Source organism: Sciurus carolinensis, chromosome 7, assembly GCF_902686445.1.
Source record: "Sciurus carolinensis chromosome 7, mSciCar1.2, whole genome shotgun sequence".
NCBI lineage: Eukaryota > Metazoa > Chordata > Mammalia > Rodentia > Sciuridae > Sciurus > Sciurus carolinensis.
In genome coordinates this window covers 21,994,160-22,430,428 of record NC_062219.1, presented here as the reverse complement: position 1 = coordinate 22,430,428, position 436,269 = coordinate 21,994,160, and the positions used below count along the sequence as shown (strand labels likewise).

General features: G+C 39.9%; 4 protein-coding genes, 1 non-coding gene and 2 pseudogenes across 12 annotated transcripts; 4 read left to right on the top strand and 3 right to left on the bottom strand.

Annotated features, from left to right (window-relative positions):
* The first annotated feature begins 41,623 nt into the window (after window positions 1–41,623).
* LOC124989170 (60S ribosomal protein L35a-like) lies at window positions 41,624–52,230 on the top strand (annotated as a pseudogene).
* Window positions 52,231–66,632: 14,402 nt separating this feature from the next.
* Window positions 66,633–87,954, bottom strand: Adat2 (adenosine deaminase tRNA specific 2). Its single transcript, XM_047558207.1, has 6 exons — window positions 87,812–87,954; window positions 76,445–76,549; window positions 73,376–73,526; window positions 72,136–72,242; window positions 68,264–68,336; window positions 66,633–68,167 (listed from the first exon to the last, which is right to left on the bottom strand). The coding sequence occupies exons 1-6, from the start codon at window positions 87,905–87,907 to the stop codon at window positions 68,124–68,126; spliced, it is 576 nt and encodes a 191-aa protein (XP_047414163.1). The 5' UTR covers window positions 87,908–87,954; the 3' UTR covers window positions 66,633–68,123.
* A 143-nt stretch (window positions 87,955–88,097) lies between these two features.
* Pex3 (peroxisomal biogenesis factor 3) lies at window positions 88,098–129,789 on the top strand. Its single transcript, XM_047557993.1, has 12 exons — window positions 88,098–88,369; window positions 94,995–95,126; window positions 101,397–101,478; window positions 109,188–109,231; window positions 110,458–110,582; window positions 110,879–110,945; window positions 111,060–111,114; window positions 111,666–111,834; window positions 113,605–113,675; window positions 116,638–116,760; window positions 118,595–118,691; window positions 128,919–129,789. The coding sequence occupies exons 1-12, from the start codon at window positions 88,297–88,299 to the stop codon at window positions 129,000–129,002; spliced, it is 1,122 nt and encodes a 373-aa protein (XP_047413949.1). The 5' UTR covers window positions 88,098–88,296; the 3' UTR covers window positions 129,003–129,789.
* On the top strand, window positions 102,901–103,194 carry LOC124988411 (general transcription factor IIH subunit 5-like; annotated as a pseudogene).
* A 979-nt stretch (window positions 129,790–130,768) lies between the features above and the next one.
* Fuca2 (alpha-L-fucosidase 2) lies at window positions 130,769–151,220 on the bottom strand. 2 transcript variants are annotated; one of them, XM_047557992.1, is made up of 7 exons: window positions 150,920–151,220; window positions 148,348–148,535; window positions 145,703–146,042; window positions 142,984–143,194; window positions 142,260–142,450; window positions 137,045–137,153; window positions 130,769–130,949 (listed from the first exon to the last, which is right to left on the bottom strand). In XM_047557992.1, exons 1-7 carry the CDS (start codon window positions 151,138–151,140, stop codon window positions 130,821–130,823), a joined length of 1,389 nt encoding a protein of 462 aa, XP_047413948.1. In that variant the 5' UTR covers window positions 151,141–151,220; the 3' UTR covers window positions 130,769–130,820. The 2 variants fall into 2 exon arrangements, with proteins under 2 accessions (XP_047413948.1, XP_047413947.1); XM_047557991.1 differs by lacking the exon at window positions 130,769–130,949 and adding an exon at window positions 134,368–135,367 and having other exon boundaries at window positions 150,920–151,217.
* Window positions 151,221–179,284: 28,064 nt separating this feature from the next.
* Window positions 179,285–435,420, top strand: Phactr2 (phosphatase and actin regulator 2). Of its 7 annotated transcripts, none has more exons than XM_047557219.1 (13): window positions 179,291–179,787; window positions 342,851–343,018; window positions 376,459–376,539; window positions 381,416–381,574; window positions 387,384–387,623; window positions 391,553–392,084; window positions 397,263–397,465; window positions 398,765–398,921; window positions 404,103–404,158; window positions 408,936–408,997; window positions 411,699–411,836; window positions 422,977–423,053; window positions 433,996–435,420. In XM_047557219.1, the coding sequence occupies exons 1-13, from the start codon at window positions 179,571–179,573 to the stop codon at window positions 434,009–434,011; spliced, it is 2,106 nt and encodes a 701-aa protein (XP_047413175.1). In that variant the 5' UTR covers window positions 179,291–179,570; the 3' UTR covers window positions 434,012–435,420. The 7 variants fall into 7 exon arrangements, with proteins under 7 accessions (XP_047413176.1, XP_047413175.1, XP_047413182.1 ...); XM_047557221.1 differs by lacking the exon at window positions 179,291–179,787 and adding an exon at window positions 307,928–308,147; XM_047557220.1 differs by lacking the exon at window positions 433,996–435,420 and having other exon boundaries at window positions 179,285–179,787; window positions 422,977–423,057.
* On the bottom strand, window positions 293,140–293,213 carry Trnav-uac (transfer RNA valine (anticodon UAC)). The gene has a single exon. It is a non-coding gene; the product is annotated as a tRNA-Val (tRNA).
* Window positions 435,421–436,269: the final 849 nt, after the last annotated feature.

Sequence of the window (436,269 nt, the reverse complement as noted above, 5' to 3'; positions counted from 1 at the left end):
GGAGATATGGATACAACAAAGAAATTTTATGTACACCAATTAGATAATAAGCAAATACATAGTACCTTTTCTCTGTTTTTGAAAATTCACTGTGCCTCATATGGACCATGAATTTAATAAACTTTTTTTATACCTTTATTTTATTTATTTACTTCTGTGTGGTCTGAGGATCGAACCCAGTGCTTCACACATGCTAGGCAAGTGCTCTACCATTAAGCCACAACCCCAGCCCCAAATTTAATATACTTTAATCAATTTGTTTATATGGGCAATGACCTGGCAAAAGATATTTGCCTGGAGCCTACACACTCTAGAGAAATTCCTACAATATCAAATCCAAACACATCATATAAAAAAAGAACCCAGAAACCTGTATCCCTCTAGGTCATAAACACAAAAGTTCTTAACAAAACATTAGCAAGTTGGATCCAGAAATATATGAAAAGGATAATATCCCACAATGTAGAGTTTATCCCTGCAATACAAGGTTTAATAGTTCTATTCACCATATTAACTGAATAAAACAGAAAATCACACAATAATTTCAACAGTTTTTTTAAAAAATAGCAGTTGACAAAAGCAAGGAACAATTCATGAATGGGTTTTGTGCCTAGCAGATGGACCTGAGCCCAGGGCCTTCTGGAATAGAGAGGCCTAATCCCAGAGGGGGTTATTCCATGAAGGTGAACCCATCACATATTATCCCAGAAGTGAGGGTTCAGAGGCTGAGGGGACCAATTACTTTCTCAAAGGCCCACCGCTGGTCTCTGGCAACACTAGGATTCAAATGTTCTTTGTTTGTTTCTAAAGCCTATGTTTTCCCCATGACATTTTATTTCCATGTAAAGTATAATGATTTCATCAAGTGAAACTGCATTTGGTGTGCCTTTTCCCCCACACCAACATCTATTATTGTTTATGTTCTTGATAATAGCCATTCTAATTGCTGGTGGAGTTGCAAATTGGTGCAGCCACTCTGGAAAGCAGTGTGGAGAATCCTCAGAAAACTTAGAATGGACCCACCTTTTGACCCAGTTATCCCACTCCTCAGTTTATACCCAAAGGACTTAAAATTAGCATACTACAGTAACACAGCCACATCAATGTTTATAGCAGCTCAGTTCACAATAGCTAGATTGTGGAACCAACCTAGATACCCTTCAACTCATGACTGGATAAAGAAACTGTGGTATATATACACAATGGACTATTATTCAGCCATAAAGAAGAATAATATTATGGCATTTGCAAATAAATGGATGGAATTGGAAAATATCATGCTAAGTGAAATAAACCAGTCCCAAAAAACCAAAGGCCAAATATTTTCCCTGATAAGTGGAGGATGATATATAATGGGGGGGGTTGGAGGGGGTGAGAGAAGAATGGAGGAACTTTAGATTATGTAGAAGGAAATGAGAGGGAGGGAGGTATGAAAAATGGTGGAATGAGACAGACATCATTACCCTATGCATGTATGATTTCACGAATTGTATGAATCTACATCGTGTACAACCACAGAAATGAAAGGATGTACCCCATTTGTGGATAATGAATCAAAATGCAGTCTGTAAAAATAAATAGTTTAAAAAAAAAAGTCAGTTGGACTTGAGAAAAACTGCATTTGGTGCTATTAGAAAAAAAATGAAACATTCTTTTCACTAATAACATATATTGAGATATTCATTAGTATGTTTTGGGACATGAATTCTATATGCAAAGATTGCTATTTGAGGGGAACAGATATTTGGGACAGCAGATATTTGGGAGGCTCTCTTTAAAAGAATGTAATACAAAACCACAAACAAAAAATAAGTATGAGTGTGAACATTTCTTCACAACAAATCATTAATTTTACAAAACCAATGCTACCAAAAACATAAAATTCAGGAAAGTAAAAGCATTCTTTTCCATAAACTGCCTGCCTCCCACCTCCCACCTCTATACTAAGTTTCTCTTGTCTTTTTTTGTTTTTTTGGTTCATACTATTTTGTTTTTGTGTAATGACTTTCAGAAGAAAAATATTTTATTTTTTAATTAACAAAGTTAGTCAAATGACTCTTTTATTATTACAGTGGTCTCCCCTTACCCATAGGAGAATACATTTTGAGAACCCCAGATGGATGCCTGAAACTGTGGATAAAACCAAATGATTAATATATATCAATATATATAACTTTTCCCATACATACATACCTATGATAAAGTTTAATTTATAAATTAAGCACAGCAAGAGATTAACAACAATAACTAATAGTAAAACAAAACCATTATAAACAATATTTTCTAGTAAAAAATATTTGAGAGTTGTCTATCTCTTGAAAGAGTCAAAACAAATATTGGTATTGTCAGATTGGGTGGCTGTCATTAACTGTAACCATGAAAAAAGAAACTTTAGAGAAGGGGAGACCACTGTGTTACAGATAGAATTCACAAAACATGCCAATTCATACAGAGATTGCTGTCTGTTAGTATGATCTGTGCCCTGTGAATACAACGTTTCTCACAGTTCTTATTTTCACAATTCTTAAAGAAAAGAAAACAAAAGGTGTGTGCACACTTGAATACCCTGCACTGTCAATCACATTAATGCAGAGAATACCTGATGCTAAGCCAATCGGGAGTATCTTCACTTGAGCACTCCAAATTACGTGATGGTTACTCTTATCCCCTATCCCTCCAAGGACTAGCCTCAACCCACAGCAGGCTGCAAAGTCCCCTGTTCCAGCGTGTAGCTTAATCCTGCCTCAACTGTCTTTCCCTCTATTTTAGAGGTTTTTCATGTGCTTGTGACAGGAACCAGTGATACCAAATTGTATCTTACCCCAGATCACTTGTCTCTCACATGTGGGTTGAAGGTTTCTGCACATAGAGGACAAGAATTAGTCATTCTTGTTTTGGGGTTCCTATGCACCTCCATCCTTGTTATTTGGGCTGGGACAAAGAGTCCCAGAGCATAGAGGAAGCAATTCAATAAATCAGAGAGGAAAACACTAGGTGAAGTTTTCCATTTGGTAGTGACTGATCTAGTCAGTCAGGTCTCTCTTGACAAACCCTTGGAAATATTGGAGTTTACTTAATTTTTGCAAATAACATTCCTAAATTAACTTCTTTCTACACAATCTAATTATATTTTTTTAAACAAAGAGTTATCTATAGCACATAGTGCTCTGTGCTTGAACATCAATTGAGACTACAACAAGAAGAAAAGACTGTTTTTCCTTCAAGAGAGCCTGAGATTAAAGCAGCTCTCCAACTTAACTGTGCAGGAGATGTAGATGTGAGCCCTGAAAACTGCCTGCTTCTATAAAAGTTATTGTGGTTTTTTTTTTTTTAAACCTGCAACATACACTTTCAAATAATAATGGGGAAAAATTATCAATCCATACTCCAGGTAAATCCATCTCTCTCCTTTCTTGCATGACCACCTAGACATGGGTTCTGATTTGCCTACTGTGTTTTCTCATATTTTATTTAACTGTGAAATTCTAATGACTTAAAAAATACCTGGTATATGGCCAGGCACAGTAGCACATACCTGTAATCCCAGTAACTCAGGAGCCTGAGGCAGGAGGATCCAAGTTCAAGGTCATCTTGGGCAACTTAGTGAAACCCTGTCTCAAAATAAAGAGGGCTGGGGATGTAGCCCATTGGTAGAACGTCACTGGTACAATTCCCAATACCAAAAAATAAAAATAAAAAAAATCATCCGAAGTGTGTGTGTGTGTGTGTGTGTGTGTGTGTACAATATTACATTTCCAAAGGTAATACAAGATAAATAATTCAGGATGGGCCTGGGATAGATGCTAGATTAATGGTGGCAGTGCCCAACTCACTCTTCTTGGTGGTACCTCTTCTTTCTCATGCCAGCTCCTAATCTCCATGGGGATTCCCCCTCCTCCATTTTCAAGATTTCTGGCCATTTTCTAGCGTTCTGATTTCTCTACTCATTATTTTTGCCCATTAATCAGCCTTCCGCCCTACTCTTTATCCCTGTCCACAGCACCCCTTCCCATCTGTTTTCACTGTGCCTCCTTCTTTGAGATGGCGGTTTTCAGAGTGTGCACCCAGTGGTGGCCACTCCCGACTGCTGAGAGCCTTGACCCCTGCTGTCTAGTGAAATGACAGGCAAGGGGGCCTGAGACAAGGGTGTGGGTGTGGGGGCAGAGTGCACCTGGGTCCCTGCCAGGCCCCCTACTAACCTTGAACAGTATTCTTTTGTACTGCCCACCATACACAGCTAGAAATGGAAAGTACGTGTCCTGCCCACATATTCCCACTACATTGTTTAAGGATTGTTAAGTGATTAGCATATTGATTGTTGTCAGAGACCCCAAAACTCTCCATCTCCCCAAGATCCTCCAACATTCCCTCCTTCCTGTCACTGTGCCAGCCAGGGCCCCTCGAGTTAGTGAAAAGGGGCAAGCGAAAGGGAGAGCAGGGAGACAGGAAAGGGCAGGAATAACAGAAGGACCACATTCATTCCTTTTTGTGACAAATGCCGATTTTCCCTTCCTAAAGCTAAAAGGAAACTATTCTGTCTGAAGTAAAAAGAAAGTGAATGGCCAGTTCAGAGGACACAGTGCTGACCTCGAGTCGTGTGATTGGCGGGGCTCAGCTTTCCCTCCCACCTCCACCGTTCACTCTGGGAGACCTTGACCCTGCTAAGCCTCAGTTTTCTTATCTGGAAACTGGAGACAATAATATGCACCTCCTCACAGAGCTGACATAAACTTGCAATGAAACAGCTGGGGAGCGCTTGGCCTAGCACAGGTCAGAACTCAAGGGATGTAGCCCATACTGCCACGTAGTAGGAAAAGCAAATTCCCCTAAGTATAAATGATTTGTTGCCTTTCAGGGTATCCAACGTCCAACTCCAAACATGAAAAGACAAGTTATACAATTCATTAAAAGTTTGGTGTTATAAAGGATAGCAACGTCGGAGTCCTGAGACGAGAAATTTGTGAACACTGAGGAAGGGGGTCAAGATGTCATAGAGGGCACATAACATTTTATAACTTCTAAAAAATCAGGAACTTTAAGGCACAATTCCCAGACTGTCTTCATCCCTTAAAGTTCAGAGGCAGTGGGAAAATCATACATGATTTTGAAGGACAAAGTGTGAGATGACATGTATTGAGATTGGCCTGGAATTTAACCTTTGGCCTACCCATACTTAGTGGGTGTGCAGATCACATTAAAAGGGAAAATCGGGATAAGCGCTTCATAAGATAATGGCAGAGGGGGCCATGAAGTTTCCCACCTCTGTCCCATGATCTCAGACAACACACCGACCCAGTCACCTGCAGATCATGTGGCCCCTTTGACCTGCATCATCAGCTGTGTTCAGTCCGATCACCCACAGGCCAAGGCTGCTTCTCAGACCCGCCCATAATTGCCATGTCCCTAAACCTTTTGTTGCACCTAACGACCAACCCAGGCCAGATCATGGAAAAAACATCTTCCCTTCAGATAAATATTTTATGATTGATTATTTCACATATTAATAATTGTGAATGGGAGCAGTACTAGGGATGGACCCAGAAGCACAGTACCACTGAGCTATATCCCAGCCTTTTCAAATTTGAGACAGAATCTTGCTAAAATCCTGAGACTCACTAAATTGCCGAGGCTGGCCTTGCACATGAGATCCTCCTGCCTCAGCCTCCCTGGTAGCTGGAATTACTGGTGTGTGCCACCACACCCAACTAATTAAAGTGAAATCTGATTGATTAAAAAAAGAGTAGCCATCTTTCCTCTAATCCTTTTCCTCTTTATATTTTTTATTCTACTTTCTTAGAAATTACTTTGTCTCCCAGTCCATGAATTGATTTCTTCAACTGCTAATGACTTTTTAATTTCTAAAAGCTCTTACATTTCCCTGAATATTCTTATTTTATAGCATCCAGTACCTGTCTTTGTTTTCTATGTACTATCCCTTTTCTTATTTCTGGAGGATATTCTTGAAGTATTTAATATTTTTTTCTTTTCATATCACTTTAGTTTATTGAAAGTTGCTTTTGCTGATTGCTTATTTTAGTGCCTCGCTTTTAATTTTAGATGTTTCTTCAGGAGAAAGAGAGGGAGAGTTGTTCTTGGCTATCTATTTATGTTCAAAAGAGTAAAAGAAAAAGAAAAAGAAAAAGTTCTATGGGTATCTCTAACTAGGTGAAAGGAATTGCCAACTGAACACATTAGAGGCTTTCTATGGACAGTTTGAGACCCTGGATTTCATTTCATTTTTCTCAGGTTTATCAAATGCCATAAAAGACTCTAATTTCTGCCTGGAGGCCTCAATGGCCTAAGGCCTGGTTGCCAGTGCTCTGGGGTTGCAGGTCAGCACTGGGGATTTACATTTTCATGTGTGGGTGAGTACTATACATGTAGAGGATAAATAGATAGAAATCCTCATGCACACACACACCCAGAGAGAAAGAATAAGTCACACGATTACCTGATCCAAAACTTGAGACTAAAAAATGGTGAGGTATTTCAGTAAGAATGGGGGATGGGTCTAAAAGTATATTGAATTCTTCAACTGAAGGAATCTCAACATACAATGTACTGTGGTAAACAAAGAAAATTAGGTTAAAGCCTTTTAAAAACATTATTAAAAATATGATGGTATATTTAATAAAATACATATTATATTACAAAATAGGTAGAGGCCAAGAAAATAGAGCTCATTTATCAAAATGCCATCAATAAGGCTGATGTAAAATAATCCATATCCAACTTTTTACTCTATAAATAGAGAATATACCTTCTTTTTAGGTACTAAAAGAGCCATATATTAAGCAACAAAGAAAATCTCATACATACCTGAAACAAAGCAGCCTTTGTACAGCTGCCATGGGGTAGAAGATGGGAGTCATTTAATTGTCCAAACTGAGTTGGAAGACTTCCTAGACAAGATCATTAAATAGAAAAGTCCTGAGATGCTAGCAGTGAGCTTTCTTGAGGAGAGGGGTGAACTGACAATGTTTCTAGAGAATGAGAAGAGAAGCAGAGATGTGGCAGAACATGGAAATGGGGAGCTCCTATCTTCAGTTTCCATTTGCAAATGTTTGGATTTTCTCTGGTAGAGAAATGTGAAGGCTTTTGAGCAGGAAAGTGATTTGGGAAGATTTCCATTTTAGAATGATAGCCCCAGTCTCAATGTGGAGTCTGAAAGCAAGAGATCCCTGCTTTGATGAGGACATAATTAAGGCAGGACATGGAAATGAAAATGAGGTGAATGGGGTAATTATTTACAATACTGCCCAAGAACCTAGTATGCAGGGATGGGAATGTTCTCTGTCTACCCTAAGAAGATAGCCACTAACCATCTATAGCTATTTTGAGCATTTAAAATGTGTCTAGTGTAACTAAGAAACTGAGTTTCTAATTTTATTTCATTTTAACTAACTGAAATAGCTTCAGGAGTTTACTGGACAGTGTAGATTTAGAAGGGATGTGTGTGGGAACTTTTAAAAATTTAAAAATATCTTTGCTGAGGTATAATTGGTGTATAATAAATTGCATGTGTTTAAAGTGCACACTTTTATGTTTTGACATATGTGTGTACTGTGAAACCATCATCATAATCTAGGTAGTGTACATAACTATCATTCCAAAAGTTAGAAATAAAAATTGATGCTCCTGACAAAAATATGCTGGATAAACGTTTAAAGAGTTTAAATTTTATCAACCATTTCCTTGACTGTTTTAAGGATAAAAATGTAGGGAAAAAAACCCAAAACTTTACCTCTTTTTTGATAGTTTATTTTACTTCTGATATTATATAAAGAATCATAACAGCTAAGGCAAAAGTTCTGGAATGGAATAGAAGAAAGAACTAGAGGAAGTAATGGAGGACACAGACAGCATGAGCTAGATTCTGCACCAGGGTCTTTCCTACAACTCAGGGGCAGGAGCTGTCTACTTGTCCTGGAGTTTTTTTCCCCATGAAATTTGGGCAATTTTCCATAAATTACTATGAAGCCTACACTTGAAGAATTCTATTGTCCTTGAATATTTCTTTCTGAGATTCTGAATTATCTGAATATGCTGGTTTCTATGCTGGTTTTGTTTTATTTTGTTTTCATTTTAGACATTTTACCACTTACATACTCACACAACTGATTTCTGTTAGGAACGTGTGTGTGCTAATGTTGGAAAACTAGCAGTTTTTGATAAATCTGGGAAATAGAAAACAATCTGAGAGAAAGTTAAGGAGGAGCATTTTCACCTTTTCAATGAGGAATCGAAAAGCATGTGGATCCTTCCTCCTTCCGTCTGCACACCTGGGCTCCCTGACTCATGTGCAGGAACCTCCTGGGTGCCAGTCATGCTTGGCATCTGCCACGGGAGGTGCGTGCCGCTGGGCAATCTCCCCATCTCCTGACAGACTTTTAAAGCAAATTCTTATAACTCTGAAAATTTAGTCATATTGATTTATGAACTCTCCATACAGGCTGTTATGGTCCTCTTCAAGATAAAAGAATTATGCCATTAAAAAGTATACATTTGTGGACTGGGGATCTAGCTCAGTTGGTAGAGTGCTTGCCTTGCACTTGCTGGGTTCAATCCCCAGCACTACCAAAAAAAAAAAAAATACACACACACACACACACACTTGTGATAAGTCTGAACCTTGTAAGCACTGGCCTTCCATCTTCTTTCACCTCATAAACTCTGCCATATATACAGCAGCAGCACTTCATCAATCCCTTCATCCATCCAAGTTTCAATTCTCTGTATCTTCATACAACTGAAATATTTAAAAATATATAGCTTAACTTGCAAGAGAGAATAGTGCTAATACAATACAGAAATCTTCTCCAAGTTAAAGCTACATTCACACCCATGGTGTGAAATTTTTCATTGAGGTGAAACACATCAAAACATGCTCATTATTTCTATGACTATGTACATTTCAAATTCTTCATATTACTTTTCCCAGGCATCCAGATGGGGTCTAAGAAAAGCTCCACTAGGATTGCATTTTGTCTGCAGGGTTAAAAGAAGGAATATTGTCTCTTTCCTAATTTAGTGATGTTTCTTAACCCATATTCCAGATTGAAGAGGTTTAAGTGTCTGCAATCACAATTCTAGAAATACACATTGATGAATCTTCACAGATTTATCTTTATTAAAAATTAAACCACTAAACAATAGATGAGTGATCAAAAGCAATGTGACTATCACAAAACAAAATACAAAACTGATAATTAACATAAAAAAATTATACCACTAAAAAGATAAGAGAAAATGACTTCTTCTTTAACAAACCCTTTTACAGATCCATCCTCTAGATGTTATAAAAATCCTTTACCTTAATTCTAACATATTTGAGGCATCTTCAGGGAAAAAGGGGTGAATGGATCCCAGGATGACCTCAAGCATGCCTCTCTTGATTACCCCAGAACTTCCTGTGGCTAAGGGTTGACCCTCTCTGGTGGCCTGCAGGACAGGTGGCAAATTCAGATGCATTAGGGCTCAATAGGGGTCTTGGGAGGTTGTTTAAAGCTATTTCTCTAACTTTAGGCAGAATCACTATAAAATATGAGACACTCTCACATTTTCAAAAGATTTTCAAAAAAGTAGAAAGTAGATTCTAGAACATAAAACAAAACAAAACAAAAATAAAAACAAAACAAATAATCTCTCCATGTCTAGTAACCCTAAATATCTTTGTGAGATATTTTATATCTGTGAATCTCGAAAATAAATGCAAGATACAACGAATTTGAAAATAAATGCAAGATACAATAAGTTTCTGGATGGCAACATATCTGTCAATTGTGTATGACTCCCTAGAAAGTATCCAAAACTTACCTTTGCCCTTTACGTAAGAAGAGTTCAAAGTTCCCACCACTACTTGGGGATTCTAAGTCAGAACAACTTCCATTCTCGTTAGAATAAAATGGTAATTTCAGAAGGGTGATATCCCCTGTCCCATTTCTACACACCAGAACTAGTTATGACTTGGGAGTTTCTAATTTTATTGTTTATTTTGTTTCTTCTGCTCATTGAAATTTACTTTTCATAGGAAACATGAATGTGAAAATGTGCTTTAAGGGCTTAAAAGGAAACACACTTTTTAAATGCTGGGTATGTCTCTAATTAGTTAACACCTGCTTAAAGAAAGGCAAGAAATTCTTCAGAGGGTGTTACTTATTTTCCCCAATCATAGGTCCTGGGGAAGAATCTATTTAGATTCTTCTCAATTTTATTAGGGGAAAAGATAATGCCCCAAGATATGACAAGGGGAAACTAGCTATAAGTTATGGTAGTTACGAATCAAGAATAACCCAGGCCAATTGCTGTATTCTTTTTCTTTGATCACCTCCAACCTCAATTCATATTACAAACAACATCAGACTGTGGAGTTGGTTGCTCAGTGAATCTCAGTTAGCTCCAGAGAGCCCTGGGTGACATCATGTTCTTAACCAGATGTTCCTTGAAGAACAAATGGAGGAGACAGAATGGAAGATGGTGATAGTCCTGCTTGTCAGTATGTAGAAAAGTAGATCTGAAAGTATTCCAAAACATGTGTAGGTTGAGAAAAACTGCCCATGTTAATGGTTTAGACATGGGGTGTCCCCAAAAACTTCATGTGTGAGACAATGCAAAAATCTTCAGAGGTGAAAAGATTAGATTTGGAGAAGGGATAACCTCATCAGTGGATTAATACACTGATGTGGATTAATTGGGCAGTAACTGTAGACAGGTAAGGTATGGTAGTTCGAGACTGGAAGTCTAAGATGTGTCCTTTGGGGTATATATTTTGTCCCTGGTGAGCAGAGCTCTCTTCATTTCCTGGTGGCCATGTCCTGAGCTACTTTCCTCTGCCACACCCTTCCTCCATGATGTTCTGCCTTACCTCAGGCCCAGAGCTAAGGAGTCGACTGACCATAGACAGAACCTCTGAAACTATGAGCCTCAACTAAACTTTTCCTTTGCTAGATTGTTCTTGGTCACAGTGACACAAAAGCTAAGTAAAATACCAGGCACTTCCCTGGAAAGAATAGAGGAAAGGAAAGAGGTAGAAGTAGAAGAATTTGAAGACACAATAAGAGGTAAGAGCAAAGGGGAAGATGAGAAAATCAATAAAATACTCCTGTCTACAGTGTTTTCAGGGAAACTGAGTGTGTGTGGGGGCAGTGTGTATGTCTGCACACGTGTGTATACCGCATAATATCAGAGAAAGAGCTTGGAATCTGGATTCAACATACCTGCTTTTTATATCAGATTTAGCCCTCACTGGTAATGTATTAGTTTGCTACTTTAGCAAAGTGCCATAGACCTGGTGGCTTCAACAGAAGTTATTTCCTCCTAGTTCGAGACTGGAAGTCTAAGATGTGTCCAGAGTTGGTTCCTTCTGAGGCCTCTACTTGCCTTGTAGATAACACCTCCTCCCTATATGTTCACATGGTCTTTCCTCTATACCTGTCTATGTTCTAGTCCCCTCTTCTTACAAAGAGGACAGTCATACTTTTAGTTTAATTACCTCTTTCAAAACCCTATCTGCAAATGCAGTCATATTTTGAGGTGATGGAGTTGGAACTTCCACATGGTATTTTGAAGGAACACAACCTAGCTCAGCACAGTACATTATGTGACCTCTTCAGGATCCTTTTTGGAAAACAACAGCTGCTTGCTCATATTCCCTCTCTGCTGGTTTCTGTTTTTCAAATTCTAAGTCAGTCGCCATTTACTAAATCTCCTTTCTCAGTTGTAAACATTTGTTGACAACCATCATCAACTGTCTCCACTCCTATAAGCCAACCTGTATTACTTTTATATGGAAAACAAAATGTTTACATTTTAATTAAACAATTTTTTTAAAAAAATAAACACAAGGACAAATTACCATATATTTCTAAAATTTTTTTGAATTTTATTTGTTCTAATTAGTTGTACATGACAGGATAATGCATTTATACATTTTGATAGATCATACATAGAGTGTAATCTCTCATTTTTCTGATTATACATACTGCAGGATCACATTAGTCATGCAGTTGTATATGTACATGGGGTAATAATGTCTGTTTCACTCTACTATCATTCCTCCCCCCATACCCCTTCCCCTCCCTTCACTCCCCTCTACCTACTATAAAGTAACCCTGTTCTTCCCTCCCTCCCTTATTGTGAATGAGCTTCTGCATATCAGAGAAAACATTCAGCCTTTGTTTTTTTTTTTTTTTTGCATTTGGTTTGTTTCACTTAGCATGATATTCTCTAACCCCATCCATTTACCAGCAAATGCCAGAATTTCATTCATCTTTAAAGCTGAATAATATTCCATCATATACATATAAACCACAATTTCTTTATCCATTCATCGGTTGAAGGGCACCTAGGTTGGTTCCATAGTTTAGCTATTGTGAATCGTATCACACAATTTACATGACACATATAAATATATACATATGATAGTGTTAACACGCACATTTAAATTTTGGCTTTTCCAGTTACTAGTTGTGTGTCCTTGGAAGATATTTAACTTTTCTGTTGCTCAGGGTGTTTTTTCATTTGGTAAAAAATAATAATACTGCTGGGTACAGTGGTGCATGACTGTAATTCCAATGGTTGGGGAGGCTGAGGCAGGAGGATCTCAAGTTCAAAGCCAACCTCAGCAACGATGAGGTACTAAGCAACTCAGTGAGACCCTGCCTCTAAATAAATACAAATAAGGCTGGGGATGTGGCTTAGTTATTGAGTGCCCCTGAGTTCAATCCCTGGTATCCTGCCCCCCACAAATAGTACTACTTCTTGTCTTGCATAGTTGTAGTTTGAAATGGAAATTATGTTTATAAAATGACAATGATAGAATGTACTAAAGATTCATATTGTGTAGTCGGTATAGTTGATATAATTAACATAAATATCAGTTTTGATTTTAAATTATTTTTAATAAACATATGCTGTTATGGTTTAGATATTAGGTGTCCCCCAAAATCTCATCTGTAAGAAAATGCAAGAATATTTAGAGGTAAAATTATTGGTTTATAAGAGCTTTAACCCAATCAGTGAATTAGTCCCCTGATAGGGATTAACTTGGTGGTGACTATAGGCAGGTAGGGTGTGTCTGGAGGAAGTGCGTCTCTGGGGGATGTCTTTGGGTTTATACTTTGTCCTTGTTGAGCAAAGCTTTCTCTCTCTCCTTCCTGGTGCCATGTTCCCAGCCACTCCTCTGCCACACCCTTCAGCCATGATGTTCTACCTCACCTTGGGACCCAAAGAAAAGAGTCGGCCACCTATGGACTGAGACCTCCGAAACCAGGAGCCTCAAAATAAACGTTTCCTCCTTTATGTTTCCTCCTTTATGTTGTTCTTGTCAGGTCTTTTGGTCACAGCAGGAAACATACACTATAAAAATCTAAAAACTATTGTGTTTTAAACCAAATTATGCAAGAGAATATTAGATAACTATTAAAAATTATTTTGTTTCTGTTTCCTGGAGAAAATATAACTTAATTAGCTAGAGAAACTGAACATTTTTATTTTAACATGTAAGTAATTTGGAGGTATAAAAAACAGCATTGCCCTATATAGTCCAGACGGTCTTACCAGGTCTTATCAGGTTTCCTGTACACTAAGAAAAGTTTAATGAGCCAAGAGTACCCTAAAGCAGGTTTGCAACAAATTCAACAAATGTACCAGCACCACTCCAAAGCATGTGAGAAGCAACCTCCCCCCATCCTTATGGCAAAAGAAGAGAATCCTGACTCTCCAGCATCACCTACCTTTAGCAGCACAGGACTGTTGTAAAAAGGCCTTTGAAATAAAAATATATATAATTTTTTTTTTTTAAAAAAAAAAAGGTCAAAAAAGGCCTTAAAGGAACTGAGAGATTTGGGCATTATTGTTTCTATTTAGGGACAAAAGATCCAAAGAAGAATCCTTCCTCACTTACACCACTGGGTTATGAAAGGAAATGCAAATCAGACTGTGGTAGGGGGATGGGTGATTGGCAGGGGAAGGAGTTGAAGTCAGGCAGAAAATTATGAACAAGAGGAAAGATGAGAGAGGAAGAGGGGAGGAGGAGGAGGAGAGGAAGAGCAGTAGGAAGAGGAGGAAGAAGAGGAAGAAGAAGAAAATTCTTCTCTTGGTTCTCAATGTCTGACCCATTTCCCTCAGCCAAACTACAGATTCTTTACAGGTATGAAATTTATCAATATGTCCAGTGATTATTCCTTTAATGCAATAAATGCAAGCCCGTATATTCTATTAGACTTTGTTCCTTAAAGATACAGGATTATACAACTAATTCTTCTTTGTATCAACAATACTTTTTCACATTCTCTGGCACATACTAACTGCACAATAAAAAATATTTTCTCACTAGAACATTTTCGTACCCATGTGCTCTTTTTTCTCCCCCTAAATTTCATTGTTTTTCCTGGGCTGGAAAAAAATTGTTTACTTGATAATAAAATCTTGTATTTTGTCCTGCATAATAAAAAAAATGAATTAAGAATCCACATTCTCTAAAGAATTTGGGTCTTCAGCTGATAGCCAGATATCTGCTGATAGAGATGTCTTTAACTGAGATACACTTTTGGGAATAGGAATGGGAATTCCTACCCTGGAGAGTTGGGGTCAGTCACTGAACTCTTATTCTAATAAGTAAAAACATGAAATAAAGTAAAAATCAAGAATGCTTTACTGAATTTCAGAGTTTCCATGAGGTATAAGATAAATGTCAATAGGGAAAAATTTATTTTGGCTTGTCACTCCCTTAAGGAAAAGACAGCTTGAAAATATTTCTTAAATAGGTAAATATCAAGATAGAAAGGTTTGGGGAAGAATTGTTGGAATTATACTAAAATCCTCTTTTTCACTTTTTTTTTTTCTTTTTCTTTTTTGCCTTTTTGGACACTGGTCAGTGAATTGGAGTGTCTGAGAAAAACCCAAGCAGGTACCTGCTGGTAACTACAGCTCTCCAGTAGTCTGATGTGCAGGAGTACCTCTGCAGCATTAGGAATAGATGCTGAAGAAGGATTTTTCAGCCAGGAGGGAAATGGGAACTTCCCAGCATCTGTGGGTAGGAGAAAGGTGTCCCACATGGGTTGGATATTGAAACCAGCCTAAGGCAGGATATGGTTAAAAGACCAGAGTTGTTGGGGATACTCTAGTGGGGCCAGGATGAGTCACATGGAGCTTCTCATTAAACTTCTATCACAGTTACTCTTAAGTTACTCTGAGGTCTTCAAGAAAGTACAGTCACACCAAAAGAGTAGACGGTATGTTAGACACTGGACGAAGAGCTCTGTAACTAGGAGGCACTGTTGTCCAGGTGAGGTAAGGTATGTAGCTCACCAACCTGAGACAAAACTTCTCCATCTTCAGAAGCCATCATGGTGGCTGAATCCAAACAGCAGCCCAAGGTAGCAGCTGGGAACAAAGGCACAGGTAGACGAGGCTATAGAGACACCACCTACTGAAGAAGCCACCAAGCACCAAGTCAGCAGTAAAGTTTAAATCATGACCAAGGAGAATGGAGATCCATCCTACAATGGGAAGGTACTTGGTGAGTACAGAGTTGTGAAGGCCAGGGCCACAGTCAATGGTTCCATTAATTGTAGACAATGTTCAAGTAGCCAGGAGAAATGATATAAGTGTCTATTCAATGACATTTGTGAAGCGTCTCAAGAAATGATGTGCCAAACCATTGTGTGGGATGCCAAGTACAAAACAGTGAGAACAAGAGACAGGGTCTCTGCCCTCCTTGACCATATGGCCTTGAGTTTAAACATCCCTTACAGAGGATATTCTTGGTTTTACTGCAATAGAAAATTCAAATACTTCAACACTTTTAAGGCTTTATAAGACACAAAAAAGGTAAAGGGAAGAAATTACCATAATGGGCCACAGATTATACCTGAGAGAATGCCCAGAGCCTATTTAGCAGGTTTCACCACCAAACTAAAGATGGCTCTACTTTGAGAAAAGGGTGGCTTAAATTGCATAAAAATATAATAACCACTAAAAAGGAACTGGTTTAAATAGTCATGTCCTTGCATAAACTGAAAACAGAAATTCATTAAAACTCCAAATCTAATTGCACTTGGAAAATACTTGCAGCATCTTAGAGTTGAATGGCCATGACCTAGCGTAAGAGGCAATCTGGTCTCCTGCTTCTCTGTTTATTTACTCAGTCATGCAGCAAATATTGTTCAAGGTCCAGGCTGTCCTAAGTCTGGAGATCAGTGATGACTTAGATACACAAATCCCTCATTCTCATGAAACTTAAATTCTGAACACAGACAAAAGAAAAAAAAACCTAACTAAGTAATTTTCCAGTAGTGTTAAGTGCAATGAAGACAAAAATAAATACAGGGCTTAGCAAAGGGTTAGCAAAGGGTTAGGAGACAGGGAAAGAAGGTAGAAAAGAAAAGATGGAGGAAGAGAGGAAGAAAAGGGGGAGTGGTTATGGGTCTTTTATGCAGAGGAGTCCAAGAGGTCTTCTCTTTGAGAAGAGACTGTATGTTGTAAGGAAAGGAGCCATGAAAAGATCTTGGCGAAGGGGTTTCCAGGAGAAGGGAGAAGGGGTGCAAAGGCCGGAGCAAGAGCAGGGTAGCCTAAGCAGAGCAAGGACAAGAAGGTGGGAAATGCCGAGGACCGAGAGAGGTCTCTGCAGCCCACACTAAAATGTCTTCATCCTTGCTCTGTTTTTGTTGTGTGCTTTTATTTGGTTGTCTTTAAGTGATAAGAAGCCATTGGAGTGTTTTAAGCTTAAGAGTGAAGGGACCTGTTCTCAACGGCTAGAGCTTTTGCACTTAAACATCTCCTTAGCACTTTTTCCAGACTCTGTTCTTTATAAATTTTTATTCCTACATGTAGGTCTGTGGCTAGGAGCGTTGCAACAGCCATGTCCAAAGTAGTGGTAGTGTCTTAGTGCATTCGGGTTGTTAGGACAAAGCACTGGAGGCTGGGTGGCTCAAAAAGAGCAGAAATTTATTGCTCGCAATCCTGGAGGCTGGAAATCCAGGATGGAGCTGCCAGCGTGGTTGTGTTCCGCTGAGGGCCTTCTTTCTCCAGCTTGCAGGTTGCTGACTTCTTACTATGTCATCACTGGCTCTCTGGCCTTTGCTTGTAAGAACACCAATCTCGTTCACAGAGTGCTACTGTCGTGACCTCTCCTGACAGCCGCACCTCCAAATATGATAACGGGATTCGGGTTTCAACATGAATTCTGGGGGCATGCAAACATTCAATCCATTTTAAGCAGCTATAATTATTAAGTTCTATCAAGTGTTGTGTGCTCTTTACTGTGCACTTAAATGTATTATTTCTGATTTTCACGATGGTCTCCTGAAATAGTCTCTTTTTGGTTGAAGAGGAAATAGAAGTTTAAACAGATTATGAAATCCACTGAAAGTCACAAAAAAATGGAATGCCAAGATTTGAGCCCTCAGAGCTGACTGTCTCCAAAGCTTTTACTTTGCAATGCCAGGTGGCCTCCAAATATGTCATATAACACATCATACATAAATGGGTACATGACGTAGAATTATACCAGTTGTGTAATCATATATGCATATAGGGTCATAATGTCTGATTCATTCTATTATCCTTCGTACCCGCCTATCCCCTCCCCTCCCTTTGCCCTCCTCTATCTAATCTGAAGTACCTCTATTCTTCCCTAGCCTGCTCCCTTATTGTGAATTAGCATCTGCTTAACAGAGAAAACATTCGGCCTTTGGTTTTTGGGGATTGACTTATTTCACTCAGCATGATAGTCTCCAGCTCCATCCATTTTCAGGCAAATGCCATAATTTCATTCTTCTTTAAGGATGAGTAATATTCTATTGTGTATATGTACCACATTTTCTTTATTCCTTCATCTGTTGAAGGGCACCTAGGTTGGTTCCATAGTTCAGCTATTGTGAATTGAGGTACTATAAATATTGATGTGGCTGCGTATACTGATTCTAAGTATACTGTAGTATGCTGATTCTAAGTCCTTTGGGTATAAACTGAGGAGTGGGATAGCTGGATCAAAAGGTGTTTCCATTCCAAGTTTTCTGAGGAATCTCCATACTGCTTTCCAGAGTGGTTGCAACTATTTGCAGTCCCACCAGCAATGTATGAGTGTAACTCTTCCCCACATCCTCGCCAACATTTATTGTTGCTTGTATTCTTGGTAATTGCCATTCTGGTGAGATGAAATCTTAAAGCAGTTTTGATTTGTATTTCTCTAATCACTAGAGATGTTGAACATTTTTTCATATATTTGTTGATAGATTGTATTTCTTCTGTGAAGTATTTGTCCTGTTCCTTAGCCCATTTATCGATTGGATTATTGGGGGATTGTGTTAGATATTTTGAATTCTTTATATATCCTGTTTAACACATACCTATAGCTTAAGTTCAGAAAACCAAGTGCTACTTGAGAGTTATTTACAATTATTGGTACTTAACTATTGCTGTTTTTGTAACAGACTCTGGTTCAGGGATACCTCATTTCCACCTCTCTGACCTTGGTTCTATCAGTTCCATGTACTTCACTCTTGTACTTTTCTGAGCATAACTCTCTCTCTCTCAAACACACACACACACACACACACACACACACACACACACATACACACACAATGTCAGAGAATTTAACTCTATTAAAAATTTACAGTGGGTAGAAGAACAGAGTAGAAAGCATTTTTTCCAGACCAACAAATCAGAGATGGGACCAACTCCAGCCTCTGTATTTAGTGTCTCACTAACTCCTTTATGTAGATCAATGCTGGAATAATATTCTCCAGGTAAATATTTTGCTGAAGCTTCTAACCTAGTCCTCACACACTAGTGAGCAGTAGCTAACAGAACTAGAACATTAAATGTAGAAGGAACTTTAAAGATACTCTCATTTGACTTCCATAATAAAGAGATGAAGATACCCAGTTCTTGTTGAGGGGTGACAGGGTCACAAGAAGGTTCAATGAGACTAGAACCCAAGTTTTTTTACCCTGGGGAAGTTGCCCTGCCTCAACACATCTTGCTTTCCCCTGAATTTACTATTACAAAAGCTGTGCCCTCTGGTAAAATCTGAATTAGATAAACACATTTGTATGATAATACTTGTCCTCTGACAGTGACAGTCTATGATTTCCCTGGATAGAGTTAATTTCTCTCTCCCCTTTTTCTCAGTCCGATGATTCTAACTTCTTTCCTCTCAAATGCCTCAATGCCTGTGAACACTCACCTAGAGGGTCTTCAGAACTCAGAACAAATCCTTCCTGAACAAGAAGGGGGACAGAGGGAACATTGCCTCTTCCTGTGCAGAACTTTTATGGCAGCCCCTTGTGTGCAATATGTATGTGTTTGTAGTTTATGAAACATTTACAACAGCACCTCATTTCCACTCTCCTCTGTTTTTTATGATGGACTCACTCCTATTATTTTCTGGAACTGAGCTTGTATTTTTAAATATTCGATTGTGATTATGAAAAGAGTTTCTTTCTCCCCAGCGTTGCACTTGTGTATATGCAACTTCTTTTGACTTATGTGCAAGCAACTCTCACATCAGAGCTTCAGCCCTGAGCCCATAATTTGCAAGCATCAGATAGAAGCCTCATATTGCAATGCAAATTATAGGACCCAGGGACCAGCTGTATAATTGCCCAGTTGCAAAAGAGAAAGGTAAAAAGGAGAAGAAATTTACATAATGGGCCACAGAAGATACACAAGAGAATGTTCGGAGGCTTCTTTGGCAGATTCCACCACGTTCTAAAGATACAATTGCCTTACTCTGTGAAGGTAGAGAAAGGAGTAGTGGGCTCCATCTTGGAGGAACTTGGTCTTCAGCTGCTTCTATGGTAGTGAAGGATTGGACTGAATTACTCATACCCTCTCATCCAAAATGTAAAATGGCTACCAAGGATTTGGAATAGTTTTAGAAGGTGAACTTCAATGAATAATGAATTCAAATATGAAAACATGGAGAATGAGAGAGAAAAGCATCCACGGGGAGATGGAGAAGTGAGTGAAAGTGTGGAGACAGGAAGGCCTGTCTGAAGAGAAGCTCAGTCCAGCTGGGCTGAGGCTGGGGCGAGACATTTCTGGCACAAAGCTATTTCTGCCTATGCTCCCATTTGGTCCAACAGAACTTAGAGCCTGGATCCCAGGACCCCAGTGAGACACTCCATCTAAAGGTAAAGCTTCCTTGGAAACACTAAACACCAGGAACAGGCCAGGGTTCCTAAAAGTCCACTTTGAGGGAAGCGAAGGACATGTGAGCTTCTCATCACTATTATAAAATACCTGAAATAGGAAAGTTTGTTTTGGCTCATGATTTCAGGGGTTTCACTGACCTGTCACTTGACCATGTTGCTTTGGGACCTAACATGAGGCAGTCCATCATGGCAGAGCACATGGTAGAGAAAGAGCTGCTCACTTCATGGCAACCAGGAAGCAAAGAGAGCAAGCACGGTCCCTTTTATACCAAAGCCCCTCCCATGAATTGATGAGGTCAGAACCCTCAGGATCCCAGGAACCCTCAGGAACCCTCCCAGAGGCCTCTCCTCTGAACACTGCTACACTGGGGACTACGCCTTCCACACATGAACCCTTGGGGAACATTTCAGACCCAGACCACAGTAAAGAGAAACCCAGAATCCTTAAATTTTGATTCTTAGTTTTTCTCTGATTGGCAGCAAATCTTAATTTGGTATGATTATATCATAATATAACATGATAGAATATTGAACATAGGTGACTCTTCCCTAAATTATTTGGGAATAGACAAAAAAAAATAACTAGGACTTCAAGAAATATTTGTTAAAGAAACTTTTTAAAATGTATTTTTCAATCATTCAATAATCAATCATTAAGTACCTGTTAAACATAGATATATAAAAGTAGATAGTACACAGTCCCTTCACTAACGTACTCCTGTCCTGTTAGAGCTGACAATCACACAATCATATAGACAATTTTGATAAAATATGGTGAAAGAAATGCTAGAGAAAGAAAAAAATTACAGGATCTAGAGGAAAGATACTGAGTGTGCCCAGGTAGATGTAGGAACAGGGCATAGTGTTTCCAGTGGTGGAAGTCCGAGCTGAACAAATGGGGACGGGAGTGAGAAAGGGAGGAGGGTGGGGGGCAAAAGGCATTTCAGGTGCAGAGGTGACAGCAAAAGAGCAGAGGCAGGAAACACAGATGTGGACAGTGAGCTTCGGATGGCTTGGGTTGGTGTTGCCAGAACAGAACATCAAGGAGGGTGCCTGTTCTGCACAGATGCTATGACACATTACCATGAATGCAGTGGCTTAAAACAACAGAAATGCATTCCCCTTACAGTTCTAGAGGTCAGAAGTCCAAACCTGGTGTCAGCAGGATAAAGTCAGGGTATTACCCCACAGGTTCCTTCTGGAGGTTCTAAGGGAGAATTTCTCTTCTTGTACTTTTCAGCTTCTGGTGTCAGCCTGCATTGCTTGGCTCATGGCCCCTCCCTTCATCTTCAAAGCAAATGACTCCACTTTCTGCTTTTGTCACATGTTGCCTTTTCCCCTAGAGCTGACTTCCCTCCCATCTCCCACTTGTTGTTTGACCTACTTTGCTCCCTCTTGTAAGGACCCTTCTGATGACATCAGGCCCACCCGTGTAATTTTAAAGATTATCACCTGATCTTGGGATCCTTAACATGATCACATCTACAATAAGGTGACTTTTTTTTTTCCAGGTGAAATGCAGAGGTATCAGGGATTAGGATATAGATATATTTGGAGGCTATCACATAGGGAAATGCAGGAAAAGAGTTTTATAAAACACAAAGGGATCCAGAAAAAGAGGGCTTATTAGCCACAAATAAAGAACTTGGATGTAATACTGTAGTCACTGGGGAACCATTGGAGGGTCATAAGCCAGGAGAAACAGCAGAATATTAACTTGATTGATGAAGACATGCTGGAAACAGAAACCACCAGTAATGAAAAACACTATTTATGCCTAAATATAAGATAAGGGGCTTCCTCATGACCCATATAATCAATCCCCTAACAAAAATAGACACCTTATATTTGAATTCTTACACATTCCTTTTAGGAGATTTTTTTTGGCTTGGATATTTAATATCCCCCCAAATCTCATATGTTAGGCAATGCAGGAATATCAGAAGTGAAATGATTAGGTTATGAGGGCTGTAACTCAGTCAGAGGGTGAATTCACTTGATGGATTAATGATGAAATGGGAGTACTAGGTGGCAAACGTCAGCAGGTGGGGTATGTTGGAAGAAGTCACTAGGGGATGTCCTTGGGGGTTATGCCTTGTCCCTGGCTCTCCTCTTTCTTTCTCTGCTCCCAGCTGCCCTGAGTTAAGCAGCTTTCCTCCACCATGCCCTTCCACCATGATGTTCTGCCTTATCTCAGGTCCAGAGTAATGGAGTCAGCAGACCATGAATTAAGCCTATGAAATCAGAAGCCCCAAGTCAACTTTTCCTTCTTTAAGTTGTTCTCATCAGGTATTTTGGTCACAGCAATTCAAAGCTGACTCACACATGGGAGTTCTCTCAATTACTTTAGTTGGAATAACGAACTGTCATTGGACGATTCGATTAATTATCTCAACTCTTTCCCTTTTGAGATGGTCCTGTGATAACTACACAAGCATGCTGTGTTGCACCAAAACCATCTTGGCCAATTAGGCATGTGGCCACCCCGTGTTTGGAGAAGGCACCTTCACCTGCAATGGCTTGACTCAGGCAAGTCTGGGTGTTACAAGTACTTTGTGACTGATCCTAAAAGACGAACAATTAAAAAATTAAGAAAGAAAGAAAACAAGTTTTATGTTTGGGGAAATTGAGCCAAGGTGCCTAGAATGTGTGGCACAGGGGTTTCCCGTACTTGGCCTCAGGATTCCTAAGAGTGACAGTGTACAGACACCCACCGAAGACATCGGCTAAGGCTCAGTACAGTCAAACCCCAGAACAGCCAGCACAGGGCACTGGAGGCCCTGTCTGCAGGAACAAGGCCTGCTCAGGTAGCAGGTTTCTTGACTCTTGCTCCTGTCTTCCACTGCCCCCTCCCTTATGTGTCTCCAACATAAATGATCTTTCCTATCCTGAAGCAAAAAATGGATGGTGTCAACACACCCACATGCACACACACACACTTTATAGAGAAATGTAATTATCATTAAGAACTGATTACCCCTTCCCACAATTCACATCTTGAAGCTCTGTCCCCATATGGCAGTTCAGGAAGTCCTTTGGGAGGTGTTCAAGTTTGGATGAGTCCACAAGGGTGAACCCTGCATGGTGGGATTTGTGTCCTTGTGAGAAGAGGAGGAGACCCCTGAGACTCCTCTCTCCACAACAGGAGGACCCAGCAGGAAAGGGAAGGCAGGAATCTGTAAGCCAGGAAGAGGGTCCTCGCCCTGAGCTGAATTTGCCAGCACCTTGATCTTGGACTTCCCAGCTTCCGGAACTGGAACACAGAAATGGATTTCTGTTGTTCAAACCAAGCAGTCCATGGCATTATCCTAGAGCAGTGTCTGAGATAATTATGCTTTAGGGGATCTGTTTGGCTAGAGAAATTTCTAGTCTGCTTTCCAAGGTGTTGGGGCGTCTCAGTTGTTGAAGAATGGGGCAAGGTGCTTGGTATTATTAGGAGGATTGAATGCTACACCATGACCCACAGTCACATCCCTTTACTTCACAGTGAGTTGAATGGTGGGACCTGCCAACTCCACCCCTTCCCTGCCACCCAGCATTGAGGGAAAGCCTGCATCTTGCCTTTGCTGGTTAGTAGAAACCATGTGGGCTCCATGACCTGGTTATGGAACTTGCTTTCCCTGGCACTATCCCTGAGGTCACTGACCCTCCCGACAGACACAAGCATCATCTCTTTCCACAAACATCTGTTCTGTTGGGCCTCCAAGTGAGAGGGTGGGCACTTGGTGGCTGCCTGGCTCGGAAACTGCCCATTATAAGCAGCAGATCATCTTGCCTTCCATTAAGTATGTGATTACAGCCAGATGCCGTTGTGATGGGCACATGACTCCCTATAATAACTGTAATTATGAGCCTTGTGTCTCTTCAGCTCAACATACTCTGAACTTCTGAAGTCAAGAAATTTGGAAGAATTGCTTATTAGAGGCTGCAATCAAATGGAGGAGGAGAACTTTTCTAAGGGGGGAAATTCCTGCCTGACATCTTGGCTTCCATACAGCCTGTACTGACATCCCATGGCATGGTTCTGGAGCGTGGAATGAGCCTGACTCTGGCTCCACATTCCTATTCTCATTTCCCTTCTTCCCTGCTCTTTGCTCAGCCCTGCCCCCACCTCTTCTGGTTCCTTCTCAGCTGCTTCCTCTGGCTGGGAGAGAAAAACAAGCACCTGTTTGCCCACCAGCTCACATCCCCTGCTGTGGGGGCTTGCTGAGAGGGTGCCTCCCCTGCCTACTTGGGTGAAGTTCTTGGAATACCCAGGGAGAGGGGGGTCATACGGAACTAAAATTGGCTGCTTGCTGCGATGACTAAGAGCCACCTGGGCCTGCCATTCTTATGGATCCATCTATTTGTGGAATATGGAACTGTGTAGGGTTTATTTGTGCACATGCTAAGTCTTTACTTACAGAAGCACATTTAAAAGAGTTGGAAACCCAGTCTTTGCAGAAATAATATGTTAAGCTCATTTGCTCAGCCTGCCTTAGGAAAGTTCCATACACTGGATGGCTTACCCATAGAAATCTATTGTCTCACAGTTCTAGATGGAGGTTAAAAGTCCAAGATCAAGGGGTCGGCAGAGTTTGTTCTTGTGAGAGCTGTGAGAGAAGGCTCTGTTCCAGGTCTTTCTCCTGGACTGGTGGATGTCTGTCTTTTCTCTTTGTATCTTCACATAATCTATCCTCTGTCATGTTTATTTCTCTTCACATGGTGGACTTTATATAAGGACACCAGACACTCTGGACTAGAGGCTTGTTCTACTCCAGTAGGACCTCAGTTTAGCAACGTGCTTCCAAGAACTCCAAACAAGATCATATTCTGAGGTGCTGGGGGTTAGAGCTCCCACAGATGATTCTGGGGGACACAATTCAATCCATCTTATATGCACAGTAAGCTGCCACGGGCCAGGCACTGTGCTGGGTTTTGCGGGTATGCTGGCCAAGGTGCTTTCTACTCTCCCAGAAGTTATTGGAGGGTGCAGGAAGTAAAGAGAGGAATTACACAGTCAATAAAGTGTCAAATGCTGCAATAGGGACCTGGAAGGGATGACAAGAGAGCAGAGGAGGAGGAGGAAACGGTCTGACCATGCACCCAGGAGAGGTTGCCCTAAGGAAGTGAGGCTGAGTCTGAAGTCTTCGGGATGATAGGCACTTGCCAAAGTAAGTTTTGGGGTGGAGCAGATACATGTTCCAGATGAGGCAACAAAAAGTGCAAAGAGCAGAGGGGATAGAGACTGAGGCATGTGGAGAAGAGTGAAAGAAATCCCTTGGGGTTGGAGTGTGGCGCGTGAGAGCGTGTCCCAGGAGAGAGATGGTGTGGGAAGGAAAACAATGCAGACCCTGTAAACCTGCTGAGGAGTTTGCGTGTAAACCTGAGGCTGCTTAGGAGTCACTAAAGGGCCTTAGCTGTCCCTTAAACTGTCTATACGGTCATGGTGTGAGATGGCTCTGGCCTGAGTGAGGAATGCAGCAGGAGGTGAAGCCCACAGGCCTCCGATGTCCACTCATCCTTTGGCTCCCCAGCTCCAGCTTCCCAGAGCTCTCAGGAATGTGGGTCTCCTGGTTAAGCTCTCACAACCCAATCATTTTCCTCTAAACCTTCTTGCACTGTCCCACAAGTGAGTTTCTGGGGGACACCTCACAGCCAAAGCCTAACAGATACCAATCTTCTCTCCCCAATTATTTTATTTTTCATATACTCACATGGTCTTTACCATGTGCCAAGCACTGAGTACATTATAAATTTTAATTCATTTATGTGTTGAAAAGTAACTGTGAAGTAGGTACTGTTATTAATCCCAGAGGGAGACAGGAAGACCTTGCTCAAGGTGGCAGAGCTAGCTCGTTGGTGGCAATGGCAGGATGTGATCCTAGCTGTCTGGCTTCTGAGTTCATTTGTGTGTGGTGTGTGTGTGGTGTTGGGGATTAAAACCAGGGCCCTATACATGCTGGGCAAGTGTTCTACCATGGAGCTATACCCTCAGCTCTCCAAGTTATATTCTTAACCATGACCCTGGACTGCCTTTTGAGTAAGCTCACTTTATCATGGTACATGGAGAGTAGCTAGCATGTAATTACATATTACACGATGCACTTGTTGAAGGAATGTTGGTGATGATTAGATATGAATGCTGAAGATGGTGAGGGTGGAGGTGGAGAAGGCAGCTATCAAAGTTGACTTCCAGAACTTTCAGCTTGGGTGGGAGGCGAGGCTATTCTCTGTAATAGAGACCAAGGAGAAGCTGTCACTAGGAAGTGAGGAGGGAACAAACTTTAAAATTCTACATCAATGACCTCAGCACAGAGGGGAAACTAGAACAGCCTAATGGGTGCAGCTAGATGTGTGGGCATCTAGAGCCTCAGCCACCCCACTAGGTTCATGTCACCCGCTGCCCTATTATCTCAGGATAACACCAACCTGAGAGGTTTTAGGCCTCATCCCATAACAGCTGAATAATAGCTAATAGCTTTGGACTCTAGGCATTTTTATGAGATCTTAGTTCCAGGGCTTGAGGTTTGGCAAAAAGAGCATATTATTCACACACAAAACAACTGCGTTAAAATAGCATTAAGCATCTGGCTTACAGTGACAAAACCTAGGAAATTCAGAATGATGGGGAAAAGTCTGTCCTGAGTTCACCCCCAACACTAGGCATGGTGCTGTTCCTCCGGTTGAGACAGGGATGTGGACTGGGAGACCCCCACTGGGTGGAAAGAGCCATGCAGGCCAGATGAGGCAGGGGAAGGAGGAGGAGGAGGGAGAGGAGAAGGAGGACTCAGGGGAGGGCCATCACAGCAGGACCCCATCTGCTGACCCAGGCCTGTCACTTGCTTATGGTGATGCAGGCACAAAGCACGGACCTAGAGGCTACTCCCTGATCCCAGGGACATCTTCATTTGAGAAACCCTATTCTCTATTAACAAGCCAAGCAACAGAAAAAGCAATTGTGCTCATTTCTAAATTGTTCAAAATGACTCTCAAAACCATGTCTTCTTGGAAGTAAATGGAAGACCCATTTCTTCTGTGCCTTTTCTTAAATAAGAAAACTAAGAGAGTTCCATGCTACCAGGTCAATACTGGGCTGCTGATAAAGTGCAGGAAAATTCCGGTTTCAGAAATGACCTGGCAATCACTTTGCCAACATGCTTTAAAATGTTAATAGTTCTCAGAAATCTGACTGCAAATGCATTAAAGAAGAGAACAGCTGGAAGTTGAGGGAAAGTAATTTGTGTGCCCCTCTGACCTGTCATTTAGCAGAGCAGGGACAACCTTGGTTCTGTCCTGCTGCTATTTAGATGTCACAGTCATGAATCTGTGACACTTCATCAGAGGCCACAGTGGCACCCCCCCAACACCTTTTTTAGGAGAAGAGACACATGAGAAATCACTCAAATAAAATGGTCAGAAGTGGGGGATGGACAGGCAGTACCAACATGGGTAATAAGAAGCTCAGAGTCACCCAGGACATGGTGACATCAACAGAAGAAGGAATCTCAAAGCCAGAGACAGACGGCACTGACAGATTTCTTGTGGAGCTCCAGATAATTCTGTTCTTTCAAGCATCTTTATTTAACTGCCTTGATGAGCCATTTACTCTGACTTAACTCTAAGTTTGAATGAAAGCACAAGTATTTGACATGTTTCTTGGCAACACCTTTTGACAAAAGGACGTGTTTGTCTAGTTTTGTACTCAGATTCCTTAGTAGGAACTGTCTTGAATTAAAACATCCTCTTTGGAGGTTGAATTTTGAGGCTTTTTCACACCCTCCTCTCTGCACACACCCACACACACACATACGCACATGCACACGTATGCAGAGGGCCTTCCACATGGGGTGAGGGCTGGCTCAACCTGGATACCAGTGCTGGTCTGTGGGCATGGTGGATGCCCACAGATCTGCAGTGGTGAGACCCCACTGCTGCGTGGCGCAGACACAGGAGGTCTGAACCCACCTAGCTAACCTTCCAGAAATGTTTTCTCCTTGATGGAGCCCCCTGGTTTCTCTCCCTGTTTGTTTTCTCCTTGAGCTGTGGAAACTCAGCAAGAAGAAAATGGCAGAAGAAATGGCTGAACATCAGACCTGGGGGCGGTGGGGAGTGAAGATGATTTATAGGGTTTCGCTGGCCTCCGCTCTTTCTCCTTTCCTGCTTTTTGTAGCTCGACATCCCACAGGTGTGAACACTGCGAACCATGTATCTCTGTTTTATCATGTAATTTAATAACACCCCACACTGAGTCAGACTGAGTTGTGAAACTTGACTTTCAGAACTCCAGGTAGAGGAGGTGGGGAGCAGCCTACTGCATGAGGTCACTGGGTGCACTCTCCTGGCACCGCAGGGCTGAGGCAGCTGCCTCATGATGAGCTTCTCCTGGAAATGACTAAGCCCACACAAACGTTTGGGTGCCATAGAAACAGCAGGAACGCTGTCTGGTCTCAGAGCCTGGGATTGGGCTGAGCTTCTCCGTTGGCTTGGTCCCATGGCTGACTTCCTGTGATGTTAGCTGATACCCCAATACCAGGGTTTGGCCTTTGGCAACACCAAAGAGAGTCTGTGGGGATCTTGTGGAAGCTCTCTATTTGCTTAGGACTCTTTAGCTTTGTTCCTGCTGAGGCAGGAGAGGGACGGGCTGACTAACCCTGGACGCTATGACTCTGCTCCTGTGTTGAGAGCCTCCACAGGGTCATTCTTGGGTAGGAGTTTGGCAGAGAGGCCCCACCTGCCTACAGTTCCCAGCCAGTCAGTTCATTCAAACTAGGAGTAGGTCACAGCTCTTGAGCTAATCATTTCTCCTCTGAATATCCCCACAGTAACAGGAGCTTTGGGGACACCTCATATCCAAACCATTACACTTGGATACATGACTGGTAGGGACAATTGTTCAATAGGATATTTTTGTAGTTTAAGGTTTTTCACTGTTGTGTTTTTTCCAACTCTTAAGACATAAGGTTGACTTTGCTGCTGGCGCCTTTGTGACCCAGGACTCTACAAATGTGGACCCAGCCACAGTCCTGTGCCAGGCCCTCTATAGGATCTTGACCGGTACCAGCCATGTCCCTACTAGCACAGGGCTTGCACTCCTTCTTGGAAGATGGACAAACAGCAAGTCAATCAATGGACATCAGTTCTAAGAGGGATAAGTGTCGCAAGGAAAATGAAAAATTCATGTGATGAAGTGATGAGGAGGAAGTCAGGGAGTTTGGAAAGACCTCTCTGAAGTTGTGACCTGCGAGCTGACACCAAAATGACAAGAAAGAGCCAACCTCAGTATAAGACATTCAGTCCAGGCAGAGGGAACAGAAAGTGCTAAGGCCCTGAGGAAATGAGATCAGCATAGTCTAGGAACAGAAAGGCCAGCATGCCTGAGAATTGGGAGGGAGAAGAAAAGTGGGTAGGATATTTAAGCATGAGCCAGGTCATAAGGAACCTTGGAATTCATAGTGAGGTATTGGACTTTATTGTTCTATGTAAGAGGAAAGCTAGGTAAGACTCTAGGTTGAGTAGGTTTATCATTGATCATGTAAACCTGGTGTATAAATTAAACCCCAGTGGGTAATCCTCAATCTCAGAGCACCTGTGATATTAGTGAATGATGACATGTACCTGGAGTCTCCTAAGCAGACCCATCTGTACAGGACTTTTTAGGCCCTACCAGAGATTCTAATGCCTTTCGCATGAACATTTTCTGAAGTGTACACACTGTACCATGAGCATCCAATAATGTAAGGATATTCCATGTCCTAAGCATGTGTGTAGTCGTGAATGACATCCACATTTAAAATACAATGCATTGTGCATACTGCGTATCGTTATCAGCTCTCAGAGGTTCTTCCAGGTCACCATGTTTACTTAGCATGCTGCAAACCCAGTCTGAAAAAGTGAGGGAAATCTCAACTCTTATTCCAAACCAGCCTCCATCCGGAAGCCCCTGAACTCTTGGAAAGAACCAGTCTGTCTGTTCTCATCACTGTGACAGACCAGAATATGGGTATCAAGTCATTTCTGACAATATGTTAAAAGCGAAATGTGCTTCCCCACCCCATCTCCTTCCTTTTAAAATTTATGAATTTTGCAGCTTTGTTATAAACAAAAGCTGCTGGAGATTTTCAGAATGAGATACCCCTTCTTACATCAGCATGCAGATGGCAGTCTAAAGGGGCACAGAACTAGTAAATGTAGATCATCCTGGAACATGTAGAATGGGATTTAATGTTTGCAGGGCAAGAGGGAGGATTATCAAATTCAGACAGCCCAACAAACACCAACCAGTGCCTGACTGGTTGGGACAGTCTCATAACTATTCTTCCTCGTCATCAATTGACATGAATCCTGGACCCAGCAGAGAAACCACCCCCATCTCCCATTGTCTGATAGAAGCTGGTTAGAAGGTCGCTATGCTAGAAAGATCTACAATCTCACCTGCCTTGCTCTGACAAGTCAACGCTGATGACGAACTGTTAGGTGATGTGTTCTGTTGCCCCTGTCCTAGTATCTGATCTTGGGACAGCATTACATCTACTATTCACCATCTAGCCCTTTCTCATGGGTCCTGTATTTTAAAGGACTTTAAAGTTGAAACAGACACAGAAAATTCAAAAAGGTAAGCTTAAAGAATCTTGTTTTTGTTCTTAATCTTTCCATTTACAAAAAAAAAAAAAAATTGAAGTGAATGGGTAATTTTCTGAGGTTCCAACAGAACCCAAATAGCAAGTCACATTCCCTTCTACCAAATTCACCCAACTCTAAGCCACCCCACGCTGGCTGTCGTACAGTCCCATCCTCCGAGTCCCTGCCTTGCTCCAACTGCTCCTCTACTTGGCATTGGAGCAGTCTGGGGATTCTCCCCATGGTGACCATAGTAGACCAAGAGCCCAGTGCAAAGGACAGTAAAGCTTTCATCACATTTTCATTCATCCTCTTCAAATTATGGTGATGCCTAATCTATCTCATATTATCCCAACCTCTGCACAAAGCAGAGCCAGGAAGTCTGCAAGAAAGACAGGACGATGCAAAACTAGCTCTCCCGTGCTCCACACTGAGGATCCGGGCTGGACCCCTCCGGCGTTCACTGATGTCTCTAATTCCTGTTCAATAAAGTTCACAAGCTTGTTTGAAGAGCTCCCAGAAGACTGGGAGTTGCAAGGAAATAAAGAGAAGAGAGGTTCCTGAGGACCCAGAGCCACAGGCCAGACCTTCAAAGCAGGAAGAAGGTGTTTGCAACACCAGCATCAGGCACAGTTTCGAAAAACTGGCCTCTGAAGGAGCGCTTCCAGGAGGCTCGCAAAGCCCCACGTGCCCTGGGACAAACCCGCCAGCACCTCAGGGCAGCAATGGAGGTTTTCAAAGCTATCTCTGAGTTAAACATCCAGAAATGATTTTACTTTGTTCGTCATGCTTTAAAGAAACAGGAAAGTATGATACATCTTAGCAAGACTGGCAGGGCTACTAATTAACATGGTCCAAATTGTGAAGACTGTAGGGTTTCAAAGGTGTGAGCACAAGCAAACAGGCAAAACCCCCTCAGCTTTGTGAGGTCCCTGGGGGACTTTGCACAGATCAGTGTCCCCACCCTCAGTTCTCCTCTCTTCAGCCTCCCCTGGGTATCCAAGTCCAGACAAGCAAAGCATGCCCCTTTGCTTCTGCTAAGAAATGTGAGTAGTTTGGGTAAACAAGGAAGCTTCGCTTTCACCTCAATTCAAATGACCCAGGCTGTGAATATTTTTGAGGAGTCGCTCACTGGAACCCTGGCTCTATCTACAATACTCAGCAAGATCCTAAGGTAGGGGCTGGGGTTGTGACTCAGTGGTAAAGTCCTTGCCTAGCATGTGTGAGGCACTGGGTTCAATTCTCAGCACCACAAATAAATAAATGAAAAAAAGCAAGGTCTATCAATATCCAAAAAGTATTTTTTAGAAAGATCCTAAGGTGGGACATGTTGGTTCTTTTACATTGTCTACCTAAATTGAACACCTCTGTACATATCACACTCACATTCACTCCTTGAAGAGTGATGGGTGTGATCTTTCTATTTTACAATGCTGATTAGACCAAGCCATTGTCACGGTTGTTTCTGTTAACATAGGCATTATTTTCATAGTCTCTTTACCCCACTCCTCTGTATAAATGAACAGAGGTTCATTTTGTGGTTTCTCCTCATAGAAAGTAACTTGAATTGAAATTTTAAAAAAATAAAAGTATACATAATTGTTGTATGTCAATCAAAAAGTAAAATAATTTTTCAGAGTAATTTAGAAATTCTTAGTTCATTCTATGTTGCTATAACAAAATACCTGAACGAAGCAATTTATAAAGAATAGAGATTTCTTTAGTCCAAAGTTCTGAAGGTTGAGAAGTCCAAGAAAATGGTGCTGGCATTTGCTGTGCATCTGGTAAGGGCCTTTTAGCTCCATCATAAAATGCCAGAGGGCAAGACAGAGCAAGCATGCTAGCTTGGGTCTCTCCTCCTCTTCATATAAAACCACTAATGCCACCATGGAAGTCCCTCCCTCATGACTTCATCTAATCTTCATTGCCTCCTGTAATGGTTAATTTGAATTGTCAACTTGATTGGATTAAGAGAGGTCAATGATTATGAGGCCTCTGGGTGTGTCAATGAGGGTGTGTCTAGGAATGATGGGCATGTGGGATAGTGAACTGAAGTGGAGCCCCTCCCTAAGCATGGGCAGCACCGCCCAATAGGATGGAATAAAATTTGGAAGAACAAGGAAGCAGATGGAGATGCAAGCTTGGCTCTTCTTGAAGGGTTCTTGATTGCTGCTTCCATCATGTGAGGATATCAGATATCGCGCTCCCTCTGCCCGCAGAGAGAGACACGACAAACGTCTGAAGCTTTGGAAGTTTATTATGTACAGTCCCTCTCCTACACTTCCCTTACTCCTAGCTTCCGCGCACTCCCAGCTTCTCTTCTCTCAGCTTCTCCCAGCTTCCGCGCACTCTCAGCTTCCAGCTCAGCTTCAGCCTCCGTCTCCGCCGCTTCTTCCGCTTCTGCCTTTCTACTCTCCCACCCACCAGGCTTATATACACTTCAACCAATCAGGGGAGAGTACACAAGGTAAACGCGGACAGCTGCAAGCATAGGATAGGTACACGAGGGGGGCATGCTCTAGTCACATCGTTAACTAGCCAATCATTGGAATTCGCTGGTTGTTTACTGTATAGTTGGCCGCTTTTGGCTCAGCGTCAGGCGCCATCTTGACCATGCCCAAGGCTGGGGGTCCTGGAAACCCCGACAGATCCCCCTTCTTTACTATTAAACTAAGGCTCGGGACCGTGTCTGTCTTAGGCTGAGTGGTCAGCATATGTCCTTACCCGTCATCAGAGCCTACAGAGCATGCTGCAGCTCCTGTCTTAGGTTGGTACACAGCCACCTCCTTCATTACCCGTCTTTGACTACCGGTCCAGCATCAAGAGCCATACTAATGGGGGGCTGTCGGCCTTTAGGGCGGTCATGGCCTGATGAAGGATAATTTGATCTCTCTATTGGCTAGCTCGTAGATGCATGCCAAAACGAATGAAGAGAAGGAGGGCCAAGGCAGAGGAGCACCACCATAGCTCCTAAGCCTGCCCGCTGTTTGACAAATCTATAAACAGAAGAAAAACCATATAGCCATATTAAATACAGAAACAATATACATCCCAGAAGTGTTACAATACGGGCAACACAAACAGCTCTCAGGGAATAAACGCATCCCAGTCCCAAAAGTTCTTGCAAGGTATCCACTTGTTCTTATAATGAGTCCACTCTCTGATAGAGTCTCTATGGTCTGCAAGGCTGCAGCTGCATTCTCGGCCAAATGATCGTTGTTATGGTTGTGTCAATGCTGCTACTGCAAGGACTGTGATGACAATGATCACGGCTGTTGCAATGTCAAAGCCTCTCCTGCTTCTCGACAATAGCACTGGCAATTCTACATCTGCAACAGAAACTAGGACTGGTAGGAAGATAGAAATGTGCAAATTGCACGGATGGCAAAAGAACCATTCCAGCATTGTGAGAGATAGCACACGGTTAGTGAACAGTTAAGAGGTGTTATTAGAAATGTTAGTTAGTAGAAACATAAAAGGGAGGAAATACACAAGCTGACGTGGGAGGAAAAGCAATATTACAGCTAGGGTCAGCAGAACGAGTTGCTCTACTCTGGGTCTGATTTGTAGTATGATTCCAACGGCAAAGTGCAGAAATTCCTTCTGTTAAAGCAAAGAAAGGCTAGAGATATCCTTGTCACCAAAAACAGCACGACCTGAAAAATCATCAGTAGAATTGACAGGCTTTTAGAGGAATTGGTGAAAACAAGAAAAGGAAGGATAAAAAATGTGTTAGTTAGAAGTGAAAAATATGGCCAGGCTAACAATGGCCCATAGGTTCCGGGTTTGCCTTTCCGTCTGAGTTTTTGTTATTGGAGGAAGGCTCAGACTCGCCATTGCGAGGAGGAGCAGCATCACTTGCATGCTGTAAAACTCTGATTAGCCTTTCTGGAATCCAGACTGGAGTCTGTTGATCCTGTGGGAAAATACAAACAGACCCTCGGACCCAACGAAGGACTGGATCCGGTCCTTTCCAACAACCTGTCAGGATATCTTTCCATTTTGCCCATACTTGAGGAGTATTATGGGGATTATAATGTCGATCAGCTGCAGAATGGCCGTCCCTATCCAGAGTTAAGAAATTTAGAATGAAAAGAACTAAATTAAGTTTATCTTTAGGAGACTTGTAGGAGGCTCCTATTCCCCCTTTTTGTTTATTTAGACAATTTTTTAAAGTAAGATGTGCTCTTTCCACAATGCCCTGTCCCTGAGGATTATAGGGGATGCCAGTGACTGATTGGATGTTAAATGTTTGTAAAAACAACCGGAAGCTTTTGGAAGTATAAGCAGGACCATTATCTGTTTAATAACTTTAGGTATGCCCCAGCCAGCAAATGCTTGTAGGCAGTGTTGAATGACATCTTTTACCTTTTCTCCAGAATGAGCGGAAGCCATAATGACCCCTGAAGCAGTGTCTACTGACACATGTACATACTTAACAGTACCAAATTCAGAAATATGGGTTACATCCATCTGCCAAATATGACCAGGCAGCAGTCCCCTGGGGTTAACTCCAAAGGATTGTACTGGGATTAAAGGAGCACAATGTTGACAATTTTTTACTATTTGTCGAGCCATGCATTTAGATATAGGAAATTTTCTGCTCAAAGTAGTGGAATTTACATGGTATTTTTCATGAAAGAGTTTTGCTTGTTCCTCTATGGAAAAAACAAAGATCGATTTGGTGGCCATATCTACCAAGTCATTAGCATTGGCCAAAGGTCCTGGTAAATTAGAATGAGCTCTAATATGTCCTACATAGAATAGATGTTTACGCTGTAGGATAAGGTTTTGTAGCGTAGTAAAATAAGAAGCTACCGTGGACATGGAAGAAATATGAGGTACCGTTTCAAGAACCTGTAAAGCGTTAACGATATATAAGCTATCAGATAGAAGATTGAATGGCTGATTATCTGCTAATTTAAAGGCTAATATTACAGCTGCAAGTTCAGTAACCTGTGGGGAGTTGGGTGGAACTATTATGGTGTGAAGTTGTTTATTGATAAGTACTGCACCTACTCCATTTTTGGAGCCATCAGTAAAAATGGTTACACAGTCTTTAAGAGGCTGGACACTAGTCACTTTTGGAAAAACTATGGGAGTATTTTTACAGAATTGAATCCAGGGATGTTGGGGATAATGGTTATCGAACTGAGCTGAAGTGGAACAATATAATACTGACCAATCATCATCATTATTAATTAGCCATTTAATTTGCTGAGTGGAATAAGGAGTTATAATAATAGACGGATGGATTCCAAAAACAGTAATGCAAGATTCTATTCCCTTGAATATTACCTGAGCAATAGCTTGGGGATATGATTGCAATGTTTTAGCCGGAGAGCTAGGGAGATTTATACTTTGCAGAGGTCCTCCTTGACAAACTATGCCAAAAGGGGTATGCTTCTCTGAGATTATGATTAAACTTAATGGTTGAGTAGGATCACAACGATCAACGTAACACTGCTGAAGTCTATTCTCTACTAGTTGTAAGGATATCCGTGCTTCGGGAGTAAGTTTCCTAGGGGTATTCAAGTCAGGATTACCTTTTAATATATCGAATAAAGGTTTTAATTCCCCTGTGGATAATTTTAAATAGGATCTGATCCAGTTAATGTCACCTAAGAGTTTCTGAAAATCGTTCAAGGTATTCAATTGATCTGTCCTGATGGTCAACCTTGTTGGTCTGACTGTAGTAGCAGTGAGCCTTGTACCCAGATATTCTTGGATCTCCTCTAATTGTAATTTTTCAGGAGCTATCGTTAGTCCTCTCTTTTCTAATGCTTGAGTTATAAATTGTAATGCTTCTAATAAAACTTCTTTTTCTGGATGGCAAATAAGTATGTCATCCATATATGATAAATCAACAATCTCTTAAACTTTTGTCTAGTAGTTGTTAACGCTTTATCTACGTATATTTGACATATAGTAGGACTGTTAGCCATACCTTGAGGCAACACGGTCCATTCGAATCTCTGGTCAGGCTGAGTGTGATTAAGAGAGGGCAAAGTAAAAGCAAATCTCCAACAATCATTTTTGTGTAAGGGTATAGAGAAAAAGCAATCTTTTAAATCCAGAATGATAGTAGGCCAATTTTTTGGTAGCGCAGTGACAAGAGGGAGTCCACATTGGATGGGTCCCATAGGGTACATTTGTTCGTTTATGGCTCTTAAATCATGTAATAACCTCCATTTTCCTGATTTTTTCTTTGTTAAGAATATTGGAGTATTCCAAGGAGAGGTAGAATGTTGTAAATGACCTGCTTGTACCTGCTCTTGTACTAACTTATGAGCTGCCTCTAGCTTCTCTTTTGTTAGGGGCCACTGTGGAATCCAGCGAGGCTTATCATCTTTCCATATTATAGGGATTGATGGTTTATCAGTGGCCCCTAGGAAAAACCCAATCCATGAGAATCATTTTTTGGTGGAAGTAAAGGCAGTGGTTGGGTAGATCCTTGACTATGTCTTCCTAATCCTTTTTTATCATCATAGTTCATATTTTGTAACATATTTCTTACAGGAGTCCCTTGGTAAGTCTGATCAGTGGTGAGTTTCATATCCATTTGCTGCAGGACGTCTCTTCCCCATAGGCTAATAGGAACATTACAGACATATGGCTGAAATATTCCTGTGTGTCCCTCTGTATCTTTCCACGATAATGAGGAAGCACTTTGATTGGGGCTTTCTGCTACTCCTAAGCCTCTCAAGCTCTGAGCTGCTGTGATCAATGGCCAGTGCTTTGGCCAGACCATTGCACTAATAATACTTTTGTCTGCTCCCGTATCTAATAAACCTGTAAATTCCATATTTCCCACTTTTAATTTTAGGAGGGGCCTCTGTCCCATATCCATAGTAAGGTTTATTAAAGTGGTTCCTGTTGATCCAAAACCTCCTTGTCTTTTATTTGTATTTTTACTGGGCCACAAAGAATGTTGACTGGGCAATATAAGCATTTGTGCAATGCGATCCCCTGGAGAGATGACCGTAATTCCTTTTGGTGAAGAGACCAAGGCTTTTATTTGTCCAGTGAAATCAGGATCAATAACCCCTGGGTGTACTATAAGTCCTTTTAGTGTTGAGGAACCTCTACCTAGTAATAGTCCTACACTGTTCTGTGGGATTTTTTCATGCCAATCAGTATCAATCATCTGCACCCCCATATCTGGGGTTAGTATGAGTCTGGAGGTGGCACAGATGTCCAATCTGGCACTTCCTGAGGTGGCTCTGCGCTCCCCTTCTCTGTGGGAGGATACCACCGTCGGGGAACTTGTTGAATTACCCCGTATATTTGTTGCGGGCCCCGGGGAGGGCCCTGTCTCCCGTTTTTTGAAGTTTAGGATTCAACCCTAGGAAATTATCCTCCCTATCTCTAATAGGCTGACAGGCACTATTCCAATGACTTCCTCTTCTGCATCTTGGACATAGCCCAGGTCTGGTTCCCAGGTTATTCTTTGTATAGATGTTCCCACCCCGGGCAAGGGGTGGCCTTTTGTTTGGACAAGTGGCTTTTAGATGTCCCTTCTGTCCGCACACAAAACATGATCCTAAAGGCTCTTTATTAGTTCTTGAAGGGAACCTCCCCTGGGCTTGTGCAAGTGCAGCAGACAACAAGGTGGTTTGTCTGTCTATGGCTGCTACAAAGGCACTGCTCTGCGCCGAAGTATCATTTACATCTCTACACACTTTTAAGTAGGCGGACAAGTCTTTGTTTCTCCATGGTCTTATGGCCTCCCTATACCACCTGTTAGCTTGTTCGTAAGCCAACTGTTTTACTAGGGGCGGTAAGCCAACTGTTTTACTAGGGGCATGGCTTGCTCTGCATCTCCAAAGATGCGTGATGCTGTTTGAATTAGCCTATCGACAAAATCCGCATAGGGCTCACTATTCCCTTGAGTTACCTTTGACAACTGGCCCTGCAAATCTCCTGCTCCTTGTAATGTTTTCCAGGCCTTGGTTGCAGCCACGGCAATTTGCGCATAGACTGCTGGATGATAATTAAGCTGTGCCTGAAGGGTTTCATAAGGTCCTACGCCCATAAGCATGTCCCTATCGATTTGGGGATCCGTAGATATTTCTTGCCATGATGTTTTCCACATAAGGTACTGTCCCCCAGACAGAGCGGCCCTAGCAAGATTAGTCCAGTCCTGGGGCACTAAGTTTAATGATGTCAAGGTATCTACTAAGGCTATAGTAAAAGCTGACTGAGGACCATATGTGCTAACTGCTTCTTTTAACTGTTTCACTATTTTAAAGTCTAAGGGTTGGTGGAATCTTTGATTTTGAGCATCCTCAAAAACAGGATACGCTACAGATCCAAGATGACTCCATTCTGAGCGTAACCCGAAACCGGACGCTTCATGAGGGGGTTCCCTATTTATGGGAGGTGCACTAGGCAACACGGGCACTAGAGGGGGCTTTTTATCTAGTCTTAATCTTTGTACTCTTTTTTCCAGTTCCTCTCCCGATAATTCCCCTTCCGATAGTTCCTCATCTGAATTAGTTCCTTTTTCTGAATTTTGAGAAAGATATGAACGTTCCTCTTTTATTTCTTCCAAAACCTGTCTTCCCTCAGCTAAAGGCTCGGTGAGTAAAGGTTTTTTGTTTTTATCTTGCAGACAGGATTTAATAAGAGACCAAATAGCCATAGTGCCTACTGGCAAAGGATTTTGCCTATCCGCTATACGAAGGTCTTTCCCCAGCTGTTCCCACTGTAGGGTATTCAAAAGGCCCTCATCCAAAAACCAAGGGGAAATCCTTTCCACAGTATCAAGAAATACTTTAGCTGTTTTTTCCTTTAATGGCGTCCCATGGTTTTTTAATAACTCCCTGAGGGGCTGCTGCATTCTGAATTTAGACGTTTCAGACCCCATTGTTACTAATTTAAATAGCTTTAGTTATGGCAGTTACAAAATCAAACAGTGGCCTAGCTGCCAGGAGCAACGAGATTACTGAAAGGAAAACTATCAAGTGTGCATTAGAATTTTTATAGCGGCTTTTCACGTACTACCTACACCCTAATTGGACCGCTTCAAACGTGTTTCTACTTTCACTTTAATTAGACCGCGTTCCACGCGTCAGGACCGCCGACGGCGCATCCCGATACCTTTTGACCCGCGTTCTACGCGTCAGGACCGCTGATGGCGCGTCCCGATACCTTTCAACTGTACCGCACTCCGCGTGTCCCCAGGACCACTGATAGCATATCCTGATACCCTTTAACTTTTTTATAACCGGTTTAACTTGTATACAAAAAAAATTTTTTCAAATATCTTACCTTGTTTTCTTTTATAAGGCCTTCATCTTCCCTTCATGTCCCGGGTTTCGGCACCAGTTATCGCGCTCCCTCTGCCCGCAGAGAGAGACATGACAAACGTCTGAAGCTTTGGAAGTTTATTATGTACAGTCCCTCTCCTACACTTCCCTTACTCCTAGCTTCCGCGCACTCCCAGCTTCTCTTCTCTCAGCTTCTCCCAGCTTCCGCGCACTCTCAGCTTCCAGCTCAGCTTCAGCCTCCGTCTCCGCCGCTTCTTCCGCTTCTGCCTTTCTACTCTCCCACCCACCAGGCTTATATACACTTCAACCAATCAGGGGAGAGTACACGAGGTAAACGCGGACAGCTGCAAGCATAGGATAGGTACACGAGGGGGGCATGCTCTAGTCACATCGTTAACTAGCCAATCATTGGAATTCGCTGGTTGTTTACTGTATAGTTGGCCGCTTTTGGCTCAGCGTCAGGCGCCATCTTGACTATGCCCAAGGCTGGGGGTCCTGGAAACCCCGACAATCAGACTCTCACTTCTTCACTCTTCCAAAGTGGACTCTGCCAGTGATTCTCCAGGTGGTTTCCAGAAGCCTTGGTCTTGGACTAGGGTAGCACTGTTGATTCTTCTTGTTCTGGGGCTTCTGCCTCTTGGACTGTGTAGTTGCTGGTTTTTCCAGCTCTCCAGCTGCAGACGGCCACTGTGGACTATCCAGCTTCTGATTGTGTAAGCCAATTTAATAAATCCCCTTTTTGTAATAATACTTCCTGTTGATTCGGTTCCTCTAGAGAACTCTGACTAATACACCTCCAAAGGCTGCACCTCCAAATACCATTAACATTTATTTATGTAGATTACAGTTCTAATACAAGAATTTGGGGGAGGGGGTGCATTCAAACCATAGCAGAAAACAGAGAAAGCTATTTCTAAAAAAGAAAAGATTCTCTTCTGATTAAAAAAAAAGTCGTTCCCCTACTAAAAAGTCGTTCCCCTACTCAAGTTACAAAATGCAAGAAACCCAATATAATCCTGAGCACACTCAGGTGAGTTTTTAGAAGCTATTTATAAATAGGGCTGTTGTTCAAACAAGAAGTCTGGTCACACATCTGAGTCTGTAGGAGAAGCTTCGTCATGCAAGAGAAGGAGCCTGTGTCTTGGTATGCTGTGACATCTTACAGGAGGGTCGTGAGTACAGCAGTAACAGCCTGTTCTAAGCTCAGGCACACATTTTCAGGAAAGGAAGATGCTCAGGCGCTCTCCTCACCAATGGCTGCCTGCAAACAAAACCAACTGTCCAGGGTATGATCTGTAAGAAACCAGGATAAACCAGAAGATCTTAAAAGGGCACCTAGTGATTTGGATTCCACACTCTACTCTTAACCTATGTGCTCAAATAGTCTGTGGTCTTCTCATTAGTGTGAATAACCCAGTAAAATGCAGATGAAAAATAAGCAAAAACAAAAAAAGTCCTCTAGAGAACTAGCTTTCTTTATTGGATGCTATGGTTGTTTCTCTCCCCTCTCATGGACACACAAATAGCCACCCTCGAACTCAGACCGTCCCGCTGACCTGCCATCAGTGGACAGCTTAGCTAGAGGCCGTCATGGTTCGCTGGTGTTCTGAAATCAAGTACGGCCTGCATTGTCGCTGTTCCTGGAAATGGGTGAATTGCTCCTTGATCTCAGTGTTGAACCTTCTCCTTCGATGTCCCAGATGGTTGTGTTCTTGGGAAAACCGTAAAAGACCATTGAGGAAAGTCCAAGTGCCAAAGATGACTGGGAACATTTTGCTGGCCAAAAAAAAAGTCAAGGAAAAAGTGTTTTCCAGTCATATTTAGCAATCTGAGTACATGTTTTCTCTGGGGTGAGTGTGCGTGACTAACGTGAGCCAGTTATGAGCAAGCAAGCATCGGGGGAAAGTATAAACAAAAAGGATTTCAAATAAGCTACAACGTTATGATTCTGAAATGAAATTTGCAGTTAAACACCATACAGGAAGCAAAGGTTTTACCTGACACCCCTCTCAAGGCACATGGGAGAAAACTTTTTCTTTAGTGGAACAAATGTCTACACCCCAAACAAAACCACTGAGCATATCTGCCAAAAATTCTAATATGTTGACTGAGCTGGAAAATGAGACTGAGGACCACATTACAGTTCAGGCAAGGTGACCACTCTGAGTCTTCAGTTAGGGAGAGGAGACCCAGGAACCAGGCAGGCCAGGGAGGAGGAGAAGGACCAGGTCCACACTCCCAGAAGGGCAGCCAGCCCGGGCTGGAGGTCTCTCACCAAAGCTGCCCACTGATTTCCTTGAAGCTATGTCTCCCCTTTATTTGGGGGCTCCAAGAATGAGGGAAGCTCTCAGGAAAGTTCTTCAATTTAAAAAGTTTGTTTGTGGGTACTTCCCCTCTCTGAGCAAGCAAGAATAAAAGGAGCACAGGTAAGAGCAGTTGAAGGGTGTACATCACAAGGAGACCCACCTAAGAAAACATTTCAGCCAGGACAGTTTCCAAAAAGCAAACAAAACAACACAATACGAAAGAGAAAAAGAAGGGGGAAGGAAGAGATAGAGGAGGAAGGAGGAAGGAGAAGAGAAGGGGGGAAAAGAAAGAGTAAAGAAAAAATAAATAAAAGAAAATTTAAAAACAGTAAAACAATAGAGAGTTGGGCGTGTTGGTGCGTGTCTGTAATCCCAGAAGTTCAGGAGGCTCAGGTGGAAAGATTATGAGTTCAAAGTCAGCTTTAGCAACTTAGTGAGACCCTAAGCAACTGGGCGAGACCCTGTTTCTAAATAAAAGATTTTAAAAGTTTTTAAAAGGGCTGGGTACATGGCTCAGTGGTTAAGGGCCCCTGGGTTCAATTCCAGGCAAAAAATAAATTAATTAAAAAGAAAGAAAGAAAACAACCAAAATTGAATTATAAATATGCATACTTCAAAGTTTGATCTACCCTGTTAATTGAGCATCTAAAAATATTCATCAATATTCAAATCTCAGTTTTCTCACATCAGTGCACTAGGAATTGAACCCAGAAGCCCTTAACCATTGAGCCACATCTCCAGCCATTTTTTTATATTTTGTTTAAAAATAGGGTCTCACTGAGTTGCTCAGGGATTCAATAAGTTACTCTGGCTTTGAACTTGTGGTCCTCCTGTCTCAGCCTCCAGAGCCACTGGAATTACAGGTGTGCGCAACCAAGCCCAGCCCAGTGCTGACTTTTGATATTATCAATCTTTTAAATTTGAAGTAATCCGTCATAAAGAAAAAAAAAAGTGGCTCATCTTAATTTTCATTATCATTTCCTGGATAATTTGTGAGGCCAAGAGTGTTTATGGCTGCATCTAGAATCATCCTCTTGTGGTGGGAAGAATCCCTAAATGTGAATGACATTCTCGGCTGGGACCAGCAGACTCGATATTTTGAGGTCAGGCTTTGCTGGCATCTTAGTGGAGAGTGAGCTCAGTCCTCAGGGATGGACTGACTTTTGAGAAAATCTAGAGGGCCAACTTCTGTTATGAGGTTTTCTAAATTTGAGGTCAGCCAAAGGCACAGAAAAGAAAAGAAGCAGAATCACAAAAGTCAAAAATCCTGTTCAGGGTCAGACAAGGCAATCTTCCGCACTGTGAGACTGTGAAAAGCTAACAAAATATCCTTGCTGGTCCTGAAAATATGAAGATCATTATTTAGGGGTGAGGCTTTGAGTCTTTGAAAGTCCACGATTTAGCTGCACTTAAATCACAAGATTCTTGAGCGCCAACTACTTGCCGATCACTGTCCTAGGCATCGAGTAAATACAGAGGCATGTAATTCAGCACAAGCTCTGGGTCAGACAGAGGAGAGAAAAATTCTGAATCTCTATGACCCCATGGAAAACAGGGATGAACATGTGCAGCTAATGTGACCATCAGCTGATGGAAGGTGTCTGCAGCACATTTGCCTGGGACAGAGACAGTGTTCTGTGGATATGAACTTCGGTCCCCTTCTTCTCCTCCCACTACCATCCACTGGCCATTATCAATCCCTGTTGACCTAACCATGCTCGTGACCTGGAACTCTGCACTGGGGAGCTTGGCTGTTCCAGGCAGTGGAGCAGGATGGGGATGGGAAGCGGGTGAGGACATGACAAACTGGGTTTATTGCAACCTAACCAAGGTTCATCGGACACCTGCTTCTGAGCATATGCTATGCTGGATTCTGCACAAACATACACCATGTACCATTCATATGCTTAGACACAAGTCAGGTGTGAGAGGGTGTCAGATCCTGCTTTCTTTGTGTGTGCTGGTACCGAAGTGAACTGTCGTGGGGAAGATGGGAATGGTGGGGTCCCTTGAGGCAGGTGAGACCAGGAGCTGGCTGGGGCTGAAGCAGGAGCCCAGGCAACACCAGGCTCCAAGTTCTAACTTTCCACTCAGGACTGGGATGTTTCTTTATTGCAAAAATTAAACCCGACACCATCCCCAATTGTTCCTTTATCATCAGCACCTTATTTCCTCAAATATTTTCCCTCTAGAGCCACAGTGCTTTAGAAAGTACCCAACCTCAGTATCATGCTCAGGACTATTTAAAGAAAGGAACCCTTTGCCATCTCCACAAAAGCTGAAATAGCCCCAAATGTGAGGATTTGCATGGGTTCTCACTGCTATGCAAATCAGAGAGAGCCTTGTCGGGTGGCCTTGTTTATTTTGGTAAATGTGTGGGTAGAGGAGGGAAAGGGGCTGGTTAAAATGCATTTGAAATTTTAGTTTCAAGTTGGTGAACTCTCCAAGAAGGAACTTAGATTTTCCAGGAATAAAATAAAGCAAACCTTACTGCAGATACACTTAATCTCTTCAGGGCCACATTGCTATTTGAACAGAGGCCTTAGAATATTTTCCTTCAAATATATAAAGTAAATTGACTTCACCTGAGGGCTCAAAACTTGTGGGTTCCCACAGCACACGTGCTGGTTCTTGACCACCATCAGGTCGGGACCTGATTCCCCCTAGTCCTTCTGACCATCTAACCTTGACCCTCTGCCCAACAGTGAGTTCCAGGACATGGAACTTACCTGGAGTTTGCCTCCTACCTCGATGATGTTCCTCACTCCATCTGACTCCCAATGCTTGGTCCCTAACCTCCTTCCAGTGCCCAGGTCTCTGCTATGACTCCCATTGCCTAAATCACTCACTGCTAATGCAAATGTTCTTCTGGGTCCCTGAAGTGCTTCCTCAATTTAGCATCACATAACTGAATCACATGAACCATCGAGGACAAGTTGTTAACATGACTATGTGCAAGAATTGCCAAGAAAGCAATTAAAAAAAAAAAGAACGACTTTGAGGAGAAACTAGCTCCACCAGACAAAAACACCTACAGTCAACCTTTGTGTTGGAAAGTCTGGTACTGACCACATGACAAGATAAGCAGACCAGTGGGAAAAGATAAAAGCTGTACCTCACACCATACACAAGAAGAAACTCCAAATTGATCAGGATTCTGAACATAACTATTTTGTACAAGTATATGAAGAAAACATGGGTGAATTCACCTTTAACTTTGGTATTAGGGTTTCAAATTTAAGAAAAAAAAATTTTAAATGATCACTGTGCTAACATAAAAATGATAAAAACATGACCCACTCTTGTAATTCCAGCAAATCAAGAGACTGAAGCAGGGCTGGAAATACAGCTCAGTGGTAGAGAGTTCCTAGGTTTAATTCCCCAGTATCACCAAAAAAAAAAAAAAAAATTATAAAATGTATTCATGGCAGAAGTACAACATATAAAATCAAAAGACAATTGACACAATGGGGAAAATATTTGCTTGTTACACCACAGACCAGGTGTCTATATCCTCAATAGTTAACAAATTCTTAAAGAGAAGGAAATGACCAAAAGCAGCAGAAAAAAGGAAAAAAAAAAAAAAAAACAGGAAAAAGGCATGCACAGACAGTTCATTTAAAAACATATACATGGCATTCAAACATATAAGAAGATATTCAAATAACTCATAATTGAAGAAATGCAAATTAAAACCATAAGCACACATTTAAAAATATCTCAACACATTCTGTTGGCAAAGCTAGAGAAAAGCAGCTACTCTCACGCATTGCTTGTAGGAGTACAGATTGGCTCGATCATTTTAGAGGGAATTTGGTAATGACTAACAAAATATTCATGCACTCACCTTTCCATGGAGAAATCCCATTTCTTGAAATCCACCCTAAAGATAAAACTCCCAAAACACAAAAATACAAGTACATAGTTTATTCATTGGTTGGAAGTAACTTCAACGCTCATACTTAGGAGAGTTGGTGAATAAACTATAGTGTATTCTGTCAATGGAGTACTCTACAGCTTTTAAAAAGCAATGTTAAGGATCTCTTTGAACCCATATGATGTGTTTACTAGGATACATTAATGAAAAAAGTAAAATGTTGAAAAAATTAAAGTATGCTGTGTTTTGCATAAAATGGGGGAAATTATACACATATCTGCTTGATAGTACAAAAATACAGAAAAGATAACCTAGGAACTTAGGAGATTGGTTGCATACCGAGAAGTAGATGGGGATGGATTGAAAAGGATGGGGAAATAAAAGCAGTGTAGAATGGTGTGGGGGCAGAGGGGTGGCTCTTCTCTGAATACGCCTTCTTACATGATTCTGACTTTTGGCAACCATAGTGGCGAATCACTTACTTATTGAAGATAGAGAAATACATAAAATCAGCAAGGATGAAAAAGGGAATCCAAAGGAAATGTATCTCCATCTGGGTTCAGTCAGGCGGTTTCATGTGGTTTCTTGTAATTTCAGCAGAGAGGTTTAATATAAACTCTAACAGGAGGATAGCTAAAAGCCATACAGAGAACTTCAAAGGATACACAGGGCTGAAAGACAGGACCCACCGAATCATCAGGCTTACAAGGGCCTCTCTCCAGAGATAAGGTTCAAGCCTCTTTTGGAGATAAGGGACAATTTGGAGAGAATGGGCAATCAATCAATAGCTGGCAGAAGATACAAAAAAATCAATATAATAACAAATGAATAGCATATTCACCCAGAAAGGGACGGAGAAAAAGCAACCAATCTAAGTTACTTTGAAAACACAGTCCAGCACTTTTATTATACAAGCTAAGGCAAAAGATAAAATGAACCTTACACAAATGTACTTCTAGGGAGATGGGAAACCACTCTCTATGAATGTCAATATGGAGCGAATAAGTGAATATTAATTACTGTGACAAATGAGATTGAGTTTTCTCTCTAACAGAGAAAGGAGTTATAAAGAAAATCTAGAATAAACGTTGTGGGGTTGAACTGGCATTGCAGGCATTGCTTTGAAGTGATATTAATGCATAGAATATAATACATATTCAGAAAGACAAATAAGTAAACAGACACGGAAGTATGTGTGTAAATTCACATATATTTCTAGCTGTCTGCATTGAGAGACTAGAATCAATGCTACTCCAATAACGATGAGTATATCCAGTATCCAGATACGGCTTCTAAATATCATTCTCCAAGAAAAGAAAACAGGGTTCTTTGGATCCCAGAGATATCAAGAAAAATACAAGATGAACCTAAAAATTTTCCGTTGCCAGAAAGTAAGGGTTTTTTTTTTTTTTTTTTTTTTTTTTTTTTTTTTTTTTAAAGAATGGGGACGTGTCAGAAGATACAGTCACCAACTTGAACAGGTTCTCTTGACCAAATACGTGACAATTTAGCAAACAAAGTGGATAATGACATGAACCGACATAACCCAGAGAATATAAGAATCCATGAATCCATACTGATGTCAATAAATAGCTGAACAAATAAGTAGGAAAGAGGAGAAAGCTTTTCCTTACAATAGAATTCCAATGAATAAATGTAGAAGTTAAGATGGTGGGAGAATCACCATTTCAAATACTATAGCAATACATATTTAGGAAAGAATTGTCAATGAATGATAAAATTAGTATTATGAGAAACAGGATATTTACATGGTCTCTCCTACAAAAACTCATTAATTACAAAGGCAAAATAGCTATTTATAGTGGAGAAACCTGGCAGAGATCACAACCACAGGATCAAAGTTAAAGTCACAGGATCAAAGTTAAAGTCAGTTGTGACTGGAAAATCACTCAGGTACCTCTTGGGATGGTGCACTACAATATAAGTTCTGTAGTACAAAAAAATGCATAAATCAAACAACAGCAAATTCAGGAACATTCTGAAAAAATAACTGGCTAGTGCTTTTTTTTTTTTTTTTTTTTTAGTTCTAGCGATTGAACCCAAGGTGCTCAACCACGAGTCAATGCTTTTTTAAAGTATCATGAAAGACCAAGAAAGGCAGAGGAACTGTTCTGGTCTCAAGGAACTGGGATGAAACAAGCAAAGCTGACAAGGTGCAGAGTTCAAGGGACCTCCACTCTTAGGGTCACACAACTATAGGGTTGACAGACCTGACAACTAAACACATCATGTCATCCTGGTTTAGATCCTGGACGTGAGTGGGGAAACTGGAGAAATTCAAATAAGGTCTGTTGACTGCTTGACAGAGCCATGACAATGTTAAGTTCCTGATTTTGGTCATTGTAGTGTAATTATGTAAAATGTTAACATTGGGGACTCTGTGTACATAGGAATTATCTGTACAGTTTGTACAACATTTTTGTAAGCTTAAAACTAATTTAAAATGAAAAGCTTGAATGTTTTAATTTAAAAAATATCAAGACAAACAGCAAGCAAGTGTGCACGTCTTCTGGTTGAGAATCCAGGCACATATGGGACCATTTATTAAGCAAGGAGACCGTAATCCAGAGCGAAGGCCTGACTTCAGAACCTTCCAGATGCAGGCTCCACACTGGCCTTGTTGCTTAAGAACTGCAGTGCCAGGTTGGTTACCTAATCTCTCCAAGTCTGCTTCCTCCTTCAAATGGGTCATCATAATGATATCAACCGTGGATGACTTAATACAATTGCCTATATTTGTGTCCATATTGTGATTAGCTATTCTCAATAGGTAATATTTGTACAGAACTTATGACAAACTCAGCCAGCAAGAAGTATAGTAGTTGTTCTTGTGGTTGTTACAATGAGTGACATCAATGACTAGCTTACTCCTTGGAACAAATTACCCAGTTATACTGAGGGACCTCTTGAAGACCAGGGAGATACCCCATAGATTATGCTTCTAATGTTTCGAGGTCCTCCATTATAAGTAAATCCAGTGCATGAAATTTTAAACTTTCAAAACAGATAAATAGTGGGTGATTATTTTTTCTTCAGACATGATTTGTAGGCCTCTTTTGAAGCGAGTACAATTTGGTTTACTTTTAATTTCTCAGTGACAGATCTGTCATAAAGAATTGCCTTAAGCAAACTGAGAAAGGGCCACCGCTGGGTGACTCAGACGTGGGGAGATTCTGGCTTAATAAGTCTTAACACTGTTGACTCTGTCAAAGGGGCAAGGAGGAGCCAAACTCTCTGGTTTGTCTTTTCTAAGCAGATTCTGAACTACTTAAATGTAATGACATAGATCAAATATTTGAGGTTAAAGATTGCTTGTAGGCTCACGCTTTCTCTTTTAATCCATTTTTGAGATAACTCCAGGATAAATAATGGGCAAGGACAGAAGAAGGGTGAGTATGGCTAAACAGGATCCTGTTTCAGTGCTAAATCAAACACTGAAATGTCTGGTGCTTCGGGTAATTTGTTTATTTTATGAAAAGGATATAAGACCAAGAGACTTCTATAGCACTATTCCACTTATAAACAAGGGGTGCAAAAAGTCTCACAAACAAAATACGCCACTCTGCTTTCTTCCAAATATTTCCAATAATCCTTTAAGTCTAGGAACAAAGGCTAAATTCCTGAATAAATTCCCTTATCTTCAAAATCTTCTCCAAAGTTTGGAAAACCTAACTTTTGCATATTAACTAAAAAGAGTTTCCATCCAGCCATTTGGAAAGTCATCTCAAATTCATGCTAATTTTAACCTAAGCAGAGACACTGTTGGGTAATCCTGTACTGACCCCTTGTTGATTCCTTTGTGATCTGGCCACAGTGGATACTCCAAAGCACCTTCATCTTTGAGTCTCCATCCAATGCTGCTCCCTTCACTGGCCGTGACCTCTACCCTAATTGCTAAGATCTGGCATATCTAAAATAAAACTGTTGTGCTGATATCCCAACATTCCTAATCCTATCCTCCAATCTTTGTGCAAGCGGAGACCTCATCCATCTTTTCCTTGGATTCTCAATCTCACATCCAGAAACTTCTTCCAGTGTATCCTTTACTATTCTGATTTTCTTTAAACACACACACACACACGCACACATGCACACACGCGCACACACACACACACACACACACACACACACAGGAGCCCTTTTGCACTCTCAGGATGTGTGTGTTATCTCTCTGATCCACACTTACTGCTTCCCTGCCTGGATCATTCATGTATCCTTTAGGCCTGGCATCTAGCTTCACTTTCCTACTAGGATCTTTATTAATAGGTTGCTCTGTCTTCACCGCTTCCTCCTCTGGTGGACCCATCTGCTGCAACCCTCATGTAACGCTCCTCATGTAATGCTGTCTGAAGTCTCTGCTTCTTCATTTATCTCATTCCCACTCACTCTCAGATGTCCACCTTGATTCCCTGAGGCTTCTCCAGGGTCCCCCTTCTTGGAACTCTCAGCATCCTAACTGCTGGCAGGATCCACTGCATCTCACAGCTGCACCCTGTTGTACTCTGGGGAACCTGCAGTCCCATTTCATGTAGCTTTTTCTTGTTACCCTTCCTTGTCCAGGGAGTGAGCCTGTGTCCCTGGCTATGCCAACTAGACTTCCCCTCCCAGCACTGTGAATCAGGAATGGAGTGACCAAAGAAGGGAAAGAATACAGGCAAACCACCCTGGCTGTGCAGCCTGCTGGGCCTGACTTCGAGTCCTGCCCCTAGATCCTGCGGGTACAGGAGTTTTTGTCTTTCCTGGGCTTGGCTCTTCCACATTTCCTTCATTTCTGTAAATCACACACTTTTTTTCCTCTGAAGTTGGTCAGAGTAATGTCCAGCCCTTACACTTAACCAGGACTCCTCCATTGCCTGTTATTACTGTTTAATTTGAGGAGTGGCTAATGAGATCTTGTGAGAGTGGAAGTTTCTTAAGGGTAAGAACTCTGTCTTACAACTAAATCTGTTACATAAATTATATACATAATTAGTCAGGCTATAAAAATCACCAAATCTCCATAAAGCACTACTTCCACTAGAGTTCCAGCAACAAGCAGTTTTGAACAACTCAACTGTTTATTTTATGTGGTTCCTATAACTGCAGGATAACAAAATACATGAAAATCTTCAATTGTAAAACAAAAGGACTAGAATAATTATCTAAGATCATTTTTTGATTCTGTTATAGTTGAGGATCATTTATTGACGTATCACTATGGACCAGGCAATATGTTAGGCCCTGGAGCTGTTCATAAGATTAAAAAGATATGCTTCTGGGTTTATCCACATACCCCAGTCAGGCTCCAGTTTATCCCAGAGATTCTGCCAGTCAGTGATTCAAAGGAATTCTGGGAAAAGGGAGAACAGAATGGAGATGTGGGACTAATGGTGCTGGGAAACTGATAGCTGGAGAATGGGCATCTGGCCTGCTGGGAATAGGACTCTAAAAGAAAAATCTAACTAGGCAAGTGTGGTGGCACTTGCCTGCAATCCCAGTGGCTCAGGAGGCTGAGGCAGGAGGATCTCAAGTTTGAGGCCAGCTTCAGCAGTTTAGTGAGGCCTCAAGCAACTTAGTGAGACCCTGTCTCAAAATAAAAGGTTAAAAGGGGGCTGGGGATGTAACTCAGTGGTTAAGCTCTCCTGGGTTTGATTCCCAGTACAAAGAAAAGAAAAGAAAAATCTATCTGGAAGGCTGTGATGCAAGGCCATTTTTGTTGGCTATCAGCAAGGTCTCTAGAACCAAAGGGAGCACACAGCTCTCCTAAAAATTGAAGGGTTTATGTCAGAGATGAAACTGAATTCTACTTGGGCAAGAGTTGTGCTTATAAGTAGAAAACAGAAAACGACACCATGAGTCCTGGTGGCAAACCAGACAAAACCAGAGTAGTCTGTGGAAAGGTAACTCGTACCCATGGAAACAGTGTCATGGTTCATGCCAAATTCAGAAGCAACCTTTCTGCTAAGGCCGGCGGGCACACAATCCACGTGACGCTGAACTGCTCAAGGATTTAAACTAAAATATGAATAAAACTGGATGTGTGTTTTTGTAAAAATATTTATGTATGTTCTACTTGTTCTGGCTCTAGTACAATTTCCCTGAGTTATCTGGAGTTACTCTCCGGTTTAACTTGTGTCTTATATAATGATGGTACCTGGCTTCAATTTGGAGTTTTTCTCTCTGAAGCCTTCTCATACATGGCATGTCACTTGGTGTTCCTATTGTACACACCAGAAGCTGCTGTTGGGTCATGTGATGGGATCAAAACCAGAGAAGAAGGTGCTTCGATTTATAGTGATATTCCTTTTTCCCTTTCCTCCACAATGAGAAACTTCTCTTCTGGGACATAATTAAATACTGGAATTATATTTTATTTAATTCTAGCCTTAAATTTTCTTGTCATATAAGATAAAAGCAATCCTGAGCTTTTGTGAGAGGAACGCACCAGAAGTACAAGTTCACTACTGGTCTGTTCAGCTGATAAATATTTATTTAGCACATGCCAAGTGCAACACATTGGGTTACCTTGTGATAATAACACCAGTCAAGACTCAGCCCCTGGTCCCCCTGAGTGTACAGTCTCAGAGAGCAGGTCAGAACCTCGGAGTGCGGGAGCTTGCGTGAGGAGATGCAGCACATACTCAGGTTCCCCAAGTGTTTATGTTCACAAGGAAGTAGAATTTAATTTCTCAGTCTGCCCGAATCTTTTACATATTGGCTGAAATTCATCAGCCGTGTTCTTTCTCCTATTTCCAGAGGCAAAGTCCTTTCATCTTTCTTTTCTCTCCCTAACTCCGTATTTCAAAAGTGATCCCCAACACTCTTCTCATCCACAGGACATTCTCAGTGACTGAGGGACTCTCAGTGAGTGGTCCTTGAGCTCTATAAATATGTCCTTTCCTGAGAGTCCGGGAGTTATCTTTGTTCTATTGTTAATGGTCCAGGACAGGACCAGAGGGACATGAGCCAAAGGGCACACCAAGAAATTTCTTCTTAAGGAATGCATTTTTGGCAAGCAGTGTGTCGGAATGTGCCCTCACTTTATGCTATGTCATTTCTAGGGTCAATGGAAGGATATAAAGCTTTTCAACTTTCTTCAAAACATGTGCCATGACTTACCAAAACTTACTTTTGAAACTGACTTATCAAAAAGAATAACAATAGGGGCCAGGGACAGTGGTGCATGACTGTAATCCCAGTGACTCAGGAGCCTGAGGCAGGAGGATTGCAAGTTCAAGGCCAGCCTCATCAACTTAGCAAAACCCTGTCGCAAAATAAAAAGGCCTAAGGATGTAGCTCAGTGGTAGAGCACCCCTGGGTTTAATCCCCAGCACCACACACACACACACACACACACACACACACAGACCAGTGTGTTAGTTAGCTTTTGATCACTAAGACCAAATTACCTGACACAGCAATTTAAAGGAGAAAAAAATTTATTTGGCTCATGGTTTCAGAGGTTTTACTCCATGGTTGACTGGCTCAAGGCAGAAACATCATGGCAGAAGGGAGTGGCAGAGGAAGACTGCTCAATTCATGCAGCCAGGAAGGAGGGGGGCAGGTGGCAGGGACATGATATTGTCCCCATGGTCATGCCTTTAGTAACCTCCTTCCTCCCACCATGCCCCACATACCTATGTTTTTGCCACCTTTCAGTGGTCTAGTCTACCAACAATGGATTAATTCACTGATGACATCAGAGCCTTTGTGATCCAATCACTTCCCAAAAGCCCCACCGCTGGACGTCACTGCAATGGGGAGGAAGATTTCAATGCATGAGTCTTTAGTGGGATCCTTCATATCCAAACCATAACAATAGCAAGGAGTCACAAAGTAAAACTAGACATGTGTGGAAAGGGCATTTGACATAAAGACTGCATTTTTATTTTCTCTCTTTCTTTTTTTTTTTTTTGTTTTCTTTCTTATTTGTTTGTTTATTTATTTTTGTGGTATTTGGGATTTAACCCAGGGATACTCTACCACTGAGCTATACCCCAGTCCTTTCGGTTTTTATTTTGAGACAGAGTCTCATTATATTGCCCAGGCTGGCCTTGAACTTGCAATCCTCCTGCCTCAGCCTCCTGAGTTGCTGGAATTTACAGGTATGTGCCACCATATCCAGCAAGACAAGATTTTTCTAGCAGCTTAGAGTGCATATTTGTCCATTGTTAAGATGTACAGCTTTCTAGACAGCCTTAAAGATGTTACTATTGTCTTCTTAAAAAGCAATTTGTACAAGGCATTATTTGAAATCATAGTTACTGCCAATATAGGCAGATTGGGACACTGCAGGATCATGGAGCAGGGGGTAAAGAGTATTACACGATTTTATACTCACTAAATTTCTAACCTATGGCAAGTGAGAGAGATCTGAAAGAATACAAAATGTAAATTAAGTCAGGAAGTGATTTAAAAGTTTGTATATGTCTTAGATCATAATTCCTAGCACTATTTCAGAGAATTTGCTGACATTAATTACTCCTGGCAGCCTTCACATTACCTCATATCAACAGCTGCATTTTGTCATCAGTGGTGACAATGCATAAAAAAGAAGTTAAAAGGTAGTTCAGATCTGGAAAGGAGTTGGAGGCAGAGCTTGTTTCTAAATCTTGCCTTTACTGCCCATCATTAAGAACTCCAGCTTTGAGGAAAGACAGCACAGGTTCAAGTTCCCGCTTGGTCACTTCTTATTTATGTAACCCGAGGCCACTCAACTCTGTGGGCCTCGGTTTCTCTACCTGCAAACTGAGAATGTGTCATAGATTACCATTCCCTGTATCCATTCCTTTGGCCGGGCTATTTTCTAGTATTTTCCCTAGAGCTGGGGTGCATTAAGGATCTCCCCGACATGCTTAGGCTTTACCATGTGACTTACTTTAGCCAGTGAACTATTAACAGACATGTTGCAAGCAGAAGATTAAAATGGATGAATTTAATTAGGCTTATTCAGAGTTGTAATTGGAGATTGTAGCTCTGCCATTGCCCACAGAACATAACCAGATCCACTTGTGGAGAATGAGAGACACGTGGAGCTGATGTGCCCATTCATGCCAACAAGAGCCAGGCTAGCTCATCCTCCAGGGAGCCCAACTCCCCCTGCCATCGTCCAGCCCAGTCAAGATCAGCAGATCCATTTAGCCTGTTATACCACACGTTTAAGCAATAAGTAATTATTTTTGTATGTCACTGAGCTTTCATTAGCTTTTTTCTTATGCAATATTGTTGAGACAATAAATTACTGGTATATGATGGTTGTTTTGCATCACTTTGACCGAAAGACCTGCAAGAACATTTTAGAAGAGGAAAAGCTTATCTTGACTCACAGTTTCAGAGATTCAGTCCCTGGTCTGAGCTCTGGATTCGAGGTGAGGCAGAACATCATGACAAGCACAGTGGAGGAAAGTAGCTCAGGACATGGCAACGAGGAAGCAGAGAGAGCTGCACTCACCAAGGACAGAATACAAACCCCTAAGGCACAGCCCCAGTGACCTACTTCCTCCAAGCACACCCTACCTGCCACTTTGTTAATCCACATCAATGGATTAATCCACTGATTAGATTACACTTCTACACTTCTCGTAATCTAATTGTTTCACCTCTGAAAATTCTTGTGCTGTGTCACACATGAGCTTTTGGGGGACGCCTCATATCTAAACTGTAACAATAGTAATACTCATCATACATGTATCCAATTAAGTGGAAAATACATGGAAATGGCTTCACACAGTACCTAATAATAACAACAACAATGCTAATGTGTCATTCTTCGGGAGAAACAGTTTCAGAAGAGGCAACCGTTTGGGAAATTTGTGAATTCTGAAAAACACATTTCATGGACAAGTTTAACAGAATCAGTCATTTTTAGTGTTTTGTAAAGGTCCAAAATGATGATCCCATTGTACTTTTTAAGCTTCTAAATATCCTTGTAAAGTTAAACAGTTCTTCTCTTCCTAGAATATTTATTTTGTTGAAATTTTAAAAAGCAAAAACAACCCCCACCCACCCACACGTGCACACAGGAGTAAAGAGATTCAAATTCACAGTCTACTGAGAAAAGCCCCAAAGCCTGGTCTCATGAATAAATCTAAGCTGTGGTGTTTTGTTGTCAAGGAAGGGACTGGGCAGGGAACGACATTCATTAACCGCCTCTGTTCTTTTCCTATTTGTAAATCTTCTTGGAGTAGCTCCGTATGATGGGTAAGAAATGGGAGACCTCGAGTTTAAACTCTGGTTCTGCCCCTCTGTGATCTTGTGCAAGTTAAACTTTATAAACCTCTCTTACCTCATTCCTTAAGTGGGGATGAGAACAGTAACCTCCCAAGGCTGTTCAGGGATCCTATAAAATTAGAGCTGCAAAGCTCCTTAGAGCTGTGCCTGACACACAATAAACAGTCAGTAAATATTAGCTATTCCTACTTATTCTAACAGAAGAGTCTGCCTTCTCTCAGCTCCATTTGCAGTTTTGCTCAATTCTGGGGACCACGCGGGTATCCGTGCTTGTTGAGCCTAGGACGCCTTACTTCCAGACAGGTCACTAGCACTGAATCACTTATAGCCATTTGAGATATGAATCAAAAACCGAGTCTCAGATTTCACGCTCCAATGTGGGCAAAGGCCACACCCATGAGGGACAAAAAGAGGGCCAGGAGTTTGGATGGATGCCAAGAGCGAGGTTTCTCTGCTGCTTCCACAACACCCACCCAGACTCTTAGGAGAAAAATTTTCAGAGTGACTTCCAACTTTACACTGTAGCCTGAGAGCACACAGACAGATCAAATGACCGTCTCCTCATCAGCCAAGGGTATGGGCAGATTCTCCTTCCCCTGGACACCAATGTTCTTCCATTTTTTTTTTTTCTATTTATTATTAATTTAGTGGAGTCAGTGACAGAACCATAGTCTACCCTAAGTGTAGCTGTCCTCCTCAGGTAGGGAGGTCAGGGGAGAAGCCCAAGTTCTCACTCTCTTCTCCCTGGAGCCACCTCCTGTCTGGGTTCTTCCTTCTCCTCCTCTCTGGTCTCTAGAAGTCAAAGAGACAGTTATTTCATCCCTCGGGACTTTTGTGAATGCCAGTGGCTAAAGTCAGCCCTGAGTCTCTTCCTCATCTTCGATCCTTCTCAGCCAATGCTACCCACCCAGCAGGGTGAACAATGAGCACCAGATGAAAATAAGGCCCAAATCATATGCCAACACCATAAAATTCCTGAAATTACTGCCACCTTATAAAAGTTAACAATACAAACTTTCTCCCATTATCAATTCAATCTGCTGCTCCCACAAAGAAATCTCAGTCCAAAGTTCTACCCTTTACTATTTCCCTTTCCTGGCTTGGTTACAAGCAGAAGGGATGTATTTGGCGGTGTGGGTAGAATCCGGGGTCCCTGCTTGAGCAGATGCACCCTGATCCTCTGCTAACATAGCTGGAAAAGAGCCTTAGCACCTCCAGCCATGGATTATTTCAGTCCTGAGATATTCATTTCCCTCTTTTCGAAAACACCCAAGGGTCAACAGAACACATGAAAATATCACAGCACCCGCCTTAATCCCATAAAATTCAGAAGCACAAACAAATTCCCAAATAAAAATACAAACGTCCATTGCCACCTATGGTAGTTCCCAAGCAAAGGACAGCATTTCCCAGAGCCCCCCACACAATACAATCCAGACCCTTATTGCTAGTGTCAGCGACCACTGTAAAGATCTGGTATTATCCAGGTCTGCGGGGGAACTAAGTCCTTTTCCTTCCAGGGAATGATGCCAGTGAATTTCTGCCAATGGTTAGAATTTAGGCGTTGGGGAGTCTTCACAGGACAGAGCAAGCCTGCATGCAGACCTGAGTTGTGCCTCGTGTTCCTGCTATGCTTTGCCCACACAATGGAGCTTACAGACGCGGTTCAGATGGCAACTTAGAAAACAAAGATGAAGGATGTTCTATCGCCCTCATCACTAACTTGCTGTTGCCAAGAGTAATCACTGTGAAGAGATAATGCCGTCAGTATTCAAATTTAAATGTTAAAATAATAATAAAGCCTATGGTCTCCTAAGGTTAGTTTATAATAAAAATAACTTCTTGATCCCGGAAAACTTATCTGGTTTCTTTCTCCCTTTCATTCTCCACTTAATGACTGGAGTTATTATTTCCATGGTGGTCTCCAAGCCACACTTGGTTTCTATGTAGATTGGCATGTCACCTCCAACAATTTCACCAGCTGCCTATTCCTGTCAAGAGAATATGATTAAAATATTAACCCAGCTTCTGGACTAATCTAGCAAGAGTTATATAAATCTCCACACAGCACTTGACTTGCTGTTAAATATGCAATGTGTCCTCTCTTTATTTTTTTATGCCTCCACAGGAAAGTCAGCTTCTAGCACAGCAGGCAGAAACATTGTAGCCCTCTGCCCCTCTACTTTTTACATCTCGACTTCTCAAACCCAAAAATGGGAGATTGCAAGCCCAGCTTCAAAATGTGGGTTTCCTATGAGCAGAAATGAACTGGAAGATTACATCTGGAATCTACGCTGTGCTACCTCGGCTGCCCAGTCGTCTGGCAACATTGCAGAAGTGACGGTGGACAGAGGGCCTGCTCAGGAATCCATGACAGAGTCCCGGCGGCAGTGCTAATTCATGCATTTGTCCTGCTGACTGGAAAGCATCCAGAACTGCAAATCCATCACTCAGTGAGCATTCGCTAAAACTGCCTCTGGGCCTAGCACTGAGCTAAACCCTTGCTTTTGAGGAGCTTACCATCTGATTACTATAATTAGAGACCAATTGAGTATTAAACCATGTGACACTAAGTAGGTGTTTGAAGAAAATGATCATTGTGGGCTGGAGTCCTTGGGAAAGAGCTCATAGAGACTGCAGGACTTTGAAGGGAGCGGCAAAACAAGTGAGCTTTGTGATGGTGATATCCGTGCTTGGGACAGAAGCATGCTGGGGACACAGCAGGCTTACCTGCCAGAGGAGGAGATTCACCCTGGAAGGAGTCACTGGGCATCCTGCCGAGAGCTCATCACCAAGAAAATGGGATTCCTCTCAGTTCAAGAGGAAATCAAAACTTTCCTGAAAGTGTTTAGTATTTGAATCATAATGGTAACATTGCTGACATAAAAATCGGACATCCTTAATTTATTTAGGCCTCCAATACAGAAATAGCATGGAAGGAAATGACTTTTTACCAAGGCCAGCACAGGTTGGATCTAAAGAGGAAAGCACTTTCCTCCATAGTCAGGATTACTAATGGATTAAGGGGTGCTAACAGCCAAGAGAGATAATTGGTAATACTTTCTAGGATTAGCATGATCAAACAGTACAATTTTATCTGTTCCATTAATTTACGGAAGTCATACTGTGGGCTTTGAGCTAAGTAATTGGTGGAAATAACAAGTCTTTGTTTATTATTTTCCCTCAATTATTAACTTTGCATTCATCTGCATATTTTAACTAAACTATCAGCATTACATGATAAAAGTATCTCTGGAGAAACAACCAAAACCTGACCAGCTCTTCCCATGATTAATAACAGAACAAGTGGACAGAGGTGAAAGCTTTTTGCAACATGGCAAACTTGATTATCCAAAAGAAAAGCGGCGAAGGCTTTCACATTTAGCTAAATTTTTCTTTTTCACATTTAGCTGAAATTTTCTCCTTCACATTTAGCGAAAGTGCTGACTGATTCAACTAGTGCTGTGGGTTAATTCTGAAATCTTATCTCACAACTACTTATTATGTAAAACTGAAATATAGTGCTATTTCTCTCTGTGGGGAGAAATTTCTTTTTTAAAAAAAGGAAGAACAAAATCCTTTCATTCCTGGTATCATCTGAAGATCAGGTTTCCCATAAGGCAAAGCAAAGCCTTGCTTAAGCCCAGGTATCTAAGGGTTCCTCTGCACTCCAGCCTGAGAACCAACAGCAAAATGGACAGTTGGAGGACCCAGAACAGAGTCTGCTGGGCATTAGAAGGTCAAAAGTGATGTGATGGTCATTTGGCATCCCTCTAGGTAACTCAGTCCACTGTGCTCTATTTAAAGACTTCAACAAAATTGGCCTCAGATTCACCACTCACCTCTAGGCCACTCAATCATTTATGGTGATATCAGAATTTCCCAGTTATGGTTATAGGTTGCAGGCTCATACCTGCATAGTTCTTTGCCACAACATATGGAAGCAAGTTTATTATGCTGACTGCAAGCCTGGGGCTGTCCCAGGCCAGCACTCTAGCAGCTTGCAGCAAACATACACAAGGCCCAGTGTACACTGCAGACACACATCCCTGGGCACTCCTAGGATCCTGCACAATTCCCTGGAGGCTGCCTTTAACCCCAGGCCTTCTTCAGAATAGGAAAGGAAGGTAGAAGTTTAGAGAAGAACGTACATGGGAAGGCTTGAATTGATCTGAAGGTATGCTTTTAATTTAGAAATAATCATTATTCATAGACATTGGTACTTTATTAAAATAAAAATGAAACATTTCACAGAGTTGTGAAGAGCAGCTGGCTTGGATACTAAGTTGCTGGGATCAACCAGTGTCAGGGTCACAAAAGTCAATTGTAACTGCCCCAGCAGGCTACCCGCCTAGGCCTCGTGCCATTGCGCTACCCTTTCCTGATAAGAGAATGGACCAATTGCCATGACTGCATAGGATGATGACTAGCATAAACTTGATCCAACCTGCCAGAATTCACATCCTCACTTCAAAGTTTTTGCTCTGCATTGGAGATATTCACAAATACTCCAATTCTCCTCCTGATGGAGATGGTGGATTACACAATCTGGCCACCATAAAGTTGAGCATGGCCCTTCTAGACCTCCTGAATTAGAACATGTGTTCTCCCAGGAGATTCATGTGCACATCCAAGTTTACGAATCTCTGTCCTGAGACACAAAGCATCAGTCACCTGTGTTCTCCTTCCTAGTCAGTGATCAGAGCTTCCACCTAGCGTTCCTTCAGTCTACGCCCCTTGACCTAACCAGAGAGGAACAAGAAAGAAATAGACCTTTCTTTGGAGCCAGACTTGAAGGTTGTTATATTGGCATAGCATAATTCATTCTGGTGACTCACTTAGTGCTCTGCCACTTTGGACAAGTTATTTCATCTCCCCATGCCTCAGTTTCCTGGATATAAAATGAAGATAATAGTTCTTACTCACAGGGAGATTAAGAGGACTAACCCATTTTGTCCCATTGTCCCAGATGTTGAACCACCTGTTGTTATGGTCTAGATATGAGGTGAACCCCAAAAGCTCATGTGTGAGATAGTACAAGAGAGTTTAGAGGTGAAATGATAGGGTTGTGAGAGCTTTAACCCAATCAGTACATTAATCCGCTGATAGGGATTAACTGGGGTAACTGTAGGCAGGAGGAGCTGGGGAGATGAGGGCATGCCCTTGGGGTTTATATTTTGTCTGCAGTGAGAGGAGCTCTATCTTTGCTTCCTGGCAATGTCCTGAGCTGCTTTCCTCCAACACACCCTTCCACCATGATGTTTTGCATCACCTCAGGCCTCAAGGAATGGAGTTGGCCAACTATGAACTGATAAACTTTTCTTCCTCTAATTGTTCTTGTCAGGTTTTTTGGTCACATCAGGAAAATAGCTGAGTAAAATTCCTATAAAAACTTAAATATAGTATATAATATGTAATTATATAATAATATGAATAAAATTATAATAATCATAATATTAATGATACATATAAATTCTAAATTATGATCTCCAACCTATTTTAATGTACTTGTGTTGATTTTATTAAAATATTCCCAGAATTAAAAACCTGGGACTTAATGAATTTAGGAGGTATATATGAACAGGGCTTGGCACACAGTTGGTTCTAGTTCTAGGTAAACAGTACCTTCTATTACTGACACACTAGCTCCCCACAGCCCCAATCCTACCTCGTGATGTATAGTTCCCACTGCCTCAGCTCAGTGACCATTGTGTCAGAAGCTCCATCCCTGTCAATGCTCCACCTGGACCTGGTGTTCCCCAGGAACCACACATCAGAAGAGAATGAAGATGGATGGTCCTCTTGACCATCCATCAGAAGAGAATGAAGATGGGTGGTCCTCTTGACCATCCATCAGAAGAGAATGAAGATGGGTGGTCCTCTTGACCATCCATCAGAAGAGAATGAAGATGGGTGGGGGTCGTTATTATGACAACAGGGCCCCGTGTCCCTTCCCTGTGTCTTCACATCATGTTCCTTCCTCCCACTCTCACTGCATACGTGGCCTCTTCTCCTCTCACAGACCTTTCCAAGTCCCATAGCGCCCTCGCATCCAGACATTGTAACTGGTCATCATACATATTAAGGCTTCCTGAACTCAGTGCTAGGTGGGGAATTAAATACCTAATAAGGTTTTTTTCTCTTTTCTTCTTATTGTCTTTTCCTCAAACCCATTGTATGTGTTCTAGCATCTGAGGGTGAACAAACCCATTGTAGAGAAAAATGGGGAAGTGGTAGTGAGGATGGTATGGAGATGGTTTCTGCTTACGCTCTGGGTGTTTCAAGGAGTTTGATAGATTGCTGACATTATGGTAATCCTTCTTACACAGGATAAATACTCAGCAACATTTTCAATATGATCATAAATAAAATGCATCATATATGCTAAACCCAAATTAAATGGTCTATTATCTTTTTTCCTTGCCTCTCTTGAAATGTAAATAAATAAAAATTCCCAAGCCACAATATTTTAGTATCTTAAATCTCTCATCCACATTTATAAAACAATTTTTTTTTTGTAATCACAGTGCTGAAGCAAAGTTGCACAATGAGCTACATTATCCCATTCCAAAGTCATAGAATTTGAATGGGCACCTCAGCCAAGCTCATCCCTATATCTACTCTAGGTCAGGGGCAGCAGATGCTCTTAAAGGGCAGACACTAAATAGGCTTTGTGAGCAACACAGTTGTTATCACTATTCAACTCCGTCATTGTAGCACTAAAGCAACAACACAAAACAAAAAAGGCTGGCTGTGACCCAGTGATTTTACTTATGGACACTGAAACTTTATTTTCATATAAGATTCTTGGGTCAATAAATATTATTTTGATTTCCCCCAACCATTTAGAAAAGTAAAAATATGTTTTAACTCATGAGTGGTATGAAAACAGATGTGGGGTTAGATTTGGCCCATTGGCCATATTTTGTGGATTCTTATTCTAGATTCTCAGGTTCATGCTTCAACTTGTGGAAGAAAAAATTATTCTGACACGTGTGAAAATGGCAAGGAAAACTTTATTCAGAATTACAGTGGTTGGTATCAAAAATATTGCAATAAGGAAGAAAGACAGGGCTCAATCCCAAATACAAATACAAGTGGGGATTGGTAATCGTGAGCAGGATGAGAGGATCAGTGGGTCCAAGGGGCAACATTAAGGGTAGGAGCGTTCTTGCTCAACCAATTTAGGATTCTTGCTGAAGGCAAGCTAAGGGCTTTCCCATCAAAGGCAGGCGATGAGAAGTGAGATCTGATATTGAGGGTGAGAGATTCTCTAAACTGAGTTGACAGGATTCCTGCTAAAGATGGGCTGTGCAGGCCCAGTGAGGTGCAGCTGGTCATGGCTGAGGCCTGGTTGAGGGTGTGGAGCCTGACTACAGTTTGGTCAAGGGGACAACCTTTGTCAAACAGCAATCAGAGCCTCTTTGCTTGTCATGGAGACACATGGTTAGCCAGGTAAAAATTCCCTTCAAAAGCAGGTAAGAAGCAATCCCATGGGCCTGCTTTTATTAACTCAACTTGAAAAAAAAGTAAGCCCCTTCAGTTGTCAAACTGAATCTCACCACAATTTATGCCAGTCTCACCCATAAAAATAACGTGGCCCATCACTCCTCTCCTCGCCACACACAATTAGCGATTTATGAAGTAAGGAACTAGCTGGCAGTTGTCTTCACAGATGAAGTCAGAGCCGTCTCATTCCTCGGCCAAAAGGCAGGGAAACCAATTGCTGAAGTCTCTTTTCCCTGGGGCTACTCAAGGCCAGCTGATGCAGAATGCCTGGGAAGGACGAGCTTTGGCTTTGCTGGAGATTTTTAACAGGGAACCTACCCTAAAAAATAACAATAAAATGATTTTTTTAAAAGTCCTGACTTCTGCCATTTTTTTACTGACACTTAAGTAGCAGTGCTTAAAGCATCTTAAGTCTAGATGTCTCTATGGAAACCCAAGAAAACTCACATTTTGTGGTCAAATGACTACCTATCTAGGGTTCTGTATCCTACTGGGTCATTCTCTGCCATCTACAATATCAGAAATATCTTAGACCTATTTTTCTGAAATCCTATCAGTCATAATGAAATTTATATAGTTAATACTTTTGGTGAGGAGGAAGTCAAGAGGGAAAGGACTTGCTTCTGAGGCTTCCTGCTAACTTTTATTAAGACAGTACTATTTAAAATATTCTTACTAGAAAAAGAATTTTGTGTATTCTGGCAGACATAAGAGGGAAAAAGTTGCCTAATACTTTAATAGCTGCTTTGCATTTTATATCATTAATTTTTCTTCCCTCCTTTCTATCAGTGTCAAATGCACTTTCTTTTAAAAATGTGACAGTTCCTCTCTCACAGCTGCTTATGCATTGCAATGGAGGGAAAAAACCAATTATACAGTGAATAACTCAGACATCTGGACCAGGACCAAAGTTAACATCACCAGTAGAGTCAACAGCCTTTTGTGTCTCCAGGTGTGATATGCTAAGGGGGAATATAATGTCACCTAGAATGCATGGCCTGAATCTAATCATAAGAAAACACCAAATAAATTCAAAAGAAGGACCAGTCTATTATTTAGAAGATGACAAAGAAGCAGCAGCAGAAGTGAAGGTGGTGGCAAGGGCAAAATGACCATGCTATTTAAAACTGCCAGGGAGGCTGGGGTAGAGCTCAACGGTAGAGGATGGACCAGGCCTTGGGTTCCACGCAAGCACCAAAAAAAAAAAAAAAAAAAAAAAAAAAAAAAAAAAAAAATCCTAAAAGGGCTTTGGAAGTGTTTCCAGATTTAAATGAGTTAAAGGCACAATGAAACTAAATGTAACACAATGTAACATCTGACTCTAACAGGGATCTGGTATTATAGGGAGGGTAGAGGAAATTCTCAAAAGGGAATAATTGGGCCAAAGGGCAAAATTGGAATACCAGTGATAAAGTATATCAACTTTAAATTTCCTGAAATCATTAACTGTATGGTGGTAACATCAGAAATATCTTATGCCTATCAAATACTGAAGCAATTCAGGCAAAAGGGCCATGATGCATGATATATACAAATTTTCAAATAAAAAGTTTCAAGAAAAATTAATAGTGCTTGGGATTTTGGGCTATCTATTTTCTCTCCATTATATTCCAAATACAACACAGGAAGAGGTGCTTGTGCCAAGTAACAAGAAAGCACAAAGATATTTTAACATGATCTTTTATCAGTGATTGGATCGGCCAAAGCATTACATAGCACCCATTTTCAGCAGTTCGTTGCAAAACCCAGCAAACATTGGATACTCTAGCAGCTTAGATATAATCACCCCCCCCACACACACACACATTTCTCTAAACAGGGCAGTGACTCTAAAACCTATTTATATCCTACAACTTCCAGAATCATCTGTACACAAAGCAAGTTTCTTAGCTGTTCTCTTAGGTAGGCACTGTCAGTATCAATCAATTGAATGCAAACTTTTGAGCTGAGACATATTAATATTTTAAGCAATGGCTAAGTCACTGGAGAACATGGTACTCAAGAAGTTGAGTCACCACGTGGAAATCGCTATCTGAATTTGGCAGCTGCAATGTCTGTGGCATCCCCGTGGTTCTGCATCAGCACTGGGAGTGCTGGCCTCCAAGGTACAATGTGCCATCTTAACTGATTTTTTACAAAAGTGATGGAGGCAACTATGCCTGCATTCAAAAATTCAGGACAGACTTAAACTCATTCTCTGGAGAGAGATCTAAAAAGGTGATAAGCTGAAATTAATTGTTCATCTACGTTAAGGAATCCAGAAACACTACTTCCTCATTCTTTAAAATACAACAAAAGGAGAACATATATACATTCTCTTTTCTATCCTTCCCTATTTACCACTTTATTTTGATTCTTAGTAATTACTATCTCTGGGATAAAATACTCATATACCATTTTTGGCTTTGTGTTTTTATCTTAGTCTCCTTATTCATCCCCCCCAAGTTTCAACTAATAATTTAACTTAGCAAATGTTTGCCAAAAACTTATTGGCTTAAGGTGCTTAGCCAGACTTACTGGGTGCTACTCTACAGAGGAAAGACCCTCCAGGTTGTTTATCCTACAAATAATCTCCAATAAGACGGCATCAAGATAATCAATGCAATGAAGTCTGCTTGCAGAAAAGCATAAGGAGCCAGAAGTGAATTATGACCAATTGCTAAAAAGAACAAACTAGTCAAGGCACTAAAATTTAATGAGAAGACAATTTTAAAAATAGGTAAAATTGAAGAGAAGGTGTCTGTAACATTATTCTAGATTTCAAATCATGCATATTCTTCTCCATAAAATTTCCCAAATGCAGTAAGAACACAGATGCACAAAACCAAGCAATTATAAATCCTCTGAAGCATGTAACTGTGATTAGCTGCTACTCTCAGTGATATAAAAATACTTCCACCACAATTACATTCCAGCCTGTAATGTAATTCAAAACAAACAAGTCAGAGACATCACTCAAATGGCAGAACCAACAAATACAGATGCTTTGCATCAAGGAAATGAATCCACTGAAGAAATGCACTAAAAAGGCACTGCCACCCGGGGCCTGGTGCTGGGCTTCTGCTGGAACGGCGAGGCCCCCTTCTGGCCAGAGGCGCACATTGCGCCCAGACAGGCTCTGCAAAGTGGCACTTGCCATCGGTGACCCTCACTCCAGTCGGTGAGATCAACGCCTGGGGCTTTTGCTGTGGGTACTTTTCGCTGTGTGGAGTTCACAGTTTAGAATTTTAGATCTTAAATTTAAATTTTATTATATGTATTTTTAAACAGAAATAACTTTGATTTTTAGATTAAGTTTATCTTTCCACTAATTCTGCAACTAGCATTCCTACCACCAAATGGTACACCTTTACCTAGTGTTACCACTACCTTTTTTTTTTTTTTTTTGCTATAATTCTTGTCACCCTTCAGTAAACCATGTGATTGACTATATTTATGATCTGTCTCCCTTTGAAGGCAGGATTCTTTGTTTTGTTCCAGGACCCTGACACAAAACGGTTGCTCGATAACAAGGAATTGTCTCATTTCTGCTTTTATTCTTTATTTTTAAGACTATTCCTCTTCAAAGAAGACATAAGTAAGGTTTTATTATAGCAATGTGCTATAACTTTAAAACGAACCTCAAATACTTAAGTATGCATTTTCTTTAAATGCTTTATAAAAAAATCTGTACCATAACTATATAATCAAGGTCATATCTACATAACTCATACACAATTTAAAATGAAGCCAGGCCCCAATGCCCTGGGAAGGGATCCCACTCTGAAGGCCAGTACTGGAGAACATGTCCTAGCTGGCACATGCTAGCTCAGACACAAGCAGGTAACTGGGGCTGGGTGCACATTCTCTGAAAAGCCAGCCCTTTCCTGGACTGGGCACCATGCTGTGGCTGAGGGGCATGCACTGCTTGCTAATTTCTAAAACCTCAAACCTTCATTTTTCCCCCTTCTTAAAATGTTCTTTCAGCTTGTGGAAAAGCTAATAGTTGTTTACAATTGTCAGACTTTTAAAAAGTGCTAATTTGTTCCCTTAACAGAGCAAATGATGAGAGGCACCATTTTCCCACAGAGAAACAACATATAAACATATGATTCATCAATGTCAACAGCTTTCAGGCCAGGAATTTTGTCCAGGTCACTGTGTGGCATTAGTCTTTCTCAGAATGAGTTCATGATCTCTGACATTCCTTTTTCCGAACTTTTGATTTTGGTGCTGAAAAAGAATAGAAAAGAAAAAGAGAACATGAAGACTCTCTTCACACTGATTTGCTTTAGGAGAGGTGCATGACTTGGAGAGAGGAAAACTGACCATTTGGATTTTCTTGTTTGTAGAAGTTCTTCAACAGCTGTACTGCTTCCTCAGCCCGATACCCAGGAATGCACTGATGAAATTAGAAAAATGAGAATGAACACCTTCCCATGAGCACATGTTGTAGCCCCTAAAAACAGCAACATGTACATAATAGGCAAATGGATCTCAGATAATATTAATTACTTTGGGGCTATTACTATGGGTAAAGTAGCACATTTATGAAAGAATAGACATTTAGCCTCAAACTATTATTGGAGCTGGTGGCTGTGTGATCTTGGGTAAGGTACTTAAATTCTATGCCTCCTGTGTACTATGTACTTAATAGCACTTGCTCAGAGGGATGGTATGAGGATTAAGTGAGATAATACCTATTAAATACCTGGTACATCATAAGTGCTTGTAAAACATTAACTATTTTTATCTGCTGTTATTTATTGGCGGCCCATTAAGTATTTGATGCTACAGAGCTAGAGTTGGCAAACTACACTTGGTGGGCTAAATCCAGTTCACAACTAAGAGTGGTGAGTTAAGAATGATTTATGCATTTTTAAAGATTAAAAAAAAAAGACTGTAACAGAGATACTGTGGTTCATAAAGGTTAAAACATATACAATCTGCCCTTTACAGAAAAAGTTTGTCAATTTTTGCTATAGAGGATTTTTTAAGTGTTTGTTCTATCTTTGGAATCTAACTGGAGAGAGGAAATCAAAACATGTGAAAGGATAGATAAGAAATTGTGATATCAGTAAGGAATGATATTATATGAAATATTACATGGAGAAGGTAAAAAACTTAGAGAGCATTTAAAGAGGTGGGCATATCCTTGGGCTGGCAACTAGGCCTGCATAACACATGGCCAAGCAGCAGCAGGGCAGGCCACAGGCTCCAGGCATGAACCCTAGGTGGCCGGGGCCCAGGCTCTGGGGGCCACAGGGTTATGTCAGGGCCCCATACCTACTCCCACCCTCAAGTGGGAGGGAGCTGTTCCCAGCCTAGAGGTTGGCTTTGCCAAGACTGGTCAGGGAAAAGAGGGGGGAGGGAGAGAGAGGTGGGGAGAGAGGCTGAGATGGTCCATTAGCCAGTGGAGCACAGAGCGCCCCTGATTACACTCCTGTCTGTGGTAGCTAGGACACACATTCTGAAGAGAAAGGACTTGCTGTGATTGAGGGAGGAGTCTGATGGGAACTGAACACCTGGAAGCTGCCAGAAGGAAATCTCTGTCCAGCCTGCTGACATTCTTAATGAGGACTGACTTGGGGCTGCAGGCAGATCAAGGGAATCCTAGGATGCTGATGACACCAAGGGAAGCGTTCCTCACAAGATCAAACCTTGGGTGTGCTGTGCCCCACAAGTGTATCCCCAGCACAACCCCAGTTGGAACCATCCACCTCCACTGACACCCCATTATTTCTAAATAGTCTTTAAAATGGGACAGTTTAACGATTCCAAGGATTGAATGCAGAGCATTCAGCCTCATGGTAGGTGGGTCCTCCAGATCATGGTCTCTTTTCCTGTCTTTAGGTGAGAGGTCGTACCTGAGCCCGTGTCCCAGTGATTCCTGAGTCTGGGGCACAGACTGGTGTAAAGAGAACTTCCACTGTCCTCCCATTCCTGCTTATGTTTTAATAAGCTTCTCCTTGGAATGTGTATTTGCGTCTGTCAGGAGTTGTGCCTGGACCACACAAAGCCGCACGCACCCTCCCCATGGCAACCACAACTGTCCTGACACCTGTCTCCTCACAGCAATTGCCCTGCTCCTGCCTCAGAACACTCTAGACTGCACTTCTACTTTCATTTCCTTGTCCATCTGATCATCACTGGCTTATGTTCTCAACTCCACTGAAGCTGCAAGTTCAGATATTCTAAGAGACCCTACTTACCACAAAACCCTGGTTTCCAGTCCACCTCCTTAACTCATCTTCTCTTCCTTTGGTCTCTCAGCACACTGTCATTCTGACCATTGTTGCTGGGTCCCTGCATAGCTGCCCTGGGCTTTCTGTGTATAGGTGCTGGTGCCCCAGGACTCCCACCTTTGCTCTGGAGAGGACCTAACCGCACATGCAAATCTCTCTCCTCTTACATGGAATTGGAGCAATGGTTCTCAACCTCAGCTGCTCATTAGAACCATTTGGGAGCTCTCTTCAAACACAGCAATGCTCATGCCCTGCCTTCTCATTCATTTGCTTTAGGGCAGGGAATGAGCATAAAAGCTCTCCAGGTGATTCAGACATGCAGGCAGGGAAGAGAATCACAGATATATATCAAGATAATATTTTCAAGTATTCATTATAGCTACAAATTTGTGGCTTTAGTAAAAAGCCCACATTCTTAATAAAATAAAATAAAAATCTTTAAAACAGAGCAGGTATTACAAATGAATTGACACCTTCTTTGAAAAGAACAGTTCTGTTGGTCTTTTCTATGAACTTTCACACTGCTTGTATTAGAAGAATCTATACTTCTAGAAGAAAAGAGATCCTACTTCCTTATTATCCCCTGCCTGTTGAATCCAGCCAAAGAAAGGAAGAAAATACAAAATCCAGAAGGCTGGGGTACCCATGTTTCTTTAGAATCTCAAAACTTTTAAAACAAATGCTTTGGTATCAAAACAGAGATACGGCTTCAAGCTATAGCCATTCAGTTTTAATTGAACTTCTGTGGTTGGGTGTAAAAACTGCAAATGAACTTTTTTAAGTTCAGACAAACTGTCTCTGTGCAGAGATGTCAGGGAAAGATGACTGTGTTTGTTTCCTCACATCAATGAAAGAAATGTTCCACCCATGTCATATCCTGGGGCTCATCTTTGTTCTATCCAGAAACTCTGAGAAATTTAGATCATTCTCATGAAGAAGTACTGTACAGAGTTAGCAATCCATTCACAAAGAGTTATGCAAGTAAAGTTTCAGTTACCCATAGAAGTGATGGAAAAAAATCAAATGACTTTGCTGATGTCTTTAATGATCAGGCAAATTGTACTGTTCACCTTCCATCATTCTATCACAATTTCTTTCTGATGTGATGTTAAAGGCATCTGTTCTCAAATGTATAGCAGTTGTTAGGAAAACTAATATCCAGATGGGCAGATTCAGACAGAATGTTCTACAAAACTTGTTCTCAGTGGAATCCAGCCAAATTTAGCCCTTCTTTGGTCCTTATCATATTCTAAGAATACTCAAGGATTTGAAGTGAACTGCCCAAGGTTCAGCATTTGTTAAATCCTTTTCTTTTTAAAGTACAATACTTTGGGGTTAACCTTCCATCTTGGAGAGAACAACTCTAGTCTGGGATGCGTATAAATTCCTAATGCTTATACTCTTAACCATAAAAATGTGGGAGCTGTGGCAAGAGCACAAGGGAAGTAGAATTCCTGAGAAATGAAAGATGTGGAGTCTTGGATCTGGGGGAAATGTCAACACTAAGAAGGCCAGGGGAAATAAAAACAGAGTAATTGCTAGAAGGTAAGTGGCAATCAAGCAAATGATTGGATTTGTGTAATAATATCGTGTTCACTTAAAATTGTATCTACTGACACTGACATAGGCTGAGCCTCCCCAAACTTGGTCCATCCTGGAGCAGGGAACATTCAGTGAGTGAAAGCTCTGGCGGCAGCAGCTCCTTAACCTACCTGTTTGTAGTGAAGGTGGTCAGGGGAAGGTCAGGGACTCTCCTGCAGGAGAGGCTGTGAGTGAAGTGAGGAAGCACTGACTAGAAACTTACCTGTTGTCCTCCACTGGGGGTTAAAGGAACCAACCCCCCAGGTCCTGCAATCCTGTCTGATTCTGACATGACTTTTTGGAAAACTGACCACACACTATTAGTGAGATGAATGCAATCGGAGAGAAAGAAGAAGCATAAGCATATCATATTACCTGAAAGGGCTTCCCAGTATTTGGTAAGTCTGCAGAGGCAATGTTTAGGACAGAGCCACAGCCACCAAATCGTTCATTCTGACAGCCATAGACGACCAATGGGATTTATAAGACAGAATTAAGGTTCTACATAGTACAGGCAGTACTGTGGCAAGATGAGGGTTGAAACCAGTCACTGTGGAGAGAAAGCTCAGGCTGCTCTGCAAGACAATTAAGTTGGGGTCAGTCCTAAACATCACACAATCCAGTTACACAAAAGAAAGAGGTTTACAGGATTTAGAAAGTGATATTTAACAATTGCCACAGAATGGAAACTGAGTGTGCGGTTGCTCAGCGTTCAGTTTAGTGCATTCTCTGCTTTTTCCTAAATCACTTTTTCAGAAACTCGAAAGAACTGGAGCCAGAGAGGAGGCTGAAAACCAATCCAGGGATTTTCACCTTTTAAAAATAACAGATTGTTCCTGCTTCTGTCCCTAAGTAAAATATACCTCGTGCCCCAATACAAAACCTCTGTATTATTTTTAAAGTGAAAATTATTCACACACGTACAGTTTAAAAAGTACATGAAAATGCCAGTATAAAACGTAAGTTTCTGTATTTTCATATAATTTTTTAAAAGCTCTTTAGGCTGACTATACCTAGCATTTATATTGCTTACTCTAGGCAAGACACAACCCAGAATTATAACATTAATAATTTATCATTTGTAGACAATTATAATATCATAAATGATTTTTTTAACTTATTTACTTTTGGCTTAAATTTTCTTATACTTTGTGATAGGTATTCTTAGTGAAAAAAAGTCAGATAAACATAGACAAAGTTTAAACTATCCATAATCCATTATCCAAAGCTAAAACTTTGGTGCATATTCTTCAGAACTTCTCCTATAATCCACTTTAATTTACTATTTATCCTTAGTTCCCAGCTTTTCTTTTTCTAGCTTATTTGCTCAATAGTTCTACACATCTTGATTAAAAAAAAAATAGGTAATTTTATTTTAATCTTTCCCTTTTTTGGCCAAGACACACAATGTTTTACAACGTGTTTTATAAGTTTGGGTTTTCTTATGGTAGAAAACAGGGCCAGGGTGTGCTCACTGGTGTGTGACTAGCATGTGCAGTAAGACTCTGAGTTGAATCCCCAGTGTCAAAAAAGAGGGAAGAAGACAGGTTTTGTGTCTGGTCACTCTCTGACAGAGGATGGGTACAAGACATGGATCTATGAAGTCAAAGGATACTCATCAGGCGGAGAGCAGCCGCACACATAATGCATGGCTCCACAGTGACATACAGCACAGTGTGTTCAAACACGGCAGAAGGACTCTGGCCATTCTGATGACACCAATCCAGGACCTGATCAATGGCCACCATCTCTGCATGTCGAGTAGCCTTAAAAGAGAGAGATGCTTGCATTGATATTGCTTGCTTTGTATAATAGATATTCTACAGATAAACAAAACATAACTACAAAAATAGATGCCTGTCATTTCTGCTGTTTTAACGACTGTTTCTGGGACACCCTTAGCAGCTGACAGCCTACTCCCCAGTTCACATATCATAACCTCACCAGCAGAAGACCACCTCATCTCAGATACTGAGCAAATCCTGCTGTATTTTTAGTTGAGTTCCTAAGTACCTTAGGGGACTCTTGCAATTAAAATGCCAGAGAGAAGTCTCAAAAAAAAAAAAAAAAGAAAGAAAGAAAGAAAAAAAGACATCTATGGTTTCTGAATATTTTAGGGGAAGCTTGAAATTTTCATAAGCTTGAGTTCCAGTTTCAAATATATTCTCAAGGCTGTCACTGACCTCACTCTAAGCAAATCTATATTTAGTTTACTGGAATGTCATCATTTATATTTTGGGGAATGAGATTTTATATACCAGCAGACTGTAGAGAAGCAGAGATTTGGTATGAATCTCAGATACCTCAGGGGAGACAGCATACTACAGGAGAAATCAACACAGCATGTGGAATTGACTACATTTAAATTTGAATCCTGACAGTGATGATACTAATTGTGTGGTCTTGAGGAAATATCTGATTTTTCTAAGCCTTGTTTTCCCCATGTGTAAAATGGGGTGCACTGATATCTACCCCTGCACACCTCATAATGTCTGCATTACATGAAGCACAGTGCTGCATAGTGCTATATACGTTCTTGGCTAGGTTTCTATCCCCCTTATTAAAATAGCTTAATGTAGCTCACAGATCTTCCATGAAATATTTATTTAAAATATCCATTATAATAGCATTTATCAATAATTTACATTGAGTGACAAATATGTACAAACCACAGTGCTAAATAAATTCTGTGTAGGATAAAGAATATCTCTGCCCTCAACAAGCATTAAATTGGGAGAGGCCAATAGAATGGTGCTAAGGCACAGTGTGAGAAGTGCTGGCGTTGTGGCCCAAGATGCCATGGAAGCCAGAGGCCAATGGGAGCAAAGCCAGCCAAGGGAGATGTATGGGCGGCAAATTATAGAATGAGAAACTCATACAGAAGGTACTTTAGAAAAGAGAGTGTCAATCTTGGCATCAAACTAAAACCACCTAGAGAGGTTAAAAAAAAATTTCCCTAATATGAGTTCTCTTCAAAACTCAGATTCAAAATTCCTGAATCATAGCTCCCCATAGCTCCCAATAATTATTGCACTGAATCATCTCAATCAACTCCTTCTTTTACTACTAAAGAAGTTACTCTATGTTAGCATGTATTAAAGGGACAGGGAGAGGAGGGGTGATGGTGAAGGGGTAGTGGCAGTATGGGGGCCAAAAGTAGAATTCAGGTCTCCTCACTTAGGTTCCAAAGTCTTTATAACCATATTTAAAAGGTAATCTATATGACACGGGATACCAGAATAGACCTTGCTTAATTTTTAGATATAGAAGAAATCCAGGTTATGGAATGGAGGGGGATTAGATGGATATTGTTAGGTCATTAAAAATTCTCATGCTAAAGATATCATACCAAACTACAGAATACAAATTGGGAGATATGATAATTGTTTAAAACAGAATTTCCATGCCACATGCAGTGGTGCACAAGCACCTTGGGAGGCTGAGGCAGGAGGATTGAAAGTTCTAAGCTAGCCACAGCAACTTAGTGAGGTTTTAAGCAACTTAGACCCGGCATCAAAATTAAAAGGACTGAAAAAGGGCTGAGGATGTGGCTCAGTGAGCAAATACCCCTAAGTTCAATCCTTAGGTACCAAAAACAACAACAACAACAGAAACAAAAAAACAACAGAATTCCTAGGTAAGCATCAATAAATTCATTAATTGCTATATATGTTTATTACTTACCTCATAGATACTTCAATATCCTCATAACAATTGCTTTGTAAATCTGTGTTTCTACTCTTCTTGTGTTTTGCTAAATCTCAGGTTCATTTTTCTCTTTTTGGTAGACGTGATAGATGAACTTTAAAGTCCTTAAAGCACTGGGTACCAACATTAGATTGCGCTCCGGCTCCCAAGATCACATGGTAAGCTCAAAGTCCATTTGAATGGCACTACAGTTAAAAGTTATTCTCGAGTCCATGTGGTACTTTATAATCATAAAATTTAGTATTTTCCTTACACTCATACTTCCCAGGTATACCTACCATGACACACTGTTATGACACCATGTCTAAGGAGCACTGCCTTAAATCATGCAATTCCCACCAACCACAAGAAAACCACAAGTCACTGGAGCACATGCACTATATGCAGCTAAAGACAGCTGGTGCTGGAAACCTTATTCTGTTGACTTATCTGCTACAAAAATAGGTTCTTTTAAATAATTCTTCTATACCTCCCTCCAAAGATATAAATTGAAGATGATTCTTAATTTACTAGGAGGAAAATATTTAAAGGAAATGAAGAATGCATGAAGAAGTACATTGATCTCCTTTGCAAAGTAGAGTTTTCAGGTATTAGATTTGCTTAAAGTGGAGCCAGACTTGTTTCTTCCACGCTGACATACTGATGTAACAGAATGCACCTGGGTTTCACTCAAGTGTCAAAGTAAAACTATGAAACAGAAAACCAGGAAATCTTATCCCCTAAGATTTTATAACTTCATTAGGTTTTTCTGAATTTTCCATATCTAAAACAAAACAAAACAAAACAAAAATTGTATTGCTGTTGTAATCTGAAAAAAAAGCATTTTTAAAAAAGAGAGATATTAAAGAAAACTTTGCCAACACTGGTGACTACTCCAGGGTCACATTCAGTCTCATCTGCTCATCAATTGTCCTAGGTGCCCTCTGCTTCTACCACCATACTGTATGTTTGCAATTACACTACTCAACTCACATACATTTTTGGTTTCATTAACTTCGTTTCTTCCCTTCCCCACAACTTCATTGTTGTAGACCATAAGGCAGCCAACAGGAACTTCAGTATTTTCGAGGGCTTGTTTGGCCTGAAACACAAAATGGAAAACCTGAGATGTAATGTTCAATACTTGAGAAAGCTATAGGAAAGAAACTGATGCAGCACAAACAAGATGCACATGTACAACCACCAGAACAAAGAAATGCAACTGAGCTTTCTCTCTTCTCAAATTTAGCTCTGCCACAGTATTGAACACCCGTGTTCTCTGCTGTGTGTCCATGTTAAGGAAGACTTGGGAATAAATTCCCTTCATAGTTTCCATGACACCGATTTCTTCTTCTCACTGGAAGCACATGGGATCACAGGACTACTATTAACCACTATCTTGAAGTGCCAGGGGCACCCAGTGTCTGAGAGAGTACACATGTGTGCAAACAGGTAGAATAAATAACATTTACAAAGTTTTCATTAGAATTCTGTTAAAAGTCGACTTGTTTAAAATTTTTTTGCTTTTCCAAAAATTATAGAAATGATTCCCTAAAGTCCTAATAGCATAAATGGATGTCAATAACAGAATGTCATCATGTCCCACAATTTCTACTGTAAGTGAGACAATAAAAGTTTAGGAACCCTCCATGTAAAATGGCACCTCCCTGCACACATTTGTTTTGCAACTTCCTGTACATTTGTAATTACTTCAAAATGAAAAGTTAATACATGCAGGTAAACAAGAAGAATCTTGCAACAGAGATTGAGCCTACTGAGGGAGGAGAGAAACTAGAAGTGTACAGTGTTAAAGGAAACCCCAGAAAAAAGTAGGACAAGAAGGAATGGGGGTCAACTGTCAAGCTCAGGGTCATTTAGGCAGAATGGTGGAAATGAAAACCAGTGGTCTAAAAGTGGCTTATCTATGGGTTAAACTTCTAGCTTCCAATTATACTTTCCCAGCAAACCTCCCAAAAAGTAACACTAAGTTTATGTCTCAAGTATTCAGATCCTGAGAGCATGAAAATATAAAAGCTTATAAATTTTTGAAAGCTTACTTTGACCTTTCCCATGCACTTTATAAGAATAAATTCGTTTAGTTTACAACCCTATGAGATAGTGCAATGATCTTCCCTATGTGGCAGGTAAGGAAACAGAGGCATGGGTATCACATAACTCGCCCATGTGAGAGAGCGGGGCCACAGCCCAGACAACTTGGCTCTACTCATTCACCTGCTCAACAAATATCTGTGGGTACCTAGCAGATGACAGGCTCCAAGGTTCTCTGTCACTGTTCTGTCTCTAATTTTATTCACATCACTGATAAGCTACTTTATCAGGGTTTGGGCTTAGAATGGGTCAAGAGACAAAAGGAGAGGGAAGAGTCAGCAAAAGAGTGAGACATGGAAAGTTTAAGGATTACAAAAAACATCTGCAAGAGAATAATCAAATGGAGGCCACACATAAGGCTTTTCTGAAAGTTCCTAAAGAACTCTAGTTATTTCCATGAGAATATTTCAGACACACAGAAGAGAATCCAAAACCAAGTGGGATATGCACAGGTAGGAAGTGAGAGGGACAGGGAGTTGCCATTGCCTACCAGACTCCTCTTGCCCACCTGAAAACAGCAGGCACCATGCTAGAGGTTGTTGCTGGCCTGATTAGCCCCTCTCAGCTCCCAGGTCACCAGCAGACTGGACTTGTGCCTTCCATTTCCTCCTCTGGATTTTTTCTTTTTCTTTCAGCAAATGTATCTCACTAGCAAATAGGAGTGATGAGAATATCTTAAGAGGACAGATACCACCACCAATGAAGAATAACCGAGTTAGCCACGCTGGGAGTGAGGATCAGAATGGCAAGTCAGGAAGGTCGTGCTGAGAATAAGACAAGGCTCCATGGAAATGAGTTAGGGAAACCGTTTCCTAATAATAATACACATATATTTGCTTTGCTGACAAGTTCAAAGCAGAGTTAATTAAGCTGAAAATCCATTTTACTCTATCCCTTTCATACTTTCCAATGCTCCTCCCACCTCTTCTGTCAAGTCTGATCATTTCTTTACAAACACAAAAGAGTTCAAGTAAAATGGATCTGAAATGTGTGCAAGCAGCTCTGAATTTAACATACCTTGCCTTTTTTGGGAGACCAAAGCTTAGCCACTATTTCAAATGGCATCTTGGTCTTACATAAACTAACAAATTATCAACTTGCAAAACTGAAGTACAAAAGTTCTTCTTTCCAGCCTGAACGTGGGTCTCCATTTTGTCTTTAAGTATAATTTGCTTTTCTCTCTGTCATGACTGCCAACTTAGATAACTCCTGCATGGAAGAGCTGCTATAGTTTTGACTATGTTCTCTAAAGACACTGCTACCCAAAACCGATGTGGTAAAAAAGAGGGGTAGGAAGAAAAGAGACCATGTTTGAGACTCTTGATGAGTTTCCAAAGACATATTTCCTACTAAGGACAAAAAATGAGGGGGAAAAAACAAATGAGCCAGCATAACTCCAAGGTACAGCATCATAACATAAGAAGGTTAAACTATACAACTGTTACTGCAAATGATTCCCAGAAGTTCTATTTTCACTCTATCCACTTTAAATCCCTCAGCATGGCCTCCCAACACTCACCCTCCCCACCAGGCAGCCAGGGAGTCTTTTCACTGATCTGCTAGGTCTATGGCTCTTAACCTTTTTGGAGCCAAAATCGAAGTTGAGAATCTGAGGATAGTTATGGACTTTCTTAATGGAAAAAGGCAGCACATACACATAATAATTTTCCATATAGTTTTGGGGTTCACAGATCCCCCTAAAATATGGGCCACAGATTAGGAAGCTGTTTTCTAGAAAGATAGTTGACAAAGTCCTTCATGTCTTTCTGACAGTTCTTCTGATCAGTCTTTCCTTTCCACTAACCATTATCCCCACTTCCACTTAAAATGCAGAAGGAATCCTACAATTTATCTCAATGAACTTGCTCAGGACTTTGTCAGCAATTAACTGATAGTGTTTTATATCTGTCCCTCATGTTGATCTCTTGCATTAGTCAGCTTTCCATCACTGTGACTAAAACACCTGACAAGAACAACCTAGAGGGGGAAAAGTTTATTTTGGGCTCATGGTTCTAGAGGTTCAGTTCATGGTTGGATGATTCCATTGTTTTGGGCCTGATGTAAGGCAGAATATCATGGTGGAAAAGTATGGTGGAGGAGAGCTGCTCAGCTCATAGCAGCTGGGAACAGAGAGAAAGAGAAGAGCCAGGCACAAAGTGTAATCCCCAAGTAACCCAGTGACCCACTTCCTCTGGCCACACCGCACCTGCCTACAGTTACTACCCATAATCCATTCAAATTATTATAATCCACCAAATGCATTGATCCAGTGATTATGTTACAACTCTCATAATCTAATTCTCTCACCTCAGGAGTTTTGTGGTACATCTCATATCCAAACCGTGACATCCCTGGATGTGTTGCTTATGCACATCTCCATCTGAGCGTGGCTTAATCCTAGAAGGATAGCACTAGATCCAGTGCTGTTGCTCACCTTTGCAACTCTAGCCCCCAGCACAAGCCCTAACACACAGAGAACACTTAATCATGCCACATTTATTAAAATGAAGGCATGTTTGTTTTGGCTTTCTCTTTGAATTTTCTGCAGGGCCTAACACAATTTTATACTAAGTGCCCAGAAAATGTATACTACATAAACACTATTAATTCTAGAAAACTTGCAATTCTTTTTCCTCTTTGTGTACGTATAATCTTTCTTTTTTCCTAATTATAAGGTAAAATATATAAGAAAACATGGAAGTTTAAAAAAATCGAAACAAAAACAATTCATAACATCAACACCCCAAACTTTACTATTATTCTAAGGCAACAAAAGTTTTTCAGTTTTTTTTCTATGCCTGCATACATACTTTTGTAGTTTTTTAAAAAGTCAAAAAGATTTACACTTTATATACAGTGCAACAGTCTGCCTTTTTCTTTTAGAAATGTATTATAAACATTTCCCTTGGATGGATAATAATTTTTATCACATGATCTTTAAAGTATTCCTCTATATGAACATATCAGATTCATTTACCCAAACCCCAACTGTTTGACATTTACATTTCTTCAAATTTTTCATTTATTATAAACAAGTAAAGAACTGCCCTACAAATTATGTCTATTGCTTCCTTGTGAATTACTCCAAGAAATAACTATAAAACACATAAGAACTCCTACAGGGTGATTTTAAAAAATGAATAATAAAACTGGGCAAATATGCTTAAGCAATTCACAGAAGAAAAGAAACTAAGTGTTCAATTAGGATGCTCAAGGTGGAAGTTGGGAAATGCAGTTGAGAAAAGGAGAGTAGAGAACATGTAGTTGAGCCTCAGCAACCCGACACTGACTGGAAGCACAGGCCAGAACAGAATAGACGGTTTGCCTCAAACCACAGCTCTATCCTAACCATCCTGTCACCTTGAGGAAATCACTTAACTTTCTCAACCCCAGTGTCCCGATCTGAAGATGAGGACACTAACAACTCCCAACTCGAGAGGCTGCAATGGGGCAGCCCACATGAAACACTGCACAGCACCCTGGGTGGAACATAAGAGAACAGCGCTATTACTTAATCAGATATTTTTCCAAGTCCGTATCCCTAGAACACTGTGCTAAGCATGCAGCGATAGTTAAAATTGTAAACTTTCTCACACACTCAGCTCTCCAAATAAAACTGTGATGAAAATTGTTTTATTAAAAATAATAAAGTTGATGGCTTTATTTAAGGCTCAGGAACAACACCAAAAGTAACAGGGATATGCCAAATATTAAAGAGGAATGATTCCAGGTCTAGTGGAGAAGGAGTAAAACAGGACACTTTCAGACACTGATAATCGAATTTTGACCAAAACAAACTTTTGTAGCAATGGAAATGCCCTATTCTATGTTATCCAATATGTGGCCACTGAAGACTTGAAATGTGGCTAGTACAACTGAAGAGTTGAATTTTATTTTCCTTGAATTAATTTAAATTTAAATAGCCAACATGTGGTTAGTGATTACTGTATTGGGCAATATTATTCTAGACAATGATACAATATCCATATAATTTTAAAACACACATACATCTTTTGTCCTACTTTTGGTAGGTTTTCTATTGCAATGAAAGTTCCATGAGACAGGGTTGAGAAGATGACAAGTCAAAATTAAAATTTTTTTGTAAAAGTACAAAAAAGTTGCTAATAATCAAAAAGAATATATAATTCCATTTATGCAAAAGTACCTGTAGATGTTTCTATGTGGACAGCAATATATGAAAGGATGCTCCCAAAATGTTAAGTATTACTTCTGATGGCAGGACTTTTAGGTAATTTTTACATAATTTGTTCAACTTATATATATATATATATATATATATATATATATATATACATATACACACACACATATATAAATATATATTATATATATTAAACATATATAGAAATATACATATATTAAACTTTTATAGTTTGAATCTCTTATGACTGAATTATTGATATAATCAGAAAAATAAAACACTAAAATATTTTTATTTTGGGAAAAAAGAAAAAAAGGGCATCTAAACACAGGAAGAAACCAAAACAATATAAATTATATATTGTCTAGGCATCTATAAATTATACATTAAGGTAATCAAACCTGTCTGCTTACATATGTTGCAATTTTCCTTCTTTGCCATTTGCTTTGTTACTTTGCATGTTATCTTTTAAACAGGTAGGTGCTCTGAATGTTTATATAATGAAAACCCAATAACTTTTCTTTCAAGTTTTCTTCCTTTGGTGGTATACTTTAGAGCTCTTCATTCCAAGATTGTATAACTACTACCTTTCTTTTTTAAGTCTGATTCACTGACAGTTTTGTTAATTTTAATTTTTGTTCTTTAATTCAATCTTTTCAATTAGATTTTTACATTTTTACTATAAAAATACTCATAATTCTTTTTCTAAATCACCCACAATTTTAGCCTGTTAATGACCTTTGTATGTTCTCTTCTGGTCTTCATTCACTAGAACAGAATGATAGCTTATACATTGAGCATATCATGTTGAGCACTTTACAAACACTGTCTTTTTAATCTGTACAGTCTCATGAGATTGATATTATAGTCTCATTTTTACAGAAGAAGACACTGAGGCTGAAAGGGTAAGCACCTATCAAGGTCAGTTTGCTAGTCAGTAGCCATTTGAACATAGCAAACCTCTAAACTTATATGTATAAAATAATTTGTATTCTACTTATTTAATGCTAAACATCACATGTTCCCTGGTTGCACTCTTATGTCTAACCTTGAAATGAAAATCTTTTTTTTTTTTTTTATCATTCTACACTATTTCCAGAAGCAACTGTATTACTGGGTCAAATGATACGAACTTTTGTTTGTGGCTATTCATAATGTTATGCTGGGCTGCCTTCCAAAATGTTGATCCTGTTAGACTGGTATGGATGTACTGATTTTTGCACAGTCTCATTAACTTTAGATGACATTTAAAAAAAATAGATTTAAAGTTTTCCCAACAACTGTTTTCTTTCTTTTTATAACCTAGGCTTATGGGTTGTTTTATTACTAAAATTTAAAAACGATGGAAAATTTCCAATGTAACTTCTTTATTTTAAATATGATTAAAGTGAGACCCAGAAATGATACAATTGAGCTGTTTTCACCTGCTTGTGTTCACTTTGCATTTCAGTAAGCCTTCTGAGTGATTCATGTTGGCCACAGAAAAATGCTTACTCCGTCCATGTGCTATGAGGACAACTGTATCCTCCCCATATCACACTGGACATTCTCACTTTCAAATCCTCCGTACAGCGCTGAGCAGGATGACAGACCTGTAATCCCTCCTTGGGAGACTGAAGCAGGAGGATTGCAAGTTTCAGGCCAACTTGGACAACATAGTGAGACCCCATCCTAAAACAAATAAATGAATTCTCAGTACAAATTAATTAACGAATAACGGGCTGCCTCCAGATTTGACGCTAGTTATAATTCTGTACAGTCCCATGGGACTCTTGGGAAGTAATTCTCAAAAATAATTTAAGATTTGAAATTTCTTTCAGGGAAAAAGCACAAGATTTATGACAAGCACTTTTTTTTCTTTTGTTTAAGGCATGAGGAACTAATACACAATGGCCAAAACCATTAAAAAAAAAAAAAGCAACTGCTAAGGACGTCCCTAACCTTGCACAGGATGCAAACTATGTAATTGCACCCTAGGTGTATATAAGTGAATTGAGAGACAAAAATGTCAAAGCCATAGGGATCATAAAATTCTCTAGAGTTCAAGCATCTCATTTCAGAGTAGAAAGTGAAGCTATGAGGATGGTGTGATCTGCCAAGGTCACATGAAAGAGTAAAAGGACTTAGGTGTTTAGTCCAGAAGTCCAGATATAGAGTAGTACAGGGTGGTGGTGAAATGCCAGTTTGATGAAAAGATGATTAAAAGAAAATAAAAACAATACAAAAGAAAGGGAAGAAAACACAGTTCTGATACAAAAGTGAAAAGCTCAATGACTGAACTTAGCTGTTCTGAAACCCCCATGAGACCCTTATGAAAGCACCTCTAGAAGTGTCATCTAAGCAAGTTCAGCACATGAACACCTTGAGAAAAGCTTATGAACGGAGGAAACCAAAATTGTGCTTTGCCAGCACCAGGCATCACCTGCCCTCTAGATCTCTCACCACAGAAAGATACTAATGCAGTTGATTCTGCCTCGCCAATGCCCCCCAAGGCCCACGTGTTCAAGGCATTGGGAGGTGTGGAACCCTGCAGAGGTGGGCCTGGTGGGAGAGCTTTAGGTCATTGGGGGAGTGCCCTGAGAGTGGCTGTGGGACCCCACCTCAGCCTACTTCTCATTTCCTTTTGACTTTGGATATGAGGTGAGTATTTCGCCCCACCACAGGCTCTCCACCATTGCCACTGGACAATCCCACTGGTCATGAACCTGGACCTCTAAAACCATAAGTCAAAATAAATCTTTCCCTTCATAAATCAATTATCTCAGGTATTTATGGTGATGGAAAGCTGACTAACATACTCTATGATATTTTAGCCTTCTCGCATCTTTATTATTTTCATCCTGGCTATTAGGAAGTTGTCTAGCACTTGATGTTATTGAAATGACTTGGGGTAGTGCTATGCTTTAGATAAATGTCCCATATTTTAAAGCTTTGGTCTCCATAGTGGCACTCTTAGGAGGCGGTGGATCCTTTAGGAGTTGGGGCCTAATAGGAGGTCCTGAGGTTATTGGAAGCTTGCCCTTGAAGGGAATTGTGATGCCCTTGTCTCTTTGTTTTTTCCTTTTGTTCCCTGGCTCTCTTTCTCTTTTACTCTACTACACACTCCCACTATGCTGCCTTGCCACAGGCCCCTAAGTAATGGAGCCAATTGATCATGGACTGGAACCTCCAAAACTGTGAGCCAAAAAACCTTTTCTCTTTATAAGCTAATTATTTCAGGTATTTTGCTATAGTAACAGAAAGCTAATTTTTGCTGGGAAGAAGAATTAAACTTCGGTAACACATGAAAATTCACTATCTCCAACTTGGAGAATTTAATAACATAAAAGGAGTTCAGGACAAACAAATTCATATTAAAAATTACAAGTTAAGTTTTGAAATGCATATTTGCATGTTAATTTTTAAGTATCAGATATAAGGCTATGCATCCTCTAATTTTAATGGAAGAAATAAATTTGAAAGAGGGCTTTAAGAATGTGTCAGAGTATCAAGTTACTAGGTCGTGATTAGTATTTTTTTTAATGCAGTAAAATAAAAATACCAGGAAGACTGTGTATAGGAAGAAAAGCACTCTTCTGTGAACCTTTTGTTTAAATTATATGTGTTTCCTGAGTTATAATATAAAATAGATTTTTAACCAAGGATCACTTTTTAAAAAGTATTAGTAGCAAATTTAAAAAAGCATTATACAAGTAGAAGAAAATATTAGATGCTCTCATGCATCATAGCTTACATAAGAAACTGAAAAACATTTGGTTGTTAAAGTGAATAAATACAGGGAAAATAATATGAGAGGTTATTTTAGTAAGAGTTCTGAGAACAGACAAGAATAGAGAAAATTTTTCAGTGGAGAATCCCCAACATTGAGTATACTCAATAAACACTTGTGAAATAAACCAAAAATTATGAATTAGTTAGCTATAGGAGACCAGAGATCAGTAAGGGTAGAACATAAGCGAAACATGTATGAAAAAGGTTGTTTTACAGCAGTTTCAGAGAAATGAAAAACTGAAGGGCATTTCATATATATTTATGTTTATGCATATATATGAAACACATTGTGTATTACATAAACACATGTACATACGGATATGTACTTATCTATATATAAATGCATATATGTTTGTGGTTTACACTTATGTGCTGAAAATCTGGTGAACAATGAACTGCATATGTGACAGTGGTCTATAAGACTACAATGGAGTTAAAAATTTTCTATGGCCACAGGGCAGTGGTGGCACCTGCAATTCTAGTGACTTGGGAGGCTGAAACAGGAGGATGGTGAATTCAAAGTCAGTCTCAGCAACTTAGTGAGGCCCTAAGCAATGTAGATCCTGTCTCAAAATAAAAAATAAAAACAGTGAGGGATGTGGCTCAGGTTAAGTGCCCTGGGTTCAATCTCCAGTACCAAAAAATAAATAAATAAATAAATTGAAAAATCCAATTGCCTTGAGATGTTATAGTTGTAATAAAGTTGCACAACACACTACTCATGAGTTTATAGTTATGCTGGTGGACACAACCCTACTTGTGCTGCCAGTCTGGTGAAAATACATAAAATTTGATAAAGATAATCATCTACTATGTTACTTGTTTATGTATTTACTATACTATATTTTTATCATTAGAGTGTATCCCTTCTACCTATTAAAAAAAAGTTAACTGAAAGACAGCTGTGCACAGGTCCTTCAGGAGGTACTACAAAGGAAGGCATTGTTAACACAGATGAGAACTGCAGGAATGGTATTGTTCCTGAAGACTTTTCAAAGGCACGAGAAGAGGAGGTAGAAGACAGTGGTATTGATACTGACCCTGTGTAAGCCTAGGCTAATAAGTGTATTTGTGTCTTAGTTTTCTTTTTTTTTAACAAAGAGTTTAAAAAGTAAATAAAGTTACAGTAAGCTGAAGTCAACACATTGAATAAAGAAAAAAATCTTTTTCTAAAATGTAGCCTAAGTGTAGAATGTTTGTAAAGTCTACAGTGTATACAGCAATATCCTATTCACCCAGTAGTCACACACTGACTCACCCAGAGCAACTTGCAGTCTTGCAAGCTCTGTTCAAGACATATGCCCTATACAGGTGTACACTTTTTAAATCTTTTACACTGCATCATTAATAAGTTTTCTGTTTAGATACACAAATACCTACAATTGTGTTACAATATCATACAGTATTCAGTTCTGTATCATGCTATATGGGTTGTAGCCTAGGAATTACAGGCTTACCATATAGCTCAGGGTGTAGAAGGTTATACTGTCCAATTTTGTCTAAGTACACTTTATAATGATCACACAATGATGAAATTGCCTCAGGAGGCATTTCTTGGAACTTGTCCTAGTAGGCTGTACATACATCCACCATACAAACTTTTATCCCTATTAAGGAGCTCACTGGCACACACGAATGGAGTAAAGCTTGGATAATACCCGAATCTGATTAGCCCTCCTCAACACTACAGCGGGAGAGGGAAGGAAGCACAAGGGCAGCGGAAAGCACTGTAGAGAGAATGAATGAACGAACGAACGAATGATAGGCGCTGACCGTACAGGGACGTTCTTTCAAACTGCTCCCCACCAGGAACATTTCAGCTTTCTTGCTTCTACTCGATATGTTCAAGGGTCCCCAAATACAAACTACTGTGACTTCGTAGATTTGAAAGTGTGCGTCCACGGGAAGGAAGGAGAGCAGCTGAAGGGATACATTAGCACCTACTCCTTGACAGTAACACAAGTAATTTCTGTATTTTTCTCCTTCCCTTCTTCCAGAGCCACTGTGTATATATATATATATATATATACTATTGCCACAGGGCAGTGGTGGCACGTGCCTGCATTTCTAGTGACTTGGGAGGCTGAAACAGGAGAATGGGGAATTCAAAGTCAGTCTCAGCAACTTAGTGAGGCCCTAAGCATATATATATATATATATATATATATATATGAGAATAAAGTCAGCCGTTTACCCAGAAAATCTGAGCACCGTCTAGATTATGGTGTGAAACAGCGCGCCGGGGAATTTTGCTCAAATACCGGGTAGGGATGCAGCTGGAGAAAGTTCGCCCCGCAGCATCCACCCGCCCAGGCTCCTCACCATCTGCATCGCCTCCTCCATCCACTTTTCGATCTCCTCTGCTGACACCATGCACGAGTCGCCTGTGGCTGGCGTGGAAGTCACCTTTGCCTCCATACCGCACCCGCGCGCGGCCTCTGGGTGCCGGAGGCCCAGACCGAAGAGGAGCGGAGGGCCGCGGAACGCAGTGGAAACGGGCTGCCGTTTCCGGAGGGAGGCGAAGGCCAGGACACGCGGGAGCAATTTCTGGACGGACCCGAGCGCTCCGGACCAGTGAGCGGCGACGGCGGCGCGGCGGCAGCGACAGAAAGCGCAGCTGCTCTGTAGTCCACGCCCCCTTCCCGCTCTGGTGACAGCCTCTGCGGAAAGTCGCGTTTGTGATTTCTGGAGAGCACCGAGCGAGACCACGGCCATCCTGCCGGGTCTTCCGACCCAGGTGACGAAGAAACGGTTTCTTGGTGAACCTGCACCTCACTCGAGGCAGCCCGCACCCCCAGGGCCTGAAGATGCTGAGATCTATGTGGAATTTTTTGAAACGTCACAAAAAGAAATGCATTTTCCTGGGCACAGTCCTTGGAGGTGGGTGACAGCGTGTTTGGGAAGGGGTGGGAGAGAGGTGGCTCTCTTCCAAAACAGGGAGAGGCCAGGATATGTAGAGGGTAGAGGCTATTTGTTCAACCGTCGGATGAGGAGCGGCGTGGCAGACCTCCAGGGTTCTTTCCATCTCCCCAGTTTCTACCTCCTTTGCCCTGTCACTGCCCCTCACTCTGCTTCTCTCTCCACCCTCCGCCCCCACGGGACTTGGAGAACCTACCACAGTTAAGTTTTTGTTTCAAGGTACCTTTCTTTTAGACTCATGCTTTCTTATTTCCTTCTGTTGCTTTCTTGTGATATCCTTCATTTCTTTTGGCAGTCTCAGTACTTTGGCTTTCACCCTTCATAGGAATTTCATAATATTCTAAGGGAGTTATCTAAAGTCTGTACTTTGGGTGGTGTTTAAAGTTAACTTGATTTTTTAAAAAATAGCACATTGTACTGAAGGACTGAAAGATGTGTGCTAGATAGAGGAAAAACAAATCACTATTTTAGCTCTGCTTCTCCCATTTTAGAATACAAATTATGCAGCAACAAAATGCTTACAATTAGGGATGTTGTGCAATCTTCTCAGGATTGTGAAGGTTGTGATCATTGCCCATCTAGCTGACATAACTGAGATATACTGCTGAGAGGAGATTTAGAAACAGATAGGACTTAAAAATCTTGAGACCCTTTTCCTTCACATGACATTCATGTCACAGCATTCAGAGATTTAAAGGAGACAATAAAAAGTCTTCTGAATTATACAAAAATGAAATTCAGGAACTTTAAGAGAATGTATTAGAACTTGAGTGTTTGAGAAATATCTTTTTATCACCAACTACATGTTTAGGTTACATAAGTACTTAAATTCAAGGACAGAAGTTTCCTAAAGAACTAAGTTGAATTTTTCTTACTATTTGATTATATTCTATTATCCCGAGTTTGAAATTAATAATACCATTATCATCAATAATTCAGGTATGATGATTCTTCATGGTTTGAGATAGGGTCCTTGATGAGGCAAGGATTATGTTCTGCTTGTCTCAGGTCTAGCCCTAATTGATAATAAGCATATACAAACTTTGATTACCATTAAGACATCCATTATAAATAAAAAGTATCTTCTGATATCTCCAGCCTCTTCTGATATTTTAAACATCTTAAAGTATGTTTAAGCTATGCTAAGACTATAGAGGCCATTCTGTTTATAAAAGCTAAAGATGTACTTGTGATGGAATATATATCTATACAATATTTTTGCCACTCCCTTAGCAATTTCAGAAGGAATAGCATACCCCTTCAGGATTATGGAACAACCTAATGGTAGATCAGAAATTTCACAGGGGAAACAAAAGACCATTCTTAAAAGGCAGTTATAGAAGTCAGGCATGATGGTGCACACCTGTAATCCCAGCAACTCAAGACACTGAGGCAGAAGAATCACATTCTCAAAACCAGCCTCAGTAACTTAGTGAGACCCTAAGCAACTTTGTAAGGCCCTGTCTCAAAATTAAAGGGAAAAAAAAGGGTAGGGGAGGTTGCTCAATGTTTAAGCACCCCTGGGGTTCAATCCCTGGGACCAAAACAAAACAAAGGTAGTTATATGGTTTTTAAATCTATTGAGATCTCTATAATTACAGATTAAAATTGCAGACTAAAAGGAGTTGTTTTGAAAGTTCAGAGGAATAGAACTGATTTTCTGTTCCTGCTGTTGTATAGCAAAGAAAAATTAGTCTGAACATAGAGAGATGATTGCAGCTAGCATTTATTTGTTTAAACCTCATATTTTTTCTGCTTCAAGGGAAAATTCAATAGTATGTTAGATCTCAGTTAATTTAAGAAATATTTATCAAATGACTGCAGTGACAAAGGTAATATGATTAGAGATACAGATTTACAGATTTAAATAGTAATATTATTTATTGGGTACCCACTGTATACTGGACATGGTACTAAACTCTTTCTATTCAGTAGCAATGACAACAGGGTAGTTATTGTCATCCCATTCAAAAATGTAGGAACCAGAGCCCAGAGAATTTAAAAAGCTTGCCTAGGGTCTCAGAGTTAGTAACAGGGAACCTGGTTAGTGTGCGTTAGACCCCAATGCTCATTCTCTTTCCACACTGTACCAGTCTGCCTTCATGGACTTTATGGTCTAATAGGAAGGAAAAGCAAGCATACCAATACTAAAATTATGAATCCGTGAAGGGCGAGAAAACACTATACGAATCAAACTGGCAGACAATATAGGCAGTTGTAAGAAAATCAGGGAGGACTTCATGAAAGAAGTGGCACATTTTGACAAGCTTAAAAGTGAGGTAAGGTATCTATGTGCATTTTCAAAGAAGTTTGACCATTCACTAGTGGAAAAAAAAACTTAAGTCAAATTTTGAGTCATGGGGGTTCTTATGTAGGAGTTTCTATTTCCCTAAATTTTGAATGAGTAATTACTTCAGACCAGTTTGTAAAATTTGACCAATTTGGAAAAAGACTCGAGTAGTAGTTCTCAAACTTTTTGAACTGACGTTTTCTTTACATAACTCTTAAAAAGTAAGGAGCATAAATAGCTTTCTAAATTCTCTACCTACCGTTTATCATATTTGAAATTAAAACCAAGAAATTTTAAAAGTATCTATTAATTCATTTAAAATAATAAACCATTGCAGGTTAACATTAACAACACATTACTAAAAAAAAAGTGGCGTTGTTTTACATTTTGCAAGCCTCCTTAATGATTGGCTTAACTGAAGAAAACTGGCTTCTCATATCGCTTTCTGCATTCAATCAGTTGTGATACCATCCATCATGTAGCTTTTAGGAATGTCCACTGTACACTCATGAGAGATTGATAATGAAAATGGCACATTATGTTTTAGTACTATTACAATAATAGTTATGACCTTACAGATCCCCTGAAAGAGTTTTAAAGCCCGCAGGGGTGCCCAAGCCATGGAAAATCATTGCACTAGAGAAAGTATTACAGAACAGAAAGCAACCAGATCCATATATATTGGCTTGCTGATTTTTGGAAAATCACAGAACATTGACTTGTAGTTTATGTCTTAAATTTTGTCATTTCTGGACTCTTCTGATTTTTATTCATTCATTAATTTATTAATTCACTCAACAAGCATTTTAATGATAGTAAGTGCCTACATTCATTACTGGACTCATTATTCATTACTTTGTACTGGACTCTGGGAATACAAAGAAATAATACACAATTCTTGACTGAGGAACTCGTGATGCAATCTGGAAAGCAGAAATAGAAATAAAAGTAGTACAATGATAGTATTATAGTACAAAAAGAGAGCAGAGTACTGTAGAAGCAGAGGAGAGAGAAGCATGAAGTTGTCTAGCAACCTTCACAGAAGTTCCACTTAAGTTCTAAAGCTAGCAAAGGAGACGAGGGCACAGAATGAAAAGGAGTTGTACAAGGGATACAGAAACCCTGATTTAGATGAGTCAAAGTGTAGTTCACTATAGCTAACCAGTGGGGAGTGGTAAAAGATTGATTTGAAAAAGTCACTAGGTCATAAATTGTGAAGAACCTTCCTTATTACCCTACTCTAAATAATGTGGATAGTATCCTGTGTATCAGTGCTTCTCAGACTGTAGTACGGAAAAAAATTCCTTAAGGGATTAATAAAAATATAGACTCCACTTCCCCAGATTCTGATCCTTTGGGTCTGAAGTGCAGTTCAAGAATTCCTTAATTAATTTGGCAAATATTTAAGAGAGTTCCCATTGTGTATCAGTAAGACTTTAACAAAAGAAAAGAATTAGGAAGCTATTAAGCCTCAGTTCAAGAGCACTAATTCAGGTTCTAAACATGTCATGATAAAGAAAAATAGCAAAACTTCATAAAATTATTTCTGAAATAGAATAGCAGGATTTGGATCTGTTATATTGGGAACAATGTTAACAGATTATTTTTCAAACTGTTATTGAAATGTTTAACCTGGTAAATAATTGCATTGTAGGAATTTTTATCCTGAAAGAGAAGATGGTTTTAAAACAACTGAAATATGGAATGACTAAAAGATATTTTGCTTTACCAGCAGTGTTCTGAAAGGGAACCTTACATTTTACGTTTATTTTTGAGGTATTTAATAAAGGCGTCCATTATTCATAAACAAAGTTATAGCTACAGAAGAAACTTTAAAGCTTATACAATCCTGATCTGTCATTGCATGAAGAAGTTTAGATCCCAGAGAGAGAAAAGAACCTGCTTTAAAGTCATCTAACTACTTGGCACCAGAACCATCAAGATGTCTTATCTTCCAGGCCCAAATTCAAGCTGCTATTCAAGTATATACAGAGTCCAGAGCTCCATGTTTTAGCTAATGAATTTTCTTTCCTCATTCTTATTTTCTGAGGGAGACAAATATAACAAAATTTATGAATATTGGTTGTGGAACCGGGGTGAACTACACCTTGTATAGGAACTTTAGTGCTAATTAAACAAAAATATTGAATCTAGGATTTTAGCCTAATTTTCCATGTATTATGAGAATAAGACACAAGCATTTCATGCAGAACTAGTTATATCAGAGTTGCTTGTCAAGGTATTTGTGAAACATGTCAGTTTGTTCATTCTGTTGGTATTGTGACACTATCAGTTTATTTAGGATCGATTACAAGAAAGGTAGCCATGAAGCTCCGTAGGTGAACTTGTATATGTCCTTTAAGCATGACTGTAATGCATTTATATATATATAAATGTAGCAAAACGATCTTACTATATTTCTAATTATCATAGTATATAGTCTTACTGAACTATTTTTAAAAATATGTAGCACATCTGTGTTAACTGTAGAATAAATATTTATTTTGCAGTTCCTACAGGGCTGTCCCCTCCTAATTTGTGACAAACATACCAAATCCAGTTATTTAGGTCATGCACAGTTCTTAAATTCGTTTTAGAAGGTATTGCAGGCCACAGACGGTTGGAGGTAAATGAGGATTAGTTACTCTCCTACAGCCTCTCTGCCTGGTTATAATGAAGCCAAGTTCTGACACACATAAAAAGAGTATCAGCAAACAAAGATGAAAAAGTAACACAACCTGTTCTATAAGTTCATTGCATTCTATACTTCTTTAGTGATATGACAAAACCATATATAAAAGATTTACCTAAAACATATGCAACAGTATTCTAACTATAGAAGTCAGCTGGTCATCTAAACTCATTTGACTCATGTTCACTAGAAAGAATCCTCTGAATCTTCAAGATCCCAGACTAAGCCATTCCCAAGGCTGTAGGTCTTGGTAGATTCATGTATTCACATTCATATGAATATTACTAAAATGTTTTAGCTAATCCAGTATCTTTTTTGGGGGAGAGGGGATAACAGGGATTGAACTCAGGGGTACTCAAACACTGAGCCACATCCCCAGCCTTATTTGTGTGTCTCTGTGTGTGTGCATGCGTGCGTGTGTGTGTTTTATTTAGAGACAGGGTCTCACTGAGTTGCTTAGCACCTCACTTTTCTGAGTCTGGCTTTGAACTTGCAATCCTCCTGCCTCAGCCCCCTGAGCCACTGGGATTACGTGTGTGCGCCACCACACCCAGCTGTAGTCCAGTATCTTGAACACCACTAATTTAATCTATGAAAATCCAATTCTGATATTCAGTGTACTAATTAACAAAGTATTTGTTCCTGATCATAGATAAAAGTTAACTGAAGCACTTAAGCTTTAGAATGTGTCCTTTGATCATATACTAACTAAACACTGTTGTGTTCACATTCTTAACTGGAACAACCAACCATATACCACCTTGGGTGTAGACTAGAGTATACACATTTTATACTGTATATGCTGAAATATGTTTAATTACAGAACACATGATACCACCTATGTTTTTATACCGTAAACATATTTCCCTTTTATATTTAAGTTACTGGTTTCTAGATATTCCAAGTTTCATTCTCTATCCTTTTCAGAGATTTTTCAAACACATGGATGGATAAATGCCTACCTGACTACCTACCTTTCTTTCATTGTTCCTTTTTAAAAATTTATCTTAAAAGTTTTTAAAAGTATTATATGTTCATTAAAGAAAATATGGAAAATAAAAAGCAAATAGGGGGGTGGGAATCACCTATTATCCCATCAGCCAGCAATGTTCACTTTATTATAAGCTAGAAATTAAAACTCATCTCTTTCTGTGAGAAATGAAAAAAATAAAACTTCTGATATCTTATTTTTCCATCTAAGATCATAAAACATATTTCCTTGGCTCATTAACTATTTAGCAATGTGGTTTTTAATAGCTGTATGAGATTCCATTGTGTGTTTAGGCCATGATTTATTTAAACAATACCCTATTACTGGACATTTACAGTGTCTCCAGTTAACTGTTAGTCATTGCCAGACTTTCTAGATTTAATTCCTTTCTTTCTCTTATGTGCCCATCATTTCCTCTGTCTTGGTCATTAAAACATTAATCTCTTTCTCCTTGTCTTTAATTTAGTTGTATATAATTTTTTAATATAGATTTTTTTTAGAAATTATAATTTTTAACTTTTCCCTAATATAAACCTTATAATTGGATAAAGCAAGTTAAAAATACTGTTTGGCATTTTTCGTACTCTGATTATATACTACTTTATTTTTTTAGGAGTATATATCCTGGGGAAATATGGACAGAAGAAAATAAGAGAAATACAAGAAAGGGAGGCTGCAGAATACATTGCCCAAGCACGACGGCAATATCATTTTGAAAGTAACCAGAGGACTTGCAATATGACAGGTAGGGCAGAGATAAATATTTATGCATGTATACATTTGCTTGTTAATTTGTTGTAATTTGCATATTTCCAAGACCAAATTTAGAGAAAAAGACAAAGAATGATTAATCTAGCAAGTATTTACATTAACTGAAATACATTATTTCCATATGAATCTTTAAAAGTCATTATAAATAGTTGTTCACTTATTTTATATATTCATTCAGCAAATACTTGCAGTGCCCAGCACTGGGGAAGCAGAGAGTGGACAATATTTTTAAGACTCCCTGATCTTTGGGTTTATATTCTAGTGAGAAGAAAAGATGATTAACAACAAATGAAAGACTTTCAGCAGTGATGACTGCTATAAGGAGAATAAAGCTGTATGAGGAGTGATGATGTCCCTTAAGAGAGGATGATCAGCAGTCAGGTCTCTTTGAGGAGGTGACGTCTGAGGAGAAACCACTCAGTACAATGGAGCAAGCCATACAAAATGGCTGGGGTGAGAACAAGTTTGGGACATTCAAGAAACAGCCATGTAGCTAGAAAGGAATGAGCCATGGGTGAGTGATAGGAAACAAGGCCACAGAGGTAGACCTGATATGCAGGCCTTGTGGGTCATAGTGAAGAGTCCTAAGTTTGTTAAATTTAGACAAGGCAATTACAGACCTGTAAGTCTTTCACAATAGTGTACATCCACTCAGTAATGGTAATAATTTAACTTCTGGAGCTAGAAACTGATTGGTTGAATGCCATATAAAACCAATTGCTAATATTTGAAGAGAACAAGGTGTTATGTTTTAATTGATATAACTCTTGAAGAATTGATTCTCAAATCTACGTCAAACCTGTTCATCTTTTTCCCCACATCCACGCCAACACCTATTATTGATTGTGTTCTTGATAATAGCCATTCTAATTGGAGTGAGGTGAAATCTTAGGGTAGTTTTAATTTGCATTTTTCTAATTACTAGAGATATTGAACACTTTCATATATTTGTTGGTCACCTGTGAAGTGTCTGCCCAGTTCCCTAGCCCATTTATTGATTGGGTTCTTTATATTTTTGGTGTAAAGTTTTTTAAGTTCTTCATAAATTTTGGAGATTAGTGGTATATCTGAAGTATATTACTGGTGGAGTTGCAAATTGGTGCAGCCACTCTGGAAAGCAGTATAGAGACTCCTCAGAAAACTTGGAATGGACCCACCATTTGACCCAGTTATCTCACTCCTCTGTTTATACCCAAAGGACTTAAAATCAGCATACTGCAGTAACATAGCCATGTCAATGTTGATAATAGTTCAATTCACAGTAGCTAGATTTTGGAACCAACCTAGATGCCCTTCAGTTGATGAATGGATAAAGAAACTGTGGTATATATATACACAATGGAATATTATTCAGCCACAAAGAAGATTAAAATTATGGCATTTGCAGGTAAATGGATGGAGTTGGAGAATATCATGCCAGGTGAAATAAGCCAATCCCAAAAAAACAAAGGCCAAATGTTTTCTCTAATAAGTAGATGATGATATACAACTGGGGGAGGGGGAGGGAGCCAGAGGGGGGTTAGAGAAGAATGGAGGAACTTTGGATTGTGTAGAGGGAAATGGGGGGAGGGGTGGGGGAAGGAAAGATAGTGGAATGAGACAGACATTATTACCCTATTTTCGTGTATGATTACACAAATGGCGTGACTCTACATCATGTACAACCATAGAAATGAAAAGTTGTACCCCATTTGTGTACAATGAATCAAAATGCAGTCTGTAAAAATAAAAATAAAATGGAGTATTACTCAACCTTAAAGAAGAATGAAATTATGGCCTTTGCTGGTAAATGGATGGAACTGGAGAATATTGTGCTAAGCAAAATAAGCCAGTCCCAAAGAACCAAAGGCCAAATGTTTTCTCCATATGCAGATGCTAATTCACAATAAGAGGTGGGGCTAAGGAAGAATTGAGATACTTTGGATTAGACAGAGGGGAGTGAAGTGAGGGAAGTGGGTAGGAAGGATAATAGAATGAATTGGACATTATTACTCTATGTGCATATATGAGTACATGACCAGTGTAGCTCTACATGTACAACCAGAAGAATGATAAGTTATATTCCATTTATGTATGATGTGTCAAATGCATTCTATTGTCATGTAGACAATTAGAACAACTAATTAGACAACTAATTAGAACAAATAAAAAAATATTTTAAAAAAAGTTTATACTTTAGGAAAAAACCCTGTTCATCTTTTTCATTGTTTAAAGTTTAATCTTTTCTCTAATATTTCTTTCAAGAACAATTTAGAAAGATTTTATAAAGCTAAGTGCTCCTTTTAAACTCTAAAAGTATAGAACTTTTTTTTTCAGAGCAAAAGGACTTTATTTTTATGTCACTTGCCTCAATTTTCAGATAAAGAGGCTAAAATCAAGAAGTGAAAGAGATATATCCTAAGTTACTGCTCAGGTATGAGTTTTAATATTTGAAGTAATATTACACAGAAAAACACTTCTCTTCAGTAAAACAGAGAGTGATCAGAAATACCGTATACAATGACCACTCTGATGTGACACAGGCACAGGGCCTGGGGCGAGGCAGATCTAGTCTTGTTTCCAGTTTGACTTGTTTTATCTGTATGTCTTTGAGCCAATCTAAATCACATTCCTCTTCTTTACAAAATAAACATCATAAAAGCCACTTCAGAAATGTTTCATGAGAGTGTGATGAAATAATGCTTATAAAGTGCTTGGCACATAATAAATACTCAGTAAATTAGAACTTTTAAAAGCATGTTTCTTTAACATTCAGCACTTAACGTAGTGGTACTTCCAAGAACATTTTGATGAATTTTTAAAGAATAGGAACGATTCATTTCAAGTGATACTCAAATTTTCAGAAAATACAAAAAGGCAGCTTTGGGGGTCTCAAGATATATTTCAGTTTGATGTGGATCCTTATTTCACTTTGGTTGCTCCAGGATGCAAATGCTAAGCTGGGAATAGATATGTGAGAGATTTCTTGGGGAGGGAGCAAGGGAAGGCAAGGAAAGCCTTTATACCACAATCTGGTCTGACGTTTCTGAAAGGAAGGGAGAAGGAAGAAAGATTAGGTAAGGAGAGCCTCAGACTATAGCACAGTTCTAGGGGCGCTGGGCAGGTCAGTGGAGTTCTCTAGTAGAGGAGTCCCCACCACAGCATTCTCATTGGCAAGGATCAGTGCAAACACAGCAATGGATCTAAAGGGTGGCAGGTAGGGCTGTCAGTTGACTATTTTGCTCCCAACAGAAGATGGTGACCCATGTCCATGACTGTCACAATCCTCAGATGAAGAAAGAGCTGACTATAGAAAGTTTTTAAAATAACATGCTGATTACTAGGAGGCAAAATATAGTTTCACTTAAAAACGTGGCTGATTGACTTTCTGGTATGTACTGATAATGACATGATCAAATTTCTATCTTTTATTTAGAAATCTGTAGTGAACATACTAGAAAATTTTAATATTTTTGGGTAAATAGAACTAGCTTTTTTTGCTTTTTGTTTTTTTTTACCTAAGAAGTTGATACAATCTTGAAAGATAGTATCTAATGGAATGCTTCTGTGCTTTCCCTTTTCACTTTCCTTCTTGATGAGGGAAGCTTATTGAATTTACACATGACGTGATACTTGTATGCATAGCTGATACCACAAATGATGTTACAATATACAAAATAGTCTTGACCCATTTAAGTGCTAGGTTGCAATAAATGAATTATTCTGCATGTAGAGTTAACTGTACAAATATGGAATTACCCAAGTTTGCTTGGGAGCAGGACATGAAGAAACATCAGGAATTCTAGATGAATATATACTTGTTAAGAACAAATAGTATGATATGACTTCTAGAAATAATTTACTCTTCAACTACAGTAATAAATATGTGGTTCAGATCAAAGGATCCTAGCACATTCTTTTTTTTTAACTCACTCAGATATGTTTTCCTCTAATAAGACAGTTTAGCATGTCAAAGTTTTGCATTCTACAGTCTTACAAACTTTAATTATTAGCATCAGAAACACAAAAACATTGTAAGACCTCAAAACACAAATAAATGCCAAATAAAACCACACAAAATATGCAGTAAACACAAATATAGAACATAATAATGCTATCTGAAAATCAGACATGTTGCTAACTCCTAACAACAGGATTATTGCTGAGCAATAACTCACACCATTTCTTATAACTTAGTCCCCTAGACAAGTAAGATAACCCTCAACAGCAAACTAAATGACTTAATTGGAAAACCATAAAAGCTGGCCTTATTTCCAAGGATTTTCATAGCAGCCTTTAGGAGACCCTCCAGGGGAGGGAAGTGTGGAAGCCAATGTAGACAGCTAGACCTGGGTAGGATGTGTCAGTTCGTGGTGATCCACCTCTTGTGTTCAGTTCTGTTACCCAGAAACAAAGACCAAAGAAGGGCATTTGACTCTCTATTTTTAATCTGCCTGTTTTAAAACTTGCCATCTATAGTGCACTCACTGTGAGGACCCTCTTGACAAGTAATTTTGACCAGTGATCACACCCATGTCCTTTATTTATTCTTCTAGCACATTCTTAAGTAGTCAGAATATACATGTCTGCATCTCATATGTTAACATGTTTACAAACTAGAGTGAATAAGGAGACAAATAAGCATAGTAGTAAAAACTTACTGAACATTTCCATGAGCAAATAAGCACTGTTCTTGTTTTATGTCTCAATCCTTAGCATCAGTCCTATGAGGTAGTTCCTCTGTTACCCTTAATGTACAGATTAGAAAACCGAGGGACAGAGAAGTTAAGTAACTTGCTCAAGGACACACAGTTGAAGACTGGTGAAGGATTTTCCTATGTTTCCAAAATCTGAGGATGCACAAGTTTTATATTAAATAGCATGGTACTTATAATAATCTACACGCATCCTCCCATATAGTTTAAATCATTTCTATATTGCTTATAATACCTAATATAATATAAAGTTGTTATACTGTATTGTTTAGGGAATAATGATAAGAAAAAGTATCTGTATGTGTCCAGTACAGACAAAATTTTTGTTTTATGGTACTGGGAATCAAACCCATGCAGGGCTTTGTCTGTGCAAAGGTAGTGTTCTACCAGTGAGCTATCCTCCAAGCCCCAGACCCAGTTTTTTCAGATATTTTTTATTTGCAGTTGGTTGAATCTGCAGGTGCAGAACCCACTGATACAGATAGCCAGCTATATTGTGTTTGGACTAGATATCTATACCAAATACACTAAGCGACAAGCTACCTTTTATATTGGTTCTGAGCTGCTGGTTTGATAATGGTATAAATAACTTAAGAGATTTTAAATGCAGGTTGAAGAAATATGCTGAAGCTAAGAGATGCAATATTGAGATAAATGTTGACTAGATTAAAACCTGAATTTTCTATAGGAGAAATATTGGATTTTATATTGACTATTTTACCTAGTTGAGAAATAAAAATCATATACTAGAAATTTCCCTTTTAGAATGGTATTTGTGATCTCTTGATTTTTTCATTTTTTTCATGATTTACTTAGTGTCAGAAATTCATTTAAATTTATGTATGTGTGTGGCTCTAGCATTTCTTAAACCATGTGTAAGAAATTGCAAGACACAAAGTAATTACAAGGTTTTTTTCCATGAGTACTGTATCTTATTTTGTCTTCATCTTATTCTTGGGAATGATAGATACAAAATAGCCACTGGCAAAACTAAAACTAAAAGTCAGCAGTACTTTTAGTACTTTTAGTACATTCCTAGCCTAATGTACTTTTTTTTGGTGTTATAATATGTAATGTTTTAAAGTTTTTAATAAACCTTTTTCTAACATTATATATAAAATATGTAGAAAAAGTATATCTGAATATAAAAATGTCTTAATCATTTTCATTATATCAGAAATAAACATTTATTGTAAAAAAAACTTGGAGAGTACAGAAAAGAATAAAAATAGAATTATTCATAATCCATAGCCCATTGACCACTATTGTTACCACTCAGGAGTAATTGTTTTCATTCATTCTTCTGCATGTACTTGTTTACATGGCTGTGATCATAGCACATGTATAATTTTGTTGAGATAACATGAGCAAGTACATGATTTATTAGCACCTACTAGTTTCATATCACTAATAATATTAATTGGAATTCTTTAGCCTTGACATTCCTTCCAACTCTTACTAGTTACTTATCCTATAGCCTGAAATAATGTTTTTCTCAGTGATTGCAGTCATGCCACTTGTGATCTTTTTATTTTCTGTTTGTATTATAGTGCTGTCCATGCTTCCAACACTGAGAGAGGCCTTAATGCAGCAACTCAATTCTGAAAGCCTTACAGCTCTGCTAAAAAACAGGTAAATACAAGTTACATCAAGTTTTGTTCATGGACTACACTTGATAGAATGAACAAAATTATTTTCCCAAAGTCTTTGTTTTCTTTTCTTTTTAATGAAAACTTATATAGTTCAGGAAAAAAAAAAAAACCAGTGACTTTATCACTGAATTCATATTTTATTTTGCTCATTTATTTCTGCTCTAATTATGCAAATAATTTAGAGCACCAATATGTTATCCTTTATTTATATAAATAGGTTTTATATAATGTTGATATTTTTCAGAAATTTAATTATTGAGTATTCATGGAACATATTCCTGAACCAGATGTTGTGAAGCAGACAAACTTATATTAAACATTGTGCTTCTTATACTGTTTACAGGGTAATAAATGAGGCATGTTAACAACATTTTAAATAAACAAGGCACATGAAATTATATATCATTAACAAAGTGAAATACAAATATAACACTTGCACACAATGCTAATAATACCATTTTATAAAGCACTTTCATGTATATGACTTTATATATCATATTAGTATGATTTTTGTTAGCTTGAGAAGACTTCCAGGAGGAAATGACTTCTTCTTTTAATGAAGAAGATTAAGTGTGGGGATTCTTTCACTAAGTAAATGTTATGTGCTTGTGTATATGTGTATGCATAATGCTGGTGACCAAACCCAGAGCCCCATATACTGCCGGTGAGCTTTATCTCCAACACTAAATAAATTTTAATCACTGTGGCCTTACTGAAGTATTTATTTGCCTTGTAATCACCCTTAAAATACCCACGGGGGAAAAATGCTATTTCTAGAGTCTTTCTGTGCCAGACCCAGTGCTAGATACCTTCCATGCATACATGCTCCTATTCAATTTTCAAAGTATCCCTGTGAGATAGACATTATCATCTCCATTTTGCACATAGGATTTTCATGCTCAGACAGGTTAAATAAGAAGCTAGAAAATTTCTTTGAAATATTTTTATATGCAGAGAATACTTCTCAAAATAGCAATGGTTTTATGTACTTAGATTTTTTTAATCTAATTAAAGTATACTACCAGTGACAAAGGATTTTTCCCTCCATAAATTTCATCATTCTTAGAGGTAGACTGACTTTAACCCCTACTTAGAGATGTAAGGTTTGGTTTATATATTAATTTGTATAATTATATAAAAAGATACATATGAGTTGATTATTCTCAAATAATACCTAATCCCCACCTATACATTAGTATAAGATAGAAAATAAATAGATTTTAATTGCGTTAAGTTTGAGTCATACTGAGGCAAAACAGATGAAGTAAATAAATATTAGTTAACATAAAAACAGAGGTAATAACAGTGGCATTTTTTCTTCTTGGTTAATCTGTATCCTGAAAGGCAGGTCCTAGTCCCATATGATATGGGAGATTCAAGATAATCAAGATAGGGGTTAGGAGGCTCTGCTGGGTCTATGGGTGGAGGATCATTGAGGTCATCTGTACCTTCTGACTGGAAATAGATGGTTACTGTCTTGAAAGGAGTGTCTATAGAATGGGATCCTGCCATGAAGCAGTTTCCGCTGTACTTGGATGAGTCCAATGCCCTGGGGAAGAAGTTCATCATTCAAGATATTGATGACACTCATGTCTTCACAATAGCACAGTTGGTTAATGTCCTCCAGGAGTGAGTAGGTGAATTAATGAACCAAAATACTTTTTCTTTTACCCAGAAGTTAAATACTAGATATTGACTCCTTAGGAATTATAAGCAACAAGTAGGAAAGACTGTCCCCATTCAGTTTCTTATGTGACTGAGGAGCATACCATGGAAAGACTAACCATTTGTTCAGACAAAATCCTTGAACTGATTTTTGTTGTACTTCAGAATTTTTTTTAAAAAAAAGAGCTTTAACAGTTGACTGTAATTTAACTTTTATTATCCTTTTATAAAATAAAAACATAAATGTTTTTAAAAAAAATAATTAAGGTAGGGGTTGGGTATGTAGCTCAATGGTGGAGCCTATATGTGGTGACCATGCTTATAGCCCTAGAATTGGTCCCCAGAACACGCATACACACGCGCACATGCACACACACACACACACACACACACACACAAAGATAATTAAGATATTCTTATGGTTTTCAGAGGTTAAATGATTAGATTATGAGAGGTGTGACCTAATTGGTGGATTAATCTGATATAGATTAACTGGGTGGTAACTGTAGGCAGGGTGTGATTGAAGGGATTAGGTTACTCGGGGTATGCCTTTGTGGGTTATATTTTGTCCTTAGTGAGTGGAGCTCACTCTCTGCTTCCTGGTTGCTACTTCCTGAGCTGCTTTCCTCCATCATACCATTCTGCCATGATGTTCTGCCTCACCTCGGGCTCAGAGTTATCGTTGTGGTCAACTATGGATGAAGACCTCTGAAACTATGTGCCCAAATAAACTTTTCTTCCTTTAAGTTGTTATTGTCATATCTTTTGGCCACAGTGATGAAAAGCTGACTAAAACAGAAATTAGAACTGAGAGATGGGGTCATTGTTGTGACTATCTGACCATGTGGTTCAGAAGCCTTAGGAGATGGTTTGCAGCAGGAGGAATTTTGAAAAGTTTAGAGATGCAAGCTGGAAAAGCTTTAGAATGTGATAAGTGGAGTTAGTGGGACATTCTAGTAGGGGCTCAGAGGACCAGAATGCCAATAGGACTATAGACAGTGAAGAGTGGGCTTATGAGATTTCAGAAAAAAAGGAGGACTTTATTGGAAAGCGGACTCAAGGCCATTCATACTGTGTTCTGGCAAAGCAGTTGTCTATATTTTGCCCTGCTCCTAAGACTTCCTGTGTGTTTGAATTTAAAGATGATGGACTAATTAATTTAGCAGAGGAAAATTCAAGGCAACATAGCATTTAGGAAGTGGCATGGATATTTCTGGCACTTTTATCCAAGTTTACTGTGATAATCAGGAGCAGAAAGCAAAGCAGAAAGATTTGAAAAACTTGCAATTTGTCCAGAAAAGTGAGTAAAACTAAGACTAAGGGAGTTATGATTGTTAAAGACATAGCCATTGCACAGATTTGATAGGAAAGATGGCTCAAGGACATCTCAGGAATTGGCAAGATCACACCCATCTCAGGCTCAAGGGTGTAAAAGTAAATTGTTTTGAGAGGAGACCATGGGAGCATTCTGCTTGCACAGGAGCCTAGGAAGTTTGTTTTGTTTTTGTTTTTTGTTTTTGTTTTTGTTTTTTTACCATTCTTAGCCACCCAAGCACTCAGAGGCTGCTACATCCATGGTCCCATGATGCTTGGCTACTGCTCAAGATGATTGCAGACCTTGGCTTCAATCATGTGGTACTAGCTCTGCAGAAATGCAGGATTCTGGCATGAGGGGGCATGGTGGCTTCCACCATCCAAAGCCAAAGGAAGGAGTAGACAAAATTATCATAATGCAAGAGTTTTTAGTGTCATAGTAGAAGATGTGAGGAGAAATTATGGGCTATATAGAGGAGAAAAGGATTAATTCTGGTTATAATCCTGGACAACTTTAAAGAAAAGAATTCAACAGAGGTTTAATAGCTAGAATATATAACTCAAAAAACTAACACCAAAAAAAAACCTAATTAACAAATGGGAAAATTAACTAAATAGACACTTCACAAAAGAAGAAACACAAATGACCAACAAATGTATGAAAAATGTTCAATATCATTAGCAATTAGGGAACTACAGATCAAAACTACACTGAGATTTCACCTCACTTCTGTCAGAATGGCAATTAATCAAGACACGAACAATAATAAATGCTGGAGAGCATATGGAGAAAAGGGAACACTTTTGCACTCCTGGCATAATTTAAATTAGTAAATTAGTGGATTGTAAATTAGTATAACCACTATGGAAATCACTATGGAGGTTCCTCAAAAGACTAAGCATGGAACCACCAAGTGACCCAGCTATACCACTCCTTGGTATTTATCCTAAATAACTAAAGTCATCATACTATAGTGATACATGCATACCCATGTTTATAATAGCACAATGCAAATTCACAATAGCCAAACTATGGAAGCAACTTAGGTGTCCATCATTGGATGAATGGATAAATAAAATGTATATATACACAAGGGAGTTTTATTCAGCCATAAAGAAAAATGAAATGAAATTTTGTCATTGACAGGAAAGTGGATGGAACTTAAGACCATTGTGTTAAACAAAATAAGCCAAACTTAGAATGTCAAGGGTCATATGTGGAAGCTAGAGAGGAAAAAAGAAAAGAAAGGTTGGGAGGGAGGGTCTCATAAAAATCAAAGGGAGATCAGTACAGTATAAGAAAGGGAGGGGAGGGAAAAGAGAAATGTTGAAGAATGATACTGGCCAAATTATACAGTTATATTATGTGCATTTACAAACATGTGGCAACATTTTGTGCAACTATAACGCACCAATAAAAAATGTGGGGAAAAAAAAGATGTGATTCCCCTTTCTTACTCAATACACAGGCAAATTTCTTTAAATTCCAGATTTTAAGATGAGTTACCATTCTCCTTCATCATTCCTTCTTTAAGTATCTAAATTTTATTATTATTCTTTCTTTACTTTTGACTTGAAATTACTATTTTGCAATTTAGGGGTAAAAGGTTCATTTGAAAAACATTTGCATAAAAAGAAACTGGAGCCATTACAAAGTATGATTAAACAAGGCCTCCAATCTTATGACTGCTTTTATATTAGTATTCAGTCAACTCTGATCTCATATAAACTGATAAAGCAAGATAATCTTCTCTTTAAACTAATTTGATAATAACAAATCAGAAATAAAAAAATGACCTTATAGCCTTATTTTGTCAATTTCATAATAACAAATATACACCTATCACTTCTTAATATTTAACATTCTTATTGAAGACTGACAATGCAAATAAAGTTTGAAGGCAAAGAATCTTAAAATCTATGACAAGAAAGATATTACTTTGAAAGGATTAGTTTAATTTGTAATCATATATTTTAGTGACACTAGTCTGAATGTATTTAACTTGGAGTACAATTCCATCAGATGAAGGATTTGAAGGGAATCTTTTCACAGAAAGTATTTAATTCTGTCCTTCTACATATATTTGGAATCAGAATTTATATATATATATATATATATATTTAAATCTGAGGGATATAAGAGAGAGAGGGAGATAAATACATATATACAGATGTATATATCTCTGTTCCTCACTCCCTCTCCCATATCACGTGTGTGCTTCTGCTTTCTCCCTCTCTCTCTCTCTCTCTCTCTCTCTCTCTCTCTCTATATATATATATATATATATATATATATATATACATATGGATATATATGTATGTATAAATATATATAAATGTAAATAATTTAATATGCAAGACTCCTGGTGGAATGCCATATATATGTATATGTTTACATATATGTGTGTATGTGTATATATGTACACACACACACATATATATTTAACTTCTGAGGATCAAATCCAAGGCCTCAAGCATGCTAGGCAGGCACTATCACTAAGCTATGTCTGTAGCCCTGAGGTCAGTATTTTTACATCTACTTTTAAAATCTAACTATGTTGACTGTCAACACAAAGGAATGTCCTAGGTGGCTATTACTCTGTCCTCTCTGTTCAAAATCACCCCAAATAACATAGTTTCAGCAAATAACCTAATTTTCCATTCAAATAGCCTAATTTTCCCTCCACAAACTGCTGCTGCTGAGCACTTCCTGTGTTGAAATTTTGAGGATCATTACTTGCTTATTTCACATTTGGAAATTTTTCTGAGATGACAAAGGAAAATATGATTTCCTTATATTAAAATATCTCACCCTCAAATTGTGGTCAGTCATCAGTGAATGCTTGCCTAGCACGAATGAAGCCCTGGACTTAAATCCTAGCACTGAGAAAAGGAGGAGAAGGAGGGGAAGCGGGAGGAGGAGGAGGGAAAAAATGGCATTCCACCAGAAGTCTTGAATATTAAATTATATTAAGGTTATAGTGGTATTTTGTAGGATCTACTCCAGATCTCTACTGAACCTGTGTCATCTAGGTGAGAGATGACTGAAGCTCTAGAGTCTGTTCATTGGCAAAGAAAGATGTGGTACTAGTAATATCCCATAATTGTAATGTTAATTCAATTTTTATTGAAATAAAAATTGCTGTCTAAAAATAATAATAAGGATTTTCAGCTTGTATTTTGTGTATCTTCATGGTTAATCTCATTTTCTGGTAATCAATTTTTTATTGTATTTTACAAAAATACTGGTCTGTGACAAATTGGAAATAACAAAGGGACAAAAAAAAAACTAGTTTTTGCTATAATAAAAAGACAGAAACTGTGCCAAGTGACTTTACAACAGGACCATGTATCTTTCATGAAACATATATTCCTTTGACACACAGTATTTTAAAAAATCTTTAAACCCTTTTTAATATTTTAAGTCTACAGTACTTGGGTTGAGGGATGAAGCAAATTAGTAATTTTGATGTTTTCACTGATATTTAGTGTAGGCAAAATGAAATGCAGATGTAAGATCAATGAAATTAAGTTAAAAATCCTGTTGTCCTAATTTTGAATTGAAAATAGCAGTGTTATGAGGTATTTTATCTCTTAAATTGCGTGTACATATAAATAGAGACACACATATTTGCCAGTGTATTAGTTAACTTCCTGTTGCTATAACAATAAACTTACAAAAAGGAAAGTTTAGTTTGGCTTATGGATTTGGTAGGTCCAGTCTAAAAGCAGACAGATCCATTACTTTAGGCATCTGGTGGGAATGTCATAGTGATGGCAGGGAGTATGTGGTGGAGCAAACTCTTTACCTAGTGGCCAGAAAGCAAAAAGAATAACACTGCATGGGTCAGGGTCTCAAAATACTCTTTGAGGACACAGCCCCAATAACCTTACAACCTTTCATCATCTCACAGTAGTGCTACTCTGGGCACCAAGCCTTTAATTCATGGACTTCTGTAGGACTAAGCACCAGCTTTGTCCACTGAAGAGATTAGAAACAATGAACTACTCAGTAAAAATGAATGCCCTTAATCAAAGGTGTGGTCCTAGTTACCATTTCCCATGACAAGGAACCAGGACTTTAAGAGATACAGGTAATTTCATGTCTGAACCAAAAATTGCACAAGATGAACTCAGAACAGTTTTTCTTGTCAGAAATCAAGGAAGTCTCAAAGACTACTGGAGTCACTTCAAAAAGATCCAGGAGCCTACCTAAATAACCTGCTAGTGGTCAGAGACAGGCAATTTGAACATCACTAGTGATGATAACTATAGTGCATGACATATCAAATATATGTGTAAATTTGTGTGTTTATAATAATACTTTGAAACAAAAATTCCACCAGATTATTTACCTTTGGAGGATTAAAAGATCTACTTATTTGTAAAATGATAAATAATGTAAAAGATCTTCCTTATTTGTAAAATGATAAATAAGGCAAAGAAATAAACATTCTTTCCTTGTTTTCCTTCATGATTTTATAGTACATGTATGTATATGCTTAGAAGGAAAAGACTGAAAGAATATATGCCAGTGAAAATGATTGTTATCATTGGATTCTGGAATTATAATTGGTTTTTATTGTATTTTGTGGGCTTTGTCTTCTTCAATTACCTATATTGTTTTTAATTTAAAAATTCTAGTTCAAAGTTTTCTATTAGCTTATCTGGATTATTATTTTTATATATTTCCTGATTTTTTTCCTTTAGGCCATCAAACAAGCTAGAAATATGGGAGGATCTGAAGATAATAAGTAAGCCTGTATAGTCTGAGGGGCAACACATCCTTAAGCTATTTATAAGGGGAAATTTTTATACTATAGTATATGAATAACTCTTATTTACCAGCCTCATAAAGTTATTGTCAGGATAAAATAAACTAATGCTCATAAAACAAATAGATCCATATCTGTTCATAGAAAATATTCAGTGAATTTTAGTGATGGTGGTATTATTATTGTTCTTATTATGATGTGGAAACTCCTAAACTACATATGCCTATGTTAGATGTTGATGTGTTTAGCATTATATTTTAAAGAAAGTTTTTACTCTAATCCAGTTAGGAACTTTACTTTGATACTGTATGTAAACCTTCATTAGTGGTAAAAATTGAAAAAAAGAGCTTTCCTGGGCCCTGTTTATCTACTTATGTCTCAAAACTTCATACTCAAAATTATTCCTGTAGTTTTTGGTCCATTCAACTAATCCTTATCAACTGAATGATCTTAAGTCTTGCCTGTCCTTAAAGAAACCTCTCTAGTATCCTGTATTTCCTTTCAACTATTGCTTACTTTCCCTCTTACCAAAGATTTCTACATCCCCTTTCTTCACAGTCACTCACTTTATACACTATAACCTGGCCTCCACCCCTATCTCTACCCTGGCAGATTTTGTAGGCATCACTAGTAAGTCTGTATTGCTAAATCCATTGGGACATCTTCCACCTGCTAGACCTCCCAGCAGCAGTCAACACCTCTTCTCTCTCCTCTGTCATGAATAATCTGTAATGTATCCTGTTGAGAAGAAGTGTAGGCTTGGATTTTTTCCTTTTCTTTCCTCCAGTCTTTACGGGGGCCTTTCCTACTTTGCCTGCCATTGAAGGCTGGAGTTCTTCCAAGCTTAGCCACCTTCTCTTAGCTCTAAACTGGCTCCCTGCATTACTCTGAGTTCAGAGGCTGCTACTCTTAGTGCAATCCTTTCTTGTTTACCTTTCTAAGTTTATATTGTATTACTCGTTTACCCAATGTATTTTCATTGATTATTACTTCAATTAAGAGATTATACCTATATTTTTAAACAAGTTGTAAGGAGATGAACTAATATAAAGTATTTTAAATTGATATATATTTATACTTGATAAAGTTACAAATACATTTTTAAAGTCATCTTATGAGAAACATAGTCTTAGAGATGGTTTGGGATTTTACACATTTGTTGATGTTTTAATAACAATACCAAAGGATTTCTTTTCTCTCTGAAGGTTTCACAAGAAGTATCGTGGCTGTATACAGTACTTGCATGCTGGTAGTTCTTTTGAGAGTCCAGTTAAACATAATTGGTGGATATATTTACTTGGATAATGCGGCAGTTGGCAAAAATGGCACAGTGAGTTTAATAGACTTAAATACATATTGCCCTTTCTTTCAAGAAATTCAAAGTTTAATTGGATATTATGTATTCTGATAACAGTGTCTATGGAAAACACCTTTGTATTAAATGAGATTATAAACTTTTGGCATTATGATTATTTTTCATCTTTCAAAAATAGATATTTTGGTATGTTAAAAAATATTTTCCCTGACATTCTAGATTCTTAAAATCTCAACTCAAGTTATACTGAAAAAATTACTTATTTACTAATAAAAATTTAGATAATTTAACCTTATTTCTGTTTTATACAGACAGTTCTTGCTCCCCCAGATGTCCAACAGCAATATTTATCAAGTATTCAACACCTCCTTGGAGATGGTAAGATTCTAACTTGTGACATGTTATATTAATTTCAGGTCATTTACTTGTATTTATTATTGAGGAATTTTTAACATGAGCAAGACTTTTTAAATTTTGTTTTTCCATTAATAGGCCTAACAGAATTGATCACTGTCATTAAACAAGCTGTGCAGAAGATTTTAGGAAGGTAAGACATTTTTCTTTGACTTTTCTGACTCCCTGAATCTGACAAATAGAAGAAAAATTAAATTGTTCTAGTGAAGCAGGTAATTTGATGAGTGGTGATATGTGAAACTGTGTAATTTAATACAGGGACCAGCCCTGAGTATTGCACTATAATACCCTTTTCTTCATCAATATCAACCTATTGATACTTAAAAGAAAGATTTAATATTTTGTTGTTTATTGAATTCCAAACAAATCAGAAATGTTTGGGTCATGAAATAAAAGGAAAAAAATCTCCTTTAAAATCTACCCAAGGTTTTTATCTCCCACTTATACTAATAAAATCTATAATTACAATAGAAATCTTATTAATCTGCAGCAAGATTTTTTCTTGGCTTTGTAGTAATGACCCTTATTTGGTAGCTGATTTATTAATCCATACTAGTTCATTCAGCAGTTTCAGATTTGACTAAATGAAACAGGATTTCAGATAGTAGCCTATAGAGAAAAAAATGTGTATGTGATGTGTTTCATAGTTTAAATTTATCCCAATTCTCTTTTCTTTGTTTCTAGTGTTTCTCTTAAACATTCTTTGTCCCTTTTGGACTTGGAGCAAAAAGTACAAGAAATCAGAAATCTCATTGAACAGGATAAGTCTTCTTCTTGGATTAATAAAGATGAATCCAAATCCTTATTATGTCATTATATGATGCCAGATGAAGAAACTCCATTAGCAGTTCAGGTGCTTAATTTATAACCATTTAACCAAACCAGCTATTCTATATCTTTTAAATTAGTTACTGTCTCTTGAAATTTAGACTTCTGAGTCTCTTGAAAAGTGATTGAAATAATTTAAATAAAACTTCATTAATTTAGAAAACATTGTAAATACAGCTAATTTCTAGTTAGAATCACATGTAATATTAGATATTCAGCAAATTTTTTGAGTAATATTTATGTGACAGACACTATGGTATATGCTGCAGATAGAAAATAAGGAAGACATGTTCATTTCACGGGGAATTGAAAAGACAAATTCAATTAGTGTGGTTAGAGCTATTTCTATAAGATCAGGTAGAATCTAGAGCAAGATCACGTAGGGACAAGATAATGCAAAGCTTTGCATGACAAGCTAAGGAGTCTAAACTTCAATTTTCAGACAAAGAAACTTAAATTTTAATGAATCCAGTTGTACATTCAAATTTTCTTTTAAAAATAACCAAAGGCAGCCAGGCTTGGTGTTGTACACCTATCATCTCAGCTACTCCAGAATCTGAGGCAGGAGGATGGCAAGTTCAAGGCCAGTTTCAGCAACTTACTAGGACCTTATCTCAAAATAAAAACTAAAAAGGGCTGGAGATGTAGCTCAGTGGTGGAGCACTCCTGGGTTAAATCCCCAATAGTGAAAAGTAAAATAAAATAAATAAGGCTAGCAGGAAATGACCTGAAGGAAGTTGTTGTCATCCAGTTGAGAAACAAAGCCCCATTTAGCAATTATCAACTGTGGTTTTGCTACATGCCGTTGTGTCCTGAGCAGATCTTATATAAAAGTTATTCGTTGATTAGGAACAATAAAAACGCCTAAGATTGTAGATTATGTAGCTCATTTTTAAATTAGTAGTTTTTCTTGCAAAAGCTAGATTAAACCAATTCTTTGCAATTGGAAGAATAACTCTCACTAACCAAAAAACCTCAAAATAGAGGCCTCTATGCCTTACTTCAGTGTGAAGGTACTGTAGACTACAGTGCTGTAATTTCATTGCCTGTAGGTTTTGCCTTCCCTTAGAGACCCCAAAGATGACCTGTTTGAGTGCTAAGAGACATGATATTCATGAGCAATTTTTTTAAAAAGTTGCAGTCCATTTAAGGGAGACCTGTGATTTGAAGTAGAGAGGCTAAACTGAGTAAAACAAATGAGACAGAATGAATGAAAGAAACCTTGGAAAACTAACTTACAGAATAGTCTCAAGAAGACACAAGAGAATTCTAAAAACTTTCTGGACCTATAAAACAATTTCTAAATTTTAAAATTTAACAGTGGAACTAAAAAGAAAATGATTAAAAGGAACATGTGAAGAGCAGAATGATGGACTAAATCTTACTGAGTTGAATGAAAACCTGAAACTTCAGATTGAAAAACCACACAGAGCCTCAGGATAGCCTGATAAAAAACACACACACCTATCCTGATAAAATTTCTTAATGGTGAAAGAGGAAAAAAAATTCCCAAGCCTCTGCAATCTCAGCCTATTTTTCATTGTCTATATATGCCAGAAATTTATCCAAGAAGGGCCAAGTTAACTTTACAAAGTATACTTTGACTTGTGTTCTAAATACTATTACCTGTGTAAACTATTATAGGTGTTTTGAGTTTGGTGGATTTTTTTTTTGATCATCGATGTAACATAGACTTTTAGATTTCCTGAACTCTTGAGTCTGTGAATGTGATTAGTTTCTTCATGAAACCAAGGTAGCATATGAAATTCTGAAATATGGCATTTTAATTTTATAGGCCTGTGGACTTTCTTCCAAAGACATTACTACTATTAAACTTCTCAATGAAACTAGAGACATGTTGGAAAGGTATGTAGACTGCATGTAACAGGGAAAATGGGCTTGTATTTTGAATGTATGTAAGATCATTTTTAAAATTTTTCCTGAACACCATATTCAATATAATTTTGTGTTAAAATTAAACTTTGCAGCTGTTTTCTTGCCTTCAGGTAGGATTTCCTACCCAAACTGGAGGGATTTCTTTTTAAACATACCCACCTTGGCTACCCACTTCCTTGGACTATAGGTCCTTATGATATACTGATTGAGAGGCTAGAAGGTATATTCTGAAAATGCTTTTCAGGGTAATCTTGGTATACCTCACCTATAATAGAAAATGTCTGACAACTAACTATGCCAAAGAAAAGGAATAAAATAAAAACACCAGAAATTAAAATTGTAGCCACAGTAGATCAGGCTGTCAACTTGAAGTCACTGAATGCCACGTTGAGGAAGTGGAATGAGTTGTTCTTGCAAGCCAGCAGTGGCCAACTCCAGCTAGCATTCAGGTTTACATTCATGCCTGCATATGCTTGTACACACACACACACACACACACACACACACATACTCACTTACACTCTACCTTAAGGACTGCTCGCCCACCCTAAACCTGTTAGATAGACTCTACTATTCCTAAAAACTTTGACTGAAAAAAAAAGTTCACTTCTTCCCTAAATTTAGTATGATTATTTGAATCACTCAAAAAGTCAAAGTATTAAAAATGAAAAAAGCACCAGGCAATGCCATTAGAAGACCATATTATCTGGATTCGAGGTTGGCTCTTTTACTAACTAGCAGTTCAACCTTGGTTTTGTTTTTGAAGTATATTTTTAAGCACAGGTTCTAGTAGACAAACTCTGTGAGATTAGAAATTTGTATCTTTTTAGTTCACCAATGTTTACTCAACTCTTAGAACAGTGCCTTGCATGTAATCTATACTCAATAAATATTTACTTAACTGACCTAAAGTGATAGAAGAGGGAGAAATTGGTGTAGGAAAGTAGAGTACTTTAAGAACAAAGAACCTCAAATAGAAAAAAGAATGGAATTCAGTATACTATAAAAGGGTTGCTAATCACCCAGATTTGATCATCATAAACATTGTATACATTATTGAATTGTACTACATTCCATATATTTGTAAAAATATGTGTCAGTAAAATTTTTTTTCTAAGGGATTGGTTTAAGGAGCCAGTGAGAGATAGCTAGGGATAGGCACAAAGGCATGTAAGTTGGTAGATGTGGTAGGACAAGTATGTGGAAGTTCTCATTGCTTATTCTGTGTGGAACAGGAAGCAAGGTCAGTTATTTAAAAAGCTATTCTCATTTCTTTCATTGCCCATATGATCCAATCTAATCAGAATAAAAATAAAAATTAACATTTTTGAGGACTCATGCTCCAAGCACTGTACTATGCTCCTTTATACCTCCTAAATCATTTAATCCTTGTAATAACATACAGGCTAGATGATAACCTTTTCTTCAGTTTTCATTTCTTGAATTTCTGTCCCCTTGATCATTTTGTTTCTCTTCTTTTATTCCTATCATATTCCCTTTGAGAGAAAAGTTAAATTTACTACTCAACCAAGCAGTTCACTCCTGGCTATCTACTGAAGGAAAGTTAAAAACATATGTCCACACAAAAACTTATGAAATTTCATAACAGCACTATTTGAAGTGGACAAAAGTGGAAACAATCCAGATGTCCATGTACTGATAAATGTGAATACAGAATGTGATATATTCATACAATGGAATTCTACTTAGCAACAAAAAGGAACAAACTATCGATACATGCCACAAGGTAGATGAACCTGAAGAACATCATGCTGGCCAGGCATGGCGAGGCCACGCACACTTGTGTACTTGTGATCCCATCAATTTGGGGGGCTGAGGAAGGGGGATTGCAAATCCCAGACCAGCCTCAACAACTTAGCAAAACTGTCTCAAAATAAAAAATAAAAAGGGCTAGTGACATAGCTCCATGGTAAAATACCCTGGGGTTTGATCCCCACTACTGCAAAAAATGAAAAATAAAAAACCATCATGCTAAGTGAGAGAAGACAGATACAAAAGACCACATTTCCTATGACTCTGTTTCCATGAAATATCCTGAAAACTGTAGAGACAAAAAGTAAATTAGTGGTTACCTGGGACCTGGGGTCAGATGGGATTGTCTGCAACTGGACAAAAAAGGTGAGAAAAAATGATCTAAAATTGGATTGTAGTGATAGTTGCAAAACATGTAAATTTGTGAAAAATCAGTGACTTTGTACATTTAAAATGAATGAAATTTATGGTATCAAAGCTTAACACATTAAAGTTGTAAAATGCTTTTTAAAAAAGAGAAGAAACAGGACAAGTTGATAGATATACACACATACATGTACACTCTGATTAAGAAATTGATACTTCACTAGGCATTTTCTAACTTTGACAGTATCCTTGTGTAGTATTCTTTATATCAGAATTTGGTAAGATCTGAAATCCATGTAATGAAAGGAGCCTGAATTAAGATTAAAAAGGCCTGGATTTGTGAGCTCCCCTGTTCACTAATTGCATACCTTTGGGGGAGTTTCTTCATTCTTCAAGTATCTTGTTCTTCATCTGTACATGATAATATTTCCTACCTCAATTGAGTTCTAATGCTGTAGTAAAGCAAACCAATAATGTGTGACTATGGAAGGATTCAAAAGTTTCCTTGAGAGAAGTAATACTAGTATTGGTATTTTTTTTTAAATGTTATATAAAGTACTAATAAAAAATCTAGTGAAATGAATATTTTTATTGTGTTGTGCTAAATAATAATCTCATTTTTATGCCTATTTTTAAAGATTGGCTCCTTGATAAATTTTTAATGTTTCTGACTGCAAAGACTAGATTGTAACTAGAAATGTTGGTGGCTTTTAAAGATAGCCACAAACTATTGAATTTGTTTCCTTTTCCATTGAGAATCTAAAAAGTAACATATACTTCTTATTTTATGTAGTCCAGATTTTAGTACAGTTTTGAATACCTGTTTAAACCGAGGTTTTAGTAGACTTCTAGACAACATGGCTGAGTTCTTTCGACCTACTGAACAGGACCTGCAACATGGCAACTCCATGAATAGGTAAGATGGCATAAAAAAGGTGTTATACAAATGAATGCTCTCAAAAATTATACTTCAAATGTTTATTTTTTGTTCCAGTTGGAATCTTAGAGAATAAATTTGTCAAATATCAGAGCCCAGAATTTCAATTATTCTGCAACACTAGGACCAAATTAGTTTTGTTTTAAGAATGAAAAGAGGGTCAAAACATTAGTAAAGCTTTTACAATAAACTATAACATTAATAAATTAATAGGACAAAAGAACATCATCAGTGTTGCTAAAAAGGCATTCAATAAAGCAACATTTATTATTGATAAAACTTCTTACTATAAACAAAAAAGCATTTTTATATAGTAAAAGAAAATTTGAAATCAAGAGAAAATATATTTAATAGTAAAACACCAGAGAATGATTTCTTACATTCAGAAACAATCTAACGATGGTCAGTATTGATATAGTTATTCAGCATTATTCTTTTATTCTAACTAATATAGTAAGGCTGAGAAAAGACCCATGTTTGGAGACCAAATTGAGGAAAGCCATTGGTTTTTTTAAATACATTTATCTTCAAAATAGACAAGTATCTTACTATTCTAATAAACTGTTAATTGACTCTTGATTTTCTAAGTTAAATTCATGTAATCTTTTAATATAATATCAGTTTTGGAAAGGGAGAGGAATGACTATTGTTAAATGAAGGTGACATGATTTTAAACTTAGAAACCCAAGAGAATCAATTAAAAATTATAAAATTATTCTCCTAAAATTAACCTATAGACTTAGTCAAATACTACTAAACCCCCTTGAGGATTGGAGGATGTTGCTTTGTTAATAGTAAGCCCTGAAAAATGATAATATAGGTGATCTGGACAAATACTGGGCTGAGACTATTCAAGAAATTATTGAAAAAGTAGAGCAATGAATTTGCTTTTCCTGTAGAACATATAAAGTGTTACTTTTTAAAATAATATACATAAAAGACTAGCTAAATTAACCGCATATAAATTCCAGAAACAGGCCCTGGGTTCAATCCCCAGCATAGGGGGAAGAGATGGGAGGAGAGTGGAGGAGAAAGGAAAAGGAAGGAATGTTTAGGATTATGGAGGGACTGAATATCATCAGAAGGAGGTACCAAGAATAATGCTCAGGTTTCCTACTTATACTGCCAGATAGATAATGGTGTAGTTCAGAATAGGGGCAAAAAACATTCAACGTTGATAGTAATTAAAAGAAATACAGACCTAACTTATAACATTTTCACTTTTCAGACATATAAAAATTCAATAATAATAATAATAGTACTCAACATGGAAAGCCAGCCTGATGGAGCAAGACTATTCATACACTACTGAGGAAGCAGAGGGTATTTGGCAGTTTACACCCAAATCTTAAAAGCAGTAATGCCCTTTGACCATGTTTATACAGTATTATTTATATTAAGAAAACCAAGGCAAATACTTAAATGCCCCCAACTTTAGGGAACTAATGATGAATATTCTCACAGCTAGAGGATGGATTACCATGCAATCATTAAAAAAAAATCAGACTAAAACTTTAGTAATTTTTAAAAGAGAAAAATGCTCATAACAAAAAGTTAAAAACAATATCTTCAAGGAATTAGAGTTTTGTGTTAAAAAACACAGAAAGCATAACTATGTGTAAAAATCACTAGAAAAACTATCCATGAATTCAATTATAGTTGTCATTTCTAGGTGGTAGAATTATGCTTGGATTTTTTTCTTTTGATACATTTCTGTACCTCTTCTTCAATGACTGAATATTACTTTTTAATTAAAATGTTAAATGACTATGAGGTGATTTCAGAAAATAATCACTATAATGGTTTTTTTCAGTCTTTCCAGTGTCAGCCTGCCTTTAGCTAAGATAATTCCAATAGTAAATGGACAGATCCACACAGTTTGCAGTGAAACACCTAGTCATTTTGTTCAGGTAAGAAAAAAATTGGGGGGGGTATTATTGAACATGAACTGTTTTCATGATATAGTCATGTTTTCTAACATAAAATTACCTTCTCTGCTGTAATATAGGTTCAGAATAACACAAAACCTGGAATCACATGTAGAGTGTGGTAGAATGTTCCATGAGAGTAATAATGTGTCTCAAAACATTTATAAGGTTGGGAGTTCAACACCTGTTGGACTGCCTGATATATTCCAGGGGTCAGTTGAATTTGCATAGCATTAGTGGTTTGCATGAAGCTGTTCCTCAGAGTTTGCAAAAAACTCAAAGAAATTTCATGGAGAAGCATTTTAGTAATTAATAAAATACAACTGCTAATAGTGCATCAGTCTGCTCACTAAAAGCTGCACAAACGACGAGTTATTTAAATTTTTCACTAGTCAACCCATAGCTCTCATCTTTTTTCTTAGGAATGCATTGAATAAAACTGATGTTATTAAAAGGATAATTTGTATCTACATAATTGAATCATTTGCAAATTTAGGAACTGAATTATAAGGAAAAAATTATTTATAATATACCTCAGTTGCAAACTGCTGCAGTAATCCTAAGGGTAAAGGTGGCACCTTCATAATGTCATTTGTAGGAAACTTTATTTTCTTATTATTTTATCCATTAGCGTTGTACAAATTTATCAGACAGAATAATTTGATACATGTACATTGTGTGTCTCCGACAATTTAGTCCATCTCCTGTGAAGACTTCGCAGTCATGGGGAGGTGAAGAGCACCAAGGCTGAGAGCCATTATTTATTCCTTTCCCAGGAGTGTCATGAGAGCAATGTCATCTGCTTAACCCACAAGAGCTGAGCATTCACATTGCAGAAGAAATAGTGAATAAAGCTGATCACATTTTACTGAATTTAAGCTTCACTTGTATCTGGGTGAGAAAAAAAATTGCAACTTCTGGCAGTTAAAGCTTAACTTTACCTTTCTCAGCTTTCTATTGAAGTTTCTAGTGTGACCAGTAGGCCATTCATTTTGATCAATAAATGGGAAATACAACCAAGTATAAAACATCATCATCAGCCTTAATAACCTAAGTAATTTTATGTACTACATTTTAATTCTGTATAATTAGCTGGGCACAGTGGTGCACAGCTGTAATCTCAGCAGCCTGGGAGGCTGAAGCAAGAGGATCACAAACTCAAAGCCAGCCTCAGCAGCTTAGTGAAGCCCTAAGCAACTTAGTGAGATACTGTCTCAAAATAAAGTATAAAGGACTAGGAATGTGGCTTAGTGGTTAAGCACCCTTGTGTTCAAGCCCTAGGACCAAAACAATAAATAAATTCTGCACAATTAATAATAAAAACAAAGGGTTCCAATCTAATAAGATTAATATTAGTGTTTAATATCATTTTTCAGTGTGACTGGACATTGATTTTGTTTATATATTTGACCATCGATTTAAAAGGCTTCCACCTTCTTTTTTAAAAGTATAATTTGAGTTAAAATACCAAGTGATCTCCTATGCTTTTATTTCCATTTATTTTCCATAAAGTGTTTGCCTTGATTAGAATGTTAATGTACTTAAAATTAATACTTTCAAATTATTGCTACTACTTCAGTCAAAAAGGTATATATAAGATACTCTTGTGAGAATGCTGCAGGACAGGGGTTGGCAAACTCCGTAAAGGACCAGACACAGATTATTTCTTATCTGAAATGCTTGGGACCAGAGTGAGTGGTTTGGATTTTAAATAGTTTTTGGATTTTGGAATATTTGCATATACAAAATGAGATATCCTAGGGATGGGACCTAAGTCTAAGCACAAAATTCATTTATGTTTCATATGCATCTTATACACATAGCTTGAAGATAATTTTAAACAATATTTTTATTGCACCTGCCTTTTGACTGCAGTCTGTCATGTGAGGTCATGACCTGTAGGCCATACTTTGCTGATTCCTGTGGTAGAAGATATTAGGATGATAATATAGCTGGGAAAGGTAGGAAATTGGACAAAATCGGAAAACAATTAAGAAAACTAGTTTTTCTATGCTGTATTCAAATAACATAAGGAGACAGATTGCTTCCAAATAACATAAGAAAAGAACATTTATAATCTGTCATTTTTTTTGTTGTTTTATTTTTTTGTTATTTGACTAAAATACCTGACAAGAACAATTTTAGTGGAGGAAAAGTTTATTTGGGGCTCACAGTTTCATAGATCTCAATCCATAGCCAGTGGGCTTCATTCCTCAGGGTTTGAAGTAAAGCTGAACGTGAATGTCATGGGCAGAAGAGTGTGGCAGAGGGAATGGCTCACATGATGATCAGGAAGCAAAGAGAGACACTCCACTTGCCAGATACAAAATATATACCCCAAAGGAATGCTCTTAATGGCCCACCTCCTCCAGCCACAACCTGTCTTCCTTCAGTTACCACTCAGTTAACCCCATCAGGGGATTCATTCAATGATTGGGTTAAGGGTCTCATAATGCAATCATTTCTCCTCTGAACCTTCTTGCATTGTCTTACAATGAGCCTTTGGGGGACACATTACATCCAAACCATCACACAGTCTGAACCAACCCTGTATAATAGAGCTGGGGTCTGCTATCTGTAAACTTTGAGTCAAATCTGGCCAACCACCTACTTTTGTTCTATTGGATGACAGCCATGTTCTTTGGTTCACGTATTGTTTGTGACTGCTTTGCACCACAGTGTTAAGTATTTCTCAAACTTATTGATATACCTCTTCCAAGATTAAAAAACAATCAGTTTACCAGTGTTTAAATTGTTTTGATATTTAAGTAAAAAAACTATATAAACTTCTTAAACTTTAGAAATTTTTTTTCCTTTCTCAAAATATTCTATTATTTTATTACCATTAGTGCTATCTGAACTTGTTTAGGGTAAACATAATCGTTGTCATCAGATATAAATTCCAAGAATAGCTTTTGCTGTTTTTTTTTTTTTTGATTCATTCTGTTATTATTTTTTCCCTTCCCCCCACCCCTCCCACCCCTCTTTTCCCTCTATACAGTCCTTCCTTCCTCCATTCTTACCACCCTCCTTATCCCAAACCCTAAACCAAACCCTAACCCTAACGCTAACCCCTCCCACCCCCCCATTATATGTCCTCATCCGCTTATCAGCGAGATCATTCAGCCTTTAGTTTTTTGAGATTGGCTTATCTCACTTAGCATGATATTCTCCAGTTTCATCCATTTGCCTGCAAATCCCATAATTTTCTCATTCTTCATGGTGGAGTAATATTCTATTGTATATATATGCCACAGTTTCTTTATCCATTCATCAACTGAAGGGCATCTAGGTTAGTTCCACAATCTGACTATGGTGAATTGAGCAGCAATGAACATTGATGTGGCTGTGTAGTATGCTGATTTTAAGTCCTTTGAGTATAGGCCAAGGAGTGGGATAGCTGGGTCAAATGGTGTTTCCATTCCAAGCTTTCTGAGGAATCTCCATACTGCTTTCCAGAGTGACTAATTTGCAACCCCACCAGCAATGTATGAGTATACCTTTTTCCCCACATCCTCGCCAACACCTATTGTTGCTTGTGTTCTTGATAATAGCCATTCTAATTGGGGTGAGATGGAATCTTAGGGTAGTTTTGATTTGCATTTCTCTTATTACTAGAGATGTTGAACATTTTTTCATACATCTGTTGATTGCTTGTACATCTTCTTCTGTGAAGTGTCTGTTCATTTCCTTAGCCCATTTGTTGATTGGATTATTTGTATTCTTGGTGTAGAGTTTTTTGAGATCTTTATAGATTCTGGAAATTAGCGCTCTATCTGAAGTATGAGTGGCAAAGATATTCTCCCACTCTGTAGGCTCTCTTTTCACATTACTGATAGTTTCCTTTGCTGAGAGAAAGCTTTTTAGTTTGAATCTATCCCAGTTGTTGATTCTTGCTTTTATTTCTTGTGCTATGGGAGTCCTGTTGAGGAAGTCTGATCCTAAGCCAACAAGTTGAAGATTTGGACCTACTTTTTCTTCTGTAAGATACAGGGTTTCTGGTCTGATTCCGAGGTACTTGATCCACTTTAAGTTGAGTTTTGTGCAGGGTGACAGATAGGGGTTTAATTTCATTCTGTTACATATGGTTTTCCAGTTTTCCCAGCACTATTTGTTGAAGAGGCTATCTTTACTCCATTGCATATTTTTGGCCCCTTTGTCTAGTATGAGAAAATTGTATTTATTTGGGTTTGTGTCCATGTCCTCTATTCTGTACCATTGATCTACCTGTCTATTTTGGTACCAATACCATGCCGTTTTTGTTACTATTGCTTTGTAATAGAGTTGAAGATCTGGTAGTGCGATACCCCCTGCTTCACTCTTTTTACTGAGGATTGCTTTAGCTATTCTGGGTTTTTTATTCTTCCAGATGAATTTCATAATTGCTTGCTCTCTTTCTGTAAGGTACATCATTGGGATTTTAATTGGAATTGCATTGAATCTGTATAGCACTTTAGGTAGTATGGCCATTTTGACAATATTAATTCTACCTATCCAAGAACATGGGAGATCTTCCCATCTTCTAAGGTTTTCTTTAATTTCTTTCTTTAGTGTTCGGTAGTTCTCATTGTAGAGGTCTTTCACCTCTTTTGTGAGATTGATTCCCAAGTATTTTATTTTTTTCGATGCTGTTGTGAATGGGGTTGTTTTCCTAATTTCTCTTTCTGAAGATTCATCACTTATGTATAAAAATGCATTGGATTTATGAGCATTGATCTTGTAACCTGCTACTTTACTGAATTCACTTATGAGTTCTAAAAGTTTTCTGGTGGAATTTCCAGGTTCCTTTAAATATATAATCATGTCATCAGCGAACAGGGATAGTTTGAGTTCTTCTCTTCCAATTCATATCCCTTTAATTTCTTTGGTCTGTCTAATTGCTCTGGCTAGAGTTTCAAAGACGATGTTAAATAGAAGTGGTGAAAGAGGGCATCCCTACCTTGTTCCATTTTTTAGGGGGAATTCTTTCAGTTTTTCACCAATTAGAATGATATTGGCCATGGGCTTAGCATAGATGGCCTTTACAATGTTAAGGAATGTTCCCACTACCCCAATTTTTTCTAGTGTTTTGAGCATGAAGGGATGCTGTATTTTATCGAATGCTTTTTCTGCATCTATTGAAATAATCATGTGATTCTTAACTTTAGGTCTGTCGATATGGTGAATGACATTTATTGATTTCCTGATGTTGAACCAACCTTGCATCCCTGGGATAAAACCCACTTGATCGTGGTGCACTATCTTTCTAATATATTTTTGTATGCGATTTGTTAAAATTTTGTTGGGAATTTTTGCGTCAGTGTTCATTAAGGATATTGGTCTGAAATTTTCTTTCCTTGATGTGTCTCTGTCTGGTTTAGGTATCAGGGTGATATTGGCTTCACAGAATGAGTTTGGGAGGGTTCCCTCCTCTTCTATTTCATGGAATACTTTGAGGAGTATTGGAATGAGCTCTTCTTTAAAGGTTTTGTAGAACTCGGCTGAGAACCCATCTGGTCCTGGACTTTTCTTTGTTGGCAGGCTTTTGATGACCTCTTCTATTTCATTGCTTGAAATTCATTTATTTAAGTTGTGTATGTCCTCCTCGTTCAGTTTAGGTAATTCATATGTCTCTAGAAACTTGTTGATGTCTTCAAGGTTTTCTGTTTTGTTGGAGTATAGGTTTTCAAAATAACTTCTAATTATGTTTTGTATTTCACTTGTGTCTGTTGTGATATTTCCTTGTTCATTCCAAATTTTAGTAATTTGAGTTTTCTCCCTCTTTCTCTTTGTTAGTGTGGCTAAGGGTTTATCAATTTTGTTTATTTTTTCAAAGAACCAACTATTTATTTTGTTAATTTTTCCGATTGTTTCTTTTGTTTCAATTTCGTTGATTTCGGCTCTGATTTTAACTATTTCCTGTCTTCTACTACTTTTGGTGTTGGTCTGCTCTTCTTTTTCTAGTGCTTTGAGCTGTAGTGTTAAGTCGTTTATTTGTTGATTTCTACTTCTTTTGTTGAATGCACCCCATGAAATAAATCTTCCTCTAAGTTCTGCTTTCATAGTGTCCCAGAGATTTTGATATGATGTGTCTTTGTTCTCGTTTACTTCTAAGAATTTTTTTATTTCCCTCCTGATGTCTTCTGTTATCCATTCATCATATAATAGTGTATTATTTAATCTCCAGGTATTAGAGAAGTTTCTGTTTTTTATTCTGTCATTTATTTCTAATTTCAATCCATTATGGTCTGATAGAGTACAAGGTAGTATCTCTATCTTCTTGTATTTGCTAACAGTAGCTTGTGGCATAAAATATGGTCTATTTTAGAGAAGGATCCATGTGCTGCTGAGAAGAAAGTGTATTTGTTCTTTGTTGGATGGTATATTCTATATATGTCCGTTAAGTCTAAATTGTTGATTGTGTTATTGTGATCTGTGGTTTCTTTATTCAATTTTTGTTTGGAAGATCTATCCAGTGGTGAGAGAGGTGTGTTAAAATCGCCTAGTATTATTGTGTTGTGGTCTATTTGATTTCTGGAATTGAGAAGGATTTGTTTGACGTACATGGATGAGCCAATGTTCGGGGCATAGATATTTATGATTGTTATGTCTTGCTGATTTATGCTTCCCTTAAGCAGTATGTATTGTCCTTCTTTATCCCTTCTGATTAGTTTTGGCTTGAATTCCACATTATCTGAAATGAGGATGGATACTCCAGCTTTTTTGCTGTGTCCGTGTGCATGGTATGTTTTTTCCCATCCTTTCACCTTTAGTCTATGGATATCTCTTTCTATGAGATGAGTCTCTTGCAGGCAGCATATTGTTGGGTTTTTCTTTTTAATCCAATCTGCCAGTCTATGTCTTTTGATTGATGAGTTCAGGCCATTAACACTCACGGTTATTATTGTGATAGGATTTGTATTCCCAGTCATTTGACTCATTTTTGTTTTTTGACATGATTTGGTTTCTCCTTTATTTGGCTATTCCTTTAGGCTAGTTCCTCCTGTTGCTGATTTGCATTGTTGAAAATCAATGAAAAAAACTGTTGTTGTTTTTCATCTCTTCCTCATGGAATATTTTGCTGAGAATGTTCTGTAATGCTGAGTTTCTTTTTGTAAATTCCTTTAGCTTTTGTTTATCATGGAAGGATCTTATTTCGTCATCAAATCTGAAAGTAAGTTTTGCTGGGTATAAGATTCTTGGTTGGCATCCGTTTTCTTTCAGGGCTTGGTAAATGTTGTTCCAGGCCCTTCTAGCTTTTAGGGTCTGGATTGAAAAATCTGCTGATATTCTTATTGGTTTCCCCCTGAATGTAATTTGATTCTTTTCTCTCGTGGCCTTTAGAAGTCTGTCTTTATTTTGTATGTTAGGTATTTTCATAATAATGTGCCTTGGTGTGGGTCTGTTGTAATTTTGTATATTTGGAGTCCTATAAGCCTCTTATATTTGGTTTTCCATTTCATTTTTGAGATTTGGGAAATTTTCTGATATTACTTCATTGAATAGATTGTTCATTCCTTTGGTTTATTTCTCTAAGCCTTCCTCAATCCCAATAATTCTTAAATTTGGCCTTTTCATGATATCCCATAATTCTTTTAGATTCTGTTCATGATTTCTTACCATCTTCTCTGTTTGTTCAACTTTGTTTTCAAGATTAAATATTTTGTCTTCAGTGTCTGAGGTTCTGTCTTCCAGGTGTTCTATCCTCTTGGTTATGCTTTCTATGGAGTTTTTAACTTGGTTTATTGTTTCCTTCATTTCAAGGATTTCTGTTTTTTTTTTTTTTTTCAGTATCTCTAACTCTTTATTGAAATGATCTCCTGCTTCCCGTCTTTGCTCTTTTAACTGTTGATTGGTGCGATCATTTAATGCCTGCATTTGCTCTTTCATCTCCTCCTTCAATGCCTGCATTTGCTCTTTCATCTCCTCATTTGCTTCCCTGATTGTTTTAATTATGTACATTCTGAACTCCCTTTCTGACATTTCTTCTGCTGTGCTGTCATTGGGTTTTATTGATATAGTATCTAGGTTTGTTTGGGACATTTTCTTCCCTTGTTTTCTCATATTGGTCAGATGTCAGTGGGACTCTGAGATATTGCAGATTTCCTCTATTGGTTTATAGTATCCCTGTAGATTTCCAGTGTATCACCCCTCCCAGCCTTCAGTAGTCAGAAGTCTTGGAGGAACTTGATAATGCAGTGCTTCCAAAGAAAGCTGCCCCTTGCCCGCCACTGGTTCCAGGGCTTGGAGCTGGCTCTGTGCGGAAAGGCTCTCACTGGGCTGTCTGCTCCGAGAAGCTAACCTTGAAAGGTGCCTCCCGCCGGAGGGAGCCGGGCTGCTTGGGGAAGTCCCTGGCTGCCCTGTCCTGGCCCCTGAAGTTGCCTGCGGGCCAGAGCTCGCCGCTGGCGGGACTTGGAGCTGGTTCTGCGCAGAAAGGCTCCCACTGGGTGGCCTGCTCCGAGAAGCTGGCCGTGTGGGAGGAGCCCACCGCCAGAGTGCCAGGCTACCTGGGGAAGACTCTAACTGCCCTGCCCTGTCCTGCTGATAAGCCGCTCCTATCCGGGCCTGCCGCCCAGGCCAAGCTTCACCCGGTAGGGGAGACTCACCCCTTGGCTCTATTTCAGTCCAAGTCTCTCAATGACTCCCCTTCTTGAATCCTGGGTTCTGGAGGGATGGAGATGCAGTCACCCTCCAGTCCGCCATCTTGGATCCTAGAAATTTTTCATAACTCAAAAAGCAAGACACATTTTTTCATTAAAATTTTTATCTAAACTACAACAAACACACCTTACTAAATATAGCCATTGGCTACTAATTCATTGTTCCAAAGTGAACATGGCCCTGTCTGCTACCATTCATGTTTGTGGGCATTCAATCTGCTTCTTCACCTGACTTGCTGGGCACTTTTTTGTCTAATTTAACTATTCTGAAACCTTCATTTGTATCCTGTGAGTTACTGGTATATGAATTGGCCCTCATTTGAAAGAATTTGCCTGTTCTTTTCTCATTACCTCTGTACTTTTCTTATTTACTCATAAGACTCAAAGTACTGTTACTTGGAGCCAATAAGAACATAAAAATACAAAAGACCTAAATTCTAGTATACACTGATCTTCCAAATGATCCAATGTGTGAGTTTTCTTTTAGAGTTTCATAGAAATTAAAACACAAAATTCCCTCTCAAATTCTTGGGCCCTGAAAGCATGTCTGTAAATCCTGGTTTAAGAAATATTGATCTAAAACAGTTTCATTGAACATCCAGACTGAATAGTTGAAACTAGTGGGAGAATTTAACCACGAACTAATTGAGATCAGCACTTGCCTAAAGTGCACTTGGGTTTCCTAGTACTCGGGAGAGAACACAAAGGCTAGTTCACTACCTGTGTCTTTGACACTTTCAGGGGCTTTAACTTGGAATGGACCCCTTCTTAGAATCATGTCTACAAATGCAGGCAGCAAAAATGCTTTTTAAAAAACTTTCATGCAAGGTTTTAAGGGTGACCAATTCTATACAGTTTTCAAAATACCTTTTAAAATCTAATTTATTATATAGCAATATTGCTGCTCTAAGCATTAAATGTCAAGATGTAGAAGTCTAGTAACTTATATAATGTAAAATGTAAAAATGCATGTGGTTTCTATTGATGACAAATGTGTACATCCTTGTGTTTTGTTGCCTGTGTTCATATTTGAAGGAAATGCTAGATTTTGAGTTAGAGGTTAATAAAAAAACATAAAGGTATTTTTTCTTTATCTTTATATTCACAAACCCCTGAGGTTAAGAACCTTTGCTCTAACGTGTAAATAGTTAGTTTGTATGTGTGTGTATATAAAATACGCACCTACTAAATATACACATTGTGTGTTAGATTATCTAGAAATATACCTCAACCATGTTATGTCAGCTTCCAGCAAACAGCAACTTCAGTCTTATAACTTTATTATTGTAATCATTTATTCAATAGTACCTGACATACATTTAAATTTAGACAAAGACTAAATGGGACTTTTTTTTCCCTAAATTACACTTGAATACTTGCACACCATATTTCATATAACAAATATTTTCTAGGATTTATTCAAGAAAAAATATTCCTTTCCTTGAATGGTAAACTTCTTGGCTTTAACTATCACAAAACTTAGAGCCAAATTTATTGCTTTATTGCAGAAATGAATTCAAATTACCTATACTTTTTACAGGTTGTAATGTTACATTCTTCTCTTTGCTAGGATCTGTTGATGATGGAGCAAGTGAAAGACTTTGCTGCTAATGTGTATGAAGCTTTTAGTACCCCTCAGCAATTGGAGAAATGATTTTTGCTTCAGGAAAAACTACAGTGGGATTCATTTACTTTTAAAAATACACCGAGTTAATCAACTATACCTAGAGTGACAATTTGTTACAAAATGCCTAATAAAAATATATTCTTAATCAAAGTCTTCATTTCATAATGAAATAGATTTATTTGGCATCTTAATATATTTTTTTAAATTCATCAACAGACCAATTTTTGCAGGCATATCTAAATGTATACACAATGCAAATATAAGAATTGTTCCTAGTTTATTACATCAGGGATGTTTGATCCAAACTGACTAAAACTAATGTAAATACTTTTATATAAACTATGAAATGCTATGTACTTTGGCATTAATATGGAGGAAAAATTTGTTCAGGAAATAAGCCTAAAATGTTATGAAGTTTGGAAAATGTGCTGTTTAATCATACAGTTCCTTGGACTCTGAAGTAACCGAGAGTAAATCAAACTTTTCTCCAGTTACCCTTCAAAGGAATAAATTGTTTCATATATTCCTTGGTGGAGGGCTTTTCTTCTTAAGGAAATCAGTGAATTTTAACAACTATGATTAGCTATTTTTTTTCTTTGCTATTTCTTTGCAATATTTTCTAAGGCTATGTTAACAAGCCTTAGAAGGTTACATATTGATTCACAGGCTCAAATTGTGTTGATGCTGTTCTACTCACAGGTATTATTAACTGCATAATTTTATTAATTTGTATGTAAATAATTTTAATAAGTTACTTTGTAATGATTTTGAGTACAATGAATCTTATTGCAATAAACTATTTTAATAAAACATAGTTTTGTTAATATTTTACTGCCATTATTTGTTCCTTAGTGTTTTTACTGTTATTTTGGAAGAGCAAGAGCATGCTCATTTTAGGGTTCATTTTCACTGCTAATATAGTTAGTTTACTTTAACTTGTTCAGAAAAAAATAAATAGCATTATCTTCTGAAAAACAAATGAACACATTGTCTCTAGTAAGTTTATAGTTCTGAATTTAGAAGGGGAATTATGGCAGAAATAAATGAATCATTATGTATTCTTAGTGTATCAGATATATTTTCTTTTTAAATTTTTTTAGTTGTAGATGGACGCAATACCATATTCTATTTTTTTTATGTGGTGCTGAGGATCAAACCCAGTGCCTCACATGTGAAGCAAGCACTCCACCACTGAACCACAACCCCAGCCCCTATATTTTCAATAATAGATAATTTTAAATAACATCATTTATGGCCCTCTAACATAACGTATTATGTAGTAAAAGGCAGAAAATGAATTGTGAAGTCTCTTCCAGGGCTGGCTAAAGAGTATGTTTAGAATGTTTTAAAAAAATGGAAACAGGTATAATTGAGAAGAGGGAATACTTCTTTTCAAAGTTCAACAGAATATAATATTATTATTCCTAATTGAGTGAAAGAAAAATTGCATTTTGGATAGTTGGGGAACACATGTAATAGGGCATGCATGTCTTCCAGCAATATTTATCAGGATTTCATCCAGAGAAAATTTAAGAACAAACAGGGGTGGCCTTGTAAGGACAAAATTTGATCACCTGAAAATTCTTACCTGGAATCATCTGCATCTGTAGAGTTATGGCTGTTGGGAAGATGACAAAGTAAAACCATGCATATTTAATTGTGTTGGGCATTACCAACTTACATTCCAGTAATACTAGAGCCCCTTTGTCAGAGACACTTAGTGTGGTTAATCTAAAAACTGATTTGAAACAGTTTATCATAAATACATATTTTAGACATTTGAGCTTAAAATATAAATACTCTTTATTTGCCAATGACTTCCATAGGACCTAGGCCTTTTCTAATTCAGTAGAATGCCCCACTGAGTTGGGGCATTGGTGGCGGAGTGGTTAGCAGAGCTGTCATCCAGAGGAGGTCCACTGTAGGTGATCTGTAATTCTTTCCTGTACAAATCACGTGCATTTCATTACATGGCTGTGAACCAGAGAAGCAGAATTTTTGTACATTTTTACTATAATTCCCTCCAATTTGTTAGTACTCTTTTGCCTACACTTAACAAGTAGTTTTTTTTTTTAAAACCTGGACATTTTATCTGTTCTTTCTAAAGTATTAAACTTGGCTCTCATGGAAACTATATCTTTTCACACTCATCAACTAATAGTCTTATTAATAAAAGTTCAACTTGCATAATCAATTTGGTAAGCATAGTAGTTTCCCAGGGCTGCTATAACAAATTACTATTAACTGGGAAGCTCAAAACAAAAGATTTGGTTAGAAATCCAAAATCCAAGGTATCAGTAGGACCACACTCCCATTGCAGGCTCTAGGGAAGATCCTTCTAGTCTTCCCCTGCCTCTTCCAGCCTTTGGTGGCCCCACGCATTCCTTGATTTATATAGTAACATAACCCTAATCTCTGCTTCATCTTCATAAGGCATGTGTGTCTCTGTGTCCTTTTCTAAAGTCTCTTTGAAGGATACTGTCATTGTATTTGGGACCTACCCACATCCAATATGTGCTTGTCTCAATCCTTAATTACATCTGTAAAAACACCATTTCCAAGTGAGATCATGTTCATAATTGTTGGGAACACTATTCAACCCATTATAGTCACATACTCAACTAACCTTTGGTTTGTACTTATTTCAGCAAGTGGAAATGGATGTTCTTAGCAAATAAAAGCCCTGGGCATCAATCTGTGTACTTTAACAAGGAAATGGAGGAGAGCATCAGTTTATCTAGTGAGATGATTAAATGGAGATTACTTTAAACTGCCTGTATTTCATACTTTCAAACTTGCATAAATATGCTTGTTATTATATATGTATAAAAGTTGGATATGGGCATTTATTTTGTTTGGAAATTAGGCAGGAAGATTCTTATCTAACCAGGTTTTTCACTTAATCAAAATGAAATGAAGGTTTGTTCTAATGAATATTTATTTGAATAGTCTTACCTTTATGAGCAGTTACATTGCTTCAATATGGCGCTCAGAAGAAAGTGAGATAAATCTTATTTTTTAAATGGCAAAATCAACATCAATGTCTACATTAGTCAATCTAAAAATTTGCCTTTAATATATAGTTCAATTTACTCTATCTTCAATGTTTAGTCATTAAAAGTACATCAGAAGTGGCTGAGTTGTAGCTCAGTGGTAGAGCTTGCCTAGCACGTGTGAGGCACTGGTTTGATCCCCAGCACCACATATAAATAAATAAAATAAAGGTATCATGTCCATCCACAACTAAAATTAAAAAAATAAATAAATAAACAGGAGATATAGTTTTTTAAAAAAGTAAATCAAAAGTTACTAAAATTCAAGTAAGGCAATTTTGTGCCTATGAGTACTCTCAGAAAAGGATTAATTCCTGGGAGGATAAAAACTATTGGGTTAGATAGTTGAAAGGTCACTTAATCCTTGCCTTCTATGCCTCAAATCACTTTGAGAATTTGGAGTGTTTTGAATCCTTGTTATAATACTAGTATAATAGTGTTCTACCCAAATTATATTCACCTGGAACCACTGAATATGAGCTCACTTGGAAATGGTATCATTACAGTTGTAATTTACCCAGTGGTACTACATTTCACATATAAGCAAGATATACCTTACATAAATCTAAATTTATGATCCTATACTTTTTTCTATGTAGTCTGGTTATTGGCAAAACATCAGCACCTCTGGATGCTGAATTTTTTCAGGTGGCCCCCTCATTGCTACTCATTTACTAAACCCTGTATCTAACTATGATTTCCTGAACTAGTCCCATTTTTATCATAGCTTCATTTTCAATTTTAAGAGGTAAAGATGGGCAGGTGTTCCAGTCAGGTTTTTTGCTGCTGTGACTGAAAGACCCAACCGGCACAATTGTAGAGGACGAAAAGTTTGAGGGCTCACAATTTCAGAGGTCTCAGTTCATAAATGGCCAGCTCCATTTCTCAGGGCTTGAGGTGAGGCTGAACATCATGGTAGAAGAATGTGGCAGAGGAAAGCAGCTCATGTAGTGATCAGGAAGCAGAGAGAGGTCGCCACTTGCCAGATACAAATATATACCCCAAAATCACACCCCTAATCCCCACCTCCTCCAGCCACACCCCCACCTGCCTCCTGTTACCAATTAATCCCAGTAGGGATTAATTCACTGATTAGGTTAATGCTATAACCCAATCATTTCTCCTCCAAACCTTCTTGCGTTTTTTGCACATGAACTTTTGGGGGGAATACCACATCTCAACCAAAACAGCAGGGAAGGAATTTAAACAATTCACAAGTTTTGGGCTCAAAAATAATTTCCTCAAACAAATGACCTACTTTTGCATTAAAATTATTATTGATACCATTTGGTTTGGATTTTGTTTTGTCATTTTCTTTGTTTGTTGGTTAGTTTCTTTTTTGTTTTGTTTTTCTTCACCTAATGTTTGGGATTATGAAAATCTACATGGAGTAGATCTCGAATAAAATGTTCATTGGGATTAGGACTACTGAAATATTTATCCACATAAATGCTTTGGCATAACTTCAAATATTTAATTATTGCAAATGAATCCCAGCTACTTCGGAGGTAGAGGCAGGAAAGTCACTTGAGTCTGGAAATTTGAGGCCAGTCTAGTCTAGTGAGACCCTGTCTCAATTCAACAGGGGAAAAAAAAAAGTTGTTTCAAGAACTTCAGCAATGAGTAATTTTTAAAAAGTTCTCAACCTCGACATGATTTTAGGAAATAAATATAATTAATAATGTTTTATCTCACTATTTGAAGGATTTTTTTTGAAACACATCTGCATTTGACTGTAACAAAATGAAGCCCATAGAATTTCAAATAAAGATATGGCTATATAGAACATATTTTGTTGAGGGGAATGAGTTCTTTAATAAATTTTCATTAAACTTACATTTTAAAAATCAGCATTATTTTTGACTCATTCTAAGAGAATATCTGAATAGATGTCCTAATTTTCAACTAGGGTTTTCAACTTCAGTTTGCTTGAAGGCAAATAAACAAATTTAAGAATTTAAGTTGGACTTCGAATTAACCCATCTTCAAAAACAGACCCACACCTCTAATCTCATAGTCTTTCTAACCTCCCCCCACCAAAACTGGAAGACTATGTTCTAAAATATTAGTAGTGATAAATCTGAGCAGCAATTTCATCTTTGAGCATTTCTCTTTTAAAATATCTATAATGAACATGTATCAGTTTTATAAATAAGATGGGGAAAGACTATTACTGGATATATTGGAAATATAAATTGAGCCAAATTTATTAAATACCTGTATTGTATGCTAGGGCTGCCATAACAAAACAAGACACACACACACACACACACACACACACACACACACACACAAATAAATTTAAAAAAAAATTAACAACAACAACAAAAAAAACAGTCTAGGTGGCTCAAACAACAGAAATTTATTTTCTCACAGTTCTGGAGGCTGGAGGTCCAATATCAAGGTACTGGCAGATCTAGTTGATTTGATGCTTCTATCCTGGGCTTGCAGATGGTTACCTTCTTGCTTTGTTTTTTTTTTTTTTTTTTTGGTTGGTTTGTTTTTGGGGTACCAGGGATTGAACTTCAGGGGCATTCAACCAGTGAGCAACATCCCCAGCCTTATTTTGTATTTTATTTAGAGACAGGGTCTCGCTGAATTGCTTAGTGCCTTGCTTTTGCTGAGGATGGTTTTGAACTTGCGATCCTTCTGTCTCAGCCTCCTGAGGATTACAGGCATGTGCCACCATGCCTGGCTCTTGCTATATTTTAACATAGCTTTCTTCTGTGCTCTTGCATCTCTGGTATCTTTCCCTTATAAGGACACCAGTCCTATCGAATTAGAGCCCTACCCTTATGTTCACTTAATCTTAATTACCTCTTCATAAATCTCTATTTCCAGATATAGTCACATGGGGGGTTAGGACCTTCAACGTAAGAATGGGGGCAGCGACACACAATTCATAGCACCACCAATTCCTAGCAAAACTAAAACAAAAAATTATTCCACCTCTGACTCACACATGGAAATGAATTCAATGTGAAGAGAAGAAACTGAAATGGTAAAGTGCACTGAGAGGTTAAAATAATAACAGGAGTAATTTAGGCAATGAGGGAGAAAAGGAAGAGAGGGCTGTGTTGTCTAATTACTTGATTTTTCTTGATCAGTTTTACGTTTGCTTTCCCCACGTGGTATAATTAGAGACACCTAACATTTCCTAGTGTAGAGCTGACTGACGCACAGGCCTCTCTGCTGCACTTACATCACGTTAGTTATTGCAAGAGCCCAGCCCCATTCGCAGGGCATTTGAGGAAAGCTTAGCTGTGGCAGTTCTACCGTAATGCCATCTGGCTTTGAAGAAATCCAGTTAAGTTGCTGTCCGTGTCCCAGTAGTTTTACCTGAAATTAGAAACATGCAAAGTCTCCAGATGCATCTCACTCCGATCCACCCACTTTCTTTGGGGAAGGAGTGATTGATATTTCTAACACAGCACATTGACAGAAGATACATTTTTACCTTTAGTGAGTCACAAATTTTAACTCAATTGAGTGAATACATCTATCTTTTTCCTTTATTATTCTCAAGAAGAAAATAAAAGTGTACAGAGACTGGGGGAGACAGAATCATAAAGCTTGAATAGAGTGTCCAAGGTGGGGAAATGCCAAAGAATCAGATAGAAAAAGACTGGAACCAGTCTGTTCAACCAAGGCCTGCCCAGCTCTTAACACTAAATGTTTGGAGAAACACTCCCTTCTTTAGCCCCTGTTCCTCCCCAGATTTTCCAATAGTCTCCACTAATCCATAATATAAAAATTTAATCAGTTACTGCTGTAATTGTTTTACAGCCTTAATCTTAATTATACTAAGTGGATTAAACAAGTTATTCCCTACATATGCTAGGAGTATTTTGAACCATAACTTCATCAGATGGATTAATATAAGAACAAAATCCCCTACTTTTATTTTTTTGCTGTCAAAAAGCCTCTCATATGCTAGATCAGCAGTCTACCAAGAAAATATTCATCAATAGCTTTGCATTAATGGACTTTTAGGCTATAACCCTTTTTAGTTTTATTTTGAATCAGGATCTCATTAAGCTGGCCAGAGTGGCCTTGAATTTGTGAGCCTCTTGCTTCAACCTCCCAAATAGCTGGGATTATAGACATGCACCATCACGCCCAGCATCTCGTGCATTTTTAAATCATGATATTAACTGGTACCAAAGAAAACGTAGATAAAATTAAATAATGTCATATCCAGACTTCAAAGGTGTACCTAAACTTTAGATTTGAAGTTCATCTTCTTTCTGTCTGATCAACCATAGTGTTACAAATGAAATGTGGTAAGTGATAGCAAGAGGCTCATTTAAACAACTCTCCAAAGGAATCATCAACATCTTAAGAATAAGCCATAAAATATATCAAAATGGACTGGCCATCAGAGCTGGTGGTTACAACAGTTAAATTAAGATAGTAGGGTAAATAGCCAGGCATGGTGGTACATGCCTGTAACCCCAGAGACTCGAGAGGATGAGGTAGGAGAGTTGCAAGTTCAAGGCCAGTCTCAGCAACTTAGCAAGGAGGGCCTTTGCTAAGCAACTTTGCAAGATCCTGTATCTAAATAAAACATATTTGTTTTAAAAGGCTGGGATGTGGCTCAGTGGTTAAGTGCCCCTGGATTCAATCCTGGGTAGAAAAAAAAGTAGGTTCATGACATCTTAAATCGTACATCATATGTATTCTGGGCCAGGGTGTCAGAGGAAGCACCTGAATTTCAATTTTATGAAAAGATCAGTAAACTTGAACAATGTAAAATGACTAAAGGACTGTGTCTATTTTATATTAATATGTATGGAGATAATGTATCTGTTTTCTAAGTTTAGTTTTCTTAGAAAAAAATTTCAAAAAAATTTTGGCCAAACATTTGCAATTGATGAAACTCATTTCAAAGTTACTCTTATTAGCTATAAGAGGAACATACATAAGGTTCCCCTTGAAATTAAAACAAGTTATGATCTCATTAGGATATTTAAGTCAGCAATTGAAAGGAACAATAAAAAGGAAATTTCCTCTTACCTCTGTTTCCCCCAGGATACCTTTGGGTTGACCAAGAAAGAGCTTTCCTGAGGTAGGCCACTTAAGGAAGATGGCATAGACTAATTTTTCCCTAGGTTTAGATGTATACCTGGTTAAAAGAAAAAAATAGAAAGTATAGTAACAAGTTAAATCCCACATTTCTCCTTATTTATGGGTCAGGTCTAGTATTATTTTAGAAATAATTCTATGTGGTAAATATTTACCAAGCTGTCCATTAATAAAAAGGAAAGAGAATAGCCCCCTTGTGGTATAAATAGCACTTCTCTCCATTCCTCCAATACTAACATGAAGTTCTTAGGAGAAAAGAATGTTCTTTGGCTAGTGCTCTTCTCAGACTGCTCTCATGGAGCTGGAAATGAAGGATGGGAATGAACTAAGTAGGTAGAACACAAGGGCTAGATGGCTTTCCACCTGCTTATTCAAATCTTCCCAGACATGCATGTGCCAACTGTTGTATTGTGTTCAGTTAGGGATCCAAGGAGAACAGCACTCAGCTAGTTTATAGTGAAAATTTTAAATCAAGACTTCCATTTTGGACATACAGCTTTACTATACTCGTTACTATACTATCCAAGTGGAAATAGACATGTGGAGAGGTCTTCAATAGGTCATTTGAAGCCAAGAAAATGGATAGATCAACTTGGAAATTAAGAACTAGAGAGAAAATTTGAAGCCCAAGGAGTAAGCCACAGGGCCTCCAAGATTCAGAAGTGGAGAAAATCAGGCGGGACCAACAAAAGAGATTATAAAGCAACTGCCAAGCGGTGCAATGAAAACCAGGAGAAATGGCAGTCAACTGAGGCAAAGGCTGCCAAAATGTTCAGAAAAATGGAAGAGTGGGAATTAATCACCAGAGGCGACAGGGGACTTGGTAACAGCAATTATGAGGAGTATAGGGAGTGGAAGTCTAACTACAGTGGGTTCAAGAGGAAAACCAGAGCAGAAAGTTGGAGATTCTCTCAAGATGTTTTGCCCTAAAGGAAAGAATGAGTAGGTATCTATAAATGGAAGTAGAGTCAAAAGAACTTTTTTTAAGATGAAAGAAATAACATGTTCATATGCTGATGGGAATAGATTTAGAAAAAGGGGAGAACTGAAGATGCAATCCAAAACTACTTTGAAAATCTATACTACAATAAAATAGAAAATCATGAAGACGTTGACAAATTTCTAAGGACATGTGGCCTGCACAAATGGAATCAGGAGGACATACAAAAGTTAAACAGATCAATTTCAAGCAATAAAACCGAAGATGCCATCAAAAGCCTACCAACAACAACAAAAAGCCCAGGACCAGACGAATTCCCAGCCAAGTTCTACAAGACCTTCGAAGAAGAACTTACACCAATACTACTCAAAGTATTCTATGAAATAGAAAAGGCGGGAATCCTTCCAAACTCATCCTATGAAGCTAGCATCACTCTGATACCAAAACCAGACAAAGAAACAACCAGAAAAAAAACTTCAGATCAATATCCCTGGTGAACATAGATGCAAAAATTCTTAATAAAATCCTGATAAATCACATACAAAACCATATTAAAAAGATAGTGCACCATGATCAAGTGGGGTTCATTGCAGGGATGCAAGCCTGGTTCAACATATGAAAATCATAAACATAATCCATCACATCAATAGCTTAAGGACAAGAATCACATGATTATCTCAACAGATACAGAAAAAGCATTTCACAAGATTCAGCATCCATTCAAGTTCAAAACACTAGAAAAGCTAGGGATAGTAGAAACATACCTCAACATTGCAAAAGCTACATATGCTAAACACAAGGTCAACATCATTCTAAATGGAGAAAAATTGAAAACTGTCCCGCTAAAAACTGGAACAAGACAAAAATGCCCTCTTTGACCACTCCTATTCAACATAGTCCTGGAAACCCTAGCCAGAACAATTAGACAAAAGAAAGAAATTAAAGGAATATGAATAGGAAAAGAATAGCTCAAACTATCCCTATTTGCCCAGACGTGATCTCTTAAAAAAAAAAAAAAAAAAAAAAAATCTCCATCAGAAATCCTCTAGAACTCAGTTGAATTCAACAAAGTACCAGGATATAAAACAAACACCTGTAAATCAGTTGCATTCCTATACACCAATGACAAATCAGCTGAAAAAGAAAAACTATTCCATTCACAATAACCTTAAAAAAGAGTTGGGGAATCGATCTAACAAAAGAGGTGAAATATCTCTACAATGAAAACTTCAGAACACTAAAGAAAGAAATTGAAGACCTTTGAAGAAGGAAACAGCTCCCATGTTCCTGGATAGGCAGATTAGGTAGTATGGCAGCTTAATAGTGTCAAAATGGCCCTACTACCAAAAGTGCTGTACAGATTTAATGCAATTCCTAATAAAATTCCCATGACACTCTTCATAGAAATAGAAAAAGCAGTCATGAAATTCATTTGGAAACATCAGAGGCCCAGAATAGCCAAAGCAATCCTTAGCGAGAAAAGTGAAGCAGGAGGCAACACAATACCAGACCTTAAATTATTCTACAGAGCTATAGTAACAAAAATGGCATGGTATTGGTACAGAGTAAAAAAGGAGAATTGCTACAATAATCCTTAAGTATCTGTTTCAAGATGGAATCCATAAAACAAGAATTAAGACTGGGGCTGTAGCTCAGTGGTACAGTCCTGGCTTAGCATGTGCAAGGCCCTGGGTTAGATCCTTAGCACCACAAATGAACAAAAAGTCCCCAAGAATTGACCTTAAATTAAAGTGATATAAATTGACACTGTACATGTGCACATGTGTTTCTAGTGACATTATTTGTCTAGGGGCAGCCATGGATATGTGGAACTGAACTTAACCAAAGCTAATGTTCCATTAAGTGAATAAATCAGAGAGAGACTAAGGAGCTGAGGGCATGTGCAGTGAATTAATTGCAGCGATGGGCCAGAGATCTGACCTGGATAAGGAAGAAAAGAAAACTTGAGAGGGCTGAGGGGTAGCAAAGGTAGAACAGACAAGATCCCTAGGAGAGAGGTCACACAGCAAGTTAGAAAGATGAGTAGATGCAGTAAAATCACTAAGAAGTATTCTAAGAACTGTTCTGGAAAGAGGGATAGTGAGCCAGGGCTAAACTCTCAAAGGATTTCAAGGTTTGACCTGGGAGTCTGCAGATGACCATAAGCAGAAGCGGGGTGTGGGGCAGGCAGGATGCCCAGCTGAGAAGAGCTCCAAGAGCCAGGGAGACCCAGGGTCACTTGGACTAGAAGGTGATGGAGCCAGACACTCAGCTTCATAAGTCACATTAAATATTTTGTCTTTTATTTTTAGTTATCGAAATAAACTCTTGATAGAATAATTATCAATGATTGTGAAATTAAAATTGCAGAAGCAAATTCTAAAACTAGATTTAAACTATCTGTAACAGGAAGAATTGGCACTGAGTTCTCATTATGGCTTCTCCAAGATGCAACATTTGTAAGAAATTTTACCATTATTTGCCTCTGTATAGATTGCCTTACTTATTTTCTTCAGTGAGTTGACTATAGGTTTTAAGTTGTAAGTCAAGTAAGATTGAACGAGAACATTTAGTTTAATCTTCTGATTCGTATTTGATAGGCAGTACTCACTTAAGTGCACAGGGGTGCAATTTTAGAATTTCGCTGACACTGCATGTATGTATACATATGAAGGCCTCACATCAAAAACCATTAGGTTTGCAGTGTGATTTGGGTACTCATTGGCACACAGAAACTTCCCAAAGTCAGAGAGAAGCTTGAGGAAAAACTTTTACAAAAATATTAGTTAAAGAAAATTAAGCAAGTTAAGATAGTTTTAAAGAAGCATCAGGTTTAGATTTATTAGCATAATATAAACAAGTAACACATTTTTTCATCAATAAGAATAATGCTGTTTTGGGCCAATTTTTTTCCAATTTTTTTTAATTGCAGTAAGATATAACACAATTTATCATCTTAAACTTTTTTAAGTGTATAGTTCAGTGTTATTAGATACATTCATAATGTTATACAACCAACACCACCATCCATCTCTATAACTCTCTTGAACTCAGCTCTGTACCCATTAATCACTTCCCATCTCCTTCTCTCCCAACCCCTGGCAACTACTACTCTAAATTCTGTCTCTGAGTTTGACTACTCTATATACCTCTCAAAATGGAATCACATGGTATTTGTTTTGGGTTTATTTTATTTTCCAGAGCAACAAGAATGTTTATCTATGCATAGTATACATAGGAATTTCCTTCCTTTTCAAGGCTGAGTAATATGTAGATACCACAGTATATGTACATGACATCTTTTCTTATCCATTCATCTGTCAACGGACTCTTGGGTAGCTTCCACATTTTAGCTATTGTGAATATAATTCTGCTACGAGCATAGGGTATACAAGAATTCAGTGGTAAAGCACTTGCCCGGCACATATGCCACTGTGGGTACTCTACCTAGAAGTAGAATTCGTGGATCAAGGGCTAATCCCATGGTTAATTTTTGGAGGCACTGCCATATTGTTTTCTAAGTAGCTGTACCATTTTCCATTCCCTCTAACAGTGCTCTGGGTTCCAATCTGTCCACATCCCATCAACACTTACTTGCTTCTTATTTTTTAATAGTAGTCATCTTAGTGGACATGAGGTAGGATCTCATTATGGATTTTATTTGCATTTCCCTAATGATTAGTGATGTTCAGTATCTTATCTTGTGCTTGTTGGCCACCGGACAAATTCAACCAGTATAGCTGTTGTCTCAGTAGGAGGACAGATACCTGGGGTCTCCTACTTGGCCATCTTCCCAAAATCCTCTGTAATTTGGCTTTTTTCTCCTCCCTTGGATACCTCTTGCTTTGTAATATGATAGGATGTAACATCTGCAAAAGTTAGAATTTACTGAAATGATTCAACAGTAAGTAATCTGTTTTAGATTAACCACTCAGCATTTTCAACTTCTTTGAATGGCTTACAGTCTTATGAGAGCTGACAATTTAGGGCTAAAGTTTGTCCACCACTAGAAGATATCTAGAATTTGAAAAACATTAAGTGTTCAAAAATATGCTAATTCTTCTCCTTCTCTTTGTATTTGAGTGAAGTTGGAAAGTACTTTGGATGCGTTATCCTGTTATTCCCTTGTTATCCTGCTCTTTTTATCTTTGAGAAATTTAAATGCCTTCCTCTATCAAATGGTACTTGGTAACCAGAAGGACTTACCACACATCTGGGGTGACACTGTCGTTCTGGGATCGCCAAGTGTGGGTTTCATAAATGGCTTCCCCGTTGACCTTTAGCCAGGTCCCCATTTGCCTTAATCGCTCCTCAAAAATTGCAGAAATGGTGCCATCTAGTGTGGGCCCAATATTCATCAAAAGATTTCCTCCGCATGCAACTGTTTCCACAAGTTGCTAGAAAATTAAGAATAAACACAGTTCTTAGGTCAAAAAAAATCCATCTTCTATGTGTTAATACATTGTAATTTTCTATGTACATTTAGTCACTATCTGGAAGAACAAACCGAGACATAGAATAATGCCCTGAGTTTGTAGGTCACTGAGCTACCCCAATCGTAAAAAAATCATTCCTACACAACCTCACTATTAAGAACATGACAATTTTTTTTAAGTTTTTTTTTTTTATTGTAAACAAATGGGATACATGTTGTTTCTCTGTTTGTACATGGCATAAAGGCATACCATTTGTGTAATCATAAATTTACATAGGGTAATGTTGTTTGATTCATTCTATTATTTTTTCCCTTCCCCCCCACCACTCCCACCCCTCTTTTCCCTCTATACAGTCCTTCCTTCCTCCATTCTTGCCCCCCTCCCTAACCCTAACTCTAACCCTAACACTAACCCCTCCCACCCCCCATTATGTGTCATCATCCACTTATTAGCAACATGACAATTTTTAACAGCCATTAGACACTTTACTGTACCTTCACCAATTCTTCAATTGTAAGATAGTCGCCAATTCCAGCGTCCCTCCTATAGCCCCAGGAAAACTTGTCTATTGTCATACAGTTTTCCCACTTATGTGGTAAAAGGTGTCCTGGGTTATATCGATCACTGCAGGTATAGTAGCCACCATGCTTACAGATGCAGCCAGCTCCCCAACGATCATTGGTGACTACCGTGTTCCGAACTGGGCTGAAATGAGAAGTATAATTTTTTTTCAAAGAAAAAGTGTCTTATATGCAAAAAGAAATGTCACTGAAAAAAGGTCTAGCTGAAATTCACTCCTGAAAAATGACCACAGCATGACAAAGTGGGACCCCTAAGGTTCTGAAGTCAAATAGAGCTGGGTTGATTGGAGTCCTGCTCCGTCAGCCTTCTAGCTCCAAGGCCTAGAGCAGGTTATCTCCTCTGAATAACCAACCACCTCATTATTACTAGAACAAAAATAATGGATGTAAAACAGCCCAGTGCCCAGCACACACTGCATGTATAAGCGCATTATACTATTATGTGAACCTCTGCCTCCCACGCTGTGGATGGCAGCCCGAACTAGATTTATACCCAATATATTTTTCTCTAATAATCTCAAATGTATATTCCAGCCTTTCTCTTCTAATTGTGCCTAAAAATGAAAAATCTCAGAAAAATCAACTGCTTAAATCATGTGAAATATCCTCACAACATGTCTTATCATGACTGGTAGTTCACACAGAGGAAACTCACTGCACTTAAAGAAGGCAGTTTTTTTTTCTTTTGTCATGTAGAATACATTTAATCATTAACAACATCTTTACTCTCTACTGTTTCATTTAATGCATTTTAATACAGCTCATAACAGGTCTTGGTGTCAATTTTTTCAGATCAAGTCAGATACAACTTCTTGAGCATACTTAAGGTCACTGCCCCCTCTCCCACGCTAATGTGAGAAGTTTGTGCTGTATCAAGAACAAATGTTCCAATCTTAGCACATCACAGCCATGACAACTTGGATGTGTCTTGGGAGTGGGTGGCTTTTGTTCTGAGAACATAATCCTGGTGTAGATGTAACTGAGATGTGCCTTGAATTCAGAAAATGTTTTCCATTGTTTTCAAAATATTTGTTGTAGATGACAGAAATTCCCTTGCTAAAGATGAAAATCTTCCTCCTCTACATTTAGCACCTCCAAGGAAGCAGTTTTGATTCACAAACCAAAGCAGATGGCTTCCAGTCTTTTCCCTTGGAAGGAATGCCTGGAAACACTATCATTTTGGGTATCAAGAATTTTCCAGAACATGTATTTACATGCTTTGTGGACCCAGGAAGTAAAAGCAGAAGGCTTCCTGGCTTCATGGCACAGTATCTAGTGCTTTCCAAAAAGTAAATGCGATGCCCGTGGTCCTAGCCCAACGGAGGAGTTCAACGAGAGCTCCCAGTTCATACAGGACAGGCCTGCACATGCAAGGAAGTAACAGGAAAGAAGAGGAAGAGGTCACAATGCTGAAGACGACTGCAAAGAGCTTGGGCAAGGCTGACTCAGACAGGGTGGTAAGGTGGGAGGATAAAAAGAAGCAATTAGAGGAAAGGGAAAGCGCGTAATCAAAACATAGCACATGGACCATAACAGACCAGAGTCGTTGATTAAAAGAAGGACCCACAAAAACAATACTTTAAAGTTCTTGATCCTGTGATTCTTAGTCTGACTTCAAAATCACACAACAAAGTTGTCTTTGGCTCCGAATTTGTTTACTTCTGATAATTCCAAGTAAATATTGATACAGCTAATAAGCATTATTTATGATTTCCTTCCTGATAAGGGACAGACCTGAGTGGTAAGAACAGGAGGTTAAGGGAATAATTCTTTAAACTGGTCCTTCTGTGCTAACCTCCAAATGTTTTCTCTTTTAAAAAGTTATTGCACGACTGGGGTTGTGGCTCAGGGGTAGAGTGCTTGCCTCAAATGTGTGAGGCCCTGGGTTCAATTCTCAGCACCACATATAAATAAATGAATAAAATAAAGATCTATCAACATCTAAAACAAATATTAAAAAACAAAAGCTATCACATGCCTGGCTTAAGTAGTCAGGATATGTCTCAGCAAACTACCTGTTATCTGAAGAAGAAATGTAGGCACAAAAAGTCATAAGAAGAGTACAAGTTACTCTGAAGTAGGGGCACTTTTATGACCCTTATACAGACCTGACCCCGGAACTCAAGGAGATAAAGATCATTCCTCCTAAGCATAAAATCTGTAAGAACAGGTTCAAAATAGAATCAGTCAGCATTGTCCAAAGTGACCTACGGTTGTCATGGCAGTGGGGACTCAAAGGTCTGATATCGTCCTGCTGAGGTGGGGCTCTAGAAACTTTCCTTGGAACCCCCAGTAAAAGTGGATGGCAGGAGAGGCACACTGTCCCTCTCCTCTCTAGGAGGACCTACTCTTTCCCTTAAAAGTGTGCCCTTTCCCCTTTCCTATTGCTTCCAAAAAACTCATGCCTGTAACTCTGAGCAACATGTCTGAAATCTTTCTGACTTGATCACAGAATAGGGATTTGGAGAAGGGGTCTCCGTGCTGCCTCAGTTTTTTGGCAGACTCCAACATTTTTGCACTTTCATATCACAGATGAGCCTAAAAGGAAATATTTCAAGAAGTATGTGAATTTAAATGCGATATGCATATAAGGAGCGCCTGGGCAATCACAGTCCCCTAACAGCATACATACCTTTCATTGTACAACCAGGCTAAGAAGGTTGTGCTGTTCCAGTAGGAATCTGGTGCCCCTCCGTCTCCATCCGACCACAGAACCTCAGGCTGGTACCTTTTCACCAACTCATAGAGCTCAGGCAACGTCTTAGAAACTGGAAAGTGTTGCTTACGGAAGGAACTGGATGCATCTTCAAGGAAGATCGGATGAAACCATTCAAAAAGGGAATAGTACAGTCCAAAACGCAAGTCAGTTCTGTTCCTGATAGCCACTTCAAGTTCCTTGACGATGTCCCTCTTCGGTCCCTCATCTACAGCATTCCAGTTCCAGGAATATTCTGAACCCCACAAAGTAAAGCCTGAAGGTGACATTAAAAAGCATCATCAATTTTACTTCAGTAAATTTCCACCATAATAATGCCCAAACAATGCTGATGTAAAATATAAATAACTATTTCAACATATGACCACTGTTTAGCAATTTTTTCACAATATATATTCTTTTCTTATAAGAGAAACAAATGAGAATTTAAACAGGGTGGAACCTAGATCTTTAAAAACATCATTTGGGGTACACTGTAAGGTCTGCATCGTGTGATCTATCTCCAATGTCTTTCCCCTTAAGACTTTGAGATCCTTGAGGGACAGTATCATGACTATCATTGGCTTCACTATGCCCAGCTGACTGCTGGCACAGGGTCAAAGCAAAGTAAACAACCAACCACAGCAGAATGCTCCAAGAGGACACCTTCCACACCCACAAGCTGAACAACGACCACCACTGTTTACGATGAGGATCCCGAGATGCATTCCTGCAAGTTTCTTATCTGACTTCTCATCCAAACACAAAGGTAAACTGCTTGGTTGTAGGATTTTATCATGGTATGATCCTTAGAACACTAGCGATCCATGTGTAGTAAATCCCCGTGAGCTTGATAAGTCATTTAACCAACAGGCAGAAAAGACACTACTTCCCAGTAGTTTCATGCTATCCACCTCATCCTACTCTAAACCCATAAACTTAGATGTTGCTTTTTAAATCACCCAAAAGTGAATAATTTACCAATTAAATAGTTGAGAAAAATAGTATACCATTACATAAGCATTTTGAAATAATTCATATTTTAACAGGAATTGGCATTTAGATTGCTAGTTGTTCTATATAAACATGTTCAAAGAGAGATATAAGCTGAAATGCTTAAGAAACAATATGAAAGACTCAAACACAGTTAGATGGAGTCAAGAAACAATATGAAAGACTCAAACACAGTTAGATGGAGTCACAGGTACCCTGTTACTGTTCCAGTCAAGTCTAAGAGAGTCTTTGAGAACAGACATTCATCAGACACCTTTGGTGATTCACTTTACTCTTATAAATTAGGACAAGTGTTAAGATTGAGTCTCTCTTCAGATTTATTTTAAGGAGTTTTTAAAATAGTTTGCACTTATTCCAAAGATGTTCATGGTAAACTTCAAAGCAGTGTTAATATTTGAGGTCTTAACTCAAAAATTTTCGACTTAACAGACCCTAATGTCAGGCAGTACAGTAACCACTAGGATCTTTGACTCAGTATTGCCACCATAAGCTCACACAGTTATAGTTCCTCCTGAGACCAGCAGTGCATTTTCCATTAAAAAAAAAAAAATCTGACAACAATGGTCCCTGAGAATGTATAAAGGCAGGCTGTGTCATCTGTCCTCACAATTTAAGGTTATTGGTTGATGGTGGTGGTGGTGGTGTTTCTATAAGCTCACTATGTAATACTTTGTGCCATAGAGGTTGGGGAAGTTCATAGATATTAGGAAATTAACATGATCTCAAGCAAACACTTAATAAATATCCATCTCAGCAGGAGAAATATCTATAAGGAAGAATAATGAAGCTAAAGACTGTGGTCTGGGGGAAAATATTCTAAGATAATTCCAGAGTTTTGGTCCTCCCTTCCTATGTCCTTCGTTCTCTTAGAGAAAACAATGAGGCAAATTTTCTTTTATCAAGGCAAAGACAGTCATGCAAAGTAAACTACCTAATGAATTATCATGCCTTTGGGACAATAATAATTTGCTGATGTGTCCTGGGTCTTATGGATACTGAGTGGTAATAGCTGGAGTCCAACCTGTTAGTGTAGGATCACGGTGTTCTCTTTTAGACATTCCTCCATGAACTATATTTCTAGGCACCCTTAATCCTTTTCCCTCCAAGTAATCTGTATTGATCACTAGTAACTTATCCACCATTTACACCATTTGGTCACCTAAGAGTTAGCCAAAAGTACAGTCAGGTATATTAGTAATGAGGCAAGAATGAAGCAACATAGACCTCATGGTGCCTTCACAGAATGTATTCAGAGGAAAGAAAGGTAAGTATGCAATTCTGATCAGAAACTTTCACCTGCCACTCTCATCCTACTTCAGATAGCTTTAGGTGATGCTGGAAAATAAACGTGCATAGAACAAATTGTGACCATCTTGTTCTGTGGAGTATGTGATCTGTATCCCAACTGCCTCTCAATTTAGGTGGAACACGTGGTCCTTAAATTATAAACAAATGCCAGTCTCTACTTTGGAGAAAACTGATCTCATAGGGATGAACTTGCTTTAGCTGTTTCTTCCAAAGGAATGACTTCTCGCTTCCTAGGTACTATCGGCACCGGCTATGCTTACCTTCATGATGTTTGGAAGTCAAGACAACATATTTGGCACCAGAGGCCTGAAGAATATCTGCCCACTGGTTTGCATTAAAGAATTTTGCTGTAAACAGTGGTCCAAAATCTTCATACTTAAAATCAGGAGGGTAATTATCTTTCATAAAGTTCACAAACTTTGGTCTCTTTTCCTTTTGCCAATACCACCTGTGGGAAAAGAAGCAGGAGCACATAAACAGCACAAACATAACCATTTGAAATAATTGCTCCATTCCCCTCTAAATCTCCCCTTTCCTCAAAAATTATCCAGATCCTCTTCACTTCCTCATCAACTTGACTTTGCATTAAGGAAAGCTGATGTAAATCAAAACTACCCTCTTATTTCCCCTCTATGCCCCTGTGAAATCCTCTCAGCTCTGAAATTAAAGCATTCTGGACAACCCAGCTAGCTATTTTCTTAGTTCTTCACTTTTAAATCATACCACCGAGTATGGTCTTTACATATTAAATCCTTTGTAACATAAGAGACTAAGGCTCCAAAAGAGAAGATGACATGCCTAAAACAACATGCAGAAAACACATTTGGGGATGAGAAGAGAAAGAAACACGGGTAAAATTAAGAAGATGCTGTTTTTAACAAGTTATCTCAGGCTTCAAGGATTACTTGTCATATTCATTCATTCTGAGCAACTGTATACTGAGCCTAAACTGCTTCCACAAGGCTACATAAGGAAATGTACATCTAAAACATCTGAGATCAACCCAACAGTAACTATCCTCACAAAACAGATGCCTGCCCATCTCTGACCCAATCTTCAGCCTTGTGGGTCATCTCCTTTTGTAAGAGTACTTCCACAGGATAAGCAAATGCACCGACAGCCCTGCATCCCCAAAGATGACTAGAGGCTCTTCTGGCTGTGAAGACTTCGCTGGTGAACATGATACATGGCGAGTACCGTCCTGTGCCTGGCCAAAGCCACATGCATATTCTCCAAGCTTCCACTGCAGCTAGGACACACAAGTGAAAACTACACTGGCCGGTGGTCCTTGGGGGAAAAGCAGCCTGGGGGTTTCTGAGACTGACTTCTTTCCTAGCAAAAAGGCAAACTGGCCTTCCTGCCTTGGGGCAAGGTTGCAGGCTGTGTGAGTTTTTGATCTGGTCATTGTCACGTGATTCTGAAGGGTCAAGCCCTCGGACAGAGGCTACATCTTTGATTTTATCAATGAGCCAACTACTTCTAAACTTCTTATTCTGTGAGGCAAAAAAGTCCTATTATTACACCATTTACCTGGGATTTTGATACCTCAAAGTGAAAATAGCACTACCGATTCATGGTGTAGTTTTACCTTTTTATTTTTTTTTTCTTCACTTTTCTGTTTGTTTTTATTTTTTATTTTTTACTGCTAGGGATTGAGCTCAGGGTCTCCAGCATGCTGCTAATGATGCTATACCTCCTGTCAACATTTTTATCTTTTAAGTTGATCTGTAAGCCTGGCACAGTAGCACAAGCCTGTAATCACAGCAACTAGGATTCCTCCTCTTGAGGCAGAAGGGTCAAAAGTTCAAGGCCAGCCCAAGCAAATGAAGAGCCTGTCTCCAATTTAAGAAGAAAAAGGGTTGGAGATGTAACTCTGTGGTAAGAATGCTCCTGGGCTCAATCACCAAAACTACAAAAGAAATTGGGACCATCAGAAAACTGAACACAAATATACACACACACATATTCATGTACCCACTCAGTTCCATTGGGAAGAGCTGCACACTTGAAGCACTTAATCAGAAAAGTTTTGTGTAACCGTTTATAAGATCACATGCACTTTTTGATATAGATCTCAGGATGAAAATCTAACACGTTTTTGTGCAGCACCTTTCATTTGGCAGTCTACTAACGATGTGAAGGGGTTTTGTTCTGTTTTTTTGAGACCGTCTCACTAAGTTGCCCAGGCTGACCTCCACCTCCCAACCCTCCTGCCTCAGCATCTCAGGTGGGTGCCCACCATCCATCCCGCCCTCCTTCCGCACACTGGTGTGCTGTGTTAAAATGATCTCAGGTATCACGCCAGCAACTTTTACAGACGGTTCCAACCAGGCAGGGTGGCACACTCCTGAGATCCCAGCGACTCCCGAAGCTAAGGCAGGAGTCCCCTGGGAGTTCCAGACCAACCTGGGCACCTTAGTGAGATCCGGTTTGAAAACAAAATCAAAAGAAAGACGTTTCGCTTATCACAAGCGGGTTTTAACAGGACTTCAAGGCCTAGTGACGGAGAGCGGGCAGGCAGCCGCGGGACAACAGTGGGACGTGGGTGTGAGTCAGGGTCTCCCCCACAGACACTGATGTTTCGGGTCCCTCCATGGCACACGCAGTGTCCTAACTCCGTAAGCGCAACTTTCCAGGAGGTGAGAAGCCAGAGCCGCGGACAGCATCTGGAAACTTGCGGTCACGCGGAAGGACAGTCCAGTGCTCGCCCAGCACCAGGCGCTGACACCGGGCAGGTGAAACTCTGCAAACAGGTGCGCTGAGGCGTGTCCGGGGTCGGTGGGCGGGCGACAAAGAGGAGCCTGCCGGGAGACGAGGGGGCGGCTCACTCACCAGAACCACTCGCTACCGAAGCTGGGCACGGAGAACACGCCCCAGTGGATGAAGATGCCGAACTTGGCCTGGTCGAACCAGGCGGGCAGCGGGCGGGTGTCCAGCGACTCCCAGGTGGGGTCGTAGGGCGCGGCGCAGCTGGCGGGGCCGGGTGGGGGCGGCAGCAGCAGGAGCAGCAGAGGGAGCGCGAGGCGCGTGCGCGCCAGCTCCGGGGACAACATGCCCCCCGGGCGGCGACGATCCCGCCTGCAAGCTCTGGCGGCCCCTGGAGCGCTGTACTTCCGCGTCTCCTCCTCCTAAGTAGGCTCTGCCACTGTCACCTGACCAAGCAGGCCTCGGTCAGATGACCGGCTACCCTCTCCCTGTGAGTAGGGAGTGGCTGCTCTGGGGCCCTTGGACTCAATCAACCCAGGAGGGCTGTCCGGTTCACTTGCATAACTAAGAAGGCCAGTTATTACTTCAAAGCCAGCCCCCAGACTGCTTAGCTAAAACTTCCATTCTGCTTTGAGAAGAAAAAAGTTAGTGTGAATCAGAGACCCGTGACCAGCAACTCTGCCCTCAATCTGGTATTGATAGGGGACAGACAGGTATGAGTGGTGGGAACATGAGATTAAGGGAATAAATCTATAAACTGGGCCCTCTGCGCTGACCCAAATGCTTTCTTTTCTACCTGTAGCCCCACCTGGCTTAAGTCAACAGGATATGTTACATTCCTGGGCAAACTACCTGTTACCTGAAGGAGAAATGCAGGTGTAAAAAGTGATAAGAGGACAAGTGACTCCGAAGTGACAGACCTGACCCCAGAACTCAGGCCTAAGTACAAAATCTGTAAGAACAGATTCCAAATAGAACCAGTCAGCACTGGCCAAAGTGACCTGGAGTTGCCACAGCAGTGGGAACTTGAAAGTCTGATATCATCCTGCTGTCAGTCAACAGTCAAGTGGTAGACCTGAGCAGGACTCTCTGGAAAGCTCCCTGGGATGTAAAATGAAACTGGAGGGAAACAGGGGTACACTGTCTCTTTCCTCTCCAAGAGGATCCACTATCTCAAGAGTGTTCCCTTTTCCTCTTTCCCATTCCTTCTAATAAACTTCTGCCTGTAACTATGAACCACATGTCTGAAATCTTTCTGATTTGATTCCTAGAATCAGGGTTTAGGAGACTTCATGCCGTTTCAGTTCCTCAGAAGGCTCCGACTCTGTAACAATATGACCCTTACAGAAATAACCAGAGAGGTCAAGGTGACCTGACCCACTCTGGTGGCTGCCTCATGTGTCCCAACCATATACTTGGAGGCAGGAGTCTTGGATGAGTCACACCCAGGAGGAACTCAGAAAGTAACCTAGATTATTCTTAGCCTCTGCATTTGCCCCAGACTTTCTGGATATGTAAGAACTGTGGCTGCCAAACTTAAATTTGTATCATGAAGTCCCAAGAGTTTTAGGGTCAATTGATCTGGAATAGAGTCCAAGAATTTCCATTTCTACCCACGAGTCTGATGTTGTTAGTGGGTAGATCAAACTTTTCTGAAAACTACTCATTAGAAAACAAAGTGATCTGAGACAGGTGACACTTGGTAAATAAATGTTTCAGAAGTCTGTAAGCTGACTTGGGGAAAGGACCCAGAAACTTGGAATAATTAATCAAGGGCCTGCTTCATAAGTTTACCTCTCCCTCCTCTTACGTATCTTCAGAGCAGAGCCAGAAAGAATCCTCCCTCCTTCTGCCTCTGCAAAAATTTTCCCCTTTGATGGGTCCATTTAAATGCCACCTCTTGCGTGCTGCTGCTTCCTGCTTAACTCTCAAAACATTTTATGCACCCCCAGCCCCCGTGTATCTCCATAACACCATATTGCAACCACCATGACAGGATTCCATGCACTGTCTTGTAGGTGGGTGCACACAGACCCCATTTCTCCCTAGGCTGTGCATTTCTTGAACTTCAATTCTGTAGTCCCTGCATATGCAGCAAAGCCTGGCACAAAGCAACACTTAAAACATGTTTGCTGAAGTTCTTCATGGAATTGGGGTTCTAATTACTGAGTGGACAAAAAAGGAAGTGGCATGTTGCCTGCATTGTCCCATCTCTGCAGAAAGATGGGAACAGCTGAAGTCACTGACATTACAGGTATAGGGGCATTCCCCCTCTTGATGCAATGTCAGAGGCTCCCCAGGATTGCAGCTCCACCGTAAGAGTCCCCAGTTTTATCACAGTGAGGATCTCTTGTAAGAGAGGGCAGGAGGGATCTGCTAGACATGAACTACCATTGCAATAGTCCCTGTTTGATATAAAAGGAAAGTGCTAATTTTTATCACCTATTCTTTGAAACTCGAGAATGATCTAAGACATCAGTAGCCACTGAGCCCAAAGCCCACTGGAACAATAAGGTGGACTTCTCATCACTATTACCTTAACATCATCCCCAATCAGAGGTTTGTGTATTAAGTGCAAGTGAAATTTTCATAGTGACAATGATATTGTGAACAGTCAATGGGACTGTAGATATGGTCATGGTGTCAATGCAGCAGTGGCACCTGGTCTCATCAGCATCATTGTCCTATGTGAACCCCATGTAGCAAATGATTTTTGTCTTCCAAACTATTCTTTTATCATGTAATAAGTTATTTACATCCCCCTGTGTTTCATGTTAAGAGGGCTAATTAGGTATGATCTACATAAATGACACTTGGGTCATTTATCATTTCACTTGAAGGCAAAGAAACTATTTTAGTTAGCAAGTACAACCTTATAAAACTAAGACCTCCTTTAGCATATCTGAGGACATAAATGATCTTAAAACACCAGGTTAACCATTGATATAAGATTTGGAAGAATGGAAAATTGTACTCTTTGGAAATGAAGAGGAAGAGAGATTCTACTGAAAAAAGTTTGTTAAATAACTGTAAGAACAAAACCTGTGAGCTATTTTAGGACACAATACTATGGAGAGACCCACATGTGGTAGATTTCATATTCACTTCATATTTTATAAGATAATCCTTTGTAAAACTAGTCTTTGCAGCTGTGCATTGTGGTGCATGCCTATAATCCCAGCAGCTTGGGAGGCTGAGGCAGGAAGATCACAAGTTCAAAGTGAGCTCAGCAACTCATAGAGGCCCTAAGCAGCTTAGTGAGGCCCTGTCTCAAAATTAAAAGTGAAGGAAAAAGGGCTTGGGATGTGGTTCAGTGGTCCCTGATACCAAAAAAACAAAAACAAACAAACAAAAAACTTTGCTAATAGAGTAGTAGAATCACTCCACACTAAGGCTTAATCTCTGTATTTAAAGGTTTTGACAGAAGTTCCAGAAATCTGACGTATCAGGTTCTTCAGGCTGACATGGTTTATTAAGACTTTTCAGAGCCCTGATCTGATCCTGTCTGTCTGAAGTCACTTTGAGGAGCCAGTTGGAGGAAACATGAGGTCTTTGCCCTGTAGCAACAGGTGTGCTCAAAGAGCCACCATGACTGGCAGCCAGGTGTTGGCAGCTGCTGGCACACAGGGCACCTAGGCAGGAAAGGTTGGAGGACCAGCCCCCACCAGATTCTTTGTTGCTCCCAAAGGAAGCCTTCCTGCCAGTTGTATCCTCAGGGATGTCACTGACTGCCAAGGGTAGAGCTGATATCTGAGTGAGTCTCTCGAGGACATTCTGTGTCTCCATATGGGAGTTGGATGATGGCCACCAACCAGTCTCAGCACTTCCCAGAACTCCTCTGAAGTGGACAGTGGAAGAAGTGAGACATTTGCCCCTCAGCTGACATCAACACACAGAAGGAGAGTGTTCAGAACAAACCAAACTCCATTCAGCCTTTTTATGGTAACTAGCCCAGCTTCATGGTAGCAAGAGCCCATGACATAGCAGAAATGAAAGAAAACCTTTCCTTTTCCTGACCTGGAGTCAGGGAATACAAAGAAAAGGAGTAAAGAGAGGAGGGCAAGGGGTTCTGAATAGGAAGGAGCCCCAGAGAACAGAGTTTGAGAGCAGCCAGGTCACTGGGGTTCCTAGACAGCTCCACCCTTAGCTACGGGCTGTGGAACCCTGGATAAGACACTCAACCTCTGAGTCTGTCCTGATCTGTTAAATGTGAATGATAATAGGACACCTTCTTCCTAGGATCAAGATGAGAATTAAATTATGCAGTGCACCTAGTAAGCCTCATGTAAGTGTGAACACTATCTTTGTGGGTGTTAGAGAAGCAAGGGGGGGCCTGAGGGAAGGGTCTTTTCTGTCGCATCATAGGCTGATGGGTACATTTAACAAGGTAGAACCCTGTTAGGCACAGAGAGTCTGCATTTTACATTTCTGGGTGTGACCTTGATATTTTAATGACATAGACAGGATCCAGAAGTAGCTGAGAAGTTAACAGAAAATTTGATCAGAGTGATTCTTTGTGGCAGGCCCTCTTTGCCATGGATTTCACAGCCATGCCTCAGAAGACCCCAGCAGACTCCTGGAAGCTGCAAAGGCCCTTCACAAACCAGATCATGAATCACAGCAATTTCAGTCCTCTGGAATGACAAAAGGACAAAGGTCAGCACCCCAGGACCAGAGGAGGCTGGGACATCGTGCTCCTTCCTGGCACCTGGAGAGCACCTGAGGCTCCTATCCCCTGCTCCATGCCACCCCAGGGACATGCGGGACTTGGGGGGGCATCTTCAAACCAGAGTACTTGTACCCCGAGGAGAGCCTAAATATTTGCTAATGCAGCTGTTTCAGTGTCTACCATTTTCATTTACTCCAGATGGAACAATGAACAATGCCCACAAGTTAGGTCATAGTTAGTTAGAGATGAGCAGTGAAATGTGAATCAATAACAGCAGGATCACGGGGTTTCTTTGAAATTGCCTTTAGTGAACAAATAATTTGTAGAACAACAACAGGCGTATTAACCCTGAGAATAAGCAGGTGGAAACAAAGGGAGCCAATTAAGAAACACATCAAGAAAGAAAGATCAATGGGACTAGCTCCCAGCAAGGTCTACTGAGGTCACTGTAAAGTTAGGGTTTATGGCTGTAGGTTTCTAAATGTATTTCAGAGGGGGAATTTCTTTAGTAGTGCAGACACACTAAGATGAAGTCTCCAGGGTCACTGACCCTAGCGTCCACGTTTACATAGGACTAACTTGTAATGCAGCCTCCCTGAATGGGATGGCCACCATGACAGTTCCAGAGAGATCAACTCGGGTCCAAAACTCCCCCGCCCGAAGTGAAGGAGGAGAGAAACATCTGATTGGAAAAGACTGCCGAAGGCGAAGCCCAGTTCTGGTCAGCATCAAACAACAAAATTGGGAAGCAGCATCATGTCCTTTGTCCTTCTCTGCTTGGAGAGGTCCCACTCTCACTCAAGAGTGCTGTTTGCTTGAGTGCTTACTTTATTTTCGCTCATAATGAAGTTCTCTTGCTTGGCTTTCACGTATCTGACTTCACAGTTTCTTTCATCAGAACACAAGAACTGAGGTTTAGGGCTTTGGCTCCCCAGTTTCAAGTGACACTCGGACCAATCGGTGGTATATGGGGGCAGGGAGGGGTATACTGGTCTGCCAGGCAAGCAGGTTAATGATAAATAAAATGAAAGAGTTACATTTTTTCTGCACCATGGTGGGTAGCAGCAAGTAATTTTTTGCCCCTGATATGCAGGTAAGCATCATATTCTCCTCCCCTGTCTCTCCTTCCCAATGTCTCCATTGAAAAATTAATGCTCTAATAAGTGCCTGTGCATGGAGGCCCAGTTCAGGGAAAAGAGGTCTGTGTTTGCATTACACATCAAATCTCCTTTCTCATGGTCCTTGTGGCACAGGGAGACAATGTCCTGTGGTCTGTGCCAGTCAGAGTGGAGGGTGGAGTTTCCACAGCCCTGTTAGGAGGGTGAGGGAGGAGGCCAGGTCTCAAGAGGAAGAGGAAGCAAAAATAGGAAGTAGTAGAGAACAAAGAGAAGACAGGGCAGGAGGGACAAAGGAGATAGTGTCTCTCTCTCTCTCTCTCTCTCTCTCTCTCTCTCTCTCTCACACACACACACACACACACACACACGCACACACACACACACACCTCACACCATCCCACACACAAATCAATGTACAAGAGGACGGAGTCAGTAATGGCATAAAAAGGTAACAGGAGAGAAAGAGTGTCCCAAAAAATATTAAAAAAGAAACGGAAAGAAAAGCAGATGAGAAAGTAAAAATGGCAAAAGAATAAAGTGAGAGAGACTCCAGGGATGGTAGGGCAGAGGAAGAAGGCTGACACCCAGGCTGGGCGTTGGTGGCCCGCCTGCGAGTCCTGAGCCCTGTGTGGCAGCAAACAAGGGGCGACACCAGCAGCAGGTACAGGACACCTGTGGGGAGGGCTGAAGAACAAGCCGGAGTAGGTGGATGAGAGGGGGACCAAGAGGCGTCCTCGTGTAGCCGGGCACATCGGAGCGCATGTGTTTGGGGTGGGCAGCCCCCGAATGGAGAGTCTCCCTCCTGCCTGAGGGCCTTCCTCGGGGAGCCTTGAGCCACCCTGGTGGTACATGAGTGTTCTGAAGCCACACTGGTGTCTTCACTGGCTTTTAGGGTGTAGGTTCTGAATCAGAGAGGGAAGTGGAGACTCACTGGGTGCACTGTCTTAGGTGGGCCCTGGGCCCTTTGCCACCGGGCCTCTTCCTCCTCTCTAGAACAAAAATGTCTTATGACGATGTTGGGATACAGGGGACTAGATTAATATTATATATTAAAACTTTTTCTTTGACCTAAAGGCTCTTTCGTTTCCACTTCCAATTTTAGAAGAAATTAAAACCTTTTTATGGAACTCCACAAGTGTTGTAGGCATTGTGTCTGTTACCCTGATGGATGAGACAGCCCTGGACAATGTAGAGACATGGAATGATAAGCTCTAAAAATATACAGAGGGATTACATTAAATATTTATATTAATGTGAGCCAGGTTAAGTGCATTAAAATAGCAGCGATTAGAAGCAATGATCATGGGGATTTTTAATTCCTGAGAGAGATGGTTTTTAAGGTGTTGGCATATGCTGGTCAATGCTTACTATATGTTAGGCACTATCTCCTGTGACCTATCTTTTTTTTTTTTTTTTTAACCAGCTGAATCCCCATAATACTCTTTCAGGTCTATAAAGTACCTCAAAAGTTACCTTTATAATCCTCTTTATACAAATGAAGATGAGAAGCATAGAGATTTAAATCACTTGCCTAAAGTGCCAAGTGTTCATATTTTCCCACACTTTTTATTGATGCATTATAGTTTTAAGTAATGATGGGATTCCTTGTACATACTCTTACATGCACAAAATATAACAATATAATTTGGTCAATGTCACTCCCTAGCACTTCCTCTCCCTCCTCACCTCCCACCCCTTAGATTCTTTCCTCTACTGATCTCCCTTTGATTTTTATGAGATCTGCCCCCATCTTTCTTTTCCTGTTTTCTCTGTAGCTTCTTCATATGAAAGAAAACATACAACCCTGACCCTCTGAGTCTGACTTATTTCACTTAACATAATTGTCTCTAGTTCCATCCATTTTCCTGAAGATGACATAATTTCATTTTTCTTTATGACTGAATAAAACTCCATTGTGTATATATACCACATTCTCATTATCTATTCATCTGTTAATAGACACCTAGGCTGGTTACATAGTTGGCAATTGTGAGTTTGAATTGTGCTTTTATAAACATGGGTATGCATTTGTCACTGTAGTGAGATGACTTCAATTCTTTAGGAAAAATACCAAGGAGTGATACAGCTGGGTCATATGATAGTTCCATGCCTAGTATTTGAGAAACCTCCTTATTGATTTCCATCGTGGTTGCACTAATTTACAGTCCCACCGACAGTGTAAACGTGTTCCCTTTTCTCTACATCCTCTCCAGCATTTATTATTATTTGTATTCTTGATAATTGCCAGTCTGACTGGTGTGAGATGAAATCTCGGTGTAGTTTTGATTTGCATTTCCCTAATTGCTAATGATGTTGAACATTTTTTGTATATTTGTTGGCCATTCGTATTTCTTCTTTTGAAAAGTGTCTGTTTAATTCTTTTGCCTATTTATTTTATTGGATTATTTGGTTTTTGTTGAGTTTTTTGAGTTCTTTATATATTCTAGATATTAATTCTATGTCAGAATACTAGCTAGCAAAGATTTTCTTCCATTCTGAGGTTCTCTCTCCACACTCCTAGTTGTTCCCTTTGCTGTGCAGAAGTTTTTTTAATTTGATACCATCCCATTCATTAACTTGGCATTATCTCCTGTGCCTATTTAGCTGGAGTGCTGACCCCATGTTTTCGTTAAGAAATTGCATAGTTTCTGATCTAATTCCTAGGGCTTTGGTCCATTTTCAGTTGATTTTTGTGCAGTGTGAGAGATAAGGGCCTAGTCTCATTCTTCACATGTGCTTATCCATCTTCCCAGCACCATTTTTTAAAAAGGCTCTCTCTTCTCCCATGTATGTATTTGGCACCTTTGTCAAGGATCAGATGATGGTATCAGTGTGCATTTGTCTCTGTGTCATCTATTCTCACCATTGGGCTATGTGTCTGTCTGCCTTTATGCCAGTACCATGGAGTTTTTGTGACTATCTCTGTACTATAATTTGAAGGCAGGTATTATGATGCCTCCAGCTGCTTTTTTGACTTAAGGTTGCTTTGGTTATTCTGGGTCTTCCATTCTTCCAAATGAATTTTAGGATTGTTTTTTCTTGTTCTGGGAAGAACGTCATTAGTATTTTGATGGGGATTGCATTGAATCTGTATGTTGCTTTTGGTAGGGTGACCAAGGGCCCATTTTTTAGCCACCTTGCTCAACTGAGGAAAACTGCTTCTGTGATGTGAAAGAAAACCCTGAGTTCACTCACTGAGTTCCTTTGACCATTGCCTTTTTATTCAGCTTCTACTTTGTGCAGGTACTAAGCTAGGCTCAGTGGTTGCAAAGGCAAGAAAGCAAACCTGGCCTAATCCCTCCTCTGGCTTACTCTCTAGTGGAAAATACTGACATTCAACAAATGACCACCCAAATAGCCTTGTAAACTGGGGTTGGTGTTGTGAAACGTAGAATCCCATCGAAGTGCATGTCATGGAACCCCAGTTGAATTTGGGCACCAGAGAAGATTTTGGAGAGTAAGTAGAATTTGAATTGAGGTCTCAAGGATAAATCATCAGGTGAACAGTGACAGCAAGGGTATTCCAGGCAGAGGCAGACAGCCTGGGTCAGATACCCAGGATAAAAAAATCAGCTTTCTGCATGGGTCCAGTGGAAAGAGAGAAGAAATTCCTGGAGGTAAGCAATGAGGAGGTGCTGCATTTGACAGTTGGTGGGGCATTTGAGTAAGGAGTGCTGGTGGGGAGAGAGGTGGTATTTAAATCAATGAAAATAATGTGGGATAGATCTGTAAAGAAGACTAGCCAAGTCATTAGCAGTTTCCCCAAGAGACAGACAGAGGATCTTATCCATTTTAGAGCCCTGGGGGCTGTTTACTGGAGTAGCTGAAGACAGTCCTGTGGACAGTACGGGAAAGAAATTGCTGAAATCTCATGCCCAGATTCTACGTGAGGCTACCATGACTGACACCTACAGAGCCACCCCAAATCTGAGGTCTCACTGGAAGAAATGTCCTGTCCTACAGTTGGTTGGGACACAACCAAGCTACACACCCCTTTCCCATGTTACATAAAGACGCTCTTGTGTTAGGATAAAGAGGGGACTGTGTAATCCACATTGCTACAGTCACTTGAAGTTTCCAGTGGAGTCACATTGTCATGTCCACCTCCCTCAGGACAGAGATACCTTGGGAACTTGTCAAAAGGGACTTTGTTCACTTTGCAAAGATCAGTAAAGCCCATATTATCTGACAACCAAATTGCTCAAATATTCATATCAAAAGATAAGACTCCCTTAAATATCTGCGTGAGATTTATACTCTATATCTTCCTGGCTTTCTTCAAATATGGTTACTTTTATTAATAAAAATTTTTAAATTAAGTCACGTAGATGTTCATCAACATATGAAGCAAGATGGGGTTATGAAAATGAAATGCTCATTACAATTTTTGCAACTTGCTGCAAAATCTAACTTTTTTAAGCTTTGTTTTTGCAGTATTGGTGTTGGAGCCCAGTGGTAGGGACACTCTACCACTGAGCTACATCCCCAGCCCTTTTTATTTTGAGACAGAGTCTCACTAAATTGCTTAAGGCCTCACTCTCTAAGTTGCTGAGATTGGCCTTGAACTTGAGATTTTCCCGCCTCAGGCTTACAGGTTGCAGGGATTACAGGTGTGCACCACCCACCTGGCTTCTTGCTTAATTTAGGAAGCAAGCTCCATATTTGAATCCCTTTATGTCAGCTACTGAACAACATTAAAAAAAAAAAAAAGGATTTCTAGATTGCTTTACTTTTATTGAAAATGCTTAAAAGCAATGTTAGCTTTATGAATACATGGAAAACACTGATTTCCACATTCAACTTCATAATAGCTTTAGACATGCCCAAATAACAGGCTTCTTCCAATTTTTACATTTATTTATTTTAAGTCATATTTTATTAAATTTATCCATTCAATAACTACCATTTGAATAAATGTGCTGTTTTAGTCTGCTTTTTTGCTGCTGTGACTGAAGGATCCGAACAGAATAATTGTAGAGGAGGAAGAGTTTATTTGGGGGCTCACTGTTTCCAAGGTCTCAGTTCATAGACAGCTGACTCCATTCCTCAGGTTTCAGGTGAGGCTGAACATCATGGCAGAGGAGTGTGGTGAAGGGAAGCAGCTCACATGATGATCAGAAAGCAGAGAGACTCCACTGGCCAGATACAAAATTTATACCCCAAGGCCATGTCCCCAGAGGCCAGCCACATCCTACCTACCTTCAGTTACCACTTGGTTAATCCCCATTAGGGGATTAATTCACTGATTGGATTAAGGGTCTCACAATCCAATCATTTGTCCTCTAAACCTTCTTACTTTGTCTTACACATGAGCTTTTGGGAGACATCTCACGTCCAAACCATAACATGCGCCAAATCCAGATTTAAGGTTGAATCAGAGGACATTTTTGACCTTAAAGTGCTGGCAGCCTAGTAGAGACAAGCTGGCATGAAAATAGATAAATACAATAAGGAGTTACAACACAATCATAGAAATAGGTGCAGGACAGCAAGAGGTAGAATGTTGGGGAGACTCAGAAGTAACGGTCACTTATTTACTGCTTCTCTGTGCCAGGCACAGTTCTCAGGTCTTTACTTATGTACAGTGGTTCACCGCTACTCTGTGATATTCCCATGATTACAGATGAGAGACCAAGACACAGATACTTGGGCTGCTGAATCAAGAAACCCAGTTCTGAGTGGCCCAGACAGTATCTATGTAAATCCAGGATTCTGGGCTTCAGAGGACTCTACTCTCAATCATGGCACATCTGCACATCTGGTTACGTGAGAGGTCAGGCTGAGAGGGCACTTGGGTAAGGAAACTGAGCAGGAGAGAGACAAGCAGGTTGGGACGTCAGGCAGAGAGGAGATTGGAGGGATGAGGGTCATGTCTCTCTCTCTCTCTCTCTCTCTCTCTCTCTCTCTCTCTCTCTCTCTCTCTCAGTCTGCATGGAACTGTTCCCATACACAAATAGAAACCATTGGAGGACTTTAATCAGAGAATTGTCAGAGGTAGATTTTTTTCTTAAAAAGATTTATTTGTGGAAGGATGGATGTGATAGGGACCACTTCTTCCAGTTAGGAGAAGACTCTAACAGTGGGGCTGGGCAGAAAAAAAAGAACTGGGTTCATTTCAAGAGACCAAGTCAGTGTCCATTCTGACTGGTTGATGCCAAACATTGTGGTTGTTAAATATTTTTAATAGCACAACTTAGTGATCCAAGATGGTAGAGACCAGACCTGTTGTATCTCCAAAGCTTAGTGATATGCTCAGGAAATGTTTATTTCATGAATTAACAAATAAGAAATAAATTAATTAAAGAAAAGACTCAGGCATGAATCAGACCAAGTGGTTAGAGAAGATGAAGCTAATGGGTCTCCAAGTTACTCATCTAGATACACTAAACTCAGTTTGAGTATTGTCTCTGCAACATAGAGCAACCCATTGAGCTGCACAATATAGTTCAGGTAGTCCAATGAGAGAAACTGTCCAGCACCGTCTCCTCCTGGGACCCTGGTCTGTCTTATAACCACAGCATGTGTGTTTACCTTCAACCCACCTCTAATCTCTCTGGATCCCAAACACCTCTTTTGAAAACATCACTTCTATTATTTCATCTGTCACTCTATCCCTTCATTCCACATCTCTTTAGTTTTCATCTTACCCTATAATTTTTCTTGACATTTTTAATTAATTAATTAATTAATTCATCCATTCATTTTGTTCAATATCTCTCTACTAGTTTTCTATTGCTGCCACAAATTACTACAAACTCAGTGAGCTGAAAACAACACAAACTTCGAGTCTTACAGTACTGGAGATCAGAAGTCTGAAGTAAGTCTCAGTTGGATAAAATCAGTGTCAGCAGAGCTACATTCCTTCTGAGACTCTAGAGGAGATTCTGTTTCTTTCTTGCAGCTTCTAAAGGCTGCACATTTCTTATCTTGTGAACTTCTTTGAGCTTTAAAGCCAGCAAAGGCTGCTTGAGCCTCTCTTGTGATATCACCTCTCTAGCTGATTCTCCTGCTTTCTCTTCCACCTTCAAGGACATTTATGATTCTATCAGGCTCGCCTACTGAACTCAGATAATCCCCTCATCTTACAGTCAGCTGATGAGTAACTTTAATTTCATCTGCAACCCTCATTTTTCCTCACCATGTGATATAATATATTCATGGCACCAGGAATTGAGATGAAGACATTTGGAAGGGACATTATTCTGCTAGATCTTTCCAGTCTAGCCATTATTCTGCTAAAACTCATTTAGAATTTAAGCTCTTACCCACCATAGCAGACCCAGTACTAGAAGAAGGCCAATATGTAGTAAGTATTCAATAAAAAAATGGTTTGAATAAATGAGTGAGTCTCTTCTGTCCCTTCTATAAGTCACCCTGTAGCAAGGCAGAATAATTTTCCTCAATATAGATTTTTCCCATGGTACCTCTTGCTCAGAAAACAAGAATGCAGCCCTTACAGGTGAGATAGAGGGACCACCTCAGTCACCTTGCTTTTCCCTACCAAGTCCCATTAGCAGTCATCAGCAGATTCTGCAAAGAGAGAGAGAGAGAGAGAGAGAGAGAGAGAGAGAGAGAGAGAGAGAGAGAGAGAGATCTGCCTCAGCTCCGAATCAGCTAAAAGAACTGTCTTAATCATACAATCATAGAGGAACTCCTACTAGATCCAGAGCTGGCACCCTGGGTTGGATGAAGGCCTTGAAGTTTGGGATCTCATCCTCATTTCTGAGGAGATGCACACCCAAGAGGCTGAGCCTGAAGGACTTCAGGGATGCCCCTTTCTTGAGCTCCCTCCCATTTCTCTAAGCCAGGAGCTCTGAAATGCCAGCACAGCTGAGAAATCTGTTTTGAACACAAATATCCATCCATGGAGAGAATTAGGCCAGAGAGGAGACTTTTCTTGGGAGTACCTTCCAAGATACCAGCCACCTAACCATGTTGTTCTTATGGTCACCCCTCCTGTCCTGACTCCCTCTCTGACTCTCTGGAGCTCCTAGATATCAAAGTAGACAATGTCTGTGTATTTTGCTTGTTATGGACATTCAGATTGTTAATGTTGCTTCTCTTTCCTTTTGAAAATATGAACCTCTATTGTATGAATGATTTTAGCAGAGATGTATAGCAGCCACTTAAATAATTCCTATTTATGGAATTGTGCAATCTAAATACTAGGCACTAGAGATGATCCCATAATCTTTGTAACATCTGTCAGCTTGTATAGCACTGTTCTTTTCATAAATGAGGAAAATGTGCAAGTCCTTGGATCATCTAAGCAGGAAGTTGGGGCCCAGCTCACTTGGAGGTTCATGCTTGCCAAGACCCTCCATCGCCTTCCCATGTGAACAAAGACAGGGAGGAACAGCTTCCATCTGAAGCACATGGTCCATGAGGTGGGCACGCTGTCTGTGCATTCTGGGGGTGTGAAGCTAATCAGGGCTCTCTTGTCTTCCGTAAGCCCATCCAAACAAGGCAAGTGAGAGCCTCACTCCAGGAGTAAAATATCAGGGAGCACAAAAAATTCAGTAATCAAGATCAATATTTTAATGCTCTATTTTTAGAAGTCAATCAGTAAACTATAGCTGCCTACCCTGCCACCCATTTTTGTAAACCAGGTTTTACCAGGACTGGGATGAAGTGACAGCAAATGAGGTAAGTCATGGAAGACGAGTTTGATCTTGCCTTGATTTAAAATTTTGATATTTTGTTCATCATCTTTTATTTTGTTTGTTTGTTTTCATTAGTTCTGCCTCAAGCTCCCACCTACCTTCTCAGGAAAAAGCCTGATATCCTCTGGGGCTAGTCTTCTCCCATGAGTTGTTGTGGGGACCCATGATGTGCAAAAGAAAGGAGGCCCAACTTCCACCCTCTGACAGAAAGACTCCTGGTGTTGACCTTCCACAGCTCCCTGGTTCTATTCTGTGGCTCATCTGGTGCTGGTCCTCTGGGTTCTTCAAAAAGAGGTCGTTTCCATTTTATATCTATATATATATGTACATACACACGTGTGTGTGTGTGTGTGTGTGTGTGTGTGTGTGTGTTCCTAGGGGTTGAATGTGTGTGTTCCTAGGGGTTGAATCCAGGACCTTGTTCCTGTTAAGCCATATTCTACTGCTCAGTTATACCAAGGCCCCTCCCACATTCATTATTTCCTACTCATAACCATCTTGGAGTACCCAGAATTGCTATGTGTGGGTCCTCACAAGGGTTAGTTCTCATGACTAGCTCCTATAATTCAGATGGATGCATGCCAGATGACTGTACATGAATTCTCAAAACAACTCTGCTCCGTGGTCAGTTCTTTTAGTTTATACATGGTAAGAAGCAAATTAGCATGCACAGATATGGTATAATGAATCAATTATAAGGCACCAATAAAAACATTTTTAAGGCAAACTAATGCCTTCCTCCAAAGGATGTCCACTTGTAACTTTTGGAATCTGTGACTATGTTGCTATGTCGTCATGTGGCCCAGGGGAATTTAGCTTGCTATTGGAACTAAGGTGGCTAATGTGTCAACTTGAAATAAACAGATCAGTCTAGATTATGGAGGTGGCCCAATGGAATCAAAGGGGTCTCTGAATGGGGAAGAGGTGCAGAAGAATCAGAGCCAGAGAGGGGACATCATGAGAAAACCGGCCTGACTGTTGCAGGCTTTGAGATTGAAGGGGATCACAAGCCAACGCATGTGGTCAGCCCCTAAAGGCTGGAAAGGAAATGGATTCTTCCCAAAACTTCCAAGAAAAAACATAACTCTACTAGCACCTTGATTTTCAGTTCAGTGAGCCATTTTGGACTCTGACCTTCAAAATCATAAGACAATAAATTTGTATTGTTTTGAGTCACTCTATCTACAATAGTTGGTTACAGCAGCAATAAGAAACTAATACACACACATGACTGCTCTAAGTTCCCAGGGTGCTCATGACTGGATTTTGTGATAGATTTCCGTGGTCAGCAGTTTCAGCTCATGAAAGTCCTGTTCCTGAACATCTGAAGTAGTCTCTGAGGATGACCCTTTCACTTCACACACAGTCACCTTCTAGAATTTCAGAGCACCGGGACATAACTAGTTCTAGAACCAGATCCCTCATGGACGCAGAACATCTGTTGTCTCCTTCCCAGGGAGAAAGAACTCAATGCCAAGAATAGGAACACATTTTCTTGTAGACCCTTAAAACAGAGAGGTTCTAACTAACCCTCTGGGGACACTGACTTTGTAGCTATTCACCAACTTCCCCAAAGGAGATTATTATGTTTGGGACTTCCAAGGGACCCTATGGCTCATTCTAAAGAAAGCTACCTTTAGCAGCTCAAGGTTTTATCTACCTTTCAAGGTGCTACCTCTGCCTTTCTACAAGTGGGATTAGAGCTATATGCAAGATGTCAGACTCAAAAACTCAGGCAGTACAATTCTACATACGTAAAATTCCAGAAAATGCAAACTGATTTATAATTACAAAAAACAGATCAGTAGTTGCCTGGGGCTATAAGCCAAAGACAAAGTGTTATGGTTTGGATGTGATGTGTCCCCCAAAAGCTCATGTGAGACAATGCAGGAAGGTTCAGAGGAGAAATGATTGGGTTGTAAGAGTCTTAACTCAATCAGTGAATTAATTCCTGATTGGATTAATTGAAGTGGTAGTGTGTGACTGGAGGAGGTGGGAATTGGGACGTGACTTGTGGCTTTGGGGTATATATTTTGTATCTGGAGAGTGGAGACTCTCTCTCTCTGCTTCCTGAAGATGTGCACTGCTTCCCACTGCGACTCTCTTCCACCACGATGTTCAGCCTCACTTCGAGCCCCAAGGAATGGAGCCGGCCTTCTATGAACTAAGACCTCTGAAACTGTGAGTCTTCAAATAAACCTTTCCTCCTTTATAACTATGGTGATCAGATCATTTAGTCACGGCAGCGAAAAAGCTGACTAAAACACAGGGTTGGAAGGACATAGGAGGAGTCTTCCAGGGTGGTATAAATTACAAATTGTCAGTGTCTTGATAGTGGCAGTTTCATACTGAGTCCATCTGCTCACATTCACCAAATTGTAGGTTGAAATAGATAAAATTTTTTACATTTAAGTTAAACTCAGCAGAGTTGATTTTTTAAATGGCAGGAGTCATAATCCAAAGGAAAATCAAGGGAAAAGAAAGAAAGAAAAAAGAAAGAAAGAAAGAAAGAAAGAAAGAAAGAAAGAAAGAAAGAAAGAAAGAAAAAAATTGCCCACAACAGAGAGAAAAGAGTTGAAGAAAATTTTTCTTGCCTCACATATACTAATATTAGTGTGATTTCTGCACAAAGGTGAACATTTTGCTTTTATTCTTATTACTATCTTTGATAGACAAAAATATCCTTTAAAAATACCTTAGACTAGGTAGTTCCTAAGATAGCTAATAATATCTATATAAAATAAAAGCCAATTTCATACTGAAATTTCATAGTGAAATTCCAGAAACATTCCTATTCAAATGGGGCTGGGGGTTATGATATTTATTATTACAAGTTGTCTGGAAATTCTGACTAAAAAAAACCATCAAATCTAAATAGAAATTTGATTATTAGGAAGAGGAGGAAACATTCCTCTTTGCTTTCTCTATTTCTTTCTCTTTCCTTCTTCTCCCCTCCCTGTCTCCCTCCTGTGTTTTTGTAGATAATATTATAAACCCAAGAATCAATTGAAAACTCTTACAGTTAAAAGCAGTTCGGTAAGGTACTGAGTTACAAAGATATAAAAATAATAGTGTCCCTGTATACAAACTGGCTTGAATAACTGTAACAAATAGAAATCATTCCAATAGCAATATCAACAAAAAAATGTGAAATAGAAACTAAAAGGCAAACAACAAATTAGGCAAACATGTTTTCTGCAAATGTGAAAAAATTATACCCTTCTTGATCTATAAATTGCTCATACAAATCAATAAGGCTAAGATCCTTACAGACAAAGAGAGAAAGAGCAGGAACAATCATTTCACAAAGAGGAAATGCAAATAGCCAATGGAGGCATCAAGCAAATATTCAAAGTCACCAGACTTTTTAAAATGCTGATTATAACAACAGAAGCTTATCATTTTCTTTCTTGTCACTTTGGAAAAAAACAATTTTTAGGAAGAATTTTAAGGTCAGTTGTTGGAAAAGTATGATGGCTACTGTCAAATAGTTTAGCAAGGTAAGAAATTGATAGGATCTTGTGTACCATAATGTAGACTTTATTCAATCTTTCTGGAAAGCAATTTTGTTTCTGAGTTGTTTTATTCTGTAGTCTTAAATATTTATGAAGTCAGACCTATTGATTTTTTCCCTTGGTGTGATTTCTTCCATTATTTTCATTTCTAGAAAGTGCTTTCCCATCCCTTATCTACTTGTAACTTTTTTTGTGATTTGTGTTTTCTTTTAACTCTTTAATCTACATGTAGTGTGTCTATTAGTGAATGTGCCAAAAATAATTTCCAAATACTTTGGAAATAATGCAACCATTATTGATTAATTTTCATTGATTTGTAGTGATACCTTATGATAGACTAAGATTTAAGTATATTTGGTATTTTCAAGGACTCCATATCTTGATCTAAGGGCCTAGTGGCTGATGTAGCTAGGACATCCTGTAGAAAGGACAGGATGAGCTGTATTGTATCTGGCTTTCGAACCAGAATACGTGGGGCAACTGCTTATGAGCTTTGTGCCTGGGGATCCTATTTACCCTTTCTCTAGCTTTGCTCTTCATCTGTAAACTAACGCTACTGGGTGTCTGTCTTGTGCAGCCTTTGTAATGAGTTATATGTATAAAACAAAGTAAGGCCTGGTTCACTGTAAAAGTTAAGTAAGTGATAGCCAACAACACGTTGCTTCAATTATTACTACTCTGGGTCGTTTTTAAAATATGGATAACTTTTCTTCATTTTTATTTCTTTAAAAAATAAACTGCTTTCTTCTCAACCCCAACATCTTAAAGCTGTACCTCATTTATTGTTTTCCCTTAACCCCTGCCTTCTGCCTATCAATACTTAACATTTTTAAAAATGCAGAGCAATTTTTATTTATTAGGTACTGGGGATTGAACCCAGGGGCACTTTACCACTGAGATACATCTTCAGTCCTTTTTATTTTTTGTTTTGGGACAGGATCAAGCTAGGTTGCTGAGGCTGGCTTTGAACTTGCGATCCTCCTGCCTCGGCCTCCCGAAGTTGCTGGGATTACAGGCGTGCTCGGCTGTGCCCAGCTAAAACTCTAGACTGATTATGTAAATCTGATCATGTTGCTTCTGTCATCAGCGTCTTCCACTCAGTCTGGTGGGGATGTGGGCCTAGGTGACCTCTGTCAACTGTGCCCATTCCGTCACTCATCGTGCCCCTGACTCCCTGACTGTCCTACGGGGCAGTTTTTGCATCTGCTGGCCCTTCAGCCTGCAGTGGTCTTCTCTGTGTTCTTGGTATGAGTAACGCCTCATATTTTAAGCCTTTTCAAAGGTCCCGTCTTCAGAAAGGCTTCCTCAGCTACTCTAGCTAAAGAGCCCCCTCCTCTGGGTATTTTCTACCAGACCACCCTACTTCCTTCCTTCAGAGTTAGTTGTACCTCTGAGAAGTCACCTTGTCTGTTTATTGCTGTAATTTGGATATGGATAGATTGTGACCTCCAAGGTTTCATCTGTTGAAATTTGATCCCAATGTCAGGTATTGAGAGGGTGGAAACTCAATCTGACTAGGGTGTCTGGGAGGTGATTAAAATTAGGTAAGCTTGGGAGGGTGGAGGCCCCGCGGTTGAACTTTGGTGGCTTTATAAGAAGAGGAAGAGAGACCAGAAGATTCGCACATACACAGGCAGGGTCTCTGTCTCCAGCCATGGATGTCCTGCCCAACCTCAGGATGCAGCCAGCCAAAGGCCATTACCAGATGTGGCCCCTCTACCTTACACCTCCAGAACCCAGAACCCAGATAAACCTCTTTTTGTTAAATCTTACCCAGTCTGTAGCATTGTGGACAGTCTGTAGCATTAATGACAACAGAACAACAGTAACAAAAAACAGACTCCTGCTTCAGTCTCCCTTTCCTGCCCTTCAGTTTTGCTGTTAGCCCCCTTCAGGGCCTGTCCCTCCTCACAGCAGGAAACAGGTCAACCTTGAGAAGAAATCCTGTCCTGGGAGGTTATGCTGAGATCCAATGCAGCAGAAAGCTTACCAAGAGGTTACTTTCTTATTTCTTTGTAGGTGCAGTCTTCCTGAGGAATGAAGGTCATTTTTATCTGACCTTCCCTCTTTGGGGAATTCAAACCTAAAAACAAATCAGAAATTGCCAAGACCTGTGGTAACCCTTAAACTGACCTGTTTTGTCTTTTCTTTTTTAAAAATTTTTCCTGTTTTATTCCTTTCTTTCTTCTCTTTTTCTCCTTGTTCTTTCCCTCTTCCTCCTTCTCTCGCTCTTCTTCCTCTTCCTTCTTTTCTCTGTGTGTGGTATTTCCAATACAGCTGGAGATGCATCAAGAAAGATAAAAGTTAAGGTATGTTCTGACTCTCCCTACTTTACACCAAAAATACAAAGAACTCAATCAATACATGGACTAAGGAACTGGGCACACACTTCACAGAAGAAGATATACAGGCAATCAACAAATACATGAAAATGTGCTCATCATCTCTAGTAATTAGAGAAATGAAAATCAAAATCACCGTAAGATTTCATCTAACTCCAATTAGAATGGCTATTATCAAGAACACAAGAAATAATAAGGGTTGGCATGGATGTGGGGAAAAAGGCACCCTCATACATTGCTGGTGGAGTTGCAAATTGGTGCAACCACTCTGGAAAGCAGTATGGAGATTCCTCAGAAAACTTGGAATGAACCCACCATTTGACCTAGTTATCTCATTCCTTGATTTATACCCAAAGGACATAAAAGCAGTATACTATAGTAATACAGCCACATCAATTTATATAGCTGCTCAGTTCACAATGGATAGATTGTGGAACCAACTTAGATGCCCTTCAGTTGATGAATGAATAAAGAAACTGTGGTACATATACACAACAGAATATTACTCAACCATAAAGAAAAATAAAATTATGGCATTTGCAGGTAAATGGATGGAGTTGGAGAATATCACGCTAAGAGAAATAAGTCAATTGCCAAAAACCCAAAGGCTGAATTATAAATGGATGATGATACATAAGGAGGGGGAAGGGTGGGGATAACGGCAGAATGGAGGAAGGATGAATTGTGTAGAGGGAAATGAGGAGTGGAGAGGGAAGAAAGATAGTGGACTGAGTCAGACATTACCCTATGTACCTGTATGATTACATGAATGGTGTGAATCTACATTGTGTATAACCAAAGAAATGAAAAGTTGTACCCCATTTGTGTACAATGAATCAAAATGCAGTCTGTAAAAATTAAAAAAAATAATAATAAATTTTTTTTTTAAAAGAAAGGTAAAAGATACCTTGTTTCCCTTCTAGAAGTGAAGCCAGAGCTGTTTCCTGGAAACCATACAAGAGCAGAGACAAAACAAAAACAAAAACAAAAACGAAAAAATTAATGTTTTTCTGTGTCAGCTCAAGGTTCTCATGCCAGAGAAGTTTCAAAGCACAGAACAAGTTCTAACTAGCTCACTGTTTGTCCAAAGTCTTTTTCATTCAAGAGAATTAGATTGGATTGTCTCCAAAGGGAAGAAAAGAAGTTAATATGATGGGAATTTTTTTGTTGTTGGTATAATTTACACATCGTCAGTTTCTTTTTGGCACATAATTCTACGCCTCTTAACAAATATAATTGTATAAATAGCACCACAACCAAATTATTCTTAAAGGCCATTCTCTTCCCTACTGCCAACAACTTGTAATTACTGATCTCTCTTTCTGTCCCAAACATTACCTTTCCCAAAATATCATTTAAATGGGACAATATGGTACGAAGTCCTTGAGCCTGGCTTCTACAAGCTGGTATAATGCATCTGAGCATCTTCCATGTTGTCATGGTCTGGATGTGAGGTGTCCCCCAAAAGCTCACGTGTGAGACAATGCAAGAAGGTTCATAGGAGAAATGATTGGGTTGTGAGAGTTTTAACCCAATCAGTGATTTAATCCCTCGATAGGGATTAATTGAGTGGTAACTGGGTGTGGCTGGAGGAGATTGGAATTGGGCTGTCGTGGTTTTGGGGTATATATTTTGTGTCTGGAGAGTGGAGTCTCTCTCTCTGCTTCCTGATGATGTGAGCTGCTTCCCTCTGCCATACTCTTCCACCATGATGTTCTGCCTCACCTTGAACCTTAAGGAATGAACCCAACCTTCTGTGGACTAACACCTCTGAAACTGTGAGTTCTCAAACTCTTCCTCCTCTACAGTGTGCTGGTTGTGTCATTTTTTCATGGCAGCAAAACAGCTGACATTGTATCAGTAGTTCTTATCCTTGCACTGCCAAGCTGTATTCCATTGCAGGTATTCACTGATTTGGGGTTTCTGCTTTGCAGGTTATGAATCATGCTTCTATAAACACTTTTGCATGAATGTCATGTTTTCATTTCCTCTGGGTAAGTTGCTATGAATGGGGTTATTGGGTCATGTAGTAGACATACAGTCCACTTTCTAAGAAACTGCCACACTAGTTTCTAAAGTATTAGTGCCATTTTGTGTTTCTACCAGCAATTGATTTTACTGTTTTGAGAATTGACCTGAGGAGGGTCAGGTCCCCAGGTGTTTTGGACACCTCCAACCCCCATCTGAGAGTGGGGGACTTTTAGCATCTCAGTGATGGACACCTTAGCTTCCCCTCCAATAGGCAATCTAAGGAATCAGAATTTGGGAGGGGCGGCTTCCTGGTTTCCTGGGTGTGCTGAGTACTACACATAGTGCTTTGGAAGTCTAATCAAAGAACCATGCTGAGCTTGGCATGAATGGAAGGTGCCAGTAGAGAACCCGCTGCCTTCAAGGGGAGAGCCAATGAAGCAGAAGAGCCGTGGACCACCAAGGGAGTTCCTACCTGGTTTCCTAGACCTGTAGGCCCAAAAGTTCTTGTTTGGACCAAGGAGAAACAGGGAATCCTGGAAAATGTCTGTTTTAGCTTTTTCACAGCTGTGACTAAAAGACCTGACTGGAACAATTGTAGAGGAGGAAAAATTTATTTGAGGGCTTCCAGTTTCAGAGGTCTCTGTTCATAGACAGCTGGCTCCATTCCTCAGGTCTCAAGGTGAGGAAGGACACCAATGTGCTGAGAGAAGCAAATCACATGACGATCAGGAAGCGGAGATAGGTCTCCACTTGCCAGATACAAATATATACCCCAAAGCCAGGCCCCCAACGCCCGACCTCCTCTAGCCACAACTAACCTGCCTTCAGTTATCACTCAATTAATCTCATCAGGTAATTAATTCACCAATTACGTTAAGACTCTCACAGCCCAATCATTTCTCCTATGAGCCTTCTTGCATTGTCTCTCACATGAGCTCTTGGGGGGCACCTCACATCCAAACCATAACAATGTCTTTTGGGCGACCCCTGTAGTGGAGTTGTGCTGGGTGTGAGTTATAGAAATAAATTAATATAATGTGTGTCCCAAGTGTCTTAAAATCATTGTATGGAGCTGCCACTGTCTGTCAATCTTTAACTTGACATCATACATATATTTTCTTTAATCCTGAAAACAACACAACAAATTAAATATACACATCCTTTAGGTATTAAAATTGAAGCAAAAGACAGTGATTCTGATCATGTTATAATTCTGCTAAATCCTTCTACAGCCCCCTGAGTCATATTCCACTCCCCCCACTCTCCTCCAAGACTCCAGGCACATTTACCTCGCCTGTCCTCTGCTTCTGACCATGGGCCTTTGTACATAATATTTCCCTGACCTGGCATGCTTCCCCCCACCTCTCTCTCTTTTAAATCCTTCTTAATTTTCTGACTGACTTCTTGTATCCTCTGTGTTGCAGCTTTCCCCAGTCCACCCAAAGAGGGGCAATGGCTACCTCCTTTATCTCTCCACTGAAGTTTGAATAATGCTGTCTCTTAGGTTGTTAGCACAAGATAGATTCCTGTTCACCATCATGTGCCCAGCAAATAGCCTGGGAAGAGTAGGAAGTAGTATCTTGCTTTTATGCATTTATTTATTTTTAAGTTTTACTTTGTTTGTCATTGACAAATAATAATACATATTTATGGGGTACAATGTGTTGTTTCATACATACATATATATGTAGACTGTGGAAGGATCAAATCAGGCAAATCAGTATGGCAACACCCCAAAGATTTATCATTTCTTTGTAGTGAGAACATTGAAAATATTCTTGGTTATTTGGAAATATAAAACACAGTATTAGTAACTGTGGTTTGCATGCTGGGCAACACAACACCAACTTATTCCTGCTTTCTAACTGAAACTGCACTGCTTGACCCATGTCTCCCATCTTCCCGGTCACAAGCCCCACCTCAGCCTCTGGTTTCCCTCGTTCTATTCTACTTCTGGAGTTCACGTTTATAATGAGAAGAGGAAAGGAAGGTGGAAGTGAAGCTGTTGACTTTGTGGATGGGTACCATAGAAGGAAATGGTAGGGAGGGCTCAAAACTATGAGCCAGCTCTGACCTCTGTCATAATTTCATCTTCAATTTTAAAATAAATACAAACAAAAATTCCCATTGAAATTCCAGATCAGAAGAGGCCTTAGAAGTTATCAAAGCAAATTTCTTATTTTTCTTGTCTTTCTAATAATGCAACTTTAAGTTGAGGCCTGTTTTTACTATAAGATGGTGTTTTATTTCCGCTTTGTTACTGAGTTCTGCTTGTTACCTGAGTTCCTTGCCTTTCTGCTATTTAATTCTGGTTGCATATCATTGATTCTGATCTCTGCCACTCTTTTCAGATATTATTTTGATCTCCTTTCCCCTACCCACAGTGATTTTATCTACCTATATTAAGGAAATGCTGTTGTCAATGAAAGACACTGATATACAGTACCATGTATTTTGAAATAGTACTTTATAAGAAAATGAATTGTCTTTTGTGTACATGTTTTACATATAAGGATGATAAATTGGGTGATATATGTACATATGGTGCGGGGAAAGACAGCAATAGAAACTTGCAAATATAAAAACAATCCAAGTTGGAAGGGGATTGGTGTTGCTAACAAGTAAGAACTTCGGGAGTTTGACTTTAACCTAAGTAGCTTGCATTAGCCTCCTGATTTCCAGTCCCACATTACTGTGTCCCCAAGAGCACTGGCCGCATTGCGTATATCTCCTTTATCTCGGAGTATCTTTGCATCTCAGATGCCACTTCCTCTGGGAAACCCTCCCTGGTTCTCCATTCCAGGCAGGTTAGGTGTCTGCTCTTTAGGTTTCCAGAGCATCTTTCATATGCATCTGTTTTGCCCATTGCCATGAGCATCCAGGTGATTATTTATTAAAATCTGTCTCCCCAAATAGATTTCGTTCATCCATTCACCCATTCAACATACAGTAGTGCTGGGGGACAAAGTCAAGGATTGGCACTTCCTGCCCTAAAGCAGTTCACAGGGAAGGGGGAGACAGATTGGTGCCCATCACAAACCTGCATGAAAAATAATGTAAGAGAGACTTACATGGGCCTGATGGTACTGTTCAGGAGGGGTACTTAGCCTGGCATGGTTGGTTGGGGGGAGTCAGAAAGACTTCATGTATGGGGAGACACTGACCTAAGGGTGGAACGATAAGTGATGGTCAGTTAGGCAAAGTTAGGGAAGATGGGGAGTGATCTACAGAAAAATCAGGGTCACAGAGGTACTGTGCAAAGAGAAGCTGGCTGCATTCCAGTAACCAGGTGGTCTGCTTGGCTAGAGAGAGGAGCAGTGCAATAGCAGTGAGGGAAGAGCGTGGGCAGGGTATGGAAGCCCTGACATACATGCGGAGGATTATTTATTTATTCCATGTGTCAGGGGCTGGGTTCAGCTCAGTTGCAGAGTGCTTACCTAGCATGTGCAAGGCCCTGGTTCAATCCCTAGTACTACAAAAAATAAGGAAAAAAATCCTCTATGTGACTGGACCACTGTGTTAAAATAACTTGTTTGTTTAGGTCAGTGCTGGGATTGAACCAGGGCCTCAGGCGTGCTACACACATGCTCTACCACTAAGTTGCACTTTTAGCCTTCTGAAAAGAATTTAAACAGAGGAGCAGCAAAGTCTTGTGAAGGTTTTAGAAAGATCATCCTAGGAATAAGATGCAGGCAGAGTGGGAGAAAGTAACTATAGAGGCAGAGTCCTTTTAAAAGAAAAGAAGATGAAGGCTCTAACTACATAGATGAGTGGCAGGATGAGACCCATTCTGAAGACATGTAGGATTGAGAACAGGCGGAGCAGATTCTCAGAGAAGGAATTCAACCCTGGGAATGCTGACTACCCAGTGTCAAGGAAAATCAAGAAGGGAAGCCCAGTCGGCAGCAGGTCGTTGCGATCTGAAGTGCTGGGCAGAAGTCTGGGGTGGAGATTTGGTTAGTCATCTGTGCCTAGCTCAAAGCCCAAGGTGAGATTTCCCAGACAAAATTTGTTAATTGCAAAGAGATAAAGGTTAACGCTGGAACTCTGGGCAACATTACCTAAAGGAAGGTGGCCAAAAGAGACCCTGAGCAGAGGGTAAGAAGGAATCAGTTGGAGGAACATCTAGGGAGACGATGTGCCTAGAAACCAGGACAGTAGAGTCTAGAAAGAGGAGTAAATTATTGAAAGTATTAAAGGCTACAGAACAAGTCACACTAAGTGAGAAAGGTTCCCAGTACACCAGCATCTAGGTGCTCCAAAGTGACGGTTGCCAAAGCAGCACCATACAGTACTGGAGGCAGAAGTCATGCCGCAGACAGCAAAGAAGTGAACGGAAAAGGAAGAATAGCAAGAGCACAGGAATAGCAAGTTAAGCTACTCTCTCTGGAAGCTTGACTGCAAAGGGAAAAGGAACAGAGGAACACGGGACATGGAATGTCTAGCACAGTGCCTGGCCCACAAAAGCCACTCGAATACATATTTCTTGAATAAAAGTTGAAATGGATTACTGAATAGCTGAATAATGAGTCAGAGAAGACTTCTTATGTTTTAGAGTATGTAATGACTCATTTCTCTTCACAAGAGATAACAGAGGATTAACCAGAGACGGAAGAAGCAAGCAGCCTGGGACTGTGAGCACTCACATAGTAGGCACCAGGGACAGCAGGTGGTGGGGAGACCCACGTGGAGCCACAGGGATGTAAGTCCTGGGGAGAAGGGTGCTTGTGCTGGGGAGCTAGCTATTGAGGAAGTGGACATAAGGAGAAGAGACAGCATTGTCTCCACCCATGCGGTGATACAAGACACCAGATTGCCAACAGTGGTGAGAAATACCTTGTAATCTAACATTTATTATTCAAGTTTATAATCTCATGTTGTAAATCTAATTATAATTAGATGTAATCTAGTGTGAATTATTTGGGGTAAGTATAAAATCCATCTAAGTGCCCTTTGACTTTTTATCATTGAAATAACACATAGCCAATTCTCTGTAGGCAGAGCCCATCTTTTTGGTGCCATTAACTACATGATATATCCAGAAAGTAAAGTAGCATTCAGGGTAGTACAAATTTAAAGCGTTTGTTAGTAAGAAATATTTAGAGAAAGGCCAGGCAACCTTGGCTGGCTTTGTGGAAATGGACGTGTATTTGGACAGTTTTCACAGCAAAGCTAGAACACGCATATCCTTCCTACAGAGTTGCTGTGAGCATTATGGGGAACACCCTTTTCAATTATCAAGGGCATATTATTATTAGGACCTAGTTGCTTTGTGGGTATCCATGTGCTTCTCCAGTTTGCACTCCTGGTTTTTTCTTTTTCTCTTACATTCATATTTGGATTCGTTCTCTTACTAAATAATATATTATCTGCAAAGCGCCTGGAATAGGGCTGTGAGTGTTGTGTGTGGTAAGTGTAAATTGCTAGCCCTGTCCTTCCCCTCCAGTCTCCTCCTCTTCCTGCCCACCGTCCATGATCTGCAGGTGAGACCAGGGACATTCCTTATCTCCCAGAATCTCCAGAAATGGTGACTCCTGCCTGAGCTTAATCTACAGCCTTTCTATTCTTTACAAACCCCAACTGAGGGACCTAGCTGTGAAACCAAGAAAGCTCAGGTTCTGAAGTCACCGATGGAATTAGTAAAATCCACATTGGGCCTTTAGGAATATCCTACAAGATGCGGTGTCAACCAAGATAGTTCCAATCAACTCCAGCTTTCTCGCTGTTAGAAAGCGTTAACTCAGACATCCAATCTGTGATGTTGGTTTAGTTCTCAGAAGACTGACTTTTAAAACATGACCTTTGAATGTGACCCAGCAGACAGAAACCCAGGAAGGTGGGCAATGGTGAGAGTAGAGATGGGCTTTGAGGGCAGGGGGCTTTGGTGGTGGGAAAGGTCATTAGACTTGACTTCGCAGACAACTCCAGATCTGCCACTAACCCACGCGTAAGCCCAAGGCCCTTGGGCGCCAGTTTCGTACCTGTCAACGGGGTATGATCGTTCCTGTCCTATTACCAGACACCAGTGCGTGTCCAAGTCCCCCACCCGCGCCGCCCCCGCCTCCGTGTGGAAATGGGACCGTTAACCCTGACCTTGCCTCCCAGCTCCTGGAACCCGGACTCCACTTCTCCGAGGCCAGCTGGCTGGGTGAACCGCGCTCCGCAAGCTGGGACCCTCCCCGGCGGTCGTGCAAAGGGGCAGTGCCTGGGGCGTGGGGGAGGAGCGGCCGGGCAGGTTCAGCGGCACCGAGGGCGGCCCAGCTTCGAGCCCTGCGGCTTTCGCCCGCGGGAGGAGAGTCGACTGTAGGCGGCTCCTTCCTGTGCAAACTTTTCTGTCCTCTTCCTCCTCCCGCCCTCTCCACCCGCTTCTCGCCGCTCGGCGTCCAGCCTCGCCCGCCTCGCTGCCTCGGGGTCGCGACGCGCGGGGCAGCACCGGCCGCTCAGCCCTCCGCGCCGGCGTCGGCCCCACCCGGCGCGCGGGCCCGGCCGCCCGGAACCGATGGCCGAGGCGGGCAGGAGTCCCGCGGGGCTCCCGCGCGAGCCGGCCGCTCAGGCGGCAGCTGCTCCCTCTGCAGAGCCCGAGGCTCCCGCTCTGCCGCCGGTGCCTGCCCTGCGCTGGCTGCCCGGGGACCTGAGTCCCCGCGGCCGCTCCCAGAGCGACCTCTCATCGTCCTCCAGCAGGGGCCGCCCGCTCCGGGTCCACATCTCCGGCTCAGGTAAGGGCGGCTTGGGTCGCCGGCCGGGGGAGGGCCGGTTGCGGGCAGGTGGCGGCGAGCGCGGTGCAGCCAGCCTGGGGCGCTAGCGGGCACCAGCGGAGCAGGTTGGCGGGTCAGGGGCCCGGGTGATCTCCCCGATTGCAGCTTCCTGCTGGGCTGCGGGGCTCGGCGACCCTCGGCGGAGGATGCTAAAGGCAGACAAGGAGTATGTGCGCCAGCGGGTGCGCGTTTTGCAGGGCGAGTGCATTGTGCGGTCTCTGCTGGTTTACCGAGCGCTCGCTGAGGGCGCCAGGCAGCGCCGGCAGATTTGGATCTTAGGTTTGTCCATCAGGAAGAGGAACCTTCTCGGCCTTCGATGCGACTTTGGTCCCTCAGAAGGGTGCGGTTTCTGTACTTCAGGGGCTGGGGCGAGTGCGGTTATAAGCAACCCTCGCAGCTAGCTGCTCATGCTTCTGAAATTAAGGGTTCTTTGAAGGTTTGCTGGTAACAGGACCCGGGATAAGAGTTTTCCTTCTTGTAAAAATCGGTGCAGGTGGTGGTGAGAGTCCGTCCAGGCTGTTTGGGTATTTCATCCTTCACTGTGATTTGGAAAAGACTGGAGCCAGCACCGCTGCTGTAGCACTGGCCCTCGACACTGTGTCCTCAGATATTGCCTGTGTACCCGGACAGCAGAACCAGGAACTCGGCTGAGGCCCCATGCTGTCAGGCTGTGCTGTATAATGTTGGGCAAATCACTTGACCTTGTCTCTCATATCTCAGTATTTAAAGTGGGGGTGTGTTATGGAACTATCCCATGGGGAAGTTACATGTATCAAATAACTAATAATTCAAAATGCCTTTGCACAAAGTATTATCCTAAAAATTTTAGAACATCATTATTACTATTATTAATTTATTTCCAGGGCTGGGGATCAAAATCAGAGCCTCATGCATGCCAGGCAAGCCGTCTACCACTGAGCTACAATCCCAGTACCTAGATCTGTTCATTTTTTTTTTTTTAATCCACGAGATAAGTTGTTTCCACTGACAGTTTTATGATTTGCAGTCTATGGAGAATATACATGGAAGCTGGGAAACTAGAAATGAAAGTGACATTGCAACCACTAACAGCAGCAAAGTCTCTTGCTCTGGTGCACAAGTATGCACTACCTGGGTCACTACTTCTTTCTGGTTGGGTATTCTGGAGTCATGCCTTCTGTGATCTCAAACTCAACCTGCTACAATAAGCCAGTTTCTGATTCACAGAGGGCACATTCCTATGCCTCTATCTCCCCTTCAGTTAGCTAGCTGCCTTCCACCAAAGCCTTCTATTGTCTTATTCTTGTAATACAGTTTTGCCACCCAGTGTGTGTACTTGAAAAGCATCAAAGCCATCACTGACCTGATTTTGCAGATCGCCATGGATAAAGCCAGTCAGAATTATTAAATACAGGTAGTGGGATGTCAATCATGGAATTTGTATGAAGAATCTTCCTCTGAGTTTATTTATGAAAAGCACAGAACAAAAATGAATTTTACCTCCAGCTTTGGGTATTTCGGACAAACCGAACTCAAACCGAGTAACATTGATTGATTTTTTTTTTTTTTTTTTTTTTTTACAAAAATTAACCATTCAGATGGTCCTAAGGAGAAAGCTGATTGTTAGTCCTATAGTGATCTAAATAAGCATAGCTAATATCTCTAATTTGCATATATAGAGAAATTAAGGCCTCTCCTCAGAAAAAGGACAGTAAAGAGTCTTTCAAACGCAACTGTGCAAAGTGTACATCGTATGAACCATATTTATAAAGTTAGTTTTACTTCCAAGGATTCTGCCTTTTCTGTGCCTTCTTACGGGATGTTAGGAAATGACAGCTTTCAACTCAGTTATGCTCTGCCGCACAGGTAGAAGGCTGAATGTCTTCCATGTGACTGTACTTTTGTCAGATCAGAGCCTTGGACATAACCAAGATCCCTGCCTCTTTTAGAATTTTTGAGAAAAAGAATGAGCCAGTCCCTTACCGACACAAAGTGTTTTCCAAGAATGTCACAATCTTTGATGGACTGGAGAACCAGCAAGATGACACCTGAATTTTCTTAGAGGCACATTAACAAGTTGACACACTTTGTGGAAACATTCCTTGCCTGCTGCTGGAGTAGTCCAATTTCCCAGCCATCCCCAGCAACTTTGGGAACCCTTGGAGGCAATATTGAGAGGTAGGTCCTGTGTGGCTTTGCCAGAACCCAACCCTGGGCCAGCAGCACCAGCCTCATCTCAGAATCTCAGCCCCACCCCCGACCTACTTAATCTAAATCTGCATGTTGATATGATCCACAGACTGTTCTTATGTAGCTTAAAGTTAGAAAAGCCTTTCTTTCCTACACTGGTTATACATAGGAATCACTTTGGGGAATTGAAAAACAATAATAAAAAACAAATTGTGGCTGGTCCCACTCCCAGGAATTCTGATTTATTTGATATCAGGTATAGTCCTGATTAGGTGAGCATTAGGTGATTCCCATGAGGCCAAGCTTGAGAACCATTGTCCTATGACCATATGTCATTGTGCTACTGTGTGACTAGGGCTGGCCTGGGCAAGTGTGAGCTTGAAACCCTTTTCTGAGTACCTTCCCCATCTCTATTAGTCCTCTTTCCACTACAGCAACCTCCCAAGCAGCTTTTCTCATTCTCATTCTTAACTCAGTTAGTTGTCAAATATGACCTATGGAGTGATTTCTAATATCTATCTCCCTGGTTGGAATCCCTGGGAGAGGTTGTAGGTAAAAGAAAATCAGCTTTTGCAATGCTGTGTGTCCTGCAGGGTGAAGAGGAAGGGCTTTCTCCATGAGTTGTCAGAGAGCAGCTTCATTCCAAGACAAATGACCACTACCTCCTGCCCCAACTGCCACCCTACTCCCACCACCAATTCCCCTCCAACCTTTGTTCCATTGAAGAATAATAAAAGCTAACATTTTGCCAGATACTGCAATTACATTCCAATACCAAACATAGTTTTAAAAGACCTGCCCAGTGCTGGCATTGTATTTCTGCTATGAGGATCTCGCTAGACAATCCCTGAGAGGTCTCCATTATTACTAGATTTTGTCGAAAAGTCATTTCAGACATCAGGGGCTTTTATTTGATTCCTGGTTTGAGGAGTTCATTGTTCACATAACAAAATGCAGGTGCTTTATCAGCAAAATCTTTAGTTTTATATTTTAAAATCCATACAAAACTGTGAAGAAACCCAAATATTTTCAAATAATTTTAAAAAAGAAAATTGAAATAACAATAGAACTAATGAATAACCCTTTTTATTGACCTTATAAAAGCTAGAATTGCTTTGGCATTAGAAGAGCTAAAAGTCTCTTCAAGGGATGCACTCTGGGCTCACAGAACAGAAAACCAATTCAGCCACCTCCAAGGGCTGTGTAAGCAGATGGTCATCTTAATGAACAAATATAGTCTCAGGTTTTTTTTTTTGTTTTTTTTTTTTTTTTCCTGTGGTACTGGGGTTTGAACCCAGGGGCACTTACCACTTTACCAGCTTCCCTTTTAAATTTGTTTTAAGACAGGATCTCACTGAGTTGTTTGGGGCCTTGCTAAATTGCTGGGACTGGCTTTGAATTTGTGATCCTCCGGACTCAGCTTCCTAAGTCACTGGGATTACAGGCGTGCACCCTACACCCAGCCAGTCTCAGATCTTTTTTTATTACTCTAATCATCCCCCAGAACCCCCATGTCCTGGTACATCTAGGTATGTATAAAGCAAACTCATCTTTTTCTTGAGCCTGGTGTGTTCAGTACTGAGTGAAGTGAGAAATCTAGCAACCTGGATGTTCTATCTGTCCGTCCGCTCTGCTTCCTGGTCATTGTCAGAGGCGCTACTGTCCCAGGCAGTTCTGCCATTGAGGATCACCTGCTCTGTTGGAGGAGGCCTTGCTGGCCCACACCTGTGTGTGCTCCCAAGGGAGCCTCTCACAGACTCCAAGGTTGTAACTCTTCAAGTTGATGCTTTGCTCCCCAAAGCATGGTACTGTGCCAGGGTAACTGGGTCTCAAGGGGTTTCTGGGTCCCAGCCACAAGCTGGACTGGAGGTGCCCTAGACCATGGACAACAGATGCCTGCTCACTTTAAGTTCCCGCGTCTCAGAGTGGTTTTTTGCCAGAGGCCATCTGGTTCTAAGTTTACTTTCTGTCTCTGCTTGGGTACAGAACAGCAAGGCCACCCTGCCAGGAAAGGCAGGCCAGCTTAGACAGTGCAGAAGGATGCCGGCTGGAACGGGTGCTGGAGGGCTCAAATCTAGCCGGTGTTCTGCTCTAGCCAAGCTGTGCACCTGGCATGGACCTGTGTGCCTTCCTCCTCCTCTAAGGAGGGAAACAAGGGGACCTTTCTCTTTGCACAAAGGTCAGCAGCTTCTCACCCAGCCAGGAGGGGCACCTTTGATTTAATTGTCACAAGGGCACCATGTGAGTGAATGGCACTCCTGTACCTTAAGCTGACATGTATTAAAAATCAGCCTCTCCTGAAGCAAGGACACCCCTCTAAAATCAGGTTTCACCTGACTTGAAGTTGAAATGAGAAAATTATCAGGAACTGAGGCAACTGGTTCCTCTTTCTTTAGCACTCAAGGTTGGCATGGTCTCAGATGACACGGCTTTTGTTGGCCTCTCTGCTGACCAACTTTCTTGCTCTCCAGTCTGAACAAGGCTCTCTTGCTCCTAGGGGCATGGATCCTACTGGTCCTGCAACAATCTGATCTTGGCTTCTTTTAGCCCTTGACCTTGTACTTGTCTTCTAATTTTTCTTTGTGTTTCTTAGTTCACATTCTCTAGAAAGGAACTACCATGGGAGGCCAACCTTTTATAGCAGATTATGGATCATCGGTTATGGAGAGATCTGAAGATTGGCTGCCTTTGATCAGACCCCAGCCCAAGCCCAGGCTAGTTTTATGGGGTCAGGTGCCACAAGTGACAGGGTGGCCACTTCAAAAGGACTGAATCCAGGCAATTTTCATTCATTCATTCATTCATTCAACTAATGAAAGTCACTGTGTGCCAGATATTGTTTTAGGCACTGGACATATGGAGGTGGGCAGATATGATTCTGTGATTTGGGGTGGACTGAAAGCAGAAAGACCACTCTGAAAGGGTGTACCAGGCCAGATACAAGCATCTCCAGTGATCTAAGGCACCTGCCATGCCTGAGGGGCATTAGACGCCATGAGGGTGATGGTTACTGCTATTCTTGTTTTCAGAGACAGCATGCGCTTAAACTGGGTAAGCCCTAGTTGGCACCAGCAGTAGTTCTGAGGCTGCTGGAAAGCTGTGAATTTATGGTGGACCTCAGCTGCTGCAGAGGGCACGCTAGGCAAGGAAGCATTAACTAGATGTTCATTTATTCACTTGGTCAACAAATAGCTAATGGGCTAAACACAGGCCATGAAGGCACCCCTAAGGGACTCTCAGTCTAGTGGGGAAAGACGGGCCAAAGCCAAGAGCCACAGAGCTGTAAAGGATGAACTGATTAGTGCTCTGGCCTGCCTGGGGGGAACCCAGGCACCAGCCATAGGGAACGGCTTGGGGAGGGTAGTCCAAAAGGGCCTCCTGGAGAGGGTGAAGCCTATGCTGTCCCATGCATGAGGAGGACTAGGAAGAGGGAGCTGGGTGGGTGGGGGCAGAGTGTTTGGGTGCAGAAACAGTAGCCGCAAAAGCATCAAGGTCTAAAACAACCTAGCACCATCAGAGGTTACTGACTCTGAGTGGGATTCCTGGGGGAGACAAGGGGCATAGATTAGAGGCCAAGGTCAAAGCATGAGAGGTGGCCATGCCTGTTTCCTGGGAGACATAATTCAGGTGACATTTATATGGCATTTGCAAGTTTGGTAGAGATGTATTCTGAATGTATTTTCACATGGATGCTGAAAGGCAGAGACATCTGAGACCGAGGCAGAATCGTGGTGATCATCCGTGTGATTTGGTCAAGTTACTTCGCCTCCCCGCGTTTGGCTTCTTTGTATCTGACCTGGAAATGATTAGTAACAGTGACATCTAGCTCATCTGGTGATTGTGAAGCTGAAATGTGGGAAATGTGTTCAAAGTGCTTTGAACTTTAAAGTGCTCTGCAAATAGTGTTCACTTTTGCATGCTTCCAACTATGATGCATTAAAATTAGGATAACTTTTTCTCCTTCCCCACGCTGTGAAATCATTGAAGACAGAGAGCAAGTTTATTTTTGCATTTCTAATGTCTACCACAGAGGCCAGTACGTATGAGGCTCTCACTGGACATTTATGGAATTAATGCACAAATTACCTAAAAGCTCTTTTGACATCAAATATCTATAATTTGAAAACTGGTCTGGAGTGATTTTATAGATGAGTAGATAAAGACTTAATTTCCAAATATTGTAAAATTTAAAAATTACTAAGCAGGGTTTTTTCGTTTTGCTTTTTAAAGAGCCATTAGAGTTTGCCTGGTAGGTATTGCACAAGCCTCCTTTGGCAACACCTGTAGGAGAAAGCTTGTGGAAAGGAAGTCCTCCTGACCCTGACTGTCATCTTCCCTGAGGCTAGGGGTTATGGAATCCTTGTCACAAGAATTCTTCAGCCTCCTGGGAGCACTGTACTGGGTACCAGATGCAAGAATTTGGAAGCAGGGTCAGAGGCAGTGAACTCTTGCTGATCCGGTCCTGCCTTGTTTACACACACTGTCGGACTTCATCTGCGTAGCAGCCCTGTGACATAGTGATGCAGCAGCTCCACTTCAAAGATAAGGAGCCTGGTTTCAAAAAGGTGGAATAACCCACCCAAGCACCACAGGTGACAGGGAAGTAGGAGAGCTGACATTCAAATCTTGATCTCAAAGCTCACAATCTTTTTCTCCAAGTTACCTTCGTGCATTCCATCACCCCTGCAGAAGTAACTCACTCATTTTCCCAAGAAGGACAAAACTGATCATGTTTTAAAAACTGCAAATACCCTGTGAGAGTATCAGAATAAACATTTCTCTTTACCAAAAAGTCTTTTAAGGTCTTCAATTGTCCGTCCATTTTAAGGTATATCTAATACCTCAAATTTCTACTGTAGATAGCAAAGTAGACTTCACTGTGATGAGATTCTGTGAATATTTTCAGGCTAATCCACTGCAAGGATCACGCCTAGGTACATTCTTTAAATTGAAAGCTACTCAGTGTTAGTGTCGTGTATAATTCATGCACAAGAACCATATCTCAAAGTACAAGTGTAGTTTCAGTTACAGTGAAGCTCAGGAAAGAAAAAAGCACCGAAGCAGCTTCAGTGTTTTTTTTTAAAATACCAGCCTGGATGACTCATTATCTTTGATCACACTAGCTGAAATTTGCACCAAGAAGTAGGTTGCACTAGCTTGCCTTAGGAAGGTTTCTGAGCTCTAACTCACTTTGTGATCAATTGGTCAAAACTTGACATTTATATACCTTACTTTGCAGTTTCTTGATGCCTCTGTGAAGTCTTAAAAAAAATAGCTACTGCTTATCCCTCATAACAGGAAGAAACTTATAACTTAAAAATAAAAAAGAGAGAGTACATTATATCTATTCAGAGCTCTGGACTGTGGCAAGGGTAAGACTTTCATAGATCCCCAAAGGCTCACAAAGTCAGGTATATGATGTACAATCTGTGGCAGTGACTTAAATTATCAATGTTGGTCTGTAATCTTCATTTGTGTTCATGTATATTTTGACCTACCTGAATATTTGACTCTTCTTTAGAAGTATAATTTCTATTGAATAATCATTTAAGGAACCTAAACATAAATAATAAATTTATATTAAACCCTACTTCTCCAATCATAAGTTTTTGATTTCTACTCCAGAGACCTGAATGACAGTGACTGAAAGATGTGATGATGATAAAGAATGTGGCTTAAATTTAATAAATGTAATAGAACTTATGTCTTCAAATTACTATTATCTTTTAGAGTTTTTCTATAGGAAGAGTATGTGCTTATTCTAATTATGATCTATTTTTCAGTATTTTTTTAGGTGTTGACAGGCCTTTATTTTTTCCATTTATTTATATGCGGTGCTGAGAATCAAACCCAGTGCCTCACACATGCCAGGCAAGAGCTTTACCACTGAGCCACAACCCCAGCCCCTCTAATTATGATCTTAATGGATATTTGATATCAAGTACTGCAAAGCACCCTGTTTTGCCCAATAACTAAAATGTGTGACTGCTCTTTCTGTTACCTACCCTGACTCCAATTCAATGTTATTCTTTCTGAAAATCATGTCTATCTGTGGGAGTGACAGATCACTGTTACAGAGGAAGAGTTGAACAGGCATTCCAGAAATGGCAAGGACAGTGGCCACATTGTGGAAATATAATTACTGTGCCACACATGATTATTTTGTGGGAATAAAAATCCTTCGGATGGCTAAGTCATTTGGATTAAGTCCTAGTAATGCCTCATAGCCCCCAAACATGAAACCATGCAAGATAGCACATGTTAACCAAGCAGGTCGGTTTGGACTGTTAACACAGAGACTGTGAGATCAAGAAAGTAAAGAAACTTTGAAGTCACAAGTGTGACATTTGTGGGAGGGACTCGATAAGCTATGACTGAGGATTATCAAGTACTAGTGAGATTTGATCAAAATGAACAATTTTACAAGCCAGTCATAGAGACTCCCTTATTTGAGTGAAAGATGAGAACTGATTTTTTTATTTTTAATTTTTATTTTTATTATTATTTTCTTTAAAGAGGATACTAGATCATCCCCAAACCAGGCAGGAGAGTGGAGCATCATGAGGACCTAGAACCAGGAAGTAATCTCTCCATCACATTTTGTAACTGGGTATCTAGCTGGCTATCTAACTCTCTTAGTCCACTTGGACAGCTATAACAAAGTAGTATTGACTGGGTGACTTTTAAACAACAAAAATTTATTTCACACAGTTTCAAAGGCTAGGGAATCCAAGATCAAGGCACCTGCAGACTATTTGGTGGGACTGGGCTCCTGGCTGATAGATGGCCATCTTCTCACTGTGTCCTCACAGAGAAGAAGAGGCAAGTTCTCTTATATGGACACTAATCCCATTCACAAGGGCTCTACTCTCATAACCTCATCTGATCCTAATAACCTCCCCAATACCCCACCTCCCATTGCCTTTACATTAGGGGTGGATCTTGAACAATTGCATTTTAAAGAGGTACAGACATTTATTCCATTACATGTCTGTGTAATCTATCTTCCACCCCCATCCATCCATCCATCTCAGATTTTTCTGCTGCTGTAAGCACATGCTCTCCTCAAAGTTCCCAGATTTACCTATCTTCAATTCAAACTAGCAGAGAGACCCACTGACCTAAACACAGCCTGAACCCGTATCCAGCTATCCTGTAGCCAGTGACATCTGTGACTCAGGTCCAGCGAAGGTCTGGGTTGCTGCTCTAAGTGTGTGGGGGTGGTTCTTAGACAAGAGGTAGAGGAACTGAAAATATCCCCAAAGTATCTGTTACCTCACTGTATTAGGGGACCTGGGGCAAAGAATTTCTGGGTTTTGGGGAAGCATAAGTACCAGTGAGAAAAGTTAATTGTTCAAGGAAGAAAGAAGGAGAAGGGTGGGACAAGAAAGCTACATAGAATAGAAAGGTCTGTTTACAACCAAGGGGGTGTTCCATAGTGAGTGGGCTGTGTGGGAGGCATGAGGAAGGAAGCAAGAAGGGGGGTTTCCCAGGGAACAACAGAGCAAGGATAGCAAGGGGGATGGAAGGCTGCGGGGGGTTGGGGGACAGGCTGAAGGCAAGTCACAGGGGTAGATCTTGCTGCTGGAGAGGCATCAAGAATCTCCGGGGAAGGTTTGGCACGAAGACAGGTATTCTTCACTCTCCTTGATTGACAGGATGCTTGATCTCCCCACCCCTCCGCAGTGACCGCCATCCAGTCTGCGTCGCCACAGTGCCCTCTAGGCCCTGTTTCCATCAGGCAGCTCTCGATGGCCATTTTACCACTTCTCCTCACTCCCTCAGGAACATCGAGAGTGGTGTGGGCCTCCCGCAGCAGAGCAAGCCTGCACTGCCTTCCAAGTGGAACCACAGACAGTGGGGCTGAGTCAAACCCTCGCTCTCTGGGGACCCCGTACTCCCAGGTGGGGACCCTGGCTTCAGGGGCCTGTTCTGGCTATGAGATGGCATTCCTGTGGCCCGCTTTGATCAGACACTTAGCGAGGGTTTAGAGCCAGCATGAGGTCGTGTGTTATCACCCCGATCAAGATTTGTGGATTTTCACTGAGACGACTACTCCTGAGGCAACTGACGAATTCCCAGAGGGCTGGGATCCAAGCGTCACTATTGGCCTCAGGCAGTGGCAACAAGGGACAGTAGCCCCAAAGCCCAGGTTTGTCATGAAGTTTGCTCCAGCTGCAGGGGCACAGTATGTTTTGAACCTTCTGTTTTTGAACAGCCTGCCTCATACATCAGAAACTGCATACAGACATCCCTGTCCCACCTCCCCTCTTGGGCTGCCTGGCTGCCACACCACCCGCCTCTACATTCACCCACTTTAACAGTTGCTCTTCGTGTCTTCCTCCTCACTGGCTTCCCTTGGAGTTCACTTTTGCAGGCCCACGCCAGTGTTAAAGGCTGTCTTGGTATGATTCAGCAGGTCCTTGTGTCTCACCAAGGATGCACTGAATCCCAGGCCATGGTTCTCAGCCATTAGCACCTGGCTGCTCTGTTAGCAGGCAATAGGCAACCAAGACACGGCACAAAGGGCAGGTGAGTCCTAGAGAGACACACCAGAGAGGGCCTCCTCTACCACACTCTGCTAGATGAGCAGAGGGGTGATGTTTTTGTGTGTCAATGAACAATTCAAATCCACTAACTACAATGGCCTATTGATCAGAGCACTCACCTGAGTTCATATATACTTTAGTGACAGAGTCATATGATCTAATGTAGCATTTCCCAAACGTTACTGTGCTGGGGAGTCACCTGGGCATGTTGTTGAAATGCTCTCCATTGGGGCAGAGTTTGAGGGTTTGCTGTTATCACACCCAGAACAGGGTTGTAGCCAAAGAAATGGGAAGAATGGGAGACCTCAGAAGCGTTGCCTCCCAAGGAGATGGAAGATGCTGAGATGCTGGTTATGAGGATGCTGGATAATACATGATTTCAACCTAAAATTAGAAGATTCTGAAATAGAAGTTATATTTGTTTGGCTCATTATGGGTTCGTATCATAACACCCTTGGGAAATATTGTACAGAAGTAAGAAAAATAACAAGGGGGAGGCTCCAGCTGTACCTGGAGAACTCTGACTTATTGGTTGTATCAATACCATGACAGTTTCTTATCGCATTGGACATTGCGAGTTCTCCTACATAGCTACTTCATTTAATAAGCAATTACTAATAGGCACTATGCTGTCACCTCTAACTTTTCACATGAGCATAGACTGTCTTCCCTCCCTCTCAGTGTCCTTTGAACCAGAGCTTTGTGATCTCCATGGTGTCTTACCCTGAGCAGTTCCAACTAAAGCATTTATTAAAAGTCACTGACGATACTCGGGGCTGTTTGTAGTCAGCTAAAATGATGAGGAGCCATGGCTAGGAAGTAAAAAGAGAAAAACGAGGGAGAAAGAACGTAGCAAGGGAGGTTAGCAGCACCCACGTCACCTAAGAGAGGCTAAAGAACAAGTACTGAGAAGACGTCTTTGGAATGCGTCTGAAGGAAGTCACTGAGCCACAGCCAGAACCCCTGCCCCTTTAATTAAATCCCTGGCCTTGCACATGCTACCCCTGAGCTCTCCCACTGAGAGACACCCAGGCCCTCAAAGTGCTCCAGATGAAATTCTGAGAACGGAAACCCAGGGGGAGTCTGGGGGAGTGAGGGTGTGGAAGTAATGACGAGAAGAGTCCCGTGGAGTCACACAGTACTTTCACACAGGTGTTTTCACACAGTACCTTTCAATCATCTTTCAGTTACACAGTGTTCTCTGCTGGGTTCCATGTGTTTATGGCATTAAGTATGTGATAGACGGTGCTCTGTCAGGATTAAAAACAAATTGAAGGTCAGGTAGGAAAACTGGTGTGATCGGTAATATTTGACCACCTGGCACTGGCTAGGTGTTTTTTGTTTTTGTTTTTTTGTACCAGGGATTGAACCCAGGGTGCTTAACCACTGAGCCACATCCCCGGCCCTTCTTGTATTTGTTTAGAGACAGGATCTTGCTAAGTTGTTTAGGGCCTTGCTAAATTGCTGAGGCTGGTTTCAAACTCATGATCCTCCTGCCTCAGCCTCCCAATGGGATTACAGGCATGGGCCACTGCACCCAGCTGGCCAGGTGTTGAAAGTCTGCAATGAGCAATGAAGTTTCATCCAAAAACTTAAATATGCTCATTCCAGCCCGGAAGTGTGGTTGAGGCAGTTAGGACCCACATGCCATTGTTGACCCACCCACCACGTTCAGCAAGTGGTCACTGAGTCTCCGTGATGTGCCAGGGAGGAGACAAAAAGGCCCCCCACGGAGCCAAATGTGGAGGGAGAGCAAAGATGCACAAAGCTGGGCCCTAAAGTAATAAGGACAGGTTGGGATCATCGATGTGCTGTCGTGAAGTATGCGGGGTTGTGGTGTCTGCCTCTTCCCCACTTCCTGTTAATCAAGAGATAGAAGTTGGCCAATTAGTGGATACTCAAGTTAACATTATGTGGAAGTAGCCAAACTAACTGAAACTGTTCTGAAATGTCTTTATCTAAGCTCCAATTCATCTTTTTAATTGAAGAATAAGTAAAACAGAAATGTTCCACTTGTCCAGTCTTGGCAAACTTGGGTTATATTTGCTCCATCATTACATTCTTACAGTAAAAAGTTGATCCAGAACAGACACATATGAAACAGAAAGTGGAACTCCTCTCACGTTCCCCAACCTCCTTCCTTCTGAATAACCCGACTCGGGCTCAGCTTGTCCTTTCTGACTACTTCTGTGGGGACACAATAGGAATAACTTGGTCCTCCACAGATTTGGAACTATGCTGTGCATATTCCTTGCCAACTACATTTTGTACTCAAAAATTTCTTGATTCTACTTCATTCATTTTAAAGGTTGCAGAGAATTTTATGGTCTAGACATACATTTTATATAAGCACTTCCCTGTTAATAAACGTTCAAATTTTTTTCTAAATTGTCATAATTTTCAGTAAATCTTGGACATACGTGTCTTCTTGCATATGTGGGCATAATTCCATGAGAAGACTCCAAACTTGCAGATTGGGTATTACTAACATTTCGTAGCCTCTGTTAAAGAAACTTTATTCCGTGAAGCATGTAAGGCAGGCTTTTATTCGGAAACTCTGCAATGGGATTTTTGTAGTGGAGAAGGGAGACTGGGCTCAACTTCAAATACAAGGAAAAGTGGGAATTTGTAGCCAAGGAGCAGGGTGGGAATCAGTGGATGAAAAATGACTAGGAGGAAACATCGGGGTCAGGGGAGATTCTGGCCAGACTAACCTAGCAGTGGTGTTGTTGAAGGCAGTCCAGGGTGCTCAGCATCACCTGGGACAGTGTGGGATATTCTTGCCAAAACTGACTTAGCAGGGATTTTTGCCAAAACTCTATTTTATCTACAAGTGCACAGTTTGAAATCCCAAAGTAAATCATGATGAAAAGCAATTTTTAAAGAGCATTTCAACCTGGAGTCAGAAGGCCATGAGGGACCAAGATCTATGAACATGTCAGACTGCTATCTGGGAAGGTGAACCCTTGAACTAGGTCTGAGAAAATGACAATAGTGCTAACTTTTGAACAGGGCCAACTTCTACAGAGTCATTAGCATCTCTTTTTTGCAGGGTGGGGCTCAGGGATTGAACCCAGGGGCGCTTAACCACTGAGCCACATCTCCAGCCCTTTTTTTGTATTTTATTTAGAGATGAGGTCTCACTAACTTGCTTAGGGCCTTGCTCAGTTGCCAAGACTGAATTTGAACTTGGATCCTCCTGCCTCAGCCTCCTGAGCTACTGGGATTACAGGCTTTTGTCCCCTCGCCTGGCACCATTAGCATCTTTTATAGGCAGTTGCAGGTGAGCAACTGTCTCTGATCACCAGCAAACCTTACCCCTAGAGATAGCCCTGGCAGTCAGTCATGGGTAGCCTGGGCACACCCAGCTTAGTGCCAGGACAGCTACTGCATGCCAGACACTTGTCATGGAACATGTGGAATCTCTCTGTCCTTAGCTGCTGCTTCTCTTTCAAAGCCATGTACAATCTGAGCATCTGCGGAGTACTCATTCCAAACTTTCTGAATCTATCTGTCCCAAATTGCTGTTCTCAAGCCCCAAATAAAATACTTTGCTTCTACAGATTCTGAGTTTGAAGTGATTGACAACAGCTGGACTAGGAGTAGGCTCAGGAACATGACTCAAGACTCAAGTGGGACTGAGAAAGAAAGTCACTGCTAGTCCAAGAGGTCAGAGTATGTTTCCAATTTTGCATTTCCCTGATCACTAATGAACTTGGGAAGTATTTGATATTCCCAGTTTTATTTTCTTTCTCCAGGGTCTTCATATTCAAATCCATTGCCCATTTTTCTGTTGCACCCTTTTCTTAGCTCTTGGTCTCTTGAAGGTAATAAATAATTCTGTTTCTGTGTCCTCTTTGGATATATTTTCTATTTCACTTGCTCTCACGTTGTTTCCAGTACCTTTTGTTGCTCAGGAGCGAATCCAGTTTTGATGTGTGAAGGCACATGGTTATGTACACACACAAGAGATTTACAATACCGTATATGTCTATATTTGCTTTGAAATGTCCATCAAAAAAAAAAATCCATTCTGGCATCTGCAATTCTTATCTTCCCTTTCTGGCGTGCCTTGTCTGCACATTTTACTTTGAACCTGCAGAGCTTAATTTTAACCCAGAGAAAAATACAGAAGAGATTTGCAGTCAGGTCATATTACTGTGAACACCTGTGAAATTGAGGATATTTTCTTGGGGGTGAGTTGAAATGTAGGGCATCACAGGGCCTGAAGCAACTTTCACTCACCAGGAGTCCTTGTTATTGTGCAAATTTGGAAGTGTCACTGGGAGCCAAAACCCTTATCACTTCCACACCAGCTGCCTTGAAGTTTCATGGACTCCAATCCTCAATCCCTTATACTCATTCTGAAACAATTAATGGAGCTGTTTGTTGAAAACCTAAGGGGAAAATGTGTCTTTCTGCTCTGTTTTAGACTCTTATATGACAATGACCAACAGATTTTGCATTTTATATATCAGTGTGTATTTCCTGCTTTTCCTCTTGTACTGGTTTATTCTTAAATTTCTAGCCACAGAGAGGCAAATAAAATGTCCACCCACCTTGTATCAGGGCAGCGTCACAAAGTACTTGATCAAACAACAGCCCCAACCAACCGTGTACATTTTTTTTTTCCTACCTGATCATGTGAATTGCCCTGTTGTTTTGGTGAAATGTTGATACCGCCACCTACTCCTATCCTCCACCTCCATGTGCAGATAAAATCTAATTATCACCTCAGAATGGTTTCGTGACATATAATAAAATCACACACAAAAGAATTTAGGACACTTTGACATTTAGCTTTTTTTTTTATGACTGTTGTTTTTTAAACCATTGTTTTCTAAGTTGCTATTTCACAATTAATTAAAAATGACAAGAAAGAACAAAAAGAAAAAAGAAACCAAACCTCTTTTAGTTTAAATGCACTTGCAGCATTACATTGCAGATGTGGTGGTAGTGTAGAAGGGATGAGATTTGTGACGTTTAGGCAATGAATGGGTGAATGAATGTGCTTTTAGGATGTCAGGCAGGTTTCTGTTTTCTGTAGATAAAATACCAAATTCCCTGGTTCTGATTAGAATTTTGTGATACTAGTTACTGATATAATTTAATCCCAGCTCATTCTGGATTTTTTTACCCCTCAAATTCATTTATTCATTTCAGGACTTTACGGTATGGACTTTTGGCACGGGCGTCTCCACTGTTCCTGGGTGCCCCACACAAAAAGTGGGTTGCAACAGTGGAAGCCTGGGTGGGGGCCCGGGGGGGTGTGCAGACCATGCAGCAAATAGTACATTTTAATAAATGTAGAAAAGATTGAAGACAACCATTTTGATAGAATACCCAGAAATAACAATCAAGGAATGAACCTAAACTAGAATACACATTTATAACTCTATGTCAGATTGGAGAGGGGAAAAACGAAAATGAGAAAAGTATTTTGAGATAAAATTAACTAGCCCACCTGTAGAGACAGCAGCTAGAAAATATAAATATAAATAAACCTCTAGAGCAGCAATCAAGTTTCCCCTCTTGGAATCCTCTAGGCATAATCCCGAGAACTTTCTAGCTGCTGTCAAATGTGAACCTCTCGGCTCATCAAGGTCAATTAGAATGGAGGGTAGGATGTGGATGGTCACATTAGCATGGCAATGGGCCATCATAGAACTTTAGGACTGGGCTCACTGGCCACACTGTGGGGCCCAACTGCCATTATCTAGACAAGTGAGTTCTAATGTGTCAAAGTGTGTCACGTAGGAGTCAGTATTTTGCTTTACCAAAAAAAAAAAAAAAAAAAAAAAAAATAGAAGAAGAAAAGAAGAAGGAGGAGGAGGAAGAGGAGAAGGAGAGAATAGGAGGAGGAGGAGGAGGAGGAGGAGGAGGTGAGGAACTAATCAAAACAGTGCTCAAACGTTTGCCTAATGCTTGCCTGTCTTCCTCCTTCCTAGAGACCTTATTTCTCTTTGAAATCAAAAGCAGGTCAGATGAAAGGGCCTTCCTAGCCCCAGCCTCAGCTACAGAGGACGAGAGGAACTGGCCATGCACCTGTCTCAAAAATATTTTCTCCATATAGTTCACCAATAGGAGATTCATTTAGTTGGATGTTCTTTTCTTTTAGAGACTAAACCAGTATCAAAAGGGTAAAGATCATTTAGTGGCCATTCACATTTGTGTGTGTGTGTGTGTGTGTGTGTGTGTGTGTGTGTGTAAAAGTTGCTCTAATCCTCCTCCGCCTGGTGACTAGTATGAATGGAAGAGCCTCTCTCTCCGCCATGTTTCATCCTCCTGACCCCGTGGGTCTGGAAGGACTAACACCCCACTTTGTAGACGAGGAAGGTGAGGGGTGGTAACCACTGCACCATCCTTGAGCTTTGAGACATCATCTAAACCAGATCTCTGAGTCCAAGGCCTGGGGTGTGGCCACCTTCCCAGATGGATGGCACTCCCATACCCGGGGAGCAGGAAAGAGAAGCAGGGAAGAGTGGGGGCGGCAGGTGAGGTAGGCCCGAGGGTGAGAGGCCAGGCTCACCACGCGGGGCCTCATCCATGGTGTAACTACCTCACCACCTCGGGCTCGGTCCAGCTCTTGCAGACTATGGGCACTTCCCTAGGCTGAACTCCTCCTGTGGTCTTGTCGCAGGCCATAGAGGCTCCAGTCCTTTGCACGTCCCTTCCCACCTGGTGAACATTTTGTCACCTTTGAGTGGAGGCATGCAGTTTCTTTTACCTGGAAAGAAATGTAAGAGGTGCATGTGGCGAGTAGAAAGAGAAATCCTGACCTTGAACAGGAAATGCTTAGGGTTATTACCCATGGAATAAGCTGGAACCATCTTCCACTTATGAAGAACACTTTTTCCCCTGATTCCCCTTGTCCCTCATTCTTGCACCAGTGACGCCCTTGGAGGATGGTTGGGCATTTCGGGTCCAGGCCCAGCCTCAACTGCCACTGGAGACCCCGGCTCAGTTCTTCCCCGACCTCCATCCTGTCCACCCTGCCTTGGAGCTTGTGCTTCTTCACTGTTACCTAATGGCCCTTGTGTCTTTATTTTTGCTCCCAATCAGCTACCTACAGACTGAAAGAGAATGAAAAGCAACAGCCTACTGTCTAAGTGTAAGGATTGTATGGGATAATGTGGATTTTTACTCAAACTGTAAAATAGGTTATGCTGGATATTTGATCATATTAAGGAATCAGTGGTCATTGCTTTTAGAAATATCGTGGTCATTAAAAAAATGTGTCACTCTCTATTTCCCCCTAAAAATATAGTGGGAGAAAGAATATATGAACCTTTCTCCAAAAGGTTCAAATCTTTCTTTCACTTCCCTCCCTCCCTTTGTCCTATAAATATATTTTATCTGCATTAGAATGTGGGGAAAAGGTACACTCGTACCTTGCTGGTGGGACTGCAAATTGGTGCAGCCACTCTGGAAAACTGTATGGAGATTCCTCAGAAAACTTGGAATGGAACCACCATTTGATCCAGCTATCCCACTCCTTGGTTTATACCCAGAGGATTTTAAATTAGCATACTACAGTGACACAACCACATCAGTGTTTATAGCAGCTCAACTCACAATAGTTAAACTATGGAACCAACCTAGGTTTCCTTCAACAGATGAATGGATAAAGAAAATATACACACAATGGAATATTACTCAGCCATAAAGAAGAATGGAATTATGGCATTTGCCTGTAAATGAATGGAGTGGAAAATATGACACTAAGTTTAAGTCAATCCTAAAAAAACAAAGGCCACATCTTTTCTTCGATATGTGGATGCTAATTCACAATGAGGGTGCAGGTAGGGAAGAAGAGAATTGCTTTGAATTAGGTAGAAGGGAATGAAGGAAGGGGAGGGAGATAAGGGTAGGAAGAACAGTAGAATGAATCGAACATTATTACCCTATGTATATATATGACTACATGACCAATGTGATTCTACATCATGTACAACCAGAAGAATGAGAAATTATACTCCATTTATGTAAGATCTGTCAAAGTACACTCTACTGTCATGTATAACTGATTAGAACAAATTTAAAAAAAAGAAATACTGTGTTTCTAAATTCATGTATAGTAAAAGTACTAGGTTTTAAAAATAAATGATGAGTATCAAAATCTATTGTAAGAAACAAACTCAGTGTTTCCATCTAATTAAACGTCCATTTTTATTTTTTAAGTTATATGATAGAGAAACCAGGATGCTCACAGGCCTATTTATCCACATCACCTTTGTTATTTTCCTGGGTAATATTCTGGGAGAGGGTGAGGAAGTGAATGTGAATGTGGATTCATGCTAGATTTTTTTCTTTTCTTTTTTTTTTTTTTTTTTTTTTTTTTTTTTGCGCTACTGGGGATCGAAATCAGGGCCTTGTGCTTGCGAGGAAAGCACTCTACCAGCTGAGCTATCTCCCCAGCCCTCATGCTAGATTTTTAAGGTGAAGACCTAGAGGTCCTCTTACAAAATTGAGTTACTGCTCTGCTTCCCCACTGGCCTGTGAGTACAGGTGCCTTTGGAATTATAGGCCTTTGAGGAGAATCACAGCATCTTGCTGCAAACTGTGGCCCAGTACTAGTGATCAGGTAGCTTGGAGGTGCATAAACACCTCCCTGAAGATTAAGCAGCTGGAATGTGAGGGATATGGCTTCGGTCTCCCCACCCCAGTCCTTGGAAGAAGGGAGATACAGTAGAGTCTAATGAGAGGATTTTCATGATAGTTGGCAGCCAAAAGCAGATATGGCAGCTTGCAACCCCCCTCAAGCCCATCACAGCACCCTTCTACCATGGAAGTCATGGAGGGGTGCTGGGCCAGATAAGGAGCAGCCTGATCTTCCATGGTCTGGAAGGTTTCCTGGAATGGGATCAAGTCCCCAAATATAATATATATAAGACTGTGTGCTGGAGACTATACCTTTATGCACCACCTTTTGGAGTAGCTTTGGATTTGGGCTGGAACATTCTCATTGCCAGCATCTGCTCATCTTTGCATCTGATTGCATAGGTCAGCTCCAACTGAATCTCCCTGGCTACCAGGAATTCAGAGTCAAGATCTCCCAGACCTACTGTGAGTCGGCCTGTTTCAAAATTCTCATGGATCATTCAGAGAAAATATCAAGAGAAAGGAAGGAGAGCAAGACACAGATGGTTTATGAGTTATTTATTAGTTTGTGGTGCTGTGGATGTCAACGGTAACTCTACCCTGGCATCTCTCCCTCCACTCCTCACTCTTGCTGGATCTGCAGTAGGAAGACAATGGAGAAAGGAACTGAATATAATTCATTCATGAGCATGTCAGATAACTAGATAACTCCTTCTCCTCTTTCCTCTGTTAGTTTTGCCATATGACAAATATTGCTAAATATGCCAGTTATTTTCTAATACAAAAAATTTACAAACATGGACTGTCAGGATTGCTATGAAGACATTACCAAAATGTGTATTTCTTGTACATATAAGAGTTGCTTTAGAAAAACAAATACTTGATTTTTTTGTTGTTGTTTTTTTGGTAAAAATTACATAGTATTTTTATTAAAATAAAATTCATTCAATTCTAAAATTGATGTCAAATAACTCAGTACTCATGGAGAGAGACTTTGAGGGGAAAAGTATGTTATGGAATTTCCATTCTTACAAAAAAAAAAAAACCCTACAGTTCTAATGGACTGATCTAATTAGTTGTTTAATTGATTAAAAACTGAAGCAAGTGTTCCGTTCTGTATCTTTAAATTCAACTTGTTCATCCATAAGCCATGTGACTGTTAGCTAATTAAAAGTGACAAGAAGTCAAACCCTGTTTGTGGCAACTGTCCTGAGCCGTCTTTCTTCAATTCTGCCATTTACCCATTAGTTCGTTTAATCAACTCTGAATAAGACCACTATGTGAAAGGTGCTAAGGGCACACAAGGAGAAAAATGTCATTAGTCCCTGTGTCTAGGAGCTTATTTCTGTGACCTAAACAGACCTCCGACTGGTCCATCTCAGTTACATTCCAACACAGTGTAATGTGGAGGAGGGAGACCTGACCTAGCCTGGGGCGGCCCTGGGAGGTTGCCAGAGGTGACGGATGCCTGAGCTGAGTCGTGAGGTAGGTGACGGCCAGAGGAGGGAGAAGAGCTTGCTTCCTGCAAAGAGCAATGGGTACACAGAGGGGAGGGTGAGCTGAGATTCTGGAGAACAGTAAAAAAACAAAACAAAACCCGAATGATTGTAATATTAAATGCAAGGTGTATGTGTGTGTGTGTGTGTGTGTGTGAGTATGCACGTGTGTGCACATGTGTGTGCTATCAGGCATGAGGAGGCATGGGCAGGGGATGATGTCAAGAGTGGAAGGAGTTCCACCTCGGAACCTGGGTTTGAGCTCAGTTAGGCTTAGTCAGCAGCCAGCCTGGGGCAGGCCTACTGCGTCTCTAACACAGGCAAGACTTGGGGCAGGGGGAGACTGAACAGGCACTGGCTGTCCTCTGACCTTGGCATGATGCGTGTGCATGATGATGCGTGTGCATGATAAGCCATTCTGTCTTCTAGAAGGTTCTAGCTTCTCTGAGCACAGTTTCCCTGTCTATCTTGTGACAGCAGCCTCAGCTCTCGGGATGGCATGGCCTGACTGGGGGCCTGTTCCAGCTAGCACCATTCAACCATTCTTACCAACTCGCTGAGCATGATGGTGCAAAGACCCTCAGATTGTCAAATACCAATGGAGGAACCTTAGCTGTGGCCAAGGCTGTAATCCCTACTTCTTCAAGCTTACTCCTCCAAAGATGGACTTCATTCAAAAAGACAGGGTGACCTCACCAGTTAGAGGCCAGATAAGAGGTGGCCTTAAGGAAAATGACCAAACAAAAGGTCTTTTCTTCTCTGATTTCTTTGTCAGTACCTTTATTACACATGGAGAAAAAAATGAAAGTGAAAAAATGTATTGTTTAATTTGAACATGAACTATTATTAGTGTATAACATGTCTCTTTTTGAAAGCACTATTTAAAAGGAGTTTTGTAATTCTATTCTGATATTATTCTGTAATTCTGAGAAAGATCCATTCATAGGCTATTTATTCAAACAAAATGTTGAGTTGTTTTCAGTCCACTCGTGGTTTTTGTGGAGGTTCTGGTCAGAAGACAACATTCTGCAGGTGATGTCTTATAATTTTGGCAGGGCAGGCAGGAGGCACGTGGGGTTTCTGTTCTCCTGGTGCTCCTGTGGAAGGGCCTGGCTGTACCTCCACCAGCACCTGAGGCCATGTGCATCTTCCTCCCTGACTGGCCACTCAACATAGCCAGCAATCATTCTCCTCCATGTTACTGTATCCTAACCACCCACCCTTTATTATTAAGTATATCAGTTGCTAAAACTACCTTTCTGTACAAGAATTTTGTACCTGCTCATGGTTTGTATCCCCCTCTGTGTACACACTTAGGCTAGAAAACAAGCTTTGTGAGAACAGGGACCTCTGTCCTCTCTTTGACTCTGTCTCCAAGACTTAAAATATCAGCTAGTTGCTCAATAAATATTTACAGAACAAATAACTGAAGGTAGAGGTCGTTGGAGAAGAACTTTCAGAAACAGGTTTTGTGGTGAGAATCAGCAAGGCCCCTGGGGTAGGTCTCAACTCTTTGCAGAAAGGAGATACAGGTTTACCTGGGCTGGATTTCCAGGGCTATTGTAGCTCTGAGCCCAGGTGACATGCCTGGGCCTTTCCTCTGCTCAGAGCTCCCTGTGGCTCTAAACAGTAAAGTCTCTGGGGAGCGCAATACCTGTGGGCCTCAGCAGTAAAGCGAGACGTGCCATCAAGAGACCTTGAAGGCATGAACCTCTGAGAGGAAGGAAGGACGGGAAGGAAAACTCCCAGATTCATAGGGACAACCTTGTGGGGGACCAGGAAGGCCTGGGCAGTGAGCCAGGGAGAGTTGGATTATTACGGCCGTGTGATCTCACCCCTAACCACTAGCTCAAAAATTTGAGGAAAGACAGGTTGCTTTTGATGTTAACCTCCATGAACTATAATTGGCTGAGAGGTTCAAGAGCATTTTTCTCTTCCTTTGATTTCTCCACGGCATAGCTCCTGGCCTCTCGGTTACTCCTGTTCTCCAGTCTGCCCTCTACTTTGCCCCATGTCTCAAAAGGTGTCCCTGCCAGTGATTGGAAGCCCTCCAGCTCTTCTTTCTCTGACATAGAACTTCCACTCATCTTTCAGAATCCTGGTCAGCCAATGCCACTTCCCTCGACATTCTCGTTGCCTCTCCCGCCAGTTAACCGGCTCTGTTTTGTGGACTCATGGCGCATCACAGAGCTCCTCCCTTGTGCCTTGGAGGGGCACACTGGAACCTGTTTTGAAATTTGCAAAGCTCTTGTTCAAGTCACAGAATCTGGTTGTAAAGGGGGAAAAAAAATTAGAGAACGTATCTAAGGAAACAGACCATTCACAATGGCTTCTTAAAGGCAGTGAGTATCTGGAGTAGCAAAATGTGCTTTTCACAATACCACAATACAAGGTGACATCATGGGCCATCCCAAGGAAGAACATTCGGGTACATGCTGGAACACGGATGGACCTTGAAAACATTCTGCTAAGGGAAAAAAGCCAGACAAAAGCAAGAGGACGAATACTGTGTACCTAGAGTAGGCAAACACAGAGACAGAAAAGAGAATTCAGGGACAGTGGGGAAGGAATCATTATTTAACAAGTCTGGTGTTTTTGGAAGGATGAAATGTTCTGGAAATGGTGGTGAATATACTTCATGCCACTGAATTGGAAAACAGTTCAAATGGTAAATTTTGTGTTATGTGTCTTTTACTCTAGATTTTTAAAGAGCAATGAGTGGAAAAGAAATAAATGAAAAAATCAACAGTAAAACATTCTAATGATCCAAACTGCAGAGAGTAGCTTGAAAGCATGCACACCAATTAAATGCGACACAACTCACTACAGACTGCTCATCAAGAGGGAAAAACAAAAAGACCTGTATTTTTCTTGACATTTTTTAGGAAACCAGTAATATCCCATCAAAATCAGTATTCTGTGTTCTTATTTTTCTGCAAAACTATCATCAGCCAGTATTTTTTTCTAATGGTAAATTATAGTTCTCCTGTCTATAAAATTCTATTTCAAATAAGCTGAGAGAACTCAAATTTGGGTTATTGAAATTCCTTAGAAATGTAATAAGTTGGTTACTTTTAGTTTTGAATCTGTCTTAACTATATTTATATATACACCCACACAAATAAAGTTCAAGAGTTAAATAAGCAATTATAGCATGATTAATGGTTCTATATATTTTTATTTTCCTGGATTAGAGCCCTCTCTTAAATAAAACTTTTGCTTGGATTTTATGTTTTGGGCACTTGTGCACATTTATGGGTACTCATTAGAGGAGAAAGTCTCTTTTTAAAATTTCCCCACATGAAATAGTTAAAGAGCAGGGTACAAAGCAGCAAGGGAAGGCTGAGCTACCAGTTGGGCCTTTGGCTGTGTTTTGCATAATTTCAGGGCTCAAGCCCCAGAGAAGATGTCTGGAGAGTGCCTCTGACTGATCAGATGGTGGTTCTCGGAAGGGCTTCTGATAAGAAGCAGAGGCTTTGGCAGAAGCCAAATGGCAAAGTCACAAACAGTAACAGGCCCTAAAAATAACAACTGCAAACCCAGCAAAATGAAAGCCCTTCTGTGTCGGAAGTGTAATGGGAAATGTATTGATTGGTATTTTTATCTAGATACATGAAGAGTGATCTCAAGAAGAGATCCCCTTTTGTTACAAAGGTTGGCGGTGTGAAACATCAATCACTGTCAGCACAGTCTTCCAGCAGAAATGACAGCTCAAGTCAATGGTGTGGATGAGGAATTTTATTGTTGCAAGTGGCTGGGATGGATCAAAAGTCCACTTGCATGTAGTCATTCTCTCACGTTCTCGTGTTTAATGAGCACCTATTATAGGCCAGGCATTGTTCTAAGTTCTTGGAACCAAACCAAGTTCTCTGTCATTGTGAAGCATATGGTCTCATGAGAAGAGATAGCAAATAAGGAATAAACATTGCATGTTAGTAAATGACATAATCTGCTAGCAAGTGGTGTTACAGAAAGAGGAAAAATCAGAGCAGCAGAAAGAAGTTCAAGAGTACCAGAGAGAGGTGAGTGTGGGGCAGGTGTAGTAGGTGGGGCTGTGCTAGGGTGACCAGGGTTACTGCCATGAAACGGTGATGATGGGACAAAGGCTTGGAGCAGGGGGCTAGTAGATACTGAGGAAAGCATGCTCCAGGGAAAAAATGGGGGAATGACCCAAAAGGGGACCTGGTCAGCCTGGCCAGTGTGGCTGCCGCAGGGCAGTGGGGGGTGTGCTGGAGGGAAGGGCCTCTTGGTTTGTCAATTAGGTGGAAGGGGAGCGCAGGCCAGTTCTGAGCAGAGGAGTAAGCTGACTCCATGTGGTCAAAGGGTTCTGTGGTTTGCTGAGTTAGAAGTCAAGGGCTGGGGAGCGGGCTAGAAGGAAGGGTCTGTGAGGAGGTTATTTGTACACTCCCAGGGAGGCATGGGGAGCACAGAACACGTGGAAGTCCTGAGTGTACCCAGAAAGGGTCCAGAACTGGGGGTATTTTTTGAAGATGGAATCTGTGCTTCTGATGGAGTTGGTATGGAGAAGCCCTGGCCAGCTCAGGGGTGATAGCTCTGAGCCACGGAAGCATTGCCGTCGGTGGCCATCAGAATGGAAGGCCATGGGGGTAGCAGGTTTGGTGTGAAAATCTGCAGTTCATCTTGGACACATGGAGTTTGAGATGTCTATGAGACACCTAGAGGGCAGATGTGGAATAGGCGAGTGGTGTATTTGTTCCTACAGCTACTGACACCTGCCACATTTGGTGGGTACAGTCTCTGAGTTTTATTATCTTCTAGTTTTTTAGGTCTGAAGTTCTAAAATCCAGATGTTGGCGGGGCTCTGGGAGCAGGGGGTCCTTTCCCTCCCCTTTTGCAGCTTCCCCAGGCTGCCGCATTCCTTGACTCCTGGTCCCTTCCTCTGTGTTCAGAGGGCATCCCAGCTCCTGCATCATCCTGCTCCTTCTGACCTCCCGTCCTCTTCCTAGGGGCCTGCCTGATGACATCAGGCTCTCCGGGACCATCCAGGATGCCCTGCATGTCTCAAGATCATTGACTTAATCGTATCTGCAAAGTGATTTGGGTCTGAAGTGAACAGCTGTCATTTAAAATGCTTAAGAGGGAATTTAAGGCTCCCCTAATATAGCACAGGGTAGAACTGGATGCTCTTCCCCATCTCCTCCCCCACCCTGCCTCCATCCCCAGTGTCCTGGCTCCGGGTGTCCTGACTGGGTTCATCGCCTCCTATGCAGGATCATGGAATATGGTTGCCAGTAACTTCAGGCTCAGCCAGCCTCATGGAAAACCCCAGAGGACACAGTCTGCCTCGCAGCCCTCATCCCAGAGCCCCACGTGTGTGTACTCAGAGGTGGCACGCGGAGCCTCTTTGGCACTCCTGACCCTCACGGGGAACAGACCAGGGCAGAGCCTCAGCACAGAGATGGGTGCAGTGAAATGGCAGGACCCCAAGACTGGAGAGCTCTAGTCTTAGAGGGTCTGCATGGCAAACGCCGTTGGGAGGAGTGGTCTCTGTCAGTATAGATACTGAGGGAATGACAGTAAAGAAAAATCAAGGGTGGATTTTCAGCTGCCGCATGTGAACTACAGAATAAAGCAATACCAGCTATTTAAAAAAAAAAAGAAAAAGAAAACCCCAGAGAAAAGATAGAAAACTTCTCTCTTGCAGGATCCACACATAAAAATTCCTTAGAAGGGTTTCGATGGAGCCTGAGTCACCTAGCAAGTTGGATGGGGACCCACTCTGGTGTCACCCTAGTGGACGGTGACTGTTGGTCCCAAGAGAACCAAATGGAGCCTGGAGCCGTGGCACACGGCTGTAATCCTGTAATCCCAGCAGCTCGGGAGGCTGAGGCAGGAGGATCACAAGTTTAAAGTCAGCCTCAGCAAAAGCGAGGTACCCAGCAACTCAGTGAGACCCTGTCTCTAGATAAAATACAAAATAGGGCTGGGGATGTGACTCAGTGGTTGAGTGCCCCTGAGTTCAATCCCTGGTACCCACCCCCTCCCCAAAAAAAGAACCAAATGGAGAGGGAGGAGGGGCAGTTCCCAGAATAGGGGAAGGAGACTTTTCTAGAAGAAGGGATGCTGGTGTAGCTAGAGTTACACAAAGATGCTTCTGACTTTCATTTTTCAACTTATTCTTCAGTGTTGAAATATCACCCAAAGTAGATAGAATCATCAAATGCCCCTCAGGTGCCCGTTCCCCAAAGTTACTAACTCAAACTTTCTTCTGCTGTGTGCCCATCGGCTCTCCCTCCCCCACCTGAGAATATTTAAAACTAGATTCCAGACATCATATCCATTTTCCTGTAAATATGTTGGTACACAGCACTAAAGAATAAGGACTCTTTAGAAAAACAAAGCCACAATACCATTATGGTAATTTAAAAATGTAACATTAATACCATTATCTATTCAGTCAGTGTTCAAATTTCTCCTCATTGTCTCATAAATGATTATTTGAATCAGAATCCAAATAAGATTGATCCATTTCATCTGGTTCAGAATTTCCTTTTGAAATGCAGCTGCGGGTTATTTGTCTAAAGCTATTAGCAGCAAACACTGGGCCCCGTGTTCCTGATGGTCTCCACGTTGTGGTTATTATGTCTTTTTCCAGGGCTGTGGCCTTTCTCTCGAAACACTAACGCTTTTGCTTCTTTTTTTAAAAATTGTTCATATGATCAATTTATTATAACTACAGCTGATGTGGGAAAGAAACATAGTGTATTATAAAATGTATGTACTTGGGAGGATTCGTGATCAAATAATCTCAGGTATTTTTGTAATATATATGTAAATTCTAAATATAATGTATAAATGTAATTTATATATATATATATTTATATAAAAGCTAGAGCTATTTCCATTTGGGAAAGAGCATATTAGTAGAGCACAAATTTATTTGTGTGAAAGATGAGTAATGGACCTATGATTTATATAAAAAATAAATAATGGTTATAAGCTATTTCACAAGTTTTGGGGACAATACATTCATTTACTTTTCCCCTGTTTTCTTTTTCTTTTTTTCAAATTGTTCTTTTTAGATATACATGAGAGTCGACATTTTCCCCTCTTGAACTCACTACCTCAATCCCCAAATCTCCTGGAGTCATTTTGAAAGCGGCAGATGGGGTTTAGATGTATTGGGCTTTTGAAAACCCCCTAAGATCTAGATATGCAGTGATACCCTGGTTTTCCTCTTCCCCTGTTCTCCCATTTGAAGAGGAAAACAGAGACATTCCTCCTCGATTCTCTTCACACCAGCTTCTGTCTTAGATTTGCAAATACCACTTTGCTCCAGGTAGAACCTTCCCTCCGCGGGTCCCTCTGGACAGATTGCTGAGTTGAGGCATGGCCTGGCTTCCCTCTTCATGGTTTCCCATGGTAGACATTTGGCCAGTCAATGTATTGCTCAGATGTGTGAAAGCTTCAGTTGTTCTCTGGAGGACGGGTGGAGAGAAGAAAGGGATCTTGAAAATATGGACGAAGGAGGCACCGAGTGTCAACCCCACCTTCAGGCAGGTCCCAGAATTCCCAGATCTCTCTCGATACCATGGAGGGGATTTTTGGTTACCCTTACTCTGCGTCCCTTACGTGAAACTGCATAGACACGATTGTACTCCTTTTTCACGACACCATAAGCATTTCTTTTATACAGTCACATAGTTCCCTTGACCTTGATTTTTAATAGGTCCAGGGTGTTCAGGGACTTCTTTCTTGGTAGAAAGATGAGTCTCCTAGGCAGTGAGAGGAACGCTCAGTCAGGAGAAATCTCTTGCCTGTCTGTCCCACAGCTAGAGGTATGACCAAAGCCCTCCACACTGCAGGATTATGACCGAGGTGAAATGAATTAATAAGGTCGTGGGGCCCTTGTCGGCTCTAAATTAATATTTAGAAATAAGTTGTTAATGTCTATGAGTGAGGCTGTGGGAACTACATAGTTCATTTTTCTGGTTGGTCAAAGGCACCCAAACCCTGCAACCAGAGCCTGGCAGCTGAGGAGGGACCCTGGGGCTCCACCTGGACTACAGATGCCCCTCCAAGGAGGGACTTGGTGGGCCCCTATGGGGTTGCACTTGCAGAAGAAGCCCCCTTTGGCTCATCCTCCCCCTCCTGTGGATGAGCAGCAGGATTTGCTCCTGCATGGTTTAACTGTTAAATCCAAAAGCAATACAGGGGCAGAATTGTAAGTCTGACTGTATAAATGCAGCTGCAAATCTCAGATGCTGCTATTTTCATGAAGGTTGCTTCCGCTTTCCCAATCTTCACATGTCCTTGTATTTTCATTGTTCACACTGGAAGTACTTCCAGCTTAGCATGCTTCTTGCACCTTGTAGGAAGGAGTCCAGTAGATATATGTTACTCTGAATTAAAGCTAGATACAGAAGAGAGTCATGCATGCAATATGGTGACTATTTGTTCTCTTATCATCCGACAGGTGACTATAGCATTTTGGCAGTGTAATAGATCAAAGTGCACATTTTGGGATCTTAGGAATCAGAGTTGCAGAAGGTGGCCTGACAATACCTCCTGTCTGTTCAGCTCTGTTCCATCAGCTCTTCTCTGTATTCCTTTTCCCAGACTACTTCTCCTCTGGTCTGCTCTCTTAACCTTCCCAATCCATATTTGGTGGAGACTTATAGTGCTCGCCAAGATCCATGAATAAGGATTGTGCTTTCCTGCCTCCCTTAGAGCTGTGCAGGGCTGCATGATTCATTCCGGGTGGTGACCTGGGAGAAAACACTGTGTGTCCCTTATAGTTTGAGCCAGTGAGAAGATTTAGTCATTACTCTGGCTTTCTTTCCTCAACTCTTCAACCAAGGAGGCCAGAAGTTCAGGACATTGTAGCTACATGCCAGTAGAGCCTCCATCAGCCTTCATGTGATATGTGAGGCATATCACATGAAGACATTTCCTTGGAGAGTTACCTGGCACTTGATATGATGTTGGTTTAGTCAAGCCAATGAGGTCTGGGGATTATTTGTTACTGCAGCACAACGTAGTCTATTCTGACTACTACACATTCCATCTCTAACATTGCCGCAGCCTTCCTAGTCTTTGATTTTCTTATCTTTCCTGTATATGGACAGTAAATCCTGAAAATCTTTCTGTATTTGCGTTTTTTTACATTATCTAGGAATATCTTCCTGAGTATACATACCACACGTGGTATGTGAAACAGTTTTATGTGGGCTATAGTCTTGTTTGTATTTTGGTTATTTATTTACATTTAGAATTTGCTTCTGCTTAAGGCAAATGATGTTTCTTTTCCATTCTTAGTGGTTGCATAAATACCTCTTTTAAAATGACTTTGGAAACATGAAGTAACTGAAAGAAATACGTGGTAGATAAAAATATAATTAGTATGCAGCTATGGCAAAAATCTGAGAGATGTATTCAAATGAGTGAAGGTCTGGGGAATAGTGTGTATGGTTAATTATTTGGTGGAATGTCTTCTCAAGAAGATCTCCATGAGATAGGGAGATTTTCATTTTTGATATTTAGAGCTTAGCATTAGGTTCAGTGGGTATTTTTGAGTGAGTGGATAGTATTACACATTTATTTTTTCTTATCCAGGGGCTTAAACAATAAAGGTCCCAGGCTAGTGCTTTAAAGTCAGTTTTGTTGTTTTCTCATTCTTCTCTGCCTTAAGGAGTTCTGTTTCAGTACGTGTGTTTGGCTCAAACCAGATTTAACATTCAATCCAGGATCACACAGCCAATATGCATGTTCTGTCCATGGACTCTGAAAGGCCTCATTCTGCTGCAACCTTGACTTTCAATCCTGGGTAAAGATAAAAAATAGGAAGGTCCCTGACCCTGACGAGCAGATCTGCCAGGTGATAGACTGGCTGCATCAGCCTAGAACAGAGTGGGTTACGAGGCCATCTCACCTTGACCTTGGATGGCTGTTCCAATTCTTTTGCATGTAATGTAGGTTTTTCTGGGTTTAATCTTTTAAAACCAAGCATACGGTTTTATGGCATTTTTATTGTTTTCAGTCTTCTTCCTCCCCTCCCCCAGTCCCTTCTCACTGTCCCCAATTAAGTCCGCTTTATTCTTGCTCAGGGATTGTTTCTTATTTTCTACATAGGCTAATCATTATCCAAAGATCGTATTGATTTTTAGAACTTTTAGGATCATGAGCATCATGTTCATATACAGGCATGAAATATTTATATGATTGTACAGAAAATAACTTCTAGAAGTTCAAAGTGTAAAGAATTTTTCCTGGTCTGATAACAGTTCCTACTTTTAAAACTTTCCATGTAATAGCGGAATAAGTCTTATTTTTAAATTTTATCTAAAAATATCAGATGTAACCAAAGATTCACATTCATGGCATCGGGACATTTAAGGAGGTAAAGCTGTGTGTGTGTAGGTGACTTTTTAAAATGATGTTTTGGTGTTCTTTCATTCAGAAGGGATGTTGCCGTTGGTCTGACTGAAGTCACAGGGACAGGTTCGTTGGTGCCTCCATTTGGCCACCCTGGCCCTGATCACATGTGTCTTTATATTCATGGTCACTCTGTGCAGTTTTGTACTCTGACTTTTCTTCCCATGCTGAATATTAAAGTGGGAGACAAATAACATACAGGTCAGTGACATGGATGACAAACTTTGTTCCTGTGTGATAACACTGTATATTGCAATTCAAATACAGCCAAGAATATGTTGTATCAATAGCTTTGTAATGATGGGTTTTAGGCAAGCGATCTACCAACTGAGCTACATTCCCAGCCCTTTTGATTTATTTACTTTGAGACAGAGTCTTGCTAAATTGCTGAGGTTGACCTTGAACTTGAATCCTCCTGCCTCAGCCTCCCCAGTCCCTGGGATTACGGTGTGCACCATGGTGCCCGACTTTGATAAGCGCTTTAATGCTTTTCCAATACAGACACCAGAGCTGTTCCCAAGGAGGTGACCAGCACCACACATGAGGCATGTCAGTCTTTCCCCACTCTGCTGTCGCTCTCCCTTCCCAGCTTCTTCTTCTTCCCTTATCCTCACACATTTTTGTGGAAGTTAATTATTTTAGTAGCAGTTTTAAGCAGTTTTCCCAATGGGAAAGGATCCACAAAATGGCGGCTCAGGTGAGTTGCCTGGGCAAATGGCAAAGGAGCACATCCTCCTGCTCGCTCCATAGGGGCATCTACCTGATGGAGTGTGGGTCACTTAGATAGTATTATCAGTTGACTTTCTGCTCGACTGCCAAAGCCCTTTTCTATATCCTCATTTCCCCCAAAATTCAGGTGGAAGACATTGCCTGAATTCCCTAACCGATGTCATGACTCTGAAATTGGTGCTTGATGTTTCATATGATGACCCTGAGACCTGAAGAAGAAGAAGAGCATGTTCATATTTTTTCAATAAATTTTTAAAACTTTAACTCTTAGGAAACTAGCAAGTTGAGTTCTCATGTGATCTTCACCGGCTTCCCCCACTTAGCATCCTATAGAACCAGAGTGCAATTATTGAAACCTGGAAGTGAACACTGATAAAATACTAACTAATCAAAACATTAAATTTAGTCTTCCAATGATTCTTTCCTACCATAATTGTTACTGTGGTGTTTGCCAAATGGTGACTTCCTATGTCTATCATTTCTTCCTTATTTGTGTGTTGACATTCTTCTTCTGAGCTATTTATTTATTCATCCACCAGGCCAAGAGCTGAGTCTGGGTCTCAATAACTGTGGAGTTGTGAGCTTTATGTAATAGACTACCAGCGTTCATTTCCATTATTTTAGCAGCTAACACAAGTCAGCTGGGTTCTCCGCTCAGGGTCTTCCCAGGTTGTAACCAGGTTGTCAGGGCCTCTGGTCTCATCTGGAGGTGCCACTGGGAAAGAACATACTTCTAAGTTCATTTGGCTGGTGGACAGAGGCTGTGTGGTGCAGAGGCCCAGTGTTGTCAGCTGTCAAGTGGAATGTACTAGAGGCTCTCATGGGCACCCTCTGTTGGCTGCTCACCTCTGTGACCACCTGGGCCCGTTCTAACCAGGCACAGCATGCCAATCACTGGAACAGTGAGTTTTGCCATAGTTTATTCATAAGGTGGCCAAGAGTATGGAGATGGATAGGGTTTAGGAATATTTGTGGGGAAAAGAAGCAGGATTATTTAAGTCATGGGGAGAGTGTTTGGAGGTGAAGTAATCAGTGACCTATCCATGTATAATTAATCTTCACATATCTATATAGGACGCATGTTTAGAAAATGACAGCGCTAACATGATCTGAGGGTGGAATTTTCAGCCCTCTGACGCCAAATGGTCACCTGTTAGACGTTGGCATAGACCCACCTGAAGGGTCTGTGGTGTCCACAAGAGCAACCTCAAGTCCTGGAAAAGCAACCCGGGCAAGCAGTACCACCATGACCCACACGCCAGAGGTTCATTGACAGCAGAGCTAGCCGGAGACTAATGATACATGGCCCAGTGCGTGACTTCCCAAATGAGTGATGTTTTTAAAGCCAACTGAAAGCAAGTTACTAAAAGCCGTGAAGTTAGAGGGTTTTTTTCAGGTTTTCCCTCTGTTTCACTTCCTCAAGCCAGGAAGGAGAACCTCTCTCACTGGTCTGCCATAGTCAGAGGCGACCCGTCCCCTTTGCCACATTCTCTTGGTTAACGACAAGCCACAGGTCCCACCCACATCCAAGGAGCAGAGATCGTGCAACCATATGGGCATCGCAAGTGGCAAATCACATTAGGGTCTGCCCTCCACACTATCTTTACGTTCAGGGGTAAAGGGCCTTCTTTTAGCTCCATAAGCGGGTTTTCTGTCACTTGATATGCTAGCATTCATAGAATTCAACTTGATTTTTTAAATTCTAACTACTTTTTTTTTTCTCCTCTCTTCGGGAAAGGTCTTGAGTTTCAACTTGAAATTTCTGTCATCTCCTGCATTTTCTTTAGGTGGAATCATTTATAATAAGACATTCATAAAATGAGTCTCTGTGACATGTTTAAATTTTCCAGACATTTTTATGATGATGGTAAAAAAAAGCACTAACTCTGAGGTGGTTGCATTGGAATCTGATGTGGATATATTCCAAACAATGCAAGACCCCAGCACAATACCAGAGAGATGCCCAAAAGACTGTGTGCTGTCCCATACAGATGTTTCCTTTCTGTTCTAAATCTAACAGCTGGCCTCTGCCACTTGTTTATTTTACTAATATGATACAAAGAAAAAATCGACTTTCTCATGGAGATCTGTGAAATTTGGATAGATTTTTATCTATGCAGAACGGCTCCGTGTGACGGTCAGATTAGATTTCTCAGGGTTTGGTTGCCTAGCTATTATAACAAAGTATCTGACTGAAACATAATTAAGGTCTATAACTAGGCAAATAAACCTTAATAATCAACAATTTTTAAACTATTTCCAGCCAATAAATTCTTTCCTTTTGTGTGATTTCATATTTTTACCGGTTTGACTTTATATCTGCTAATTAACTTCCCCATTTTGTTTGTATAAATAATAGTCTATGGATGCCATAATTCCTAACCATTGCTCATGGTTCAATAAGCTATCTTAGATTTTTTTTTTCAAAAGGTCTTTAAAAAAATAACTTGGTTAACTTACTTCTAATCTTTACCTGTGTTTTAAAAATGTTTTAGTATGTGTGACTGTTTAGGTAAAAGATCCTAATTTTCTAGCACCCTTGGAAATATTACACAGTATTGAACAGCCTAGGCACTAATGATCTATCCTTTATATTCTTGGTGACAAACTGTTCAAAAACTAGTTTACAAAATATCATTCAGAAAGACCAACATGGAGAAGAAAACAAAAAAACTCTCCTTAACTGCCATTTGAAATTTGGACACTAGGTGGTGCAGTGGTCACACTGATAAAATAAGTCAGTTGTACTCAGAACTGGATGTTTGTGCCGAATAGCTTCTATCAAAAAGATAGATGTACTCTACCTATAAATGTATTGTTTGAATATTTCTCTAATGTAAAGTACTATAGTCCTTGAGGAGCACTATTAGATTATTTGCTTTTTGTTTTTAACAACTTAATGTTTATTTATCTTCCAATCTATTAAAACCATTTTTAGATTGTTTTGTTAAATAAAAAAGTCCAGTCGCTCCTGGGGTAAACTGTTTGCAGGATACAATTGATTTTTAAGTACATTAAAGCTTTCTAAGTGGACATTTGTTTTCAATTTAGGGGGGAATAAAAGCCTGTGTTCCATTCTGTGAACAAATGTTTAAAAAGTTTTTAGAAACGTTTAAAAAGTTGCTGTTTTCAGCCAATTGAGCATAATCACATTTCTGGAATGAGATATGTCAGAGAAAGCCAATGTCCTTGGATGAATTGAAACTCATCTAAATTGATGTCCAGCAGGATTAACATCGATGTATACATCCAAAGGCTGTTTCTTTATCTTGGCTGGAAATTCGGAGCATCTGCAAACTTGACGTCTTCACCTTGGATTACTCTTTGTGGGATGGAATTTGCAATCCAAGCCCGAATCTCTTAATTACCTCTGAGTTATATAACGCCCAGGGGACAATCAGTTAGAGATGCTGCTGTAGAACCCTCAGCTCTCATGACAGTTTTTGGAAGGTCTTTCTTCTCACGCATTTTCTAGATTACGTATTTCACAAGTCACAAGATTTTCTGTTCCTGAAAAAGCTAGTTTGCTAAATTGTATTCATTCAACAAAGAACCTGGGCTTAAAAAATATAGGAAAACAAAAAGTTTAACAGGTTTTACATTTAGTAACTTTTACCATTGTGTTTGTTACTACTAACTGGCTTAGAGGGCAAGACTTTTAGCATTTAGCTTTTCAGTCCTAAAACGTAAGTTGAAAAAGATAATATTTGCTGTTTTTCTGACTAACCTGAAAATTCTTTGCAAAAAACCAAACTTTCTATGACATGCTTATGGCATTGATATTCTGTACTAAAACTCTATGCCCCACCCATAAAACAGCAAAACACTTCTAGTTCAGGTTATATATTTATGTCCTTTAATTTTTATAAGATGGGAATTTCAGAATTTGTGATTTGCTTTGTGAAATGCATGAAATTTACCTTGGAGAAGTTGAATGAAATGTAATAAGTTTTGCTTTCAAAATTCCTATTTCCAGAACACCAAGAAATTTGTTATGGTGGATTTCCTGACAAAGGGAAGTTTTAATCAATCGTTTTTTGTTTGAGATGTTCTGTGCATATAACCCTGTGCCAGGAAACATGGAAAACACAAAAAGGGAGACAGCCTGGTTCCTGACCCTGAGAACGACAGTTGAGGGCAGCAGCATTTTAAAATGAAATCCTACCTAACACAGATAAATGAAGGCATTATGTTACGCAGCAAGGTAAGATGAGAAAAGTACCCCAGGTATTAAGGAGCCAAGAGAAGCTCTTTGGGAAAGGGAAAACACAAGGGGGCCTAAAGATTGGATCAGATTTGGACTCAGCAACAACAAAATGTAGAAAACAGCACAGCCAGAGAAATGCGGTGAGCAGAGGCGTCGAGATGAGAAAGCCTGAGGTGAGTTCTCAGCTTGGCTGGAATCACAGGCGAGGGGAATGGAAGAGGCCCCCAAGTGGACATGTCGGGCCCCGTTATGCAAGGTCTTGTGCCTCAGACAAAGCATCTGAACAGCCACCAATCCACGGGAGTCGAAAATGTTTGTGTACCAGAGTGACATCCTGCAAACTAGGTTTAGAAGAGATAAATCTGATAACCACATACTAGATGAGAGGAAGAGGAGAGAGGAGCCTGGAGAGCCCTGGAGCACCTATTGAAATAGCTTACGGATGATACCATCAGAGCCTCTGCAAGGTTCTCGACCTTCAGGAACAAAGGGTGCGTGTGAGGTTTGGTGAGGGCAATGTGGACATAGAGATCATGACGTGACGGACTGAGCACGTACGGGCTTGTTATTTATTTTCCTAAATTAATCTAGGTCTGATCACAGACCATAACAACAGAGCACTGGTTCCATAGTGACTGGGGATGGACCCCTAGACCTGCCATCCTCCTGGTCCAAGCGAGGGAAGTCACAGCCAGATTTATCAGTTCCCCCTCATCAATGCAAAGCTCATCCCCCATCTCTCCCTTTCTTGGGTGATCCCGTTTAAGTCAATTCTCTTTAGTTTTTACCTTTCCTCAGGGAGGACAGGAAATTTGGAACTCAAGAGTAAAAATATGTGGCATGAGGCTTTCTTTGTGGGAAGGGTTGAGGAGGATGGCAATGTAAGGATGTGTAGGTTGTTCACTGAGTGAGACTATTGACTGTGAGGGAGAAGGAAGCCTGAAATCCAGTGTGTACCCTGCTTGCCAAGCTGGGCACAGGATCATTTCTGCAAGAGGAAAAGGCACCCTCTTTAAAATTGCATAAAGAGGCCTTATGGAATAAATGAGGTCCTGGTTGGAGGAAGAAAAATATTTTCATTTGGTGAGAGGTGATTCTTTAGTAGAAAACAAAATAACAATAAAAAAAAAAAGAAAGAAAACCCAAACCTGGGAAAAGAACCAACTTTAGCAAATCACCCCATTAACATGTAGAGTTCTTAAGTAGATTTTCATACTTAAATCTGTATGTTTTCAAAAGGCAACATTGTAATGCTAACCACCAAAGCAAGCTCCTTAGACTATGTCTTAAAAATGTTCATATCCATTCATGGTACGTTCCTTCACCAGGTAGTTATCAAGGGCCTCCTTCACGCAAAGGAGGACGGAAGGAGCTGAGAACAGAACCATGAAGCCCGCTGACTTGGTTCCTGGCCTCTCCTAGCTTATGTTCTGGAGAGAGAGACAAAGAAAGAGGCAACAGACAAGAGTGATGCAGAGGCCGCAGGAGTCCCCGAGGGGCGAGATCCCCACAGAGCTTGTCTGGGGGGCACAGGAAGTCTTGGGAAGAGGGGACGGCAGGAGACCTCTCCCCTAGATGGCCGACTGGCTGGAAGCTCCATTGCCACGAAGGCAGCGGCGGGAAGGATGAGTGGGCGTTCGCACTAATTACCTGTTGCTGTGTGACAAATGACCTCAAAATGCAGCTGCTCGAAAAATCCACTTATTTATTTCTGTGGGTCAAGAAGCCAGGAGCATCCTAACTGGGTCCTCTGGCCCGGAATCGCTCCCAGATCGCAATCAAGGTCTCTGCCAAGACTGCAGTCATGGCCCGGCTCAACGGAGGGAGGATCTGCTTCCAAGCTCACTCGCAGGGTTTTTGGCAGGATTCTGTTTTCTGTGAGCTGTGGGACTGAGGACCTCGGTTCCTCCACTGGCAGTTGTCCGATAGACCACCCTGTTTCTTGCCATGGGGAGACCTTTCCCTAGCTTGCAACATGGCAGGGATTTCTCTACAGGCAAGTCAGACAGAAAAGCAAGAGCAGGCAGGCAAGACAGAAGTCACAATCTTTTTGCAACCTAATCTCGGTTACTGGGTCCAGTCCCTGCTCAAAGCAAGACGATTATTTAGATATGGGATGGGGATTATTAGGGATCTTCTCAAAAGAGGCTGCCTATAGAGTGAGGTGGGGTTGAAATTTGGTAATAGGAAAACTTAAGGGAATTCTCTGATAGCTGACACTTCTTCTGGGAGTTAAGAGGACTATTCTTTTGTGAAACGTATGGAGAGAGACACAGGTTCACTGGAAGAAATGATTGTTCTGTATTGTGGAAGGGAGAATTAACTGTGGAGATTTAAAAGTAGTTAGGGCCACCAGCTACAGAACTTGAATTCAAGAGACACAGTCTGCATGGGTGTGTGGACTTCCCCGGCAGCCTAAGCGAAGGGGTGGGAAGGGCAGACTATGGGATCCACAGAGTTTGGAACTTTTGCTCAGGTTAGGGCAACTGAAGGGCAGCAGGACAAGATAGTGGAGTCTGAGAGCAAGGGCTGGACCCTGGGATGGAAACTAGATAGGCAGGAAGGGAAGATGACGGAAGGCCCTGACATGGAATGAAGGAATCATGGGTCCAGAAATGTCAGAACTAATCAAATAAGGGAAGTGGAGATATAACAGGCCGTGATGCAAGAGTGACATGATAGAACTTAATATAATTTAAGGTGCTAATATTGATGTAGGAGAAAAGGTTCATAGTGTTGTAGCTGAGGGAACATGAAGACAGAGGTCACTAAAGATGAACATTTCAAATAACTGAGAGGCTAGAATATTGGATGAGTCACCCGCGTCAATGCTGAAGTGACTCAGAATGAAGAGGGGCCTGGAGCAGAGGTAAGCTGTGAGCTGGATGCTAAAATTTCTGGGGAGTGAGGGAAAGTGACAAGAGATCTAGAGATTTCAGAAGGGACCCCCTCTTGGCAAGCCAGTGGATGAGATAGCCTGGAAAAATCTTCCATTTCAGAGGATCAATGCCAGATAAATCCCTCTGTAGGTTCGAGGCTGGAATTTATCCTTCCTGTTTAGGTCTGTAAATGCCAAGCCAAACTAATAACTTAAAGCAGTTCTAGGCTGGAGCATCATGGGATACCCAGCACAACCCAGGCCAAATCCCTTCTGAAAATGGAATCTCAGCTGAAGTTCCCATATGTGAAAGGTTCAGTTGAGACTAAACATGAGCTCACAAATCAAAATTACAAAATACACTAGGAAACAAACCAGAAGGAGAGGAAATCAGAAGGAAAAAAGATCAGAAATTTAAATTCCACACTGTCAGGTACAGATAATAGATACCAGGAGAGGAAGCAGGTAATTTGATTCAATGACACATACGTGGAAGACAATTTGACTATTTAAGTCAAAAGTCTTAAAAACTTTCTTTCCTTTTTGTTTAGTCCCTTTATTCCTGCCGCTTGTTCTGAAAAATGATCAGATATGGACATGTAGTGATAGTCATCATAGTGTTTCTTTAATTGTTTTAAAGAACACTTGGAAACAACCTGCATATCTATAAAGAAGATAATAAACAAGTAAATGATAAAAATTGTAGGGCATTAGTCATACTTAAGAACAGTTTTACTGACATGAGACTCTGCTTACAATACAATATTAAGGGACAAGAGTAAGATAAGAAACTGTTAAATGTGGCACTATTCAATTCTCCAAATTATTTAGATAAACAGAAATGTTTCACTCTTCTAGCATTCTGTTTAAGTAGGTGTTTACTATATTCAACAGGAAGGGCACAGGAAAACCAACGGTCTTGCTAAGATTTTGTTGAAGGATCTAGGTGTATTAAAAGAGAAAAGGCCACAGATAATTTAAGTGTAAGGACATATAAATAATAGTGCTCACAAATAGAATTTAATTTCAAACTCCGATGTGCTTAAAACCAGCAGACAACAGTCACATCCTTTAATTAGCAACACTGTCCTGAGTCTTTCTATTTCAGATATAAAGACTTCTCAGAGAATTTAGAAGTGAGTTAAGTTTCTGTTCCTGTCTTTGAATGTAATTATGTGGCAACTATTCTTCTGTAATAGCCAGGATACAGGCCACTTAGGTACCGACGATGTCACCATGGGGACACACTGCAGCAGTAAAGAGGGTTCCTCTGCGCTCCTTCCGTCTCTGTGAATTGAGAAGATTGAATTCTTTTTACTACACAGTGATTTTGTTAATGAAAGCACTTGTCATACCGCTCGGGGATGATTCCAGAAATGCCTGCTAGCAGCAATTCTCAGATTGTCGTCGGCACGGAACCATCTACAGCAAAAACACGATCCCGTTCTCGCTTTTGTGCTTGGTGGAAAATTGCTTTATCCTCTCCAGGTTTATCCCACAGTTGCTGAGTGACACAATAACATGTTTGTACTTTGCTTAATCACAAAAACAGGGATCCTGGCAAGAGCTTATGGAAAGAGATCTATAGAGCACAAATATACAGAACTGCAGCCAGAGCTGTATGTAAGCACCTCTCTCTCGATTGCAAGAGGGTGGGCTAAAGAGGGTCTTGTGCACATTACCTGCCTAATGCTATGATTCTTCCAGCCCAGTTTTGCTAGTCTTCCACCAAAGGCTTTGTCTAAAAGTATATTTGCTTAAGACATGTTAGATGCAAACTGTCATTTACTCATTGATTCATTGTTTGGAAAATACCCGGACAGAGAGTGACAGGCATCGGGACCTAGAGTCAGGAACCAGGGTTTATATAAAGGAGGGGTTCCAAGATTCTGAGAATCTATAGAGTGGGAACTCTGTCTTACTGATCTCTTGCTCTGCCTGCCACTATGCCTGGCACCCAGGATATTCCTAGTACAAATTTGATTAAAAAAACGAATTTACAAGTGGTGGCTCAGGTTCTATTACCAACTGGCCAAATGTCCTCCTGAAGTGCCTTTCTCCCGGTCCACCTATTAGCTCTGATGAATCCCTCCCATACCAGGTTTTCCCAGTGCCGTGCTCTGCAGAGCAGTTCTGACTCATCACCATTTCCATGAGAAATATTCTTTTTACCTTGCTTCCTGCTATAGATGTCAACTGTTAGTCACTCCTTGGGGTCATGGTCGTATTTTTGGAGCCTCACGTGGCCTGGGACTGGAAAATTGAAGAACCAACATGAACAGAGCTCAAAAGTGTCTTCACGCGGTGTCTCGTGGTGTGAGACAAAGCCTCCTGAATCCCTGGATTGTAGAGAAAGGACTGGTCCAGCTACTCCAGAGGGGGAACTTTCTAAGGGAAGACCAAGTCGCCTCAGTTTTTGAGGATAAAAAGGATAGAGTGGATCCAACGGGGTCAGATTCAAGTAAGGCATCCCATAACACGAGAGAGGTGGCTTGACTTGATGGTGTTCCCTGGACAATCCAAGGCAGAGTGTCATCCATCCGGGAAGACTTCAAGGGGCCTAAATGATATGTAGGATTTGACATAATTATTCAACAAATGTAGGTCGGTGCTTACCACGCATGTGTAAGAAGTGAGTGAATGTGGTCTTTCCGTCAGTACTGACCTCTTCGCTGACAGAAGTTGGCCTGACTCTCAGGCTTGGGTGTTCACTGAGCCCCAGCTCTCATGGAAGAAGGGATGGCTCTAGGGTCGGAAGGAGTGGCTGAGTTGGGGACAGAAGGTCCTTCTTTGGGACCCTGCAGCTCAGGAAACATACAGGCAGCTTGGGAATACTGTGTTCTAACAAAGCCTAACCCGGAGTCTAAAGCAAGGTCCACGAGGACAGGCATCTTTCCTAGTTACCCTCAGGCATGGCACATGATAGGTACTCAAAAACCATTCCAGAGTGGTGAACTCCTTGAGTTATTTTCATCCCCAAACCCTTCTAAAGGATATGGAAGGATGAGACTTCTTAGGTAATTTCTGTTTCAGATTAGATTTGGCCAAGAAGTTAATGCAGCCTGGGATGTCGAAATACCAAGTGGAGAAGCCTGCCGCAGGGGAGTTTAAGCTGGGCCACTCGCCCTTCACGGCAAGGACACATTTTGTTTCTTCTTTAAAACAGAACATAAACCTTGGAAACACATTATCATGTGCTTGGATGAGACCCTGGCCTTCTGCATCATATTAAATGGAAGAGAAGTTTTTATCTCAGCAGTTGAGATTTTTGTTATTGTTGAGTCATTTTTTTCCTGATGGTAATTAGCTAACAAGTTCAGCTAATTACTGCTCCTGGTTCACATCATCTGTGTGAAGACAGACAATCATCTACTTGCCACGGTGGAAAGACATGATAATTATTCCAAAGTTTAAATCAAATTACTTGGCTTCAAGCGTGAGAGAGGAGAGAGGGAGAGAGAGAAAAAACGGTAACCAAGACTTGGTGCTGTTCTATAACGTTTCAATTTCCATTTTATTTTTCTAAGAAACGATCATACTTTAATTTTTGGTGATGAGACTATGATATCGACATTCTAAAAGCATTTATAGACTATGTCAAAGCATATTCATAAATCCATAAATTATTTTGGTCAGTGGAATCAAATGCTGATATTAGATGATTAATGTTGTCCAAAGTTTCATATTAACAAGTGCGATCTGATGTTACTTTTAACTCGTCTCTCAGCAACATGGATTTATTGCGGTGATCTATAATGCAATAATTTTATCTACCGCTTGTCAGCTCCTCACATAAGATTAGATTAAAAGATTAAATCTGAAGTTAGTTGAGAACAAGAACAAAAACCTCTGAATATGTTTTTGTCATGGGCATAGTCAACAAACTAATGAGAAATGGGGAAGCAAGATTTTTTGTTTGTTTTTATGGTGCTGGGAATCAAACCCAGGGCCTCCTACGTACTGGGCAAGTGCTCTACCACTGAACCACAGCCCCAACCCAAGATGTATATTTCCCACTTGCAAAACACTGTTCTTTCATTCATCCCATAAGAATGCTACCCAAAAGGTTATTAAGATTAAAAAATTAGTCCGCTACTCAGCACAAATTCTAAATGTTGCTGGCAATGAAAGATCTACTAAAGCATTTTTGTACTTAAGATAATTGATTTTATATAAATGGATAGAATTACAGGATCCCAATTTAGAAGGGTTCCTGGCATTGATGAATGTGGAAAGATTTGCCCAACTATAAATTAGTATTTAGTAATGTTGTCAATAGAAATATATGTATGAGCACTAAATGTTATGATATGGGGAAAATAGACCTCAGTGTTCCAATGGCTCATTAGTCTTCAAAATTTTTAAATATTTTCTCTTTAGAAAATGAAACCATTTTTACCCCCCAATTTTTTGAGCATCCTATAGGTAAAACTGATCAGAGGATACCTGTTGTGATGGTGACACCTGAACTTTCTCAAGGCCCAAGTGACCCTTCACGGCAACCACCAAAGAAAATGACTAGGGTGTCGCAGAGCAGGATTTGAAAACCACTAAGCTACCCTTCATGGGCCAAATGTCAGTCATCCCGGAATGTACTCAGAGGGCGAAGGAAGGAAATGATCAAGGTTAGTGCTGGAATTTGTGAGATCTAAAATAAATACGTGAGGCTCCACAGAGCCAAATGTGGTTCTATGAAAAGACTAAAGAAAACAGCACACCTGGAGATACCTGGAAGGGAGTGAGGAACAGCACAAATAAGCCACGTTAGAATGAAAAGGGACCACACCTAGGGAGGCTGCAGAGATTGAAAGAGGGCCAGAGGGGATCCTGAACAACGCGACAGCTGTAGACTCCAAACCAAGATGTGCAAGAAGATGTGCATGTTTCTAAAAAAAAAACCTAACTTACTAAAACTGGTTCAGGAAGAAAGAAAAAATGGAGAAGTTCCATGTTAGCTCATTTGAATCAAGGACTTAAATGTCTCACCAGAATCAGAAAATTGTATTAGTGAGTTTAACCTAGAGTTCAAGGATCCAGTCCCTTTCACTGTGTGGGTTTGCTGAGGCAGCCATAAGAAAACACCACAGACGGGGTGGCTTAAACCATGGACTCAAGGTCACAGTGTCTGCAGGAGTGGCTTAAACCATGGACTCAAGGTCACAGTGTCTGCAGGAGTGATTTCTTCGGAGGTCTCTCTCCTGGGCTTGTGGATGGCCACCTTGTGGCTGTACCCCATGTGATCTTTCCTCTGCCTTCATTTCTAGTGTGTTTTTGGGTCCAGCTGTTCTCTTCTTACAAAGACACCAGACTGAATTGGGGCCCTAACAGCCACATCTTGAATCAAACATCTTTTTTTTAAGGGTCCTAATCTTCAAAAACAGTCATATTCCACGGTACTGAGAGTTGGGGTTTCAATATAGGAATAATTCAGCCCATAATGGTGATCTTTACAAACTATTTCACATTGCATAAAATGATAAAACACACTCCAGCTCTTTCTGAAACTAGGCAAGGATAGTATGAGAATGGAATATGGCAAACCAATCTTTACCATAAAAGTAGCCGGAAAACTGGGTGCAGTGGTGCACACCTATAATCCCACCGACTCTGGAGGCTGAGGCAGGAAGGTCAAGAGTTCAAAGCCAGCCTCAGCAACTTAGGGAGATCCTAAGCAATTCAATGAGACCCTGTTTCTAAATAAGATACAAAAAAGGGCTGAGGATGTGGCTCAGTGGTTAAGTGCCTCAGGTTCAATCCTGGGTACCAAAGATATAAAGAAATTTAAAAAGGAGGTAGATGGAAAATTTATAAACAAAATGTAACCTAAACCAACAGTATACTTAACAATCTAATAATCATATTGTGTGCATATAAGAATATGTAAATCCTGTCAATATATACAACTATAATGCACCAATAAAGAAAATCTAATAATCATGCCCAAGTTTAGTTTATTACAGAATCTCACAGTCACTAGAACACTGTGCTTGGCAATTAAAATTCATGGTAGCAGAGACTAAAATCAGTTAGTTTACCGGTACTTAGTGATTAAAGAAAATGTACTTATTTGAAAACAAATTTGATTTACTTGAATTGAAAGTTCGAGTGGTCTTACATTCATTAAAACCCTCAAATCTTTTTATAAGACCGAGTCTTACTTTGGTATTGTCCCTGTTTTTGGTCTCAAACTCATTAAAACTCTTCAAGTGCTTCAGAGGCCTTTTAGGAACTCACCACCGTGAGGCTGAAGGATCCACGTTCGTGAAAACATCCTGGGGCTTCACGCAAGTCCTAATGAGCGTCTGGCTGCATTGAGCAGAGGAGAATGCCCATCTGTGGCTTTAAATGTGCTTTGGGAGCAAATGTCTGTCGGGCCGGCGGCTGCTTAAGCCTGTTATTTTCAGGCACTAATCAAGAGGAAGGCTGCATTTCCCCTCCCCCAGGTTATTTACATGCCTTAATATAAAATCAGTGCTAGAAAACTAATCAGAGCTTCCTGGATGGTGCATGGGCATTTGCGATCACAAGTGGGTGCTATTGAAAAAGAGAAAAGAAGACAGGGCCAGGCGACACCATTCAGTGAACTTCTTAGACTTAAACTTTACCCCAGGAGTTCAGTAACCATCTACCATCTGTCTGTCTGTCCATCTCTCTATCCATCTGTCTATATCTTACCTCTCGGAATAAGCTGTCGTATATATGAACATCTAAAGAAAAAGCGTTATGTCTTATTAGCTGAGGTTTCTATGGTGAAGAAATTCAGGTCAGAAAGAGGCTCTTTTAGAAGGTCTTTCTGTGGATGAACCAGTTCTTCCCTGTCCTTTGGCCTCAGTCTGTCCCCCAACCTGCTTCATCCCCTGGCCAGTGCTGTTTCCTTGCCACTAGGTGGACTGGTTGTCCTAAATGAAGTAGGACAAGTATACACAGTAACCGGAAAGCTCAGTGTTCGTGTCCTACTGATGGTGAACCATGTATGATTTTATTTGTATATGAAGGATGGCACTGATTAAGATAATCTTATCTAGGCGTCTGAGACAACAAAATTTCCCCCCGTTATCTCTGGGCCTTGTGATGCTTCCTCTAGTCCAGTCAGCTGGGACCCTCCATGTTCACTTCCATCAGAAAGGGCGACTGCATGGCACGTCCAGAACCGCCAGGTGAGCTCCTGACTTCGGAGTTTCATAAACCAGCTCTGGTAGAAGAGAACCACTGGGAAGAAGCTTTGGAGCTAAACTTGGAGGCAGATAATCCCAGATTGAGGATGCTCTGGGATGACCCTGCCTCCAGCACATCGAGAAAGAAGACACAGTGTCTGTGTGGCTCTCTGGCAGGTGGCTAGAGAGCGCCATCAGGTTCCCTGCCTCCTTGTCTGGCACAAGCGTAGGGGGTGAAGTGGTGAGGCCTGAGGAGGCTGTGAGGTCAGGAAGCAGCAGGGACCTCTTGCCCAAGGCCAGCGAGGACCAGATGGGATCAAGGGACTTCTCAGCACATTCCAGGAGAGACAGATGTTTACCCCAGTGCCACCCTTAGCCTCAGGCACAAGGAGGCCCTGCTCAGGCCTCACTTTGGCCTCAACCAGTCACGCTGTCTCCCAGGCAGGGAGCGTAGGCTAAGGCAACGTGCTCACCTGGAGTCCAGACTCCTGTCCTACCCTATGCCTTGCCCGCACCAGGACCTAGAATTCCCAGTTCCAGAATCCTTGGTCCACTTCCACAGCTGGCTGGGCTGCTTCCTTAGCTCCATCTTTGTGAGATGGAGGGCAGACCCTGCTTCTGGTATTTGTACCCCTAGATCAGAGCCAGTAGTGGGGCTGGCTGGCTGTGCGTGTCTGACGCAGAGTACGAATGTGGGTGTGAGAGAGGCAAGCAGCGTCTCCCAGGGTAGGGCAGACCTGAGGTGGGCAGAGAGGAGGTGGGCCTCCAGCCAGGTGGGCCCCTCCATGCCAGCATGTTCCAGGCCGTCTCAAAGGTGTCCTTGTTAAAGTTGGAGGATAGAACTTGTTTGTTAGCAGTTTGTTAGCTTGATTTTTAACTTTTAAACATGTAAACATAGAAGATGCAGACATTCATTTGTTCACTTGCCCCAAACCCTATAACACAAATGTTATGAGCAGACTTGGATAACACATAGTAAGATAATGTTGGTGAGGATGTGGGGGGAAGGTGCACTCAGACATTGCTGGTAGAACTGCAAATTGGTGCAGTCACTCTGGAAAGCAGTGCGGAGATTCCTCAGGAAACCTGAAATGGAACCACCATTTGACCCAGTTATTGCACTCCTCAGTTTATACCCAAAGGATTTAAATTCTGCATACTATAGTGGCATGGCCACATCAATGTTTATAGCAGCTCAATTCACAATAGCTAAGCTATGGACCCGACCTAGGTGCCCTTCAACAGATGATGGACAAAGAAAATGTGGTATATACACAATGGAATATTACTCAGCCATAAAAAGAATGAAATTATAGCATTTACCAGTAAATGAATGGAACTGGAGAATATTATGCTAAGTGAAATAAGCCAATCCCAAAAAAACAAAGACCAAAAGTTTTCTCTGATATGCATATGCTAATTCATAATAAGTGGGAGGAGGAATAGAAGTACTCTGGATTAGACAAGGAGAATGAAGGGAAGGGGAATGGGAATAGGAAAGATAGTACAATGAATCGGACATTCCTATGTGCATACATGATTACATACTAGTGTAATTATACATCATGTACAACCAGAAGAATGAGAAGTTATACTCTATAGATGTATAATATGTCAAAATATATTCTACTATCATGTATAATTAATAAGGACAAAAAAAGAATGAATTGAAGAGAAGATCATGTGAATGTACTTGTCAGAAAGTGGCGAGTCCCATCATTAACAGGGATCCACTAGGTATTGAAGTCAGGTTGCATTCCTAGGAAAGAGAATTCTAGTCAGAGGAATCTTTATTCAAGAAGAGGGAAAACCTATCCCAAACAGGAGAAGAGGAAAAGACACTGAAAAACATATTATTTCCTGGCAAAGAGTGTAAACTAAATTTGGATTTAGGGAAACCACTGAGATAAAATTAGTTCTTCTCCCTCTACATCCCACCTCCTCTTACCTCTCCTCTTTATCCATCAATGTAGACAATAAGCAATCGATATACTGTAAAGCAAATAAACTAACACTTAATGATCAATTTTTTAAAAGATCCTCCTCATTCAGGACCCCCCCCCCATATTCTCTATTACTTAGCAAAGTTTCTAGAGCTTCACCTGACTCTATGGAAAGAGAAACACAGGTAAGGGTAGGAACCGCAATTAACTGAGGTTTTTCCACCCAGAACCTTCAGAGAGCCAAACTCTACCATTCACATGAACGTGTGCTCCAAGGGCACAGCTCACGGGGACTGATCCCCTGTAGGGCAGTCCCTTGACTCGGCCACTACTCCTCTTTCTGATTATTGGCCTATGCTATTTCCTTTAATCTTATAATATCCAACTAGGCTATAAAGTTTCCCTGCCATTTAGAACTTTTCAATCCTTCCTAATTTATTGCCTATACAAGTTAATTGTTGCTAAGAATCCCCAGCTCATGGGATCATTGTCTATTTGAGAGAAGAAATTATATCTCATATGGATATCATATATGACATATGACATTATGATATTATATATGTATACTCATTGAACGGATATTTACTGGACACCTGCTAGGTGTCAGGTGTGTGTTAGATGCTGGGAATTCAAAACCAATTATGGCCCTGTCCTCACAGGAAATCCTGTGTGGTGATGTAGCCAGGCGGCAGCTGTTCCACAAGAGTGTTTAAGGCGATGGAAGAACAGGACCTCAAGGAAGACACCAGAAATGTCTAACTGTCCTTGGTAGGCCAGGGAAGGTGTACTAGAAAAACTGGCATCTTTAGTTGAACCTGGAAGGAGGAGTTGTGTGATTGAGAAACAGTATCTAAACTTCTTGAAGATTATTGGTGTATCTTCTTTTCTGCTTCAGATGACTACAGGAGAGCCTTTTGGCTCAGATTAACAGCACATCATGTCTATTTTCAGATCAAATGCATCCATGCTTTTCCTACCTTCAATGGGTGCTTGTAGGAACAAAACCAGCAGAAACTGTGGCTAAGCAATTTAAGGGAAACCTAGTTTTACCTAGTGGTCCTGGAGAAGTTCCTCATGACCTTGTTTACAGTCAAAGTTAAATTAAACTTGTAAGAGTGGGGCACTTAGTGTTGTAAAGCGATTCCTACGTTATCTGATTACAGCTAAATCGTCGATTCATTCAAATGTCGAATGCCAGTGACGAGATGCTAAGTGTGGCAGACCCTGGGCTGCACACTTTCTCAGCGTCAGCTCACTGCAAAAGGCGGCAGTGGCCAGGGATGTAGCTCAGTGGCAGAGCACTTGCCTAGAAAGTGTGAGGCCCTGGGTTCCATCCCCAGCACCCCAAAAAGCAAAGCGAAATGTCAAAGTGACATACGAGTTCTGTTTCAACAACATTCAGTTCTCCAAGTTTTAATTACATTCAACGGTCTCTCTACAGCAGGCTTCTTCGTTCTCCCCATTGTCGTCAGAGGTTCTAAAGCAGTCCTAACTTTGTCAAAAGGTACTGCACGCCTGTTTCGCTCATGTTACTGTCAATCAAAGTGATTGACATTGCGTCTGTACTGCCCCTCTGTCCCACTGTGACTTCTCAGAACCACATCGGGCTCACCACCGAGTGCCCTTCTCCTTGCTCCATGCCTGGCCTACTTCTGTGCTCGGTGAGTGTTGACAGAACACATTTGTAGAACAATGTTGTGTTTTCGACAGCTGTCCCCCTGAAACTCCATTAAATGATTTGTGTTCAGAACCAGCGAATGCGTTCTGGTGAAAATGGATCAATACGCAGGGTGTTGGCATGGGAAGAACACCACTCATTCTCTTCTAAATGAAGCTGGCATGATGGCGCCCCCAGAGAGGTCAAGTAGGAAAAGCCCAGTGCCAGGAGCAAGCCCCAGCTTTTGCAAAAGGTGCCTTCCCATACACTGCTCCGACCGGCATATGGCGTCCCCTGGAGCTTACCATCGCTGGTCTGGAGCCAGCAACCTGAGCAAGAGCGCATGTGCACAGAGCTGGACCGGAGCCACTACAGAGCACTTGGCCCCGTTTTCCTCTCATTAACCAGGTCAGAATTGCTGGCTGCCGTCGCTGGTCAGGTGGGGTGAATCGGGTCTGTGGGGACGTTTGACATCATAGGCCCCTCTTATTCTAATCAGCCTGTTTTAGCAGAGCTTCTTTGTATAAACACATCAGTGGAGGGAAGAAGTTCTGAAATTGAAGACCGTTACATAATCACTTTATGAATAACATACAGCTTCCTAAAGTCAGTCTTTTTCTGTTACATTTTCAAATCAGGTTTTAGAAGCCAGACAATTTTAGATTCTTATAGTAAGAACAGATTTAGAAACCTTCATAAGGTGTGACGCATGTGATGCAAAATATAGATGGACCAGGAACGATGTTTCTTATTAAGAAGTCCAATTAGAGGATGGTCACTAAAATATATATGAACTAAGGTAAGTATGTCAAATGTCACACTGAAGGCTAACTCGGTAGAGGAAGCAGTGTATGTGGTAGGCTTCCCGTAGTCGACCTTTAAAAGCCTAAGGTAACTTTATATTTTGGGCATAAAACTAAAGTGCAAGCCTTTGGGCCACATTTCTTTGGCTCTGGGGGAGTTTTTCAACTCTTGAAGCTGAGCAGACAAGCCTGGGACATCTCCAGGGTCATGAGCTTTCTCTGGTGCTGCCTGCATTTGCAACTTAATTATTTAAATGTTTCCAGACTCAAATGACCCATGAGCTAACATATTTTAAATTCAGACTTTCAGAGCACAAGCTATAAGATGTGCCCTGAAAAAACTGATGTTTACTTAAAGTTCCACACCACATATTTTATTTCAGTGCCCACGTTTCACATTACAAATGTAAACTTACCCAAATTTCAAGGGAACGGGGTCTCACGTTAGTTCTGGTCCCGGGTGAAAGCTTTCAGGAAGAGGCTAGAGGTGGTCTGTTGTTGATTTCAAAGAGAAAAAGAAATGCTGTTAGAATAAAGAAAAAAGAATGTTACCAGAATGTTCTACTTAATTTAGCCATCCAAAGATAAACACCATGGTGAATCATTACATGTGGATGGTACTATTTTAACATTAATTCCAAAACGTAACCTTTTCCTACTCCCTTCCGGTCGACTGAGTGGGTGGGTTATAGGTAGATTCACTTCTGGAAGAGTTTGTTCCTGTCAGGCTCCTTCTTAGTTTTCCTATGGTTCAAACTATTTCTGACATAAGCACTGTGTGCTGGGGACTTTAAAGGATAAGAGAATATTTGAGAATTATTCAGTTTGTAGAGATGCTATAAAGTTGGACAAGGTACAAATCATCAAGCTTATTAAATAATTTAACTGTATCAAGTGAATTACAGAAACCTTCTAGCACTGGACCTATGGCCATTGAATCTTGATCCTTAGCAAAATTGACCAGGGAAAACCTTGACCCCAGCAAGTGATATCTGAGAGTCCCTCTATTCCTTTCTCCCCTCAGTCCTGGTACTGTATCTTTTTATCACATGGTCCGTTTCCTGAGCTGGGGCTGGCTGGGAAAGTTGGTCAGCCTTTCTCTGGTTTGTTTTTAGTGATTATGTGTGTGTTGCTGAGATTCTCGTTTTCCTGAATTTCACTAGGAAATAGATTCTTGCCTTTGGTGGCATCCCCAGATTGTAAGCAGAGCACCCATGGTAAAGTTTAATAGGTAATGTTTTGGGGTGGATAATATAGATTTTCAGCAAGTGAATGTTTTTGGAAATAGCAAATCCTTCTATCAGAATCATTGCATCCAAGCATGAGGCAGTTGCCAGGGTTTGCAGTCCTTGCTGTGAATCCTGTTGACCGGCTGGCCTGGCCTGGATCCCCTGCCCTTTGACCTGTGGCTTGCGTCAATAGCCCCACTGCTGTCCACCGCCCGCCTTTCTCCCCACCTGCCTTGTTGCTCCCAGGAGCCACATCAAGACCGCGTCATTCTGCTCTACGCTCTGAATCTTCCTTTTTCTTCTTCCCATATATTTTCCTCTCTGTGTTCTCCCTCTCTGTGCTGTGGAAGAGCACATTGATTGCCCCCAGTCTTAGGGGAGGGATACAAATGACCTCCAGGAAGACAGTTGCTTAGAAATGCCACTTCAGAGCTCCCTGCTATCCCTTCCTTTAGAATTGCTTCGCTTTTTCTCCTTGGGCAGTTGTACCGAACCGTGATTCTTGCTTCCAGGTGAGTGGTGAAGGCCTCATGCGTTTTTATGAATTGTCCAGATAGGAGTTCTTGCATTTGAGATGCACATCATCCCCTGCCTACAGACTGTCCTGAAAATCAGGTGAAATCCCTACTCCCTACAATCCACACGCCAAGTGGGCATGCAAGCTTGGAATAAGATGCGTTGCATCTGTGGTCTTTGCAGAGTTTAGTTTTAATTTTTCCTGGACTCTTGAATCTCTCTTCTGCTGGTTTTCCTCATGGGAGTCAGTGATAAGGCATTAGAGGAATTTGATTCCTCCATCCACCCTCACATAACACATGCTGCTTGGGGTTAGGATCTTGGAAATTCCCTATGCCCACCGTATGGATGTTCTTCCTTGTTTGTAATTCTTCTACTCTTTTATGCTGCTAAATATTCTTTCATCACCTGTTCAAATCCTACTGTCATTGACAATTCCTTTCACCATGGGTTCCTGCACGCAGATGGAAGTAGCCATGGGGACTTTGGCTGCCCTTGAGTTTGTTTCTGGGGAGAAGAACATTTATTAAAATGACTTGGTGACATGTAGTTTGTGAAGACCATGAGGACGTAGTGGGTTGAATAAATGGCACCACAAAGAGGTCCACATCCCACTTTCTCATGCTGTGAATATGCTACTTTGTATACTAAAGGGACTTTGCAGATGTGATTAAGGATATTGAATTGGGAAAACTATCCTGGATTTTTCTGTTGAGCTCAATGTAATCACAAGGATTCTTATAAGAGGGAGACAAGAAGATCAAAAGAAGAGAAAGCACTGTTTTGACAGGTCCACCTTTGAAGAAGCTACAAGCTGAAGAGTTCAACATAGCCTGTTGGCTGGAGGAGACCACGCTGGAGCTCCAGAAGGAATACAACCCTGACAACACCTTGATTTTACCCCTGATTCTCATTTTGGATTCTGACCTAGAACTGCAAGAATGAATTTGAGTTGATTTAAGCCTCTAAATGTATGGTAATTTGTTACAGCAGCAAAAGGAAACTAATACTGATAAAAAAGACAGTGAGGAAGGAAACTGAAAGCGGAACTGTGAACTAGATAGAGAAATCAGGCAGAGAATGGCCAAGAACTTCTCTAAGAACTGATCCTCCACCCCCTTACTCACCCTTCCCTGCTCCTACCCTAGAACTGGGTTAAACCTTGATTGTTTTCCCAGTGCCTCTTCCCGTCTAGCCTCTATACCAGATTTGAATGTTCCTCTCCTTTTGTTCCATGGCTCCCAGGAACTTTTCTATAACCATCTTGCAGGCATTACTGGACCTCATGTTACTCAATGGCAGTAGCTTGATGGGTGCTGTGCCCCCAACAATTCCTCCTAGAACCCTAGGTGGCTAGAACTGGTGCTCATTGTTATCTGTGCTGGGTTTGGTGGTGAGCACACTAGGAAAGCCCATCGTGATTGGACTGAGATCTCACCCTGACCCTAGAATGGTGGTGGCAGTGAGAGAAGTCTGAGAACTTAATCCCAGTTAAGTCAGCCAGCCATTTATTGATTACCCACTCTGTACTCAGCACTTTGTTCTAGGTGCCCTGGGCTGAAGGGAAAGATTCGGGTCACCTCCACTTATTTTTTTCTCTATTGAGTGCCCAGATAAGGAGATAAAAGCAGAGTGGTGAAAAAGAATCCTTCTCCCAATTTATCTGAATGCTTAATATTAATATTTACCCTGCCCCCATTTTTTGAACTAATAGATGGTGAGTGTACTTTAGGAAGACCTCCTTAACCAAACAATTGATGAGAGTAAAAAATAAAGAAGTTACCAGGGCTCTGTAGGCGTTTTGGATTTATTTATTTATTTAGCAGCACTGGGAATTCAACCCAGGGACTCTCTACCACTGAGTTATATCTTTACCCCTTTTAATTTTGTGTTTTGTGGCAAGGTCTCACTAAGTCACCCAGGCTGGACTTGAGGCTCCTGCCTCAGCCTCCGGAGTAGCTGGGATTACAGGTGTGCACCCAACACTGAACCACTTTTAGGATTTTCTTGACGATGACCTGGGGAAGAGCCCAGAGTAAGAATGGACCCTGCCTGGACCACCATGTTTGCCGATTCATCTCTCACTCATCTGGTCAGGAGTTCATTCCAAAAACGATTGTTTGGCACTCAGTGTATTATAGGAGCTGTGAAGACTGACAGAATTCCTACTTCCCTAGACTATATAGTAGTGGAGGCAATCAATCCATGTTTGATAGGAAATCACCCTAGCTAACAAACATCTTATTCCTAAAGAATGTTTATCAATTTAAATTTAATTCACTTAGGGTTTAGAGTATCTCATTTGCTGTATCCTGGAGGGATAGCCCATGTTAGGAACTTTTTTGGATTATAAAACAGCATTCTTGTGAAAGGGGCTCATTAAGATCCAGTGTAGGTCTTTCTACCTTTCCACATTATATAGATAATTAAGTTATATCACTCTTTTTTTAGAAAATCATACATCTGGAAGGATGTTAAGAGGTCATCAGTTTTTTCTGCTAACTTGGGCAGACCACATAGGTGTTTACAGTTCAAGTAAGACTATAGGGAGTGATGGGGACTTTGGCAAACTCAGAGCATATGCCTTATCTAAAACTTTCAAGATCTGGTCTGACCAAATGATCATGTCAATGGGCTAGATTTGACTAGATTTCCAGTTGGCAACCCTTGATTGCTCATCTGAGAAAACAATAGTCTGACCTCTGACCATCCCTACTTTTTTTTGGAGGTAGTGTCTTACTGTGTTGCTGGGGCTTCACTTGAGCTGCTGGATTCAAGTGATCCTCCTACCTCAGCCTCCCAAGTAAATGAGGCTACAGCAGTTCCCCCACTGTACCCAGCCCTTGACCCTTTCTTATATCCCACTAGAGAGAATTATCTTAGTATGGATGACAGGCTGCCTTCTCTCATTTGAAGGGAATAGCTTTCTGGTTGGGGTGGGTACCCATCACACTTTTAACTAAATCGTAGCCTGTGGAAAGAACTGGTTTAGTCTGTATAATTCTGGAGCAGAGCCTCAGAACCAGTTTTTTCCCTTTGTTTACTGATTTTATAAGAGTAGACTCATTCACAAGCAGCTATGAGCACCCTGTAGGCCACAGGTCACCCTTTTGTCAATCGATAGGGCAAGAACTCTTTTTGGCCAGTTACTCAGCACTGAATCAGACAGATGCTTTTCTCTACATTCTGGTGACCTGGTTGTATTGCTGCCGACTCAATCATTATTTGAGCATTCACCATAATAAAGTTTATATAAAGTTCCTGAAAACTATTTTTAAAACTCCTCAAAGCAATAAATAAATTGATCTGAATAATGGTGAGCATATATCATTCTGCCTTGATTTATAGATTTATAATTCAGTCTTCCTTCAGAAATAATTTTTAAATATAGCTATTTCTGGCTTGTATCTCAACACAATGAGGCAGAAATTCTACCATATTTATATTCATACCAAAATCACTGAGTGCTATAAGAAAACTAAGAGGTTCTTTTTTTGCCAAGGCACAAGAAGATTCACTTTAAATATTTTATTTGTCCAATTGAGACATAACTCTTCAGCTTTCAAATAAATTATTATTTACATTAAAATCAGGAGTTCAACAAGATCACATTTTATTTAAAATAATGTTGGATCTATACATTGAGCCCTGCCACTCCTGATCGGTGTAGACATTGCCAAGGAGGATGCACCGATAAGAAAGATCTGAGTTTGAATCCAGGTCTACCATTTGTGCATCTTTTTTTTTTTTAAATTTTTTTATTGTAAACAAATGGGATACATGTTGTTTCTCTGTCCATGGAATAAAGGCATACCATTTGTGTAATCATAAATTTACATAGGGTAATTTTGTTTGATTCATTCTGCTATTTTTTCCCTTCCCCCCCACCCCTCTTTTCCCTCTATACAGTCCTTCCTTCTTCCATTCTTGCCACCCTCCCTAACCCTCACCCTAAACCTAACCCTAACCCTAACACTAACCCCTCCCACCCCCCATTATGTGTCATCATCCGCTTATCAGCGAGATCATTCGTCCTTTGGTTTTTTGAGATTGGCTTATTTCACTTATACCATTTGTGCATCTTGAAGCATGTTTCGTAATCTCTCTAAGCCTTAGTTTATTCATCTAGAAGATGGGAATAAAAATTGTACAAGACTCAATCTTCTCATTAGGTTTAAATGAGAGCATGTCTAAGAAAAGAATTCAGCTACACCTGGTGAAAAGTCAATGCTCAAAAATCATGTGTTGCTAGTATGGTTCCTGAACTGAGAATCAGAGCCAGGCGTCAACTTTGGGTAACAGGTCTGCAAACAAGAAAGAAAACCTATGTGTGGTTTCCTGAGTCAGAATCATTGGAAAAGGCCTTCTTGGGACCATGGATCTGAATTGGTTGCTGGTTTGATAAATGGACGTTGACTTCACTGCCAGAGCTTTTATCCTCTGTCCTGGTAAACCCAGGTCAATGTTAAACTTCCTTCTCAGAGGGCAACTTTCTGTTTCTGTAGGAGCAAATTCTGAGGCTCAGACACTCTAGACAGACACTGAGGAAACCTCATTTGCATGTCAGAATTTGCTTCTTAGGGTACATCCAGGTATATTGGTCTTATTTACAAAGCTAAAAATACTTTACATATTTAGAAGCTGTTGCTCTATGACATCTCTCACCAAGATGGGCTGCAGGGGTTTTGTTTTGTTTTGTTTTTATTTTTGTTTTCAATTCCATAGTACATTCACTTTGTGGTTCACTGCTAGCAAGTGGGTACTCTTGGGTCTCAGATGGTCCTTCATTCTCTCTCACTCTTTTGCATTATCAATGAGACAGAAACACATTCCTGAACTTTATTTTGTGATTACAGAGGGATTACTCTACTTAGGACCCTTTCCCTAGGCACACACTGGGAACTCTGTCTTCTTCATGCTAAAGTAGCAATCTCAGCAACAGACATAAGTGTCCAAAATGTTCAAGACCAAAAAATCCTGCTAAATACACATTTTTAAAGCCAACTTTTCCAGGATAGGGAATTATAGCGTGCTTGCCTGCCATGCAAGAGGCCCTGGGTTTGATCCCCAGTCTGCAAACAAAAACAAACAAAAACCCAAACTTTTCCTCCAATTCCCAGATGAACATTAGTTCTATGAGAGTTGTAAGAGTTATGCCAAAAAGTGCGGAAGACGGAAGGTTAGCCGAGATGAGCGTGAGAACTCCTCGGTAGATCACACTTATAGGGAGAGGAGTTCACACTTAAGACCTCTCCTGACCCCACCCCTTCCCTATTTTATTTTTTCCAGTACTGGGAATCCAGAGGCACTCTAACACTGAGCCATGTCCCTATCCCTTTTTTATTTTAAGAAAGTATTTTGCTAAATTGATGAGACTGGCCTCAAATTTGCAATCCTCTTGCCTCAGCCTCCAGAGTCGCTGGGATTGCAGGCGCATGCAACCACACCCCACCTATGATCTCTTTGAAGGACGGAAGATCTGCAGGAGTTAAGGGGAGGGTAGAAGAATGGTGGGCTAGTAGCATAGGAACCTGGCTTTGTGGGAGAGCCCTTGCCTAGTGTGTTGGGTTCAATTCCCAGCACCGAAAAAAGGGTGGTGGTGGGGAGGTGGAGGTGACTCAGAGAGTCAAGTGTTTCAAGAGCTTCCCTGACACTGGTTATCCCAAATTAATCATGGTGCCAATTGTCCTTCGGCATTACAAACTTTCACAAGGATTCTAGCTTCTGAGTGAAATGAGGGCCTCCAACCCAGATTCTCTGATACCTTGTTCCCTGTTCCAGAATGGTAAAGAAAATGCTGTCCTTTTGGTGCACATAATCTAGAAAAAAAAAAAATACAAAGAACTTATTCACAATGAATTTTTAAAAACACATTAAATAAGGCGTCAGTACGAACAAACCAAGCAGTGATTGCACTTTGTGTGGTGGTGAGTAGAGTAATGGAAGTTTCATGTGCGTCCTGTTCGTTAGGAAAGGTTCCATAGACAAGGTGCGAATGATGTCATTTCTTGAACGAAGGAAGGAGAGTGATCCAATGATTGAGTAAGAGAGGAAATGTGCCTGAGAGCTCAGCGACTAGCAGAGAGGACGAGTAGACCTCATCCGTGGTAACAGCGGTGGACCTTACCTTTATATAAAAAAGTAGTGCAGAAGAGAGTCAGGAAAACAAACATAATTTTGATGGAAGGAGTGTGGGCTGCAGATGGCTGGCAAGCAAGGCCCTGTGGTAATTTGTCACAAGAAAGTCAGCATGTTCTCTCAATCTATGCATATATTTTACTTTGAAAGTTATACATTTGTACTGCGTGTATCATGTATGTTATGGAGCCTAAAAAGAAAACACCTTATAGGCCAAGATCAAGGTGGAACAATGTTTCAAAAACAGCAAAAGTTTATTGCATCAATAAGGCATATTCCTATGGACAAAAATGATTAGTTTTTAAATGAGGGCAACAACTAAGTACATTTCATAATTTAAAAAAATTTTAATTTGACAATTAATGGAATAGCAAGTTCATGACTTGATTCTCAACAAGTGTATTTTGATACCTGGTTTTAAGGACAATCAGAGTTAAAAGAGACATCTCACTGAAGAAGTGCATCATTGGCTGAGTTTGTCAATCATGATGCAACCCCATCGACCTTTCGTGCACCATGCTCCATTGAAGCTCAGCTAGTACAGGGCCCTCTCCTCTGCTGTCCTCAGTTATTCTTGAAAGCTAATTGGTGTGTGTTCCCTCTTTGTGTTTTAGCAAATGAGTTGAAAATACACTGAAATTCTTCATTTCAAAACTTTTGCAACCAGATCAAGAATTGGGTTTCCTAATTTGTGTCAACTCGGTGTTATGGAACTCCTTACAAATCTGACGCACAGAAAAAGTGAAAATGCCAAGGAAATGTGCATATTAAATATGACAATAGCTTAGTGGTTTCTTCTTATTTATTTATTTATTGGCAGTGTTGGGGATCAAACCCAGGACTCGTGCATGCTCTACCTCTGAACTATACCCCCGGTCTGCTTTGTTATCTTTTATATAAAGTAAATGTTAATAGAAGTTCTAATATTCTTTTTCCTCACAGCAGTGAATCACTTTTCACCTTCCTTTGGTGCACATTTAATCCATGATAGAGACATTTGGTTCAAGTAACCAAGTTATTTCCATTCTTCAAGCAGTCGTTCCTAATTTTCAAAAAGATCTATAACTATAAATGTTTCTACTAACGTAAAATCGAAAACCATTCATCATGTCTGAATCTAAATTTAAAACCGCCCAATGTTTTTATTCTCCTTTGACACTTTTAACCCCCCCCACACATTTCGTGATGCTCATCCAGTTTTATGCCTTTTGTAAACATTTTTGTTAATTATGAAAGCATTGTTTCATAATCCAGTTATTTGTATTTACTAATATATCATCAACTACTTTTTTTCCTGTGTTTTTTGTTTTGTTTTGTTTTGTTTTGTTTTGCGGTGCTGGGGATCGAACCCAGGGCCTTGTGCACACAAGGCAAGCACTCTACCAACTGAGCTATCTCCCCTTCCTGTGGTTTTTGATCCTATACTACAGTACAAGACAGTCTGAAGACAGTCTTCAGTCTCTGTGTCTGTAGGGCTTACAGTGCAGAGTTCTGCTGATGAATGTAGCATGGCTGAATGTAAATGTGAGGGTGACCGTCATTTGCTTCTCGCATCGCATCTTCTGGCATCGATGACTGCTCATGAGAAGCCTGTGTTAGTCTAAATGTCATGACTTTTCTTTCCAAGATTTCCTGCGAGTTATTTTTTGTATCCGTCTGTTTTTGTCACGTAGCCACCTGTTTTAATTCCATCTTTGCCTGTTTGTTTTTGGTGGATGCCATGCTTCCCTTATCTCTTGGATAAACATACTTACTTTAAAAATCTTTATTAGGCTCTTCCACACACGGACATCATTATGACCCATGAAATCATGTTACTTGGTTATTTTATTGGCCTGCTTTGGTTCGCAGCAGCAGCCTTAAGACAGTCATGTATTGCATAATGGTGTCTCAGTCGATGACAGTCTGCGTGTGTGACAGGGGTTCCATAAGACCATCACCCAGGGACACTGGAGCTGTCATGATGTCCTGGCACAATACACGACCTGTTTATGGCGATGCTGGTGTGAACTAACTGCGGCACTTCCAGTTGTATTGAAGTCTAGCTCCTACAATTGTATATAGTATGTAATACTTGATAATATGTGACTATATTATGGTTTATGTATTTATTATACTAAACTTTTTATTGTTATTTTAGAGTGTATTCCTATTTATTTAAGAAAAAGTTTTCCGTAAATAGCCAGCTGTGTTACTCCAGCAGCAGCCTCATCCGTCTGGTTTACTGCATCTTTTAGAAGCACCAGGAGACCAGGGATTGCCCTGCACCATCTAGGAATATGTACTTACATGATATGAGGTTTGCACAGGGATGAGATTGCTCAGTGACATGTCTCAGGCTGTGTCCCACCATTAAGCGATGTGTGCCTATACGTTGGAATTCAGCGGGTGTATTTATTGTGTTTGTTTGCTTTTGCTTCTTTGGGTTTGGCTTTGACCCTTCTCTCTTGCCCTCTTTAATAATTTAATGGTTGCAAAATCACCTCCTCCTTGTCCCTCTGACCCTTCAGTCTAGTCAGGTTTTCTTATGATAGCTTGGAGCTCCTGCCCTCTTTTGAGGAGATATTGTTGATCCAGCATTTAGGGAGCCAGTATGAAGCAAATTTAATTCTAATAATGAGGATTTATCCTCCCATCTCAGCTTTATAAAGCCGTGGTTCCTGGAACTAGGACAATAGCCATTTGTTTTTCCAACCTCATTTCTTGAGTCATTCACACAGTCATTCAGGCAGAGTCTAGCCCTGTCCCTTCTTTCTCATGTGGTGCATTTAAACCATTATCATCCGTGAGCTGAGCATTGGGCCTCTTGCACACAGCAGGTCTCTGCAGGCCCCTCACCTACTGCTTTGGGCTTTGGGTTCCTTTCTGACTTGTGGGAAGAGCTGTCTAGCTCTGTGAGCCCAGCTGGGACTTCCCCATGTGATATTTACCGTCATTGCTCTGTGCCTGGAGCAGTGGGAAGGGTCTCACTGCATTCACCACATCACCTTGACCAAACATCCAGACTTATCAGGAGGCCGTGTCCAGAGGCCAGGGCTGCGTGAAGGTGATCAGTGTGCTGAGAATTCTCCTGGCCTCCAGATGAAGATGCTTAGGATGAAAAGTGTAACTGGAAGGCACAGACCAAGGACCATGAACGAGGAAAGAGAAGCAAATATTAACAAGTGATTTAGGAGACCTCTCCCCACACTCTTTGACCCAGGAGAAATCTCAAAAAGAGAATGGTTAGGAAGAATTAAAAATGTAGTCATGTCAAGTAAGTATTTCCTAAAATCCCCATAATAGAACATTAGATAAATGTCTCATGTTTCTTTGCCCAGAACTTCCTGGAAAGACTATCTGTAGCAAAACTTTCTCCAGTATACTTTTTGTATGTGTGTGTGTTTTTAATAGTTCAGGGATTTGGTTTAATACTTAGGAGAGTTATAAATCCAAGCACTCTGCCCAACGAAACTATCTATATCCGATGGTTGTTTTTGTAAAAGCAGTGGCCGAAGTTCTTTCCAAACAGATTTCCAGTAAAATCTGTTCCAAACGGAACTGGGAACAAGCTTTCTCGTGGGCAGTTAATATTTTGGCACTTTTTTATGCCTTTGGATGAATCAGAAAGTAAAAAGGTCAAGAAGGCCAGATAGACTGAGCTGCACATCCAGATCTGATGAGCCAAGCAACAGCATTACTTGGGCAATGCATCCGCCTAGTTTTCCCATCAAAAAGAGCAGTCTGGCTTTGCAGAGAAGGATTGGTCCTCTGAAAGCCAAAGCATGGTATTTTTAGCCTGAGACTCTGGAACTCCAACTCCTTGGAAAGGTGTTTCTGACTCTTTTTGTTCACAGCTGCCACTGGAAGTGCCCTTAGTCCCCTTGGGCTTGGAAGTCAGTCAGAAAAGGCAGATCATTACTATCCTCGGCTTTTCCCTGTGCGCCCAAACTGTGAAGAAGCAGTGCAAAACCCTGGGGTGTGGCTCGGTGGTAGAGCATTGACCTAGCACGCACGAGGCCACGGGTTCAATGCCAGCACTGCAGAATGCTATGTGAACCACACAACTGTCATAGGAAACCAAGACACTCTTCTTTTTGAAATTAAGGGAGACCATTGGGACTCGGGTTCTTGGAAGAAAGATGTGGTTTGAAGTGGTATATTTGAAGGTGCTGGACATCACCAGTCTTTGACGTTGCTACCTTGGCTGGACAAGTCTGGAGTCACCAACATCTTTTTTTTCTTTGTAAAAAACAAAAAATTTTAAAAAATTGAATGAAATTTAAAATTTTAATTGACACATAATATAACATACGTATGGTTTTCAATGTACTGTTTGGATACATGTATACATCTTGTAAATGAGTCAGTAAGATAATTAGCATATCCATCACTTCAGATGGCTATCATTTTTTTGAGACATTCAAATTCCCCTGTGCTAGCTTTTTGAATATACATTATGGTTGACTGTAGTCACCTTACTATGTAATGGCCCACAAGAAATGATCCTTTCTGGCTAATTGTGACTTCATACCTCTTGACTATCCTCTTCCCCTTCTCTCTACTCACCTTCCTGGCCTCTGGTAATCATTGTTCCATTTTTTATTTCTATGAAAACTTTTTTTTTCCAGGGATTGAACCAGGGGCACTTAACCACTGAGCACATCCCCAATCGTTTTTATTTTTCATTTGGAGACAGGGCCTTGCTAAGTTGCTGAATGAAGCTGGCTTTGAACTTGTGATCTTAACACTTTTTTAGATCTACAAATGAGTGAGATCACACAGCATCTGTCTCTTGGTGCTTGGCTTATTTCACTTAACAAGTGTCTTCTGGGTCCATCCATGTTGTTGCAAATGATAGAAGTTTGTTCTTTTTATGACTGAATAATATTCTGTTGTTTATTGATGGACACCTAGATTCTTGGCATAGGGTGTAATGGAGCAGTAAACATGGGAATGCAGATGCCCCTTCAATGCACTAATTTCATTTCCTCTGTATCTATACCCAGTAGAAGGGTTGTTGGATCATACAGTGGTTCCATATTTGGTTTTTTGAGGAACCTCCTTGCTGTTTTCCGTAATAGCTGTACTAATTTACATTAACACTGAAAGTACATAAGGGTTCCCTTTTCTTCATATCCTTGCCAACACTTATTTTTTTTTCTTTTTGGTAATAACCCTTCTCACTGGAGTGAGGTGATATTGTACTATGGGTTTGACTTGCATTTCTCTGATGATTAGTGATGGTGAACGTTTCCCCCCATATATTTGTTGGCTATTCAAACTTCTTCTTTTGAGAAATGTCACTTGAGGTCTTTTGCCCATTTTAAAATCACATTATTTACTCTTTTGCTATTAAGTTTTTGAGTTCCTTATATATTCTGGATATTAATCCCTGGCCAGATGTATGGTTTGCAGATATTTTCTTCCATTCTGTAAGTTGTCAAACATCCTTAGGCAAGCAATCTCTTTTAAAAACCAGAGGGTGAGGGGTTGCTTTCTGAAGGTGGGATACACTGAGAGTCTCTTGGGTGTGGGTGTTCCAAACTACCTCTGCTCTCCAACGAGTTAGTCTAATTCTAAGCAAGCTGAGTAGTATACATATGAGAAGGGGAATAAAAACAGGAGCTAAACTTATAGTTAGAAATGTAATACAGAACACTGATGTGTTCTAGTGCTGCTTCTATGCCACATGACATCTCTGGGACATTTATAAAGGGCCCAGGAAAACATTTTAGATTCAGGCATTCCCCAACTAGAGCATATTAATTGTGGATCTGAATTAAATCAAGGGAGGGAGTGGATTCTCCTGGGGTTTGAGGAAAATGGTCCATTTATTGTGCTTTTCCTTGTTGTGTGGCCTTCTGATGCTAGGGAGGGGCAGAGGAAAGATGAACGTGGTACCAGTGACGAGGACAGCAAGATAGGGAGCAGGCATAGCCTTGGTCATTTGGGCAGTGTTTTTATTATTTTTATTGGTTCTTTTTAGTTATGCATGATATTTAAGCAGCGTTTAAGCACAGCCTGATTCAAGCAGACACCCAACACCAGTTGTGTTGTCTCTGGAATCTTCCTGTGTGGCCCTTCCTGTGTCACCTCTTGCATCATCAGTGGGAAGATATGGATGCTAAAAAGTGAGGGCAGGAGAAAGTGAGAGTCTTTTTGGTGTGGGTGGGATACGTGGAGGGGAACCTGCGGCAAGCCAGCGTCAAGGACTGTTTTCTGCCATTCAATTTTATCTTAATTTTAAGACTTTTTAATGTTATTGTAAATTGACAAATTTATGACTATATATATTCATGGAGTACAGTGTGATGTTGTGATATATGTATGCAATGTGACAGGATCAAATCAAGCAAACTAGCCTATCCATCAGCACAAATACTTGTCACCTACCATTTTAAATTGCAAAAAATGTACTAAGGAAACAGTGCCTCATCTAAAACCTTGGGGTCAATTATATTTCAGAAATCAGACTTTTTTTTTAGTTTAAAAAAGTAGTATAATACATATACTATATATTATGTATCATCCATAGCAAGGTCTATACAGATTTTTATGATCTATAATATTAAAATGTTTGTAATGAAACATAATTATTCACTCCAAATAGGATAAGTAAAGATTTCAACAGGAATCAAGTCAGGTTAAAACGTCAAATGTATTTTGGAGCCAAATTAAAAAAAAAAAAAAGATTCAATCCTTAGTACAAGGAAGGAGAGAGAGAGAGAGAGAGAGAGAGAGAGAGAGAGAGAGAGAGAGAGGAGAGAGAGGAGAGAGAGAGAGAGAGAGAGAGAGAGAAACAAAGAAGGATAAATTTTTTAAAAACTTAAGATTCTCAGAATTTTCTGGATTTTAGAATTATATTAGGAGATGTGAATCTTAGACAAATCACATCAAAGAACATTTATTGAACCATCCTCAGAACCTGTCAGTATTTATGAGAAAAATATGTTTCCAATGCTCAACACAATAAACTTTTGGAACAGAATCCATTTGTCATTTGGGGACTACTTGTGTTAATAAAACTAACTGACACATTTTGAACTATAGACAAAGCTAATATAAATATATTTGTATGAGGCAATCTGAACTCTCAGTAGATGGTACTTCTTAGCTATTCCTTACCAAAACCTCAGACTTGGTGATATATCTTCTCTCTGGCTTTCTTATTTCCCTGTTAATTTCTCTTTTTTTCTCAAAAATAGTTAGTTTGCCCTAGATTCTGTGCTGATAACACTCACTCTGGGTAGCTGGCAGGTCTTAATCAGGGCATGTCGCGGAGGTGTGTGTGGAAGCCACAGTGATTTCAATCTTATGGGATCCAAGCAGTTTTTTTTTTTTTTTAATTATGAAGAATGTTTTTTAAAAATTGAATATTTTCAAAAATTCATTCATCCTTAAAATCATTTGACAAAATTAAAATAACAGGGATAAAAGTCTCAGGGCAGAATCATTGAGAAATTCAAGTTAACACTGATGTCATAAATGAAGTATTTTGCTTCAACTGTAAAAGAGCCTTAAATCTATTGGAAAACCTGAAGTTCATGAAAAACAAAAATAATTAAACTCAGAAGCTGTTGCAATGGAAGGTTAGGTTATAAGTTATTGGTTTGGGGTTTCCTAGTGAGGAAATCTAATGGCATAAAGAAATGCTTAATAAACAAATTACCTTTTGAATTCAACTATTGTGGGGGTATAACATTATGAATTAAAAAAAAAAAAACCTGCCAAAATAAAACACCTGTAGAGACTTGCTGTACTGTGGGTTCATTGTATTGTAGGTTACAAGAGGTCATTAAACATCTTTCCCCTTTATCTGAGAAAATGCAGAAGACAGAGTTGTGCTGTCCTCAGAATCGAATGTCCTGACAGCCACAAGGCCTGATACATGATTTCTTCAGACTCTGCTCAGCCCTGTCCCTTGATCTTGGAAGCAGTTTTCAGTGTCTTTGGGGGTCAGGTTTACATGATTAAATTAAAGAAGTGAAATATCTTTTCCTGGGTTAGTTGATGGCTTTTCCTGGATCCTCAGATTGCCACTTCTTAACCCTGACCCCTTTTGACAGTTATTTCTTAGATTATCAGTGAAATTCCTTTGGATTTTGCTGTTAGGATAGGTGGATAGAAATTCTGATCAGAATTGAGAAAACTAAGGGCAATGAAAACAGCCAAGGTGGAACAGCTGTTCTCAGCCTTGGTATTTAGATAGAGCAGAGCTATTCCAGAGTCTTTATTTTTAAATGTTTTATCTGTTTACTCCCTGCCTCCTCCCCCAACAACAACCAAAACACTTTAAAATTTTAAATTGAAAAGTTGCCCAGTCATTCAGTGATGTCAGTGATAAAGACTGAAGCCTATTCAGACTAACCCCAAAGATAGAATAATGTATTGTAGTATTTTTAGCGATTCCTTTTTACCTTTTAATTATGTGTGCCTCTTCCTGCTCCTGTTTGCTCTGACATCTTTTGGAAAGCATGGTGTTTTGCATAGCATGTGCACTCCCCCCCACCCCTAAAATGTGCAGCACATTCAACATTGCAGGGATTTTCTTTTTTTCTTTTCTTTTTTTTTTTTTTTTTTTTCTTTCCTCCTTTGCTTAGAACAGAGGTGGAAACCCCAGGGGATTCAAGTACCCACTTGATAGGCTCAGTCTCTCTTAATCAGCCTGTAATGGAGCTAATGGCTGTTTGTCATCCTTGGAGATATAAATTTCCTGGCGGTGTCTCCTGCAGACAGTGTATGAAGGATGCTCTGTGTGCCAGCAAGGGCTGATAATCAGCAGAAGGGCAGGGTGCTTCGTTAGCCAGAAGAGCCAGGGCTTCCTGCTGCCAGCCGCAGAACTCGCCTCGCCACTCCTGAGACATGGACAACGCCGGTAGGTAAAACGAGCCTGAATTCTTCATAGCTGCTGGCTTCCTTTGCAGTCTGCATCCTTTGCTGCAGAGGTTTGCCTATTTGTTGCTCTCGGTCTGCACTTCAGTGTTCAAGACTGGGAGGCATGTCATATGCTCACCCCGGTGCATCGTCCACGAGGCAATTAGCATTCGCTTTGAAGTTGAAGAATTGGGGATGCAGATTATCCTGCCACAGTCACCTTTTTCGAGCCTGCACTGCTATTTTATTTAGGCTGCAGGAAGTGTGTGGTGTTTGATCCTTTTGTGCTCAGCGCAGTGGGTTGAAAATGCATAGTTAACAGAAAAAGAACTATTGGTAAGGGTTGGCAAAAGGTAGAGTTAATGAGCTAAACAAAATAATTTGGGCAGTATTACCATGTGTACAGTGCAGTGGCATAAGGATTCTTTGGGTCTGATGCTTTCATCTTCACCTTGGGGTACAATGTTGAAAATGTTTCAATTTCAGAGTGTGGACTTCAGGGGTCAATAGTGTACCTTTTAAAAATGTGTTTGTTTTTAGTATCTTTACTTGACAGCATGACAAACAGGACTGGAGAAGTATTTCAGTTAACTAATTCTTAATTAAATAATTAGCATAGAATTACTTCTCAAGTGGTCCTTTCTTTTTCTTTTTCCTTTACTGCACTGAACTTTTAGAGGCTGTACCCTGTGGAATTTGCTCCCCGTTTTGGAGCTTCTCAGCCCTAAATGCAGAATTCATTCCCCCAGCTGTGTTCTGGATTCTCTGTCTCCTGAAAACTCATTCGTTCAGTTGTTCAGGTGGCGCCAGCTGTGCAGCGATCCTCCAGCACCTGGATGACTGGCCAGCTCTTCCTAGAGGGTGCATCACTTAAGACAAATGCTACCCCCCACAACCCTACCCTAGTGGTGGAATTTTTCTATTTCAGTCCTGGGGGCAGGTAGCAGAGGCACGGAGAGATTTTTGAAGGCAGCATGTTTTGCATTGTTTGTTCCAGTAGCTTACCAGCAATGAAACTCTGTGGCTACAATCATTTTATCTTTGCCACAGAAGACATTGAAATAAATAGGAACAGTACCATATCAGGGATGCAAACTCTAGGGTAACAGAAGAAACAAGATGTGCATGTGCGCGTGCGTAGTGCAGTGGGGAGGCTGGGTCCATGCATGTGCATCACACCCCCAGGTGGGTCGTGAAACCGTGCTCCAGGGCTTGTCTCAGGAGCATGTAGGTATGGCATTCTGTGACAAGGCACAATTTCAAGATCCACTGAAAGCTCCTCTAATTACAGCAGTAGAGTGAGTGAAAAATAAATAAATAAACCAGAATCCCGAATTTAGCCTCATTTAAAACTTCTGCCACCCACAATTAATTATACTGACGTCCTGGCAGAATTATCAGTTTAATTCAAGTAAATGCCTTCCTTAACTGACTCATATATTTATTTAAAGGCCATTTAAGAAAGGGCAAGTAACTACTGTTAGCAGCCTTTTTGTAGGCTTCGAAAATGCAAAGGGTTATTATTTCTTTTTTGGCTGCCTATAGCAGCGAGGAATAAGTGTTGGCATAATTTGTGGCTATATTTGTTTATGCTACTAAATGCCATTGATAAAAAAAAAACCCTCTGCTTCTGACAAGTGTTAAGAATACTGATACACTAGGAAGAGTGACTTTTGAAGCAGTTATTTCCATATCATTTTCAACTTTAGGTTTAATCCCCAATATAGGTATGTATCCCTTTGAACAGAATAACAGGTTTTTAAATTTTATTATTTGAACGTCTTTCTTATAATAGTTTATAATGGGCTGTCGATAATCAACTTTTCATGGTCATTGTTTGATGAGGTAAGCATCTCTCTTCCAGGAGGGAAATGCAAACATCTGTAGCATACTTTTCCATTAATTGTATTGAGTTTGAGGGGGCATGTGCTGGTAAGTGTACCCCAATATCCCAAAACCTGAGACATCTTTGACATTATACCAGGGGTCAGATTAACTGGGAACACTGCATTTTCTCCAATTTAAATTTAAATGAGATAATGATGTTGCATATTTGCCTGAATTTTTCTAATCAGAAATGGCTTGAGGCAGTGGATATCTGAGCCCAGCAGCTCAGAGCTGAGCACCAATCTTAACAATTGGACCATCAGTTTGTTTGCTTTTGTGTTTGTTGGTTTTGCAGTGCTGGAGATTGAACAGGGGCCTTGGGAGTGCTTGTGGACCATCAGTTGTAAGGAGCCAGGTCTCCTTCCAGCAAGGCTTTCTGTGTAGGGGTTAGGGTAATCATTAGGCAGAACCCCGAAGGGTCTGTACCTGTCAAATGCCTCTCATTTATTCAAATCACTTAGAACATGGATTCAGAGAGATTCCTATGTGGTTTCTGTTGTTAAATAAGGAAAGAGGAGCAGCTGGGGACTCTGGTCTTTTCGGTGGGATATGTGCTTTTCAGCCTTTGTGAACCTGCCCAATCTCCCCTTAGCAGCAGAGAGCTGACATTCCCATTGCCTTGGAGAAGGAGACATCCCTTCCCCTTAATTGCTGGCTTAGTTATTCCTTTAAAAGCTTTTCCTGGAATAACAATCAAATATTTATCAAACTGTGTGTGTGGAATATGTCAGGGCAATTTCTGCTATACCTAACCTGTGCCTCTGGTTGTAGTCTGAGTTGTTCTGCCAGTGCATTGCGTCCCTCTGCCACCTCTCCCCTAACTTCAGAAGTGGCGGTCCTGTGGAAAGAGGTGCTGAGGAAGGTTGATGAGTGGTGTGTGGTGCTTTTTTTTTTTTTTTTTATTTGAGTCATTGTACACAAATGGAGTACAACTTTCATATTTCTCTGGTTGTACATGAGGTAGAGTCACTCTGTTCACGTAATCATACATGTACATAGAGTAATGATGTTTGACTCACTTGTTTTTGAAACGTAGTTCCATATTCTACAGGGCAGAGTATTGTAAAAAGTTCTGCAGTATTTATTGGACTCATTTTTCCTTGCTTGAAATCAAGATCTTTTAGTGACTGTGTGTGGGGCCTAAGAGGACCCTCGTTCAGAGAGGAGGTGGCAGCTACCAAGAGCCCCTGCACCTCCAATTTACATTCCATCCCAGTGTTCAAAGGTTTTTAGCCCTTGATGTACAATTACAGAATTTGAGAAGCTCACAGTCATGTAGCTGCCTGTAAAAAGAGACTGGAAGTTTATTTGGAAGAAGATTTAGGAAAGGTTCATAATGGCAGTTAAGAGCCTCCCATCATCTTAGACTCTACCACCTGCCATGTCAGTGACTGTGAACAAGTGACCGAAATTCCATGTGCATTAATTCCTCATTTGTAAGTGGTGACCTTGCTTATACTCTAAGAGAAAAGAAGATAATACATATGAAGTTTTTGCTACAATGGCCGACATATAATACTCAATGCTTGTTGGTTGTTTAGAGAACCATCCAAGCTGTTAAGCAGGTTACTTGATGACAAATATCTGCTCCAGCAGGATGGCTCTGAAAGCAGTGCAGATGAAAGTGAGGAAAATGAGCAGTTATAAGCAGAGAGAGCGTCAGGTGGCCGTCCCGGGAGCATACTTGGAGATCGGTGTGGGTGTGCAATGGCGGCAGGATTGAGGGTGTTCGCACTGGATGTGTATCAGTGGAGCATGAGAGAGGGTACGGAGGCAGGGAGAATGAGACCAGTCAAAGGAGACCTTTGAGGTTTCCATTTTGAGAATCCAAGACCATAGTCTTTCACTGTGGAAAACAAAGTGGGTTTTAAGGGAAAGACGTGAATTCTGTTTTGGAACTGTTGAGTTGAATTATTTCTATGTCAGTCAGTAGCTGTTCACTGTTGATTTTGATCTGTTGAAAGGTGTCCACACGCATGCACACACACACACAGAAGTCCTTACTGACCATCGATTTGAGATAAGGCAGGATGGTTGGTTGATTTGGATTTTTACCCCCTGTTTAAAATCTTTTCTGTTCTGTGTATGTTTTGTTTACTTCAGCTCTGTACACCCAATGACAGCTAATCCTTCTCCTGAGCCTGTGGGAGATCCCGTGGGATTGTGTAGAGAGAGGAGACTTTCTAATGCTTCATCTTTTCAACACAGATGGAGATAAGACAAGGCCCAGAGAAAATGCCCTTAAGCACTGAAATAATTTGGCAAAGGCCAGGCTGTTCCATAAGAAAATGTTAGCACAAAGTCATTTCAAGCTGGTTTGAAACTTTAATAGGAGACCCTCACAGCTTGGCAGTCAGGTCAAAATCCCTGAATAACCAAAGATGGTGGTTCAGAGGAAGGGACACCTAATAGAACAGACTTCTTATGGGGATTAATGTGTTTTGAAAGAAGACGCTTCCAAGAACATTTAACTTTGTCTGCAAACTATATTTGCTGCAATTTTAACCTTCTTCCTCTAATTCCCTACTTTGGTAATATTTTCGTTTTATCATCTATGATTCTGTTAACCATGAAACCTTTCAGAGATATAACATGAAACATACACACATATACATGCATATGTACATAACATGTACACAGATGTTTGCATGTGTGTGCTTCCCATTTGTACCTATGTGTGGATTCCATTATCAACTTTGATGTACTGGAATGTACTGTTGCTACCTTTCTAAGAAACATTAAAAGTTTTGAAAAGATTTTCTTTTTAATTAAAAAGCTAATTTGTTATTATTCTCTGAAACACCCCTTTATACTTTTATTGAACATTTTATTAACTATGAAACAAATAGTAACAGTATATTTTTTAGAAGTTCTTTATGCTAGTTTAGCATTGTATGATTCTTTAAGATTTAAGTATATTTTAATAAGTATTAAATAAGTATTTAAGAGCACCTGGGATTCATATAAAGCTATTTTTCTAAGCAAAAGATTAGTATATGATAAATCTGTTTTTTGAAACATCTGTTTTCAAAATGCTGGTATTATTACAGAAATCACTGGGCTTTAAATCAAAAATGCCAAAAGGAAAAATAGGTTTACGTAAGGATGCTCTGAAAGTGGCACTAAATTTTTTTTCCTAGTTTTTATTCTAATTGTAGAGTGATTTTAACCTCATGAAAATAAACTGATAGACTTGGCTCAGGAGCGAGTAGGGGGCTGGGGTTGTGACTTAGTGGTAGAGCACTTTCCTAGCATGTGTGAGGCACTGGGTTTGGTCCTCAGCACCACATAAAAATAAATCAATTTTTAAAAAGGCATTGTGTTCATCTACAACTATAATTAAAAAAAAAAATCCTGGGTGATTATTTATTAGAAAAAAAAAAAGAGTGAGTGGGAACAGGATAATGTCTTTGTTTCAAAGACAAAGTTGTTTTTGTTTAGGTTTTCAGAATGTTTGAATTTGTTCTGAATGGTGTTTTCTTTACAACCACTTATATTTCCAGTGGCAAAATAAATTCTGATTTTCCTGTATCCAGAAGATAAAATAGAAACGTTCGTCAAATGACTTCAGTTAAGAACTATGGAAAAGGATGTACAAAACCAACTGGAATGCACTTTGGTGGCAGAGGGGGAAATCACGGAGCCAGCATTTCCTAAATTACATACCATTTCATATTAATTCCATGGGATGTTAAAGAACCCCCCCATGCACCCCCACACAGAATATAGCCTTTGGAGAACTGGAGATGCTCAGCACTGGGGCTATTAATGTGTTAAGAGGTACCTGCTCATGGAATTAGCATATAATTCCTTGTCTGTGAAATTTGTCCAATTTGTTGTGCATTCCTAAAATGGAACATTAAACAGCAGCATCTCCCGATTGTATTCCCACAGGTTCTTTGGGGGAATACCTGGTTACCAGGTAGAGACCCAAATTTGGGAATCTCTTGGACTCTCTCCACTCTCATTGTTGTTTTCCGTTTTCACCTAATGTTTCCTCTTCTGAATTCTTTCTTCTACTTCCCGTGTCCTGATATAGGAAGTGGTCTTTGGTAACTAGCAAGCTAATCACTTCCATAAATGTTAAGGCTTGACTATTTGGAGATAAACCTCTGTGTCATCCATGCCCAGGATTTCTCTCCTTCTTCCTTGTTGCTGGGCTTTGGGGCGTATCACTGCTCATTAGCATCACCATCTGATGAAGGAGAGAGGAAGGGGAGCCAGGACTTCAACCTGCTTTGGACGGGAGTGGAATTCAATTACAGCTATGAAATTGGGAATAATGCACACATTTTATTTATCCAAACTTAATGTTTCAAACAGATTGTTAAAAATTGATGATATAAGATTTTGTATATAAAAAGGCAATTTCAAAGATTTGTTTTTGCAAATCAGGCACCAAGAATATAGCAAGAACAAAGACAAATCCTATTTAAATGTTAAATGTCTCAAAAGGATGGAAGCTTACTTTTTATGAATGCCTGTTTTGCCCTAAGCACCAAGTATTTTACACATGTTGCATCATTAATACCTGCAGTCACTCTGTAAGTAAATATTATTTTCCTCAAGATACATATGAGGAAACTGAGGCTACGTAAATCACCCAATAAATAAGTGGGTGATTTTTAAACAAAACCATCTCTTTTTAACAATGGCAAAATTCAATTCATCATTTTCATGTCATCATATTTGCCTTGAACGTGGGAATTCTTGACCTTTGTATCCTCCACATCAGCAAGTACAGTGCGTGGACTGTGTAAGCATATAACAAACATTTTTTTTTTTTAAGTAAGTTGAGTAAGTTTAAGTAAGTAATATGTTACTTAACTAATATAAGCAAATTTTCCAAAAAGAAATTAATTTTGAAATACCAATGTCAAAAATGATCCCTTCACATATATGAATACTTCATTGGACAGGAGTCAATATATGGGTCCGAAAAACATGGAGTTGTGAAATATTTCCTTCATAAATTTCATACATCTAAGACAATTTTAAAATAGTGTGCTTTTTGGTAGAATCCACATGTGATATCTGGTACCAGGAAACGTTTCCTGGAAGTGAACATTCTCATTGAAGGATGTGATAATATTAGGGTCATTAACAGAAATTATTTTTAAATGCCCTCTAATGGGGTGGTATATGCCTGTAATCCCAGTGACTTGGGAGGTTGAGGCAGGAGGATTTTGAGTTCAAAGCCAGCCTCAGCAACTTAGCAAGGCACTTAGCAACTCAGCAAGACCCTGCCTCTAAATAAAATATTTTTTAAGGGACTAGGGATGTGACTCACTGGTTAATCACCTCTGGATTCAATCCCTGGTACCAAAAAAGAAAAAAAAAGTATAAAATGCCCTCAAAAATTTTCAACAATATTTAAATCAAATTCAGACCCATCTTTCTGGAACATGAAAGAATTTCAACCCTTTATCTTCTCCCTGAGAGATCAGAATAGGAGGGAAGATCACAGAAAAGTAGTATCTGTGTCCAACTTCACCACAACTATACGTGGCAAGTTCCTCCTCTCCACCAGTAGTGCTAACATGTTAATCTAGGAACTCTTTCAACCTCTGTTATTCTGTGAATAACTACAAGATTTGAAAAACACATTGTGAAGCAATCATGCTGCTTAGGTTTCGATATATATGTCAAGAGGAATCAACGTTTTCAAAGATAAGCTGGCAAAGTTCCTGACTGTTTGATATGAAATCAGAAGAACTGTTTTGGTAGATTACGCTTTGGTTATCTTTCAAAAGAGAATTCCTCAACATCGAGCTATCTATCACCCAGAAATTACATTTGGAATTTCTTCACATAAACTAATTTTTCTAAATATTTCCTCTGCATTATGACTGAATGGTGTCTCATGACTGCAGAGTCATGATTTCCATTCTTACACCTCAGTCCTTCAGTCCCAGCACAGTTTTCACATCTCAGCAGGTGCAGAGACTGAATCCCGACATCCACTGGGGCTAGCGACTGGCCATACTAGCCTGGCTTGCCCTCGTCTTCTGCTGTCTCCGCTGGGCCCTCTACTTCAATCTGCTCTGTGCTCTTCTGCACACACGGAAACATGTGCGTGTTCCTCACCTTCGTTCTTGCTCCCCTCCTGCCTAGAATGCCTCTCCTCCTGCCCTCTGGCATTTCTGCATCCACACTTCCAGGAAACGTTTCCCGGTCGCCCACCCAGGTCCAGTAATATGCTCATCATTGTGGGAACAAGAGAGTGAGACAGAGCTTCTGTCTTCACAAACCTTTTTTCTAGCAGAAAAGTTAATAATGAATAGACAAAACACTTAAACTGTGATCAGCATTGGAGGGTTAAGAACTGATAAAGGGTGAGTTCCCCTTGTCTGAAATACTTGGAGCCAAAGGATTTCATACTTTTTATGATTTTGAAATATTTACATATACATAATGAAATATCTTAGGGATGGATCCCAAGTGTAAACATGAAATTCACTTATGTTTCATATACACCTATGTACTGCTATAGTTCAAATCTTAAATATTCTCCAAAGGCCCATGATTTGGAGGTGTGATCCCCAGGGAGGCATTACTGGGAGATGGTGGAAACTTTAGGAGGTGGGGCCTAGAGGGAGGCTTTTAGGTCATGGGATAGGCCCTTGAAGGGGAATGTGGGACCTCAGTCCTTTTATCTTTCTTTATTTTGCTGCTGGGCCGTGAGGTAGCAGTTTTGCTCTACTATGATTTGCCACCACAGGCCCAAAACAAAGGGCCAACTAACTGATTATGCGAACTGGAACCTCCAAAACTGTGAGCCAAAATAAACCTTTAATCTTTATAAGTTGATTATCTCAGGTATTTGTTATAGTGTCAGAAAGCTGACTAACATACACATGACTTGGAGGTTATTTTACACAATATTTTTAATGCACCTGTATTTTGAGTGCAATTAATCATATGAGGTCAGGTGTGGCATTTTCCACTGTAGCATCATTTGGTACCCCAAAAGTTTCAATGTGAAGTCATTTCAAATTTCAGATTTCCTTTTTCTTTTTCTTTTCTTTTTTTGGTACCAAGGATTGAACCCAGGGGTGCTCAAACACCTAACCACATCCCCAGTCCTTTTTATTTATTTTTTTATGTTGAGACGGTGTTTCGCTAAGTTGCTAAGGCTGGCTTTGAACTTTTGATTTCCCTGCCTTGGCCTCGCCAGCCACTGGGATTACAGGCGTACATCTCTGTGACTGACTTGAATCTTGGATTTTCTGATTAAGGATGCTCAACCTGTATTTGGACAGGGAATGAGGTAGGGTTGGAGGGCTACTCTGGATGGGGCCATCAAGGAAAGCTTTTGAGAAGTCAGCATGCAGGCTGAGACCTGAGGAATAAAAAGAAATCAGAAAAGTGAGAACCAAGGAGAAAGGGCCAACTAACAGAGAGGCCAACAAACCCACAGACCCCTGTGAGGAAATTGATTGGGATGTTTGGTCAACAAAAAGCAATGCCAGGGGGTGCAGGGACTGGTGAGGGCCTTGAGAAAGGGCAGCAGATGAGGGCAGGGGCCTCAGGCTGATCAGGAAGAGCCTGGAGGTCTGCCTCTGTCCTACCTGTGCAGGAGCCTGTGGATGTGACGTGATCCTGACGATGATTTCAAGGCTGACAAGGCTGGGCAGAGTGGACTGCAGACAGGCCAGGGTGGAAGCTCCTAAGATGAAGTCCAACTGGAGGGTCTCTGATAGAGGCAGCAGCAGTCATAGGGCAGGAGAGGGCACTTCCTGCCATCTCAGCCACGCATCCCTTCTTAGGGCATCTTCCCAGCTGGTCGGCCAGCCCTGGCTTTCTCAGGGTGCTGATGGGACTCACCACCTTGTTTTGAGTGGTCTATCCGATAGCACCCTCCATTCGAGTCTTTTTTTTTTAACCCCAAGTAGACTGAAAAACCTCGAGGGCAGATGCCAGGTCATGAACACCATTCGTATCTTCTGAAGAGTTAGGATGGCTGTTCTCACTCCAACCACCTGTTGGAATCGTGTATTAGTCTTCTTCAATACCCCAGTCTCTTGCTCCCACCCTGGACAGATGCAATCAGAGTCCCTGGAGTAGGGTCAAATTGTGGTTTGTTTAAAAGTTCACCATGATATCGTAGTGGGGTAACCGTGTGAGGAGCGCCAGCCCAGGCCTGCCTGCCTCTCTCTCGCTTCCTCCCTCCAGCCCTCCACAGCGAGCAGGTGGTCTAGCGTAGAATTTGTCTTTGGGAGTGATCTACTTCCAGGTGGAAGGTGAAGCAGTGAACCTGAACCAGGCCTCCAAGAAATTGGCTGAAACAAAAGAGCAGAGGTGGAAGAACTGCATCTGAGTGGCAGTAGGATAGAAGAAAGGTAGCAGAACCCAGGTGGATTTTAACTGATAAGAGACACTAAGCCTCCCTTGTCAAGTTTTCTGTCATGGAAGAGGTACGTAAGTAGGCTCTAAAAAGCACTGCGATGATTTAAGCATCACTGACCGTATGTCTGTTCGGAGTGGCTATTAGACACTGTTAGAGCCACGATTCGACCCTGATGCTATATTTGTTGCGTCCAGGTAACTTACCACTGACTCACTGCTTAGTGATAGAGAGATGGGTCCTGTTCCTTCTTACGTGCGCGCGTGCACACACACACACACACACACACACACACACACACACACACAAACCATCATGAGTTCAGATCACTTACTTTTGAACTGACCATGATCTTAAACATCAAAGCGCAGGTATGCTTTTCTGAAATTTTGGTTAATAAATTTTAAAATTATGAAAACTGTCCTTTGGTGATATCTGACTTACTGATCTCACCTGGTCATGAGGGTTACTTGTGGAAGTGGCGGGGTTTGTAACTCTTAATGTTTGTACCAATGCGGCATCTAATTTGGGGAGGAGCCCCAGCGGGGGAAGGGGAGGCTCCAGGGCTTCATGACTGCTTCTGCCGACAGCGTCACTCCCACACGGATGCCTCTCATGCCAACCCACTGCCCCTCCAGCTCCTGCCATCCCTCCCCTGGCCCTCACTTACTACCCCACATGGTTGTTTAGAACCCAACTCAAGGGTGCCGTCCTCCCCTGGACTGTCTGCAGCGCCCAGGACAGAATTTGTGTTTTTGCCTCTCCTCCCAGCCCCAGGGGAGCTTCTGTCAGGTGTACCTGAGTGTCTTTTATGGTTCTGGCCACAGGCTCCGCAAGGACAGGCCACTCTTATTCCTGTGTCCCATGCCTAATGCAGTACTTAGACAAGGAGGAAAATGAATAAGAAGGCAAATGAAGACCCTAACTGAAATAAGGCCTGAGGTTTGTCTTTTATTACTTACAGCAAAACTATGAAGTTACTTTTATTGGCAACTGAAGATATGGCCATGTGCTACTTAATGCAAACATGGGTTCTTAAACTGGAGAGCCCATCAGAATTACTTATAGACCTGAAATATGTTTATCTGCTTATCTATCTGTCTACCTACCTACTTACCAACCTTTTGTCTATCCGTTCATCCATCCATCCATCCGTCCATTGAGAGACATCCCAGCCTCACAGCAGATCCACCGATTTAAAATTTCCCATGGGAGAAAAAAATGGTAGCTTACTTTAAAGAAGTGTTTCATGGATTATTCCAGTGGATGCCCCTAGTGAGACCCATGGTCAGTCTAAGGGACGTGTAATGAAGCCATTCAAAGTGGGTTGCTTCTGCTGTGTGGAGTATTAAGATATATGAATGTTACCAATGTGAGCACATTATTATTAGAATAATAAATATCTTGTGTCATGTACAAAATGCAGTGCTATACCCTATTAGAGGCCTGGATTGGCTTGTGGATGAAGACGCATCTCTCACTGAGACTGAAATGGGAGCAGAACAAGAATTCATTCAGCACAGAAATTCTGTGTTCTATTGCTCTGCTCACTCACTGGGGAAAATCGCTCACTAGGTTCAGTGTCATTACTGAGGCTTACGGAAAAGGTTGTCTATCCAACTTGCCTTTAATTTATCACCTGCTGCAGTCCTGTTTGCTTTTCGTATATTTGGGTGTTATTTTCTTAGTAATGGGAATTTGGCAACCATCCGTTTTTAAAAGCAACTTAACGTAGGGCATTTTTAATAAGGGAATAAAAGGAAGGATTGCCAATCCAGACCTTTGAGAACAGTTAGTGTGGTGCAGGGTGTGAAAATACCTTTGGTTTCCTGTGGGGACTTCAGTCTTCACAGCACCCATCTTGTTGGCCTGTGGGATTTAACAGAACAGATGTCAAGAGGAGGAGCCGATTTGTGTCCTCAAACAATAAGCATTTTATAACATTCATTAACCCAAGGGTCACTTTTTTAAATTAAGGAAGTTCAAAGACATTTGTTTAAATAACTGTGTGATTGTGATGATGGTTGAAAAAAGCCAGATAGTTGAAAATTAAAGCCAACCTTGTCTGTGAAATCCAGACTTTGTGGAAAACCAGGAGCCCTGTAGCATACATTTAGAATGAAGCACCACCTCTAACTTCTAAATTTCCTGGCTTATGTCAGATTTTTTGTCATAGCCCTAAAGCTCAATAAACAAAGGTGTCCCTTATACTAACAGATGTGGGCTTTATCCTTCAGTCTCAGGCAAGGTTTTCATTGGAACATCAAAACTGGGGGAAAAAAAGAAAAAGCCCCTAATGTACCTGGGTTATTTTAAAACAAAATCAAGCCTCACAAATTATGTTTTAAATGCAAAACTGGAAATAAATGGAATTCTTAAATGTTGTACATACTTCAACAATATCCCTTTCATCTTCAAAAATGCTTACAAATATAGCTCATTTCTCACAATTCTACAGTGAATTGTATAAACACTTCAAATCATCGGTTCTGCTTTTTCAGATATGAAACTAAAGCAGAGAAGTTTATTTATGTTTTATGCAGAGAACAGCCTCACGCACAGCTTAACTGCACATGGAAAATGTTGCATTGACATATAATATGTACGTCCGGTTGAGTATATGCTTGGCCATTTGCCAACCCGCGAGGCATGGCCATGCCAAATCAGATTCCCATTGACTTTTATGCAGAAGGAAAGGCAAACGCAATTTACCCTTGCGGGCAATATTGTTTTTTTCAGGGAAATGTGGTTATATTTGTCCTGGTGACAAAGGCTGTCTCTGAGGAGGACAGTCACATGGCTTTGGTCATCGTGTCCATGAAGCACAACTGTCTCCATCTGCTCACTTGAAGTTGTCTAAACTAAGATAGTCAATTGGGTGATCAGGGACTGAAAATCATCTGCAGATTCCAATGAGGGCTCATTAATTGGGGGGGCCATGCATATGGAGGGCATATATTGATACAGCAGGTAGCAGCAGGTGAGGGAAGAACACAAACCTGCGGAGAAAGGACAGGAGTTGGAGCATAAGGGAACTTCCAGCATTTTCACACACAGCTTAAGCATGGAGATCAAGCTCCAGAGTAGGGACCAGAGTCCTGGATGGGGACGTGGGCACATTATAGCCAGACAGCAGAGCAGATACCTAGCTTATGAACAGGTAGAAGCAGACCTCAGGAGGACCCCACAGGTTTTATTCTGCTAATTCAGTTTAGAGTGATCTGGCGACGAGGAAAACTCGGAGGGCTAAGCCAAGTTCCCATGTACCGATCCCCTCAGTGGGGAAGGGAAGCTCCTTCCTCTCTGTCCTCCTCTCTGTCTCTCTGGATCAGCACAGGACTTGGGAAGCCAGCCACTACAAGGAAGCACACAGGCTCCATCAGCCACCAACACTATCATTTCTGTTTTGCATGCGAATCGTCCCTAAATTGCAACTCTTTCTTATATTTAGTCACATTTACTTGCCTTCTCAAGTTAAACATACTCTAACACTTGGGATAGTGTGGAATCATCCACGGAAACTAGATTTTGAGTCAGAAAAGAAGGCTGCAGTTCCTGGCGAAGCCTCTTCCAGTTGATAGCCCGGGGCCTTGGGCTTATCCATGGACTCAGTTTCCTCATCTTTAGCACAAGGTTGATGGTATGTGTGTCTAGTGTTGAGTGTAACCTAACAGCAGACATTCAGCATCTCTGTGAACTTTCAGTCTTTACTGATCTCAGCTCACTTCACCCCTGCGGGCTGCCCTGAGTTCTTCCTTGCTGTCCCCTGTGTCCTCGGCTTGTCTCTCACGTTCTGCTGTTGTGGGTACACTTGATTCTGTCAGCTCTTTCTCCCTCCTTTGCCTCTGCTGTTTTTTCCTCCTTTGTGGTCTGGGAAACAGACAATCAAGACTGTTATTCTTCTGTCCAAATTAACTGTGCATGGACCCCTGAGGGCCGCAGTACTCTGTGACTCACACACATGGGCTGCTCCTCATGTCCTTTCCACATTTATTTGGACTAAGTCCGTTGGGTTTTTCCCTAGTTGTTGACATAACCGAGGTGGACAACACAGTAAATCTTTTCATGGTACCTCTTCATCCTATTTAGAAATCTTCAATGATTCCGCCCACACCCTTAGAATAAAATGCAAGGTCTCCCATGTGGCTTTTGTCTGCTTGACCCTTCTGTGTCCCCAACGTGATCACTGCCTCTCATAGCACAGCCCTGGGCCCCAGATCCTGCATCTCACCCCAACTCTGTGTGTGCTACTTTGTTCTCCTTGCCTATGTCCAGTCTCTGCCCCAGCAGAGAATAGCTCGAGGGCTAAGTGATCTCCCCCTTGAGTTCCTTAAGGACAGCACAGTATGCGGCACACAGTGACTACTTAACACATGCTGACTGACTCGCAGCTTGCTGTCATTGTTACCAAGCTGCAAAATGTTCTGTGGAACACAATGATGTATTTATACCATCTCATTACACAATTAAGAAAAAAAAAATTTAAGGAGAAAAGGAGAGTTGAGAGAAACGCAGTTGAATGCAAAGATGCAAAAAGTAACCTAGTGATATTGGTAAAATCTTTACCAATCCAGAAAAATGGTTCTTTGGAATCATGACATATATATTTTTCTGTTTGACTGCCATGAAGCCAAATTTAGAATTTTAAAAATGTATATCTTTGTAGAGATTGCTTGCAGGGAAAGATGGAACGTATAGTAATTACAGTAGCAAGCATGTTGTATTTGAGTTCTCATGAAGAAGAAAACACCACACGTCTAAAAAAAAAAAATTCTCAAGGGAAATTTGATTATATCAAAGGAATAAGACTTGTGAAACTTGGCTATAAATTGAGAAGTAGAAAGAGCCTTCACTCTAGTGACTCTGATTATCTATTTTCTTCAAACATTTCAAATTACCTTCCCTAGAAAGCGTGTATTTCTCAAAATACATATCACGCATCAGTTGCTTAAATTGTCCCCTGCTCTTGATATATAGAAAGGAAAATACCTTAATCCTAACACCCAAATGAAAGAAAAGTAATTCTGAACTATTGTTAAGATCAGTTAATGTGAGTATAACTCATAAAGCTGATTTTATATTTACAGAAACATTTTGTGCCCATACAGAGCAACGTCCAGGAAGAGAATATCCAGAATATCCACAGCTATTAGCAGTTCTCAATCCCTGGGGAGTGAGAGAGGGAATATTTTATATTTTACTTTATACTTTTCTATTTTTCATTTTGCTTTCACAATTAATTTATACCACTTTAGAGATACTTAAAAAGCCAATAGATTACCTTTTAATCTGTTAACTGGAAAGTGGCACATATTATAGTGACTTAACCATGAACAATGAATACGGTCCTGCACGGTATGTATCATGTCTTACGTGGGTGGTGTGAAGAGACCATAGAAGATCAGAGGACAACTCAGGCCTCCCATAACAAGACACTAATGACATGGCCCTCACCCCAGAGTAATAGCATGAGTGTTTTGAAGGCCCTGCCTCCCCACCCTCTCCCCACCCATTTTAAGCTATTATTGAACTTTTTCCTTTATTAATCAGAACCATGAAAGCTTACTAATTCTTATGCTCAAGACTCTACCATAACAATGAATTAGGATTCACATGCAATATTACCACAGCATGAAACTTTTAAACTAGGTTTTCTTCTACCTTTCTAAATTGAGGGTGAACTTGAGGGTCATGGATACAATAAGCAATTTGGGAATATACACCTATCTTTATCTGAATGGTATGGGAAACAGTTGATATTCATGATATCATGAAATAGCTCTGCTCAAATGAGTCAATTCTACCCCGTGTTTGCTAAGGTTGGTGGGGGAGCCTAGGTTCAGACTGCCCCTTAGGAGCTCCAGGCCTTCTGGAAGGACCCCATGGGTGCACTGGAACAGGGGAAGGGGTTACAAGTCTGGTGAGCTGGGAAGGCATAGGGGGAATGTGTAAAGGCCTGGCCAAGGAGCTGCAGCTGAGTTGGTCATTGTGACAATGAACTGAGTTCAGTGGCAGAAATGAGAGGTGGGGACCACAGTCAAGGGCTGGAAAAATAAACAAGAGCCAAGAAACATGGTAGGAGCAACTCTGGGACTGTCATCCTGATCTCTTTATGAATATTTGCCGAGTACATCATGTAGCTCATGTTAAAAATATGTGACCATGATGTGACCACATGCACATGCAATAGAATCAGATCATTTCTGTGCCAGAATTGTTGTTTATTGTGATCTTTATCAGATCAGCTTTGATGGCTCAGAATTTAAACTATACCACTGCCTGGATAGTTTATTCAAATAATATATGATAGCTTATCAAATAAGTCTGTGCTACATTTTGATTTCATTTTTACCCTGTCCAGTGCGTCTCTAATAGATTTCATTCCACTAGTGAATCTGTGAATTTCTCAATTGTTAAAAATGACTGCGTGTAGCATATTGCCTTGAATTACTTCAAAATACCCTCTTTCTTATTTCTATTACTTACCACAATTTTAGAATATAATGAAGATGAAAGACATATTCCACAAATTTGAATTAAGTACCTACTGGGTCAGGTGCTCTTCTGGATGAAGAGAATATAGCAGTGGTAAGACACACGAAGTCCTTGCTCCCATGAAGCTTATATTCTACTGGGAAAAAAACAGATAATAAACAGACAAACACATGTGTATGTGACAGAGTGCCAGGAAGTGATCAGACCCCTGAGGAAAGCAGAGCAGAGTGGCCGGGTTATAGAAGTGCTCTCTTAGGTTCAGTCGTTCCTCACTTACCTTGCTTTCCATTGTTTTAACTGTCATCTGTTGCCTGAAAATATTAAATGGAAGAATTACTGAAATAATTCATAATTGTTGTATTGCACACTGTTCAGAGTAGTGCGATGAAATCTTGTGCCATCCAGTCCGGGACACGAATCATCTTCATGAAGTGTATCGATGCTGTATGTTACTGCCCGTTGGTTGCCTAGTGGCAATCTGAGCTATCAGGTCAACTATTGTGGCACTACAGTGCTTGTATCTAAGTACCTTTGATTTTACTTACTAATGACTCTCACATGCAAACTTTGTTGTTATAATTGTTCTATTTCATTATCGTTACTATTGTGCCAAACTTGTAAATTAAACTTTATCATAGGTGTGTAGGTTGAGAAAAAATTCATAGTATTTTTAGAGGGTTCAGTATTATTCTAGGTTTCAGGCATCCAGGGGGTCTTGGATGTATCCCCTATGGTGAGTATTTTTTTTTTTTCCTCAGTGATTGGTCATCTAATTGGATCTGGGCTACGAAACCCAGGAGATTTGTAAGCAAAGCTTTGTGGAATCTTCTTTTATCAGTTTAGTGTGGTTTCAGGTGAACACTGTTTTTTCTTATTTCAATTTGCTTGAACCCTTTAAGTTTCATGCTGTTTCAAGTTTCAAGAAGTGACCCAAGGTCAAAGAAAAATGCTAAGAATTTCACCTTGCTTTGTGTGACAACAGAATGAAGGCACATAATTACACACCCGTCCCCACCCCTGCCAAACCTGCAGTGACCCAGATTTGTTTGAAATTTAGCACAAAACTGCATTGTTTTCAGAGGATGTTCCCATGAGATAAGAAAGGCCTGGCAAAAGTGAGGTGGCAGCTTGATTACACAAATATTAAAACATCTCTTCTTAGTGACAAAGACCTGTTGTTTACCCTAATAGAGAACAAATTAACACGTGTTTATTTCTCAAAAGCTTTGGACTTAAGAGCATCTGCCTGGCTCCACTATGCCAGCTGCCCCAGGGGGATTCCGTGTGATGTGTCCATTAAAGAAGGACAAGGATGGATTTTAACAAAGACATAAGAATTTAAACAACCAAAGAGAATTTTCTTTTAAGAATCACTTTGAGTGAATATACATGAATTTCAGAATGCTGGTATTACCCAAAACAGGTTTGGAATTCCACTTTCAGAATGTTCTTTAGAGCCAGTGTACAAAAGAGATCAAAGGCAGAGACTGTTCTCATTCAGTTGTTCATTAGTTCCTTCACTCTTTCATTAGGTAGATGTTTGTGGTGCTTCCGTCTGCCAACACGAGCCTTCTTGTTAAGTGTATGTCAATAAATTGGAACCATTTCTTGCCTTTGGGGAGCCGACACTGTCACAAGGAGACAGATGAAGTGTAGGACCAGAAGTGCTTAAGGATCTATGAACAAAACAAGGTGGACTGCCCAGGAGAGAAGCACGACTTGGTGAGATGCAGGGGAGACTTCCTAGGGGGTGACCTTTGTGCTGGAGCGTTCTAAGAACAGGTTCAAGTTTGCTAAGCAGGAGGGAAATGTGAGTCTCTGTCAGAAGTCTCTTACTTTGTAGATATACATTATTTTCAAAACTAAAATGTCATTACCCAGTTTGATAACCTACCTTACACAGCTGACTTGACCTAGAATGATCTTGACTAATTGCAGGACACAGATATTTTCTACCATTCCATATCATGAATATTCATTGAACACCTAGTCACAGATAACATCCCATGCCACTATGTTAAGTAGCTTTGGAGAATTCCTCATTTTTTTCAATTTCAAAAAATTGAGCTGAAATTCACATAACATAAAATTAACCATTTAAGGTATAAAATTTAGTGGCATTTAGTATATTCACAATGTTGTACAAATACTAGCTCTGATGTCAAATATTTTCATCACCTTCTAAGAAATTCCTTACCTACTATGTAGTCATTCTCTGTTTCCTCCTCCTTCCAAACCCTTGTAAGCATAAGTCTGCTATCTGTCCCTATGGATTTACCTATTCTTGATATTTCATGTATATCATATGTTATGTGACCTTTTTTGTCTGACTTCTTTAACTTAAATAATGTTTTTGAGATTCAGTCATGCTGTGCCTTTACTCATTTCTTTTTTTTTTACTTGTTCTTTTTAGATATACATCACAGTAGAATGTAACTTGACTTATTATACATACATGGAGTTTAACGTATTCTAATTAGGATCCCATTCTTGTGGTTGTATATGATGTGGAGTTTCACTGGTGGTGTATTCACATATGAACATATGAAAGTTTTGTTCGATTCACTGTCTTTCTTATTCCCATCTCCCCTCCCTTCCCTTCATTCCCTTGTCTAGTCCAATGAACTTCTATTCTTCCCTCCTGCCCCCCTAACCTTATTGTGTGTTAATATCCACATATCAGAAAACATTTCGCTTTTTGTTTTAGGGGTCTGGCTTACTTCACTTAGCATAATATTCTCCAGTTCCATCCATTTACTAGCAAATGCCATAATTTCATACTTCTTTATGACTGAGTAATATTCTATTGTGTGTATATATCACATTTTCTTTATCCATCATCTGTTGAAGGGCACCTAGGTCGTTTCATGGCTTAGCTATTGTGAATTAAGCTGTTAAAAACATTGATGCGACTGTGTCCCTGTAATATACTGATTTTAAGTCCTTTGGGTAGTATATGCTGAGAAGTGGGATACTGGGTCAAATGGTGGTTCCATTCCAAGTTTTCTGAGGAATCTCCATCCTGCTTTCCAGAGTGGTTGTACCAATTTGCAGTTCCACCAGCAATGTTTTCAATTCTTTGGGATATATATCTATGATTAAATTGCTGGGTTGAATAATATTACCATCTTTAATTTTTTGAGGAACCACTAAACTTTTCCACATGATCTGCATCATTTTATATTTCAACCAGCAATATACAAGGATTCCCCAGTTTATTCACACCCTTGTCAATGCATTTTTAAAATTTTCCTTTTTTCATGGTAGCTATCTTAGTGGAAGTGAATTGGCATCTTATTGTAACTTTTTAAATATTTTTTTCAGTGTTGGGGATCAAACCTAGGGCCTCATGCATGTTAGACAAGAACTCTGCAACTGAGCTACATCCCCAGCCCTATCTATTTTTATTTTGAGAGAAGGTCTTACTACGTTGCCCAGGATTGCTCTACCTTATGATCCTCCTGCCTCAATTTCCTGAGTAGCTGATATTCAGTTGTTGCACCACTATGTTTGGCCTTGTGCTGTTAATTGGCATTTCCCTATGACTAATGATGTTGGGTTACTTTTTGTGGGCTGTTGGCTATTTTTATATCTTCTCTGTCTTGGATGGTAATTCCAAATAAAACAAGTTATAAGAATGCTCTGGGGCTGGGACGATAGCTCAGTCAGTAGAGTGCTTGCCTTGCCTGCAATAGGCCCTGGGTTCGATCCCCAGCACCCAAAAAAAAAAAAAAAAAAAAAAAAGTTCTGAGCAATGATAGTCTTAGAATAAAAGCACCTTACAAGGCATAAGATGTTTATTTGTCCCTGCAAATTATGACAGCAGTTGATACAGTGGTTAAAATATGAACTCATGGGTATCTTCTCAATCCTAAGCATTAGCCTGTCTGTCAAAATAACCTAGGTCTTATAGGAAATTACACAATTCAAACCAGACTTATGATCTACCCATTTTTTCATAGCATTCTGAGATATTATAGATTTTGCTTATGAAATGGTTGTATAAATGCTAGTCAAATTCATTTTATCTATATATATACAGAGAGAAATTGTACAGACATATTATAGAGAGAGACGGAAAGAAAAAAAGAGTGTATGTGTTCTAAGACTAGAAGTAATATTGAACTTAGATTTCAACAATTCAACTTAACAATTATGTCAATAGAACTTATTTATTCTGTTGCCTCACAAGAAATAAAACTCTCTAGAGAGTGAAAGATAACCTTCTTAATATTTTCAGTGGAAGTTGCTACTCATTTTTCCTCAAAACTCCCTGAGTATATAGTACAAACACTTAGGACAGGGAAAGGTCTAAAGCTATGTCTTTGTCCAGAGAAAAAGAGAAGATCCCAACATTATTTGTTGTGGCAGTCAATACCTACTATAATTCTTTTATGTATGTAAAATGTTTGCATTCTGAGGAATCTTCATTCTACTTTCCAGAGTGGTTGTACCAATTTGCAGTCCCACCAGCAAGGTCTGAGTGAACCTTTTCCCCCACAGAGCCTAACAATTGCCTTGGCTCTGGGAATACAGTAGTGAACCAGTCAGTTCATGTGTTTATCAGAGCAGACTGATGATGAACACATGCATCAGGTAGTTGTAAGCTTTGTGAAGCAGAATGAAACAGTGTAAGGGGCATGGCGTGCTGCTGTAGAATAGCTGGGCCAGAAAGGTCCCTCTGAGGAAATGCAGACACAGGAACAAAGTAAGGGGAAGGCCGTGTGGACACTGAGGGGAAGGAAACAAAATGCACAGATTCTGTGGACTGCTTGGGTTTGGATGTGGTTTGTGACCTCTGAAGCTCATGTTGAAATGTCGTTGCCATACTGGTGGTGTTGAAAGGTGTGGCTTAAAGAGGTGTTAGGTTCTTAAGAGGGATTAATGCCTTTCTCACAGTGGTAGATTAGCTATTCTGAGAGCAGGTGGTTGTGAGGCAGGCTGAGACCCTCTTTATTTTCTTTTCTCCATGCACTTATTTTCCCATCTGCTTTTCTGCCATGTTATGATGCATCATGAGGCCCTCACCAGATGCAGCTGCCTGGTCTTGAACCTCTCTTCTAGAACTAAGAGTCAAATAAGCTTCTTTCCTTTATAAATTACCCAGTCCCTGGCATTCTGTTAGAGCAATAGAATATACATTGGGACAGTGCATGCTTCACCCATTTCTTAGAGGTCAAAGCAGCCAGGGTGGCAAGATTTTAAAGCAGATTTCAAAGTGGTAGGAGATACGATCAAAGAAATAGCTAATTAAAAATAGGCCAGAGCTAAAGACTTACTCAGAATTGCAAAGATCAAATTATCTGTCTCTGTGTTGGGAACCAGCTCTGGTTTCTGATTCAGTAAAGTTATTAGTTTCCTATTGTTGCTGTAAACAAATTGCCATAAACTTAGTGACTCAAGGCTACACAAATTTATTATCTTATAGTTCTGGAGGTCAGGAGTCTAACATGTGTCAGCAGAGCTGCATTCTTCCTGGAGTCTTGAGGGGAGAATCCATTTCTTTGCCTTTACCAACTTATTAAAGGTCTCCCATTTCCTGCTCATGGCCCCTTCCTCCTTATTCCAGTCCAAGAGGGTAGCACCTTCTCGTCTCAGACATTACTCCTGTCCTTACATCTTCTCCTGCTGACTCTGACCTTCCCACCTACTTCTTTCAGGAACCCTTGTGATTACACTGGGTCACTAAAATGATTCAGGATAACCTCCTCATCTCAAACTCCTTGATGTAACCACACCTGCAAAGATGCTCTTACCTTATAAGTTAACATCTTCACAAGTTCTAGAGATTAGGACAGGGATATTTCTAGACAGGGAAGTAGTAAAGAGGGAGAAGAAGGAAAGCATTATTCAACCTTCTATGGTGGTCTTTCTTGCTTGAGCAAAGTATGATTTCTGAGTTCAAGGTACATATTCAGCAAATAGAGAAGGTGATGGTGGTTGGTTAGACTATTTAATGAGGGAGATGTCCTTTCATGTCTTTCTTAAGGATGTTCTTTAAAAAATAAGATTTTCTTATTCTAAGCAGGTACACAGATTTATTACATAAAAACATGTCATACATATGTCCTCTCCCTGGAAAGTTATCTGTATGAACAATGATGCTATGAGTCTGCTGAAGACAGAACTTTGCCACCTCCCAAAGAGCAGAACATGTTTCTGGTACCCAGTCTACATTTTCCTTTCAGTGGTATTTTAAAAATCAAGTGAAGTTTCTGCATTCGATTATTATTAAGCTCCACAGTTGGCAAGGAATTTGCCAAATATTAAATTCAGTGACTTGGGCTTTATTCCAAACGTACCAGCACCTCTCTGTGATGGAGGAATCGAGTTTGCATCATAAGAGCACCTCCATAAAATGTCTGTGAGCGTTGGGATGGAGCTGATGCAAATCAGTGAGGACTGTGGATGAGTAACCTGAAGATTTCACTCCCTGCTTGATGGTACAGGAGGACGCTCCACCACGTAGGTGGCCTTTAGCTTGAAATGTTGCTCACTGAACATAAGTACTGCAGTGTCACTTTCATGTCGTATGGACTGCCAAGGGGAGGAAAAAATTCCAAGGGCGCCCAGAACAGCACTGTGCTCTTCCACGACCAAGGCAAAGCTGTGAGATAATGAAATTCAAATTAAAGGAGCATTGGGGCTGCTGCTCAGATTCGTCTGGAGTGTTCTCCGTAATGTGCTATTCATTGCTGGGAGCGACCTGTGAAATGTGCCATCTACAACCTGTGGCATCACAGACCTGCTGACTGAGCCGATGGTGCAACCCAGCTGACCTCTGAGGAGCAATCAGCCACACTGCCATTCTTTACAGGTCCCTCTCCTTGTAGTTCCTGTTTTCTGTCCAGGTGATCTTTGTAACAAGAGGAAGAAGAAAACCTTGAATATGTGACCAGAATGACTTCCATAAGAGATTTGAGTCTTTCTTTCCTCTAATACTAACATAAATCTTTATAAATATTCTTTGATTGAATAAAGGTCTTTATTTTATATTTTAAAGTCCTCTTGTTTTGTATGGATACAAACATTCAAGAAACCAAGTATGCCCAGAAAGCTATCATCTGGCGTAGGAATTTTGCCTGCTTTAAAAGGAAAATTTAAAAAAATACATCTTAATATACCAAATTTCTGATTTGGTGACATGTTCAAATTAGGTGTAACATCAGGATCGTTGTAAATAAATAGTGTATATTTCTCCCATTTAAAATTTATCCAAATTTTATCACTAACCTGAAATCACTGTCTCCTAATTATGACTTTAAGAAATAAAATTGTCACAGTAACTGTGATTGATTCAGTAAGCAACTACCATTAATCCTTCACAGGGTTGCTGCAAGGGTTAAATGAGTTAATATCTGCAAAGTCCCATTGCTGACTTTTTATGACATAAATGACAACCATGGGTATGAATCCCACTTGCACAGTGAACGCTCTCGGTAAGGCAAGGCAAATTCCTTTGTTTAATTGAAACTCAGCAGAGCAGATCTAAATCGTACTTAATTTACTTGGGGAGATCTGGAAAGAGCTTGGTGCTCCAAGTCTTCCTCGCAAAAGTCCTTCGTAGGTCTTCTTCATTATCAATATTTCTTGGAAGTTATGTTTTCAATGGCTGCTTGAAGTAACACTGCCCCATTGCCTATGCCATAGATTCTTTCTTTTTTCCTTCCTCAATGCCAGTCTTTCTGGCTGGAAGGCATTCTGAGACAGGGGATTTAATAAAGTGCTTCCCACAAAGTAAATGGCCAAGATAGCCTTTTATAATAGGAAGTTTAATATCATACCTGACTCTTCGCACATTGCATCATGTCAGAGATTTAAGCTTCTCGAAGGAAAGTGTGTTTCATTCGTACACCCCAGTGTCCTGTGGAACACCATGAAGTGTGTGGTAAATTGAACAGAAGACTTTCTCAACCTCCTCGGGGAGAGACAGGGCCATGAATTCAGCTGACTTCCTGATTGATGACATTCAGCTTCATTTCCAAAGACTTCAAACCAGTTCTCATCAGGAAAGGCCAGTTTGCACCTGGTCCTTGGAAGGCTATGTAGACTCTGAAAATGATACCATCCTAGAAATGTTGAGCTTCTCATAAAGCGCACACACTCAAAAGGAGACTCAGTGAGTGGAAAAGAGAAAAATGAGGAAAACCCTAAGATTTCACGTTTGTTCCATTTCTAGGTTTAAGAATCTACCTCTGTTATGAAACCATACCATTTACGATGGAAAATTGAAATCAACATAGGAAAATAGGTAGTTAAGGAACTAAGCCAGAAATACGCCAGTATAGACCAGCCCTTGGAGCAGGGAAAGGACCTGAGAGGCTCATCTCCCAGGCCTGGTCCCTTCTCCAAGCCCACCTCAGCCCCACCCTCCTTGATCCTGACTCAGCTGAAGCTCAATCTCCTTCTTCCAGAAGTGAAGAAGCACAAGTATTTTTACCACCAGAAGGAAAAACTTGAACTGTTTCCTTTCCTTGATCCCCAGCACTGGCTTAAACTCACCTAAAGAAGGCTGCTTTCTTGAAGTCTACAAAATACTGTTCTTTAGACTGCTTCTATTAGACACAGTCTATTAGAATAAGTATGTTTTCATGCCTTAGGTATCTATGTTTTACTTACATTTGTGTTATATTTTTAAAAATGTGTTGGGCTAGAATTTGTAAGCATTTATAAGCAGATAATCTTTGTGAATATTTGACTTTTAAAAAATTAATAGACTGTATTTTTAAGAGCAGTTTTAGGCTTATAGCAAAACTGAGCAGAAAGTACAGAGAGTTCCCATATACTGCCGTTCCCACACAGCTACGCCCTCACTCATGTGGACATCTCCAGAGTGGTACATTTGTTACAGTGACCAACCTACATTGACACATCCTTATCACCCACTCCATAGTTCACACTCAGGTTTACTCTTGGTGTTGTACAATCTGTGGTCTAGACAAATGATGACTTGTATCCACTGTTATAGGGTCATGAGTAGTTTTACTGTCCTAAAAAAACCTCTGTGCTCTGTCTGTTCATCCCTCCCTCTTCCCGAAGCCCTGGAAACCATTGATCTTTTCACTATCTCCCTGGTTTCACCTTTTCCAGACTATCATGTGGTTGGAATCATATAGCACGTAGCCTTTCCAGCTTGGCTTCTTTCCCTTAGTAATACCTGTTTAGTTTCTTCCACAATGTTTTCATGACTTAATAGCTCATTTCTTTTTAGCACTGAATAAGATTGCATTTTCTGGATCTACTATTTATCCATTTCATCTACCAAACAACATAGTAGTTGTTTCCAAGTTTCAGCAATTCCAAATAAAACTGCTATAAACATCTAGGTATAGGTTTTTTTGTGAACATGATTTTTCAGCTCATTGGGTGGAATACTAAGAAATGTGATCACTGGACCACAAGGTAAAAGTTTTCAGTTTTATAAGAAACTGCCTAACTGCCAAAGTGGCTGCACATTTCTTATTCCTACGGGCAATGGATTGGAGTTTCTGTGGCTCCACATCCTCACCAGCATTTGATAATCGTCAGGGTTCTGCATCATGGCCACTCTCATAGGTATGCAGTGGTATTCCACTGTTGCATTAATGTTCCTAATGAAATGTAATGGTGACCATCCTTGTATGTCTTCTTTGGTGACCTGTCTGTTCAAGGCTTTGGACCATTTTTAAATTGGATTGTTCATTTTCTTAGTGTTAACTTCTAAGAGTTCTTTATATATGTTGGGCAATCATAATTTAGCAGGTATGTTTTTGCTAAGTATTTTCTTGGAGTAAGAGAATACTTATTCCAGTCTATGTCCTGCCTTCTCATTCTCCTGACCTCATTTTTCCCAAAATGCAAGTTTTTCATTTTAAAGAAGTGTAGCATACCAATTCTTTCTTTCATGGACCGCGCCTTTGATATTGTATCTAGAAAGACATCACCATACCAAAGGTCATAGATTTTTTCCCCTGTGTTATCTTCTAGGAGCTTTGTAGTTTTGCATTTTAAATTTAGGTCTGGGATCCATTTTGAGCTAATTTTTGTGAAAGGTGTAAAATCTGTACCTAGGTTCATATTTTGCATGTGGTGGTCCAGTTACTCTTTTTTAAGATGAACTTTTAAGATAGATTTTTTTATAATGGAAGGTTGAAGTAGAAACAGTCCTCATCTAAATTGGAGGACATTAAGCTAAGTAAGGTAAGTCAGGACCAAAAAAAGAGTTCATGTTCTCTCTTATAGGTGGAAGTTAAAACACTGATCTTATAAAAGTATAAGATTGTGGTTACCAGAGCCTGGGAAGGGTGTTGGGGGGAAGAGAATGTTTAATTGGTACAGGGTTGCAGTTGCATAGGAGGAATAAATTCTAACATTGTGTAGTACAGTTGGATAACTATGATTGACAACAATTAATTGAATATCTCAAAATAGCTAGTAGAAAGGATTGCGAATGTTCCCAACACAAAGAAATGATAAATGTCAGCAGTGATGGATGACAGTTACTCTGATTATCATTATACCCTGTATACATGCACATGCATGTATATATGGTATGAAATGTCACACTGTCCCCCAGAAAAATGTACAATTACTAGGTGTCAAAAAAATTTTTTTAGATTTTTATTAAAAAATAAAAAATCCTGTTTTAGAAGCAAATATTTTACCTGTCAAGGCAGTATCATGAAATGACTCTGATAATTATATTTCATTCTATTTCAGAAAACACTTGTGCAAGTAGATGTGTCTATAGATCTCATTTGTACTGTATCCTAATAGATCTTCCACTGGAGTGTAAAATAACCTGGTATAGGAAATGGCCTAGAAATTTTTTAAATTTTGAGTTTCATGTTGGTAGTTTTCTTTGTGATAACTGTCAAAACAAAATTTTTTCCCTTGCAGATAATCCAATAATAAAAATATAATCACTAAATGGTAACCCCTTTCAGGGAAAGCTATATTATATGTTCTAAGTTCTCTTCTGAAAAGTTATAACCTAAGAATGTGTGGTTCTTTTCAAAGGCTATAATTAAACAAATATATTTTCCTGCTGTTTGATCTTGCCAGAATAGGAACACTTAGTCCTGTTCATTCAATAAGAGAGCAGTTTAGGTGAAAATGAAACGTGCATTTTAAAATTGTGATACAGGTACTGTATGTATTTTAAGATGGTATTGGTGTACTCGGAGCCTGCGGAAGAGCTGGTCTGATTTTTCAGTTAGGTCTTGCTGCCAGCTGTGACTTGTGTTCCTGAACAGTCTGTGTTCATTGTATGATAAGAGTTCACAACAACGGAGACTGATGATAGTGAGGTCGAGGGAGTTCGGTGATTTATCTCATCTGTTCCATTGGAGAATGAGCCTTGGCTTCATTCCAAAGATGACACAGGAAAATGGCATCTGTGTCGTAAGGTGTCAGACTGCAGCTGGGCACGTACAGGTTGCTGCAGGCAAATCCCGGGTAATTTGCATGCCGCAAATATTTGCTCTTTGAATATGGCTGGCAGATGAAGCAGATCCACTGCAAATAGAAAGCCTGGCATTGTCCTCCAGGGATTTCATAGCCACAAATTAACTGGTCTCTACACATTTTAAAATCAGCACTGATATATTAACTTTTTTCTCATTTATTTAGAAAGATTAATTTAGACCCAGGAAGTAATGTCTGTGCACAGAACATGTATTTACTACAGGAAATTAACATTTCTTAAGTTCATTATTATCATTAAAATTGATGAATAAATATATTCAAAGATATGGAATTTATCTCCACATTCTTGTTATTTGCAGATAGCAAGCATTATTTCATTTCCATATTTTTTTTAGTTTCAATTGGATTATACATATTCTTATGCCATAATTTTTCACCTAACAATAACCATTGGACATCTATTCATAATGATATGTATGAAAATTTTAAATATTATTTCATTGCTTATACAAACTCAAATGCATTTCACGAGTGCACTTTTGAAGGGGGCATTTAGGATGATTGTGTGTGTGTGTTTTCTGTTACAAAATACCACACTAAACACTTCATAAACTTTCAGTCACTTAAATATGTGTAGAACACAGATTTGTACTTTCACAGGTAATGTGTTTGAGTGCTTCTTTTCCACACCCTCAGCAGTAATAAGTATTATCAAGCTTTTAAATCTTTGGCAACCCAATAGATGAAAAGTTATTGTTTTAATTTGTTTGTTTAGTTGTAGTCACATGAACTTCTTTCCTGAACCCATGAACCCAACTCTTCATTATCCTGCCTTCTGTCCATTTTGCTGGAAGGTCCTTCAATTCATTTGTAATGACTCTTTATATATTAAGGATATTATGCCTTTCTTATAAAGGATACAGATGAAAAACTTCTAGAAATTTCTATGTAATCACTTTTTATAAAACTTGTTAGTTAAAGACTCTGGGTTTTATATTCTGTTTAGAAAAGCTCTCCACTTTCCTATTTTATTTTTAAAAAATTGAATCATGGAGCCAGGTATGGTGGCTCACACCTGTCATCCTAGCCATTGGGAGGCTACGGTAAGAGCACTGCCAATTCAAGACCAGGTCTAGCAACTTAGCGAGATTTTCAAAATAACAAATAAAAAGGGCTGAGGATATAGCTCAGTGGGAAAGCACCACTGGGCTCGATCCCTAGTAGTGGAAAAAAAAATTGAAGTATGCTTTCCTCTGATGTTTTTATGGTCTCTTTTGTTACACACATGAAATATATATATTTTGTTATGTACATGTAAAATGTATTTTTATGTGAGGAATGAAACTAGGATTCCCATTTATTATCTTTACCAATTATTGATGCATACCATTCACTAGTTTTCTGATTCACTTGAAGCATCACCTTTAGCATATATCATTTGCCATATATTTTGGAGCCTATTTCTGAATGTCTTATGTCAGTGTTTCTCAAAGAGTAGTCAATAACTCATCTGGTCATCTGTGGTCTATCAGGCAATCTTTAAGCAGCGATTTCCAAGAAAAATGTAATGAAATCATCTTATTCATAAATTTAAAATATCAGAAAAATTATGATTTTTGCAGAAAATCCTATCCTTTCTTAATCATTTTCATGTCTTTCAACATTGTCCATGTATTGGCTCATCTTGGCGAACATGAACCCAACAGGGACATTTTGTCATAAACAAGGAATTTTCAGATCACTGTGTAATATTATTTTCATTATGAAATTTGCTTCTTTTTGTATTCCTGTTAGACTAGGATATGTACCCAATTCACATGCAAAAAAAAGGGAATGATTTTGAAGTCATCAAAATATAAATATTGCTTCATTTCTTGTATATGGGAATAGAATTCTAGCTGAAAGTGGAGTGGGCACGTCCTCTCCTACCCTCTGGAGGTCAGCACTTGGGCACACGACTTGGACACCACCTTCGGATGGTCTTGGTCCAGGTTCTCAACCCTGCAGGTTGCCACAAGTCTGTTGGAGGTTTGTCATGGTGGCTGAAAGGGAATTGAGCATCTGGTGCAGGAAGGGAGGGCTCAGTGCTGCAGTGTCAACTTCACTGTGTCCTGTTGAGTGTGTCCTGAGAAGGTGGTTCTTCTGAAGGACCCTTGCTGTGCCTCATTCCCTTGTTTTGTCCTCATGTCAATTTTATGAGTCTCCTTTCAATTATTTTTTTTCTTTCTAAGGTAACCTTTTTTGTTGTTTGCAGCCAAGGGGAGGGGAGAAGACGAAAGAGTATAGGAGACTTAACAATGATATTCAGATTTTCTTGTGCTATTAGTCCCTGTACTCCTAGTCCTCAATATGTTCTTAGTAATGAAACTTTGCTCAATAGAAGTATATTCATTTTTGGTGCTGCATAGCAAACCACCACAAACCAGCAGCTTAAAACAACACAAGTGAGTTCACAGTTTCCATGGACCAGGAATGCATGCCGCGCTCCACTAAGTCCTCGGTAAGACTGCAGTCCAGGTGTTGGCCAGGGCAGAGTTCACATCTGAACGCTTGACTGGGGAGGGACTGGTCCTGAGCTCACTCTGGTTGTTCTTTGCATCTGTCACACTCATGGCAAATTGCTTCTTCAAAACCTGCTAGGACAGCAAGGCTTTAAAGCAATTGTGCTCAGAAAACAGGAGTCTTACCTAAGTTAGCCTATGTAATGTGGCATTATATAACACAACACAGCAAGAGAAGCATCCCATCACCTTTGGCATATAAAGGAACACAGTCATGGAGTGACAACCAACCAACTCTGCTGTGTTCTATTGGTTAGAAGAAAATCACAGGTCCCACCCACTCTGGCACGAATGCCAGGAGGCAGATATCATGGGGATCACTTTCAAGTCTGTGCACCACAAAACTAACTTTCTCCTTCCTTCCTTCCTTCCTTCCTTCCTTCCTTCCTTCCTTCCTTCCTTCCTTCCTTCCTCCTTCCTCTTTCTCTCTCTCTCTCTCTCTCTCTCTCTCTCTCTTTCTTTTTTTTTTTTTTTTTGTGGTCCTAGGAATTGAACTCAAGGGTATTTAACCACTGAGCCACATCCCCTGTCCTTTTTGTATTTTATTTAGGGATAGGGTCTCGCTAAGTTGCTTAGCCTCACTAAGTTACTGAGGCTAGCTTTGAACTTGTGATCCTCCTGTCTCAGCCTCCCAAGCCACTGGGATTATAGGCATGAACTACCATGCCCAGCTCATGTCAATTTCAAATAAAGAATGTGGCACTTCTGGTAAAACAATCGAATAATTCCCTAATAAAAAATAATACTTTTAGTATATAGTTGATGAATTATTTCATTAAAAATGGAGAGGAAGTCACAAGTACCAAGGCCTTCACTAGCAAAAGAAGATGTAATCCCAGTATTCTCTGCAGGTGTACTGGGGATTGAACTCAGGGGCGTGTAACCACTGGTCACATTCCCAGGCCTTTTTATGTTTTATTTTGAGACAAGGTCTCGCTAAGTTGCTTAGGGCCTCACTAAGGTGCTGAGGCTGGCCTTGAACTTGTGATTCTCCTGCCTTGGCCTCCTGAGCTGCTAGGATTATAGGCATGTGCCACCACACCTGGCTAGTCCCAGTATTTCTGAGAGCCTGATAGATACAAAATCAAAGATCACCATTAGAAAGAAGCAGAGGGGAAAATACTAGGAATAATAGCTTGCACAAAGGTGGCACTATATAAAGGGTTGTTAAAGAAATGATGACTCTTCCCGTGGTAAGAAAGGGAAGCAAGGAAAGCTATTTAGAAAGCTCTTTTACCAAATCATCAAGTGGCAGTGCTCAGTGGAGAAGGTGAAATCTCAAAGTTCCAATCATATTTCATGATTGTTTTGAGTATCTTGTACCTTTGGCAAAACCATGAAAACTTGCTTCCATTCTCGATGAATTAGTCTTGTGAGCATGGATTTGCTAACCAATTGGAAACAGAAATTAAGGAACCCACCAAATGTGTAATCTGACCAGTGGCTCAAGTGTTTCAGTGTGGATATGCCAATCTGGGTTAAAAAAAAAAACTGCAAAGATCTTGTTCCTTGTTGATGATGGTGGTGGTGATTTATTAATTTAAAGAATATTCCAGACAGAGGAAATAGCAAGTGGAATGTTTCTGAATGAGGACTGAGTTCTTTGAGGAACAGCAAAGAGGCCTGTGTGGCTAGAGCAGAGACCTGAGGAGAATTGAAGGATGGATGGTTGGGGGCTCTTGTAAGGCCTTATAGATCAGTAGAAGATATTTGGCTTTTACTTGGAGTAGAGTGAAAACTCATTGAATGTTTCGATAATGTTTCCATAAGATGTGACAGAAGGCAAAAGTGTCTCCCAGATTATAGCATATTTTAATAGTTTCTTATACAAAAGCCAGGCATGGTAGCACATATCTATAACCCCAACAACTGAGGAGGCCCAGGCAGGAGGATTGTAAATTTGAGGCCAGACTTAGTAACTTAGTGAGATTCTGTCTCAAAACAAAAATATTAAGAGCGGGTGATGTTTCTCATTGGTAGAGCACCTCTGGGTTCAATCCCCTATACTAGAAAAAAAGGTAACTTAGGAGATGAATGTTAACTTCTCAGACTGACTCATGTTACTTTTCTTTCAAATATATTGATACTCAATCCACAGACATCTCTTACTTGTAGGAAGTACAGGTGTCTGCTATCTCTTTCTAGTACTGAGATAAATCCCTTTGTTTTCCTCTGTTCGTGTTCGTGTTCAGTTACCAAACTTGTTCTTAGCAATCATTAGTTTACATAATTTATTCTATTCCATAATTATAATTGAGATTATAATTTCCCCAACAACTCTACATGACACAAGCTCTTTAATTGTAACATTTAATTATAACATTTGCCCAGTTGTCAAGAATGAAATTGTTCTGTGTGGCATCTAAAGCTTTAGCCAAGGGCTCAAAGTCAGTTGGATCTACATAATTATGCCTGGCTTTTAAACAGAGTCCACTCTTCTCTTGAATGAGTTTTGAATCACGATATCCTTCTGGTTTATCAGCCATCAGTGATAAACCTCATGAAATGCTGCAAAGTACTTTGAAGTACCATTTATCTTTCCAAAACAAATTTGTGGGTGAGGTGCCCATAGAAACATAACATAGTCAAACATATGTACCAGAACTTTCTAGTCCAAAAAGATTTAATCTTCAGGTTCATCACATTGGGAGTTTATATTTATGCCAACAAGGCTACCATGGCTCAAAACATTTTTTATAACCACTAAACATTTTATAAATAACACAGGCAAAAAAGAAGCATCATCTTGAATTCACAATTTGTTATGTCCCACCTATTTTTACCTTGTGTATCTAGATGATATTTGGCCTTGGAAGAGAGAGAATCAATTATGCTAGGGGAAAATTCTTTGGGTTTTAGTTGATAAAACCTGAATTATTATGGGGAAAGACTACCAATTATCCATCAGATGGTGGATGGCACATACTCCAAAGTGAGTAAGGAGAGAAATAATTTGAGTATTATGATTCACAAACCTGAACTCATTGATCAAGACCTCTGAACCCAACAAATAGATACACATTTACTTTTAGGCAAACAGGGAATGTATCCAAATAGTGACTATACAGTCACAAAAGAAGTTTTAAAAACTTCTGAAAATTGATTTGATATAGGAAAAAAATTTTTTTTGTACCAGGGATTGAACCAAGAGGCACTCAACCACTGAGCCACATCCCCAGCCCTTTTTATGCTTTATTTTGAGACAAGGTCTCCATAAGTTGCTTAGCGCCTTGCCAAATTGCTGAGGCTGGCTTTGAACTTGAGATTCTCCTATCTCAGCCTCTCAAGGCCCTGGGATTACGGGGAATGCACCACCATGCCTGGAAAAACTTTTTTCTGACTGGTTCAAATCAGTTGAAAGTCAACATAGCTACCCTAAGATAAGTGTTTCCTGGTTTGGAGACTGAATGATCATCATCATTGTGCTGCATTGATTCTCATATTTTCTATCTGGCTGGTTAGGATATAATGCTGTGAATTCCCATAGGAAAGATATCACACCCAGATTTTTTTTTCAGTACCGGGGATTAAACCCAGAGCTTCGTGCATTCTAGGCAAGTGCTCTATCACTGAGCTACATCCTCAACCCTTTTTATTTTATTTTGAGATTTTAAGACAGAGTCATCAAATTGCCCAGTCTAGCCTTCAATTTGTGACCCTCCTGCCTCAGCCTCGTGAGTAACAGGGATTATAGGGAAGAGGCTCCCAACATAGATTTGTTAGGTCAGGAACGTGCCTAGGAAAATGACTCTTGGGCTGAAACCCCAAAGGATGAACAGATGAGCAGTTAACCAGACACCCTGAGTCAAGCAGAGTAGAATAAGATCCTCAGAAAAGGAGAGCGATGTGCTGTCCAGCTGTGGTGCAGAGATGGAAGAGAAGTGAAGCAGGAGAGGACCACAAGTAAAGCAGACCTAACGGCACTGGTGAAGCCTAGGAAAGGTCAGTGGGTTTTGTTTCCTCTCGATCGAGCCGTGAAACAAATACCTCCTGTGTCTCCGTTCTGTCAAATAATCGACTAACAAAATTCAACTCTTATACTGAAACATCGCTACTTAATTTAAAAAGTGGGAAACATCATTTTAAAATACAAGGAACATTCTTGGGCAGTTGTGTTGTGGTTTGACTGATAGTCCCCAAAAGATATGTCCACATCCTAGCCCCTAACCCCTAGAACCTGTAAATGGGACTTTATTTTAAAGAGAAGATCTTTGCAGAGGTATTCAAGTTAAGGATCTTGGGCTTAGCACAAGAAATAAAAGCAAGAATCAACAACTGGGATAGATTCAAACTAAAAAGTTTTCTCTCAGCAAAGGAAACTATCAGCAATGTGAAGAGAGAGCCTACAGAGTGGGAGAATATCTTTGCCACTCATACTTCAGATAGAGCGCTAATTTCCAGAATCTATAAAGAACTCAAAAAACTCTACACCAAGAATACAAATAATCCAATCAACAAATGGGCTAAGGAAATGAACAGACACTTCACAGAAGAAGATGTATAAGCAATCAACAGATATATGAAAAACTGTTCAACATCCCTAGTAATAAGGGAAATGCAAATCAAAACTACCCTAAGAGTTCATCTCACCCCAATTAGAATGGCGATTATCAAGAACACAAGCAACAATAGGTGTTGGCGAGGATGTGGTGAAAAAGGAACACTCATACCTTGCTGGTGGGGTTGCAAATTAGTGCAGCCACTCTGGAAAGCAGTATGGAGATTCCTCAGAAAGCTTGGGATGGAACCACCATTTGACCCAGCTATCCCACTCCTTGGCCTATACCCAAAGGACTTAAAATCAGCATACTACAGAGATACAGCCACATCAATGTTCATTGCTGCTCAATTCACCATAGCCAGATTGTGGAACCAACCTAGATGCCCATCAGTTGATGAATGGATAAAGAAACTGTGGCATATATATACAATGGAATATTACTCCGCAATGAAGAATGATAAAATTATGGCGTTTGCAGGCAAATGGATGAAATTGGAGAATATCATGCTAAGTGAGATAAGTCAATCTCAAAAAACTAAAGGACGAATGATCTCACTGATAAGCGGATGAGGACATATATTGGGGGGTGGGAGGGGTTAGCATTAGGTTTAGGGTTAGGTTTAGGGTTGGGGATAAGGAGTGTGGTAAGAATGAAGGAAAGAAGGACTGTATAGAGGGAAAAGAGGGGTGGGAGGGGTGGGGGGAAAGGGAAAGAAAAATAATGAATCAAACATCATTGCCCTATGTAAACGTATGATTACACAAATGGTATGCCTTGACTCCATGTACAAATAGAGAAACAACATGTATCCCATTTGTATACAATAATAATAAAAAAAAATCCAGAATATATAAAGAACTCAAATAATATAAAATATATAATCCAATCCATAAATGGGAAAAGAACTAAACAGATATTTCTTAAAAGAATAAAAACAAATGATCAACACCTTAAAAAAAAAAAAAAAAGTTAAGGATCTTGATCCTCCTGGTTTAACATGGTGGGTTTTTAATCTGGTGATAATATATATCCTCATGAGTGACAGGAGGAGAAATATAGACACATAGAGGAGAAGTTAGGTGTCCTGTTCCATTTTGTGCTGATATAACAGAATACCTGAGTAATTTATAATGAGCAGAAATGATCTCCGGCTTCCGGCCTCCAGAGCTGTGAGACCATAATAAACGTATGTTGTCTAGGCCACCAGGACTCTGGTGCTTCATTACAGTAGCCTTCACAAAGTAATAGAGTTCGATTAGTCCCTGTTCATTTTCATAGGAAATGTTCATGAACACAAAGATGACTCAGAGCAATTGAAAAGAAAAAACTCAATTTGAATTATATTTCAGGTGATTTCATCTGAATTGTTTTGGAATTCACTACATTAGTAATATTTTATAATTCATACATATTAATGAATTCAGTACATACACATATCAGTGAGAAAATTTATACATATTTCTGTTAAAGTACATTTTTAGGGCAAAATATTTCATAAATGATCTACTCCCTGATTCCTTGATTGTTCAGAAGTGTACCAGAATAGACATAATCTCAATCAAATTTAATATCACACTGGTTTGGAGAATGTTTTAGTTCCTCAATTCAGAAGTATTTTTTTTAAAAAAGTAATTCATACTGTGAACAAATTACTTGTAAAAGTTGGTTAGTTCGTGGTTGAAAATTAGCATATGATTTAGTTCAATTATTCACTAAATTTTAGTAACATTTCATTTTTGGAGTCAAGTCATTGATTAGAATAATATTCTAACATCATAATGAGTTGTCTCATCTCTGTCTTTCGTTGAGGCATGATAATGTAACTTCAGTGGACTTTGAAGTTTCCATGAAGCCACCATGTTACTAGAAGTAAAAAAGTAAACAAAGTTAAGGTCTAAAAATCATTATCATATGACTCTTAAATGTTCAGATCTAGGTAACGAAATTGAATTTCCACTTTTGCTTACCATTTACTATCAAATCTCTAGGTATCTTTAATCTAGCTCATTAGAATGTTAAATATTTTGCTTGAAATGTGCATTTAGTTTGCAAATTTAGTTTATTTAATATCAACGCCTCTTTCCCATGAGCCATCGATATTAAATAAAGCACTGGAGACCAGTATGTATTACAACCTGTGTCTCCTTTGCAAAAGCCTTGTCTCTTCTGATTGCTTGCTGGATATCAAAACAGATTAGAGGCAGCATGATTTCTGATCAAAGAATTGGCATCTGCCTACCCCAGGGCTTACAAATGTTTAATTTTTTTCTCATTAAATATAAGTAACTTCAACAGAATTTTAAATAGAATGCAAATTGAAGGAACTAATGTAAACAGTTAATACTTCAAGCTATTATTAAAGTCACCTTTTTCATTGTCTTGAAAGTAAAAATCAACTTATTTGCTAAAGAATGCTTCAAATGCACTGTAATTTTGCACAATGGTACAGATATCAATCTATTTAATTATACCACATTTCTGGAGACATAACTCAGTGACAGAGCACTCGTGTAGCATGTGCAAGGCCCTAGGTTTGATTCCAATACCTAAAAACAAAATATATCATATTTAAACCCAAATGACTCCCACTGGCATTTATTTGGATTCAGCGTATTTTTGCTTTCCTAATAGAAGGAAGGTATGGGTTGTTTATTTAAAGTTAGATATAGTGTTGAAAAGGGCTGTTTCTAACTTGATGTTAAAGGTCTAGAATTCCCAAGTTAAAAGAAAGTTTTGGAGGTAGTGAAGGTATTTTTGCAAGGTTATATTGCTGAGGGGTGAATTTCTCACAGGAAGGAAAAAATTTCTGATGCCTGTATTAAGAATGATTGTGCCAGTATGTATAATTCTGTTTTTCCCATTTTGGGGAATATGCATACATGGAATATGATTTTTATATTATGATAATTATCCTTTAAATCAATGGAGAATGAATAAATTATTTAATAAGAAGCATTGGCATTGTTAATTACCAATTTGGAGGAGATTATATATCCTTACTTTACAACATGCAGAAAGCTAAATTACAGATGAATTAAAGATATATGTCTTAAAATTAAAAGTACCAGAAGAAAATATTTTTTAAATGTATCATCATACCATTAGTGTATAAGTCATTCCGTAATATGACACTAATATCAAGATCCATAAAAAATGATTCAAAGATCTAGCTATCTAAGAATGTGTAACAATACTCTCTCAGAATAAAAACGGAAAGATAGTTTTTTTAAAACTGGAGAGGTAGAGAGAGTTATGCAGGGATAAACATGTCAGAAGCAATGACATGTAGGCTTTTCCAGAATGTTTCTATCAAGACGTATCTGTGGTCTTTTAACAGGTGTTCAGTGAGCATCTGACATGACTGAGGTCATAGATGAGACATAGGGGATACAAACTATACCCATATGGGGTCCCCAGAGAGCTTCCATTATTATTATGTCTATGTCAGTAAATGGTTATTTTTAAATTATAAATGTCTCACTTCAAAGCCTCTCAATAGAACAAGCATTATCTAACATTAATATCATAGTTCCTTGAAGTTTATCAACTGTAATATAACTAAATCTAGTAGCTCCCAAATACCCACAGTGTGTAATGTGTGATAGACTTCCAAGATCTAACTGTCGTCATTTTTAACATACAGGCAAATATACAGGCACATCTTTTATTATAATACAACAGTCACTTAGACATAACCTCATCCTTCAACTGCAGATGGCAAACAATTCACAATAGCCAAACTGTGGAACCAGCCTTGGTGCCCATCAAGAGATGAATGGATAATGAAAATGTAGTATTTATATGCAATGGAGTTTTATTTGGCCATAAAGAAAAACGAAATTATGTCATTTGCAGGAAAACAGATGGAACTTGAGGCCGTTATGTTAGGTGAGAAATAAGCTGAACTCAGAAGGTCAAGGCTAGCATGTTTACTGTAATAGGGGGAAGCCACAGAGGAAAAAGGAAAAGAAAGGTGGGGCAGGGGTCTCATGAAAATCGAAGGGAGATCAGTGGAGTAGAGGAGAGAGACCACAGGGAGTGAGGAGGGGAGGGAAAGGGACACACTGGGGAATGATATTGGTCAAGTTATATTGTATATTTTGTGTATGTGCCAGTACACAACAACAAAGCCCACCATTATGTACAACTATAATGCATCCATAAAAAATGTGGGGGAAAAAACAAATACAGCTGCAAAGAAGGTGTTACATTTTACACAATTCATCATTGACCTATAGTTCCCTATTCCGGGTTCATGGAACAGGAGAGATCATTAGAATTCCACTTTTCTTGAAATGTCAAGAAGGGCAGGTGCACTCTGACCTCAGCTTTAAAATTTAAGAAATAGATGGGAGGATTTGAAGCTGCTCAACATGTTTCTCAAGGAATTTCCCCCAAGCACTAATATCTGAATAGCCTGAAAAATATGCAAGAAATGCCTTATTCTCTCTTGACATGAAGTTATGCTCAGCATGCTAACTACAATGCTCCAGCTTAGCTTTGGAATAGCAAAGAACATTTCCCCGTTCTTTGTTGTGTTTATGTTAAAATAACAGTCTTTCAATCATTATTGTTCTGCATAGTCAACAGGTCTTAAGTACCCGCAGTGGGGTAAGGCTTACTTGTAAAGAATTTAAAAATGTGTTTTTAGCAGGGCTCTAAAGATTTAAGTCTTTACCTTGTTGTCAACGGTTACATTTGTTTCTAAGGAGTAAAAAATACAAAACACGGAATTATTCTAGGTCCCCTGTGAAACTATAGAACATTCTTTGATGATGAGTTGCTGGCAAACTCCATTGATAATTGGAAATACTGTCAATTTATGGTACAGGCACTAAGTGTTATCTATTATGATGTGCATCCTTTTTTGTGAGGCAGGTACTACTTCCCCCATTTTTCATTTGAATCAGGAAACTGATTCAAACCCAGAACAATCTGACTCCAAAGCCATACCATTAACTACTCACCTTTTGTCCTCTCAAAGTTTCTGCAGGGAAGAAGGGGAACGATTTAATATGCACCCGTACATCCCACTACAGTGTGCTTGCTGTGGTCTAACCTAGGGATGCCGCAGTGGTGGGGAAAGGCTACCTCCCTTCCCTCCTGGGCTTGCATTTGACTGGGACAGATAAATGCTTAATTTAGGTTAGTGTCATGGAAGGAGAAAATAAAGGCAAGCAGACGGAGTCAAGGGAATTTCAACCCATGAAAGGGTGGAGGAAGACCTCCCTGGAAATATGGTCACTGAAAGGAAAGTTTGGAGGACATGGGAGAAGGAAGACTTGCATTTCACTGGTCAGAAGGAACAGGGAGGGCCAGGGTCCTAAACTGGGAATATGCTTGTGTCCAAGGAACACAAATAACACCATCATGGACTTGAAAGGGGCAGGCAAAGGAGACCATGAGAGGAAATGAGCACAAAGGGCCAGTCAGCGCCAACTAAGGGAGGCCTTGTAGGCCATGATATGGATTTAGGATTTTTTTTCCCATTAAATTACATGTGATAGGAAGCCAGTGAAGGGTTGAGTTTGCAGGTAGGTGGGATCTAATGACCTTAGCTGTGTGCAGAAGAGGCAGTGGACACAGAAGAGCCGTTAAGAGGTTGCTGCTATACCCAGAGAGAGATGTGGGGACTGATGGTGGGAACCCTGGGGGTGATGATTTGGGGGCTCTCTTTAAGAACTCAGGGGATTTATTTTCCAGCTGGTGACTCATAACAATAGTGGAACAGTCAAGACAGTGTCCTCTCATGAAGGGTGGTGTTTGCTGCCAGTTCTTTCATGCATCTTCTGCACCTTGTCAGGGGACCCCAGGGCCCAGTGGTGATGGTGATGGTGGGTGTTTTGAGATGGAGAAGGTGGTGGTAGCCTCGTTTGCATTTCCCAGGGGGCTCATCACCTTGCCTTATTAACTAAGAAGAATCCATCAATTCTAAATAGGGTTCTCAAGAAAGCTAAAGGGCAAGGGAATAAATAGTAAGTGAATCTGCCTGTCTCTGTCCTGGGAATCATTGGAAAGGGAGGAAGGTGAGGGGCAGAGAAAGCAGGGCAGGCTGATGTGGAGAGATGGTGGGCTCAGTGAGGAAGGACAGGGATGCTGGCTGACGCTGAGCCATGGAGGAACCAAGTCACTCACTACACTCTGAGAAGAGCCAGGGGACTGTTTAACGGGCTCTGAAGCAGCAGTACTCTCCAGGGGGCACACCATCATGGTGGAAGTGGTCATTCAGATAGGCAGAGGACACTTCCTTCTCTCAGAACTGGTGTGTCTGTGTGTCCCCAAGTGTCTGCTGCATGCAGCCTGTTAGATCTTGCCTCTTCTCTTGGTTTCCAAATGGCCTGTGCTTGACCACCTGCCATCAAAGGTCCATGGCTCTTCCTTCCCAAGGAATTCTACTTATTTTGGTTTCTGTTTGTAAACAGTGATATTCAAACCCCAAGGATAGGGGCAGAGTGGATAAGCAGTGTGTATGTGTGGGAAATATACCCAAATCTGAAAAAGAAAAATTAAGAAATGCTATTATGAGGTTTTAGCTTTGACTTTAAAATGTGGGTAAACTTTTTGATTCTTGTTCATAATGAAACATTGTGTTTGTGTGTGTGTGTGTGTGTGTGTGTGTGTGTGTCCATCCACTTTGAGGTTGGGTGGGAGTTTACCAGAGAACCTCAGGATACTTGGCCAAAAAGAATTGAAGGCACTACCTTATGGGCCCCATTTCTTGGCCTGTGTTTATTAAACACAGATAAGTTTTGCTTTTGTTTTGTGATAAATAAGTTTTTTTTAATAAATTCTTCCAAGGAAAAGAGGCTTTACCTGACTGTCTCCAACAGGCAAGCCTCCTTCCTTCTCTCATCTAGATTATTTTAACTGCAGGGTTTTTTGTTTTGTTTGTTGTTTGTTTATTTTGGTACCAGGGATTGAACTCAGGGGCACTCAGCCACTAAGCCACATCCCCAGTTTTGTATTTTATTTAGAGACAGGGTCTCACTGAGTTGCTTAGCACCTCCCATTGCTGAGGCTGACTTTGAACTCACCATCCTCCTGCCTCAGCCTCCTGAGCCACTGGGATTACAGGTGGGCACCACCATGCCTGGCTAGCTGGAGGGTTTTTGTGCCAGCATTTCTCAAATGAAAATCTCAACGTGAGGCAGAGGTGTTTTTCTTCTTGGGCTCTGTGAACTACCTGTGGACGTTTGCTGGTGCACACAGACACATTGCTTTTATTTCCCATCCGATGGAGTCCTTCTAAGCCAGCTCAGTTTTCAGTTTTTGTTATAAAGCTCAGCGTTTCAGGAATCCAACTGTGCTGCTTACTAGTGAAGAGGACTAGAAGCTCTGACGATTCTTGGATAACCTGTGAAGGAAAAGGAGCTGAGATGGTTTTACCAAAAAAGGATGATTTGCACATCCAAAGACTGAGTCAGTCCAATGCCTACCTGGAGATAAACCTTGGATGCCACACCTGGACAGGCAGTGTGTGCGTGTGCGCGCGCACGTGTGTGTGTGTGTGTGTGTGTGTGAGAGAGAGAGAGAGAGAGAGAGAGAGAGAGAGAGAGAGAGGAACATAACATGGTTGTAGTTTTATGAAATTCAGTTACTTTTAGCAGCCATTCTAAGTAGAAATTCATGGTCACTGAGCAGAGACAGCGCCCAGCAGCCTGTCAGGAACATCCATGTCATTTGCAGTCAAGTTGGGCTGGAAGTTCACTGACAGACAATAGGAAAGTGCCAGGCATGCTCAGCAGCCCTTTCTCTCCTCCCTGCAAGTTGCACCTGGCAAGTTCCCAGAGCAGAAGAGTTGCCCTTGATTGCCTGCACCCTGTGGGATTATTGTCTCCCTGCAGGAGCATTGGTCCTGGGTGCCTCTGGACACAGCTGTCCAGAAGTGGCCCTTATCATTGAACTCTGGTCCTGTAGAAACAAGGTCAATCACAGGATACATCAGGAAATGGACTGGTACTTAGAAACTTGGGTTGCTTTGAGGTTTGCTTCTGGATTTGGGTAAGGCTGCTACAACATAAGTGGCTTGGTCTCTCTACTCTTATATAATGCAGTGGCTCTGACTCCTGTCCATGAACTCCTTCTCCTTGCCTTGAGTGCTTCTCCACTGCTGTTGGTACATCTCTTCCCTTAATTGACTGTGGAGATGGATGGGGAAAGGAAAGACCCCAAGCTGTTGGCACTAGTGCTTGGAAGACATAGTTTACTAATGGCCTGAAAGAATCCATGCGCCTCCCCACTTGGAAAGCTTATTTTAGACAGATAGTTTATATTTTGAATAAAAGGAATAGAATTGAGAGCCAGTAATAAACTCTCACATTTATGAAATATTGACTTTCAATGAGGATGCTGAGACAATCATATGAAGAAAGAATCATCCTATCAACAAACGGTGCTCAGGCAACTAGATATCCATGTGTGAATCCCTGCCTCACGCCATATACAAAAAAAAATCAACCCAAGATGGATGAAAGACCTAAAGGAAAAAGCTAAAACTACAACTTAGCAGAAAATATACATGTAAACTTTCGTGATTTGGGGTGAGGCAAGGGTTTCTTTAACATGACACCAAAAGCATAAGAATCAAATGAAAAAATAATTTGGGCATTACTAAATTAAAAACTTAAGTACTTCAAAGGGCACTATCAATAAAGTGAAAACACACCCCAAAGAATGGAAGAAAATTTTTGCAAGTTATATATTTTATAAGGGACTTATATCTGGAACATATAAAGTAAAATTACAATACAATAATGAAAAAGACACCCCAGTTTTAAAAATGGTTCAAGGATTTGGTTAGACATTTCTCTGAAAAAGATATTTAAATTGTTAATATACATATGCAAAGATACTATCATTAACCTTAGGGAAATGCAAATCAAAATCACAATTAAAATTCCACTACATATGCACTAGAACGGCTGTAATTTAAAAGACAGATAATAACAAGTGTTGACAAGGACATGAAGAAATCAAAACCCTCTACGCTGCTGATGGGAATGTAAAATGGTACGCCACTTTAGCAGTTTGGTGGTGTTTCTCAAACAACTAATCATAAAGTCACCATTTGACTGGCAATTCTACTCCTAGGTGTACACCCAAAGGAAATGAAAGCTTGTATTCACCAAAAATTGGCCCATGAAATTCATAGCAGCATTATACATAATACCAAGGCAGAAACAAAAGTCCATCAAACTGATGAACGGATAAGTAAAATGTAGTCTATCCATATGGTGGAGTATATTGGACAGTAAAAAGAAATTAAGTACTGGTGCACACTACAACATGGGTAAGTCTTGAAAACATGATACTAAGCAGAAGAAACCAGTCACAGAAGGATAAATCTTGTATGGTTCCATTTATATGACTGTCTAGAATAGGCAAATTCCTAGAGGAAGAAAATACATTTGTAGTTGCCTAGGACTGTGAGCAACTATTGAGAAATGCAGTGAGGCTGTTGGATGCCAGGTTTCTTGTTGCAGTGATGAAACGTTATAAAATTGATTATAGTGATGGCCACACAACTGTACAAACATACTAAAAATATTCCACTTGTACACTTTAAATGGGTGAATCGTATGCTGTGCAAATTATATCTCGATAAAGAAAATATTTCAAAATAAAAAAAGAGATGAACACAAAATGTGGGATATGTCATCAATTGTTGGTTTTCTTTGTATTTCTTTGATTTTATCTACTTTCCCAGATATTTCTTAGAGTGAGGGGGAAGGAAAACATCTGAACCAATTAAAAAGAAAAACTAAACAAAGATTTACAACCAATTGTATGCAAGCCACAGAATTTGCTAGGAAAAAAATAACAGTAATATAGTGGTGTCATTTATGATTTACTTTTGCATGCCAGTTATTACCTTTCCATAAAATGAAAGTTCTTTGGAATTTTTAGGAAGATGTCCTTAGTCTCTTGGCCAAACGTTTCTACTAAAAATCAAATATAGTTTTCACCAAAGTTGCTTCCTACAAATATATATATGAGAAGAAGAGAGCAGAGGGAAAGCTTTCTCCTAGATTGTGCCAAAAATTAGATCTCTATTAAAATCAAAAGTGTCTTCTATTCCACTAATGAAACTTTTTAAGTTGCTAACTGGGAGATCTGTTTTTTAAAATAAGGAACATCAGTGGAGGAAATGGTAAGTCCTGGGACAAAAGACATTCATTGACTTTCTTTTCCAAACCAAACTGCAGAAGAGACAATAGGCACAGAGGAACTTTCTTTGACCTTAGCAACTCACTTACCTTGAGGCTAAGCTTTCTCATCTGCAAACTGAAGGATCTTTCAAGTCTTTCCTAACAGTCTATGATTTTGTAATCTGATCCAGAATTCTCTGGGGCATCAGGGCTTCAAGAGGACACAGGTTGATGAATTTGTAGGTGTATGAATCTTGTGCCCAATGCATTGATGAATAGATTGCATTGTGTAATAGCAATTGCATGACTTTTCACAAACATCTGGAGCTGCAGCTGATAGCATAGCATTTTAAAATTAATGTCAATTTGAAATTTTATGTCTATTGGTTTTTGAACTCCATAAAAAGATAAGCACAACATACATGTTAATTCACAAACTTAGGTTCAAAAACTTAACTGCCAGGTTCCAAATGAATAGTGGCTTGACTGGCCACAGTGAAAATCTAAATATTTTGAATGTTGGATGACCATAAATTAAATCTGAACCAAGTTCGGTATGGTTAAATTTTTTTTTTAACTTTGCTTTTAAAAATGTAGACTAATTCACATACAGTAAAATCAATTGCAGATTTTTTTTTTTTTTTTTTTTGGGGTGCTGGGGATTGAACCCAGGGCCTTAAGCATGTAAGGCAGGCACTCTACCAACTGAGCTATATCCCCAGCCCTAAACTGACAGATTTTTAAGAGAATGATTCAGTGAGTTTTGATAATCATCATACATCCATGTAATCCACACCCCTATCCAGATGCAGAATATTTCCATCTCCCAAAAGATCTTTCATGCCTTTCCAGTCAGTCCCCACCTGGGGACAAGCATTGCTGATTTCTTTCACCATGCGTTTAGTTTCTCCCACCCAGAGCTCCAAACATGGAATCACGGAACACAAACTCTTTTGTGTCTGGTTTCTCTCATTCAGTAAAATGGTTTTGAAGTCCTCTGTTTTGTTGGGTTTATCAGTAACTTTTCACAATTTGGATTCCCTGAGAATAGATGAAGACAAGCATGCTGGGTACCCATTAGAGAGTGCTCTTAGAATCAATAGCTTTGGGAGGAAGGGGAAATGAACAAGAGTGAGTGGAGGGACAAGTGGAGCTATATGGCAGTCCTCCCCGCCAACCTTGGCTGACCCAGTGGGAGTACTGGCACTCAATGGCCCATCTCTGTCACCTCAAGTTGTGGCTTGGGAGCCTTAATGCCCACCGATGTTGGTCAGGCATTGGATATGGGCTGCTTCTCCAGGAAGATGGTGGTAGACTCTAGTTTCAGCCAGAGGAACCTCCTTAAATAGGGGAACTGACAGCTGAGGGCTGTCTCTAGCATAGTCCTGGCAGGTGAAGAAAACAAAGCCTTTGCTCCTAGAAAGGTCTGGAATGCACAACCCAGTGTTTTATTGTTGAGCTGTATTCTATTCATGGATATGCCATATTTCATTTACCCATCCCGTTGATTGACACTTGACCTGTTCCAGGTTTTGCTATTAGAAATAAAGCTGTTTGAGTGTCCTGGTATATGCCACTTACCCCAACAACCCAGGAAGTTAAAGCCAGAGAATCATTTGAGTCAGGAGTTCAAGACCATACTGGGCAACGTAGCAAGATCACCATCTAAAAGTTAAAAAAAAAAAATCAATAGAGCTGCTATGAACATTCCTGAACAGACCTTTTTATGGATGTGTGTTTTCATTTCTCTTGGATAGATGACAAGTAGAACTTCTGAGTCACAGGATAGGTGTATGTTTAACTTTACAAAAACTGCCAGACTAAATTTCCAAATTCCAAATTATCATTTTTCACTCCCACCAACAATGTATGAGAGTCCCAGTTGCTATATATCTGTGACAACACTTGGGATAACCAGTCTTTTTAATTTTAGGAAACACTTGAAACATTTCCCAACTAGTTGGATGGGATGTCAGAAGGGATTTCTGCTTGGGATAAAGTTTGGACTACAGAGACTTCAAATCTATGATATATGAAAAGCATAATTTAACATTAACTTCTATAGCAAATATTTTATTTAACCCATTGGCTTCCTTTGCTATTTTGGAAAGTACTTCTATATCCAATATTCTAAAATTACTTTAAATTCTCAAAGTTCAAGGTAAACTTAAATAGAAGTTAAAACTGAGCCTGATGTTAAACCTCTGATGGTAAGGGAGTCCAATATTTGGAAATGATTTACAGCACTCAGGTTCTTTTTCCTAAGAGGTTTCTTCAAAACATCTGTATTCAGATAGTGTGCTTTAATAGTAATTAAGTTGTACTGATCAATTACTCCATGTGAGGCTGTGTTCTAATTATTTCACATACTTCAGTTAATCCTCAAAGTTGATTCAAGTAGGTACTGTCATATCACACCCGTCTGAAGGAGGAAATGTGAGGGAAATACTGGCTGCTTCATTCATTCAACAAATATGTACTGATTGCTACCATCATGCAAGGGGATTAGGCAGTAATCAAAAAAGTTCATTTTTCTCATAGAGTTTACATTCCAATAGTAGGAGGTTGGATCTATCTATCCACCTATTTATTTAGAAGGAGCCATTTCACTCTTCTTGGGCTCTCAACCTGTGTTCTTTGTTTTGAAGAGTCATTAGAAAAATATAATGATCTATACTACCTATAGGTGGATGCCTAAGAGCTGCGGTTAGGATTCAAACAATTATTTGACTATCCGGAATGGATCACAATTCAGTCCCTGGAGCTTGAGCTCACGCTTTGGTCTCTTACAGATTTAAATGACTTCCTGAGGACTGCTTCTGCAATTGAGATATGCTGGGTGGCGTGGACAGTTTGACCATGTCAATATAATATTTCTGAACAAAATATGTCACATGATCAAAAAGCTACAGTTTTTTGACACATAAAGCACCATTCCCATCAGCTATCGACTATATTTTTTCTGGCTCTGGAGCTCTCTGAGCTCACGAGAAAAGTGTTAGGTTAACTATTCTTGGCTGCTAGAATGTCAGCCTGTTCTATGCTATATCTCTCCTATGATTCAGATTAGACTTCTCATACATGCTACTTCCTTTAGTCCTCCATGTTTACCTAGTCGATCTTCCTTCCATGTAATCTACATCCCCCTGTATTACATACAATACATATTACTGAACAATATTGCCACAAATTTAGTAGCTTACAAAAACACATCTTATCTCTCAGATTTTGCATTTCAGGGTAGAGAACAGTTTAATGGTGTCCTCGGCTTAGGGTTTCAGGTTCTCACAAAGCTGCTCTCAAGGTTCAGTCAGTGAGGGCTGGGGTCCCACCCAAGACTTCCCGGCTCACATGGTTGCTAGCAGCATTCCTTTCCTTGCAGAATGCCGCACTCCGTTTCTTGCTGGCTGTGAGCTGGAAGCTGCCCTCTGCTCCCTGCCTCGTGGGCGTCTCCTTAAGCACCTCAACAACATGGCAGCTTCCTTCTTCAAAGGCAGGAGGGGGGAGAGCGTTTTCTAAGGAGCCAGAGGTTAAGTCTTATATAACAGAACCACATTCACATAATCACATATATCCTGGCTAAAAGAAAGTCACAGGCTCCACCCACTCTCAGGGGAGGGGATTACACAATGGTGTGAACCCCAAAGTGCCACTTTTTCATCTGTCTCCACACCACAAATGTTAAGAAATTTTATTGTATTACCTCAGTCCAATGTTTCCTTCCTCCAAAACTAGAGTTCACTGGACCCTCCCTCCAATTTGTTCAAGTGCATACGGTGATGTAGCAGTTAACGAAGGCCAATGTTTGGCTTTAGCACAGCTATATTTCAACCAAATCAAATTTTAACAAGACATAGGCCAATTAGTTCAGAAGAGAAATTGAACAGAGCTTTAACTGGACACATTGAAAATTTAAATGTATGGATTTAGCAGGTGAATATTAAATGTGGTTATGGCAATATTCAGATCCTATGTTTTCTCAATTACTTCATGCAAAAATGTAAGCGCTCACGTGTAAATGGTATTCTACTGACACTTGTGCGTAATGGTAGGCCTGAGAGCAAACCTATCCCCAGCACTTCTACTGTATCCTCAATTTCCTTTTCCTGTTTTCCCTAGTTTTTGCAGATGTGAACAGTGTATTGCTACAGACCAGATTCATTCATTCATACATAAAATACTGAGCACTCAGTCATGTGCAGATTCTGCTAGTGTTCCAGTGATAAATAAGACATGGCCTCCACGTGACATTCAGTCCAGAGAGGGTGCTAGAGGAGGAGCAGCCATAGGTTAAATTCCACTAAGGAGGTTGCTATGGAAATATATAGATTAAGGGCCCAGAGGATTTGACATCTAGGTGGCCTATCCCTTAGAAAACAAAATGTAGAACAAGTGGAGTCCAGATATTGACAAGCAACCCAAGTAGCCATGGAAAATAAAACCATGAAGGAAGGACAATGAGTCCTTAAGATAGTAATTAATAGAAGACAGGGACAAAAGTTTGCAAACCAAGGCTTTAGGGAAACTACGATAGAACACGCAATGGAAATGAGCCTTAAATTGTAAGTAATTAGAGTGTCAGCAAGCTGTGAAAGTAAGTTTCAGTCTTCAGATGGCAAGACCAGTTGTCAGGGACTAGATATTTCTATATTGTCATAAATAAGGGAACACAACTAAAGATTCATTGCTTTTGCATTAAATGATACACTTTAGATGAAGTTAAGACAATTATTTAACATGGGAACAAAGTAAAAATAATCACCCTAAAGTCACAGACTACAGTGGGAAACCCATGTTAAGGTAAGCTGTTCTCTTTTTTTTTTTTGGTCTGGATCTTTATTTTTATTTTTACAGACTGCATTTTGATTCATTGTACGCAAATGGGATACAACTTTTCATTTCTATGGTTGTACATGATGTAGATTCACATCACTCATGTAATCATCCATGTACACAGGGCAATGATGTCTGTCTCCGTCTAGACTGTTTTCTTAGTAAATGTAGTTGAATATTATTTTTAGCACTGGTTCACAGAAACAAATCACTGGGTGTGCCACTGGTTTACAACACCGTATACATGTCTACAGAAAAGAAATCAAATCGTCAGAAGAAACAGTAGAATCGTTGAGGCTTTATGTGTGTTTTGGAGTATTTATAGCAAAGGGAAATCTACAACATTTTCTCCTGCTAAATAAAATAAACCAATCTTTTAAAGTATAGCAACAGTTTTGCAAATAAAATAAAAACCTCTCATAAAAAGATTTTTTTTCTTATCATCTACCAGGCCCTTTCCTAACTTCTAAGACCTTCCCTTGTGCATTCTCAGAACTGAAGGCCCTCTACTTGAAGAAGCTAGGAAAGGAAAAACCTTCAGTGAAGAGTCTCATTGCACTGGGGAGCATGAATAGATTTAAAATGGCGATTTTTTATGTCCACTTCTTAATTGTGTGATTATATGATTTCTCCCTGAATAAATCTTGTTTTGATGAAAGATTAAGTCAGAACACCTGCTAGCTGCGAGGCTGCCTCCCCTCCTGGAGCCCATCTTTATCACCTGTTTAGAGAATGTGTCAACCTTCCCTAATTGAGAAGTCATTTGCAGTTACTGAAATCCATTTTATATTAAAAAGTCTCTTCAATATGTTCAGCTTTCCCTAGAGGGTTGTTTTACTTGGAGGCATTTCGTAGGTTTAGATTTATGTCCTTAAAAAAAAAAACTAAGTATTTTTTAAGGAATTAACCTTGTACCTTTTTTTTTTTCCTTTTCCTGTTTTAAAATTTCAGGAACATAAAGTAAAGAAAGTTGAAGTTAAGTCTGGCTAAGAAAACTACTTATTTTGTTTGTGATTCTCCTAAGATGTCATTTGGAGTTTTAAAGACACAATTGTACTACAAATAAAAAAAAAATATGACAGAAACATATTTAAAGAAAATTAAAATAAACAGTGACTGTGTCTCATTATTGAATGCTGAGCTATTTAATAAGGAAAATGGTTTAAGTGACATTAAAACGCATCTGTATTTTCCCCTGAAAGCAAAACAGTAAGTTTTAAATCTCCTTCCTACTAGTGATGTTTCAGTTCTTGTAACTACCAGGTAATTCTGACTTTCATCTTAAATTGTCTTCACCTATATTCAATTACTTTTTCAATTCATAGTTGTGGGGCATTCCCTTAATATACTGAGTCAACCCTTGCTTTTCACTGGGATGAATCAAAGCACTAAATTTGCCAAAGCAGGGATATTGCGTCTCTGGATTTTTAGATCCATTTTATTTCTGCCCTCATTTCTATTATTCCCTTTCTTAATCTGTTTTTCTTTTTCCCTCCTTTTTTTCAGCTTCAACTATTTAATACTTACTTCTTTGTGTGATTATATTAATCCTCCTTGAATAAATGCTTGTTTTTTAATAAATGCAGTTAAGATTTTAAATATATCTCTAATTACTATGTTAGCTTCGCCCCACAGATTTTGTAGTATTTTCATAGTTGTTTAGTCCTAAATAACTCATAAATTACAGTTTTATTTCACATGTTATTTAGTGTGGTTTTGTACCTTTTTTTTCCAGTTTTTAAAATTGCATAGTGGAGTTTTTATTTCTAACTATGTTTTTCTTATTGATTTCTCATTTAATGAAATTATAGCCAGAGATTTGGGATTGTATAATACAAATTCTTTAAAATTCAAATTGAGATTTCTCTTATGATCCAATATTTACTCAATATGTACTGGCTCTTTCCTCTTGCTTTTTTTTTTTTTTCTTTTTCTTTTTTTCTTTTATCGTTATTGAACCCAGGGCCTTGTGCATGCCAGGTAAGTGCTCTACCACAGAACAGCATCTGGTCCCTTTACTTGCTATTTCTTGAGTCCCAGTCTCTACATATATCTATGACATCAAGTTTGGCTAATTGGATCATTCAAATCCATAACCTTAAAAATGTTTTGCTGGGAGGGGAGGGGGCAGGGGGAAGGAAAGATGGAATGAGTCAAACATCATTACCCTATGTGCATATATGATCACATGAATAGTGTGACTCCACATCAAGTACAGAGAAATGAAAAGTTGCACCCCATTTGTGTACAATGAATCAAAATGCATTCTGCTTTCATGTGTAACTAAATAGAACAAACAATAAAAAAAGTTTTGCTTTCTTGATCATATTACTTTTTGATGGGATGTTAAAATCTCTCCATGTTATTGTAGATCTATTCACTTATCCTTGAAATTCTGTTTTTGCTTTATGTCAAGGTTCTGATGTCAGAGGCATACTAGTTGATGAATTTTTTTTTTTTTTTTTTTTTTTTTTTTGCGGTGTTGGGGATTGAACTCAGGGCCTTGTGCTTGAGAGGCAAGCACTCTACCGACTGAGCTATCTCCCCAGTCCGATGACTTTTTATCTTGTTGGATTATTCTTTCTTTCATTGTAATGGGTCACTCTAAGCTATTATTTTGCCTATAACTTTAATTATTCTATTATTAATGTTGATACATAAGTATTGCTTTATTTAGTACTTATTTGGTATTTATTTTTCATATTTTTATTTTCAGTTCTCGCCCTTTAGGGAATGTCTTTTACAATTGGTGGATAGAGAGTTGTGTCGTATGTGTTGTGTGTCCCTTCCAATCATTGACACCCCATCACTAGATAAGAAAATGAATTAAAAAAAAATTAAAAATAAAACAAACTTTTTTTTAAAAGAAAGTTTATTCTTTTGACATATCCTGAGATTCCTGATTTAGACTTACTCGACTGTCTTAATGTATGTCATCTTTTTAAATATGCTTTTCTTCAATTTTTTTCTCTCATTTACTACCTATTTGGATTAATAAAACTTTCCTTTTTTTTCTTTTACTGATTGATTTGGAGGGTTATTATTGATTTTCTTATTATTTGAAACAATCAAATCTCCTAAGTCTAAACATTATTTAGTAATCCATCCTCCTGATCAAAATCAAAATCTTCCTATATGCTAACAATTTTCTGACTCCCTTTCTATCTTGCACAGCCAGTAGTTTATTAACTGCACCATCCTTGGATGACTTTGTATGTTACCGCTATTTGTTGCGTGGGACTTTGAACCTCTAGGTTTCTTTCTTTCTTGCTGAGGAATATTCTATAGAAATTTTTAGCGATTAATCACCTTTAGCAAGTGGTTGATTGAGTGAATATTGTTTCCCTTGGTACAGAATTCTAAATTGATGGTTATTTTCCTATAACTAGGGGAAACAGAATTCTGTTGACTTCGTGGGTTCATTGTGTTTCTTTGAAGTGGTGTCTATCTGTCTTTCCTACCTACTATTTAGAACGTTTCTTCCCTTCATTCTTCATACTCAGTTTCACTAGGATGTGCTTTTTCACTCTTGGAGTTACATGATTGTTTTCATTGTCCATTTGGATGTCTAGTGGACATCTTCAACCCAAACTTCTAATTTTCCACTTCAGAACTACTCCACTCATTGTGGTCCTAGTTTAATTAGTGGCCACTGGATCCTTCCAATGGCTTGGGAAAAAATTTCAAGTCCTTCTTGCTCCCTGTGTTTCCCCCTACACCTCACTTACAATCCATGAAAAAATGTGGCTCTGCCTTCAGCATGTGACCTGTGTGCAGGTACATTTCCCACTCCCGCTGCCTCCTACTGGTCCAAGCCACCATCGTTTTGTAGTCTCTATCTCCTTGCTTCCAAACTTGTCTCCGCTGTCCTCTAGACGGAAGCCACAGTGATCATAAAACATGAGCCAGATCATGTCAGGACTTTGCTTAAAGCTGTCATCACTTCTTCCTCTTTCTTGTACTTAAAGCTGAAGACTTTATAGTCAACTGGAAGGCCCTGTGTGGTTTATGAATTCCTTTTCCTTATCTCTGTCACACTTGCTCTCCTCCAACCTCACTGGCCCCCTTAAGGTCCTCAAACATATACCAGGCGCCTGTCTTTACCTTAACTGTCTTTTCTGCTTAGAGCGCTCTTCCCCCAGCTAGCCAATGGTTAACTCCACCACTTCCTCTTCTCAGAGAAGACTATTGTTACCACCACATGCCAATCCAACCTCTCTTATATCCTTTTCTACTACTTAACACTTTTGATGTTCTGAATTTCCATATATTTCTGATTTATGTTTGTCACTTATTTTTTGTCCTTTCATTAGACTGTAAGCTCTGTGAGTGTGGGCATTTTGCTTTTTGTATAACTCTGTATCCCAAATACCTAGAACAGAAGAATTATATCATAAATATTTGTTAAATGAATGATGAACCAATAAATCAATCTTGTTCATATAGGACTATCATACATATAATCCAATATAGATCCAATGTATTTTCATAGAATTGGAATATATTCAGACACAGTTATCACCCAAATGCCCATTAATGAGGAAATGGATAAGTCAACTTCTATAGAGCATATAATGGAACACTACTTAGGACAAAAAGGAACAAAATATGGATATGCAGAACAGCATTGATGAATATCAAAAACATTAAGTGAGAGTGGCCACTGACAAACAGCATATGCTGTTCTTCTTATATGAAATTTTAGAAAAGTCTGTAGTTTTCTATAGGGATGGAAAGCAGGTTCGTAGATGCTGGTTACTGAGGATGGGACCAGGGACAGGGTGGGACAGGGACCACCTGAAGAAGGCATGATAGGATACACTAGGGTTCTCAAAGTTTTCTGAAAACTGATGGTGATGATGGTCCCACGACATGCTTATAAACACTCATGGAACTGTTTATTTGACATGGGTACATTTTAGACTTTGAGGAATAAGTTTAGCTGCAACACATAATCAAATAAATATAATCAAATACATATAGCTAATACTGACTGCATACTACCAGATTTTAATCTTACATCCTTTGGGAGGCAATTCTACAGTCTTGGGGTATCTTCAGAATGATTCACCAGCTCTATGTGGGGAAGATGTGGATTTAGTAATGAGTCAAGTTCAGAGCCTTCTCTGTGCCAATTCACTGTGCATCTTTACTATGGGAAGAACAAACTTCTACCATGGTACTCTCTGTTAGCATCCTTCACTAGTAAGCTGCAATATCACTTTCCACCATCCAGCCTCCACTGTGAGACTCCACCAGGGAAGGCTCTCTCTCTCTCACTTTTCCTCATGTCCAGGCATCAAGATACTGCATTTACTTCCAGTTGAATGACTAGCTGATTATTTAATGGAACAATATGTACAGGAACCAATATATATAAACACTGATGGACTTAACATCCTCTTGCTGTGGAATCAACATGCTGTTACCAAAATCATGCATATATCCACAGCTGAGGATTTTTTTTTTTTTTTTGTGGGGCGGGGGGGTCCATACATTAAGTTTCTCTCATTAAGAAGACAGGATAAGAGCTTTTTCTTTTATTTGTCATTCAAGTACTGAATGCCCTCTTTGTGTGAGACATCTTGTTAGGGTATGTAGATGGATATGACAGTTACCAAAACACAAGGGACAACTTGACTTTAAGCAATTATTTTGTGTAAATCAAGAAGTCATTATTAAAGATGCCTTTGAGGACTGTTTTTTATATACTGTGGTTAGTAAATTAAAGATTATCAAGTGCTATGGATGGGTAATTTGTTTTGCTTTAAGGAAGAGCAACAACTTACAGACATTTTTCCTCCTAGGGTGGAGGGAAAGTTTTTGGGAAAGGAAATTCCAGCACTGTGCCTTGAGGTCTTTATTTTCCAGAGTAAATCTTCCAGCTGTCAGCTTGGTCACTAAGTAAGCCCACGTGAGCTTCACCACGCCCTCTGCAAAGACTGAGTCAGGGCGGGGCAGAAGCAAGGTATTTTGTTAATCCTGTTAGCTTGAGCAAGCAGAAGAAGGAAACTCAGGAAATAAATCACATAAAAATATGAGAACAATAGGAAAGAAAAGCTTGTCTTACAGGTTGGTTTCCTGTTCTGCTTAATATTTGTGGAATGTGGTCATCTCTTCTGCTGATGCTTAATATAACTATAATGTCCCAGTTGTGAGTCTTTGCTTTAAAAAAATATTTCTTTTTTAAAATTGGTTAATATCATGTTAAAACTACTGTCTCTCAGAATTGTCAAAATAAAAGGTATGATAGTAGTTAGTTTGCAAATGCGGCAGAGTCCATTTTTAAAAGTAAACACTAGTTATGATCCAGAATGTCAACTGAAAGTATAATTCCCAGTAAAAGTTCTGTTTACTTTTAGATGGTCATATTTTCCTGAGTAGTGTGCCTCTAACAAAACATACCCAAGTTTTGAAGAAACACAAAGTTTTAAAAACATTGGAAGAAATTCTAATAAAAGGGGAAATAAAAAAACTACCTGAATACTTCAAAACTTGTGTATATCAGTGTTTAGTTTGAGATATATATGTATTCTTTTACCTGATTATTAGAACCTCTTGTTTAAAAAAAAAAAATTCTTATTACTTAAAAAAAAATTACCCTCTAGCAATTCTGTGAAAGGAAGGGAGAAAAGATAGATTTCTGCTTTTTATTAAATCTGATAATGGAAAGAAAATAAATGGCTAAAATGATGGTTTTTAGATAATCTATGAGTTTCCTTTGTTTTTTTCTGACCATTGTATGTAGAAAACAAAGATAAAATTTTTAAAATCCTCTTTGGAGAGCCAGGCTCAGTGACATGCACCTATAGTTCCAGCTACTCAGGAAGCTGAGGCAGGAGGATCACTTGAGCCCAGGAGTTCACAGCCAGCCAGGACAAAATAGTGGAACCTTGTCTAAAAACAAACAAACAAATAAAAGAAGAAAAAAATCTTTATTTGGTTATAATTCATTTCCCTTCATTGGGAACAGGTTCTCTATTGCTAGAGTTCTCATTAGCCAAGGAAAACGTCACTAGCTAGATCCTAATGGCCGAATACAGAACTAAGGGTGTCCATTAATGTGATCTTCACGTCCCTGTATATGGCCACAATCAGCCCTTGTTACTTCCCAAGCCACGACTGTCCTGATACCCATCTCATCTGCTGGGACTCTATCTGCCATGAGCCTCCACCCCCAACACAATGGGTCCTAGCAGAGAGGGCACTGCTGGATAACATGAGGACCCAGAACCAGCGCACATGGCACCTACGGCTCTCGGGAGGAAGGTTCACACTTCCTTCCTCCCACTCCAAGTTTAGATTTGGCTACTTGGCAAGGTACATTGGTGAACCATTGCACCTTATGAACCATCTTCTCTAGCCACCAAATTGTGTGCCTGTAATGTGAACATTGCCATAGTAAAAAAAGACTTTTCCACAAAATCTCCGTGGGTAAAGTTTAGGTTTATGTCTGCTTTAACTTTTATCTAACAAATACAGTGACTTCTGTCCACAACAAGTACACTTGTCACTCTGGGTACCCCAGATGGATGAACTTAAAAACTCCCACATCAGACAAACCAGTAAAATCTGTGTTGTAGGGTAAAATACTAGAAAACCTCATAAGTTCCCAGAAGGTGAAATTCTAAGTAATCCCTTCAATTTCATTTCTTTCTGGAAGTAAATGAATAAACCATAGTTCTTTCAGGGGTTGAAAAATGTTTAGACTGGTGTCCAGTGGAAAAATGAGTAAATGCCATTATTCTGTATTTTTAGAGAAGTTTAATAGAAACTCTTCCTCAAATTCAGTCATGGTGTGATGTAATGGCAGTGTATGGTACTAGATAGAAGTCGTGGACACTGATCCAGGTTTATGGGCCAAACTTTCATTCCAAGGACATCTGCAAGCCAGTGACATCAGTTCTGCTAGTTGTTTGGTTGTTGGTGGAATTGGCCATTGTTGGAGTATTTACATGGTGGAGATCAGCAAAGGGTAGAAATCACAAATTGATTGTGCTTCCTTCGTCTCCCACCTCCAGCCTAAATCAGCTGTTAAGCATTTACCAGGATATCACGGGATAAGAGATTGGCTTAGCAATATAGGACAAAGAGTGGGGCTGATGTGATAAATGCTGAAGAATTATTAATAGATGGCTTCCTCAGAGTTAGTATTGGCACTAATCTTGCTTAGCATTTTTATAAATTCCCTAGAAAGAGGTATACAGAGAAATGATCATATTTTTCAGATGACATTAAGTGTTTCCAGTGTTCAACTATAAACTCATGAGAGTAACACCCAGTACTATTTGTAAAGCTGCATGAGTTCTAATAAGCCAAGAGTGAGACACTTTGGGGAAAGGAATTATCTTAAAATACTTTTGTTAAATGATAACCCCTAATCTTTATGTTATGACCTCAAAATGAAATTTAGGGATTTCTTTAGACTTTTTCTATCCTCATTAGCATAACTTGTTCTGTGATCTAAAAAAAAAAAAGGTGTGGGGGGACATTTAAACACCAAGCCCCATCAGTTGTGGAAACAGAAAAACTCTCCCACCCTTATAAAGAAACCTTAGTGAATACTTCCCGCCGTTTTGGTTGACATGCTTCAAGGATAATGTCACGGAACTGGAAGAGTTTCAGAGAAAATTGTGTAACCTGATCAGGGATTATAAGACTCCCAGATGAGGCTAAAGATTATATTAACTAGGAAATCATGAAAGGTCTTGTATAAGGTAAATATGGATGTATTAAGCAAATCCTGAAAAATTAGACCTGTAGAACACCCCTTGATGTTTACAATAAGAACCTGTAGGAGAAAGACAAAAAAGGTATACCATTGTTTTTCAAGGAAAAGAAAAAGTGATAGCAAAAAATAATATTGTACCGTAAAGTTTAACTTTTACCGATTTCTTAAGATTATTATATCTATATATTTTTAATGTAAAAGATTTAATGTCTGTTTTCTCGAATTACTGACCTTTTTTTTTTTTTTTTTTTTTTATCAGTTAAGCTCTGTCAATAGGAGGGGTAAGAAGACATTCCCCCCTCTCAACTTAGATTTAACTATTTTGTTTGTTTCTTAGGGCAACTTAAAGACATGGAAGAGAAAGCAAATATAATTGCTTACTTTCACTGCTGAACTCCCCAAGGGGCCTGTGTTCCCCAAACACGGGTTTTTGTATTTTGCAAGGAAAATTTTTTTATTGTCCTAATTAGAACTCACATTCTGATTAAGTCCTGTTTTGTTCAAAAATATCATGGTTTCTTGGGCAAGGGATGTAGCTCAGTGGCAGTTTCCTTAGCATGCACAGAGGATTTGCTCCCAGCCCCCTCCCCCCAAATCAGGGTTTCTTCAGAGTGAAGGGGCAAAGGGAAGGAGACAATTGACCACACTACTTTAAGAAAAGGCTCTTCCACACACCACAGGTTGGGCTATTTGGGTGTGAAAAAATACAGCAATTTACTTAACAATAACTAAACAGACAAGAGTTTTCCAAAAATAAAAATAAAAAAATAAGGCTCTGCCTGATCTTAATAATACAAATGTTAGGAAAATGATTATGTTTAAAGTATTAAAACTTGGATATCTTGTAAAATATGTTAAATACTTTTTTAATAATTCAGAGTTGACTAGGAAAAACCACAAGATGAAAGCTGGTGTAAGTGACCCAGTATATTGTGTTTTTGGTTTTTCACTTCTTATGAAATGTGTACATTTAGAAAGATGCTCATACCAGTTCACAGCTCAGTGAATTTTCACGAAATGAACACATTGGTGTGACCACCATTCCATCTAATGCACCAAACATATATTAATCTAAATGACTCAATATACTAATCTTCGATTGTAAAGACCGAGTATTTATTTGTATTTCTAGTTTTAAGAAAATTAAGATTTAAGAGGATATTACAGTAGGGTTTAATTCAGTTTTCAGGGGCTAGTAGCTTCTGGAAGATTGTTATTATTTTCATCTTCTGTACCTTTTAAACACCTTGTTTTGTGGTGATTCTTGGAGATACAGGAGCAGTGAACACCCCTCATTTCGGTGTTCGGGTGCAAAGTGCAGACATGCTTAGTGACCTCACACTTGGATAGCCCTCATTTAGATTCGTTGTCCAACCTGAGGCCATTAAGGGGTTTTTTTTTGTTTGTTTTTTGTTTTTTTTTCTAATCGTATTTGTTGAAAGGAAGATAATTATTCAAAGGAGCAAACCACACATCATGTACATTCAACAGTAATGCAGTGCTGCCGAGTATCAGGAAGGAACTAGCTTTAAAGAGACAAATTTTCTTAAATTAAGTACCGTGACTAAGTACTTTAATTCCTTTTCTTTTAGCCCTTAAGGATCATTTGACATTGAACCTTTTAAATTAAAGGGGAATATTTTGATAATCTGAGTTCTGTACTACCCTGAGGGGGAGCGAGTCTGCCAGCCCCGGGGGTGCCACTGTCCCTGCCCCGGACTCCCCCAGGACCTCTCTGCTGCTTGTCCTCCCCCCAACTGCCCCTCCTCCCCTCCCTATCGCCCTTGCCCCCTCCTTTCTCCCCGTGACCCCTGACCCCAGCTAATCTGCATAGAGGAATGACAGGCATCCGCTGGGCTGGATCCGCCGCGCCGGCTGCGGCCGGCCGGGCTGGGGACCCGCGCTGGGGAGAAGGTGCGGGGACCGGGCGGGCGGCTCGGCTCGGGCGGGGATAGGGGCGCTTGGGAAGCTGTCTGGGAGCGGACCCATGATCGAAGGACCGAAAGAGCCGCGTGATCGCTGGACCTGGCCCTGCGACCCTGGCCATGGGCCAGACCTCGGTCTCCACGCTGTCCCCGCAACCCGGCAGCGGTGAGTCCCGGCGCGCGCGATGCGCTCCCGCCGCGCGGGCGCGGGGCTGGCGGGGCCCCCGGGACAGGCCGGGGCTAGCGGACGCCGCGGGTTCCGCTCGGACCCGCCAAGTCCCTCGGAGAAACCCCAGAGGTAGCGCTCGCCAAACTCTTTGTCGTGAAAAGTGGAATGTCTTTTGGGATCTGGCCGATTTTACCTTAAAGGCACAGGCCTCATTTCTGTGCGACATGCCTCGGCTTTGGTTTTTGTCCAAATTACTTTGGAGCCAGAAACTTACGAGAAACGCCATTTGCGTATTACTGTGTTTTTAAAACGCGAAACTTAGAGAGCAAGAGAAACATGCCAACAGGTTTTTCTGTGTTTACCCTTGGCTTCCTAACAGACTAGAACTGAATTCTTTCAAGCTTGTCAACTGATTTATGGTTTGTTATTCGGAGAAGTGCCTATGGCCTTCTCCTATCCTGGCAGGACGCTGAATGCTTAATAACTAACTACCAGAAGAAATGCATAATTGTTTCAAATCATACTTGTTTTGTTTATGTTAGACACAAACTATAAATTTTAGGGAAACATCTCATGAACATAGTTCTTGTTCGTTTTATGGAAACGTGTGTGACGTTTCTGAGTCACAATGCCCTGTTTTAGCAGTTTCTCTTTTTTTTCCATCTTCTTATTAAAAAAGGAAGGAAGGAAGGTACGTCTGGCGTTTCCCCAACAGTACAGAGATAAACTCTGCTGGGTGATGTGCCACGTGATTGAATAATGAGATAAATTTGAAAGTTATTTTGATATTTCCCATCAAGTATTTAAAAAACCCAGCAACCTCAAAGGGACCATTTACGTTGTTCATTGAGATATGTGATACACTTTTTCAATTGTGCAAACATCAACAGGATCTTGCTGAAAGGAAATGACAAGGCACAGAGGAAGGTTTATTAATCTGCTCCAGGATGTCTAACTAGATAGCATTCTCCCATCCCGCCCCCACCCCTCACCCCCAGTGGGTTTGTTTATGTTACAGGCTTCATTCCCTGAAATATCCTAAGCCTCGCTGAGGCTTCTGTTAATGCCCCCAAGAATGACCCTCTGGTAAGGAAGAGAAATCAATCCAGAAAGGACTGCACCTTCCCTTCCTGATCATGACCTGGCTATACTGCTGCAAACATCCCAAAGACCCCATGTTGATGACTTTTGAGGGATTTGGGTGGGTGTGTTGCGGGGGATGTTTATTAGGATCTTATGTTTAGAAAAGTATTTGATGCAAATACGACTTTATTTCCTTTTTCTTACTTTAAAGCAGTGTGATATCTTTCATTTCAAGCAAGAGTTATATTTTTAAGTTTCTGTACTGGCGAAGATAGAATTAAATCATCACTCCAGAACAACAGGTAGACAGGAAGTAGTGTCCTTAATTTAGTTCTTCTGTCACAAAACATTTTTGGAGTGATTAATAGAAAAGCAAAAATCAAGGAATATTACATAAAAGAAGTGTAAAAAATTAGCGGAATCCTAAAATGTAACCGTCTTACCCAGCACAGCAAAAAGCAAAAAACAAAAAACAAAAAACACCCAGAGTGCTGTGACTTTTAATAAAATACCTAACCATATGGACAGATTGTGAAATCTATTTTAATAAAAAGTGATTTCAACAAAAACTTAGGTTTGATGATAAAAGGTATTTCAGAGAAGTATCCACAGAAGGGTGCTATACTTAAATTGTAGGTTCTTGGCTTTGTGGATTAAAAGTCTGTGCAGATTGAAAGAACCAATGCAGGTATCTGAATAAAGGGTTTTTGTTTTTTTTTTTTGCTTTTGGTCCGCCCATTGAGAGATGAGAGTGGTTATAACTTAAGTTACCATATTTCAGAAGTGGAACAGTTTTCTCATGGTGTCCACTTCGGATCTCTGCCATCTATGAGAGTTGCTCCATTCCCCAGAAGTGGTGTCATCAGATCCTAAATAAAAACATAAAGCGAAATAACATTTGGTCAGTTTTATACTGATGTCGGTGTTCTGCTTTTCCAAGTATTCTGTTCAGTCCTTGTTGGCTGTTTAACTGGCATTACAAATGCTGTGAAGGTCCTTGTCCTGTTTGAGGGCAGCCCCGCTGTAGGTTAGGTCTGGACCACCTGCTGGGGATTACAGTGCTAGCATGGCCCTCACCTTAGACGCTTGGGAGGACAACTGCTGGAGTCTGGGTTACCCCGGCACAGTGTCCAGCACTTCCACTTTTTGCTCCATTTGATCTTTTTGTAAAACATCTTATCTTCCTTCTGGCCTTAGCTTGTTTCTCCTCTTTCGACTTCAGACTCTTGTCATCTTTTCCCTCTAGGTCTGTTTCTCTGGGTTCCATGAGAACTCAAAATATTTCTGAACATAAGCAGTCAGACCCACATTTCTTCTTAAAAACAAAACAACAACTTTATTGACATGTCACTCACGTACCATACAGTCCACCTATCCACATACAATAAATTGTTTTTTTAGCATATTCACAGTGTTGTGACGCCATAAGCTCCTGTTTCCACCCTAATCACTTGCCCTCTCCACCCTAATTAAATACTAATCTACTGTTTGTCTCCATAGATTTGTTTATTGGGAATATTTCATGTACGTGGAATCGGTATGTGTCATTTTATGCATGGCATGTTGGCATGTTTTCAGGGCCGGCTATGTTATAGTAGTATCAGGACTTCATTTATTTTTGTTGCCAAATAATATTCCACTGTATGAGTAGACCACATTTTATTTATCCATTCATCAGGTTTATTTCTACTTTCTTGGTTATTATGAATAACACTGTACGTAGGAATTATGGGTGAAGATTTGTTTTTATTTCTCTTTGGTATATAATTGGGAGTGAATTGCTGGGTCACATAAGAGGTAATTCTGTTTTACCTTTTTAGGAACTGACAGACAGTTTTCCAAAGTGACTAGTTGCACACTTTTATTCCCTCCAGCAGTGTTTGAAGGTTCCAAATCCTTCACATCCTTGCCAACAACACTTGTTATTGTCTTGCTTTACTTTTTCGCCCCCAGAGCTATCCTTGTGAATGCTAAGTTGTATCTTCTGGGTGTTTTTTTTTTTTTTTTTTTTTTTGTACTGAGGATTGAACCCAGGGGCATTTTACTGCTGAGATACATTCCTAGCTTTTTAAATTTTATTTTGAGACAGGGTCTTTCTAAGTTGCTGAGAGCCTTGCTGAGTTGCTGAGGCTGGCCTTGATCTTCTGATCCTCCTGCCTCAGCCTTCTGAGTTGCTGGAATTACAGGTCTACGCCATTGCAGCCAGCATCAGTGTGGTTTTGATTAGTTTTTCTCTAACTGCTAATGACACCAAGCATTTTTTTTTTGGGTACCAGGAGCACTTAACCACTGAGCCACATCCCCAGCCCTTTCTTATATTTTATTAGAGACAGGATCTAACTAAGTTGCTGAGGCTGGCTTTGAACTCATGATCCTCCTGCCTCAACCTCCCAAGTGACTGGGATTATAGGCATGTGCTGCCACACTGAGTACACTAAGCTTCTTTTTATGTGCTTATTGGCCATTTTTATATCTTCTTTGGAAAAATATCTATTCAGAACCTTTGTCTAATTTTAGTTGGGTAATTTGACTTCCTGTTATTGAGTTTTTAAAACCCAATTTTGGATAAAATATTATTCAAATTGACTAGAGTCAACACATGTATTGAATGCAAGTCTCTTGTTAGAAATTTGATTTGTAAATATTTTCTTCTGTTCTCCTGATTGTCTTTTCAGCTCAGTAGTATGGTTTGCAGATCACAATTTTAAAGTTTTTTGTTCATTTTTGATGTCATATCTAAGAAACCATTGCTCAACCAAAACCAGAAGACATATGCCAATGTTTTCTTCTAAGAGTTCTGTAGTTTTAGCTCTTACATTTAGGTCAGTGACACATTTTGAGTTAATATGGTATAATGCAGGGTTTCAACTTCATTCTTCTGGATATCCAGTTGTCCCAGCAAAGTTTGTTGTAAAGATGATTCTTTCCCTATTGAATTATCTTGGCATTCTTGTGGAAAATCATTTGACTGGGATTTTGATAGGTATGTGTTGAATCTGTATTTCAATTTGGATAACATTGCCATCTTAGCAATATGGAATTTTCTAATCTATTAACACAGATGTCTTTCTGTTTATTTAGATCTTCTACATGTTCTTTCTACAGTTTTACAGTTTTCAGTGTATTGGTCTTGTCTTTATTAAAGTTATCCCTCGGTATCTTATTGTTTTAGGTGCTATTACAGGTGAAATTCTATTCTTAATTCATTTTCAGAATCTTCATTCCTGGTGTTTAGAAATATAAAAAATGATTTTTGTACATTTATCTTGTAACTTAGGACCTTACTGAACTTCTAATAGTTTTTTAGTAGATTCCTTTGGATTTTCTGTGCGTAAGATCGCACTACATAAAAGATTCGTATACAAGGTCATGTACAAAGAAAGAAAATTTAACTTCTTCCTTTCCAGGATGAATATTTCTTTCTTTACTTGTCTAATGACCCTGTCTAGAACCTCTAGAATAAATCGAAGAAGCAGGAGTGAACATTTTGTTTTATTCCTCACTTAAGGGGTGGAATAGTCTGTCACCATTAAGTATAATGTTAGCTGTGCCTTTTTTCATAGATGTTCTTTGTCTAGAAGTTCCCTACTGTTCCTAGTTTGCATCTTACCATGAAAGGATTGGAAAACACAAATCTTGTGAAAGGCTTTTTCTGCCTCTATTGAGATTAATGGTTTTTGTTCTTCATTCTATTAATATGACATGTGACATTAATTGATGTTGGGATGTGAAAGCAGCCTTGCATTCTGAGATAAATATTTGGGTAAATATTTGGATAAATATTTGGGTCCATTTTTTTTTTTTTTTTTTTTGATGATGCTGGATTAGGTTTGCCACTCCTTTATTGAGGACTGGATCTGTTATTTCTAAGTACAGGCTAAACAGGTTATCTGCGTAGGGTGGTTCTAGTACCTTCTGACCTCATGCCCAAGGAAGGCTAAAACTTGTTTGTTTCTTTGTCATGTACAAGGTTTGAAGACTTAGCTCAGTGTTTGTTGAATATATGAATGAACCAACAAATATTCTCAATGGCTAGCTTCACTACTTCAAGGCAATGATATATGAATGATACATAAATATTCTTTTTATGACCTCAGAAATTATGTTCCTCTTGCCCCATTATCTGAAAGGCAGTGTCTGAATCTAGTAACAATTTCCCTGTTTTCATTCCCACCTACCCCGCTTGTGCCACAGACCCTTTCTTGGTTACTTTTCCTCAACCTTAAGTTGAAAGGCAGACGATGCCACTGTCTTCACTTTAGGAGACGAGGAAGCAAGTGAATCCAGGGTGCGGGATCACATTGGATTACAACAGAACCTGTATCGATCTGTGTTTCTGGAGTTTCCGATTTTGTTGAAGTCCCTTTCCAGAATATTGCTCCATCTCCTTGTAAACCAGGCATAGGAAGAAATTGTAGAGGCAAAATAGTTTGTTTTTTTTTAATACAAGTATATGCACACAGTCAAAAGTCAAACATTACAAGATGATTTGGGATAAAAATGATTTTACTGGCAGGTATGGTGGTGCTGGTGCATGCCTGTAATCCCAGCCGTTTAAGAGGCAGAGGCTGAGGCAGGAGGGAGTAGGAGGCCAGGCTGGGCAACTTAGCAAGACCCTATCTCACAATAAATAAATAAATAAATAAATAAATAAATAAATAAATAAAAATAAATGAGTTTACTTCCTCCTGGATTCTTCAGCCTCAGCCCCCATAATCAGTTTTTTTCATTTCAAGCAGTTTTTTTTTTTTTTTTTTTTTAAGACCAGGAATTGAACTCAGGGACACTGAACCACTGAGCCACATCCCCAGCCTTTGTTTATATTTTATTTAGAGATAGGGTCTCACTGAGTTGCTCAGTGCCTCCCTAAGTTGCTGAGGCTGGCTTTGAACTCACAATCCTCCTGCTTCAGCCTCCCGAGCCCCTGGGATTATGTGCCTTTATTAAAATGTAAACAACATACACTCTACTTACTCTTCTGTATTTTGGATTTTCATGTAATATGACTTGAAAATATTTCTATATTGGTCTCTTGACTCTTATAAACCAAAATATTTTAATATGTGACTATATAGAAATTTCCTTTAAAAGAATCCTGTATATTACTAATTAATTAATTATTGGGGGGGCAGTACTGGGGATTAAACCCACAGGTGCTCTACCACTGAGCTACGTTCCCAGCCCTTTTTTACAATTCTTAATTTCATCCAGGGTCTTTGTTCAGTTGCCCAGACTGACCTATAACGTGTAATCCTCCTGCCTCAGCTTCCTGAGAAGCTGGGATTCAAGCATGCCTGACTTGGAACCCTATATGTTTATCTTTTATGCTTGTATTTTTATGTCATTTCTGGGTTCATTTGCACGTGTATACTGTTGTGAACAAGGGTGAAATGAATATCCTTATCTAAACACCTTGATCTATATTTATCAACAAAATCCTAGCAATGAAGTTGCTGGTTCAGACGATTTATGTTATAAACTTGTCAGATTACTCCCAAAGAGGTGCTCTCAGCGTAGCTGTTTACTGTATGAGAATTGTTATTTTCCACACTCTCATAGTGCTGTACATCAGGGTCTCTCTTGTGCTTTGTGAGAAATAAAGTCACTTCCTCTGGATGAGACAGCCCTGCAGGCCCATGGCTTAACAAGTGGGACATCTGCAGGAATTCAGTTCCCACTCACTCCCTCACCCAGGTGCCCCTTGTGCTCTGAAATGGAATGTGACTACAACATTGTGCAAAAAGAAGTTTTCAGAATCTTTGTAAATCCCTATGTAAAAAATCCACCCCTTTTTGATTGTGAGTGAAGTCAGGACCTTTATAGTTCTTTTCCTCTGAATTGCACATTTGTAGTCTGGCTATTTTTCTGGTTTCTTACAGATTAGTATGTTACGGTGATTTGCCTCTTGTCTCTCATACGTCTTTGATTTGTTTGCACATATTTTCCCCATGTTTGTCTTGCACCGTGAGTCTGTTTGCAGTATCCTTTCACATAAGAACGTTAAGTTTTTAATGGAGTCCAATTGGTTCAGCCTTTTCTTTCTTACAAATTAGGGATATTAAGCAACATGCTTCCTCTGCTGTTTGTCTCTTATTTCAATATTTGATCTCTGATTTATTCTGGCTTAAGATGAAAAGATTTGATGATATAAAAATTTTAGACATCTCCATGGCCAAAAAAAAAAAAAAAATTCAAAAAGAAGGGAAAAAAACTACCACCAGCACCAAAAAACAAACATGCCTGCCCCATCATCAGCAAATGAAAAGGAAAATCTTAAAGCTGAAAGAGATATTTATTTGCACTATATATGGAAAATGATGATGAATTTCCTTAATGTAGTAAAACCTCTTAATAACCAGTAAGAAAAAGGTAAACACCCAGATAGAAAAACAAATTAAGGACATGAACGGGCAGTTTTAAAAGTATCTAATGGCTGCAATCACTGTGGACCAGAGGTTGTTCCAAACACTTTGCTTGAATTAAGTTTTAAGTCCTCACAACGTTCGCATTACAGACCCCATCTTATAGATCAGAAAAACTGACACAAAAGTTAAGTGACTTGCCCATGTTACTTGATCAAAGAAGAAACAGAAGTGACCGATTGGTCTATGAAAGTTGAAGCCTTTACATGAAAAAAACATGGGATGCCATTGATCACCTGTGAATTTAGCAAAGATTAAAGTGAATGATTCCCAGGAGATGATTAGCCTGTGGTAATTTTAATTGGTACAAGCTATCAGAAGAGGAATTTCAATGTTTTTTAAAAAAAAAAAAAAACTTAAAATATACATACACCCAGACCTAGCAGTTACACTTCTAAAAGTATATTGTAAAGGAAGTCATGTGTTGCTCACTGGAACAGTGTTTATCAAAGCCAAACGTTGGAAATAACCTAGTAGTCAAATATCAAGAGCTTTATCAAGTTAATTGAGATACAAATAATAGCATAAGCCATTTTAAGAAGATGTGCATAAAAGTTGAAAAAGGTGATTTTTATGATAAATGACATCAAAATGTAAAAAAGTAGGCTTCAAAGTAATAACAATTTCCTTTGGAGATGGTGTGGCAGCTGTGGCCTCCCTCTGTTGGTCCCAGCCAAGGTTATAGCATGCAGTACTCACCTAGGCCTCCATGGAATTAAAGACTGTGACTCACTACCGTCACTGCTTGTCCCCAGCTATGTCAACTCTGAGCTTTACCTTCAATGGCTAGTTTTCAACTACCTTGTAAATTCAATGATGAAAACAGAAACGTAGGTCCTAATATAGCCATCTTCCTTAAGGTTCAGTTTTCTCCTTAGTATGTTTGATAATAATTAAAATGTTGCTCGCTTTTTTTTTTTTTTGTACCATGGATTAAACCCAGGGTTGCTTAACCACTGAGCCACATTCCCAACCCTTTGTGAATGTTTTATTTTGAGACAGAGTTTCACTAAGTCTGTAGAACTTTGCTAAGTTGCTGAGGCTGACCTCGAACTTGGCAATCCTCCTGCCTCAACCTCCTGAGTTGCTAGGGTTACAGGTGTGCGCCACCACACCAAGCCAGGCTACTTGTTTTTTTTTTTTTTTAATTTTTTAAATTTATTTATTTTTTTATTGTAAACAAATGGGATACATGTTGTTTCTCTGTTTGTACATGGAGTAAAGGCATACCATTTGTGTAATCATAAATTTACATAGGGTAATGTTTGATTCATTCTGTTATTTTTTCCCCTTCCCCCCACCCCTCCCACCCCTCTTTTCCCTCTATACAGTCCTTCCTTCCTCCATTCTTGCCACCCTGCCTAACCCTAAACCTAACCCTAACCCTAACACTAACCCCTCCCACTCCCCATTATGTGTCATCATCCGCTTATCAGCGAGATCATTTGTCATTTGGTTTTTTGAGATTGGCTTATCTCACTTAGCATGATATTCTCCAGTTTCATCCATTTGCCTGCAAATGCCATAATTTTATCATTCTTTATGACGGAGTAATATTCCATTGTATATATATATACCACAACTTCTTTATCCATTCATCAATTGAAGGACATCTAGGTTGGTTCCACAATCTGGCTATTGTGAATTGAGCAGCTATGAACATTGATGTGGCTGTATCTCTGTAGTATGCTGATTTTAAGTCCTTTGGGTATAGACCAAAGGAGTGGGATAGCTGGGTCAAATGGTGGTTCCATCCCAAGCTTTCTGAGGAATCTCCATACTGCTTTCCAGAGTGGCTGCACTAATTTGCAACCCCACCAGCAATGTATGAGTGTACCTTTTCCCCCACATCCTCACCAACACCTATTGTTGCTTTTGTTCTTGATAATCGCCATTCTAATTGGGGTGAGATGGAATCTTAGGGTAGTTTTGATTTGCATTTCTCTTATTACTAGAGATGTTGAACATTTTTTCATATATCTGTTGATTGCTTGTACATCTTCTTCTGTGAAGTGTCTGTTCATTTCCTTAGCCCATTTGTTGATTGGATTATTTGTATTCTTGGTGTAGAGTTTTTTGAGTTCTTTATATATTCTAGAGATTAGTGCTCTATCTGAAGTATGAGTGGCAAAGATTTTCTCCCACTCTGTAGGCTCTCTCTTCACATTGCTGATAGTTTCCTTTGCTGAGAGAAAGCTTTTTAGTTTGAATCTATCCCAGTTGTTGATTCTTGTTTTTATTTCTTGTGCTATGGGAGTCCTGTTAAGGAAGTCTGATCCTAAGCCAACATGTTGAAGATTTGGACCTACTTTTTCTTCTATAAGATGAAGTGTCTGCTACTCAGTTTTAAAGAAAGAAAGTAAGCAGCCATTCAGGCATTATCTACTTCCCTTTGGTCCATAACTCTTCAGGTCTGGTTAGTAAGTAATGTCACAAATATATTTAGTTTTATCTTCAGCAGTGTGAAAACATAGTAATGGATAGGCAGGTCAGATTTCATCTATTGCCTGTTTAAATGCAGTTTAAGAAAGAACATAAACCTTGTCGTCGTCCTATAATTAAGCCTCTTTATTTCAAGTAGAAGAAAATGTCTAACATGTTTACTTTTCCCAGGGGACTTTAATGTAACAGGCCAACTGCTAGTCTTATTCTTGGGAGAAAAGATTAATATTTAGTGAAGACTCAACTGATGTAAAAGTGATATTGAGGTAAAAATAGTCTTAAGAAAATAAATAACTTCTTTTTCCTCCTCTCCCCCATCTGAAGCAGGGGAACAAAAAACAAAAGCCGCAGAAGGGAATGGGCAAATGACATTACTTACCCAAAAGTTGGTCTGACCATTATCAGTTATATTTATAAACTACCCCTTCGTTTATTTTCATTTCAAGGAACTGGATATTTTTACTCACATAAACCTTCTGGCAAGTTTAACACTGTAGCCTTTAAACACTAAGGAAATTTGGGTTGCCAAAGGGAAGGCTGAAGTGCTATTTTGTTTAAGAATATCTTGGAAAGCTGTGCTGGTACTGCTTGGCCAGCTTGTTTTTATGAGGGGATCTTAAGAGGGAGAAAGAGTGGCCTCTTTATCCAACAGGCGGCTACTAAGCTATGGGTATTGTGGGTAAGGTGCTGTGCTGATCTGTGAGGGAAGGTTCACAATCACACCTAGGCCCTGCCCGTAGGTCTGAGACTAGCAGATGCTTAGTGGAGATGAGCAGGAAGGAGTGGGAAGTCGGGGTACAGCTAGAGAACTGTGGAGACAAAATCAGAGGGTCCGAGGGAATGGGTCTGCCTGCCACATGCAGCAGAGATTTCACAGGCAGAGATGGAAGGTGGTGCCACAGGAATCCAACAGGGCTAAAGGAATACTTGATTTAGGACAGTGGCTGGAGAAATAGGAGTATGTCACCCAAATTTGTGAGCCTGCCACTCTGTCTCTCTCTGAATTCTAGGTTCAGATCTGCAACTGATTGCTGGATAGTTTGGTCTGAATATTTCATGGGCATCTCCACAGTAAACAAACATCTCTAGTTCTAAACAAAAGAATTGGTTTTGAACCCCAATCCAGTGCTTCCCTTGACTTTCTGCATTTCACCAAATGATACTCCCAGCCACTCACTTTTTCTAGCCAAAACTCCAGGAATCATCCTGTGGTTTTCCCTTTCCCCTCCACATCGATCCATCAGCATGTCCTGTTCACTTTGCCTCCAAAATATATCTCAAGATTATTCTCTTCTTTCTGTCTCTACTGTCTCCAGCCAAGCCCTGGCCATCCTTGGTCTGGACAACGGCAGAGGTTTCAGATGGTCTCCTGCTTCTTCTGGTCCTACCCTTCTGCAGTTCATTTTCTGCACAACAGCTTTAGTAATTCTTTAGAGCATAAATCATGTCACTTCCTCACTCTAAACCTTTCTGTCTTCTCATTCCCTTTAGAATGAAATCCAGATTTCCCAGTCTGACCCTCAAGGCTCCACATGATCCTCCATGATCCCTGCCCGCCTCTGTGACCTCATCTCCCACCACTTTGCCCCATGTTCCCTATATGATGCTACAATCTTGGCCTTTTTCAGTCCTCATGTCCCATGGACTTCTGCAGTTGTGGCTCCTGTTGGAAACACTCTTCCCTTGACTCCTTACCAAACTGACTCTTTATTCCACCTCCAGCATTTGCCCCTGATGGAGAACTTACCTGCCCTCCCCTTTAGAATAGCCTGCAGCCACAGCCCTCTGCACCCTCAGCACTTATCACTCAGATTATCTCATTTTATGGCCGCCGGGGGACATCCATCTACTTTGTCTAACCCAGATGCCCGACACAAAAACACTGTCAAATAAATGAATTGCTCTGTTTGACTGGGTCCTATATTAGCAGAGTGGTGAGAACCAAGTAGAAAGTTAACAGCATCCAAGAAATGGCAAGTGGCTGAGGCCAGTTCTTCAGTATTTACCCCTCGTCTCTAAATGACATGGTTGCATGGCCACTTATTGACTGTTCGGCTCCACACATTATCTGCTCACCTCACAGGATGGAAAACTGGAGATGTGACTCCCCTGGTCTCGCTGTCCCAACCCCAGTCCCAGCTTTCCTGTCCTGTTTCCTGGTCTTCCCAGTGTCTGGGCTGCACTGTGATCAGCCCAGTGTCCATGTAACTGTAAGAGCTAATGACAGTCCCCAGCCGGGTTGTGAGCCGGGTCGGGTTGCTTTTACTTCCTGACACAGCTTCTGTTCCCCTGACCTTCCTCTGCATCTGCTTGCTTGGGGTCCCCACCTTTGTCAGGTTATGTACATCTCTTTTCAATATGTTCAGACACTGGGTTCTTTGGAGTTCATCTGAGCAGATTATCCCTGGTCTTTGCCCTCTTCCCGTTTGGACAGGATTCTCTCTAAGCTGCTGTCCAGCTGTTGCTTGGGATCTCTTAGCACCCCACCCTAGAGTTCCTTTCCTTTCACTTCCTTCTTGTGTTGATTCTCCAGATTGCTGGATCCCACGTCTTTTTTTTTTTTTTTTTTTTCCTGGATATATTTCCTTATTTTGGCAGAGCACACAGGAGCATCTTGAGAAAGGCTCCTGGGGCATATATTTTTTTGATTCCTTGTATTAGAAAGTCCTTTTCCTCTGGCTTCATGCTTGGTTGATAGCTTGGCTGGATTATAAGGTAGAAAAGCAAACTTGCTGTTATAAGCACAAACCGCCGCCATCACTTACAATTAATCTTGATTACCATTTTCCCCGATGTGAAAGACTTTTTTTTTTTTTAATTTCTGTAGCAAATTGCTTTTTAACTCATTTCAAAAGACTCTCTTGGACGATTGTCACACAGGATCTCAACTTTGACCTGGCTTGTTGCACTCGCCTAAAAAACATTTTATGAAAGTTTAAAAGTTTTGTGGGGAAGTAGACTAATTTAAAAAATATGTTTGCTGTGATATTAATATGCTGACATTTTTAAAAAGATTTAGTATTTAAGGTCTGCATAGAATAACTGTAGTTTTCCTATTTTTTGTATGTGTGTGTTTTTATTTTAATGGTACATTCACTTTTCAGTATGCATATCCCAGTGGAATTTTGGGGTGTTTAAATTCTGGGGTGAACTTCACAAATTTATGCAATTGTGAGAATTACCTACTGTGTTTGTCAAAATACTGATTTCAGGGTTTCATATTCGAGATCAGCAAAATGAGAATCTTCTGGAGAGGGACCTCAGAATGGTTTTTATAATCATTCCAGAAAATTCTTAAAATGAGACACATTCTCTGGAAAATAAATTCTAGAATAGCAGTATTTTGAAAATGATGAAAATTTTACTTCACTAACTGCCTTTCTCTTTCCTAGAGGTAAAAGTTACAAAGTGTTCAGTTCAGAGCCTGATACGCTTTACCGAAAGCACTGTTGAATTTGGCCATTAGTATTAACTTTCCGTGAGCAAATATTCCTTGTCAAGAATTGTTTTGGGATTCTGGCATAGTCTCATCAGAAAACTTTTTGCTGTACATATATTTCATTAATATTGTTAGCAGCAAAATAAATCAGTTTCCACAGCAACCAGGTCTGAAGTAACCGTGTGACATTGGAAGGTGAAGAAGTCATTACGGATAGGCAGTGGTCTAGGGAAGGGCCACAGAATCTCTGCCTTTTGCTTTTCTAGAGGCTCCTGTGAGCTCCTTCTGAGGTGGCTGCATGCCTTGCTTAACAGAGGAACCAAAGTCAAGGACCAGGGCGCAGAGATGAGAACAGGTGTTTCATTATGAGTGGGAGGAGCTGTAAGAAGGATTTTAATAAAATATATTTCTAGAAAGGAGGCTGAGCCCTTTTCCCTTATGGAACTGTGGGCAGCATTTTCTGAAAACTCCAAAAGGAAGCAATCATTTCTTTAAAAATTCTTTTCATATGTTCCTTTTTAAACAACGTATGGCTTTTTATTTTTACCTCTGTACTTCAGGGGACTTTCCTTTCAGTTTTGTGCCTCTTTACAGTACACAGCCCAGTGTGAAGTAAAGTCCATTTAGTCTTAATTGGGTCTCTTAAAAGCTTTTTCAGAAGAGTTGCTAAGCCCCCTGTGAAAGGTCCCTGTTTGGTGTCTGAGGTGTGCACTGAACACTGCGTGGAGCAGGGAAGCCACCAGGATTGGGGGCGGCCTCACGGGATGACTCAGGAGTGTTGTCACCAACTTCTTCCATTCGAGGAATTTTGTGTTCCTCCACGTCTTCTACATCTGTAAAATTAACTTGTGCTGACCTGCCAGCCTGTTTCTGGAAGAGCTGGGTGAAGACGGAGACTTGGAATGAACCAGGACAAGTTAGCCGAGCCCATGCTGACTGTTCCTGTCGCCCTGCAGAGCTGGGCTGCATCTTCCTGGCCTCCTGGGGCAGGCCCCGGGCACCTGTGCACATCCAGTATTCTGCTGCTTGGAAGGGACTTGACTGCCAGTTTTAAAATGCAAACATGAAAAGACTGAAACCAAACATGAGATGTTAAAAAGAATTTAGAAGCAGACTCTTTTTAAAAACTGAATTCCCTTCAGTCGTCCAACCACAGCATGTCAGGACACATGTATGCCTCATTTTGCAAACGAGGACATTTTAATTTAATAAAGCCATTTAAAGTTTTTGTAGCAGAATGCTTCAAAGAACCTCTCTTTTTCTCTCTTTTAAGTGGGCTGAGGGTAAGTTGAGGTTGAAAGCCATGTAACATTTTCACTTTGCTTTCAACATACTGATAAAAAACTTGATAGACTAAAGTGAACGTCCGTATCGGTCTAGTAGGGCTGCTGTAACAAAGTACCCCAGTCTGGGTCACTGAAAAACAGAAATTCATTTTCCCAGAGTTCTGGAGTCTGGGAGTCCAAGATGGACGGGTCAGCTGGGTTAGTTTTTGCTCGAACCTCCCTTGTTGGCTTGTAGATGACCCCCTTCTCTCTGTGTCCTCACGTGGTCATCCCTTTGCACCCAAATCTGTGTCTGAATTTCTTCTTCTTACAAGGATCCCAGTAATATTGGATGACCTCAGTCTACCCTAATTGCTTTTTTAAAGAGCCTGGATCCAATTGTGGTCACATTCTGAGGTATGGTGGCACTAGAGCTTCAACATATGAATTTGGGGTGGGGAAGGATACTGTTCAGCCCACCGCTTTGATCTTAAAACCAGTGTACAAACAAGGATGCATAGACATGTCGATCCATTGTCTTCTTTAATTTCCCCCCTTAACCTTTTATAGCCTCTTCCCACTCAGCCACTGTGTCCTGCATTCAGCAGACATGAAGTGAATGAGAAGATGCATGGAGGTGACTTTCAGCACTGGAAATTAGCCAGTGTCACTAGGCAATGCCACTTAGAAAGTAAAGTCCAGGATGTAAGGAGCATATGGGGCAAAATTAGAAAATGATACATGTGAACATCATGTTTCAGCTATAAATTGCGTAAGAACTGGTGAGCAGTATCTTGTGATTGAGTAATGCTGTGAAGAAAACCAATAATAGTTATCAGGATTCCAATCCTAAGCCAGGCACCTATAACTCCAGCTTCTTGGAAGGCTGAGGCAGAAGGAAGATATGTTTCAGGCCAGCCTGGGCAACTTAGTGAGACCCTGTCTCAAAATAAAAAATAAAAATGGTTGTGGGCATAGCTTAGTGGTAGAGCACCACTGGGTTCAATCCCCTGTACAGCTAAAAAAAAAGTTTCAATCCCATTATTGTGGTCAGTAACTGTGTATGTGCCGCTTGACTGGTTTTATAATCTTCTTTGAGGTCTTTGGATGTGAGGCATTCTGTTTAGAAAGTGTGTTCCCACATGTCACTCTGTGTATCTCTTTCCTTTTCTGTGTTTGGTTTTTCTTACCCTGTATGCTTTCATTGTCTTAGGCATGTTTGATACCCAGCAGAGTGACATGTCTCTTCACAAAGAGCTGCTAAAATAAGAAAGAAAATGAATAGGGATGCTTGAGAATGATGGTGTTTAAACACCTGTCAGAGTAAAGCCAGAACAAGAACGCTCTTGCCAGAAAATGTAGCACATTCACTGAGACAGGTGGGTAGTTCAAGATGAGTCACATGTGGGTAAATGCATTTGTGTTCTGGTGGTACGTATTATCAGACACCTAAGCAGGCTTCCCACGATGGCTTCCTATCTCTCGTTAAATTTCATGGAAACTCTTAATGGGGACGGTTGGTGGTCAGTTTGGGTGCACTATTGTTGTTGTCACAAGAAATGAAGGTAGTGATTTAAAAGCACATTCACCTCCAATTCATTTTCAGTGCTGGGGATTGAACCTAGGGCCTTGTGCATCCTAGGCAAGCACTCTACTGCTGAGCTGCAATCCCAGACTTCAAAATCCCTTATTTAAAAATAGAACATGTCTAGCAAGCCATTTAAGCCCCGAAGTAAGATTTGGGTGCAGCAGAGTCTAGTGATCTTCATTCCTTTGGTAAAAGGATTCGAAATCCCCCAATAACCTCAGAAATTAATTTTATAGCATCTCTTGGACCAGGAGTTCCTAGAAATAAGTTAGACCTTGACATGACTGAGATGCAAAGCATTCTCCAAAAGCTGCGTGCAGTACCCAATTCTTTTGGGACCTGATCTGAATCCAGATAATGATGAGGCGGACGTGGGGTGAGGGTGTGAGAAAGTCTTAGCCAAGCTTCCACGCCTATTAGCTGTGCCTCTGTCGTTTTAGTCTTTTAAGACATTTTGAAGATTAGAATATGCTGAATATTCAATCTAAGGAAGGTTAAAAGTCACAGAACATTGGTGTTCCTCCAAGTGAGAACGCTTCACTTGGATCCAAGACCGTATTTCAGATGCAAAACTTACTGTCATAAGGGCTACAAATGAAGTCTTACTATATAGAATGGAAATAACTGTAAAAATTTAATTAGCAATTACTTGAGGTTTTGCAGCCTTATTTTTATTGCTTGGTATTCTAGTCCTGGGGGCAGAAAGAACACAAAAATGGATCATAAAAGGGAAGGACACAGAATAAACCAAAGTCACTTTAATAATGCTTTCTTAGCCAGTCTCCCGGGTAATGATTCTTGTAATGCCAGATCCTTCTGGACTTAACTGGCTACATTGAGTTTAACTCATTTTTCCCCCATCACCCCAGATAAGGGGCACCTATAAGAGATTTAAACTGAGGAACAAATAAACCACTTATGGTCACTTTGAAATAAATGCCTTTAGAGTTATATTCTTTTGAGAAAAATAATAGGTGAATAATTAGTGCATTTGAAAAAAATATGTATTTCCACATGTATATGAAAAATATAAAGGGTATATTAAGTTCTAGCTTATAGTTTCCAACCTATTTGAATACACCTCATCAATTTTGTTGAAATACTTACAAGTGTTTTTTTTTTTTTTTTTTTATTGTTTTATTTTTTGTGATAATCCTTCCTTTAACTAAGAGGGACTGTAATTAAAGTGTGGATTGGAGGTAGAATTGTCCAAGAAGAGATGAGTCAACATTTACATAATATTATAAGTATACATAAGTTGTTACACGAAATAAATTATTATTTTTTTTTTTATTTATTTATTTTTTTTTACTTAAAGGGTTAAAGGTGGTCTTAAATTGTCTGGGGTTGATGAAATCATGGATCAAAACTTTTTTTTTTCTTTACAGATTTTGACACTAGGCATATTTGGAAATGCACAAAATGCAACTTCCTTTGTTTGGCAGCTGTAGCAACACACCTTATAAAATGCAGGCTTTTTCAAAACCCAAAGGCAACATCAACTTGTATCTGACTCCACGTAGACAGTTCCTAGTCAGATTCTCAGTATAATCCATTATGCTTGCAGCCAGACTTTTGAGTAAATCTTTTTTTCTTTGCTCATTTTATTTTGCTCTTCCCTTTCCTCCCTCCTTCCCTTCCTTCTCTCTCTCTCTCTCTCTCTCTCTTTCTTTCTCAGCTATAAGCATTGAAAAATCCAGCAATTTCTCACATGGTAGGAAAGAACCAAATCCTTCATTCTTGCAGATGATGTCAACCTTCTTATTTGGTTCCTTCTCTTAATGAAGAGCCTTCTGCTCTAGGGTGGTGGTATTTTCCTTGAGTGTTAGTTGGCCTAAGCGGCTCCTGGCTCTTGTTTTGAGGTCAGTGGAGGATGCTGGTGAGTGTACTGGGTGGGTTACAGGAGTCTATTTTCCAGGGTGTTTTTGTTTTCCTAAAGACTTCTCGAAAAGCAAGAAAATGTTTATCAAAGTAATTTCACTGCTGCATTGATTCGAATTCATGAATAATCCACTCTCTACTTTTATTTCCTAAACTCCTCGATCACCCCTTTTCCTCTTACATATGTTATTTTATATGTTATCTCTGGTAAGCCTAACCACAGTCCATTCCGTGCATGAGGAAGAGACCCTGAGACCCTGGAAGGTTGAATTAGGTTAACAGCTAGGAAGTAGAGGATCAGATCATTAAATTCATGTCTCTCTGGAAGCCCATGTTTTTTCTCCACAGTACTCACATATCTGGGTATATACTAAAAATGAATATTTCTTATTTTCTAAGCATTCAAAGAATCATACTGCCCTGCCAAATAGCCAGAGAAATAAACAAAACACACCATTTTCTGACTACTCTGGAAGATTGAATATAGAAATACCTAAGTGTGAACCACCTCCTCCATTCCTGTCTGCTGCCCGGGAGACGCATCGAACAGGAGATGTTCAGTTCTCAGCTGAAGGGTGAGATGGGAGGCGTGGTGTGGTCTCTTTAGATTGGAACAAAAACGTGTTGCCAGTTGCCAGTCTCGAAGAAGGATTCCTAGTCATCCAGCATGTTATAGCACATGCTCAGCTGTTGGCCCACACTGAGCTACTACATGAAATAACTCTTTTACTTCTACCAGATTCTCCAGTATGGAGTGACTTGAAAGTCTAAAGCATTGATTCTCAGCCAAGAACTATAATAATATTTAATCAAAGAATTTAATTTTAGGTTAAAAAAAAAAATACAGTTTTAATTAGGGAAAGGGAGAGGGCTCCGGGCGGGGAGGACAAGGGAGTAGAAGGTAGGATGGACGTGCTCAAGATGAGTATATTGCATGTAAAGAAATGTCCCAGTGAAACTCATTAACCTGTACAGTTAATAGTGTTCACAGTAAGAAACAAAATAAACAAGAAAGATGCCATTTTATACTTTCTCTATGGTATCATAGTTTTTTGAGAGATTCAAATTCTCATGTGTGATGCCTTAAAAAATGGGAAAAAAAAAACAAAATCAATTTGGATTTCATTCCAGTGTAATTAGATAATCTCCTCTTCTGCTTTTTTTACTATTCTTTTCTTCCTGAACTTCCCCAGTTAGGGGAAAGATGGTGAGGACAAGAGGCATCTGAGGTGCTTAACAGGAAGTGTTGAGAAGGAACTGATAATGAAGTGGGTGGGCATGGAGTCACTGTTGAAGAACTTCTGTTCACCGCTCTTCACTGTGGGAAAACAGAAACTTCTCAAAAGATTATTTCGCATGTAAATTCTTCCAGCTGTTTTTCAATTATTTGTCTTTGATGAAGTGTCTTTAGATTCCATTGTAAGCAGCAATTAAGTGTTCGCTCACCTGAAAAATGTGTCGCCCCGCCTGTACCATTCTCCTGAGTGTTAATCATTCTTCCTGCTGGCTTTGATAATTTCCCAATTTCAAACATTAGTGTTTGTTATATTATCTTTCAAAATGTTTGGAATTCTGCAGGAAGGCACTGTTGGAAACAATTTCCTCCCTGTGAAAAGTCTAAAGACCTGCTTGAATAAATCATAGCCTAGCTAGGCCAGGCCCTGCAAATTATTGTCACACATTTACCTGTGATTTCGGTTTACATTTGGCAAATATTAATTAAGACTTTCTGGGGTGTAGGTGTAGTATGGGGGCATCCCCAGGATGAAAACGAGTTTGTCCCTAATCTCATGGGACTCCTGATCTAGTGCGGTGATTATTTTTTCTTCATAATAAGGCAGTCTCTGCCCCTACTTACTTAATTAAGACAACTAAAAATTATTTTTATGGTTTCTGGAAAAGTTGATGAACTGCAGCTAGCTACTTCTGAAGTTCAGTTACGGACTTTTTCCCATCACACTAGCACACATTCAACATTCCTTCAATATTAAAAATCTTAATAAAAATGATATGAGAAAAGAATTTTGGAATAAGCTCAGTGACTGGATGGCGTCCAGATTGGATTCAGAAGCTTTCCGAGTGGTGTGATACCCAAGTCCTGCTGGTGGGACTCGTTTCCTGGAAAGCTTGCTTAACACACATGCCGTTCTAAAGAAAGAACCAGAAGAGGACATCCTGCAGGTGGGATCTCCTCGGTGACTACGTGGGAGAGGAAAATATGCAAAATCAACACTGAAGACATCATTATTATAAAATTAGTTTTTTAAAAACTAGTGGGATTATTTCTCTCTCAAGAGAATAAGGAATGTCAATCCTCAGTGACTTTTAAATGGTTTCCTATTTAATTTGAACAGGGTATCTCCACCTTTTAGGCAAAATTATGAAACTAGACTGAAACTCTGAAGCCTGGAAGAATTTTACTCCAGATTTTTATTCATAACTTGGAGATCATTTGGTGCCATTCCTGTCCTGGGATCTATCTTCTTGCAGTCACCCACACTCTGCTGCCCACATCACACACGGTGAGTCTAGATTGGAATGAGGGTTGCTTGGCAAGTGTCATCCTCCATCATCGACCATAAGCCCCCAAGGGCAGAGATCAGTCCATGTAGACCCTTCTTCACAATGGTTGCTCAGTAAATTAATTGTGACTGAATGCTTCCTTTCCACAGTAGGCACATTTTTCTCCATCATCATCTTTTTGTAGATTTCTTCATCTTCCTTGCCTTATCTGAAACTTGGCTGTCCTTGGTGCACCACTTCCCTGGTAAATCTCTTTAATGGATGCTCTGCTGTCCTTTATCCCTTACGCCATAGACACCATTGACATGCCACCAGCTCCCTGGCGCCATTTCCCACCATCTTGTTCCAGGATCGTGCACACCCTTAATTGAATTACATGGCCTCCTGCTGAGTGTTCTTGCTGCCATCTCCTGACTTCCTGGTCACATCTTCAGATGTACCAGATGAGACTCAGGCTCACTCTCTCTTCATCACTCATCTCCCCATCTTGCTCTACTCCAAGGAACTCAGTCTCCATGCAGTCTCCATGTAACTGGTCTGGCATCCTGGCTGGTAGAGTTCTGTACCCCTTCTGCTCATCTTCACCCTCTCCACCCCTGAGGCTCTTTCTCCCCAGCCCATAAACATGCATGAGTGTCCTTCACACTTTGTGAATTTTAAACAAACAGCAAACAGAACCTTTTCTTTTACTGGATCAAATTCAATGCCAAAAAAAGTTCAAGGTTCCTTATTGCGCAAAGCCCACTTGCTCCTCAATGTAATTGTTTCTCAGAGAATTTACCCCTGGCCCTCAACAGCTGCTTTTGTTTGGAAGATTCCACCAAACTTAACTCCAACTTTTTGCTAGTGTGTCAGTAATGCATTTCTGACTGTCTGTTGGACCTCTTCCCTTGGATGTCCTGCCAACACCTGAAGTTCATGATGTCTAAACACGATCCGAAGGTCTTTCCTCCAAGTCTTCTTTCCTCTTGACATCCCACCACACCCTTGTGGAGGCTCAGGCCATGGAGCTCACAGAGCTCATGGAGTCCTCTGTGACTTCTCCAGGCAGTTCCTCGGACTCTTCCTCTGCAATGTCCCTTGGATCCATTCATCATTTTCAGTCCTTTTCCACTGCTCCTCTCCAAGTTCAGATGCCTGGGATGTTGCAGTCACCTCCTAACTGAACTATAAGGATATAAATCCGGGTGCTTTGGGAACGCCACTTGACAAATTGACATAAATTCTCCTCCGTGGAATCTATCTCCCAGCATCCTGTTTTCCATTGTATATGCCTGCAGATTTCACCTCTGCCCTGGGGAGAGAGTCCAGAGTGCTACATGTGGCCACCTCTTCACAGAACCAGACGTGGGGACTTGGTGTGACTGCCATGGAACTGTTGGACACACAGACAGGGTTAGTCACATTATATGTAGGTTCTCAGGGCTCTTACTTATCCGCCAATCTTTTGACTTAAAGACAGTGGTTCACATTTAACGTGTTCTTTAATAAGATTTCTCTTATTCTCATCCTCTGTGGGAAATTTTTCATCCTTTGTGGAAAGCAAAATTTAGCCACTGACTTAAAAAAATTGTGATGATTTTATTGGATTTTATTTTTACAATTATATGGAAGACCTGCCAACCTCGCTCCTGAAGTTTCTCACCTGTGCACACACTCAGCACAGACAGGGTGATCATTATCCTGACACGGATGAGCTGAAATCCTCTTCCAGGTGGCAAGTTGTCCACTAGGGTTATGTGTGGACTCTTCTTCCTTTTCACAAACACAGTACACCCTCCACACACCCCAGACCCTGGGAGTTGCTTCAAGGAGATGACCAGCATTCGGGGGGAAGCAAGGTCGAAGTTGGTGGGCTCCTGTCTTAGTTTTCCTGCCTTCCTTGAACTTCCTGTCATTCCTAGGCAGGGCCATCACTCTCTGTGGGGAGAGCCCTTTGCTTGTCGTGAGAGCGGGACTTCAAATGCTGTCATCGTCACTAAAATTTATTTTCCGTTGTAAAGTGACCCTTTTTCCTACTCAGAGTTTCTTGAATCCCCGAACATGAGTGACTTTATTTAATCTGTTAAATATTCTGTAGCAAGTCTAGGGGATGTTGTTCATGTCAGTGAATCAGGATGTCATACAGCTGCACAAACATACTCATTCTGCAGGCCTTTTGGCCACAAGTTTAAACTCTGGAATTCTCTGTCAGTACTTGCAGGCAGATGGAAGTCTTTAGTAGCTTCTCCCCTTTGGGGGTTTAGAAAGAATGACTGCCTGCGTTAGAAAAACAAGTTTAAAAATTGATAGTATCAAACTTCTAAAATTAATATTATGGTAAAGAAAGATTCTATACGATCAAAGGTGAATATAAAGTGAAGAGAATACTCTGCCTGTAACCAGCATATAATTAACTGTGTTGACACAGGACATTGTTGTAGAGAGCAAAAAAGTACCTGCCCTAATTCTTTGGATTAGTTCAAGCAAGTGGTTGTGGGTAGAAATGAATTATTGTTCATTAGGGTTTATTTCTTGCCTTCTTTTAAAATAGAAATGTATTCTCACCCACAACCCTTCTCTCTATTTTATACAAGAACACTCTGGAGGAAAACTACTGAGTTTAAATCCTACTTCCCAGCTGTGTGACCTTGGGCAAGTTGCTTGCTCTCTCTGAACTTCAATTTCCTCAACTACAGAATGGGGCTACATTAATAGCACTTACATCACAGGTTTGTGGTGATGATTAACGAGGCAATATTCATGAAGCACTCAGAACAGGTCTTCATGTGATCTGTCGGATAATATACTCAACACAAAGCAATGTGAGGAATCATCAAATTGTTAAAGTTGGAAAGGCACTTCGAGATTATTTACCCTAGTCTCCTAATTTCAGCATTGAAAAATTAAGGTCCTTGCTCAAGGACATGGGCTAGTTAAGTAGTAGTGTTGGATCTAGGATCCAGCTCTCTTCTTGGCTTACAGTTAACCATCCCAGTTGGGTGGTCAAAATCCAGAACAATAACCCAGATCTCTGTCTGTCTGGATTGTGCAGTGTCTCCTCGCTCTCTGTTTTACAGTCTTATTGCTTGGGCAGTGAGGAGGTACTGGTTCACCATGAACTGAGCTATCATATTCCAGTGAAGACAGCCTGGTAAAGGGGGACAGTGCCCTGATTAGGAATCAGGTGACCTGCTCTCTCGTTTCTGCCATTAGTTAACTCTTTGGGAAGCCATGTAGCCTTTTCGTGGCTTGGTTTTCTCCCCTATAGGGCTTTTGTATATATGTATAGGACAGTGTGGAACTCCTGGATTGACCATGGTTGTTGTTCCCCTTGTGGGTAATGTTGAAATCAAGTGCTTTGGGAAATTACATTCGCTCAGAACTCCAGGTGCTCTGATATGCAGAATAAGAATATAATAAAGTTGTCTCTATTTACAGAAAATAAACTTCTTCTCCACCTTTAGTCTTGCTTACATGAGCTTCTAATTTAGCACAACTTCAGGGCAACCTCAAAAACTGGTGTAAAGGTAGATTAGCTTTCCCAGAAACCTAGTAAGGGAAAGGAGATATTATTTACATCTTCCAGGTAAAGACGGTAGTAATGATGTCCTCTCTTGAGAAAAGTTATGCAGAAGGGTCATTATTTTCAAGTACTCTGTCTTCTGAGGTCTTACTCAGATCGCATTTTGATTTTATAACTGGGTAGCTTTGCTTTGAAATACTCGTGTACTAAGATTAAGCTCCATAGATGAATCTCACAGACATTCAGAAAGACACCAGAGTTTGTTGTGTGAGTCCACTAACTGAAAGTTCAAGGAAAGGTAAAACAACTCTGCGGTGATGGAAGTGGTTGTGGGGTTGGGGAATGGAGGGAAGCAAGTGGGAATGGACTGGGGAAAGCACAAGGAAGATTTCTGGAGCCTGGAAATGGTGTGCACCTTGCTCCGGATGGGTTTGCATATGCAGAATCATGGTTGGTGTGATACTACATGTACCATTCATATTGTACATGTTACAATATGTGTCTATCTATATGTTGTATTTCAAAAAAATTTTTTTGAACATGCTGCGTAGTATTAGTTGAATTTTGTTTTTAACCTTTCTTGCGGTACTGGGAGCGGAACCCAGGAATGCTCTCCCACTGAGCCACACATCCCCAGCCCTTTTTATTTTATTTTGAGACTGGTTCTCACTAAATTGCATGGCTAGCCTTGGACTTGCAGCCCCCCTTCCTCAGCCTCCCAAGATGCCGAGATTACAGGTGCCGCCTGCTGCACCTGGCTCATAGTACTAGTTTTAATGACACTGGGAAGTACTAATCTTATTGCAGGTCTCTTTAGAGAACTACATAGTTTCTTTCAAGTTTAGAAGGGATGGAAATTGGTAAATTGGGATGCAAGTATGAATAGCAGCCTTATAAGAGGAGTCTTCCTCCAAGGGGAATAAAGTCCCTTCGTTATACACTGTTACAGCAATGTCTCTCACATCCTATTATGTTTCTTTATATTTAATTTAACTTCTGGTTTGCATTCTGTTCTTTTACTCTTGAGAATTTAAAAAGAGAGTAGTGAAATGATTTTTAAATATGTTAACAATGAGTGTTACCTTAATGCTAATTATTTTCAAGGAAATATCTACTGATTAAAGGAATTTTTTTCTGGGTCAGCTAAAATCATTTCTAATTCTAAAATTCTATTCTCAGATTTTTAAGTGGTGGTATTCATTTATATAGAAAAAGTTTAAAAAATGCTCCAGTTCCTTTTAAGCATTTCACAGTTGACCATTTCATATGTTCAGGACATGACTTTATAATTTGTTTGTATTTTTTCCATAAATATATGTCATGTGCTGATTCTGAGCAGAGCACTATGATAATGAGAAAGTGCTTCTTGGCATTACTTTAAAAGGTCAGCCATGCTTGGTCCATTCCCCTGTGGGCCATCCCTTCCTTAATTTCCACCTGGAACTGCACTCATCTTCATGGCTCCAGTTCATGGCTCTCAGTTCCTGGGAAATATTCTTGAGACACCCAGCCAGAGTTCACTGCTTCCTCCTGGGAGCTACTCTGCTTCCACCTTTGTTCTTGGCTCACAACAGTGACCACTGGTCACATCTGCTTCCCTGATCACACTGTGAGCTCCTTCAGGGAGAGAATTGTGCTTTGCTGTTTCTGTGATCCTCCCGGATCTTGCAGGATGAGCTGGAGCACAGTCGAAGCTAGCCTTGGAGAATAGTGGTGCAGAGGGCCATTTTAGAGATAGACAGATGTTACTTCTAATTCAGGCTTTACCACTTAATTCACTGTGCCACTGGAGAAAGATACCGAGGCATTATTTACTCAATAAATATTTAATCTTTCTCATCTCAGAAATGGTACCAATCTCAAAGGTATTGTGAAAATTCACATGAGCTAACAATGCAGGTAAGGTACTTTGTCCAGTTCCTGGCACATAGGAAATACTCATAAAAACATGAGCCACTGTTAATTCTGTGATGATAAAGTGCTCATAACTTCAGCTCTTGGGAGGCAGTGAAACCTGGATGGGTCAATGACTAGCTCATTGGTAGGTGCTGCTCCATAGGCCTTCCAAGCAAAGCGCCACTCACGAGGTTTCTGTTCCTGCATCTTACACTCCTCTCATCCCTGGGAGTTCAGGCAAACAAGCACAAGCTAGGAAATGCATTCTCAATTGTTTTGTAGTAAACTTAAGTCCTTTAAATTGTCTTTTTTTTTTTTTTTTTTGCTTTGTTTTGATTTTGATGGTACTTGGGATTGAACCCAGGGATGCTCTTCCACTAAGCCACATTCCCAAGCCCTTTTAATTTTTTATTTTGAGATAGGGTCTCACTAAGTTGCTGAGGCTAGCCTGGCACTTGTGATCCCCCTGTGTCCACCTCCTGAGTTGCTGAGTTGCTGAGTTACAGGTGTGAGCCACCAGACCCGCCTTAAATTGACTTTTGGTCCCAAATAAAATTTTATCATCAAAAAGAATTCAATTATGTAGAAATGAAGTACAAGGAACCTTTTTCTTCCCAGATTTGTTATTCTTTGTCAAGGATGTTAATTCCTGTGCATGAGTATGTGCGTAATCTCCTCTCTCTGGTGTGATCTCACCATAACTGGGTGAATACTTCCCAAAGTTGCAACCTGGCCTATTGTCTGCCCTTCTATAAGATGTTGACTACCACTTAAATTTATTTGGGTTTTTCACATGCTAGAAAGTGTTGAAATAGAAATATGGTGACCTATAAATGTTCTCTTCATGATGAACTATTGGGAACTGAAAGTATTCATCAAAGCGGGTTTGGAGGGAAAATTAGGCAGCCCTGAAACATGGAACTTTCCCATACCCTTTGGAGCAAAAATCTTTAATCTGAGCACTCCTCAGGTCTCTCAGGGCAGTATGTTGGCCCCTGAGAATTTCCTAAATCTTCACATTCCTTTACCTCCTTGCTGGCTGATGCCACATTGTACAATAGAAACTCTCTCTTGGAATTGTTTCAAACTTGCAGAAATGTTGAAAAGGTAGTACAGGAAGTTCTTATAAGCTTCCCACTTACTTTGTGCTGTTGCTGATATCTTATGTATATGACACATTTGTTACATAAGGAACAGACATTGGTACTGACCGCTAGCCAAACTGCACAGTCTGTTAGGATTTCCCTAATTTTCCCCTGACGTCCCTTTGTTTGTTCCAGGATTCCATGAAGCATGCCACGTTTTTGTCCTCACGATTCCTTAGGCTCCTCTGGTTTGTGCCATTTACTCAGCATTTCCTCATTTTAAATGACCTTTTGAAGTATACCAGTGGGCATTTTGGAAATGTCCCTGTTTAGTGTTGTCTGGTGTCTTTCTCCGATGACCCTGAGGGGTGGTATTTGAGGTGCTATTCTCATCTCGTCATATCAGTTTATCACTGATGTTGAACTTGATCACCTTGAGGAGGTGGTGTTTGTTGGTGTTCTTTGCCGCAAAGTCATTCCTTTTCCCCATTTTTTCCATATTGAACTCTTTGGAAGGAAGTCACCACGTGTAGCCCACATTTAAGGTGGGAAATTAAGCACCACCTCCTTGAGAAGGGAACATTTGTATAAATTATTTGGAGCTCTTCTATACAGATGTAAATCTTGCTTCCACACTTATTTCTTTATTCAGTATTTATTTTTTATCAACATGGACTCATAGATATTTATTTTATACTTTGGGTTATAATCTAATACTATATCATTTATTTTGTTTGCTCAGATTGTTCCACCTTTGGCCTTAGGGACTGTTTGAATTGGCTTCTGTGTTCCTTTAACAGACTGCCATTGCAGTGTTTTGAGTACTTCCTTACTTTCCGGCACTGTAAGATACTGCAAGGCTCATCTGTCATTTTCCCTGTTCCTCTTATTGAGACTGCTGTTAGAAACTGTTAGTCAGCCTTCTGTCACTGTGATAAAATACTTGAGATAATCAACTTAAAGGAGGGAATGTTTATTTTGGTTCACAGTTTTAGAGGTTTCAGATCATAGCTGACTCCACTGCTTTTAGGCCTGTGGTGAAGCAGAACATCATAGCCTAGAGGGTCTGGTGGAGCAAAGTTTTTGATCTCATGATGGCTTGGAAGCAGAGAGGAAGTAGAGGAAGGGGCCAGGGACAAGATATACCCTTCAAGGGCACACACCCAAGGACCTACTTCCTCCAATGGGCCCTGCCTCCTAAGTTTCTACCACCTTCCAGTAGCACCATCAGCTAGGGACCAAGCCTGGAATAATCCAGATCCAAACTCTAACGGAAACCAAGATCTGAGTCCTGCATGTGCTCATTGCTAGTGGGGTGCTGTTGCTTCCAGTTCCTCTGAGAAGACAGAGCTAAGAAATACATGTGGGGGTGTGCTCAACAGAGTATATACGCATATCTCCAGTCTCTCTCTACTCTTTCTCTAGCCGGCCTCGCATGAGTTCATACAGATGTCTTCAACTGTACTTGGTGCCACATGGATCATTGTAGATTCTGCCACTTACCTTGTCTCTCCAGCTGGGAGAAACTTGGCTCCCACTTTTAGCTATCCACTTATGATTTATTGGATCTCAGTCTTCAGATCATCAGTTTCAGGATTTCTAACTTCTACCTCTCAGTTTTCTTCTTTTGTTCTTTTGATTTTTCTCTCTTTCTTCTCCACTGGCCACTTCTCTTACTCCCTCAAAGGAAGCAGTTTGACCCAACCCATGTCAAATCTAATAAGAGAGAAAGTAAAGATCTCCTTTAAGAGTGTAAGGCGAGGATAGTCCCTTGGCTGCAGTCTACTCTGCAATGGCTCACAGCATCGCTTCACCCTGACTGTCTACCTTGGATCTGTGCCCAGAACCAAGTACCTTGTGTATGACAGCACGCATCCTAAGCCATTGTTTCCCTTGAGAGACACCTCCTGTGAATGTGGGAAGTAAAGTCAGAGCTTCCCCTTTTTTTGTGTAGTCTTAAAGGGGTAAGGGGCAGAATTATAATGGAAACATACTAGAGCTAGAAATAAAAATAAATAAAATGCTACAGTGATAATCTTTATGTTTTATGAGCATAATAAGTTCCAAAGATAAACACACACATTTTTAAAAAATAGTAAAACAGCCCAGAAACCATATTTTTAAGGAAATAAAGGTCGGTTTTCTTGTTTCTTTTTTTTTTCTTTCTTACAGCACACAGTAGGGCAGGGGGCTATCAAAGCATTATTCACCACATACAATTTCTCTTTGTTTTTGTTATTATTGGACTTTAGAAACGTACTTGCATTTACCTCCAAATACTTAAGGATATTTAGAGAAAATTGAGACCATCCTTACCATTTACTTATTTCGCAGCCTACACCAGGTCAGTACCAGGAGGTCTTTTACTGGGGTTCTAGTTCTAAATGATCTTTTAACTACAAAATCTGTGATATGGAATAGTATGCCACATCTCTCACTTTCTCAGTGACTGAAATAATCGTGTGTGCAGAAAAATGAATATCCAAAATATAACATTAAATATCATTTTAAAAACTATAAATTCTCACATTAAGTACTTTTACCTTCCTAAAAAGCCCGGTCACTCAGTTCTCAAATCTCAAAAGGGACAGTATTCAAATCTATAGTTTATTTTATATGATAATTATCTAGCTTCATTTATCTTTTGGCCTACATGATCACCTTTGCACTGAGACTGCCTAATAGATGAATTTCTTTTTAAATGAAAAATAAAATCTGCATGTATTCTCTGAGTTCTTACCAGTGGGTGATGTGGGCTTATTTCAGCAAGAAAATAGATTGAGGTGTATGTGTCATTTAAGATTTTTACATTCACCACATCCACATCTCACCACATCGATGTTTATAGCAGTTCAATTCACAATAGCTAAACTATGGAACCAATCTAGGTGCCCTTCAACAGATGAGTGGATAAAGAAATTGTGGTATATATACATAGTGGAATATTACTCAGCTTTCAAGAAGAATGAGATTATGGCATTTGCTGGTAAATGGATGGAACTGGAAAATATCATGCTAAGCTAAATAAGCCAAACCCAAAGAACCAAAGGCTGAATGTTTTCTCTGATATGAGGATGCTAATTCACAATAAGGGAGTGGGGAGCTAGGGAAGAATATAGGTACTTTGGATTGGACAGAGGGGAGGGGAGGGATAGTAGGAATGATAGTAGAATGAATCAGACATTACAATGCTATGTGCATATATGATTACATAACCAGTAACTCTACATCATGTACAACCAGGAGAATAAGAAGTTATACTCCAGGGCTTGGGTGAGGCACTGGGTTCAATTGTCAGCACCACATATAAATAAATGAATAAAATAAAGGTTTATCAACATCTAAAAAAATAAAGTTATACTCCATTTATGTATGATGTGTCAAAATGCATTCTACTGTCATGTAAAACTAATTAGAACAAATTTGAAAAAGTGTATTATTTTTTAAAAAATAAAAAATAGAAAAAAATAAAAATGTACATCTCTGGAATGAAAAGGAAATTTCTCATGAACCACTCCAATAACATGAAAATGGATCAAAATTAATATTGAAAACAGGAAATTTCCACTTTCATCTCGGATACACCTGGCAATTTGTTCTTCTCTGTGTTTAAGTGCAAAATTCACTAGACTTACTTTGGAAAAATTTATAGAAAGTTTCAAATGTGTTTTAATGATAAACTGATTTAAAAGAAAAATTATAGAAATATTGATGGCACTACCAGTATCCTGAATGTGCAGAAAAGAGAAAAGTTAATATTCAGCTCATTGACTCAAAAATAGTTGACAGCCCTGTTCACTTCCCTGCGTTTTGAGGACAGTGGCATTTTTTGGCATTTTTTGGGGTGTACCAGGGACTGAACTCAGGCACTTGGTCACATCCCCAGCCCTGTCTTGTATTTTATTTAGAGACAGTTTCTCACCAAGTTGCTTAGCCCCTCGCTTTTGCAGAGGCTAGCTTTGAACTCGAGATCCTCCTGCCTCAGCCTCCCAAGCCGCTGGGATTATAGGCATGCACCACAGTGCTCAGCCAACACAGCGGCATTTTGACTAACTGTGCCGACATATGGTCTCCAGTTGCAGATGTGGTTCGCTGAAATAGCACAGCAATTATAAAAATCACAAGTGAATTCTATTTAATCAGGGAAAAGAGATGTGTATGTGTGTGCGTGTGTGTGTGCTGTGTGGGCACTGGGACCAGCTCAGGCCCTTGACAGACCTGAGATAACGATTATGCACCATCTAGAAAGGCAATGACCTTTGGACTTCTTACACAGTCACAATTTAACATTAAGACTTCCATTTTTCATTCCTCAACCACCTCATTCCATCTCTATACCAGCCACCTTCTGTGATCGTGGGAGTTATTTAATTTGGATTTTTAAAATTTATTTTTATTTACAGGAGAAAAAGAAACTGTTTTACTGATTCAGACAGAAAAGCAGGGTTTATGCGGTGGGTCAGGGAAACAGATGTATGGTTTGGAAGATCAAGTCCACAGTCCAGTGTCAGCAAACGAGAACTAGATGTTTGTAGTCAGAGATGAAGGTAGAAATTTTAGTCCCACCGATTTGTAGTAGTCCTTTAATATTTTACAGCATTTAAACTGTTGAACATTAAAATCTTTTATGAGTACAGCGTAGAGTCTCATGAAGAAGAGAAGCCATGCACTCACGCCCTCCCTGGCTGTTGCCCCCTAATTCACAGAAGGCAGTTGGCAGGAGCAGAAGTGGAGATTTTTTTACTTTGTTACTGCAACTTAGCTTCAAAATCAGTCTAACCCTCTGCCCCGCCCGCACATCGCTGTCCGGTGAGTTACAGCTGAAGTTAGGGTTAGGACCCTCCCAGAAGCATGGAGTGGGACTGCCTCTCCAGGTGACCCTAAAATGCAGCACTCTGGGTACCTCTGCCCAAATAGCACTCCTCACTTGGAGGAGGAATGGGGTTTATCCCTACCCATTTGGAAGGAGAACTCCCAAGGATTGAGACCTGATACCCATCCATTGTCTTTTTCCATTCAGTTTGAGATTTTCTTGGTTCTTGGTATGTCAAGTGATTTTTTTTTTTAAACTGGAATTTGAACTTTTTTGTAGTATGTTATGAGTGAGTCTCTAGGTTTCATTGAAACCTGCTGTTATTGGCTTTGTCTGACACTTCCACAGCTGGGAAGCAGTGAGTGTCCCTTGTCACTCGCCCCCCCATGGAGTTAAAAATCCATCTTCCCTGCTTGTTCTCTGTTGGCACCCTGTGTATGGGGGTGGGGTCCTCATTCTTGTTGGGTAGGGGTGGGACTGTCAGATACCCACATGGTCTCCAAGGACCCACAGGGAGGAGGATCTTGTTCCCAGTGGGCAGTGGTTTCACATCAGCCCAATACTGGGAATGACACTTGGTTATTCTGGATGCTCCCTGGGGTGGTTCATTAGCAGATGGCAGGTGTGAAGGTCCTGGCTCCCCAGCCGGTCTTCTCTCACATGACTGGCAGGGGTGTTAGGGCTCCTGGTTAGGGCCTCCTGAGAGGACAAGTGTGTTCCGCCACTCAGCTTTTCCTGCATGGTGGTCACAGCCCTTCTCTGGTGTTTGACCACGCAGAGCAGTTACCATGGACAGATTTTCTATCCTGCTAGAGGTGGCTAGAGGGAGGGTCTTTTGACCTGAGCCCATTGGGTGTGTTTCCGGGTTGCTGGCTTCTTTAGCTGGGTATGTAAGGCCAAAAGCAAACCCAGGGAGTCTCACCAACATGCTGGTTCTTGAATTTTAAGGTCCCAGATCTGGCCACCTCTACTTCACCTTACACAGTCTTCTTACTTTTGTTAAATACATGACATGAGGTCAGGGGGCGGTTAAAGTAATATTTAGCAGGACCCATAGGAATAAGTAAGTGTACTCCGTCTTTCTGGAAGCAGGAACACTTGCTGGAAATTCAGCTCCTTTTTTTTTTATAATTTGTTTTGCCCCAATATTTTATTATAAAAGTTTTTAAAACTACAGAAAAGATAAAAGAATTATACTCCCCACACATACCCACCACCTCCAGTTAGCACATTTTTCTCTATTTTATTTTATTGCACATCTATCCATTTACTCATTTCATCCATTGATCCACTTATGACTTCTGATGGATATGAGTACAGTTCACCTCTAACCACTTCAGCATGGATGTCATTAAGTTTATGGTTTTTCTAAGGCAAATGTTACATAAAGTGAATGCACCATGTCGTAAATACTGTTTGGTCAGTTTTGCATAATCCAACCACTATCGAAACTCCGTCACCTCCCAAAATTCCCTCAAGCCCCTTTTCAATTCATTCCTACCTCCTTCCCATCCCAAGAAGGAACTATGGTTCTGATTTTCTTTGTTGTTGTTGTTGTTTGTCGTTTTGTCATCGTCATTTGTTTTTGCTGTAACTTCGTTTTACCTGTTTTGACCTTTGTATAAATGGGACCACACAGCCTGCACTCTCTGTCTGACCCTTTCAGCCCAATTTTTTGAGATGCATTCAATGCCGTTTATGTCGGTGTCTTGATGCAATGGTGTTAGCAAGAGAAATTGGAATAAGTGAGCTTCCTGCATCTTCCTGGAAGTGCAAGTTTTTGCTATTCAGTATTTATTTTTCCCCAATATTTTATTATGTGAGTTTTCAAAAAATACAGAGAAGACAAAAGAATTGTACCTCCCCCACAAACCCACCACCTGGATCCAACGCTTAACATTTTGCTGTATTTAGTTTTATTGCAAATTTATCCATCTGTTCATTTTTTTTAAGTTGCTAAAAGCTATTTCATGGAATAAATAATGCCATAGTTTATCTATTCTGGGCTGCTTCTAATTCTTTGTCACTAAAATTTGGTAGTTAGGTTAATGTAAGTCATTGTTATCTCCCTTCTGTTTAGAACTTAGTGCAAGGCAACTTAAGATTTCATGCTTTCCTTCTGATTAAAAAAAATGACAAAGGCATAGAAAGATACGTTTATCACACATAATACCCTCATCTCCCACATATTTCTTGCTGTTAATGATAGTTATCAGTTTAATTGAAGCTGAAAACGTTTCTTTTCCCTTGTAACAGGAGCAAAAGATAGTTTTAGCATTATAAAAATAGAATTTAGTTTCCTGGCATCAAATTGTATTTTGTGAAGGAGAAACCATGGTTTTAACTACACCATAACTGTGATATTCATTACTGAGAATGCCAAACTAGCCTCCAGAGGAACATCCTATTTCAGGAATACTTAGAATCCTCTATTTCTGCACAAAATATTGATGTGGTTGTTGCTGATGGATTCAGCTGTGTTTTGCAGATCTTCACTTGTCTGTCCCCACCTGTTATGTAAGTCTCTTGCTTTCTTATTTCTCAAGAATGATTACTTAAGAAGACTATAATTTCTGATTGATTGATTAACTGATTGATATCAGGGGAGTCCTACCAGCTGTGAAATGAGACAAACTAAGCTTTATGTGAAATTCAATTAGAGTAGGCACGATTGCTGTTAACAGTCCAGGAAGAGATAGATGATGCTATTTTAAACTTTCATTGAAGCCTTTCTCTGATTTGACTTCTCTTTTTACAGTTGATGGACTGGACAAAGCCTCCATAGCAAACTCAGATGGCCCCACAGCAGGTTCCCAGACACCTCCCTTCAAGAGAAAGGGGAAGCTCTCCACCATTGGTAAAATCTTCAAGCCTTGGAAATGGAGAAAAAAGAAGACCAGCGACAAATTCAGAGAAACCTCAGCAGGTATGAGTGTCTTAACTCTGTTGCAAGATGGGATAAATTGTTCCAATTTTTCAAAAGGTAGAAAACTGTATTTTGCAGATTTCTGTTCAGAAAAACATTCATATTTGGAATGAAATTATTCCATTTAAGGATGAAACAACTCAAGAGTTCTGATTTTCCCTATTTTTGTACTGACTTTGACTCTTTAAAATATTCTTGTTTTGAAATATGTATTTGTGAATTCATATAGAAAACTAAGGTGTGAGGAGGAGGAGGCAGAAGAGATGATTAGAGGTGAAATGTTACTTATCAATATTGTGGGGATCAGAGACATATTTCTATACACGCTCACAGTGACATATGTATTTACTCAGTTCAGTAGCACAGTCTTACTTGTTCATTAAAACTTCTAAATAGAGATTTTTTTAATGTATTCTTTTTTCCTATGGGCAAGAATTCAGTGGCTGTATGAAAGAAAAGTGTTGCTATATTTATTATTTGATTTTGAATTTCCAGTCTGTCATTAAGACAAGTAAATGGTCTCTGTCCTAGGAGACCCATAATCCCACTGGTGTGAAAATTTGTGGATTTATTAAAATTAAGAATTACATTGCTTAGTGCCTTTCATATGGACTCGTGGAGGAAATTGACTTTAAATCTCAGGCCAGATCTAAGCTCAGTTTAGCCCAGTTTAGGTGCTGAATGTCAATGGTTTTTCTTTGAGGAAGAAATGTGCTTGCCTCTTGACATAAGTTCAGCTTTCTTACTGTCTAAAGAATCCCTTCACCAGAATTCCTCATTACGTGACAGTCTAATATTGTCAGTGCGTATATAGGGTCACAGAGCAACTTATCCGTCTATGCTAAGACTGGCTGGTAGCCCTAGAGCTATGAAATTAAATAGAAAATATACACACAGCTGAAGAGTATGCAATAGAGACATCAAAGCTCTCTGAAGAAGTGTCTCTGATGTAGCTGCATAATTTCTTTGAGCCTTTGCTACTTAACAAGAAATAATGATACCTGAGATTTGTTTCAAAATTACCCTGGAAGAAGGGTGAGATACATAGGAAGACTAGCCATGAGTTGAAGATTGTTTAAGCTGAACGATGTGTAGAGGGGGTTGATTATTCTCATCTTTCTATAGTAGGTATTGGAAAATATCTGTAATAAAGAAGTGAGACTTGCCTTGGGGGAATTAATGGTAGCTGGGTCCTTTTTAGTGCTGGGTAGCTTCCTGGGTTAGAATGCACTGGGTATCAGGGGACAGACAGCAGTGCTGTGTGAGAACAACAGGGTTGAGTTTTTGCCAGCAAGTTACCAAAATGACACTAATCAATAAAGATTCAGTCTCTGGGCCTCAGTTTCCTCATCTTCAAAATCTGGAAGTAGAACGAACTGAATTCTCAGGTGCTTGCGTTAATCTGCTTTCTGTCACTGTGACAGAACACTTCAGATGACTTGAAAGGAGGAAAGATTTATTTTTGTTTGTGGTTTCAAAGGTTTCAGTCCCTGGTCAGCTGACCCCATTACTTTTGTTCTGTGGTGAGACAGAACATCATGGTGGGAAACAAAAGGTGGAGCGGAGCAGAAACACTCAGCTCATGGCATCTGGTGGTTTTATTGTTGTTGTTTTGTTTTTACATGGTGCTGGAATTAAACCTAGGGCCTGAGACGTGATAGGCAAGCATTCTACCTGAACTACATCCCAAGCCCAGCTTCTGACTGGGAAGCACAGAGAGAGAGAGAAAGGAAGGAGCAGGATCTGAATGTACCCTCCAGGCCACATACCGATGACTTACTTTGTCCGACAAGGCCCCACCTCCTAGAGGTTCCACCACCCCAGTAGAGCCATCAGTTGGGGACCAAACCTTTAACATATGAACTTTACAGGGACATTTAAGATCCAAACCATCAGCAATGCTCTAGTTCCAGATTCTGCTGTTCCTCAGAGAGGCCCTTGACTTTCCAGGTCCTGGCTGGGCACCTTGTTCTCTCCCCTGTTCTTCCGGTGTAGGTGGAGCCTTCTTAAGTGGCTCCCTCTTACATTTCCTTAGGCATTAGGAGAGTCTAGCTCTTTAGGTTACCCTGGTTACTAAAGATGGGACAGCTCTGGATGGCAGCATTAAGAAGATGAGAAGAGAGGATGGACAACTCTTCAGCTGTCACTCTTGACCTTTACCTGAATCTGAGCTGCTCACTTTTCTGTCCTCAGAGAAGACATCTTCAGAGAACTTCCACTTGCTCTTTCCTTGTCACTTCATTTTAATGATGAAGCGTGTTATTGTCACTGTATTCGCATTTTTATAAGACTTTCATTTCTGCTGAGATATGTGGAAAGTATTAGACAAGCCTCAGACAAAAGCAGCAAATGACATATAACATGATAGTTTTTTTCCATATCCAAGAAAGATGTCACGGATAGATTAAAACTGATCCATTTGGAAATAACCAAGGAAAAAAGAATCTTCTTTAAAAAAAAAAAAAAAAAAAAATCTCAAACAGTGAAATTGAGCTGTTTAGATGTGATTAAAGCCATGTGCAACCTGGCAATCTGTGAAGCCCACCTTAGGCAAGACTCACAGTATCTGGGGGTGTGAAAGAGGATGAGGAGAGCACACAGATGGCCAGGTAGAGACCAGTGCTCCTCCGCTTCTCATAAGGGGAACCCAGACAGCAGCCATGTAGCTGCAGGTTGAGGTCACGGGTCGTAGGAGAGTGCAGGAGTGGAGCTTCAGTGACCAGACGAAGCCCAGAAATATTAGATATTAGTGTCCTAGGAGAACAGTGTCAGGCACCCAGGCTTGACAGGTTAACAGGGGGAGGGGAAGCTGCCCCCTTGTTGGGGTTCAGGAGGAGAGAGAGCCCTGGTGTCTCCCCAAGCCCAGAATCTGACAATTTGCAAGAGACAAGAGACCTGGGATCTGCACCGCAAGCTGGTGCTGAAGAAGGTCTCTGCTTTTCCCAGCTTATACATACAGTGTCGTAACTAGGAACCATCTTGACAAGGGTTCTTCTGTTGTTGCTGTTTAGGGGATCAGAAGTGCCTGCATTTTTCTAGCTTCAAGACCCAATGGCCTTTTCTCAGCACAGTCTCAGTGGGCATTTGCTCCAGGAGACAGTTTTGGCCCAGATGAGAGACTTCTACACAAATCCACTCAGAATTCTATGTGGCGAGAAGTGTAGACTGTGCTGTGGAGGGAAGGGGTAGGTGCTTCCCTTTACAATCACAATCAACAGTTTGGGAGATCTGCTGTTAGGTAGAGGTGGGGTGGGGATGAGCCCTTGAGTGTGATTACATGTGAAGTCCAAATTTGGGGACTCTAGGATAATGGAAGGTTAGTGGATCTCATGGAATCTGCCACCTCTCCTCCCAGCAGAGATCTTTGGGCCCCATGGCATCTCCCTACCTGCCAAGTTCCTGAAGACATGCCTTAGTGTTTCCCTTTGAGCAATCAACCCAGGAAACTGGGAAGAATCTCTGCCTAAAGGCAGAGGCTTGACTCTGCCCTGGGACACATAGCCCAAGAGACTAGAGATTGTTGCCTAGTGAGGTAAACATTCTGTGCTGGCTCAGTCCAATATGCAAAGCAACTTAGAGGGACTCCAAAGATCTTCAGCCACAAAGCGCTCCTGCCAGTCACCTGGAGGGGACCACAATGGAAGGAATTGGGGATGAAGAGCCCCTAGTCAATATGCTATGATTTTTCTTTTTCATCTTTTACTTCTCTTTTTAAATTGTGAAGTTTTTTACTTTTCTCCTGCTTTCTTTTCCTTTTATAAAAATATTTTTATTCTATTTTTTTTACCCTTTCTTTTCTGTTGTTCTTGTTTTTAACTCCCCTCTTCTCCAACCCCAAACTGGGGATTGATCCCATGACTTAACACAAACTGGGTTGTGCACTGCCACTGAGCCACACTCTCAGCCCAGCTGAGAGGAACAGCATCTAGTATGACGCTGTCTTGCCTGAACCTTGGCAGATGCATCAACTTAAAGAAGAGGGGACCAAAGCCCCTAGACAGTGATACGACCACAAGTGTGCTAAACTCTAGGGTCTGATGTTCTGTTCCTGGACAGCCATCCCCATATAACAACAAAGAGAAATAATACTCTTGTGTGGATATGACATCTACAAGGGTCCTCAGCACCAGTTGCTCCCATATCCTGTCAGTCTGGATGTGAGTGAACTCTGATCTCAGTCTACAGCTCTCCAGGAAATGTACTTAGGGCCAAGCAGAGGGTGAAAACTTCAGGTCCTGCCCCATAGTTGAAACAGCCAATATCAGATTTGCTTTCACATAACAGAACCAGTTTCAATAGTGACGATGGAAACCCTGATACCTGATAGGGGCTTCTACTCCCACTGTAGGAGTATCCAGTGGGGTGCATCCCACATACTCTATGGTGTGCACCACACCAGCCTGAATTACCAGAGGGACCCCACTCTTGCATGAACTACAGATTGAGCAGGTCCCTCAGGCTCTGTTACAGTATACCTTGTGTCAAAACTTACTAATCACAGCCAGAGAAGCTATAGGGAAAGTACACTCTGAAACCCAACTGGAATAAAACTCAACATTGCACAATAAAACCATACTCCAAAACACATTGTCAAGGAAGGTTGCTTATTAAGAGAGTGCTCTCATAAAAGCAGAAGAGATATCTACCCAATGTATACACAAGTCTTAGCATAGAACCTTAAGAAATATGAAGAAACAAGGCAATATGAAACTTATAACTCTTTAGTAACTGATTCTAAAGCTACCAAAGTAGATAAAATGTCAAACAAATAAATAATTTTAAAAAACAATTTTTTAAAAGCTAGATGAATTCCAAGGAATTCAGGTAAACAGTTGAATGAATTGAGAAAGGCAATGCAGGATATGAATGAGAAATTCAGTAGAGAGAAATTTGGAAAAGAACCAAACACAAATCTTGGAAATAAAAATCTCAATAAATCAGATTAAAAAAAAAAAACAAAAACAAAAAAACACTTCAGTTGAAACCCCTGTAGTCTCAGACTAACTCAAGTAGAACAAAGAATACTGATGCCTGAAGACAAGTCTGGTGAAATATCACATTCGGACAATAAAAAAGGAAAAACTCATAAAAACAGAACATGCAAGATCTCTGGGACACCATTAAAAAATCAAGCACATGCAGAATTGGAAATAGATAAAGGAGAAGACCTACAGGCTGAAGGCATAGAAAACCTAGCCAGTGGAGACAAAATTTCCCAAACCTTGGGAAAAACACGAACTCCCATATTCAGGAGGCAGGTAGAACCTCAAAGAGACATAATCAGAAAAGAACCTCCCCATGACATATTGTAGTTTAATCGCCAAAAGTGCAGGACAAAGAAAGAATATTAAAATCTGGGAGAGAGAAGTGCCAAGTCACATTTAAAAGAAAACCATCAGAGTAACAGCAGATTTTCTGGAAGAAACTGTAAAGGCCAGAGGGAGGGAATGGGACAATGTATTTCAGATCCTGAAAAAAAAAAAAAAAAAAAGAAAGAAAGAAAGAAAGAAAAGAAAACCCTGCTGGGCTAAGGATATACCCCAGGGGTGGAGTACTTGCCTAAAGTGAAAGCAAACAAACAAAACCTGCCAAATAAAATTGCTATACCCAGTAAGATCATCCTTCATAACTGAATGTAAATAAAGCCCTTTCAAGATAAACATAAATTAAGGAGATTCATGAGCACTAGACCAACACTGCAGAAGATACTTAAGGGAATCTTACACCCAGAGGAGGAAGACATAAACACAATCATGAGAGCTTGTGAAAGAATAAATCCCAGTAGAAGAGTACTCATACAAATGAGAAATAGGAAAGCATCAAACGTTATCAATAAAATAAACCACCTAACTTCTAAGATGAATAAAACATCAAGAAAGGAACATAGGATATTCAAAATAACCAGAAGAACAAGAAGATGTCAGAAACAAGTGCAGACCTTTCAGTTATAACCCTGAATATAAATATTCTTAATTCTCTAATTAAAAGACAAAGACTGGTTCAGTGAATTAAAAAATAAGACTCAACAATCATCTACCTGCCTAGACCAATACAGACTGAATGTGAAAGGACAGAAAATGATATTCTAAGCAAATGGAATCTGAAAACAAGCAGAAGTAATTATAATTATATCAAATAAAATAGATTTTAAAACAATTAGAAAAAGAAATAAAACAGGTCACTATATATTGATCAAGTGAATATTTATTAAGAAGATATAAGGAGGATTGGGGTTGTGGCTCAGTGGTAGAGTGCTCACTTAGCTGATGTGAGGCTCTGGGTTTGATCCTCAGCACCATGTTAAATAAATAAAGTTTTTTGAAAATGTAAAAAAAAAGAAGATGTAATGATTATAAATATATGTTCACTGAATGGTAGAACATCCAGTTTCATAAAATAAACACTGTTGGACATAGTGGGAGAGAGAGACTCCAATATAACAATAGTGGGTAACTTTAATACCCCACTCTCAACAATAGATGAATCATCCACACAAAAAATTCATTAAAAAACCAAAGTTAATTCACATTGTAGATATTCAAATGGACTTAACTGACATCTACAGGATATTCCATCTAACGTCTTCAGAATATACATCCTTTTCATCTTTGCATGGGGAACTTTTCCCAAAATAGACCATAAATCAGGCCACAAAGCAAGTTGTAACAAATTCACAAAAACTGAAATAATTTCTTACATCTTATCTGATCACAATGGAATGAAACTAGAAATCAACAGTAAGGGAAACTGCAGAAATTATACAGAGGTTGAACAACAAATATTGAATGAACAGTGGGTCACTGAAGAAACCAGAGTGGAAATTTTTAAATTCCTTGAATCAAATTAAAATGGAAGCACAACAGGGGCCGGGGTTGTGGCTCAGTGGTAGAGCACTTGCCTAGCATGTATGAGGCACTGGGTTCAATCCTCAGCACCACATATAAACAAATAAAGGTCCATTGACAACTTAAAAAAATATTTAAAAAAAATGGAAACACAACATACCCGAACTAGTGGAATACAGTGAAAACAGTACTGAGAGTTTATAGCAATGAGTGCTTACATAAAGAGGGACGAGAGGGAGAGGGATCTCAAAGAAATTACCCAGTGATACACCTCAAAGACTTTGTAAAACAAGAACAAACCAAATCCAAAATCTGTAGAAAGAAAGAATAATGATCAGAACAGAAATAAATGGAAAAAAAGGAACCATACAGAATTTCAATGAAACCAAGAGTTGATTCTTTGAAGAGATGAACAAAATTGAAAAACCTTTAGCTAAACTAACCAAAAGAAAGAAAGATCCAGATAAACAAAATTAGAGTTGAAAAGGGAAAACTAGAACAGATACCATTGAAATTCAAAGGATTATTAGGTAATAGTTTGAAAAAATATATACCAATAATTTGAAAAATCTGGAAGAAACAAACAAATTTCTGGACACATGTGACCTAATATGATTGAAGCAAGTGATCTAAACAGATCAGTAACAAATAATGAAATTGGAAGAATAATAATAAAAAATCTCCTAAGAAGAAGAGCCCAGGATTGGGTGGATTCACTGCTAAATTTTTTCAACCTTTTAAAGAAGAACTAGCACCAATGCTTCTCAAACTATTTCATAAAATAGGAAGGGAAGGAACCTTTCCAAACTCATTCAACAAAGCCAGTCTTATCCTGCTATCAAAACCTAAAAAGGTCACACAAAAAAAGAGAACTATAGACCAATATCCCTGTTTAACCTAGTGGCAGAAGTTCTCAGGAAAATACTTGAACATCAAATTCAACAGCATATTAAAAGATTATTCATCATAATCAAGTTGGTTTCATTCCAAGGATTCAAGGATAGTTCAACATATGCAAATCAATAAATGTAATACAGCACATAAAGAAAATAGGGATAAAATCATTTGATTATCTCAGTGAATGCAGAAAAAGACTGTGTTAAAATGCCACATTTCTTCATGATAGAAGCCCCAAATAAGAGAGGTACAGAAGGATCATACCTCAGCATAATAAAGGCTGTGAAGACAAGGAGAACATTGCAAACATTGTGCTAAACGAGGTAAAGTGGAATTATTTCCTCTAAGATCAGGAACAAGACAAGGATGTCTATTCTCATCACTCTCACTCAGTTCAATACTAGAAATTGTAGCCAGAGCAATTAGACAAGAGAAAGAAATAAAAGGTATATCAATAAGAAAGGAAGAAGGAAGTCATATTGTCCTTGTTTGCTGATGATTTGATTCCCTACGTGGAAAATCTAAAACACTCCACTAAAAGACCTTTAGTTCTGATAAACAATTCTGTGAAGTAGCATGGTACAAAATCAACATATAAAAATCAATAACATTTCTATTTATTAAAAAAGAAGGAATTCACCAAGAGGATATGGAGAAAAAGGAATGCTTATACCCTGTTGGTGGGAATGTAAATTAGTACAGCCCCCATGTCTTGGAGGTTCCACAGAAAACTAAAAGTAAATCCATGTACCTTTCCTGAGTATATGTCTGAAGGAAAGGAGCCAGCATATGAGACACCCGCATACCCATGTTTATTGTGGCACTATTCACAATAGCCAAGATGTGGAATCAGCCTGGTTGTTGTCAACAAATAAATGTATAAAGAAAACATGGCATATAAAAATATAAGAGAGAGATTTATTCTGCCATAGAGAAGAATGAAATCCTGTCATTTGAAAGAAATGAGGACATTACATTCAAGCAAATAAGTCATACACAAAAAGACAAACATTGCATCTTTTCTTTCATATATAGAAACAACAAAAAAATAAGATAAAATAAATTGACCAGAAAGTAGAAGGAGTGTTAGGAACTGGGAGGGAACCTGGGGAGGAGGAAGAGGAGGGTAAGAGGGGAGAAACTGAGAGCAGAGGGTGGTCATGATCAATGACCATTACATGTGTACATGAAATTGTCACAGTGAAACCTTTAATTTGTATAATTAATACACATAAATAAGTAGAAAAGAAGGGAGGTGAATTTTATCTAAGAAAAGTAACTCTTCTTTATTCATCCTTCTTTTGAATTCCTGGCTCACTAGCCAAATTCATGGGTATGAATTTTATTGTGTTCTGCTACGCAGTGATTAATACTGTACCACTGTTCCTAGACCAGGTTTCTGTTGTAGGGCTTTTATTTGATAGTTGATAGTGTACAATACTAATTTATTAATGTGACTGTAATGACATGTTTACTGTGGTGGTGACAGGTAAGAAGGGTCCTTGGTGGTCCTTGAGGCAACCATATTTTGGAGCACTCCTAAACCCAAAGAACAGCTTATCCTAAAAGGCAGACTGGGTTTGTGTCCTGACTCCGGTTCTTTGGCCTTGTTTAAAAGCAGAAAGTGACTGTCTCTTGGACTGGTTTAGGCTCTCAGTGTCTCTCTGTTAGGGTCTAGGGCCAGAAAGTATCCCTCTTTTCCATCTGTAGTCCAGTGTCACTTAACGAGGGGACACATTCTGAGAAATGCATTACTGGGCTATTTTGTTGTGTGAACTTCCACAAACTAAGATGACTGCAGTGTCACCTGAGGTGCTCAGCAGGGACCTGTCACCGCATCCAGCATCCACTGAGATTACTTGAAACTAGTCATCAAGTTCAGTGTCACTCTCTCATTTTCAGTCTCTACAAGATTTGCCACTAATGAAGAGTCCTTCCTTGGTTTAGGAAAACCGTCATTGCCCTGCTTGTCTTTCTCTTTTCTTCCTCTCTTTTGCCTCCTCTCGTCCCCTCCTCATCTCTCCTAGACCTCTGTGGGGGTTTACCTCTTGTCTTAGCCTTTCCTTTTTTTCTGAGAGTGCCCTTTTTCTCAGTACCGGTGACTCAGACGGGCCAGGCTGCATCTGATGCTCAGGCACTTCCCTGAGGACCTGTTGGATAGCATGCCTGAGGACAGCATGGGAACTCAAAATCCATTCCTCTGGTCCACATCCATCTACACCGCATGCTGCAGGGCAGACAGTGCTCTGTATTTTGCATCCTGTCCTCTCGGGGCTTTCCTTCTAGACAGGCAGGAAGCTGCTGAGTGAGACGAGGGAGTGCCTGCAGTGCCTTCGTGCCAACCCAGCCCTCCTTGCCACTGTACACCTGGCTTCCTTTGGCATCTAGACATTATGTCATGATGTTCTTCGACTCTTCCTCGTCTCTCATCATCCTCTACAGTCTTGAGTTCCAAAAACCTTAGATGTATTTCTTCCTAGTGCAGAATCTTTAACAGCAGGCTGTCCTCTCAACCTCTCTTGTCCAGTCCTGACCGTTCCACATCTCCATTCTTGCACGGTGTAGCCTTTTTTGCTGCCCTCAGATATTTATTTATAGCTAACTCTAGAAAGCTAGAGAGGCCAAGAGAGACGGGGTTCTGGCAGCCTCTCTAGGTCTTACCTGACCTCGCCTGTATGTCTGACAGGGAGATTCAGGACGGCACCGGCTATCTGGCGCCCACAGTAGCTGAGACAGCAACTTCCCAAGTCTCAGACCAGGGAAATTGAGCAATGAGTACAACCAAATAGCACGTGTCCAGTCGGCAGCATGGAGTCATGGGTGAGCGTCATGGGTGAGATGGGAAGCCCAGACCTCGGTAGCCAGGGTGCTCTGGACCATGGTGATAGTGTCCACGCACAGGTGACACCTGGGCCAGGGGTCAGAAAGACTCAAACAGGACCCATCCTTTTTTGAAGAAGAAACAGAGTTGGTACCTACGAAAGGAACTTACCAAAGGAGTCAGGAGGGGCACTCTATATAAAGCGGACCATGGGATGAATTTAAGGGAAGGATCTCCTCAGATCTCAAGCCTCCAGTGCTGGAATGGCACTGCCCAACAGCTCCGGGAGTGGGGGGCACAGAGAGGAGGGCTTTCTGTGGTCCGCAGCAGCCTCAGATGTGTGGATCTGGGAAAACCGGTGGGGAAAGCCCCCAATGCTCCCTCCCTCCTTCTGATAATTCCGGATACTGCCGGGGGTATCTTCCTTTTGTCCTGTTACTTCTTGCCTCAAACTTGTGACTGACCCCACATTGTTCCCTAAATTAATTCCAGACTTCTTGTCTCTCCTCAGTTTAACCCAAACTGACCTCTTCTGCCTTACTTATCTTTCCTTAAAGAGTTCACGTACCTTGGACTTCAGTCATGCTGGGTCACCACAGAGCATGCCCCAGGTATTTTTGACACTTGACCTTTCTTCCTTCTGTTCCCTGTTCCTCTGAGCTCCTTCCTGACACTGCCATACCTACTGAAATACTACTGATCATTCAAGGGTCAGCATTGTGTCTCTTCCTTCCTAAAGATATTCTTGACCTCAATTCTGCACCAGCTGAGTCTGAACCACCACCTTCTTTGTTGGTCCTCCTGTTAGGACATGTATACAGTCAGCTTTCCCTGTGCATGGGCTCTGTATCCCAGAATTCAACAAACCACACATCAAAAATATCTGGAAAAGACTGCATCTGTACTGAACATGTACAGACTTCTTTTTCTTTCATTCTCTAAATAATGCAGTGTAGTAATCACTTATATTAGCATTGACATTGTATTAGGTGTAAGTAATCTAGAGATTATTTAAAATATGCAGGAGGATATGCATAGATTATATGCAAATACTGTGCCATTTAATATAGCAACTTAAACATCAACAGGTCTTGGAACCATTCCCCTGTGGAGGCCAAGGGACAACTGTATTTTGACTCCTTTTCTAGTTTATTTGTCAGTCTTGTGTTCCTTATCTACTGTAATGTATTTAAGATGAGATTATCCCATTCTTCTTTGCTCCACTTCACGAGGGTATAGAGTTACTAGAGTAACTCTACTTGGTATAAATTTCTTTAGTGCGCTTTCAATTGCTTTTTTCTATTGAATATCCCCTATCACTACAGGTGGAGCCCTGGGTGCTTCAGGACTTCATAAGAGAAACTTAAGATGAAAAAAATCATATTGGAAAAGAAAAACACAACATATTAAAATGCTAACCCAAAACAATACTTTACAATCACAACTGTTTAAAAGTTGATAAAAAAAAAATTAGGAAAAAATTCTCTTTCCTATCTTTTACTCTTGTTTAAGAGGAAGTTACACTCCTAAATGAAGAAAATCAAGATAATTTATCTTCATTAAAATTGTGACTTTTATTCACATTGTTAGTAATGGGAAAGGAATATCCATCTTGATTTTTAGTTAACATCTCTGTAAGTGTCAGTATTGAGGAATCAAGACTAACTTGCAGAGTCATGTGGTAAAACTTGAATTTTCTGAAGGTAGTCTAGTAGTAATGGCTTTTATTGAGTGCTGTTATATACCAGGTTCTGCTCCCAGAACTTTATTTATATTGACTCATCAAATCATCAAAACAACCATATGAAGTTTAAGTGTTTCTCTTATCCGGTTCTACTGGTGAGGAGGCTGGGCCCAGAAAATTCAGTGGACTTGCCCAAAGAAATTTTCCTGGCAGGAGGCCAAGGCAGCATATGAAGCCAAGCAGTAAGGCACAATGGCGGATATTTTGGACCATTATACTCTGATGCATCACTAAAAGATGACTTCCTACCCAGATCAGTAAAGATCAGTCCCTTGAAGGGTGACACTAATAGATAGGTTTGTTTCATACTCTAGTTTTTGCTGGAAGAAGAATTTGGTCTGAGGCATTATTTTGGTTCTACTTCACTGGTCTGGTTTCAGCAGTGCACTTGTACAAAATGGTTGGTAAGGATTAAAATTATGTTTGGTCCTAATAAAGTATAATATTTCTATAATTATAGAAGCATCATGTTGCTGCCGGGGATTATTTCTCATATCTACAAAGCTAAAGGATTTGCCCAAGGTGATATTTGTTAACGACTGCTCTGATTTCATTCATAAATGGCAGTGTTGTGATTTATATCTCTCATTTCACCAAGGGGGTGGAAGTGCTTTCATGTGTCATTCACCCTCATCCTTTTTTGGAGGAAGAAGAGGGAATCTGTCTCTTGCTTTACAATAGCAGAGAGGAGTTGCATAACCAGGCCAGGGCCACACAGCTCACCCAGGTCTAGGAAGATCTCCTTCCTTATATGATAGCATTTCTTTATCTTCTCAATGAATGTTTACTGAGCATCCTCATCCAATCATGTCAGTCACTATTAGGGACTCTAGGGACCCTGTTACAGACTTCAGTAACAAAAGAGACTCAGCTGCCTTCTCTTTTGGAGTTTGCATTCTAGTCGGGAGAAGAGTCAGAAAGCAAATCCAAATAGATTAGGTAGAACATTAGAAAGTGACAAGAAGAAAATACAGCAAGGAATTGGAGTAGGCAATATAGGGGGAGGTTATAGTTTAGAATAAGGCAGTCAGGGAGACTTTATTGGAAAGGCAACAGTTAAGCAAAGGTGGGAAGGAGGAGGGGACAGCCCTCTGAAGAATCCTGTTAAGTAATTGCACAGGTTAACTATGGCATGCACTTCCTCCTGTCAATCACTGGGTAACACAGCGGCTCCTATCCATTATAAATTTTGCCAATAATTGAACAATGAAAATGCCTTACAGTCATGAACTTTGTAGTTGTTAATCTTGATGTTTGTTGACCAACACCACTGACTCCTACCAGATCATGTGATTTTACTCTATATTTCTACCAGAAGAGGTTTAGAATATCAAGAAAGGAATTGAACCCTGTGATATAAACATTTTGTAAGGGCTTCCTTCCTTTCTTCTTCTTCTTTTTTTTTTTTTTGGTATGGGGGATTGAACCCAGTGGTACTTAACCAGTAGGCCACATCCCGGCCCTTTTTTTAATATTTTATTTAGAGGTAGGGTCTCACTAATTGGCTTCAGGACCTCCCTAAGTTGCTGAGGCCAGCTTTGAACTTGAGATCCTCCTGCCTCAGCCTCCTGAACCACTGGGATTACACGCCTGTGCCACCACACCCAGCATGGCTTCCTTTCTTGACATCAAACCAAGAGCCATATTCTGACAGGTCTTCAAACCAAAAGTCAAAAAACCAGCCTCACTGAGTCTAAGTTAAGAATTCCTCAGATGTTGATATTTTTTTGGTGGACCACTTTCAGTCACTGCTCATGTAAGCTAAAGAGGTCATTCTCTCCATCATTTATCATTTGAGTAGGGTTTTTTTTTTTTTTTTTTTGAGGCTGTATGTACATGTGCACAGTTCTAAGAATTTTAATATGTGTAGCTTTACATAACCACTGGTGCGATCAGGCTATATTACAGTTCCATCACTCCAAAAATGCCCCTGGCAATCCTTTTATAGTCGCTCACTCTTGGCACCCCTTCTCTAGCCCCTGACCTCTGGCAACCACCCATCTGTTCTTCTTCACTCTAGGTTTGTCCTTTCAGGAATGGCACATGGAATCAGTCGCCTTTTGAGGCTGGCTTCTTTCACTCAGCACAGCAGCTTTGGGAGATCCATCCATGTTGCTGCATGTGTCCATTGTTCCTTTTAAGGATAAATAGTACTTTGTAGTATAGAACCCTGGCATAATTTGTTTATCCATTCACCCAATGAAAAACATTGATTTTATCCTGTCTGGGGTAATTATGAAGAAAGCTGATATGCACATTCCTATATAGGTTTTTGTGTAAGCTAAAGTTTTCATTTACAGAGGGAAAAATATGTAAGAGTAGGATTCTTGGGTCTTCTGTTAAATGTGTATATAGGCGATTATCAAATGCTGACGCCGCCCAGCGGAGTCAATTTGGTGCGGAGACTAAGGAGTAGCGAGGCTCTTGAATTCGGAACGGTTTATTGTTGATTCAGGAAACCTGGGAACCCTGGCGCTCTAGGAGAGCCGGCTTATATCCCCTCCAGGAGGTGAAGGGTAGGGCTGACGCCAATTATGCGAAGATTAGGCGAGGAGCTAGCTGTCTCGGTGAAGGTCAAAACAGTAAAGGTCAAAAGGAGCAGGCACGATCAGGAGCACTGGGAACACCTGTGCACGTGTTGTGTGCGTGGACTTAATTGAATACGGCCAATGATAAATCACCTGGGTGTGCTTATGTTAATCAACCTCCTCACCACTGATGTGATCAAAGCAACCTCTGGCTGGCTTCCAGGCGCCATCTTGGCGTAGTCCACATGGCATAGTCTCCAACAAAATGCTTTCCAGAGTTTTACATTCCAGCAATGTAGGAAAATTCCTGTTGCTCCACATCACTGTCAGCAGTTGATAGAGTCATTATTATTATTTTATTATGGTAAAAAGCATATGATAGATATGATAGAATTCACTCTCTTAACCATTTTTAAATGTGCAGTTCAGTTGTGTTAAGTGGTTTACACTGTCGTGAAAACAGATCTCCACACAGTTTTCATTTTGCAGAACTGAAACTCTATACCTAGTAAACAACTTCCTTTCCTCCCCTGCTAAACACCCTTTGACTTCCCTTTTTTATTTTTTTCTTTTGTTTGAGACAGAGTCTTGCTAAGTTGCCCAGGCTGATCTCAAACTCATGGGCTTATGTGATCCTCCTGCCTCAGCCTCCTGAGTAGTTGGGACTCTAGACGGTGGTTCCACACCCCCACCGCCATTCCACTTTCTATACCTATGAGTTTTTCTGCTTCAGATCTTGTACAGAAGTGGAATCAGGCAGCAGTTGTCCTTTAGTGACGAACTTATTTCACTTAGCATAATGTTGTAGCATGTGACAGGGTTTCTTCTCTTTTTGAGGCTGTGTGGTATACCACACTTTGTCCATCCATTCGTCAATGGATGTGTGCTTTGCGTCCACCTCTTAACTGGTGGACAGGACCACTGTGGACTGGAATGTGCTGTTATTAGTTCTGTTAGGATTCCTGATGGGTGTGTGGTCATATTTTGCCATGGTTGAAATTTGGATTTCCTTAACGGCTAATGATGTTGAATTCGTTTTCATGTACTTTCATGTACTTATCTACCATTCCTGTTTAGTAGAGTTTCTATTCAGTTCTTTTCCCTATTTTTTAATTAGACTATTGGTTAGATGTGATTTGTAAATATTTTCTTCTAGTCTATACCTTGTCTTTTCATTCTCTTAAAAAAATAAATATCTCTTTCAAGCAAAAATGTTTAATTTTGATTGTCTTATTTATTAATTTTTCTATATTGCTCTTCCTTTTGGTAGTGTCTCAGATCTCTTTGCTTAACTCTAAGTCATAAAAATATTTTCTCCTGTGTTTTCTTTAGAGTGGGCAAATAGCTCAGCTTGCCTTGCGTGCTCACGGACCCGGGTTCAAATCCCCAGCACCTCAGAAAAGAATGTGGTGTTTAAAAAAAAAAATAGTCTTTGGACTATGCTAATGCTCTCTTGTCTCCTGTGTTTTCTTTAAAATTTTTTTAGTTTTATGCTTTACATTTAAATCTATGATCAATTTTAGGATGATTTTTATGGAATTTTGAGACTTAGGTCAAGGTTCATTTTTTTAATGTAAATTTCTAGTTATTCCAATCTCATTTTTTGAAGACTGTTCTTTTTTTTTTTTGTTAAATTGCCTTTGCACAGTTTTGAAAAATCAGCATATTTTTCTTCCATGTATCCTCTTTGGTAAAGGTCAGTTCAAGTCCTTTGGCCAATTTTTATTGGGTAGTTTGGTTCCCCACCCCACGGAGTTTTGTTTGTTTGTTTTATTTGGGGGAATTGTTTTGTGGTGCTGGGGGGTCAAGCCTTGTATATGCTAGGCAAGAGATCTACACTGAGCTGCACCCCAAGCCCAGATAGTTTGTTTTCTTGACACTTTTTAAGATGATGTTTTCTAAGTACATTGCCTTTTTCAGATTATGTTACCTGGAGAGGCTTCCTGCCAGACTTATCTTGTCTTTTTATTCATTTATGATGTCTTTTATAAAGCACAAGGTCTTAATTTTGATGATGTATGATTTATCGTTTTTCTTCTTTTTAGATTGTGTTTTTGGTGTCCTGCATGAGGTTCAGTGGTGTTGGTTGGAAAGGCTATCTTTTCCATATTGAATTGCTTTTGCACCTTTGTTGAAAATTAATTGGCCACATGTGTGTGTGTGGTCTATTTCTGGAGTCATTGTGCTGTTCTCTTCATCTCTGTGTCTGTTTCTTCACAAATATCATATTTTCTTGATTACTATAGCAATATAAGTCTGCAAATTGGGTACTGTGATTCCTCAACTTCATTCTTCATTTTAATTTGTTTGAACTTACCTAGTTTCTTTGTCTTTTCATTTAAATTTTGAAATTGGCTTGCTTGTTTTCTCAATAAGTTCCTGCTGGGATTTTTGTTTGAATTTCATTATATCTATCCTGCAGTTTGGGCAGACTTGATATCTTTTCTATATTGAACCTTCTAATCTGTTAACTGTTTTGCTTCCTTTTTTTTTTTTTGCTGTACTGGGGATCCATCTCAGGGCCTTGTGTTTGCGAGGCAAGCACTCTACCAACTGAGCTATCTCCCCAGCCCTGTTTTGCTTCTTTATTTAATTGGCTCTTCTTTTTTATTTCATCAGCATTTTGCAGTTTTGAGAAGACAATATTAAGTTTACACTTAAGTAATTTGTTTTTTTTTTTTTAGCTATTGTAAATTATAAATATTTTTAAATGTCCATCCCTACTTAATCATTGCTAGCTTATAGAAATACAAATGTATGCTTTCTTACCAAACTGACTTGTTAGTTTTAGTAGCTCTAGGGAAGATGGCTGGGGACTTTCTTTTACTGGGGATTCCCGAGGATAATGATGTCATCTTTATGTCATCTGTGACTGAGAAAGGTTTATTTCTCCCTTTCTAATTTATATGGCTTTTATTTCTTTCCTTGCTTTTTCACTAGTTGGGATGTCTGCTACAATAGTAAATAGTAGTAGTGAAAGAGGGACATGCTTGCCTTCTTCCCATCTTTAGGGGGAAAGCATTCCTTAAGCATGAGGTCTGCCGAAGGTGTTTTATAAGAGCACGCTGTCAGTTTTGTTCTGGTTTTTGTTTTGTTTTTGTTTTGAGTATATCTTTCTTTTTTTCTTTTTTTTTTCCTTAGTTGTTGATGATCTTTATTTTATTTATTTATATGCGGTGCTGAGAGTCGAACCCAGTACCTCACACAGCCAGACAAACCCTCCACCACTGAGCCACAACCCTGGCCCTGGAGTATTTATTTCATATGAATAGTCATAAATCTTTTTCAACATCAGTTGATATGATCATGTGAGTTTTCTCCTTTAGACTATTATTATATTTGGTTACATTGATAGGCTGTTGAATATTGAACCAACTTTGCATTCCTTGGATAGACTCCACTGGATTGTGGTGGTATTATTTTTATTTGTTGCAGGATTTTATTGGAATATGTGTGTGTGTGTGTGTGCATATATATATATATATACACACATACATATATATTTAGGACTGGGGATATTGGTCTGTAGTTTTCTTATACATACTGCTCTGCTTATCTAGTTTGGGTATCAGAATGTCAGTGATCTTGTAAAATGAGTTGGGAACTTTCCCTTCCTCCTTCTGAAAAGGATTGTATAGGATCGATGTTATTCCTTTGTCAAGCTTTGTCAAGCGTTTGGTAGAATTCACCAGTGATATTGTCGGGACCCAAAGGATTTTAAACTGCAAATTTCTTTTCTTTTATAGTCACAGGGCCATTCAGGTATTCTCTTCTGTCTGGTGAGTTTGGGAGGGACTGTTGTGCTTTGAAATGGAAAACAAAGCAAGACTCTTCCTCCAGATTTCTTTAACTACTGCATCTCCTTCAGTAAAATCCACATTCAGTGCCATGCTCAGTGAGGTCTACCTCGGTCATCCTATTTTGAATCTCTCCTCTTCCCCAGCACTCTTTATTTAATGACCTTGTTGGGTTGTGACTTAACATACCACATAGTCACCCATTGAACATGGCGCTTCCATGATTTTGGGTAGTAATCACAAGCTGTGTGACCATCACCACAGTTGTTCTTAAACATTTTCATCACCTTTGAAAAAAAACTCACGCTCATTAGCACTCCTCATTTTCTCCAGATCTCCCCACCTCTACTCTAAGGACCTAACCTATTCTTGACATTTCATATAAATGGAATCCAACAATAAATAAGTGGTCTTTTATGACTGAGTTCACTTAGCATGGTGTTTTCAAAGTTGATCTATCTTGTAGGGTGCATCCATATGCTATTTCTTTCCACTGCTGACTTAGGTTCGTTGTATGAATATGCCACTTTTTATTTATCCATTCATCAGTGGATGAACTTGGGGCTGTTTCTGCTTTTGGCTGTTATGAATAATGCTGTTAGAAGCATTTGTGCAAGTTTTAGTGTGGCGTTATATTTTCACTTCTCTTGGTGAATTCCCAGAAATGGAATTGTTGAGCTATATGGTAATGTCAACGTCTAACATCTTGAGACTGCCAAACTGTTTCCCAAAGTGGCTGCACCATTTTACATTCCCAGCAGAAGTGTATGGGTATTCTGGTCGCTGCACAGTCGGAACTGCATTTGTTACCATTGATCTTTTTTATCATTACCTGCCGCATGAGCATGAAGTCGTTTCTCCTGTACTCAGGATTCTTCTTTTTCTTCCTTACTTTTTTTCATTTTCCATAAGCACATTTTACCTTCTAACATTTATAAATCATTTTTTACCATTTGTCCTCTGGCCCTGCTTCCAGGAGATTATAAATTCTATAACGACAGGGATTTTCTGTGTCTTCTCTGACAAGATCATGAAGCAACTAGACTTGTGCTTGGCTTATGTGAAATATTCAGTAAATGTTTGTGGAACAAAATGAATTAATGAAAGGCTCTTGATGGGCCTTATACCACCTCATATATGGAGTATGGGCCAGTGACTCTTCTTGATTTGGAAAGTGCTAGAATGAGGATGGGGAATGACTATCTTTTTCCATCCTTCTTCAGTGTCATATCACTGAGAGTTATTTAAAAGAGCCTTTAGAAACCATGGAGGGCTGGAGTTGTAGCTCAGTGGCAGAGCACTTGCCTAGCACGTGCGAGGCACTGGGTTCAACCTCAGCACCACATATAAATAAATTAATTAAATAAAGGTCCATCAACAACAACAAAAGAAACCTCAGAAAGCCATAATAGACAAAATGAATATTTCACCAGTATAATGGATGGGGTAAGGACCTCATCCCTTAGGAATGGATAATGAACTTAAGTGACTACATGTTGCTGTGTATGGCAACGTAAAGGTCAGCACGGGGGTATCATTGACCAAAAAAAGAGGCAAATGGGATTGTGTTTCAGTTGAACTATTTGCGTACCTGTATATTCTATAACTGAACCTCATCCAACCAATTGAGTGTTAGAAAATCTGTGAGCCAAAGTACTAACATTATAATTTTGTCATATATACTTTTTTGAAATTCTTACCTTGTTTTCCTAAAGATGCAGTATGGTGTCAGAACAGATTTTCTCCTTATATCTAACATGCATGACATATATAGGAAACTAAATGTTCCTCTTTAGTGTTTTTCTCCCAATAGAATAAGTTTTTTTTTTTTTTTCTTGGCTCAATCTTTGCATACATGTGTGGGTAGAAAGAATCATTATAGCCCCACCTTTTATTTCTGGAACATTTATCATTCATTGCAGGTCTGTTCTAGTGGTGAAGCCCATTTATGAGATAGCGTAATATCACATGAGAGCTAGGTTTTTGTGCTTTTGTCATAATTGAAATCAGTGGTTTCATAAATATGGTAACTTTCCATCACAAGTTTAAAATAGCCAGCTGCACAATGAAAGGACTAAACCATCAGGACCTACCTTCTACTGATTAATAAACCATAGACTCTTATTTTTAAATGGAGTTGAGGAGACTCCCTTGCTTCCTATACATTTGGGAGAATGGGCTATTGCCTGTTTAATCCAAGTCCAGCTTGGGGTTTAAATTTGTAGCTCCATAGATCTGACTAGTAACTCAAGGGCACAGACTTTGCCAGGGGGGAGTTAGTTCTTCTAGGGCAGGGGAACTCCAAGAAGCCATCTACAGAAACAGTCTCAAATGAACTGATTTCTGATTATAAATGACATTTTAAAAAATCATGCCCATTCAATTGAAATGTATTATTGTTAGCTTTGCTTTCCTTTCTTTATATTTCTTTGCCACATCGGATTTTTAAGAGGGATGTAGAGGAAAGGAGCAACGTTCCCATCAATCTTTTAATAAAATGAGGTTTCATCAGTTTGAGGTAAATGAGCTTGCTTTGCTTCAAGAGAGGATCTGATTGTTTATAGCCCTTACTTGGGTGAATAATTTCCTCATTTCATTTTCCTTTGGAGTGGTACCACTTTAAACACGTCTAAAGATCCTACAGAACTCCTTCTGGCCTGGTCAGAGAACTCATGTCAGGAAAGCCCATTATTTTATTTCCTTTGCATATTATTTCCTGTTGTGTTTCGGTTTTGTTTTTTTCATCCTGTGGTATGAATCCTGTCCTTATCTCAGGGGCTGAGTCCTGGAAAGCCACTGTTTTCTGGCTTGCGTATTTCCCTGACCTGTTTCCCACTTGGAATACAAGCTGCCATCTTAATTCTTCTTCTTTTCATGGTAGACAGAAGACATTTATTTACTCATCTAGACTAGGAACACATTTTGTCTCAAGTTTTCTTCAACTGCTTCCAGAATCCAGACTGTAGGTCTTGAAACTCATGAAATTTCTTTAAATATGAAGCGTAAATGTTTATTTGTTAACTCTTATAGAATTTAAGAGGCTACCTGAGAAATAGAAGAAAGTAAGAAACATGGTTGGAAAGAAGACTGGATATTGGGGAAAAAGTTAGGAAACTCCTTTTGCATTGGTGTGGTTAAAATTCCTTTTCATTCATTTTTCATCTTAGCATTTATGCAGTACTCCATAGTCTGAAAAAGTTTTATAATTTTTCTAAATTATGGTAGGAAAAATACATCACATAAAATTTACCATCTTAACCATTTTTAAGTGTACAGATCACTAATGTTAAGTATATTCACGTTGCTGTTAACAGAACTCCTGAACTTTTCCTCTTACAAAACTAAACTACCATTATAACAATTCTCTAGCTGGGGATGTGGTTCAGGGGTGGATCACTTACCTAGCACTTGAGGCCATGGGTTCAGTTCCCAGTACCACCAAAAATAACAACCACCTCTCAATTTTCCCTTCTCCTAACTCCTATAATTTGTTCTTAAAGGAGATGTTGGATGAAAACATTCAGGATGCCAATTAAAGTTTAATCATCGATTTTTAGTCAGATATTGACATATTGCTGGCATTACGTACTTCTTTCTTTTTGCTGATTTTTTCAATTCAACTCGGTACTAAAAACTTCAAATTAATTATCACACCCCAAAGTTTAAAAAATGTTCCTTTTGGATAATTTATGCCATTTGCTACATATACAACATTATGAAATAAAGTACTTTTTTGAAAAAGCAAAAACCAAAAAATTTTTATGTTATTCATTTGAAATTTTACTTAGGATTAAACTTAATGTTGGAAGAAGAAATGTAAATATTAATCACAATAACTCATTCTAGTTATATTTTTATTGTATCAGATGCTGTTTTAAATGCTTGTAATCTTCCCAATTACTCTATGAGTGTGTTACTATTACAAGCCCAGTTTTACTAATGAATGAATAATGAGGCACAGAAAAATCAAACAATTTGCCCTAAGCACCAGAGTTTGTGATTAGCAGAATCCATATTTGAACCATTTTGGCCTGGCTTGAGATTTCATTCTTAACCCCTGTACTGTGCACAGGGGTGAATATGCACAGCAGAGTAAAACTACCAGTAGAATATTAGCGAGGTCTACACAAAGGCATACAAGAGAAAATGGAAAATAGGGTGAGCAGAGGCCGATATTTACTTGGTCTGTACTTTGTGTCAAACATATGATGAGATGTGTAATCACCCTGATATCTATCCACATTAGGTCTCAGTGCCTGTGTTCTTATATGTAGAAACTCAGACTCAGTGAGGTTGAGGAGCCCAGCTGGATTACCTGCTAATAAGATGCAGGATCCGTTTTGAACACAGAGGTGCTCTTAGAAGTGAGAATATGTCCCATGTAGAAGTATTCTGCTATAGAAGTCTATTGAATATAATAGAGATTTCTCTATAAAGATATTTATTCTACACTTACATGTGAATATAATATGTAATATATATATGAAAACTCCTATGTAGAATACTTCTTCACAGGACATATTCTAACTCCTGAGAATGACATATAAGACACGTGTGTATATTATATAGAAATCCATTTTATTATATAAAATTTAGTATTGTATATTATATTTTAAGAGGAATATATACCTTCTGATCCATGTTCTATTTTCTAGTCTTTCAGTCTTGCTATCCCACTCCTTGGTTTATACCCAAAGGACGTAAAATCAGCATACTATAGTGATACAGTCACATCAATGTTTATAGCAGTTCAATTCACAATAGCTAAACAATGGAACCAACCTAGGTGTCCTTCAACAGATGAATGGATAAAGAAAATGTGTATGTACACAATGGAATATTACTCAGCCTTAAAGAAGAGTGAAATGATGGCATTTGCCAGTAACTGAATGGAGCTGGAAATTATCATGCTAAGGGAAATAAGCCAATCCGAAAAAAACAAAGGCCAGATGATTTTTCTGGTATGCAGATGCTAATTCTCAACCGCTGGGTGGAAGGTGCGGCTAGAGAAGACTAGAGCTACTTTGGATTAGACAGAGGGGAGTGAAGGGAAGAGAAGAGGATATGGGGGAAAGAAGGATAGGAGAATGAATCAGACATTATTACTCTGTGTACATGTATGACCACACGACCACTGTGACTCTACAACATGTATAACCAGAAGAATGAGAAATCACATGTTTATGTATGATATGTCCAAGTGCATGCTACTGTCATGTATAACTAATTAGAACAAATAAAAGCATGTATATAGAAAATGGTGAGACCCTGATGTCACCCTCATAATCAGAATTTGTAACGGTGAGGAGGGAGGTTATTGAAAGAGAATGTTTGTCAAAGTTGAAAGTGACCTTTGCTCTCAAACTTTAATCATTATAGTTTCAGCCACGGTGAAAAGGCAGATTTACTCAAGCCCTGTTTTTTGTGTTTAATCTTGGAAAATAAGTTTTCATTCAAGTTACCCTTTGTCCTACCACTGCAGGGCCAAACAGGAATCAGGGATGGTTTACACCTCCTGGTTTAATGGAGGTCCAGACCAGTTTTACCAGAGGAATATTGTTCTTTACAAAGATTGTCATTCTATTGGGTAGGCAAGATAGTAGGGAGAGGAGAGAAATGTGTAAAATGCTCAAGAAAACCAAGATTTTAATCACCCTAAGAAACCTAGTCTGGTCAGATATGTGTATGAAAGTAATAAACATGGGTTTTTGGAAAGTCCTACTCAAATCTTACTAACTTATATTGGGTTGCCCCACCTATTACTTTGAGTTGATGAGTGTTGTTCATGGATTGACTAAGGAAAAACAGGCTATTTGGGGGTCTGGAGTTGTGGCTCAGTGGTAGAGGGCTTGCCTAGCATGTGCGAAGCCCTGGGTTTTATCCTCAGCACCGTATATAAATAAATAAATAAAATTTGTACAGTCACTCTGGAAAGCATTATGGAAAACCCTAAGAAAACTTGGAATGGACCCACATTTTGATCCAGTTATCCCACTCCTCAGTTTATACTCAAAGGACTTAAAATCAGCATACTATAGTAACACAGCCACATTAATGTTTATAGCAGCTCAATTCACAATAGCTAGATTGTGGAACCACCTAAATACCCTTCACCAGATGAATGGATAAAGAAACACACACATATATATATACACACAAACACACACAATGGAATACCATTCAGCCATAAAGAAGAATAATATTATGGCACTTGCAAATAAATGGATGGAATTGGAGAATATCATGCTAAGTGAAATAAGCCAATCCCCCAAAACCAAAGGCTGAATGTTTTCCCTGATAAGTGGAGAATGATATATAATGGAGGTGGGGGGTGGGGAGTGAGGGAAGAATGGGGGAGCTTTGGATTATGTAGAAGGAAATGAGAGGGAGGGAAGTACGAAAAAATGGTGGAATGAGACCGACATCATTACCCCATGTACATGTATGATTACACAAATGGTATGAATCTATATCGTGTGCAACCATAGAAACCAAATGATATACCCCATTTGTGTACAATGAATCAAAATGCAGTCTATAAAAAATTAAAAGATAAATTGAAGAGTTTCAGACACCCTAAACCCAGGTAGTAGAACTAGATGTTTAAATGAGTGGGCATGTCCTGGTTTTGATAGTTTGGGGTCACCAAGGTCTTTTGTATCTGATCTTTCTTGTCATTGACTGCCTGATCTAAAGGGAAAGGAGATACCCCATCTTGATCATAGCTGTGGACTCTGTCAATTGCATAAGAATGTTGGAGCCCGATCGTGCAGCTGGGTGTCAGGAGGGCAGGCTCTCTGGATTTCTCTCAAATGAACATGGTTCGAGATCCAGTGTGAAAACCCTCATCACCATGAAGAGCTAGGACTCACATTTCAGTCATTCCTCCAGCCTGGGATGGTTATCATTATCCTCATTTCAAAGGTCAGTACCCCTGTGGTCTCACCAGGTCTTGGTTCTGGATCCTCGTACTGTAAACAAGAAATGGAAACATACCATCTTTTCATTGAACTGGATGAGTACCAAAGCGCCTGTCTTGGGCATTTCTGTTTCCCACGCGTTCGTGAGAGTCAGAGTGGAAGGAGGAAGGACAGGGGCGTGTGTTCCCCGAAGCACTTGAGTCCAGGCCTCTGATTACTCTCCTGAGATTCCCTGTACTTCCTGGCCCATCTGGGATTGAGCACTTGCTCATTGTTTGAGTTCTGAGCCTTTATCCCCTGAGAATATCAACCCAGGTCCCCTCAAGCTGACCTGCCATAGCCATTCCCAGTTTGCCTCCTGTGGAAGCAGAAGTGATTGTGGCTTCTGATATGAGCACAGGTCAAAGGTAGTCACCTCCTCTCTCTTCCCACCCCAACCTTTTCTGTCCATCTTGTCTCCTGAAATTTTAAAGCTATTACATACATTTGTTCAATGGAAAAATATGATGCTGAATGGTTTGTAAAACATCTTACCTTTTGTATAAAAAAGGACAAAGTTGAAATGAATATTTGAATTTTCCCCAGAAATCTAGGAGACATAATACCCAATAAAAGTTGTTAATTGCTTGTAGAGATGGAGGCGGTTCTCTCTGTATAGGTGAAGGGCAGGGTGAGAGTGAGAATCATAACTATAGCTTTTTATGATTTGAACTGTGCAAATACACAGCCATCTAAGGGCTGGGGATGTAATGTAGCTCAGTGGTCGAGTGCTTACCCAGCACGCGCAAAGGCCCTCGGTTCCATCCCTGGTACCACAAAATAAACAAATAAATTAAACTTGAAACTGTTGTTCTTCCATCCTAAGTCTTGAAGAAAGATTAGAAAACTTTCATGGGAAAGGTGAAATCTTTTTAATTATAAATGCAGATTGGAGAAGGCAGAGTAAAAGGCTTTTAGTTAGACACACTTAAATTCAACCAGACAGAAAAGGTATTTAGCTTCTCCAGGTTTCAATATCCTTATTTGTATGTGATTAATAAAAATAATTGCTTAGCCTGTATTTAGGCATACTGGGGTCAGGGCTGACAAGACAATAATTATGAAAATGCTCTCTAAGCACAAAATATATAATGATTACTACCAGGATTCTGGGGGGAAGTTGTGACACTAATGTCCCAAGAGAAGGAAGGGACATAGATCTCTCCATCTTCCTCTTTCTTTAGACCTGACCAAGTTTCAAACTCAAGGGGGAGAAAAAGAGGGTCCGTTTACTTCCCCTTTCATATTTGTACCCTGCAGACCTAGAGGATCTTTGCTCTCTGCTGGAAAAAAAATTCACTTTAAAAACTTTAGTTGATACCTTTAGATTAGTCAGGGCTCTTTACTGTTGATGAATCATAAAAGACTTAAGCGAACAGAATTTATTGGTTCATATAACTGGAAAACCCACGGGCATACAGCATTCAGGAAATCTGTGTTTCAGGGCTGGGGTTGGGGCTCAGTGGCAGAGCACTTGCTGGGCGTGTGTGAGGCACTGGGTTTGATTCTCAGCACCACATATAAATAAATAAAATAAAGGTCCATTACCAACTAAAAAATCTACATTTTTAAAAATTAAAAAAAGGAAAAAAAAAGAAATCTGTGTTTCTCTCTCTTCTGAGTCTATGTTCTAATGTGTTGGCTTTTTTTTTTTTTTATTTAAGCTCTCTCTTGTGCAGGCAAGGTGGTCACTAGCAAATCTAGACTAGTTCACCAAGTTTTAACAGCTCCAGAAGAAGAGAAAGCCTAGTTTTTTTATTGCTCCAGTAAATTTCTTGGGCTCAGATCTCATTGGTGGAATTTGGGCATGTGCCCCTCTCTGAACCAATCACTGGGCCAGGGTGAGACCATCTCTTACTGGAAAAATCTGGGAGCCCCAGAGCCTAGAGGCTGGAAGGAAGAAGTGGTTTTCCAAAAGAGAAAAATCAGGGGTCTCTTTCTAAAACAAGTGGAAAAAGATGTTACGCATGCTGCCCTGCCCCCCACAAGACACGTAGATTACCCAGTATCTGCTCTATGCAGTATGATTATTTTCTGTATTTTGGGTACAAAACAGTAAACAAGACATTCCTCAGAGGATCTCTACTAGAGTCATGTGACTATACGACTATGTACTCATGAATTTAGCAATAAACAATGTACATGTGGAACATGCTATAACGGAAATAAAAGTAAGAGCTGATATTTGTTGAATGTTTTCTAAATTCTAGGTACTGGTCTATGTACTTTACTTGGGTTAAGTCATTTAATCCAAAAGAACCAGCAACTATGATCCCAGTTTGCAGATGAAAAAGCTGAGGCACAGAGAAATTACTTGGAAGGCGTGATATCACCCAATAGGGGGCGCTATTTGAAGACTACTTAAATTCTAGGGAGGATTTTACCTGTGAGAGAGAAGGAAACAGTCTAATGCTAGGAAGAATAAAGAGTAAATGAAGGAACAGAGCTGAGGAGGTGCTGCAGATGTTTAGGAAATGATAAGAAGTAAAGTTTGACTTTAACATTGAACTTATTAAAAAAAAAGGGTGTAAAAAGAGTGAGGGGAAGAACGGTTAGCAGGACCAGGTATAAAGCTGGTTGCTGCTCCGAGGAACTCTTCTTTAACCTGAGCGTTTTTGAGGAGGGGAATGGCATGATCAGATAAACAAGAAAATGTCCAGACCCTGTGTGTTTCCAGGTGGGAGTGTTGGCTTTATTTCTCCGCTTTACATTCTTGGGATGTTTCGGAAGGCTTTTGCAGTGTGCTGTTGGGTGGCACTGGGGTGGTTGTTTCTTTAAACACTAGCCACCTAGCCTCAGTGAAGGGTCTTTTAGAAAGCAGACCATTTTCTGACATTCTCTTTTCTGTAACTGCTATTGAGGAGGAGTAAAGCCCAGCCAGCTCTTATAGAGCACTTTCAACACAGGACAAGTGGTTTTCTGTGTTTCTGTCACACTTTTACAGTAAGGCCATTCACTACTCAGAACCAAGAAGATAACAAGGCACGCTTATTTAATAGTCTCTATTTGCTCTTCTATTTTGTTCAGTCATTAAACGGTGTTAGAATTGAGAATTAGGACTCTCTTTCCTCGCCAAATGAGAACACAAGTGACTTGTTGACTACAAGATTTACTCTCACAGATACTTCCAGAGTCACATGAAACCCAGGCCAAGTATCCACTGAACGGAGCCGGTGGCATATGCCCCAGCCTCTTTTCCTGAATGCAGGCTCCACGGCTACCACACCATGCCCGGGACATCATAAATCACTTCTAATTTATGAAGCGCCCAGCCAGTCGTGTGCTACACCCTCTTAGCCACTGGTGTCTGTCCTCTGCACACTATGGGCTCCCTTCTTCAGTGCATACAGAGCCTTTTTCAGAAGATCCATAGGACAGAAAGCCGAGAATTTTCCCTTGGACCTTCCCAGCCAAAGAGTAAAGGAGGGAGAAGACAGAAAGCTCTTGTTCCTTAAAGTTTTCCACAAGTCACCCTTGCTTTCTCCTAAACTGGAGGCTGGAGAGGGACAGAAAGCAGATCCGTTCTAGTGACTAGCCTATTTTCTTTTATTCACCTATTCAACAGATACTCGTGTATTTTGAGTGCCAATAGCCTGCAAGTCACTACTGGAGACACAGCAGTAAGCAGAGTTTCCATTCTCTGAGATTATACTTACACACATCAGGGAATGAGACATTCTGCAAGGAAATAAGATGGATAAGGAACAACGGGAAGCAGAGCAAGCTATTCGGGTGCACATTGACAGGTTTCTAATAAGGTGACCTTTGAGCAGAACCTGCAGGCCATGATGGAGTGAGCCAAGCTGGGGAAATGGTCTCCTGGCAGAGACAGAGGCCACTATGAGAGGCATGCCTAGGGGAAAAGGGGACAGCAGGCACTGGAGGGACAGGATTCAAACAGCCAGGAAGGGGTGGTGGGTGGGAGACAGGCAGCTGGGAGAAGGGACATCTCCAGGAGGCTGCCTTAGAGACCCATGCTGAGAAGCTGATGCGGGACAAACTGAGATGGACAGCGACTGGGAATTTTTGGAAAACTGTTCCTTTTCCAGCACTTGAGAAACTGGAGTGTAAGCTTGAAGTCAGGAAAATGGTGGACAGTGCTTCCTTCACCTTCAGAGAAATTAATGCTGTCATAACCCGGATGGAAACATCAGAGCATTAATCCAGCCAGTGCAGAACGTGACCCAGAAACCATGATTTTGCTTGATCCCAATGGAAGAATCACTCATGCTTTTTCAATTAGAACGGAGTAACCCTGTGCCATTTATTTACTCAACCGGTGGCAGTCCTTTTCCTAGAGAGACACAGCTACTACATCTAGTCGTGCACCCCTCAAATCTCTTCCCTGGCAATATTTTGTTCATGCTATAACTGTGGGGACCTCCACCCATATTATCAAGGTCATTGCACAGATTGGGTTGAGCTTCAAAGTCAAAGAGCTGCTGGAGCAATACCTAGGATCAGGTTTTTGCTCACAAACAATTTCCTGTAGTCTAGAGCCACCAATAACTTGGGTTTGATTAATGTGCAGAAATTACAGAGAGTGAGATTTGGATTTCTCATGGGGAACAACTCCCTAAAAATGAGGGTGATCCATAACTGACATGGACCATGTGGGGAAAGTGAGCATCCTGCCTCTGCGGGCTTGAAAGCAGGTGAGCACACGTCAGGAACGTTCCTGAGATGCCCGTCTTCTGAGGCACGATGAACTAGAATGACCTCCAAGATTTGTTCCAATGCAGAACCCCTTGGAGCCCGTCAAAGTACCCAGTGAATGTGCTCTGCAAACACACAGACACTATATAAACACAGGGCAAATATTTTAAAAGGCGAAGAATGAGATACTTGTACTTCGGTGAGAGCAGGGGTTGGAATTTTGTGCCCAACAACATACCTTCCAGGCTCAGTGGGCTGCAGCTTGTTCTCATTGGCCCTGTACACAGTTATCTGCATTATGTGTTAAAAATGCTTTTAGCCAGAGACCAAACAAATAGCCAACGGCATTTTCCTATCAGGGCCCGTTTATAGGAGGTAGAGCAGAAGAACAAAGCTGTTGCTTTTGATTGCTGGCAGGAAGCCAACCTGCTGCTTCAAAGTTCCAGGGTTTATAAGGAAAAAAAGGAGAGGAATTTTTTTTTTCCCCTTTTAAAGCAAAGATTAAGTTAGAATTAAAGCAACAGAAAACCCCAAATTCAAACTAAAAAATCCTCTGGTACCCATAACAGAAAGGCAGAAACATAAACATGATACATTCCAGGCTGTGAGATGAGTTTTTGGTGTAAGAATGAAAGTTTTTGAAGGTGCCCCTAAGCGGAGATTACAGAATGGCCTTCATTCATGATACAGGCTCACGTGCTGTTTCAGCTGGACGGCTTGTCCTTAGTGGTCATTGACTCTCATCCCTCATTTTACAGATTTACAGATCGTGGATTAGAGGACCTGGAAATTGAAGTGACCGCCCAAGGTCACTTGTTGCAGGAGTTCTGGGTCTAGCATCTAGGACTCTGATAACCACATTATGTTTGAGGCAACTTTACTAAAGTAGCAAACAATTGAAAGTTCTGTTTCATCTGAGCAGAGGGTGGATGAAGATAAGAAAGCCACCCAGAGTGATTGCATTTGGAGTCGTCAGTGTTGTTTGGGTTGCCAGAATGTGACCGACCCGGGGACCAGCAGCACATGCTATGGCAGTTGCCACCCCTGGCTACAAGTTTAGGGCAGAATAGCCGGGAGGTCCTGGACCCGTCCCAGGAGTGGGGACTGAGACACCTGTCGCAAGAGGTCTATAGCATTGTGCTGCCCTCCGATCCCAGGCAAGCTGAAGGATTTGGGCAGGCTTTGGAAGGCGGCAATGTCTTGGGTCCTTCCACACCACCTGCAAAATCTCCGCAATACTCCAGCTGTGATTGTGGGTGTTGTCGTGTGACTTCCTGCACTGATATGTGTTCCTCTTAGACGAGAGTCTCAGCAAATTGGCACTGTATTTAAACAGTAGCGCTCTTTCTATCAGAAAGAATGCCTCTGGAAGAATCCCTCACCTCCTTCTCTGTTAAGTCTGTCCTCTGAAGTCACCAACCTTGGGACTGGAGTTGTGGCTCAGTGGTAGAGCGCTTGCCTGGCATGTGTGAGGCCCTGGGTTTGATCCTCAACACCACATATAAATAAATAAATAAATAAGAAAAAAAGAGAAATCACCAGCCTTTGAGAGAGCTGTGGTTAGTTGCTTCTGGAAGGAAGGGTGGGGAGTGGAGTGGGTGAGGGGAAACTTCCATGTATGTCTCCACTAAACCCCGTAAGGTGCTCATTGTCATTCTTTTGATTCTAACCAAAATACGTTTGGCAGAACCTACAACAAAGAGCAGCTATACTGTACATACGCTATAAATGAAGTCAGAGGGTGGGGAAGGAGAAGGCATGAAGCGGCATGTGAAATCTGGAGGAAATATCAAGTTTCTATCAGAACTTTCTAGAAACCAGGATAAAAAAGAAACACACAATTGCTAGCTATCGGAAAGGGGAACAAATCCAACTTCTTCAAGAGAGACTGAGTGTTGCTATTCTGGAGCTCAGGCCATTAATAAACACTTATGGGGACTTTTATGCACTTGGTTCTAAGCTCACTGCTCCAGGCACATCCACTCTGCCCTCTCTGCCATCAGTGTCCTTGCTTCAGGCCACCGAGAGCATAGGAGAAAATGTGTTTTTAGTGCGTCATGTGCTCCCTTTGTGTTTGTCAAGGCACATCTGAGGGTAATGGGCTTTAGTTTGCCTTTGGTTTAGCTGAAATTGTGTTGTCCGGAGTAGTTCTGGGATTTGCAGATTATAAAACCAGGATGGGAATCTTATGGAGGTCAGAAGTCTAGGCCTCCTGTGGCTGCTGAGTCTCCCCCAACATAGCTTGCTTTCTTCTCAAAGTGCCCGGACCCCTTACCTGGCCCTTCTCTACTGTGTCAAGGTACTTTGTGAACAATGCATCTACAGGGAATAAAGTTTTGCAGGACACACTTTGGGGGAAGTTGACTCAGGATTGGTAGGTGACATGACTGTGTCCCTGAAACCAGGATTTGAAGCTAATGGTTCCATAGACCTTGTAGAGTTCAGAACCAAAATTATGCACATAGAAGGTAAGCACTATGGATGTCCTGCCCGCATGCCCCTGAGCTCTGTTCTGAAGTGCCAGGAATATGTACCCTTTCCAGAAGATGGAAGACTTGGTATTATGACACCATCCCCTGACATGCCTGTGAAAGCTGCAGATGTCTAACACCCTTCTTTACCCTGGGTTGGTCATAGTAGAACCCCTGGAATTTGTGAATATGGGACGGCAAAGAGTTACAGAAGTGCAAGGTGCTGAATCTCTATCGTAGATGGTGTAATAGAAAGCACTAGAAAAGTCGTCCCTTCTCACTGGGTTCAGATGAGTTACCTGAACGTTTACTGGAAGTGTGTGGCTTGTTGGTATTTTTAAAAGCAAACATGGGTATCCTCTTCATAACTGTATATCTATAGAAACACATGTATTGAAATGACTTGTTACTAAAAAAAAAAAAAAAAAGCAGTTTCAAAGCACGAAGTGACCTCTGTCTCTGTAGTCAGTGTGGAATATTACATCTGGATCCTTAGCCACAGACTACCATTTGAAAGACCAGGGATGGTCGCTGGGCTAGAGATCATGATCTGGAATCATTTGCCTTTGTCCTGCCTGAGTGGGTTCAGCTCCAATCATACCTTTTTCTGGGCTGGGGTTTGAGCCTCATGGGAATGAATGTGTTCAATTCTACTTGGAATGATGTGCATAATTATTTTAAGCAATGACTTGATTCTTACTTGTGCTTATTCTTTTCAAAAGTATTAGAGAGGAAGATATCCACAAGACAAAGTAGAGAGGAGCTGATAAGAAGGGGCGTGCTTAAGGAGTTGCCTGATCAAGGTGAGGAAATTAATCATATCTTTAAAATAATTGATCCTTCATCCTTCAGTCTTTCTTTCATTTTTCTCTTGAAATTTAAAATGATCGTGCTCTTGGTCAGATAAAGCAGCAAGTAATGCTGCTAGAGTCTTCCTTTGATTTGGAATGCCATTGTGGGCAGCAGAGAATCTGAGGTATTGTAGAAAAGAGGTCCAGTGACTTTTTTGGTGAATACTTCACCATTGGTCACTCTGAACCCAAAACTCTACCCAGGCACATTGGTGGCTAGAGACACAGATAACAACACAGTGCTTGCATGACTCCTCTTCTCTGTTCTTGAGCTTGAATCTTTCTCTCAAGTTAAATTCGGTTGTTTGACTAAATGCAGCTTCTTCATGCCTTATTTGTTTCTTAAGACTCAATAAAAGAAGAGATAGCTAACATGCTTCTTGTTCTTTACTCTTTGTGATATGTTCGTACGCTCAATCAATAAGGCATGAATGGGCAAATTCATCTGCTTTATCCTTTTTCTCAAGTAATTTTTTTCAGTATTATTCTCTTTTCTTTTTTCTGAATCTAACTGCTCCTCACGTTGTCTCTAACAATGCTTATTTCTAGTTTTATTTTTCCCTTTCCTTTAACCTTCTTCCTGTTTTTCCTCTATCATCCAAACAAGGAATCATGCTCAAAAAAGTTAAGGATTAGATAGAAACTGAGTTTAACTCTTAAAAGAAGACACCAACCAGCACTAGTTCTTACTCCAAATAATTCATACTGGAGTGACTCTCTTTATTCCCACTACTGTTCAAAATAAAGGACATTTGTTGCAACTTTGTTGAATTATCTCTTACCTCCCCCTTTGCTTGGAGAGGTGAAGTATTATCATTGTTTTATCGGAACAAATAACATGCTATTCATTTAGAATCAAAATAATAGTTTTTCTCTTTTTTCCTGGAACATGTTTCTTTGCAAAGAACTTAACATTTTTTTGGCATTTGTCATTTATAAATTGAAATGACATACTTTTTCCAACATCTGAATAATTCCAAAATGGAGCTGGGAAGTGCTTTACTGTTTTACTTCTGCTTAAAAAAAAAAAAAAAAAAAAAGTGGTGGTGTGGGGAATCAAAAGTGAATAGTACCATTTTTTACTAAGCCCTCACAATTTAGATATTTTATTTCAGCTTCTGACCTGTCAAACTTCTCTCACTCTATAAATGAACTTTATGTCTTCCCCAATTTTCTGTTACCTTGAAGCTATTTATTTCCTGTCTGGGACTTTTAAAAATAATAATAATAAAAAAAACACATCCTTAGCCTTTTTAATTTGAAGGTAGATACACAATATCAAAATTCATGTCATGTCCAGCTTCTCTGCAGGCAGTAGAGAAGTTCTGTGACCACTGAGAGCTGCATACTGACCATCAGCTTTATGGATTGACCATGCATTTGTTTGGTATTCTTTACTTGAAAATATTTTAAAGAAAGAGAAAAAAAGTGAAATTTATAACTGAAAACGGTAGGTTTAAAGATAGTGATTAGAGGCTTCTTTTTCTTTTAATTAAAAATGGTAGGAAGAAAAAGATTTTGCTTTTTCTACAGTCAAGTAGCAATGGTCAATTTAAAGAAATGCTTAAATACTGTTTGGTTTTATTCTGTCTAATCCATTAAGCCATTTACAGCATGGGTTACAATTTCTTGGATTAATATATACTTATGTCCCAGAAGTCTGACTCTATTTGACCTTTCTTTTTAATCTTTTGCTGCTGAATATTAGACGTTTTGAAACATAAATGAACAAGATAACTTTTAACCTAAACACAATAAACATACTGAATTTGCTTTCTACCTTTTTCCTGGACCTTGTGTAGAACTACAAAAGTTATCTAATGTTTGAAAGTTCCCAGGGGTGCCCCTTGGAAATAGAGCTCTCCCCCTTTTCAACCAAGGGCTGGAGAAAAAAGTTTTATGTCATTTTCCTAAAAACAATTACCTTGAGAATTTCAGTCTAAGAGACTAGAAGCTGCATTTCTGGTGACAGCCTCCTCGCCTCTGCCAGTGAAGATTCATTCTTGGCCTTGATCTTCTTGACCTCCCCATAGCTCTTGACAGTGCTTGTCAATTATGCCCTTTATTACACAGGCCAGCTAGACTTTTAAGTCCCTCCAGCTGCCCTGGGTTTGACCCCATCCCATCCTGTCCCATGCCTCACTCTCAGCTATTATTATTATTCCCTTTAGATTGTCTTACTTTCCACCAAGAGATAACTTCAGTCTAAGAGTTCAGCAGTTAATCTCTCCTGAGAATCCTGTGCGTGGTCTAGTCCAGGTTCGGTCCTTAACTCTGGTCCCTTCCTTCCAGCTTCTCCTTACCTTTAACATGAGGGCACATGAGGGTCTTGGCCCATTTGCTGTCCTCCTTTCTTCTCTGCTGGCGTGGCTTCCCCCTTGTGATGAGTCACCTACCTTTGGTCATACATGATTCCCTCCTCCCTGTTCCTCCTCTAACCCTACCTGCTGTGCCCCTGTTTACCAGAAAGAGGTAACCCCCTTCCAACACTCAAATGCTCTTATTGAATGACTGGTTTCTGTTTTGCTTTGTGTTTCCTTTTGCTTAAGCTCAGTGATTTGCCGAGTTCTGGTTCCTTTGCTTACGAGGGCTCCAGCTTCTCAGCCTGTACTGCTTCACCATCTCCTAGCACCTTCTTTGACTTTGGCTTGGAGTGATGCTCCACATCAAGGGTTTCATTTATTTTAATGCTGAAACAACTTTTTAAACCCACAGAACTAGAAAACCTTTTCAGTCCATACACGAAGGGATTAGTATCTTCAGTTCTTTTCTGTTTTATTCTTAAATCCCATATTTATTGCAACCACGCCTCTTTGGTTTACAATTATTTTTATATGCACTAGTTTTATTTCACGCCTCAAAGTAAGTATCTTCCCACATCATTGACTATTTCTGTCATGTGATAATCTAATTTCTTCTTATGACAAACCTAATTTTCTCTCTAGCTTTTTTTGGTCTGAACTTTTTAAAAAATCAGTTATTTAGCCTACCGAAAAGTTTTCATGTAATCGCTTAAAATTGTCATTAACGTGACTTTAATATCTGTTTATTACCAACTAAAGTCAAAGAATACACACGTAAATTTTAGTTAATTAAAAAAAATTTTTTTATATCTGAAGAATTTTATACAAAGTGTTTTTCAATTTTACTTGGATTATCTATTCCCAGCCCTTTTAATATTTTTATATATTACATTTTATATAAATTTTACTTTTATATTTTATATTTTATTTTTATATTATTTATGTTATATATTATATATTTTTATTTTGTATATTTCTATATTTTATATTTCACTTGGAATCGTCTATCCTCATACCTTTTAATATTTTATTTTGAGACAGAGTCTCGCTGAGTTGCTTAGGGCCTTGCTAAGTTGCTAAGGCTGACTTTGAACGCACCATTGTCCAGCCTCACTGGGATTACAGGCATGCGACTCCGCATCTGGCTGGAATTGTCTATTCTTACATCATTTTAATTTTATCTGGGCATATTGTAACCCACCTCCTTCTTCTATAGCTAATTGCTTGAAACCAAATAATTCTTACCTTAATTTTATTGAAATAGGATTTGCTAGCAGTGGTATTTCCTTTAATGATTGTCTATTTTAGTTTTATGCAGGAATCAGATTATAGGTTCTTAGTAGTTTACTTGACTAAGCAACAGTTGCTTTTCATTTTGAGCATGACATAATTCCATAATATTTATTTTTTACTGGTCATGCCTATTTTTGTTGTTGTTGTTAAGAAGGCCAATGAATTTTATTGTTGAACCAAAGCAATGAAAATTTGAGAAATATTTTGTTTTATAATGACTTAAAATTAATGAACAATTGCATAAAACCATCTCTAATCATGCATCTCTTCAACTCTACTGAATCAAAACTTTAATTCATTGATTTTGCTTTTACAATGGAGTGCCTCTTTAAGTTTTCCATAGATGGAGTAGGGGTGATCTTTTCAAGCATCACTCAATTGGAAGTTTCTGCAAGATATCTTTCACTTTAGAAAACCTCAGGAACTATGAAAGTTCAAGGATTAAAATTAGTTTTTTATGATTTAGATAATATATTGGACATTTTATTTTAAGCTATGATTTTAAAATATTCCTCTATGGCTGCTCTTTTCCATGTATTTTTTTAAACTAATGTTTTCTAGTTATTATTAGGCTACCTTATGGACTTTTGGGTAATTATATATAACAATTGCCTGAGTACATTTTAATCTTCCCATAAATAAGACAATGAAAATAAACGTAGCCTTGCTACCATCTTTCCCCTGAACACAGCGTGGCAGATGCGTTACTATGTGAAGTTAGCACATCACGTATGTAATACATTCTGCAGACAGAGGTGCTTGGAACCATTCCTGTTCCCCCTCTAATTGTTTGTATGTGTAATTACATTTCATGTTATTTGTGTATTCGCATACACCTTGTTGTTTTTGGTGCATGTTAAAATGTTTATTCCATTTTTCAGATTATTCCTTTCACCATTCAGTTTCTGGATGACAAAGAAACACATAAATATTGACTTCAACAAAATCTAAGCACAAGAACAGAGGGACTCCACTGCCCTGGGGCATCGTGCAATAAGGATAATCAGTCACACTGCCTTGAAATGGCACATGGATTTTTCCCTCCTTAGCTGCTTTTTCTCAAGACTAAGGATTTTCTAGCTCTTTCATTTTAGACAAGTTATTTAATGAAACATGGTGATTTGGCTCCAGGGATAGCAACACGAACTCAGATCCTACCATCCTAGTTACTGGGAAACTGGATTTCAAAAAGCCATCAAGTTAGACATCCAGGTGTTTCTTTCCCATTTTAGATGGAGATGTAACAGTTAACTTTGAAAATTCAAACGGGCACATGATACCCATCGGAGAGGAGTCTATCCGAGAGGAGAATGTAGGGAAGTCTGAAGAAGGTAATGGCTCTGTATCTGAGAAATCACCACCTCGGGAGGAAAAGGCAGAAGATAAGAAAGGTAAAATAAAGAGAAAAACCCATATTATTTCCTTTAGTAGTATTTCCTTTAGCTCAATGTCAAGAAGCAGTTCTCAGGCTCCAATTAGGGACCTAAAACCAGTGGTCCACAAAGAGAAAGTCTGAAATACAAAGAAGAGAGAAATGATAACTAGGGACGAGAAATAGGGTGATATCCTCAGGTGGATGCTTCCATTCATAAGGGCATTGTTTGTTTGTTTGTTTTTATTAAAGAGGGTCATTTAAAGATAATAATCAGAAAGGGTGGACTCTTCAGGCATTAGAATGTCTGAGAATATTCTCCTTTTTTAAGAGGTTTTCTGTAGGATTTAAAAAAAAAAAAAAATGAGATGTTGGAACACCTTTCCCACTTGGTTCCGACGGGGCCCTGTGAACAACAGCTCAGCATGGAGGAACACCAAAACCCTCATGGCTCCCTCAACCTGGCACTCTCTCTCCAATAGTGGGATTTAGTAGGTGGCATCAGTACACCAATATTGTAAGTTCTAGACATTTCTAAGAGAGACCCAGGAATGGTTCCCAGAAATTGATTACCACAGCCTCTGCTTCGTGATTGATCTGTGCAATTGGAAATTCACAATGTGCCAGAGGCAATGATACTGTTCCCCAAGACGTCTTTAGAGACCTTGGTTTCTAGAGTGAATCTGCTGTGTTGGATACAGATACCCGTCAATTGCATGTCTATCGCGCACCCCCAGAACCTTCACAAATTCCTGGTCATGGATTGATTACATCTTGATACCAATGCTATTACATGCAAGAGCCACCACACCTCAATTTTAGACAGACCTTGAGCTGAAATCCCACAAGGAGAGGTTTTACTGGCAAAGGCTAGATGATTCCATGTGGCACAGAAAGAAATTTTTAGGAACAGACTCTTTTCTGTTCTGTAAAATCTACCTCTGAGTTGGAGGGCCGAAATTTGTCAAACCTCATTTGCATTCTGTAGGCATTTTGAGAACTCCTAGAAACTACCAAGAGTGAACTTCTCTTCTTCTGTTTTTGACCCAAATCCTCCAAAGACAAAGGGAATAAAAGGGCTTTTGATGGCTTTATTAAACAGACCAGGTAGCGTGACACTGTTTTCTCCGGACATCCACAACCACTTTATTTGCACATATATTAGTCTTTAAAAGCTTTAAAACCTATGTTGATGATCTTTTGGAAACTTATTATTTTGCTTTCTTCAAATCTAAAGTATAGTATTTGTGGGACTTAGCCTTGCTCCATGGAAGAACTCCAGTTGTGCTGATGAGCACTGGCTATGAGAAATTAATACTTTCAATGATAACATTTCCAGAACATAAAGATAAAGTACACTTAACATTTAAAGGGATTTAGTTGAAAGTATTAATGCAAGTAGTGATTTTGTTTGTTTGTTGTTAAATCCAGTTGTCCTGTCTCACCAAACTGTTAAATTTCAAATTCATCTGTGCTTTCTCCCTGGTCCATACGGGCGTTAATGTCATTCTCTGACTGGCCAGACTTCAAAGGAAGTGTTTCCCTTATCAACCTAATAAAAAGTTGCTGACAGATTTATGCTAGTTAAACCAGCAGACCTTAATGTTCTAAAAAGATGACAGATCATAGGTCCCTGAGTGGTTGAGAGATGTTTTTGTTTTCTTATTCTTTACTTCAAATTAGTACATTCTGTTCTTTCTGGTCAAATGAGGTCCAGGTTAGCATCTCACTTGGCTAGTAGGTACATAAGCTAGACATGCCAGCTGCTGCCATACCACTCTAAGACTGCAGAGCCCTGCTGATAAAGAAAAGAAGTGTTAGGTATGGAAGCCACTTCCTGAGACTGAAATGAGTGTCACTCAAAACTAATATTTTGTGAGAATTATGTTATCCAGAAAGTGTCCTAAGACAAAGACAAGACTTTATTTCTCTAGAAAGATACCATTTAAGTCTGAAAACCAGATGAGTTCACTTTTGCCTCTGCCCCTCTTCTGGAGTCTGTCCTTGTGGGAGCTCAATACCATGCAAACCCACCATCCCCTGTTCTGACTCCCTGTTACTGTTGGGATGCCACGTTCCCTCTCCTCCCCAGTTATACCAGCTCACTCAAGAACGTGACTTCATCTATTATTTGGTTATATCTGCAAAAACACATCACATGCCTTTAAAATCCTAGATATTATTACATGTTTTTATAAGACAATATTTTGATACTTAAGTATTTGAAATCTCAATGACAAAGAAAGTAAAGCAGGTTCTACCCAGGCCATGTGAGTGTGTGTATCTGGGGCTCCTGAAGATGCCTGAGTCTGCAGTTGCACAGTGGTCTTGGTGTCTTCTCCCTGACACTGGAGACTTCTTCCTTGAGATCTTTAGGTCTCTTAGTCTCCCATTATACTTTCTCAGTAAGTGCCCTCAAATTTACAAGAGATAGAAAAACTGATCTGCCATCTGTTAAATATAACAGTATTAATATGAGAAACCTGAAAATTATTTGACATTATTTCTATTGAGTTATTGTAAAGGACTTTCAATGAAGTAACAGGGATGAACACGTATTTCTTCCACAAATAATAATGACTATGTGGGGCCAGGAAAAGGGTGGACAATGAAAAATGGCCTTTGCAATACAAGATGCACAGTACCACGGAAGGCCCCAGTACACCAGGCCCAGGGAGTGGAGACCAAGGTGGTTTCTCTAAGGCAGAGCTTTCCACAGTAAGACCTGAAGGAGAGCAGAAGGAGGTGAAGGAAAGGAATCAGAGCAGAAATGCCTTCTAGGCCAGGTGCAGAGTGCACATAGTTCAGGGCTTGCTCTAAGTGTTGTACTCAGCCCTCCATGTGGTGGAAGGAGTCGAGCCTGCAGCTTGTCTTCCAGACCATGTTGTGTGAAACCTCATGTCCTCATGAAGCCAGAATGAGCAGGCAGCTCTTTCTTAACCTCCTCCTGAAAAGATAATACTCCCAAACTCCATCAGTTTACATCATGTCTTCAGATCATATGGTAATCATAAAAAACACAACTTAATTCTTTACCTCCCACATGCAAGTCCAGAGTCTGTTTTCTACTGATAGTGTGTCAGTAACTATCAGCTTGTTAGTCACATTTATTGAACAGACATGATTTTTAGGGCATTGTGTTTGATGGGATACAAAATTTCAGGCAAGAGGCATTTTAATTTAATCAGAAAAATAATACTATTATGAGTATGTGTCACACACCCATACACATACACACAACTTAGAATCCCCAGAATGGCAGACACTCACAGATGACTAGCACAGTTCAAAGAATAGAGAGTGGTCCACGTTTTCCAAGGAGCCAGCACAGAGTTTGTGTGCAGTGTGTTCATTTTCTCCCCAGGGTGGATTGGCATTCCTGACCGTCACAGAGCAAGCATCTCTTCCCGCCCAAATGCAGAGGCTAAATTCCTTGGGGTATTTTATTTTATTTGTGGTGCTGGGAATTGAACCCAGGGCCTCACATATGCTAAGCACATGTTCTACCACTGAGCTACACCCTCAGCCCATCTTTGGAGTATACTATTAGAATTTGAAACCTTAAACAGAAAGAAAAAAGATTCCTCAGTGATGTGCCTTGACCAGAAAGGATAAGACATGCAGGGCTTGTTGTGTGAAAAAGAACTGTGATACTAAGATCAGTTTGCTCTTCCCACCAACTGTATTATTGGGCTTGGTCTCCATGCTTGGTATTGTGCTTAGGACTAAAGTCGCAAAGATGTACTTAAAGAACACACTTCTGAAAATAAGACGCTCCTGCACCAGAACTAGAAAACAAACAAGCTAAAAAGGAGCCAGGCACGCAGGAACTGGAAACATTAATAGACACAATCCAGAAGCAACTAAAAGATTATCCATGCAAAGATAACATACGTGAAGCATTTCATGACAAGGACGCATCAGGATATGTGGACAGAGAGATGTTCTTTTAAATCTGTGAATCTTTTAACATCCCATTAGATGAATCCTTGGTTAAAAAGTTAATTAGGATATGCTCTCATGGAGAAGACAGCACTGACCATTATAACTTTGTTCATGCTTTCTCAAACTGACCTGGCTGGTGAGAGAATACAATGTAAATTTTTTTATGTTGGAGCCACAATTGGAAATATATCTTGCAGAGCTCCTGAAGTTATATATTTTTTATTATATTTCACAACTCCTAAAGTCTCAATTAAATTGGTTTTTATTAAAAAAAAAAAAAAGAATACACTTCTGCTGTCTATCAAAAGACCAGCAAATCAATGTATGTTTTCTCTTTTACATTAACATTCCATGTGTTAGCCGTGTATTCACCTGTATCATTTTCCAGTCTAGTGAGCTTTTGTGACTAACTGACCTTGTGGTTTAGACCAGGCTGGGGTGCGGGGAGCCTACTGTAATATAAAGGATCAGCAGCTTAGTCGAGATGATATATAAATGGGTAGACATACAAAGTGGCCTCTGCTGAATGTTGAATAAGTCACTCCTGTAGCGAGCCTGAGTGAGTACAGTGGCGAGAGAGATTGAGTGACTGGGGAGGATTTCACAGTTGAGGGAGGATAAAAATGGAACTTTAAAAGAAAGGTCTTATTGATAAGTTTCTGTAAAATCATCGTTATGGGAGAAAATATAGGTGACTTGATGGAAGATATGGTTTTAAAAAATGCTCACTAGGATAAGAAATGAGGAAGGAAAAGGACTTTGTAAAATGTGATGTGTGCCAGTGTTAAAACCCTTGCTTGGTCCTTCAAAAATGGGAAGCCAAACCCAGGAAAGGTTGAGTCTCGTCTTAACTTGAGTGCTGTCTTGTGTTTTTTTATTGTGCTCCATTTTTAAAGAACTGCTGCTTGGCTCTTTGGACCAGACTGTATTTTAATTTCAATTGGTCACTCTTAGAGAAAGTCTCAATGTGACTTTATGAATAAGCCTTAGCATCTCCACTTTTGCTAATGAGACCCTGATAGTTTTTCTCCTCCAATTGCGCACAACCTTGTGGAGGCTTCTAGTTTTAGGTATGAATTTTTTCTACGAAGTGTAACCGTTGTCTTTTCCAAATTGTTGTTTATGTTTACATTACAGGACAAAGTTAATATATTTTGGATTCTGCACCTGGGTACCTATAGGTGTGACATTAAGTTCAAAGGGCAGAGCAAGTTTTTGCAGAATAGGAAGCTGCCCTGGTGTTCCAGGAAAGCTTGAGGACATCTCTTAATAGTGGAAAGTAGTTCATTGTTCCACACGCTGTGCACCATGTCATAGATCCTTCAGTCCCCTGTAGCTTAGAACATCAGTGACTTTTACTGCACTGCAACCAAGCACAAATCTCTTTCAAGTTGATCAGCTTGAGTTCTGGAAGGTAACTGAGCCCAGTAGTTGCTGCGGCTATCAATCAAGCCTCATCTCTAGGACGGTGTGTATAATGTGCTCGCCTGTCACTCTTGAGGGTCCTTCAGTTTCACTAAATTGTCAAATTTGTTGACGTTGGCACTCAGTGTCCATGTCATCGTTCAGCCACCACAGATCCAAGGCTGGAATTGAGGCATCTGCCTGGTGGCCATTTACACTCACTCTCAGCATGCCTTCATCCCAGTAACTTATGCCATGCAGTTTCATCAAAGGCGTGACTGATGTATGCAGAGAACACACCTCGGTTTGTCCTTCAGCCTTCATTTTTAACCCAAACTTTGCTCTCCTTGGTGCAGAGCTCCATCTGGTTCCCAAGAGCCAAGCAGCCATGTGTGTGTGTCCCTGTGGCCACGTCTTGCTCCTAGTGTTACATGGTGTATGTCTGCATCAGTCTGCTCTGTTCACTTTCTCATTTATAGAGAACACTGAAAACCACTCTGAAACACCGGCAGCTCCTGCTCTACCTCCTTCAGCTCCTCCTAAGCCTAAACCCAAACCTAAACCCCCCAAATCACCTGTGCCTCCCAAAGGGGCTACTGCTGGGGCCAGACACAAAGGTGACGAAGTGCCTCCCATTAAAAAAAATGCCAAGGCTCCTGGTAAGCAGGCCCCCGCCCCTCCACCCAAGCCAACGAGCCGCAACACGACCCGAGAGGCCGGTGAGTATGCCCTCAGTGCGCTGTGGGGTTGTGTCCAGGGTGCTTGGCTCTGGGATGGGACTCATTATTTCTTTGAAGAACGATGGTTGTTTGGTGGCTTAGGATGTAACACCAGTGGATTCAGCTTTGACACAGAGAATGCCTAAGAGTTTTCTTTGTAGCAAAGACAACAAGTGGATTAGTTCTCCCCTTTAGGGTTTGGATTACTAGGCCTCATTTGTCTTACTACCCACTATCATCACATGAGAACCAGTCCAAGATGCAGGGAGTAGGATACATGCCTGATAATGATGATGATCTGATAAAACATCATTTAGGTATTGACTGATCTTCTGCCTATTAAAGTTTATGGGGGGGCTCTTGGTCAGGAGCCCTAACTTACAAAATACGTTAGGTTTGCCTATAAGAATATGACATACATCTTTAACATAGTTGATGGATGTGTTATATCCTCAGCATCCAGTCATGTCTCTTCTGATAAATGACAAAGGGTCCATATATTTGGTTCAGCTACACCCCCACAGCTTTCTACTCCAATCAAAACCACTTCCATGGAGTCGAAAGTGACAGCTCAATGCTCCCTGCTCTCCTCCAGGATTAGCAGATTCGGTTTGTCATGAGGCAGGCATCTCGGTGTGGTATTGCTACACGTTGCTATTGCACATCACAGCGGATGTCTGGGTGCCCTGACTTCCTGCACTTTGTGCACACTTTGTCCAACTTTCCTTTTCTCCACTCACGCTTCATGCAAAGGGAGCTCCCATTCTTCTAGTGAAATGGAATTAAGATGCCTACCATGTGGTCTAGCTTTTAAAGGGACATTAATTGAAGTTCACATGCCTGGAGGACATCAACATGTGAATAAAAATTCTCCTGTACAATCTTATTTTACTTAAATCCAGCAGCAGCTTTCTAGCAATTGATGGCTGCAGTTGGCCTTGGTGTTGATCTTTTTCCCTTCCTAATTTATACCCATTAAACTCAAATTCAGAGGCTGTCTGAGCTGACAGTATAGCAGCTTTTGGTTCCTCTCTTCTTGCCTTTGACCTTTAGGTCTGGGTGTTTTCTAATCAGCTCTGAAATGAAACAGCTCAGAACCATGTGCGTAAGGGCCTTTTCCCAGGGGTCTGGATGTCAGTGTCCATACTTGTTGGTGTCAGTGTGTTTCCCAGTCTGCCTCGCGAAGTGGGGTGGGCACTGGCCTATTTCCTGAAGAAAAGCTCCACCCTCCCCTCTGCCTTTGGGAATGAAGACCCTGTCTTGCGCAGATTCCGCACTTCCTCATTCTCCTCATGGTACGGGTTCACTGCGGCTGGGACTCTCAGAAGAAAGCCTGTCATGAAGGCAAGGGCAGGGGGCAGCTTTCATGACAGATTTGGAGTTATTTCCAGATATTTTGCTTGAAGATTTATTTATAGACTCATGAGTTTCCTATGAGAATAGTACAGTCATTTTATCCATTGAATCATATATAAGAGGGGCAGGCCCTTCTACCAATAAGAATGTGACTATTCCCAGGATTGTCGCAGAGAAGCTGGTTGCACCAAAGGACAATAAGTCCATGTGCAAGGATCCTCCTATCAACCAGTGAAAATACTCCTTCAGAGCCCTTGATATTCTGGGTGTATCCATTTGGAATTTTTTGCCTTTGTGATAGTTGAATAATGTTGACCTCAAAAAGTTAGTTCAAAAATGCAGCTCTTGATCTTCAGTCAGATGTTTTCAGTTCTTAAGCCCTACAACCACCTATCAATTTAGAGCATTCAGCTGCTTTGCCAGGAAAGTGAGGGTAAAGCTCTCTTTTTGTTTCTCATTATTACACACCGTTAGCAACAAAAGTTAACCAGAAGGTGGTGTTTCTTTTTTTAATCATAGTTGGTTTCAGCAAAGTCCTATCATTTAAGAAGCTACTTAAAGAAAAATATATGGCCTGAATTTGCACTCCAGATATTGAAAAAAATTATTTTTTTTCCATGAGACAGGCTGAAGTTAAACTTTTCTGTTGGAAATGAAAGAATTTTCCCAGAAATATGATTAGAAGTGATATCATTAGAATTGGTCTAAAGGGATTATGTTGAACTTACCTAAGAAAATAATTGAGCATTTTTAGGCACCAAATCCTTAATGTCTTTGTTGCAAGAAAATAAGTAAAAGTTAGAATGAGCTTAAGGAATCTTGATGGATTTGACTTGTAAACAAGAAAAGGTTGTTAACTATAAAGACGTATTAACAAGTTCAGATTTGGTGGAGGGGAATTCTAGCTGTTATGTATTTCTAAAATAATAAAAACCTCAAATGAAGAGACTCCTTTGAAGCCTGGATCTTGTCACTAAAGGAGACTGGCTTCTTTGGCATATTGGATTTAATAAAGTCTTACATCTCGTCGTCTGTTTCTTTATTTGTTCTTCATCTCTTGACCCTCTCAATTGACTTTAAAAAAGTTATAACCACAGGGAGGTTAAATAACATCTGTATGCAATATGGATCGACTCCACTATCCTAGCAAGACGTTTTCTAATAGTTCTGCGAAAGATCGTTTAACCCTCTCGTGAAAAAGAAAAAGGAACATGAGCATTACAACAGAAGAAGCAGTCAGGAGAAATTATAGTTCATAAAGGTAGTGAAACAAATATTCTCAAAGGAGTTTAAGTACGTTTCCTTAAATGACAAAAAGAGAGGGTAGTTAATTTTGGTTCCTGAAAATAATTTGGTTGAAGGCAGCACTGTCCAGGGGTAGGCAAATATACCATGGCAATCCTTTGAAGACCTTCCTGAAATGTAAGCTGTGAGAATAATTAGATTTGTGAAAGTTGGGGTTGGAAGTTCTGGGAAGAGTCAGGCCTAGAGGTGTGCACCTATAGTCCCAGTTACCTGGGAGGCTGAGGCAGGAGGATTGGTTGAGCCCAGGAATTCAAGGCCAGCCTGGGAAACATAGCAAGACCTCATCTCAAAAACAAACAGAAGTTCTGGGAGTGATATTCTTTTCCTTTAATATTTATTTATTCATTGGTACCAGGGATTGAACCCAGGTGCACTTGACCACTGAGCCACATCCCCAGTCCATTTTTTATTTTTTTATTTTGAGACAGGGTCTCACTTATGCTTAGGGCCTCGCTAAGTTGCTGAGACTGACCTTGAACTTGTGATCCTCCTGCCTCAGCCTCCTGAGCTACTGGGATTGCAGGTGTGCACCACCAAACCTGGTTCCTTCAAATAATTCAGACATTACCCATGTAAATATTTTTTGTTAAAAGTACAACAGAAAACATTTTTCCTGTCTCGTGATGATTTGAAGGAGACCTGTCCTTCATGTGTGGTACAGATGGAAGAATAGGCTATCAGGACAGACTTCCTTGTCTGGAGCTAGGGGACAGTTGGTTTGAGTTTGCTCTGTTAGCAGTGGGATAAGTGAACTTTTTTTGGACCCAGAAAGAAACTGGTACTGTATACCCCAGCTTCTTCTGACTATGAACCTCCACTCCATTCCCAGAAAGACATCACAGGACACAGATAATTTATGAAGAACCCAATTGTGTGCTACCTGCAGCTCACTGCTGGTGGCTGCCTATTTGTACCAAAATGTCTCTTCTTCCGCACCTACAAGAGTTTTTCCAAGTGACCATAGGACAAGGAATGGAAGACTTCCCCTTTGGCTCTTCCAATCAGAGACTAAAAGGGAGAGGAGACAGAAGGTCCTTGTCCGTTAATTCTGCTCTAAGTATCACTCGCTCCCTCTAGATTAGAGGCAGAGAGGGTACAGAAGACCAGAGCGTTAGCATTACTAGCCAGTTTTCTTTCCTCCATTTATCCAACTAATTTTAAAGGGAGCATTTTAAATGTCATTGACAATTCCAACTTGGTTACTTTATTTAAAAAGCATTGTATTCTTTGATTTTTTTTTTTTTTAATGCAAAATCTCTCTATTTTAGCTGGTTCTTCTCATTCCAAAAAACCAACTGGCTCCAAAGCATCAGCCTCACCATCTACTTCATCCACCTCTTCTCGTCCCAAAGCTTCCAAGGAGACAGTTACTAGCAAAACAGGGACAGTGGGGACCACAAAGGGCAAGAAGAAAGCTGGCAAGCAGCCGGCGACTTCCCGACTCTCCTCAGACACCACCACTGCTGGCACATGCGACCTTAAAGGAGAGCCTTCGGAGACTGGAGTGGAGAGTCCAGCGCCTGAGCAGACTGTCCCTGGGGAGCAGACCACAGGCAAAGCCAAGCCTCCAGTCCCTCTACCCCCGGTGGCTCCACCACCCTCCCCGCCTGCCCCTCCTCTGCTTCTGGAGGATCAGTGCATTGTTGCCTCAGATGCTCCAGTTGTCCTGGTCAGCGATGGAGCTGACCTGCCTGCCTCTGCCTTAGACCCAAGTCAGCTCCTTTGGACTGAAGAGCCGACCAACAGAACCACTTTCCACTCAGTCGCTGGATTAAGTGTTAGCAGAGAAAATGCAAAATGGTGAGTTGGGTTGCAAAGCCCATGTTGCATCTGAATGCTAAACATCAGCCAAGTAGCTAGGCAATGATGGTGCACGCCTGTAATCCCAGTGACTCTGGAGGCCGAGACAGGAGGATCATGAGTTCAAATCCAGCCTCAGCAACCTAGTGAGGCCCTAAGCAACTATTGAAACCCTGTATCTAAATTAAATATAAAAAGGGATTGGGATGTGGTTCAGTGGTTAAACCCCCTTGGGTTCAATCCTCAGTACCAAAAGAAAGAAAAAAAAAAAAAAATCAGTGAAGTATTGTGCTTGAATGAAGGTGCCTTATCTTCTTCCCTTTGTCATTTACTCCGGTGAATGTTAGGTAAGCCCACATGTGGCCATTGGTTTTCCTTAATCCTGCCCTGGGAACACTGTGGGCTGTGGAGAAAATCACATTGATAATGCTGACAAACGCCAATCCTGTGATTTTCAAAAGCATTTAGAGCGCAGCTCGGCAGTCTTTTTTCTTGTCCCTAGACAGTTCCCTTCTCTTTCCTTATAGAGCTTATTTTAAATCTTTCCCTCTTGGGTCCAGATTGCTCACCCACTCCTGCCCACCTTCATTTCAGTAAGTTATGTAGCTTTATTCTCTAAGAAAACTAAGACTGTCAGGAAAGAACTCTTTAAAATTCCAACTCATTTTCTTCCAACCGTAGAGTGGCCCCCATTCTTGCTCGCTGAACTCCCCCCTCAGCTCACATTTCGCCTGCCTCTGTAAAGCCTTCCAGTGCTTCCAGACAGAACTGGTTGTTGCATCTTCTATACTCATAAAACCCCCCTCTTTTCCTCCTTGTGGGACAGAACGAGCTAACATCTTATTTACCTCTGTGTCCCTAGCAAGCAGCATAGAGTTTAATGTGCTGTGGACGCTCAGGGAATGTTCACTGAATTTTTTAATAAAAATGAAGAAGTGGGCTAAGGTGCTTATAGGAAAAGTCAGCCTTCTCCAATATGGTGGAGCGATGTTGAAGATGAGATGGTCCTGATGCTAGGTTTGATAAACACATGATAACAGAAGTTTAAAAGAACATGGTCCAGTAGTCTTTCTTTCACTGAGGAAGGTTACCATACAAAACAGGCTCCAGCCAGTTTGGTGAGGGCCTTCTCTCTCTCTCATCACTTGGTGGAAGGTAAATGGTCAAGAGTTCAAGAGCAAACCCTCTCCCTCAAGCCATTTTTGTAATGGTGGTAATCTCTTCATTAGGGCTTTGCCCTTATGATCCAGGTACCCCCCATGAGGCCTTATCTTCCAATGCTGTCACCCAGGGGGGTAAATTTTTAAGATATGAATTCTGGGGGACCCATTCAAACCAGAGATTAGTTCTTAATATTTCCAGCACATAACAAATGCTTTCTTTTAATTGTAGTTTTTTTTTTTTTTTTTTTTTTTTAGCACTGCAATTACTTCCAACCTGAATACTGAACTTTATTCTTTCAGCATAGTTTTGGTATCCTTCTGTGTGCTGGGCAATGTACTAAGCACCAGAGATACAAAAGTGACCCAAACATGAGTAATTTTTACCAAGATATTGGCCAGTGAGCCCAGGAAGTATAAATATTTAACAAAACTTCTGAATTTTGGAAAATAGATTGAACATAGAGGCTTCAATATACTGAAGAACAAGGTGCAATATATAAATAAAACTCCTTAGATAGTCTTAAGCATTCAGAAAACTTTCTGAGAGTGACCTGATTCCCAGATCATTTTCACAAACATCTCAGGAGTGCACTTCATCATGCTAAGCTCCGAACTGCGTTCTAGAGGTTTGATATGTGTAGAGATCTGTCAGACAAAGGAGTGTCAGTTTCCATTCCTAACACTACATCAGAGGGAGCAAGCTTAGAGCATCATTAGACACTGAGGATGTTTTATAATAGATGTTCCTACCCATCAGGGTAACTCTAACAGATTCCTGGAAGAACTCATAGAGATTTTCTTCCCTATATATTCTTCAAAATTAAAAAAAAAAATTAAATTATAATTCATCCTACAGGGTGGTTTGTGTTTGCTCTTGAATTAATGAATTTGGAGTAGGTAGTGTCTCAGATTTTCTTCCAAATTTTTCCTGTTTCAAGTGGATATTTGAATTAGAATTCTTGGCTCTTAGTCACCTGCTTTTCTTAGAACTCTCCCTGAGTTATATTTAGTCACCTAATGTGTGAAAATCCTGTCATTTTATGAAAAGACTTCTGTTTGGAATACAAATATCAGAACTTTAAAGAGGGCAAGTGGTGTGTATAAAAATACCTCCCTCTATTCCCATATTGCAGGGTGCTATTTGGTAGGTTTCTCTTCATTGGCACTGTATCAGTAACACACAGGTCTCATATAACATAAAGCAGAAACTAATCAACTCATTTTGAGGCCTTGTTCAAAGGAATGCACTTTATTGCCCAATGTGCCCAGGAACCATAGGAAGAAAAACTGAAAGCCAAGACATGAGTCGGTTGACATAGATTTGAAGTTTATTTAATGTTAAATATAACTTTTTGTTTGTTTGTTTGGTACTGGGGATTGAATCTGGGGCACTTTACCAAAGAGCTACTTCCCCAAAGCTTTTAATTTTTTATTTTGAGACAGGGTCTCACTAAGCTGAGATAGTTGGCCTTAAATTTGCAATCTTTCTACCTGAGTCTCCTGAGTAGCTGGAATTACAGGCATGCATTACCATGCCTGGGAAATATAACTTTTAATAATATAAAATAAAATACAATGCTTAACAAGTAGAGTTAAGAGTCTTCAGTCTGGGTTCTAGACTGGACTTGCTATCTTGGTTGGGCAGTTCACTCATGACCTTCTTGGATCCATGAACAGTAAATCACCTGCCCTCCTAATAATGTAGAACAGTTATAAGTTGTAAATATATTCTGAACTATTTGCAAACTACAGAATATACTATAAAATGCAAATGGTAAGACTAAAATAATAATATAATAAATTAGTGAACTATCCCACAAACGAATAACAAGGCTCAACTGGGAAGTATCTTTTATTCTGTATCTAGAAGGTGTTATTAATGAACATCTTTTAAACATGCTGTGTTCACCCGTAATGACAATTCAAACAAAAGTGGCTTCCAGTGGCAATGAACTAAGAATCCAGACTGGGGAAAAGTTTTCCCACAAAAATTAGTCTTCTCTCATTTAAAATGAGACTTCATGCTAGAGCAAGCAGTATAATGGTTCCTCAAAAAATTAAACATACCATTACCCCATGACTCTGCAATTCCCCTTCTGTGTTCAAAACCAAAAATCGAAAGCAGGGACTTGACTTTGTGTATCAGTGTTCACAGAAGCATTAGCCAGAAAGTGGAAACAATCCAGATGTCCATTGACAGACGAACAGATAAACAAAATGTGGTGTATACATACCATGACATATTATCCAGCCTCACAAAGGAGGGGAATTTTGACACATGCTGTGAGGAAAGAACCTTTCAAATCGAACCCAGAAGAACAAACACCGTGTAATTTCACTTGTATGAAGTACTTAAAATAGTTGAGTCATGAAGACACACAGCACAATGGTGGTCGCTCAGGGCTGTGGGTCATGGGGAATATTTATCTAATGGGTATAGCATTTCAATTTGGGGAGATGAAAACAGTCTGGAGATGGTTATACAATCGTTAGGTAAGTATATCTAATACAGAACCACACACCTAAAAGTGTTTCAAATGGTACATTTTATGTTATGTATATTTTACAGAATAAAAAAATAGATTTCACATGTCCCTCTTTGAGAACAAGAATTTAGGCTGTTGGATTTTCCTAGTGAAAAATAGAAAATCTTGGAAGTGCTTAGGTTTTTAACCACAAAGTAGAATTTTAAATACCTCATGTTCTGAAAAAGTTTACCTGTGTTCATTATTCAAAGCACTTTTTTTCTTTTTGGTTTTTTTAGTTGGTGAGAACAGCAGACACATGTTTTCCACTAAATAGTCTTTCAGAAGTGTGACATCCAAATGCAGATTCTTCTATTTATATCAGAAAGCAATTTGGGGAATCTTCTGTATCTTAAAATGATGATTACATTGTTTTTTTGCAAGAAATATTTTTGATGTTGAGTATATTTTTCTAGTTTTTAAAAATTTTAAGTTTTATATATTTGTAGTAACTCTTTAAACCAGAGACTCTTACCTCACTGATTAATAGGAAATTATCACTTCCCTGCACGTCATTTCTCCTCTGAAGTGTTCATTTAACTTCACATTCTCTATCTGATTATTACTCTAGTCCTGGGAGAAGCAGTTTTATAAATGAAGGAATGAAAGCACAGGAAGGGTAAAGGATTCCTGACCCTTGACACACTGGCTAGGACGAAAATGGGATTTCTTCACATAGTCATGAAAGAGGGTGTACCTGCCTGTACCACTACCCTTCTGGATGCTGTGGTGCACACAGTTATGTGTCCCACTTGTTGGGGACCTTGTGGGGTGGGCTGGGGGGTGGTCCAGGTCCAGTATGTTAAGATGACTATTTTAGGAGCAGGTGGGCATGGCAAAGAGTAGACCCAGAAAGTTTTTTGAGGATGCTGAGACTTTAACTGACTCTCGAAGATCAAGCATAAAGTACAGATAATTCAGAAGCTTCTAACCCATTATTCTTTGCACTGTGCCCCCATTGCTATAGAAACATAAATTAGCAAAATATAGTTTTACCTTGTTCATTTCTACTTTTTTTTTTTCTCTTGGTATCAGGGATTGAACCCAAGGATGCTTAACCACTGAGCCACATCCCCTGTCCTCTTTTTTTTTTTTTTAAAAAAAAAGAGTCTTCTAAGCTGTTGAGGGCCTTACTGAGATGCTGAGGCTGGCCTTGAACTTATCATCCTCCTGCCTCAGCCTCCCAAGTTGCTGGGATTACAGATGTATGCCACCCAGCTACCTTGTTCATCTTCTAAATATTAGACATCATCCAATGAAGCTGTTTTTTGTTTTTTTTTTTTTTTTTTTTGCAAATACAGAATATTAAACCTTGAGAATTGAGTAACCCAGCACTGCTCTTCCATGATGTTAGCTGCCCTGTGTCTGGTTTCTCCTCTCCCCAGCCTCCAGGAGGCCCATGATAGGTACTAGAGCCCCTTTCATGGTGTTGGTGTCCTAGGGTTGCTCTGAGCTTTGAATCACCCCTGTGTTTTTTGTGCTCTTAACAGTTTTACAACCAAAGACGAGCTGGGGAAGGTGGCCCCTCAGCTGCTGACCCCTGAGCTGATGGGAGACTCTTCAGAATCCTTCAGCGCCCCAGAGGACGAAGGCCCAAGGGAGTACCAGGCCAACGACTCCGATTCTGACGGGCCCATCTTGTATACCGATGACGATGAAGAAGAGGATGAGGATGAGGATGGCAGTGGAGAAAGTAAGACTGTTTTCAGGAGGTAGAGAGGACGTTGGGTTGTGGAGAGTGGCTGCGTGTTGGAATGAGCAAACACTCGTCAGCAAGCAGAGCCCGAAGACTTCATTCCCCTCGCCTTCCTTTCTTAAGCTAGAAACATGGATGTACTAAAAGTTTAGCTGGTGAGGCCCAACCAGCTGAATTTTCCATAGGGGTGGGTCAGGCTTTTATTAATGAAGTAGATGTGCATGTTTGTATCTGTGCCAAAAAAAAAGAAAGAAAGAAAGAATCCAAGTTTTCTAATGGCAGAGTCCATTTGGTCTCAAAAAGACCAAACATAGCCCTTGTACTGGGGGACCATTCTTGAAGATACAGCCTCAAGGCGGGATTCTCTGGCTTACCATGGGAAGTGTTAGAATATTTCACTCATTTTATGCTGTGGTTTACTGAGAGAGGAAGAAGGAATGAGTCAGGAATGACAAATATCTTTTTAGAATTAAAAACCATCACTCACCCACCATAGGTACAACAATGTACCTTCTAGGAAGGAATGACATCACAGTGGAACAAAGCCTACCATTTATGTCTTACTTGGAGAACTGAAGTGTGCTATTGCTTTTGTTTGTTGGTTTGTGTTTTGTTCTGTTTTGTTTTTCTTAGCTTTTGTGCAGGATGGCTTGAGAGGAGCTCACTGTGGAACTGAATTTATAGATTATACACAGCTATTACTCTACTCATGACTAAACACAAGTGTGTCAAATTCCCCCTAATTTCTACAGAGCAAAAAAATTCATGACCCATCTGCTATGAGCTATCATCTGCTGAGAGTTTTAGGGGCTCCTGGGTAACTGAGGGTTAAAAAATTTGTATAAATGGTAGACTCTGCCAGCATCGTGTCTGAGTGGACGAAGAAAGGAGACAAGGATTAACTGTACAGTATGAGGAGAGGGGATAAGTTTCAAAACTTGAAAAAGAAAAGAAAGAAAAAGCATTGTGCAATCGGTAATTTCCATGATCCACCATATCAGCAAAATACATTCCAACTATCTCTTTCCAAATAACGAAGTGACATGTCCAAGTTTTTTCATGGTGTCCCAATATTTTTCAGAACATTAAAAAAAAAAATAGTTCTTCAGTTCTTTCAAAATGAACTACATCCAACTCAAAATCCGTTCTTCCTTAGGTTAATTAAGATTCCCCTCTTGCATGTGGATAAAGAATTTGGCCTGGACCCTGTCAAACGCCCACGCCACATGTAACCTGAGTGCTGCAGGCTACAAGGCACTTTATCTGCATCTCTGCTCTTTTTCAATCAATCCTCAGGTGCTTTGGCAAGTAAGATACGACGGAGGGACACTCTTGCTATCAAGCTTGGCAACAGGCCGTCTAAGAAAGAATTAGAAGACAAAAACATCCTGCAGCGCACATCTGAAGAAGAGAGGCAGGAAATCCGACAGCAGATTGGGACCAAGCTCGTCAGGTAGTTGCTGATGTCTTAGTGCAGCTATGACTCACTCATACTTGTCTTCCTCCCTGAGTTTCCTACCTGACTGGGATAGTTGTGACTTTCTTGTGTACAGGCACACTTGGCCTTCAGGCCTTTTAAAGTTGGTCTTGGATGGTGAACCATTCAGAACCTGCCCTTGAGTTGGCCAGCCAGTGGCTTTGAGTTCATCAGCCATAAACTTTGAGGACCAGTTAGTGAATATTTTAGTTCCTGCTGACCAGATGGTCTGTGTTGTAGCTACTCAACTGTGCTATTGTAGGAAAGCAGACATAAAAAACACAGACAAATGACTGGGGCCATGTTTCAATAAAACTTTATTTACTAAAGAAGGCAGCTTACAGGATTGGGCCTGTGGACCATAGTTTGCCCAAATCCTGGCCTACTCCATGGGTGCACTGGCATTTCTCTGAATGTCCTGAGTTTCTGCCTATGAGACTGTAGCAATATTAGCCTCAGTATCCTGCTTCATCCAGGTTGGGTAACCATTGCCCCCACATCTCAACTTCCCCCTTTTAACTTCCAATAAGTGGGTCATCTGATATCTCTTTCTGCCTCCTGCCATTGTGAAGGACTTCTGCTTTTGCACAAGTGACTTTACAAGTCCTTTCACCTGGCAGTTTTAATAGAAGTGAGTATTCATTCAAACCAGTGCTCTCATTTTTTTAAATGTGTTAAAGCACATTTAAATGCTGGCTTCTGTCCCTCTGCGTACCTTTCAGGGTGCAGAGTAGGGAGAAGGGAACAGTCTGGCATACCAGAGCAGGGTTTGGAGGAAGTTGCTGTCCTTGCTTAGACGTGGAAGACCTGTGTGGTGACTGCACTATTGGAGGGCTGGCATGAGGGCGTCCCAAGGCCGCTGGCTGTTCCTCTGCTAGATCTTGCTGTGGGGAGACAGAGAAGGATTTCAGAGGCAGCTGTGGCATCTACCTGAAGGAAAGGCACAGCCTCCCAGGGAATCTCAGGAGAGGCCTGGACACATCTTGATGTGGGGAGATAGCCCCCCATTTCCACCCCCAGGACTCCAGAAGCCCGTTCAGAGTAGTTTACCAGTGATCTGTCTCTCACTCAGTCTTTTCCTTTCAGCCGTAAACTTTGACCATTTCCTACTTCTGGAAAGAGCTAGCCAAGCTAAAAGGAACTAAAGGGATCTGAAGTATCAAGCTGGAGAGACTTTACATTCAGACTTGTCATCTTACCAAGTAATCACAGGGGCCTCTCTGAGGCCTGGGAGGTTAAGGAAATATCTGAAGGACTTGCAGTTATTTAGCAGCAGAACAAGGGTTAGAATTTCTGTTCCTGGGTTCTCTGCCTAGTCTTCTTTCTTCTATACACTCTCCTATTTCATACTTGTTGCACCATGTAATAGAGAGTGTGTTTCTAGGTTTTCTGAGTGCTTGTTTTAAAGATAATTTTGTTAAAATCCTAAATAAATCAGAAGTATGAGTTTTTTTAAAAAAATATTGCTCATTTTAGTATATGGAGAAACTATAAAATCATTTTCTTTAAATATGGAAGCAAACAGAAATTCTCTACTCTTATACAAGACTAGTGACTATCATTTCTAATGAAAAGTAAGCTTAAATTATAGGAAAGAAATACTGTTATACTTTATTACATGCCTATAATACTGAAAAACTACCAAAAATTATTACACCATAATTTCAACAAGCTCACAGATATAAGATTAATCTGTGAAAATCAATGTTATATTTGTATCATCATTGACACATAGCAAGAAAATACAATGACAAAGAAGATTACACTCACAATAGTAGCAACAAGTACATTTTAAGCACTCAGCTACTCATTTAACCTGAGGCCCAAGAAATCCATCTCCAGAAAACCATAATAGAAGGAATTAATAAATAGAAAGATAGTAAACGTTTTTATCAGTGAGAAAAATTCAGTGGACTGGTTGATTGCGGGTGTGGGTGGCATGAAGTACCGCAGGACTTAGTTATCACCTGGGGATTGATAAAGTACATGTACTTGACAGAATCAGGGCGTTGAAAAAGTATTAATTCTACAAAATGAAAGCAAGCAGGAATAAATGTCACCTCTTCCATTGTGGGCCAAAGAAAAATCATCCACAGAGACAGGATGAGGTGTCCTCAGCTCTGGTTTGGAAGGTGTTCAAGACTGTGATAAACTTAATGAGAACCATTGTGAGATGTGTCTGTTCAAATCAGAGTGTGTGGGCCGGGGATGTAGTCAGTGCTAGAGCACTTGACTAGTGTGCGGGAGGCCCTGGTTTCCATCCCCAACATTAAAAAAGAGAGAGAGAGAGCTGGGTGCCGTGGTGCACAACTGTAATCCCAGCAGCTCCAGAGGCTGAGGAGGAGAATGACGAGTTCAAAGCCAGCCTCAGCAAAAGCGAGGCGCTAAGCAACTCAGTGAGACCCTGTCTCTAAATAAAATACAAAATAGGGTTGGGGATGTGGCTCAGTGGTCGAGTGTCCTGAGTTCGATCCCCATTACCCACCCATACCCCCAAAAAGAAAAAAAAAAAAGAAGGAAAGAAAGAAAGAAAAAGGAAGAAATACCAGGGTGTGGGCTTATTTAGAACTGGCAAAAATACTAGCAGAATCAAAAACAAGGTAAGAGACCCTGCTTAGCCCCACTCCTAAAACAGTTGACTATCCGAGGAGCTTGCAAGGATTAAATGAAATGATACATTTAAGACTCTTTAGTGCCTGGATCAGAAAGCACTCAATGAAATTAAATGTTTCCATTATTAACTTAAATTATTATACATCTATTAAACTAGTAAAGAACATTTAAAAACTAAATTCAGTGTTAGCAAGTTTATGGAGAAATAAGACTCATATACGTTGTTCTTACTCAGTATTTTTGAAGAATAGTTTCACAGTATGATAAAAGAATTATAAAGCAGTCTATTTCTTTGTATGTAATTCCATTTGGAGGAATATACAAGAAGGAACTATTCCAAAAGGATTTTTTTAAAACCATGTTTATAAAGATATTTATTATAAGGTTATTTATTATAACAATGACAAAACATCAAATGATCAAAAATGAGGAACTGATAAAGAATATTGTGAAAAACTGACACCGTGGAATCCCACAGAGCATTAGTTTCTGTTTCATCAAAGATTCCCTGGAGATGTGGGAGCCTGGGAATGGAGGCGTATATTTGAGGTGAATGGACGGGAGTTCCCCATCCCAGGTCTAGTCGTCCAACAGAGACAGCACCTCTCCCCAAGATTCAAAAACCTTTGTAAACAAACACATAGACAAACTTTTGATAAGTAGGATATTTGCCATTATGAACATGTAACTTTTACAGAACTGTTTTTCAACAAACATAGCACATCTAATCCCTGTCATTCAAAGATAACTCACCCACAGGTCCAGCCTTAGGAAACGACATCAAAATCAAAGGCCAAAAGATGGGAATCCTGACTCTAGTATTCACTAGTGTTTTTTATCTTAGGCAAGTTAATTAATTGCTCATTTCTTCATCTGTAAAGTTGGACCTGGCTGCTACCTTTCTGAATTGTCATGAAGACTCTAGATATTATATGTTAAGCACCTAACACAATACCTGAGACTTTAAAAGTGTGAATAAAAGTAGCTGTGATTGTCTTTATGATTAAGTATTTTTATGGATGTGTAGTCTTGAATAGCCATCGTGTGGGAAGAAAGAACCAGGAAGCTTTAATTCTTACAAGACAGGATAAACACCTACCTTCAAGAGACTATTTTAATTCTTTGCAAGGTTTCAGTATTTGGAGAAGGAAAGAAAGGCGTTCGAGAAGGAGGAAACTGCTTCTGAAGTATGAGAGGAATGGTACAGGTGAGGTCTGATCCAGAGCCCAGTATACTGGTAGTGCAGACATGTAGCACAGGATACGTGGATATAAGGCTGGCATAAAATTGGACTGGTGCAGAGATGTCCCCTGGGTTCTTTTGTGGGCTCAGTTACTCAAGTGCATTTCAAGGTAGCTCTGATAAAGATTAAACTTGAACAAAAGTTTTAATCACACATTTAATATGTCACTAATCTCAATTCTTTGTACCATTTCTATCAGTCATAGCATTTCAAATTGGTAGTATATTATAGTAAAATTACCTTTCATGTATATTAGTCTAAGCTGTACAAATTTAACCTACATACTGAGGAAGTTTTTTACTGGTTAGCAACAAATGAATCATAGGAGTAAGAATAAGAACAAAGTTTTAAAGGATTATTAGGATATTCTGCTCTCGTGTACACATAGATAACTACTAATCCCAAATAAGCCTAGGTTATCTTAAAGGCAGAGGAGACAGAACTATATATCTTAGAGATTACATTATGTGTAAATATTCATTTGAGGTCCCGAAAGCAGCGTTTCACTTAAACCCCTGTGCAGCATAGATTAAGGGATTTTTAAATGGACATGAACTCTTGAGCAGCACCTAATTTTTAGATTTGAATGACCTGCATATTAATTAGGCTATCAGCTAAACTGCTGTGCTAGGCCGAAAACTACAGTGGTTCTAACGAGTTTTCACCTAATAGTCCAGAGGTGACTGGCCATGCACTGTGGCTGGAAAGATTGACTCTAAGAGTCTAGCACCCAGAGTCACTCTGCTTCATTGATCACCTGTCCCTTGGGATATTCTCATCTGCATGATCCTGGCTGACTTGTACCACCATGTTTTAAGTTCTAGCTTGTGAACAAAGGAAGGAGAAAGAAGGGAACACACTCGGTCATTTTAAGGGTAAAATGTGGAATTTACAGACATCATCCTGCTCAGATTCCATTGCAAAAGTCAAATCGTATCCCCACACCTGACTGCAGTTCAGGAGACCAAGGTCTGCAGCCAGGGACGCAGCTACAACTCAGGAGGTTCTATTCCTAAGAGGAAGACAGAATGAATAATGGGGGTAGTTAGCCGTCTCGCCACAATTGGGGGTCTCTGAACTGATGAGAAGGACAGTTTTATTTTGTAGTTGTAAAAGTGGAATTTTTAAAATGAAACCCACTGTGATGTAGAACTATAATACACTAATAAATGCATGAAAAAAATGGATTTTTGTTTGTTTGTTTTTCAACACGTGAAAAAACACTCTAGCTTGGTTTCATTCTGCATCTCCTCTAAAGGAGCCTCATTTGTAACCTGTAATGTATTCTTCTTGTCATCTAGGAGACTCAGCCAGAGGCCCACCACTGAAGAATTAGAGCAAAGAAATATCCTAAAACGTGAGTATCCTATGTTGCTCAGTAGTTCATTGTGTACTCGTTCATCAGACCATCTACTTGCAGGGCGGCAACCATACATTAGTTTACTCCCAACTGACTGGACCATCCATTTATGTCCTATCTCTGTGTAGCTGTTCGTGTATTTAAGAAATAATATCTTAATTTTATATTCCATTTGATGGCATTGAGTCTGAGACCCTGCAGGCTGGAATCATGGCAATAACATAATTGTTTTTAAGAAAGATGAAATATAGTCCATGTCGCCTTCCCACCAAATATAAAGTGGAAGAAAGTGCTATTGTACTCTTGCAAAAAATGTCAAAGAAAAGGCCAAAGAATCCACAAGGAAATGAATCAAACATTCCTATATTACCATTAATAATACACATTGTTGCTAGGCTTTACAAATTTCTCAATTTAAAACAAAATTATGGTCAGAGGATTATTTTTCAGTGCATTTCATTTTCCTTTGTTGTGATAGCTCTGCTTCCCTCGTGAGTTATTTATAGTTTCTCGGCACTTAAAGAGTTCTCCATTCATTTTCCTACTTTATTTTTCCATTTTATTTTCCTTCTAGTCTCCTTGACGGGACAGTGTATGGAACTCTAATAGAAGTGAGGTTCGTAATGCCCTTGTGTATCAATGTGGTTACTAACTTCAGTGAGTTCAGAAATGGATATTTTTAAGTGGAGCCTAGCTGCAGTTTTATTTATTAACTGGAGTTTCTAAAAGCTTTTTATTGTATGAAATATCAAAGAACAGGGATAGATAGAACTCCGGATAGTACTATAATAGTAATGAGCCACTGGCAAGGGAGAAATCCTTTTCAACCAGGCTTACTGGATGACCTCTGCTCTCCAGCCTGAGTTATTTTCTTTTCTAAAGGAAAGATTTTTGTAGCATATTTATACTACAGTTGCCATAACTAAAGCAACCCAGCAATAAAGATTTAACACATGAGGACTAGCATCTACCCAGCCTGTGGGATCTTTTTCCTTATGATGCTTTTCTTCTGGCTGTTGTGAGCATAACTGGAATAGAACCCAAGAAAGGACCTAAGTGCCTATCAGTGTGTAGAAGTGCCAGTTTGAAAGAAGAAAACAATTATGGCTAGAAAATGGTAAATTTGTGTTTTGACCTTTCGGAAAAATGGTGAAAGCAACATCTAATTTTGACAAAGAAACAAAACCCCAGAGCTTCACTGTTTTCAATAACAGGTTCCTGGGAAGCATTTGTCAAATTAAGTTTTAAGTAAACTCAAATACAGACTGTAAGCTCCTAAGACCCAGAGATTAGGTCTCCCTGGATGCCTGATGCAATACCTAGAAAAAAAAAAAAAAAAGGCCATGAAAATTCTGGGTAATTCTTTCCTGCTCCTGTGAGACAAATGTGCCAAACCACACTGGAGTTTGGTTATTTGAGGAACTGTTTCTTGGATCCAGAAATTTATTGCATGTTGATCTTAAGTGCTGTGTTGGCTTAGTACCTTCTGTTTTCCTGGAGGTTCGGGAAAGAGTGAAACACCAAAGTCAACTTCAGATTTGACTCCAGCTCTTTTTGCTTCCTTCTAAGTTCGTGTTGATTCTGGAAACAAAAGGCACATTTCCAGTCTGGAGAGGCTGATAACTGGCTCATGATCTCCTGACACAGGATGCTGTGGCCAAGGGAAGCAGACGAGAACTGGTAGAAGTTCTGTTCACCAGTTTTCCCAAGCTTTCCACTGCAGACAAGGGCCTGAACAGCTTTACTTGCAAAACATTTTGCTCAGCCCATTTGCCTCTGGGTGCTTCCACACCGACTGCTCTTGTTTGTATGTTTTACCCCCAGTTTTCACCTCCAGCAACAATGACTCTCTGTTCAAAGACAAACCTATGTGTGATATGGTATTATTTTTAAGACCCATATTTTAACCAGGTGATCTTTTCATGACAGTCGGGAAACTAATTCATAAAACATTCAACACTTCTCAAATCAGAACCCATCAGTGCTATAATAAGCATGAGTGAGTTGACAGTAAATGCTGATGGCTTTCATCAGAGACCACAGGACAAACTGATTTCTTAGGATCCTGTCCCCTATTACTTCTTTCTTTATTTCTTTCCTATTTTGGTGACTCTAGAGTTTCAAACAAATACATATATATTAAGTTATTTGTAATTAGTTATATTTAATTAGTTCTATTTCAGAGCCTGTTCCTTAAAATTTAGAGCATAGAAATCAACTTTTGCTGTTTGAAAGGTCAACTTTTCTAATCAGGAAAAGTGATATATATTGAACACATCCATGGCAGGGTTAAAGAGATACTGGTATTGCTGTACTTTTCTTTCTTCTTTACTTAGCTTATCCATAAAATGCTCTGGTAACTTCCACTAGCCAGACAGTTTCCTGTAGTGCCCACTGCTATTAAACCCCAGGCATTGTTTGTGTGTGGATGGGAAATGCTTCCTGTGACTGTCTGAAATGTCCACCCACTCAGCTCTGATGAGAGGTACTGAGAGCAAGATTTATCAATGAGCCCCACCACTTCCTTCATGAATTCCCCTCCGACTGCTTAAAGTGCCCAGGAAGGTTTACATTCTACTTCACAATTAGTCCCCTGATGAATCAAAGGGTGAAGGAAGCATGCAAAAAACTTGGTGACTTTTTATAAATACCAAGCTTAAGGCTTAACCCTGATTCTTTTTTTTTTTTTTTTTTTTTTTTAATTTTTTTGTAATTGTCAATGGATCTTTTATTTTACTTATTTATATGTGGTGCTGAGTATTAACCCAGGGCCTCACACGTGCCAGGCAAGTGCTCTACCACTGAGCCACAATCCCAGCCCCTTCACCCTGGTTCTTCGTAAGAGATTTTACAGTGACTCTTCAGTAAGATGCAGAAGAATGATCTCGTTGGCTTCCCTGGGCCTCACCCGCTTCCTCTAATTTCTTTAGAAGTACAGTTTCCAACGTGGGAAACGTAAGGAAGCCAGTTCCTGATGTCAGAAAAGAATTCCCAGATAGTAAAATCCTGTTTACTTAATTCCCCAACTGCAATTGGCCTTTTTTTTTTTTAAACATCACTGACTGTCACCTAGTTGTACAATGAGCTTAATTAATATTCCCTTCCAAGAAATGTCATTTTGTGTATCTAATGAAAACTACAGTATGTTAGCTTTGAGCTATATTAGATAATCCGATTATTTTTTGTCTTTGAAAAGTACCTTTAAAAAAATATAGCCTAATGGCTATATAGGAAGAGTTGACTAAAATGTCCTAAGGGTTATATTTTTCTTTTTATTGATAATATCATCAAAGCTCTCACCTTGTAAAACTCTGGTTTCAATCACACAAACCACAAGTTTGTCATTTGTCTATTATGTGTAATTGACAGTTCACAAAGTTTATCCAGTTCATAGAAGGTGGGCTTATGTCTATACTGTAAGAGTATGAATACATGTGTGTGTGTGTGTGTGTGTGTGTGTGTGTGTGTGTATACATATATATATGATGTGAAGCAATTAGAAAAAACCTACAGTGCATTCGTGGTAAGGAATTTAAATTATAATCAAACTTGTTTGATACTCTTAGTAACGTCATGCATTTCATGTCCTATGGGTGATTTCAGTTATATTCACTCATTGTCTAAATAACCAGACTGATCATCTTTTTTCTTACAAATCAGTATTTCAGAAGAATGTAGAAACTTTTTCCTGTCCAAAGGAGGAAAATTTATAGAGAATTAGTCTGTTCATTTAACAAATATAGATGTTACAAATATTGAATATAAATATTTTTTTCATAATAATCTTAATGGTGGGAAATCTATTTGAATTCTTAAAACAAATATAATTATCTTTTCATAGAAGAGATTTTTCTTCTTCAGCTTTCTAGTTGATCCCTTATACAATGTGACTTTCCTTCAGTTGGGTTCATGACATCACTGTCTAAAAGATGATCTTTCATAAGCATTTATATCTAAGAAGTAAAATGTGTGCTTACTTGTCCACCAGATGATGAGCTCCAGGAAGCAAAAGAGAGAAGTTCCTCAAATAAGCAACCAATAAAATCTGAAAGGGTGTTTGTTTCTTTAAAAATCTTGAACTTTTTTTTAAATCCCATCTGTTGGACAGCATTAAATTGTACTACTTGGTGAAGCACTACAGAAAGAGAAGACTTTGGAAAGTTAAAGTCACAAGAAAATAAATAATTTCCACCCACAGTACACCATAACCCCATTCAGAACATTCTGGTTTGAAAGCAAAGCCCAAAGAAATGCTTACATTCTGCTTCTATGGAAACCAAGGAAGACAGATCAAATATTTTGGTTGGACTTGAATGGAAAGCAGCAGTTCAGACATGGATTGGATGGTTTTAATTTGCTCTTTTAATATGTCTCAGATTTTTTACTTAAAGGCCAGATCCAGAAGTAAAGTTTTATCTGAATTCTGGGTAAATTGTGCTTTTAAGCCCATGAGATGTTCGGCAATAGAAGGCTTTCACCAGACCATTGGCACTCTTAGGGGTTTCAGAACAGAACAAGGAATCAGGAAGCGGAAAAGGTTAACGTTAGTAACAAGTCCTGCACAGGAAAAAGTCGTATCCACATATATGCTTGGTCTGTGTGTGTGTGTCTGTGTGTGATTGATCTTTCTGCAAAATCTTTTCACAACTTTTTTAGGATGTTAAGGAAGTGTTTAACCAGTGTCAGACCCTAGTAATTGTGGCCTGGTAGACTTTTCTGATTATAAAATTATCTCTACTAAGTCATTTTCCTTTTTTCCCCCCTTAATAAACAGAAAAGAATGAAGAAGAAGAACAAGAAGCAAAAATGGAACTTAAACGCAGACTCAGCCGCAAGGTGATGACAGTGTGGCTGCTAATGAGCATTCACGTTGTGGATGTACTTAGTTGTTGTTTTTAAATACATATCTACCCTCTGCACTCTGATGTTTAGGAATAATTATTCCTATTAGTCTACTGAATAATCATAGACATTAAAACCAATGTAATGTACATAAAATGAATCTACTTAAATTTACACATTATGTTAATTTTGAAAAGTTAATCATCAAAGCTTAAGTTGCATTTACACTGAAAAAATATATTCTGTGTAAAAACTTTAAAATATTTTTAAATACAAAGAGGAACAAAAAATAAATATGACAGGGCTGGGGTTGTAGCTCAGCAGTAGAGTGCTTGCCTAGCTTGGTGAGACACTGGGTTCATTTCTTAGCACTGCATATAAATAATAAATAAAATAAAAGTCCATTGACAACTAAAAAAAATTTTAAGCAAATATCATTATAAAAATCTGCCCTTTAGAGAACCACTATTAACCCTTAAAGGTATATATTTCCATTTTTAAAAAGTTTTAAAAAATGCTCACACTTTCCATGTTGTCTTGGAAATATTAAGTAAGAATTTCATGACTATGAAGATTTGCCACTATTCGATGTCAAAATGGGGTGATTTACTACATGAGCTTGACTGTCCAATAGTCTGCTTATCACGGCCCAAATTGACAATTGGCTCTAAAACTCAGATGATTGTTTCCACCTATTTATGAAAATATAAATTTGATTCCAGGGCCATCACTCTTTTTTTTTTTTTTCTGTGTTAAAATAATAATATTTGGAGAATTTAAGCATTCTCACATTATATGTTTCATTATAAATCCTTGTAATAATTCTTCAGATATACTTTTCATACCTGGAAAAGAGCAGGGTGACTAAAATACGACACCACAGTCAAGTGTGTGGCCTGACCCACATTTTTGAGGACTGGCTGGGGAGTTCACAGCAAAGCATTCTAAGGCGGCTTCAGAAAACACTCCATTCCGTGGAAAAGTTATAGGGACTGGATTTGGAAAGTTTTAGGGTTTTTTTTTCCCTCACAGGAAAATATCCTTAATTCGTTTTTTTTTTGGTTTTTTTTTTTTTTTTTTTTTTTTTCCTTAAAGCTCCTAAATGTCAAATAATGCTCAAGCTGAAAGACTCTAAATTCAGTTTCTAGGGATGACTGTACTAGCATTCAGTGACCCTAAAGTTACCTGCTGCAGACAAGGAGTAGCCCCTCTGCATTGCTCTGGATTCAGTTCTGGGATCCATAGGGCCTTTTTTCAACCCACCTAGGCTCCTCCATGAAGCATCTCCCCATTTTCCCCACCATACAGTACTCCTGCCATCCTGTAAACACTGGGCGCTACCCAATGACTAGCACAGTTCTCACGGGAAGACTGGGTGGAGCATTTCTGGCCTCTGTGGCCACTGACCAATGGACCTGCATTCTGGCCCGTCCTTGGGCACAAGTGTTTCTCTAGCTCCTTGTTTCCATCTGCCCTAGAGAGGCAAGCATGTTAGCAGAACAGACTGTGTGGCATCTCAGGATGTAATTAAACCACTTGGATTATTCCCTCCTTTATCCACTGCCCATCAGAGCTCGGGGAGACAGAAGCCATAGTTGCTGTATCCCAGCTCCAGTGAGCTCAGGGTGTGGATCCAGGCCTTCTGCAGTCCTGGACTCCTTATAACATTAGAGCACTAATGTGGTTCAATCCTGGTTTTTCTCAGGAGAAAACTAAGGACCAGGAAAGGGTCTGTTTTTTACTCTAGAACATAAACAAGTAAGGAATGTCTCCCAAGAGGACAGTCTCTGCCTATACGCAGAGTACACCTAAGTGAGAAAAGGTACTGAAAATAGGCCCTTTAGCTATATTAGAGGCCTAGGTCCACCTGACTGGAAACCCAGAGACCTCCCAACTGAAAAAAGCCCCAAAAGGCTTTGGCCCTCAGTAGTAGAGACCAGATAATGCCTGTCAACCAAGGGCTAGGTTTCATTCATCTGTCAGAATTGTTTTGGTCTTATTCTTGGTCTTTTAGCAAGGGCCAAGAGAGGACAGTAAATACCCACAGGGCTGGCAAGATTCATCATAATTATAAATTTGAATTGACAAGGGAACTCATCGATGAGAAGAGTCGTGAAGGTTGCTGGCCGTGCAGTTCTCCAGCAATGCTCCCTCCGCAACCTGCATGTGGCCTGTCTGGCCGGGGGTGAAAGTCAGCGTGAGGGTCCTCTCTCTCGGAACGCTGATCTGCCTATAGATCCTTCACTGGACTGCTCTGTGTCATAGCTTTGTGCGTTTCTGAATTTATAGATTTTTATTCTTATTTCTGAAAGTGTCAGCTTTTGTCTTGGCCAGTGAGCCACCACCCCAGCCGTCCTGAAGCTGGGTTACTATCAGTTCTGCATGTTCCTGTAGGGGTGACAGATAGGCCTTTATCTCAGTGCCAGGCAAGTTGGGGGAAATAGTGTAATGCTCATGGTTGCCAAAGATGTGACCTATCTAACAATGATGATTTTTATAGTCTCAAAAATTAGGGCACACTGCTTTCTAGTTCTCATTACAAATTCCCAAGATGATGCTGCCTTTTTTTTTTTTTTTGATACCTGAAAGTGACCTTATTTAACCATAACTTTGAAGTGTTCTCTATAGAAAACTTGCTACTATGAAGCTATAAACGGTTTACTGATCTCCACCTTTTCCCTCTTTCCTCCTGCAGCTGAGCCTGAGACCCACAGTGGCAGAGCTACAAGCTCGAAGGATCCTGCGGTTTAACGAGTATGTAGAAGTCACCGATTCCCCAGACTATGACCGCCGGGCGGACAAGCCCTGGGCCAGGTTGACACCTGCAGACAAGGCAAGAATCCCACTGGCTTTTGTGTTGATTACACTGCTTTTCCAAAAGCTCAGTTCTCACTTACCCTGTCATGCTAGGGGGCCAGCTCTTACCCAACAGTCCAACAGTTTTCTGCCTCTGATTATTTAAACTGCTTAAATGATGTATTTAGTAATAGCAATGTAGTTCTTCCAAATAAATCTCAGGGAAAACTAGTCCTTGGTTACCATATAACCTGCTTTCATTCAAACCCGGATGAAAAGGGCTTTCCCACAGCCAGGGTTTATTCCTTACTCATAAAACATATAACTTATACAATTTATCATTCTAAAGAAATATGAGAACTACAGAAAACTACACACTTCTATAAATGGCCAGAGAATAAACGTTTTAGGCTTTGTGGGCCATACAATCTTTCTTGCAGTTGCTCAGTTCTGCCACTGTAGGATGAGAACAGCCATAGAAAATATCTCATTGAATAGATGTGTGTGTGTTCCAATAAAACTTTATTTACAAAGACAAGTGGCAGGCCAGATTCAACTTGCCCACTGCAGCCATGAAATAGCACCTCTTTGTGCTTGGGCTTTACCTCTTGCTAATTATTCATGAGATTAAACCTATTTTTGTATGCCTGTTGAGCATTAAGGTTCCACTTCTGTGAAATGCCTTGTCTTTTGCCCATTTTCTTTTGGGTAGTCAATTTCTTGTTGATTATAGAGGTTCATCATATATTCTAGTTATATATGTTACAAGTAAATATATATCTTCTCCCATTTTATGACATTTCAACTCTGTTTATGGAATCTTCTGATAAAAAAAGGATTCCTTAATATGGTTGCCTTCAATAGCCTTTTTTATGACTTATGATTTTATCTCTTAAAATAATGATGTTTTATCTCATTTATGGAAGCTAGACCAAACTAAGAGGAAAGCAGGGGGTTCCGTGAAAATAGAGGAGAGATTAGTGGAGCAGAAGAAGAAGATTAATGGGGAGGGAGAAGGGGTGGGAAAAAAGAGGAGTGGTGGAATGAAATTGATCAAATTGTGCTTTGTGCATATATGAATATACCACAGTGCATTTCACTTTTATGTGTATTTATAAAGCACTAATTTTTAAAAATTATAAATAAATAGAAGGAAGATTAGGAGAGTGAAGAAAGGGAGTTGGGGGAGGGAAGGGAAGGGGGTGTACTGGGGACTGAGGAAGAGATTATATTCCATGCTTATATGATTATGTCAAAATGAACCCCAAGATTATATATAACTATAATGTACTAATAAAAACAAAAAGAATTCTTCCCATTCTAAAATCAGAACTATATCCCCCACAGTGTCTTCTAAGCTTTATTGTTTTGCTTTTCACATTTAATTTCTTGATTTATCTGGAATTAATTTTGGAGGGGAAAAGATAAGGTATGCCTTTAGTTTTGTTGATAATCTCTGCTTATTTCTTTTCTATGTCATTACAGTTGTCTCCCTCTATTTGGGGTTTCAGTTGACTAATAGTGGAAAATATTAAATGGAAATTTCCAGAAATAAACAATCCATGTTTTAAATTGTGTACTGTTGTTCTCAGTAGCAAGATGAAATCTCCATTTGTCCTGCTACCTACCACTACATCCCACCCAGGATATGAATCATCCCTTTGTCCAACATATTCATTCTGTATACACTACCCACCTATTAGTCACTTAGTAGCCATCTTTGTTATTAAATGGACTGCCAAAGTGCCTCAGTGCTTATGTTCAGGTAATCCAATAATTATTCTATTTTATTATTAGTTATTGTTGTTAACCTCTTAGTGTACCCAATTTATAAATTCAACTTTATCATGGGTATGTATGTATAGGAAAAAACAGTATATTTTGGGTTTGGTATCCATGGTTTCAGGCATCCAGTGGAGGTCTTAGAACATACCCCCACAGATAAAGAGAGACTACTGTATTTCTGTAATTGCTCTTTTTTCTTCTTTCTAAATTTTCTGGCTTTATTTAACTTGTTTGTTTCTAACTTAAGGAAACTTCCCTATATCATAAAATTTATCCTTTCTTTTTTTGAGGTGGTGGTTACTGGGGATTGAACACAAGGGTGCTTAACCACTGAGCCACATCCCCAGTCCTTTTTATATTTTATTTTGAAACAGGATCTTGCTAAGTTGCTTAAGGCCTCACTAAGTTGCTGAGGCTGGCTTTGAACTGTGATCCTCCTCTCTTGGCCTCCTAAGCTGCTGGGATTCTAGGCATGCACCACTGCACCCGGCCTTCCTTAATTTTTAAAAGAAGCACTGAAGGCTGTAAACTACCGTGTATATCAGTGATTCGCCACCTTGGCTGCACAATGTTATCACCTGGGGAGCGTTAAAAATGTGGATGTGTGAGATTGTGATTTAATTTGTCTGGGGTGTGGCCTTATGTATTGGTCAGTAATTATAAATGTCTTATTTATCTTTGAAAACAATATGTGTTCAACAGTCCTGGGTGTGGTATTCTAAATGTGTCTGTAAGATCAAGCGAGTTAGTTATTCAGTTTCTTTTTTTTTTTTAGTTGTAGTTGGACACAGTACCTTTTTTTTATTTATTTATGTGGTGCTAAGGATCAAACCCAGTGCCCCACGCATGTGAGACAAAGCACTGTACCACTGAGCCGCACCCCCACCCAGTTATTCAGATTTTTATATCCTTATTTTTCTGTCTGCTTGATCTGTATGGTAATAAGACATATTAAACCTCCCACTGTTTGGATTTTCCCTTCTCATAATTCTGTCACTTTTGCTTTATACATTCTGAGGTGTATCATAGCGCTTAGGATAATTTCATTTTCCTGACGAAACCTTTGTTATGAGACTCTATCTCAAGAAATGCCTTTTGTTATAAAGTTTGTTTACTCAACATTATGTTTTAACTGGATTTTCAAAATGAGTTATGTTAGGCTACCTTGGGACTATGAATTCAGGCTGCCAACCTACATGTTGGCTGACATGGATTCAAATTCTCGGCTAGCATCTACACCCCCACACTCCCCTGCCTCACTTATTGAACACCTGCATACGGTTTTCTTTGCTGTCCTTCGAGTATGCCATTGGCTCCTGCTTTATGGAGGGAGGATTATTTATTTGACTTGGGCGGTCTCTTGTCTTCCCCATCCCCGGAGGCCATGAAATGACCTCTTAGGTTCAGGCTTAATACACTTGCCCCCAAGGTTAAGAACATTTTCATTGTTTGTCTACCTTCTACTCTGGGCTTTTTTGTCATTTACCCTTTTTTATTGAAATAGTTTTTACTGTTTTAGCAGCTGTTGAATGCATTTAAGTCGATTTTTTAATGCTATGTTTAGCATGTTCTTTTCAATAGAAAGGTGAATCAAGGAATCTGGGGTGCCATTCTGCAAGAAATGGTGTACACCTTTGTGTGTGTTTTTCTTTCAGCTGTGGGTCTTTGGTTACTCAAGTCTCATTTAGTGGCTCCTAATTGGCTGTGTTCCAGTCACTGTTTTTGTGCAACAAACCCTGAACCTAGTGGTTGAAGACAGCGACTATTTCATTGCATCTTACAGATTTCAGAGGTTGAGATTTGGTCAGGGGTCAGTTAGGCAGTTCCTGTGCTTCTCCTGAGGTTGCTTGAGGTCACTGAGTCTCACTCAGCTGACAGATGGGCTACTCTGGAGGCTATAGAATGGCTTCCCCACCATGTCTGATGTCAGGATGGCTCAGAAACTGGGCTCAGCTGGGACTGTCCACCAAACTACCTGCACGTGTACTCTTACTTGGTGGCTGGCTTCCCTCAGAGCAAGTTTTACCAGAGAGCCAGGTAAAAGCTACCTGGCCTTTTCTGATGCAGCTTTGGAAAGCACACAGCCTACATTATATGGTGTAATTTGCTTCACTACATTCTGTTAGTTATAGGCAAGTTATAAGGCCAGCTCAGATTCAAGGAAAAGGAAATCAGCTCTGTCTCTAGACAGGGAAAAATGTGCACTGACGGTTTTAGCCATCTTTGGAAAATATAGTTTGCTACACCCACCATTACCAGCTGTCTTATTACTCAAATGCTGAACTCTAGAAAGGCAGGAAGGGCCAGGTAAATGAATAAAAAGATCACAACAGGTGTAAAGTGTACAAGCAGTGAGAATCTGAATGGTTAACCAGCCTCATGCAAACTACACTTCTCATACCCTAGAATAGTCCTTCCTAACGCTTGTCTGTTGTTGGGCGGTAAAGCTCATCCATCTCTAACTATAACAGAAAGGACTTTAAAAAAACTGTGTTGAAAAAAAGATATGTTTTTTGTGTCAGACCCCTAGGCTGCAGGGGAGATGGGCTCAGTCAGGGTTTCTCCTGCAGCACTGGTATTTTGAAGGCACAGAACTTTCACATCTCCACAGCAGATCCAGCCTTAAGATCCAGAACACAGCTGGAGCCCCTCCCTGTTCACAGGGGAGACTCATTGGCTTCCTCTGACATCTCTTGCATTTCTCCTGAGACTTCTTAAGGTGTAAAGGACATGTTCAGAACTAATTTGTGTGTGTGTGTATCTGTGTATGTTTTCTAAAAGAATTTCTTTCAGGCAGAAAAAAAAATTATGTATACTTTTTAAAGGTAGAAAATAGAAAAGAAGGCAACAATTTAATATGCTGTTTAAATGTAGTATATTATACATACAAAAGTGATGTGTATTCATTGACAAACATCAGAGTATCCAAAAATTCAAAAAGAAGAGACTAATAATTAAAATGCATATCTGTATTTTTAAAATCGGTGCATTATAACTATACATAATAGTGGGATTCATTATGCCATATTTGTACATAGTGCACAGTATTCTTAATAATTTAAAAAACATTTTATTTTACATAACAGAAAAATTAAGTTGTCTCCTCTAATTATTAAAAAATAAGTATAATGAACTATTGCTTATGACCCAGAGATACTAAAACCATGTAGCATTATTGTGTATTTTATTTTAGAATGAGAATAACACAGGCTAATCATTATTACAGCAAGCTGTTCTGGGTTTCTGTTGCTTTTTACCTTAAAATAAACCACTTCATAATATATATTGTTTCAATTCTAAATAATGTATTTTATTCAGTAAGTTAATTGGTATAAAAATGTGTTATTTAACTGCTATGTTAAAGTGAGTTTAACTTTTGAACTCTGTATTTCATTTCATAAAAAAAAATTGAAAAACAATATTTCCCATCTCTGCCCTCAAATAAACACACCTGCCTGTCTAAAGGAACCATCCTTTCTCTCTTGGTGCCACTTCCACAGCCCTATTAGGATACCACCTTGTGAGCCAGGCATGGTGGTGTACACCTGTAGGCCCAGCTACATGGGAGGTCCAAATGGGAGGTCACTTGAGCCCCCAAGTTCAAGACCAGCCTGGGCAACATACCAAGACAAGAAAGAAAGGGAGGGGGGCAGGGAGGAAGAGAAAAAAAGAAAAAAAGGGAGAGAGAAGAGAATAAAAAGAGAGAGAGAGAGAGAGAGAGAGAGAGAGAGAGAGAGAGAGAAGAGAAGAAAAGAAAAACAAAATATACACCACCTTGCATTTTAAAGATCAGTAGTCAGTCACAATCAGTCAATCACCAATTAATGCCTATTCTGTGAGATCCCTTGACAGGGTGCTGTGGGGAAATCTGGTACTTTTGTTAAACTGCTCAAACTGGGAAAGAGAAGTGGTAGGAGAAGTGCCTTAATAACTGTAAGCTTGATTAGTTTAATTCACCCTTAAAATAAAATTTTCAATTTTAGAATATGTGTGCTTAGGTAGAGCACTAGAAACAGATACAGGTACAGTAAGATAAGGTGGCCTCATTTCCTGCACTGAAGGAGATAAATGAGCCAGCCCTAAGATGATAGACTGGTTTTCTTAGTACGTTTTGTATTACGATTCCATAAAACCACAGACTAGTTAATTTATAAAGAAAAGAAAGTTATAGGAAGATAGAAAGTCCAAGGTAGAGAGGCCACAACTGGTAAAGACCTTTGTGCTCCATCATTCATGGCAGAAGACAGAAGGGCAAGAGAGCACAAGACAGCAAGAGAGAGAGCTTTTTAACAACCCATTCTTGGAATAACTAACTCACTCCTGTGATGACAGCACTATCCATTCATGAGAACAGCACCCTTGTGACTCCATCACCTCTCATTAGGCCCTGCCTCCCAACACCGTTGCCGTGGAATTAGGATTCCAACACATGGATTCAGAGAACACATGCAAGCCATAGGTAGAGCCAGAAAAGGCCATTCGATAGGCTCGCTTGGTAGTTACCATCTCCGTGGGTTGGAACATGGAAGATCTAGAGTGGAGAGGAGAGGGCCCACTTTGGAGCTGGGGGTTCTGGGTGTGATTCTTGACTTGGCCACTTGGTTTGTGGCCAAGTTGTTTAACCCAAGCGCCCTCATTAGTAAAGCAGAATCAATTATATCTCTTGGGAATTATGTAGAATATCTGTCTTGACCCAACTCATCAGCTCTTATCAGTGTTACATTCATAATCAGGCTTAGAATTCAAGCTTTGTTCCCCATTGGTGACATTTTCATTATTTATTGAAGATTCAACTTATAGTATAGTCTAAATTTTTCGAGTAAAAGAGAATGCAAAGTTTTTCAGATGATCAATGGATTTGCCAGTGGGTCACTCAGTAATCATTCATTAAAGCCCTTACGATATGTTAAATTTTCTCCTAGACTCTAGGGATACAAGGATGAACAGAACATACTGTCTTTTCAGGAATGCACCATCTAAATAGGTCTTAGGAAAGACTGAGATTTTTAACCTTCTATAGTATAGTCTTTGGCCAGTTCATGTTTGCCTTGGTAGCAGAAGGAAGTCTGTTTACCTTCGCCATGGCATTGAAATAATGAGTAGTCAAGAAGTCCGTTCCATATTCCACATCAGAATTCTACTGGAAAAGTTAAACAGAACATATCAAAATGGAAATTTTAGTTAATTCTAGCCTCACACCCTTGCTGTTTGAGAAGATTGCAGAGTTCACATAGTCAACAAATCTGCTGGTGCTTCTTGTTCAGGATATGCTCTAAGCTTACTGGGGCTGATGAAGCAGAACTTCTGTAACTACTCACCACCAGCCAATTTTATACCTAGTTTCAGTCATTTTCATTTCCTTTTTCCTTTCTTTAATTCTCACAATACCAAAATTTAACTACATATTTGGTCTCAATGCTATCTTCTGGTGTTTTGGGGTTGTGGCGTCTATCCTAGAAATACCTAGTTTCAGCTCAATAGGTTCCCATGGTGACCCAACACAGCCCCATTTGTCTTCCAATCCCACGACCCCAGCCCACATTTTTCTATCTCATATCTTTCAAAAAAATCAGTCCCATTTATAGTTATGCGAAAAGCATTAGGCCTAAAATCTGATCTCATTTTTAAAGAAGAAAGTTAAGATTATGGACATGCATTTCACTAATAATAAAAGGTCTTAATTACTTTTTCCCCCTCTTGTTAATCCCTCTCAAGAAATCTTTCTCTTTATTCCAAAATTTAACTCTTGGAATTCATTCTTCGGTGAATTTTTTAAATGAATATTGCATTTCCTTTATGTTCTATAGTTACATCTTTCCAATATATTTCTCAAGCAACTAGTCCCTGCAATTTTGCATAACATTCACTGCCACATTGCTCACATAACTGACTCACAATTTCTAATTACAAGCCAGCGCCCAGAGCATGGAGCTCTGAGGCAATTGTCTGGATGTTCTAGATCTTGAAGCTCATTTTATTGGAAAGTGTGTAGGACCTAAGGCCTATGTAGGGGTCCTATCCTAGTCACTTAGTGCCCACTTGATCTCTAGCAGGTCTCATGAGTGTCTAGGCCTCTATTTTATCTTCTAGAAGATAAAAATTATAGAATAGGATTCACATTAACTACAGCTTTGTAACAAACAACCCAAAGCCAATAAACTCTTATTTTGCTCACTTGAGGTAGGATGAGGGAACTAGCCCAGCTCAGAGGCTTGTTTCTGATCTGCACGGTATCCTCATCGGTACAATGCTAGTGCTAGATTCCACTTCCAGTAACATGCCTGTGCCTTCTTGCGCCTTGGTACACTCACTTACTGTCTCATCCCCCATCTGCTCTTCTCTCCCCCGACCACCACCTGCTCCGTCTACATAGCATCTCATCCTCCAAGGCCTTTGTACTTGGGATTTCTCCCAGGGTGGTGTACTGAGAGTAGTCACATGTTTTTACATGGTAGCGGGCTTCCAAGAAGCAAGAGGTGCCAGGCTAGGAAAGGGCTACACCCCAGAGTGACAGACACAGGTATCACCTCATCTGTGTTTTGTTACTCGAAATAGTTATAGGACTCGCCCAGATTCAAGGCTAGAGAGCCAGACTCCACTCTTGATGAGGGAAGGTAAGGTCACATTACAGATGAAAATGAGGGATGCATCCATAAGTGTTTGACTCTTTGCAGAAAAAAAAAAAAGTGTGTAGGTATATGGTCATTAGAGGATCGTAAATTTCATTAATATAAAGGATGTATAGCACACAATTTACAATTGTACTGGTTTTTAAATTCCATATCCTAGTCGATTTCCTCAGAATGTTTTCATTGGTCTTTGCCAAACTCTTAGAACAATAGGCAACCTACTATTGCAAGTGAGGACTTTTGTCTTGTTTATCTTTGAGTCTTTTTCAGTGACATCTTCTTGAACTCTAGTATTTAGAGTATGTAGAAATTTAAAATGAACATTGGCAGGCTTTTTGCCCTATTCAAATGAAAATTCTTCCTTTCAAGGAAGAACTTATTTTAGATGTGAATTGTGAATGGTGTAGAGCATCTTCAGTTTTTCCAGCTTCTGGTTCTAGGAATCAGTTTTCCTATAAATGAAAATGAAGGAATTATAAGTCACAGTCACAAACCAAAATAATTTATTTTTGAAAGCCTCATAATAATTTTATTGATAGCTTTACAGTATACAGAGTACTTTCAAATATGTCCTTGGATTAATACTCATAATATTGTGAGGAATCCTCATTTGCATTTTCTAGGTGAATATAATAGTCAGTTTTCTGTCACTGTAACAAAATACCTGAGGCACTTATATTATAAAGAGAAGAGGTTTATTTTGTCTCATAGTTTTGGAGGATCCAGTTCAAGATCAAGTGACCTCATGAATCTGGGCCTCTGGTGGAGGCTCCAGATGACAATGGTGGATAGTACATGGTGGAGCAAACCACTTATATCATGAGCCTAAAAAACAAACAAAACATAGGCCAGAGTCTTCGGAGGCATATCACCAGTGATCTAAGGACCTCCCAATAAGGCCCTGCCTCCTGAAGGTCCACACCATCTCCCAATAGCACTACCCTGAAGAACACACTTTTAACACATGAACCTTTGGGGAACACTTATCCAAAACACATCAATGGGAAAACTGAGGCCTGGGAGCAAAGTGACTTGCTGAGGACCACACTGCTATTGAAGGACAGCCAGATCTAGAATCCAAGTCTTCTGACTGCAAGTGTAATGCTTTTCACATGCTCGAATAAAACCTCATATTTGGAGAAGAAACTTAAAGTGAACATTGGCAGGATTTTCTGCTCCTATCCAAATTAAAATGCTTGCTTTCAAAGAAGCACCACTTCTAGATGTGAATTGTGAATGATATGGAGCATCTTCAGTTTTTCCAGCTTCTGGTTCTGAATCAGTTTTTACAGTCATGTCACAGAGGACACAGGCACACAGACATTTCTGTGCTTTCTTTAGGTATTCCAGAAATCAGTAGTGTGAATTATACCACAGTTCCACTCCCAGGTTCCCCATAGAAACTACAGGGGCTGAGGAGTGACTGTGGGGAGAAGAGACGTCTGAGTCAACAGGACTCACACAAAACCCTGGAAGGCACATTGGAGGGAAGCTTGTGGGTTCACAGTGATCGGTGATGGGAGAGAGCCCTCCAGGCTTCTTCTGTCTTTTCCCTTTTCTAAAATTCATTATTTTCCGACCACAAAGCAGATTTTCTTATCTCTCAGCAAAGTCACTCTCTGTGGTTTATATTGTCACTCTGTGTTTTGACTGAAGAGTCCATTTTTGCCTAGAGGTTTCAGGGGTATTTTATTAGTACTTTAAAAAGAAAAAAAAAAAAAAAAAAAAAAAAAAAAACCTGAATAAGGTATTCTTCATAGAAAAATGAGGAAATAAGCAAAAACTTGAAACCAAAAATCATGTGTGATCCAGTCACTGTTCGTTAACGGATAACCAAGGTTAACATTTTGACAACTTTCTCAGCTTTTCACTCTGAATGGCATAGGCACCTCTTTGTCCACCAAAGTTTACATGGCACAGGTTGTGTGTTCTTTAAATAGTAATGCATCTTATTTGATATTTTCCTTGAGCAGCTTTGCCCACTGTGCTGAAATTTCAAGTTCTGTTTATCTAAACTTTCAATATTAAAGAATAAATAGCAACTGCCTTCCCAGTAGCTCTGTGGCAGCTCGTCAAAGCCATGTTACTGTGGGCGGTATTAAGTGCAGAACTTTCATAGGAATCTGATACTGTTTCTCAGAAAATCTCATGCCCGGCATTTTCTTGTGGTCATCGAGGTGGGGGATATTCTGTATGACTCATGGCCCAGGCCGAGGATGAGTCTAGCCAAGGGCCCCCTCCCCTGCTCTTTGTCAAAGATACTCGAAGAGGTGGATCCTCCTTTTAGTTTGACTTTACACCTTAAATATCCCTCATCTGAAATGCTTGGGACCAAAAGTTTCTCTGGTTTGAGAATTTTCATACTTGGGAATATTTCCATACATATAATGAGATATGAAGGGGATGGAACCCAAATCTAAACACGATTCACTTATGCTTCATCTACACCCAGCTCCAAGGTCATTTCATGCAATATTTTTTTGTGATGATCATGAGGTCAGGTGTGGAATTTCCCACTTGTTCCTTGGTATGGACACTCCAAAGCTTTCAGATTTTAAGCATTTCTAATTTCAGATCTTCAGATTAGGGATGCTTGACCCATAATGTGATATTACATTTATTATTATACCTTTACCTGGTGGAAATGAGGAATTCCTTGTCCTGGACATTTCTTAAAAGGATGTCTGTTTCATTGATGCTATATTCACTTGTGGAAATATGGGACCTAAGTAGTCAGTTTACTTATTTTTTTTTCCTGTTTAGGCAGCAATAAGGAAAGAACTAAATGAATTTAAAAGCACAGAAATGGAAGTACATGAAGAGAGTCGACAGTTTACAAGGTAAGTAGTCAAAATGCAACGTAACATATTGCAGATACTTAAGATGGTTAAATTTAATGTTTGGTCTTATTTAATCACAAATAAAAATTATAAATAGTTTAGCATAAAATCTTCTCAGGAACATTTCTGCTTCTCCCATATTCATCCTTCTTTGCTTTCACTGGTGACTTAACAGTCGGTAAGTCAGTTTTGAAGATATGACTAGATAAGATTATGAATAACACTGAAACTAACCAGTCTGAATAAGAATTTCTAAAATTAATTTTTTTTCTTTCAAAGAAGTCTGAATCATTCCTAAGGGCTACATTTTTGTTCCCTTTTTAGTTTCATTTTCTGGGCCAAAAAACAAGTATCAACATCGTTCATTCTGCTCCTGAATAGGCTTTTAAAGTTCTGTGCCCAGAACAGATGCTGGTGACAGTCAGTGTGGGCACATATGTGTCACCTTGGGCTCACAGTAGACATTATTTAGGATAGAAACTGAATTTTCAAATGGTACAGCTTAGCATGGGAATCCAGTTTCTCTGGTACCACAGATGACTGTTAGGTTAGTTTCCCATTACTATAACAAATACCTGAGATAATCAACTTATAAAGAGAAAAAGTTTATTTTGGCCTACAGATTTGGATGTGTGAACCCATGATTTGTGGGCCCCATTGCTTTTGAGCCTGTAGAGAGACAGCATGTCATGGTGGCAGCAAGTGTCAAAACCATTCACCTCCTGGCTGGGGAGCAGAAGAGAGACAGGAAGATACTAGAATCCCACAACCCCTGAATGGCTTTCTCTCAGAAACTGGAAGACCTACCCCAAGACCTCACTCTTAAAACTTCCACCACCACCTACTTAGGACCAAGCCGAGCACCAAGTTTTTAATACAGGGGCCTTTGGAGAACACTTAAGATCCAGACTATAACAACTATAATCCGACTGTTTGTCCTCCCAGAGCCCTTCAACTTCACAGACGACTAAAACCAGAAGGGACCAACATGAGTGACCATATTGTCTGATCCCCACTCATCTCAGGTGTCCTATTAATTTCTCTCTCACAGGTATATATGCTTTGCTCTCTGTAACAGGTGTATTCCTAAAAACTTGCACAGAAATCAAATCCTCAAATTGAATTAATGTTAAAAGATACCAGGACAGATGCTTACATAAGGGAGGCCACGTTCTATCTTTTCAGAGAACAAAAGCTGCTGTAAACTAGAAACACCTCTGTAGGGCAGCCATACGTCATGATGCTCCTGTTCCTGCAGTGGTTCCTGGTGGTGTGGGGGCACTTGGTGCTGGGAAAAGGAAGTAGCAGTGAACTCGGTATTTAATAGCAAACCCCTACTACAGAGCTCGTGGTGAACAGTTCCTCATATGTTAGTCTAATGTACAGAAGAAACTCCCCTGTGTCTAAGGGACATTGCTTCTTCATTTGTCTGTTTCCTCTTAGATCCTGTTTGTGTTTGCACACAGGGACTTCTGCCATCTTGAAGTGTGGATTTTCCCTCTTCAAGAGCTCTCTCCTATTATAATCCACTCTTAGACTAGTAACAACCAGACTTATATTCTCCCTGCCTCTTCTGGGGTCAGGAAAAGTTCATGCTAAAATGAGACACCTGAAGTTGTACTTCTCAGTAAAGTTGATCATAAGAAAGGGGTGGAATATTTATGTGACACTGAGCTGGCAAGGGTCTCTGGGTAATTGGCAAATGGCTTGTGCTCATGTCCTTCAGACCTGACCCCTGAGCTACAGTGACTGCCCTCAGCCCACTCTTTGTCATTCAGGATGGTCTCTGATAATCTTATTTTCATTTAATAGCACAATGTGAGGAAAAATTACAACAGACAATAACCAAATAAAAAACAATGCATTTTTTGTGAATTTCTCATTTTACGAAAAGTATTTATACTGAAAGGTGTTCCTCCTAATCTATTAAACGATGTAAACAAATATACCAAAAGTAGATACTGGGAGAAGTCGGGGTCATTTCCTTTTTAATATGTGTATTTTGATGTAGAAAGAGAACATATTTTAATTAAGGATTCAGGTAGTACAAAAGTTTATCACGTTTAACAATGAAACCCACTTCCATTCCCCGAGGGAAGCACTAGTACAGGCTTGAGGTAAATCCTTCCAGACATGTTTCTGTGCATCTATGTATATAGTAGAAGTGTGTGTACACACGTGTTTACATGCACCCTCTCATGCACGAACACAGCATCTAGAAAGTTCTTCCATATTAGTGTATATCGAACTCATATGAATGACTCAGTGGCATCTCATAGATAATGTACAATAAATTATTCAACAGTTACGTGATTGATGGATGTTTATGGGGGTTTCGGGTTTTCATTATCAAACACTGCTACCTTGACTTTGCACATGTATCTCTAGGCGCACATACCAGTATTTCTGTATTAGACCCATTAATAGATTCACTAAGTGTTTGGATTTTTTTTTTTTTTTTTTTTACATTTCCAAAAGATACTGTTCTGTTATGTTCCTGACCCATAGTTGTTGAGCATGCCAAGCCACTTACTCCCACTAGTCAGCATTTGGGGAGTGGTTGGAAGATTTATATTCTAAAGGATAAACAATAATATTCTGTTTGATTTCTGTGAAATTGGACATCTTTACTTATGTTTACTGAACATTTTTATTTTTGATGTGCTTATTCAAAACCTTTGACCAATTTGGGGGAGGGGTTGTCATTTTTATGTGAATTAGTAAAATCCCCTTAGATATTATAGATATTGGCCCTTTGAATATAAATGCCTTGGTATTTTTTTCCAATCTGTTGTTAACCTTGAGAATTTTTAAATGATTTTTGTTTAAATTTTGCATATTCATGTCTTTCCATGTTACTTTTTACTTCATTGATTGTCTTGTGGAAGGAGACCAAGATTATAAAACTACTTATTTCAACTTTTTTATATGCTTTATGCTTTTTTATGCTTAGAACTTTTATCCATTGGACATTTATTTATGTATATGATTCAAGAGAGTAAACCAACTTTACTGTTTCCTGAATAAATAGTGTGTTGTCTCAATACCATTAATTTCCCCCTCGATGTGAAATCCTTTTTTTATAATGTATATGTCAGTCAATTTCTGAATTTCTTATTATGTTCTAATGAACTATTTGTCCATCCCTACTGCGTCACTGTTTAATTAGCATAGATTTGTAGTGTTTTTATAGCTGATGGGATATTTTTTTCACCTCCAAAAAATTCTACTGACTGCTGGGCGTAGTGGCACACATCTGTAATCCTAGCAGCTCAGGAGGCTGAGGCAGGAGGATTGTGAGTTCAAAGGCAGCCTCAGCAACTTAGCAAGACCCTATCTCAAAATAAAAAATAAAATTGTCTGGAGATGTAGCTCAGTGGTTAAGCAACCCTGGGTTCAATCCCCATTACTAAAAAAATAAATCTATTGGCTATTTCTCTATATTTACTCATTTAAAGAAATTTAGACTATGCTTGTTAATAAAATAGACTGTTGATATCCTTAGTGTTTAAGTAAATATTAATAGATGCAAGTAGAATAAGCTTTGGGAGATAACTGCTGATATCAAAGGTAAACTTTAAAAGATTTCCAAAAACAATATTGATTAACACTCTTTAAAATGTCTTTCCAGATAAGGAAAAATTAAATATTCATATCACCAAAATAAATATGCCTTGCTTAAGTAGCCTTCAAAACTTGGCAGTAAAGCAAATGTCTACTGCTATTTTTCCATTAGTTTATATGACATCATTAGAGTTGCTTTCCAGTGGGGAAATATTTTTGGCTTTGAAGACAAAAATCGTACTTATAGTTTTCAAATTGTTTTCAGTATTTCTTTAAAGAGAAAAAAAATGAGGGAAATGCTTCTGTTTCTAACCAAATAATACAAAAATATGGTAATCTTTTACATTTAGAAAATTGCTCATGTAAAAGATAGTGCTACTCTTAGCACCAGCCGCCCTTGGGGGTATAAACACACCATGAATCATTACCTAGTCTTTAAATGCAACCTAGATACACAGCAACTCTTCTTTCTTCTAATTAGTGCCAGAATTTATCTTTTTATACCAAGTAAGCCTTCCCTTCAAAACCTAAATCTCTGAGCTCCCTGCAGATTTGAGGTGGTTAATAATTGGGTTGAGACAGCTCTGCTGCTTCTGCTCATGCACCTCTGCATCCAGTGACAGCTCCCACACAGGATGTATCAGGGAGCCCTGGATGGATCCATTCCCATATATAACTTCCTTTGTTTCTGTATCTTTGGAAAGATACACGAAAAGCTGATAGCATTGCTTGCCTCTAGGGAGGAAGTCTGGTGATCGTGGCAGGCATGGAAGGGAGACTTCCCACTACTTACCCTTTGGAACCTTTCAAGTTTTTGAAACATAAGAATGTTTTACCTAGTCAAAAACACTTAAAAGAAAAATTGAAGATTCATTCCCTAAGTCCTCATTTCTGTAAGTGAGGATCTCATTGTGGTGACTTGTCTCAAATCCTGTGCTGGCACTAATATTGTGACCCTCCCAGTAAGGTCGGTGCACGGAGAAGAAGTCTCTGAGACCGCCCTCTGAGAACACTTTTTATGGCACTTTTGATCTGTGTTGATGAAGAATGGTAGTGATCTTTGATGTCATTCCCTCAGCTGGAGTGTTTTCCAGATAACTCCCTGGAATTGGAATGGATGGAGGTCCTTGCTGCAAGAGTGGGCTCAAGTGCCTGCCACAGAGTTGGTCCTGCGAACTGCTAGGTTCCAAGCTGTAACCTCAGGTGGCTGCTCATCTGGCCACATCCTGGATATTCTAACCCCCAGCTGACCTTTTAGCCCACTGCTCAAAACCCCAAAATCAACTTGAACAGTCAGGTATATATCAGATAGGGTCATTGCATTTTTTAAAGAGACCACCATGACAAACAAAGGCCACTGTCCTTTCCATAATAAATGGAATTTCTAAATATAAAATAATTCCCTAAATTGTAAAGACAAACTACATGAAAGGTCAAATCTTACTTAAAAACTAAATTTTTAAATGATTCTAGCTCAGTTGTAAGATGAGTAATTTTTATCTTCTTCTGGATAGTCTATTTTCCAAAATGTTTTTAGTTGTAGATGGACACCATACCTTTAATTAATTAATTAATTAACTTCTTAATTAATTAAGGATCAAACCCAATGCCTCGCCTGTGCCAGACAAGCGCTCTATCACTGAGCCACAACCCCAGCTCTACAAATTTTTATGAATTAGTATGATTCAGATTGAAACTCAAGAGAATATCACTGTAAAAAAAAAACTTTAATTTTGTAAATAATATTTTACAGTATATAAAGTACTTTGAAATATTTATATATAATTTTATTATCTTATAAATCACTTGCTTATTATAATAAGGGATATTACACAGACTCATAGAATCATTGAGTTGAAGCTCTTAGAGTTAAAGTAGGTCTCCAGAGGTCATTGGCATCATGTCAAGTGGGAAAGTCAGGATATTGACTGGATGCATAATTAACAGTGGTATATTTAAAATTCAGATGCACAGAAAAAGATTAGAAAATGACATCCAGAACTCTTCATGGTTTATTATAGAATTAGGGGGATTTTTCCTTTTCTCTATTTTTGAAACATTTCTAATGTAAGATAATTGTACACACATACATATAGATGCAGTTTAAAGCAGTTATCTCGTTCTCTTCTTTCTTTAGACATTACTGTCCTATGTGGATTTACAGATAAAGTAAACCACTCTTTCAGCTGCTAGATAAGAATAGCTTATCAGATTTTGACACTGCAGGAACTACACTTGGGACCACAATTAAAATTTGTTGCGGGGTCCTGCACAGAGGAATGAGAGGGCTGCCTCAAGACTAAAGAGGAGCCTGGCCAACATGTGGTGTGACCTTTCAAGTGGAACAGGAGCTGTGGTTTAGGAGAGCCTCTCCATTTGGTTTCCATAAGTATATGTGGGATGACAGTGAAACTACTGAAGAGAGAGAGTGAGGGGCTGGGGATGTAGCCCAGAGGTGGAGCCCTTGATCGGCATGAGTGAGGTCCTGGGTTCCATGCCCAGCACGGCAAAAATAAATAAATAGATAGATAGATAGATAGATAATTGATTATTCAAGATATATGCATATATCAAATAGGGAAGTATGACAAAGTAATATTTTACGTTTGTGAGTCATTATGTTTTTATAGTGTCTAAATGGATTTACAGGAAGACAAGTAAATTCTTAAAAATTAAGTTGTAGAGAATCCATCTTTAGGGAAGTCATTATCCTTAACTGAATCTCATTACTTAAAAATAGCATTTCCTTCACGACAGTATGAAAATAAGAAAAATGTATTGCAGTATTAAAAAGAAGAAGAAAATATAGATAAGTTCACATTTGAGTCTCAGGAAAGTTCTGAAAAGAGCGTGGACAAAAAGCTTAAGTATCCTTAGGGCATAGTAAATCTATTTATTGCTCCGCCAACTTGAAGACTAAAGCCAAAACTGTCATTCTGTCAGATAGGCAAACTTCTCAGGAGGTAATGCTGAACTTATATTTTTAAATGAATGCAAACTGCTGAGTAGGAACACACTTAAGGATAGTTTGCATTTCCATTACTTCCAACCATAAATTTTAGAACTGAATTTGAAGATAAGCTGCCTAATTTAACAGGGTATAAATATACTTTTTCTGAGCAGACAGAGCAGAAAAGACATGAGTTGTTTGTTTTACCAAATCTGGGCAATCTATGTAGAAGGCTGCAGCTCTGACCCTGGGTTTTGTCAGCATCTTATTGCATTCACAGTATCAGTTGGTCACCTCCTTCTCTGAGCCAGCCCTTGAGACTGTGGGTGTCATCTTTCCATGCAACCCAGGCTGTGGGGCTCATTATCTACTGCAGTCCCTGGGCAAATGATGTCTGCAGGAAAAGAAAAAGAAGAAGAAGAAGAAAAAAAAGGTCTGTTAGTGTACTTGCTAGTTTTGGAAATCTAAAAGCAGAATGCTTTCCAGGAAAATGCAGGGCTTTAGAAGATTATCTCTTCCAGTCCACTGACTACTTGCTTGATTGCCCAAACTAATTCTGTGTTTACCTCTTCATCCCAAAGACATCACCGATGGGATGGAAGGGAAAACAGTGTATGCCAAGTTTACCCCCACTTGTCCTTTGAATCCAGGACCAAAGAACATCTGAAGATGAGGACATTGTGGAATGTCTGGTATGCAGAGGCCAGCTAAATTAGATGAACTTTTTAATTCCTAGAGAAGATGGAGATTAGAGAGAGAGACTGATGGCGCCCAGGATGACGATCCTGGAAGTACAATTTATCTTGTGTGTGGGGCTCCCAGGGCTCCTGCTCCTTCATGTGGCATGGACAATGCGCATGTGTCTTCCTCAGAGGGAGGGGTACTGCTGGTTTCAACCCCAGGATAAGGCTGAATTTACTTCTCTACTTATTATAAAAAATTTTGAGAATAGCCCATTCCCGTTGATTCCCTTTTGTGGAGAAAGGTGGATGTTTTGGAAACACTTGTAGCAAAGCTTAGGTTGGAGATGGGGAAAAAGATTCTTCTCTAGACAAAATTGATCAAAACTTGATAGATGTAGAAATCCAACTAGTTGCCTTTCCAGAAGCACTAAATTCTTTTGAATGAAAGTGCAGATTGGGGCACTTTTTAATCTGTACTTTCATGTTGGTTAAGAATAGTCTGTCTGGATGTGGTGGCACATGCCTGTAATTCCAGTGACTCCAGAGCCTGAAGCAGGAGGATTGCAAGTCCAAAGCCAGCCTCAGCAACTTAGCGAGGCCCTGAAGCAACTTAGAGAGACCCGGTCTCTAAATAAAATATAAAAAAGGGCTGGGATGTGGCTCAGTGACTAAGTGCTCCTGAGTTCAATCCACAGTGCCTTCCCCCAACACCCCCGCCACCCCTGCGCCTGGCAAAAAACAGAAAAGCATCTAGAGCCTAGCACCTCCTTTTTTTTTTTTTTTTTTTTTTTTTTTTTGGTACCAGGAATTGAACCCAGGGGCACTTAACCACTGAGCCCTTTTCTGGAGTTTATTTAGAGACAGTGTCTCATGAGTTGCTTAGGGTCTCACTGAGTTGCTGAGGCTAGCTTTGAACTTGTGATCCTCCTGCCTCATCCTCCCAAGTCACTAGAATTCCAGGCGGGCACAGGCTAGCACCTCCACTTATGAGCTCTCTGCCCTTGGCAAATGACTTGGCATCCCTAGGCCTCAGTTTCCACATCTGTACAAAGGGGAACAGGAGTCCTTACCTCATAGGGTTGTTCTGAGGATTAAATGAGGTGATGTATGTATGCATGGCACTTGGATTTGTGGCCAGCATTGGTAAATGTTAGCTATTGTTATTATTTTCTGCCTCTCTTTCCATTTTATATGAAAAGTTTGATTTAAGAAGTTTTCACTTGCTCTTTTGAAATATTTGTTATGGAATTTCCATATTTTTCTTTAGTTTGTGGTTGACCCTTCCAGAAAGCATTTTGGAACGTCCTGTCAGATGAGTTATCATGTATTAGTATGCATTTGCTTATAATTAAGTTAGGGGATTTACAATTGACTCCAGTTATATAAAATTATTTATAGAGAGAGTTATCAAGGGACTTACAAGCGTAAGTGGTAGAGCACTTGCCTAGCATTTGCAAAACTGGGTTCCATCCCCAGCAACACACACACACAAAAGAAAGAATTATCAAATCATCTTCTAAATGCCCCTGTGATGTGCATTCAGTTGTTTGTGCTTTGAACAAACGGTTCCTAGCACACAGAGTGAGCCAGACTGTGTTTGGAGCCTGGGAATTTAGAACACACTATATGAGGTCCTTGTCCTCAGGTGGTTATGTTGTGGTGAGAGACAAATCATTAGCAAGTAAACAGTCATTTCAGTTTGAAGTACTGTGAAAACAATAAACAGGACACTGTGAAAAGGACAAGGGGGTCATCCCCAAAAAGAGTCATTTAAAAAAATGAGACATGTTAATGTGATTTAAGCAACAAGAGGAACCTAGCTATCTGCTGCTAGGGGAACAGAAGAGCTCACCACCCCCAATGGAAGTGAGCTGGTGCCTATTGCACGGCTCCTGAGGGAGGAAGAACTGTGCATGGCCAGACAGCAGAGGCAGCCCAGGTGACCACACAGCAATGTCTGTTTATGGAGGCCACCCATCTGCCCAACAGCATGGCCAGCGGAAGAGTTAAAAATTGAACTCCAAAGAGTCACATTCCTGCTTTAGCCATAACTTATTTGCCGGTTTTGGAAAGCTTGGTGTATCTTGTTTTTATTTTGATTTTTGGAAGTTAAACATACTGAAGTAATGTAAGACATCCCCTGCATCCACAAGACAGCTTCTCCAGCTATCAACCTACAGCTTGTCTTGTTTCTCTTCTTATGTCTTTAATTTTTTATTTCTTAGTGCTTTGATTCAAAATAGCAGCATGTATTAAGATATACCACGTGCCAGATGGTATATGTGAAAGCAAATGAAAACAGTCCTCTGCTCAGCTTTCCATGGCCCATTAGCACAGGCCCTCCTGCACAGAGACCTCAGTGTGATAAATAACTGGCGCAAACCAAAGGTCATAGAAGCACAGAAGAGGGAGTGATTCATGCCTCCCTGAGAGGTGGAGGAAAGGGAAATTGGGAACCTCAGAGAGTGAGATCATACAGAGTGGAGATGGAAGAAAGATGAGGGTGGAGGAAAGAATATGAGCACAAAAGCCTTTGGGGGGCAAAAGATTAGAACTTAGCACATTGAGAAATAGTACTAAAGAGAGATCTAGCTAGAAACATGGGTTGGGCTACATTCTGAAAGACCTGGATCACCAGTCCAAGAAATTTAAATTTTATTTTGTAGAGAATGAGGAACAATGCAATTCTTGTAAATAAATAAATAAATAAACTAGAATAGCAGGATCGATATTTCCTAATGATAATGCTAGTGACGGTGCAGGGTTTGATAGGTAGAGTCTAGACAGAAAAATCAGTTAGAAGACTGGTTCCTCAGGGTAGATGAGCATGAGATTGTAGAAAATGGGACAATGCCAAATTGAGTTGTATAAATGTGAATCACAGAACTAGTCTGAAGAGCTGGATCAGAGAAGGCTTTATGGAGAAGAAGGTGTTTGACCTTGATCTTGACAATGAAAACAGATTGACCATGAAGGGAAGGAATTGCAGTAGTAGGAATGGCATGTTCAAAAGTACAGGTCTACAAAAATTCAGCAATGTTCAGAAATTCGCGTGGAGGGAAATGAAGCCACTGGCTGACTAGCAAGCAGACCACTAAAGCGGTGCCAGTAGAAGATGGCAAGAGCTTTCGTAGTTCATAGATGGGCTGTGGAGGCAGGGCTGGGATTGATGGGTGAAGGAGAGGAACGAATTGCAAGCCTGAGGTTTCTAGGCTAAAAGTACTTTTTAAAGTAGAACATTAAACCAGATAGAAAGTGCAAACGCAGGTTAACAAGAAAAACTTTGTGTAGCTGCAGACATGCTGGATATGTTACCTTGGACTATCTGGGTGGGAATGCCCAGTAGGCATTTGGAAGTTCAGGTATGGAAAGTGAGTTTGGAGTCACCTGCAGGAGCCAATGAAAGACTGAAGCTAATAGAATAGTGAACTGTTGTTTTCTTTTGATACTACAGACTAGATGTAACCAAATCCTTTTGTGACACATCTCATTCTGCTTAATATGGGTTAGAACCCACCCATCAAGGATGGTGATGTTTTGCCTTGAATATTCCATGACCTGAATGATGTAACTACCATCTTTTATATAGGGATTGTCTCTGCTTTCCAACATAACATTGTGACAGTTTTCAGTCGCGGGACACCTAACGCTGCCTTTCATTATAAACATTGCTTCCCCTCCTTTAGTTCCCCAAAGGTAGAGTGCTTCTGGGACCATGGACTTAGAGTTTCTTTTCTTCTTCCAGGTTTCATCGTCCATAATCAAGTGCAGAAGAATTTGGAAACATCAATTGAGCGCCTTTTAGGGAAGTCCTTCTTCCTGAAAATCTGATGTTGCACTGAGATTTGAATGCGTGTGTTTCCGTTTAACCTGTGGTGAAGGAAGCTTGTGACTCGGCTTTGTTCGAAAGTGCTCCTCACCCATACGGCCCAGAGGGGCCAACAAGCAAAGGAGACAGCAGTGAGCCTTGCTGCCCAGAATGTGTATTGATGGTAAGGGGCACTATGGTTACATCAGCTGGTCCTCATCAGGAGTTTTAATCACAGAAGATGAGCAGAAGACAATCGCTGACTCCCTACCAGAAAGCCAAATGTCTTGCGTGCGTGTGAAAGAAAAATGGAGATTGGAATTGCTGGGCACCAGAAAGGGGTGGTAGTAGAAACTCAGAAAGAAAGAGAAAAATATTTCATTATGTTAATGAAGAAGAGAGAAAATTGAAGCATATATGTATTTTCGAAGTAAGCATTTGGTAACTGAGAACTTACTAAGGGATTTGGGAATCTAATCACCCCTGTGGATTCCTTAAAGACTTGATTCTAGAATATTCTTGTTTCACCATTAAGTTGGTACAGTATAGTACCAGTATTTTATGTTGTGCCAGTGAATCCAGTTGCCAGAAACGTCTGAATGTTTTCATTCATCTTTTTCTTAAATACAAGAGGTTTCTATTGACTCTGACCAAGCATGCTTACACAAATTGCATGCTTTAAGTAGCATGGCTGTTCACATTTGACATTTTTTTTATATTCCTTTCCTAGTGTACCAGCCCTCCACATGGATAACAGGACTGGACATAAAGTCAGATATAATACAGCTGTATAAATCTGTCATAAGCTTTAGAAATAATTCTTTTGACCTTTCCCTATCTTATTATCTCTAGAGTCAAGCAACCTACTTAATCCAAAAAAGATAGTATCGACAATCACGACACCCTTTTAAAAACCTGACTCCAAAGTTAAAATGTAAGCAATGTACAAGTGTGTGCTGCCTGCTGTTAGTTCGGAGGCGGGGGCAAAGGACCAGTTATTTTTCAGTGCTGCATTAAAAAAAAAAAAAAAAAAAAAAAAGAAGGAAGAAGAAGATGGGTTGCTGCTATTTAAAAAATTAATAAATAAATAAAAGCACATGAATAGAAAAAAAAAATACCCCAATGCTTAAAGAACACAGGAAATTCTGCTAAGTTGTATGGGAGGAAAACCTCATCATGTGTATTGAGACTGTAGACTACATCCATAAATACAGTATTTACTTTCAAAGCCAGAGGATCAGTGAGGTGAAAATCACAGATTTCCCTATGATCCTGAAGTCAGTATTGTTTACATTTTAAAGAGAGAAAAAAAAAAAAAACCTCTATGACAGAATCGATCTTTTTCATGGAGACAGGCCCAAGCCCAGAATGAATTCTGCTCCCAAATGCATTGACCTTATGTCAATACCACCTTGCATTGAATTGTTCTTTCACAGTTGTTTTGTGTCCCTTCTGTTAGAAAAAAATGTATAACAAGGAGGCAAGACCTAACTAGAGGTTATATTATTCTTTAGAGTTTGGATGATGAGAATTTTCTGAATTGTTTCTGGTTTGAAATGTGGAAGATTCTAATTTTCAATTTCAACTCCAAAGTAAGCATTTAATCTGCCAGATAAATTTTGATCCTACCATTCATTGGTATTTTAAAGAACCACTTGAAATTGGGTGATTTTATTTTAAAATTTTAAAATATTGACCCCAGTTGTCCAACTGTAAAGAGCCGGGACCATTTTATAAATAAGAAAAGTAACCAGCATTATAGTACCTCTTGCTGAAGTCAGCTGTGTGCATTAATATATAAGCCTGCTTTCCTTATTGCTGTCTTTTCACTAATAGAATAAGACATACCTTGCTTTGAAAAAAATGTTTCCGCATGCCCAAATCTGTGGCTTTATCTCTGGCTGTGGTTTTGTCTGCTTTGTTGTTTTGTAGTGCTGGGGATCCAACCCAGGGCCTCCACATGTTAGGCAAGTGATCTACCACTGAACTACACCCCAAGCTCTTGCCTGTTTATAGTGTTTCAGTCCAGCCATAAAAATTAACTTTGTTCTCATTTTTTTCCCTGAGTCATCTTTTTCTTTATATCTTATTATCATTTTAGTGACTTGAGAAAAAATAGCAGGGAATATAATGTTTCTTTTCTTTTTCTATGCTTATCATCTTTGAGGATTTTTTTAAATTTCTAATTACAAGGTCTCTATATAATGTTAA

Bases quoted from the DNA above. Each gene is read 5' to 3' on its own strand.
- Adat2 (XM_047558207.1), bottom strand. From the start codon at position 87,907: ATGGAGGCAAAGGTGACTTCCACGCCAGCCACAGGCGACTCGTGCATG. The intron at 73,527-76,444 runs GTATGTGAGTTG...CTCTCTTTTAAG, and splicing joins AAGTTAATGAAACCAAAAAT to GCTACTCGACATGCAGAGAT. The intron at 68,168-68,263 runs GTCAGTTTTCCT...ATTCTTTTTCAG, and splicing joins CAAACAAGAAAATCCAAATG to CACCAAAATCAAAAGTTCGG.
- Pex3 (XM_047557993.1), top strand. From the start codon at position 88,297: ATGCTGAGATCTATGTGGAATTTTTTGAAACGTCACAAAAAGAAATGC. The intron at 95,127-101,396 runs GTAGGGCAGAGA...TTTGTATTATAG, and splicing joins GAGGACTTGCAATATGACAG to TGCTGTCCATGCTTCCAACA. The intron at 101,479-109,187 runs GTAAATACAAGT...TTTTTCCTTTAG, and splicing joins ACAGCTCTGCTAAAAAACAG to GCCATCAAACAAGCTAGAAA.
- Fuca2 (XM_047557991.1), bottom strand. From the start codon at position 151,140: ATGTTGTCCCCGGAGCTGGCGCGCACGCGCCTCGCGCTCCCTCTGCTG. The intron at 148,536-150,919 runs GTGAGTGAGCCG...CTTTTCCCACAG, and splicing joins TTCGGTAGCGAGTGGTTCTG to GTGGTATTGGCAAAAGGAAA. The intron at 146,043-148,347 runs GTAAGCATAGCC...TGTCACCTTCAG, and splicing joins GACTTCCAAACATCATGAAG to GCTTTACTTTGTGGGGTTCA.
- Phactr2 (XM_047557219.1), top strand. From the start codon at position 179,571: ATGGCCGAGGCGGGCAGGAGTCCCGCGGGGCTCCCGCGCGAGCCGGCC. The intron at 376,540-381,415 runs GTGAGGAAATTA...TTCCCATTTTAG, and splicing joins TAAGGAGTTGCCTGATCAAG to ATGGAGATGTAACAGTTAAC. The intron at 397,466-398,764 runs GTAAGACTGTTT...ATCAATCCTCAG, and splicing joins TGAGGATGGCAGTGGAGAAA to GTGCTTTGGCAAGTAAGATA.